General features: G+C 43.7%; 6 protein-coding genes across 12 annotated transcripts in view; 2 read left to right on the top strand and 4 right to left on the bottom strand.

Annotated features, from left to right (window-relative positions):
- COLCA2 (colorectal cancer associated 2) overlaps positions 1-3,889 on the bottom strand; it is a 13,164-nt gene extending 9,275 nt beyond the window's left edge. The window contains exons 1-2 of the mRNA XM_030221705.1: positions 3,841-3,889; positions 3,219-3,313 (exon numbers count right to left, since the gene is read on the bottom strand). Of these exons, the coding sequence (XP_030077565.1) occupies positions 3,219-3,313; positions 3,841-3,889 (144 nt within the window). The remainder of the gene's footprint in view (positions 1-3,218; positions 3,314-3,840) is intronic.
- Positions 3,890-35,735: 31,846 nt separating this feature from the next.
- C12H11orf53 (chromosome 12 C11orf53 homolog) lies at positions 35,736-78,343 on the bottom strand. The gene is made up of 4 exons (XM_030221498.1): positions 78,224-78,343; positions 52,276-52,318; positions 38,714-39,018; positions 35,736-36,581 (listed from the first exon to the last, which is right to left on the bottom strand). The coding sequence occupies exons 1-4, from the start codon at positions 78,341-78,343 to the stop codon at positions 36,177-36,179; spliced, it is 873 nt and encodes a 290-aa protein (XP_030077358.1). The 3' UTR covers positions 35,736-36,176.
- A 32,676-nt stretch (positions 78,344-111,019) lies between these two features.
- On the bottom strand, positions 111,020-203,400 carry LOC115481563. Its single transcript, XM_030220803.1, has 12 exons — positions 203,291-203,400; positions 202,494-202,569; positions 147,699-147,794; positions 142,932-143,069; positions 139,741-139,812; positions 132,479-132,560; positions 130,325-130,386; positions 123,035-123,245; positions 121,651-121,794; positions 116,390-116,501; positions 115,005-115,117; positions 111,020-112,373 (listed from the first exon to the last, which is right to left on the bottom strand). The coding sequence occupies exons 2-12, from the start codon at positions 202,523-202,525 to the stop codon at positions 112,266-112,268; spliced, it is 1,170 nt and encodes a 389-aa protein (XP_030076663.1). The 5' UTR covers positions 202,526-202,569; positions 203,291-203,400; the 3' UTR covers positions 111,020-112,265.
- Positions 157,149-178,461, top strand: SC5D (sterol-C5-desaturase). Of its 2 annotated transcripts, none has more exons than XM_030220804.1 (5): positions 157,149-157,394; positions 165,598-165,815; positions 171,732-171,864; positions 173,499-173,599; positions 177,774-178,461. In XM_030220804.1, the coding sequence occupies exons 2-5, from the start codon at positions 165,606-165,608 to the stop codon at positions 178,215-178,217; spliced, it is 888 nt and encodes a 295-aa protein (XP_030076664.1). In that variant the 5' UTR covers positions 157,149-157,394; positions 165,598-165,605; the 3' UTR covers positions 178,218-178,461. The 2 variants fall into 2 exon arrangements, with proteins under 2 accessions (XP_030076664.1, XP_030076665.1); XM_030220805.1 differs by having other exon boundaries at positions 157,149-157,516.
- A 24,777-nt stretch (positions 203,401-228,177) lies between the features above and the next one.
- Positions 228,178-437,159, top strand: SORL1 (sortilin related receptor 1). Of its 2 annotated transcripts, none has more exons than XM_030220409.1 (48): positions 228,178-228,587; positions 240,396-240,515; positions 252,123-252,248; positions 255,008-255,169; positions 264,121-264,188; positions 267,067-267,247; positions 277,390-277,491; positions 281,540-281,709; positions 286,489-286,684; positions 289,614-289,731; positions 297,148-297,221; positions 304,019-304,107; positions 307,881-308,062; positions 317,538-317,724; positions 319,348-319,476; positions 320,573-320,658; positions 321,530-321,702; positions 323,108-323,239; positions 325,117-325,208; positions 325,855-326,101; positions 327,023-327,161; positions 334,609-334,782; positions 338,793-338,906; positions 345,284-345,406; positions 345,817-345,936; positions 348,745-348,870; positions 353,025-353,132; positions 353,602-353,733; positions 355,391-355,522; positions 356,723-356,857; positions 361,305-361,457; positions 364,453-364,590; positions 365,113-365,241; positions 366,255-366,381; positions 378,744-378,913; positions 380,376-380,488; positions 381,737-381,838; positions 382,494-382,566; positions 388,372-388,451; positions 401,005-401,101; positions 401,777-401,961; positions 410,442-410,561; positions 410,771-410,935; positions 413,007-413,181; positions 415,297-415,403; positions 421,583-421,775; positions 431,379-431,585; positions 435,668-437,159. In XM_030220409.1, the coding sequence occupies exons 1-48, from the start codon at positions 228,321-228,323 to the stop codon at positions 435,730-435,732; spliced, it is 6,603 nt and encodes a 2,200-aa protein (XP_030076269.1). In that variant the 5' UTR covers positions 228,178-228,320; the 3' UTR covers positions 435,733-437,159. The 2 variants fall into 2 exon arrangements, with proteins under 2 accessions (XP_030076269.1, XP_030076268.1); XM_030220408.1 differs by having other exon boundaries at positions 388,369-388,451.
- A 12,712-nt stretch (positions 437,160-449,871) lies between these two features.
- On the bottom strand, positions 449,872-540,907 carry RXYLT1 (ribitol xylosyltransferase 1). 5 transcript variants are annotated; one of them, XM_030221346.1, is made up of 2 exons: positions 540,781-540,907; positions 449,872-451,414 (listed from the first exon to the last, which is right to left on the bottom strand). In XM_030221346.1, the coding sequence occupies exon 2, from the start codon at positions 451,348-451,350 to the stop codon at positions 450,052-450,054; it is 1,299 nt and encodes a 432-aa protein (XP_030077206.1). In that variant the 5' UTR covers positions 451,351-451,414; positions 540,781-540,907; the 3' UTR covers positions 449,872-450,051. The 5 variants fall into 5 exon arrangements, with proteins under 5 accessions (XP_030077206.1, XP_030077205.1, XP_030077202.1 ...); XM_030221345.1 differs by lacking the exon at positions 540,781-540,907 and adding an exon at positions 471,101-471,131; XM_030221342.1 differs by lacking the exon at positions 540,781-540,907 and adding an exon at positions 459,268-459,350.
- Between the last annotated feature and the right edge of the window lie 35,809 nt (positions 540,908-576,716).

Raw genomic sequence — 576,716 nt, 5'->3', positions numbered from 1 at the left:
AACAACCTTTGACTTACCGCAAGTACTTAAACAAAGAACCCTGTTCCTGCCTTTTGTATTCAGCCTGGGGCTCTCTCCACGTGCACTGGGACAGCAAGAACTACAAGGACCAGCCAGCTGTAGGGCTGAGAAGCTTGTGGGTGCAGCACGATCTATCCGATAGGATGACTTACCTTAAATAAAATGCAGGGACAGGCTTATTTCAGGCCCAGCTTTAGGCACAGGCAATCGCCTATGGTGTCAAATACCCAAGCCAAAGAGGAGCCTGCACATGCTTACTTTGGGATTAGATGCTTCTACTGCTTCAAAGCAGGGCTACTGTAGTGCTATGACCTTCCTCTATTTCTCTTTCTTTGTGACCGCTGACATCCTCCTGCTCTTCCCTCCCCCCCCCCCCCCCCCACCCACCTTCCAGAATCCACTGTCTGGTCTTGCCTATTTATTTATTTATTTATTGCATTTGTATCCCATATTTTCCCATCTCTTTGCAGGCTCAATGTGGCCCCAAATCTTAAATCCAGCCTTGTCTTATAGCTCATTCAGAATAGAGCTGAGATTTGGATTAGGCTTCCATACTGTCAGCCCATAAAATATCGTTTTAAACATCCTCTGGGAAACTGTTCACAAAGATAAAATAAGCGTATGAGCAGAAGGCCTGACTTACTTTCTACATTAAGAAAAACTGTAGTGGGGTTTTGTTTTTCCTTGTTTGCTTGTTGGTTTGGGTGGGGGTGGCATGTGAGAGTATCTTCAGTTATATGAAAGAGAAAGGCATGGTAGTCGGCAAAACCTGGAAATGCCAAGGAGTTCTCTTAAGATAACTTATTAACAAGGACCTGCCTTAAATATTTCAAATACTACAGCCCCGATGCTCACAATTCCAACGCTGTTCTGAATAAAGCCATAAAAAACACTGCTGGAAGAATGCAGAAGAACAACTACTACTACTAATTAACATTTCTAAAGCGCTACTAGGGTTACGCAGCGCTGTACAGTTTAACACAGTCCCTGCTCAAAGGAGCTTACAATCTAAAGGACAAAACGTACAGACAATCAAATTGGGGCAGTCTAGATTTCCTGAATAGAGCTATAATGGTTAGGTACCAAAAGCGACATTGAAGAGGTGGGCTTTGAGTAAGGATTTGAAGATGGGCAGGGAGGGGGCTTGACGTATGGGTTCAGGAAGTCTATTCCAAGCATGGGGTGAGGCGAGGCAGAAAGGGCGGAGCCTGGAGTTAGCGGTGGAGGAGAAGGGTACTGAGAGGAGGGATTTGTCCAGTGAACGGAGGTTTCGGGTAGGAGCGTAAGGGGAGTTGAGGGTAGAGAGGTAATGAGGGGCTGCCCTAATGCTTAATGCTAATGAGTTGCAAATATAGGTGCACTTATAGCACTGAGCATTAGGGAGTTCAGCGGGAGGATTGTGCTTGGCGCACACGCAGAAGAGTTCCATGTTACGCTTGGCTCCTGTTCGCACGTGCCTGGTAAAACCCAAATGTGAAGCACACATTGGCATCTGTTCTGCGGCCTAAATATAAGCATTTTTTATGTTTTTTTGCTTGGGCATTTTTAATTCTTTTTAGCATGGATGCTTTAGATGTAGATGCAGGAAACAAACTCCAATGTGTGCTTTCACTTGGGTCTGCTGTTTCTCATGACCAGCACTTAAGGGCTTGCATGGGCTTCCTTCTGCTTCCAAAAGCAATCACAATTGGCAGATTTTGCAGAAAGATTCATATGAGAAGCATGAGAAATCCTCTCTTCCAACACCTGCTCCGACCTTCTTGCAGTGGTAAGACAGCTTTGTTTCAGGCGCTCTTTTCTGAGCATTGGGGAGGAATACAAAATGACCTCATTAACGAGATCGAATGCATTATCATGCTACTTGCGTTGTTCGACTGTGCACTCATTTGTTTCCGTGCTCTGGGTCTCTGAACATTCTGTGGAAATAAATGTCTAGTACAGCACTAGTGTACTCCTTACACTCCTCCCCGGGAACTCCGTTCACTGGGTAAATCTCTCTTATCTGCACCCTTCTCCTCCACCGCTAACTCCAGACTCCGTTCCTTTTATCTTGCTGCACCATATGCCTGGAATAAACTTCCTGAGCCGGTCCGTCAAGCTCCATCTTTGGCCGTCTTCAAATCTAGGCTAAAAGCCCACCTTTTTGATGCTGCTTTTAACTCCTACCCAGTGGCATTCCGAGGGGCGCTGACACCCGGGGCAGATCGCCGATGCGCCCCGCCCCCCGGGTGCAGTGCCCCCCCGTGCAGCGTGACCCCCCCCCCCGGTGAAGAGACACCCCCCACCCCGGCGAAAGAACCCCCCGGGTGCACGCCGCTGGGGGGGGGGGTGCTGGTCAGCGTCGTTGGTTTCCATGCTCCCTCTGCCCCGGAACAGGTTACTTTCCGGGGCAGAGGGAGCATGGAAACAACGATGCTGACCGGCGAGCGGCACCCCCCCAGCGGCGTGCACCCAGGGTGGACCGCCCCCCCCCTTGGTACGCCACTGCTCCTAACCCTTACTCACTTGTTCGGTACCCTTATTTTATCATCCTCGCTTTAATATTCCCTTATCTTTTGTTTGTCCTGTTTGTCTGTCCTAATTAGATTGTAAGCTCTGTCGAGCAGGGACTGTCTCTTCATGTTCAAGTGTACAGCGCCTCGTACATCTAGTAGAAATGATAAGTAGTAGTAGTAGTACTAATGGCTTCTAGCAACCATGTTTACTTTTGAGCATTGGGGCATAAAAGCTTGTGTTTTCAAGTGAGGATACCTTCCTACCTTTGATATGTCCATGCCTCAAAACTGGGACATATTTTTTCTGTTAAACTTTAAATTTAGCAAGTGTGGTTACAGCATAATGTAGCCTTAAAAGAACAGGAAATGTCTTTCTTCTCCCAAAATATAGACATGATTTACACCCTGGCTGGGAGTTTCCCTTTTAAACAACTGTAGCTGCAGTACACAAGAAGGGAATGTTTGAAATCACAAAGAAAAGGAAGGCAAATCTTACTTGGAGATCCTACAGCCCAAAGATGTCCAGAGCTGGGCAGGAAGTCTCAATGTGTTCTATTAACTTTATTATTTTATTCTGAAGTGTCAGACTTTTAGGTATGAATTTAAGATTTCTCCATCTTAAGGAGGTGCTGATCCTCCAAATGAGTACGTCCAGAGAAGATTGTGAAGGGAAAAAAAACCCCATAGAGTTGAAATACTTACTGTTGCTTTGGTTTCTGCTTGCAGTGCCCTCTGCTGCTGCAGCATTTCTTTCACAGTGATTTTAACTCTGACACCTTGATACACCTTGGGTTTTTCTGAAAAGATAAAAAGGAAATATCAAGAGATGGGGATGAGATGACTATCACCAGAATTAAATGTTAAATAAAACCTTTTTTTGCTTTGTGTGAATTTTTTAAAAATTTGCTATGATGTTATTATGTTTAATTGTTCACTCAGGGGGACCCTTTTACTAAGCTGCGCAGGTGGCGGTGGCCGATTTTGCTGCGTGCCAGGGCCCCTTTAAACACAGTGGGTAAAAAGACCAAAAAAAGAACTGGCCGTGTGCTAAGTTTGCACTTGCTGCTCGGGCTTTGCAGGGGTTGCATTACCTGCTCCTGTGCTAACCCGACAGTAGACAGCGCACGATGCTGCCTGATTACTACCAGGTAATTCCCCCCCCCCCCCTGCAGAAATATTTTTAAAATATTTCCGCCAGCACCAGAAATGACGCATGCTGGGGGTGGAAGTACTGCCGGCACCTGGGTTAGGCCAGCGGAGGTTCCGGGTTGCTGCACAGGGAACCTCAGGTAGCTCTGGGTATCTTATTCTTTCCACATTTTACCAATAAGCAACAGGTGAGAAATGGCTAGTGTTATTTCACAAGGCCTCATCTTTTTGTTCACCACCCTTCACCTTCAGTTGATTAAAAGCAGTTCAGTAGAACAGAGGAAACTGTCAGCTATTGTGATCAAATGCAAAGTCTATTTATAATCACATCATAGGAGCCAACTTTTCAAAATGATTGGGGGTGCTGAATTTTTTTTTTTACGGGTGGTGCATTCCCCTCCTCCCTCCTCTCCTCCAAGTTCCAGACCCCTCTCCTCTGAGTTCCACGCCCCCCCTCCTCCGACTGCCAGTCTGACCCCAGCCCGCCCTCTTCTCCCACAACAGTCCTCCGCCAGTCCGCCCTCATCTTCCTGCACGCCGCCCAGAATTTTAAAAGGGAATAGTGGATATATAATAATGTGATTCATAGGTGCCGACTCTGTGGGTGCTGTGGGTGCTCGAGCACCCCCCAATATTTTCACCCACCGGAAGTTGGAAGTTCCCTTCCCAGCCAGCCCGACCTGCCCGGTGCACGCCCTCTTCTCTCTCAACAGTCCTCCGCCGGTCCGCCCTCGCCTTCCTGAATGCCGCCCAGAATTTTAAAAGTCATCTTATCTCGGGGTCCCGGCGGCAACAGTGAAAGGCGACCAGGCTCAGCACTTCAGCCTTCCCTTCTCTCTCAGCTCTGGTCCCGCCCTCATTTCCTGTTTCCACAAGGGCGGGACCAGAGCTGAGAGTGAAGGGAAAGCTAAAGCGCTGAGCCTGCTCGCCTTTCACTGCTGCCGCCGGGACCCCGAGATAAGATGACTCTTAAAATTCTGGGTGGCATGCAGGAAGGCGAGGGCGGACCGACGGAGGACTGTTGAGGGAGAAGAGGGCGGGCACCGGGCAGGTCGGGCTGGCTGGGAAGGGAACTTCCAACTTCTGGTGGGTGAAAATATTGGGGGTGCTCGAGCACCCACGGAGTCGGCGCCTATGAATCACATTATTATATATCCACTATTCCCTACATTTATTACATAAGAGAAGGTTCTGGCCATTTTTTAGCGTGGTCTAATTTTTTTCTACTATTAATGCTCATGCACTAATTTCCAAATTAGTACTCAGCTATTACTGCTTGAGCCCTTGCCACTACCTATTTAGAAGGTGGTAAGGGCTCACATGCTACTCATGTGGTAATCAGGCAGTGTGTGGCAATGTGCCCACACTGCCTGATTGCCACCATAAAACCTACTCCCCACCCCCAACAGTGCTCGGGAAACTCAGAACTACTGCAGGGTGCCTGAATGTGTAGGGGCATAGCTAGGTGGGGTCACGGGGGCATGGGCCCCCACAGATTTAGCCCTCTCTACTTTCAACCCCCCCACACCGCTGACCCTCCCCTGCCACTTTTGATCCCCCTCCCACCGCCGACCCTCCCCGCTGCCGCCAAAGTCTTCTTCAAACTTCAGACTTTGGCCGGTGGGGGTTGGGGACCCCCACCAGCAAAGGTACCAGCAGTGGCGGGGAGGGTCGGTGGTGGCAGGAGGGGGGATCAAAAGTGGCAGGGGAGGGTCAGCGGTGGGAGGGGGTTGAAAGTGGTGGGGGGTCAGTGGCTGGGGGAGGCAGACTAAACTGTGCCCCCCCCCCCCCCACTGAAAACTTTATAGCTATTTTGTTTTGCAATTCTGCTGCTTCCTCTTTTGTGATTTCATAATCATTTCCACAGAAACAGGTTATGTCACAAGGGGAGAATTATGACTTTCCCTAACAGGCAATAGGTAGAAAATCTTCAGAATCCATGTTATTATTTTTATGGAGATGATTTTTGGGCAAACTTTAAACAGTGCAAAAGATTCAGAGCTGGGCAGGAAGTCTCAATGTGTTCTATTAACTTTATTATTTTATTCTGTAAGTGTCAGACTTTTATGAATTTAAGATATTTCTGCTTTAGTTGCATAGGGTGCAGATGGTTACCGTTTCTAGCATTTGTAAAGGGAAGACGTGCATATTGTTAACCCCTTGAAGCTTACGGACCAAATTTGGTGGTTTCATATGGAAGAAATTTCATTCCGGATTCAACATGCGCACCCCCCCCCCCCCCCCAAAAAAAAAAAAATAATATTTTGGAATCGAAAGCGCCCCCTTAAATGACCACTTTGTAAGCAAAAAGTATGTGCAACGGGAGCTTTTGAACTCTAAACCGCGGAGTTGCAGATCTAAAGCGTCCGGATCTCTCTCCCGCAATCCCAATTTAGCTGCAGGCACGCACACCAGCCACAGCGCAAATCTTCCCCATCCTGGATCAGCCGAGCAGAACTTCGATTCTCAATGATCCAACCCTATCTCCATCTTTAAAACACCATCGTTAGCCTTATTCCGTTGTCCAGTCTCGAAAAGCAACAGGAACATTAACCAAGCCTGCCCCGGAGTATCACTAACAAAATGTCACACTGCTCGAGGCAGAGCGCGCTTAGGGAAAGTTACACCTTATTCACCTACACTCCGCCCTCCAGAAAATCTAAAGACAGCCGCAAACGAGTGAAATCGAGATCAGCTCCGATCGGGTTGATTTCTGCTCTGTTACCATGAGCTGCAAAACGACGGCTTCCCTGCTTTTACCCGGTCGGTGTGAGCACCAGGAGGTAGACTCCTTCACAAAGTCCAGGGAAAGGTCATCTGTGCTGAGTTCTGCGCTTATTTTGAAAAATTGGCTACAACGACGCAGGCTCGCTTATAGGGAGGAGTATTCCAATGTTAACTGGCCCTAAAATCGGGTAGAGGGCTACAGGAGTGGTGGACCTTGGTCCTGGGGAACTGAGCTCGAGTCCCACCTCAGGCACAGGCAGCTCCCTGTGACCCTGGGCAAGTCACTTAACCCTCCATTGCCCCAGGTACAAATAAGTACCTGTATACAATATGTAAACCGCATTGAGCCTGCCATGAGTGGGAAAGCGCGGGGTACAAATGTAACAAAAACAAATTTTTCAAAGCTCGGGATCAATTATTTTTAAAGGTCCTTAGCCCCCCATCAATCCACCCCTTCCTCCCTTATTCCGCCCACCAATAAAAAAACTGTCGATCTAGACTATTTATTTATCAAGCTTATATCCCGCACTATTCCACACTAGGTGTAACGTAAGCGGCTTTGCTACACTTAGAAATGCGCCTTGTTCTCGTGAAAGCGAGAGATTTTGTACCAACCGTACTTCCCCCTCACCCCTCCCTTAATAAACTGGAGGAAACTACCTGGAGATATAGTAAAGGTCATCTTAACCCACTGGGTTTTTTCCCCCGCATTAATTTCTAAACAAAACAGTCATAAAAGCAACTCCTTGTGTAAGAAAACACAAGCGGTTGCTTATAAAAAGTAGTGAGACAAAAGTCAACCGCTTTGATTTGTTCTTTCTCCTCCGTAGTATATTAAGTTTAAATAAACTTGAAATAAGACTGCTCCTGCCAACACCTATTTACACACGAAAACTCCCTTAACGAGCCGTAAATAATCCTTGGGGGTTTTTACGACACATTTTCCCCCTTTCTTTTGCACTAGGAAGGAAAGTCTGCTTTTCATTGTGTAAACTCACTGGAATATTGCTTTCTGCAAAACGAACGTTCAGGGGGAAATGAGTAAAATAAAATGCGTGCAATCCTAAAGGATTTTCTATTTGAAATTCACCTGGGTGGAAGAAGCCTACCCTGTAAGTAGACATCTAGATTTATGCTAAAAAGAGAAATGTTTGAGAGCGAAACCAAGAAAAAAAAATGGATACGGGGCTGTCTGCTGGAAGCTCGGCAAATCTGCAGCTCCTGAAGCTTTTACAGTGCAGAATTGCAAAAGGAAAAAAAAAAAGAAAGCTCCCTTTCCGATTTCCCCGCGTAAACCCAGAAATCGCGCTTTAAAAAAAAAAAACAACAACAACTCGGGGGTAGGAAGTTTCCTGAGAAACCTCTGGTTCGTCGGTGGGTGTAAAGATAAGAAGGGACGGGGAGAGCGGAGGACTGCCAAGGTGGAAAAAAAGAAAGAAATGCAATCAGATAGCAAAAATATGCAAAAAGTGTGTGTGTGGGAGGGGGGAGGTAGAACACCCACCTGAAGGTGAAGGGGGTATTTTATAACTTTAAAACACTCCGGGCGAGCATGTAGCAGGCAACTGAACCCGAATTATACTGGTGGGAGAGAATAGATCTGCCCTTTCAGCCTTTTTTCTTTTTTTTTTGCAAGCGTAACTGGACTGCAATCGTGTAGTCCTAAGCCCCCCCTCCTCCCCAACCCAACAGGACCTACAATTAGAATCAACCGGTTCCCATTCCAGGAGGGAGAGTGCGGGCAGCGATCCTCCCCAGCTGCGGCCTGTTCTGTGTAGCAGTAACAGCGCCACCTCTGGCCACGGCTGGAGTGCCGGAGCCCAGAGATCACGGTGAAAACCCCAATCCCCGGCAGAGTTCTCTCCGAAGTCACTCTGTTTAGTGCATCTGTGCGTATTAGAAAAGTTACAAGCTAAACTACTGCGCCTTTGCCGCCCACTCCTCAACTAGCTTCCCAGCCATAGCAGGGGGGGAGGGGAAGCGTCAAATAAAACCAGCCGCCGTCTTAAAATAAGCTCAGCAGCTCGTGATCGCGTAGTGGACGGTGCAGCGAGAAAGAGCCGCGGTGCTGCTAGAAACGCCCATAGTTTAACGGTCAGAGGGAGAGACTCTTTTCTGATCAGCACCGGCTCGTCTCCAGGCTGAACGTGAAAGAAAAATCCATAGTCCAGTCTGTTTTACCAAGTCCCCATCACAAACGTTTCATTGTAACCTTCAAAATCCCCACACCCCTTTTGTTTTTCACCTGCAGTACTATACATGGTTAAAAATCGCACTGTAGTTCACAAGCAGGGAGTTAATCCTCCTGTCCAGAACAAACTTCATAATGCAACTTTTTTCCCCCTAATAAAAACAACTTCTCATAATAAGTGAAAAGGTTTCCAAATGATTTACAAACCGATCTCGGACTTTAAAAAATAATTTCCTGAAGAAATGGGAAATTTCCCAAACTCCTGATAAAAATTTAGCTTTTTTTAAAAACAGTACAATTTGCATTATATAAATAAATACATTTATCACATTTGTGTTTAAAACATAGGGTTTCTTCTTTTTCCAATGCAAAATGTTCTAGATTCCTTTACTTACATAGTGAAATGATTCAGTTTGCTCATTTTTAAAAACTCATCCTAAAATACTCCTATTTCCTTTTTTTCCCCCCTTGTAATTAAAGGCAAAAAGTGATCAAAACTTTCAAGTCAATTTAAGATACATAAGAATTCCAGAAGAAAAGGAAAATATGAACTTACCAGACATTTTTAAAAGAACAAGAAAGAAGAGACAACTGATGCTGCAAAGGAATTCACCAGCAGAGCTCCCTAAATTTGAAAAGAGACAAGTGTAATGTTTTTAAAATTTAGAAGCAAAAATTGCATTGTCCAAATTCAAGCAGCAGGCAAACAATACTTATGTATTATACCTACGGATATAAGTTTGAGGTTCTCTTTCCCCATTGCCAAGTATTTAAAACCTCTAGAATCCAATGATTTGACAATCAATGATTGCGCGATACTTTCAATTTGAATATTCAAAGGCTTAACAAAAAGAGAGATCTTTCTCTGAAACACAGCACATCCACATCTAGAAGAGGGTCTTGGGGAATAGGATTTGATGTCACTGCTTCCCTGGGCCCCTGCTTTTTTGACATTTTTAATATTTTATCCACCTTTCCAGGAACAAGGCAGATGTGCCAAAAGATGCTCAGTATTTTCATTTCAGAGGGAGATGCTTTATCCTTCAGTGCTTTCATTTCACAAGACACTTGTAAAGGAAGTGTTGTTGTGGAACGGGGTAATTTTTAGGCATTTAGGGAGATTTTAATTAGAATTTTGAGGATATTTGGAGCAAAGATGGCACGTGGTGGGCGTGGCATGAAATAGATACATTTCCAGGCATCCCTACAAATTCAGCCGATAACCCAAAACATTATTTTCCCCCATTTTTTAATTTTTGACAAATTACAATGTAACTGGGTAATTTTTTTAATTTATTGCGCGCCTTTTCCAAGAAATTACCGTTTCAGCATTATTGACATCCCCCTTCCTGTTTGACAATTAATCCTATATCAAACATTTAAAAATTACAAAATTGGACAGATTTTTTTTCTGCTACGTTTAAATATATATCTTTGACTAATATTTATTTACTTTTCCCTTTAATTAGATGTTATGTTCCCTGCTCTACAGATACAGTATGGTGCCTTTACCTAGAAACTGCTCTTTGAGAAATGGAATGATTATATATGCACTAAACACAGGGGGGGGGGGGGGGGAGTTGCTATTCCTATCATACATGTGGGTTCCCCCCTCCCCCTTCACGGATTTACCCAGATGTACAACACTGACTTTGATGAGTTAAGGTGATGTAGAGGCCCAGCCACTGAAATGCACCAGCTTCCATCTCTAGGGCCAGCATTTCAACCTTGCGGACTTCAAAACTGTCCTGCCGGATTTCTTCTTTTGTTGTTTAATGAGCGCCAACGTTTACTCTAATCCATGAAATAAAAAATAATATCGATCCTGCTTTTTTAAAGGATTTCATATTTTTTTTTTCTGTCCTAGTTTTCCCTCCTCCACCATCATTTTGGTGTGCACGTGTAAATTGTGTGCTAGTTGGTCTGCATAATAGACAAAGTAAAAAGGTGGGGGGGGGGGGGGGGACACTCAGAATATCATCTAAGGTGCTTTTTTTTTTTTTTTTTTGCAGATGCCAGAGCTCGGTGGTATCAGCTCAGCACGTGCTCCGCTTTCCTTAACCAGGCATATGGACAAATGACTTTTTGGAGGGAACAAAACCAGAGAGTGTAGAAAGAACCTTAGAACGACGTTCTCCGCCCCCCAACCACCCCCCAAAATAAAATAATAAACGTTTACAGGCTGCAGTTTTGTACTCTTGGAAGACAGAGATTGCAATATAAATCGTAAGTTTTGCGGAGAAATTCAGCTATAGGGCCCTAACTATAGGTGAATGATTTAAGGCAAGACAGATAGTACATTTCTTTTGCTCAATCCGAACCTGAACTGCTCAATTTACGGGATATTTCTGTGTGTATTATGTGGCTAGAAGGGGGAAACCAAGGCGTTTACAGTTGTTGCTCAGTGTCTAGGTCTCTTTGCCTCCTGCCTGCCAGGCCTCGTCGTCGGAACTGCCGGCTTCCCAGCAGATTGAAGGTAACAGTTTTCCCTGATCTTTTATAGCAACCCAAAGAGCAGCTGAGAGACTTTTCACATAACTCTCACTGTTTAGCTGCTCGTTTCGGTTGCATCTATTTTGTTTCAGCCTGTAAACACATTAGTATTGAAGGGTTTTCCCCATTTCGCGTCTGCAAGAAAAGAGCTTATGGCCCTCGCTGGGTGTGAGCTGCCTTCTCCCTTGCTTTCTACCTGATTATTTCAACAGGCTGCGGTGGCTGCGAGTACAGCAGGATTTCACCTTGAGCTAATTTGGCAGGATGCAGCTTTCAGCTTATTCTGTAATGATTACAGGTAATTAAGTGGTGGATAGATTTTTGAGTGGATGGATTCCAAGATTAGTGAATTAGTGAGTGATGTTCTGGGTTAACCAAATGTTCCCACTTTTAGCAATGGCATTTGTAAAAACCGTGTGATGGACAAAAATGCACTTTTTCAACGTGTTTAATCAATCACATCACAGAGTCATTATCAAGGTTATCCAGCTCGGTTTCTTATCTTTCCTTTTTTTTTATGGGACGTTTAATAGTCCCAGCTTGGTCACTCTCCGGTTCCTTAACTCCAGTGAAGTCCAGTGCCAGGACTTTGGGGTTTTTTTTGTTACATTTGTACCCCACGCTTTCCCACTCATGGTAGGCTCAATGCGGCTTACATGGGGCAATGGAGGGTTAAGTGACTTGCCCAGAGTCACAAGGAGCTGCCTGTGCCTGAAGTGGGAATTGAACTCAGTTCCTCAGCAACATTCCATGTCGAAGTCGGCCCTTGCAGATCACCAATGTGGCCGCGCAGGCTTCTGCTTCTGTGAGTCTGACGTCCTGCACATACGTGCAGGACGTCAGACTCACAGAAACAGAAGCCTGCGCAGCCTTCTACATGGAATGTTGCTAGTGGAATAGCAACATTCCATGTAGAACCTCCAATAGTAGCAACATTCCATGTAGAATCTCCAATAGTATCTATTTTATTTTTGTTACATTTGTACCCTGCGCTTTCCCACTCATGGCAGGCTCAATGCGGCTTACATGGGGCAATGGAGGGTTAAGTGACTTGCCCAGAGTCACAAGGAGCTGCCTGTGCCTGAAGTGGGAATTGAACTCAGTTCCCCAGGACCAAAGTCCACCACCCTAACCACTAGGCCACTCCTCCACTCCTGTCTCCTCTCTTATTAGACAGGCTCTCAGTCTCAGCTCAAAGGCCAGAAAGGGACCATCCTGGGCTCCTGATTCAGTCTTTATATTTGGTTGTAGACAAAAAGAGGCTGAGAAAGCAAGGGAATGAGCATTTTGTTATAGGTGCAGAATGGGAATTAGAAACATGTTTTATAGACAGCAGCTGGCTTTCTACACAAAGTGAAGGGTGTTTGTGCTCAGCTCTTTGGCAGAGGTGTAGTTAGGTGGGTCCAGGGGAGCAGCTGCTCCCCTAAATGGATGTCCGACAGCGCCGGTGCCTGTTTTTCATGCAATTTATTTATTAGGGTTTATTTACCGCCTTTTTGAAGGAATTCACTCAAGGCAGTGTACAGTAAGAATAAATCAAACATGAGCAATAGACAATTACAGCAGTAAAATATTCAAATAACAGTAGAAAGTATGGCATAGTATACGACTTGCAACGTCAACACAATAAGTAATAGAACATTTTAATTGATAGTGAAGGGTATAAGCAAAGATGGAACGTATAGATAGGTAAGAGAGTAAGAGGAGATAGAAAGTAAGATAACTGATTTAATGAAAGGTGCACTTGAGGTCAGAGAGATGGTTAAATATTGTCTCAGCTAAAGTAGGAGTGGATAAATGCAATCTTTCAAGTTTAAAATACACGCCAGCACCGTCAGCGGTCCAAAGGGGTGCTGCGTGGCAACCTGGAACTACCGCCAGCCTAACACATGTGCTGGCAGTAATTCCACCCCCAGTGCACCCCATTTTCAGTGCTGGCAGTAATTCCACCCCAGTGCACCCCATTTTCAGTGCTAGCAGAAATATTGAAAAAATATTGAAATATTTCCACCAGGGGTTACCCGGCAGTAGTCTAACAGTTTTGCATGCTATCCAGTCATTGCCGGGTTAGCACAGGTGCCCTTACTGCCACCTCAATGGGTGGCAGTAATTGCTCCCCCTTGAAATGGCCATGCGGCAAGTGCGAACATACCACATGGCCATTTCATTTTTGGTTATTTTCACCCGCTACGGTAAAAGGGGCCCTGGCACACAGCGAAAACAGCTGCCACTGTTAATGCAAGGCCTCTTTTACCACAGCTTAGTAAATGGGCCCCTTGGGCTGCAGGGCAGCCAAGTGACCAGGAACTCAGACATCATCTGAGCCTCACTGAACTTCCAGAACTTGTTAATTTGAAATTCCTCTTCACCCCAACCTGCCCATGTTCCCCAACCTGATCAACTGCAAACCAAGCAGCCCTTTTACTAAAGTACAATGAAATCTGGGCTTAGCGCATGGGAACGTCCTATGCTCGAAAATGCCACACCCAGATTTTACCATACAAGTCAAGCATTTTCTCTCTCTTTTTTTTTTTAGTAGGTTATATGTTAATGTTCTCCTTACCACACCGCACCTGCAATAATAATAAGTTTAAGTTTCTCAATTTTTGCTATACTGCCTCTTTTGAAGCACAAATCGAGGCAGTTTACATATGACTATTCAGGTATTCTTGACTACCTAAATGCGGTTGCACTTACCATCTCCTGTTTAGAAGGTGCTAAATGCTCCCACATTAACCTTATGCTAATGCAAACACGCTAGCTGGTGAATGCTTCCATACCCACTCTCTGCCTATGACACACCCTCTCAAAAAAAGATCCTTCAAAAATAGTTAGCATGCACTAAGCACATGCAAACAGGCAAAATAGCACACAATGCTTTAACGTGTTTTTCCCACAATAAGCAGGTGCTAGGGCTCAACAGTCTTTAGTAAAAGGGCCCCTAAGCTTGGTGATTGAATGTCCTTATTATTTATTTATTTATTTATTTATTTGTGGCATTTATATCCCACATTTTCCCATCTGCGGGCAGGCCCAATGTGGCTTCCAACAATAAAGGGCTGAAAAGGCATACATTAATTTGGCATAAACAATCAAGTACATGGAAGTAGGAGTGATCAGTAAGTAATTACAGGGAAGGGGTAAGAAAGTGGAGGATGTCATTAAGATAGGTACAGTACAACAGTTAGGGATGCAACGGTGGGACTGTAGCATAAGACCAAATAAGGTGGTCTTGAGAGCTTTCCTGAAGGTCAGATGATCGGGAGTAGTTTTTACAGATTTAGGTAATCCATTCCAGAAATGAGCACCAACATAGGGGAAGGTAGATGCGTATTTGGCTTTATACTTGAGGCCAGAACATGTAAGGTAATGGAGAGTTAAGTACGAACGAGATGATCTATCAGAGTTCCTAGGTGGTAAGTTGATAAGGTTATCCAATTAAGCTGGAGCTTCTCCATAGAGGATTTTATGCACCAGGGTGCAAACTTTAAAAGTGATCCGGTCTTTAACGGGTAGCCAATGTATTATGATGACTATGAAGATTACAACACTGATTAATGGTGTATCTAGGTTGGCTGTCACCCAGGGCGGGTCGCTGCTATGCCCCCCAGCGCATCACCCCTTCCCTCAGAAGCGCATCATGCACTCCTCCTCTCCCTGAAGCATATCACCTCCTTGATCCTCACCACCTAGGGGTGCATAGAGCAGTCCAATGGCTGTCTGCTCGCCTGGTCCCCTGCCCCGGAACAGGAAGTAATGTCAGAGGGGGCAGGGAACCAGCAGAGCTGCCTGCACCCAGGGTGGATCACCTCCCACCACCCTACCCTTGGTACACTAGAGACACTGATCAGACTGTTCAATAATGAGACTAGAGGAGTCAGCAGTCTCTTGTAAAATTATTCTCTGAAAACAAAAGTGAACTTATAGTAGAGGTTTGTTATAAGCCATAAACAGTGCTGTATATATTTTTTCTTTGGAAACCAGATTTCCATTTATTCTTTTGGAAGGGGGGGCTGGGTGATTTTCTTGTTTATTGTTATTGTTTTCGGGGGGGGGGGGTTGAGGGGTGGGTTTGACCTAGCAGTTTTTTCTTGTTCTATTGGACATCCAGCTCAATGGGATTCAGGTCTGGGATCTGGTATATGAGTCTTCATTCACAGCTGTCCAAAAGTTTCCTCTATATCCTTTCCCAAGTCACCTTAGTCCGGTCATTACAGTGACAGTTCTTAACCAGGAACCTTCCTCACGGCTCCTTCAAGAACTCTACAATTTGCCCATTAGCCTCCTAATTCTATCAACTAGCGCACACAAGTTTACGCTTAGCATGCAAAGTTGCATGCACAGATTATCTAATAGTGTCAGTTACTCATGTAACTTAATCTAATAATTGGCTGCTAATTGACATTAACCAATTATAAGCTATAATTGGTGTTGATTGGTGCTAATTGGTACTTGCAGTGCTGCTGCTCAAGTCCTGAGAGAGCTGACCGGAATTTTCTTTTATGTACCATTAAATTCTTCCGGGGATGGGGGGGACGGGTTAAGTTCTTAAAGGGACAGGTGGGGATGGGTAAGATTTCTGTCCCCATGCAACTCTCTAGTACCAATTTTAAAAAAAAAGCCCTAATGGCTAACACAAGTCTCTTATAGAAAATCATTAGCATCATATCTATGTTAGTTGAATGTTCTAATGCTTATTAGGTGTATCATTAGTATTATGCTAACATTTTATTATATCTCTGGTATTTGAATTTCAGTTCTGTTAATTGTGTATATTTTTCATACTGTTTCACGGTAGTTCTATTATTAGGATTCAATTTACTGTTTTCAAGTTTACCTCATTTTTTGCATTTATGTTTATTCTTGGTTATTTTACTATTGTTATGCTGTTAACAAAATTGTAAATTTTATATTCAACTGTACCTGCTGTACACCACCTTGGGTGAATCTCTTCATAAAGGTGGTTAATAAATCCCAGTAAATAAATAAATAAAATAATGAGCTGTTGGGTGCATAACTGCCTTTAGCTGGGGCAAAATCCATAGTGCACAATTGCAGGGTGGTGTGGACCTGGGAGGAGCATAGGCAGGTCAGGGGTGTGCCTAGCACTTGCATGTGCAGGTTATAGAATGCTCTCAGTTATGCACCCATCTGTCATCAGTTAGACATGAGCATTTACACCAGCCTTTGAGCTTGTATGGCTGCTCATGCCTAAAATTAGGAGCCTAACCGAGGCGCGTTCATAATTACCAATATAGTATTCATTCATAGCTGCATCATTCCAGCATCTGTCGTTAGGCAACCTGTAGAGCAGCCAGTCCTGAGTCGGGACTCATCAAGTCAGTCAGGTTTTCAGGATGCCCACAATGAACATGCATGAGAGATATTTCCTTGCACTGCCTTCATTGTAATGCACATCAATCTCATGCAGATCGTGACTAAATAGGGGTGGGCTGGAGTGTAAAATTTAAGGGGCTTCAACGTTAGCATCTGAACTTCAGTACAAGAACAGTGCTGGGCAAACTTCTACGGTTTGTGCTTTGAGAAAGGCAAGGACAAATCAAACTCGAGTATACATATAAAGTATCTTGTTGGGCAGACTGGATAGACCGTACAGGCCTTTATCTGCCATCATTTACTATGTTACTATATTCATTGTGGATATCCTGGAAACCTGACTGGCTGGGTTTGTCCCGAGGACTGGCTTAAGAACCCTTTACTGTAGAGAATTAGCCTTTAGGTATCGCCATTGTACAAGGGCTATGACTTCACCTGGCTTTCATCAGAGGGAGCTGAAGATCTGGGCTAGAAACTGAGCCCAAGTCCTTCCCAATGAACCACCTGACCATACCTTTCAATCCATTAGAAAATGGATCTCACTGTTCTTTTTGTAGTTATTTTGAGCCCTCTAGGTGTATATTTTTCTCTTAGCTCTAACTGGTGTTTTGTGCTGATGGCCCAGATTTTTTTCCAGCTGATATTATGGAGCAAATGTTTCATAATGCTAAAGTTCTGGGAGGTAGGTAATCAAAGTGGAATGCAGTGGCGTAGCCACAGGTGGGCCTGAGTGGGCCGGAGCCCATCCATTTAGGGCTCAGGCCCACCCAACAGTAGCACACGTTTAGCAGTAGATGGTGGGGATCCCAAGCTTGGCCAGCTGAAGACTTCCCCCTGATGGTAACAAAAGTGCTGCTCTCCACGATACCGGCACCTGAGCATGCTCATTTTTCAGCACATGCCTGCTGCAGCCTGCTAGGGTGGAAAGAAGCATTTTCCCGTCAATTGAGATATTATTTTGGTGGTGGTTGGGGGGGGGGGGAGAACACTTGGTGCCCACCCACTTCTTGCCTAGGCCCACCCAAAATCTGTTGTCTGGCTACGCCCCTGGCATAGATACCATGTTAGCCTGACAAAAATAAATGCAGTTAACCAGAAAACCAACCATAGAGATATTGCTCTTTTTGAGCTAATGTGTATCTCATGCTCCAGGCTTTTTGGACCACTAAAGTCCCTTTGGACCATTTACTATCAAAGGTTCACTTTGGAGTGGAGGAGTGGCCTAGTGGTTAGAATGGTGGACTTTGGTCCTGGGGAACTGGGTTCAATTCCCATTGCAGGCACAGGCAGCTCCCTGTGACTCTGGGCAAGTCACTTAACCCTCCATTGCCCCAGGTACAAATAAGTACCTGTATACAATATGTAAGCCGCATTGAGCCTGCCATGAGTGGGAAAGCGCGGGGTACAAATAAAAAATACTGGCAAACCAAAAGTGTTACTATAAACCAACTAGTCAGAGACACTGAATGAGAAGTGCATGCTTTTATCTATAGTGTCTTAGCCACTGAGATAACTGGACCCCTATAAACAGGTCTTAATGAAACTCCAACGTTATCCTAAGGCAAAAAGGCAACTTTTGCTGTATGATCCAGCTGACTTAAATATTTCCAAAGTCAGGAAACAGTACAACAGGTGGAAAGAACTCGAGGATATTACTGACAGATGCAATTTAATAAAATCTAAAGCTCTTCAAAGTTGCGGTTTCACACAAGTCCAAGCAGGATTTTGGAATCAGTCTTGCTCTGGATACTTAGTAGTGGTGGATTAGAGAAGACCCGAATTTCCTTGAATATACAGTGCCATCTATTGTCCGAAAGTGAGAATGTCTTGCAAAGGCACCAGATGATCAATGGTTGGTCTGGTTCTGTTTCGTCTATGCTGCGGTTTGTAGATGCTTGGTCCAAAGCTACTTATTGGGCGAAGGAAGCCAGGCTTGTATAAAGATACGGCGGCCTGATTGATCAGCAGTCTGATAACAAAACCCTCCATAGAATAAGCCTATGCAGGTGTAAATTCTCTAGGTGTACAGGTGCACTGTTATATTTGCATCCGGCTGCCAACTCTGTCAGCTGTATTTGTGAGGTACAGCGGATGGCTCAAATTTACTACCATATAGCTCATAAATCATTTTTACACGTTAACTTTATGAGCATGGCTTAAGTAAATTTAAAGCAATTATATTAATCTGGCGCTGCATGTGGCTAGCAGTAGGCAGCTTTATTACTCAACAGCTGTCAAATAGAACTGCAGAAAGCATAGGATGTGCACCCTTCCCCATCCCATCCCATCTGCAACAGCATAGCCGTGCATGCAGAGGTTAATGCAAAAGAGAATGTAAGGCAATTTCTCCAAATGGGTTAGTTTTGCACACACCATGACAGGAATGAACCTCGCTCCTAAGCCAGGGCATGTGCAAATGTCTCAAATTTATTGCAAACGCCCACCGTGGTACTTGCATTGTGCCAAAGAGAGCTTCTTTCCGGAGGTCATAAGATGTGACATGCATAGCCGACTTACCCCGGTGCACTTGAAGTTCTTTTTGATCAAGCCTGTGGCACCCAAAACAATGGGAAATATTTCTGTACCTTTCTGCCACATTTTCTTAGTCTCGCGCTGCATTTCTTGGTGCCTGAGGATCTTCCCTCTCTGCACGCAATGGTAAATAGTCTTTTAAGCTGTAAGGAGAAAGACCAGGCCAGTAACAACCCACCAGCAGAAGTGGTAGAGGCCAGTAATGTAAGGGATTTTGGACTCAGTGATAGAGAAAAAAGCTAAAATGACCCAACTTGTAGTAAAAGACCTGACTTAACAGTAGCCCACGTTGGTAATTCCCCCCTCCTTCATTGTGTTAAACTCCAGTTAGAAAACGTATTTGGGTATCATTCAGTAATGGCATAGGGTTGTCTGTCAATCAAGTAGTCTGATCTAGTCCTGCTTTTATTCCCACCGCATGTGTGGATTTGTAGCGCAGATTTTTCTTATTGAGTTCCCTATAACATAGGCAGGCTGCACACACTCATGTTGCTCGACTCCTACACATAGTACTACAAAAGCCAGTCATTACTCAGGACTGAAGAAATCATAGGCCATCTTTATTAAATCAGCAGACAACACAATCTTTGTAGGACCCCCAAGCCATGGACCAAAGCTCCCTCACAACCTCCAAGCCTTGCACTGCCATCTAGGAAGTTACATGATCTGCTATATTGTTCTATCAAGGCAGCAGAAGAGAGGGTTCAAACAGCAAAACAAAGCACAAAAGTGCCTCCAAGATAGGGACAATGGTGCAAATTTTTAATAGAAATGACCCGACATGGGCCGTTTGGGTGCCACAGGCACCTGCCTCAGGGGTCTGACAAAACACACATGAATAAAAATGTAAATAAGAATAAATATTCATGCAACATAAAAATCAAATAAAATCATCTAAAAACAGATTGACGGCAAACATGATTTGGACAGACCCCCCTGTCTTGATGATTTTTTAATTGCATGGATACATTTTGTAGTCTAAAGTTTGTTACATTTATTTATGGACATATATGTTTAAGTTATTTTAATTATATATTATTCATATATGCAAGAAAATGTATATATATGTTTGCTGTCTTAATCTGTTTTTAAATTATTTGGTTTGATTTTTAAGTTGTATGAATATTTATTCTTATTTACATTTTTACTCATTTGTGTTTTGTCAGACCCCTGAGGCAGGTGCTTGTGGTACTGAAACACGGCCCGTGTCTGGTCATTTCTATTAAATTTTGCACCATTGTGCCTATCTTGGAGGCACTTTTGTGCTTTGTTTTGCTGCTATATTGTTCACCAGCCAGGTCCTATAAATGCATCAGGTGTTCCAAGCCTACTATGCCAACCAGATAGGCATAAACACCAAGATTATCCACTCATAATGTTCCAAATTCTTGGTCCCCAGCCAATACACTGCTGTCTTTGCTGCTCTTTGATGCTTAATAGGCTCGTGTATCTCTGCCATGGTCCAGGATAGCAAAGCTTGCCCTGGATCCTGCCAAACTTGTAAAAGAATTGTGCATTCCAAGAAACTGTACAGTCCACAAGGTAGACTAAACAGATGGGTGCCCGTTGACATTATAGCGAGGAGCTTCAAGGAAAGCTCATGCAGAGGCACTTTAGTTAAGTGTCGAGGAGTCGTTTTCTCCCACTCCAATCAGATGTGTTGTAGAAGGCTGCTTGTAAGTGATCAGGAACACCAGCATGGCAACCCATCCAACTACAAGGTCCACAACAGACACTGACAGAAGACAAACAGAGCAGTCTGCATGGGAACAGGCCTCCTATCTGAGGTATGCAGATTGTTTGTTTGGGTTGTGCTATGAACAACGAAGAGTTTGTCATTGCCACTTTAAGACCAAGGAGGGGATGAGCCCACACTCTTGTGTTCAGGAATGGAAACTAACTACACTAAAGGAGCCTGGAGAGATGCCCACTTATGATTACCATGATTCTATGCAAACAGAGGGAAGGAACAAGCTAAGGCACCACATTTGGTTAGCTTGCATGGCAGGGAAAGAGAAAATGGCAGCCAAGTTATTTGGTAGGCCATAGATAATGTCATATAGTAATTGGTGGTGATAAGCCTTATTGTAACCAGCTCCTAATAATGCTAGCAAGTTGTTATTTAAATTTAAACCAATCAAATAGCCTAGTCTAGCCCTGCTTTTGTTCCTATAGCATGTGTTGATTTGTAGGTGTGACTTTTCTTAATGAGTTCCCTTTGAAAATCAGAACAACATAGCCATGTACGCAGGAGGGCAAAACCAGGACTGATTCAACCTGTTTGGATGACCTTGAGTGAAGCGGTAGCCTTAGCATCTTAGTGTGCATGCTGTGCCACAGATGTTTATCATTGAAGGGCCACATCACTGTAGCAGGTGACCGTATAATTTGGGTCTCAGAAGAAGCAGCATTTTGCTGAATAATCCCAAAATGTGTATTTAACATAAAAGTATTTTATCTTGTTTTCACTAGTGTTTGAAAAATGGTTTGTGAAGTGAAACACAAGATTGACAATTTCTGGACCACTTTTCCATTTTAGCTCAAAGCAGTTGAACAATATTTTTTCCAGGTATGGCAAGTCCATTTCCTAAAGAGCTTACGTGCAAAGCAATGGGAGATGAAGTGATTTGCATATGGTTACATGTCATGTCAGTGGGAGAAGTGGGGCTTGAAACCTGTTTGCCCTGGTTCCCAGTTTACTGCTCTCACTGGTTACATAGATATTTCTAAAGGACTCAAAATTTGCTTCTCAGGTAGAGAAGTGAAGGGTCCTAGTACAGAAAGATAATGAGCAGAATCTATCATCATATGACATATGATTATGTAACAGTACAATTATATTTTGTTTCCCCATGGATTCACATTCATCTGCTAAACATAAAAGTAGCAGTTCATACAGTAAAACATTTTGAAGTCCATTAAAAGATGAAAGGAAAAAATGGACCAGCCTGCTGGTTCAGTGGCACCACCAAGTGGAGGGATCTGGATAGTGGCAAATGTGCAAATTAAGGGCCCCCAGAGCAGGAAGGATATACCATGTTTCCCCCAAAATAAGACACTGTCTTATATTAATTTTTGCTCCCAAAAATGCGCTAGGTCTTATTTTCAGGGGCTGTCTTATTTTTCGAGGAAACATCGGGGTTGGATAGGGGTTGGCCCGCCCGCCCTCCGTTGTTCCTGGAACTAACTTTAAATGCCTCCTTTCACCTTCGCAGCAAGCAGCAGCAGGGCAGGCCACTCCTTCATTCCATGCCCCGCCCTCGCCTGATGTAACGTCCGCGAGGGCGGGGCACGGAAGTAAGGAGAGGTCTGTCCTGCTGCTGCTTGCTGCGAAGGTGAAAGGAGGCGTTGAAGGTTAGTTCCGGGAGCAACGGAGGGTGAGTGGAGGGGGGGCCCGGCGACCTCGGGTGGGGGGGGCGGCCTTGTCCGGCTCTCGGCGGCCCTGCTTTCAAACAAAAATTTGCTAGGTCTTACTTTTCCGGGGAGGCCTTATATCTACCAATTCAGGAAAACCTCTACTAGGTCTTACTTTCGGGGAAACAGGGTACCTTAAAGGTATGGGAGTGGCTTTCTGGGCCCTTCCCCTCCTCCCTGCATTGAAGGAGCTGCTTGAATGGAATTTATGCCACTAGATTTATTTATTTATTTATTTGTGACATTTGTGGGTTCAGTTCCCAGCTCAAGTTTTCCACTCTCTGAAATACTGCAGAGGCAGCACTCACAGCTCCTAGAGGCCAGATTTAGGGTTCCTATGATATCAAAGTTCTGGAAGACCCCTGCCATCCTGGGATTGTCACTGCAATGACTAGACTTGGTAAGTAGGGACAAAAGATCCCCAGCTAGCTCCAAACAAATGAATGCTTATGGCACCAGTTGTCAGTCCTGGTTCCAGTTGAGCTAGAAAGTGGGGTCCAGCTCTCCCTTCCTCTGGAGATTATAACATACTCTAGCTTGAAGTGGAGGCATGATGGAGGGTCTGGGGGTGGTTCTTTCTCATAGGTCAGAGTTAGTTCAGTCACATGTCACATCCTGGTGGAAGGAAAGAAGTAGCAGCCTAGCTTGCCCAGGCAAGGTGGACCATTGGCATATCCTCAGGCAGTGCTTTATTTTGTGCAAGTACGCACCTTTTTTTCCTAGGGCCAGCACACCTGCCCGCCCTTAGCTCCCCGACAGCCTTGCTTTCTGTTCCTGTCACCCCGTGACGCGTTTAAATCTTTTTTCTTTTTTACCTGATGTCGCAGCACCAGCATTAGTGAAAGGCCCAGGCTCACTTCCTCCAGCCTTCCCTTCATTCCCTCGCGGAAACAGGAAACTACGTCAGAGGAAGGCGGGACACTGAGAGGGAACAAAGGGAAGGCTGGAGGAGGCGAGCCTGGGCCTTTCACTAACACTGGCACTGTGATGTCAGGTAAAAAAAAAAGATTTAAAAGCATCGCAGGGGTGGCAGGGACAGAAAGCAAGGCTGTCGGAGAGCTAAGGACGGGCAGGTGGGGCTGGGGTACTGGAACTCGATGGGGGCTTAAAAGGGGGGCAGGTGGAGGCTGGGGCGAGTTACTGGACATGGAGAGGAGGATGGGACAAAGGAGAATTGCTGGACATGAAGGGGAGGGCAGGGGAGAGAGGAGAAATCACTGGACATAGATGGGAGGGGAGGGCAGAAGAGAATTGCTGGACATGGAGGGCAGGGGAGAGGAGAATCGCTGGACAAGGTTGGGAGGGGAGGATAGGGGCAAAGGAGAATTGCTAGACAGAGATGGGAGGGGAGGGCAGAGGAGAATCTGGACATGGATGGGAAGGGAAGGCAGGGAGGAGAGCAGAGTTGCCTGACATAGATGGATGGAGGGAATGGCAGGAGAAATGCTAGACATGGATGGAGTAGAGGGAAGACAGGAAGGAGAGATTCACATGGAGGGGAGAGAGGAGAAATGCTGGCCATGGATGGAGTGGAGGGATGACAGGAAGGAAATGCACATGGATGGAGTGGAGGGCAGGGAAGAGAGGAGAAATGTTGGAGGGAAGGAAAGACAGAGGAAGGAGATGCACACGGTTGGAGGGGAAGGGAGAGAGGAAAAATACTGGACATGGATGGAGGGGAGGGAAGACAGAGGAAGTAGATGCACATGGATGGAGTGGAGGGGGAGAGGAGAAATGCTGGACATGGATGGAGGGAAGGGAAGACAGAGGAGGAAATGCACATGGATTTAGGGGAGAGAGGAGAAATTCTGAACATGGATGGAGGGGAGGGGAGAGAGTTGAAATGCTGGACATGGATAGAGGGGTGGGAAGAGAGAGGAAGTGAGATGAACATGGATGGAGGGGAGGAGAGAGGAGAAATGCTGGACATGGATGGAGGGGGAGAGGAAAAATGCTGGACGTGGATGGAAAGAGGAAGAAGATGCATACTGACAAGTTGAGGGAAAGGGAAAAGAGGAGGAAAACTGCACATGGATGAATAAAATAGGCAAAAGCTGGATCCACTTTATACCTCCTGCTTTATGGAGCAGCTGGTACAGGAGCCGACGAGAGAAGGAAAAATTCTAGACCTAGTCCTTAGTGGAGCGCATGATCTGGTGCGGGAGGTAATGGTGCTGGGGCCACTTGATAACAGGGATCATAATATGATCAGATTTGATATTAGCTTTGAAGTAAGTATACATAGGAAATCAAATACGTTAGCGTTTAACTTTAAAAAAGGAGACTATGATAAAATGAGAAGAACGGTGAAAAAAAACTTAGAGGAGTGACTGCGCGGGTCAAAAATTTACATCAGGTGTGGATGCTGTTCAAAAACACCATCCTGGAAGCCCAGGCCAAATATATTCCGCATATTAAGAAAGGAGGACGGAAGACCAAACGACAGCCGGCGTGGTTAAAAAGTGAGGTGAAGGAAGCTATTAGAGCTAAAAGAAAATCCTTCAGAAAATGGAAGAAGGAACCGACTGAAAATAATAAGAAATGGCATAAGGAATATTTAGGTACAGAAGGTATATCTCTGTTTCTAGTGGGCTCACAATTTAAAGGTTAAAAAATATGAGTTGAAGTGGGATTTGAACCTGGGTCCCCTAGTTTATTGACCACTAAGCTACCCTTCAGACCTACTTGCTTCTGTATTCAGAATTCCTGCAATATCTAATGTTGTTAGGGATCCTAGTTTGCCTTTCCAGTGTCACTTTCAGGGGTGATAGAGAAAATGGGAGCCAGCTCTGTAGGTGCTGTGGGAGCTTGAGCACCCCCAACATTTATTTTATTTACTTATTTATTTAGGTTTTGCGCACACCTTTTTCGGTAGTAGCTCAAGGCAGGGGCGTAGCCAGACTTTGGCGGGAGGGGGGTCCAGCCCAAAGTGAGGGGGCACATTTTTGCCCCCCCTGGCACTGCCGATCCCCCCACCACCACCACTTTTGACCCCCCCCCCCAGTACCGCCATCCCTCCCCGCCGCCGGCAACCTTTCCCCGCCACCGCCAGGTACCTTTGCTGGCGGGGGTCCCCAAACCCCGCCAGCAGAAGTCCCCTTCAGTTCCGCCACATTTGACCCCCCCCCCCCCCGCCGCCGCCAACCCTCCCCCACCACCATCAGGTACCTTTGCTGGCAGAGGTCCCCAATCCCCGCCAGCGCCGGTCTCTGGCGTGTTCGCTGATCTGGATTCTGTTTCTGTGAGTCCTGACATCCTGCATGTTCCTACGTGCAGGACATCAGGACTCACAGAAACAGAATGAAGATCAGCAATGCGCCAGAGACCGGCGCTGGCGGGGATTGGGGACCTCTGCCAGCAAAGGTACCTGATGGTGGCGGGGGAGGGTTGGCGGCGACAGGGGGGGTCGAATGTGGCAGGGGGTGAAAGCAGGGGGGGTCAGCTCTAAATCTGTGGGGTCCCATGCCCCCGTGGCCCCACCTAGCTATGACCCTGGCTCAAGGTGAGTTACATTCAGGTACACTGGGTATTTCTGTCCCTGGAGGGCTCACATTCTAAGTTCATACCTGAGGCAATGGATATTGAGCAAAATCCCTTACTGTGTGCAGGGAGGGGTAATTTCTGTTGGGTTTAGCACCCTCAATTGTTTTGAAAAGTTGGCTTCTATGACAGTAACCACTGGGAAATTAAGGAGGGGTCACACCTTAATCCCTCCTGTGGGTAGCTACTCAGTCAGGGCACTTTTTTATACTGTGGCTGTGACTGACACAGGTGTAACTTAGGATGCCTTTCTTTTTTGATTTGCATGTTTCTTCCTGTTCGGTTATTGTTGTTGGATGTCCTAAATTTAGGCCCTCCCTAGTCCCACCCTAAACATGCCCTTGCTATTTGGATGAACTGCAGTGTAGGACTCCAAATTCTGCCTTTCAAAAATCACAATTTAGATATTTGGGGCAGATGGACCCTTTTTGGCCATTTTCAGACGACCATCTGCTTAGAAAATGAGCACCTTAGTAATACCTTCTGAAGAAGGGACCTTTGAGATGTGGAAAGCTCACATAATATTACATCTTTATTGCTGATCCTTTTTATTTTTTATCCCAGCAGTTTCCTTGGCTCCATTGGACCTCTAGCTTAGTTGCAGTCAGTTTCTGGGATCTGCTTCCTTCAGCTTTCATTTGCAACTGTCTGATGATTTTTCCCTGTTTTATATCCATCCCAACTCCCCTCCCCCCCATCCCAATGCATAGCTACTTTGGTCATTGCAGTGATGGTACTGGAACAGGCACCATGTACCAGGGCTATTTCTGAAACCTTGCAGTCATGAGCCCTGATTTTGGCCACTCTGTGCCACCCTTATGCAATGACCATAATTCCCTCTGTGAATGCTGCCTCTACAGCAGCCTCTATTAGGTGAATTAAGCAGTTGCCTAGAGGGCACTGATATTCAAGAGGTGGAGGGGTAAAACGGCAGTGAGAAGACAGGAATCCTGTTCAGAAGGAATGGATCCTAAGGAGCTTAGCCAAGATTGGGTGGCAGAGCCGGTGGCGGGAGGCAGGGATAGTGCTGGGCAGACTTATACGGTCTGTGCTAGGGCCGGTGGTGGGAGGAGGGGCTGGTGGTTGGGAGGCGGGGATAGTGCTGGGCAGACTTATACGGTCTGTGCCAGAGCCGGTGGTGGGAGGAGGGGCTGGTGGTTGGGAGGCGAGGATAGTGTTGAGCAGACTTACACGGTCTGTGCCCTGAAAAGGACAGGTACAAATCAAGGTAAGGTATGTACAAAAAGTAGTTGGGCAGACTGGATGGACCATGCAGGTCTTTTTCTGTCGTCATCTACTATGTTTTTAAATTTACTGGAAATTCAGCTCTTGAAGCAAGAGGAGGAAGGGTGCTTAAGAGACTTACTCCACACCTCGGAGGGAACTGAAACACTCACAACCAACCTTTCTCCTCTAGCCTTGCACCTCAGAATAAGTCAACACATTCTTATACTCACTCCAACTGCAAGAGCTGAGTTGCCAATAAATGTATAAAGTCTGTTCAGGCTCTTAGCAGATGCAAGATCGACGGGAGCCCACAAGATTGACAGTTTGCCTAGAGAACAAGATACCCTTCCAAAAGCCCTCTCCGCAGCATCTCCTGCCCCAGCTAACTTGTGGATTAGGGCACTCAACCCACAAGATGAGATCGTGTGCTAAAATAACCACATTGATAACTTTCCCTCTGAATTTTCCTATATGAGTATAGGTAGTAAGCAGCTGATTTACATAATTGTGCAGTTCATTATTTATTGGCATAGATTTGCATTGCACTGTACTTCACCAAAAAATAAATTGTGTTTGCAATAGAATGGCAAATAGTTTGCACAACAGTTTGCAAATGAAATTGTCCATGATATTTGATGTTTTTTTTCCACACATTAATGCTTTTGCTAGTAGTGTCTGCAGGTATGGTTGGAGAGGGTGTGTATGTGTGGTGTGCTGCTCATGGTTCCCTCTTATGCCCAGGATGACTTTCAAAGTAAAACTTACTTTCTGAGCATACAGCCTTGGTTTTCTCTTATCATGGTTATTGGGGAAATCTGAGGTGTGCCTGCCAATTAGTTCCATTTTTATCCGGCAGGCTCCTTTAGTCCTGCTTTTATCCTAATGCAAGGAAGATGTAGTCCTGCTTGTGTTAGGCTTGTGTTAGGCAGGGTAGGATTAACCCATTGGTGGGCCCTAGGCAAACATTTGAAAACTTTCTCAAATGGAGCTCCACGTGGATCTGACCGCCAAGCACAAGGTAAGTGGAAGAGGAGGAAGCATCATTTAAGAAGCACTGCTCACCAACTCTTCTTGCCCACTAGAAACAGTACACAGGGGATGGAGTTGATAGCCTCTGCCAGCGCATAAATATTGCCATACTGGGACAGACCGAAGGTCTATGAAGCCCAGCATCCTGTTTCCAACAGTGACCAATCCAGGTCAGAAGTACCCGGCAAGATCCCAAAACACCACCACTCGTATTGCCCCACTCCATTACTGAGACAAAGTCTGTCTTGGGAGCGTACCTAAGAGTGTCCCTGCTAAACATTGGGGCCCTAGGGTTGCCTATGGCTATGCCCATCCTCTCCTGGCTGACAAAAATAAGTCACAAAAATTTTGACACTGTGTCACCCCGGTATCAAGTTGAGAAATCAGTACATAGAGCCCCCTTATAGAACTAAGGGGTCCTTTTACTAAAGCACGTTAAGATCAGAGTTTTAACACGGGATGTTCCCATGCATTAAGGCCAGATTTTCTGCAGCAGTATTTAGGGTTTTTTAAATAATTTTTTTTTGCAGGTCCCATGCTAATGTTTCCATTAGCATGCAGGACCAGGGCCGTGCCAACACGGTAAGCGAGGTAAGCATGGCAGGAGGGCGCCATCCTCTGGGGGGGCGCCCCGCTGCACCATGCTTACCTCGCCCTCTTCTCCCCAGATCCTTTTCCTTTTTTTTTTTGTTTAAATTTACCTCTGTCCGGCGGCAGCGTAGCGTTAGTGAGAAGGAGGCGGCGCTCCCCCGCCCTGACGTGTCAGTCTTCCCTTCGCTCAGTTCCACCTTCTTCTGACATCAGAAATGACATCAGAAGAAGGCGGGAACTGAGCGAAGGGAAGACTGACACGTCGGGGCGGGGGAGCGCCGCCTCCTTCTCACTAACGCTAGGCTGCCGCCGGACAGAGGTAAATTTAAACAAAAAGAAAAGGATCTGGGGAGAAGAGGGCGGGTAGTGTAGCAATCGTTTTCAGGGGGGCGGGCGCGGGGCCAAATGCAGGGGGGCGCCGGAGACCCTAGGCACGGCCCTATGCAGGACTTGCAAAAAAAAAAAAAATTTAACATAGGAGACTGAGCTCTTCTCATTTATGAGGCAGTCTGTATTATCTGGTGAGCATGTAAATCAGAACAGGATAGCTGGATAACGCTTCCATGCCCATTCCCCACCCATAGCATGCCCACGTCTGAAAAAATTACAAAAAAATAATCTGTGATTAGTGCACGTAAACAGGCAAAATACCACAAAATAACATATTTTGCAGTAAGCCTTTTTTGGTGCAATACAGGGTCCTTTTACTAAGCCACGCTATAAAATGGCTGGCGCTGCGGCCACTTTTAGCTTGGCAGTAAAATGGCCATATTCAGGGTTTTTTGTAATGGCCACATGCTGGTTTCTTTAGTGCGTGGCCATTACCGCCGGGAACCCTTACCACTACCTATTTAAGAGGCAGTAAGGACTCCCACGCCACTCCTGCGCTAATCAGGTAGTGCACGGTAATATGCCTGCACTACCCAATTAGCGCTAGCATGCCTACTTTATTTTTATTTTATTATTTATTTGTTACATTTGTATCCCACATTTTCCCACCTATTTGCAGGCTGAATGTGGCTTACATAGTACCGTAAGGCGTTCGCCCAGTCCGGTAAAGAACAAATGCAAAGTGGTGTGTGTTAGGATAAGGTTCATGTGTTACAGACACATTTGGGAATCATAGAGAGGAAGATTTATGTTATGTTTATTGCGAGCTTTGGTTTCGTTGTGTAGCAGGATTCAGGCATTTAAGCTGGGTCAGTAGGGTATGCCTTTTTGAACAGGTTGGTTTTTAGTGATTTCCGGATGTTTAGGTGGTCCTATGTTGTTTTCACAGGCTTTTGGTAGTGCGTTCCACAGTTGCGTGCTTATGTAGGAAAAGCTGGTTGCGTAAGTTGATTTGTATTTGAGTCCTTTGCAGCTCGATTAGTGGACATTTAATTATGTTCTTGTTGATCCGATTGTGTTTCTGGTTGGTCTATGAGATCTGTCATATATCCCGGGGCCTTGCCGTAGATAATTTTATGAACCATGGTGCAGATTTTGAAGACTATACGTTCTTTGATTGGGAACCAGTGCAGTTTTTCTCAGAAGGGGGGAGGGTTGGCGCTTTCGAAACGTGTTTTTCCAAATATAAGCCTGGCTGCCTTGTTTTGAGCGGTCTGCAGTTTCTTTATGATTTGTTCTTTGCATCCTGCATAAATTCCATTGCAGTAGTCTACATGGCTTTACACCACCAGATATGCCTCCCACCCTGAAAAAATATATATTTTCCAACGCAGGATTATCGCGTGCTAAGCAGGATGCCTTTCAAATATTTGAACGTTGTATATATGGCAACTAAAATCCAGGCGCATCCGATTCATGTGCCTAGCAGTATTCTGTAAGCTGCGTCTACATTCAGACGCGGTCTACAGAATAGCAAATAGGCTGAGTGGATGCGGCTAGATTTATGCGCAAAGAGAATCCACATAAGTGAGAACTCAAAAAGTCCCATTGAGAAACTTCCCTTACTGCTAGGCACATGAATCGGATGCGCCTGGATTTTAGTTGCCATATATACAACGTTCAAATATTTGAAAGGTATTAATCCGCAAACGAACCTTTTCCGAAGATACGAAGGTGGTAGAACGAGAGGACATGAAATGAGATTGAAGGGGGGCAGACTCAAGAAAAATGTCAGGAAGTATTTCTTCACGGAGAGAGTGGTGGATGCTTGGAATGCCCTCCCACGAGAGGTGGTGGAGATGAAAACAGTAATGGAATTCAAACATGCGTGGGATAAACATAAAGGAATCCTGTTCAGAAGGAATGGATCCTCAGGAGCTTAACCGAGATTGGATAGCAGAGCCGGTAGTGGGAGGCGGGGCTGGAGGTTGGGAGGTGGGGATAGTGTGGGGCAGACTTATACGGTCTGTGCCAGAGCCAGTGGTGGGAGGCGGGACTGGAGGTTGGGAAGCAGGGATAGTGCTGGGCAGACTTATACGGTCTGTGCCAGAGCCGGTGGTTGGGAGGCGGGGATAGTGCTGGGCAGACTTATACGGTCTGTGCCCTGAAGAGCATAGGTACAAATCAAAGTAGGGTATACACAAAAAGTAGCACACATGAGTTGTCTTGTTGGGCAGACTGGATGGACCGTGCAGGTCTTTTTCTGCCGTCATCTACTATGTTACTATGTTACTATGTGTGTCTCATGGTAGTGCTCTTTTACCGCGCACTAGGCCTACTGTGACTTTGTAAAATGGTCCCTAAACACACGTACAGTTTAACACCCTTTAGTAAAAGGGTCCCTAAGAGGCTCTCACATGCCAAGGAGACAGGCCCCTGACTGGCTGCTTCTTCGCACTATACCCTGTTATACGAATCACCAAATGCCGCACAGTGGGTATCTCTGATGGTATGAGAGATGGCATCTTGTGCGCTTTGGGTGAAAAACAGCAAAGCAAAAATTGGTGAGATGGAAAAACAATTTGTATTTCCAAATCACTTTTAGCCTGCGGCTGCAAGCAATCCTCTCCTTTGCTGCTACCGGCAGCAGATTGGTCCAAACTCATTTTGTTTAACCTACAAAATGATGTTATTACCAAAGAAATTAAGTTTAACCATTTGATTGGACCATATGGTAATTCAAAAGTGGTGAGCAGCGGGGGGGGGGGGGACGACACTGTTACTGCAGCTGGTGATCACATGGCATGCTCAAGGCCATTGAGTTGATGGGATTTAAATTCAGATAAAAAATTGTCCTGTTCTCTAAGCACTAAGAGGCAGATGCAGCAACCAAACGTAAAAAAATCTAAATCGTTAAAGTCCCTAACGATTTTAAAATAACGAAAAATGCACCAAAAAAAAAAGTCACACATGCTGAGATCGGTATTGAAACGTACAATGTACCAAAGAATCACAATACACATCGTTAATCGGCCCCCAAATCATGCGCAGAGCAGCCAAGCGTTATGTTAGCTGCTCTGCGCATGCCACAAACAGTCAAAACACAGTCAAATCACAAGCACATGGCTCCCAAATCAAATCAAAATAAAAATAAAAAAAAAGGGTCGGGAGGGGGCAAGGGCGCTCATCAGGAGCGTCCTGTACGGACGGCCTTGCCCCCCCCCCCCGCTGCTCGCCACTTTCCGCCGCTCCCCCCACCCCGAAAAAGCAAAATGCTAGCTGCCCCGGTCCCCCTCCCTTCCTCACTACTCTCTCACCTCAGCTCCGCCTCCCGACATCCTCCGTCCTGTGCCCCGCCCCCTTTTGGGGTCGTCGCCGCCATTCCCCTCTTCCATCGGGCCCCCCTCCCTCTTACCGGGCCCGTGCAGCGCCTCTCTCCTCTGTCCGAAGGCGCTGCACGGGCAAGAAGACAGCTGATGCCTGCCTTCGCCCAGCTTCGATGGCGCGTCTTTCTCCTGCTGGGCCCGCCCCTGTCTGACGTCAGTAACCTACGTAGGTTACTGACGTCAGACAGGGGCGGGCCCACGTAGGTTACTGACGTCAGACAGGGGCGGGCCCACGTAGGTTACTGACGTCAGACAGGGGCGGGCCCAGCAGGAGAAAGACGCGCCATCGAAGCTGGGCGAAGGCAGGCATCAGCTGTCTTCTTGCCCGTGCAGCGCCTTCGGACAGAGGAGAGAGGCGCTGCACGGGCCCGGTAAGAGGGAGGGGGGCCCGATGGAAGAGGGGAATGGCGGCGACGACCCCAAAAGGGGGCGGGGCACAGGACGGAGGATGTCGGGAGGCGGAGCTGAGGTGAGAGAGTAGTGAGGAAGGGAGGGGGACCGGGGCAGCTAGCATTTTGCTTTTTCGGGGTGGGGGGAGCGGCGGAAAGTGGCGAGCAGCGGGGGGGGGGCAAGGCCGTCCGTACAGGACGCTCCTGATGAGCGCCCTTGCCCCCTCCCGATCCTTTTTTTATTTTTATTTATTTTTGTTTTTCTGACGTCCTTTGGACCAATCACAGCGCTTTTAGCTCTGCTAATGCGCTGGGATTGGCTCAAAGTTTGTTTATTTTTTCTCTTAATGATTTTTCCTGGCACAGAGCTGTCCTAACGAGTGGTCCAGACCTCTCGTTAGTTTTCCTGCCTTTTTCCTGCGTAAAGGCAATCGGAAAAGGTTAGTGCATGTCGTTTCAATGGGGTTTTCACACTAATTGCTCATCTCCATTCCGTTTTCGTTAGCTGCTGGCTTCCTCGGTAAAAGCCCTTTGATGCATGCAACGGATCAAATTTTCCTCGTTGGAGAGTCATTAAAGGCTCATTTAGCTTTAGTGCATCTGCCTCTAAAAGACCACATCTCTTAGATAGATACTAATTGCTTATACCTAGAGAAAACAATGATCAGGATGTGCCACTCTCCATAGGGTGTGTAGTTCTGTTTACTTAACTAATCCCACTTTAGGCTTTTCATATGCAGTAGAATTCTCCCTCTTGTTTGTCATTCAAGGCCATTACAAGTGGCTGTGCAAACAGTGCATCTTTCCAAAGCAACATCTTCTGAGGAGTGGCAGAGAGCAGCAGCAGAGAAAGTCAAACACTAGCAGGCCAAGGAACAGATCCTGGCTGGTTAAATAGTTCTTAACCAGCTATCTGTGAACATTCAGCAGGAGATAGATGGTTATCTCCTACTGAATATTCACGATCAGTGCTTAGCAGATAACCAGCTATATTATGCAATATAAATAAAAATGAGGATGTTATAATGCCTTTATATCGCTCCATGGTGCAACCGCACCTTGAATATTGTGTTCAATTCTGGTCATCGCATCTCAAAAAATATATAGTGAAATTAGAAAAGGTACAGAGAAGGGCGACAAAAATGATATGGGGGACGGGATGTCTTCCCTATGAGGAAAGGCTAAAGCAGCTAGGACTCTTCAACTTGGAGAAAAAGCGGCTGAGGGAAGATATGATAGAGGTCTATAAAATAATGAGTGAAGTGGAACAGGTAAGCGCGAATCACTTGTTCACTCTTTTCAAAAATGTTAGGAGTAGGGGGCATGCAATAAAGCTAGAAAGTAGAAAATTTAAAACCAATCGGAGAAAATATTTCTTCACTCAACGTGTAGTTAAACTCTGGAATTCGTTGCCAGAGAATGTAGTAAAAGCAGTTAACTTAGAGGGTTTTAAAAAAGGTTTGGATGGCTTCTTAAAGGAAAAGTCCATAGATCATTATTAAAATGGACTTGGGAAAAATCCACTGCTTATTTCTAGAATAAGCAGCCACTCCATCCCCCCACCCCCCCCACCCCCGCTCGGGCCGCCTATGCCCCCTCACACTTTACCTTCCTGCATCTGCTTCTCCCTCGGTCTGTCACTCTCCTGTTCCGTGGGCCGGGACCCGAGTTATCACGTTAAAGCAATCACCCAGGTCCTGACCCACAGGAGCAAGAGATGGACAGACCAAAGAAGCAGAACCTTCTGGCACCGGGCCTCTGTTGGAGGCCAGGCCCAGGGAATCTTGCCCCCTGTCCCCCCCCCCCCCCCTCTCGGCAACCCTGGCAAAACCTGGAGAAAGGATGGAGGGGAAAAAGAGGGACAGAGGGGAGCCATGGGGGAGGGAATGGAAAGAGGAAGAATGAGGGAGGGACTAAGGGGGTTTAAGGAGGAAAGGGGACAGAGGAGAGACACCGGGAAATGGGGGGAGGGGAATGATAGAGTATGAGGCGGGAAGAAAGGAGGCCGAAAGGAGCCATAGAGGAATACAGGGAGCCATAAGGAAAGAAGAAATGGAAGAGAGGACAGCGAAGTCATGATGGAGGAGGAAGGGAGAAGAAGGCACATAAGGAGGGAAGGAAAAGAGTCAGAGGGGAGCCACAGATGAGAACAGGAAATCAGAGGAGAGGGAGGGAAAGGAGGGGCAGCAGGGAAATATGGGAAAAGGAGGGGATCCATGGGAGGGAGGGAAGAAGGACAGAGAAAGCACAAAGAGAGAATAGCCACACAATGTGATGGAGGCCGAGCTGGAAGGATGGAAAGGGTTAAGGTGGCATAAGAAATTTCTGGTTCCAGAGTCACCCATGAAATCTCTGGATACCAGCCCTCCCATCCTATTCCCTGCCAGATGTCTAGGGAGGGGTGAATTAGGAAGCAGTGTGGCTCTGTTCTGCTCACTCCAACCTCACCCCCTCCCATTCTGTGTCCTGCACTGCATGACAGGAGGGGAGCTGCTGGATTAGGGACCAGGATGGATCTTCTGCTCTCAGTTGAATGCAGTTCCTTTCACCAGCCCAGCATGCCTATGACTAGCAAGGAGGAATTTGTGCTGAGATCATGGCATGGGGAGGGGGAACAGCTTTGGTCAGGGAAGAGGACAGGAGAGAGAGAGAGAGAGAGAGTGTGTGTGCTGGGGGGGGGGGGGGGAAGCAACAGAAGAATATTGAGGCACACCCTCCCCCCCACTAATCCACACTCAATCTCATCATGACTACAACTCAAACATTCCCGGGAGGGACACAGTATCATTACTCTGAATTCATTCCTGTGGCTTTTCAGTTTTATTGAAGTGCTTACATTATGAAATAATCTTAAGTATGTGTAAAATTTATCTAAGATTTAGCCTTATGTTCTAGTGTTATCGAAAATTTGTTGCTTGAAGTTTATGTTTTTATCTTACATTTTAAAAAAATCTACCCGTTTAACTCTACATCACTTGTCAAAAAATTGATCCTGTTCAGTTGAGGTATAGGATTACCAAAGCCCAACTGGTAAGTATATAATTGACCTTAGTAAATTAAGCTCATTAGGAAGTGAAGTTTCTGGGCATAAGAATGTTCCTACACAAAAAAATTAATTTAACTTTTCAAGATGAATAATTGATTTTCCATAACATAAAACTACCATGATAAGCATGTTATAACTTTGCCATGAATATGTTAACAAATATATTTACGAAGGTGTAGTATTTTTCACCAGTACAAGATCCCAAATCTACTTTCCCTAAAAACAAAAATTCCAGCATGAAGCCAGCCAGCCAGAAGAAAAGTGACCAAGTCCCTCTTGTCAGTAGTTTCTCCTGAATTCGTAGGATCCCCAGATCACATTTGCATCTTCCTTTGCCCAAGAAGAGCTGTCCTGCAGGGCACTAGCCTCTGAGGTCTCATCAGAAGGCAGGTGGGCCATCTTGGAAGGTAACTCATTTGCAACAGTCATGAAGGAAGGGAAAGAGTAGGCGGATGTGGTGGGAAAACTGGAGGTGTAATGTGTATCATCAAAGGCATGCAAGGAATAGGACGGGGTGCCCGGAACCACAGAGCACCGAGTTGAACTTCTGTACTGGGGTGTACTGCTTGGTTCGTGGTGCACAAGGCAGTTTGCCATGGATGAAGGAGCTGTTTGCAAGGCATCTGGACATATGGCTTCTGACTGGTTGATTCCATCGGGTCCTGATTGTTCCCATGAGTCTCTCTGTGAACAAAAAGATAAGCAGACAAGATACAGTAACCAAACACTAAGGGGTCCTTTTATAAAGGAACGCTGAAAAATGGCTTGCGGTAGTGTAGGTGCGGGTTTTGGGCGAGCGCCGATCCATTTTTCAATGCGCCTGTAAAAAAAAGGCCTCTTTTTTTTACCAAAAATGGAGGTGCAGCAAAAAGAAAATTGCCGCATGTCCATTTTGGGTCTGAGACCTTACCGCCAGCCATAGGCCTAGCAGTAAAGAATATGGGTGGTAATGACCTACGCGCGTCAAATGCCACTTACACACGCCAGAAAATAAAAATATATTTTTCAGACGTGCTTAGCGGACACGCGCCAAAATTACTGCAAGGGCCACGCAGTAACCGGGCGGTAACTCCAATTTGGCGCACGTTCAGCGCCTGTAGGCATCTATGCGGCTTAGTAAAAGGGCCCTTAATAGGGAACAGCTGCCATTTGCTCTACCATACTCTTCTCTGGAATTCTTTGGTATTCAGCTTTATTTCCTAAGGGGCTCTTTTCCTACAGTGCATTGTAACATGGGTTTCCCATGTAGTAAGCCTAGATTTACCACAACTTTAAATTCAGGCTTTTTTTTTTTTCCGGAGCATATGCTAATGTTCCCATTAATGTGTGCCACTTCACGCAAACCATTTCCAGGCATTTTCTTTTCCCCTGGAAATGGCGCATGCTCGGGTAGGACTACCGCCAGCAGCTGTGTTGGGCTGGTTTGTCTTTTTGAGATGCTTATTGGTTTACTATTCACTGTTTGCTTATTATGCATAAATTATGTTTTATTTGATGACGCCAATTCATTTTGTCTGTTTTCTTGTACAGTATATGTTGTGGGGAACTTTCAGTTGTCGACTGTTTTACTGCAAACTGTTCAGCCTTATAAACAAATAGCAATCAAATGTTATAAATAATTCCAGTACTGTGCATTTTTATTTGAAATTAACTCCTAAATTAATTTTCCTAAGAAGAGGGTCTAAAGATTAAAAAAAAAGAAAGAAGGAATTTTTTTCTAGGTAACTCTCCAGGCAGTTTAGCCTCAATCCAATAAATGGAGCTAAAAGTTAAGCACCAAAAAACGGGTGCTAAGCTAGTATTCTAGAACAGTACATTTGCACACCAAGGACCCTGTTGACTAAGATGCACTAGTGTTTTTAGCATGTGCTAAAAATTAGCACATGCTAACCATGTAGACGCACCTCTAGCACGGCTTAACAGGGCCTCAAATTTGTTATTGAATAGTAGTGTAAGTCAACAGTAACATTCACAAATTTAGGCGTGACTTTCTTATGCCATGTCTTTCAAGTTTTGCACATTAATGGTTATATGGAGGTTTTGTTGACCAATGATTGATTTTAGCTTATTTTGGCAGCAACAAATTAGTCCACATAAGTCAGTAGGACATCAGTGTTGTTTTAGCTGTCGGCAACTGAGCTCTTTTCCTTCACAATTACATTTAAGTTGATAATTAAATTTATGTTGACATTTATTGAGTCAACTTTGTTTCACATTTTTTAAAAATCTATCTCTCTATAAGCACGTACACACACACAGTGAGTAAGATTTCCAAGCCTTTTACACAGGTTAAACCAGCCCCAGCCCTGACATTACGGACATATTTATCTGTGCAAAAATATTTTCTCTAATCTATAACTCAGGAGACAAATTTACTTTCACATTTTTATTGGTTCCGACAATTGCTAGACTTATCTTTTTTTATTATTATTTTTATTGGGTTGACCTGTTTTTTGACTTTTATTTCTACATAACTTAGGTGTCTAACCCAGAAACCATGTGACTTCACTGATTTATCTTGAAACGATTACTTTTTAAATGTTGATATTTCTTTCTTTCTTTCTTTTTTTAAAATCTATACTGTTAATTTTTGGGCAAGCCAAGAGAAAACTTAACAAAGTGCACAAAACTATGTACAGATCTCCATACGGATCTCCAAAAACAGACACAGAAAGGTACCACCAATTCAGTGGCTGACCTGGACTGAAAAATAAGTCCTTTCCCAGCCCAAAAGCCATTGTATAAAATAAGAAGCATCCAGGACTGCATTGCATGGCTTCACCACAAGACGAGTGGAAATAAATGTAAATACCTACTAGTAAGAAATGGGTGGAGTCTCCAGAGAAGTGGGGCAGTAGCGGGGGCAGTGTGGATGCACTGAACAAGGATCCTGAGCTTGGCGTCGCTAAAGGCGTGGCCCGGTAGTCTCCAAAAGGTTCTGTGAAGTACGGGTCCAGCATTGGCGGGTAGCCCTGTGCTGATGAAGTATCACAGCTTAAGGGTTTTGCACTCAGGGCTGAAGCATAGACATCACTGGAGTACTGCTTGGTGTTCTGAAAGTCCGAGTCGGAGAGGAACGATCTTCTCATACCATAGTATCCTGAAAGCATGGGAGGAGAACCTGTGTACGAGAAAGAGATTGGATGTGACTGTACCTCAGAAAGGGAACAGAAGAACAAAACTCCACATTTCACGGCAAAGCACAAGAAACAGGAGAGGTGACGAACAGGGCCACTGAGAGGGGGGGGCAGGTGGACAAAATTCCCTGGGCCCGCACCTCCAAGGGGGGCCCGGCGCCACAGTGCCACCTGCCCTCCGTCGTCAACTATCTGCCACCGGGCCGGGGCCCCTGCATTGAAATCACAGCGCCTCTCACCTCCATTTGAAAGCGCTGCAGGCAGCAGGGCAGCAGATCGCCTCCCTTTGGGCCTCCTTCCCTCCCTGTGTCCCGCCCTCGTCTGACGTAACTTCTGCGAGAGCGGGACACAGGGAGGGAAGGAGGCCCGAAGGGAAGCGATCTGCTGCCAGCAGCACTTTCACACGGAGGTGAAAGGCAGTGTGATTTCAATGCAGGGGGCCTGGCCCGGTGGCAGACAGAGGGGGGCGGGGGAAGGGGGAGCGGCGGGGGCAGGGTCCCAGAGGCAGCCTTGCCCCGGGCCTGGCCCAGTCTCTCGGCGGCCCTGGTAACGAACAACACACAAACCAACGGTGCTCAAAAAGCATTAAGGAGTATGTTCTAATTGACTTGACACAGGCCATGTTTCGACTGAATGGCCTGTATCAGGAGTCTGAAAGTATCCTAATCAACATCTGATGTGGCATAGAGGACTAGACTTTATATATGGTGCCGTAAAAATTGTTGCTGAAAAAAATATGCTAGGCGTATTCTATAAACTGCGCCTGTCTTTAGGCACAGTTTATAGAATATGCCTAGGACCCATTCATGTGACTAAATCTAGTCAGGGGAATTTACGCCAAGTAAAACTTGGGTGTAAATGCCAGTGACTAAGTTAGGCACAGAGTGGGTGTATTCTATAACAGCGTGCATAATTTTTAGTAACTCCCACTATACACCCATTCCACGCCCATGGCCATGCCCCCTTTTTGACAGTATGCATTAGAATTTACGTGAATCAGTTTATAGAATATGCTTAGCTAGCTGTGCACGGAAATTCTAATCAAAGCCAATTAGTGTCAATAATTGCCTGTTAATTGGCAATTATTGATGCCGATTGGCTTGTTAAGATAATTAAGTTGCATACCCAATACAGAATACAACCTGAATTGCACACCAAAGTCGCACTATATAGAATCTGGGGCATAATGTCCTCAATGAACAGATCCAGCAAGGCTCTGCTAAATTTTGAACCATGAATTTTAAATCAAAAGCGTGCAACCTCAAGGAACAGCTTTAGATTTACGTGCCCCTCAGCACATTTAGATCTGTGCCTTTTTTTTTCTGTGTGGCTGTACTGTACCCATGATGTCTAGGTACCAAGAGGTCTGAGTGGCTGACCAACAATCCTCACTATGAAGTTGCAGCATCACACACAGGCAGAGATATGTAGCTCAGGGCTGTGAAACTTTGAGACCCCAGTTCAAAATCTACCTCCATCCTCAGTGGGTAACCTTAGATTGCAACTTCTCTGGGGCAGGGATTATTTAACTAATTGAGTTCTCTTTTATGGCTTGGTGTACCCTATAGCAAGGGCAGAAAAGACTTTGCTGCCTAATGGTGGGTCATTTTATAAGTGACGAGAGCAGGCTGAACAGCATTACACACACTCAGGTAGGTGCATGTAAAATTACCCCCATGTGTACACATATCAAATCATAGCACCAACATTTTATGCCATAGAAGTGTATACATTTTTGGAATTGGGGTGGGATTGGTATTTATGGCCATAATGTATAAAATACACACACACAGATGCTGATTTTTTTACCAGCACATACTTGCACAAAGTGACTTCTGCTGCACCCAGTGGGGTATTTTATAATGAACAAAAAGCGAGTCACCAGGGGTACATAGTCACACAAATCAAGCCAAAGAAGTGAAGAAAGCCAACCAAAATGTTCAGAAGACCAGAGTTTTATTCTTCAAAATAAATGCTGATAGGATAACACTACATCGGCCATGTTTCGACAAACAGTCTTCATCAGGGGTGTCTTTCAAGTCAGCAAGTATTGTGTTGTCATATATAGACTGTCATAACAGCATACTTATTGAAACATGTACTGTGAAGCAGGGTGTAGCTACGTGGGGCCACAGGGGTATGGGCCCCCAAAGATTTGGCCCTGCCCCCCCCCGCCGCCAACCCCTTCAACCCCCTCCCACTGCCAACCCTCCCCCGCTGCCGCCGTGCAGGACGTCAGACTCACAGAAACAGAAGCCTGCCCTTGCAGATCAGCAATGGGGCCGCGCCGGAGAAGAGGACCGGCAGGTGGGGGTTGGGGACGATGGCGGCGGGGGAGGGTTGGCGGCGGGGGGAAGAGGGGGTTGAAAGGGTTGGCGCCGGGGGGGGGGTCAAAGGTGGTGGTGGCAGCGGGGGGGGTCAAAAATGGTGGGGGGGGGGTAAAAATGGCAGGGGGTTGGTGACACCAGGGGGGGCTAAAATGTGCCCCCTCACCTCAGGCTCTGGACCCCCCTCCCGCCGAAGTCTGGCTACGCCCCTGCTGTGAAGTTGCAACTAAACCTTTTGCTACTGATTGTTTTCTTTTAAAAGACATTTTTCTCAGCAAAGACATTCATTTTGAACACCAGTACTGTGTCCAAAGTGTCTCCATGAGCTTTTTAGCAACCCCCTTCATCCTATAACTTGGTGCCTACTGTTAGGCACCAAGAGGGAAATTCTATATATGGCAGTGAAGAGTTAAACGCTACTTCTGTGGTGAATTTTCAGTGTGGAAAAGCATTCTAAACGGGGCAGAAATGGCAGATTCATGTACCCATTTATAGAACAATGTCTTACCCCTCTTTTATAATGCCGCACTAGTGGCTACCGTGCAGTAATTATTATTTATTATTTATTTACGGTTCATTTCTACCCCACATTTTCCCACAAAGGCAGACACAACGTGGCTTCCATGAATTACAAAAATTAAAAGGTACAACACATGAATTTAACAGTAGAATAAGGATAAAACGTTAGCAGCAATTAGGATGGCTAAACAGCAGAATTACTAATGGAATACACTTGTTCAAAAAGGTACGTTTTCAGCAGCTTCTTGAAAAGAAGGTGGTCAGCTTGCGATTTTAGGTACAGGGGAAGAGCGTTCCAAGTCTTTGGGCTGGAGTAGTGGAAAGTAGAGGCAAAAAGAAGCTTGTATTTAACACCCCTGCAAGATGGATAATGTAGTTGTAAAAAGGTGCGTGCTGTTGTGATGGCATTTCTAGGTGGGAGATCTATTAGAGGAATCATATATTCTGGAGCTAAGCCGTAGATTATTTAGCACATATCTGTGAGGCAGGCACACATATAGGCAGAACATGAGTGGTCCATGGGCATGTCACCAAGTGATGTGCACAATCTATAGAGTATTATCAGCTGCAGGCGTTGCGTGGTGCACCTAGGTGGGCCAACTTATACCAGCTGTTGACCTGTCTGTTATGGCCGCTCAACTCACCTTTTCTTCCAGTGGTCAGGCTCCACAGCTTTTCCAGACTGCCCCCCTGGCATTACATTCCTCTTGCACTGATGCTTCTGCTGCCTGTTTTCCTAAGCCTGGAGTGGAGGAGTAGCCAAGTGGTTAGTGCAGTGGACTTTGATCCTGGGGAACTGAGTTCGATTCCCACTGCAGCTCCTTGTGACTCTGGGCAAGTCACTTAACCCTCCATTGCCCCTGGTACAAAATAAGTACCTGAATATATGTAAACCGCTTTGAATGTAGTTGCAAAAACCTCAGAAAGGTGGTATATCAAGTCCAATTTCCCTTTCCCTAATTCCAGAGATTATCCAAGCCTCACTCTGATGTTCCTGCATTCTAGCCTCATTCCAGAGACTACCCAAGCCTCAGTTTGACGTTCCACTATTCTAGTCTCTCTCTGGTACCCTTGCTGTGTTCTTTGGTGCATTTCAAGCATCATTCCAGGGCACCAGAGGTTGTGACATCATTAGTGAGGGCCTTTATAAGGAGCCATGGGACTCTCATATATTGCCTTCACAACCAGGTTTTCTACTTGGTTGTGCATGCTTGGTGTTATGTTATCTTCTGTTTGGATTTGACCTGCTTTTCCTGTTTTTTGCCCCAGTTCCAGCCCTGCTTGTCTTCAGTTCCAGTTCTAGCCTGCTTGTCTCCAGCTCCAGCCCTGTCTTGCCTGGTTTCTACGTTAGTGTTCTGTCCTGCCCGGGTAGTTCGCCTACGCTACCTGGCATTCAGCAGCGGCCCAAGGGCTCAACTTCCCTGAGATTGTGAAACTGTCATAATTGGACACACCTAAGCGCATCCCATTGTGGCACCTAAATCGAGGCACCAAATTATAGAATTGTCCCCAGTATGACTAAGCCCTTGAAATGGAGAATCCCCTTGCTGCCTCCATTGGAGAATCTATACCAGGGCTGCACAGTCCATGGGACTTAACCCTGGAACCAAGCCCCTGATCCAAGAGGAAGATTTCCCAAGTTACCCAGTTCAGGAGGGAGATTTTTTTTGGACAGTTCCCGGTATTGAACTTACATCTCTGGTATTTATAGTATTTGAGTCTACCCAGGGAAATCAATGCTGTGGGTCCCAAAATGCATCAGGATAGGGTTGTCAGAAATCTAGGACCGGCCTATAATCTTTTTGGAACTGGGTAACTTGACAGCTTTGAAGAGGTACACACAAAAGGGGCTACACAGCGTCATCTGTTGCATTCTGGTTACTTGTTTACTCAGTATTGGAGAAAGAAGGGATACAAAAAAGGAAAAAGAGTGAGGAAAGACAGGGGAGAGAGTATGAGGAGGCAGGGAAGAATATTGGAGGGAGATGATGGAAGGGTGTTCAAGACAGGTCAGGAGAGAAGACATGATAGTTCACAATGCAAACATTGTGTAAATCTTTCTTCCTCACATCTTCACTGCCAGTCCTGCTTCCAGAACACACTGTCACTGCTTGCACACCTGGCCTTTGTTGATGGGTCATGCTACACCATAGCTTGTATACAAATCACTGCATGTAGCTCACCATTCAATCCACGGCTCCCTAACCCCCCCCCCCCCCCCCAACCACCCAGAGCAAGAACAGCTGGTGCCTGACAGCATCCTACTTCCAAAAGCACAAAGGAGAACATGAAGAATTGCCAATAAAGCAAACATTTGCATTGTCTCTTGGACTAATTGTCTGGGATAATCCTTGAGCCTGAGGCAGTGCGAGGACTGGGGTGAGCAGGGATGAGGTGAAAAGAGCAGCTGTCACGGGCATCATACTGCAAGGGGAGTTACCAGTCCACACTGCCCCACAACTCTACATAAAAATATAAGAATTACCATATGGAGTCAGACCAATAGTCCTGTTTCCAACAGTGGTCAATACAGGCCACAAGTACCTCGTAGGATCCCAGAAACCAGCATGATTCCATGCTACTTCAAATGGATGGCAAGGTCTGACTTACCTGTGTATACTGATGACATCTGGATTTGAGCTGGAGATACTGAGGAAACAGCATTTACAGGCCTAATAGGGGGAGTGAGGAGGGGAATCCTGGAACTGCACAACTTCTAGATGCTATACTTAGGATCCATCTCCGTGGACCACTTGCAACTCTAATGCCTCCCTACATCCTGCTGAGCTTACGTGGAACCAAAGGAGACCTGCTGCTATCCAATCTCCATTAGCCCTTCATTGTCATCTATGAGAGATGGGGGGGGGGGGGAGAGGATGAGGGAAATGAAAAGTGCCCCTGCTCATCCAGCATGAAAACAAAGAACTCGATCTTAGTACTTTGCAGTTTGCATAGGATTGTAAGAGGCAAGGTGCCAGCAGACTTGTATGTTACCTGCCACTGGAGTTTCAGTGAGCTAACAGTGTTGTGCATCCAGGGTGAGGTGACCAAGGAGGAGGATTCAAGGCTGACACCAGTCTGAAGGTGGAGCTAATGCCTGGTATATACAGACCAGACTCTGGGTTTCTAGAATAACACCCAAGAGCTCCAGGTTCTAAAAAATCAGCTCAGCATCTTGCCTAACCATTTCTTTCTTCCTTATAAGCAGACAAGCAGATGGGCACTAGGACTGAGACCTGATAGAAGCCAGAAGGAAGCTTTATGCTGTGGCCAAGGCAACACTACATTGGGCCCTCGGCAAGCATACATTTATGGGGCCTTACAACAGACCCACCTGAATCACATTCACTCTTTCCCTGCCTCCTCCTCCTCCCCCCTCCCCACCCCCAGATTTGCATTCATTGCCTTCTACCCATATTCACCACTCCAGAAGTAGAAGAGAAATGTAGGTCCTAGTTCTAGGTGTGGTATCAATAGTGGGTTGCATGTGATCATAGTGAGTGTGCAAGGGCATGCTTTGCACGGAGTGGCTAAAGCAGTGAACTCAAAGCAAGTCGGAGGAGAACCGCAACACAAAACCAAAAGTGCAAAAGAGCAGTGAAGAGGCCCGCAGATGGAACAACAACTTGGAACCAATCATAGGAAGAAGCAACGTTTATTAAATGGCCCCGACACGGCCTGTGTATTGGCAAATGCCTGCATCAGGGGTCTGTTGGATATAATCGCAGTACAATGTATCTTCTCATGAAGATCTTCACTCGGTAATAGTAAACCAAGATACAAGAGATTCTCATTCCTGTAACAAAGAAATACTGCTTCCTCACTCTTATTCTTCAAACAGAAGCACGTATGCTCTCATTCTTCAGCCATACGCACAAACACTCTCGCTCCTCGGGCACACAGAAGTACATGTATTCACTCCATCAATTTTAAAACACTCTCTCTCTCTCTCTCTCTCTCTCTCTCTCTCTCTCTCTGCCTTCTGGTGCTGTGCTACTATCTATGATTCATATTCTCATTCAATTGTTGTACGGTTGTATCCTCACCCCCTAACCCAGAGGTTTTCAACCCAGTCCTCAGGGTACATCCAGTCAGTTGGAATTTTCAGGATATCACCATTAAAAGTGCAAAACCCCTAAGAGAAAAGCTACACTGGCTTCCACTTAAAGAACGTATCGCGTTCAAGGTCTGCACTCTAGTTCATAAAATCATTCACGGAGATGCCCCGGCCTACATGATAGACCTTGTGGACCTACCACCCAAAAATGCTAAAAGATCTGCCCGCACATTTCTTAATCTACACTTCCCCAGCTGTAAAGGACTAAAATGTAGACTAACACATGCGACCAGCTTTTCCTACATGAGCACGCAGCTGTGGAATGCACTGCCACTTAACTTAAAAACAATTTACGAACTAACTAACTTTCGTAAATCTCTGAAGACCTATCTCTTCAACAAGGCATACCACAAGGATCAATAGTTTAATTATAACACATCACCACTCCACCGATATTCCGAATGTTTTCTTTCTATATCTGTTTGCTTATTTCCATTTTGTCATCCTTGGTCTCTATGTAACACCAATTATATCTTTCATCCTGGAATGGCGGATGCCATAACGGGACTTTGTAAGCCACATTGAGCCTGCAAAAAGGAGGGAAAATGTGGGATACAAATGCAATAAATAAATATATAAATAAATTTAAAGAGGATACTCTGAAAATCCCAACTGGTTGGGTGTACCCTGAGGACTGGGTTGACAACCCTAACCGGTTCTGCCCACCGTGATGTAAAGTTCTCATTTTGCTGCTGGCTCTTATTCTCAGCCTACAGTAGCAAAACACTCATAAGTTCCCCCATTCCCCTTATATTCTTACTAGGGCTGTATTTAGAGTTAAAATGTTTAATCACGATTAATCACACGATTAAAAAAGATTTATTGTGATTAATCACATAAGTAAATGGTATTTTTAACATTTATTTATTTATTATTTCTTTATTTCCCACTGCAGCTCCTTGTGATGCTGGGCAAGTCACTTAATCCTCCATTGCCTAGGTACAAAATAAGATACCTGTATATAATGTGTAAACCACTTTGATTATAGCCGCAGAAAGGCAGTATATCAAATCCCATCCCTCTTCCCTTAAGGACTAATAATCTCTCCCTTTCATTTTCATTTTCCTTTCCTTGCTCTCCTCTTCCTCCAGGTCCATTATCTCTCTTTCTTTTCTGGGGTCTATTATCTCTCGCACCCTTCCCTCCCCTCCCCTCCCCTCCACCCCCATGAGCAGTGACACAAACTTCTCGTGGCTGCTGGAACTCACCGCCTCAGCCAATAGCTTCCACCAGTTGGCCCTCTAGTTCTGCTTGCTGGTCTGTTGCTCACTCTCCTCCCTACCCGGGGTTTGGCATCTGCACCCTCTCAATCCCCTCCCCTCCCCCAAACAGTCTACCTTAAAGGTGATCTTCTGTTGGTCTATGGCAGTGGCAGCACTGCAAATGCGCTGCCTGTGGCCTGCTGTGAAATCTTCCCTCTGGCCTGTCCTGCCTCCTCTGACATCACTCCCTATTTCAGCATGGGCGGGATGAGTCAGAGGGAAAGTGTAAGTCAAGGCAGCAGGTAATGTATATGCAATGGTGCAGAAGATGGAGACCAACAGAAAACCACCTACTGGCTCTTTCCAAGATCTCTTACAGCACTTGCACTGTAGAAAATTTCCCCCTAGCTCCTTGCTTCCTGTGATTAAGAGTAGCTTTCCCATTGGTTGGAATTTACTACAATCTCTGTATTAGAAGCAGGCTCTCTCACACTGGAGGGAGGTTTGGAGAACTATAGAGAGCTCATCTCTTAACAATATCCAGAACATCCTTCTGGCTTCAAGGCAGTTAATTTACAAAGCTGTAGAACCCTGAAAAATCCAGATAGTTTTCCTGAATCTTGAGTACATCTGACAGGGCTCTCCTAAACTTCTGGGCCCTGGACACATGGCTAGTGTGCCTATGCCTTAATCTCTGATTTGTAGTGTCCACCTAAATGTGCTAGTGGATGGGAGAGGGAAGAAAACAAAGTAGAAGAAAGGGAATGTGAATGTGAGAAAGAGGTGGATACAACAATGAGAAAACAAGAGCATGTGTAAGAAGGGAGATCAAGAGTGAGGGGGAGGGTAAGGATGGGGAGAGAGGGACAAGCAAAAGGAGGAAAAAAGTGGGGACAGTGAGAGAGGAGAGAGTGACAAGGGAGAACAGGAGTCTGTGGGATGAAGGACATTGGGGTGGGTGACCAAGAGTGAGAGGAAATTTAAAGAGTTTGGAGGGAGATTGGGGACAGTAAGAATGGAAAGAGGGAGGGTGGAAAAGGGTAGGAAGAAAGATGGGAGACAGAGAAAAGGCTAAGAAAAGGGGAAAGGATGAATAAGGGGAAGATGAGAGCAAGAAGGAGGGAAACACCCACAGAAGGTGATCACAGGAGAACAAAGACAAGCAAACAAACAGTGGATCCAAAACAAAGTCCTCTCACAATGAATGTCTTCCTGAACAAGGGCTTTATTCAAATCTGCAAAAATGACCCGACACGTGACGTGTTTCGGCCGTAAAGGCCTGCGTCAGGGGTCTATAAAATAAAATACATAAATATGTAATACATCAAAACCATACATAAACATATAATATACGTGAAAAAATTTATACATCAACACTTGAAAGTGTGTACGTATGTATCCTTAAGCAAACTATAAATATACAACAAGTATATATATAAAAAAGTATATATAAAAGAACATTATCTGAAGATAAAATATCTAGAAAGAAGGAGGGGACAGCAAAAGTGTGGTATGGAGAAAAGGGAGAGAAAGAAAGAGGATCATGGATTTGGTGGTTTTGGGAGAACAGAATCAAGGTAGGAGGAAGAGGATGAGCTGTTACAACAGGCTCATGGTAAATCACAGTGCACAAAGTAAGCTCAAATAAAAATGTATGTGGGGTGTGGAGGTGTAAGTCTGAATATCTGTTCCAGGCATAGAATAAGCTTGGCCCAGCTCTGGCCTGAACTGAGATGGAGGTGATTTGAGGGAATGTGCAGAGGTCTTGGGAGCTGCCTCCTACAGAACACTTCATGATATCAATTCATTTCTTTATTTTCCTTCCACAGATGCTTGGGAGGCAGAGTGGTATGAGTGAAAGAATGCAGAATTTGCTTTTGCCAGAATCCCTTGGAAGATGCCATTCTCCACTTTGCCCTGTGTATGTATCCAAAATGAGAGAAAACATTAACAGGAACACTGGCTGCACGGGTTTCCCTAGTCTCTCCCGGCTTTTGCACCTTTTCACAAAAGGTAAACACAAACTTAGGGGTCCTTTCACAAAAGCAGGCTAGGGTTTTTAGTGCACGCTAAAAATAAGCGTACACTAAATGCTGGAGACACCCATATATTCCTGTGGACATCTCTACTATTTAGCATGTGCTAAAAACATTAGTGCACCTTTGTAAAAGACCCCTTAGAGTTTCCAGTTGGATGCTAAATTACTAGTTGGTGAAGTCTAATACCTGCTTCCCTTGCATTTCACCTCCTCTCTCCTCCAACAAACAGTGTCATGAATGACCTCCCATAGAATGGTTCAGGCAGTGAGTGATGTCATTTGATCTGTGACATCAGAGCCAGCGCCATATCCAATCATCATTGAGTTCCAGAATTCTTTTCTCTAGTTGCTTGCAGAATTGAAGAAAATAACAATTTAGCATTTTTAAATATCTGTGTTCCTTTCAAATTTTTAAATCAGGGCTTAATTTGTGTGTGGGGGGGGGGGGGCCTGGAATGCAGTTCCACCACTTCTTAAGCAGGGACATTCTGCTCTATCCCTTCCCTTCCAAGCCAGGGAAAAGGAGGGGATATGATAAGACTGGAGCAGAAAACAGTTCCTACTCCCTATTCCAGCCTCTCTTCTCCTGTTGCCCCTGGTCCACCCAAGCCTCTCCCAGCTCCACAGTTGCACTTCCTTTTTATCTACAAATTAAGCTTTGTTTTTAATGCACGTATTTTCACATTTGTATTGGTTCTAACAATCACTAAGCTTATCTTTTAATTTATTAATCTTTACTTCCACATCTCTAACCAGACTAACAGAGAAACCACATGACGTCATTGACCCATCAAAGCAAGAGTCCTTCATATGGGAAGGTAATATAAGCAGGTGCTATAGCCTACAAAGACATTAACTTTATGTACTGAAAGGCTTACAGTCCCCGGTACAATGCAGTTTTATTCTAAATTATTTAATTTAGATAGATAGATCATGCAAAAATTTAATGGTGATTAAAATTATAATGTCACTAATGCAGTTCTAATTATCTGGGTCCATATGCAGCCCACAGCTGTCAGCATTTTTCTTTTTTGAAAATGACCTTCTCTCTTATTTGGACTTTGGACATTTTGCACAAAACATCCAAAATTGGACTGAGACATCATATCGAAAATGCCCCTCCACGTAACTTTGTAAGTCTAAGAGCTTTGAAAATATGCCTCCACGTCTCGTTGCATAAAATGGCACCTGTGCTAAAATAGAATGAGTTGAGGTAAAATAGCCCATCTTAACATACTATAGCATTGCATTTATTCTTCTATTCTGCATATACCAAAACTGGTTCAATGTGGATCACAGTTCTAAGAGTAAATCAGGCATAACCAGAGAATTACAACAAACACTTACATAGCATAATAACCTTGCTCGATATATCAAGCATAGACATAATCAGCATTTACAAAATATTTGAAAGAAAAACGTCTTTAAAAACTTTCTAAAAATATAGACCATAAATCAACTGGAAGAATTTTCTAAATTTTTATTGGCTGAAATGAAAAGGATGAATCAAATAAATGAGATAATTTCATCCCTCTGGAACTAGGAAATGCAAAAACATAGTAACATAGTAACATAGTAGATGGCGGCAGAAAAAGACCTGCATGGTCCATCCAGTCTGCCCAACAAGATAAACTCATATGTGCTACTTTTTGTGTATACCTTACCTTGATTTGTACCTGTCCTTTTCAGGGCACAGACCGTGTAAGTCTGCCCAGCACTATCCCCGCCTCCCAACCACCAGCCCCGCCTCCCACCACCGGCTCTGGCACAGACCGTATAAGTCTGCCCAGCACTATCCCCGCCTCCCGCCACCGGCTCTGCCACCCAATCTCGGCTAAGCTCTTTAGGATCCATTCCTAAAGGACTGTTTTGTTTCAATGACCAACCCCTTATTGATGTGGGGAAACTCAAGGGAAAGGGACTTGATATACCACCTTTCTGTGGTTTATGTAGTCTGTACATGTACTTATTTGTACTTGGGGTAATAGAGGTTTATGTGACTTAGCCAGAGGCACAAGGAGCTGCACTGGGAATTGAGCCCAGTTTCCCAGGATCAAAGTCTGCTGCACTAACCACTAGGCTACTCTTCTTCTCAAATAGAACTTACATATATAATGGGGCAGTACTTTAAAAGATCTTTAAAAGAGTGCAATAAAACTTCAATGCTACCCTAGCCTCCACCTGAAGCCAATAGAGGCGTAGGAAAAACGGAGCGACATGATCACATGTTTATGAGCAAATCAACTGTACAGCTATGTTCTGAGTTGTCTGGAGCTTTTTAAGAGCATTTTTGAACAGTTTAGATAGATGACATTTCAATAATCAATTTGTGATAGCAAGAGTGACTAAAACCAATATTCTGAAGTGAATAATGTCAAAACACTTTACGTATCCTGTGCAATTTCCTCATTAGGAAAAAAGATTTCGTAAGTATAGAATTAATTTGAACATCTAAAGACATGTTTGATCCACCATTAAGCCCAATATTCTAATTACTGGTGAAAAAACATACTCTAAATTACTGAGTTTAAATGTATTGTCACATTGAGTTTTAGGACATCTACTTACTAACATAAATTTTGTTTTTTCATTGTTCAACTTCAGGTGGTTGTAACATCCAGTCACTTATTAACTGTAGCTCACATTGACAGCTCCCTCAATAACAGTCTCTTTTACTAAAGATTAGCACATGTTATCTTCAGCAAGGCCTATAGAGGTACAATGGGTCCTGAGGCAGATAACATGCATTAATCTTTAGTAAAAGACCCCCTAAATGTGTTATTGTGCTGTCCAGGACTCCAATTAAAAATCTGATCAACTGTATTCAAAATTTGTAATTGTGCAATCACATTTAACATTTTTGATCAAACAATAGCTCTTATATTTTTTCATTTATTTATGAATTTATTTACTTATTTATATATTTTTTGCAAGGCTCCAATATGCCTTCCTATCAAAAACCAGGAAACCAGGAGAGAATAATGCTGCCAAATTCAAAATCTGAAGTTTATAGTATAGTTTAGTGGGAAAATACTTACCTGACATCTGGACAAATGGAGTCTGAACAGGACTGGCGCTGCCCTAAAACAGAAAGACAAGACCTCTGCAATTATTTTCCATGGAACCCAAGCGCACAGTTTAGAAGCTTGTTCAGCAATATACAACTTTAGAATCTGAAGGAAGCAGAAATGTGGAGCGATATGAGGTGGTACCGCATACAGTTCAAGCTTCTCCTTCTAACCTACAAATGCACTCAGTCTACAGCCCCTCCTTACCTCTCTACCCTCATCTCCCCTTATGTTCCTACCCGTAACCTCCGCTCTCAAGACAAATCACTCCTTTCAGTACCCTTCTCCACCACCGCCAACTCCAGGCTCCGCCCTTTCTGCCTCGCCTCACCCTATGCTTGGAATAAACTCCCCAAGTCCATACACCAAGCCCCCTTCCTGCCCATCTTCAAATCCTTGCTCAAAGCTCACCTCTTCAATGTCGCCTTCGGCACCTAACCACTATACCTCTATTCAGGAAATCTAGACTGCCCCAACTTGACATTTCGTCCTTTAGATTGTAAGCTCCTTTGAGCAGGGACTGTCCTTCTTTGTTAAACTGTACAGCGCTGCGTAACCCTAGTAGCGCTCTAGAAATGTTAAGTAGTAGTAGTAGTTGCAAACCAGGCAAAGGTAAGAGGCATTCCCCAAAACAGTGAACGGGTATAATTTTCCCCTTCCTGAAAGCAGGCTGTTCCTTCCCAGCATCATATATGCTTGTATTATGACTAGATGGACAAAAATGCTGACGGGTGAAAGGTACAGAACAAATCAGTCAGCTTTGTGAAGCCATATCAACGTCCCATTGTAAAAAGCATCATCACATTGACACTTCCTGTACCAAAAAACTTCCACATCCACTTGCTCATTTTGCTTAATCTGGGTACAAGCCAGTGAAACTGCTGACTCGGTCTGTCATCACGTGATTTACAGTAAATGGAAACCATGTGATCACACATAAAACTCAATTGGCAGGTAGGCCATATTGGAACATGAAACTACTGCAAAAACACTGGCACCCACAAATCTTTAAAACAAAATTTATACACATTTTTTTTTTTTAAAAAGTGACACCCTATAACTGCAATGGGACAGTCCAGGCTGTGTACATCTGAAAAGACTCAAACAAGTTATCAGATGCTTGAATCACTCAATATTGGACCCTCAGATAGAGACTTATCTGTGTATATTACAGTACAATATATCATGCATTCACTCACACCTCTTCAGAAGTCAAAGCAAACTGAAATTAATTTTAAGAGCGCTGACCATTTTAGACCTTGACATGGTTACCAGTTTGCATAGTGCAAACAACAGGTTCCTGCAGCATAGGGCAACCAAATTCAGAGGTTAACATTTGAATGAAATTTGCCAGCCGTCGACTTCCTTTTTACTAACACTGAAGCTTAGCAGGTGCGCAGAAGCCTCCTCTAGGGAAATCAGCTCATTACCCCTAATGGGTCACCCAGTCTGGAAAACCAGTGCAAACTCATGCCGAAAGCCTCAGCATGGTCATGCACACCCCCACACTGGCAGTTTGTGTAGGGATTGTGATGGCTTTTAGTTCTACAGCTCTATCCCTTCTTTGGAGTCACTGCGGTAAACAACGACAGGAAAAGAGGGCGTGCAAGAAGCAGGCTCCTTGAATAGACATGTTCTTTCAGTGCACCATCTTTCTCTTACAATATCACTACATTGCCAAACAGCTACAGTAAATATACTTATCCTTTTCTTTAACATTGAAGGCAAACCACAGTTAAGTTGTGTGACATCCATAGTTAATCCAATTACAAAACTCCATGGGCCTTTGTTGTATGGTATTAAAATAAAATAGTAAATATAATAATGGATTTGGTTACCTATAAATTAGTAGTATCCTCTATTATCAGATTTAGATTCCAGGCCCTCCTCCCCTCCCCCACCTTTTAGAATAAATACATTTGTGTCATACTTTTTGGTGAAAAGTGTGTAGGCAGTGATTTAGCCAAAGGCACAATAACTTCTTTCAGAATACGCTGATCAAGGTCAAATCTCCAGATAAGCCCAACCAAGGGTCTCAGATCGACACCTTTGAAAATGATTGTTTTGGCTATGTTGAAATATACAGGAAAAGTAAATGCATATGCATAGCTTTCACTTCCTTTCTTTATCATTTAAAATATATGTAACCCAAAATTTCTACCTAAGGCAAGATAAACTCTCTATTATGCTGATAATCTTTAGGGATATAGAGGAAAAGACTTCAGAAACTCGGTAACAGCTGATATTAGTTTAATGAAACAGCTGACCGCTTTGCTCTGCGTGGGCTAAATTTAGAGCTCACGCTGGTGAGAATCATCATTAGTCCAGGGTCAGAGTCAGCACTTGGCTAGTTAAGTGCTGATATTTAGTCCTATATTTGGGATCATTTTACTAAGGCATGCTAACGGATTTAACACGTGCTAAGTGGAGGAGTGGCCTAGTGGTTAGGGTGGTGGACTTTGGTCCTGGGGAACTGAGGAACTGAGTTTGATTCCCACTTCAGGCACAGGCAGCTCCTTGTGACTCTGGGCAAGTCACTTAACCCTCCATTGCCCCAGGTACAAATAAGTACCTGTATATACTATGTATACCCCACAGAAAGGCAGCATATCAAGTCCCAGTTCCCTTTCCCTATTTCAGATTCTACATGGAATGTTGCTACTATTTGAGATTCTACATGGAATGTTAATGTTGCTATTCCACTAGCAACATTCCATCTAGAAGCCTGCCCTTGCAGCCACACAGGCTTCTGTTTCTGTGAGTCTGACTCACAGAAACAGAAGCCTGCGCGGCTGCAAGGGCAGGCTTCTAGATGGAATGTTGCTAGTGGAAGAGTGGCCTAGTGGTTAGTGTGGTGGACTTTGGTCCTGAGGAACTGAGTTCAATTCCCACTTCAGGCACAGGCAGCTCCTTGTGACTCTGGGCAAGTCACTTAACCCTCCATTGCCCCAGGTACAAATAAGTACCTGTATACAATATGTAAGCCGCATTGAGCCTGCCATGAGTGGGAAAGCGCAGGGTACAAATGTAACAAAAATAAAATAAAACTGGCATGCGTTAAGTGCCATGCAGCTCATAGATACAGAATGGAATGCATGGCATTTAGTGCACACTAATCGTCAGCGCATGCAAAATCCATTAGCATGCTTTAGTAAAAGGACCCCTCTATACAGTAACCCATATTAATATCACACTTAACCGGTTATGTGTTAGCTGGCTCCACAAACCCAGAAATTCAATGTGTGCAAATATTGACCCCTTAAATTGTGAACCCTTAAGGTGGGTTACGTGGAGGAGCATAATTGAACGGGGCGCCCAAGTTTTCCTGAGGGTGTCCTCGCAGGACGTCCTCATGAAGGGGCGTCCTCGTGAAGGGGCGTGGAAACCCGTGTTATCGAAACAAGATGGGCATACATCTTTCGTTTTAATAATACGGTCGGGGACGCCCAAATCTCAAAATTTAGGTTGTCCTTAGAGATGGTCGTCCCCGGTTTTCAGCGATAATGGAAACCGAGGACGCCCATCTCAGAAACGACCAAATCCAAGCCATTTGGTCATGGGAGGAGCCAGCATTTGTAGTGCACTGGTCCCCCTCACATGCCAGGTCACCAACCAGGCACCCTAGAGGGCACTGCAGTGGATTTCACAAATTGCTCCCAGGTGCATAGCTCCCTTACCTTGGGTGCTGAGCCCCCCAAAACCCACTCCCCACAACTGTACACCACTACCATAGCCCTAAGGGGTGAAGGGAGGCACCTACATGTGGGTACAGTGGGTTTCTGGTGGGTTTTGAAGAGCTCACATTTACCACCACAAGTGTAGCAGGTAGGGGGGATGGGCCTGGGTCCACCTGCCTGAAGTTTGTTTTTATTTTTTTTGTTACATTTGTACCCCGCGCTTTCCCACTCATGGCAGGCTCAATGCGGCAGGCAATGGAAGGTTAAGTGACTTGCCCAGAGTCACAAGGAGCTGCCTGTGCTGGGAATCGAACTCAGTTCCTCAGTTCCCCAGGACCAAAGTCCACCACCCTAACCACTAAGCCACTCCTCCACTGCACCCACTAAAACTGCTCCAGGGACCTGCATACTGCTCCTGTCATGGAGATGGGTATGACATTTGAGGTTGGCAAAAAATATTTTAAAAGATTTTTTAGGGTGGGAGGAGGTTGGTGACCACTGGGGGAGTAAAGGGAGGTCATTCCCAATTCCCTCTGGTGGTCATCTGGTCAGTTCGAGCACCTTTTTGAGGCTTGGTCGCAAGAAAAAAATGGACCAAGTAAAGTCGGCCAAGTGCTCAACAGGGACGCCCTTCTTTTTCCCATTATCGGCCGAGGATGCCCCTGTGTTAAGCACGCCCCAGTCCCGCCTTCGCTACGCTTCCGACACTTTGGTCATCCCCACGACGGAAAGCAGTTGAGGACACCCAAAATCAGCTTTCGATTAAGCTGATTTGGGCATCCCTGGGAGAAGGACGCCCATCTCCCGATTTGTGTCAAAAGATGGGCGCCCTTCTCTTTCAAAAATAAGCCTGATAGTAACACAAAGCATTCTTCAAAACAAATGTAATATCATTTATATGTTACATGCAAAATAAAAAGCCACACAGGAAACACAATATATAAACCAAAAACATCAGGTCTATTAACAGGTCTTTATGTCATGGGCAAGATGCCAGATCTCAAAGTCCTGAGACACAAATCACAGTGTATTATTTAGCAAAGGTGCAACAGGTATTTTGTTTTTTAAATACATTCTTATGGGATTTTCAAATAATCTGAATGTAGCCTTTCACGATTTGCTGTTCATGCACAAACCGACCTCTTTTAGACCTACACCTGGTAGCAATCATTTGGAATGTGAGAGATAGCTGATATCTCAGTATCTCCCTGGACATGGCTCAAAGTATAAAACCCTAGAGAAATGTTGGAAAATGTTCAAGCAAAGAAAATTCATGTTGACTGACAATGTCAAGGCCTTTTTAAAATAAGGTAAAACAGGAACTGGCGGGACAGAAAAACTGCAGCTGTCCCAAACTCCAGACTCTTGGAGAACAGGAGGCAGGGAAAGAGGTGGGGGGTGGGTTAAGTACGGTGTCCTATTGGATTTGTGGCAAAAGCAGATAGGAAAAACAGCACATCAAGAAAAAATGGCGTCTCAAACTGACCTGATATAACCTACCTAGCAGAACCCGGTCTAACAGTCATCACTTTAGTCTACAGAATAGCAGAGTAAATGATGACAAATAAAGACCTGTATGGTCCATCCAGTCTGCCCAACAAGGTGACCGGAGTGTTCCTGCATCCCTCTATACCCTGATGAAAGTGAAGGTCATTTAAGTTTTGCTTTGATTCCAACCTCTTTCTACATAGGGATCCTCTGTGTTTATCCCGCCCATTTTTTAATTCCATCACTGTTTTTGTCCCTCACCACCTCCACCGGGAGGGCATTCCAGGCATTTAGCACCCTCTCTGATGTTACTCCTTAGTCTTCCAGTCTGCAACCTCAATTCATGTCCTTTGCATGCCGTACAAAATTTTCCGAAGCTGCATATTTAGCTAGAGAGCTCCGAAAATCAACCTTCCTGTTCCTAGGGTCTTTCACTGCCTTTAGTTTTATTTCCTGTGTTTTCTCATGCCTCTTTGGACTTCTCTGTATGCATGCTTTTTTTTAATGTATAGATGGCGTCATTTTAACTTTGATTAATTTGTGTATGGCCCTTATTTTAAAAGCTCTATTCATTTTTGTATGTCTGAAAACTGGCGTTTAGACATTCACATTGCATGGATGTCTAAATCCTGATTTTATAAAGCCAGAACATGGATGTCTTAAACCAGGGCTTTTTTGAGGGGGTACTTGGGGGTCCTGAGTACCAGCACCTTTTCCATTGTCTGCTAAATTTGACCCATTGACCCCAACTTTTAATGAAAGAGCTCAGGCTCTACACACTAATTCTGCCTTGTCATAGATTCTGTGACTGGTTGCAGGGGGCCTGGCTGTTTTGGGATGAGTCCCTCAGTGATCACCCTACCCCTGAAGAGTGGCCTAGCATTTGAGTACCGGGACCTTTTTTGCTAGAAAAAATGCACTGTCTTAAACTGCAGTATGTCCTTGTGGCAAGAGGGCGTGGTCCAAGTGTGTTTTGGGCAGGTCTAAGAAAAGACCAAAATACAGACATCCAACTCCGATTTCAGAAGATGTTTTTGTCCAAAAAAGATGGACATTGCTATTTAGACCTGGTACTTGGTATGTGCAGGTTACAGAATGAGCAGTTCTCCACTAGAGGAATTAAGGCAAGTCACCTCCTTAATCCCCCAGTGATTGCTGTCCCCTTCCTTCCCCCGAATATGAAACTGGCAAGGAATAAGATGCTATATGAGAATTAGTGGCTGAGTAATACCAGAGCAACTGGAAGAGAAATTTCTGTAATCTTACTCTTTCCAATTCATCAAGTTTTGTATACACCAAGGATCTTATCATAGGGCATTTCACTGCTCTGCATTATTGACGAATGAGTACAGCTTAACATAGTTTTGAATTTTTAATAATCTCCCAGGCTGGTACACCATCTTTGCTTTGGCGATTCATCACCAGATGTTTACCTGGGCCTACAACACTGGACTGTTCCTTTCCATTTTTCCATTAAATTTCCTCATATATTCCGATGTTAGGAGGCAGCTCAGCAATGATTGATTTCTCATTACACCATAAATACTGACTTTTCTTTCACTGAAATATGAGCAGCCGTGGAAAAGATTTATTGCTTTACTCTGCTGGAATGATCAAAACTTAGGGAAATCTGCTTTAATGTTCTGTTGAATGATCTCTCCAGCACTGGTCTATGTTTGTTGAAGATCATATGCAATGGTATAACTGCATTGGGATTGCGCTTAAAACACACAAGGGTCAATTCTATAAGTGGGCACCAAAATACAGATGCCCGTTTTCCACAGATAGTACACCTATTTCTATAAGCTCACTTATGCTTGTAATGTGTGTTTATAGAATCCACATGTAAATTGGCAGAAATGCACCTAGAAGTAGGCATGCCCGCTTATGCCAGTTGTATGGCAGGTGTAAATGGGCATGTCTAAGTGCAGCAGTTGTGTGTGTAACTTACAGTATTTTATAAGTTGTGTGTGCAAAAATGTTGGCCCTGCCCGTGCCCCACCCACATATATATACTCTCAGATGTACATTTTTAAGGGGTCCGTTTACAAAGCTGTGGTAGAAAGTGGCCTTAGAGCGTCCTTACACAGGTCTTTAGATTGTAAGCTCCATGAGCAGGGACTGTCCTTCATTGTTAAACTGTACAGCGCTGCGTAACCCTAGTAGTGCTCTAGAAATGTTAAGTAGTGATAGTAGTCTCTCCTACAAGCTAAGGCCATTTCTACTGCAGCCATAAAATGACAGATTTTCCATTTTCCGAATTAATGGTCATGCGCTAATTTTGCCATTAGCACATGGCCATTATTGAAAATTACATTGTAAGCTCTGTGGAGCAGGGACTGTCTCTTCATGTTCAAGTGTACAGCGCTGCATACATCTAGTAGCTCTATAGCAATGATAAGTAGTAGTAGTAGTAGACTGAGCCGGGCCTGGGGCAGGGCCACGGCTGCTGGGCTCCCCCCACCCCCACCCCACCCCAGACCAAGGCAGGCAATGAGGCGGAGAACAGCGCTGTAGGAAGGCTTCTGCTGGTGGGGCTTGGGGACCCCCACCAGCCAAACCAGAGACCCCGAAGCCTTGTGTCTGCTCCTCCCCAGCCTCTAAGGGGGGGCCCAGCGCTGGAGTTTTCTCTCTCCTGCTCCTGTTGGAATGCGATCACCCAGGTTCCATCAGGAGCAGGAGAGAGACAGACCCCGGTGCGGCCCCCCCCCCCTTGGAGGCCGGGCACAGGAGAATCTTCCCCCCCCCCCCCCCTCGGTGGCCCAAAGGTACAGTAGACATGTCTCTGTCCCAAAAAGGCTCACACTCTAAGAGGTATGTTTACCAAAGTGCAGTAAAGGTTTGCACTTAATATGGCCCCGATGCTCAGAAGGAGACGCAGGCGCTAGAGGCCATTAGCGCTAGACTAGCACCCTCATTAGTGAGCGCAGAATGCTCAGAGGCTCTAGCATGGGAAATGTGTGCATCAAAGATTAGCGCAAATAGCATGGAATGTAGTCAAGCAAATGTTAATGAGGTCATTTCCTGTTCCCTCCCAATGCTCAGAGAACAGTGCACAAAACAAAGCCTCCCTTACTACTGAAAATATCGCCAGCTCAGAGCAGGCATTAGGGTGTTCCAAGAGAGGATTCTCATAGTTTTCTCTTTAAAATCTGCTGGTTTTTCTTTAATTTTGAAGCAGAAGGAAGCCTGTGCAAACCCTTAAGCACCAGTAGTGAGAAATAAATGTCCACAAGTCCGAACAAACCCGAAAGTGAAAGGGGCTATGTTAGGGGTTGATTTGTCAAGAGCTATTTGATTACAAGGCTGTTTTGTTGGGGCTTTATTGTCAGGACTATTATGTTGGCGTGCCTGCATGCGCAGAAGAGTTTTGAGGTAAGCACAGCTCCTGTGCGCATTCACCAGGCAAACCCGAAAGTGAAAGCACACATTGGTGCCTGTTTCCTGCATTTAAGTATAAGCCTTTCAAGTAAAACAAAAATGGAAAGCTTATATTTAAAGGTACAGAAAACAGATACCAATGTGTGCTTCACGTTCAGGTTTGCCTGGTGCATGCGCACAGGAGCTGTGCTTACCTCAAAACTCTTCTGCACATGCAAGCACGCCAACATAATAGTCCTGACAAAAAAAGCCCCGACAAAACAGTCTTGTAACAAAATAGCCCTTGACAAATCAGTCCCTAACAAGATAGCCCTTGACAAAATGGCCCCTCCCACAAAATAACCCTTGCCAAAATAGCCTCCTTAACAAAATAGTCCCTAGAAAAAAATAACACATCACAAAAAAAAGATGATAAACTACAAGTGAAATCTTCACTGATAAATAAAGGCTCCTACCAGCATTGCATTATATAAAACAAAATTCTATAGCTACCAACTGGTATTCATGATCTGTTCTGCTGTTTAAGGAAACTATTCTTCCACCAACATGCTAATTAAAAAAAAACTGTATTGTCATCATTTTCATAGTCTTACCAACTTTATCCTGTTTGGCAAGGTAAGATTATTAGGGAAAAAATGCAGTTCCATATTCTGAGCAGTCTGATCGGGCCCTTTTGTCGGTGGGGGGGGGGGGGGGGCTAACTTGCCAAGGGTTATATTGTGGGCAGGCCGTTTTGACAGTGGCTGTTATGTCAGGGGCTATTATGTCGGGAGCTTTTTTGTTTGGAGCTTTTTTTGTCGGGGGGCCATTTTGTCGGGGCTATTTTGACCAGGTATCTTGCAGGCACCAGTCATGTTCCTCCCTCCTTGCTTTCAATTTAACAGCATGCACATAATTTGCATATCATTTTCTTTTCTGCGCTGTTCCAGCGGTATAGTTTCAGCGCTGTTGGCTTACCGTGGGAGTTCTGAGCATTGGGGCCTATGTGTTATCGAATAAGGTCAGTTGCACATGTAACTTCATTTAATAATTGGCTGTTAATTTGAATTAACAGCCAATTATTGGCTATGAGTGGGCTTAATTAGTGCTAATTTGGCATCAGCTAGCAGTTATCCCCCAGATTCTATATAGTGCACTTAGATCGAGGATTCTATAACACCGTGCGTAACTTAATTGGCTTAACAAGCTAATGAGCACCAATAACAGCACTTAACAAGTAATGAGCACTAATTGGCACTGATTTGAATTTAGAAGTACATCTCGCTAAGCATATTGTGTAACAATGTGCGCCAAACTTCTAACGCAGGGAGGCAAAAAGGGGCAGTTATGGGCGGGGAAATGGGTTTTCCAAAATGTAGGCGCCTAGTTATAGAATATGACCCAGTGTGCCTAAATCTACATGCTGAGACTTACACCAGGTTTTCCTTGGCGTAAGTGGATGCACGCAGATATCGGTGCTGAAATATCAACTAAGCATATTCTATATTTGCTGCCTAAATGTAGGTGCTGATTATAGAATACACTTAGTCGGCACTGATTTCAGTGCCAATTTTTTAGGTGCCATATATACAATCTCCTCCTATGTGCCTAACCTACAGTTGTACTCACAACTGCCATTATAGAATACTAGTGTAAGCATAGGCACTGACTCCATGGGTGCTGTGGGTGCTTGAGCACCCCCAATATTTCACCCACCGGAAGTTTCCTTCGCCAGCCCAGAATTTTAAAAGTCCCTCCCTCCCTTCGAGTTCCAGGCCCCCTCCCTCCAAATTTTAAAAGTTATCTTACCTCATCAGGGTTATGGCGGCAGCAGCAGTGAAAAGTGTGCAGACTCAAGCCTGCACGCTTTTCACTGCTGCTGCTGCCGTAACCCCGACGAGGTAAGATGACTTTTAAAACTCGAAGGGAGGGAGGGGGGCCCTGGAACTCAGAGGGATGGGCCTGAAACTTGAAGGGAGGGAGGGGGCCTGGAACTCGAAGGGAGGGGGAGGGAGGCCTAGAACAGGAAGGGAGGGAGGGGAAGCCTGGAACAGGGGGGAAAGGGACTGGAACTCGGATGGAGGGGGCCTGGTACTCGGAGGGAGGAGGAGGGGATGAGGGGAGGGGGATGGGGGAGAGGGAGGGGGATGGGGGAAGGGGAGGAGGAGGATAAGGATGGGGAGGGGGAGGAGAGGGAAGGGGAGGAGAGGGAGGGGAGGGGGGAATGTACCACCTGTAAAAAAAAAAAATTCAGCACCCCCAATCATTTTGAAAAGTTGGCTCCTATGGGTGTAAGTCTGCAGTAATGCCTGAGTTGGGTGGTGATCTTAAGCCAAGGTTTTCTTTCTAGACAACTAATTTGTGTCACAGAAACAGTGCCAGAAAGCTGCTTTGAATGACTTGATTTATAGCTTGCTAATCTTCTCCTCAGTACTCCAAAATGACCACACAGGAGGTAACTGAGACAGCTGAGAGAGCCTTGCCTCACTCTACCACACTGAAAAAAACTCACAGCTAGGTCCAAGCAAGGCTACTATCCTGCCTTCATTGATTTTTGGGCCAGATCAGAGCCTCACTGAAGCGTTTTCTTTCTTTAAGCTTTGCTAAAATGGTAAAGCTCTGTCAATAAGCAACCGTTTGAAGCTAGTTGACTATAGCCTTTGTCGCATGTGCTCAACAAGTAAAGAGGGCAATGTATAAAGATGTTATTTCTCTGTCATTAAGACCTAGCAGCTGTACTATTCAGATACTAACCACAGAGTTTCTCATTTATTCTGGTCAATAAAATAAAATGTAGTTAAAAAAAAAGATAAAGAGAAATAAAACCGTGTCCATGCTAAGCTTGTTCAGTGCATGACCCAAACCACCTTCACGGAAACTTGTCTGCAGCAGATACAGACTCATTCTGGATACCTATTGATGCAGGGAGTAAGTTTATAAAAAAAAGCTATCTTCAGGTAAGCATCAGAGTTAATGGTTACAGCCATGTATTTATAGTCCACTAATAGGATTCAAGTATACAAAAGCTGCTAGGGATGTAAGTTCAGGTTATAAGATATAGACACATCTTACCAAAGATGTAAAATAAACTTGAATTGCATAGTTGCATGGTTTTCAATTCTGCAAAATGTAGAGGTGTGCAGAATTTGGCTCTGAGGAACAGAGCCAAATATTCCACAAGCCAGCCCCAAGGTCTTTTTGTAGTGAGCCAAAAATCTCCAGGTCTCTGAACACTTAGGTAGCTCAGGAATTTAGCAAACTTGAGGCAATCAGTCCTTGAACTTTAACTTCTGGTAATCTCCCATACTGGAAGAATTTTCATGACAATGATTCTGCTAGTGGTAATGTGTATATTTATTGTTATGGGTTAAAGTTATACCATTGGGGTGAATATTTGCATGATTGTTGGTTGAAATGTTAAGTAGTAGTAGTAGTAGTAGATGATAGACTGAAATACCCATACAAGTGATGCCTCTAGAACAAGTTTGAGATCTCTTGTACTTTATCAATCTCTGTCTCCAGTGGTATTGTTCTAGCATTTCTAGTACAAAATTTACTAGACAATTTTCACCTTTAAAGCATGCTGACTCTTGAGGGGAGAGGTGGTAGTTATTAAAGTATAAGTCAGGTTTTTTTCAAACATGCGTGGGATATGCATAAAGGAATCCTGTGCAGTAGGAATGGATCCTCAGAAGCTTAGCCGAAATTGGGTGGCGGAGCAGGTGGGGGAAGAGAGGTTGGTGGTTGGGAGGCGAGGATAGTGGAGGGCAGACTTATACGGTCCGTGCCAGAGCCGGTGATGGGAGGCGGGACTGGTGGTTGGGAGGCAGGAAATACTGCTGGGCAGACTTGTACGGTCTGTGCCCTGAAAAAGGCAGGTACAAATCAAGGTAAGGTATACACATATGAGTTTGTCTTGTTGGGCAGACTGGATGGACCATGCAGGTCTTTTTCTGCCATCATCTACTATGTTACTATGTAATTTACCATGGGAGTGACGAACTTGAGGTTACCCACTCCCATAGTATATGAATAATGTTGCTTGCAATCAGTCTTGCAGCTGTGCTATTCATAGGGCCTGGCAGCATCAGGCCTTAAAACCAAGGCTTAATGCTCCTGGGTTCTTCTTAAAGGGTCCAGCATATGATGTCCTGAACTACCCCAGAGGCCCTTATATGGAAGCTTCCCCTCCTAGTGGTAGTACCACAAGACTACCGCTAGGGGTCACGCACCATTTTGAACACAGTACTGGCAAGGGGCTGGAGTGACTGGGGATCCTGCTTCAACCCCACCAAAAACCAGGGATTATACCAGATAGGCCCAGGCAGGGGGGCTTCAGAATGATGGAGGCGTCTTTTGCTGATTGTAGGGGGCTTCAGGAAGGGGTCTTGATTTAAGGGGGGGCAGCTCAGGTTATTGTACACTGGCCCTTTTAAGAAGCAGCCAGGAACACTGGTCTGTGGCTTTGCAACCCTATGTTCAGGGCCGTGCCGATGCGGTAAGCGAGGTAAGCGCCGCAGGGGGGCACCCGCCTCTGAAGGGCGCCGCCGCGGTGCTTACCCTCGCCCCGCGCCGCAAAGGCCTTTAAATCTTTTACCTGGGTCGCAGCAGCGTCAGTAAAAGCGCTGCCGACCAGCAAGGGCGGGGCGGTCCGCCCCGAGTGTCATCAGAAAGGGGGGTGCCGCCGCTCCCGCTGCTCTTCTTCCTGGCAGCCCCTCCCCCGCACCAGCCCTTTAAAAATAAATTGCCGACGCGAATAGCGAGCGCAGCACCTCGTGTGCAAGTAAAAGAAGTGATTCCGATCATCTCATTGGGCCTTCCCTCACTGTCCCGCCCTCCTCTGACGCAACTTCCTATTTCCTCTAGGGCGGGACAGTGAAGGAAGGCCCAATGAGATGATCGGATTCGCTTCTTTTACTTGCACACGAGGTGCTGCGCTCGCTATCGCGTCGGCATTGGCAATTTATTTTTAAAGACGGGTGGCAGGGAGAAGACGAGGCAGGGTGAGGGTGGGGGACAGATGCGGTGAAGGTGGGGGGGACTCGGATAGCAGAAGGGACTGGGTGGGAGCCAGATGGGGTGAGGGGGACTCGGATGGGCAGAAGGGACTGGGTGGGAGACAGATGGGGTGAGGGTGGGGGGCACATGGATAGCAGAAGGGACTGGGTGGGAGACAAATGGGGTGAGGGTGGGGGCACTTGGATAGCAGAAGGGACTGGGTGGGAGACAGATGGGGTGAGGGGGACTCGGATGGGCAGAAGGGACTGGGTGGGAGACAGATGGGGTGAGGGTGGGGGCACTTGGATAGCAGAAGGGACTGGGTGGGAGACAGATGGGGTGAGGGGGACTTGGATGGGCAGAAGGGACTGGGTGGGAGCCAGATGGGGTGAGGGGGACTCGGATGGGCAGAAGGGACTGGGTGGGAGACAGATGGGGTGAGGGTGGGGGCACTTGGATAGCAGAAGGGACTGGGTGGGAGACAGATGGGGTGAGGGGGACTTGGATGGGCAGAAGGGACTGGGTGGGAGACAGATGGGGTGAGGGGGACTTGGATGGGCAGAAGGGACTGGGTGGGAGACAGATGGGAGAAGGGGCATGGATCTGGAACTGGGGTCTGAAAAGTGAGCAGGAGGGAGAATGGGGTCATGCCTGGGGCAGAGGTGGATGGGAGAATCAATGGATCTGGAACTAGGGGCAGCCGCAGGTGGGAACTGGGAGCCGAAAAGAGGGGGCATTGAGAGAGGGGGGATAGATCCTGGATGGAATGGGGAGTGAGAGGGAGGGCAGACCCTGAATGGATGGGAGGGGGAAAGAGAGAGGGCAAATGGTGAATCGAAGGAGCAGAGAGAAAGAGCAGACAGTGGATGGAAGGGGCAGAGATAGAGGGCAAATGCTGGAGGGAAAGGAGAGAGAGAGGGCAGATGGTGGATGGAAGGGGGAGAGAGAGATGGCAGACTGGGGCAGATGGTGGATGGAAGGGGCAGAAATAGAGGGCAGATGTGGATGGAAGGAACATTAGAGAGGGCAGACACTGGATGGCAGAGAGAGAGCGAAGACAGATGCTGGATGGAAGGAAGACGGTGAAAAGAAGATGAGGAAAGCAGAAACCAAAGACAACAAACTGTAAATATATATTTTTATTATTTTGCTTTAGGATATAGTATTTTAGCTGTGTTAATAAATGTTTATAAATAGAACATGTAAATAAGGTAATCTTTTTATTGGACTAATTTTAATACATTTTGACTTAACTTTCAGAGAACAAAACCCCCTTCCTCAGATCAGGATAGGATACTGTAACAGCACTATACTGTATTGACCTGAGGAAGGAGATTTTGGCCTCTGGAAGTTAAATGTATTAGTCCAATAAAATGGTATTATTTTATTTTCTGTATTTGTTTTATTTCTATTTGTTAATTTGTAAAGTGGTGATTGGTATTTGTTAGTTTTTTCAAATTTACATCTGCTGTCTTTATATTTTGCACAGTACTAGGAGACATTTTCTGTTTCTGTGGCGTTGCATTGTATGCAGAGTCTGGCATCGGGGGTTCAGTTTAATTTTTGTCTAAATAGAAAGTTTATGATTACTTATTCTATAGTGGATTAGGGTGTATCTGTGTTTGTGAAAAAGACATGGCTTTCAGTTGGCATTGACTGTGCAGGATCGACGATCTGTACTATTCTGTCTGGTTTCGTTTTACAATAGGTGAATTGATGTTGTAGTGCTTAAGATGCTTTCCTTTTCCTTGTGTGACTCATAGAAACGACTGCTTATGGTATGGTAAAATTGCTCTATAGGTCGTGTTTTGTATTCTCGGTATGCCTAGTACTGGATTTAGGGGGGGGGGGTGTTAAAAAATGACCGGCCCCAGGTGTCAACTACCCTAGCTACGCCACTGCTGCCGACGTCTCCCTTCCCTTTGCGCCTTTGGTTCCCTCAGTGTCCCGCCTTCTTCTGACGTCAGAAGAAGGCGGACACTGAGGGAACCAAGAGCGCAAAGGGAAGGGAGACGTCGGCAGCGCTCCGCTTTCACTGACGCTGCTGCGACCGGAAGTAAAAGATTTAAAGGCCCCAGGGCGCGGAGGGAAGGGCAGAGAGGCATGGATGGGAGGGCAGAGAGGCATCGATGGGAGGGCAGGGCCCAGGGAGAGGACAAATTGCTGGAAGGGGAGGGGAGAGAGGATTGCTGGCTATGGATGGAGGAGGGAAGGGCAGAGAGGGACAAGGATGGACATGGGGGCCCAGGGAGAGGACAAATTGCTGGAAATGGAGGGGAGGGGAGAGAGGAGGATTGCTGGCTATGGATGGAGGAGGGAAGGGCAGAGAGGGACAAGAATGGACATGGATGGGAGGGCAGGACCCAGGGAGAGAGGAGAGATTGCTGGAAATGGATATAGAGCAAGAAATGAAGAAGAAAGGAGAAAAGTAAAGAAATAAATGGAAAGGAAGCCCTGGAAATGGAGTTAAGAGGACAGATAGCAGCAGAATCAGATACTGGACCAGCATGATTGAAAAAAGAAAGTCACCAGACAACAAAGGTAGAAAAAAAAAATCATTTTATTTTCATTTTAGCATTTGGAATATGTCCACTTTGAGAATTTACAACTGCTATCTTATTTTGCAATGTATACCAATTTGTTTCTAAGAATATTGATGACAATTCCTTTCAGTGTGGCAAGTGGTGAGCGATCATTTTCATGGGGGGGGGGCGTGATCATTTTCACGGGGGGGCGCCAATTGATAGTCTGCAGGGGGGCGCCAGAGACCCTAGGCACGGCCCTGCCTATGTTCCCAGGCTGGAGAAAAATAAATATATTGAGTGACACTTGTGAAGGGTTAGGTAGATCCAGGAGCCGGAACTCCGGACTGGGGCGCTGGAAACGCCGACGTGGGTGGGAACAATGGAGGGACTACCGATCCCAGCATCCTCGGGAAGGATCACCTGAACCCTCTGGAAAGGCTAACCAAAACTGCAATGCCCCTGACTCCCAGAGGAGGCCACTAGACTCCTTTAAAGAAGGTGAACCAGACTACAACTCCCAGGTTCCCAGGGGGAGGAGGAGGAGGCTTTTGAGCAGGCTCATGATAAAGATTGGGAGCAGCTGGGGAGAGGAGATACAGCTTATGGAATGGATGCCTGAGGAGGTGATTACCAAGGTCAAAGAGGTTGGTGAAGGAATGCAGGTAGACCCCATGGATATTTCTGCCTTAGCCCGGGTGGAAAAGGGGCAATCTCAGAGCCTGCTAGCAACCTTGATGAACCGGTTAATTCATTTCGTTGAGAGAAAAGCCCAGAGAAGTATCTAAGTGGGTTCCCTGGTGAAGTAGCTTCCACCTGGCCCTGGGCTCAAGCATGACCCTTGGGGAGGATACCAGGAGTTAGTGGCTGGTATGAATAGGAGGGGGTCCCCTTGCTTCAGGTTGCTATGAGGTGAGGGTTTGCTAGGGTGAGTGTGAAGCGCGTAGCAAAACCTTTTTGGCTGAATGAACTTTGGGGAACTTTTGGGTGAAAGAACTTTGGGGCTTTTTGCCGAATGGACTTTGGGAACCTTTTTGCTGGGGAAAGTGCTGGAACATTTGCCCAAAGATTAGAGGACTTGATGAACTTGGGGAGGGAAGGATTTGGATTGTGGAACTCAGGGCTGGGTCAATACCTGTTGGAAAAGAGCTTGTTTTTTTGTTTTCCTTTTTGTTGCTGAGTTGAAGCTATAAGAGTGCTGGGGCTATGTACTAAGCCCGGGGAGGCATGTAGCCCCAGGGAGGAGACTATTCCTAATTAAATACAGGCAATTTCAGACTGCTTTGATATTGTTTGAACTGCCAAGTATCCAGAGTTACCTAGTAAACCTGGCGTGGAGTTGGGCCCAGGTCTGGGAAAGTCAAAGCACAGCCCAGCGGCGTGGGAAGGGTTTAAAATTGCCAGCTTGGAATTTTTCTAGTAATACAGCTTGCTAGTTCACTGCAAGTCGTATTTTTCATTTGCATAGCAATGAGCTATTTTGCATGCTTTGCATCTCATTAATGTGTAACAAAGTACCTCATACTGATGTGCATTATGATAATATAACATATGTTATTTCCTTTTAACACACATTAAGGGGGGAAATAATGAATGTTAGTACTCTAATGCACCTTAAATAACTGTCCCCTTAATAATTTGTATACTATTTCTCTAATTAACTGACTGAAAAGTCAAACAGAGATTTTATGAGCATTATTCAAAAGATATTTTCACTCTGTGCCTATAGAAAAAATGTTCATCAAATAAAACCCTATTAATCTACATATCTGAGACTATTGCCAATAAATTCTCCTGTCCGATATCAGGTGTTTCATGTTATTACTTTGACACTTTTTACCCATAAATTGGGTGACTGCTTCAGAATGGTATGAGTCTTTGGCACCATTAAAAGCTTTCACTCATCACTGTTTATTCTGCCAGGAAAGGTCAATAAAATATTTTTTAATAAGCCTGCTTGTTTCTAATTTCTAAAAATGGTGTTTTTCTTGGTAACTGGTAATGCAAAAAAATGTATCACTTTTCTAAAATATTGAGATTAGACAGGGGCAGCAGTGTCCAAAGTACTCTGCCATCTCTTTGCATATACAGTGCCTTACAGAGCACTCACTCTCATCAGTTCCCATTGACTGGATGGAACTACATTGTTTGTAGGTTATTGCCATAGTCACAGATAGTAGAGTTGTTGATAATTCCTCTAACCTCCGTACAATTAATGACGTTCTAATTTTTGCACAATTTAATGGGATTTGCGTTACAAGACGTATGAGGAGAGACTTGATGACCTGAACATGTATACTCTGGAAGAAAGGAGAAACAACGGGTGATATGATACAGACGTTCAAATATTTGAAAAGTATTAATCCGCAAACTAACCTTTTCCAGAGATGCGAAGGAGGTAGAACTAGAGGACATGAAATGAGATTGAAGGGGGGCAGACTCAAGAAAAATGTCAGGAAGTATTTTTTCACAGAGAGAGTGGTGGATGCTTGGAATGTCCTCCCACGGGAGGTGGTGGAAATGAAAACGGTAACGGAATTCAAACATGCGTGGGATAAGCATAAAGGAATCCTGTGCAGAAGGAATGGATCCTCAGGAGCTTAGTCGAGATCGGGTGGCAGAGCCGGTGGTGGGAGGCGGGGCTGGTGCTTGGGAGTCGGGGATAGTGCTGAGCAGACTTATACGGTCTGTGCCAGAGCTGGTGGTGGGAGGCGGGACTGGTGATTGGGAGGCGGGGATAGTGCTGGGCAGACTTATACGGTCTGTGCCAGAGCCGGTGGTGGGAGGCGGGGCTGGTGGTTGGGAGGCGGGGATAATGCTGGGCAGACTTATACGGTCTGTGCCCTGAAAAGGACAGGTACAAATCAAGGTAAGGTATACACAAAAAGTAGCACATATGAGTTTATCTTGTTGGGCAGACTAGATGGACCATGAAGGTCTTTTTCTGCCGTCATCTACTATGTTACTATCTAGAATTCTAAGCAGATTTATAGTAGAAAAGATTTTATTCATCTAGGTAGAACTAAACCTTTCTTATCAAAATCAATCAGCCTAATCACCAGCCAACTAAAAATCCAACCAATCTATTGAGCAACCAACCAGTCACTCTACTAACCAATGAAGAAAACAATTCAATACATTTTAATTATTAATTTATAACCCTCCTCCCCAGATTACAATGGACCCACCCAAAACATCCAACCACTGAAGAAAATCAAATCATCTTTTACTTCTGTCCTTTCCAATGATAACCCAAGGCAGGTACCAAAAAATTATACTAGAATAGTAATACAAAAAATAAAAACAATTCCATAAAATACTCACGGACAGAAAAGACTTGGACCAGCAATCAGGAAACCAACAATCAACCAAGAACTCAATCACCCAACCATTTATGGAAGTGGACGAGTAGTTTAGTGGTTAGAGCACTGGGCTGACAACCAGGGAAACCAGTCTCAAATCCCCTTGTGAGCTTGGAGAAATCATTTAATTCTCAATTCCTCAGGTACATACATAGGTTTCAAGCCCTCCAGGACATGGAAACACCTAGTGTACCTGAATGTAACTCACCTTGAGCTACTACTGAAAAAGGTATAAGCTAAAACAAATAAACTAATCATAGCTATCTATTCAGATCAACTAGGCCAGTGTTTTCCAAGTCTGGTCCTGGAGTACTCCTTGCCAGTCAGGTTTTCAGAATATCCAGAATGAATATGCATGAAAGATATTTGTATATAATGCAAATCAAGTTAATGTATATTTATTTATTTATTTGCAACACTTATACCCTGCGCTTTCCCACTTATTAGCAGGTTCAATGAGGCTTACAAGATAAAATAGAATGGATGACAGTTGTAATGTGGAGGGGCATAATCGTATGTCGCCGGCCAAATAGATCGCCGGCGATCTATGTTGGCAGCGGCGCTACAGCTGGCCGGAACCATATTATCGAAAAAGATGGCCGTCCATCTTTTTTTTCGATAATACGGTTTAGCCCGGCCAAATGCCGTGGAGTTCGCCAGGTTTGAGATGGCCGGGTTTGTTTTTCAGCGATAATGGAAAGTTATGTCGGCCATCTCAAACCCCGGCCAAATTCAAGGCATTTGGCCGTGGCAGGAGCCAGCATTTTTAGTGCACTGGCCCCCCTGACATGCCAGGACACCAACCAGCCACCCTAGGGGTCACTGCGGTAGACTTCAGAAAAGCTCCCACCACGTGCATCGCTTCCTTACTTTGGGAGCTGAGCCCCCCAAACCCACTACCCACAAATGTACTGCACCCACTAAAATTGCTCCAGGGACCTGCATACAGCCTCTAGGACATATTGCTGCTGTATAACTTTGGCACACCAGTTCAGACCTGAAGACTAATCTCTCTGAAAAAGTCCTTTCTTGAAATAAGCACGTTTACTCACAGTTAACTGCAGATCAGAGGTTGTGCCCCACTGGCAAAGAGTCCCCTGGTACTAAGATTAGCAGTAGGTCAGAGCTGGCACAATGGTGTACAATGCCCTCTTTCAGCACCATTCAATGTAAGAACTATGTTCTCTAATGTGGGTAACACAGGAAAGGGAACTAAAAATGGCTTACAAAAATGGCCACTATCGCATGGACTACAACAGGAAACAAAACAGGGCACACTCTGAACCAGTTAGCAGGGGGGAAAAGCACCATGGGAGTAGAGCCCAGTACCCTACACCCACCACAATGCATTGCTAATGTGACTCTGCAGGGCACCTAACAGAAAAGGTGTCACACTCACCCGAGAGCCACATCACAACCAGGGAAAGGCTGTCGGAAGATACAACACATTCTGCTGTCATGGAGGTGGGTACGGCATTTGAGGCTGGCATAAAGGCTGGCAAAAAAGGTTTTTAGTTTTATTTTTTTAGTTTGGAAGGGGATTGGTGACCACTGGGGGAGTATGGGGAGGTTATACCCCATTCCCTCCAGTGGTCATGAATGGGGCACCTTTTTGAGGCTTGGTCGTGAAAATAAAAGGACCAAGTAAAGCCGGCGAAATACTGCTTAACGCCGCTTTTTTTTTTCCTTTATCGGCGAAAGCCGGCCATCTGGTAGCCACGCCCATACCCGCCCATGTCCTGCCTTCGCTAATCTACCGACATGCCCCCTTGAACTTTCACCGGCGAAGCAACGGGAAAGCGGCGATGCTGTCAAAAATGCCGCTTTCGATTATACCGATTTCATCGCTTTTAAGAAATCGCCGGCCATCTCCCAATTTGTGTCGGAAGATGGCTGGCGATCACTTTCGATTATAAGCTGGATAGTGTATAAAGAGGTGGACAATTAGATGTGGGTAAGTAAGATGGGTAAGGGAGGAGGGTGGTAGAGGTAGGGAGTGGGAAGAGGGTGTATATTGGGATAGTGTGTTGTTAATTAAGGAAGAATGTATAATGAGGGTTGGAAGAGGGATGAATTCACAAGGATTAAGTAGGGAACCATATTTCAGGTTCTGTCTTAAAGTCTGATCCAGGTAGCGCAGATGGACTCCTAATTTAAGTCAAGTCATTTGTATAGGCTTGCTTGAAGAGGTAAGTTTTTAGCAGAGTTGGCTGCCTATGACGGAGAAGTTGGATGCATAATATGTTTTGTACTTAATTCCTTTACAGTTGGGAAGATGTAAGTTTAGATAAGTTCGAGAAGATCTAGAGCCGTTCCTGGTTGGAAGGTCAATCAGATTATACATGTAGCCTGGGGATTCTCCATAGATAATCTTATGAATCAGCGTATGGATTTTGAAATTTATTCGTTCCGTAATAGGGAGCCAATGAAGCTTTACACAGAGAGGTGTTGCGATCTCAAACCGCAACTTACCAAAAATAAGTCTGGCTGTGTTTTGGGCAGTTTGGAGTTTTTTCAGGATTTGGGCCTTGCATCCAATGAAAATGCTATTGCAGTAGTCAACATGGGTAAGTACAGTGGATTGGACCAAATTGCGTAAGGTTTATAGGGGAAGATAGGATTTCACGTGCTTCATCATCCACATCGTGTTGAACATTTTCTTTGTTGTAGTTTTTGCGTGATTTTCCAGAGTTAGGTGTTTGTCTAATAATACTCCTAAAAGTTTTAGGTTGTCAGGTATGAGGAAGTTGACGTCAGGTGTGTTGAGTGTAGTCAGAGTGAATGTAGAGTACTGGGATGTAAGGATATTCATTGTGGATATCCTGAAAACCTGACTGGCAAGGGGTACTCCAGGACTGGACTTGGGAAACACTGAACTAGGCCACTCAACAATCAACACAACTATGTATCTATTCTATCAAGAAGTCCAACAACAGCAATGGACCACTCAATCACCTAATTATTTCACCAACAGTATACTAAATTTTGTTTCTTATTATGTATTATAACAGATGCCTTATGATTTTTTTTCTTTTGCAAACCATCTTGATAGGAAAAGATAGGCAGTATCAAATGAAATAAAATTAAACTAAACTACCTATTCAACCATCCAAACAATCTTTAATTTAAAAAAGACATCTCAACCAACAGAGGTGGACTGACAGTGGTTGGGGCCCCTGGGAAGTAAAGGTCATTGGGTCCCCTCCACTGGCTACTGCCCACTGCCCCACCTCTACACCGCTGCCCCCTCCCTTATATTACAGCCCCCACCACCACTGCAGTTGCCACCCCCATCCTACACACTACAGACCGCTGCAAGTGGGTCCTACCTTGACAGGCCCAGGTGGTCTAGTGGCTTCTTCAGGTTTAGGAAAGAATCCCACTCTTTCTTGCCCACTGCCTAACTGTGCACGGGGCCTGCACCATCGTGTTGCCAAAATGGCTGCTGAGACTTCCAGCAGTACTACTACTACTACTACTATTTAGCATTTTTATAGTGCTACAAAGCGTACGCAGCGCTGCACAAACATAGAAGACAGACAGTCCCTACTCAAAGAGCTTACAATCTAATAGACAAAAATAAAGCAAGCAAATCAATTAATGTGTAGAGGAAAGAGGAGAGGAGGGTAGGTGGAGGCGAGTGGTTACAAGTCAAAAGCAATGTTAAACAGGTGGGCTTTCAATCTAGATTTAACTAACTACATTTAAATGGCTTTTCTCCTGTGTGGATTTTCTGATGCTTGGTCAGTGTATTCTTCTCAGTAAAGCTTTTACCACACTCACTACATGTAAATGGCTTCTCTCCTGTATGGATTTTCTGGTGTGTGATCAGTGTTGCCTTTACACTAAAGTTTTTACCACACTCAATACATGTAAACGGCTTCTTTCCTGTATGGATTCTCTGGTGTCTGGTCATTTTAAAAACACAGCACAGGCAGAGTAGCGGCAGCAGGCAGGAAAGAGTGGGATTCTTTCCTGCCCCCACAGAGGCCACTAGACCACCAGGGCCTTTCAAGGTAGGACCACCGGGGAAGGCTGTAGTGTGCGGTGGTGGCGGACAACCAAGCAGAGCCTCTAGGCCCCCTAGAGCCCCTGGGCCCTCGGGCACTGCCTGGTTGCCTGAATGATCAGTCTGCCCTTGTCAACCAATCACCCCTTCTTCAAATACAAGTTACTAAAGGAGGGAGTTATCAACATGGATGACCATTATTTTACCACAAGTCATGCTATTTTAGTACAGGGTCTCACTGCATATAAAATGGGGCCCTATACTAAATTAGAATGACTCCTGATAAAATAACCCATCTTGACAGTTGTCGCGTCTCTCGCGCTTGCCGCGCTCTCGAGGACCTTGGCATACCTTCAGGCTTCTTCCCCGGGAGCGCGGGGTTTGTGAGTCCATAGGCCACTACTGTGGAGCGGCAGTGGCAGGCAAAATCACCTTCCAGGTAGAGATGAAACAAGACTGGCCCGGAACCCCGGACTGGAGTTCTACACCGGAACACCCGGAACTGGAACGCACCGGACGGGTGCACACTGGAGTGGGGCCTGCTGGACTGGACACACTGGAGTGGCCCCACTGGACTGGAACATACAGGAGTGAAACCCGCTGGACTGGAACACACTGGAGCGGAACCCGCGGAACTGGAACACCCTGGACCTAGGCTTCACCTACACTTGACTGCCTTTCCCCGAGGGTTGAGCCCTCAGGTTCTGGCAGCCGGTAGGACTTACAGGAACAGCAGGAATGAAGATCCAGGAGTGCCCCCTGGCACCTAGGCGAAGGCAAGGCAGACAAGCAGGGACTGTCCGGGTTCTGGCAGTCGGCAGGATTCAACACAATGACTAGTAAACTGTACCCAAGCTAATAGGAACGCTATACCCAGGCAAACCAGTCATACACAGGAACATACACAGAGCAAACTCAGGAGACTTGGAAGGCTATACACCAGCTAACAACTAAGCTGTGCCCAAGCTAACAAGTCATGCACTGGAAACAAACGCAGAACACTAGCAAAGCTTTACACAGGCTACAAGCCACACGGTGCCTAAGCTGGCTAGTCAAGTAATAGGAACAAACCCAGAGAACTAGCAAAGCTATACACAGGCTACAAGCCAGACGGTGCCTAAGCTGGCTAGTCTATCACTAGGAACCAACACAGAGAACTAGCAGAGCTATGCACAGGCTACAAGCCAGACGGTGCCTAAGCTGGCTAGTCTACACCAGGAACAAACACAGAGAACTAGCAGAGCTATGCACAGGCTACAAGCCAGACGGTGCCTAAGCTGGCTAGTCTACACTAGGAACAATCACAGTCTTGGGATAGTGGCTAGCAAGGGCGGCTAGTCTAACACTAGGAACAAATACAGAGAACTAGCAGAGCTATGCACAGGCTACAAGCCAGACGGTGCCTAAGCTGGCTAGTCTACACTAGGAACAATCACAGTCTTGGGATAGTGGCTAGCAAGGGCGGCTAGTCTAACACTAGGAACAAACACAGTCTTGGGATAGTGGCTAGCAAGGGCGGCTAGTCTAACACTAGGAACAAACACAGTCTTGGGATAGTGGCTAGCAAGGGTGGCTAGTCTAACACTAGGAACAAAAACAGTCTTGGGATAGTGGCTAGCAAGGGCGGCTAGTCTAACACTAGGAACAAACACAGAGAACTAGCAGAGCTATGCACAGGCTACAAGCCAGATGGTGCCTAAGCTGGCTAGTCTACACTGGAAACAAACACAGAGAACTAGCAGAGCTATACACAGGCTACAAGCCAGACGGTGCCTAAGCTAGCTAGTCTACACAAACACAGAGCACTAGCAAAGCTATACACAGGCTACAAGCCAGACGGTGCCTAAGCTAGCTAGTCTACACAAACACAGAGCACTAGCAAAGCTATACACAGGCTACAAGCCAGACGGTGCCTAAGCTAGCTAGTCTACACAAACACAGAGCACTAGCAAAGCTATACACAGGCTACAAGCCACACGGTGCCTAAGCTAGCTAGTCTAAACAAACATAGAAACTCACACAGAGCAAACACTGAAACTGTGTACAGAGCACTCTATACACCAGGACCTTTAGATGAGATGCAAAGGCCAGGACTGTAGTCTCTAAGTGATTAATAAAGCCCTTCAACACCAGAGCCACAGCTGCAGCAATCACCTTGCAACCAAACAGAGGCTTGACACACAGAGCAGTCAGCCCATAGGAAGGAACAGCGGAAGCCATCTTGGATACTGGCAAAGAGGAGGTGGCGGCAGCCATCTTGGAAGAGGCAAAGCCCACACAGGTGAGGTTCAGTAGGGCAATCAGCACACAGAGCCAGAGAGAACCTAAGACAGACACAGACACAGAGACAAGCAGAAGCCAGCACAGACACTGACTCCCAGAAACAGGGTAAGTCTGAGGGTTGTCACGGCCACAGACGGGACAACAGTAGCCCACATTGATAACTTCCCCCCAAATGCAAAAACATTTCTGAAGAATAGCACATTAAAAGTGAAGACTTACATTAAACCGGGAGCCTGTTGTCTGTCGAGATCGTTTTTCTGCAAGAAGATCTTTGACGGTATGCTTTACTCTGACACCTTGATAAATTCGTTTATTGAAGTCTGTGGGGACTAAGCACATGAACTAGAATTACAGTTTGTCTTACTGAAATATATAAAAGGCAATTCTATAAACCTGGGCCTAAATTTAGGAACCAGCAGTGTGTTAATTTATAGAATAGTAGTGCTTACACATATAATTGGCACAATAATTGGCAGATGTGTGCATGCCAGGCGCTACTCTATAAAAAGTGCAACTAAATCATGTACCATGGATTCTGTATATGGCACCCAGATTTGGGCATGCTTCTGAGATGTGTGCCCAATTTAATTGGCTAACGATCTGTTGAGCATCAATGATTGGATGCTAACAACCAATTAGTGATGATAATTAGCACCCATTAGGATTTGCACACGCCTCTGGCTATGCACTATTCTATATCGATGGGCACCTAAATCCCATAGTGAGCATTCCAAAAAGGGGATGTGGCTGTGGGAGGGGCATGGGTGAGTCATGAGCGCTCCAAAAAGTTGCACGCAGTGTTATAGAATACTGGGTATTTATGGAATTTCCACTTAATGCGCAGCTCACAGGGGCTTGTACATGTAAGCAGAGCATGGACATATCATGGGTGTATCACCAAGTGACGTGCATAACTTATAGAATACTATCATCTGGGCACATTGCATGGCACACTTAGGTGCACCTATCTAAGCCAGCCATTGACCTGCCATAACTAGGGACATCTAAGTTTTAGAACACAAGTGCAACTTCGCACTGGTATTCTAGAAAAGCTAAGCACACCCTTAAGCCGTTACAGAATTATTGCATGGCACACTTAGGTGCACCTATCTCAGCCAGCCATTGACCTGCCATAACTAGGGACATCTAAGTTTTAGAACACAAGTGCAACTTCGCACTGGTATTCTAGAAAAGCTAAGCACACCCTTAAGCCGTTACAGAATTATTGCATGGCACACTTAGGTGCACCTATCTCAGCCAGCCATTGACCTGCCATAACTAGGGACATCTAAGTTTTAGAACACAAGTGCAACTTCGCACTGGTATTCTAGAAAAGCTAAGCACACCCTTAAGCCGTTACAGAATTATTGCATGGCACACTTAGGTGCACCTATCTCAGCCAGCCATTGACCTGCCATAACTAGGGACATCTAAGTTTTAGAACACAAGTGCAACTTCGCACTGGTATTCTAGAAAAGCTAAGCACACCCTTAAGCCGTTACAGAATTATTGCATGGCACACTTAGGTGCACCTATCTAAGCCAGCCATTGACCTGCCATAACTAGGGACATCTAAGTTTTAGAACACAAGTGCAACTTCGCACTGGTATTCTAGAAAAGCTAAGCACACCCTTAAGCCGTTACAGAATTATTGCATGGCACACTTAGGTGCACCTATCTAAGCCAGCCATTGACCTGCCATAACTAGGGACATCTAAGTTTTAGAACACAAGTGCAACTTCGCACTGGTATTCTAGAAAAGCTAAGCACACCCTTAAGCCGTTACAGAATTATTGCATGGCACACTTAGGTGCACCTATCTAAGCCAGCCATTGACCTGCCATAACTAGGGACATCTAAGTTTTAGAACACAAGTGCAACTTTGCACTGGTATTCTAGAAAAGCTAAGCACACCCTTAAGCCGTTACAGAATTATTGCATGGCACACTTAGGTGCACCTATCTAAGCCAGCCATTGACCTGCCTAACTAGGGACATCTAAGTTTTAGAACACAAGTGCAACTTCGCACTGGTATTCTAGAAAAGCTAAGCACACCCTTAAGCCGTTACAGAATTATTGCATGGCACACTTAGGTGCACCTATCTAAGCCAGCCATTGACCTGCCATAACTAGGGACATCTAAGTTTTAGAACACAAGTGCAACTTTGCACTGGTATTCTAGAAAAGCTAAGCACACCCTTAAGCCGTTACAGAATTATTGCATGGCACACTTAGGTGCACCTATCTAAGCCAGCCATTGACCTGCCTAACTAGGGACATCTTTAGAACACAAGTGCAACTTCGCACTGGTATTCTAGAAAAGCTAAGCACACCCTTAAGCCGTTATAGAATTGGCACTAAGCCTGAAATGAGGCACCAGTTTATACAATTGCTGCCATTTTGGGCTAGATTCTATATATGGCGCCACAAAAAATCAGTGATGAAAAAGCGCTATTCTATAAACTAAAGTTAGTCACAGTTTATAGAATAACGCTTACACTCGGGAATCATGCCTATCATTAGGCACGGACATTTGTACCAGCTGAAATGTGGTGCAAAGTACACACCTAAATTAGGCGCATATCCCCGTCATTCTATAATGCACATACATTTTAGAAACGCCCCCGTTACACCCATGACCTGCCATTTCCATGCCCCCCTTTTTCAGATTGCAAATACATCCCAATTAAATCTAATTAGTGCCAATAATAAAAAGCCAATTATTAGCACTAATTAGCTCACTATTCAAATAAATTGCGCACACAAATTGGGCATGTGCCCAAATTTATGTGCACAATTTTTGGCAACTTTTATAGAATTAGGAGGATCATGCCTAATTCTCCTAGACACATAAATGTAAATCCAGACAAAAATAGCTTTCTTGATAATCAGGCTGGATTCTATAAAATATTACACAGTCTGTGTTTCCTTTTTTTTTTTTACAACATTAACTCGGTAAAGGAATTAATCTAATCAATGCAAAAATAGAACATAATAAAGAGCTGGTCATAGTCCCAGAAAAGAAGTAGTGACACAAATAGATGTTATGACATCCTGTGCATGAATACGGGGAAGAAAAAAAAGTTTTGCGCAACCAAACAAGGGAAAATGAATGTGTTTTTCTCCAAAAATAGTTTATCATCAGACATGGAAACAGTAATAGTCTATGGCTCCTTATAAGCACTTGAGTAACGTGGTAACATAGTAGATGACGGCAGAAAAAGACCTGCGCGGTCCATCCAGTCTGCCCAACAAGATAAACTCATATGTGCTACTTTTTGTGCATACCTGACCTTGATTTGTATCTGCCATTCTCAGGGCACAGGCAGTAGAAGTCTGCCCAGCACTAGCCCTGCCTCCCAACCACCAGCCCCGCCTCCCACCACCGGCTCTGCCACCCAATCTCGGTGAAGCTTCTGAGGATCCATTCCTTCTCAACAGGATTCCGTTACTGTTTTCATCTCCACCACCTCCCGTGGAAGGGCATTCCAAGTATCCACCACTCTCTCCATGAAAAAAATAAGTGCACTGAAACATGTCATTTACATGTGTAAGAGTGCTACACACTATGCTGTGGTAAAGAATGAATGGTATAAAAAACAAAACTTAAAGGGTTGCATATATGTTTGTATGTCAAGCTTTGCATTGTAAAAGCCATATCCCGGTGCCCTCTTTCTCTGTATATACATTTATTTTTAAACCAAAGTTTCTAGAAGTGGTAGTGCTTCCACCTGTCTGTATTCTAGCAGACTGATAAAAGGGAATGTTTAAAGACATTTACCCAGTTTAATAAGTATTAATGTGAGTAAAATCATCCAAGTGGAAATTGCCCTGTTGTAGCATGCTAAAAGTATGTGTGAGCTTCCACAGCTGCATGAAAAAAGAAGTGATGCTATGGCATATTAAGGCTGGTGGAGAAAAAACAGCTTATGATTTTTTTTGTTGTTCAACATTGCAAGAATGAGAAATCCAGATACAAAATCATTTTAAACAGCAGTACAAATTTATGTATCTTTTTATTGCATAATGCTGTTATCCATACATATGGGGGGTTCATTTTCAAAGCACTTAGACAAAAAAAATAGTAACCTATGGTATTTTGAGGGGCATTTTCGATATGACGTCTAAGTCGGATTTTGGACATCTTGTGCTAAACATCCCAGTTCCGAATAGCAAATGTAACCCTTTTTGAAAAAGCAAAATGTCTGTCTATATTTGTGACAAGGTTTTGTGCTCTGTGCATTTATCTATTCAGACCATTTTTGAAAAAAAAACAACAACAACGTACAAGTGTAAAGTGTAGATAATCAAGCCATTGGGATGTAGAGGGCCAGCATTTTTAGCAGACTGATCCCCCAGACATCCCAGGAGAACAATGGGGCACCCTAGGGGGCATTGCTGTGGACTTCATATAAATGCTCCCAGGTACATATCTCACCCTTGCTCCTTTATCTTGTCTGCTAAGTCCTCCAAAATCTGTTACCTCCAACTGTAAACCACTAGAATAGCCCTTACGGGTGAAGAGGACACCAATATGTGGGTACAGTGGATTTCTGGTGAGTTTTGGAGGGCTCACAATTTCCACCACAAGTCTAACAGGTATGGGGAGGTATGGACCTGGGTCCACCTGTCTACAAAATGTACTGGTGATAACTGAAACACCACCTACCACAAATGAACTTACACAGCACTTCAGAAACAAAATAGCAAACATAAGATCAAACCTTGCGAAACATCAAGCAACCATCACAGACTACCTACAAGACTACAAAACAAATGACAACCACACCATAGCAGACAAAATATGGACCAAATTCACACCACCCCAACTAAACACAGTAAAGTCACTACTAACAAAATATGCACCTGCATATTGCCTCCTAGACAATTGCCCCAACTACATAATGAAAAACCCACTGGACTGGTTCACGAAACGGTTCACCAAACACATCACATACATGTTTGAACTAGGCTAATTCCCCAACAGACAAACGCAACACAGTACTCACAGCTATCCCCAAAAATGCATGTAGCAAGATCAACGATATAACAAACTACAGACCAGTGGCCTCATACCACTACTGACCAAGACAATGGAAGGCCTAGTAATACAACAACTAATGGAATACCTGACAAAATGTGCAATCCTCCATAACTCCCAATAAGGCTTCAGACCACAACACAGCACTGAGATGGTTATAACCACCCTGATAACAAAATTCAGAAGCATAATATGCCAAGGACAAAATATGCTGCTACTACTACAGTTCGATATGTCAAGTGTGTTCGACAGACCACACTACACTAATGACACTGCTTGACAACATGGGGATCAGCAGTGCAGTTGCAACATGGTTCAATGACTTCCTAAGGACCAGATCCTATATTGTAAAGATGTCTAACCAGATAATGGCCCCATGGATCTCGCAATGTGTAGTACCACAGGGATCGCCACTACCACCAATACTGTTCAACATAGTGATGGCGTCACTAGGAAAGAAACTGGAACAAATGGGTTTCAACCCTTTCATATATGCAGATGACATCACCATCTTCATGCCTTTTCACAACAGTATAACAATCATACTAGACAAAATTTAATAAGGTCTGGACCTCATGGAAGAGTGGGCAACAACTTTCAATCTCAAACTGAACAGAGACAAAACCAAATTCCTGGTCCTAACCAGCCCACACAACCTCACATCTTACCAAAACGTCACAATCAACCAACAAACATATTAGATCGAAACACAACTAAAAACACTAGGAATCATCCTCGATAAACACCTAACACTAGACAATCAAGTATCAACAGTTACAACAAAATGCTTCAAAATGCTTTGGAAACTGAATAGAATAAGATACTACTTCCCCAGAAACTCATTCAGGATACTAGTCCAATCAACGATACTTTCGTAACAAGACTACTGCAATGCAGCACATAGGATGCAAGGAAAGCACATTAAAATCCCTACAAACAATTCAAAACACAGCAGCAAGACTGATTTTCAAGAAGGCAAAATACAAGAAAGCAACTCTGCTGCTTGTAAAACTCCATTGGCAAGACTACTTTTCAAAGCGAGCACACTAATCTACAAAATACTATTTGGAATGGCACTCAAATACATGCAGGACATGATTGAGTTATCCCTAAGAAAAGCAAGCCCCGAAACCAGAAGTTACCTACTATTACATCTACCCAACTGCAGAAACATTACCTACAAAACCATCTACACAGCAGGATTTAGCTACCTGGGTTCCAAATGGTGGAACTCTATACCAACAGCCATAAGAAGCATCACAAATATCCAACACTTCAGGAAAGAAATGAAAACCTACCTCTTCAAAATAATTCTATAGCTAACCACAAAAGCACCACCACTTTTCCTCTCAAATCGAACCTTTCAAAATCTAACAAATAAAGAACTTCAAAAATGACAAAAGCTATGGTTGTCTTCCTCACCAAATCTATGTATTCACAAACCCTATGAATAATGAACAGATATACAGATGTACTCTCCATACCACAAAGCATGATTGTTATTCCACCAAAATGTAAATTGTGAGCCACTTTGAACCAAAACTTGTTTTTGGATAATACTGCGATACAAGAATGCATAAATATATAAATACAGTGCACTGCACCCACCAGTTCACTACTCCAGGGACCTGCGTGTTGTTCTAGTGGACCTGGTTATAACATCTGAGGATGTCATTTTTATTTATTTTTTGGGAGGTGGGAGGTGGGACCACTGGGGTAGGAGGGGGTCAGTGACCACTGAGAGAGTAAGGGGGGGTCATCCCTGATTCCCTACAGTGGTCATTTAGGGCACCTTTTTGTGCTTTATTCATTCTGAAAACAGGTCTAGACCAAAACGTTAAGTTTCCACCGTAGACATTTTTGTTTTGTTCCATTATGGCTGTGAAATGTACAAGTGTTAGGCACGCCCTAAGCCCATCCTAATTCCACCTTCAAAACGCCCTAACACGCCCCCCCCCCCCCCTTGTGATTTGGACACAAAATGCATAGATAAAAATCTGCAAAACAGGTTTCGAAAAATACCAAGTTGGATGTTTAGAGAAGAAATCCGACCAAGTGGTGTTTTATGACACTTTTTAGACATTTTTCTCTTTTGAAAATGAGCTCCTTTGTGTGTCTAAGTGATTTGAAAATGAGCCCCATGGTAAGATATGCCTGATCAGAAGTAAAATGTATATTTTTGATTTAATTCTTTATTTCCACTCTCTTGTACAACATATAGCATGCAATACAAAACACAATATATGCTTGGTATTTGCCATCCCCCTTATGAAATACCCCAAGAAATGACCCATAAATGCAGCTATAAGTAGAACATTGTATAGAGGTGATTGGGTATCAGTTTTAACATCCACTTTGGTTGGCTGTTTAATTCAATAACAGATAACGTGGAACAGAATTAGAGAAAAGGCAAAGTCTCCCGGGTAATAGATCGTAAGAGAAACAGATAAAATCAATTGAAAACTGCACATTTATAGGGGATAGTTCCGTGAAGTGGGTGCTACCATTTATGTGCTGATTTTGCCCATAAATTATTAGAAAACTAGCATATATGTGCAAAATGCCAAAAATCCACCCAAGTGCCAGTCTGTAAATATGCACATATCTTACATAACACATATTTCACATGAGCAGGACTCCCATTTACACATGGAACTTATAGAATATTCTATAATTATTACCACCACTTCCCTCCCCCCCCCCCCCCAAGTGTGGCAAAATGTCGCTTTCCCTTTCCTTCATCTGCAAGCATATGCATATCTGTTCAGGCAATGAGTATGAAAAGACATGGTAAGGCGTGTCTCATTAGAGTGATAAGGGTATATGAGGCATGTGTGTCTGTGTTTATATGTGTGTCCTTGCATATGTGTGGGTATGTGTGTTTGTGCCTATGTTAATAGACAAACAGAGAGATGGATGGAGCCTCCCCAATAGATGCTATTGCTTGGGTAAAATACACCTACAATGGGTGTAGGGTACATTGGAGGAGACTGTCAATAACCGGGATGTTTAAACCAATAAATCAAGAGACAGACATCAATGAAGATGAATACCTACAGCTTATGTTGTACATTTCCATGGATTATGAAGCTAAAGATTTTATTGTAACTATACATGTGAGCTCTAGATACTACACAACATTGAGTGCTACAATAGCCTGGATGTCAAGCTGAAAGTGGCTGGTCTTTCTATTGCTGCTTCTCAACACTAGATGCTTCATCCAACTGATGATAGGCAATATATGTTGAAAGGCAGAAAAGGAGCTTTTCTATAGCACAATTCAGACCAGAGAGACTGTTAATATTCGTTACAAAGGGCTGATGCCTTCAGTATGTACAACAATACCTGTGGGTTTCTCAACTTTCTTTTTTTTGAAGATGAAAAACTCGTACCATCTCAAACAAACACACCAGCTTTTATTAAATAATAAGCTTTGTAATTGCCTCCCTGAACAAGTCCCGACAGGGTCTTTTATTGTCTAACTAATTTAAAAGCTGGACTTTCTGTTAATAAGTCTTTGCTTTTAGCTTTACATGCAGTACCAAAGATGCTCATCCTCACAATACACTGGGACCAACGGCAAACTTGCTTAACTGAAGAACATTTATCTCACTCTGCTACTGAATGCAAAAAAACATAAAAAAAATAAAGCAGATGGTGGTGTCTTAACAAAGGCCGTGAGAGATCAGTTAAATAAGCCATTGCTAACCATAAAGGCATTTCTTTGAAAAGGCAATGAATAGCTCTGAAACTACTGGCCTAGTACAAATTTTTCATAACTACAATAACTGTTGTTATTAAGTTCTAGCCCACTGGAGAAGCTGGTGAGATTTCAGAGCACAGTTAGCATGGGATATAGTCAAGTTTGATTCGAGCATTGTGTGCTTCATTTGTCTGTATGATACTTTTACTGGAGGATAAAGATATAATAATACTATATCCTGAGAGTGGAAGGAATAGTCTACAAGGTACAGCAGTGGGCTAAGAACTGTGAAACTTGGGTTTAGATCCTTCTGCCATTCCATGCACTTTTGACAAGTCACTTTGGGACCCTTTTACTAGACTGTGTTAAGCGCTAATGCGTACATAATACAAGAAAAATGGCCTAATACAGGAAGTGCTAAAGCCTTCTGCGGTAGTTTTGTCTAAACACGTGGTATTTTGGGGGGGGAAAGGGTGTGTCGGGGCACAGAATGGCCATGGAAGCACTATCCAGCAAGCACACTGACGTTACCAGTGCACAAACTAGTTAGTGCATCCATAAATAGTGCATAAATCTCACACTAGATAATCATGCGAAAAATGTTACAAAGAAAATGTTCCACACAATGTGGAAACTCAAAAGGATAAAACCTTACTTCCCAAGGGAGGTATTCCGCAGTCAATGGTGTTGAGCCATTTGGATTATTGCAATTCCATCTTTGCCGGATGCAAAGCACAAATTATTAAGAAACTCCAAACAGCCCAAAACACGGCAGCCAGACTTATATTTGGAAAAGCGAAATACGAAAGAGCCAAACCCCTCAGAGAAAAAATTACACTGGCTTCCACTAAAAGATCGAATTACATTCAAAACCTGTACCCTGGTTCATAAAATTGTCCACGGCGAGGCCCCGATTTATATGTCAGACCTCATAGACCTACCAGCAAGGAACACAAAACAAATCATCACGCACATTCTTGAACCTCCATTACCCCAACTGCAAAGGACTTAAATATAAATCAATATATGCATCTAGCTTCTCCTACATCTGCACGCAACTATGGAATGCACTACCAAGTACCATAAAAGCAACGCACGATTTGGCAGCCTTCCGGAAACTATTAAAGACTAACCTGTTCAAAGAGACTTATCATTCGGACCCTTCTTAAATGAATTGTCATCACAACTTTGCCAGAACAAGTCAACATTGTACTTTTTTATTTGTTTACTTTAATCTCACTGGCAATATTGAATGTTATGCATTATCCTTGTTCTCAGTTACCTAAAATGAATTGTATATCTATTCATCTCTAATTTCTACTATATTTTCTGTACTTAAAATGCAATAATATTCTGTATTTCTCATTCTGATAATGGCGATCGCCATTGCGCCATAATGTAAGTCACATTGAGCCTGCAAATAGGTGGGAAAATGTGGGATACAAATGCAGCAAAAATAAATAAATAACGCAGGAGCCTTTAGCGCCTCCCAAGTCGTAAGCCCATTTCCAGCATGGCCGTAAAAGAGGAATTTTTCCATTTGCTAATGGTAGCATTAACGTGTGGGCATTCCAAGAATTTGCGCACACTGTTACAAAATACACCTGATCCACACCTAATTTAGGCACTGGGATTTACACCAGGTTTCAGTTGTTTTTTTTATTTGACCGACGGCGTTTTCACAGGAGCCAAATGAAGTACTTGCTTGTTGAAGCTGAGACAACGCTTTTACTTCTTCTAATTGGGGAATTGAATTCCCAAACTTTACGTATTTTGCAACTTAAAATTGGACCCCTGTTGTCTCAGTCTTGAAGGCCCAGCTGTGCTTTTTTTTCCCCTCTCTGTATACTTTCTGTGTATGCTGTATTACCCTCTCTGTTTGCTTTGTACCTAAAAGTTAGGTGCAGATCCCAGTGCTAGGTGCTAATCTATAAACAGCGCCCAACTCAGAGTGCCATTTAGAGAATAGCACTGAGAACTCATAATTTTGGTGCTGATATTTCAGTGCCATATATAGAATTTAGTCTAGTAAGTGCAAAGAGTGTGCACTGTTTGGAGCATTCCCAATGTGTTCCCTCACAGTTATAGCACAAGAAAATCACAGTAAGTGCAAAGGGTGTGCACTATCAGTGGTGTTCCCAGTGTGTTCTCTCACAGTTACAGCACAAGAAAATCATTACCACACAGTAAGTGCAAAGGGTGTGCACTATCAGTGATGTTCCCAGTGTGTTCTCTCACAGTTACAACACAGGAAAATCTTTACCACACAGTAAGCCCAATGTGGGTTTATCGCTTGCTACACAGGAAGTACCTCCGGGCTACCACAGCAGCCCGGCGGTACTTCCCACCCATAGCGCACCGTCATTTCTGTGCCTGGTGGTAATCGGGCAGTGCCACGCGCTGCCCAGTTTCCGCCAGGTTAATGCAGGAGTCCTTACCGCCACTCCCCCTGAAATGGCCGCCCGGCAAGTGCTTTACTTGCCACACGGCCATTTACTGCAGAAAGTCGAGGCTTCCCTTTCACCAGCTGCAATACAAGGGGGCCTTGGAGTGCATGTAAAACATGCACCAATGTCAAAGCTGGCCCCCTTTTCCAGCAGCTTGGTAAAAGGGGCCCTAAGTGAACAATAACTGACCATGGGCTATCTGCATTCTGCAGTCCACATAACAAATCCTTTCCCATAACAAATCACACACTAGGCATGTGAATTAGCACATGCTGAAATGCCAGCACCAACTATTATCACGTGCTAATTCATCCTTGACATGCAGCTATTATATGTAACCATTTAGCAGGCTGATGGGACATCAGGGTTTGCAGTCCTCATGTAGTGGGATAGTTTTGTGAACAGATGTATGTTTCTTTGAGCATGGCACTAAGTGCTTTTTATTTTTATGTGTATTACTTGCTGGTATTTTATAAATTGGTTGGACACATTGAGGGGGAAATTCAATGAATGGCACCCAAACTTGGGATGATCTGTGTTAAACTAGCGAACATTTTCTGCCAGATTCTATACAGAACGCCAAGAGATCCCTGCCAAAATCCAGGCGTATTCTATAGCAGTGTGAATAATTTAATTGGCTTAACAAGCTAATCAGCATTGATAACAGAGCTTACAAACAATAATGAGAACTAATTGGCAATAATTAGAGATTACACACACAACTCACTGAGCATATTCTGTAATGAACTGCACCTAAATTCTTGTGTGCAGTTCAAAAGGGACGTGGCTATTGGCGGGGAAATGGGCTTTCTGTGGGCGTTCCCAAATTTATGTGCATAGTTATAGAATATGGCCCAGTGTGTATAAATTGTTAGCATAAATGGAGGCGTGTAGTTCTAGGCACTGGGATATCATCTAAGTGCATTCTATATATCACACCTAAATCTCTGCACCGCTTATAGAATACGCGTAGGCAGAAATGTTTACCCCACAGATTTTTTTAGGCGCCTTATATAGAATCTGGCCCTTTATTCCTAACCGGGTATGAGCATTTATGCCTTCCAAACGGCAAATCCAAGTGTAACTCCTAATTACTGCCAATTAATAAGTGCTTGTTAACACCAATAGCATAATCATGGAAAACATCATAAGGGATTGTAATAAAGAGTGAAATATAAATTGCAATAAAGTAAAATAATAATAAACATAGTATAAATGAAAAGAAAATCAGAACATAATCAATGAAAAATCTCACACTAGCCCTCATCTTACTAAAAATACGTTGAGAAAATGTGTAGCTTCCGACAATTTTGTAAAGTGCAAATATCTAGGGTCTTCTCTAAGAGGCCCTTTTACTAAAGCTTAGTACATGTTAATGGATATTAGCATGCGCTAACCCCCAGATTCTGTATAGGTCGCAGATCGCAGATGCGCATGTAAACTATTTAGTCAGGTGCTAATTATTAATTATTGGAGTTCACTGTCACCTAATTAGAACAAATTAGGAGTTACATGCACATCTGCCCTACATCCTATTCAGAGCGCCCTTTACAGAATATTATCTTAGCATGAATCATTATGGCATGTAACTTTGGCCACACAGTCACAAAAAAAGGAATTGGGAAGAAAGGTAATAACCACAATACAAACCAAAAACTTCCCTTACAGAGACACAGGAGATAAATATATTAAATATCCTAAATTGTGAGGAAAAAACATACAATAACCCAGGAATAATCCTTTAGATTGTAAGCTCTTTGAGCAGGGACTGTCCTTCTATGTTAAATTGTACAGCACTGCGTAACCCTAGTAGCGCTTTAGAAATGTCAAGTAGTAGTAGTAGTAATAATGCACAGATACACTGAGAAAAATCACCATGACTAGTCATCAAAAAAACTCCACAAAACGCTCTTCAAAACCCATTCAAATATGCAAAAATGCATAGTAGTCATATAAATACTCCATCATGTCAAATAATAGAGTGAACCAGGTACTGAAGACAGTAAATGCCAAAACTGGCAGTTCCTCCCCACTAGTTTCACGGTTTTGTTCACAATTTCTTCAACAAAGATTCCCAAGCAGAGTCCCTGTTTCACCCATTCAGCTGCTTCAGGGGAATATTCTTTTAATCCATGCAATCCAGCGTCTTCAGAATTGTAAAGGTGTGCTAAGACCACTTTTTAATGCAGCTTAGTAAAAGTGCCCCTTAGTGATTTTTCATGTTTATTTGAGGACTGGATAGATATAATGCTGTTTGAGTTCTGTTATACTTTTCGTGTGTTTCTTTATGTCTTGTCCACACTCTACAAGTGATTGATTTGTAATGTAAAAAAAATCTTTAAATATAAAATCAACCCCAGGTGTTTATAATGACATACAACAATAATAAATACAGGCAACAGTAAACATAAAAGCAATAAAAATACAAACAAATAAAATTTCAAGCATTAACCGTATCTAAAATAATGCACAAAATAGAAAAACATGTTAACAAACCTAACAACCTCTGTGACTGATAAAGCCATTTTCTCAGCTAAGGTGAGCAAAGTGTACAGTAATGAGCAAGGGACACTGGGTGGAATAAGAAGGGAATTCCACTGACACCACATCGAGACAATGAGGGTACCCTGCTTCTGAAAAAAGTATGAGCAAAAGCCAAATAAATAAAACAATAATGAAATATCCTCTCTGCCATGACATAATTGTAACTAGAAACTGCCTTGGGAGGAGAGGGGAAGTTAAGTCCAGAAGTCGATGTAAAATGAAGATTGCTCATCTCTCCAAGCTGGAAGCTCGTCTCGCCACAGGCCACTTTTTACCGTGGCTTTGTAAAAGGATCCCCTATGGTTGCCTCTGCAGTCCCCTTTATCAAGTTAATGATGCCAAAACCCTTCATCTTGTGGCCTGTGCTGTTTTCTCCTTCCAGATGTTTATCATTATTGTTTATCATTTATTAAAATTTGCAGCACAAGTCTAGATAGTTACCAATGTATAGGTAGCATCACTTGAACCTCCTGCTTTTCTGCAGTCAAAGTTATACATCTTGCTCCTTCTGACTGCTCGGTTGATACTGCAGACTCCTGGTTCTCATGATGAATTTTAAGCAGCAAATGCATAGTTTTGCATGGTAGAGAAATTCTGAGCAATTTCAGTGATGAACATAATTCCCCCAGGAGTAATAACTAGACATACATTCAACTTACTACAAAGCGGAAAGTGTGTTACATATTCTGAGGTATTTGGGATGCATGTTGCAATGAGATATTTATAACTAACCCTAAGGCAACTCTGATCATATTGCACAGAAATTATATCATTTATTTAGCTAAAGCAATAATTGTAATGCCCTAGACATCTGGATTAATCTTATTAATGACTGTATCAGACAGTATTCGTTAAGAGGCAGCTAACTGGTTATTTTGCTTCCCTTTCCAAACCATAAACTTTGCAATAACCTACTGAACTTTTATAAACACAGACATGCATTTATGTGTATACATAGGTCACTTTACTATTGTTGTGCTGTTAGCAAAATTGTAATTTTTATGTTAAATTGTACCTGCCGTACACCACCTTGGGGAATCTCTTCATAAAGGTGGTTAATAAACCCCAATAAATAAAATATTTCTAATTTCCCAAGTCCTTCTTTCCTTCCATAATCCCAGCAAACCATGCTGAGGAACAGTACTATGAACAGCAAATGCATATAGAATGCAGACCTCATAAAGATGTGGGATACCAATAAGAGAAAAAGACCAGTCCTACTCACCAGCCTCCATTCTGTGGGATGCTGAAAACTGACCTCTTAAAAAACACTTCACAGTTTCTCTGAGACCTCATAAGTTGTCCAGTTAGTGAGAAGGTGAGCGCATGCTGCTGTCAGATAATGTTTCATCAGAGGTTAGGAAAAAGACATTTCGTCAGCTTGTGATGAGGCTGAAATGACTTTTTCCAAATTTGTTTAAATGCAAATATCCTTCGCTGACTGCTTCTTTCCAATTTGCATTGTTGGAGCAGATTATGATCAAAGGTAATATTTTTTTTTCATTTTAACTAACCCCAAGAGAAAAACTGAGGTGTTTGCCAACCTTCACCTCTACTGTCCTTCAAGAGATTATGGGACAAATTTAAAAACTGAGCTGGAGTAAGGTGGAAAAAACGAGCATTTTTCTATCATTTCATGTTGTAATGTCACCTGCTATTTTAGTGAATACTAAATAGGGCACTCTATTTCTGAACAGCACACACTATTACAAAAAAAAAAGGAAGGATACAAACAAAAATCAAAACAAATGAAAATGAGACAACATCAATCAAAAATGTTTGCCTTCATATACCTGTAAATCAGTATGCTTCCACAGTTTTGAAATGCTATTTATAAATGATTTAAAAATGGGAATAACAAGTAAGGTGATTAATTTTACTGATGACACAAAGTTATTCAAAGTTGTTAAATCACAAGAGGATTGTAAAAATTTGCAAGAGGACTTCATGAAACTGGAAAACTGGAGATCCAAATGGCAGATGACATTTAATGTGAGCAAGTGCCAGTGGCGATCCTAGGTCGGCTGCCACCCGGGGCGGATCGCCACTGCGCACCCCCCCTCCCCCCGGGTGCAGCAGCGTCCGTCCCCCAAAGGTGCAGCACTACACCCCCAGTGCAATGACACCCCCTCCCCGGCGCATCAAGCCCCCCCCCCCTCCAGGTGCATTCTTGGCTGCTGGAGGGTGCAGAAAGCAGCTGTGCGCCTGTCGACTCCACTGGCTCCCTGCTCCCTCTGCCCCGGAACAGGAAGTAACCTGTTCTGGGGCAGAAGGAGCAGGGAACCAGCAGTGCTGAAAGGTGCATGGCTGCTCTCTGCACCCTCCAGCAGCGTGCACCTGGGGCGGACCGCCCCACCGCCCCGCCCTTGCTATGCCACTGTCAAGTGCACAGTGATGCATGTAGGAAAGAGGAACCCAAACTATAGCTACATGATGCAAGGTTCCACATTAGGAGTCACCGCCCAGGAGAAGGATCCGGTGAAGTTAGTGGCATTCCAGGACCACAATGGCCTACTCTTGCTCAACACTGTTTAATTGTTGCCAGTAATGAAATTTAAGGATCCATTGTGGCAGAAAAAAAAAAACCCAACAACAATAAAACAAACAAAAACATAAACAAAACAAATATTATCACAACACTCTGGTGAAGTCAATAGCACCTGTTCCCTGGATGAAGCAAGAATATGGTTGTGGTTGTTCGTGCTGGAAATCAAACATTTAGTATAGTAAAAATGTTTTTAAAGAAAAAAATCTGTGCAAACAAACATTTGTGCTGAACGTAGGGCTTTTGCCCAGTTTTTCAATTTAACCATTTTTGGTTTTCACATCTGCTTTTTTTTTAGTCTCAGTATTTTTATTAAAGTTTCACATAGCCAACAGAACAATTTATAAGAACGACTGCAATAGGTGATGACAAAGATCACTGCCATATACATAGTTGGATATGCTATTATATTCAAAATCAGTGTGATATAGCTATGTTCATATACATGTTTATATCTACAAAAGTTCAATTACTCAGTTAAACCAATATTTGGACATCAAAAAGCACTGGTATTTTAGACAATTAAATCATATATAGATCCAAATTTAGGAAGTTCTTTAATCGTGCCCCGATTTTAACTCTGTTAGTAATTGACTCATTATTTCAAAGATGAGTGCCCATTATAGAACAGCATTGACTACCGATTTCAGCACCCAAATTTGGACACCAGTACTTGCGCATGGTGTAACCGGGTATAATTCCCGGCAGTGGCATAGCTACGTGGGGCCACGGGGGCTTGGGCCCCTGTAGATTTGGCCCTGGACCCCCCTGCCGATGACCCTCTCGACCCCTCCTCCCACTGCCAACCCACCGTCGCTGTCGCCTACCTTTGCTGGCGGGGGACCCCAACCCCCGCCAGCCGAGGTCCTCTTCTTCTGGCGCAAAGCTTCGTTCTGTTTCTGAGTCTGATGTCCTGCACGTACAACACGCAGGACATCAGACTCAGAAACAGAATGAAGCCTTGCGCCGGAAGAAGAGGACCTTGGCTGGTGGGGGTTGGTTCCCCCGCCAGCAAAGGTAGGTGACGGCGGTGGCGGGGGAAGGTTGGCGGCAGGAGGGGGGTCGAGAGGGTCGTTGGCAGGGGGGCTCAAAGATGTTGGTGGTGGTGGTGGCGGTGGTCGGCAATGGTGGGGGGGGGCAGCGGCGCCGGGGTGAGCTAAAATGTGCCCCCTCACCTCAGGCTCTGGACCCCCCTCCCAGCGAAGTATGGCTATGCCCCTGATTCCCGGTGCCCAACTTGGGCACATAACCCCTATATTCTATAACACTGTGCACAAATTTCAGGAACACTCCTGACCTGTCCAGCATGCAGCACCCATGGGTTGTGCACTATGGAATTTGGGTGCACATTGTTATAGTCTAGCGCATAGCACAATGTGCATGCAAATTCAAATTGGTGTCAATTAGCACTCAATTATTGGCAGTAATTGGCTTGTTAGCCAATTTATTTGGGCATACATCTTAGATATAGTAGAATTGGAAAAGGTACAGCGAAGGGCGACGAAAATGATAGTGGGGATGGGACGACTTTCCTATGAAGAGAGGCTGAGAAGGCTAGGGCTTTTTAGCTTGGAGAAGAGACGGCTGAGGGGAGATATGATAGAAGTGTATAAAATAATGAGTGGAATGGATCGGGTGGATGTGAAGCGACTGTTCACGCTATCCAAAAATACTAGGACTAGAGGGCATGAGTTGAAGCTACAGTGTGGTAAATTTAAAACGAATCGGAGAAAATTTTTCTTCACCCAACGTGTAATTAGACTCTGGAATTTGTTGCCGGAGAACGTGGTACGGGCGGTTAGCTTGACGGAGTTTAAAAAGGGGTTAGATAGATTCCTAAAGGACAAGTCCATAGACCGCTATTAAATGGACTTGGAAAAATTCCGCATTTTTAGGTATAACTTGTCTGGAATGTTTTTACGTTTGGGGAGCGTGCCAGGTGCCCTTGACCTGGATTGGCCACTGTCGGTGACAGGATGCTGGGCTAGATGGACCTTTGGTCTTTCCCAGTATGGCACTACTTATGTACTTATGATTGACACCCATATAGTGCCCAAATTTGGGTGCCATATATAGAATCTAGGAGATGATGGGTATTGGAATGGATATATGCTCAAGAAAATGCCTATGGCAGTACTTAGTTGGGTAAGAAAGTAGGAATTGCTGACTTAGCAGTGAGGAAAAGTTAATGGGTACTCTGACTTTCCACGGCTCAGGAGTGAAAAACTATCCAGCAGCAACTTTGGAGTGAGGCAGGCTTTAACGGCCTGACTACCTTTGGGAGTGAAGTCCACATAGGATACCATCTTTGATGACTGATGCCCAGCTATAACATCTTTGGTGACAGAAGAGGCATGAGAAAGCTCTGGGCCAAGAGGTTTCCATCCCAGAGAGAACAGTGTTAAGATTCTTGTATGTTACATGTCAACCTCAATGCTATTGTTTCTTTTACTGTTATTGTAATAAAGGGGTCCTTTAACTAAGACGCGGTAAAAAGTGGCCTGCGGTAGTGTAGGCACGTGTACTGGGCGTGTGCCGGGCCACTTTTTAACTGCAGCTACAAAAACCGGCTTTTAATTAATGGGACAGAAAAAGGGCCTGCGGTAAAAATGAAACCAGCGCATGCCCAAAATCGGCCTGAGCCCTTAACACCACCCATTGATCTAGCGGTAAAGGCTCACGCGCTACACACGTGGTGACCGATCGGCGCATGTCAAGTGCTGATTACCGCCGGAACTGGGGCGCGTAGGAGGAAATAAATAAATAAATTTATCCACGCGTTATGAGCACATGCCAAATCTGAAATTACCGCCAGGAGGGCGCGCTGGCCTGGTGGTAGTCTCATTTGGGCACACGCTGCACGCATATAGAGCCTACACTGGCTTAGTAACATAGAGGGGCACAATCGAACGACGCTGGCCAAATTGATGGCCGGCCATCTTCAGGGCCGGGACCATAAGCGGGCAGAGCCAAGCGTATTTTTGAAATACGCTTGGCGCCCAAATCGCTCGCCAGGTTTACAAGAGGATTGCCGGTGGATCACCGGGTGTATATGAGATGGCTGGCTTCGGTTTTCAGCCATAATGGAAACCGGGCCTGGCCATCTCAAACCCGGCGAAATGCAAGGCATTTGGGCGTGGGAGGAGCCAGCATTTGTAGTGCACTGGCCCCCCTGACATGCCAGGACACCAACCGGGCACCCTAGGGGGCACTTACACAAATTTAAAAAACAAAACAAAAATATCTTCCAGGTGCATAGCACCCTTACCTTGTGTGCTGAGCCCAAATCCCCCCCCCCCCCAAAACCCACTCGCCACAACTCTACACCATTACCATAGCCCTAAGGGGTGAAGGGGGCACCTACATGTGGGTACAGTGGGTTTTGGGGGGTTTTGGAGGGCTCTACATTAACCACCACAAGTGTAACAGGTAGGGGGGATGGGCCTGGGTCCACCTGCCTGAAGTGCACTGCACCCACTAAAAACTGCTCCAGGGACCTGCATACTGCTGTCAAGGATCTGGGTATGACATTTCAGGCTGGCATACAGGCTGGCAAAAAAAGTTTTAGTTTTTTTTTTTGGGTGGGAGGGGGTTGGTGACCACTGGGGGAGTAAGGGGAGGTGATCCCCTCTTCCCTCCGGTGGTCATCTGGTCAGTTGGGGCACTTTTTCCAGACTTGGTCCTAAAAATAAATGGACCAAGTCCGGCCGGCGAAATGCTTGTTCGAGCCGGCCTCTATTTTTCCATTATAAGGCGAAGCCGGCCATCTCGTACCCACGCCCCCGCCCCACTCCTCGTCCCGCCTTCACTACCCTACCAACACGGCCCTTTGAAGGTTGGCCGGCGCCACGACGAAACAGCAGTTGAAGCCAGCCAAAATCGGCTTTCAATAATACCGATTTGGCCGGGATCAGGAGATCGCCGGCGATCTCCCGATTTGTGTCGGAAGATCGCTGACGATCCCTTTCGAAAATAAGCCTGATAGTAACATAGTAGATGACGGTAGAAAAAGACCTGCACGGTCCATCCAGTCTGCCCAACAAGATAAACTCATATGTGCTACTTTTTGTGTATACCTTACCTTGATTTGTATCTGCCATTTTCAGGGCACAGACCGTAGAAGTCTGCCCAGCACTAGCCCCGTTTTCCAACCACCAGCCCCGCCTCCCACCACCGGCTCCATTGTCCCAAAGGGCCCCATTGTTTGCAATATTTGTTGTTATGTTTATTTGACTCGCCAGCAGCTGTAATTAATTACATAAACAAGTTCTCCCTTTCTAATAAAGTCTGGCCAAGGCGTTTGTTTTTGGATGAAGGTGAGTGACACATTGTGTAAAAGTGTGCAAAGCCTGGAGGGATGTATGGTAAAAGGGAAAGGGGGAGATGGAGCAGGGTGGGCGGTTTTGAGCTGTGTCCATGTGTTGAATGCCTGGTTGTGGGAAATATGTCTTTGCTGGCTCTTCTGTGATGATGGCACCCATTTGTTCATTCTAAATCTGGGGCTGTCTACATCAACGGTTCTAAGGCATGCACATGTTGATGCACTGCAACCACTAAACGAGACAGCAAGACAGATCATTTTAAACATATGCCCCCGGATTCTGTAAAGGTTGCCCCAAATAATTTGTTAATGGGCTCCAATGATCTAATTATTGCTGCTAAGAAGAACAGTTGACCCTAACTGTGATTTTCTATTCTGTAACGATGGGTGCCTCAATTGGATCATGCACAAATCAAAAGGGGGCATTGCCATGAGTGGATCATGGGCAGTCACAAAAGATGCACACATTGTTACAGAATAATGGGAATCTGTGCCCAATTTGCGTGCCAAGATTTATTTACCATGTTTTAGCTGGCGTAGGTCCTCGCACCCAAAGCTGGGTGCCAAATTCAGTGCTCAGCACTATTCTATAGAGTGCTCATCCCGAAGTGCCCTTGATAGAATAGTGTTGAGCAGAGAATTTTATCAGCACCAAATTTTCAGTGCCATGTCTAGAATCTGACTCATGAGGGGTAATTTTATGGACATTTTTGCATGTATATGGCAATTTGTGTATGGGAAATGGCTGTTATAATAAACTGATATTCAAGCTGTCATGTTATAATTTCCATAGGCTTAAATAATCACAAATCTTTACAATGAATAAGCCTGTATATATTGTACTTAGAAAGAAAAGGAAAAAAATTTAAGACCTCAACAGGGTTATCGAATGGAACAGTAAATCTTTTTTCCTTGCAGTTAATACTCCCAAATCAGCACTGGTCTTGTTTTTTATAGACTTATTTTTCAGTTACCATTAGATTCTTCAATGTATATAAGCACACTTTTAATCATTATTTCGCTCAGATTTAATAGTGTCGGCTCTGGGGGTTCTCCCAAATCATTCATGCTGACTGGATACTTGTTATCGTCAAGATCAAGTATCCAGTCGGCATGGATGATTTGGGAGAAATTTAGGGGGTGGATCCTTAAAACAACTGGTAGGTGAAACATGATTCATGTCAGACCAGAAGAGCCCTCCCGGAGCTGACACTATTAAGTTAAGTTTCAGGTAAATAATAATTAAAAGTGTGCTTATATACATTGAAGAATCTGATGGTAACTGAAAAATTAATATATAAAAAACAAGACCAGTGACAATTTGGGAGTATTATAATATTTCGCCAAAGTCGTTATGCCCATATCAGCCCTCTCCTGAAGTCACTTTACTGGCTCCCTATCCGTTTCCGTATAAACTTCAAGTTCCTCTTATGGACTTATAAGTGCATTCACTCTGCAGCCCCTCATTACCTCTCCACCCTCATCTCTCCCTACACTCCCTCCCAGGAACTCCATTCACTAGGCAAATCTCTCCTAATTGCACCCTTCTCCTCCATCGCTAACTCCAGACTCCGTTCCTTTTGTCTCGCCGCACCTTATGCCTGGAATGGGCTTCCTAAGCTGTTACAACTAGCTCCATCCCTGGCCGCCGTCAAATCCTGGCTAAAGACCTACCTGTTTGATACTGCTTTTGACTCCTAACTTGTCACTTGCTCGTAACCTTTATCTTGTCTTCCTCTCTTCAATAGTCCCTTTCCCTATGTGTCCTTCTGTCTGTCTTACCCTTATCCTTATTGGTCCTGTCTGTCTGTCCTGATTTAGATTGTATGCTCTTTTGAGCAGGGACTGTCTTTTCTTCATGTTCATTTGTGAAGCGCTGCGTACGACTGGTAGCGCTATAGAAATGATTTATAGTAGTAGTAGTATTATCTGCATGGACAAAAGATATACTGTTCCATTCAATAACCCCACTGAGGTCTTTAAAAAATTTTGTTTTCCTTTTCTTTCTAAGTACAATATATATAGGCTTATTCTTTGTAAATATTTGTTATAATATAATGCCAGGTGTAAAAGTACATGGAGGGGCATAATCGAACGAAAACGTCTATCTCCATGGGCGTTTATCTCCAAGAACGAGTCCGTGAAGGGGCGGACCGAACCGTATTTTGGGAAAAAATAGACGTCCATGTTTTATTCGACAATTTGTGAGCTGGGCGTTTTTGTTTTTCAGCGATAATGGAAAATGAAAGCGCCCAGCTCAAAAACGAATAAATCCAAGGCATTTGTTCATGGGAGGGGCCAGGAGTCGTAGTGCACTGGTCCCCCTCACATGCCAGGACACCAACCGAGCACCCTAGGGGGCACTTTTACAAAAAAAAAAAAGGTAAAAGAGCTCCCAGGTGCATAGCACCCTTCCCTTGTGTGTTGAGCCCCCCAAATCCCCCTCAAAACCCACCACCCACAAGTCTACACCATTACTATAGTCCTAAGGGGTGAAGGGGGGCACCTACATGTGGGTACAGTGGGTTTGGGGGGGCGGTGTGGAGGGCTCCCATTTACCAGCACAAGTGTAACAGGTGGGGGGATGGGCCTGGGTCTACCTGCCTGACGTCCACTGCACCCCCTAATAACTGCTCCAGTGACCTGCATACTGCTGCCAGGGAGGTGGGTATGACATTTGAGGGTGAACATAAAAAGTTGTGAAACGGCATATTTTTGTGGTGGGAGGGGGTTTGTGACCACTGGGGGAGTCAGGGGAGGTCATCCCCGACTCCCTCCAGTGGTCATCTGGTCATTTAGGGCACCTTTTGGGGCCCTATTCGTGGAAAAACAGGGTCCAGGAAAAGTGCCCTAAATTCTCGCTAAAAACACATATTTTTTTTCCATTATCGGCGAAAGGCGCCTATCTCTGATCAGCCGATAACCACGCCCCAGTTCCGCCTTCACCACGCCTTTGACACGCCCCCATCAACTTTGTCCGCATCCGCGACGGAGTGCAGTTGAAAACGTCCAAATTTGGCTTTCGATTATACCGCTTTATTCGTTTTTGTGAGATAAACGTCTATCTCCCAATCTGGGTCGCAATATAGGCGTTTTTCTTTTTCAATTATACGCTGGATGGTCTTTTACTGTAGGCTTTTTCTGGGGGCACAGTCTGGAAGTGCATTTGGAGTGCAGGCGGAGTTCACAATCAAAAGTGTTAAATATAAACTATGCTAATCTCGGGCAGGGGAAAAATTTCAGCAATTGTGGGCACCTTTCTGGAATACATTAACTCCATCAGCACAAAGTTATTTATTGAATGTATGAATAAAGTGATATTAATACAAGGGAGGGGGAAGGGGGGGTGGAGTAGGGGGGGAAGGGGAGAAATGTAAAAACTCCATTTCTGTAACAAAAATAGTTCTGTTACTGTGTATTTGGTTTGAATAAATATGATTTAAACATAAAAAAACTATGCTAATCTACACATGTACTATACTTGTGAATTTTATGCGTGAATCTTTACACCTGCTCTCAAGCAGGTATAAAGGACCAAACCTGCATTTGAGGTGTAGTTTCTGCCTGGGCTGTGGAGTTGGAAGCAATTTTGGATGGAATCGGAGTTGGAGTTGGTAAAAAGGTACCGACTCTGACTCCAGCTTCAAAATAAAAACTTACAACAGTGTATTGCATATTTTCATTTGACAGCATTTTTTTGTTCAGGTTCCTTGTTCAAATTTCAAATAAATATATTTTGTAGTCTCTTAGTCCTACTTTTGTACATACAGAAATAGCCTGTGCTGCCGTAATTCATCAAATTTCTCTTAAAGTAGGAGTTGGAGCCGGGTTGGACGGTAGAAAAATAGAGGAGTCGGAGTTAAAGGTTTTAGTGTACCGATTCCACAGTCCTGGCTTCTGCCATTTGTGTTTCATGAAGTCCTATAGGTGCTTATATGTCGTCATAAAATAATGCTTAAGTAGGTGCCTAATTGCACTCTTAACCTACATGTCCAGCAGCTCCACAGACATATTTGGGTTTTCATGCTCTTCTTCTTTGGTAAAGGCCTGTTGACACTTCCAAGAGGGGGGTCTGAATGGAAAAAAAACGACTACTATTATAGATTGTGCTGAGTACAATTAAAAGTGTAGCAAGAATGAGCATGAAAAGAGATCTTTTTGTCTGTCAGGCAGGGAGAACAGACATCTTTGTTTCGTTCACAGACGATAATGCCATTACAAAGGTTTAAAAGTCATATTAGAGCCTCCTATCAGTTTGGGAGAAGAATGACACTTGTATTCAGTGATGTATAACCACTGCTCTTATTTGCCTATTCTCATTTGCATACCTTGTACCTGAGACACTTGCAATGCCCAGGAATAACAGATGAGCCAAATATGTAACTCAAAGGTAACAAAGTTCTGAGGCAGACAAAAAAAAAATTCAATTATATTGCCACTAGAGCATTGCGGTTGCTGTGTTAGTCCACCTGGAGATGTAGAGTTAAAAATAAACAAATAAGCTGTAGGTCGGACATCTTTATGGACTGACTTAGAAGACTGTTTGAGTGGGCATGGAAAACTTGCAGGCCTGTGGTACTGTGGTACCCATGATGAGATTTAGGGTCATTATTATGCAGTAGTGCACATGTACCACCAACTTGTACCACCATGGAGCCAGAAATGATACATTCTAGGAAGAACCTCAGAGAGGTTCTTGTGGATCTGCATAGGACCTGTTCAGTAGATCTATGGGGGAAAGGGATGGTTCTTCAAGCCTGGAGAAATGGCAGATGGTGTCCCTCTTTACAAAAACAGCAATAGGAAAGTGGCTGAAAATTGAAGACCTAGTCATCAGAATCCAAGTGATGATAAAGGAAGGAAAGGACAGTGAAATATCTTGAATGTAGCAGCTTGCAGGATTCGATGCAATGGAAAATATGCCAGGCAAATCTGAACAGTTTCCTCAGCTGATGCAAGGTGGGTGGTGGATGTAGTGTACTTAGATTTCAGCACAGGTTTTGATACTTTCCATGTAGGAAGTTCAAAAATAAGCTGAAGAGTTGAGTAGTGGGCACTGAAGGTGCTGGACCAGGTTAGAAACTGATTAAGGGTAGGTGATAAATTATAGTGGTAAATGAAGTTCACTTGAAGGAAACAAAAGTGTTGAGTGGAGTGCCTCAGAAGATAGTCCTAAATCTGGATCTGTTCAATCTCTTTGTGAGTGATAATGCAGATATATTTAGAATGAAAGTTTGTGGACATGCTTGATGATATGAGAAGCAATTTCAGGAAACTCTTGGACTGGCCAACTACTTTGTCCAAAAAATTGGAGAGTTAGCATTTGGGCTGCAGATATATGAAGGAGCAGAACATTATCGATGGAACAAGAAACAAATTGTGGGATGATTATTATTATTATTAGCATTTGTATAGCACTACCAGACGCACGCAGCACTGAACACCTGACACAGAGAGACAGTCCCTGCTCAATAGAGCTTACAATCTAAAAATACAGACAGACAAGACAATTAAGGGCGAGGGAAGTATTGGGTGAGAAAGGAACAAGGGAGGGCAATTGAGTAGTGGCTAGGAGTCAAAAGCAGTGGTGAAAAGGTGGGTTTTCAGCATAGATTTGAAAACAGGTAGAGATGGAGGTAGACGTAAAGGCTCAGGAAGTCTATTCCAGGCATAAGGTGCTGCGAGGGAAAAGGAACGAAGTCTGGAGTTAGCAGTGGAGGAGAAGGGGGACGACAAGAGAGATTTGTCCAGTGAGCAGAGTTATATATATCCCATGATTTCAAGGTAACATAGTAACATAGTAGATGACGGCAGAAAAAGACCTGCACGGTCCATTCAGTCTGCCCAACAAGATAACTCATATCTGCTGCTTTTTGTGTATACCCTACTTTGATTTGTACCTGTGCTCTTCAGGGCACAAACCGTATAAGTCTGCCCAGCACATTCAAGGTACTGAAATAATGAGACAAAATGGTCACAGTCTAGTTCATAGAAAGAGGCATAACTACTAGTAAAATGGAAATATTATACCACTATACAGGTTGCTGGTGAGACTTCACCTGGAGAACTCTGGCTAGTTCTGGAAGCTCTGTCTCTGAAAGGATCTAGACAGGCTGCAGGTAGCCAGAAAAGGGCTATCAAAATGGTTCAGGAGTGCCGAAAAAGCTCTATCAGACAAGACTTTGGGATCTAAATATGCACACCCAGAGAGAGAGAGAGAAATGACTATCAAGATATTGTGAAGACATCAAAATATTTGAAGGTTATTAATAATGCACAAATAACACACATTTTTCAATAGAAAAGAAGTTCTAGAATGAGGCTCCAAAGCATTAGACTCAGGAGCAACATCTGGGTGGTGGTGGCTGCATGAAACACCTACCAGGAGTGGATGGGAAAGGCCAAAGCAGTAGCAGACTTCAAGAGGGCATAGCATGAGTCCAGATTATTCTTAGTTACCCAAACCATGAAGAGAGAGAGAAGATGTGTATTTAAAGTGCCTGGTTTGAATAATAGCAGCAACCATAGGTATAGCTTGTCTCCTTTTGGGGGGGGAGGGCAAAGAAAGTCAGAGCTCCTTTTACAAAGCCATGCTACCAGTTAGCTGCGTGCTAAATGCAACGAAGTCCATTCAATTCCTATGGGCTTTGTTGCATTTAGTGTGCAGTAATCACTACCCCAGCTTTATAAAAGGAGCCTTCATATTGGCAGTCAGGAAAGAGGAACCAATTCAGCATTAACACCATCAACATACTGAGGTGGAGGGGGGAGATTGCTGCCCCCCCCCCCAGCCCACCCTAAACTCTACCTATAATAGCTACTAGAGTTGAGATTATAAGAATCATCTCTGTGGATGCCAGTGGGTGTCCAGCAACCCCATTATTATGCAAGTTTCTTCACTGTAGGGAAATACATTCCTAGCTGAAACACAGGCAACCACACAATTAACTGAAAAATTAACTGGGAACTGGGTCTGTTTGGTAGGCTGCAAGTACAGTAGTAACTAGAAGCTTGGCCTATTGAAACCATAGGTGCTCACAGAGCTGAGTCTGTCTGGAAAGTCATACAGAGGACCTAGAAGACCAAATGCTCTGGCAGTTAGCCAAGTTAACACTGGAGGTTATTTCCATTTTTACAAAGCCCTGTGGTCAGATGTGGAAAGGAAGGAATGCTAGGGGGGGGTGCTACGTGGGGGATTTTGTTTGTTGATATGTCCAAGATGGAAGCACACAAAATATGAAGAGTCAGACAACAAAACTGTCCTAGATCAGGAGTGATATCTTATAAACAAACAGCTGATGCCTAAGATGCAGCCTTATCAGTATGGGCAGGAACAGCAGAGTGGACTGGATAAGGTGATGGGTTTCTCTATCATCATCTACTAGATTACAATGCATTAAGGGGCCCTTTTACTAAGGGACACAGGTGCCTTCAGACGTCCAACGTGCATCAAATTGGAACTAAGGCCCGGCTAATGCATGCCCCGGGCGGTAATTCTGTTTTTGACGCGTGTCCAAAATACACAGTAGAAAATATTTTCTACCACGTGAGGCTTGCAATAGGTCCAATTATAAAGGGTACCTTCTTATCGCTGGACTCCCCAATTACACATCAGCACAAAAGTCCCAAATATGTCACTTTAATTTGTAAGCTTATAAATGACATTCATTCATACATCCTTTCTGGGGTTTTTTTAATTATTTCATCAATTGTTTCATAACAGTTCCCTTTCTCAATTCAAAAATTTTTTATGGACCATCAGTGGTAACACTGCTATAATATAATGGACCACTGCCCTGAAGAAGATGGCGAGACACTGGCCAGAGCTATAAGTTAAGTAAATAAATAAATACACATTTCAAGAGATTTAATGATCTATGACTGCAATTTTATAAAAAGGACCAAAGAGGATTGAAAGCAGGAAGAGGCAGAATACTACATAATTGCATTACCACTCTTTGCTATTTCTGATGGAAATATTTTGAATTGAGAAAGGGAAGTCTCATGAAACATTTGATAAAATAATAGAAAAACCAGAAATAATGTATAAATTTATGTCATTTAAGGGCTTACAAATTCAAGTGACATATGCTGACACCTCAAAAGAAAAAAAGCAGATCAAAAAAGACAAAAAGAATAGAACAAGAGGGAAACAGAAGAAGTGGTTTATTACAAGGTTACCCGATGTGGCCATGTTTCACCCTCAGAGTGGAGTGGAGTGGAGTGGAGGAGTAGCCTAGTGGTTTGATATGAAAATGTTAATAAAAACAATTTTAAAAAAAATAAACTTTATTGAACTGGTTGATCTGCTTGGCTGCTCCTTCTGCCTAAAGGTAGGTGCCAATTCTGTACCCACTTTATAAAATAGTAGCACTTCCACGAGTGATTGGCACCAATAACTGGCAGTGATGCAAGTGCTATTCTATGAACTGCGCACCTAAACTACTTAGCATGCAGCTGTTAGGGGGGAAATTCACATGGGCATGTCATGGGCATGTCACCAAATGAAATGTACAACTTATACTGTCAGTTCTGTGCATTGCATTTGGCACACAAATAAATGTCGTAAATGTATTTATTTGTGATTTTACTAATAAATAGTTGTTTGTTCTAAAATGGGATGAAACACGGCCATGTTGGGCACTGGTTTGTAATATTCCTAGTGTTGTTCCCTGTAAGCTGAGTGAGAGTCCTCCACCTACAGTCCTGCCAGTAGGGGGTGCTGTTTCATTATCACATTTTCAATAGTGAGGGACAGGCAAGCTCTGCAGGACTAGTGATTGAAAGCATAATATTGAAGCACCACCCCCCACTGGCTGCAATGCCGTTGGAGGACCCCACTTATCTTAGAGGGAACAGTGGTTGCAGCTATACAATAAAGTGAACTAACAGCAGTGGCGTAGCAAGGGTGAGGTGGTCCGCCCCGGGTGCACGCCGCTGGAGGGGTGCAGAGAGCAGCCGCATGCCTGTTGGCTCTGCTGTTTCCCTGCTCCCTCTGCCCCGGAACAGGTTACTTCCTCTTCCGGGGCAGAGGGAGCAGGGAGCCAGCGGAGCCGAGACCAGCGCGGCTGCTCCCAGCAGCCAAGAATGCACCCGGGAGGGGGGTGTTGATGCGCTGGGAGGTGTCATTGCACCAGGGGGAGGTGTCGTGCTGCACCCGGGGGGGGGGGGTGCATCGGCGATCCGCCCCGGGTGGCAGCTGACCTAGGATCGTCACTGACTAACATATTTCTCATCTGATATGCTACTTCATTTTTGTCAAAGAGCAACCTCTCTTGGGCAGACTGTATGCCAGGTATTCACTTCCTTATGTTCAGAACCTAAGAACATACTGAGTAGGGGTGTGCTGTTGATTGTTAATGTACTTATCCTAGAGAAACTTGTTTAAACCTTTTTGATGCCAAGCTATAATACTAGCCACACTCACATTCTCCTGCAAGAAATTCCACAGTTGGATAGTGCTGCTCTTTCTGATCCAAGAAAGAACATATGAAGTAGGACACAGAATACACTTCCTATTTATTTTTCATTTCAGTAAGGACTTTACAAGGATTGTACTTCATGAAATAAAACTCAAAATGAACTTGCTTCAGGATCCTATCTTCATATATAAAAAGCCCAGTTGCCCTCTTGTGGTGAGACTGTATATTGCAGAACATTTGGGCAGGTGAGCTGAATTAAGGCTTGATAACTAGGGTGACCACACAGATCCATGTCCAAACGGATATGCCAATTTAGTACTATTTTTTTTTCTCTTATTGCATGCAATGAGATGCAATTATGATTTTCCAATTTTGTTCCCTAAGAAAAAAAGGAACTTTATCTCCATGCATGGCTTATCTTCTTCCTGAAAATGGAACTTTACGGTCATCCTTACAAATGTGTGATTTTAAGAAACCTTATTGAGATGATAAAGGGTTTGCAAGCAAGACATATGCACTGAATGGCTCCAGGGAATCCTGCTTCTAGTGACATTTTCAAACCAATGCCGTTTTGCAGTGATCATTAAAATAGCGACATAACCCACGTATTTCTGCCTTCCGGAAATACGCTGCACTGCTCTTCCCAGGTTTACAGATCAACATATGCAAATTTTGCACCTGAAATCTTTTCCACTTGTATTTTGATACATATGGAAATGTGCTATGTGAGAGGAATATTACTGCAGAAACAAACGACAAGGAAAAAAAAGCAAGCCAATAACTTGATAGAGAAATATCTCACAATCATTTAGAGAAGATTTGGTCCACATTTCCTGCTTTTATTTTCTTAACGATGCTTGATGCAAATCTCCTAGAGAAAAAAAGAAGGAGGGGCCTGGCACACAGATAAAATGTATTACCTGGTGCTATTGTAACTCCCAAACGGACTCCAGCCTTACAGGAAGAAAAGACAGAACCCATTAAAAACAATCATGTTCTAGTCTGGATGTGTCTTTTCCCACAGCTGTAAGTCTATTATTACAGCTCTCTAAGGCCATCATTCTTTCATCAACAGTATTTTCCAGGGTCACCATCCCTCAAGGACTTTTGCCATGTGACCTACAAGCAAACTTCAATGACCTACTTGTTAATGAATCCATTTATGATTAATCTTGTTGGGCAGACTGGATGGACCGTACAGGTCTTTTTCTGCCATCACCTACTATGTTATGTTATGTTACCTTCTAAAATAAAGTACAAGAGCTGACAGTACCTACTTTTCAGAATGCAAACGCACTACATAGATTCTGAGAAAAATACCTTTATCTGGCTCCACCCCCTTGAAATCTCTGAAAATCTGGTATGAATCAGATACAAAAGTATGTTTCAACTTTTTTATTATATTATCATAATGGCAAACCGTTGTACATACACCAAAATTAGTACATATACATCTCAGTCAACTAAGTATAACTTCAACAATATTTTGTAATAATTTCCCCCCCCCCTTCCTTTTTCCCCTCCCCCTCCTTCCCCATCCCTCCCCTCCGATAAGCTGACATACTATTGTAAGATTGTTGACAAAAAAAAACAAACAAACATCATTTACTTAATAAAGTAAAATAATATCATCCTCCACTGCCTTATGTTTTTCGTTTGTTACCCTTTGATCTCAGCTGTATGATATAACCAATATTACAACTTGGTCCAAAAAAACCCCTCCCCCCCCCCTAGTAACCTATAGATGAGTCTTCTGTTACCACAATTGATATCCAAAAATATTACAGAGTATTAAGAATTCGACTTCTCCCTCTGTGAGTCATCCCGTCCAAGTAACACCCCGAAATTTTTAGAAAGCGCACTTTTCGCTTGTGTGTTCCTTTTGCCTCTCTCGCTTCCCAAGTAAGCAATTGGTGTGCCTGGTTCCGCCAATGCCAGAAGGTTGGTGGGTGTGCCGAGGTCCAGTGCTGCATTATGCATTTTTTGCCGATGAGATATACTTTGCGACATAGCATTATTTTGTTTTTGTTTAGTCTGGGATATGTGTCATGTTTATCTAATACTAAACATAAGGGATTCAATGCTATATTACAATTCACAATTGTAGACAGAAATACAGCTATTTGTCTCCAGTATCTCAGATACAAAAGTAATTAGACTGCAGGCAAGGATTTGTGGAATATGTCCATTTCCAAAAAATAAACATCCCTCTCATGATCCGCTTAGACCCACTCACACGTTCAGAAAATTTGGTGTAGATTAGATGGATAACCAAAACATTATTAAGTAACGTAACTGTGAATCCATATTCGTGGAACAAGTGGATCTAAAGAGGGATCCTGAAAAAATACAGGTGTCAGAATACTTCATGATCCAGAAAACCTCACTCCAGAGATAATATCTTGACTACAGCCATGGTTTCTGTTTGTGATCATATCTCCCAGTTGTGGAAGAGTAGCCTACTGGTTATAGTGACAGGTTAAGAACCAACAAAGCTTTGGTTCAAGTCCTGCTAATGTACGTTATGTCACCCTTCATTGCCTCAGGTCCAAACTTTAGCTTACAAGCCCTACTGTACCTGGATGCAGGGGTGCTGATGCTTGAGCACCCCCTAATATTCCTTCCCATCCTTCCTTAGACTAGGGTGTGAGAACTCCATGCTGCAGGGCCACAGGGAAAAAGAGGAAGACTTGTGTCTCCTAGGCAGGGCCGCCAAGAGACTAGGCCGGGCCTGGGGCCCTGCCGCCGCCGCTCCCCCCTCCACCCGCCCCCATCCATCTGCCACCGGGCGGGGCCCCCTGCATTGAAACCACAGTGCCTCTCACCTCTGTGTAAAAGCACTGAAGGCAGCAGATTGCTTCCCTTCGGGCCTCCTTCCCTCCCTGTGTCCCGCCCTTGCGGAAGTTACGTCAGATGAGGGCGGGTCACAGGGAGGGAGGGAGACCCAAAGGGAGGCCATCTGCCTGCAGCGCTTTCACACGGAGGTGAGAGGCGCTGTTATTTCAATGCAGGGGGCCCGGTCCGGTGGCAGACGATCGACGACAGAGGGCGAGTGGGACTGTGGCGCCGGGCCCCCCTTGGAGGCCCGGGCCTGGAGAATTTTGTCCCCCCTGCCCCCCCTCTCAGTGGCCCTGCTCCTAGGTTCATGCTCCCACCTCCCTCTGCAGCCTATTGGCTCGCTAAATAAAGCCTGACCAAGGGGTCATCAGGTGTAGCAGAGAGCAGCAGCAGTGTAGGCCAGACATGCTTCCTGCCTTTGGTCTACTATAGAAAGGGAAAGAGGAGCAGAGGTGCATGAGGGGGAGTAAGAGAGCTTCAGATAGGGGAACTGGCTGGAGTTACAGTGATGCCAAGGCTCACTCACTAGCAGTGTGACACACTCATTTAAAGGCTCTATCACTCTCATTCTTTGAGCCCCTTTTCTCATTCACAAGAGCCTTAGAGACAGTACGTAGATCCTGATCACTGCTTTAACAAGAGGCAAGCCTAAGACAAGCCAAGTGGCTCAGCCAGTAGGTAGAAATCTGAGGGCATCTTCTGTGAACTTTGCCTTCCTCTGCCCCATCTCTTATCTCTGTGAATGTATTCTGAAACTTATCCATATACTTTTAGCCTGAGTGGAGGACATCTTTCAGTCTGGAAAATTTACACAAGTAACTGCTTAGTTACCTGAGCAGATTCCTTTGAAAATTGTCCCATATTGCCTCCTCTCTGTCTACATCCTTCCAGAGGCACCAACAAAAAGCAAATATCATTTGATGATATTTTTCATTTGCAAAGCAATGTCACCTACATCGTTCTGGATTTATACCCCAGACACAGTCTGAAAATCTCTCTCTCTCTTTGCTCTCCACCCTTTGGGATGGCCCAGTTTTGGCTGAAATGTGCTTGGCTCTAAGCTGATGTAATACCTGACAGAGATATTTTTCCCCATTGACGTATATTCCTTTTATGAAATGGGAAATACATGTGTAGATGTTTACTCCACCCAAGTCCCGCCCAAACCACAACCCCTTTGAAATCTCTGCCTGGTGTGGATCTCCACATATAAATAGCGGCATTTACATGAGTAGATTGCAAACATGAGTAAACAGTGATTTAGAAAATGGCTACATACATGTGGAGATGCTTCTAAAATAAATTCCAAAATGTATAGGACCAGACATTCTGAACATGCTATTCAGTATATTTAAATATTACGTACAGGTACTTTACATGTATTAGCACTGCTGGAAACGTTAATCTGCAGGAACTTCTCCTATTTCCATTTGAATCTCATTTTCCAGTAGATCTTCCATATCCTCTTCCAGCGACTTGCTCAACTCCGTCAGGATTACATCTAATGCCTGATATAATACAAGAACAACATGAAACCAGAAATCCATGGAAGCCAGATCACAGCAACATTTCCAAGGGGGACAGTGAAAAGTTAGGATGACATTGTTCTATTTCTCAGCCACGGTAAAGAGTACCATGGGAGAGAGAAAGTCACTTGCCCAAAGTCAAACAACATTTAAAAATTGTCTCTATCACCTGCGGCAGCTACAAAATCTATCTTATTGATGAGCCTGACCACAGTGATACATGCCATGCTAACACCACGACTAGACTACTGTAATGCCCATAACACTGGTCAAACTAAAAAGAGTTTGCATCAGTTCCAACTAATTCAGAATGCAGCAGCACGGCTGATAGAAGGCTGTAAGTAGTGACCACATTACTATTTTGGTTTCTGCCAGGTACTTGCGACTTAGATTGGCCACTGTTGAAAACAGGATACTGGGCTAGATGGACCATTGGTCTGACCCAGTATGGCTATTCTTATGTTCCTGAAAAACCTACACTGGCTATCAGTACCCTACAGGGCTAAATTTAAAACTCTATGTTTGATTTTCAAGGTCCTCAGACAAAATGAGCCACAGGAACGCGTTCTCAGCAATCCCGTGGCTGTACAGAAGCTAAGTACTAGTTATTCTACATTATGAACTATATCCTAAAGTGTAAAATTGAGTATTGAGGTTTTTCAGACTTATGATGATACTCGTCAGCAGGTTTACTTAAAGGAATAAAATTATTCCAGAGCAAACGCTGAGCGTCTTGGTTTTCAGGACTGAATAGAGTGGCCTAAACCGGGTATCTGAAGTCTTTTCCTCTATTTACATTAACATAGAACATTATCACTGAGAGATCAACTTGCTAACAGTGGACTTATAAGATGTTGATCTATGCAATTTGCCTGCAGTGCATCCAAATCACGAGGGGGCATATTGGGGACATTTTGAAGGCGGGATTAGGGTGTTACTAACACCTGAATGTTTTACATTCACAATGGAACAAAACGAAAACATCTAAAGTTTTGGTCTAGATCTGTTTTTAGGATGAATAAGGCACAAAAAGGTACCCTAAAAGACCAGATGACCACTGGAGGGAATCAGGGATGACTACTGGGGGAGTAAGGGAGGTTATCCCTTAATCCCTCCAGTGGTAATTTGGTCACTTGGGGCATCTTTTGGTCACGTAGTCATAATTGAAACAGGTCTATCCAAAAAGTCTTAATTTTGTCCCTAGATATTTTCATTTTGTTGCATTATTGCAGAAAAACGTCTATATTTTGGTGCCGCCCATGTCCTGCCTAAAACACGCCCCCAACATGCCCCCCTGAAATTTGGATAAACTATGGAGCAAAAATGTCTAAAATCTGGGTTTCAAAAATCGCAACCTGGACATTTTTGAGAGAAAAACATCCTTCTGCCACCTTATGACATTTTTTGAACTTTTTGTTTTAATGAGCCCCCTAAATTTCCCAAGATTGAAACTGATCTAAAGAGCCTTCCACATTCACAGAGATGAGTAAAATGTAAAATTTTTACAGTGAACCCCTACTTTGAATTTAAAGTATTTCACTATCACCAAGAGAGAGCAATTTCCCCCACCATTTGATGTCAGAAACATAAAGACAAGAGTCACATCTGCCAGGCAATGTGCTTGCAGTTATATCCCTTTTATCTTAACATCGCTGTGTGCTAACTGTGAAATCCATGTTTTGCATATCTAGGTAGACCAGGAAACAGTAAGCAGGCCTTTACAATAACCTGTGTTACGCTATCTATGGATAAAAGCATAGGCATATGTCAACAAGCAGCAATCTCTTAACCGCGGGGGTTTTTGGAGACTTTTCTAAGTGGGTTCAGGTTGGGGGTGGCAATCACATACACAGGTTTGCCTTTAAAAAATACCTGAACAAAATGCAAGCACTTTTGCTCTGGTCTTCCCATGTAATTTGCAGTACTCAGTAGTGTGTGTTCCTCCCGATGCTTCAATCTACCACTTCCCGTCTCATACTTGGAACAGGTTGCGAGAATAGGATGAAGCAATTAGGATTAGCACAACCCTCAGCTTGGGAGGCTCCAGTTGTGTGACTTCCTTCTCACCCAAGGCTAATGCCAGCTGAGTGAGAAGATAGAACACTGCTGGAGCTTGGGAACACTCGCACAGGCTCGCTAAGCTTTTCTAGAGATTTTTTTTTAGCTCTGGGAGATGGTCTCTGACTGAGCTCCACCCCAGAATCCATGGAAAACAAGCATTTTCTGCATGGAAAAAACATGCTTGGCTCATGGGAAACACTTTACATAATTAACCCCAAGCATAAAATTTGCAAATAATGCAGGACAATGTGCGTTAGCACTTTTGAAAATCTAGCCCTAAATCAGACAGTAACATTCCTTTAAATAATATCTAACTTCTCACAAGGCCTCAGTCAAAAGTCTTCATTTGTTTTGTTTTTTAAATATATTACATTGACTCTGCATGACCTGACTAAAGCACAAGTGAATTCTAACTGTCCTCTCTGTGTTGCCGTAATTTCATGGCATATTCCCATCACTTAATAGTTGACTCTTTTTCTGTTTCTTTCTCTTGGTTGGAGGGAAAATTCAAGCTGCCACAAATAATTGATGTTTAAAGCTGGAAGCACTTACCACCTCTCGGAATGCTCTTTGATGAAAGTCTTCAAGGAGAGGGTTTTCCACAGTGGCTCGCTGCTGCTCATGCATGTGGAAGTATTGTCTCAGAAGGATATTCAACATCCAGCCTGGAAGACACAACATCAAGCAACTGCAATTTTATTACAGAGCAAGCATGCTGAAAAGATGTGTTTTGTTTTGGGAGAAAGTCTTTCTGGGGTTTTTTTTTTGGGGGGGGGGGGTCAATTATTTTGTTTCATTTCAGTTTTCTGCTTTCCGTTCTCAGTGTACACTACATGCAAATAGCACAAAATAAATCTAATCTGAAATTTGTAAACTGCACTAGTCCCAGCATGAGGTTCAAGGTGGTGTACAGAAAAGAAAAACTGATAATAACAAAAGAAACTGCATAATCATGAAAATAAAAAACAATTCAAATTTATCAGATAAAAATGTCTTCATTTTTTTACACAATTGAAAATAATTAAAGGGCCTAACATGTTCCTGCACCCAGACAATTAACCCACCCCTCAAATTTTGTTTAACATTTTATTCTGGGGTTGCTCTCCTTCTCCACCCCCCTGAAGTCCTTACTCCAACATACTCAATCCAACCACTCTTGTCCTGCTAGTGCCATACTTAACCCTTTATATTGCCACAGCCCTGGGCCCTTACTTGACATGTTGATCACCACCCACTCCTTGATATTCCATCCTCATTTGGATTTCACGACAGGGTGCCAACTTGGTTCTCTTTATACCTTTGCCATCACACTTTTACTCCAGATTCTATATATGGTGCCCAGATTTGCATGCCCAAGATGCACTCACAAATTAATTGCTTAATGAGTTCAATAACATCAATCACTGAGTACTAACAAACAATTACTGATGTAAATTGGCACTCATTAATACTCGTGCGTGCATCTGGCTGCACGCTATTCTAAAAGGCAGGATGCCTAACTCCCACAGAGCGTATCTTGAAAGGGGGAATGGCCATGGGAGGAGCATTTTGAACATTTGCACGCATAATTATTAAATACTGTATAAGCATGCACAGGCCCTTTACAAAATAGCGCTTAGCACAGATTTTCTTCCAGTGCCTAATGTTGAGCACCATTTATAAAATCTGGCCCTTGTTGTGTTTTCTTGTGAATACTCCTTCACCACGTTTCCCCCTCAATCAGTGTGCCTTGGGGGTACTATCCTGGGCTTTCTTGACTCTCCATATGTGTTCCCTTGGTGCAGGAAGATCTAAGCATGGAACGTGTCCTGTGCAACATGCACCCAAAAGCTACCTCCATGCTACTACCCCACCCACTTTTGACATGATGGACGTCCCATCAGGATTAGATCACTATTTAAGCCCAAGAAAATAATTACTTCCCAGTTAGCACTCACTGTCTAAACATCTGCTTGTTTCATCCTTCCAAGGTAACGCTGGTCCATGCATCTTAATTAAGTGCTCCAGGAGGAACAAGTCAATCAGATATTTCCCAGCACTAGCTGAAACCTAGCAGAGAAAAACAAAATCCAGTCAAATATAACACAAGTAAACAGGCTGCCACAAAACCACAACCAGTCAGACCCCAGCTCTAGAAGAGCATGTCAACCAGATGTTTTCCTGTACTGTCTGGGTCAAGCTCAAAGAGGATTAATACCAAGAAGCCATCTAATCTTTAAAAACAGTCTCCTTCTCCCCTGATATTCAGGCTGGGTGGTCAGTGTTTTTGTAAATGCTGGCCACCACAGGATTTTTATGCTTGGATATTCATCACTGAACTGTACCCTGGATACCAATGCTGACTTTCAGGTAACATCTAATATAATAAAACGCACCGTGAACGTTCTGAAGACAACGTTCTGAAGTCACTCAAACACTCCCTGGCTGTAGGGTTCGTGGATTCATGGTGTGAAGCCAGCCAGCCGTCTCTGCCCCGCCCTCGCATCAAACGTCATGACGTCGAGGGCGGAGAAAAAAACGGATCGCACCCACGCACGGTGCGTTTTATTATATTACATTTACCTCCGTGGTGGCGGTTCCGGCAGCGCAGCGTCAGGGAAGGAGGCAGCGCTCCCGACGTCTCTAGCCTTCCCTTCACTGTGTTCCGCCTTCTTCTGACGTCAAGGATGACGTCAGAAGAAGGCGGAACACAGCGAAGGGAAGGCTAGACGTCAGGAGCGCCGCCTCCTTCCCTGACGCTGCGCTGCCGGAACCGCCACGGAGGTAAATGTAATATAATAAAACGCACCGTGCGTGGGTGCGATCCGTTTTTTTTTTCCCGCCCTCGACGTCATGACGTTTGACGCGAGGGCGGGGCAGAGACGGCATGGATTGGGCATGGATTGGGAGGGCAGGGCTCAGGGAGAGAGGGGAATTGCTGGATAGGGATGAATGGAGGGGACAGATGGGCATGGATGGATATGGATTGCAGGGCAGGGCTCAGGGAGAGAGGGGAATTGCTGGATAGGGATGAATGGAGGGGGCAGGTGACAGAGGAGCATGGATGGGCATGGATTGGGAGGGCAGGGCTCAGGGAGAGAAGGGAATTGCTGGAAAAGGATGAATGGAGGGGGCAGGGGACAGATGGGCATGGATTGGGAGGGCAGGGCTCACACTCTCTCTCTCATATACAATGTCTTTCTGACTCACACTCTCACACACTCTGTCTCACACTGTATCACATTCACTCTCTATGTGCCACACAGTCACTCACACACTCGCTTGGTCTCATACACTCACTCTCACAGAGAATCTGTGTCTCACACACACTCTCTCTCTCGCACACACACACACTCTCTCACACTGTGTCTCACATACACACTTGCACATACACTCATTCTCACACACACACTCTCTCACAAACACACCCACACCCAGACTCACTCTCTCTCTCACACACACACTCACACTTTCACTCTGTCTCTCACACAGTCACTCTCACATACACTCTCCCAAACATACACGCTCCGAGGAAAACCTTGCTAGCGCCCGTTTCATTTGTGTCAGAAACGGGCCTTTTTTACTAGTATGAATATAAGAATAACAATACTGAGTCAGTATCTAGCCCAGTATCCTGCTTCCAACAGTGGCCAATCCAGGTCACAAGTACCTGGCAGAAACCCAAATAGCAGCAATATTCCATGCTACCAGTACCAGGGTAAGCAGTGGCTTCCCCCATGTCTGTCTCAATAGCAGACTATGGACTTTTCCTCCAGGGACTTGTCCAAACCTTTTTAAAACTCAGATATGCTAGCCGCTGTTACCACATCCTCCGGTAATGAGTTCAAGAGCTTAACTACTCTTTGAGTGAAAAAATATTGCTCCCTATTTGTTTTAAAAGTATTTCAATGTAATTTCATAGTGCCCCCTAGTCTTTGTACTTTTTGAAAAAGAGTGAAAAATTGATTCACTTTTACCTGTTCTACAACACTCAGGATTTTGTAGACCACAATTGTGTCTCCCCTCAACCATCTCTTTTCCAAGCTGAAGAGCCCTAACCTCTTTAGCCTTTCTTCATATGAGATGAGTTCCATCCCTTTTACCATTTTGGAAATATCCAGACAAGTACCAGATAACTAACTAGACCGATAAGGTTTAAGATAGCCTTTCTGCAGGATATCACTGCTAACTGGGTAGCTCCTGGCTCTGCCTTAGCTCTGTCCATGGACTGCCCAGGCATCTAGAAAAGCACCAGTTCACTCAGTGGTAATTTTAACAGCATTATTTTGGTAATTTCATCCACATTAAAATCCATGGCTAGCCCTGATGGGTAGCGTTTAACCGGGAAGAAGCTATTTCTGTCTAGAAAAGTGCGCTGAATATTGGCCTCCATATTTCTGGTGTCAAAAACAGATGCAAGGGCATCTTGCAAAAAAAAACCCATACAAACCACAAAGTGTGTACTCAGGGCAAAAATAAAACTAACAGTAAACCAATATCTTATTAAAAATGTAAAAGGGCCTGATATTCAAAGAGAGCAAGAAAGGCTCCCGTCCACTTAAATCGCTCGTGACTGCCCAACCACCGATATTCAGCGGCACTTAATCAAGCAGTACCGCTGAATAATGGCTCTGTCCAGCCCCACTTAGCTATGTGGGTCCTGGCACTGAATATCGGACAGGACCTGCATAACATTTAGAGCCCTTTTTTAAGGCCCTCCGGCTCTGAGCCCCCTCAGCCCCCACAAAATGCACACCTCTTTCCTTCCCCCTCCCTACAACCTGTGACCCTAAGTACCTTCCTCCTACTCACCCCCACTCCCACAATGAATCCCCCCTCCCCAGTCACCATCTCAGTAGGTCTCCTGGGCCTACCTTCAATCCCTGGTGATCTAGAGGGGGCAGTGGGAGCAGGCACCCCCACGACCACCAAGGATTGAAGGTAGGCCCGGGGGGCCTACCAAGACAGTGGGTGGGGGGTTGTTGCAGGAGGATGGGAGGGCTACTTAAGGTCACGGGTCGAGAGGAAGGGGCAGAAAGGAGGAGACTGTTTCAGGCGGCCTGAGGGAACTCAGAAGGCCTTTAAAAAGGTTTTTTAAAGATATGCGAGGTGTGGTAGCCATGTTAGTCCACATCTAAAAGCAGTCAATAGAAATAGAATAAAATAAAACATAGACATCATATGAAAAATGTCAGTGCCAACCAGGATGTTACCTCTGTGGGACAGCACTTTACAAAACCAGAACACTGTACTAATGATTTTATGGTGAGAATACTTAAGGGAAACTTTAAAGCAATACAGGAACACAAGACCTTTGAAGTCAAAATGATTAGATATTTTGACACCCACCAGACAGGACTTAACAAAGATCTGGATTTCTAGCCCATTATAAACCATGGAATTTCACTGCTTTTTCACCCTCTGATCAACATGCATATCTCTCTGTCCCTCATCCTCTCAGCCCTCTCTGTTTCTCACCAGACTATCACTTTGATGTTTCACTTATATATGCGGTTACTTATCAAAATTTGCTTATTTCTGATCTGACGAAGAAGGGCTACCTTCGAAAGCTAATCAAAAAATGTATTAAGTTAGTCCAATAAAAAAGGTATCATCTTATTTTCTTTTCTACCCTGTTTCCCCGAAAGTAAGACATCCCCCGAAAATAAGACCTAGTAGAGGTTTTCCTGAATTGGTAGATATAAGGCCTCCCCCGAAAGTAAGACCTAGCAAATTTTTGTTTGAAAGCAGGGCCGCCGAGAGCAGGACAAGGCCGCCCTCCCCCACCCGAGGTCGCTCCAGGAACTAACCTTAAACTCCTCCTTTCACCTTCGCAGCAAGCAGCAGCAGGGCAGACCTCTCCTTCCTTCCGTGTCCCGCCCTCACGGACATTACGTCAGGCGAGAGCGGGACACGGAAGGAAGGAGTGGCCTGCCCTGCTGCTGCTTGCTGCGAAGGTGAAAGGAGGCGTTTAAGGTTAGTTCCAGGAGTGACAGAGGGCGGGGGGGGGGGGGGGCAGGCCAACCCCGATCCAACCCCGATGTTTCCACGAAAAATAAGACAGCCCCTGAAAATAAGACCCAGCGCATTTTGGGGGGCAAAAATTAATATAAGACAGTGTCTTATTTTCAGGGAAACACGGTAACTGTGTTATTCTATTTCTATTGACTGCTTAAAGATATGCAAATCCTGGCTGATATACAGCCAGGGCCCACATAACTGTCTTAGTGACCAAAAATCCATGGATAGTAGAGTTATACATTCATTGGCCACTAGTTTGAATATAAGGCCCATAGGTTCATATGTTACCTTTATAAAACAGATGCAAAATATGCGCTTATACACCTTTTCTGTGAAGACGCTCTTTCATAAAATTACCTCCTTTCCTACATGTGTCTAAAATTGGGACTTAAGAAGAAGGAGAAAGGATTAGGTAGGCTCCAGATTCACCTGTCAGGGTTGATTCGGTCCTGGGTTTACCCCATTGCATGCAGGGAGTTGTATTTCTGATTCCCAATAGCATTCTCTAAGAAAAGCAAGACTACAAGTTCTTGCATGTACTGGAGTAAGCCCAGAAGTGGATCAATCCTGTCGGGTAAATCTTGAGCCAGCTGGCAACCCTGAGATGCTATTTTATTGACAAAGTTCAGATACTTTCCAAAACAGAGTAGGGGGCATGCGATGAAGCTACAAAGTAGTAAATTTAATACGAATCAGAGAAAATATTTCTTCATTCAACGTGTAATTTAACTCTGGAATTCGTTGCCAGAGAACATGCAATTAGGTAAAGGCAATTAGCTTAGCAGGGTTTAAAAAGGGTCTGGATGGCTTCCTAAAGGAAAAGTCCATAGACCATTATTAAATTGACTTGTGGAAAATCCACTGCTTATTTCTGGGATAAGCAGCATAAAACGTATTGAGCTTTTTTGGGATCTTGCCAGGTATTCCACATGAAACTTATCTTACCACAACATCACTTTGTATTTGTTCACACCGGAGTCTGCGAATGCCTCTCCGGTACTATGTAAGCCACATTGAGCCTGCAAATAGGTGGGAAAATGTGGGATACAAATGTAACAAATAAATCTTACTGCAGCTGTAAAATTCTGCCTCTTCACACAACAACACACAAAAATAGAGTCGTGTGAAGTCACATGCACACATACTGTACTGGATCCTCAAACATGCTACATGTTCCTGTGCTGGAAGGAGATTGTACCTGTTTCTGCCGCAGTTTCAGCAACTCAGCATTATGTTCACTAAGAGCCGAGTCCAGGACAACCATCACTTCTTCCTCGATGACATCAGAAATCACCGCATCAAGGGTTTCCTCCCATTCCAGCTCCCACTGTGTCTCCTGAATCTGTACCAACATACAGGATGTTCCAGTCACCTGATTCTGAGCATATAACTGTATCACGTACTAGTGCAAGGCACAGAGTTCCCCAGAGGTGGTCAAGCATCACTACTACTACTACTACTACTACTACTTAACATTTCTAGAGCGCTACTAGGGTTACGCAGCGCTGTACAATTTAACAAAGAGAGACAGTCCCTGCTCAAAGAGCTTACAATCTAATAGACAAGTGAACGGTCGGTCCGATAGGGGCAGTCAAATTGGGGCAGTCTGGATTCACTGAACGGTAAGGGTTAGGTGCCGAACGCAGCATCAGACAGTGTTATCTCTAAGCTACGCATATGTGTCTGTGCACCCAGCGAATGAACCCTGCGCACACAGCAAAATGTAGTGTGCAGAAGAAAATGTAACACTGAGACATTTCAATTAGTTGTTAGAAAGCAACAGAGAGAAACTGAACTATTCATAGAATTCATGGAATGATTATGTCATAACCAAACTCTGTAATGCACATTGAGCCTGCAAATAGTTGGGAAAATGTGGGATACAAATGCAATAAATAATAATATAGCTGCCTCATTTTTTTGTATACTACCTTTTTGTGGTTACAATCAAAGTGTTTTTGCATATTATATACATGTACTTGGTTTATACCTGGGGCAATGGAGGTTTAGGTCACTTGCCCAGAGTCACAAAGAGCCACTGTGGGAATTGAACCCAGTTCTCCAGGATCAAAGTCCACTGCACTAACCACTAGACTACTCCTCCACTAGGTAGTTTTGAAGTTGGTGCTTGCTGTTTCCCATGGTAGAAAATATTCTTCTATTTTCTACCATGGGGGTGGGGGGGTGGGGAAGTTCCCGGCGGTAATCAGCAGCATGGCCACATTATTGCGCTGCCTGATTACCACATGAGTACTGTTTATTTAGTTCAGGTAGAGTCAGACTGTCTTATGTAGTAATAGTGTTATGGTGGGTAATTGTATGATTATTTTGTTTTTGTGCTATGTTGTTGTTTTCTTTTATTATTTTATTTTATGCATGTACTGTTGTAATCTGCCTAGAATTGGTAGAGAATGCGGAATATAAATTCTGAAATAAATAAATAAATGCCACTTATTCACACACCCTTACAGAATAGCACTTTCAGTGCTCACATTTGTAAGAGCTCATTTTTGTGCAGTTTCACATGCAAAGACATAAGCACCAACCCTATCTTATATTTCTTCTTACAAATATTTACTCACAGCAACAGGCAGGAGAGACTGAACTGCCTCAGACACTATTTCATCCGTAATGTCATACATGGCCGCTCTGGCTAAGTGATCATCCACCAGCTCCTGCATTGCGTTTCGCAGCACATTGACAGAGAGCTGTCTCAGGACTTCATGCAGGAGATCCTCCAGCAGAGACATCGAGAACTGCTCAAGGGAAAGGCTGTATATGGGAGCCTGGAGACTTGCAGATGACAAAAGGCAAATTCAGTGTAAAGAGGGGAGAAAGAAGGAACTTATTTTCTTAAGAATTACTGACATATTTACTTTAAATGAAAGGAAAAGTGCAAAATTTGTTACTTTTTTAATGCCCTTTCCTGTCTGAAATGTGAAAAAGAAAAATGATTTTGTCTGTGTTTTTGTGCTTCTGAAAAATAGGCCCCTACAATGATCCCTACTAGTGCACAAATTCTCTTGCACAAATTGACACCTGTTCCACAGACGTTGTAAATGTGTGCATGTACTCTATGCGTGTATGCACATAATTTAGACAATATATCCATACATTGTAACTATATCTGAGGAGCACTTATGTTGGCACACGTACTCGTAAGAACATAAGCATAGCTATACTGGAGCAGACCGGTGGTCAATCTAGCCTAGTGTCCTGCTTCCAACAATGGCCAATCCAGGTCACAAGTACCTGGCAGAATCCCAAAGAGTGGCAAGATTCCAGAATCCTAAAGACTACTACTACTACTACAAATCATTTCTATAGTACTACCAGTCGTATGCAGCGCTTCACAATTGAACATGAAGAAAAGACAGTCCCTGCTCAAAAGAGCTTACAATCTAAATCAGGACAGACAGGGCAAATAAGGGATAAGGGTAGGACAGACATATAGAACACATAGGGAAAAGGGACTATTGAAGAGAGGAAGACAAGATAAGGTTACGAGCAGCTGACAAGTTAGGAATTAAAAGCAGCATCAAACAGGTAGGCCTTTAGCCCGGATTTGAAGGCGGCCAGGGATGGAGCTTGACATAATGGCTCAGGAAGGTGTGGCGAGATAAAAGGAACGGAGTCGGGAGTTAGCGATGGAGAAGAAGGGTGCAATTAGCAGAGATTTGCCTAGTGAACAGAGTTCCTGGGAAGGAGTGTAGGGAGAGATGAGGGTGGAGAGGTAGTGAGGGGCAGCAGAGTGAATGCACTTATAGGTTAATAAGAGGAGCTTGAACTGTATACGGAAACGGATAGGAAGCCAGTGAAGTGACTTCAGAAGAGGGCTGATATGGGCATAGCGACTTTGGCGAAATAATAATCGTGCAGCAGAATTTTGAACAGATTGAAGAGGAGAGAGATGGCTGAGTGGAAGACCTGTGAGAAGCAAGTTGCAGTAGTCCAAGCGAGAGGTGATGAGAGTGTGGATGAGGGTCCTGGTAGCGTGCTCAGAAAGAAGAGGGCGAATTTTGGCGATAAAGAGTAGCAAGATTCTATGCTACCAATCCCAGGGACAGCAGTGTGTAAAACAGGCTTTACATTTGGAAGATGCTTTATAAAATTATTCTTTAAAAGGGCAGTTCTATAACAGAACGCCTGATAGGAGCTTATTCTATGAAGGACGCCTACTTTCCTTTATAAAACACTAGTGGAACTGGTGAAGTGTGCACCTATAATTTAATTTAATGCCAATTGCCAACCTTTGAGCTAGAGTAATTGCTCATACCTAAATGCCAGTGATACAAACATAAACATATAATATTCTATAAAGGTACATGCATGTAAGCCCCACCCATGCTCTGCCCTGGCTCCACCTCCTGTATACCCACAATATAGATATGCACTTTGCAAGATACATGCGTATTAACAGAATAGTGCTTAAGTGCCTGTTTGGTATATATGCTAGTATTCTGAATATTTATACATATAACATAAAGACTCATTTATGGGCTTTTAAGTGCCAACTTAAAACACACTTGATGTGTTTGGCTTTCTCTGCTGTCTATTTAGATTCTTGATGATTGTTAGAGTTTAATTCTTGTTATGTTTTGTCGTCATGTTTTTTGTATTTTTATGTGTGTATATTGTACCTCGCCCTGGATAAGTGTGGATTATAAATGATAAATCTAATAATAATAATATGTACATAAATCTTAGCACCTTTTTTAAAGAATTGATCTCATAGTGTGCACATGGCACATATTGGAACTTGGGGGAGGGTAGTTTTATAACTATGTATAGGGGTAAAAAGTAGAGACATAATTCCCTCTGTGTGAACTTTGTTGTATTTTCCAAATGAAAGTATGCATGTTATTTCCACTTTGAAAATTACCCCAGGAAAACTACGTGCATACCTGTATACCTGCTATCTGAGGCACACAATTTCTTTTCTTAAATCTGGTTCATACATTCACATTTTCAAAAGTATGGATTAAGTGCCAATTCCTCTCAAACCTTGCCATTGGGAAACATCTTCTCAAACAGCTGTACATGGCCAAATCCAAAGGCTCTTACTCAATTCTCATCCTTCTTGACCTATCTGCTGCTTTTGACACTGTTGATCACTACCCACCAACCATTCCTGAATAAGCTGTCTTCACTTGGATTTTGGGACTCTGTTCTGGCTTGGTTTTCTTATTCTCACTCATTGCACTTTTAGTTTGTGCTCTGGTGAATCCTCCTCTATTTCTATCCCACTGTCAGCCAGTGTACCTCATGGTTCTCTCTTGGGACCCCTTCTATTCTTATTCTATATTTCTTCCTTTGGTGCTTTGATCTCCTTTCATTGATTTCAGTACCACCTTTATAATAATGACTGCCAGATCTACTTCTCTACACCAGAAATCTCACCAGGAATCCAGGCTCAAATCTCAGCCTGCTTGACTGACATTGCTGCCTAGATGTCCCACCACCATCTGAAGCTTAACCAGACGAAGCATATCTTTTTCCCCAAATCTACCTCCCCCCTTCCTCCTTTCTCTATGAATAAAACCAACAGTCACGGCTTGGATCTGCAACCATCCTCGCCCAATTATCTCTCCGACTGGGACCACACTTGCAAAACAGTGCTGAATACAATTGCACCCCTGCGTCTCAAATCCTCGTACAATCATAGACTATCACCCTGGTTCTCACCAGACCTGAGAGCTTTGAAATGTGAGGTACGACGTACGGAAAGAACTTGGCGAAAATACAAAACTGATCTGGCTTGGGAGGCCTGGAAAAGTATTCATCGCAAGTATAAATATGCTATCCGATCTGCAAAGCGCACTTACTTTTCATCTAAGATGCAAGCGGCAGGCCGGGACATCCGACAGATATACCAGCTACTAAACACCTTTCTAGATACTCGCAAGTTAGAACGCTCCAGTGTTAATCCTCCCTCAGCTACACAACTAGGAGCTTACTTCAAGGAGAAAATCCTTACCCTGCGGTCTTCAACCGTCAGCAGCCTCTCTGATGTGGATGACTTCCTGGCATCCCTGGTCGTGCCATTGGGTGCTTGCCCGGCTGACCGCTATTGGATCAAATTCAATCGCCTGTTGCCTGACAAGGTAACTGCGGCTTTACATAAATTCACAAATAAAAGCTGCAGATTAGATGTATGTCCGACCCACCTCCTAAAAGTTGCACCAAAATGTTACATTGAAGATTTGACTTGTTACCTCAATTATATGTTAAGCGCAGGTTTTTTCCCGCCAGGCCATGGAAACATCCTTCTCACCCCAATCCCAAAGAATTTAAAGATCAAGCCAGATGTCATCTCCAACTATCGTCCAGTGGCTTCGATACCTCTAGTTATCAAACTGATGGAGAGTCTGGTCAATGTTCAGCTTAACGAATTTTTGACTAATTTTGATATCCTCCACCATTTGCAATCAGGATTTCGAGTTCATTACAGCACGGAGACAGTCTTGGTCACTCTCTTATCTAACTTTAGACGAGAACTATCGGTTGGATGGAAGATTCTTCTGCTACAATTTGACATGTCTAGTGCTTTTGACATGGTGGATCATGAACTCCTGCTTCATCTACTGGATTCTTTCGGTATAGGAGGGCCAGTTTTGCTTTGGTTCAAGGGTTTCTTGACTTCAAGGTCCTATCAGGTCATGGTGAACTCCCACACTTCAGAACCGTGGAATGCTTCCTGTGGGGTCCCTCAGGGCTCTCCCCTTTCACCTACACTGTTCAATATTATGATGATGCCGTTAGCCACAGCACTTGCAAACCTAAACCTCAACCCTTTCATCTATGCGGATGATATTACAATCTACATCCCTTTTCAATCCTCAATATCAGAAGTTGCCAACCTCATAGATGCATGTTTCACCACTTTAGAACACTGGGCCAAGGTGTTCAGATTCAGGCTCAACAAGGAAAAAACTCATTGTCTCATCCTCTCGTCCACGTACGCTCATGTATCTGACACAATGCTTCCAGTTCTGGGCTCGGCCCTCCCGATTGCCAACAGCCTGAGACTTTTAGGGGTACATCTGGACTCACATCTCCAGCTGGTTGATCATGTACACTTGGTCACCAAAAAAATGTTCCAGGCAATGTGGAGACTTCGGCGCATCAGATACCTCCTTCCCAGAGACTTGTTTCGTACCCTTGTCCACTGGCTTGTCCTATCCCATCTGGATTATTGTAGTGGTATTTACGTGGGTTGTCAGGCCTCCTTATTGAAAACGTTCCAAACGGCTCAGAACACTGCGGCGAGGCTCATCCTTAGAGTAAGGCGTTTCGAACATGCCGAACCCCTGCGCTTTAAACTTCATTGGCTGCCTGTACATGAGCGCATTGCTTTTAAGATCTGCTCTCTAACACATAAAATCATCTATGGGACTGCACCGGAATACATGCTCCCCTTGATCGACCTTCCGCCTAGAAATGCCAACCCTGCCGCTCGGTCATATCTCCACCTCCATTTTCCGAACTGTAAGGGAGTCAAGTACAAGAAAATCTTCGCCTCGTCCTTCCGTTACTGGAGTCCCAAACACTGGAATACGTTACCTCATCACCTTAAAACTCAAGAGGATCATGCCCTTTTTAAGAAGTTGTTAAAGACATTCCTCTTTGCTAAGACTTACCCCTCATCTTACTATGTTGATTAATGTATCCCTTGTCCCCTACCCTACCTAGTTCACTCTGTTAGATGCTTGCCTAATCTTTAAGTTTGTACTCTTATTTAACTTACTGTAAGCCACATTGAGCCTGCACAAGTGGGAAAATGTGGGATATAAGCAACAAATAAATAAATAAATAAATAAATAAACATCCTCCCTGTCTCCTCAGCTAGTAACCTTGGGATTACTTTTGACGCCTCACTCTGTTTCTCTGCACATATCCAAGAGACTTCTGTTGTTTCCCTATAATATCAACAAACTCCATCCCTTGCTTTCTGAACATGCTACCAAATCTCCTATTCACACTCTCATTGCCTCCTTCTTAAACTACTGCAACCTGCTCCTCACAGATCTCCCACTGAATCATCACTCTCCACTTCAATCTATTCAAAATTCTGCTACTGTCATAACCCCTCTCCTCAAGTCACTTCATTAGCTTCTTATCCATTTGTGCACACAGTTCAAACTTCCCTTACTGACCTACACATGCATTCATTCAGCAGCTCCTCATTACCTCTCCTTTCTTATCTTTTCCTACATCCCTTCTTGAGAGCTCCGCTTATTATAAGCCACTCTTATCTGTGCCCTTGACCTCCATTGCCAGCTCAAGACTCTGTTCTTTCCACCATGCTATGATGCACATTTGGAACAGAATTCCTGAGTCTGAAAACAGTTTTTTGCGTTCTGGAAAAATCTGAAGTCCTATATTTTTATGCACGGATGACTGTGTTTCTGTGGTTGATTATATCTTTGTATGTTTAGGTTATGTTGTATGTTGTGGTTTGCTAAGGCTGAGCTCTCTTAATAAGGTTTAATATATTTGTTTTATTTGTAAATCAGATTGAAGGGGTAAGTCATCAATCTGTGTTAAAGCCCCTTAATGTGACTTAAAGAACTCTAATGCAGCTTGTCTTGCCCTAACACCACAATATTTAGGTTGCATAGTAATGAGATGCAAAATATGCAAATGCATGTAAAGCAGCTCATTACTATGTAAACACCATAAGGCAGCTTGCAGTGAACACCAGGTGCATACTGCAAGTCATGTTATGGCCATAAAATCATGGTAAAATAACCCCAGCCAAAAGCTGGGGTTATTTTACTGTGCAAAGAACATTGGGCCTCAAAGCCACAGCCCAGTGCTCCCAGTCCACAGCTTTAAGAAGCCACGGTACTGATCCAGAACCCTTTCCCAATCACACTCCCCCATCACATTTCCAACCCCCCCCCCCCCCCAGATCCAGATCCCCCACCCCAATCACACTTTCATCCCCAATCCAGATCCTCATCCCAGTCCACCAATCCAGACCCCCACCCCCAATCATGCTTCTACCCCGATACAGACTCCCCACCCTTGCTAAGGACCCTCCTCCATCAGTAAGAGCCTAGGAGTCCTGTACCTGGTGGTCCAATGTCCAAGGGCAAGAGCGATCCCCAGTTGCTCCTGCTCTGTAGATGACTTCTCCAAAATGGCACCCTGAGCAGTAGTCTCATGATCCGTACACGAAAACATGACCCCTAGCAATCCTGCCCTAGGGCTACTGGACCACAAGGTACAGGGCCCTTAGGCCATCGCAGATGGAAGGGGCCCTTAGGAGAGGGTGTAAGTCTGGGTTGGGGGATGGGAGCATGACCGGGGGTGGGGGGTCTAGATTGATATTGCAGCTCCGCCCAGGAGCATCAAGCCACAGCTTTGAGACCCAATGCTCCCAGGCCACTGGAATTACACTGCTTGTAAGGTGGCTCACAAGAAGAGTTATTCTTTTACTACAGGAGTCAGCATGCCTTTTACAGCACCATGATAACCACCTGAATGTTTATACAGGGATGTGACATATAAGAATTTAAAAATAAATAAGTGTCACGTTCTCTCTGTGGTCCAAATCCAAGCTAAAATCCCATATTTTTGAGACTCTTTTTAGATCATAGGCTCTTATTGTCCTGTTTAATGCATTGATTTTAATCTTTCCCTTTGCTCTGTATGTTTTGCATAGATTATAAGCTCCATTGAACATGGATTGACTCTTATGTGCATGTGTCCAGCACTGTGTATATCTAGTAATGCTATAGAATGATAAGCAGTAGTAGTTAGTAGCAGCTTTTGATTGAAGCAGGAGCCTGCACTGCACTTTTTCACTGAAACGACAGCAAGTATGTTGTGCCAGATAATCAATTCTATGCTCTTAAAGTACTCACTCCAGTAAGCTGTTCTTCATTTGTCTCTTGTGGTGGAACTTCAGCGGGTAGCTCTTCTGACTCTGTAAAGTGTATTACATACCATTGAGTCCTTTATGTCAACAGAAATAACACAGAAACCTAGCTCTTTGTACTGGGGAATTAACTGGTTAAGTAAGGGATAGTGAACAATTATCCATCACCATTTAAACTTCAGGAAATCACTAAAAACTATCCTCTTCAAAAAGGCTTACCCCACCGATCCACCGTAAATCCCCACACCCAGCAACACAGCACAACCAATGATCTTACCGGACAATATACAATCTACATTCCCTTTGACCCTCATGTTGCCCGACACACACCTACGTCATTAGACCACAATACAACCTGAAATTGTTATCAACCGAATTGGCGAATTGCCATTACAGTACTATGTAAGCCACATTGAGCCTGCAAATAGGTGGGGGAAATGTGGGGTACAAATGCAACAAATAAATAAATAAAATTAAGTGAAGTGAAGGCTAACTGGTTAGAGCAGCAGGATAAGAGCTAGGTTTCAAATCCTGCTTTCTCCCATTAATGCTCTGTGTGACCTTGGGCAAGTCACCGCCCGCCACTGCCTCAGTTGCTACAACTCGGATTATAAGTTCACTTGGAAAGGAAATACTTTGTGCACCTGAACTTGTAACTCACCTTGAGCTTGGCCTTGGAAACAGCAACTAATTAAATCTAAAAATCCAAAGACACAAATGATAGCAGCCTCCTTCCTAGCCTACAAATAGCCTACCTTTTCAGAGGCTGCCCTTTATTACAAAATGAACATCAGACCATCACAGCCTACAGTTTCAACATCGTATCAGCAGCTTTTTTGAGCCCTCCCTGCTTGCTGCCATTACACAAAACCACCAGGGCCACCGAGAGACACAGTGGGACCCGGTGCAGGACCGCCTTCCCACCTGGGCTACTGCACCCCCCCCCCCCCACACACACACACTTGAGCCACCCCTCACATATGGGTCGCCACCTCCACCTGTCCCCTTACCTTCCTGTGTCTGACTGCTCCTCCCTCGGTCTGTTGTCCGCTGCTCCTGGGTTATCGTACTAATGCAATCATCTGGGTCCTGGCAGGAGCAGGAGAGAGACAGACCCGGAAGCAGGCAGGCAGGAACAAACTTGCCGGTACTGGCCTCCCCCCCCCCCCCCCCTTTGGAGGTCAGGCCTGGGGAATTTTGCCCCCTACCCCCTCCATTGCCTCAGGTACAAACTTAGATTGTGAGCCCTCCTGGGACAGAGAAATATCCAGTGTACCTGAATGTAACTCACCTTGAGCTACTACTGAAAAAGGTGTGAGCAAAATCTAAATAAATAAATAAATAATCATTAATTGGTTCCAATTTGGATTTGTGCACAGATTTGGCTTCTCACGATTCTATAAAGATTCACACCCAAATCATCTGACACGCAACCCAAAAGGGGACATGGCTATAGGAGGTGCATAGGCGGGTCAGGGGGCATTTCAAAAAATTACACGCAGTGTTACAGAATTTTGGAGGCTGCATGTCCAGGTTGGACACCAGGATTTTTACCAGGTTTCAGTTGGTTTAAGTTCTCATGCCCAAAGTTGGGCACTGGAATATGCACTAAGTGTTATTCTTTAAAAATTGCTCACATTTATAGAATAGCGCTGAGTGCAAAGTTTTCCCGGCACCTTGTTTTTAGCACCATTTACTGAATCAAGCCCATAAACTTTGGGTCGGATATTTTGAGGGCTAGCCAAAAGGTAAGCAATTATGTAGAGGAGAAACAGGAGGCGTCAGAAGAGCAAAACTTAAAGTTCACATTTGTACTGATATCCAGCATTGTCTGGTTGGATTTATCCACCTGAGAATAGTTGCAAAAGAGCTGTCCTAACTTAGGGACTCTTTTACCAGGGTGCCCAAGGGTGGATTGGGGGGGGTGAACACATTCCTCCCTCCTCCACTTTCCCCCTTCCCACTGTGCACTAAACATTGCTGCTGGGGGGGGGGGGGGGTGCTGAGGTCCTGCTAGCCAGAGAAATGCAGTTCCCCAGCCGCTCCCCTCCCTCCTCCATGCTTCTTTAATCTGAAGTCGGTGGCCCCCAAATCCAGGACTTCCCAAGCATGCTCTGTTCACACTAGAATAATTCCTTACCTTGTGGAGCATTGGTTGGTTTGGGAGTTCTCTGATATTATTTTCATGGCCAACAAAACCACATTTCCTCCAAGTTTCCTTCCTATCAGACATTATAAGGATCTCTCAGAATAGAATATGTATTACACATTATACACTAGGATGAACTACTAGTCTGGACAAGGAGCCACAAAACCTGGACTGGTTTTCAATCCTATTTATGCCCCTTTCATTGTATGATCTACAGCATATTTCCGTGGTTCTTTCCCAGTAGCTTGTATGTTGCTATACACTCACTTTCTTTTGTCACATGGAGGGGCATAATCGGGCGCCCACGTTTTCCTGAGGGCGTCCTCGCAGGACGTCCCCGCGAAGGGATGGGGAAACCCGTATTATCAAAACTCGTTTCGATAATACGGTCGGGGACGCCCAAATCTCAACATTTAGGTTGACCATAGAGAAGGTCGTCCCTAGAGATGGTCGTCCCCGGTTTTCGGCGATAATGGAAACCGAGGACGCCCATCTCAGAAACGACCAAATCCAAGCCCTTTGGTCATGGGAGGAGCCAGCATTCATAGTGCACTGGTCCCCCTGACATGCCAGGACACCAAGCGGGCACCCTAGGGGGCACTGCAGTGGACTTCAGAAATTGCTCCCAGGTGAATAGATCCCTTACCTTGTGTGCTGAGCCCCCCCAAAACCCACTCCCCACAACTGTACACCACTACCATAGCCCTTAGGGATGACGGGGGGGCACCTAGATGTCGGTACAGTGGGTTTGTGGTGGGTTTTGGAGGGCTCACATTTACCACCACAAGTGTAACAGGTAGGGGGGGATGGGCCTGGGTCCACCTGCCTGAAGTGCACTGCAGTACCCACTAAAACTGCTCCAGGGACCTGCATACTGCTGTCAAGGAGCTGGGTATGATATTTGAGGCTGGCATAGAGGCTGGAAAAAATATTTTAAATTTGTTTTTTAGGGTGGGGGGGGTTAGTGACCACTGGGGGAGTAGGGGGAGGTCATCCCCGATTCCCTCCGGTGGTCATCTGGTCATTTAGAGCACATTTTTGTGGCTTGGTCGTAAAAAAAAAAAAGACCAAGTAAAGTCGGCCAAGTGTTCGTCAGGGACGCCCTTCTTTTTTCCATTATCGGCCGAGGACGCCCATGTGTTAAGCACGCCCTAGTCACGCCTTCGCTACGCTTCCGACACACCCCCGGGAACTTTGGTCGTCCCCACGACGGAAAGCAGTTGAGGGCGCCCAAAATCGGCTTTTGATTATGCCGATTTGGGCGACCCTGGGAGAAGGACGCCCATCTCCCGATTTGTGTCGAAAGATGGGCGCCCTTCTCTTTCGAAAATGAGCCCATTAGGGGGTCCTTCTATCAGGCTGCGGTAAGCACTAGCACGTGCTAACCGCAGTTTAAAAGGGCTTACCACAGGGCACGCTCAGGCATCCTGCGGTAAGATCCAGGTTAGCACATGCACACCACATGATTAAAAAATCATTTTTATTTTTACCATGGAGGGGGCATGTCTGGAGGTGGAAACTGGGTGTGTTTGTGACAATCAGCGCAGCTACACTGCTGTGCACTGATTAGCGTGTGATTAGCGCATGAGCCCTTACCGTCTATGAAATAGGTGCCAGTTAAAGCTCACGTGCTAATCTTTTTTTAATGGCCATGCACGAATGGCAACATTAGAATGTGATACCACTTCAACACAGCTACCGCTTTACAGAGATCTCAAGCAAACAGAAGTTCATGAACAATGTTCCACAGCATTAATATACCATAAATACAAAATACAACATAAATTAATATACAAGGAAAACGCAAATGCATTAATGTTGATCTGTTGGTCAGTGACGAGTCGGGTGCTGTAAGTCTTTTCGTATATAATAGAGATTCTGAAAGCGGCACTGCTGAGACCATTAGATTAAACTTAATTTATGCTATGGAACATTGTTTATGAACATTACAATGTGGCCATTAATACAAAAATTGGCAATTTTACTGCTACGCTAAAAATGTCTTTAGCACATGGGAAAGACCTGCATAAGGGCATCCTAAGGCCACTTGTTTTAGCACTGCTTTGTAAAATGGCCCCTTAATATTTTTTCTAATATTTGTGACTCATATGTCATAACATTAACAACATAATTGCATAACAGAGCTTGACCCTGCCCTGCTTTTCTTACTTTCATTCCGGCTTTATTAGCACAATTACTAGCAGGACCATCACAGGTTAAATCACAACCGATGAGTTCAGGAGGGGATGCTCTTCCAAGGATACAACCAGCTGGGGTGGGTCAAGAGAAGTTTCATCCAGTGATGTAGCCAGCTGATTGGTGGCTGGTCCTCCACTACTGATACAGACAGCCAACTAGTGTTGGGTTCCCCTGCAACGATGCTGCTGTGCTTGAGTTCAGACCACTGCCGACTGCAACAGGCTAGTAGCATTACATAATGATTGCCCACACAGCATGGCGCACTGGTACCCTTTACGGAAGGTTTTTGCCAATGACAATTTTGATCGACATAGCTCTATAAGTTGGTCTGACTTGGAGATCGTTGAGGCTTTTCCTTCCAAATTTTTGGGATTGAATGTTAGCTATTTCTTGATTATCTTCTAGATGTAATTTCCTTTGTTAGTGGGACATTTTTTGTAGGTTAATTATTTCAATTCTAGGCCTAGTGGCTCAGCGCTGAGCATTACCATACTGAGGGGCCTGTTTTTGATTTCTTGCTCAAGCCTTTCAATCTTTGCTATCTAGTTTTGGGGGCGCTACAGAGGTACGCACAGTCTCTGAGGGTGAGGGAGTCATTGAACAATGATAACACCTAGTGGATAGACTGGTGTTTTAGAAGCCTGAAAACCTGGGGGCTCTTTTACTAAAGTGCACTAAGCAGTTATCACAGATTTTAGCACAGGGGCGTAGCTATGGGTGGCACCCAGTCTTGGTTCAGGCCCACCCCATTTGCTTGTCCTCCTCCAATCGGTGCACTGTGAGTGCACTGCACAACGTGCTGTGCTTTGCTGCTCTGATCTCCGTTCGTCACGGCGCCTGCGTGCTTTGCCTTGCCTGCCCCCCAGGGCCCCTGCAGGCTGCAGTGCACGGACGCTGGCGCCACACAGAAAAATCTGCCGCCACTGTAAACAGATCCGAAGGGACAGGCAGGATGCGCTCTCATAGCAGCCACCGCCACTCCTGGCTGCCCCCAGCCCCTGATCCGCAAACCTGTGCTGCTGAGCAAAGTGGAGGGTTCACAGGATGTAGTGAACATGGCAGTTATCGTTCCCAAGGAGAATGGAGTGATCAGCATCTCCGAGGACAGGTAGGGGTGGCGAAACATTGGACTCTGCAAGATGAGGGCTGCTAAGGGGTTAAAGGAAGGATCCAAGGATCCGTGAGTGTTCTCCAAAACACAGGAGACAGTACACAGCAGCGGTGTTGCACGATTGCATATTTCTATTTATTATGAATGAAAGAAAGGTGCTCCATGCAGAAATGTTCTGTACCGTCCGTATATAGGTTCATCTGTGATATTCTGAAAACAGTGATGTGAATGAGTTGTGGATTTCTTTTAAACTTTATGCCTTAGAATAAGAGTAGTAACAGGCTGCCAGCAATAGCTGGAGAAGCTATTGGGGCCTTGCTTCATCTTGCCCCTTGCTCAATCTGCGTTTGATTGAGTCCCGCAATCCTCTACAGCAGTGGCGTTCCTAGGGGGGGGGCGGCGCCCCGCCCCCCGGGTGCAGCAACCCCCCCGATGCAGCGTGGACCCCCCCCCGGTTGCAGCACCACCCCCCCTCCCCCGATGCAGCGCAGAACCCCCCCCCCGGGTGCACGCCGCTGGGGGGGGGTGCCGCAGCGCGCGCCTGCTCAGAGTTCCCTGACTTCGCGCGTTCGCTGGAGCTCCCTCTGACCCGGAACAGGAAGTAACCTGTTCCAGGGCAGAGGGAACTGCAGCGAACATGTGAAGTCAGCAAACTCAGAGCAGGCGCGCGCCGCAGCACCCCCCAGCGGCGTGCACCCGGGGCGGACCGCCCCCACCGCCCCTCCCCCCTTGGTATGCCACTGCTCTGCAGGCAGTACACTCCACTGCGGTCCCAGAGGCAGCACAGGGAGCACACGTGCACTGCTCTTTGAATCTGCACCAGCCCAGGTAAAACAACAACAAAAGTTTTATATCTACAGAATAATGCTGGTACTGGGCTTCTATGTGGGGGTGGGTTCTTCACTGCCTAGGGGAAAAAGGTATATTTAATCATTACATATACCTTTTTTTTTTCCTAGGCAGTGAAAAGCCCACCCTCACCCAGAAACCCACTAACAATAAATTTTAATGTTAGGTTTCTGGATGGGGGTGGGCTCAGTCCCCAGTTTAAATTAAAAAAAAAAAGTTGTATATTTGTTCATGTTGTTGGGTTTTCGGTTGGGGATGGTCTCTGCAGTGCTCAGGTTAAAATAATTTTTCAAAAATATTTAATGTAGGTGGGATGTTGATGTGCTTCAGGGTGGGTGGGGAGGAATACTGAGAAGGGCAGAGATGCCAAAACTGGGGGGAGGGGGATGGGGAGGGAGTAGGACAGTGTTGATGCCTAGCTACAGGATGGATGGTGGGGAAGGGAAGGCTACAGGTATGGAAAGTGAGGAAGGGCTGATACTGGGCTATGGAGATGGATGGGGGATGGGGGGTTGGGAAGGGAAGGGCTGATGCTGAGCTATAGGACAATTTCTAAATTTTGGTTTTTTATTCTATAATTGATGACTGTTGATTTTTGTTCTTCATGTGACCGAACAGGTGAGAGATTCTGCTGGCATGTGGTTTGTGTGGGGATCTATGAGTCTGACTTGTTTGGCTTTTCCAATGGGATGTGCATTGCTGTTGTGTATAGTCACTGATGCAGTTTTAAAGGTACTGTTATTGGTATTCATGTTCAGAATTGGTGCTAAGGTTTGCGATACAGGCTCTAAGAAAATTCTTTGCAGGATTTAGTGTTACTTCACAAACTACCTAGCGGTGAAGGGATTTTGTGTTATTGAGGTGCTACCAGAATTTGAATACATTTTTCCTATGAAAAGCCGTAAGAGGAAACATTCTAGCTGCATTCTGTATTCTACAGATTCCACAGTAGGTGGAAAAATATCTTGATGATGACAGTAGGATTTTTCTTATTTAATTAGTGAGAAATCTTATTTCATCAGTGAGAATTCTGCGGCTGTGCTTCATGCAGTTTTTGACATGTTGAAGAACAGACAAAGATTAACAGTTTTGAAAAACGTAGGTATTTTGCTTAATCAGTTTTGTTTTGCTTAATCAGTCATTTACATTTGTTATAAAGCCATTGCTGTAATTATACTGTAAGATCCTGTCACATGTGTCGAGATGTTTGCCATTATAGTAGACTTACATCAGGTCAAGTTTAAGATATGGGACAATGTAACTATATTTATCATTTTTCCCTTTTAAGTATGTATGTATGTGGTTTATGTTAATGCAGAGCAGTTACTGGGCAGAGCAATCCATCATCAAGTGCATTCTAAGGCATTATTTTGTAGTATCCCAAGAAACACTACTCATACCTATATACATAGTGCTAGTGCCCACCCATATTAGCTCTGGGCCCACCCAAAAATTCAGGTCTGGCTATGCCACTGTTTTAGCGTACACTAATCATTAGCGCATAGCTGCACTAGCCACTACCATGTGCTAATAACAGCCAGTGCAGTAAAAACTCTGGGCCCGATATTCAGCCAGCAGCGTTTGTTGTTTGCCGCTGGCATTAAACCCAGATATTCAATGCCGAGCCATATCCAGCAACCGGCATTGAATATCAGGGTTTATTTTGGTCACTATAAAGTTAACCAGCTATGCCAATATTCAGCGCTAACCAGTTAACTTTTAGCGGCCAAAGATAGGCCTGCTATTTAAGCAGCCTATTTTGATCCTTCAACATAGCCGGTTTGGCCCTGAATATCCATGCCTAACTGGTATCTCCTGCTGAATATCTACGGTTAGGTACTTAAACACTATTTAATCGGCCACGAGCCGTTCATGGCCAGTTAAATAGTTTTGAATATCGGGGGAGGAGGGGTCTGTGCTTAGCACATAAAGGGGCAGGGAATGGGTGAATATAGGCAGACAGTGGGCAGGAACTGAACATTCCAGTAAGTATATGGTAATTAGTGTGAGCTGTCAAACGTGCAGCCAGTGAGGGGTGCACTTAACACACCTCAAGAGGTGGCATGAGGTATATCTGTACTAATTGCGCTTGACATTAACGTGCAGCAGAGAACTTGTTAGTGTGGCATAGCCAGACTTTGGCGGGAGGGGGGGTCCAGAGCCCGAGGTGAGGGAGCACATTTTAGCCCCCCCCCCCCCGGCGCTGTCGACCCCCTATGCCATTTTTAACACCCCCCCCCGCCACCATTTTGACCTCCCCGCCGCCACCACCACCTTTGACACCCCCAGCGCCAACCCTTTCGACCCCCTCTTCCCCCCGCTGCCATCGGGTACCTTTGCTGGCGGGGGTCCCCGTGCAGGACATCAGACTCATAGAAACAGAAGCCTGCATCAGCAACGCGGCCACGCCAGAGAAGAGGACTTCGGCTGGCGGGGGTTGGGGACCCCTGCCAGCAAAGGTACCCGACAGCAGCGGCGGCGGGAGGGGGGGTCAAAGAGGTTGTGGTGGGGGGGCCAGGGCCAAATCTATGCCCCTGGTGATAACTGTAGGGGGGAATACTTGACACCCCCTCCCCCCAACAGTTACTGTACAGTCTTTACACTTACCATGCACTAGATTTTTTTACTTAGGGCCCTGTTTACTAAGCTGCGCTGTAGGCGCACTAACTTTTTAGCATGTGCTAAAAATTAGTGCGCGCTAATGCTAGAGACACCCATATATTCCTATGGGTGTCTTTAGAGTTAGCACATGCTAATTTTTAGCAAACATTAAAATGTTAGCGCCTACAGCTCAGCTTAGTAAACAGGGCCCTTAATGTAGAATAAGTGCAAAAATTACCTATTGGATTTTTTGACGTTTTTACTCAGTGTATAATGTTAATTTAAATTTTAGAATTTTTACTTTTTAAATTATTTCTGGGGTGTTGCTTCATTTGTCTTGCGTTGTGTATTGGTTTTTTTGTGATTTTTATGTCAAATGTTTTATTGTATGCTACTTAGACTGGCTAGAGATGGGTGAGATATAAATATTTTTAAATAAATAGTGGAGTTTAAACAGTGATACACCCATCCTTACCTTATTGAACTTATTTACCTGCCATCCTTTCCACAGACCGGGTGAACAACTAATTTCTTTTCTCTTTGGACCTGGGGTGCATCTGCAAGACTACAGAGAGAGAAAAGTATAGTGACAGTCCGAACCACCAGAAATGACAAATGGACCACATTTCCACGACTTGCATTCACTTGAATTGTGCTGCCAGCAGGTTGCCATATATCAATTTTTGTACAGTGGTTTATTTTCCACATTTGCCCACTGTATTGAAATAGTTGCTGAGAATTGCTGAGTGGAAATCCTTTAATTATTGTGGCAGTCCTCCCTCAACTGTTTTGGATTATTGGACATGTTATTCTTTATAAAATAAAAGAGGTGTGAACGAAAATTCTATAAAGTGGTACCTAAATGTAGATGCTAGTTATGTGCATCAAAGGTGGTAGTAATTGGCAATTAGTAATTAGGCACCTATGTGCACTATTACTATTGAGAGGCATTTTCGATGCTGGCCATCTCTAAGGGCGCCCATCTCAGAGGACGGTGCCACGAAGGGGCGGGCCAACCATATTTTCGATTGAGATGGCCGGCCATCTTTAGTTTTGATAATACAGTTGGGGCCGGCCAAATGTCAGAGATGGCCGGGTTTGAGATGGCCGGCCTCGGTTTTTGCCGACAATGGAAACCGAGGCCGGCCATCTTAAACCCCGCCAAATCCAAGGCATTTGGTCATGGAAGGAGCCAGCATTTGTAGTGCACTGGCCCCCTGACATGCCAGGACACCAACCGAGCACCCTAGGGGGCACTTCTAAAAATTAAAAAAAAAACATTAAAATAGCTCCCAGGTGCATAGCTCTCTTACCTTGGGTGCTGAGCCCCCCCCAAATTCCCCCCCCAAAACCCACTCCCCACAACTCTACACCATTACCATAGCCCTTATGGGTGAAGGGGGGCACCTACATGTGGGTACAATGGGTTTTGGGGGGGGGTTGGAGGGCTCCCATTTACCACCACAAGTGTAACAGGTAGGAGGGGGATGGGCCTGGGTCCACCTGCCTGAAGTGCACTGCACCCACTAAAAACTGCTCCAGGGACCTGCATAGTGCTGTCAGGGAGCTAGGTATGACATTTGAGGCTGGCATAGAGGCTGGAAAAAAAAGTTTTTAAAGTTGTTTTTTTGAGGGTGGGAGGAGGTTAGTGACCACTGGGGGAGTCAGGGGAGGTCATCCCTGATTCCCTCCGGTGGTCATCTGGTCAGTTTGGGCACTTTTTTGGGACTTAGACCTGAAAAAAAAGGGAAAAAGTAAAGTCGGCCAAATGCTCATCAGGGCCGGCTTTCTTTTTTCCATTATCGGGCGAAGCCGGCCATCTCGTACCACACCCCGTCCCGCCCCCATCCTGCCTTCTGTACCCTGCAAATACGCCCCCTTGAAGTTTGGCCGGCTCCGCGACGGACTGCAGTTGAGGCCGGCCAAAATCGGCTTTCGATTATGCCGATTTCGCTGGCCTTGAGAGATGGCCGGCCATCTCCCGATTTGTGTTGGAAGATGGCCGGCCTTCTCTTTGGAAAATAAGCTGGATTCTATAAGGTAGCACCTAAGTGCCATAGGGGCCCCTTTACTGAGCAGCAGTAAGCCAACTGTGGGCTTACTGTGCGGCAATCTGGAACTACCACAGCCCAATGCAGGTGCTAAGGTCCAACCCCAGCACATGGCATTTCCGGCAGTAGAGAAAATATGTCCCTATTTTTTACCGCAACAGATACCCGGCAGTAATCAGGCAGCACCTCAATGAGTGGCAGTAAGTGCTCCCCCCCCCCCCACACACACACACACATACACACATGGCCACGTGGTAAGTGCAATTTTACCACATGGCCATTTCTTTTTTCATGGAGACAAACAAAGCAGATCAATCAGTGATATGGTTCAAAACTTTATTTTCAGAGATTCGCCCGACACAGACTGTGTTTCGCCCACAAGGGCTGCGTCAGGGGCTAATAGTCCAAGCAGGACATGAGATTGAAACGTAAAAAACCAGCAGGGTGCTTTCCTCAGTCAAGATGAGGACATCTGCTTGATTGCTCAGCTGTTGTAAACCACAAAGGAAGTGGCGTCTTTTAAAACAGAAGTCTTAAAACACCAATCAAGCAGATGTCCTCATCTTGACTGAGATGTCCTCATCTTGACTGAGGAAAGCACCCTGCTGGTTTTTTACGTTTCAATCTCATGTCCTGCTTGGACTATTAGCCCCTGACGCAGCCCTTGTGGGCGAAACACAGTCTGTGTCGGGCGAATCTCTGAAAATAAAGTTTTGAACCATATCACTGATTGATCTGCTTTGTTTGTCTCCACGTTGGATTTTGCGGATCGCTTGCCATCTTGTTTCTTAGGGCCATTTCTTTTTTCAGTCTTTTTACCCGCTGTGGTATAAAGGGCCTCAGTGAACAGCAAAAATGGCCACCACTGCTAGCGCAGGGTCCCTTTATACTGCAGCTTAGTAAAAGGGCCCTATAGTGCCTAACGGCATAAGGGCAGAGCATGAGTAAGCCATGGGCATGTCTTCCAGTTACACGCAAACCCCCAAATTCTATAAAAATTGCGCAAGAAAATGAATTACATAATGGGCCAATTAATGCCAATAATTGTTTTTTTTAACAAGCAATTATTGGCACTAATTACATTTAATTATGCGTGTAAATTTCAGCATGGGATCTGCATCTAAATTTTACGTACAGCCCAAAAAGGGGGGCATGGAAATGGGAGGGTTATGAGCGTTTCGGGGTGGATCAGGGGCATTGGTTTTGAGTTACACACGTAATTAGAGAATATGGGGGCTCTGCACATAAAATTAGGCATGGGCATTTGAACCATGTTTCTGTTGGTGCAACTGGTGGCACCTAAAATTTACACGCGGCCCCTGGGTGTAAGCGCTATTATATATATGGCACCTAACTTTAAGCGTGCTTTATAGAATAGTACTTTTTCCGTACCGATTTTTTGGGCGCCATGTATAGAATCTAGCCCAAAGTTTATAGAATATTATAATCTACACACATCACTTGGTGCACCTAGCTGTGTCAACTTCTGCCTGCCACTGACATGGCATAAGAGGGCACAGCTAATCATGCAGAATTGGGACGCCTAGATTGAGACACCAATTTATAGACACGCCTCCATTGTGATGCCAGTGACTTAGTTACTCGCTAATTTTATGGCAATAAGTTGTCTTACCTCGGCAGAAAGGGTGAAGAATGTGTTCGCCATCTCATCTCCTCTGCCGAGTGGGTGCTGAGATGGGGATTGTTCATAATCAGGCTGTTCCTCCCTGCCCCGGGGATTAGCCCAAGTTGCTGGTGTACACGATTTAAACTGGACATGAGGAAAAAAAGCAAATTATTTTTTAATGTTGCTACTATTAATATTCCGTGTTAATAGGAAAATTTTGGTCACTTCTTTTGTTCAGAGCAGGAATTAATTCTTTCCTCTTATAGGCTGCAACAGTTCTTTTTTTCCTTTTGTTATATTTGTACCCCATGCTTTCCCACTCATGGCAGGCTCAATGCACCTTACATGGGGCAATGGAGGGTTAAGTGACTTGCCCAGAGTCACAAGGAGCTGCCTGTGCCTGAAGTGGGAATTGAACTCAGTTCCTCAGAACCAAAGTCCACCACCCTAACCACTAGGCCACTCCTCCACCCCATATGAAAATTGAAATCATACTGTCATGCACAATACTAGATATAATAAAAACCCTGGGTTCTCCAAAGTGTGTGTGTTTGGGGCAGTGATGTGCTGGTAACAATAGGTTCTCTCTCTGGGGGTAGCCAGGCCTGCAATTTGGGGGAGAGGGGCCCAGAGGTGGACTGGGATGGCAATGCATTCCTCTCTCTCCTCCCTCCCCCGTGCGGGCCCGCTAGGCATTCCGTTGCTGGCAGGGATCCCCAGTCCCGCTAGCCAAATAAATGGGCTGTTGCCGCTTCCTACAGAAGGACCTTCTTGCGCATGCTCAAGGCTGGCATGAGCAGTGAGTGTGAGTCACTGCTCACTGCTGACGAAGAAGAGAAGGATTTAAAACGTACCGGGGGCTTGGAGGACTACAGTTAAGAGATCCCTGATCGCCGGGGGGGGGGGGGAGGGGAACGAGAGATGCTGGGCAGGGGATGGGGTTTTCTTGCCTACCCACTTTGGGCTCAGCCCTCCTCCTCCTCCCCCCCCCCCCCCCCCCCACCCCCACACACACACACACAGAATTGGGTGTCTGGCTATGCCCTGGTCAAACAGCAAAATACCAAGCTGAAAATCTTATCAGATTAAAGTATTCACCACTGTGAGGTTTATTAAAATTATTCCAAGTAATGGAGGAAAAGACCTCAAATGTCTTGGCTCGGCAGCAGATAAAATTTCTAAGTGCCGGCACTTCATAGACTCCAATACTAACACTGGTCAAAAACCTCCATTTTTTTTTATTCTTGTGACTTCTTTGTGATCCTTGTGATTTTTTTTTATAGTTTCTAATACATATTTCAACTTCAACACATCTTCTTCAATGGTACAGCTTGGAATTGAAGTGAAACGGACAACCCCGTTGGGTAAAAGACTAAGCTAAGTGCCTTTAAATGTCTAAATCAATTCTTTCATTATACGTATAAGTACTGAAGAAGATGTGTTGAAGTTGAAATATATATTAGAAACTATTAAAAAAAATCACAAGGGTCACAAAAGAAATCGCAAGACATTTGAGGTTTTTTTCCTCAATTATTTAGAATAATTTCAGTAAACCTCACAGTGGTGAATACTTTAATCGGGTAAGATTTTCAGCTTGGTATTTTGCTGTTTATAAGAAGGTTCGCTGAATCTAGTGTCTAGTTTATTCGGGTATGTCCTGGTCAAAGCCAAAAAAAGGTTGAAAAGCTCTGCTTTAAATGCCGATGACCAGTGGCGTACCAAGGGGGGGCGGTGGGGGTGGTCCTCTGGTGCACGCCGCTGGGGGGGGGGTGCTGTGGCGCACGCCTGTTGCCCTGTCTCAGTCCGAGTTCGCAATTCGCATGTGTTCACTGCTCCCTCTGAGTCTGCCCCGGAACAGGTTACTTCCTGTTCCAGGGCAGACTCAGAGGGAGCACTGAACACATGTGAATTGCGAACTCGGAGACACGGCAACAGGCGCGCGCCGCAGCACCCCCCCCCCCCCAGAGGCGTGCACCCCGGGGGTGTCATTTCATCGGGGGGGGAAGAGGTGTCATTTCGCCAGGGGGGGGGGGGGTCGCGCTGCACCCGGTGGGGCCTATCGGCGTTCCGCCCCGGGTGTCAGCTAGGGTCGGAATGCCACTGTTGATAACCATTAGTTAATTTAGACCCAGATATTGAGGTACTGGCACTGAATATTTGGGTCTTTGGCAGTGCCCAGAAGTTATGTGATTTGGGCTGATACTGAGTGCCATACCTGCATAGCTAACCAGGCAAAGTTAGGTCTGCACACCTGATTAGCTATATGGGCGCTGGCATTGAATATCACTGGTGCCAGCAGAACTCCGAGCTCCTCACCAACCCTGACCCTAGACCGCCCCGACACTAATCGGTGAGTGCCAAGCAGTTACACTGGATTTTCAGGAGCACTGGGTGGTTAAGTGCCTTCTTAAGGGAGAACGGGATACCACAGGTTTATATCTAATCTATGCCATCCAGAGAGGAATTTCATGTCCACAGAGGGGTCAGGTTAGCTCTTCTAGAAGATTGTTTTATCCCAGTGGTCCATCACTCGACTATTTACATAAGAACACAAGAGTAGCCATACTGGGTCATACCAATGGTCCATCTAGCCAAGTATCCTGTTTGCAAACAGTGGCCAAGCCAGGTCACAAGTTTGACTATGACTATTAAAGAACCATAAACTTTGTGTCAGGATTCATAACCCTTACACAGGGTTAGGTATACTCAGTGCGTTTTTTCTAGCGAAAAAGGTGCCGGTACTGAAATGCCAGGCCACCCTTCGGGAATGGGGCAATCACTGAGGGACCCACCCTACAATAGCCAGGGCCCTTGCAACTAGTCACAGAATCTATGACAAAGCAGAACTGGTGTGTAGAGCCTGAGCTCATTCATTAAAACTTAGGGACCAGGGGTCAATTTTAGCAGTCAATAGAAAAGGTGCCGGTACTCAGTACCCCCAAGTACCCCCTCAAAAAAAGCCCTGGGTATACTTTAAGAACCACAATGCACAAATCAAAAAATTCAATAAACACTGAAATGTCATCCTATTATAAGTGAAATCATTAGTTATAAATGGCACAGTGTAAAACTTATTCTGTATAATATTTGCCGGCTCAATTCAGTTCCACCCAATATGCTGAATGCCACAATTTCGATTTGACTGTGCCAAAATTTGGGGTGAATTATGAAGAGGCGCAAATGCCCTTTTGAACTTATTTGACACACCTAAATCAATTAATTTGGGTTCTAGGTTAAAATTAAATATAGATATATTAAAGTGAAAAAAGTGCATTACGCTATAAGTTTATCTTGTTGGGCTTTATCTGCCTGAAGTGAAGGAGTTGCCTATAGTTTGAGCAAGGGGCTGAAGACCAGGGAAGCAGCTCCTTGTCATCTTGGGAAAGTCACTTCATTCTTTTCATTGCTTAACCTACAAAATTAGATTATGAGCCCTCCAGGGACAGGAAAATAGCTACTGTACCTGAATCTAACTTGCAATGAGGTACTGATGAAAGGCATGAGCTGAATATAAACAATCGTAAATCATCAAGCACTGTCCTGACACTTGAAGAGAGGCCCAGAAAGTAAGTAACAAACTTATCAGTTCAAAGAGAATATTGCACAGGAGACTTTAGTGGAAGAATCAGAGACCACAGATGGAATTTGACCTGAGACAGCACAGCAGATAGGTACAGAAAGCTGGGTCAAGTGACTTATCTGCTAACATCATATTCATTTCTATATATGTCTTACAGTGCAACAGAACTGTCTGATTTTAGTCACATGCCTAGCTTTACTGCAACATGTACTCTTAAGATATACAGAGCAGACCTGTCAAGTCCCTTTTGCGGGTCATCTCCCACACTCCCCGCTAGGCAGCCAGGATCTCCCGCTGAGCAGCTTCCCTTTCCGGCAGCAGTAGGAGGCACCATAATAAAACGGCATCTCCTGCTGCCATGGGTGGGACCAATCTGCCCTTAAGAGTACATCTTGCAGTAAAGGTAAGCATGATGTGACTAAAGGCAGACAGTTCTATTACTCTGTAAGACATTTACAGAAATGGAGACGATAATAGCGGACAAGTCACTTGGTCCAGCTTTTTGTACCTACCAACTGTGCTGTCTCAGGTCACATTCCATCTGTGGTCTTTTTTCTGACTGGTCATGACATCAGACTGTGTCAGGGATGGAGCCGTGAGTGGCACTAGGTGGAGCTGGGGTGGGGCTCGGCATAGAGTGCAGGGCTGAGGGTGTGCCCTAAATAAGTACATAAGTAATGCCACACTGGGAAAAAACCAAGGGTCCATTGAGCCCAGCATCCTGTCCACGACAGCGGCCAATCCAGGCCAAGGGCACCCGGCGAGCCTCCCAAACGTACAAACATTCTATACATGTTATTCCTGGAATTGTGGATTTTTCCCAAGTCCATTTAGTAGTGGTTTATGGACTTGTCCTTTAGGAAACCATCTAACCCCTTTTTAAACTCTGCTAAGCTAACCGCCTTCACCACGTTCTCCAGCAACGAAATCTCCCACAAGGAGCGGAGGAGTAGCCTAGCAGTTAGTGTGGTGGCCTAAGAACCTGGGGAGCTAGGTTCAATTTTCACCGCAGCTCCTTGTAACTCTGGGCAAGTCACTTAACCCTCCATTGCCCCAAATACAAAATAATTACCTGTATATAATATCTAAGACACTTTGATTGTAACCACAGAAAGACAATATATCAAGTCCCATCTCCTTTCCCCTTGAAAAATCTCACCCCTTAGCAGCTCTGCACAGGGTTTCTTCCTTACCTTTCTTGAAGATCTGTCCATGATCTTGCAGTTCTGTGTGATGCCATCAGCAGACAAGAGACACTAATAAATACTGCAAACAGGGATGATAATCCCCTATGAAATAAGAACATAAAGGCAGAGAGCTAAAATGAATCAGAAGTATGCTGACATCATCAGACAGGGTTTTTGGCACCCTTCTGCATAGTAAAAAGGAATGCTCTCCCCAACTCCTCCGAGCTGTCACCGCCAGTGCCACCCTACATGTGCTGCTACAGAGTGCGGGAAGGAAGTCTGCTGCTAATCTTGGCAGTGTCCAGTCTTTTGAAACTTGCACTAGAGTTTTTCGTGCACTGCATGACTTAAAGCCAAAGAAACAAGCTGCAAGTCCAGACGGGGCCAGCAAAACAAAGGTAAAAAAGCAGTGCTTGTGGAAGCTTTTGGCACCCCCCCCCCCCCCCAAAAAAAAAAAAAAAAAATCAACACCCCCTGCCCTCTTACTGTGTTCCACTGGCCCTGGTTATCAATTTACCAAGAAATGTAAATTTAGAATCTGTGGAGGGGAATTTTCGATATGATGTCTAAGTCTGACTTTTGCTCTCAGGTGATAAGCAATACATTTTCTTGTTGAAGTTCTGTTTGGATGGATATTGTGTTGTCTTGTATTGACGTCAATAAAACGAATTAAAAAAAAAAAAGGAGTCTGCCTTCTAGTAGCAAAAGGCTATAAAGGCAATTCTATAAGCAGGCACCTAAAATTAGACACTTAAGGGCCAGATTCTATATATGGCGCCTGAAAAATCCATGCGGTAAACATTTCCAACCAAGCATATTCTATAAGCAGCGCCTAGATTTATGAGCGGTATTTAGAACAAGCCTAGGCAGAAATCATGCACATTCATTTACACCAAGAAAAATCCCAGTGTACTGGGCCATATTGTATAATACAGCACGTAAATTTTGGAATGCCCACGAAACACCCATTTCCCCACCTGTAACCACGTCCCTTTTTGCCTGTGCACATTAAAATTTAGACGCAGTGGATTACAGAATACGCTTAGGGAGTTGTGCACATAAATTCTAATTATTGTCAATTACTGTTCATTATTGTTTGTTAAATGCTGTAAACAACACTGTTTGGCTTATTAAGCCAATTAAGTTATGCTGTTGTTATAGGATCCACTTGTATTTCAGCACAGAACTCTAGGCGTGCTATATAGAATCTGAGGGTAATAATGCACCCAGTTTGGAGAATAGCAGCAATAATTGGTAGTTACGTGTGTAAGGGCTAGGTTCTATTATATGAGCGGAGCATAGGCGTGTCACCAAACGATGCATGTAACTTATAGAACACTATCAGTTGCGCACAATGCATGGTACACTTGGGGGTCTTTTTACTAAGGTAAGCTAACAGATTTAGCATGCACTAATGATTGGTGTGCGCTCAATGATAACATGCCCATAGGAATATAATGGGCATCTTATCATTTAGCATGTAGCAATCATTAGTGTGCGCTAAATCTGTTAGCTCACCTTAGTAAAAGGACCCCTTAGGCACATCCGCTTATGCCAGCCATTGACCAGCCATAAGTAAGTGTATGTAAATTTTGGCGGGTGCCAATGCAGCTTTACACTAGTCCTATATAATAATTCTCACCTCCAACGTTCTGACTTGCCTGGGACCGTGGCTCATTCCGAGTTGGTCTGCTAGGCTCCGTAGATCAGGCTGACATCACCGTAGCCATTTTGATGTCAACTTCAGAACCCGTGGGGAAAAAAAACATGCCTCACAGCTGATCCATGTCCAGAGGAGGGTCGCTGGACATGGGTGGCTGGAGGGGGGACAGGGGAGAGAGGAGGGTCGCTGGACATGGGTGGCTGCAGGGGGGGCAGGGGAGAGAGGAGGGTCACTGAACATGGGTGGCAGGGGGGGCAGGGGAGAGAGGAGGTTCGCTGGACATGGGTGGCTGCAGTGGGCGCAGGGGGAGAGGAGGGTTGCTGGACATGGGTGGCTGCAGGGGAGCCGAGGAAAACCTTGCTAGCGCCCGTTTCATTTGTGTCAGAAACAGGCCTTTTTTACTAGTATTCTATAATGGATTATATGCATCCTTAAACAGTTATAGGATTGGCACTAAATGCACCCCCTTTACGGTAACTAAATGAGGCGTTGATTTATAAATTGCCACCTATGTAATTAGAAATCCAAGAAGACAAAGTCATTTTATTAACTGGAGTGGCCTTCCTCCTCAGATCATGGAGAGAAAAAGCTGTGATGTGCGACTGAAGAGTTGGGCCCTTTGTAAATATATATGAAACACTTTTATGCAGTATAATGTGTGAAGCTTCTCCTCTTGTTCACTGACATGAGGTGGAAGGATAGAACTCTAACAATACTATTGACAGCTTAATGTGAAAATCTGAGATGATCTGAAGAAGGAACTTTGGATAAGTTCTGAGATTTGCTCTATTTTCATAAGGATAATAATGTACCAGTGTATGAAGTTTACAGAGTCTGTGAACGAAAGTTTTAGCCACCAGAAACAATGTCTTCCAAGCCAGAAATATTGGCGGAGCACATAGGCGTAGACTGGGGGGGGGGCGAGGGGGGGCAGTGCCCCCCCAAACGACGCGAGGCGCTGCCGTGCCATTAGTTAAAAAAAAAAAAAAAAGTTAAAAAAAAAAACAAAACACATGCAGGCACGCGCTCCTCTCCGTCCGATTGGCTTCCCTGCCCTCTCTATCTGCGTCCCGCCTTCCTCTGACGTCATTTCCTTTCGGGCGGGACGCAGACAGAGAGGGCAGGGAAGCCAATCGGACGGAGAGGAGCGTCTCCGTCTACTCCTCTCTCTTCCTCCCTCCCTCCGGCGCAGGCAGCAGTCTTTTCCAGCGTTCCTGGCAGCGGTAGCGTTGTACACGCTGCCTTTGGCTCTGCCCCGAAGCCTTCTCTTCAAGTTCCTGTTCCCGCATAGGTGGGAACAGGAACTTGAAGAGAAGGCTTCCGGGGCAGACCGAAGGCAGCGTGTATATCGCTACAGCTGCCAGGAACGCTGGAAAAGACTGCTGCCTGCGCCGGAGGGAGGAAGAGAGGGGGTAAACGGAGTCACCATCTTGGACCTCGCGCGGGGGTGGGGAGATGGATGGGACTGGGAGGGTGGGAAGCAGTGGGAAGGAGCAGGAGATGGATGGGACTGGGAGGGTGGGAAGGAGCAGGAGATGGATGGGACTGGGAGGGTGGGAAGCAGTGGGAAGGAGCAGGAGATGGATGGGACTGGGAGGGGTGGGAAGGAGCAAGAGATGGATGGGACTGGGAGGGGTGGGTGGGGAGCAGAGGGAAGGACCAGGAATTGGATTGGACTGGGAAAGGAGGTGAGCAGAGGGAAGGAGCAGGAGATGGATGGGACTGGGAGGGGTGGGGAGCAGCGGGAAGGAGCAAGAGATGGTTGGGACTGGGAGGGGTGGGGAGCAGAGGGAAGGAGCAAGAGATGGATGGGACTGCGAGGGGTGGGGAGCAGAGGGATGGACCAGGAGATGGATGGGATTTGGAGAGGTCAGGCACAGCAGAGGGAAGGAGCAAGAGATGGATGGGACGGAGGGATGGTGAGCAGAGGGAAGGAACAGAAGATGGATGGGACTGGGAAGGGTGGGGAGCAGAGGGAAGGAGCAAGAGATGGATGGGACTGGGAGGGTGGGGAGCAGAGGGAAGGAGCAAGAGATGGATGGGACTGGGAGGGTGGGGAGCAGAGGGAAGGAGCAGGAGATGGATGGGACTGGGAGGGTGGGAAGCAGTGGGAAGGAGCAGGAGATGGATGGGACTGGGAGGGTGGGGAGCAGAGGGAAGCCTACTGGAAAGAAGACACTGCATAAAACAGAAGACACTGGGATCAAAGCGAATAGAAAAACTACATGATCAGACAACAAAGGTAAATAATAGTTTATTTTATTCATAATTTATTAATTGAAATGTCAGCTTTTTGAAATGTGCATCTGTGATATTTTGCCTGTAAATTTCATTTCCTTCCTCCATATTAGCATATTCATTTGCATATGTATATATGCAAATGATATGCTAATATGCTCCGCCCATTTTTTGCCCCCCCAAATGAAACAGTCAAACTACGCCTATGGCGGAGCAAACGTTAATGGTTCAAAGTCAACTGTTAGTCAACTATTACAGCTTCATCTCATTTTGCAACCTGCTGGCTTGGCCCAGCTCCACCAGAGGTCCTAACTCAGCACTTCACCCAGCTGCTCAGTCCCTCTGGCCGGCAGAAGGAAGGGCACTTAATACCGTACCAGCTTCCTCTGCCATGGGAGGCCAATCTCAAGGTCTAAGCCACAAGGTTGAAAGATCTCATGGATCCTACCATGAGAACAACCCTGCACAGGAGAGGAAACAATGCTATTGAGTATCATCCTTCTTGCCAGTTATGGTGCTGGGCTGCTGGTATAAACTCTGGGATAGGGCCTTCAGGAGGGTGTAGCAGGAGGGAAGGGATTTAAATTTCCTATGTACTGCCTTTTGCCGACCCCCAGAATCTCAGCACTCTAAATGACTGCCTAGTTCACTTAATAGAAGCACCAACCCTGGCAGTTTGTCATGTTAATTTCAATTATTAGGCTGACTAAAGTTAAGCAACCAGGTAGATTGTTAGTGAACCATATAAAGAAAAAAAAGTAGAAACATCAAGTGCCACCATTTACATAACTATTGTAAAAGTGCAATATAGTATTAGTACTCAGAACACCATGCAAGAAACAATGATAGAATACAAGTGTGACAGAGGTGTTCAATCTAATACATACCACTTGTGAAACTGAAATCTTCTTGTGAACCTCACAGTCTAGTCATTCTGCAGTATCCTTACAATAGCCCAGACAAATCTGACCCTTGTTTTATAGTTTTCCCATATCATTTTCATAATGAAACTGCAGCACAGGTAGCCGGGAACTGATTTACTTCAACAGCAGAAGAGTCAGAGCCAGCCCTAGTTACAGCACACATTCAGCCTAGCAACCTACTCTGCAGAGCACACAAAGACCTGGAGGATAAAATCTAGCGCTCTATTATTATAGGAATGCATCTACAACATTTACACAGTAAAACCTCCTCATTCAATGAACCTACTTAATGGACTTAAACATTTTTATGAAAAAGAGTTTTAGCTATTTTGTATATTAAACTTTGCACTCTGCTTTGAGCAGTCCTTTCAGCTTCAGTTTATTACTCAACGTAGAGTCACAATGTCAGAATGTTCAGTTCTGTACAACTTCTGATACTAATCCCGTGGTGTATCATGGGGACGGTCACAGGGCACCGGAAAAGGAAAGCTCTGGGATTACTAGTGGGCAACCTCAGAGTCAGACTGTTTTCCAGTGATTACTCTTGGTTACGTTCTTCAGTGATTTACAGACAGACCGCTGATGTAGGCTCTTTTGCTGAAACACAGTGCTGTGTCAGGTCTTTCAGAGAATAAAAGCTTGTTGTCCTCAATCAATCGTCCTGCTGCCATTCTTACAGAAGAGCCTTGCGTTACACTACTCCTTTCCTTTGCGTGGTCCTCCACTTCAGCTGTGCTTTCCCACTCATCCCGTTGAGCCCATTCTCTGAAGGTGATAGGAGTCCAATCTATATTCAGTTTCTTATTCTATCAATATCTGCATATTAACTGATCCAGATATTTTTAATATCTATCCAGTCTCTCCTCCTTCCCACCCTGCAAATTCTTTGGTTTTATGTGGCGGAATCATCTGCCCCATGTGATAACGTGTTTAACTTCAATGACGCTGGGTCACTCACAAATGGGTTTTCTCAAATAGGAAGATGACACAACACATGTACAAAGATAGGCGCATACAGATGGATGTGACATTATGCGCAGTGAAAGTGGCCCAACACGGGAGCAGGAACTGCCTCTATGTGGCAGCAGCAGTGGGAAGAACTGCTCTGATCCTTGCAATGGCCCTGTGGCAGCAGCACATGATGAGCTCAAGGCAGGGGCGTATCTGCGTGGAGCCACAGGGGCCTGGGCCCCCGCAGATTTCGCCCTGGCACCCCTCCCCGCCGTCAACCCTCCCCCGCTGCTTACTTTTGCTGGCGGGGGGCCCCAACCCCCGCCAGCCGAGGTCCGACCCGCAGTCTTCATATTTCGTCTTCCTCCGTGGCCATGCTACAAGGAAGTAACGCTGCAGTGCTAATTCGCTGAATCCAGTTCGGAGTCTGACGTCGCAGCACGTTGTATGCGCGTACAACGTGCTGCGACGTCAGACTCCGAACTGGATTCAACGAAGCAGCACTGCAGCGTTACTTCCTTGCAGCATGGCCACGGAGGAAGACGGAATATGAAGACTGCAAGTCGGACCTCGGCTGGCGGGGGTTGGGGCCCCCCGCCAGCAAAAGTAAGCAGCGGGGGAGGGTTTACGGCGGGGAGGGGTGGAGAGAGGCGGCAGCAGCGGGGGGGGGGGGGGAGAGGCAAAAATGTTCCCCCCCTCTCTGGCTCTGGCCCCCCCTACCGCCGGATTCCAGATACGCCCCTGGCTCAAGGTGGTCACAGCTGGCTGTGAAATACAGGTTTAGTGCTGCACTGCTGCTTAGACAAGATATACAAGCTAGCAGAATCCAATAGAGCAGTGGCTCCCAAATCTGATCCTGGAGGCACCCCAACCAGTCAGGTTTTCAGGATATCCACAATGAATGTTCATAAGAGAGATCTGAATGCACTGCCTCCACTGCATGCAAATCGATCTCATGAATATTCATTGTGGACATCCTGAAAACCTGACTGGCTGGGGTGCCTCCGGGATCAGATTTGGGAACCACTGCAATAGAGTAAAATCAAAACTCATATTTTCCGCAGTGAAACAGGTGGTGGGGAGGAAGGGAGACCCTTATACTGGTGATGTCACTGGAAAAGTGCAGTATCTTTACCTCCATTTGCTGGTCAGGAAGGGACATAACCCGATGGTCTGGACTGGTCTAGCTATACAGTGAAACTGCAAAGGAGGCCCTCCCAAACTGGATCTGTGCCCCTGGTTTGGCTGGCAGGGGTCCCCAACCCCCACCAGCTGAAGCGTTTTTTCCAGCGCTGGCCTCCTGCGGCACCACATTTCCTGCCCAGCTCTCTCTTCCTCCTCACGTCCTGCACGCTCCTTTAAGTGAAACTGAGCATGCTCAATTTCACTTAAAAGGAGTTTGCAGGACTTGAGGAGAAAGAGAGAGCATGGCAGGGAATGCAGCAGTGCCGGAGACCAGCGTTGGACAAGGCTTCAGCTGGCGGGGTTGGGGACCCCCACCAGTAAAACCAGGGACCCAGATTAAATTTGGGAGGCCCAGGCCCCCATGGCCCCACCTAGCTACGCCACTGGTTAGTCTTCACTGGACCAAACTTGCTTTCATTGTGCCATCACCATCAAGCTCGACAGGCAGTGTCTTAAAAGGTGGAAGATAAAGGATTTTGTTTTTACATTTATATCTCACATTATCCCAAGCAATCTCGGGTTTAATGTGGCTTACATTTGAAAATACAGTGAGACAGAATAATAGAATTCAGTTATATCATGGGAGCAAGTACATATATGGACATATCTGAAACATTTAACAAAGATGAGATTACCATAAATACCCAGCTGGGCATTTAAAAGTATGTCCTTTTACGATGCTGCATGTCCTTCTTCAACTACCCTTAGGAGTCACCTTTGGGTTTATAAAGCAAAACTATGTGCATATAAGGACTGGATGAACAATTAAAATAAAGTTTACAGCAAATGCCCTTAATATGTAATACTTGGTATCAATAATGAAACAGTGATGGAATATTCACATAGCAAGGAGCCTGAGCCAACAGATTTATTTTCCATTGAACATAATTAACTTTGGTCCATTTACTAATCCATGCTGTAGGCATGCAAACTTTTTAGTATGCGCACAAATGATAGAGACACCCATTATATTCCTATGGGTGTCTCTACCATTAGCGTGCACTAATTTTTAGTGTACGCTAAAAAGTGTGTGTGCCTACAGAGCAGCTTAGGAAACAAAACGCTATATTCCTATGGGTGTCTCTAGCATTAGTGTGTGCTAATTTTTAGCATGCGCTAAAAAATTTGCATGCCTACAGCATGGCTTAGTAAACAGTGCCCTTAGTATGAACTTGGTGGCTAATAGTGTGCTGAACTGGATAATGTTCTTCACCAAACAAATAAATGAGCAGTTGTGCTTAGGGTTACCATATGGTTCCAGAAACCCTAGTTGTGCTGAACTGAACAATGTTGGCACCTTTAGACTGCCTCTGGACAGAACTTCTGCATGACGTAAACTCTACCTCATTATTCAATTAATATCTGTGAAATAGTAGTAATAAATTTTAAAAAAAAGCAAGTGCATTTTTATAATATACCACTGCATTTCACAAAACTAAAAGGAACAAGTTCCCAAATGCCATCTTTTTCTTTTGATGTAGGCACAGGAAAAAAAAAATGTTAAGTGCTCCTAGTTTCAGCCTAATTAATGTTTTTTATTTAATTGTACTTATAAATAATAAGTATAATTGTTAAGTACCTGATTCTCATAACATGATGTCTGTTTTTGTGGCCCTTTACTAGGTGAAAACATCTCTGCACCAATACAGGGAATCCCTATAGCCAGCCCTCCAAATGATACAATGATTTAAAATGTAGAACAAATTAATATTCTGCAAATACTTCCTCTGTGTACATCCGTATGCTGCAAAAGCCAACATGTTTGAAAATATAAGTGAGATTAAATGCTACCAACAATTAAAAAAAACCACAACAAGGATGCAGCAGCTCATAGGTTTGCTTTGTTTTGAGTGTACTGGATGAGGGCAACGCGGGAAAGGGGAAACTGAGAGTACACGGATCAGCCTCTCGCCACTTACGTCAGATCAGGCTATTCAGCTCTGCTCCTTCCAGGGCCCTTGACCTTTTTTTTTGCTTCAACTTTTTTGACGTCATCCCGTCTCCTCTTTTCTTCAACCTCCTTAGATGTAAGCAAGGAAACTTAACAGCAGCTTTCGCATGACGTTATAGAGTTGAAGCCTCCCACCCCCGTCGCCACCATATTGGCCAGAACAAAACAAATGCTATACTTCCCTCTCTGTCCCGCCCCCACGTCAATACGTGTGACGAGGGCGGGACAGAGAGGGAAACTGCGCGAAGGGAGGGAGGGAATCCCCGAGGTCGCTACCGCCCCCCCACCCTTCACCCGGCCCGGGCCCTCTCTTCGCTATTGAACTTATAGCGCCGAAAACGCAGCAGGCAGATCAGCTGAGCTCCGGTCGGCCTTCCTTCCTTGCCTGTGTGTCCCGCCCTCGCCGACGTTACGTCACACGAGGGCGGGACACAGGCAGAAAAGGAAGGCCGCCTGCTGCGGTTTCGGGGCTGTAAGTATCAGAAGGAAGGGGGCCTTGGAGCTGGGAGGGAGGGGGAGGGACACAGGGCCCTCGGAGCTGGGAGGGGGAGGGACACAGGGCCTTGCAGCTGGCAGGGGAGGAGGAGCTGGATCAGCATCTCGCCACTGACGTCAGATCAGGCTATTCAGCCCTCCTGCTCTTTCCACGGGCCTTGACCCTTTTATGCTTAAAGCCGTTTGACAAGAAAGCTCGCAAGGAACTTTGGTGGGAGAGGGAGTGTTGAACATTTCAGGAGATCGAACTGTTGTTGCGGAGCTTTACCTTTAATGCGGGCTGATAGCGTTTGGAGGTGCGTGGATAACATTTTGAAGTTTGGCTGTGTGGGTGTGTACTCCTGCAGTGAGGGTTGATAGGAAGCATCGGGTTGGTGCGGGGAGCCCACTCCCGCACCTTTCCCTCTTCTTACCTCAGGTACAGAATCATACCGTTATCATGTCCTGTCTAGATGATGGCTGCATGATTGGCAAGTTTAATTCATAGAGTCCTGCCCCTGCCCAATTTCCTGAAAGGAGTAGGCAAGAGAAGCCACTGAACACCGCGTTGGGGGGGGGGGGGGGGGGAGAAGAGATGGGAAATACCTTCCTGCCCCCCAACCCCCATGAGGTGTTCAACAGTAGAGAATGACAGGGGGATAAAGTTGGTCCCTGGTAACTGTAATCGTGTCATTCTCTACTTAAAAGTACAGGTTTTGAGTTGTTTGTTTTCCAATAAAAATAAATAGTTTAGACAAGCACTTTAATTTTTGCTACAGTAATTTGTATTCATCATCAGTTAGCTGTCATTGTATTTTGAAATGATTTTTGCATTTAGAATTTATTTATCAGAAATCATTGGCTTTTGTTTTAACACATTTCCCTTTCCAGAAAAGCCTGATTTCTTTACCCCCACACAATATAAAATGCTGTCTCCCGGTGTTCCTTGGCCACCTGGGATGGATCGCGACTGCGCATCCCCACCCCGGGTGCAGCGTCATCCCCACACACACAGTGCATCACCTCCAAGCCCCCCCCCCCCCAATGGGTGCATTCTTCTTACCTACTGGGGTGCTGGGAGCAGCCGCATGGCTGTTGTTTTCACTGGTTCTCTGCCCAGAACAGGAAGTAAGAGCAAAGGGAGCAGAGAATCGGCGGACCCGACAGCTGTGCAGCTGCTCCCTGCACCCCTCCTGTAGCGTGCACCCAGGGCAGACTGCCTGCACTGCCCTGCCCTCGGTACACCATTTCCACGGTGAGCTGGTTACCCTCCTTCAGATTTCAGACAGTACCCAAGTAGCCTAATGGTACTTCCACCCTGCCTTCCACAAACATCTTGATCAACAAGATCCAGGATGCCAAAGTTTCCCACCCCTACCACACGCTCCTTCTGGATGCCTTCAGAAAGGAGGATGTGCCTCTCCCTCCAACCTGAAACTTGTCTTTTGAAGAACTCTGAAGGAGTAGGGGACTTGGGGAAGGAGGAGAGCGGTGTGTTGAAGCCCTACCGAGCAGCAGATGAGGAGTGTCCATCCTGAAACTTGTCTTTTGAAGAACTCTGAAGGAGTAGGGGACTTGGGGAAGGAGGAGAGCAGTGTGTTGAAGCCCTACTGAGCAGCAGATGAGGAGTGTCCATCCTGAAACTTGTCTTTTGAAGAACTCTGAAGGAGTAGGGGACTTGGGGAAGGAGGAGAGCGGTGTGTCGAAGTCCTACTGAGCAGCAGATGAGGAGTGTCCATCCTGAAACTTGTCTTTTGAAGGACTCTGAAGGAGTAGGGGACTTGGGGAAGGAGGAGAGCGGTGTGTTGAAGCCCTACCGAGCAGCAGATGAGGAGTGTCCATCCTGAAACTTGTCTTTTGAAGAACTCTGAAGGAGTAGGGGACTTGGGGAAGGAGGAGAGCAGTGTGTCGAAGTCCTACTGAGCAGCAGATGAGGAGTGTCCATCCTGAAACTTGTCTTTTGAAGAACTCTGAAGGAGTAGGGGACTTGGGGAAGGAGGAGAGCAGTGTGTCGAAGTCCTACTGAGCAGCAGATGAGGAGTGTCCATCCTGAAACTTGTCTTTTGAAGAACTCTGAAGGAGTAGGGGACTTGGGGAAGGAGGAGAGCGGTGTGTCGAAGTCCTACTGAGAAGCAGATGAGGAGTGTGTAGCCTGATGTGCAGCTGCTCTCCTTTCATCAAAACCAAGCCTGAAACTTGTCTTTTCAAGATCTACTAAGGTGGAGAGCAATGTCTTAGAACCCTACTGAGCAGCAGATGATGAGTATGTAGCCTGATGTGCAGATGCTCTCATTTCATCCCCTTGTGATCAGCACCGAGCCACGGCTGCAGCTGTGGGGGCAGAGGTACGGAGGATATGCGTGCATTGAGCAGCTAATGCTTTTCTCCCTTCCCTTCCTCCTCGCCATGGGTTTCACTTTTTTCTGCAGCGATTCACAGGCCGACTCCATGGCCTTCCTTGTGCTATATCCTTCTCACTCTACTGGAACTTCCAGTTTTGACACTAAACAGGAAGTTGAAGTAGAGAGGGCGGGATGCAACAGGAGGAAGAACACGGAGCCAGCCTGTGACTAAAATGTGATGCCTGCGGGTAGGAGGACAGGAATGGAGGAAACGATTTCTTACCGCAGGAACAAGGCTTTATACCGTTCCCACGGGTCGGTAAAAAAAATTTTTTCCCCCACAGTGATTCTAGTTAGGACATGGCCCTTACCACAGATTTACCGTGGTATATCTGCAGTAAGAATAACTGTGTCATTCTCTACACAGTAGTTTTTATGTCATTCATTGGGAATTTGTTGGACTAGTGAATGATATACAAATTGGGAAACTCTACAAGCACACAGATTTTCAGTGTCATTGTGAGTATCTGAGATCCTTTTTCTTCCTCTGTGTACATATTTATATGTAAATTGAGGAGTGTAGCCAGAAGTGTGTTTTGGGGAGCCCAGAGGTCCCAAAGGTGGATGAGGTATTCTCTCCCTCCTCCCAACAACTGCAACATTGTGGCATACCTTTGCTGCCAGCAATCCTGCCTGTGCTGCTAGAGCAGCGCTTAAAGTTGGCAGCACACTTCAGCTGCCGATGCAGGAGAGAGGGAGAACCCCAGAAATAAATTAATATTTTGTACATCGCTAGTGAGTAGTTCAAATTGACCCATACAGATTATTTGTCTTGCATATAGAGTGGGGTTCAGTTGTTTCCTACACAATTATTTTGTAATATAAAATAAGCCTACTTGAGCATGGTTTTCTTTGCCGTTTTCAGGATACAGCCTTACTTTTCAACTACTGGAGTTGGACATCAGAGCACCACTAAGTTCTGTTATGATTCCATTCCCTTTCTGGATAGGGATCCTCTGTTTTCTCATGCACGTTTTGAATTCCATCACTGTTATAAATTTTATAGATTTTTGAGAAGTCTGTTTTTGTGGCTCCAGCCCTGCCTCAAACTTGTTCTTTTGTGTATGAGGCTGCTGACCCACCAAAGGAGGTCTTCTAGTATACACTGTACTGCTACACTAAGGTACCCTTTTACTAAGCCACGTAAGCATCGATGCGCACCCAGCGTGCACCAGAATTGAGTTACCGCCCAACTACCATGTGGCTCTTGCAGTAATTTCATTTTTGGCACGCTTACGAAAAATATTTTTTATTTTCGAGCACACGTAATGGATGTGGCACGCGTACGTCATTACCGCTCGGTTACCGTGTGAGTCTTTAGCACTAGGTCAGTGGCTGGCGGTAAGGTCTCAGACCCGAAATGGGCGCGTGGCAATTTTAATTTTGCCACACGTCCATTTTCGGGGGGGGGGGGGGGGGAGGCCTTTTTTTACAGGCACACTAAAAATGGATCGGTGCGCGGCCAAAACCCGCGCCTACACTACCGCAAGCCATTTTTCAGCACGCCTTTGTAAAAGGACCCCAAAATATTTTCCTGCCCCAGCTACTCGCAGAACTTTCTAATAGACCCTTTATAGGGGGTGGTAGGAGTACTGAGGAGATCAGAACACCCTTGAGCATCACCTCCCATTCAGTTTAGTAGGTGATGTGTTGTTTTTTTTTAATTGTCTAAAGGGTGCATATTGTAGACTGTAGGTTTTCACTTGCATAATCTTGGGGCTCATTTTCAAAAGAGAAGCATGTCCAAAAAATGGCATAAATCTGCATTTGGACATCTTTCTCAAAAAAAAAAAGTCCAAATATGTTTAGATGTTTTTCTATGAAGTCAGTCAGAAGTGTGTTCAAATCACAAAGGGGCATGCCAAGGGTGGGATCTGGGTGTTCCTAACACTTGAATGTTTTTCTGCCATAATGGAACAAAACAAAAACATTCAGGGCTATAAGTTGAACGCTTTGGTCTAGTCCTGTTTTATTAAAAAAAAAAAAAGTGCCCTAAATGACCAGATGACCAGTATAGGAATAAAGGAATGACACCCCCTTACTCCTTCTGTGGTCACTGACCCCCATCCCACCCTGCAAAGATGTAAATGAAACAGTGCATACCAGCCTCTAGGACAGCTCCAGATGTAATGTCCAGTCCTATTAGAGCTACAAGCAGGCTCCTGGAATAGCCTAGTGGTCGGTGCAGTTTACTGTAGAGAAGGTGATCCAGGCTCATAATCCACTCTATTACACTTGTGGTGGAAAGTGTCAGCCCCCCCCCCAAAAAAAAAAAAAAACCTACTGTACCCACATATAGGTGACACTTGCAGCCATAAGGGCTATTGTAGTGTATAATTAGGTACAGTAAGTTTTTGGTGGGTTTTGAAGGGCTCACCATACAATATAAAGGGGTAATGGTGAGATGTGTACCTAGATCCTTTTATGTGAAGTCCACTGCCTTGCCCCTAGGGTGCCCCACTACTCTGCTGGGATACCTGTGTGGCCAGTTTACTAGGAAAGCTGGCTCCTCCTATGTCCCAATGGCTTGACTTTGTGCATTTTTCACATGGACTTTTTGTTTTTTGATAATGGTTCAAAAAGATAGACCTATTTTCACTACTTGATTTTTGGACATTTTCAGCAAAATGCCTAAAGTCTGGATTTAGATGTCATATTGAAAATGCCCCTCCTTCCATAGCGTCCCACAGATCAATTCAGAGACTTGTGGGTTGTGTCCATCTACCAGCAGGTGGAGATAGAGAGAACCTTCGAGGTTTGCTATATGTGGACCTGTGCAGCCAAGTAAACCTCACTATTCTCGCTATCTAGCAGGTGGAGGGACATCTCTGTGCAGCTCTGGTTTGATCTGACTGGTGGTGTCCTTTGGGCCTAGTTTAGCACAGTCAGGGGTTGAGTGGCTGGTTGTAGCTTCTGGTGTACACCTGGTGGGGCCAGGTCCCTCCCGGTCTCCCCCTACCTTTCCTCCGTCACCCAGGGCTGTGGGCCTGATCAAGTGTTGCCTTTCTCTCCTGAATAAAAAAAAAAAGTAAGCTTCTCTTTAAGAGACTTTGTTTTTGTTTAAACATACGGAGGAGCTAGACGGGCTGCCAAGTCTGTTTGAGCGCAGGCGTTTGTGGAGCATGTCAGTGCCTTCTGAGGCGGCTAAGCACTGCTCCCGGTGTGGGGGCCGGAGAGCGGCATCGGGGGAGTGTGAGTTGTGCCACCGTCAGCCCACAGTGGGTGTTCAGCGTGACAGAAGTTCCCCTCGGGCGTCCGGTGAGTCGGAAGCGCAGGGGATAGTTTCAGCGGTTTTCTCGGGGCAGTTAGTGCAGCGCACGTCAGTGGGCGCCATTTTTTCCTCTTAGGCGTGACCAGCTCCGCACGTGGTGTTTGACAGGAGGCACAGCGCGCTTCTGTGGCACAGGCTCCGATGGAGGAAAGCAACTTAGAGGGAGCAGGGGAGTCCCTTTCAGTTCCTTTTCCCCCCGGATTTTGTTTTATTAATGCACAATGCTTTTCTTCTGAAGAAGTCAGGAGCTTCTCTTCAGGCAGCCCCGTCTCTTCCTCAGCAAACTTTGGTTATTGCAGCCTCTCAGTCTTTCCTGTCAAAAAATCCCCGGGTGGAGATTTTGGATCCCGAGGAGCTATCTGACACAGATGGCCTGGTTTAGTTTCCGGGCGCTCCCTCAGAATCATTGGATTTAGCAGATGAGGTCACCCTGCCTTCTGAAGAGGGGGATGACCCGACAACTGCCCACCTTTTTCGCAGGGAAGAGCTTCCCTCCCTGATTATTAGGGCTTTTGAGGTTTTGGCCATTTCATCCCCTGAATCGTCAGGGGGAACAGGTCAGGTGCCCTCTATTATGTCTGGCACTAAATGCCCACCTTGTTCCTTTCATGTGCATGAGGCCATGAAAATCCTTATTTCGGCGCAGTGTGATATGCCGGACAGTAGGCTTAAGGTTGCTAGAGCTATGTCACATATTTACGTGCTGCCAGCTGCTGACTTAGACTTGCTGAAGGTTCCTACGGTGGATTCATTAATCACAGTGGTCACACTCTCCCTGTGGAGGGTGGCATGGCGCTCAAGGACCCTCAGGATCGTAAGTTGGAGACTTGCTTGAAGCTGTCCTTTGAAGTAGTGGCCCTTTCCCTGCAAGCTTAAGTTTGTGGCTCCTATGCAGCGCAGGCATGCTTATTGTGGGTTTTGAAAGCCTCCTCTCCGGAGGACCTCATGGCTGTTTTGCCAGCCTTAGAGTCAGGTTTAGCCTCCACCTTGAACGTTGTAAAATGGGCCAGAGCTCACATGTGCCCCCTGCAGTGGCACCTTCTGAACCATTGGTCTCCTCTCTCAGAGGATTACGAGGTTCGGGTGCCATGTTCTACCCGTCTGCACACAATCATGCACTGGTGGTTCATTCAAAAGAATCTGGTGTCGGGCATTCCTCTGCAAACCCCGGAATGGAAGATCGTGACCACGGATGCGTCGCTGTCTGGTTGGAGGGCTCATTGTCTCCAACAGACAGCCCAGGGCATGTGGACCTCGACGGAGGCGTCTTGGTCCATCAACCACTTGGAGTTGCGGGCGATTCGCCTGTCCCTTCGGGAGTTTCTGTCTCTTCCCCATGGTTGCCCAGTTCAAGTTCTCTCGGACAGTGCAACGACGGTTGCCTATGTGAACCGTCAAGGGGGCACCAGGAGTGCACCACTAGCGCGCGAGGTGGCCCTGATCTGCCGTTGGGCAGAGACTTATCTCTCTCTCTTGACGGCTGCTCATATAGCAGGGTCACAGAATGTGCAAGCGGACTTTCTCAGTCGCCACCAGTTGGAGCTGGGGGAGTGGACACACAGGTTCCCTGTTTCTCCACCACCGCCAACTCCAGGCTCCGCTCATTCTGCCTCGCCTCACCCTATGCTTGGAATAAACTTCCTGAGGCCTTACGCCAAGCTCCCTCCCTACCCATCTTCAAATCTTTGCTCAAAGCCCACCTCTTCAATGTTGCTTTTGGCACCTAACCTTTATACCTTTCAGGAAATCTAGACTGCCCCTATTTGACTGACTGTACATTTGTCCTTTAGATTGTAAGCTCCTTGAGCAGGGACTGTCCTCCTATGTTAGATTGTACAGCGCTGCGTAACCCTAGTAGCGCTTTAGAAATGTCAAGTAGTAGTAGTAGCTCGGAAGGCATCGATGCTCTTCTACAACCTTGGCCCAGGGGCCTGCTCTATGCCTTTCCCCCGTGGCCTATGGTGGGCAGATTACTGACTCGCATTGCCAGTCATCCCGGTCGAGTGATCCTGGTGGCCCCGGATTAGCCCAGGCATCCCTGGTAGGTGGATATGGTCAGGCTTCTGTTCGATCGTTCTCTTCAGCTACAGGCGCAGGATGGTCTCTTGCTGCAAGGACCAGTCATGATGGAGGATCCCTCCCCCTTTGATCTTAAGGCCTGGCCCTTGAAAGAGCGAAGTTGAGAAAGAAAGGGTATCCGGATGCGGTTATCGCTACGATGCTTCAGGCTTGGAAAAGATCCACCTCGATAGCTTATGCTAGGGTGTGGCGTACCTTCGATTCATGGTGTGCAAGTTCGGGATTGTCAGCGGCTTCGGTATCCTACTTGAGGACTGCTTGGGTACATCCCACAAGTCTCTGGATTGATCTGTGGGACGCTATGGAAGGAAAAATTAATTCTTACCTGATAATTTTCTTTCCATTAGTCCCAACAGATCAATCCAGAGGTCCCCTCCCCCCTGGATTTACTGTCTGCGGTTTTGTTTCGGTTGGTTAGTTTTTGTGGGTTTCGTTGTTCTGAATGTTCCTTCGTTTGATTAAATAATAAAAACAAACAAATTTGGAAGTGAAGTGGTGGAAGTATGTTGGGCATTTGGTCTGACAATGTCAGGAGAGTTTTCTATTTCCATTCCACTGCTTTGGTATCGTTCATACTGAGGTTTGCTTGGCTGCACAGGTCCACATGTAGCAAATCTCAGAGGTTCTCTCTATCTCCACCTGCTGGTAGAGGGACACAGCCTCTGGATTGATCTGTTGGGACTAATGGAAATAAAATTATCAGGTAAGAATTAATTTTTCTATGTAGAATAGTGTGCTGAAGTAAATTATTTTGTTTTTGTCACTCAGGAATAAAGATGGACTTGGTACTGAGCTATGCAGATTATTACATTTTTACACCATATGTATATCCAGCCACCTGGCCAGAGGATGATGCCTTTCGACAGATTATAAGTCTCCTTATGGTGACAAATACAGGTGCACTTATCATCTACTTGTTGTTTGGAGCTCTCAGCTATTACTTCATTTTTGACCACAATTTGATGAAACATCCACAGTTTTTAGAGGTGAGATTCTGTTAAATCTATTCTTGTTAAATATTTGTGGAACTGAAAATAAAACCATATGACATTAAGAGGCCCATTTTCCTAAAGTATTCGAGGTTTGCATGTACTGCATACTAATTGAAAAGCTTGTGCATTAACTTTTGGGGCTTTGCCCCTACAGTTACTGTGCAGTAAAGTACTGTTTTTGTGCAGTACGTGTATTGACAATTAAAGTAGATGCAGTTATCTTGTTTGCTATCTGTGTAACAGCATGCAGTAAAGTGCCGTGGGCAAACTGCAACATGCAGGCCATGTCCATTTCCTGCCTTCTAACATGGTATGCAATTACCCCCGGATTCAGTAAAAGGCGCCCAAAGATAGGTGTCTAACTTTGTCCACGATCCTGAGTTGCATATGCAACTTAATTAGTCAATGAGCCATTAACACCCAATAATAGGCTATCGACTAGCAATTATTGGTGTTAGTTGGCTTGACATTGATTTGGAGTTAGCGCACACACAAAAGAACAGTACCTAAATGCTATCGCACGCAACCCTAAAGGAGGCATGGCCGTGGAAGAGACATGGACAGGTCAAGGGCGTTCAAAAATATTATGTACAGTGTTACAAAATTTGGGGAAAGCTCACCCCACTTGCGCACCAGTATTTATATTACATTACGTTATAAGAGTACTTATAGACCGCTAGCTCTCCAATAAGGATTCAAAGCGGGATACAAAAAATAAATAAAACAGTAACAGAAAAAATGTGATTAAATAGGTCTTCAAGGCCTTACACCTGGTTTCAGCAGGTATAAGTCCTGGCTTGCACATTTGGGCACGAGAATCGGCGCTACATGCTATTTGATAAAGGGCAGTCAGCCCGGTGCAACTTATATTGAATGGCGCTTTTTGTGGGCACCCAAAATAGGGCACCATTTACTGAATCTAGCCCTTAGTGTGTAAATTAGAATTGGGTTAGATTAATTCATTTTAAATAATGCCTTATACCACAGTGTCAAAAGCAGTTCACAGTTTAAAAATAGCATGCCAGCATGCCATGCCAGCTTGGTAACTGTTACCCCACTCGTATGCTAACTGCCTAGTGCATTTTAGTAAGGGGTCCTTTTAGTAAGCTGTGGTAAAAGAGGGCCTGCATTAGCGTCGGCACATGTTTTTGACACCCGCTGAGGCCTCCTTTTACCGCAGCGGGTAAAAGGCTGGCTCTTTTTTTTTTTTTTTTAAGAAATTTACCACACAGGCATTTCAGGGGAGAGCACTTACCACCACCCATTGAGATTTTGGTAAGGGCTTCTGCACTAACCCAATGGTCACCGGGCAGCATGTGGCACTGCCCGATTATCACTGGGTAAACACTGGCTCTACAAAAATAGAAAATTTCCTCAGCGACCCTCCAGACCGGTCAAGACGCTTGGGTTATGCACTCCTACCAGCAGAGGGAGACTGAGAAACACTGAGCTTTGAACACTGTATATATAACCTGTGCAGAACCCCAGCTAGCCAGTATTTTCTCAGTCTCCAGCAGAGGTAGAAGTACAGCCTGTGCAGTCTTACAAGTCTGGTGAGGTCTTAAAAAAAAAAAAAAAAAAAAAAAAGATTTATAATTTGGGAATTTTTCCTGTTAGTTGGTTCAGAATCCTGTGCATGGTTTAAAAAAAAAAACAAGGAAAAGTGCTTCGGGGGTGTGGGTCCGGTGGGGCCCAGTCTTCCCCCTTGGGGTGTCAAACCTGCTTAGTCGGGTCCCTCCCCCTGTGCTCCGATATTGGCAGCTTTGTGCCTCGGCTCCCGTGTCTGGATGGGAGCCTTGAGTGCCTTTGCAATCAGCAGCTGTCAGGTTTCATTTTAGTTGTTTAAAAATAAATAAATAAATAATTCTCGGAGCGAAAGAGGCAGCTCCGTTTTAGCTGGCTGTCTTTCTTGTGCTGGCCGGAGGAGCAGTGCTGTTATTTTTGGTGGGAGGGAGTTCTGCAATTTAGTGCAAAGTTTTCGTCTTTCCCTCCTGCCGGCAGATGTCCGCAGCCAAGCTTCTCCGTTGCCGCGTCTGCTCGCCAGGGGGGGGGGGGGATAGAAGCGCCGGGAGGTCAGTGTCGGCTCTGCAGGGAGCCGAAGCAGGTGCCCAAGGCTCCCCCGGAGTTGACAGCGGAGGTTCCAGTGGCGTCAGCGGATCCTGTGGCATCGGGCACGCCAGCGGTAGCATCAGCGGCAGGAATGGCCGCCCTTTTGAATTCTTCCCGCCCTGCGGAGCCTGCTGTATTTGGGCTGGTGTCTCCCTTCCTGAGTCAGCCATTGGGAAATGAAGGCGCGGGGGGGTTGGTTTCCCCTGGATTTTGTTTGGACGCTCCATCAGACATGGAAATTGGGCCCCACCCAGTTGGATCCTACAGAGGGAGGGGGCAGTCCCCTTCTACCTAAAAGACCCCGTCTAGAGTGGGCAGATGAGGTAGAGTGTTTTTCCCTTACCGGCTCTGAGGGAGCTATCAGTGAGATTGGGGAGGCCGATATTTTTGAGTGCTCTCAGGAGCAGGATTGGAGGATCCCTCAGTGGTCCGAATATTTCATAGAGATGAGCTTGCGGAGCTTATAGATCAGGTGACCTCTACGCTTAAGTTTGAGCAGGCAGAGATTCCCGTGGGAGAGGTGAAGCAAGTGGACCCTTTGGTCAAGGGTATTCAGCATAAGGCGCAGTGCTTTCCCATGAATAAGGATCTCCGGGAGATGATTTCTCAGAAGTGGGTGTCTCCTGATTCTCCATGTAAGGTGACTCGGGAAATGGTGAGGCTTTATCCTCTTCCTCAGGAGGATAAGGACTCTCTTAAGGCTCCCACAGTGGATGCGGTGGTTACAGCGGTCACTAAGGCTACGGCTATTCCCTTAGACGGTGGTGCCGCTCTCTGTGATCCCCAAGATAGGAAGTTGGAATCTTTTCTGAAGCGTAGTTTTGATTTGTTGGCTCTGGCCCTCCAGGCTTCTGTGTGTGGGGGTTTGGTAGCTTGAGCTTGTTTTCACTGGTCCGAGAAGCTTCTTGATGATGCGGTGGATGTCGGGGCTTCTTGTGTACAGGAATTAGCCAAGTTAGAGATGGGGGCGTCCTTTTTGTCCGATGCGCTTTATGATTTGTTGTGGGCGCCAGCCAAGAATATGGCCCTGGTAGTTGGAGCGCATAGGGCTCTATGGTTGCGAGGTTGGGTCGCAGATGCGGCCTCCAAGTCTAAATTATGTACTCTTCCCTTTAAAGGCGCCATGTTCTTTGGCAAGGATTTGGATAAACTGGTACGTGGTGTTAGTGACGCTAAAGTTCCTCGTCTTCCGGAATTTCGTCCCAAAACAGGTGCCAGAGGGGTGTCGACGCAGGGACGTTTTCGGGAAGCCCGACGGTATAGACCAGGTAGATTTCTTGGAGTCCCTTGGTTGGGTGGTGAATCTGGCCGAGAGTCATCTCAGTCCTTCGCAGTCTCTGGAGTGTCTGGGGGTCCTTTTCGATATGGTAAAGGGCCGGGTGTGTTTACCGCCTCTTTGGATACTCAAGTTGCAGGATCAGATTCGGCGGCTGATGTTGAGTCTGGTACAGGTTTGGTTACTCTTGTGGCCAGCGTGCGAAAGCACAAACATTCTTGGTTTTGAGTTGCCACATACAGGGTTCTGTGAGGTTGTTTGGTTTTATTCTCTGCTTTGTTATTGATATACTGGCTAGTTGGGGTTCTGCACAGGTTAAAGGTCAGTGTTTCTCAATCTCCTTCTGTTCGTAGGAGTGCATAACCCAAGCATCTTGACCGGTCTGGAGGGTCTAGAGGAAAGAAAATTAGCAGGTAAGACCTAATTTCACCATTTTGTAACAAATGCCCCATGTTGTGGGCAGGAACTTCTGCCAGGCTGCTGCGGTACCCTGGCGGTAGTTCCTGTTTGGCACACAGTAAGCCTGCAGTGAGCTTACTGACAGTAAAAGGGCCCCTAAGTGTTGATCTGCTCATTTGCTTACCAATAGACAGGTAAGAAATTGTTAGCAGGTGACTGTCCAGAGAGCAGCAGCCACATTCCCTATGATTCTAAAAAGTTGTGTGCCCAAATTTCTAACTAGTGCACACAATTTGCATGCTCAACTTCTAGAACAAGGTCAGTTGCGCATGTAAAATTAATGATTTAGTTTCTAATTGGCTTTAACAACCAATTATTGGTTTTAATCGGTGTTAATTGGCAGTTACATCCCTAAGTCGGTTCTATAAGGTGCACGCTTGAGGGTGTGAACTTGGGAGGGGCAGGTAGTTAGGCGCACAGGTTATAGAATGCTAGCATTTCCATCAGCCATTTGAGTTGGCATTAAGTGCTAACACCTAAAACTAAGCACATAAATGCAGATGTACTTTAGCATTCAGTAACGACAGCAGTTGTGCGCTAAACATTAATTCTACTAGTAAAAAAGGTACGTTTCTGACACAAATGAAATGGGCGCTAGCAAGGTTTTCCTCGGAGTGTGTATGTTTGAGAGAGTGTATGTGAGAGTGACTGTGTGTGAGAGAGAGAGTGAATGTGTGAGTGTGTGTGTGTGAGAGAGAGAGAGAGTGAGTCTGGGTGTGAGTGTGTCTGTGAGAGAGAGAGTGTGTGTGTGTGAGAATGAGAGTGTGTGCAAGTGCATATGTTAGACACAGTGTGAGAGAGAGAGAGTGTGTGTTTCACACAGATACAGTGTGTGCAAGAGAGAGAGTGTGTGTGAGACACAGACTCTCTGTAAGACTGAGTGTATGTGACCAAGAGAGTGTGTGCGTGACTGTGTGACACATAGAGAGTGAATGTGATACAATGTGAGACATAGATGCATATTTTCAAAGCACTTTGGGAGGCTAAGTTCCATAGGTTTCTATGGAACTTTGGGAGGCTAAGTGCTTTGAAAATGAGCCCCATAGAGTGTGTGAGAGACAGAGTGAGAGAGAGAAAGACATTGACTGTGAGAGAGCGAGTGTGTGTGTGTGACAGAGATACCTCCCCCCTCCTTTCTGGTGTCAGGTCCCCACTCTCTCTCTCTCTGGTGTCTGAGCGTTACTGTGCAGGACGCTGAGCTCTGGCTGTGCTTCAATGAACTGATCAATCCTATTTAATAGAATGCCCCTCCAACATTCTGAAGCCGAGAAACCTCGTGTGGTTGGTCACTTCTGCTTGTGACGAACCCGGAAGTACGTGATGTCAATTCAGGAGATGGATACAGAGAGCAGAAATGCCTCAGCCATGCAATCAGCTTCAGAATGTTGGAGGTGCGTTTTATTATATTGGATAAGAGCAGTTGTGTGTGCGTTATCCCGGCGTCTAACTTTAGACACACTATATAGAATTACCCCCTTTGTGTAAATCTGTCTCTGTAGCATGATGCAGGGTCCCGTCACAACTTTAAAGGAACCCTTCCCCTTCAGACCAGTTGCAGCTTGAAGGGGAAGGAGACGTATTTATTGTACATTTGAAGGAACTGATTGTTTTTTTTTAAAGTTCTTTCATACATACTGTATTATTTAATACAGTTTTGTTTTTGGAGGTTTTGTTTTGTAAATAAGACTGGATGGGAAAAGAAAAACAGTGTTTCAGTGCATAGTCTTCACAAGTTGACTAAAGAAATAATCTTTAACTTTTTTTTTTTCTTTAGTCATATATGTTTATTTGGAAATGGAAAAATTCCAACTGTAGATTAGTGAATACATAAAGAACTGTAATCCAGACATATTTACCTATTTACATGTATGCAGTTACATAATTGTGTAATATTGTCATTTGGGGTTTTCTGATATTTATTGCAAACAAAAAAAAAATAGTGTGTAGTTAGTCTATGGCTTAGAAAATTCTGTGCTTGACTTATGGCATACTTTGAAAGGCTTATCTTTCTCTTCACTATGTTAGTAACTGATGATTCCATTTTAATCTTCACCGCTGATTTTCAGAACCAGGTGCTGCGTGAGATCAAGTTTTCATTGCAGTCCATGCCATGGATGAGTATTCCCACAGTTGCCCTCTTCTTTGCTGAAGTCAGAGGGTACAGCAGACTTTATGACAACATTGAAGACTCACCATATGGTAGAAATCCTATTGCTTTATTGATCCAGTGTTTTGAATTATGGGGTGCCATATAAGAAAAAGAGACATATTTTCCAAGCACTTAGACTTACAAAGTTGGAAATTTGTAAGTGCTTTGAAAATGAGTCCCTTGGGGTAGAATATTTAGCAATGGTACAGCATCATTTGAGTAGCCTAACTGTAAAAATTAAAAATGTGATGGCATTTCAGAAATAGAGGCATGGCATAGTGGGTAGAGCAGCAGTTTAGAAAACTAGGTTTCAAATCCTCCTAACGCTCCTTGTGACCTTGAGCAAGTCGCTTCACTCACTGTTGCCTCATTCACTAACCATTAATGTAGATCGATTTGTGTTGCCTGTGTCAAATCATGCTGGTGTGCATAGGGAGCACTGCGTGGGCCCTTGCATGATTCATGGATGTCCAGAGGTTCCGGTGCATCTCTGTCCAGCAGGAGCGAGATCTCAGCATCTGAGTTCAAGGGTGCGATCTGGTCGGTTATGGATCCCAGGCGAGGGTAATTCCAAGCAACCTCTGGTGTGGGAATCTCATCCTTTTTGTCTGGTATCTGGGCACATTCGACTTGTGTGGGTGACCGTGGCATGGTGCCTCCATCCGTAGACTCTATCATATAACCACTTGCTGTTTGCCCCACCACCTGTACAACCCCCTGCAAATGTTTTTGATGATGTATGAGGAGTAGTTTTTGGTGGATGTCAAACAGGTCGTAGCACTCTGGTCTTGTGAGGGACCTGTTCCTCTGCTCTAATATGAGTTCATGTGCATGCAAGTTAGTCAGTTAGGGCCCCTTTTACCAAGTTGCGGCAAAAGGAAGCATGCCAAGGCACCCTTTTACCGCAGAGGGTAAAAGGTAGGTCTGTCTTCTTTTTATGAAATGGCTGTGTGGCAAGTGAAGCGCTTGCTGGGTTGCCATTTCAGGGGGGAGCCCTTACCACACCACCCATTGAGGTGGTGGTAAGGGCTCTGTTCTAATCCGGTGGTAACCGGGCAGCACCGCCAGGTACACACTGGCACTACAAAAATAAAAACATTTTGTAGCGCCAGATGTGACGGTGCGCTGGGGGGTTGGGAACTACTGCCGGGATGCTGCGGTAGCCTGGCGGTACTTCTTTTTTAGCGAGCTGTAAGCCCGCTTTGTAAAAGGGGCCCTTAGATTTTAAGCCCTCTAGGACAGGGACATATCTAGTGTACTTGAATTCAACTCGCCTAAAGCTTATAAATGAAAAGGCACGAGTCAGATCTACATACAACCTTTACGTTTTCTCCCATAACTGACGGTGGCCTAGGTCATTATGCTGATGCATCTTGTTCAGTAAGAGAACTTCTATTTAAAACTGGATCATTTGGCTTGATTGTACATTAGTTATATAGGGGCCCTTTTACTAAAGGGCCTTTAAGCACTTAGGGGTAGATTCAGTAAATGGTGCTATCACAGGGCCCTTTTTCATTCAGCTTGGTAAAAGGACCCCTGAAAGAGAATTAGTTGATCATTTAAATAACTCAAAAGTAAAATGCCATTGAAGGAATGCAGTGTATTTGCATTGTATAACATCTGCTCAATTTCAGAGGTAGAGAACCGAGGTATCAACAAAAAACTGTACTTTCATCCTTTGTAGGCTGGATTGGAGTAATATTCAGTATTCTTTCATTCCTTTTCTTCACGGACATGTGTATCTATTGGATCCATCGATTTCTCCATCATAAACTCTTATATAAGGTAAAAGCAGTCATCTTCTAGTAAGTGTGTTCTAAATATAGTGGGCCTGGAGTATTTTGATCTTCAATGGGTTGGGTTTTTTTTTTAAGAAATATGGAAGTGTTTTGAAAAGTAGGAAGAATGCAGAGTTAAAATCTGTAGCTGTTGAGAAGCAAGATCCATATCCACAGGACAACCTTTCATGATCTAAAATAAGGTTGGAAAGGAGTACAAGTTCTGAACATAGTCTGTATGAAGACAGTGTGCTTTGCAACTAGGTGAAAACCAGTGTTGGAAGACTTAGGGGCTCATTTTTTTGAAGGAGAAAAATGTTTAAAGTGGCATAAAGCAGTATTTGGACGTTTTGCTCGCCAAAAAGGTCAAATCGATATTTTTGAAACCCATTTTGTAAACATTTTTCTAAGCTGTTCATCCGCAGTGCATTCAAATCACAAGGTCCCATGTTGAGGGTGTGTTAAAGGTGGGATCTGCACATTCCTAACACTTGGCCATTTTTCTGCAATTACTGAACAAAACAAAAACGTCCAGGACTAAAACTAAGATGTTTTTGAGCTAGACCTGTTTTTAATAACGACTAATGATTGAAAACTTTTATTGTAACTGCTATAAACATATGCATTTATAATCCATTATCAAACTTAGGAGATGAAATGAGGGAATCTGATGCACTAAAGATAATCTCAAAAAATCAATCCCTGAGACCTAACCACAGTCTATAACAACAGTATCACAGTCCACAGAAATGTTCCCAAATCAGTGAAGATCAGTGTTTTTTGACCATTAAGATTGATCTCGCTGGGGTCCCTACTTTGTGCCGGGTGAACACTGTTCCTCCTGAGGAAGCCAGTGGCGAAGTGTAGATCTGTATTGAGGATAGACTTTAACCTGAGGATTTTATTGCTGATAATGGAAGATTTGTTGAAACTTTGAGAGAGGGATCTTGGGGTGATAGTATCTGAGGATCTGAAGGCAACGAAACAGTGTGACAAGGCGGTGGCCGTAGTCAGAAGGTTGCTAGACTGTATAGAGAGAGGTGTGACCAACAGAAGAAAGGAGGTATTGATGCCCCTGTACAAGTTGTTGGTGAGGCCCCACCTGGAGTATTGTGTTCAGTTTTGGAGGCCGTATCTTGCTAAGGATGTAAAAAGAATTGATGCGGTGCAAAGAAAAGTTACAAAAATGGTATGGGATTTGTGTTACAAGACGAATGAGGAGAGACTTGCTGACCTGAACATGTATACCTTGGAGGAAAGGAGAAACAGGGGTGATATGATACAGACGTTGAAATATTTGAAAGGTATTAATCCGCAAACAAACCTTTTCCGTAGAATGAGGTTGAAAGGGGGCAGACTCAAGAAAAAGGTCAGGAAGTATTTTTTCATGGAGAGAGTGGTGGATACTTAGAATGCCCTCCCCACGGGAGGTGGTGGAGATGAAAACGGTAACAGAATTCAAAAATATGTGGGATAAACATAAAGGAATCCTGTTCAGAAGGAATGGATCCTCAGAAGCTTAGCGGAGATTGGGTGGCAGCACCGGTGGTTGGGAGGCGGGGCTAGTGCTGGGCCGGATTCTATGGTCTGTGCCCTGAAAATGGCAGATACAAATAAAGGTCAGGTATACATATAATGTAGCACATATATCTTGTTGAGCATACTGGATGGACCATGCAGGTCTTTTTCTGCCGTCATCTACTATTTTACTATGTTTTAATCTTTAGAGTTTGAAAGAGGAGGGGGTGGTATCCCTCATGGGCTTTTCTCATAGCTCTGATCAAGAAAGTTTGCTTTTGGATATCCATAAACATTTTAGCTTGTTTCAAGCTACTTCAAGATACTAACTTTGGAAGTACAAACAGTTTGATCTTCACTGATTTGGGAACATTTCTGTGGCCTGTGATATTGTTACAGACTGTGGTTAGGTCTCGGAGATTGATTTTTTAGGTTATCTTTAGTGCATCAGATTCCCTGATTTCATCTCCTAAGTTTGATAATGGATTTTAAATGCATATATTTATAGCAGTTAGAATAAAAAGTTTTTGTATATTCTATGAATATATTACCAGTAACAAACATTGTTTTGAGTTCTAGTTTATGGTTCTGGTATCTATATTTTGATTTACCCCTATATTTTTAGTTTTAAGAACGACCAAGCCACAAAAAACTGCCCTAAATGACCAGAAGACTACTTCAAGAATAAAGGCATGACCACCCCCCAAAGATATGAAAGAAACAGTACATACCAGCTTCTGACAGCTTCAGATGTTATGGCTAGTCCTATTAGAACAGCAAGCAGGTCCCTTGAGTAGCCAATTGGTCGGTGCAGTGCACTATGGAGAAAGAGACCCAGGCCCATAATCAACTCTGTTACACTTGTAGTGGAAAGTGTCAACCCCTCAAAACCCACCAAAACCGTACTGTACCCTCGTATAGGTGACGGTACAGCCATAAGAGCTATTGTGGTGTATTGAGTACAGTAAGGTTTTTTTTGGTGAGTTTTGGAGGGCTCCTCCTAAAATATAAGGGTGAGATGTATACCTGGGTCCACTGCGGTGCCCTCTAGGGCCCCCACTGCTCTACTGGGATGTCTGTGTGGCCAGTCCACTAAGAATGCTGGCTCCTCCTAATTTATTTATTTATTACTTATGTACCCCGCTCTTTCCCACATACAGCAGGTCCAATGCGGCTTACATAGTAAAAGAAAGCATCTTACATGGTAAAGAATACAGTAAAAACAAGGAAATGTAGGAACAGTATTATAAATTGTGATGATCATAACTGCTTACATTATGAAAGGCATTACAAAGGACGTGAAAAGAATGTAATGAACTAGAATAGGGAAGGTAGACAAGGATATGATAGGTGAAAGGGAAGGAGAATGGGAGGGAAATGGAGGGATGGAGGAAAGAAGATGAGGGATTGAGTATAACATTGGGGTCAGAGTAAGTGTCGACGTCTTAGCAGGAGTATCCTACATCCCAATGGCTTGATTTTGTGCATTTTTCACATGGATGTTTTTTTTTTTAATGTTCCAAAAAGATTGGCCATTTTCAAAACAAAAAGATAAGGCTTTGATGTATGATCTTATACATATCTGAAGTACATAGTCTCGCTTTACTGTATTCTTATACCACACACACATGATGTATGTGAGAAACTAAAAGCACTGAAACACAAAAGCATGTAAAATATGGCCGGTCCAGTCCTGCCTATCCAAACTGTCTTTAGAATTTAGTTTAAAAGCATAGCCTGCTTGCAGGCTTTGACTAGTAGAGTCCCAAAATCAAAAGACTTTTCTTATTTCAGGCTGCCACAGTCCTGCAGTTCTCTTTTGTCATCTGTGTATGCATTGTAGTTTTTTTATTTAGAGAGTTTAATATAAAATTATAAATAATTCAGAATACTTTACTCAACTTGTAGCATGTGTCATCAAATGTTTGAGGCATATTACAGTAAATACAAATATTTATTACATAGCTACTCATTCCCATCTTCCCACTCCCCCCCCCCAAATCACAATTAAACATAACCCTCAACCTATCCTACTCATCCAGTAAAGTTCCTATTTGACAAAAACCTTTGTATACTAAGCCTTTAATTGTTCCTTAAATGTCGCAAACAAAGGCTAACAGTGCAATTGCAGAGCGAGTTCATTCTTCATTATAAGCCCCATTACAATATATTCGCTTGAAAACTATTTGCATCTCAGTTATTTATGATGGAATAGCTAAAAGGGCTTGTGGAGGGGAATGAAGATTTCTACAAGGTTCATACTTAGTCAATACACTTGATAGATACAGTGGGCCAGCCTAATGTAAAGCAAGAAAAAACAAATCTTAAATTGTGTGTGATATTGAACTGGAAATATAGAAGACGTACAAAGAAGAATATGATTTTATGTTGTAGTGAAAGGAACAATATTAATTGTTGTAATTAAAGAATCTGCATTCCGAAATCATTTCTGTACATTTATTTCATAGTTGATCAGAAATACTAAAACTAGTCATAAACCCTTGTTATTTAATGGGCCAAAATAAATTTAGAGAACGGTGATAAAAGCAATTCTAAGTTTTTATTGTAATATGTACTTCAACAAGCAGTGGAATAAAGTAAGACACTAGCTTCTGTTCTGCTTAATAAATACTTGACCCCAATTATCTTCATTTTTTCTACAGACTTTTCACAAGCCCCATCATGTATGGAAGGTTGCTTCTCCATTTGCAAGTCATGCTTTCCACCCAGTGGACGGGTTCGTTCAGAGTCTGCCATATCATATTTATCCTTTTATTTTCCCTTTACACAAGGTGGCTTACTTAGGTCTCTACATCTTTGTTAATATCTGGACTGTATCAATTCATGATGGCGATTATCGTGTCCCACAATTCCTAAGACATGTTATCAATGGCTCTGCCCATCACACTGACCATCATCTGTATTTCGATTACAACTATGGTCAGTATTTCACTCTATGGGATAAAATCGGAGGCTCCTACAAAAACCCCTCTTCCTTTGAAGGAAAGGGACCTCATGATTATTTGAGAAAGTTGAAAGACTGTGCATCAAATAGGACAAGCAATGGTTATGAAAATGGAACACAAGAAAATGGGAAAAATAAATAATTCTTTGATTCCTAAGAGAGAGCCATGGGCATATACAGAAAAAGAAACCGACAGCAACCTGATTTGAGAACATAGTTCTTAGAATCTTGACATTAGAGCTAAAGGTAATACACATGAACCTTTTGCCAATAGTATCCATGACTTTTCATCTCATGATGTTGTCATAGTTTTGCTACTACAAGCTAAAATTGCAGTGCTGCTAAAGATGTGCCTATTTTATTTAAATTAAAATATTTAGAACTTCTCCAGATGGGTTTGGTATTTCCTTGAAGGTCCTTTTACTAAGGTGTGCCAAAAAATGGCCTGCGCTGGCACAGGTCCATTTTTCAGCGCACCTGCAAGAAAGGCCTTTTTTTTTTTAGTCAAAAATGGACGTGTGGCAAAATGAAAATTGGTACGCATCCATTTTGGGCCTGAGACCTTACCACCACCCGTTGACGTAGCGGTAAGGTTAGCTGGGCAGTAATCGTCAGTGCGCGTACAATGCTGATTACTGCCCAGTTAGCGCTGCGTGCCGGAAAAGTTTCCAGTGTACGTAAAAAATGAAATTACTGCCCAGGCCATGCGGCTTAGTAAAAAAGAGCCCCTTAGTCTCTTGGGGCATAAGCTGATTTTCTCCATGACAAGGCCCTAGTCCTGCACAGAGACTGGGATCTGGAATGCTTGTGTCCATAGTATAGTCTAAGGCCATGGGGTTGTTCTTGTACTACTGGCCTTCAATACACCTGCTCGTAGAGTGAGAATTTTGCATGGACATTCATGCTTTAGCCTTACCCAGTTAAGCTTACAGACAGAAGCAACATAGTAAGTTTATTGAAGACTTTTTGTATAGAAATGTGAAGATGAAATACCAGTTGTTGCTAAGATACTGAACACAGCACTTTACACACATTCTACAGCAGCAAAAGCTTTTCAGTGTAGTGCAAGTAATGTATACTGACATCTGTAAAGCTTGTCTTGATAATACTCCTAACCACTGTATAAAGACAAATTATTTTGTGCTGGCTGAGTGGTTCCAAACAATGTTGTTTACCATTCCAGTTTTGCTGCTTAAGACAAAATGTTAGCTAGTGTTTTATAGACATTGTAATGTGTTAATGTATGTTGCACTGCTCAGCTTAGCATCTGTCCCAGTCTGAGTTCCCTTGCAAAAGAGGACCCAATAACTTCCTTTTTTTCTTTTTAAGTTTCTATCAGGGCAAATACTCCTAAGCTGGGGTTAGTTTCCTTGTGCTGCAACTCTTTTCAACAGAATACATATAAATAGAAATTTAAATAGCATTTGGATAGACTAAATTATGCTGTATTCAGTTTTAATTTATATAATTAATACATTTAAGTCAGTAACTTATACAGTGTAGTTTAGGCCTGGTTGGGGTAGGTTCTCCCACCCCCCCCCCCCCCCCCCCAAACACGCTTTTTATAGCCAATGAACAACTGAAAGTGCAGTCAAAAAGTATCAACCGCAATTGATTCCACTTGCCAGTGTGTATAGTACTCCTGTGAGGTGTAAGATCCATACATGTTCGGAACTGCTCTGGGCTTTCTTTATTATTTAAATAATGCAATAGTGAATTTTTAACTCTTATCCTCCTTTGATGTGCTGATGATTCCTATGAGTAATGACTAGACATTTTGGTTGCTTTCATTTGAAAATTTCACATCTAATACTGTGGAGCATGCAGTGAGGTACCTCACAGGAAGCCTGTGCTCATCTAGGGAACGTTTATAAAAACAAATGTTTTATGACATTTAAAAGGTGATCAAGTATTTCGGATGTAGTGCTTGTGTTTTGAAAATGTTTGTGCTAATGTGCAACTGTTACAGCATTATTCACATGCTCATCCCAGGGTATAAAGTATGGAAGAGGTAACATCAAATATTTTAATACTGAGCTTTCCACAGCTGCTAGAATATTTTTTTTTCATACTCGGTGCCCTTTAGAGTTCAGATTCACAGCATTCCAATCATATCAAATTTTAAAGTTCTAGAGAAATATAATTTAAATATTTTCTTAGCATGTATAGAAACCCATATTTAGAGACTATACAGTAAATCAAGCTGTGATCAGTTTTGTAAAATGTGTATATAGTGGATTGTAGAAATGCTTAGAAATCACAAGAAATGTTTGAATAATAAATGCTTAAAAGATTTGATAACATTTTATATTTTTGATATAAGCTAACGTGGCTGATGTCTGCTTGGACTGCATAGAAATTAATGATGACAAACAGGTTATAGGTGACTGAATAATTTGTGACTGATCTTTTCTCCGAGTCCGTGCAGAGTGAACCGTGCATGACATTTCTCTCCCCAGTCTACAGTGCCGTAATGAGTTTGCAGAGGCAGGAACAATGCTTTCCTTAGATATGAGTGGACAGTCCTCGTCTCTTTCAATTCTGCTGTGTATCTGTTTTCTCTCTTCTCTGTGCACACATCACACTCTATCCTTTTACTTTATAACTGTGTTTTTTTGTTTTTTAAACTGCACCACTGCAACATTGCCCATTGCTGCTGCTTCACTGGCCTGATGAAGGAATGAGGTTTTGAAAGTGGCTCACAAAATATTAAATTATAAAAATCAACTATTTGCAGCTTAGTTGTTGGGCTTTAATTCCAATATAATATATCAACATTAGAGGTGCAGTGCAATGGCATAGTTTATCATATAACAATATTAAAACTGCTTTTCCTCAGCTATGGTTTGTTTTAAACTGGCATTTTTCTAATCAGTGAAATAGCCGTGTACAACTTGGCATTGAGATTTTCTTTTATAGCTGTTGAAAGATGTTCCTTGGGTTATAAAGTAATCACTAATGAGACTCCATCATTTTCTTCTTCAGTGTTGGGGGTAGGGTAGAGTGGGGCACATGGTGCAGAATGTCAAGGGTAGTAAACATTAGCGTACTCCATAAATTGAGCTGCTCATTACTGCAAACCAAAGTTGTTGTTGTTGTTTTTTGGGGGGGGATGATTGAGACCAAAAAAAACAAAAAGAAATGTATTAGCAGTGCTATTACATTTGAAAAAGCCAAACTGAACATAAAAGCCAGATTATTAATGTCTCATTTAATGAAGTTCCCACCCCCACTTTTTTTTTGGGGGGGGGGGGGGGGGCTGTGGAAGCCCTAAAATGCTATTGTTTCCTGCTATGTTAGCTGGGATATATTGCTACACAGAAACATAATAGTTAGGGAATTGTTCTTTCAAATGAGTATATACATACACGACATGTGGGAAAGCATTCCATATATCTTGCTCTGCTTGCTTTCCCCACTTCTTTTAGAAGGTATCTATTTATTCTGTAATGATTTTGACTTTTTCAGTTGAATGTGCTACTATCTGATTTCCCTTTTGAAATGAACAGCTGTGCCGATTTGGATTTTACACAAGTTTAAGCAGGGGAGAGAAGGTCACCAAGGCAGATTCATCAGGTGCTGCTGATGGCTTTTGCACCCATGTTATGACACAAGTACCTTGGCTCTGCTTAGTAAGTGGAGTTCATAGTTTAGGTACAAAATAACCAGCAATGAATGTCCTTTGTTGTCCATTGTAAATGTTTGCCAACTTGAAAACAGATCATTCCAGTATTTTCTAGCTTTGTGAGAGTAATTGCTAAATTCAAACTTTTATAAGCTTTTAAATCATTTGAATGGTGAATGGCTTAATGTAACCAGCTTGCATTGTATTGTTTTTTTTTTTGTTTTAATCTTTTTTTCTCCATTTATGTTGGTCTGCATGGGGCCACTATGCATTCGCAAATGTTAGAGAAAAGCAGACTCGTAAGTCTTGTTTTGTCTTAGTGCCCTAGGTTGAAATCCTTTCTACATGAACATAATAGTGGTAAATAGCTTTTATAGTCTTTGAGACCCAAGTATGTTGTAGCCCCAGTGAAAATAAGACAGGTGTTCCTGCAATAAACAAACATGAAATGTACAGGGCAGGGGTAAGTCTGAGGCTTTCTAACAGTGGTAACAGGAAACCTAGCCCCAGTAAAAAGTGGCCAGCAGTAGTGTAGGTACGTGTATTGGGCATATGCCGGGCCAGTTTTTACCGTATCTACAAAAAAATGGTGTTTTTTTAAATGGAACGGGAAAAGGGCTTATGATAAAAATGAAATCAGCGTGCACCCAAAACCAGCCTGAGCCCTTTACGCCACCCATTGATCTAGTAGTAAAGGCTTATGCTCTACATGCGCAGAACCATCACACGTAGGAGAAAATGAATAATTCAGTCGTTATTGGCGCGTGCCAAATATGAAATTACTTCATTTTTATCGAATTAGAGGGATAGTATTTACTTCTGGGGAATTTTGCGCAAAATATTTTTAAATTCTGCATTATTTGTAGTATTTTTACGCCGGGTCCCTTTTACTAACCGTGTAAGCGCCTACGTGTGCCCAACGTGTGTCAATTTTGAGTTACCGCATGGCCCTTGCGATAATTTCATTTTTGACACATGCTGGAAAATAATTTTTATTTTCTGTCGTGAGGCAGAAACCGGGCAGTAATCATCATTCTATGCACATAGACAATTACCACACGGTTACCGCGTGAAACCTTACTGCAAAGTCAATGGCTAGTAGTAAGGTCTCAGACCCAAAATGGATGCACGCCAATTTTTATTTTACTGCACGTCCATTTTCAGCAAAAAATTTTAAAAGGGCCTTTTTTACAGCTGCGCTGAAAAAAGGATTTGCGCTCGCCCAGAACACGCACCTACACTAGCGCAGACCATTTTTCAGCACACCTCAGTAAAAGGGCCCAGAATTTGCTATTCATAAGGCCAGAAATCACTTCCTACGCTCCAGCGTCCCATGTTCTCTTTCTCACTCCAACTGCTCGTGGGGGTAGGGTTTGCTGTTTTGTATTCTTTGGATTTGGTTCATGCCTTTTCAGTAGTAGTTCAAGGTGAGTTCCATTCCCTCCTAATGGCCAGTCTTAAAATTCATGTCAGTACAGAGCTGCAGTTTATAGCTGCTAGCTAAAAACTGTTCTATTATTGCTAGACAAAGTTGGAAGGTAAATTTAAAATAGGGGGAAAAAATTCTAGCTATCAGCATATACTCATAGCACCATCTCTCTATATAAAAGGCAACCCCAACGTTCTGAAGCCTCTACGGAAGTTGAGGCACCCAAGATATCCGGTGTGCACTGGAGTGTCTGCACTGCCCTCGCGTCAAAACGTCATGACGTCGAGGGCGGAGCTATGAAACTCGACGAGGGCCGAAACGGAAACTTCACAGCGAACAAGGCAAGTAGCACGGAGGGAGGGGGCCCCTTGCTAGCGCCCGTTTCATTCCGCTCAGAAACGGGCATTTTTTCCTAGTAACTTAATAAATGCTAGTTCCAACTAAGCAGGAAGCTCAAAAGAGTAGGATGAAATTTGTGGGCTAAAATATCAGGTGTACGTCCTGGTTGCTGAGCATTTTACTTTGGGTTATATTTTACTACCATTGCACCAGCAACATACTGTTTGAAACAAAAAAAGAAAAGAAACATGATTGAAATTGTTCTGGTTTTTATTTGTAAAAATGGCCAGCCCTGGCCACCTCCTTTCCCCACTAAAACATTGCTGTTGCTAAAATTTAAAACATTCTCCATTTGAATTTTACCCAGCTATGAAATCAAGAGGAGGCAGAAATATTCTCTTCGGAATATGGTGCTGGCAGGGCAGGAGCAACTGGCCATCCTTCCGCCACCACCACCAAGGAACCAAAATACAAATATTTTCAAAACCTGTACACTTGTATCTATTGCGTGCTTTCGTTGTCTACCTATTTTCTCCTAACCCTCCTGGGAGTACCTAGTCATCCCAGCCCACTGACCTAGTTGGTTGATGGAGAGTTGTGAGCTGTTAACACCAACCTGGCTACCCCTTGGCCTGCTATTTCAACAAGGTACTTGAATTGTCAACCATATTCCCACTACTATGTTATATCTGACCCATGCGCTTCCAGATTCTATTATAGTTTATTAACATTTACTATACTGCCCAAACTGATGAATCTGTGTAGAACAGTGTACAGGCTAAACATAAACCAGGACAGTTCTGGCATTTACCACCTCCACAATTTTCTAAAGTTCTATGCTTAACATCCAACCCAACTATCATTTGTTACCATCAACCTTGTAACATCCATAGAGCCACCTAAACTGGATTCTATTGCATGAAAATATCCATTCTCCCCTTAGTCTCCATGCAGATTGCCCTAGTCCTCTTGCAAGCTTAGGGCGTCTTTTACTGAGGCGCGCTCACGTTTTTAGTGCGTGCTAAAATTGTGGACGCGCTAAATGTTAAATACGCCAATGCATTCCTATGGGCGTCTCTAACATTTTAGTGTGCCCACAATTTTAGCACATGCAAAAAACATGAGCGCGCCTTAGTAAAAGATGACCTTAATGCAGCTTGTTCCACAGCTGTTAGGGTTGTAAGTGATGCTGTGTAGTAGAGGATGGCAGATAAAGACTGAAATGGCAAATGTAGTCTGCTAGCAAGGTGATTAGGTTTGCAACTGCCATTCTATGAAGGTTACCCCACACACACACATACACACACACATAGAGCGCCAGCCTTCAATTACAATTAAAAATTGACAAACCTAATGCTTTTTACTGAGAATCAATAATAGTTCACATTCACAGTGCAAACTGTTTCAGACTAACACATCAGTGTAACATCTGGGATATCAGAGCTTGTGGGTTTGTACTGGACTCCATGCAAGCTAGCATTGGCCTCCTAGTAAATTCCAGGAATGCCTTTCTGGTGTCCCAACACATCTGCTAGACCACCTAGGCCAATCCAGGACCCCAGTTCAAGGAAAGCTTTCTATTGTAACAGCTGGAAGCAGGGAAGACAATCTCAATTACCTATTTTATGCAAGTTACCATAGGATAGTTAAGATGTATCAACTCTTGTACCCATGGGCTAATTTTCAACAGAAGCAACTTTCAAACTGTCCATCACGGCAGCCTACTGCATAGCCTAGTTAAGATTTAATCATGGCAGCCTAATGCAGCCTTACTGATGTCAGCATGCAACTAAGCCTGATGCCTCTTTCACCTTTCAAATTTCCCATGCCTAACCAAATGAGTTCCTACCTTTCTTTTCTTCCACATATTAGCCCCAACCTGTTCTACTAGGGAGGAAGAGTAACCCAGTGGTTTGAATAGTGGCCTGAGACCCAGACTCAATCCTCTGCTGCTCCTTGTGACCTTGGGCAAGCCATTTAACCAACTCTCCATTGCTTCAGGTACAAAATTAGATTGTAAGCAGGGCAGGGAAATACCAGTTATACCTGAATGTAAACTCTCTTTGAACTATCACTGGTGTAAGCTATAGTTAAAAACAGTTGTTGCCTCTACTGTACATTGTTTGCCCCAAGTGTCACGATTGTGGTCGTGACCCCTCTCAGACTCACCTTATTTCTGGCGGTCAGCTTCTGAGCTGGCTTCTGTCTGTTCTTCCTGAGTTAGCTCTGTCTCTATGTGCTGGCTGCTTCCAGCATGGCTCTAATTACTCCACTATACTGCACCTGTGTGTGTTAAGCCTCTCTGTGCTTCAGTATGCTTTCTGCCTGTGTCCTGGAGTTGTGACATCATCAGTCAGGGCCTTGATAAGGAACTGGTGTTCTTCTGTTCAGTGCCTTTGCATTGTCAAAGGTCTGCAGGTCAGTTTTGTTTGCAGTTTGCATTTCTGCCTATCCTTGCCTTGTTTCTGGTTGGTGTGCCTGGGGCACTTCTGTTTGTTCTTGTCTAAAGTTCTGTTGTGTGTTTTGTGTAACCTTGTGGCTATCTTCTAGCTTTCTGCCTGGTTCTGTTGTTTGTCTTCCTTGAGTTCTGCCTCCATTTTGCCCATTACCTTTTGCTGTGGTTCTTGTCCTGTCAGAGCTTAGTCCTGTGTTCGTTTTCTGCTTTAGTCCTCCTCTGCTCTTGCCCTCTACCTGTAGCTTTAATTCCAGCCCTGCCTGTGTATCTTATATCCTGTTTCTGTCCAGCTTGTCAGTCTATCTTGAGTCTGGCTTCTGCCAAGCTTGTAGGTATTCCTTGGCCCTGTTTCTGTCTGTCTGCGAATCCTTCACCCTGTTTTAGTCAAGCTGGTTTTGAATCCTGTTGTCTCAGTCTGTCTGTAAGCCCAGTCCTGTAAGCCCTGCCGGCTGCCTGCACCCAGGGGCTCAACCCCTGGGGAACTGCAGCCAAGTGCAGGTGAAGCCTAGTTCCAGTCCAGTGTGTTCCAGCCCATTGTGTTCCAGTCCGTGTGTTCCGACTTGCTTGTCTGCGTCTGCAGTCCTTGCCTTGCCGGTGTGCTAGCCCAGTGTTGGTTGTGGAGATTTTGCCTGCCACTGCTGCTCCTCGGCAGAGGTCAAAGGGCTTATGTTATTCCTGAATCCGTGACACCAAGTATATTGTTTCATGGCTTTGACTGTCACTATCTTTCTCTCCAGTAGGCCATTCCACCACTTTGCTGGCAAAGAAGAATTTTCTCATGTTTCCTTTGTACTTTCCTTTCTGCAACTCAATGTACTGCAATGGGGTTTTTTTATTTTCTTTTAAAAGAAATTTTTAGGGTTTTTTTTCTGTTGGGGTGTTGTTTCTAGAATTATTGCAGTAAAGAAAAAATAATGACTTAAAAGTCTGAGAAAAAAAATTCACTAGATGGCAGTGTGGAGCAAAGAGTTTTAATCCAAGGCTAACTTTAAACAGCTTGAAGGCAGCAAAAATGCCAATCTTTGAAAGTCAAAAAATTTTATGTATCCAAGGTTGAAGGTAGTTCTCAACTATTTGTACCCTACTTCAATGACCAGTTCTGACAGCTTTTACTTTGCACTTTTGTAATTAAAATAAAATTAAATTGCAACATTGAACTAATGCAATTGATTAGACTCCCTTGAAGTCTCAGTAATTGAAAAGGACACGGAAAAAAAATATATGCAAGGACAGAGCAGTATTCAGCATACTGGATACTCCAATTAAGAGAATATTATTTATCTTTGCTTTAAAACAAATCTTATTGATGGGGCCTGAAGCAATGAATCCAAATTTGGGTACAGCAGCACATGCTGAGCTTGGGTGCATTGTGCAGGTACTGCACCCAGGCGTTGGAAGGGAGGGAAGACAGTAGCCATTGGGGCACAAAGCGGTGCTAAGGTGCCTTTGCAGCCTATGAGCCAGCAAGGACTCCAGACCTGGGAGCATCAGGCTGCTAAGCAATGGCCTGATGTTTCTAGGCAGCAGCCTTAAAGATGCTTTACAAGACCCATGGTTTCCCCTCTCACCAAAGCTGCTCCTCCATGGCCTCTACAAATAGAGAGCCCCCCCCCCCCCCTCCCTACCTTGACATCCTCAACCTTGATACCCGTCATTGGCACTAAACTTTAACCTATCCAGACCTTGACTCCACCTGAATCTTGATCCCTAACCTTTGGCTCCCCAACCTTTGATCTCTGACATCCCCCATTTTGACACTCTGCATTGATCCCAATGACCTTGACTATGTGTTCCTTGATCCCTGACTTTTAAATTTAGTTCATGAACCATGATCTCTGGCAATTTGACCCATAACCATTGATCATTGCTTCTCAACACCCAACCTTTGCCATATAACCTTCAACTACAACCATTGATCCTTAATCTCTAATCCCTGTTCACATAACCTGAACCTTGAACTTCAATCCCCAAACTTTTTCCCCATCCTATTGCCATTGACCTTTGAACCTTGATCTCTGACCCATAACATTTGACTCCTGGATCACAACCCCCTGTCCATCAACCTGTGATGTATGAACTTTGACCCATGTCCATTGACCTCCCACATATGACCTTAAACATGAATTTTGACCCCCCCCCCCCCCCCACACACACACACACACACACACACATTCAACCTTGCACCTTCAACCTCTGATCTTTGCTTATTACATTTGTTTCTTGATCTTTAACCCAAGACATTTGATTCTTGGCTTTTGATCCCATGAACTCTGTCCTCTAAACTCTGAACCAGCCCCTGACCTTTGATCATTGACCCTTGCCTTTGACCCTGATACAACTCCCATTGACTATCAACTTCTTACCTATGATCTTTAACCCCTAATTTTGACCCCTGACATTGGAACCTTGACCTCTGTCCATAGACCCGCAATCCTTGGCTTTTGACTCAACATTGATCCCCCTGTACAATGACGCCTGACCTCTGGTCCTCAACCTCTGACCCTTGACTCTCAATCTTTGATCATTCACCTTCAGTTCATTGATCCTTGACTCCTGACATTTGATCCCTGCTCCCCCAAGGCCCCTCCAACCTTGACATCCCTGACCTTGTGTTTTGCATGTATTTTTTTTATTACACTTCAATGAACAGCATGTCATAAGATAACATAAACAAGTCTAAGCAAGAATTGATACAATCAATCTAATAAACAAAAACATTTATACATCTGTATGTTAATATTCTAATTAAAAAATAAATGCAAAACACAAGGTCAGAGGTGTCAAGCATGGAGGTAAATCTGAGCCCTCTTTTATAAGAAGTCAATCACAATCCTCTTACACACTTTACTGCTTTATCTCCTAGATATTCCAAGGCCTATGGAAAACTGACATGGAGGCTCATTTTCAAAGCACTTAGCCTCCCAAAGTTCCATAGAAACCTATGGAACTTAGCCTCCCAAAGTGCTTTGAAAATATGCCTAATGATGTCTTCAGATAATTCCGAATATGGCCAACAAACACTCCTTAAGGTTGCAAAGAAATCTGATAATGGCACCCTCTCCTAAAAGGGGATCGTTGGCTGGCTACTCATGTTGGTACATAAAAATATTACTCCGGACTGCCGTTATTCTTGTCCCATTCTTCTATTCAGCCCCTTAGATCGGCTCAACGGAACCATCATTCAGATTCATTCATCTAACTTCTATAGGAAATTCAATTTTTAGTTTAACAGCTCCAGCTTTTTGGAATAATTTTCCTACACACCTACCACTGAAAATATCCCTTCCATAGTTGAAAACTTCTAAAAACGTATATTTTCTAGAGCATATGACTTGTTACCTCATTGTTTGGACCAGTATGGGACAATGGGCTGGATCTGAAGCAGTGGCAGGGTATGCTCTTTTCCATCTTTCCTTTTTATAATTTCAGTACTTTTTATTATTTTAAAATTAACAAATGCAAATTGAAAAAGGCAATGCTAGCAAACAGAATAATGGTAACATCTATGAAAAACAGAATTTTGTTCTTGAATGTGAATACCTTAATAAATCTGTTAGGGCCCTGTTTTCTAAGGTGTGCTAGCGTTGTTAGCACGTGTACAAAATTAATGCGCACTATGTAGGTGCCCATAGGAATATTGTGGACGCTTACACAGCGTGCACTAATGGTTAGCATGTGCTAAAAACGCCAAGACACCTCTAGCTGGCTTAGTAAATAGGGTCCTTAGTTTGGAAATTGCAACTAGCCTCTGTGTTACTTTCACATAATTGTAGCTAGTGTTCTGTCTTCGCAGTAAATTCATGAACTCAGAAGAGTCATGTTCCTGATTCCCGAAAGGTTATCTTGTACAATATTTATATTGCATTCAGTCCAATAAAACTCCAAAACAAACCCTGTACCTGTTCCATATTAGAAATAATAAGGAAGTATCATTTTTTAAAGTATAAACAAAGTGAAAGCCGTGAACTAGGTGAAGTATATCGGAACAAATTATTTTAAGATATGTGAGGTCACAATTAGGCACACTTTTCACTAAAGTAAAGACTTTTATTAGGGTAGCTGTATCTGTCTATCTCTGGCTATGTTTCAGGGAGCAAAAATTTGTTTTGGGAGCTTGTCATAGGAGGCTGAAATTATACTCTGGAGCTATGCCCCTAAGAATTTTGTTGGGTCTAGTTTCTCAACAGGTATATTACAAAAAAAAAAAAAAACAGACCTACTTTGTGTTCTGCTGCCAACATAAATATTACCAACTTTAAACAAAAAACAGATCAGACTGCGATAGTGACCTATGATGGTAAGGGAAAGAATAGTATTTTGGTAGTGCTATAAGCAGTAGTGTAATGAATTCTTTAAGAATCTCCAGTCCATGTACCTTTTTGAATTTTTGTATCTGAGAGGAATGATTCATTCTTTCAGTATGCAAAGCATCTCTAGGCAGGGCACTGTTTATTTTGGAGGAGGTGTGGTCTCAGGAGTTTAAGGGTAGATGACTGGGGGAGGGAATTAGGTGTGCACTGTGGAACATTGTAAGAGTGATTGTGAACAGCCGTATTGATGTAAAATATAACTTTAAAGTTGCCCACTTACAGTAGTGATGTTATCTACCCTGAGAAGAGAAATGCAGGGTTGGGACAAAGGTACTGGGTGCCATAAATGAACCTTGTGCCTCTCTCTAAGCCTCCACCAAAATTTTCATATGATCATCTCAGTACCATTCCTCCCAAAACAGCCCTGTAAAAATTAATAATTGAATATCATACCTTTAAATGCTAGACTGTTTTGTTAATATTTACATAGGTTTTGTTTACCCTTCCCATAGGTAAAGTACACACTGATGACCTGATATAAATTTGTGGCTTGGGGCATTGCAAGATGCCACAAATAATTGGTAGCAAGTAAAAGATTATATTCTAAAGCAAGCCCTAGTTCGTCATTCTAATCTTGACCTCTGGAAATCTGGTAGACATTTTTCACCTTCCTGGCTCACTCACTTATCAATTTGTGATTCTCAGGGATCAGTATTGCAAGAGTCTGCTGACTCCTAGTGAAGGGGCCCTTGTTAGCACCCTGGTTTCTTTAGCATTGAAGGTAATCTTCTCCCATTGGAAGTCTTTACATCAGGCTACCTACCAGGAATGGTGGAACTTAGTGCTCCAAATTTACAAATTCGAATCCCACCTTGCAAAGAAATCTTCTCGTTTTGCTTCATATAGGGAAAAATGGCTACCACTTGTTGCTTATTTTGATACGGTACAAAGATAAGTACTAAATTGTTGTTATGTTGTGAGCTCTTGATGGTATCTGCATCAAAAATCAATAAAAGAAATTAAACTAGAAGGAGTTTTTAATACTCTCAATCCCCATGAAGCTGTCTCTTAACACCTAGAATGAATGATGAATGTTAAAAGAAGGGGGTGAGTTAATTTTGTTTACACAACATTAGAATAATACAAGATATTTTGGAGTTTTATTCACTCAAGGCTGGAAGTGGAAAGGGTGTTTTATTTGAATTGTATTTTAATATGATGCATGTAATTGTACTTTAAATATATTGTCAGCTGCTTTGGTGTTTTGAGCAGTCCTGTGGCACTAAAAAGTGAGTTATAATCATGAGATCAAATTAGATATACAGAAAAAAAAGCAACACTGGGCCTTTAAGACTGGGACAATTGAAATTCTTTATTGGTGACCCGGCACGGGCCATGTTTCGGTGTTAAACAACGCCTGTCTCAGGGGTCAAAGAGAAACTCTGTGAACATATACGTGATATAACTTCAATGCCCCAACGTAAGGTGAAAATGTTCGCTATTCACCTTACGTTGGGGCATTGAAGTTATATCACGTGTCGGGTCACCAATAAAGAATTTCAATTGTCCCAGTCTTAAAGGCCCAGTGTTGCTTTTTTTCTGTATGCTTGTTGTGTATGCTGTTATACCGTCTCTATTCGTGCTGATCAAATTAGATGTACTAAGAGCTGCTGCAAATCCTCTGAAGAGCTGAACAGGGGATGTGATATTCTTACTGCATAGTTTTATGGAGTTCTTACAGGTTGCAGCATATGTTAAGTGCAGTTTGGGGAGCTGAGGGTAAGGTCCCATCACTGATCATATGTGAGACAATGATGCATGATAAGTTAATGTTTTGAGAAATGGTGATCAAAACCAGTTAGGGTCTTTAAGAACTAGGATGGTCATAGATGGTCCTTAAGAACTAGGATGGTCATAGATAATTGTTGGAATGATATAATATTTTCCCACACACAAGTATCTTTTAACACCAACTAAAGGAAAATTAATTTAGGGGCCTTTTACTAAACTGTATTAAGGGGCCCTTTTACTAAAGGGCTTTAGGGCTATTGCATGGGTAGCATGCGCTAAAACAGTACTACTTTGGGGCAGGGCCAGACAACTGCAGTAGTTCTGGCTTCAGCGCATGCCGTTTCCCGCACTATAAAATAGAAATTATTTTCTAGCATGGTGGGCAGGAAGTAGGAATGCCTGGCAGTAATCGGGCAGCACACATCCATTGCCAGGCACTGCCGGATTAGTGCATAAGCCCTTACCGCCTAGTAAATAGGTGGTGGTAAAGTCTCAAGCTGTAATGGCCGCACGCTAATTGCAAAATTGGTGCATTCCCATTAAGGATGCTAATGGACAAAAAAAAGGCTTTTTATTGCTGCAGTAAAAAGTGGCCTCAGCATGTGGCAATCCCACACGCCAACATTACTGCAGGCTGTATTTTACTGCGGCTCTGTAAAAGGACCCCTAAGTGTGCGAGGAAAAAAGGCTTACTGCAAAATGTGTTAAAATGACTTGCTGTAAATTTGCCTTTCGTTGTGTGCTTATAACATGCTTTTTTTTTTTTAGTTATTTTTTTCAGGAGATGGTGTGTTATGGGCTGGGAATGGGCTTGGAAGCATTATCCAGCTAGCACATTCACATTAATGTGCGCTAACTGGGTAATGCAGACTTAATGCGGGAACTTGGCACATCCTAATTGTATAAAAGTCACCAAAAATTGCATGTGCAAATTTGGGTACCTGCTGCACTTGCGCACACAATTTCATTAAATAATGAGCTCATTAGCACCAAGAATTGGCTTTTAAGCAGTTATTGACACTAATTAGATTTAATTTGATCTTATGTGCATAAATTTAGGCACAGGATCTGCACCTACATTTTACAAATGAGTAAAGAAAAAAAGGGAAGCACAGAAATGGGAGGGTCATGGGCGGAATGGGGGCATTCCTAGCATTTACGCATGTTGTTATAGAATACAGGAGATACATGCCCACGTTTCAGTCGGTGCAAATGGCCATGCCTAAAGTTAGGTGCGAGTCCCAGGCATAAGCGCAATTCTAGAAACTGTCCCTAAGTGTAGCTTATAGAATAGCCCTTTTTTTTTTCAGTGCCAATTTTTTTTCGGTGCCATATATAGAATTCACCCCTAAGTGATCCTGTGTTAACATTTTTGCAGGTCTTGTGTGCTAATGGAAAATTTATCATGGGACTTAAAATGAGCTTAGCACATTTCTTAACTTTCATTCATAGGATTTCTTTTACTGTATAGAAGTGGTTTAAAATAGCCTGGAAGTATCCAGATTGTAAGAGTGGGTTCATTTTATTTATATGAGAGTGCATGTTGGTTAGATTTTGGAAACATATTGCATGAATAGTTAACATAACTTCTAGTTTTCAATCCTGTTTGAGCCAGGAATTTAATGGCTAGGTAATGTCTGTGAAGCTTTGGACATGGTTCTCATTTTGGTGTGTAGGAGAATTGCATTGTACTGGAAGGGGAAGAGATGGTCAACCAAGGAAGCATGGCTCCTCAAAAGGGCAGTCTGTCTTCTTATACAAAGGCTGTGTAACACATTTTCAATAAGTTATTGAATTGCTGGGCTGATTGTTTTCAGGTGTGTTCAATGTTCATTGATTTGCCTGACGTGAGCAAATTTGCAGGATATGGTTCTGGAATGTTATTAAGTGGATATTAACTCTGCACTTAAAATATAACCTGACTCTTGTTTTTTCAGTTGTTTTTTTTTTTATTTGTAACTTTCATAAATTTTGACAATTCATAAAAATGTCCATTTAAAGAAAGAGCTATTCCTTAAGTATATGTTAAGGATGAGAGCTACTGGGTAATTCAGCCATTAAGCAACATTTTACCTGTCCACAGTATATACCTTCCTTGAGAACAAGCACTACTGCATGATAACTACTGTATATCACCTGGGACACTTTACCTGAGAACAGTAACTTCTGCATATTAACTGAGCAAAATAGCTACTGAATATTGCCTGGGGTCCTTTACCTGAGAACAGGCACTACTGTATATTACCTAAGCCACAGTAACTACTGTATATCACCTGGGACACGTTACCCGAGAACAGTCAGTACAGTACAGTAGTACCTGAGAACAGGTACTACTGCACATTACCCTGTTACCTAGGCTATCTTTCTTGGGAAAAGGCACTGAAAGCTGTTCTTATTACTGATTCCTGCTAAAAGGGCATCATAATACTGCCAAAGCACTTCAGAGGATGCAAATAACTCTTACACCATCACCCTGAGAGAGTCATGAGACTTAACATTAAACAATAACTACCTCCAAAGTAGCTTAATGCCTTCGAGCAGATATGGATGCAAAGTGTCTCAGAATTCTTTCTAAAATGTCCACCCCACAGGGAGAACCAAATGAGGTGTAAGTAATTACAGGGTAGGTACTGTTTCCAACTTGGCATTAGATTGCAGTAAACAAGGTGCTGTTTCTGGATTGGTATAGTTTTTTACAAGCCACACAGGGAAATTCCAGTTTAGGCAGACAGAGAAAGTTTAGTAGGTGTGGAGGGAAACACAGCCCAAGAGAACGGGGATGCCAGGTCTTAGGGGGACAAAATAAATCTCTTTATGTTTCAACATTTTTTATTGACGACATTTTCACACAATGAACAATTAACCCAATATGTCAATCTTCAATCAGTCCAGCAAGCAAAAAACAGTGAAATTATTATGTTTCTTACAGTCATCAAAATGTTTTATCATTTTCTCCCCCCCCCCCCAGCTAATCTTCAACAATTTTGAACAATACAACATTTTATTTCCACTCTTGCAACCTACTTAGATTATGACAATTAGTGCGATGCTCTCTCCAGCGTTTGCTAGAGTTACAAATAAGTCTTCATCTGTATAACAGCTATCCCTGACATGGAAAAGAGCCTTCGCACACTCAAACTTCCAATAAAATTCCTTATATCCCCTCCCCCACCCCCCAACCTGTTAGCATGCTTTGGACCTTAACTCATCCTATCTCCTTCATTACCCCATGGCAGCCCATTGAGCACTTGACTTCGTGCCCGTGGTGATATCATATTTATGTATTTTCCCCAAACACTCAGAAACCTCCTTTGCCTTTTCGGTGTCATTCTCGCCCCTCTCACTTCCCATAGCATAAGTTGGTGCATCTTATTCCGCCAGTACCAGTAGGAGGGAGGCATGTCCATTACCCAATGGTTCATGATACATTTTTCCCCACTATGCAAGATTTACTCAAAAACAGCTGTTCCCCCTGAGTCCCTACACCCCACTGTCCGGGATTACCCAACAACATTCTATCAAAAGTGATAATTACCGAATACCCAAGTACCTCTCTCATAAATTTGCCTATTCCCCACCAATAAGCCCTGATGGGCCTACACTGCCATATACAATGCGTAAGAGTTGCACCCCCCTGCCTACTTGTGCATGGAATGCCCTTCTGGGAGAGAAGTAAGCCCTGTGTAATATTCTGTATTGACATTCTTGTAATTCTGCACTATGTACCACCCTCGGTATGCCCATCAATGATTGTTGTAGATGTCGCTCAGAAATTGGCCGATGTATTTCGGCACCCCATTTTACCGCTACCTGTAATACCTGCCTTTCCAGTTGCCCTTTCTCTAATTCCCTGAAGAACCAAGATACTGAGACCTGTCCCAACGCATCTCCCTCCAGAAACTCCCGCAGCTTTGTCCCAAAGCTAAGGGTCAGCCCCTCTTTCGGCAGACTGTGCACATAGTGAGAGAAAATAAATCTCTTTAAATGTCAGGACACCTTGATACAAAGCTTTCTCTAGTAGCAATCGTTGCTGAATTAACTCAGTTCTCAATTGTTTTTAGTTAACTTGGATTAGATTCATATTTCACTTGGAGCCAAGACTGCAAGAATTGTTACTACTAACAATGAGAGTTATTGAAGTAATAAGTGAAATAAGCACATTGAGCTTGAAGGAAAATTCTGAAACCAGGAATCTGCTACTCTCAGTGGAGTAAGTGGCTCTAGTGGTTATCCCCCAAGACAGGCTGTATACCAGGTGTGATGACAAGCTGTGGTCCTTCACTGTCAGAAATGAGTCTGGTTTCAAAAAACACAAGCAATGCAAATGAAGTTGGTCCCTGACTTAAATATATAAAAACATATAATGCTGATATTTTATCAATTTATTATAGTTATCTGCTGTACACCACCTTGGCTAAATCTATTTGTAAAGGCAGCTAATAAATATCACATAATTTATAGCCTGCATTTCCAAAGGATGCTCAAGATGTCTTGTATCATTAAAACAAACAGAGACAAAGATCTGCCCTCAGATAATGTAAAAAACAAATAAAGCAGATCAATAGTACTATGGAAATTATGTGTAGTAGTAGTAAAATGAGAAGTGGTTTATTGAACAATTACCCGACTTGGCCACGTTTCGCCTACAGGCAGCCTCAGGGGTAAAACTAAAAGGGGTGTGTTTCAAGCCTCATTCTGATTTTGTCAGCTGCTTCTGTCTACTTGTTTTAGAGGGCTTTGTGGTGATCCCTCTCTCTTTATAAGACAGTGACCACAACCAACTGCGTCAGAAGTGGAGTTCGGAGGTAGTGAATAAAATTAACTTGTTCCCAAGAGTTGCTGGTTTTCGAAGTGTTTGCAATGTATTAACTATTAGGAAAATATTGTGTTATCACCCCTTTTAGTCTTACCCCTGACGCAGCCTGTGAGTGAAATGTGGCCACGTTGGGTAACTGTTCAATAAACCACTTCTCTTTTTAGTACGATTGATCTGCTTTATAGCATTATTAGAAAGCAGGGATACTAAGTCCTTTCCTGTCAGACCTGTGAGTTCTTGTACCAAGTAGAGTGCTGCTGAGCCCAGTACTCGGACCAGGTTCTGTTTGGTGGCCAAACAACCCCGGGTTTCACCTGCACTGACCGCCGTTCCCCAGAGGTTGAGCATCTAGGTGCGGGCGGCCTGCAGGGCTTACGAGATGGAGCAGGAAGCGGGGTGATGAACGTGACAGGCAGCAGGCAAGAGAGTGATCCAGGTACAGGCAGAGTCAGTAGGCAGGCAGCAGGTCAAGAGAGTAATCCAGGTACAGGCAGAGTCAGTAGGCAGGCAGCAGACACGAGAGTAATCCAGGTATAGGCAGAGTCAGTAAAGAAGAACAAAGTAGAGGAGAAGCACACTACTGAGCAAGTAACACCTACCAAAGTAGAAGCTGAAGCAGAGTCTAGGGAGAGCTCAGCTGCCAAAGTGCTGGTGTCTGACATCAGCAGGGAGAAGGGGCACATCCATAGGACAAGAGCAGGGGAAGGAGGAACCGGAAGACCAATAGGAGAGAAGCAAGGGAAGCCAGGCAGAGGAAGAGCAGACCTAAGTGGGTGGAAGCAAAGCAATCAAGGAGCATTGGAAGCCAGGCAGAGAGAGCGAGCAGAGCTAAGTGCATGGAAGCAAAGTAATCAAGGAGCCTGCAGCCAGAGAAGAACTACACACACGTGGCTCAGGTCTGTGCCAGTCAAGTGTGCGTGTCGACGGGACCCTGCGCAGCCTGAGGACGCCGCTTGCATTGAGGTAGGGGACATGACATTTCCTAAAAGAACTTACAATCTGAGTATCTGAGGCAATGGGAGAGAAAGGGGCCCTTTCACTAAAGTGCAGTAAAATTAGCAATTACTGGGGCTTAATGCAGGACTTTACCACACAGTAGCTGCAAATTTTATGCAACAACCAGTTGTGGCGTAATTAGCATTTTCATAAGTAGGTCCTGCATTAAAGTGCCATTTAGCCCATAGTACCTGGTTTCAGTTAACGCAGAAGCACCTAACCTCAGATTCTACATGTGACACCCAGATGTGTGCACACAAATTAAGTAATGAGCCCTTAACTATCACTAATTGGGTGCTAACCAATTATTGAAGTCAATTGACACTCATTAAAATTTGCATGTACATTCAAGATGGCTGCACGTACCTGCGAAGCAGCAGCAATCCTCCTTCTATAATTATGCCAAAACAACGGGGTAGAGTAGCGGTCCGAGCCTCCCCGCTGCCAGTATCCCCAATCATAGGTCCAATGGATTGACATGTGAGGACTTGGGGGTTGAAGGAGAAGTCGAGAGCGGTCCCATAGAAGACGCTGACTTGAGAGAGAAACTTTTGGCGTCCTCTGGGCTTAAGATGATGCTGAGCATAGACTACAGAGATCTTCCCCTGCAACCGCAAGGCTCAAACTCTCCCCTTCTTGAATCAACGGGGCCACTGCTAGAAAGTAGGCAAGGCTCCAGATCGAGTGAGGCTCTATCACAACGGGGTGAGGCAGGAGGAGAAGGACAAGGAGTACCCTCCTGAGAGACCATGCCTGCTGCGTTTGAAGTGGGGGATCAAAGTGCTTTTGAGCATGAGAGGATAGCTGATTCAACATTGGTAACTTTACCCAAATTCCTTAGTAAGAAGCCTGAAGAGGTAACCTTAGATTCTCTATGGGTACTAATTTCTCAATTAGGTAAGACTTTTCTTACACAAGTTACTACTCTTACACAGAAAGTTTCCTATATTGAGCAGAGAGTGGATAAAACTGAGACTGAATTCAAATCTATAACAGAATGAGTGGAACAAGTTTAAAAGAATATCTCAAATATAGAAAATACACAGACTTCAATGATCTTCGATTCATTAACTTTCCAAGGGTCACTTTGGTGAGGCCATTGGAAATGCTGAAATGTTATTTGAAAGAAATATTGGGAATTTCAGAAGATAAATTTCCTCCCTTTACGCAAGCTTATTATTTACCGAAGAAAGTATCAGACCAACAACAGCAAAATTCTTTAGATGTTTCTGCTTTATTAGACACCTTGGACTCAGACTTAGCTGCTGCAGCTACTTTGGTAGTAACAGTGGCATTATCGCCCGATAAACAATGGATATTTCGTATGTTCTTTAAAAACAGAGAGAAGTTCTTTTTAGGCTTCAAAATTCAATTATTTCCTGATGTTTCAAGGGAAACCCAACGAAGGCGTAAACAGTTTTTGATATTAAAGCCTGGAGTCAATACAATTAGAGGGAACTTTCTTCCTAAGATATCCTTGTGAATGTATTATCAGATATAATGCAGTTAAATATGTATTTACGGAGCCCTCTTATTTATCAGCTTTTATAACAACTAAAAGATCACTAGGAGAATAAACATGCTCGTTTAGATAATTGCCAGCCTTAATTCATGGTAACATACATAGTAGATGACGGCAGAAAAAGACCTGCACGGTCCATCCAGTCTGGCCAACAAGATAAACTAATATGTGCTACTTTTTGTGTATACCTTACCTTAATTTGTATCTGTCATTTTCAGGGCACAGACCGTAGAAGTCTGCCCAGCACTAGCCCCGCCTCCCAACCACCAGCCCCGCCTCCCACCACCGGCTCCGCCACCCAATCGTGGCTAAGCTTCTGAGGATCCCTTCCATCCGAACAGGATTCCTTTATGTTTATCCCACGCATGTTTGAATTCCGTTACCGTTTTCATCTCCACCACCTCCCACGGGAGGGCGTTCCAAGCATCCACCACTCTCTCTTATGTATAATATTACCATACAAATATTTCTTTATATCTCCTCATTTTTTTTTTTCATTAATCTTGGATCTCATTAATGTGGACTTGAATGTTTATACTGTTTACAATGTTCTCATTTTGTTTATAATGTTTTGTTTCCTGTATTTTTATGAGAAGTAATAATTCTCTTAAATAACACTTTTCTGTACAAGTGTGAATTCTTGGTTTAAGGAGGTAAAACTTATAAATAAATAAATAACAAATGTATGTATGTGTGTGTGTATATATATATATATATATATATATATATATATATATATATATACTTTCTGACTGTCCTACCCTTATCCCTTATTTGTCCTGTCTGTCTGTCCTGATTTAGATTGTAAGCTCTTTTGGGCACGGACTGTCTTTCTTCATGTTCAATTGTGAAGCGCTGCGTACGACTGATAGCGCTGTATAAATGATTTGTAGTAGTATATATATTTATATTTGCAAGACTGCAGATGGCACTTTGTATCTGATGGGTTATTTTTTTTAAGTTATCAGATAGATCAAGTCAGAAGAGGAAGGTTTCCAGTACTGGATACTTTTTCTCCATAGGTCATAACAATGTTTGCTGTTTCAAGGACTTCCAGTCTTGCTGAATTACAAAGAACCTTTGACTTGCATTCCTGTCTACTCAGTAGCTTAATTTCACATGAAAGCTGGGTTAGCCTTGCTTTAATACTAAGAATCAACATGCACAAAGCTGGACATTTGATAATTTCAGAATCACTGTCTGTGTCACTATTTAAAATAAAGCCCTTCTTTGTTTTCCAGCCATTAAGAAAAGTGGTTAGAATTCTCTCTTAGACGGACAAACCAATTTCAATATTGGATATTCCCTTTCTGCTCTGGGCATGTTATACATGATCAGTATTTGAAGAAGATGAGGAGATCCTCTGCAATAAAGCCAAAAGCCACCAAAGATGTGAAGGAACCAGCTAAAGAACTCTTTCCTCACAAGCTGACTAGATGATATAAAGCCAAAGGGATAGCAAGAGAAATAAAATATAGATATTGATACAGTAGGCTATAGATATGGATACAGTAGATATATCTCTAACTATATATCAGGGGTTCTCAACCCAGTCCTTGGGACACACTTTGCCAGTCGGGTTTTCAGGACATTGTTATATTCCTTAATGATACTTGACTTCATCTCGCATAACTCCTCACAATGTAATCCATAACTGAGTTATAACAAACTGTATTTCCATCTTTCATAACGTATTGTAAGCCACACAACCCGCAAAAAGATGGGAAAATGTGGGATACAAATGCAATAAATAAATCCACAGAGAATATGGATGAGAGAGATTTGCATACATTGCAGGTAGTGCATGCAAATGTATCCTATGCATAATCATTGTGGATATCTTGAAACCCTGACTGGTTATGCATGTCCCAAGGACTGGGTTGAGAAGCCACAAAATATTTAGGTAACCAATATAAAAAAATAAAATAAAACAGAGAAAATAAAATATGATACCATATTTCTCACCTTACCTACCCCACCCTCTTCCTATGAGACTGTCATTGGAATGCTTTGATGTTTCACTTATATATTCTGCTATTTATCAACATTTACTGTTCTCCGATCTGAAGAAGAAGGCTTACCTTTGAAAGCTAATCAAAAAAGTGTATTGTTAGTCCAATTGATTTATTTAGATCATTTATACCCTGCTTTTTACCACATAAAGCAGCCTCTAAGCGTCTTACAATGAACCAAAGAAATTATTACAATGACAGTAGAGAGGGTAGAGGGAACGGAGGAAGAAGGGAAGGGAATGTAAATACAATATTTAAACAAATAAGTAGGCAAGGAAAAGAAAACAGAAAGAGGAGAAAGTAAGGAGGGAGTCCAAAATCAGGTCTTATATAACAAAAAGTATCATCTATTTTCATTTCTATGTTTTTTTTTCTTTTCTTTTCTCTTATTTTGTTTCTGTTGATTACCTTTAAAAGTATACTAACATGGCTACCACATCACTCTACAAAATATATAGGTATAGATGCAGTTATAGATACAGTAGGTAATCCAGTGGCTTATAGAATAGCGTTTTTTTTTCGGTGCCAATCTCATATAGAATCTAGCCCAATATGCATATATAAATATATAGATATTACCACTGGATTACCACCGCACAAGCCATTTCCAGGGGGGTTTCTTTTTTCCCCCAGAAATGGCGCATGCTCGGGGCAGGACTACCGCCAGCGGTCGCGTTGGGCCTGCGGCAGTCCCGAAAGAGCGAGCGTACCACCACTCTGTAAAAGGGCTCCTCAAAGCACAGCAGCGATCTGCAGGCCATTGTAAAATGTCGCCCTTCCCGTCAATGCATGAATGGTGATTAATTCATGCACTGACAGATAGGATGGCACTAAAAAAAAAAAAATAAAAAGCATGCCGTGGGCCTTCTGCCTCCCCCTGCACCCCAAAACTGATGCCTCCAGCAATGGGCACCCACCATGTAACTGACCTGAACCAATCCCCCTTCCCCCAACTTAAAAATAAATATTCCTGGCATCCACCACCACCAAACCCTCCCTTCCCTGACTTAAAAATAAATTTCCCTGGTGTCTAGTGGCCCACTCTTTCCTCTGACTTAAACTTACATTTCCCTGGGGTCTTGAATCCTCCCCCAGGTCCCCCAAATTCCCCAAAACCCCGTACCTCTGAAAGAGGCAGAAGTGAAGTTCCTCCATTGTTTTGAAAATGATGGTGTCTGACCCCTGGGATACACCTTGGTCTGCCAAATAGATGATTTTAGAATTTCAACATAACATTCAAGCATACACTTGAAAAATAAATCAGAAAAAAAAACCAGAGTTACATAAAATCCACTTAATAGAGGAAATAAACATCATCCATTAATCCACAATATTGCTAGAGTCAAGCAGGAACTATAAATATATAAAACTAAATCAAACCCTAACAATAAGGCAGAATAATCCTATACAGTGACAGCCGGATTACGTGCTGACCAAAGGGAACTACCATTGCAGTCAGCCCACCCACCCACCCAAAGCACCAAAAATTCCAACAATTGCTTAGGTTCAAGAAATAAATCACCAAGTAAGATGACCCCATTGTCAAGACCCTTGGGCAAAATCCACAAAACGTCCTTAAGGGCTTGGGATCACCAAAGAAAAATCAGGAAAATAAATGAACATTAGAACCCAGAAATTGTTCATACATATATCTGAGGTAATTTATATAACACCAAATTTCTGTCCAGTTCCAGGGCAAAGTAGACCCCTGTGATATTTTGGACTTTCATGTGGGGTGTATTATATTGGTTTTCTTTTTTGTTTTTTTTTTACCATAGTGACATTTTCCTTTGTTAATTAATCTCAAGTATTCACCTTCTATATTTCAAATCAAGATTTATCTTGTCATTATATTTGAAAATTCATAAATAATAACAATAATAACACTGCCGCCGGCTAATAACAAAAAAAAACACTCACCACCGCCATCTGAATACCAACCCCTATGTGTTCTGCTGGTTTCCCATGTACATGCAATCACAAAGAAACGAGTCAAAGCACTTGACTTCACACCACACCACTTTCTCCTGTGTTCCCTATGCTCAGTGCTTTGGAAAGAAAGTATGGATTTTTTTCATGACAACTAGGAGCTCCAGTTTCTGAGCTGCTAACACATCCGGCTGTGACTCTGATTTCTGTTTGCTGATGTATAACAGAGCAGTTCTCCTGGCACTGTCTGACTGCAGAGTGTAGGAGGGTGTGCAGAACTAAAACTGTGCTTGTTTACCTTGCACTGGTATTGATACAGAAGTACAACATTGACTGGAACTGCCTTCAAATGAAACCATGCCTATTGCTCTCTTTCTCTTTTACATGCCATGTTTTGTTTTATTGGTTTTATGTTTAGCCTAGCAGTTTCCTCAGCAACTCATTGCCAGAGGATGTGGTAGAAACAGTCGGTGTAGTTGGGTTTAAAAAAGGTTTGGACAAATTCCTGGAGGAAATGTTCATAAATTGTTATTTATGTAAACACAGGTAAACTCACTGCTTATTCCTGGGGATAAGTACCATAAAATCTCACTATCATTTTGTATCCTGCCATGTAATTGTGGCCTGGATTAGGCACTATTGGAAACAGAATGCTGAGCTAGATGTTCTGATGTGATATGGCAATAGGAATGGCAATTGTTTACGACAGAAGAAATGTAAACTCGGGATAACTTTGGCCTCTGACGGGGGGGGGGGGAGCAGTCCACCTCCCTGCCTTCCTTCCTGCAGTGAGGCAACAGCACCAGTATCTGGAATGGCCAGTTGGAAAAAGGAGGTGATGATGCCTCTATAAGGCTCTGCTGAGACCTCATTTAGAATGTTGTGCACAATTCTGGAGACCACGCCTTCAGAAAGATATAAACAGGATGGAGCCAGTCCAGAGGGCAGCTACTAAAATGGTCAGTGGTCTTCATCTCAATATGTATACTTTGGAAGGTTATCAATAGAAATCAAACAAAATAAAACATGGAAAAGAACATAAGATGATACCTTTTTTATAACGTAATTCATTTCTTGATTAGCTTTCGAAGGTTGCCCTTCTTCGTCAGATCGGAAATAAGCAAATGTGGTAGCAGATAGTATATATAAGAGAAACATCAAAGTAATGCAGATAGTATATATAAGAGAAACATCAAAGTAATGCTTTGATGTTTCTCTTATATATACTATCTGCTACCACATTTGCTTATTTCCGATCTGACGAAGAAGGGCAACCTTCGAAAGCTAATCAAGAAATGTATTAAGTTATAAAAAAGGTATCATCTTATTTTATTTTCCATGTTTTATTTTGTTTAATTTCTATTGATAACCTTTAAGAGTGGACTAACACGGCTACCACACCTCTATACTTTGGAAGAAAGGCAGGAGAGGGGAGATATGATAGAGGCATTTAAATACCTATGTGGCATAAATGCACAGGAGGTGAGTCAGCTCTGGAACAAAGGGGCATAGCATGAAAGTGAAAGGGGATAGACTCAGAAGTAACCTGAGGAAATACTTCTTCACGGAAAGGATGGTGAATTCCTGGAACGGCCTCCCAGTGGAAGTGGTAGAGACAAAAACAGTATCTGAATTCAAGAGAGCTTGGGACAAGAACATAGGATCTCTAAGGGAGTGATAAGGAGAATAGATAGCATGGATGGGCAGACAGGATAGGCCCTATGGTCATTATCTGCATACATTTTTCTACATTTCTATTTTATTGCCCTTTCTTTTAACAACTGTCTCTGGCTAGGGATTATAGACTCTGGATCCTTCCAGAACCTGGGTTATATGTGCTCTGTGAGCGTGCTCATTAATGGCTGACACTCCTTTCACCAGAGCTTTGGGAGCTACCTCAGCATCCCCAACCCTGGCTGAGAAGGAGCAGAATCTTCTTTCTTACATCAAATACAGTTCTCTCTAAATGCAAATGCACAACACCATGCCTGACTCATTGGGCTTATCTAACCACTCAGTATTTTAAAAGTACTGTAAATACTAACGACCAACATATCAATTGAAACTTTTACTGATAAATTGCTGGGTTTAAATTACTTTACATTTCTGCCCCTATATATCCCCTTAATTCTTGGGATCAGCCATGTTCAGGACAGCCATGAATTACCTCACAGGATATGAAAACTGATTGAACTTGTATAGTTTTTGTGATGTCATTTGTGACATAATATTAAATATGCATCAGTTTGACCTACAGAGTGCAACTTTGTAATGGTTATTAATATGATTCCCCTTAGAGGTTCAGAAGAAGAATTACAGAGAGCAATTTAACACACTCAGGGGTCTGCACTAGTGTAGGTGAGTGTGCACATGCAGATCCATTTTTCAGCGCACCTGTAAAAAAATGCCTTTTTTACGAAAATGGATGGCGGCAAAATAAAACTTGGCGTGTGTACATTCTGGGTCTGAGACCTTACCATCAGCCATTGACTTAGCAGTAAGATCTCACGCATTAATCGTGTGCTAATCGTCTATGCGCATAGAATGGCGATTACCGCCTGGTTTTTGCTGCATTCCAGAAAATTAAAATTATTTTCTGGCGCATGTAGCAGATGTGCATCAAAAATTAAATTACCACAAGGGCCATGTGGTAGCCGGGCAGTAACTCCAAATTGACGCACGTTGGGTGCGCATAGGCGCCTATCCTGCTTATTTTCGAACAAGGCCGGCCATCTTCCGACACAAATCGGGAGATGGCCAGCCTTCTCCTAAAGCCAGCCAAATCGGTATAATCGAAAGACGATTTTGGCCGGCTTCAACTGCTTTCCGTCGCAGGGCCGGCCAAAGTTCAAGGGGGCGTGTCAGCAGGGTAGCGAAGGCGGGACGGGGGAAAAGAAAGCCGGCCATGACGAGCATTTGGCCGACTTTACTTGGTCCCTTTTTGTTCAATTCCCATTTCAGGCACAGGCAGTTCCCTGTGACTCTGGGCAAGTCACTTAACCCTCCATTGCCCCATGTAAGCCACATTGAGCCTGCCATGAGTGGGGAAAGTGCAGGGTACAAATGTAACAAAAATAAAGGTGCCCCAACTGACCAGATGACCACCGGAGGGAATGGGGGATGACCTCCCCTTATTCCCCCAGTGGTCATCAACCCCCTCCCACCCCAAAAAAAAAATATATAAAAAAAAAAACAAACATTTTTTTTGCCAGCCTCTATGCCAGACTCAAATGTCATACCCAGCTCCATGACAGCAGTATGCAGGTCCCTGGAGCAGTTTTAGTGGGTGCAGTGCACTTCAGGCAGGTGGACCCAGGCACATCCCCCCTACCTGTTACACTTGTGGTGGTAAATGGGAGCCCTCCAAATCCCCCTCCCCAAAACCCACTGTACCCACATGTAGGTGCCCCCCCCCTTCATCTCTAAGGGCTAAGATAGTGGTGTACAGTTGTGGGTAGTGGGTTTTGGGGGGTATTTGGGGGGCTCAGCACACAAGGTAAGGGAGCTATGTACCTGGGATCATTTTGTGAAGTCCACTGCAGTGCCCCCTAGGGTGCCCGGTTGGTGTCCTGGCATGTCAGGGGGACCAGTGCACCACAAATGCTGGCCCCTCCCACAATCAAATGCCTTGGATTTGGCCGGGTTTGAGATGGCCATCATTAGTTTCCATTATCAGCGAAAACCAATGGCGGCCATCTTTAACGCCGGCAATCTCTACGAGATTTGGCCGACTCCAACCGTATTATCGAAATGAAAGATGGCCGGCCATCTTGTTTCAATAATACAGTCGGGTATGCCGCTTGACGGAGCCGGCGTTAGAGATGGCCACCCTTATAGATGGCCGGCCCCGTTCGGTTATGGCCCTCCACGCGACTTAGTAAAATGGCCCCCAAAGAAATGATACAGGGTCTAAATGATACAGGGTAGCTCAGTCAAAATAGCACAAATAACTTATAAATATCAAGAATAGTAAAGATAAGCAAATATAACAAACAACTATTCCCATATAATCACAAATTTGAGGCATATTTTCAAAGCACTTTGGGAGGCTAAGTTCCATAGGTTTCTATGGAACTTTGGGAGGCTAAGTGCTTTGAAAATATGCCTCATTGAGTATTTATTAATATCAGATCAATGTATTCTTTTTGTCAGATCTATCAGAAAAGCAGAGCAAGTTAGCCCATATGCTAATTCATAGCTTCAGGGATAGTGAGCTGTTGCAACACCCGCAGTGGCCACATCCTTTCAAAATCAGCATCATGTTTTCATTTTATAGAGAGAGGGAAGGACAAATGAGGCACAGAGAACGAGTGAAATGAGAGAGAAGGTACTACTGAGGGGGTGAAAAAAGATTTAATACTGACAGAGCAAGAAAGGGGAAAAGGGAAGTTACCTCTGATAGGAAACATACCACTGCAGGGGGCAATGGGGAAGTACCACAAACAGGTTAAGCAGGGGGAAGAGGGAAAGGTTCCACAGACAGGGGAACTTAATTCTGCTAGGGACAATGGGGAAGTACCACTGTCAGGCTAAAGAGGGGGGAGAGGGAAAGGTAGCACTGATGGGGACCTGGGGTGAGGAGGAGTAGAGCAGAAGGTATCAATGATGACCTGATATGCTATGACTGTGAAAAAGTTACATGGTCAGATATTTCACAAAAGATGACTCTATGGCAGGGGCGTAGCCAGACACATCATTTTGGGTGGGTCTGGGCCCAAGATGGGTGGGCAGAAGAACCCTGCCCCATCCCACAGGTGATTTTCACCTGCATGCCATATGGTCTCTCAAACATCCCCCCTCTCCTTCATACCTTGTAAATAATATTTTTCCACTGGCAGCGAGCAGCAACTAATACACACTGCTCATGTTGGCCACACAGCCTTCCCACTGATGCAACTTCCTGTTTCCGCATAGGTGGGAACACATCAGAGGGAAGACTGTGGGGTCAGTTTGAGCAGTATGTATCAGCTGCTCCTTGCTGCAGGCAAAGATCTGCTATTTACAAGGTATGCAGCGGGGACAGTTGTTGGGAGTTTTCAGCTGGTGGGGCTTGGGAATCCCTGCCAGCCACAGCATAGGTGTGCTGCTACTGGATGGCCCTGGGCCCACCTGGGCCCACCCTTGGCTACACCACTGCTCTGTGGGCTCCTTTTACTAAGGTGTGCTAACAGACTTAGCACATGCTAAATGCTAAGAAACCCATTTTATTCCTATGTGCTTCTTAGCATATAGCATGTGCTAATGATGAGCGCAGGCTAAATCTGTTAGCACACCTTAGTAAAAGGACTCCTAAGTATTTGGTTTTGCACATGGACAGCTTTATGTAGCATTGTTCAGCTAAATGAGATGCTTTGATTCTATTAAGGTCTTATCTGTTCTAAAAAAACGTTAAAAAAAGATCCCCCATGAAATACCGACACATAAACTTCACCAGATTTTAATGGAACTGTTCAAATCTGTTTATTCTAACTTACACCCTAATTATTGAACATTATATTTTATCCTGTTATCATTATGTTATGTTCTATCTAGTTACCCATTTCTCATTATACACAATTTTCTTATGCACCATAACTGCAACAAGGCTGAAATTATTATTCCGTTAAAATGCAGGGCCGTGCCGACACGGTAAGCGAGGTAAGCATGGCAGGAGGGCGCCATCCTCTGGGGGGCGCCCCACCGCACCATGCTTACCTCACCCTCTTCTCCCCAGATCCTTGTCCTTTTTTTTTTTTTTTTACATTTACCTCTCCGGCGCGTGGCAGCGTAGCATTAGTGAGGAGGCGGCGCTCCCCCGCCCCGACGTGTCAGTCTCTTCCCTTCGCTCGGTTCCGCCTTCTTCTGACGTCAGAAATTATGTCAGAAGAAGGCGGGACACTGAGCGAAAGGAAGAAGACACGTCGGGGCGGGGGAGCGCCGCCTCCTTCTCACTAACGCTACGCTGCCGCGCGCCGGAGAGGTAAATTTAAACAAAAAGGAAAAGGATCTGGGGAGAAGAGGGCGGGTAGTGTAGCGATCGTTTTTGGGGGGGGGGCACGCCGGCGGGGCCAACTGCAGGGGGCGCCGGAGACCCTAGGCACGGCCCTGTTAAAATGGTTGCCATAATATTCTCATGCACCTTATTTGTTATCTATATTCAGATTTCCTTATCCCATTAATGTGATTGTTGTTGTATTATATTGTAATCCACATTGAGCCTGCAAATAGGTGGGAAAATGTGGGATACAAATGCAGCAAATAAATAAGAATTACAAATCCTGTATTTCAAGAAGCAGGGTGCCAATCAAGATACTAATTTTGACTTCAAAATATCGCACAGCAGGTATGACTGTTTCTTAAGTGTCTTTAAAGCTAAGGGATGCAGTCCTTACATTTAAACAAATAAATTAAACTTTTTAAATTATGTATTTTTGTGTGCTCCGATCAGCTTAATTTGCTGCACTTTTGTTTACTAAAGTGCCTGAGGCTGCACAATATATCCAGTCAAATTGCAACTCACTGTTCCCTAACTGCAAGGTTTGATTGGTTCTCTTTCTGTGTTCTTTTGCAGTAACAGCCTGTACCTAGTCATAGCTCTGCACAACTTGAAAGCAAATGGCATAGAGAAGGTCTCAGGGGTCACTAGAAATCGATTAATAAAAGTGCACTGATTACAAAAAAAGGACAACATTTTAATCCATCCTGTTTCTGAAGAGGGAGGGGTTGCAGAGATGGAAAGAGTTGCTTTTCAATCCATTACCTACTGAGCTTTTCAAACTTCTTCCCCATATCAGCAGCATGTCTCCGTGACTGTGAAATTAGAACGTATCCCATTCCTGGCAAATTTCAAATTTTCTGCAGAGACATGAATTTTGAGGTTGCAAGATTGTAGACTTAGGAGTAATAGCGGAAAATATATTTTCACAGAAAGGGTGGTGGATGCCTAGAATACCTTCTGATATAGAGGTGGTGTGAACAAAAATAATAACAGAATTCTAAAACATGTGGGAAAAACACAGAGGATCCGTTCAGAGAACAAGGTTAGAATCAAAGAAAAACTTCAATGATCTACACACACTGTAAACAGGGCACAGAGGGATGGAGGTACAACTCTGGCTTTGGTCTAACACCAAAAATTGCCCCTGAACAGCCTTAATTGAATATGAAAAACAAATCTAAAATGTGTTTCTCACGGGATGAGTAAAGATGACAAATACTGTTCATGGTACAGGAGAAAAGAGACTGCATTAAACAACCAACTTTAATACACGGCTGCAAACCAGTTGTCAGCAAGAAAGCTTTAGATATGTAGGTGGTTGGGGCAATAGATGGAAAACATAAGAGACTATCTTGTAATGATGGTCTACGTCTTTGCGTGGTACAAAGGATCCTATGTGAAAAATTCAAGCGATATATGGATAGGCATTTAAACTATAGGAAGAAGGTGCCAGATGAAAGAAAACTAATTGATGTCACCCCCTAAGAAAAGTATTTCAATTGTAGCATTAATAAAGGAGCTTTTTTACTAAGCTGTGCTAAAAAAAAAATGGCCAGCGCTATCCCCAGCTTCAGTTTTCCTACATGCTGGGGCCACTTGCAGCGCAGCAGGAAAATGGCTGATTTTAATTTATTCCCATTAATGGCCATGCGCTAATTTTCCCATTATTGTGTGCAAACAACAAAAGCAACACTGGGCCTTCAAGACTAGGACAAAGGGAGTATTTATTAGACAAATGACCTGACACGGCCTGTGTTTCGGCGTTAGACAACGCCTGGGTCAGGGTTTAGTCCTTAGAATGTATGAAGTGTATATGTATCCAATGCCTCTGAAATTAAACGGAAAAAAACAAAGCGATCCTGTCGGAGAGGACAGCCGCGATGTAGGAAATAATCTCCTGTATTAGCCTTGTCTAAAAGATTCTGTACCCATTATCATGTGGCCATTACTGTGTGAGTACTTACCGATACCTATTTTCTAGGTGGTAAGGGCTCATGCACTAACCACACACTTGCGCAATGTAGCTGTGCTAACCGATTAGCGCAGTACACGCCTACTCTCCACCCCTCCCCCCCAGACATACCCCTATCGCTAAAAAAAATCTATTTTTTAGCACATGGGAAGTGCGTGCCGATCTGAAAACTACCATGGGATGCCTGAGCACACCTTGCAGTAGTGATTTTTAACGTGCAATAAGCATACATTAGTGTTTATCGCAGCGTAGTGAGACATTTTAACTCATCAACAACAAAAGGGGAAGTGGAAACCAACATAAAAATATACAAAATCCAAGCAAGCTGTCCAAAAAGTGCTGGAAGTGGACAGAGATCTGATCAATTATATCATAAACGTGGGAATGAAGGGATGGGTGATTACTGGGTGACTTGAATCTACCAGATGTAGATTGGAATATCCAGTCTGCAAATCTGGAGAAAAGTTGAAAGATCATGGATGCCTTACAAAAGGCTTTGTTCAGTCAAATGGTGATTATATAACCTCATGCTGGCTATCTGCCGATATTCAGCAGGAGATAACTGGCTATCTCCAACTGAATATCCCAGTCAGTGGCTAGCCCAGTCACCAGCTATGATGTGTGACCTAGTCAGTTACCGTTAACTTTCAGTGGCTGACCAGTTAAGTTCAGTGGCCAGATAGACCTGCATAAATAGTAGACCTATCTTTGGCCACTAGAACCTATCTGGTCAGCCGATGAATATCAGTTTAACCGGCTATGTTTGCGGCGCCCCCAAAACACCCCGTAAATTCAATGCTGGTGGCTGGATACGGCCCTGACATTGAATTTCCAGGTTCGCTGGTGACAGCAGGAGTTAACCGGACTCCCGCTGTCTCAATATCAGGGTCACTGACTTTAGCAAAATGGAGAAGGTACAATTGCTCAGAAGACTAGATGTACCATACTGGTTATTTTGTCATATTTCCAAAGGATGAGCATGTGGAATGGATACATGCAGAAAGACATTTAGGAACACTGTCTGGTCTCTGTGCAAGCAGAAGTACATATGAAATATAAACTTGCATACTTTTGGATTTTCCTTGTCTGCATTAATTTTTCCCCTTGAAAAATATCCATACAGTATTTTTAATATATTGTGAATGTTTATGTTTGTAATGTTTTTATGAGTTGCTATCTTGTGTTTAATTAATATGCATTATATTGCTTTATAACTCATTGCCAGAGGATGTGGTACCAGCGGTTAGTGTATCTGGGTTTCAAAAAGGTTTGGACAAGTTTCTAAAGGAAGAGTACGTGTCTACTATTGAGGTAGAGATGGGAAAGCCGCTGCTTGTCCCTGGGATCAGCAGGATATCTTGCTACTATTTGGGATTCTGTCAGGTACTTGTGACCTGAATTGGGCACTCTTGGAAGCAGGATACTGGGCTAGGTGGACCATTGATCTGACCCAGTATGGCTATTCTTATGTTCTGCACACTGCTCATAGCATCAATACTGGTTAGTGGTAAATAGGTACAAATAAAGAATTAAATAAATACTCAACTATGTGGATACCATTTTGAGTGGAAAACTATGTGCATATAAGGAAAGTATGAAAGAATGCATGTACTGTAACTGTACACCCCTCCTCAACCCAGCCCTGAGGAACGCCTCTTCAAGTGCAAGTAAGGTTACACATTTACAGGTGCTATGCGCATAAGTTTACCTGCCCCTAAGGTGGGCAGTTTTTAGAAGCCAATATCCAGGGCTAACATGCTATTATAGCTGCAGAAAGGGCTATGCATGTTGTCTGCTTCTCTGTAAGCTCATTGTTCAGTTCATCTTCTAAGAGAGGTACTGTGTCTATCACGTGGGTGGAGGAGTAGCCTAGTGGTTAGCGCAGCAGGCTGAGCTTGATCCTTCTTCTCCCACTAAGCTCACTTTGACCTGAGCAAATTACTTCACCCTCCATTGCATATATCTCTTAATTGGATTATGATGTTTCTTTATTAACCCTTTGCTCCTCATTTGGTATGTCAGTTATGCTCTACAAGAAAACAATTGCTTTACCCTCTTTTTGGTTACTGCCCTAATCATTTACAAGGTGATGGCAACTCTGTGAAATCAGGCCCACCCGATGTCTGCTGAGAAAAGAGGGTAACACCAGGGCTGCTACAAGAATTTTAGATGCCCTAAACAAACCTTCAACCTTGAGTCTCCTCTTCGTTAACTTTCACATTCCTAGGGCCCTCCCACATGATATTGTAATAGGTAACTCAAAGGTCATGATCACCCCAAAGCCACTCTATCAGAAAAAAAAAATTTTAATTAGACATTATGCTTTAATTTTAATGTATTAATTTACAGTATATTTCACCCATCTTACAATTCTAGATCACAACAAACATAAGAAATGATATGATAAAACAGTACCAACATTCAAAGCAGAATACATATCTTTATCTGCATATATGTCCTTGTGTGTGTTGAGGCCATCTCCCAGATAAATGGACTATTTGGAGGAGTGGCCTAATAGTTAGAGCAACAGTCTTGACATCCAGAGGTGGCCGGGTCAAATCCTATTCTGCTCCTTGTGATCTTGGGCAAGTCACTTAACCCTCCATTGGACAAAGAAATACCCAGTGTACCTGAATGTAACTCACTTTGAGCTACTACTGAAAAAGGTGTGAGCAAAATCCAAATAAATATTAAATAAATAATTGAAAAACTATCCACACTTCCCTTGGGTAAAAGGATAAAGGGAGAGAAAGCACAAGAAACAAGAGACTAGTGAGTCTCCCTGAATCCTCTGTGGAGAACAATGGGTAGAAATAGACATGGATACCGAGAGGAATCAGCACCAGAACAGGACTGTGCACTGTGACCACTTCTCTATCCCACTCCACCCCTGCACTAATGCCAAAAGTGCAGCTTTAAATAGGCAAAGCCCCAGGTCACTCTGCCCTAGTTCCTGTCCTGAAAGGGGTGCAAGGAAAGAAAAACAGCGGGCATAGAAAAGGCAAACTACACACACTGTGTTGGCGTGTTGCATAAAGGTAGTGGTTGCAGAGCAGGTCTTTATCATAAATACACAGGTAACATAAGGAAGGACGGGACTGAGTAGATCCTATTATTGCTCATCAAGAAAGTGACAAGCAGAGTAAACAAATTTGGGAAAGTAATGATCTGCAGCTGGCATCTGGGAATGACAGGATAACTTTAAAGCTTCATTTGTGCAATACTGGGTGACTTTCATCTACCAGATGTAGATTGGAATACCAGGTCTGAAAATCTGGAGAAAAGATGAAAGATCATGGATGCCTTACAAAGGGCAAATGGTAGTTACGTGTACTGTGCTAATCAGCACAGCTACATCACCACGTGCTAGCTGACTTGCATGTGGTTAGTGCATGAGCCCTTACCACCTAGAAAATAGGGCAAGTCACTTAACCTTCCATAGCCCCAGGTACAAAACAGATTGTGAGCTTACTTGGGACAGAGAAAAAAGTACTTGTGTATAACATGTAAATCGCTTTAGTTATACCACAGAAAGGCAATATATTATATATCCCATTACCCCTTATCCATTTGAGGTTTATATGTGAATTAATTTTAGAATTGAGTACCATGATGACTGTTTTTATGTTTATAATTCATTGTTGTACTTGCTTGAAATTGAAATTTGTTATTTTTAGTCCGCCCTTATCCAGGGCGAAGTATAAAATAAAACATACACAGTCAAAGGTGATTTGTAATCCAAAAGATTGTGATCAGCAGAATAGAAATATGTTAAATAATAAAATAAAATGTACCCTTTTATTATTCATAGGGATAACTGGACAGATGGGATGGGCCGTTCTGCTGTTTTCTGCAATCAATTATGTTCCTGTGTTACCAGGGCCATGCTGGAGCCAGGGTAGAAATTTGACAAGGGCCTCAAAGTCCACTACAATCAGACCCATCGCCTCCTGTAGCAAGAAGCCCAGGGCATCCCCTGATTGCATCCCCCCACCCCCCACCCCCCATCACCACCACTACCATGTTAATAGGAGGAAAAGTCAGAATGCAAAGTATGCATTTTAGCATTAATATCAGTATTTCTTGAGTGTTTATGTACAATATGTACCTTAATGTTTAACTTCTAATAATTGTTTTCAATACTTAAGTTACCACCCTAGAAAAACAATGGAAAGGATACTGAACCAGAGCTTCAAAAGCTGCAGCTGGCTCCTGCAAAACAAGAGTCAGTGTTAATCCTGCAACTGAACAGGAAGTAGGAGAAGCACCTGTGCAAAGGTATTAGACACCCCAAGCAAACCTGTAGCTCTTCCCCACAATTAACTTTCAGATCCCTAGACTTCTCACTGAGATTTTGATAATGAAGATAACAATCGTGATCACTTCCTTTTATAGAACAATCCTGTAATAATACAGCTTCATTTGTTATATAGGTTGAAAACCTATGTTGCCATTGTATGATTTCTGAGGAGTGATTCAAAGCATGATATTTTGTCGTGACTGGACTACAACACCTCGTATCTTGGCATCTCTTAAGGCCAGGATCAAGGTGCTGCAGATGGTACAAAATGCTGCAGCCAGGCTTGTTGCTGGTGTGTCAAGATCTCTGCATATGACACCAATTTGAAGGCAATTGCACTGGACCTGTCCAGTATAGAGTGCAATTTAAGGCTTTATGTTTGTATATTAACCCAAGGCCGGTCTTAGCAATTGTGGGGCCCTGTGCAGACCAGTTCAGTGGGGCCCTGCCTGCTCCGCCACCCATGCCCGCCACCATAATCCATAATTTATAATTTTAAAAGGAGGTTTCGAGCTCTCAGAACTGCACCTCACTCCATACTTTGATATGCATCCACCATGTTTCAGTAGAGAGCGGCAGACAATGGTAGCAATTTTAATATCCCATCAGCTGCCAAGTCCAGAGCCTCCTCGATGCTGCATCCCAAACTTGTGGAAGCAGGAAGTTACATCAAAAGGCGGGATGCAGCAGTAAGGAGGTTCTGGGCTCAGCAGCTGACAGGATAGGAAAATCACTGCCGCTGCCTGATGCTCTCTACTGAAATGTGGATGAACATTAAGGTATGGAGCAGGGAGATGTTCCAAGACAGGATGACAAACGTGCCCTAGGAGCGCAAGGCCCTGTGTGACTGCCCCTGTTGCCCCTGCCTAAGTCCAGCCCTGCATCAAGTCATATACCTGCTTGCACCAAAGTACTTTAAGGACATTCTACCTGTGTACCAGCCAGGAAGGTGACTAAGGTCAGAGACTGCAATGTGGTTGGCCCTAGACTCAGTTGTCAAAACACGTTACTGTGATATGAGAGCTTCGGCATTTTCAGTAGTTGGGACATTGATGTGGAAGGCACTAACAGGACACTTGCATTTATGAGCTGGTGCATCTCAGTTTAAAAGGCTTTTGGAGACTCAACTATTTCTAGAAGCTTTATGTAAGGCTATCTTGCTACCTACCTATAGGTGGTTTGTATTGGGCGGCTGTGTCTCATTTGGGATGGTTGTGTAGCACTGTTTTTCTGTGTTTGTTGATTGGGAACCACTTAGGTGTAGGCGGTATATAGATAAATAAATATATAATTGAATATCATGCTTTTCAATATTAAACTTTGTTTCATAGATGAACACATTTGGAACATTTCCAAAATACATTTGCCGGTACCCTGTGAAAGCTGCCCATCCTCCCTGCAGGTGCATGTGAGCAGTGATGGTCCTTTGAGTGTGTGCGGCTGTCAGGACCTATTTTTCAGCCTTGATGGCTACTGTTCTTTGCTATCCCCCCCCCCCCCCCCCCATAAGCTGTTTGCTACCCCCCAGAAGCTGCTAACCTAGGCACAGAGCTGGGCAGCCAACATATTTCCATGTTGTTGGGTTGGGGGTGGAGTTTGTTTGTTTTTCTTCATTTTGTTCCAGAATGAATGTCATCAAGAGTGTACACCAGTGCTTCCCAAACCTGTCCTGGGGGGAACTCCAACCAATCAAGTTTTCTGGATATCCACACTGAATATGCATGAGAGAAATTTGCATACAATGGAAGCAGTTCATGCAAATCAAGCTCATGAATATTCAGTGTAGATATCCAGAAACCTTGACTGGCTGGGTTTCCCCCAGGACAGGTTTGGGAACCACTGGTGTACACTGTGTGTAAAAATAGTAACCCTTTTTCTTAAAGAACTGCCTCAGATCAAAAGTCTATTAATAAGATGTACTGTGGATCTGGCTGGGATAGACCACGATTAAACATGGGAATGTTCTTTCCTCTCACCCATAGTTTTGGGGTAAGAAAGAGGAATCACAAACAAAAGCTCACCCCTACCTAGGCAAATTCCTAATCTGCCTAGTGGTTAAGCTGGCCCTGAATAGGAGGAGAGAGGTGTAAGACATAAAGCATATGGAGGTTACACATAATTTAGAAAATATATCAAATCAGTTTAAAGCAGAACTCAGGAAGGACAGATTAGGGAATTAGGGATGCATTGGTCTGGCTGGCATTCTGGTTGTGGGTCCCCCTCTACATCATTTACAGATGTACTATTTATCATAGGTAACTGCACCCTAATCCATATCTGTTAGGAGACTTTGGGGCTCATTTTCAAATCACTTATACTTACAAAGTTCAATAGACTGAAGCAGGAGAGCAAAAAAGAACCTCTGCCCCGACGAAGTCGCGAAACCTGGCCAAGTCGGTTGAGGTTCCTGAGGTCTTCACTCTGCTGCCAGTTAAGTGAAGTAGCAATAGAAAGTAATGATAGAATTAAGTAATGAAGCATGAAATTGCTGAGTAAGAGATGTTCACAAAAAAGTACAAAAATAAGAATAATAGTACATACACAAACATACACTAAAGGATCAATGACGATGTGCACCTGACTGCCTAGAAAACTGTGAGTTGAGCAGTCTGGATGCAGGAATTCTGAAGATCCTTCACAATAGGTCAAAACTACACTAAACTTCATTTGTGCCTGGGATGAGTTTTGAAGATATTGACTTATGTTAATCCCCGTACCTTCTTAAGTATTGATGTCTATCTCTATGTAATTTAACAATCAATTATTGGCATTAATTGGCAACAATTTGGATTTGCACATGAATCTTGCTAAGCACTATTCCAGTGGTTCCCCAACCTGGTCCTGGAGGTACCCCAGACAGTCAGGTTTTCAAAATACCCACAATGAATATTAGTGAGAGAGATTTGCATGCACTGCCTCCACTGCATGCAAATCTCTCTCATGAATATTCATTGTGGGTATCCTGAAAACCCAACTGGCTGGGGTACCTCCAGGACCAGGATGGGGAACAACTGCGCTATTCTATAAAGATCTGTGTGCAAATCTTAAAGCGCACAACTCCATGGGAGGGGCATGGGGTGTTCACTAAAGACGTGTGCAGTATTCCTGAATACCAGAGATCTGCTCCTAAATTACACAACAGGATTTAGTTGGTGTAAATCCTCACACACAAAGTTTGGCATTGATATTGGAGCACTGTTTATAGAATAGCATTCCATGCAAATTTTTTTGAGCACCATTTACTGAATCTAGTTTATATTGTATATGTTTTTTTTTATTTGGATTTTGCTCACACCTGTTTCAGTAGTTGCTCAAGGTAAGTTACATTCAGGCAGGGCTTTTTTTTGAGGGGGTACTTGAGGGTACTGAGTACCGGCACCTTTTCCATTGTCTGCTAAAATTGACCCATGGTCCCCAAGTTTTAATGAAAGAGCTCAGGTTGTACATACCAATTCTACCTTGTCATGGATTCTGCGACTGGTTGTAGGGGGCCTGACTGTTGTGGGGTGGGTCTCTCAGTGTTCACCACCCCACCCCCTGAAGGGGGGCTCAAAAGGCCTGGCATTTGAGTACTGGCACCTTTTTTGCTAGAAAAAGTGCACTGCATTCAGGTATACTGGATATTTCTCTGGCCCTGGAGGGCTCATAATCTAAGTTTGTACCTAAGGCAATGGAGGGTTAAGTGACTTGCCCAAGATCACAAGGAGCAGCAGTGGGATTTGAACTGGCCACCTGTGGATTTCCAGACCAGTGATCTAACCACTAGGCCACTCCTCCATGCCATATCAGTTATCCAACATTGCTGTTTTACATGAGCACTCCAGGCCATAGGAGATCTGTGTCCAGTATTTTTTCAGACAAATAGAGTCTTATGACAGGCTAACTTATATCCAATAGACTATGACATCTTTCTTCTTTTCAGGCCCCTCTCCCCCTGATGTAGTTTGGAGGTCCTGTTATGACCCAGTAGTAGTGAGCCCCTGTGCCCCGACTGAGCACGGCTGAGATGGAGTGAAGCCGTACTCGGTCAGGCAGCCAGACAACCCCTAGCTTCACCTGGGAAGCGACCACCGTTCACCGAGAGTTGAGCTCTCAGCTGCAGGTGGCCACCAGGACTTCTGGAACCGGTGGGGTTGCACAGCCGCTGACCAGGATGGCAGGAAACAGACACAGTCCAGCACCAGAACTCCAAATAGGCAAGAATAGTCAAAAATCAGTCCAGGGTCAAGGCAGACAGCAAACAAGCGGAATCCAAGAAACTAGCCAAAAGTCCGGTACACAGGAAATCAGGCACAGACGATAGCTGGCAAACAGCAACTCCTCAGAACAACTGAGGCCGAAGCAAAGAAGGCCTGGAGGCAGTGCTTTAAAAAGTGAAGCAATCAGAGCAAACCAAACTCAGGTGAATCCAACATGGCAGCCCCCATAGGAGATCCTCCCAAGACCAGATATGGAGTTCCTTCCTGTTCTCGTTTAGACAAGATGGCTGCCCCCTCCTGAGCTAGCCAAGATGGTTGCTGCTCTTGCTCCAAGCCGGATGACGGCTGCCAGACTTAGGAAACTGAAACAGACCCTTAAGACTGAACCTTGTCCCTTTTGGATGGAGCTGCAGAAAGGCTTAGCCGGGAGGAGCGTCGAACAGGTGAGGGACATAACAGGTCCTTATGTTCTTATGTACCCTTGGGTAAAGTTCAAACTGGTTTTCCAAGGCGAAATCCCTGCAGTACCCATTTCTGTGGACATTTTATTTTTACTCAACATATTTTGCAGATGCAAAGTACTTGAATAGGTTAGCCCTGGCCCTGCCCCATCCCTGTTACCCCTGGGGGGGAAAGACTGTGTATTGTTGGCAGCACAGGCACTTTCCCACAAAGAGAAAGGAGGACAATTTTCAATGGGTCCTTTTGTGAGTTTTTGCTATATATTGTGACTTCCTTATTAATCCCTGATGAAACTATGCAAAATGTTGGCCATCATCAGATGGGACCCAATTCACACGTTTGAGAAATGTTATATAAGTTCTTAGATATTTTTGTTCAAAGATTTGTGTATATGTAAACCAAAAAGGAGGATTTTAACTGATGATTGAGTGGTTACTATATAGCAATCATTTGTGCTCTAAGGTGAGGAAAGGGATGGGATTTCTGAGGTTACAATCAAAGTGGTTTACATATTATATATAGGCACTTATTTTGTACCTGGGGTAATAGAGTGTTAAGTGACTTGCCTAGAGTTAGAAGAAGCTGCAATGGGAATTGAACCCAGTTCCCCTGTTTCTGAGGCCACTACAATAACTGTTAGGCTACTTCTCCATTCCTTTTTTCCTTCGTTTGACAAATATTTAATAGAGCACTCAGCTATTAAAAACAACAACAACAACAACAACAAAGCAGGATGCCACAAGCATGTGCACATAAATTGCTGGTTCTATGTATGCATAAATGAATGAAGCATCTGTCATGTCCTGTTAAAAAAATGCCTTTTCTGCTTGTCTTAAAAGCTGACTGTAATGTGCTATCTCTGTGTATGCATTATTTAGTGTTACATACTGTCAACACTCATTAAAGCTAGATGTAATTAGATATAATGGGGTATTGCTGCTGCTTCGTAAAAGACCCCCTTAATTGTCAGTTATTAGGAGATACGTATGGATCTGCCTTACACCCTATTCTTTAACATGCACACCCAATTTTCATAGCATGCAACTCCAAAGGGATGTGGCCATGGGAGGGGCATAGGCAGGTTGGGACATTCCTAGAATTTAGTCATGGTGTTATAGAATGCCTACATTTGTGTACCTAACTGCCATTAGTTGGGCATCAGCATTTACATTAGTCTTTAGTAGGCATAAATGCTTGCGTCCAAAGTTAGACTCGAAATGCGGGCTAAGCTAGTATTCCATAAAGGTCGTTCCATGATACTAGCTTAACATGGATCATCTTATCCTCACAATACAATACAATACAAACAAAACAAATACCATAAATACCCCAGACTACAACCTCCCGATCTCAGATGGTTTGAAAATTCAAGAAGGCATACCATAAACAACCATCCTAAATACTAATAATAAGACTATACATGACCCAGACACAACCAAAATCTTCTCACTGTCTGATCAACCTCTTTACTATTAGTGAACAAACAATATCACTTCTATCCTAATGTCGAATATGGTCTCTCCATAGTCGATTACCTAATGTGTGTTATATTTCCAATCATCACTCAAGAACCTCTTCACTATGTATGTATGCACATGGTATATACCATGAACTGTTCCATGCATGATATGTTTCATCGATGTTACCTTATATGTATGCACCTTAACGCAACTCCATTTGTAATTCTGTAACCCGGAAATGGCAACCGCCATGACGGCAAATGTAAGCTACATTGCGCCTGCAAATTGGTGGGAAAATGTGGGATACAAATGCTACAAATAAAATAAATACAAAAATAAATCCCAGTGCCTAACATTTGGGGACCTATACAGAATTCCCCTGCTATATTTCTAGCCATGCAAACTAGAAGGTGGGGGTGTTAAATGGATGCAGGTGAACCAAAAGCAAACGAGTTACAGCAGTGGAGAAAGTATTAAAATAAACCATTTTAGCAACTCGCATGTCAACAGCAAAGTAGATGATGGGGAGACTAGGCAGAAGGATAAACAGAGGATGAGAGAGACAATATATAACTGGAAAGCTAAGAGCACAAATGCTCGCAGTCTATGCGAAAAAAGTTTATGGTCTGCAAGCCCTGATGTTATTGCAAATTTGGATATTGTTTCTATCACAAAGATATAGTTCAATGACTCCCACAAATGGGATGCAAACATACCAGGCTATAATCTATTTAGCAAAGATAGAAATTATTAAAAAAAGGTGGAGGAGTAGCTCTGCATGTGAAAAGCAATATTCAAGTGGCTGAAATGCTGCAGGCCTGGGTAGAGGAAGAAGCAATATGGATCATTTGGAAAAGAGAAGATGGAATCTTCATCCACAGGAGTGTTCTCTACAGACCTTCAACACCAACAGAGAAGCAGGACAAAGGTTTGATCATGGATATCCAAAAGTTGAGAATGAAGGCGGAGGTGCTGATACTGGGAGATTTCAACCTGGGGCTTCCAGAATCTTGAGGGAGCTCTTAAAGATTTGCACTGGAGAAGAGTGGATGTCGTCCTTCTTCACAAGCATGGAGACAAAAGAGATGTGGGGAAACTACAGGCCAATAAGCCACTTTGGTGGTTGTAAAGGTAATGGAGACACTGATCAAGGAAAGGATAGTGAATTTCCTGGAATCCAATGGCTTACAAGATTTGAGGCAACATGGTTTTGCCAAAGGAAAATCATGTCAAATTAATCTGATGATTTATTTGATTGAGTGACCAGAGAATTGGATCGTGGATACATGTTAGATGTGTCTACTTAGATTTTAGCAAGGCCTTTGACACGGTTCCACATAGGAGACTTATGAACAAACTCAGCAGGCTAAAGTTAGGTCATAAAGTGTTGAACTGGATTGGAAACCGGTTGACTGAGAGACAGTAGAAGGTGATGGTAAATAGTTACTCGGAGGATAGAAAGGTAAGTAGTGGAGCATGGGCGTAGCCAGACACCCAATTTTGGGTGGGCCTGGGCTCAAGATGGGTGGGCAGAAGAACTCCGCCCTGTCCCACAAGCGATTTGGTCTCTCCCTCTGTTGCCTTGCCTGCATGCCATATGGTCTCTCAAATATCCCCCCTCTCCCGCATACCTTTTAAGTAGCAGATTTTCATTGCTTATGTTGGCCCCACAGCCTTCCCTCTGATGCAACTTCCTATTTCCGCATAGGCGGGACTACATCAGAGGGAAGGATGTGGGGCTGATGTGAACAGTACGCATCAGTCGCTTTTCGCTGCAGGCGAAGATCTGCTATTTACAAGGTATGCAAGAGGGACAGTTGTTGGGAGTTCTCAGGTGGTGGGGCTTGGGGATCCCTGCCAGCCACATCATGCGTGTGCTGCTACTGGGTGGGCCTGAGCCCAAAGTGGGTGGGTCTGTGCCCACCCAGGCCCACCCTTGGATATACCACTGTAGTGGAGTGCCTCAGGGATGAGTATTAAGGCCACATTTCAGCATATTTGTGAGTGACATTACTGAAGACTTACTTAGGATGCCTCATACCCTTGCACCGGCCTTGCAGCTGGCAGTACTGTTAGCAGTGCTCAGCCCTGCCTTATACCTGGTCAGTTTTAATTCCTTCATGTGGTTTCTAACAACACTTTTGGATTCTTATCTCTAAATAATGGGGGGGGGGGGGGGGGGGGTTCTTATCTGTAGGGCATAGATTGCTGTAAATGATAATTTTTCACTATGTGCTACATCATAATCCCCCAGAGTCTTTTATTACACTATTGTCAAGGCAACTAAAAGCTTTGTTAGTACGGTTTACATTATTTGCTCTATCTATTTAGACTGGATTGCTGAACAAAAAATACACTAGAGAGAGATCAGGTTTATGCTATTATTGGAAAGGGCCGAAGGGACCTATTTATCATTACAATTGCTGAAGTAGTCAGTGCCAGCTATGGAATTTTGCAACTGTTATAAGAACTCTGGGCGCTGTGATGTAATAGTATCCCATTTTCTTAAAAAGAAAAATAAAACCCTGAAAATTTATTCCTGGTTTTATTCTAGAAGCCACAGTGGAGACCACTAATTCTCTCTGCAGTGTTAGTTACTAATACTACTACTTATCTGTTATGCAGAGATGTCAAGTCTACAGCCTGGAACTGGGTAACTTCACACCTCTGGTTATATATGTGTCCTGTCCTCAACACCCTTGAGACTAGGCACTTCACTTAGAGCCCTTCTGAGGAAGCTGTTGATATAATCACTGTGTAACGCCCCTGTACTAGGTGCTCCTGGATTCTGGTTCCAACCCGATTGGAGCCTCCTGAAGGCAGTCTCTGTCAGTCCCTTACTTGCTTGGTGCCTCCATCTGGGGAAAGGAAGCGTTAGTGGGTGGGATTACCCTCTTCTCCCCCCAGGAAACAAAAGAAATACAAATCCAAAGGGAAATTGCTTTGAACAAGGCTGACCATCGAATCCCACTGGTCAGGCTGGGGTGGGTGTCCCAGCTCCAGGATGGTGATCTGCAGGTTCAGGAGGCACTTATACTCTCTCAGGTCCAAAGATCATGCTGGAGTCATCAGTTTATGAAAAAAACAAAATCAAACTGTTTATTCTTTAACTGCACAAACACAGGAACATCAAACCATATCAATTCTCCAACACTGAATGCACGTCTTTTAAAATCACAGTCCTTCTGGTATTCCCTTGGGGAACTCCTGTATTCTCTTCCCTTTAATATATTTACAGAGGTTTTTCAGCAGGATTATGTGCACTTTTGACAGATTCCTGTCCACATCTATCCCAGAGAATAATGTCCCAAAGGCTGTGCTCTCATTTTCACCGGTCCAGACTCCCTGTGGCCTGACCTCCCTTCAGCAGTGATCCCCACTTTGGATCCACCCTGTTCTTGGGATGGGCACTCCCTGGCTCCCAGGCTGGGTCTCTCCTTGGTCCATCAGTAGCTCCACTCCTTTTCAGTTGCAGCTTTGCTGAGTCACAACTCCCTTTACAGCCAATGATAACACTTTTCCCAGTTGGGATTCCCCTTTCTCTCCTCCAGGTCAGTGGCAGGGGACCAGCAGGCAACCAAAGACCCCTCTAAAGGGCAAACACTCCTCCTTATCTCCTTCCAATCTCCTCTCCCCCCCCCCACCCCCCAACTCTTCAGTCCCAGGGCACTATCTCTCTGCATTTTATTTAAAAATTACTCCCTTTGGGCTGAGCTTCCTCCCACCCAGGGACCTCCAAGTCATCCTCCCCCACTCCCCCAGGGACTCTAGGGAACTTACTCTTCTATAGGCAGGTGATCAGAAGCCCCACGGTGTTCAAAACAGCACTCTAAAAATAGCGTCAGAATAGCATGGGGCTGTGCTGCCTCTATCATCAGACCTAATAGCATGCAAATATAGGCATGTTATTAGCTCTGATCATAGGGGAAAAGTGCAGGAGGATTGTACCTAAGCATAGGCTTAGTACAATCCTCCCACATTTGTTTGACAGGTCGGGGCTGTCAAAGCCCAGACCTGTCAAATGAGGAGATGGAGGTCTGTGGGATCCCCAGACCTCCGTCATCCACCACCCCAAGCCCCCCCCCCCAGACAGTGACATGGGGGGCAGGAGGTCTGTCAGACCTCCATCCCCCTGACACCCCTCCCCCAACACGAGCATTGGGGAGGAATAGGTAATGCCCTGTTTAGCATGCATTTGCATGCTTATTGTGTTCACAGCTAGCGAGTTGTTACATGCGCTGTCTGGCTGATCATCGGGCAGAAGCAAACATGGGTGCTAGTACAGTGCTATTGGCCTCTAGCACATGCGTTTGCTTATGATCATCGGAGCACTAGTAATACCCTATCTAACATGGGATTACACCTGGATGGTCAGAGAGGATCTCTTTTCCCTAAGAAATCTTTTAAGACAGAAAGCAGACAGAGCACAGTGGTTGGCAGGAAGAAGGCCCAGGGAAGACAGCACCATAATGAAATCAATCTAAACTGCTCAAAATATCAAGGTGCTTGATTCGTTAGGTCAGTGGTTCCAAAACCTGACCTGGGGGAACCACAGCCAGTCAGGTTTTCAGGATATCTGCAATGAATATTCATGAGATTGATTTGAATGCATTGCTTCCACTGCATGCACATTCCTTTCATGCATATTCAGTAAATAAAAATGGCACAGACAGAAAGTGTGTCCCCATCCATTGCAAATCCATGCTAATGAAAGTGGCAGGGACTGGAGGAGAAAGTTAGTGAAACCTGCCAATTTGGCCTTCCTAACTCTTGTACCCTCCAAATTAAACAAACAATGCCTATGGCTATTGCCAACTGTTCTGTTTTGTCCTAAGATAGACAGTGCATAAGTACATAAGTATTGCCACACTGGGACAGACCAAAGGTCCATCAAGCCCAGAATCCTGTTTCCAACAGTGGCCAATCCAGGTCACAAAAACCTGGCAAGATCTCAAAAAGTTCAATACATTTTATGCTGCTTATCACAGAAATAGCAGTGGATTTTCCCCAAGTCAATTTAATAATGGTCTATGGACTTTTCCTATAGGAAGCTGGCCAGACCTTTTTAAAACCCCGCTAAACTAGCCATCTTTACCACATTCTCTGGCAACGAATTCCAGAGTTTAATTACATGTTGAGTAAAGACAAATTTTCTCTGATTCGTATTAAATTTACTACTTTGTAGCTTCATCACATGCCCCCTAGTCCTAGAATTTTTGGAAAGAGTAACCAAATGATTAACGTCTACCCGTTCCACTCCACTCATTATTTTATAGACCTTTATCATATCTCCTCTAAGCCGTCTTTTCTCCAAGTTGAAGAGCCCTAGCTGCTTTAGCCTTTCCTCATAGGGAAGTTGTCCATCCCCTTTATGATTTTTGTTGCCCTTCTTTGTACCTTTTGTAATTTCACTATATCTTTTTTGAGATGCGGCGACCAGAATTGAACACAATATTCGAGGTGCGGTTGCACCATGGACCGATACAAAGGCATTATAACGTCCTCACTTTTGTTTTCCATTCCTTTCCTAATAATACCTAACATTCTATTTGCTTTCTTGGCTGCCACAGCACACAGAGCAGAGGATATTAACGTATCATGAACAACGACGCCGAGATCCCTTTCTTGGTCGGTGACTCCTAACGTGGAACCTTGCATTACGTAGCTATAGTTCGGGTTCCTCTTTCCCACATGCTTCATTTTGCACTTCTTCACATTAAACGTCATCTGCCATTTAGACGCCCAGTCTCCCAGTCAGGTCCTCTTGTAATTTTTCACAATCTTCTTGCGACCCCCTTTTACCACACTTTAATAAATGGACCCCTTTGCTTTTGAAGCAAGTATTTTCTGATGGGGAATTTTACTGGTATGGTACAATAGGAATTCTGCAAACTGTAAATTGCAATTTTGTTTTCTTGTCTGAATGAGGTAGTGTGTGTGGGTGGGTGTGAGTGTTGTCTTTTTCCTGGTGTAGGCTTTCCTATTGAATTATGACTTTCCAAATATTTTGCTTCAGTTTCTTTTATTAATATTTGTATTTATTATGTAAACCACTTTGTACTACATAAGTTAAGCTGTATATGAACTTTAATAAAAACATAAACATACAAGTGCTTCAGCAAGCAAGTGTTAGCAGGAAATGAGAGATACTCCACCTACTCAGGCTCATGGCCGTCATGGTACATGCAAGACTAACCAACCCATTGGGAGACGTTGCACCTGAGAGAGAAAATTTGTGGAGCATTTCATTTTGCTTGTGAATTTTTACTGAAATGTACTAGTTACTATGCATGTGAAGTTATAACATTCCGTGGTATCGAGTACACAATCTCAGATTCGTGAGACTTTAGCGGCCTGTGTGGAGCGAAAGTGAGCGGCGACGTTAGCCCTCTCGTTCGTCTTTATCATTATTGTGACCAAACAAACGCGTGCCGACTGCCGAGCAATGAGAAAAGTACTGCGCATGCGCCACGTTCCCGCCCCTCCCCCCATCTCTCCGAGACCGTTCAGTCAGTCTGTCTAGTGCCGGGATCGAGCGCTGCTGTGGCGCGCTCGCTGCTCATCAACTGCAGAGAGAGAGGTGACGACAAGCGTCTCCCCGACCATCAGTAGCAGCAGCTCAGACTCGGCTAGAAAACACCGCAGGGAAACATGGCGACGGGTCGTAGAGAGCGGCGGCGGTTGCTACCTCTCGCGCTCCCGGTAGCTCTTCTCTTCCTGCCGCCCGTCTGCCAGGCTGCAGGGACGCTGTGGCTTTGGGGTGGCGAGTCGGCTGGCCGCCCCCAAGACGCCGGTTTGAAGACGTTGAAGGTTCCGGACGTTGGTGGTGTTATTAGGGCGAAGGCTGCTGAGGGTCGGCGGCTGAGGAGCCCGAGGAGCGTCGTCCAGCCCACCGAGGCTATGCAGCTGAGTGGACAGGTGAGATCTTGGCAACGTGCCCTGCCCCCTCCCTCCTGGTTACCATTATTAATGTCATTATTCCCCTTTCCTTTGCCTGCCTACTGGGGGTCAAGTTTCTATCCTCGCACCTGTGCTGACGGCAGGTCCTTCCTGTTTCATGATCTGTTCCCCCAGGGATTCCAGCTGCCCTGTTTCCCATGTGCAAATGTTATTCTCTTGCAGTGGAGGTAAACATATGTTTCTCCCCTGATGCGCAGCCTTATTTGTTTTTTCAAGTGTTGATTTAGGAGAGTCATTTTGTAATTGTTGTTTGAACATTTTGATTAATTGACAGTAAATTTTTTTTAATTCAGAATTCTCTACAAATGTATGTTTTGCCTACATTTTAAAACTGTAAATACGTTTCGGCCACATAATTTCATATTATCCCTGTTCTTATGTAATAAAGATGCAAAAAAAGAATTGTCTTCTCTCCTAACTTTCTAATTTTGCTCCCTTCTGGCTCACTTCACTTCACCTCATCTCAGCTTTTGTTTCTTCTCTATTTCCCTAAGATTCCTAGCTCTTTCTTTCTGCACTGGACCAGGGCCAGCCCAGCACTGAGCAATTGTGTGTGTGTGTTTTTTTTCTTTGCCCATGGAGCCACTTTTCAACCCTTAATGATGTATGCAAATGAGGTGCCACAATGAGTCAGTCCTCAGCACATAGTCCACATTTCTTATCCCCCATAGCCTGCTTGCAGACTGGATTCATTTTCTCTGTACCCACTCCAGGTTTGGGGTCTCTTTAAGGAAGAATCCCAGATTGCATTTTCAGCCTTTATCTGTACACTCTCTCTGCTTTCTCCTTTGATCACTTGGGCTAATGCAGCTACAGCAACCTTGTTTTACTGCCTTTGTGGCTAATACTGCCTCACTCTATTGCTTCTGCCAGGACCTGACATGGGTTCTATTTCTTCTTCATTGGAATGGAGTTGAAATTGTGCCCAACATAGCAGGAAGGAGGAAGCAATGGAATAGAAGAAACACAAACTCCACAAGGACTTTCGAGGGGGGCGGGGGCTGATGCATAAAGTGCACAAGGCTTTCTTTGCACAGGGCTATTGCATTTGAGTGTGGCTGTAGTGCACAGTTCAGAAGGGAGGAAATGGGTTTTGCACAGAAGCTAACCCTGCCTTGTGTTAGATACCAGCAGACAGCATATTAAAATCAGTGGTAGTGAGGATATTAGCTATTCTGCGCTGATGCAGAGAAATGCATAGAAGATTTAGTCTGAGCACAATTCTGGGGTGTTAACACTAAGCAGCTCATTTTTGAAAGAGGAAAACATCCAAAAAGTGTCATAAAGCACCATTTGGATGGATTTCTTCTCAAAATGTCCAAATTAGTATTTTTGAAATGTATTTTGCAGACATTTATCTATGCAATTCGTCTGCAGTGTAGTGAAATCACAAGAGGGCATGTCGGGGGTATTTTGAAGGCAGGATTACAATTTTACTAACTCTTGGATGTTTTATCATCATAACGGAACAAAACAAAAAACGTCTAGGGCTGAAATTTCAATGTTTTGGTCTAGTATAATGAATAAGGTACAAAACGTTGCCCTAAATGGTCAGATGACCACTGGAGGGAATTGGGGATTACCCCCTTACTCCCCTAGTAGTCACTGACCCCCTTCCACCCCCCCCCCCCCAAAATGTGAATAGAAATAGTACTTACCGGCCTTTGACATCCTCAGATGTCATAGCCAGGTCCATTAGAGCAGCACACATGTTCCCGTAGTGTAGTGGTGGGTGCAGTGCACTGTAGACAGGTAGACCGAGGCCCATTCCTCTTACCTGTTACACTTGTGATGGAAACTGTGAGCCCTCCAAAACTCACCAGAAACCCCAATGTACCCACATATAGGTGCCCTCTCCACCCATAAGGACTATTGTAGTGGTGTTCAATTGTGGTTGGTGAGTTTTGGGTGGGTTTTAGAGGGTTCAGCAGACAAGACAAGGGTGCATTGGTGAGATTTATATGAAATCTCACATTGCTCTCCTGGGATGGCTGCTAAAAATGGTGGGCCCTCCTACATCTCAATGGCTTGATTTTCTACATTTTTCACTTGTACGGGTGTTTTTTTTTTTTTTTAAATAGCCTGAAAAAATAAACGACAGAGCACAAAACCTTGTTACAAACAGTATTTTTGGGGGGAAAAAAAGATAGACGTTTTACAGTTTAAAAAATGTTAATGCTTTCTATTTGGATTTGGGACGTTTATCGCAAAATGTCCAAAATCCAACTTAGATGTCATATTGAAAATGTCCCTCCACATCTGAGGAGGCATACAAGGGGTTGGCTCGTACTTCTGCAGTAGTATGTGTGAGGATTCAGTGCTTGAACTTACAACTTTTTTTAGTTGAATTCTGTTTAGACCGCTATAGTAAAACCTGACAGAGGTTTTGGTTATGGAATCATAAAAGGACTACAGCTGTTTCAAAAGGTTGATTATTGTTTGTTCACTTGCTAGGTGAAGTAGATTACTTAAGAGGCATATTTTCAAAGCACTTAGCCTTCCAAAGTTCCATAGAAACCTATGGAACTTTGGAAGGCTAAGTGCTTTGAAAATATGCCTCTTTAGTTGCTAATTGAATGCATGAATTTTTATTTTTAAGTAACTTTTTTGCCCTTGCTGTTTTTAATTTTAACCTGTTTAAGACACAAGAGACTTTTCAGAAGAGGTGTTTTATACATAGAAGCCAAAGATGGCTGGAATTCCCTCACCCCAGTGGCTATGACAGTACCTCTGCACCATTTCCAGCCTCTGCCAGCATGGTATGCAGAAGCTAGATCCAGACAATGAGCCCTATGTTACCAGCGGGTCACTCAACAGCACCATTGTTGATTCTGTAGTTTATTAAAAAAAAAAAAAATCATCCAAATTTAAGAGGCTAGGGGGTTAATTTTCAGAGCACTTAGACTTAAAAAATTCCATTGTTAGATATGGAACTTTGTAAGTGAAATAGCTTTGAAAATGAGCCCTATAGTAACATATGACATTTATAAGTCTAAGGGCATGGTTTACTAAGCTGTGCTGTAGACACGCAAACATTTTAGCTCATGCTAAAAAGTTTGCACACCTACAATGCGGCTAAGTAATCAGGGTGCTTTCAGTATATGCCCCAGAAATAGTCCTATTGCCAAACCATAACGTTTATTATGAGCAGAAAAGTATATATATAAAAATGTAAAAAATGCGCTAAAACCCAACACAACCATGTTTTGGCAAATGCCTCCATCAGGGGAAAATAATGGCACTCTGAAAGCAGAATAGAAAAAAAACATAAAAACAATGAATGAATTGCATCAATTGCACACCATAATATATAAACACATACAAAATAATCCATCCAACTAGAAATAGTCCAAATAAACACATTCTTTGCACTGTTATATATATAGTATTATATATAACCTTGTGCTGTGTGGTCCTTTACACTGTATATATACTATTATATATAACCTTGTGCTGTGTGGTCCTTAATCATAATTAGTCCAGTAATTGCAAATAAATCAATACATTGACTAAACTGTAAAGTATGCAAAACATCATTAATGTAGATACAAAGCAAAGTAGCGTTGTACAGAATATCCTCTAATCTTTTGCTTTCTCCATAAGAGTACTAATCAAGTGGCAAATAGAAAATTAAAAAAAGCAAACAAACTTTAAATATGAATAATAAATCAGAGGGAATGGTTTTATGATTAAGTAACAAGAAAAAGAAAATCTCTTGAAACTTCTTTCAAATATATAAACATAAATATCTAAGACTGAACAAGCTATATGCAATGTGATTGGGATTATGTGGACTGCAGAGTATGAAAACACCGAGCCTCACTAATTCTGCTCTAAAGCGGGACAGTCTAAGGGGCTGATGTAATAAGCGGTGTCCTTAAAGTGTTTTACTTCCAATTTTCCTGTTCTAATTCTACTTTTGATGTAGTACAGATTTTAGTGGTGAAGAATCAGTGAAATTACGATGCTGAAGGGTAGTGCAATGGGCATGTGAAAAGGACAAATCAGAAATGCTCCCGATGTGTATAAAAAAATGCTAAATTTTGCCATTGTTTTTTATTTCACTTGTTGCACTGAATCTTGATTCCAGTTCAGGGCTAGATAAGGATTCTAGCAAGGAAGCAAAGGGTCATCTGAGTAAATTGCAGCACTTCATTACAAATGACTTGTCAGCAAAGATCTCTGGTGGCCCCATTGGACTCTGAATACCCTCCATATTCTGCATTTATTAGACTGCATATTTCATAGAACTTATGTTTATAATTGTTAATAAAAATGGGAGGGGGAGGGAGGAGATGAGACAAAGAGGTTGAACAACTGAAGGGAAAAACAAAGTGAACTTAAGTTGCAATCAATATCTGCTATATGCACGGCATGTCACACATCTCTCCCGGCATAGTTAAACTTACAGACTGGAACACAGCCGCTGGTGACCGGAGAGCACCGGGCAGGGATCGTCCGACAGCGGCCCCGAGGCACAGACCGATAGGTCCGATTATCTGCTGCCGCCGCCGCTTCTGTGACCGCAGACCGGCCTGGGAGCCGGCGCTTCCCTCTGCGGCTTTCCTGGGCAGGGGCTTGGCTGGACCCGGCGGGGCTCAGACTGCTTTCTTGACGGTGCTTCTTTTGCCTGTTTTAATGGGCTCGTGTGATATAAGGAAAGGTACATGAGGGATGAGATATATAGGCCAAGTCAAATCAAAATAAACACTGATGAGCAAAATATCAAACGAGTGTAAATAGTATTTAAAGCAGAGGAAAGTCCTACTCAAGATAGTCAAATAGTATTAAAAATGAAGATTCTAACCTTTATATATAAGGGTAAGCTGTTTCATAGCAAAGGGGCTAGTACACTGAAATGTAGGTTCTAGTTCATTAAAGATGAATTGTATAGTGAGATGAATGGAGAGTCCCCTGAGGTATGTGTGGAAGAAGCAGACCAGATAGGTGGTTAAGCCAGTATAAATTTCCTGATGTGGAATGCTGAGAATCTTAGATGGGACCTTGTAGGCAACTGGGAACCAGTGTTCTCAAAAGAGCGGAGAGATAAGCAACTCTTTGGTGCCAAGAAGTATGATCATAGTGGAAGAATTTTGAATAGTTTGTAGTCTACTTGGTTGAGAAGTTCTCAGGCCTTGGTAAAAAAAGGGATAGGACTTGATATACCGCCTTTCTGTGGCTACAATCAAAGCAATTTACATATTATATACAGTGTCACAAGGAGCTACAGTGGGAATCAAACCCAATTCCTCAGGTTCTCAAGCCACTGCACTAACCTAGGCTACTCCTCCACTACAAGGAATTGTAGTAGTCCAGACAATTGTCTACTAGGGAGAATATGATAATCTGTAGGACCTGTTTATCGAGTAGACTGTAAACTGCACAACTTTGCTTTAGGCAACAGAAGGAGCTCTTTACTTCTGAAGATGTGGTGATCAAGGCAAGTTCATATTCAGGGTGACTCCTAAGATTTTACTTAAATTTTTAATTGGATGGTATGAGTGTTAGGAGGAGGAAAATTTCCAGGAAAAAAGTAACGTTCTTAATCGGATTTAATTTTAACTAATTTCTGACCAGCCACTCAACTATTTTATCAAGTTTAGAGGAGATTTAAGAAATGAATTCTGGAGAGCGTGAGTTTAAAATAGTAACTGAATGTCATCAACATACATAAAGAATGTGAACCCAGTGATTGAATCAGTAGTCAGGTGGCCTAAGAAGACGTTGAATAAAATAAAACCAAGAAAGGAGCCTTGGGACACGTCACAGAACAAACTTTGTGGGGGAGGGGTGGTGGAAGGAGTGTAGAAGTAATGTGGGACCAGCATTCACAGAACGATCTGTTGACAAGGTAGGACTGCAGATCAGAAATCTGTTGCAACAGTATGGAATGGCTTACCAGGTTGAAGGCAGTAGATTAAATCCAATGAAAGGAGGATGATCTCTGTACCTTTTATTAAGATTTTTTTTTTGAAGTCAAGAGGTTGAGTACACTCTATGGAGAGCAAATCAGTAGAAAAAAAGGGGAGATTAGAGATGGGGTGAAAATATAAGGCAATAGAGGGGTCAGCTTTGGGGCTCTTTAGGTGAGAGGTAATGACTTACTTCCAATCATGTAGAACACAGTGTATGAGACCCAAGGTGATCATGCTACGTAAGTAAGGCAGCAGAGGATGTAGAAATTGCTTCAATAAGTAAACAGGAAGAGGATGAAATGAAGGAAGATTGAATTCAGAGAGAGAACTAAAACTAGTGTGTGGAGGAGACTGGGAAGAAGAATGTAAAAATATTAATTCAGAATATACACCATAGAGAAACAGGGAAGATTGATATTATCAGTCTTATAAAAATTGCATGCTGCCAGAAAATTATGCATATCCTCATGATAACATGATTTCACTTTCTGCATAAGGCAAGGTTTTATCAGCATGTACAGAAGAAAACTGAGCGGAAGCTTAGTGCAGTTCTAATGCATGGCTTATTACACTGTCCCGAAGTGAGCAACAGCATGAGCAATAGTCCTATACAGTTTCAGTTTGCAAGATCAATATCTATAGCTGTGCAAAACTTGCATTAGTCTTTTCCGCATAACTTTTGTTTTTTTACAATTATATCTGGTTGTCATAACAGAAACCTCTCAGAATATTTGTACATTTCAACATACAATGTGTGTATTCACATATGTAGAATTTACTCTTGCATATACATACACAGTATAATTACATAATTTTAAGCAGATGTACAAATGGTGACCTCTATAAATTACAGTGTGTGTTTGTAATTGATTGCTGTCTTTATCCATATTAATGACTCATAGCAAGGATTATGAATGTTTTTGTTTATACAAATGTAACTTTGTTTTTAATTTCTCATGGGTAATTCAGATCCTCCTCAGTTATTGACCTGTAAACTAAAACTACACATTTTTCTCTTTTATGTGTTAGGTCAATGGAGGCCTGATTAATAATTTGGTTTACTGTAATTATAAGAGGAACAAAACAGATTGGTCACCCAATGCTGTAAATGTTTGAGAAAACATCTGTGTGGCTTCTAGAATTTTACATTGTCTTCCAGGCTTGGCAGTTACAAATCTAGAGAATATCTTTAAAGTATAGAAACCCTACCTGGAAATTAGGAAGAAAGAAATCCACTTTAAAAAGTATTTGAGGGTCATCCTTTTGGTACTTTTGGTACTTGAGTAACAGTATGGGGTTAAATGGGCAGTATTCACAATGGAGAAGGGTAGTTAGTGGGGTTCCTCAGGGGTCTGTGCTGGGACCGCTGCTTTTTAATATATTTATAAATGATTTAGAGATGGGAGTAACTAGCGAGGTAATTACATTTGCTGATGACCCAAAGTTATTCAAAGTCGTTAACTCGCGACAGGATTGTGAAAAATTACAGAAGGACCTTAAAAAGTTGGGAGACTGGGCGGTTAAATGGCAGATGACGTTTAATGTGAGCAAGTGCAAGGTGATGCATGTGGGAAAAAAAGAACCCGAATTATAGCTACATCATGCAAGGTTCCAGGTTAGGAGCTACGGACCAAGAAAGGGATCTGGGTGTCATCGTCGATAATACACAAACCTTCCGCTCAGTGTGCTGCTGCGGCTAAGGAAGCGAATAGAATGTTGAGTATTATTAGGAAAGGTATGGAAAACAGGTGTGAGGATGTTATAATGCCGTTGTATCGCTCCATGGTGCGACCGCACCTTGAGTATTGTGTTCAATTCTGGTCGCTGCATCTCATGAAAGATATAGTAGAATTGGAAAAGGTGCAGCGAAGTGCGACTAAAATGATAGCGGGGATGGGACGACTTCCCTATGAAGAAAGACTAAGGAGGCTAGGGCTTTTCAGCTTGGAGAAGAGACGGCTGAGGGGAGACATGATAGAGGTATATAAAATGAGTGGAGTGGAACAGGTGGTTGTGAAGTGTCCACGCTTTCCAAAAATACTAGGACTAGGGGGCATGCGATGAAACTACAGTGTAGTAAATTTAAATCAGAGAAAACTTTTCTTCACCCAACGCATAATGAAACTCTGGAATTCGTTGCCAGAGAACGTGGTGAAGGCGGTTAGCTTAGCAGAGTTTAAAAAGGGGTTAGACAGTTTCCTAAAGAACAAGTCCATAAACCACTACTAAATGGACTTGGGAAAAATCCACAATTCCAGGAATAATATGTATAGAATGTTTGTACGTTTGGGAAGCATGCAAGGTACCCTTGGCCTGGATTGGCCGCTGTCGTGGACAGGATGCTGGGCTCGATGGACCCTTGGTCTTTTCCCAGTGTGGCATTACTTATGTACTTATGTACTTGGTGGGTGCTAACACATGTTAACAGACATAAAAATACATGTTAATGTTCATGTTGTCTTTTACAAGCAGTTAATACATGTAAACTGGTTTCTGTTATTTATTTTGTGTTAAGATGCAACATTATGCAAAATAACACACTTGTTAGTGCTGCAAAAAAGTACATATATAAAAACATGCAACATTTAAAAACTTGGGGGCCTTTTTACTAAAGCTTAGCACATGTTAACAAAATTAAAGCACGCTAAATTCTAAAAAGCCTATAGGTAATAATGGGTTTATTGGCATTTAGTGAACGCTAAGCTTTAGTAAAAGGCCCCTTGGAGAGGTATACTTAATTTTACATGACTCGCTGTTGTTTTTAGATCTTTTTATCACCACCCCAAATTATTATGTACCAGCCACCCACAACTTGGAGTGATAAAAGACCAAGGCCATGTATGAGAAAAGCAATTTTTATTACTTACCAAATATAGATACAGTCAATAGTTTCTCATGGGAGAACAGCTCTTGCTATACATAAGTACTGTCTGAAACTGTCTCTCCAAAGGTATGCTGTAGTTCAACTACTTATATACCATTATTTTAAACAATGCTTCACATAGGTTTAGCAAGTTATCTTCCTCGGAGATCATCCTGTTTTCTTTTCTCACCATCTGTTTCCCCTCAGTTGCTAAACCACATTTTTTTGTCTATTCGTAATTGCTCCTTTCTCATGCCTGCTTGCACGCAGGCATGTCTTATCAGATCATGAGTTTCTGGTTCACATGCTAATCAGTTTTTGCCCTTTGGCCCTGTTCCATGGTGCATGACCTGTGCTCATTATTTACACTGTATTAGCAGCCCCTTTACATAGAAAAATAGAAACTGTGAAGCATATCAAATAACTAAACACAATACTTCAAATTAAAAATATAACAAAGGAGGAAAAGCCTCGGAGCGCCAGAAAAAAATCTCTATTCAGTGCACACCAATAATCATCTTAAAAACCTCTACATAATTAGGTTTCAAATTGTGAATATATGAACGATAATTAAAAAAACTAATGAAAAAAAATTATCTCAAAATTTAAGTGGCATCTTTTCAACAATATAAGTTCACTTCTGTTCAGTCCAAGTCTATATCAGCACACATACTTTTGCATGGTCACTTTTACCATTTGTGTTACACATGGTTGGTACCAGATTTGGACAAGAATGATACCTTTTGTAATTCTGTGGATAGTATATAACCGAGGACATACCTGGAAGGCGCTGGAGCTGTTCTACCTGTTTGAATTTCTTGATCATGTAGAGGTAGATTGTGCTGATTCCTAGAAATAAATCCAAACTTCAGATTTTCCCTGCTGTCTATTCTAACGTCCTTATATCCGTTCTTGAGGGAGATAAATTTCAGACATTTAAGTGCATGTAAATGCCTTACTTTAAAACTGCCAAGAGTTTATACAGATAGAAATATGAATGCAATACTATTTAATGCTTTATTTTTGAACTTGGGGCAAGCAGAAGCATTTTGGAGGTGGAGCTTGGATGGGGGTTTTGAATTTTCTATATCTATATACACAACTTGTTTTTCAAGCACATGAGCATACATATTCTCACATTTTGTGCATACTGAATAGGTTTTACATGTGTGCAAGTATTTCTGATGTGATGAAAGGGAAAGTGTGCACATACTTCCCTTGGAAAATTAGTTCAACGTTACTCCCTGGACATCACTACACAGTGACTTTTACCCCTCTCCACCCCCCCCCCCCCCCCCCCAGACTCTAAATATGGTCTTCAAAGCAGGGTCAGTGCTAGGTTGCAGGGGTCTCTCCAAAAACCCTATCACCCTTTTCCCTCATTTTCTTCCCCCCCCCCCCCCCACATAGTTAATGATTTCCTTCATTAGGAGGTGAGTTCTCACTGCTTGGCCATTTTGTTCCACCTGCCTATGGCAGATGCACTGTTAAAGTTTGTTGTCTGAATTTGTCTCTTGCCTGCCAAGCTAGGATTGCCAACTTTTTGAAAGAGAAACTTTTGGTACTTGCTACTGCCAATGCTCCATTCTTGCCTTGCCCCTGAAAATAACTGCATTGACATAGCAGTGCAGGCTTTAGACACGCAGGCCATATTGCTGGTGGTGGTGGTGAGAGATGCTGATACCATCTAAAGCCCAGAGCACAGCAGGCTCGCCTCGATCCTTCCCTTCCCTCTCAGTGTCCCGCCTTCCTCTGATGTAATGTTATGTTTCTGCGAGGGCGGGACACTGAAATGGAAGGGAAGGCCTGAGGTGAGCCTGCTTCTTTCGCTGTTGCTACCGCTGCCGCTTTGACTTTGAGGTAAAATAAAAGGTTTAAACGCAGGGTGGCAGGATCAAAAAGAAGGCTGTTGGGGAGCTGAGGGCTGCAGCTGGGGCTGGAATTGTGAGCCTCCGGTGGCGGTAAGCATGGCTTGTGGCACCCTCCAGAGGTCGGTGCCTCCCTGCCATGCTGACCATGCTTACCGGGTTGCGCCGGCCCTGTTACCTCTAGCATTATTGCATGAATCTTTTCTGGAGGCACTGAAGGCTGCGGTCTCACTGGTAAGACCTGAAAAGCTTACCCTGGATTTGGTCTGGGAAGGACTAACTTCTTTGCATGCAGTAATAGTTCCCTCTTTAACAATGGAATGGTGGCGGTGACTTTTTAGTACTGATCTGACCATAGAAGATGAAGGTACTCTGTCTAGCAAAGGGTGAACGCTGATGTGATTCCCCCCCCCCCCTCCCTGAGTGAACCATTGTGACTATCTTAAAGTATCAGAGCTTCCTACTTACAGAATTGAAATTTACAGTGTGGATTGAAGGACTGTACCTAGAAAAAGTGCTTTGGTATTGTTCTGTTTTATTATGTCTGTTCTAAGTGACATTGCAACATGAATAGTCTGCATTCCAAGAAAATGCTGGACAATGGATCATAGCAGTTGGTCTCTTATACCTTCTCTTTCTATTATCAAAGATTATATAGGAACGTAGTCGATGAGGGCAGAGTCTCAGAAGTGGCCCATCCAGTCTGCCTGGCAAGGCATGAAGGTTGTAACTGCTACCCTTTGCAGGCTATCCCTTATGCTTTCTGTTAAGGGTTGTAAACTATGAAGGAGATATTTTGTTTTTCTCCAGTTGCTTCATTTTATACGTCAGGCTTTCCCCTCTTTCGAATCGGGTCATGTGTCTAAGTGATTCGTTGAAACTCTTTACTGGCCAGTGAGCTGGAGGGACATCTGTAAATTTTGGTGTCACTTCCATGTCTGGCAGCAGTCTCCATAATAGTGACAGCAGTTACTCCTGCTTAGTGATACCTCCCCATCCTGCCAGCTCCAGTGTACAATGAATTAAAACAGGATTTAATTAGTTTATATTTTAACAGTTTTGTAATAGTGCTGCATAGTTTTTTTTTTTTCTTCTAATGTTTTATTTTTATATATTTTAGGTTAACTTGAATGATTCTAATGGACAAATGTCAGTTCACTGGGCAGGAGAAAAGAGTAATGTGATTGTGGCATTAACCAGAGATAGTCTGAGAGCATCAGGAGGACTTAACCACAATAATGTGAGTACCATCCTGTGCAATTATGGCAGATAGTTAAACATCCAACACAATTTGAAATATTTAGTGATTTGCTTCATAACTTTCAAAACAATTCATTTATAAAGTAGTTCAATAAATGAAGTCCTTGGTATAGGATGAAATGGAATTAAGAATAACTGTGCAGAGGCTGGGTCCATGTAGCTCTCATAAATCGTTCTTTTTTTTTATTCAGAGCCATATTTTTTTTTTGTTTTGTTTTGTTACATTTGTACCCCGTGCTTTCCTACTCATGGCAGGCTCAATGCGGCAGGAAATGGAGGGTTAAGTGACTTGCCCAGAGTCACAAGGAGCTGCCTGTGCCGGGAATCGAACTCAGTTCCTCAGTTCCCCAGGACCAAAGTCCACCACCCTAACCACTAGGCCACTCCACAGAAAGAGCCCTTCCCTTAGCAAATTGGTAAAAAAACGGGCATGCATGAAGGAAATCGCATGCAAATAAGCTGCTCTCTGTTAGCTCATTTGCACGTGATTTTCTTCCTAAGGAGGGGAAGCCAGTCGGCCAGCTGAGCATGCACAGAGCAGCCAATCGTTATGCTGGCTGCTCTGCGCATGCCAAAGACGGCTTCATACAATTCACAAAAAAAAAAAAAAAAGGACGTCTCTGATGAGCACTTGGACGTTTTTCCCTTCAGATTTTGTGATGGGCGTTCTTCTCTTGGACGTGTTTTTCTTACGTGTCCAAAGTGACCACACCGGAGAGAATCGGGGATCGGGATGTGCGAGGATGCCCAAATCAAAACTATTTGGACGTCCCTTTCGATTGTGCCCCTCCAGGGTCTCTCTTAGCCAATCACAGTGCGTAGCCAATCACAGTGCGTTTAGCTGTCACTGGTGTCAGCTAAACACGCTGTGATTGAGGGGCACAATCGAAAAGGACGTCCAAATAGTTTTGATTTGGGCGCCCTCGCACGTCCCGATCGCGATTCTCTCTGGCGGTTTTCGGGCACGTAAAAAAAACACGTCCAAGAGAAGGACACTCATCACACAATCTGAAGAAAAAAACGTCCAAGTGTTCGTCGGGGCCGTCCCTTTTTTTTTTTTTTTTGAGTGGACGCCCAAGTGTTAGGCACTTGACAGGACGTCCCTGACAAGCACTTGGATGTCTTTTTTTTTCTTCTGATTTTTGCGATGAGCGTCCTTCTCTGCATTGGTCCCGCTCACAGCAGCCCCAACGAGAGGTGCAGACCTCCCGTTAGTTTCTCCACGGTGCATGGGGTCGGAAACGGTAGTGCATCACATTCACATTATAATAGTAATTAGCTCATTTGCATTCCGTTTTTGTTAGCTGCTACCGTGACAGAAAAATGGCTCGGAGAACCCTTTTGTGCATGTCCCGGCTTACTACTTGTGCGCTGAATTGGCTAGAACCAGTTTAAAAACCACGTGCATCTGACCCTCAGTTCAGTGTAAAAAGATAAATGCATTCTTTGGCTTTCAGTGAAATGATGGCTGCAGGGTAAGCTCCGAGTCTTTTGCAATGAAGACTTATTATATGGCATAAACAACTCCCCTAGTATGTCCTGCTTCTAGAGGTGACCAGCAGGGATTCACATTGTATCCTGTGTCAGGAAATGGATACATTGTACATTCAGTGGGAGAAGGGGGCATGACGTTTAAATACCATTTCTGACCTAATGGATCAGAGAGTACAGCTATCGGGGTTAACTACTGCAATGGGATGCTAGAGGGTGTCAGTATAACTCAAACATACAGAAGATAAGCTGAATGGACAGAATGGTTATCAGTATATACCACTACATGAAACCTTAACACGTCTTCAGGACACACCCAGGCAGTTAGATTTTCAGGATTCCCCCATGAATCTGCATGGAGATAAACTTGCATACAGTGGAAGTAGTGCATGCAGATTTTCTAATCTCCATGCGTATTCATTATGAATATCCTGAAAACCTGACTTGGTGTGTCTTGAGGACTGTGCTGAGAACCCCTGCCTTTTAAACAGCCTGCAGTAGTCCAAAACATTCATGTAGCTTCATGAGACATGATTATCCAACTCTCATACAGCATACTGGAGCACATAAGGAGCACTATCTTACTGATTGGCTTAGTGAAGGTTTTTACCATTCCTTATCTTGATATTTTGATCTGTTTTGTGGGTCTTTACATTGCTGCTGGAAAGAGTTTTCAAATTTATTCTGCTGCGTTTTGCTCGTCTTTTAGCTGGATAAGATCTCTAGATGTCTGATCTCCAAGATTGCTATTTGTAGCAGCTCTGCATGATTGGTTTTGGAAGGTGCTTGTGAGACTTTAGACCTGCTTGAAGGAGGACAACCAACAAGATACAGTGATACCAGGTTACAAATTGTATTGAAATTAAAGGATGGTATAGTCACACAGTATAAAAGTTCTGCAAGAAACAAAATGCCATGGAGAAACTTTATGGATAGAATGCAGAGAAGCATACTGGTGGTGTTATACTATCGTTCAACAAAGTGCTTGATTTAATTCCATCATCAGCTGAAAAGCCTTCCTTAAAACATCATAAATCAAAGCCTATGTGAGCCCACAAAAACAATATTAATAAAAAGAAACATCAAAAAGAGTCTATCAAAAATAATCAGTTCAAAGGCTTTTATCTCTTACCTCTTGGCAAATGAAGCAGAGTCCGTATCAAATCCAAAATTCTAACTGTTACTGTCCAATTCCGATAATGACCAAGGATTTGCCAGTCTGCTTCAGGGAACATTGGACAAACTGAAGATCTAGAAGAAAATATATAATATCCACTCAAGGTCTACAAAGACTAGACTTTTCAACATAAAAGATCCTGTGATCCGTGTTTTATTCCTGTTATCCAGAAAGCAAAACAAACATGGTGGTGCTAAATATAGTGAATGCCATCATTTGTATCAGGCAGCAATAGGCCAGCAATGTAATCATCTAGACAGATCTCCCTTAAAAACTAGATTTTCCTTGTCACTTGCAGCAGATGAATCCAGGAACTAGTGGGTTAAGTCTGCCTACCAGCAGATGGAGATAGAGATAAACAAACTAAAGGCAGTGATGCCAGACGGCCAGCTCCTTCCTCAGTTAGTATGTCTCTATCTCAGCAGGTGGTGGACGGCTTTTTCTCCAGCTCCTGGGCCCAAGGCCTCTGAGGGTGCTCCTGGGCCGGTGGCCAGTTTGAGCCGGGGGTGGTGGACTGGTGGTATCCCCTTTAGCAGCATACGCAGTTGCTGGGTCCCTGCTGCACCTCAAATTCCCTTTGAACAGGCTTTTGCTGTTTCTTTCCTTCCCTGTTTGTTTCTGCCTCCTCAATAAAAAAAAAAAAAAAAAAAAAAAAGAGAACCATAGAATTTGTTTAAAACAGAAACAGAGAAGCACAGGGAAGTGTGTTTTTGCTGAGAGCAGGTTGGTGTTACTGCTGTCTAGTCCTGTTTTCTGTTGCCTGCTTGTCTGAGCCTGCCTTGAAGTGGAGTCGGAGAGTTTTTTTTTCTTCGGCTCATCTGTCAGTCCCCGCGCTTTCCTGGTCCAGGGTAAGTCCTGCTGGGTTCCTGTTCGGGGGCGGGTGATGGCAGCGGAGGCGGTAAAACGCTGTTCCTGATGAGGGAAACTGCGTTCGGCGGCAGGCCTTTGCAGCGCGGGGTGCGCTGATTTTGCGGGACTTGACGGAGCGTGCCCCCCCCCCCCTAGAGCGTGCTTTCCCGGCCGGAGCCTGGCGATTCTCGCGCCATTTTGTGATTGGTCGCGGAGCTGGCTCCAGTAGAGGTTTTGGGCAAAGTTTCTTCTACTACTACTACTTAACATTTCTAGAGCGCTACTAGGGTTACGCAGCGCTGTACAATTTAACAGAGAGACAGTCCCTGCTCAAAGAGCTTACAATCTAATAGACAAGTGAACGGTCGGTCCGATAGGGGCAGTCAAATTGGGGCAGTCTGGATTCACTGAACGGTAAGGGTTAGGTGCCGAATGCAGCATTGAAGAGGTGGGCTTTAAGCAAAGACTTGAAGACGGGCAGGGAGGGGGCTTGGCGTAAGGGTTCAGGAAGGTTGTTCCAAGCATAGGGTGAGGCGAGGCAGAATGAGCGGAGCCTGGAGTTGGCGGTGGTGGAGAAGGGTACTGAGAGGAGGGATTTATCCTGTGAACGGAGGTTACGGGCGGGAACGTAAGGGGAGATGAGGGTAGTAGGGGAGCTGGGGGGGCGGGGGCATGAGGCACTGTGGGCGGTGGTGCAGGTGACATGGCTGCGACCTCCTCCATTGTGGAGGAGGGATTTTCGCCAGAGTTTATTTTGCTACTCCATTAGGCGTTTTTGTTGAAAAGGGCCTTCCCCCCCCCTCACGCGGCTGTGACAGCTTCGGCCTTTGATCCTCTCAGGGTCTAGGGGTAACCAAGAGATTTGGGGGTTTTCCCCAGAGGATTTCTCCTCTCTTAAAAAGCCTAGGCTTTGCGTGGCGCCAGGGCCCAGCGTAGCTTTTATCTCGTTTGGGAAGGATACATTAATTCATTGGCACCTAAAATCCGGAGCCATATTCTAAATAAGCTTGGAGGTTTGACAGAGTCTCCTGATGCAGGCAGTGGTAGATAGATGGGCATATCAGATCTCCCATTAGAGGATTGGTGAAATTAGTGAGGAGGCGGGAGGGGGTGGGGGGATGGGAGGGGAATTAGTTAGGGCTGGGGTGTCTTGGGAGGGTCATCAATGTTCAGGCCCTCCTTGCCCTTTTTTTGTGGGGAGCTTGGCTATTCTCTGGGTGGAAGAGTCACTTTAGCCGAGGAAGCTTGGTGGTTGGTTATATAACTAGAGTTGGGGGGGGGGGGGGGGTTAAAAAAGGGGGGAGGTTTGAATGTAGGAGACTTTGGGGATGGAACGACAAGCTGATTATGGAGTCAGTGGTCGGGGAGTTATATCCATGTGCAGAGACTGCAAGGATGGTCGCTTTGTCGAAGTCCCCCACACTATTGATTGTTGGAGCTGTATATAAACATGAGGGAAGGGAGATACATGTTTAAGCTTAGATGGGGATAGCGGAATTTGAATGTTTTAGAAGGCCTCTGCATGTTGGAGTCTTGACCCAGTTAGAAGGGGAAAGGAGTTTTTGTCAAATTGTTATTAATAAATCTTGTTGAATAGAATGTTAAGTATCAGGAAAAGGGTGTGGGGGGGGGGGGGGGGGGGAATTAAAGTTAAAAGATTAATGAAGGTGTGTAATATTCAACATTTATTGAAGCTAATGTTCATTGGTTGATTGTAATGGTACTTATAACATGCAAATATAATTTTTGTGCTTCATTAATAAAAACTGTTGAAACATAAAAAGCTTAGGCTTTCTTTGGGGTCTGAGAAGGGGTCCTGCATACATTCACCTGCAGCTTCCTCCGTGGAGGCTCTCTCGGAGCAGATGGGGGTGGAGGACTGTGTCCTCACTGACCAACCGGAGGACTCTTCTGCCGTGAGGATTTTCCATAAGGAGGCGTTGTCCTCCTTTATCTCTCAGGCGCTGGAAGCCCTGAATATAGAGGACCCTGAGCTTGCAGCTTCTCAGGCGGTCAACCCCAAGATGGCTAGTACCAGACGACCTTCTAAGGCCTTCCGGTACATGAAACTGTTGAAGAGTTGATTTTGGCCCAGTGGGCGGATCCGGATGGGGGGCTGAAAGTGGCCAGGGCTGTGGCCCGGCTGTCAGCGGACCGTTTAGAGCAGTTTGCTCTGCCTAGGGTGGATGCCCTGGTGACGACGGTCACTAAGACGACTACTCTTCTAGTGGAAGGTGGTGTGGCACTTAAGGATATGCAAGACAGACGGCTAGAGGCCTCTTTAAAATGCGCCTTTGAGGTGGCCGCTTTGACACTTCAAGTTTCTGTTTGTAGTTCTAATGCGGCTAGTGCTTGTCTCAGTTGGCTACATTCTGTCATGGATTCGATTTCGGAGTCTGATATACCGGGAACTCCTCAGATGTCGCTGATGGATATTGGGCTGGCATACTTGGCGGATGCCTTGTATGATTTGGTCCGTGCTTCGGCCAAACTCATGGCCTTGACAGTTTCCTCTTGGCGTCTTCTGTGGCTCCGTCATTGGGCCGCAGATATGGCCTCTAAGAAACTGCTCATGAAATTGCCTTTCTGAGGGAAATTGCTTTTTGGGGAAGACCTAGAAAAGATTGTTAAAGATTTGGAGGATTCCAAATCTCAGTGTCTTCCAGAGGATAGACCCAAGTCTACTTCCAGGCAGGGAACCTCGAGGTCACGTTTCAGAGAGATGCGACGATATCGCCCAGGGCGGTCCAACGCAGCCTTTCAGCATCCTCGTTTTGGGCAGCATTCTTCCTTTTGCAATGAGAAGCGTCCAGCTGGACCCCCTTCTCGTCAGGGGGCTCCTTCTCGGGCTTCCCAATGATGGGGCACAGGTTCACTCGGGCAGAGAGCAGATTGGTGGTCGGCTTTCTCTGTTTCTTCCAGAGTGGGCCAGAATTACTTCGGACCAGTGGGTCCTCTGTGGTGCGAGAAGGTTACAAGCTAGAATTCTTTCCCGTCACAGACTTTTTTCTGGAGTCCCGCTGTGTATCGTGGGCCAAGAGGACAGCGGTTCTGCAGTGTTTGCGAGACCTGCTAAGGATAGGGGCTGTCGTGCCTGTTCCTCCTCTCAAAAGGTGCACAGGTCGGTACTCCATCTTCTTTGTGGTTCCAAAGAAGGGAGGGGCTTTTCGGCCTATTCTCAATCTCAGAAAAGTAAGCCAGTTTTTGCGGGTTCGTCACTTCCACATGGAGACATTAAGGGCAGTTATTGCTGCTGTTCAACCAGGCGAGTTTTTGACGGCTCTCGATTTGAGGGAAGCTTACCTGCAGATTCCCATTTGGCAGCCCCATCAGAGATTTCTCAGATTTGCGGTGCTGGGTCAGCACTTCCAGTTTTGGGCCCTTCCTTTCGCAATGGCCACTTCCCCACGCACTTTTTCCAAGGTCGTGGTGGTGGTGGTGGTGGCGGCGTTCCTGCGGAAGGAGGGGATTTGAGTGCATCCATATCTCGATGACTAGCTGATTCGGTCGACGACAGCAGAGGAGAGTTGAGTGGTCAACGACCAAGTGATTGCTGTGTTGCAATCCTTAGGTTGGGTGGTCAATATGGACAAGAGTCATCTGGTTCCTACTCAGAGTCTGGAGTATCTTGGAGTGCAATTTGATACGAAGCAGGGGAAGGTGTTTCTTCCCGAGGGGCGAAGGATCAAATTGCTTTCTCAGGTACAGACCTTGAGTCATCGCGCTCCCCGAGTATGGGACTATGTTCAACTCCTCGGTTCCATGACAGCGACCTTGGAAGTCATTCCATGGGCAAGGGCTCACATGCGGCCTCTTCAGAATTTCCTTTTGAGCAGATGGTCGCCGACGTCGCTGGATTATCAACGACGCCTTCCTTGGTCGAGCTGGGCCAGGGACAGTGTCGCGTGGTGGCTCTGGTCAGCCAGTTTGCAGATGGGTGTTTCTCTGGCCTCTCCCAATTGGGTGGTAGTCGTGACGGATGCCAGCCTTGCGGGCTGGGGAGCCCATTGTCTTCATCGAGTAGCCCAGGGATCGTGGACCCCTCTCGAAGCGACTTGACTGATAAATCATCTGGAGTTGCGAGCAGTTGTGAATGCGCTGCAGAGTTTTCAGGACCTTCTGCAGGGGCAGGCGGTTCATGTATTCTCGGACAACACCATGACGGTAGCCTACGTCAATCGGCAGGGGGGCACTCGCAGTCTTCCCTTGGCAGTGGAAGCATCTCGTCTTCTAGTATGGGCAGAAGCACATGTTCAGAGTCTGTCGGCAGCGCACATTGTGGGTCAAGACAATGTTCAAGCGGATTTTCACAGCCGGAATGTTTTGGATGCAGCGGAATGGACGCTGTCGGACTCTGCTTTTTGGCTGATCTGTCAACGTTGGGGAAGACCAGTAATGGATCTCATGACCATGGCTTGCAATGCCAAAGTTCCCCAGTTCTTCTGCCGCAAACAGCAGCCAGGATCCGCAGGATTGGACGCTCTTCTCCAGCCATGGCTGGAACAACAGCTGCTGTATGTTTTTCCTCCGTGGCTTCTGATAGGGAGAGTTCTTTGCCGCATAGGGCGGCATCATGGGCCGGTCGTTCTAGTGACCCCAGACTGGCCCCGACAGCCGTGGTATGCGGATCTCGTTCGAGCACTCTGAGCCACCATTGCGACTTCCGGTGACTCCCGATCTGCTGCATCAAGGGCCAGTTCAGATGGAAAATTCTTCCCGTTTTGGTCTTATGGCCTGGCTATTGAGAGGCGGCAGCTGAGGAAGAAGGGATTTTCAGGACCGGTCATTGCCACTCTTTTGGGGGCACGGAAGCAGTCTACTTCAGCAGCATTCACGCGAGTGTGGAAAGCTTTCTCGGCGTGGTGTGCTTTGCGTGCTGAATCGCCTTTCGGGCGGACATTCCGGTTATTCTGGAGTTCCTTCAGGATGGTCTTCAAAAGGGATTGGCATATAATTCCCTTTGAGTGCAGGTGGCCATGCTAGCTTGTTTTAGGGGCAAAATGGACGGTTCCTCTTTAGCAGCTCACTCTGATGTGGTCAGTTTCTTACGCGGGGCTCTTCGGCCTCCTCTGCGGCAGCCATGCCTGGCGTGGCATTTGAATGTGGTACTGCGAGCCCTCCAGGCCCCACCGTTTGAGCTGTTGAATAAGGTTTATGAGAAGGATCTAACACCTAAGACAGTGTTTTTGGTGGCCATTGCTTCGGCTAGGAGGATTTCTGAAATTCAGGCTTTGTCTTCCAGAGATCCTTTTTTGCAGTTTTCTGAAGCAGGGGTGTCTATCCGGACGGTGCTGTGGTTTTGGCTTTCTATGTCAGTCAGGCGGTTTATCTTCTGTCTTTTCGAAGAGAGGATTATCTGGGGGAGTTTGCCTCGCTACGTTTCTTGGACTTTCGGAGAGCCTTGTTTTGGTACTTGCAGATCTCTAACGAGTTTCGATGCTTGGATCATCTCTTTGTGCTCTTCTTGGAATCGAAAAGAGGTGAGGCAGCTTCTAAGGCTTCCATTGCTCGCTGGATTAGGGAAGCCATTGGAGCGGCGTATCTGCTTCAAGGGCGGGCGTCTCCAGTGGCCCTGAAGGCGCATTCTACTCAGGCACAGGCGGCTTCTTGGGCGGAGATGTCGGCCTTATCTCTGGAAGATTTGTCAGGCGGCTACTTGGGCATCCCGTCATACTTTTGCGAAGCATTACAGGCTAGATGTGTCTGCTCGGGAGGATGCGAGTTTTGTGGCGGGAGTGTTGGCGCGGGGAGCGTAGTCTTCCCACCCTACTTAAAGAATGCTTTGGTACATCCCACTAGTTCCTGGATTCATCTGCTGCAAGTGACAAGGAAGGTAAAATTATGTCTTACCTGATAATTTATTTCCTTTAACGCAGCAGATGAATCCAGGATCCCTCCCTAGTTCATCCAACGGTTTTTTCATTTTCCGCACAGTGTGGCTTTTTTTTCCTTCCGGGTTCTCTTTTGCAGAGTTCAGACAGATATGGGAACACGGAAAGGATTCCGATTTCTGGATCAAGTTGCAGTTATTTCAAAGTTCTTATTTGGTTCTCTGTTTTTTATAGTGAGGATGGTTTCTGGTTGTTATTGGTTTCATATTTTTGGCCTTGGCAGATGCTTGCGAATGACATACTAACTGAGGAATGAGCTGGCTGTCTGGCATCAATGCCTTTAGTTTGTTTATCTCTATCTCCACCTGCTGGTAGGCGGACTTAACCCACTAGTTCCTGGATTCATCTGCGTTAAAGGAAAGAAAATTATCAGGTAAGACATAATTTTATCATACATTCAAAGATTAGAAAAAATGTTGCTATTCATTTTTCCCCAATACTGAAGCTCTTATCTTGTAATGCCTGAGTGCTACCTCTAGTACCCACCTGTGGTTAATCTAGTGGCCATCTGGAGGGTCCTACTCAGGGGTGAAATGCAGGACGTAGCATTGTCATTTTTACCTGCATGCTGAGTGGTTTCTTAAAGGAGTGAAGCCCTTCAGCCTCCTTGGTACTCATTGGTGCCTGTGTGGGGTTTACTCCTTGCCCTGGTGGTGCTTATGGGGTTTCCTTTTGAGTCCTTGGCATTGTGCTCCCTTAAGGACCTTGCTGGTGGCTGTTTCATCCACTCGGAGGATGATTGAGCTTCAGGCCTTGTCTGGTAGAGGGCCGTTGCGGGTGTTTTCCTGGGAGAAGGTGGCTCTCCATCCGATCCCCTCCTTTCTGTCTCACAGTGGTGTCCATTCATTTTTGGTTGTTTGCTTTGCCAGTGTTGGGTGGCATCACCCAACAGTATCAGCTTCCTGTGTGCTAGTGTCAGTTCGGTGGACGGAGGAGTTCAGGCCAGTGGTCAGTCTCTTTGTGCTCGTTAGAGGCCCATGAGGTGGGGCACCAACTTCTATGGATAAAAGGAGCTATGGAGTCAGCGTATATTTTGACATGCCAGTGCCCTTGGCTTTCCAGATACAGTCCACTAGAAGGTGGTCAGTCTTGGGGGGGGTGGGGGGTGAAGTGGTTCTACAGTTGGAGATTTGTACAGTGGCTGTATGGCTGCCTTTCCATTCCTTGTATGTCTTTATCAGGTGGACGTCTGGACTTTGGGGTGTGAGTTTGGTTTAGGGGGCTTTCCAGGGCCCACCTGTGATTCTCACTGCTTTGGTACTTCCCATCAGTCTAGACTAGTACAGAGGGAGCACCAAGGAAGGAGAAATTTAGGCCTTATCTGCTAATTTGCTTTGCGTTAGTTCCTCCAGACTTGTCCAGGACCCTCCCAGTTTCAGTTGTGTATATATAAGAAAAGCTTGTTGGCCGTGTTTGCCAGTTGACACTGCAGGCTTTTAGTATGGTGTCTTGTGTTTTTGATTTCTTTACCAAAATAAATATTTCTATAAGTAAATAAAAGGAGATTATTTATGTATTATATATTGGAGAAGTGGACCAAGTTTTAGAGACCATTAGTTTTATGGTGAGGGTACTTAAGAGGAACAGAGCACCAAGGGGGACTTTGTGGCATACCTATGTCTGCTTTGTTATGGAAATACTGGCTTCTTAGGATCGGCACAGGTGTAGTTATAGGCTCTCTGAAGTCGGAAGTTTCTGTGTCTCTACCTGCTGGCTGGTGTGCATAACCCATCAGTCTGGACCGGTAAGTCCTAATTTCTCCATAAAATGTATATTTATCGTATATTATTATGTTTAAAGTTTTTATTTTGAAACTGAAGTCTGTACATTTTTTACTGACTCCAGCTTCACCTCAAATTGCTTCCGACTCCACAACCCTGCTTTCTCTGAGGCTTTGCAAGCTATTGTAGATTGGTCCACCAATACCCTTTTTCAGTCCAGTGTAAATGTCGCTCATGTCTTCAGTTCTTTCGGAGTCATGTGGATGAAGCAGCACAATTGCCCACTGACCCAGGTAATGCGCACACTTTTCAGATCTTGCACAGGAGGGGAATTCTGTGATGTGCAGTTGCTGTTGCATAATTTTGCTAGACTGTTTCCACTAAAGATAATTTAAGCAAAGTCAAATGATGAGCTGTAAATGGAAGTACAGTGTGGTAATATGTGTTCTTTTTGGCAGGTTTATTTATCCACTGATTATGGAAAATCATTTGAACGAATATCAGAGAAATTTACCTTTGGCTTTGGAAACACAAGTGGTGTGGCAGTTAATCAATTCTTTCATAGCCCTGCTGACAACAAAAGGGTAAAGAATAAAATTAGTGTATTATACTCTATTCTTTTGTCCTACGTTACAATCATGTATGTTTTAATCGGGTATGGTGATAATTTGCTTGAGGAAATCAATAAACATACATATTTTTTTAAGGATTACATACCTGTTTCATGTCAAGTTTGAAGAAATCGCCCCCTCCCAACTAGAACTTTCAATTTTATGCACTGTAAGCTAATTCTCACTCATGTTGGGACTAACCGGTCTGTATAGACAAGCAGGCTAAGATAGTCCTATCTATGGGTGATGTCACCAGCATTGCCCTGGACACAGGAAAACCCTGGAAAGCATTTGTGCCCATGCATGGCAGGGCCTGTATAGGCTTGTGAACTGGGAGGCCTCCTAAGTCTTCCCTCATGCGTGTAATGAATTGGATGTCTCATGGTGCTGTTGCCTTGTTCCACTTTAGGTGCAGGGCTCCCTCAGCAGCCAGGATTTTCTAATTAAAATGTGACCATCTCTGGGAAAAGGTGACTATGGGCCCCTTTTACAAACTGGCGGTAAGCTCAATGTGGGCTTATAGCTTGCTAAAAAGGAAATACTGCCTGGCTACAACAGCAGCCCCGGTGTGCTGTCATATTCATGCCCCCCCCCCCCCGCCCAAAAAGATGGCTGTGCAGCAAGTGCTTTACTTGTCTTACGGCCATGTCCTGCAGAAAAACAAGACATACCTTTTACTCGCTGAGGTAAAAGGGGGCCTCGGCGGTCATCTAAAACATGCACTGATGCCAGCGCAGGCACCCTTTTATCGCAGCTTGGTAAAAGGGGTCCTAAAATAACATCCAAATGTTGAAAGTGGCTGATTTGTTTCCTTCCATGGGTCCATAAGCAGTCTGAAAAAGTTACATGTTTGATCTTATATAACTTTTTTATTTTTTCACATAAAAGGATAGGGGTTTGAACTGTTGTATTACAAAGTGTTTGCGCTAACATAATTAATTAAAACCTCATATTTTATTTCTGGAGACTTCAGCCCCTTTTCCTAGAGATGGTCACAAATTGTTCCTATAGCTTCCCTTCTTAAATTCCAGAGGTGAGGTGTTTTTTTTTTTCTTCAAAACAGAAAAAAAATGTTTGATTTATTGGGTAGGGACCAATTTTCAGACAATGATCAACAAAAATAAAAAAATTAAGTAACTGGGTTCAAATGATGGCCTGTCTGTAATAGGGTCTATGACTGATCACAACAAGGAGTGTATTTAGTGTTTAGGAATTTTTAAAAATTGTGTAATATATTTGCGTGTGTCCTAGAGTTATAAAATCATGACAGCTTTGACAAATCACTTGGCATAGAAGCATTCGGTATCAAAATCATTGACTTCAAAGACGCTATCCTTAAACATATGACATCAAAGATTGCCTCCCTCTTTTTTGGAGTTGAGTTTGAGACACAATAAGCCTGCACTCAAGGACAAGCACACTCAATGTACTGTCTTGTAGAATACGCCATAAAGCTGATAATACCAGACCAATGCCAGCTTATTCAGCTGACATTGGCCCTGCCTCTATTGGGAAAAAAATTTGTAAAGATACTTTGTGGAGTTGTTGCATATGTTTACGTCCCGCTTTTTTTGAGACATTATTATAAGGGTAGTAAATCTGAACAGTAAGTACCAAAGAACCTATTTAAGAATTAACTTAAGAATTTTTCTGAGATTCTTCTTGTCATACAATCATTTTTTATGGGTTATTTTAAGAAACGAGTGAGGAAACGTCAAGAAAATCCTTGGCTTGTGTGAATCCCTACATGTGGGACTGGCTTGACCTAGTTCTCCAGGAAGAAAGCAAAATTGTTTACCTGCAATTGGTGTTCTCCATGGACAGCATAAGTCGGTCACATATATCCTCCAACCTCCCCTTGGATTTCAAAATTTTCTTTTCATATATCATATGACAAAAGGGCTTTGTGGTACAGATGTCTATATTGTGCCTGCCTCACATGAACACAAACACCTTTTAGGCTTTTCTTGTAAAAGCTGAATGTGTTCATATCTAGGGAATGCTGATGACATAGCCCAAATGAGTGACTTATTCTGCTTTCCACAGAGAACATCAATTAAGGTAAGAAGTTTTGCATTGTTAGGTTTTTTAAATACTTGACTAAGAATGAATATTTCTGACTACTGTGCTTTTTGCCTTCCTTTTTAATACTGTGTAGTAATTTTTTTTTGTAGTTAGGATATTTTGTAATGAAAATTGTTTTCTTTATAAGCATAGATTGCAAAGCTTTGTAGGTGTTCATTCAGCACAGTTGCATCAAAGTGAATGGACACTGTAGATCAGTCTTGGTTTTGTGTTTCTCCACACTTTTTTTCTTTTTTTATGGATGAGTTGGCATCAAAATTGTTGTTTCCTCAGATACCTCTAGACAGTGTCCTTGTTCCTGTTGTCCAGGAGCAGGTTATATATCTAGCTAAAAGATCTCCTCAAGGATGCAATTTGGCATAAATAGCTCAGTGCCAACTGAGCAGGAAGATTGTCTAGCTATAATATCTAAGAAACATGGAGATGAGTGTGGAGTCTGTGAAGCAGTTGGACTCAGCTGTTATATGAGAAGTTAGGAACAAAGTATTATCAAATTTCAAAGGAGTTAAAACATTGGAAATCAATTAACCAACCTAACACGAAAATAAACATGGTCCCATAGTAGTACAAATACATGTTTCAAATGTTGACTTTGTGCAACTAATATCCCTTTTTTTCTCTTGTTTTTTTTATATTTTACCTGTTAGTACATTTTTGTTGATGCTAATTCTCCTTACTTGTGGATCTCCTTTGACTTTTGCTTGAGCATCAGTGGCTTCTCTATCCCATTTCGACCAACAGATCTTCTGTTGCACAGCACGAACCCCAACCTTGTCCTCGGTATTGACAAGTCCCATCCTAACAAACAGGTAAGAAGAACCTTTTTCCTGACAGAATAACTTATGAAATTTTAGTGCCAAAATAAATTTTGTAACTTAAGAGTGCAGAGTTTAGAAATAGAAATCACTGTACCTTATCATTGTGAAATTGAGTTTGCATGCTGTTATAAGACATGTTCAGAAAGTGGGTTTTTATCCATGAGGCTGCATGAAAGGCTGCAATATCTGATCAGTCATGTAGACTTCCCTACTTCATGTGGAATCTCCATGGGAGTCTGTGGGCCAGAGGCTTGACATTGGAGATCGTCCCGTTCTCTCTTCTTCATTCACTGATTGTCTTGTAAGAAGGCAGAGGACAGCAGCAGCACGGCGCTTCAGGCTGTGCTCTTTACTTCTACAGCCTGTGGCTTGTGTCTGTCTTAGAATTGTGTTGCACTGTAGTGTCTGAGGTGCTGTACTGCCTCTGTTATCCTACATCTAAGCTAGGATGGGAGCATGAGTGAGTGAGGGAGGGAATTAGAGGACAATAATGGGTGTGAGGGATTTGGAGGGGCTGTGGATTGCTTGTGTGTATGTTGGGAGAGACGAGAGAGTGAGTGAGGGAATCCAAGGTGCTGCAGGTATATGAGTGAGGGGATTTTATGGGGAGGAAATGGATAGAGAGGGAATTGGAACTTCAGAAGGTGGAAGGAAAATGAGGGGAATTGGGGTGTGTGCAAGTGGGTTGGGATTATGAGTGAGGGGATCAGAGATTCTAGATAGGTGTAAACGAAACAGAAAATAACTGCAGATAAATTCCATGTAACCTATCTCCAGTCTGTTCATCTACACAAATGCTCAACTGTACAACCTTTTCCTCCCTCTGAGATCTTCTGTGCTTGTCTCATTCTTTCTACAATTCAAATACTGTCATTACCACTTCTGGTGGGAGGCTGTTCACAGATCCACCACCCTTTCTGTGAAGAAGAAAAACATTTTTAGATGACGAATGTCAAAAGACGAAAAGGAGAAATCTAGCTGTTGGAGAGCACCAGGCTGATGAGGGAAGCCTGGTTCGAATCCCACTGCCGCTTCTTGTGATCTTGGGCAAGTCACTTAACTGTTGCTTCAGGTACAAAATTAGGTGATCTAAATCCAAATCTAAGGTATTCATACTCTCTAGCAGATGCGCCCTTCCACATTAATTAGATGATTTCTTTTTATCGTAAGCCTTGTGGTCACCAGTGTGAGAAATCTCTCCGGGCTCTGGATTGTAAGAGAGTTGTTATACTACCTGAAAAAGACAAGTTTATCAGGAAGTCTATTCAGTCTCTCATGATTTCAGCTGACTTGATACACCTGTGACAAAGTATATGCTAGCAAATTGGCTACCCTAATTTTTTTTTGTTACATTTGTACCCCGCGCTTTCCCACTCATGGCAGGCTCAATGCGGCTTACATGGGGCAATGGAGGGTTAAGTGACTTGCCCAGAGTCACAAGGAGCTGCCTGTGCCTGAAGTGGGAATCGAGCTCAGTTCCTCAGTTCCCCAGGACCAAAGTCCACCACCCTAACCACTAGGCCACTCCTCCACTCCTAACCTAATGCACTGAATTCTGTTATCAAACTAGTGTTCTGAAACTCGGTTAAACCTTATCAATGATAACTGTCTTGAAATTTGCATCACAGGAGCTTTCTGGTTCTCCCTCCACAAATTAATCCACAGCAGAAAATAATGCAGTGGGATTTAGCAAGGATTTTGTTTAATACTGCTCAATCTGTTTTTTTTTTCCAGTCTGTCCATATGATCTGTTCACCTCTTAATAAGTATGTGAGCAGTATGCTTCTCAATAGTGGGAGATTTCTTTCCTCTGCTAGACAAACCCTGAGCTTGGGAATCATCTCCTTGTATGCCTGATTTAGTCTTTGGAGAAAGCATAGTAGCTTAGCTGTACCAGGTGTACTCCGTAGACAACAGTGCACAATCCCACCCACCTCCGGAATAGATGATTGTGAACTTTATACTAACGGAGGAGACTTGGGGCACTACTGTACAGGGAGGGACCATTCAAGCGCAAAACTTTATACTAGCACCAAAGTCTGGGAGAGCTGTTCTGTCTCATTGCCACTAGATGATATCACAAAATGATGTTCTTGATTTCATTTTGCTGTCTGTGGAGAACAGCTATTACAGGTAAGCAACTTTGCCTTTTTCTTTAACCTCTACTGTTTTTCCCCATCACTGTTGAGTCCCATAATGCCAGTTGTGTACTATCTCCTCTTGCCAACTTATCCGAAAAAAATACATAAGAACATAAGAATTGCTATACTGGATACCATCGAAGGTCCACCTAGCTCAGTATCCTGCTTATAGCAGTGGCCAATCCAGGCTTCAAGTACATGAGAGAATCCCAAAGAGTAGCAAAATTCTATGCTACTGACACCAGGGAAAGTAGTAGTTTCCCCTGTCTACCATAATAGCAGTTTAATGGACTTTTCCTCCAGAAACTTGTCCAAACCTTTTTTTAAACCCAGATACACTAACTAATTGAACCACATCCTCTGGCAGTGAGTTCCAGAACTTAACTATTTGTTGAAAATATCTTCTATTTGTTATAAACATGTTAAGGTCATGGCGTTTTCCCAAAGTCTTTGTACTTTTTGTAGAAATAAACAATTGATTCATCTGTATCTGTTCTGCTCCATTCAGGATTTTGTAAACCTCTGTAATATTCCTCCTTAGCTGTCAGTTCTTCAAGCTGAGGAGTCCTAACCTTGTAAGCTGTTCCTCATATGAGAGGAGTTCACCCCCTTAATCGTTTTGGTTGCCCATCTTTGTATCTTTTCTAATTCTGTAAGTCATAATCCCTCCAGTTTTGCTGTACTTTTTCTTCCGTTTGTCCCTTTGCTTTTACTTTCCCAGCTTCTTTTAGCTTTTTAAAGATATTATTATCCATCTTCTTCGTTCTGTGATTTCTTGTAGGTTATGAACAGTAATCCTTTTTCCTTACTTTTTTCATCTACTTTAGAAATCTGTAGCAGACATTTTCCTCTTACTTTTTTGATTTATTTTCTAGCACAGAGTTTACTTGCACTTAAAATGTTTCCTTTCCGTTTGCCCACTGCTCTTCTAGTTCCCTTAGATTTTTTTTATTTGAAAGAAGTCTTTATTGTTCAATGAAACATAACATAACATACATTGCACAAACATCAAATAAGTACTTCTCTATTGTAAGTACAAAGAATCTAGTAATAGTTTCTTCACTGTGGTGAGTAACAGTTTCATCATTCAGATATTAACATCACGTAACTTCAAATTTTGTCGTTTATTCCATTTTTTCCCCTACCCACCCTCCCTCCAAAAGGACACAGCTGACCATTAACAATCATATTACACTCGGATAATCAACATGCTAGACTGATAGGTCTTCAGAGGGGACATTGTTCCAAACCAATTTCCATTTTCGCATCTGATTTTTGCGCTCAGCCATCAATCTCTCCATTTCACTTACATACCTCAGTTTGCGAAGCCATTTTGTTATTGGGGGAACCCCCTCCCTTCGCCAGTGTGAGGCTACGACCACCCTTGCCGTTCCCACTACATGTTTCGCCAGGATCTGTTTACATGCTGTTAAGCCTGCAATCCGAGCAGAGAACAGAAACACCTCAGGAGCCCATGGGATTGTACCTCCCAACCATTTCTGCATCCTAAAGTGGACCGCTCTCCAAAATGCACGGATTTTGATACAACCCCACCATATATGCCCCATTGTGCCCCCGTGGCCACACCTCCGCCAGCACATACCCGAGGAAGACGGAAATATCCTCTGTAAACGAGCAGGTGTAAGGTACCACCTATATAATACTTTCACTGCGTTCTCCTGCAGGGGTACATGTGTCGACACTCTCACCACGCTTCTTTCTATTCTCTCCCATTCAGGCTCTTCCAGGCACTTACCCAGTTCCTTTTCCCATCTATTCCTATGCTCCTCACTACAAATTGTTTGCTTACTTATGATGAGGTATAGGTGACTGATCAGGCCTCGAGAGGTAGCAAACTTCTCGCACACCTCCTCCAGCTCTAGCGTTTGACGCTTCATCACTTCTCGTACCGCTTTAGTCTGGAGAAAATGCGCTAATTGACGATATGCAAATTCACCTCCCTCTACCCCTGGATATCTATCCTTCAAGGCCTGAAAAGACAGCAATGAGTCCCCGTCAAACATTTGACCCCAATTTCTCACCCCTGTCTCATACCATTTAGTAAATATCCCCTTAGTGGTACCTGGTAGGAATAGAGGATTAAAGGCTATAGGAGTGTCTCGGGTCAATATGCACTGTCTCTTAGGGAATAAGCTGTCCCAGTAATAAAGTGTTGTAGTTATAGAGGGGCAGGCTCGCTCCTCCAGAATTCTGAAAGACTTTGGTAACCACATAATTGCACTCAGCGGCTTCTCGCCCAAGGAATGTTGTTCTATATGCACCCACTGACGGTCAGGATAATCCTGATGCCATTCGAGTGCCGCTTTCCCTTGTGCTGCTCTATAGTACCAAGCAAGATTGGGCACCCCTAGCCCCCCCCTCTTCCGCTCCTTGTATAACAGAGACCTCGCCAACCTAGGGTGCTTTCCGGCCCAGACGAACCGCACCAATTTATCTTGTAAGGACGCTATAAATCGCCTGGGCATCATCACAGACAGCACCTGGAAAAGATAGAGTAAGCGGGGTAGTATGTTCTAGTTCCCTTAGATTTTAAACATCCAGCTGACTTCTTCCCAGTGCACTCACCCATCTTGACCAAGTTAGTTTTCCTGAAGTCTAGAACCCTTGCTTATGAATGAACCATCACCCTTGTGCCCTAATTCTGAACCACACTGTTTGTTGATCACTAGAACCCAGGTAAGCACCTACTACTACATCAGAAACACACTGTCTTCATTCATAAGCTCCAAGTCCAGTATCATCCTGTGTGGGTTCCGTTACCTGCTGCCAGAACAGTTTTCCTGTAGAGTCTCCAGAAAATCCTGACATCTTGATGACATAACAGCTGGCATGCCAGTTAGCATTTCTCTTGCATAGCAATTTTGTGAATGTCTTCAATTAAATCATCTGCCTGGAAAGGTCTGTATATTAACACTGACAACAAATATTTAGTACCTTCCAGATGAATCTACAGTTCTGTTGCTTAATATTTTTTTTGTTAAATATGCTGCTATTCCTCCTTTATTTCCTACCTTGCCTAGCCTGAGTAGATTATAGCCCAGTACAACGCATGGTTCTTTGTGTACTGTGTGGGAGGGAGGTAGAGTGAGGGAATTGAGGGTGCAGGAGGGTAGGGAGAGTGAGTTAGGGGTTGAGAGGTATTCCTGGGGTATGAGTGAAAAGGGGATGTTGAGGGTAGAGAAAGTAACGATACTAGATGGGAGTAGGAGGTTGAGCAGTCTAAACCACTTGTAAGTAAGGAAAAAAGCCCTACAAAGCTAGCACTTCCCTCACACCATATAGCCCTTCTTGATTCCACATTCTCCTCTCTTCTCTGCTCTGATTTTTCCACTCCTCCCTTTTCCACTTCTCACCCATACTTGAGGGTTGTGTCCATCTACTAGCAGGTGGAGATAGAGGCCAAATCAGAACTGTGTCACATAGTGCTGCTGTGCACTAGGTTTGTTTCAGTATCTCTGTATCTCCAGCAGGCGGTAGAACCTTGCTGTGCAGCTCTCTCTCTCTCTCTGGTTCCTGTAGATGACAGCAGAAAAAGACCTGCACGGTCCATTCTAAACATGATGGAGCGAGGTCCCTTCCCCCTTCTTCCTCTCCACCTTTCCCCTTTCTTGTGGTGGGCTACTGGCATTTTTTTGGGACTTCAGTTGAGCTTCTGGGGCATAGGCTTTCTCTGTTAGCCTTTTGGGTGTAAGCCTGGTGGATGCTCTTCTATATCAGTAGCAAACAGACCACCTACATGTTTTTTTTTCCTCTGTGGCCAGTGTTAAGCAGAAAAGTTCTTTGCTTGCTCGTCATCCAGGAAAAATGATCCTTCTAGTTCTGGATTGGCCAAGATGTCTTTGGTACGCAGATCTGATGTGATTGAAGATTGATACTCTATTGTCTGTACCCAGTTATAGAGGCCTTCTGATTCAGGGTCCAATTCCAATTGATGATCCCTCTCCGTTTGGTCTTATGGCTTGGCTTTTGAAAGGTCACACCTACGGATAAAAGGTTAATTGGAAGAAGTCATTGCTAATCTTCTGCAAGCCCTAAAAAAAAAAAATCTACTTCTACTACATATGCTCGGGTATGGAGAACCTTTTAATCTTGGTGTTCAGAAAGAAACTTTATCTCATCTAAAGTGTCACTACCACAAATTCTAGCCATTCTTCAAGAAGGGATTAAGAAGGATCTTTCTGTCAAAGTTCAGGTAGCGGCTCTGGCTGCCCGCAACCTCGGAGTCATCTTCAACTCCTCCCTCTCCTTCTCTGCGCCTATCCAGCAGATAGCAAAGACCTGTCGCTTCTTTCTCTTTAACATCAGCAAAATTCGCCTTTTCCTCTCTGAGCACACCACCCGAACTCTCGTCCATTCTCTCATTACCTCTCGCCTTGACTACTGCAACCTACTCCTCACTGGCCTCCCACTTAACCATCTATCCCCCCTTCAATCCGTTCAGAACTCTGCGGCATGTCTTATATTCCGCCTGGACCGATATGCTCATATCACCCCTCTCCTCAAGACACTTCACTGGCTTCCAATCAGGTACCGCATACAGTTCAAGCTTCTCCTTCTAACCTACAAAAGCACTCAGTCTGCAGCCCCTCATCTCCCCTTACATTCCCACCCGTAACCTCCGCTCACAGGACAAATCCCTCCTCTCAGTACCCTTCTCCACCACCTCCAACTCCAGGCTCCGCCCTTTCTGCCTCGCCTCACCCTATGCTTGGAATAAACTTCCTGAGCCCTTACGCTAAGCCCCCTCCCTGCCCATCTTCAAATCCTTGCTCAAAGCCCACCTCTTCAATGTCGCCTTCGGCACCTAACCTATTCAGGAAATCTAGACTGCCCCAATTTGATTGCCCCTATTTGACTGACTGTACATTTGTCCTTTAGATTGTAAGCTCCTTGAGCAGGGACTGTCCTTCTATGTTAAACTGTACAGCGCTGCGTAACCCTAGTAGCGCTTCAGAAAGGTTAAGTAGTAGTAGTAGTTTTTGTGGTTCTATCCAACAGTCTTCTTTGGCAGTACATTCAGATGTTGTGCATTGTTTGAGAGGTGTCAGTCACCTTAGACTTCCATCTAGACAAGTCTGTTCTGAATGTAACCTTAATCTCATTCTTAAGGCCCTTCCAAAAAAAACCCCAAAACCCCTCTTTGAACCCCCTGCGCAAAGCTACTCTTAAGGATCTTTGAAAATGATTTTCTTAGTAGCTGTGTCTTCGGCCAGAAGGATTTCATAGCTTCAAGCCTTCTTTTGTAGAGACCCTTCTCTGTTTTACTAAAGCTGGGGTGTCTCTCCATACAGTCCCTTCCTTTTTAGCTAAGGTGGTTTCTGCTGTTCATGCTAATCAAACTCTGTATTTACCCTCCTTTTCTGAAGAAGATTGTAGATAAGAATTTTCCTCCTTGCGTCTCCTTAAGAATTCTTGATTTTTGGTGCTCAGTTCATCTTTTTATTCTTCTCTTGGGATCCAGAAAGGGTTTGTTCGCATCTAAAGCAACTATAGATCATTGGTTATCATATACTATCTATTCAATATATTTGTTAGTGGGGAAAATAACTCTCTTCCATCTTAAAGCTCATTCTACAGGGGAACTATCTGCTTCCTTTTCAGAAGCCCATACTGTCTCTATAGATGAAATTTGTAGGGCCGTCACATAGTCCACATTTCATACGTTTTCTAAGCATTATCTTCTAGATTTGGCAGCTAGGGCAGAAACTTTCTCTGGGGCTTCTGTTCGTCTAGAAGGGTTATTGCATTCCCTCTTGATGACTACTTTTATACATCCCAAAAGTGTAGGCTGATTGTTTGGAGATGCTAAGAAAGGAAAACTTAGCTCTTATCTGATAATTTTTTTTTTTGCTTTAGTCCTAAAGGATTAGTGCAGAGCTTGGCTATCCAAATACTGAATAAAACTTAGGGCTTTGTTTACTAAGCCATGCTAGAGGCACGTTAGCATTTTTAGTGCGTGCTAAGCATTGGTGCATACTAACTGTGTAGACAACCATAATATTCCTATGGGCGTCTTTAGTGCAAGCTAATTTTTAGCATGCACTAAAAACACTGGTGCACCTTAGTAAATAGGGCCCTTAGTGCACAGCAGCATTATGTGGCAAAGTTCTAATTTGCTCTGTCTCTCCACCTGCTGGTAGATGGGCACAAGTGTAGACTAATCTTTTGGGTCTAAAGGTATGAAAATTATCAGGTAAGAACCAATTTTTCTGTCTCGTTCTAAGCATAATGTGAGAACATTACAAATGTACGGTCACTGGAAGAAAGGAATTCTGAGCTACTGTGCAGTATCAGCAGTTACTGCTCAGGCTTGGGTGTATGCGTGGTAAGTTCCAGAAAGAGCTACAGTTTCATGGCTGGGCTAGACTGGGGAGAACACACTCCTTGTGTCTATTAATTAGGGATGTGCACCGAGAGCACTCATTCAGTTTAGTGTGTGCAAAATAGATTTAATGTGTATCAACTTAAAAACTAATGCATGAACTCTAGATTTGTATACATTTAAAAAGTTCTAATACTTGTTAAAACGTTTTGTTTATTAAACCAAATGTATGAAAGGAACCAAAAAGCCACCTATATCTTGACAATGAGTTAAAAAAGTTTTGTTAACTGTGCACATCCTTGCTATTGATGAAAAAAAAAAAAAACCTCATGGTGCTGTTAAGGGCATGTTGTGAATGTACTGGAAACATAAAACAGTAAGAAGCTGTCTAGTAATAAGTAATATACATATATGTTGAAGATCAGTGTAGCACTAATCTGCATTTTCTTGTACCTCAGCTTTGGAAATCGGAAGATTTTGGTCAGACTTGGATAATGATCCAAGAGCATGTACAATCCTTTTATTGGTAAGTATTGCATTTTTTTTTTTTACATTCTGTTCCCCCCTGTTCCTTTTCCATAGTAAGTGTTGCACAAATTTATTTATTATATTTGTATCCCGCACTTTCCCACTAAAAGCAGGCTCAGTGCGGCTTACATAATAATAGGTAACACAGAATTTTGTTATGTAAAGTAGGAAATTTAAGTATAACATAATAGAAGGATGGATGGGTAGTAATAGGATGGGTAGGTAGGTAGAGACAGGTGATAGAGAGAGGAGGGTAAGGTGGGAGATAGAGTCTGGGTCAGTGTCGTTTTCTCTTCAGTATATGTAAGGTAGATGGGTTAATGAGATTAATCTGGGTAGGCTTGTTTGAATAGATGGGTTTTTAGTGCTTTTCTGAATGGTAGGTGTTCATGGATTACTCAGATAGGTCTAGGGAGATCGTTCCATAGACGGCTGCCCAGGAAGGAGAAATTGGATCCATAATAAGTTTTGTACTTGAGAACTTTACAGCTGGGGTAGTGCAGGTTGAGGTACTTTCGTGAGGATACAGACATGTTTCTTGCTGGAAGGTCGACCAGATTTATCATATAGTTCGGAGATTCTCCGTGTATTACCTTGTGGATTAAAGTCTGGGCTTTGAAATTGATACGTTCTTTGATTGGGAGCCAGTGCAGTCTTGCATGGAGAGGAGTTGCAATGTATCTACATTTTGGTAAGGGTAGAAACTTTATAAGGCTTTTGTTAATATTGGTCATGCAATAATTTTTTTCCCTGCCTACACAAGGTTAGACAGTTGCTTAGTAGAAGACGACAGTAGTCTATTATATTTACTCTCCTTCACGATACCCATGAATGGTTTATTAGGTAAGGCTGTTTTTTCACCAAAACCTTATGGGATCCCACTTCATTATTTTCTGCTGTGTATGAATTGAATGTTTGAAAAATAAAACTTAGAAAATAATTTTTTCTTATCAAAATCGTTTTCTGGACATCCATGGATCAAGCTTAAAATGTTGGAGCTATATGCTCGCCCAAGATCCTTCTGATCTGTCCACACTTAAAAATTTCCACCTAAAGGGAATGTTTGATAAACATTTTAAGACGCAGAGCCTCTTGTGACTGGAATGATTTACCACAGAATATCAGAAATAATAAAGATGTGACTTTTAGAAGATATGCACTCATACTTGACTGTTAATGATATTTTAATTAATTTATTTTGAATTGTAGAATATAAGTTGTTTTAAACCAATTATGTAAATTTGCTATTGTAACTTGTATCTTTATTGTACTTGGTTATATATCTAATAATATACTTATTTAGTTTTGTATCTTTATTGTAATTTTCTTTGAACTTGCGTGGCTAGCAGACTTATTTTCGAAAGAGATGGACATCCATCTTCTCACATAAATCAGTACTTGGACGTCCATCTCTCAGAGACGACCAAATCGATATAATTGAAACCCGATTTTGGATGTCTCTAACTGAAGTCCGTCGAAAGGACGTCCAAATTTCAAGGGGGCGTATCAGAGGCGTAGTGAAGGCGGGACTTGGGCGTTCCTAAGGCTTGGATGTCTTTGACCCATAATCGAAAAAAGCAGAGACGTCCATGACTACAACTTGGACGTTTTCACCTGGATGTGTTTTTATTACATGGGTGTAGGGTGAGGAGCCTTCATAAAAACAGACAGACTATATGGTTTAAAAGTAACAAAACTCTTCAATTGTGTGGTTCAAAAGGAAAAATGTAAAGAAACCTAAGGAGCTCTGATCCCACATCTTCCTTCAGGACACCAGCTTGGATTCTATGGCAGTCTCAGTTCCACCAGCTGCAGCATAAAACTTATTTACTATAACATAGCAGGGAATTGCACATATCAAACTTAGATTGTGAGCCCTCCTGGGACAGACAGAGAAATATCCAGTGTACCTGAATGTAACTCACCTTGAGCTACTGCTGAAAAAGGTGTGAGCAAATCTAAGTAAAATAAATAAATTATGGCTGAAAAACATCTAAGTCTGAGGAACGCCCAAGTCCTGCCCTGAACACACCCCTGATACTTGCCCTTGAGATTTGGACGCACTTCTGGTGGACCTCAAAGAAAAACGTCTAAAAATAAGATTTGAAAATACTGATTTGGACGTTTTTCTGAGAAAAGCCAAATTTCCACTTTTGCCATACTTAGATCCTAGGATGTATGCCCATGAAGTTCCCTACTAATGACCAGAGTCCCTTTCTCTGCTTTCCAATCCAATAAATATTGGAAAGAAATTATTTATGGGTCCAATTATATCAGATGTGTAGTTCATTTTATTCCTTGTAAATTTTATCTTATAGCTTTCTTAAAGATTGCTTTGTCCTGCCAACTAATACCTGCTGCCATAGGACAGTGGCGCCCTGTGGTTAAACTGTAAAAGTCATCCTTTGAAATCTGTTGACAGTGACGTCTAATGGTTTGATGTATTAACATGTGTAGTTTCAGTTCATTATTTTCAAACCAACAAAATACTTTGGTATATTGTTCCACTCAAAGTGCCCTCTCCCTTCTTTATCCAGGTCAAAGTCATGTGCGCACACATACCCACATGTACACATTGAGAGGCTGGAAAAAATTCCATGAGCCATGCTCTGCATACTTTCCTCATTTGTTAGCTAAGCATCTAATACCTCCTCCTAGGCTATATTTTAGGATGAAGTGTTGTTATTTTACCTTTATAAAGGTAGCAATAAAAAGGGTAAAACAAATTATCCTACGCTTAGTGTGTTCTATATACTTAATATAATTCCCCTAAATACTCAGTTTTAATTTGTACGGTAGGCTGAAATTTCAGTCAGATGGTATACCTACAGACCATGGGGTAACAAGAATAATATATGTGTATTTTTAATTTGCAGGGGTGTTGATCCATATGATAAACTGAATACAATATATGTAGAACGACATGAACCAATGGGCTTTTCAACTATACTACGCAGCACAGATTTTTTTCAAACAAGGGAAAGCCAAGAAATTATTCTGGAAGAAGTTGATGACTTTCAGCTCAGGGAAAAGTATATGTTTGCCACTAAAACTGTGGTAAGTGATGATTGCAAGACATTACTGTACATACGAGCTTGGGATTTTGTTTTAAAGGTATTAAAGTTTTTGTTTTTTAGTGGTGGAACTGAAAAGGATAATAAGGTATGCAAACATAGTTGGTAATGCTTTTACTTTGAAATATGAAAAGTTAATATCTTGCACTCCAGGGTCTGTAAGAATTTACGTGTGTGAAGCTCTTAATTTGTAACCATTTCAATTCTCATGTTAAAAAAAAAAAAAAGTAATGGGATAGGAGGCAATGACCTTCTGTGGATTAGGAATTGGTTATTGAACAGAAAACAGAAGATATGGCCATTTTTCTCCATGGAGGAGGGTGAATAGTGGAGTTCCGCAGGGATCTGGCCAAAAAAAGCAAACATGATGCCAGGAATTATTAGGAAAGAGATGCAAAATAAGACCAAGAATTTATAATGTGTCTGTATTGTTCCATGGTGCAACTTCACCTTGAGAATTGTATTCAATTCTGGTCGCCATATTTCAAAAAAGATATAGCAGAATTAGAAAAGGTTCAAAGAAGAGCAACCAAAATTATAAAGGGGATGGAACTCTTTCCTTATGAAGAGGTTAAGGCTCTTCAGCATGGAAAAGAGAAGGCTGAGGGGGGGATACGATTGAGGTCTGTAAAATCCTGAGTGGTGTAGAACGGGTAGAAATGAATCGATTTTTAACTCTTCAAAAAACTACAAGGACTGGGGGACCCTCAATGAAATTAAATAGGAGGAAATATTTTTTCAGTCAAAGAATAGTTAAGCTCTGGATCTTGCTGCCAGAGGATGTGGTAACAATGGTTAGCGTATCTGGGTTTAAAAAAGGTTTGGACAAGTTCCCGGAGGAAAGTTCATAGTCTTACTAAGATGGATATAGGGGAAGCCACTGCTAGTCCCAGGATTGGTAGCATGGAATGTTGCTACTAATTGGGTTTCTGGCAGGTAATTTTGACCTGGATTGGCCACTGCTGGAAGCTGGATACTGGGTTAGATGGATCATTGGTCTGACTCAATATGGCTATTCTTATTTTCCTGGTACTAGCTGTGAAAGCTGCAGATCTAATGTTCATAGTACGTTTAAGGAGTTGTTTATTCAAAGCTTTTTAACCAGGCAGGAGAGGCTTCTGCCTGGTTTAAATTCTACTGACTGGATCAAACCTGGATATTCAGTGGCAAATACTCGAATACTACGAGGATGGTCTGAAGCAGTGGTGTAGCGAGACCCAGTATTTTGGATGGGGGCCAGAATTAACTTGGATGGGCTGTTCCATGCCCTCTCTCCCCCGGATTCCCAGAGGTGCTTTTCGTCCAACATCTCTCCCTTCTCCGACGTCCTGGCATCTACCTTCCTGTCTCTGATACCTGTCCTTTTGCAGTGTACCTTACAGGCGCCCTTTTGCCTGCAGCGATTCATTTTTGCTGTCTCGCTGGCCCCACAGGCTTCCATCTGCTACATCCCACTCTCGCCAATGTCATTGACTGTTTTTTGTCTGGCGGGATGCAGCAGATGGAAGGCTTTGGGGCTACTGCAGTAGGCCGGCGGTACTTCCCATCCCCAGCGCACCGGGGTGTTCCCAGTGGTAATCGGGCAGTGCTGCTCGCTGCATGGTTACCGCTGGGTTAGTGCGGGAGCCCCTACCGTCACCTCAGTGGTGCTTTGCTTGCCGCACAGCCATTTCCTGCAGAAAAGAAAGGCTATCTTTTTATCAGCTGCAGTAAAAGGGGGCCTTGGCGTGTGTGAAAAACATGCGCCAATGCCAGCACAGACCCCCTTTTTGCCGTAGCTTGGTAAAAGGGGCCCTAAGGCAGGAAAATATCCAATAAATTTTACAAGCTTAAAACACACAATTTCTTCACAGGGACCCTGCTACGTCTGCTTTAATTTCTTATGCCTGGGAAGATGCAAACTTGTTCCCAATTTTTGTTTGTTTGAGTTTGTTCCTCTTGACAGCACATTCATATGCTTCTAGTGAACTAAATGTAGGTTTACTTTTTAGAAAAAAATTGGGTTATGCATCATATGTAGAGCAGGTCCTCAAAATATTTCCTAACCCTAACTTGTCCCATTGTTGATTTTGTTGTGTAATTTAAGGCCAGATATACTAATGGTTTTCCCTATACATGAAATGGGGAAAACCAATACTAAAATAAAAACAAAATGCTATACAAATTATATTCATCTTATTATATTTTTGTTAGCATGGTATTTGCATAACATTTATGTCAGTGTTATCATAGTATTTGCAATTATTTCAGTAGAACACTTTAAAATAATTAATCTGGCTCATGATATCTGGAAAATAGTGGTCTCCATATTGTAATCCATTATCTGGGAAAGCTTTGTATCAGTAATGAGAATGACCCGAGACCTTTCTAAACTCCAGATAGGGCAGGCGGGTCCAGTAATCCCTGCCACTTCTCTCTCCTTCAGTGTTCATAACCTTAGCTTAATTGTTTAGATGGTGTGGTGCTCTGTAGATTAATTATGTATCAAAGCATGAGAACACTGTGCTGTTCACAGTTGAACTGAGGTGTCCAGAAACAAGTGATGGCAGAAACAGCAGGTTAACGGAATCCTAGGCCAATGATCTCAGGAAGGGAGAGCTCCCTTTAGCTGTAAAAGCACATCCAAATGGCCTTGTTCCTGACTGTTCTGGATAAAAAATGCTTTACTGCAATTTCTGGCCTAATGTAACATAACATGCCTAAATGTTTCCATTATTAAAAAACAACTTGTTTCATAAAATGAACCTCATCTTCATTGTATTTATTCTTTAACTCCAAATCCAAAACAAAACAAGGAAAACTTTCTAGCTCTCTTGATTTCCCCTCAGCGTTACTTTTTCACACAGGAAATCTTTCTTTGTTCTTATTTACCAGCAATGTACCTGTGCCACATAAGCTCCTGTTGCTACTACTTCTGCTTATTTCTATAGTGCTACTAGATGTATGCAACGTTGTACAAAAAACACATAAGAGACAGTCCCTGCTGAACAGAGCTTACAATTTATTCAAGACATACAAACAACAAATAAGAGATTAGGGAGTTTTGTTTTATTGTCAGAATGATTAAAACAGACATGAGTATTGAACAGGTTGAGAGTTAAAAGCATCCTTAAAAGGATGGACTTTCAGCCTAGTTGTGAATAGGGTCAGAGATTGAGTGTGATGCACCATCTCAGGAAGTCTATTCCAGGCATAGGATGCAACAAGATAAAAGGAATAGAGTCTGGAGTTGGTGGTGGAGAAGAAGGGTACAGATAGTAGTGACTTTATTTATTTATTTATTATGATTTATTTACCACCTTTTTGAAGGAATTCAGTCAAGGCGATGTACAGTAAGAATACATCAGACATGAGCAATAGACAATTACAGCAGTAAAAATCTTCAAAAACAATACAAAGTATGGCATGGTATACTATTTACAATGTCAACACAATACGTAATAGAACATTATAATTGATAGCGAAGGGTAAAGCAAAAATGTAACATATAGAAGGGTAAGAAAGTAGGAAGAGTTAGAAAGTAAGGTGATTGATTTAAAGAATGTTGCACATGAGGTCAGAGAAATAGTTAAATATTATCTCAGCTAGGGTAGGAGTGAATAAACATGTCCTGCTGTAGTATATGCAGCTTGAGTCAGTCCTCGTGTTAGTGAGACATAATGAGTTAGTGAGAGACCTGGATGAGTAATCTTAAGCGTGAGATGAGTGTGGATAAGGGTTTTGGTAGTGTGCTCAGAAAAGAAGGGATGAATTTTGGTGACCTGAGAACAAAAGGAAAAGCTTCCGAGTCAAAATTAGAGAGTCGCACGGGGACAGAAATCGAACCTGGCCCTGCCGCATAGTCACCTTGACTCTGCCCCCTCCCAAGAATGCCAGATTCTGTAAGCAGTGAAAATATTGGTGAAAGTAACATTAAATGTACTTTATTCCATATTCTAAATACAAAATTAAAAAAGATATACATTTTCAAAAAAAGCAAACATCCGTGAGCAGCAGGTCTCCCTTTCCTTTCCTCTCTATCCCCTTCTATTCCATATGCTCCATTTCCTTCTTTTTCCTTCCCCCCTTCATGTATGTCCCCCTTACCATTCTTTTTTCCAGTCCTGTCCCTCCCCCCACACTCCCCCCACCCTTTTTACAGCCCCCTTCCATCCATCCATTTCCCCTTTAGCACCAAGTCAGGGTGCCCTCCCTTAGTGCACCCTGGCTCTTTAGGGCAGGAAATATCCTCACTCTTTCCTGCCCGCTGTCGCTGATCTGTTCGCTAGGCACTGGGTCCATCCCTGGTTCCATCAGTTGCACACATTAGACAACTAACAAATTCTGCCTTGACAAATGCAATGAATTACATGACATTCAAGGTGGTCATGTAATTCATTGCATGATTTTATGTCAGCTTGTTTATTAAAGATTTTTTAAGAAACAACTTTGGCTTCACCCTGGTCCTTGGTTATCTCCACTGTCTGGTTGCTGTGCAGCTTTCTAGTTCAAATCACACAACATTGATCTTTCTCTAGCTGTCTGCTTTCCCTTTCACGTGTTTGAGCACATCACCACCATAGCATGCTGAATCTATCTTGGATAAAAGATGGAAATCCAAGTCACCTGTGTCATAGTACTATGACAAAATCACTAAGCATCAAACATGTTCTGATACTGGAATAGATTTCATGAGGTCTTCAACAAATTACTGGTTGAGTTAATGAAAAACTCAACTTCATCCAAAAGTTTTTGGCAGAATCTAAAAAGCACATGTTGCTGCTTTTGAACAGAAGGGAAGAACAAATTGTTTCCACGGTTTGAAAACCATTATTGCACCAAATAATTGATTCATGGAAAGGAACATGGTAAACTTTTCAAACACATAGTGGTTGAGCCTTCTGTTTCCTCATGACTGGCTGGAGGCCACCTACTGTGGGTCAATATTTCTGTTGGGTCTTCCAATATGGAATATTAAAGCAGATTTTACCAGTGCAGTGTTTACATAAAATCATGTTGTGAAATAAAAACAGAATATGGTATGCTTCAGATATTGATAGTGATAACTACATTATTACGGCTGGCATTCAGAGTTAGTTTTCACTATTACCCATGTCAATTTAATATAAGAGAAATTGCAAATATAATTTTAACACACAAAATTTGGGACCACTTGGTCAGCCTGAGACATTTAGGGGGCTTATTTACTAAGCTATATTAGATGTTAATGTGGCAATTAATGTATACTAACAATTAATGGTGGGGTAATTTCCATATTAACAGCTAATGTGGAATGAGGCACAGAATGGAAGGGGATAATACCTTACAGTTAATGTAGAGGTGACTGTATGCCATCTTAATACAGCACGACAGTTAACGAAGCTGCGTGCTTGGGAAGCTGCATGCTCGTGGCAGTCTGCTGCTACAGGCTGCACCTAATGTCAGTGAAGGAGAACGAGATTGGCATTTTGTGATGCTTGCTGACCTGGCATTGCCACAGGCAGCTGATGGTATGCAAGGATGGCCCCACCATGCAGTTTCAATGGTCTTTTAGGCAGTGACATCAGGGGAACATGGAGAGCAATAGGGATCATAGCTCTGAAGAAGCAGATAGGGCCAGAACCTCCACTATTTTGTCCTTTGTTTCAGTCACTGCGACTTCCATTCAGTACTGTCCCCTCAAAGCTTTCCCCGCTGACTGTAGGAGTTTGGGACACAGGTGCTCTAGAGGCAGTTGGCTCAGAAGGATTTTTTCCAATGTTTGTACTCCTGATGTACCTCGCCTTTTGTATAAAACAGGGCAAAAAGTCTTTGGGCCACAGTAGACACTGAATTGGAAGATAAGGTCCCTAGATCTGATAAAGCGAAAAAGAGGGACAAATCGTCACTAGTAGAAAAACAGCAACCAGACAGTGGAGATGACCAAGGACCAGGGTGTAGCCAAAGTTGTGTTTTACTTAAAACAAAGGCTACTACATTATCGTTTTTCTCTCTTCAAAACACATTCTTCATCCTACGTTGTTTCGTTCCCACATATTGTGGTGGCCTTGACTAAAGCAATTTTCCCTATAAGACTAGAGGTTAATTTTCTCTCTTTTTCTAATAATTCTGGATCACAAATTATCTTGCTTCATTTGTGGACCTAAATCACATTTACCCCTAATTTCTCCTTTTCACACAAGCTTGGGAGTTGGGAATGGGTGGTGAAGGGAGGGCAATATTACAGTTGTCCTTGAACTGCTCCTTTTCTTTTTTTTCTCTTGCTCCTTCAATATTTGTGTTATATATAATATGCACTTTTATGTTTTGAATATTTAATATGAATAAACTAGTGTGATGATCATAACACTCTGTTGTGGTATTCAAATTCAAGTATGATTTATTTGATATACCGAAAATATAATTAAAATCTAAGTGGGTTGCATAGTTAAAAGTATACGGGAGTAGGGGTGGTACAACTAAAACACTTCTCTAAACATAGCAAATACACATAAAGCACACCCATAAGGAATGTAGGGAAAGGAAAGGTTACACAGTTAATTGAGGGAGAGCATAAGGGAAAGAGAAGGAGAGACACTATTCATCCTCGGGATCCTCCAGCTGATAAAGCCATGGGTCAAGCACACAGACACAAGGAGTCCAAAACCTAAGATGGAGAGACAAGTAAGAAATAGTATGTTTTTAATTGAGATTTGAGTGTATCAAAGGATGCTTCAAGATGGAGGTAACGAGAGAGGGCCTGTTCTAAAGTGTAGGAGCTACTACACTGAAGCATGATATTCTTGTGGAATCAGGAAACAACTTACAGAAGGAGAGAATTACCAGGAGACATTGTTGCCTGATATTCAAAATGATTTAAGTGGGGCAGGAGAAGCACATGTCCATTTAATTGTACTCTGGCAGTGCCGCTGGGACACTCTGAGAGACCATTGATGTCAAGTCTGAGCATTGCCTAGGCAGTCTGGGACGAAGTTGGGGAAGAGCTGGCAGTTATGTGGGCATGGGCCATATTCCATGCCGGTGCCTGCATAGCTAAGTGGCAAGAAAAGATCGCCTAAAAAGCAGTCCTTTCACTGCTTGGCTCTGTGAGTACCTGCACTGAATATCAGCTGGCACCTGCATAACAGTTGGTGTATTGCATAATATGCCTGTGTCAGCTGTACTGTATAGGGCACACGGGCGGAAAGCTAAAACAGCGTATTGCTGAACATTTAAGTTGTATAAGAAATGGCCGCCTCAAAGCCCCATTAGTGACCCACTGGAGAGAAGCAAATCATGCAATAGAGGAATTGCAATTTACAGCATTAATTCAAGTGTCTTTGAAGTGTGGTGGAGATGTCAGAGAGGTGCTAAGAGTGCAAGAACAAAGGCTGATTTTTTTTATAACGCACAGTGGTCCCCAATGGTCTAAATTTAGAAGTGGAGTGGTAGTTACAATGAGCAGGAACGTAATGAATTTCAATTAAGGGAGAGTGTCTAGACTATAAAATCCAGTAAGCATTAATGTCGGTACTCCGGGTATGATACCGGAAGTGGAAAGGGGGCAGGACTTGGACGTGGTTTCCCCCAGTAAGCAGCTTATGGTTTGATTGTTTTGTATGAATGTATTAAGATATGTAAAAGGTTTTTGAATACTGATCGATACTTGCCTTTGGTATTAAAGGATATTTTGTTCCTCCTGAAGAAGAGAATGAAATACAGGTCCGTATTGGGGAGCAAGCTGATCTGTTAAAGCTTATTCAGAAAATGATGTGGAAGCTTTAGTCAGGAAGATACAAGTGTGATACCTGTGTGGGGAAGCTGATTCCTTTGTTTTGGAGTGCCTAGTATGGACATTAATTGAGGTGACATTGGATGGCAAATGGAATATGCTTAACTTTGGATTTATAAAGATCAGACGAGGATTGGATGAAATAAATATTTAACAACAAGCAGCGGCGAGTTAGTATCGTAGCCGGAAAGTTTATATACATTGTAAAGGAAGAAATTATGCAGTAATAAAGACTATTGTGCCTGGAAAGACTGCATATCATTCAAGGAAAGGTTTGAATAGATGAACTCTTGAGAAAGTTAAACGTTAAGGAGAAAATGTAAAATGATTTTATAATTGGCACTTGAAAGGTATTAATCCGCAAACAAATCTTTTCCGGAGATGGGAAGGCGGTAGAGCGAGAGGACATGAAATGAGATTGAAGGGGGGCAGACTCAGGAAAGATATCAGGAAGTATTTTTTCACAGAGAGGGTGGTGGATGCTTGGAATGCCCTCCCGCGGGAGGTGGTGGAGATGAAAATGGTAACGGAATTCAAACATGCGTGGGATATGCATAAAGGAATCCTGTGCAGAAGGAATGGATCCTCAGAAGCTTAGCCGAAATTGGGTGGCGGAGCAGGTGGGGGGAAGAGGGGTTGGTGGTTAGGAGGCGAGGATAGTGGAGGGCAGACTTATACGGTCTGTGCCAGAGCCGGTGATGGGAGGCGGGAAATACTGCTGGGCAGACTTGTACGTTTTGTGCCCTGAATAAGGCAGGTACAAATCAAGGTAAGGTATACACATATGAGTTTGTCTTGTTGGGCAGACTGGATGGACCGTGCAGGTCTTTTTCTGCCGTCATCTACTATGTATTGTGTTATACGTAACCCCATGAAAAGAAAATTATGTGGTGAATGAGGTAGTGAATGTTGAGAGTGTGTGAAGTGATTTAGGTTTTGATGAATGTGAATTTATAAGGCTTGTATTGTATTTAAATAGGAATTAAAGTTGAAAACGTCATTGATAAATTTAAAACCTCTGGAGTATAGTGGATGTGGCCCGCGTAACTTGTCGCCAGTTGCATGTCCACCACCTTTCTGCCTTCCCTCCCCCTCTTTCTGATCCCCTCTATCCTCCCCATCCCCTGTAGGACCTCTCTTCCCCTCCCCTGACCTAATAATACCTGGTGATCTGTGGTCCTAAGGGCAGCTGCGATGCCCGCTCACATTGTGTCTTCAGCTCCAAAATGGCACCCATGGCCTTTAGGGGCAGCCTCACAGTACTAATGAATGGGAAGACTTTCACTGCTCTTCAGGAGGAAGGGGAATTGGAACGAAGGGGAGGGGACACCTGACCAGTACTCTTATGCGGGTGCCGACTAAATATCAGCTAGGACCCGCATAAATCCCAGTGACAAGCTCTTGGTCTACCAGATCACCACGTTCAATGCCAGTACCTGGATATGGCCCAGTATTAAATATTGGGGCCCAATTCTGCCGATGGTGATCAGCGTTTAAAAAACACTATCCTCTGCCAGCTGAATATTGACTAGATAGATTCTAGAATCCATGTTAAATGAAAACAAGCTGAATTAGACAGCTGCTAGAAACTGGTGATGAGTTCTGCCTGTTCCTGTTCAGCTGAATGATTACTTTTGATCCAGCAGCACTATCTTCTGGACAAAGAACATGGGGGTTGTCTCCAAAGATGAAAAGTTTTCTAAAAACGTACTGTACCAAATTTTATGCAAAATGTGAACCTTTGTACTGGATTGATGAGTCATTTAAGAGGAGTTGATATCATGGATCACAGCTTTGAAATTGGAAATGATGGTTTTCAGCTAAGTTACTTCTACTTAGTAATCTGGTCTGAAAGTGCTAGTAAGTGGGAGAGTCTGGTGAAAATAGGAATGCCTTTTGAAGAAAAGTGCTTCAAGAATGTAGAGGAGATGTCTTAGATTTTTTTTCCACATATTTCCAAAATTTACGTTTTTGTTCGCAGCTACACTATGTCAAAAATAGTATTCTGTTTCCAACCCAAATATATATAATAGCTTATTTTTAAAACATACCAATAAAACTAAATGAACAGTTAAAACAAAACTGTAAAAAGTACCAAACAAAGTTTTTTAAAAATTGGGTCCAGTGGTTTGGTTGGACCTTTTCAGGCATGACCAGTTGATCTGCTTCTGCCAGGGAAACTCAAGGCATACCAGAATCAGTGGCAGGAAGTTCTTTATTTCATAATCTGTTGCAGCTGTGCCAGCTGAAGTGCCTGTATGTATCGCTCCTGAAGCATTTTTATTGTAAATTTTCCATTGCCTTTCTGGTTAGATGATGTATAACTTAAATATGCTAAATTTAGATTGATTTAATTTTTTTCTTTCTCCCATTAGCATCTGTTGGGTAGGCAGGAGAAATCTTCAGTTCAGCTCTGGGTTTCCTTTAATCGCAGGCCAATGAGAGCTGCACAGTTTATGACGAAACACCCTATCACTGTAAGTGATGTTTTCAAATTGCGCTGACTTTTCCATACCTTCATGTGTGTGTCTGTGTGTACCAACCTTAGACCACCAGGGCATCATTAAGGTGGGCCTAGGGGGTCTGAAGGAGGGGGGGGGCTTCTTCAGGAGGGGGGGATGCTATTAGTGGGTAGAGGGCTTTAGGAAAGCATAAATGGCAAAATAGATTTTTGCATATCTTCAGGGAAAGGAAAGGTTATGATATAAAGGTGATAGAATGCTTACCAGGGATGGATGGTAGAATTTATTTTACCATTGAGCTAGTCATAACTTTTGGTGTTTATAAAATAGCCAAGTTTCTTTTCTTTTTTTTTTTTAAATTGTACTGGTAAGAGAAATTGATTTCCAAGTATTGTTCTGTGTACATAAGGAACTCAGGGTCTCTTTTTTACTAAACAGCACTAGCGATTCCCAGTGCGGCTAATGCTCTGTTACCCATTTGTTTTGAATGGTTATGTTGCATTTGTCATGTGGTTTAGCAAAAGAGAACCTCAATTCTGTAAATGGCACCCAAATTTGGATGCCCAAAAAGGCATGCTAAGGGCTATTCTATAAACAAAATTCCAAGTTGGGCACCGTTTATAGAATGGCGCTTAGAACTGGGATCCGCACCTAGTTTTGGACACAAGGATTTACACCAACTGGTGTAAATCCCTGCACCTAAATTAGGTGTGGATCCCTTGAATTCTATAGCACTGTGTGCAAATCCTAGAAACGCCCTTTATCCACCCATGCCTCTCCTATGGCTACACCTCATTTTCAGATCTGCAAGGAAAAATTTACATGCACAACTTCATAGAATAGCAACTATAAAGATGCGCACGCAAATTGCAATTATTGCCAGTTAGTGCCAATAATCGATAGCGCCCAATTATTACTTCTGATTGGTTCATTAAGCAATTGAATTGTGCTTGCAATTTTGAGAGTTGTATATAGAATTAGGGGACTAATCATAAGTACTCCAAAATTACCATTTGGCTAAATTAAAACAGAAAAAGATAAAATTGTTTTCCTTTTGGCCACAAAAACAGACTTGGGTACTTCCTTGGCAGATCTTGGCTTACTCTTTCCTTTCTTGCAGTTTATAACTGCTGTACTTTGGGGCCCTTTTACTAAGTTGCGGGAGGGCTAATGTGCGGGTAGCACGTGCCAAATTGGTACTACCACCAGGCTAGCACATGTGCCCATCAGTAATTCAGAGTTTGGCGCGTGCTGAATTCTGCAATAGAAAATAATCAACAGTTGATGCACGCTGCATGATTACCACGCAGATAGCATGTGAGCCCTTACCGCTAGGTCAGTGGGTGGCGAAAAGGGCTCAGGCCGTAAATAGGCACGCGCTATTTTTAATTTCACTGCACGTCCATTTCCTGGTCCAACAAAAAAAAGGGGAAACAAAAATCTTCCGCAAGAAATCAACAAAACAAAAAGTGTAAGTCACCAAACACACAAATGTTCAAGATCTCAAACTAAATAAAAGCCAGTAGGCGAAAAAATGAAGTCCCCATCAAATTTATTTGTTCATAATTGGTAGAACCTAACACCATTGGAAGAAAAAAAAAAACTCAACACGGACCATGTTTTGGTGCGCAGGCCTTCAGGGGTCCTATGGACGTAGCTTATGTAAATAAAAGGAGGTACCTTCCTAAACGTAGGCAAACAATGACGTTCTCATATAGCTCTGCCTAATGTAAACAAAAACTGGAGGAACACAAGACAGAGAACAAACAGATATAAAAGAGAGAACAAGTAAAACGCAAGGAAGGGAAAGGAGTTAGAACATGATCAAATTCCATAGACAAATGAGCAGAATATCATCAAATTCTATAGACAGATGAATGATATTAAGTACTGGAGAACAAGGAGAGGGGAAGAAAATCAGTTACAGATTATTAAAAAAAAGATAAACTTATTAAAATAATCAAAAGGCTTTTGGGAAAAGCCAGGTCTTTAAAAGTGCTTTAAACTTTTTCACGGAGGTCTCTAAATGAATTTCCAAGGGCAGTTGGTTCCAGAGAACTGGTAGAAGGTAATGAAAAGCAGACGCACTAGGTGGGTAATAGATGACGAGAGGACTACTAGAAGGTTAGCTGTGGAAGTGAGCATTGGGAGGGGGGTAGTGGTATAGGGGAAAACCAGTAAAATAAGCCTTGTGGGTAAGAAGCAAAATGTTAGTTAGATCCTAGCAGGTATTGGGAGCCAGTGCTGCAAAGTAGAGAGTCGTATAATCGTATTTCTGGGCTCCATATATGAATTTAACAGCAATATTGTGTACTAATTGTAGTCTGCAGGTAGAGTAAGAAGGACATCCTGCTAGTAGTGAATTATGGTAATCCAATTGATTGAGGATAAAAGAAGAGAGAAGGCTTTTACAGCGTTAATGTCAATGTATGGTTTAAGAAATCATATTCTTAGTAAATTGTAGAACATTTTTTGTACCACTTAGGAAATATGAGTGGAAAAGAAAAGTGAAGAATCGAAAAGAACTCCAAGTGAGCAAACTGTGTCCTTGAAGGGTAGAGGAGTAGAATTGATAGATATATCTGGGATGGAGGTAAAGAATTGAAACCAAGCAAACAATTTGTTTGGTTTTTGAAACATTGAGAGTCAGCTGAGCTGCCCTTTGATACTGCTATTTGAAGAAGCAGCATAAGCAAGCAACATGTGGGTGATGTCCTCAAATAGAGCCAACATGGGGAAGTTTCTGTAAAGTTGAGTAAAACATACAAAAGCTCTACTAGGCATGCACAGAAATTCCTGCTCAGTATCCATAGTGTGGCGATCTTTTCAGTCTTATTGCTTTGTCTATGTTTTGGTGTTCTTGGTAAATCTTTTGCAATCTCTTTATTTTCTTAAGCAGATTCATGTTGTTTGTTAGGTTTTTATTCTCTGTGGTCCAAATTCTAACATTTAACTCTTGATCTTTGCAGTTAGTGTTTCCATTTCTCTGTAGGTGATGTGATTTTTTTTCTTCAAACAATGATTACTGTATTAGAGTGTGATAGGGTAAATACAACTGCTGAACAAAGTACCACAAAAATATGGAGAAACCTTTGAAGCCACTGAACAGGTGGAAAAAAGACACCTGTGAAAACACAAATATCCCACTGAACTGCAGGGAAAAATCCCCGTCATAGCTCTAAAAAAAAACATCCCTCCAACTTTGAAAAAATAAACCTCTTTAAATCAGAATTAGTATGTTCAATGCAGAGCAATAAACATAGTATTTGTATTCATATATCCTTCAAAAAAAAGTTGTTTTTTTTGTTTTAATACTGATCTGCATTTGTTGGCAATACTCCAGTTGAATGTTGGAACAGTTTCTGCATCTAGTAACAGTGCTCCAGTTTAAGGTACTAGGTACTCCCCTTCAGTGCCTCCTTGTTTCTTTTTTAATTTTTTTTTTTCATTTTGAAATGGACTACCTTTAAATTGGAGTACTCTTATTGGATGCAGGTAACTGTTCAAAATTTTCAAACATTTTGTGCAGAATCCCCCCAAGTGTAAAAGGACCATCAGGTGACAGGCAAAATGGTAAATTACCCACACAGACCTAGTGTCCCCTCCCCTCATGTCTAGGAACATCTTTTTCAATGCCATGGCTCTTATGGCAATGTTGATTGTTTATTCATGGGGCTGTCCACTAGAAATGCATGAAAGGTGAAATGTACTTCAATTGTATTTCTTTAACTATGACTCTTTAGAGAGAGCTTTAGGTGGGATAACAAAAGTACCATCTGGAAAAACAGATCAATTGTGATAAACATACAGACTTTTAGTAAATTATATATAGAGAGATTCCTTATGCTAATTTTTTTGCTTGCCATTCAAGTTTGCAAGAGGTAAAAAATTACGTTAAATCACATATCTTTTTTAATGTGGGAGATTTGTGTAATAATGTTCTACTTTACCATAGTATTGTATATATTACTTTTTTTTGAGGAGCTGTTTTATATTTGAAATGTACAGTAGGAAGAGGTTGATGTTTTTTCTTTCCTGAATGATTTTCACTTATCTATAACAGGAATATTATATTGCTGATGCTTCAGAGGATCAGGTGTTTGTGTGCGTCAGTCACAGTGACAACCAGACACACCTCTATATCTCAGAAGCAGAGGGTCTGAAATTTTCTCTCTCTTTGGAGAATATCTTGTATTTTAGTCCTGGAGGAGTAGGCAGTGACACCTATGTCAGGTAAGAACATGCAGAGGTTGCACAGTATTGGAAAGTACAGTGGAACTATGATATCTTTTTATGCATGTATTTTAATGGAACTTACAGAATATCTGTTTTCCATGGAACCACACAGCTTCTGAATTGCCTTTACAGTCAGACACCCTATAGTGATTTTTAACTTGATTGTGTGTGAAAGTACATTGTCGGTTATACTTACGTGAATAGTTGAGGATACCCAAGATGGTTGTCTTCTGAGACATACAGATGAATCTCATACATAATCATGGTGGAAATCTTGAAAACCCGACTGGTTGTAGCCCTCTGGAAAGTCATTTAAAATTAATTTTTAAAGTTAAGATGTAGGTATTCTTCAACCAGAGGGAAAGATAACAGATCTTACATGTTTTTCTATTTTTCTTGTATTGTTACCTGTGAAATTTTAATGACATGGATCTTATGAGGCCTCTAGTATTTTTCTTGTTTTCTGTTATTTATTTATTGGAATTTATTGACCACCTTTATGAAGAGATTCACCCAAGTCGGTGTACAACAGGTACAGGTTTTGTTACATCTTTTACTTGGATTTAGCACTTGACTGATGTCTTGGGGTCAAAGGAGTATAATGCAATTATACCCTTGGACTTATCAGATGCCCCCAAGGTGAAAGCTTGGCTCTTCTAAGCTTTTTTTTTTTTTTTTTTAATTTATCCAGTTTTCTTAAAGATTCTCCCAAGTTTTAAAACATGTGGCGACTGACTATCCACTTGATCAGTATCTGGACTAACTTGCCACCTACTTTGCAACTAAGACCAGTTCCTCATACCTTATTCAACCGTACAAATAATTAGCCTTTGATTTAGCCACCCATCTTATTTTTTAAAATCATTTATTACATACATATTTCAGTGTAGCAATACAAGAAAATATATTAAAGTTCACATCAATGGGAAGAGGAGAAGCGAACAAAAAAATAACTAATTCAGGAACATTTCCTACAACAAAAAGTACCCAGCAGTCTTGAACTTTAACCTCCCTTGATGACAACAAATCTTTACTTAGATTCTTTTTTCAATAGCAATTGTTCTAACTGAGGTGGATCAGTAAATATGTAATTTGTATCAGGAAATTTCATCAAACATTTATAAGGGAATTTAAAAAAGAATTGGCTACCCATCTATTTATCCCAACGACTTTGTCCTACCCATCTTGTATATGTGTCTGTAGGGCTTAGTTTGTAGACAAAAAGGAAGTGGAACTGTGGAGGTGGGGGAGGGGACAGGCAGGACAGCCAGGCCAGGAGCAACAGGACAAGAGGGGCTGGAATAGGGAGTAGAGTGACTGTTCTTAGCTTTGCTCTAGGCTCATACCCCTCCACCTCCCCTCTTCCTGCCAGTTGCTTGGAAGGAAGGGGCTGGAGTAAAAGAACCCTATGATTCTGGAGTCTGGAAAGAAGTGGTGGAACTGAGGCCATGGTGACCTTGTGGATAGCAGTACTCAAAGGAGAAAGGTCTTCAGCAGCTCAATATGAGTTTTACCAACTCCTGAATGAGTTGGCTGGTGAGTTGTGCATGATGGGCATAAGTGCTGCTTGGAACCTCTTTGGCTGGTATCTTGGTTTGACGCTCTAAGGGCCTGGCTAGGCTTCTCAGAAGTTTCCCCCAATATTGATCCAGAACTGGAGAAGTAAGGTTGTTAATTAACTGTTAATGTAAAGTTACTGTTCTGGGCGGAGGGATGGCTGGAACTTTCCTCCTTGTAGAAAGCTATGTTGGTTTGGTGTTAGCTCCTTGTGGAAGTGTTGGGAGGCTTCTCACTGGTTGCCGAGACACTACTCGGAAAACCTTTTGATGCTTTCTCTTTAGACTTTGTAGTTGATGTTGTTGTGCCAATGGTTTCCACTAGATCTTCCTAGTTGTGATGATACAGATCTCTTGCTGCTAGCTTACTTTTCTCTCCTTGGGATTTGGTCAAAAAGGAGAAGATTTCACTGTCTTTTTAGTAGCTCTGTACAAGAGTGTACAATTGGTCAGGGTTCTGAGGGACTAGAGCCCATTCACTTTTGTTTTCTTGGAAGGCAATTCATCTTTTCTAGTTTCTGCAGCATAATTCTCTAGTCTCCTGGAGTGGTTGTAGTTGGTGGCTCTGGGCAGCTAGGGATATGAATTTTCACCCAGTACCCAGTTCTTGCATTGCTACATGCTCTGTCAGGGTCAGAGGGACTTGTATCTTGTCAGTTGGGTTCTGACCCTTTTATGTCTTCTTCGGTTCTGTTTCCTTTGGAGGCTTGAGAGTTCTTTATTGCTTGATATACTGCTTATCAAAAAGTAACATCTATTAGTTTACAAATCCATGTTGTATCTTGTCCCTGGGGTAACATCTAAGTGGTTTACAAATCATCAGTCATTACATCAGTATGGATGGCTGGCAGCTGCATTCCTAGTTGAAGGTGATTGAGGGATTCCAGTAGCACAGCATGATAAGTCTTGTGAGGTCTGTTGCTCATGGAAGATGGTCCCTGTCTGGCCTGAGAGTTGAATGCTTTGTGTGCTTGATACCTTTATGTGGCTTATGGCTTTGAGTTTATGGCCTGGACCAGGGGTGGTTTGGTCAAGGTTTCTATATCTCTGGCCAATTGTTAAGTTAGTGCTATACATGTTCTCAGGTTCAGGGTTAATGCTTGGTCAGTTCTTATGATTCTGGAGGCTTTTGCTCCTACAAGCAGTTGTCTGTCTTCAGAGTGGAGTGGCTTGAGTGTTTTGCCTTTGGGTTCCTCCTAAGGGGTATGCTGGTGGCATGCTAGCTGGGTATAGTTGGAGCTCATGCGGCTCTTCTAGGACTTGCTTGGTTCATTGGTATGGTCTGACACCTGACTCCTTTTCCTCCAGCAGGCACATGGCTGGAGATGTGTTGCCATATGAACTCTTGATGGGTGTGGATATGGCCTATAGATCCCTATCAAGGTAGTCTTCTGTATGTCTTGGCTCAGCCCAAACCTTTTAGTCCATGTTGTGGTATGAGTCCTTGTTGATGGTTTTTCTTGTGGCTCCTCATACTTGTTTATGTGTTCAGGGGTTGTCTCTAGTTCCCTTCTTGTCTAAGTCAGTTAAAGGTTGCTCTGGTTGATGGTCAGGAGTTTTACAGACCAGAGCCTTTTTTTTTCATTTTCTCAGGGGGCTGTTGATCTCCTAGGTCTCATGGGTTAGTGGTGCTAGGCCTTCCTTTGTAATGTCAAGCTTTCCATTCATCAGTACGCACAACTGGAATGCACTTCCCAGAGCCATAACCAGTCTGAGTGACTACCTTCTCTTCTGCAGGGCTTTAAAAACGCATTTGTTTACAAAGAGGCATATTTTCAAAGCACTTAGCCTTCCAAAGTTCCGTAGAAACCTATGGAACTTTGGAAGGCTAGGTGCTTTGAAAATGTGCCTCATTGTCATTTTCTACAAGAACTATGTAGGACTATAACCCCTGCAACTATGCAACCGTGGAATCTGGTTGGACTCATTCTTTTGTATGTTCTGTGTAAAGTGTCTTTTCTGTCTTCCGCTCATGCTCTTATTTCTACTTTGTCTATGATATCACCCAGAGATCTCTCTCTGGTTTTGTAAGCCACATTGAGCCTGCATGTTTGTGGGGGTAATGTGGGGTATAAATACTTTGATAAATAAATGTATGAATCATGGGTCACTGGGTACTATCTTTTATTGTGTGTCTGTTTCTTCCTTGATTGATTATTGCAGTAGGATTGTGCAAGGTGAAAAGATGTTGCCTTAATCAAGTGGTGCATTAGGGTCTAGTCTTCCTCCCACTCAGGTTTTGTATAGTTTTTATACATCCCATTCTTCTGGACTGGTCTAGCTCGATAAGGAAGATTAAATTTGTTCTTACCTACTAATTTCCTCTCCTTGTGTCCTGCTTTCCCAATCCAGGACCCATCTAGGAAGGCTTTGGTTGTATCTTTGAAGCTGTGCTTGGTGGCAGTCCAAGAAGAGAGTTTGCTAGGAGCTCTATAAGTCTTTTATGTAATGCTGCTCTGTCGGGCTACTCTCTTGCTGTTCTATGATGCTCCTCTATGGCAATAAGCTGTGTGGATCTGTGGCAGTGCTCTCTGTGAGGCTTCAGTGTTGTCCTTTAATGTATTACATTGCAGCGCTATAAGCTTGGTCTGTGTGTTCTATAATGTTTCAAAAAGTTGACTTATAATTCTGTTCAGATGTTTCAGATCTGCTTTGTCAACCAGTATAAGGAGTGGCACAGCTCTGGAGCTTGCCAGTATAATGTTATTTAGTACATTTCTATCCCACAGTATCTATAAACTCTAAGTGGGTCTCAACTAATACTCCTAAATTTCAGGATGTACAACCAACATATGACGTTGAATTGTCAGTGTTCTCTGCCTCTATCTGCTGGTTGCAGGGCAAACCCATTTGTCTGGACTAGTCTAGCAGGACTCGGGAAAGGACATTAGCATGTAAGAGCAAATGTATCCATGTTCCTGTTAGTATTCAGTTTGCCTATCTCCAATTTTACGTCATTGATTGCATTTATATTAGGCCATTTTACTGTTATGCTCTTAATAAAATTGTAACTTATGTCAAGTTGTACCTGCTGTACACTGCCTTGGGTAAATCTCTTCATAAACGCAGTAAATAAATGCACATAGATAATATCTCTGTTTTTGACTTTTTGAACTCTGATGTAGCAGTTAAGTAGTGTTGTTTGCACAGGCAAGAGGAACGTGAAACAGAAATGAATCCTCAATAAAGAACCAAATAATGCACAGACTTATTCTTACAGAATTTTTGCCAGAGAAGCTACTGCTGACTTCCACAGAGTAGAAGGTGTGAGAGGTGTATATATTGCCACTCTGATAAATGGAACCTTTGGCCATGGAAGAAACATGAGATCTGTCATTACTTTTGACAAAGGAGGAACTTGGGAATTTCTTCAGGCTCCTGCCACCAGTAGATATGGAGAAAAAATAAATTGTGAGGTGAGATAGATAACATTCTAATTTTTTGTCTACTAGGATTTAAAAAAAAATGGAGGGGGGGGGGGAAGAAAAAGTATTTTCCTAGTAAGTACTTTACAAAATTCGAGTACCGTATGTGTTGTGTTAGATGTAATCTTCTAGGACACTTTTAAGTGTTTCTTCAAGCATCTGAATGAATTGAAGCAAGTGGGCCAAATCCCAAGTGCATAGTCTTTGGTATGAAGTCTTCTTTTTTTTTTTTTTTTTAGGTTGAGATTATAACTATCTCAATATTTTATGAAACTACCCAACTGGAGACCTGTGTAGAAGAGACCACCACAATAAGGGCTATTCTTGTGGCCACCTTTTGATTTTGCTTCTGATCGTGATAGGGCACTATCAGGACTTTCAGTGTTCTTAAAAAACAAAACAAAACACACACGCACACCTACACCTACCTACACTACACCTCTGACAATTTCATGGACACAAGATTTCAGTTTTTCCAGATAACATGCAGTTTCTATAGAGGAGGAGGGTCAGAGAACACACTGCATCAGCCCCCTTCTCCTTTCCTTGAGGGAAGGCCTGTTTGCATGTATCATCTGTTAACTGTGGTTTTGAAAACCTTAGTAAAACTAAAGAAATCAAGGAGCGATGGTCTCGTAGCTCCTTTTGACCAAAGCATATCTTTGTCTATCAGTTGTCAAAATCAGTTGGATAATGTTCCAACTCTGGTCAGAGTATCACACAAAACTGCTTAACCCCAAAATCCAGTTCTCATGGCTTAGATGTTGAGTGTAAGGTACTACGTTTCCAGGACTGGCCAAAGGTGTTTGACTCCTAGGCAAATTTTCAGCTGTATGTCTCCAGCTTAGTGTGTCTCAAAGTTCTCCCCAATACCATGCATATCCAGGATGTTTCCTACTCTCCCTTCCTCAGACCAGCATCTCCTTATCTCTTCTCCCTCCACCCCACCAACCATGGTGTCCATTATCTCTCTACTTCTCTACTCTACCCCCTCCCTTCTCTGTGGTGTTGAGCATCTCTGTCCTTCCCTCTTTTTCTATTACACTCCACAAGTGTCCAGCAGGTTGGCTTCCCTTTCCTTTCTTACCCCTTCCAGGTGGCACAGATTCAGCAGTGGAAGACATTGCAGCCAGCTGTGATGTTTTTCATAGGCACAGTGAGTGCTGTGTAAGTCCTCCCCCACTAAATTATGTAGGCCTAGGCAAATTCCTGGTCTGCCTAGTGGTTGGAGTGGGCCTATACGTTTCATTGGTTTCTCCAGTAGAGTTTCTCAGGCCTGTTTTATGGGTCAGCTTAAAGGAAGTTTATCCTCTGGTATCTTCTGTCTCTCAGAAAAACTGATTGAATTCCTGCTACATTTCTCAGACTATGGAGTAGACTGTGTCAGGGTTCACCTTCATGCAATTGGTGCTTATCGTTGTATAGTAAGTAATTCCATCACTGGTTCAACCCCTAGTTTTTGATTTATGTGAACTTGCTTTGTCTGAAGACTTCATCAAGGCACTTATAATATTTTTGGAACTTTAATATTGTATTTACCCAAAAGAGGAAAGCCCTTTAAGGAGCTGTTGAAGTCTTGCAGGCTCTCAGGCTCTAGTACTTGATCTGGAAGATTATATTTTTGATGGTTATCACTTTAACACACAAAGTTGATGAGCTTTTCAAGCCCTAATGACATAAGCATTGGAGTGGTGTGGTGATATTGGATTTCCTTGTTCATGAGCCAGTCATCTGCTAATATGTGTCTTCTGGCTCTATGTTCACAAAAGTGAACAACCAAAACAGAAGAAAACAACTCCATATTACTCAGTACATCATGGAAAACAGTGGAGATGACCAACAAAACACCAGTGGTGCACTAATAACTTTAATGATTGTCTTCTATTGGACTCAACATGGGCCATGTTTTGGCTGAATGGCCTACATCAAAAACGACATGGGCTGTGTTTTGGCTGAATGGCCTGCATCAGGAGCCCTGATCCTTGCAGATCATTGAAATTAATGAACGTCTTCTATTGAACTTAACACCAACAAAGTTATTATTGCTCCATTGGTGTTTCGTTGGTCATCTCCACTGTTTTCCATGGTGCACAAAAGTGAACAAGCCATGTATAATTTGGATTACAAGATAGCATTTGTTTCCCCTAAGTGCTTTAGTATGTTCCAAATAAAAGACAATCTACCCAGCTTTCCATTTCTGTTGAACCAAATGGACTTGGCATTGCTTTAGTTAAATGAACCCTTTCTAAATGAATAACAGATTGCATCTCCTTTTGTTATGTACAGGCTAGTGTAATGCTAGATGGGCTGTGTCAAATCTCCTGGTTTGGTGATCTGGTTATACTTCTCTTTTTGGAAGCCAACATTTTATAATGCCCACTTGAATGACTGATAGTTTTCTCCATTCATAAGGAGGATAAATTGCATGTTTCTGTTGTAATTATCCACACATTTCTTCTCTCCTCCATTTTGGAACTGGTTTGAGTTGATATATTGGGAGGTCAATGTGGCAGGTGTACGATAACATTTACACATATTTGGACAAGCTCTCTATGCTTTTCTGATTGAGCTTAGAGAGAGGTGTTCCATATTGGTGCCATTGGATAACATTACCTAGATGTCTGGCTGATTTTAGTGTTTACAGAGATCACTCATTAGAGGTAAACAACTTGATCGTTTGTGTATCATATAAAAGCATGCCCTAACAATTAGCATGATACTTGGAGAAGGCTATTATAAGCTAAAAATGTTAATGGTTTTGATGCTTTTTCTTTTGCATAACTTTTTAAAAATAAAACAAGTGACTGTTTTGATTTGAATACGTCCGGAATCAGGTGACTTCTGGGATATCTATGCTTTTAAATTACAAGGAAACTGAATATTCAGTTCATCTTGTAAAGCATGTATTTGTCCATTGCAGGCTTCCAAAGGCTGCGCTCTTCATCTTTCTCAAAGGCTGAGCCAGTTGCTGAGCTATCAGTACCTTGGGAGGTCCATTCTCTCCAAAGAATCTGCCCCTGGGCTTATCATTGCCACTGGTATGTCCTTTCTAGAATCTTAATTGGAAAACTATTTCTTCTCATGATAGTATGAATATTGCAGTACAAAGGTAGTAGTTCCAATGATGTAAACAAATGTATATATAAAGATGAAGAAAACAATAAGATCCACGTAAAAGGATCTATCAGGTAATAATGTGCTACTAGCAAAAAGTTGCAGTTATCACTGGTCCTCTTGGTCTTTCAGTGTTATTACTTTTCAAATGCATATAAAAACAAAGCATTTGTCATACATAATGTCACAGCAGTTCCAAATGCAGATAGACTTATGCACAAATGTTACTTATCAGAAGGAGTTGCATCACTGCCAGGATCCTAACATTGGTGTGTTTCATCATCTGTTTGGAAAAGCCTACCCCAAGGACTCAGCCTGCGTCTCCACTGCTTGATACACATCAATTTAATGACAATTTTGGACACATCCACCCTTCCCTCCTCTCCCCTGGTTTCCCTGTTCCTTCCCTATCCTCTCCATTATTTCTTATGTAGGCTTTATGTTGTATTAGCTTAATTTACTGCATTGGCATCTGCCTTTGTGGTGCGATGTAAGCCACATTGAGCCTGACACAGTTGGGAAAATGTGGGGTATAAATGTGATAATAAATAACTCTACACAATGACTTTTGTTGAAGGAAACAGCATCTTGTTCCATCTTGATAATTTTAGCCATGGAGCAGACATGGTTATAATTAAAATGGACATGCTTTGTGTTTATCCCCTTTTGTTATTTTATTCAATCAGAATAAATGGTATGCACACGTGATATAACAATCCTGCCAAACCACTAAAGAAAAACTCAAAATGTTTGCGTGTTAATACAAATCTGCGCAACCCCATTTCCCCTGAATTTCTTTGGGAAATCGTATGCACCTAAAGACACTATGCGCAGACTTCTACCTAGACATCAACAGGCAGTTTTGTAAAAACCCATGTGAAATAGCTCTCCTTATTGTTTTTCTTTGTTTTTTGTGTTTTCAGTATCGTGCACAAAACTTGTGAAAAAAACAGTAAAATGATTTTTTTCATGGGCCACAAAGACAGCAATTTTCTGCATGCTTCTTATGAATAAAAATGTGTGTACACACACAGCAGCTTCTGAACATTGCCTGATCTGTGTGTGTCGCTGCGTACGACTGGTAGCGGTATAGAAGTGATTTATAGTAGTATAGTGATGTAACATTTCTCATACATCTACCAAATGAATGAAATGCACCTGTGCCCCAATGCTCAGAAGCAAATGTGGTCACTAGAGGCCATTAGCGACAAACTAGCTCCTGCATTACTGGACACAGAATGCTCTGATGCTCTAATGTAGGAAACAACATGCACACCAAAGATTAGCGCAAATAGCATGCTAATGTAGTTATGCATGTTAATGAGTTCATTTCCTATTCCCTCCCAATATTCAGAGAACAGCACAGGGGAAAGGGAAATGGGACTTGACTTGATATACCACCTTTCTGAGGTTTTTTGCAACTACATTCAAAGCAGTTTACATGTGGTCAAGTACTTATTTTGTACCAGGGGCAATGGAGGGTTAAGTGACTTGCCCAGAGTCACAAGGAGCTGTTATGGAAATCGAACTCAGTTCCCCAGGATCAGAGTCCACTGCACTAACCACTAGGCTACTCCTCCACTCCACACAACACAAAGCCTCCATACTACTGTAAAAAATTAACGCCAGCTTGGAGCAGGCGTTGGGGGGTTTGAAGACAGGATTTCTCATGATTCTTTCTCTAAAATCTGCTGTTCTTTTATACACTTCAGATGCAGAAGGAAGCCTGTGCAAGCCCCTAAGTGCCAGTAGGGAAAAACAAATGTGCACGAGTCTGAGCAAACCTGAAAGTGAAAGCATACATTGGCACCTGTTTCCTGAGTTTAAATTTAAGCCTTCCAAGTAAAAAAAAAATATAAATAAAATTGAAAAGCTTATATTTAAAGGCACAGAAAACCGACACCAATCTGTGCTTCACTGTTGGGTTTGCCTGGTGCATGTGAACAGGAGCTACACTTACCATACTAACTCTTCTGTGCATGTGCCAAGCATGTCTCCCCCTCCCCCCCCCCCACACTTTTGTTTTAACAGCATGCATATAATTTGCATACCATTCCTTTGTGCATTGGCGAACTGATTTTCTATGCTGTTCTGGCAGTACTTTTTCAGCACTATTGGCTTACTGTTGGAGTTCTGATCATCAGGTTCCTGCTGACTCGGCATACAGTATTCATGCTGTAGCAGGATGTGTCTGTGTTCAACCACAGAAGGAAAGGAATGTTCCCCGAGTAGAAGGAGCTCGGGAGAATGAATGAATGTTCTTACACTAGTATTACATTATGATAGAAATATGAAATTGTATTTTTCTTCCAGAAAGCCACATCTGTCTTTTTGTAGCACACATATCTAGTAGCTGTATTGGTCCTAGATACACTGGTTCCTGCAGGTTGTGTGATTCCCTTTTTTTGAACCCAATCCTACTACATAACCACGCATGTGCAGAACAGCGCAGCTGTTCTGCGCATGCGCCTCGTCACAGGTCTCTCGCGCATTGCCGCCATAGCTGTCCTGAGCCGGCCATTTGGCTGATGGATGATCTTCGCTCGCTCTGAGAGCAGGCTTCTATTGGTAGAGAACACCCCCCCAGGAAACATCCTCCGAGGCAAAGAGCTGCGTCCTGTAACCTATAACTCGATCTCACGGGGACAGGAATTGTACACAATTGGGCCAATACTTAAAAACATGAATGGAGTAGCCCTAGCCAACGCCACAAGGTGGCCGCCGCACCTGGCATCGCAGGATTCCTGCGAGAGGGGACTGCGGCATCTCCCCTCTCAGTCCATGGGAAATCATGGGGTCCCAAGCCGCTTCTCTTAAGCGCCCCGATCAAGAGGGCTCCTGATCCCCCTGCCCCGCTTACCTCCGGCTACCAGTCCTTAGCCAGCACCTGTAACATGGCCGTTTTGCCGCAGTGCACGTCCCCAACCAGCTTACAGCGGCACACAGCTGGCTGTGGAGGCTTTCGTTCCTTCATGCCATAAAACTACGATCGCGCGTGACACTACTCAAAAATAAAACTTAAAAAAAAAAAAGATCTATCCTTACTCCCAGCACCCTGTTGCGACTTCAGGTAAACTGAACTAAGCCCTCTACTTCCCACTACAGGAGCAGCGCTTATCAGGAGTATGGGAGGCATAATATCTACAAACAAACAAAAAGAAAGACACTGAATTCACTGTCACACACTGTCTCTCGCACACAAACTCTCTGTCTCTCTCCAGCACACCAATTGCTTTCGGTTACACAACATGAGAGCTGGAGTCTGGGAAGCATAATATGTAAAAAAAACAACAATGAAAAAGCACACACACACATTATGATTTTATAATTGTATTATATTTTATTGTAAGCTGTTCTGAGACATTTCTGTGTAAAGCACTGCAGAAATAAAGCCTAGGGAGTATGCTATTCAATCTCCCAGTTCATGTCTTTGTGCTTCATTGTATCTAGATTGAAAATCCAAAGTTGTTGCCTCTAGTTAAGTAGCACTTCTGTCTCCTCCTTGCCATGATGGCATATAGTCCTCTGATGTAAAGAATCTTACAATGTTGCTGCTCCTTCTGATAGGTAACATTTGTGCAAATATTTGCATTTCAATATAGATTTAAGGCTTTACCTTTTCATATATTTTTAAAAATTTCAAAAATAATGATGGGCTCTAACACAGGTTGTCTTGCACTAATGCAGTAATATTCAAGTCACTGCAGGTTACAGAGGAGTGAGATGCAAATGCATGTAAAGCATCTCATTATTATGCAAAAACTAACGTGACTTTTAGGAACACTGGGTGCACACTTCAAGTCATATAATAGCCATAAAATTACCAGGAGAATTGGGCTTAAAACCTGAGCTCGATGCTCCCGTACTGCAGTGATGCCCACTCCCTTGCTCACACTCCTCACCTGTGATCACAACCCCCCACCCCCTGCTCACTCTCTTCATCCCTATCACATCCTCCACTCCCTCCAGCATTGGGAGCCTACCGGCCCTGCATCTGATGGTCCAGTGGGTCCTAGGGCAGATGCTATCCCCAGTCACTCCTTCCCTTCTGGTGCCTCTAGAAGTAGTCTCACATTACTATCATTAGGATTGGGTGATTGTAGGCAGAGTTATTCATTGACTATGGGAGTCAGCAACCTACAGTACTGAGACACCAGAGGTTGGTGACTCCTGTGCTAAATCAAGGTGCGGTAAAAACTAATCCTTTACCGCACCTTGATAACCTCCCTCTAAATTGGGTAATCTGTTGATGATGGAGTGGAGGAGTGGCCTAGTGGTTAGGGTGGTGGACTTTGGTCCTGAGGAACTGAGTTCGATTCCCACTTCAGGCACAGGCAGCTCCTTGTGACTCTGGGCAAGTCACTTAACCCTCCATTGCCCCATGTAAGCCGCATTGAGCCTGCCATGAGTGGGAAAGCGCGGGGTACAAATGTAACAAAAAAAAAAGAATCAGAGTATATTTGCTTTCTGATCAAAGCTGCAGCTAATACCATATCAAATAGTTCACAGCAGGTTACAGCAAGACAATTATTTGTTGAACAAGCATTGTCACCAAAAATAAGGTTTTTTTGTTTTTTTTTGGGGGGGGGGGGGGGGGTGGAGAAGTTTGAGAGAGCACCAACAAGCAGATGTATTAAATTTTTAACAAGCAATAGGTTTTTGTGAACAAAAAAAACCCCAACTTTTGAAAATTTGAAAATAGTCCAAGTGAATTGCAAGCTGGCAAGAGTTTTCTGAAACAGTATTAAAAGTATTTTCCATTAATTGTTTAATAAGACCAAACATGCTTTTGTGATTGAGTTTTCTCCTCTGTGAAGTGAATGAGGTATCATGTTGCAGGCTGTTTATCTGATGGAATGGTCAGAAGCAGTGTCAGGATTTAGTGTGTCCAAAGAGAATGGGAACAGTCAGTGTGTACTACAGATGTTTTCAAGTAGTCATCCCTAGATGTAAGGTTCCGTGATTCTTGAACCTTTAAATACAAAAGTACTAAATTATTTAAAATGAAATCTAAAACACACAAAACTCTGTGCTGTTCTTAGCCTGTTGGTGATCTGATTTGGCAAAAGTGCAGTGCTTCGTGCTTTCTGTAAATGCTTTCTGAAAAGTTATTTACAACTTAGATAATGTTATCTTTCTTTGACTTCAGAAGAACTACTAGTTTGCTGTACTGACTCAGCAGAGGAATTGTTTTTTTTTACACTAGGGCCTATGCACTAAACTTGAGCAAACACAGGAAAAGCCCTCGTGTATGCTAAAATAAGGCCTTAATGTGCATGTTAAATTGGTGTAGAAAGGAATTAGTATGAGTGTACTGAAATATCTACACACAAAAATATTTGGTGTGAATGAGGTTTAGCACGAGCAAGATAACGACACAGTACGTTCAACTTCTATATTTAAAAAGGCTTACTAATGGCATATGGGGGACTTGAAAAATGAAGGCCACAGATAGGAGATAACATGATGAAACTGTTTTGTAGGTCCTTGGGGATAGGAGGCAATGTTCTGTTGTGGAGTAGGAATTGGTTGATGGATAGAAAACAAAAGGGTAGGATTAAATGGCCAATTCTCTCAGTGGAGGAGGGTGAATAGTGGAGTGCCCAAGGGATCTGAACTGAGATGGGTGCTATTTAACATATTTATTAATGATCTGGAAATGAGAACAATGAGTGAGTGATTTAAATTTGCAGATGAGATTAGGAAAGAGAGAGAACATAAGACAAAGAATATTATAATGCCTCTGTATTTCTCCTTGGTGTGACCACACCTTGAGTATTGTGTGCAATTCTGGTCACCGTATCTTAAAAAAGAATTAGAAAAGGATCAAAGAAGAGTGACAAAATTGATACATGGGATGGAATTCCTCCCATATGACCAAAGGCTTAAGAGGTTAGTACTCTTCAGCGTGGAAGAGACTGCTGAGGGGGGATTTGATAGATGTCTACAAAATACTGAGTGGTGTAGAACAGGTAAATGTAAATCAATATTGTATTCTTTCAAAAAGTACAAAGACTAAGGGACACTCAAGGAAGTTACATGGTACTACTTTTAAAATGAACAGGAGGAAATATTTTTTAACTCAACAAATAGTTAAGCTCTGGAACTTATTGTCAGAGGGTGTAGTATTAGTGGTTAGTGTTTCTGGGTTTAAAAAAGTTTTGGACAAGTTCCTGGAGAAAAAGTCCATAATCTGCTATTGAGATAGACATGGGGAGACCCGATGCTTGTCCCTGGGACCAATAGCATAAATCTTGCTGCTATTTCGGATTCTGTTAGGTACTTCAATTGGCCACTGTTGGAAGCAGGATACTGGGCTAGATGGACCATTGGTCTGACCCAGTATGGCTATTCTTATGTTCTTAACACATTTGACCACATTATTTTGCTAGAACAAAATACAACCAGCACACACAAATCTTTCCTAGAAATTGTTGTGTGCATATGCATATTTGCACCATTAATATGTGTCTCCAACACTGTGGCGCATCAAAGTGACTCTTCAAGCATTGCTTCACATCTCTCAAGGTTCAAGGCACACGGGTTTCATAGCATTGTGGAAAAGGACAGGCTGAGGTTGGGCCAACTGGGTCTTCTCCATGTCTGTGTGCTTGCTCCTTGAAGTGTGGTGTGCCACAAGTTTTTATGAATGTAGATGTGATTTGGGCTTGAAAAACTTGGCAAACATTGCACTAGTACACTGTGCCTACACTAAAAGGTGATCATGGAGGTAGAAGTTGTCAGCTGCCAGAGCCCTTATGAGTATGGTCAACCAGACTTCTCCTTCGGCTATCATCTTGCATGCTGTTCTGTTCCCATTTACAGCTTCTATTCCTACTCTTTGAAAACCTTTACTGACACGAGACTGATGGTTCTAAAAATGCACTCATGTCTGTTTTGTGCTTTCCTTTTTGCCTGTTCTCTTGGAGACTAGAACTCTCTCATTTCTCCCTCTGCATTGACAACCCCTTTGTCATGCTGATTTGTACTCTTTGGAGGCAAACAGGAGCCAAGAAGAAAAGAGAACTGAGCTTGTGTAGGTTAGCGTAATTTTTCTATTTAGTTTTCCCGCAGTAAGTAACATGCTCGAGGTATGTAGCCAATGCATTTTTGAGTTTCCATGCACGATAATAATATGACTATATTATTGGGGGTATTTCTTGCCAAGGCCGCGATCTTACTGCTTCACTCTGAGTGACACTTTTAACATGTACGTTCAATTTTTTTGCAAGGCTCTACAAGACACTCCTGCTTAGTACAAATTTTATTGCATAGGTCCTACATTCTCTGTGCTTGCATTTTCTTCTTTTAAATAATACCAAATATTTTCTGCCCTCTAGGTTCAGTTGGAAAGAATATAACCAATAAAACGAGTGTATATGTTTCCAGTAGTGCAGGAGCCAGATGGCGAGAAGTAAGAATGTACTTTTTTTTTTTTTTTTTTTGCTGTGGTAACAATTGTATACTTTGCAGATCATCATTCAAATTGAAAGGAACTTAATGCTGTAGTTCTGAAAAGAGCTTTAAAATTTTCTTATTGAGTTAACTTGTCTGAGCTGTGGCACTATGTTGTGGGTTCAGAACAGTAAAGAAGAGAGGACATGTGATTTTGTATAGAAGAATAAGATGAATCAGCCACATGAGGGGCTGATATTATTTGACAGCACTGATAGAACATTTTCTCAGAGGCTCTTTAAAGTCTTAGAAATTTTTTCTGGTCATATGCAAAGCTCCCTTGTTCTATTTTCTATCCAGTGCCACCGAACAGTTTTCTCCTGCTGTTTTCAGGCCTCCTCAGCCACTTTATTCTTCTTTAGCTGTCCTAGGGCCCTGTTTACTAAGCCGTGCTAACTTTTTAGCGTGCGCTAATGCTAGAGACACCCATAGGAATATATGGGTGTGTAGCATTAGCACGCCTACAGCGCAGCTTAGTAAACAGGGTCCCTAGTTAGGTTTAGTGGCACTTTGTAGATTTTTGATTTTTTGACATTAGCACTTGGCTGTAGTGGTGGTTTTTTTTAAATTTTTTATTTTAGCTGAGCGCTCTATGTGGCTTCTTTCAGTGACGTTAGCAGTCTTTCTCTTTCACAAATGTTTCTGTTTTTAATTTTGCTTGAGTGGAGGAGTAGCCTAGTAATTAGTGCAGTGGACTAAGAACCTGGGGAACTGGGTTCGATTCCCACTGCAGCTCCTTGTGACTCTGGGCAAGTCACTTAACCCTCCATTGCCCCAGGTACAAAATAAATATCTGTATATAACATGTAGACTGCTTTGATTGTAACCACAGAAGAGCGGTATCCCCTTTCTGAGTAATATTTTTCAGAGTGTTACACACTTTGTAAATTTATGTCCTTAACAGATCATAGTGAATTATGCATACATTGTTTGTGGCTAGAACATGACGTCCTTGGATATAGTACTTGCTCAAAAATGTAATCTAGGGCCATCAAGGTCTTGCACTTGAGACCCCAGGAGATCAATGCCACTAAAGGAATATTTGGTGCATTGACTTTTGCATTGAAGGCTTTGACACTGAAGTATCAAATAGCTGCAACATTCATTGGTGATACATCAAGCACTAAGGGAATCTTTGCCTGCCTCAGAACCAGACTAGAAAACTGGCTTCCTTGGATTCAAGCTTATATCAAAGGAACCACAGCATTGAGCACTGAGGTAAAACTTTGAAGCACTGATGTCAATCTTCTTCAGTGTGTGGATCTAAGATAAGAGAGGGTGAGCTACCATCAAATCTTCCTCCAAAGCAGGCTGTGTCAGAAGGAGAGTTCGTCTTCCCATCGTGTCACCACTGAAATAGCCTCCAAGGTTCCAGTCAGCCATCAGTATTACTCCTTTGGCTATCTAGGAGGGCTTTTCCTAGCTTTCTGATACAGTTTGAGTGCAGGCCTCAGCAGCCTTTTTGAGAGAACTGGATAAGAGGATACTTCAGGGCCCTCCCATTGACACCTGGAACAGGTGTCAGCACTGCATATCTCAACACAGATGTGGCCCTGATTGAACTGGTCCTTGAGACCTTTGTCTTAGCATTGAGTGTATTGGCATCAACATTGGTGTCTTGATGTCAAGACACTGTTGGCACCTTCTGTTCCAAGATACTTCCAGAGAGGAAAATCTCCCTGATTGGTGCCAGTTGATCCCAATGGCCAAAATGTCATTTGGGATGCTCTTATGGCCATTATTCTAGAGTCAATGCCCTCTCAAAGTTTAGTGTTTTTGTTAGTATCAGATTGATTCTGAGCAGTCGTAGGAGTCCACTTACAGATTTAGAAAATCTGGATCTAAAGATTTATTCTTCTCATCTCCCACTGGATCACTTTCTTCTCTGGCAAGCAGTGCATCCTTGAGAAGAACCTCTTCAGCTGTTGTACAAAGAGAGGTTCATACTATTTCCCTTAATCTGGAGGTAGAGAATGAACGCAGAGCACCTTTACTCGGTCTCTTCAAAATTCCTAGATGTCCCTAAAGAATCTGGCAGCGTTACTGAATAATTCCTGCAGGATTTTCAGAAGAGAATGTTGGAGATATCACTCTTGAGTACCACTATAGGTGAGAAGGCAGTTTCAAAATACCATGTCCAAGGTTCTCCATAATCCAACTAGGTCCAGCTGCCCCACTAGTGTAGCAGTTCAATCCACTCTGGAAAAAAGCCAGGAAGTTTAAAGCCCAGGACTTGGTGCCCTGAGTAATGAATATCAGATGTTGGAAATTTATGAGAGGAAGTTCTTTCAGGATGGAGTGCTTAGCTCATGCATAGCAGCCTACCACGTCTTCGTGGTTGAAAATGTGAACTTTGCATGGGAAAAGATGAGAAAAGTCTGTCTTCCTTTCAGAAGAAACAGGTGCTTTGTTTCTCAGTTGAACAAGGGAGAGAATGGTATTCCATTCGACCTACAATGTTTACAGAATTGACAACAAGAACCTCCAACATGCCAGCTGGTACACACTCCCTGGATGAGGACCTTGAGGCCCTAGAGCTTCAGGGAATGTATAGAAAAGGCTTGTGGATATGCCCTGTAGTGAAGGAAATATCTTTCTAGATAAGATTAAAGAAGTGGTGGATGTGAACAAAGATTTTTTTTGAATGCTTAACAGGATCTCTGAAACAATTGTGATTTATCTTGCACCTTAAGGAAGTTTGAGTGAATCTGGATGTAGTTATCAACATGGGCCAAGACATGTTATTTTACCAATAACTAGTGCTATTTTAGCACAGGTCCTATTTTATGCAAAGATGACCTAGTTACTAATAACTGGTGTTAACAGTAAAATAACAGGTCTTAATGATAGTCCATGCTGATAACTATATTTTTCTTTAAACAAAAAACCCTAGCTCCCTTGCATCATTCCTAGGTAGTAAGTGAGCTTGTGCTATGATCACAGAAACTCTAGACATCACATATCAGAAGGCTGTTGCAATCCCTTCCCACACCAAAACTTGCTGGACCTATCTTCCCTTTTGCAGACAGGTAGAAAAGAACTTGTCTCATTTGGGGGGAAAATCTGTCCCCAGAAAATTTGGAGAAGTCTGTTTCAACCTAGACTTATGGCTTGAACAATTCCAAGCATCCAAGTCACCTGGGCGTGCCCAGCGGTAGCTGTGTTTTGCCGCGCGATACCTACGTGGTAGTCCTACCATCCTTTCTCCGAGGACAAGCAGGCTGCTTGTTCTTACATGTGGGTCAACGTCCGCGTCGGTCCAGGAATTGGCATTTTGCCAGCAAAATAAAACAAAGTTTTGCTACAGTCTTCTAGCGCGTGAATCGCACGCACTGCGCATGTGCGGACGACTTCCCGCCGGTCGCATGAGCGTGCTTCCTCAGTTTTTTCTTGTCCGTGGCGGAGAGACAGCGTTTCTACACTTCTCTTCGCTTTTGGCCCAGGAGAAAAAGTCTTGATGACGAGTTTGTTTACTTTTCTTTTTCTTTTTCACCTCATTCTTACAAGAAGTTTTTTTTTTTTTTTTTCTAGTTTTTAGCACCTTTTTTATAAGTTTTCTTTCTTTTTCAACCATTAAAGTATCATGTTTTAAATGACAACTTGTTTCTGCATTCTCCTTCAGGACATATGGAATGAGCTGCCTCTGTGTGTTAGAGCGAACCAAATTATGTATGATTTTGAAGGAAACTGAAAACTTTTATTTGATAAGTTTTTAGAGTTTTTTTATTCTTGTTGATTTACTGTGTTTATTTTGATGTATTTTCATAATATACTAATGGGTCTGAGGTTTTCTAATTTTTAAAATTTCATTGTTGTGTATTTCTAGTTATTTTTTAGATGTCATTCCCCATATTTAACTTAATGGGCTTTTTATGATGTAAGCTTCCTAGAACCTCCTGCTGGGATTTGTGCAGTGAATAAGTCTTGCATTAGATTAGATTAAAAAGAAAATACTGAAAACTAAGAGCAGCTGCAAAAGTGTTAAAAAAAATAACAGGAAACTACTTTGGCACTGGAGCTGGCTCTTCAGCTTTCTAATGTGGCACCATCTTGACTCCACTCCCCTTCTGGTCTTCCCGTCTTTTATTATTCCAGGTTGCTTTCTGTTTAAACATTGTGTGTGTGTGGTTGATCATCTTGCTGTTCATAGAGAGCAGCCATTACAGATAAGCAACTTAGCTTTATGGGGTTGCAGGGTTCAGCTGCTGAGTAATATTGCTTTTCCAGATGGTAAGCAGTGTTCTCTTTGTTTCTCCTATCTGATTGTTAAACAGGTAGTTGTTTCCTTCTCTTATAGTTGTTGGTGGCAGGCTTTTGATTGAAATGCTAACATAAACACCTGAGCAGAACCTCTTTAGATATAGCAGATTGCGCTGAGCTGGGAATGGAGTGTGAGGGGACCTGTTAGTTTTGTGTATGTCAGAAACAGGGGTGCAGCATTTGTAAAAGAAGACAAGTAAGATAACCTGGGATGGGAGAAGAGGGAATTGGGAGGGGTGCAAGGCCAGAGGCACCTCCTTCTCTCTGACCCAGGTTTCAGAATCTTCCTTTTCTCTCATTCCTTCCAGTTCTGAGGTTCTCCCCCTTCCTCCTTTCTCCTCCATCTACTGCTTCTCTCTCCCTGTACCCCAGTCCCAGAACTTGCCTTTTTTGCCTTTCCCTTGATCTCAGAACACCCTTTCTATTCCCCAAATCTCCTCCTGTTCCTTTTTCCCGATGCCTATGATCTCTTCACCCTCCCGATGCCTATGATCTCTTCACCCTCCTCTACTAAAAAAAAAAAAAAACCTCCCAAAAGAGCAAAATTATATAGATACAAGCAATGTTGGAACACTATTCTTATTTGTATTACATAAAATTACATAAAATTATTATTTATTGCAGAATTGTCTAACTCATGCCATAGATTCAACCTAGGGCATTGTCTCCATGTGGGTTAGTTTTGCACATACCATGACAGTAATGAGCCTCATTCCTTAGTCTTGGTATGTAGAGTATGATCTCAATCTCTCAAATGTACCGCTGGTGCTCACTGTAGTACTTGCATCCTGCCAAGGAGAACCTCCCTTTGGAGTTCATAAGATGTAATGTATATAGGTAACTTATCTAGGTGCTTGAGAATCTTCTCTGTCTCTACATGATTCAGAGTAACGCTTCTCTGATCAACACTGTTCTGGTCTTTCTCTTTTGTGTCTGAATTTTACCATTGAGCTGTTGTAGGAAATTCTGTCTACTACAAGGTTCTGAACACTATCTTCATTTTATAGAATTACTCGCAGCTTAGAATGAGTTTTTATTTCTTTTGAATTCACACCAGTTATAAGCAGTGTTTTTGATTATATAGTATGTACACCTCAACAGCTGCTATTCTTTCAGCTCATCTAGAATCTTTTTAACAGACCACAGAAGTGTCTGTGTTCTAGTAATGTTTAGTAAGGCTTGTTTTATCTTTAAAGGTTTATGGCCAATGATGGGTAGTGGCATAAAAAGTGTTAAGGATGCAGTAGAGTGGACATTATGCCGTGGATTTTATATAGGGTGCCCAAATGTGGGCATGCTCCCGAGGTGCCCATTGAACTTAATCGGCTAACGAGCTGTTAACAGCCAATAATAATAATTTGTTACATTTGTATCCCACATTTTCCCACCTTTTTGCAGGCTCAATGTGGCTTACATATAACCGTTAGCTGATTCCGGTCTGAACTAATACATAGTATGAATGAATACAAAGTGATATTGTGGTAGAATGAGGTACATGTATGGTAGGTACAATTGAGGGGAACTTAGGGAGGGAAAGGAGGAAGAAGAGTAAGGTAATGTCCATTATGGTCTTTGGTTATATTGTGTCGCAAGTGTCCAGGTATTTTTATGTTGGGTTGGTGGGGTATGCTCTTCTAAACAGGTCTGTCTTTAGTGCTTTCCAGAAATTTAGGTGGTTGAGCGTGGTTTTTACTGCTTTTGGTAATGCGTTCCATAGTTGTGCGCTTAGGTAGGAAAAGCTGGATGCATAGGTGGATTTGTATTTGAGTCTTTTGCTGCTCGGGTAGTGGAGGTTTAGTTATGATCGTGCAAATTTTGTGGTGTTTCTGGATGGCAGGTCGATAAGGTCTGTCATGTATCCCGGTGCCTCGCCATAGATAATTTTTGGATGCTAACAACCAATTATTGACATTAATTGGCACAAATTAGGATTTGTGCGCTCATCTGTCTGTGCCCTATTCTATAATGCTGGGCATCTAAATCCCATAGTATGCAACCCAAAAAGTTCTGTTAAGTGTTAAAGTATAATGGGTCAGCATGCCCAACTTGGGCGCCAGGATTTACACCAGATTTCAGCAGGTGTAAGTCTGGCACCCAGGGAATTGGTGCTAAGCTTTTATTCTATAAAGGGCATGTTCCCTTTATAGATTAGCGCTCCGTGCTGATCTTTCTGGCAGCAGCTTTTGTACACCATTTATAGAATTCCCCCTCCCCCCAATGTCTATTTTCAGACAGTGTTTCTTGATTGCAGCTGTTATACCTTAATTTCAGCTGGAATTGCTGCTAGTTTTCTTTTTAATATCATATAAGACTGAAATTACCATAATCCAGCATAAAAAGTCCATTCTATAGCAAAGCTGTCACCCTCATTTAACAGTCTTGCTTGTTCAGAAAGTGTGATGGAGAATGGTTAGTTTTGTTTTGTGTTATTACCACAGCATATTAGGCATTTTGTAAAGTTTCTGTATCTAATGCAGTTAATTATTCTTTTCCTAGGCTCTTATTGGATCCCATTATTATAGCTGGGGTGACCATGGAGGCATCTTGGTAGCTGTTCCACAAAATATTGAAACAAACCAATTAAAGTAAGTAATTTCATGCTATTGTAATAACTTATTGTGAAGAAACAGTATTTTGGGTCTGTAAAATGTATTGGATATTTTCCTGCCTTGATTATGTCCTGAAGTGTATTTCTCCTATTTGGCCAGTAGGTGGTGTTTCTTTGCTGTAAAGCTGTTATAGGGAACTGAGGGCCCTTTTACTAAGCTGTGTAAGCACCTGCGCGTGCACCCAAAGCGTGTCAGTGCTGAGTTACTGCCTGGCTACTGTGTGGCCCGGAAGGTAATTTCATTTTTTACACGTGTCCACTGTGCACGACGGAAAATATTTTTATTTTCTGACACACAGGCGGTAATTGGCATTTGAGCATGTGTTGACCATTACCGCCCGGTTAGCGCGCAAGACCTTACCGCTAAGTCAGTGGCTGGCAGTAAGATTTCGGACCCAAAATGGACACGTGCCAATTTTCATTTTGCTGCACATCCATTTTCGGCCCCCCCCCCCCCCAAAAAAGGGCATTTTTTATAGGTGCCAAAACATGTGCCTACACTAATGCAGGCTATTTTTCAGCGCACCTTAGTAAAAGGGCCCTGACTGTTTTGTTTCTTTAACACAAGCAGGAAGCAAGCAGCAGTATACTTTTAAATCTTTTTAACTGGGCTCTGATTGGCCCAGGATCTCATTTCCTTTAGAGTGTACTGATTTTGCCTCCAGTCTTAGCCCGGGAGAAAAGAGAGATGGTTCTCTTTGCATAAGCTCGGTGATTTATATGCACTGATCTCCCCAGGTATTTTCTAAGAAGTATGCAAATGTTTAGTTATAATTGATCCATAATTCAGTTACCTGTTATTGTTTGCTGATTGCACATTTTTTTTGGTTCATTGTTCCAGTGTGACAATAAACCTGTTTAGTTTGTTGACTCTGCCTGTCTAGACTGATAAATTCTGGTGGTTTGTGTGTTGGGTCTGTGAGTTCTTTCTGGGAACTGTGGGACTACTGGGAATGTGGCTCCAGTAACCTAGAAATCACTGGGAATAATTGGAGAGCTTGAGGGTCGCCCAGAGGCGGTTCTGACCCAGTCGGTGGGAGGAGGGTTCTAGTGTAGAGCACAAGTGGCAGGTGCAGGCGGACCTGAGCTGTGCTTGGGGGTACACCCTTTAAGTGGCCGCGGTGTAACCACAGGCAAGTACCTCTCTCCATCCTTCTATCTCCCTGTTGTATTAAGTTTTACTGTTTATATATGTGTATTTGTAAATCACTTCAGTCATTCTTCTAAGACGGGGGGGGCGGGAAGTGGTGTATGAATTTTCAAGAAATAACCTAAATGGTCTGTATCATTAACTACACACCATTCTGGAAAGGGAGCATGAAGATCACTCCTCAGTGTAGCGGGGAGAAGTGAGAAACCTAGGGGCCCTTTTACTAAGCGGCGGTTAGTGCTTTCTGCATGCTAAAAAGCACTTCCGTGGGACATCCTCAGGCATTCCACAGTAGTTCTGGGATCAGCGTGTGCCAATCTTGTGCAAAAAAATATACAATATTTTTAGTTCAGGGGGTGTGTTTGGGGGTGGAAACTAGGCATGCCCTGTGCTAATTGGTTAGTGCAGGCAAATTGCCATGTGCTGCTGATTAGCATGGGGTTAGCATGTGAGCCCTTACTGCCTACAAAATTGGTGGTGGTAAGGGCTCACATTTTAATGGCCATGTGCTAATTGGAAAATTAGTGCATGGCCATTAATGGGGAAAAAAAGAAATTGCAGCCATTTTACAGCTACGCTAAAAGTGGCCTCAGCGCAGTCCACTTTTTAGTGCAGCTTTATAAAAAGGCTCCTATTACACTCTAGACAGATGTCAAAGAAAGAGTTCTGAAGAGGAGAAAGAAGACCAAAAAATGTGCACACCTCTGAATAGAGGACAAATAAAGAGAAGTACAGTGCATCCTGTCAGACATCAAATATCTCATCATCTTTTTTGTCACTGAAGATTCTATGTGCTTATCCTGTGCTGCCTTTTACATTACGGTTAGAAATCTTAGTGGTAAAAAAACTGAAGAGAGCAGAAAAAAATAATAGTTGGTTCTTTTGGGCAAGTTGTACTCCCTCACCCCCTTTTTCTGCTGTCATTTGATTTCTATTTGACTCATTTTATTGTGCAGGTCTGGGCTCCACTTCCTGGCTAATCAAAAACAAATAAAGTCAGAGGCCTCTTATATAGGGAAATTCCACACACTACTCCCTCCCCCTGGGATAAATGACTAGACAATGCCCCTCCCTCAGGCTTTTGCCATTCCTTATCTAATAGGAAAATTTAGGCTGAAGGCATGGAGAATAAGAGCACGGCAGAGATATGACAAAAGAGATACACTTGAGCACTCTAAAAATACACCTTTTTTTTTTTTACACAGGGTAAATAGGTTACCATAAAATATATTTTTTGCTGTGATTGACATTGTTTGTGTGACCAAAGATCATTGTAGGTGTTTAGGGGCTTGAAACAGAGTCTCCAAAAGCTGTTTTCACCTGACAGTTGTTTTGGCTTGGGTGTAAGTGCTATGTATTGCCATGTGGAAAGTTTCCAGTGAATCCAGAAGTCAGATATTTGGCTTCCTGGCTTAGCCTGGGGCTGAGGATTCTTCAGATGCAGTATCCACATCTTCTGGGAAGGAAGGATGGCATCAACCATTGCTTAAGGTGACACTTAGGCACTGGATTCAGGGTTAAATATTTCAGGATTCTGGAAATTGCCAGAACTGTCTTTATGCAGGTGATTCCCAAATCTGTTCCTCTATAAAATACTGAGTGGAGTGGAACAGGTAGAGGAGGACGGAGAGCAGCGCGCTGGGCAGGAAAGGGGGGGCTCTTTCCTGCCCCGACGTCACTAGACCACCGGGGAAGATCGCGTGACGTGAGTAGGGAGAAGTGGTGACAGGGCGGGCGGGCGATCCCGAACTCGGAGGGAGGGAGGGAGGGAAATCTCTACCTTCGGACTATAAGACGCACCCCCCATTTTCCTCCCAAATTTTGGGGGGAAAAAGTGCGTCTTATAGTCCGAAAAATACGGTAATAGATTTATTATCAGAAAAGGTAGAACAGTGAACAGTAAAATGTGTAAACAGCAAACAGTAACAAGTAAAAATAACAGGAATCAACATTAAAACTATCTTACTACCTAAATAGTACCTGGGCACTTCAGGAAAAATAACTGCTTATAGGTTTGAACAGTGCAGAGGTCTTCACTCTTCACACTCCCATTCAGAGACTGGGGAATTCCAGCATATTCTGGCTGGATCTTGCACTTCAGGGCAAATCAAGGCCCAGAGCATTAGCACTGAGGGTTTCTGGCCAATGGCACTGCAGTTTACTCTTCCCCAGGGGGTTTCCTCTTTCCTTCAGGGAAGAAAAGCTAAGAAGGAAATGGATTTCTGCTAGTACTGTAATGCAGGGGTCAGACACCACCTGCTGGCCAAACAAGGGGAAATGCACTGAAAGAGAAAATGTATAAAAATAGTAATTCAAATCACAAGCATGAAAATCCCCTGTTCCGCCACACTATAACCTTACAATTTATTATGTATCTGTAGCATGTCAAATATGCTCGGTAGCGCTAGTCAAATAATTTGTGTTTTCTGTATTTGGTAACTGCATGAGGCTAATGCAATTGCAGTGTAAACTTAGTTTTAATTCTTTTTGAATATGCTAGGATGAAATTATTATAAAGCATGACCCATACATGAATAGGTTACAAGAAAACTATTTGTGACTGTCTTTAGTTTGTGACTGTTTTTCTTGCCCTTCCTCAGGTATAGTACCAATGAAGGAGAAACATGGAAAACATTTAACTTCTCTGATAAGGAGATCTATGTTTATGAACTACTTACAGAACCTGGGGAGAAGAGCACTGTATTTACCATCTTCGGAGGATACATACATAAACAGTCACACAGTTGGCTGATACTGCAGATCAATTCATCAGCTGTGCTTGGTATGATACTTTTGCATTCGATTATAGAAAGAGAGGCAACCTCCTCACAGAAAGCTAAAGGAGTAGAAAAAGTGAGAGGATGAGAGGACAATAATTAATAACCAACCACCCTAAGCTAATAAATACCAAAAAAAGACAATTAAAAATATCAGCTATAATAACAAGGATTAAAACCACCAAACTAAAATAGTATATAAAATCCAACATGGCTGTAATTCAGCCAACACCTGCCTCAGGGTTAAAAACCATTGAGTTCTATAAAACACTAGAATGATATATGCAGAGTTTGTATCATTGATAAATCACATAGTACAAAGTGATACCTTGCACGCCGCAAGTACTCTGTGTGTGTAAGTCTCATTGAAACTAAGCAGCATGTTACATTGACCTTAGAAACAACACAAAATGAACAATACCTCTCTCCAACAGGTCCAGTATCATACTAATTTACTACGATAACCTTGAGAAAATACTAATAAAGGATTTCTAATGCCTATCTTCCCATAAGGCATATTTTCAAAGCACTTAGCCTTCCAAAGTTCTATAGGTTTCTATGGAACTTTGGAAGGGTAAGTGCTTTGAAAATATGCCTCCATGTGTACTCATGGTTCTCCGAGGACAAGCAGGCTGCTTGTTCTCACGACTGGGTGACGTCCGCGGCAGCCCCCACCAACCGGAAATAAGCTTCGCGGGACGGTCGACACGCAGGGCACGCCCACCGCGCATGCGCGGCCGTCTTCCCGCCCGTGCGCGACCGCTCCCGCCAGTTACTTTTTTTCCGCGACTGAGAGAGTTGTGTTTTCCCCTCTCTCTCGTTTTCAGCCGCCGGATTTTTTCGACCGCGTTTACGCGGATCGTCGCTTTTGGCCTGTTCGGCCTCTTCTTCTTCTTCTTTCTCTTTTATTAAAAAAAAAAAAAAAAAAAAAAAAAGAATTTTGCGCGTGTGGAGCACGCGCTCCTTCTTTTCCCTCGCTTTCTAGCGGGGACGCCTCGTTGCGGCCTAGTGGCCGCTCGGTCGGTTTCAGTTTTCGTGGTGTGATTTTAGCCACCATTGCCGACTTTGACTTCGCCGACGCGATTTTTCCGTCGATGTCCTCGAAGGTCCCGAGTGGATTTAAAAAGTGTGGTCGCTGCGGCCGGCCGATCTCGCAGACCGACACCCACGCTTGGTGCCTCCAGTGCCTCGGGCCGGAGCACAATCTCAAGTCGTGCGTTTTGTGTCTCGGTCTCCGGAAACGGACTCAGGTTGCGAGGCAAGTTCTGCGGGACCGTCTTTTTGGAACTTGCGCCGGCCCCTCGACGTCGACCTCGATGGCATCGGTATCGAAGACCGGTTCTTCGGTACCGGTATCGATGCCCGAGACATCGGCACCGATGGCAGCGACCCCAGGAGAACAGGTCCCGTCGGCCCACCGGTCCGCCGGCGAGAGTGGGGTAGAGAGACCGCGTGGGCAGTCGGCCCCGGTCACTCCCTCAACTCGTGAGCCACGGGACCGAACCCTGTCGGACCCGGTACCCCGAGACCGAGGGGGATCGACCTCCTCCTCCTCCATGCCCTCCGGCACCGGTGACGTGCACCGGAAAAAAGACAAGAAGCGCCGTCACCGGGAGCCCTCGGTGCACCCTGAAGAGGAGTCGACGCCGAAGCGTCATCGCAGAGAGGAGAGATCTCCGTCGGTGGTGGAGGTACCGACGCGTCGGGGTTCCGGCACCTCGGTGCCGTCTCCTGGCCCCCAGCAGCTTCCGGCACCGACACCCTTACCGGCCCCACCGCCTTTCCCGGCAGCGGGCCTGGACGAGTGCCTCAGAGCCATCCTTCCGGGGATCCTGGAAGGGCTGATGCGCCAGGCTGTGCCGGCGCCGGGGGTGCTTGCGCCCTCGGCGCCGATGACTGTGGCGCCGGCGAGCTCTAGCCCGGCGCCGGGGCAGTCGACACCGCCGCCGCTTGCGGTGCCGGTCTCGACAGCCACGCAGGTGGAGTCCCCGTCGACGTCGATGGAGGGAGCTCCGTCCCCGCCGGCGCGGGAGTCCACCGCTCGACGACACCGAGACCTCGGTGCCTCGACGTCGAGCCGGGCCCGGTACCGGACGCAGCTACATGAGCTAATGTCCGATACCGAGGATGAGGACTCGTGGGGGGAAGAGGAGGACCCGAGATATTTCTCCTCAGAGGAGTCTACGGGCCTTCCCTCGGACCCCACGCCGTCACCGGAGAGGAAGCTCTCACCTCCTGAGAGTCTCTCCTTTGCCTCCTTTGTGCGGGATATGTCTATAAGCATTCCCTTTCCCGTGGTCTCTGTGGAAGAGCCGAGGGCCGAGATGCTCGAGGTCCTCGACTATCCATCACCACCTAGAGAGTCCTCCACGGTACCGCTGCACAATGTCCTGAAGGAGACGCTGCTCCGGAACTGGGTGCGACCACTAACTAATCCCACCATTCCCAAGAAAGCAGAGTCCCAGTACAGGATCCACTCTGACCCAGAGCTCATGCGGCCCCAGTTGCCCCATGACTCAGCGGTCGTGGATTCTGCTCTCAAGAGGGCACGGAGTTCGAGGGATACCGCCTCGGCGCCCCCGGGGCGGGAGTCTCGCACTCTGGACTCATTTGGGAGGAAGGCCTACCAATCCTCCATGCTCGTGACCCGCATCCAATCTTACCTGCTCTATATGAGCATCCACATGCGGACCAATGTGCAACAGCTGGCGGACCTGGTCGATAAGCTCCCGCCGGAGCAGTCCAGGCCTTATCAGGAGGTGGTCAGGCAGCTGAAGGCGTGCAGAAAGTTCCTGTCCAGGGGGATTTTTGACACCTGTGACGTGGCATCTCGTGCTGCGGCCCAAGGTATAGTGATGCGCAGGCTCTCATGGCTGCGTGCCTCTGACCTGGACAACCGCACCCAGCAGAGACTGGCTGACGTCCCTTGCCGGGGGGATAACATTTTCGGTGAGAAGGTCGAGCAGATGGTGGACCAACTGCATCAGCGGGAAACCGCTCTTGACAAGCTCTCCCACCGGGCGCCTTCAGCACCCGCCCCCACGGGTGGGCGTTTTTCCCGGGCACGGCAGGCTGCACCCTATTCTTTTGCAAAGCGTAGGTACAACCAGCCGGCCCGAAGGCCTCGCCAGGCACAGGGACAGCCCCAGCGCGCTCGTTCTCGTCAACAGCGTGCGCCTAAGCAGCCCCCTGCGCCTCCACAGCAAAAGCCGGGGACGGGCTTTTGACTGGATCCACGGGAACATAGCCGCCCTACAAGTGTCCGTACCGGACGATCTGCCGGTCGGAGGGAGGTTAAAATTTTTTCACCAAAGGTGGCCTCTCATAACCTCCGACCAGTGGGTTCTCCAAATAGTGCGGTGCGGATACGCCCTGAATTTGGCCTCCCTGCCTCCAAATTGTCCTTCGGGAGCTCAGTCTTTCAGCTCCCTTCACAAGCAGGTACTTGCAGAGGAACTCTCCGCCCTTCTCAGCGCCAATGCGGTCGAGCCCGTACCACCCGGGCAGGAAGGGCAGGGATTCTATTCCAGGTACTTCCTTGTGGAAAAGAAAACAGGGGGGATGCGTCCCATCCTAGACCTGAGAGACCTGAACAAATTCCTGGTCAAAGAAAAGTTCAGGATGCTTTCCTTGGGCACCCTTCTGCCAATGATTCAGAAAAACGATTGGCTATGTTCCCTGGATTTAAAGGACGCATACACTCACATCCCGATACTGCCAGCTCACAGACAGTATCTCAGATTCCGCCTGGGCGCACGGCACTTTCAGTATTGTGTGCTGCCCTTTGGGCTCGCCTCTGCCCCACGAGTGTTTACAAAGTGCCTCGTGGTGGTGGCGGCGTATCTACGCAAGCTGGGAGTGCACGTGTTCCCATATCTCGACGATTGGCTGGTCAAGAGCACCTCGGAGGCAGGAGCCCTCCGGTCCATGCAGTGCACTATTCAACTTCTGGAGCTGCTGGGGTTTGTGATAAATTACCCAAAGTCCCATCTCCAGCCTACTCAGTCTCTGGAATTCATAGGAGCGCTGCTGAATACCCAGACGGCTCAGGCCTACCTTCCCGAAGCGAGGGCTACCAATCTCTTGGCCCTGGCTTCGCAGACCAGAGCGTCTCAGCAGGTCACAGCTCGGCAGATGTTGAGACTTCTGGGTCATATGGCCTCCACAGTTCATGTGACTCCCATGGCTCGTCTTCACATGAGATCTGCTCAATGGACCCTAGCTTCCCAGTGGTTTCAAGCCACCGGGAATCTAGAAGATGTCATCCGCCTCTCCACCAGTTGCCGCACTTCACTGCTCTGGTGGACCATCCGGACCAATTTGACCCTGGGACGTCCATTCCAAATTCCGCAGCCCACGAAAGTGCTGACGACGGATGCATCTCGCCTGGGGTGGGGAGCCCATGTCGATGGGCTCCACACTCAGGGTCTGTGGTCCCTCCAGGAAAAGGATCTGCAGATCAACCTCCTGGAGCTCCGAGCGATCTGGAACGCACTGAAGGCTTTCAGAGATCGGCTGTCCTGTCAAATTATCCAAATTCGGACAGACAATCAGGTTGCAATGTATTACGTCAACAAGCAGGGGGGCACCGGATCTCGCCCCCTGTGCCAGGAGGCCGTCGGGATGTGGCGTTGGGCGTGTCGGTTCGGCATGCTCCTCCAAGCCACGTACCTGGCAGGCGTAAACAACAGTCTGGCCGACAGACTGAGCAGAGTCATGCAACCGCACGAGTGGTCGCTCCATGCCAGAGTGGTACGCAAGATCTTCCGAGCGTGGGGCACCCCCTCGGTGGACCTTTTCGCCTCTCAGACCAACCACAAGCTGCCTCTGTTCTGTTCCAGACTTCAGGCACACGGCAGGCTAGCGTCGGATGCCTTTCTCCTCCATTGGGGGACCGGCCTCCTGTATGCTTATCCTCCCATACCTTTGGTGGGGAAGACCTTACTGAAGCTCAAGCAAGACCGCGGCACCATGATTCTGATCGCGCCCTTTTGGCCCCGCCAGATCTGGTTCCCTCTTCTTCTGGAGTTGTCCTCCGAAGAACCGTGGAGATTGGAGTGTTTTCCGACTCTCATTTCGCAGAACGACGGAGCGTTGCTGCACCCCAACCTCCAGTCTCTGGCTCTCACGGCCTGGATGTTGAGGGCGTAGACTTCACTGCGTTGGGTCTGTCTGAGGGTGTCTCCCGGGTCTTGCTTGCCTCTAGGAAGGATTCCACTAAAAAGAGTTACTTTTTCAAGTGGAGGAGGTTTGTCGTGTGGTGTGAGAGCATGGCCCTAGAACCTCGTTCTTGCCCTGCACAGAACCTGCTTGAATACCTTCTGCACTTATCAGAGTCTGGCCTCAAGACCAACTCAGTAAGGAATCACCTTAGTGCGATTAGTGCTTACCATTATCGTGTGGAAGGAAAAGCCATCTCTGGAGAGCCTTTAGTCGTTCGATTCATGAGAGGCTTGCTTTTGTCAAAGCCCCCTATCAAGCCTCCTGTTGTGTCATGGGATCTCAACGTCGTCCTCACCCAGCTGATGAAACCTCCTTTTGAGCCACTGAATACCTGCCATCTGAAGTACTTGACCTGGAAGGTCATTTTCTTGGTGGCAGTTACTTCAGCTCGTAGGGTCAGTGAGCTTCAAGCCCTAGTAGCTCATGCTCCATATACCAAATTTCATCACAACAGAGTAGTGCTCCGCACCCACCCAAAGTTCCTGCCGAAGGTGGTGTCGGAGTTCCATCTTAACCAGTCAATTGTCTTGCCAACATTCTTCCCCAGGCCGCATACCCGCCCTGCTGAACGTCAGTTGCACACATTGGACTGCAAGAGAGCATTGGCCTTCTACTTGGAGCGGACACAGCCCCACAGACAGTCCGCCCAATTGTTTGTTTCTTTCGACCCTAACAGGCTAGGGGTCGCTGTCGGGAAACGCACCATCTCCAATTGGCTAGCAGATTGCATTTCCTTCACTTACGCCCAGGCTGGGCTGACTCTTGAGGGTCATGTCACGGCTCATAGTGTTAGAGCCATGGCAGCGTCAGTGGCCCACTTGAAGTCAGCCACTATTGAAGAGATTTGCAAGGCTGCGACGTGGTCATCTGTCCACACATTCACATCACATTACTGCCTCCAGCAGGATACCCGACGCGACAGTCGGTTCGGGCAGTCGGTGCTGCAGAATCTGTTTGGGGTGTAAATCCAACTCCACCCTCCAGGACCCGAATTTATTCTGGTCAGGCTGCACTCTCAGTTAGTTGTTCTTCGTAGGTCAATTTCTGTTGTTTCCTCGCCGTTGCGAGGTTCAATTGACCTGGGTTCTTGTTTTGAGTGAGCCTGAGAGCTAGGGATACCCCAGTCGTGAGAACAAGCAGCCTGCTTGTCCTCGGAGAAAGGGTATGATACATACCTGTAGCAGTTGTTCTCCGAGGACAGCAGGCTGATTGTTCTCACCTTCCCTCCCTCCTCCCCTTTGGAGTTGTGTATTTCATATTTTTTGCTAGTCATTCAACTGGCGGGAGCGGTCGCGCACGGGCGGGAAGACGGCCGCGCATGCGCGGTGGGCGTGCCCTGCGTGTCGACCGTCCCGCGAAGCTTATTTCCGGTTGGTGGGGGCTGCCGCGGACGTCACCCAGTCGTGAGAACAATCAGCCTGCTGTCCTCGGAGAACAACTGCTACAGGTATGTATCATACCCTTTCCTTCCATGTCCTTCCATCCTCATTTCCAGCCATATACCTGTCCCCTAATTAATCTTTATAGAGGTCATAGAGGTTCCAAAAGCGATTTTATTACCTCCATTCCTGCCCCATTCTCCCTCCCTCTCCCCCCAATCCCCTCCACAGATTTTCACCCTCTAGTGAAATTACTATACTATACATTGTTTTACATTCCGCTAACTTTCCAAAAAGATTCTAAGTGGATAACAATATTAATTCCTCCAATCAGGGAAATTAATATTGTTATCTGCTTAGAATGCTCTTAAGTAATTCTAAAAGATTCTAAGTGGATACCAAGATTAATTTCCTTGATTGGAGGAATTTATATTATCTGCTTAGAATCTTTCCCCCCAAGTTTCCTATTTTCTTAGCCCAGTTCACATAAGGCTCCTGCACCATTCCATGTGCCTTCACATTTATTAATTGTTAACTTACTCATTATGAAGTGTTCTCCGATTTTCTCCAGTAGAACCATCCATACTGGTAGCTCATCTTGTCTCTATTTTACAGCCACTAACTGCTGTACAGCTGCTACACAATATGCCATAAACCTTCCCAGACTGGGGTCAGTGTCCCTGAGCTCTAGTTTTTGTCAAAAGATATAACATGGGGCATGGTGCCATTATTATTCCACCATCTCCCCTATCGTCCCTAGTACCTATTTTCCGGTATTTTTTTTTTATTTTTTACTAAGACACACATCCACTACATATGCCAGAAGCACCCTTCCTGCCCACAACTTCTCCAGACCATCACTGCTGTTATACCACTTCCTTATCGCTGATGCTGGATACATCCTATAAAGGGGAAAGGGACTTATATACCGCCTTTCTCTGGTTTTTCCAACTACAAAGCGGTTTACATATTATGTACAGGTACTTATTTGTACCTGGGACAATGGAGGGTTAAGTGACTTGCCCAGAGTCACAAGGAGCTGCAGTGGGAATCAAACCCGGTTCCCCAGGATCAGAGTCCGCTGCACTAACCACTAGGCTACTCCTAAAGCATGTTATATTAATTCTCTTGGATGTTGGCTGACACACCCCATTTGGGCTGTGTGTCATATTGTAATATATCCTGCCATTCCTCCTCACCAATTTTCTTAGCGCAGTCCTTTTTCCCTTTGCCTTTTGTGTACCCCTTTCATGCCCCTTGAGCAATTCTTTGAGCCATCTTTGCTCCTTTGCACTCCTCACCCCTACTTCCAGTATAGGCATACTTACTTAAATTGATTACTTTTTTCAGTGAAGACTTACTGCTGTACACTCCACGACTTCTCCGTTCTTATCACACCAGGGGTGTGCAATAAGGAGGGGAGGGGGCGATTAACTTTTTCCTTCTCTTCAGGCCAGAACTGTCTTTTTTTTTTTTTTTGTTACATTTGTACCCCGCGCTTTCCCACTCATGGCAGGCTCAATGCGGCTTACATGGGGCAATGGAGGGTTAAGTGACTTGCCCAGAGTCACAAGGAGCTGCCTGTGCCTGGCCCTTGCAGATCACCAATGTGGCCGCGCAGGCTTTTACATGGAATGTTGCTAGTGGAATAGCAACATTCCATGTAGAATCTCCAATAGTAGCAACATTCCATGTAGAACCTCCAATAGTATCTATTTTATTTTTGTTACATTTGTACCCTGCGCTTTCCCACTCATGGCAGGCTCAATGCGGCTTACATGGGGCAATGGAGGGTTAAGTGACTTGCCCAGAGTCACAAGGAGCTGCCTGTGCCTGAAGTGGGAATCGAACTCAGTTCCTCAGTTCCCCAGGACCAAAGTCCACCACCCTAACCACTAGGCCACTCCTCCACGGTGAGCAATGTCATTGCCTTTGTGTGTGTATGTTTTAAACATGTCTTTTTTTTTCTGTTGTCAGTGTCCTGTAGAAGCATAGTATATAGCATGTTGTTATCCTGAAATTTTTCCCTTTGTAAGGAATAAGACCCAACCCATTTTCTAATGATGCACTGTAACAGGCCTCTTCAAGGCATCCACATCTTGCCATTCAATTCTTTAAAGTCATTATTGTATAATCGGATATCCTATAACGTTGATATTGATCTCTCTCTCTTGTGTTGGTGGCCAGGCGTAATGCTGCTTTTATCAGATTATTGGTCATAATTCAGTTTCAGTTTTCAATTTGTTTCACTCTTTCGTTTTAACCAATATTTGCAATGTGGTACAACAATGCAGAAATAAGCAATATATTCAACATATATGGCCTAATAGGTAGCTAGAATTGCAGAGTTATCTAAAACCGCATTTATATAAAACCTACTATAGTGATAGCATATCAGTATACTAATATACCCAGTTCCAGTGAGGTTACCTTGGTTATACAAAGATTGAGAGAAGTTTTATAACAACAATGTAAATTAACATACATCATGTTCAATACAAAAGAATCAAACTTTAAAATCAAAGTAAAATAAGATGTACTATGACATTTTAATTTGCAGAATTGTATTTTTCTCACTTTTATCTGGACTGTGAATGAATGTGAGCTGCTAACGGCAATTAAAATAGAGCAATTTTGTGGTTCTGCTTTAAGAAGATTATAGTCTGGGACACCAGATGCCCCTTGTCAAGAACAATTCACCACCTACTTTTCCCCATCTTTTTTATTTTCATTTTGTCGTAACCTGTGTTACTCTCAGAACATCGCCCAGGCTCATCTCTGCCCTGAATTAGGCGAGGAGAGCTATATTTTTAAATTAGTAAATATTTACTAAAATGTTATAACCTGTTTAACATGTCTTACTCTTTTGTCTGTTTAGGAGTTGCGTGCACAGAAAGTGATTATAAGCTGTGGTCACCCTCTGATGAACGAGGGAATGAATGTTTATTGGGGCGTAAAACGATTTTTAAAAGGAGGATTTCTCATGCCACATGTTTCAATGGTGAAGATTTTGATAGACCAATTATAGTCTCCAACTGTTCTTGCAGAAGAGAAGACTTTGAATGGTATTTACTAGTTGAATGTCTTTAGATTAAAACTTTTGTCTGCTCTTGCTTGTTTATTGGTTAGGCACTGTTCTTTTCCATAGAGCACCATTATTTAATATAATCTCATCAGATATTTATACGTGCTGTAGGTCTTTGCACCCTAAGCATAAATGTGAGATATATATATATGTAGATCTGTGTTTATGATCATTTTAGTACATCCATAGTTATATCAATTACTGTAAAAACATTTTGCTTATAGATGTTATCACTATGAATATCCATAGCAAGTTTTTTTTTTTTTTTTTTTTTTTTAGCAAAAAAAGTAAATGTATGAATCTCTCATGCTGTTGAACCATTGTATGTAGAGATCATGCTATTTTCAAGGGCCGTATTCATTGGGTTATTCCACTATTTGTGCCTTACTTTCTTGTGTGTATTGTAATCCAGAATTTCATATGCAAAGGGAATATATAGCATTGGAGCTTAATTTATGGTATAAGAACTGTCATACCAGGTCAGACCAAAGATCCATCAAGGCCAGTACCCTGTTAATAACAGGGTATTATTATTAACATTTGTATAGCGCTACCAGATGCATGCAGCGCTGAGCACCTGACACAGAGAGACAGTCCCTGCTTGTTAGAGCTTACAATCTAAAAATACAGACAGACAAGACAATTAAGGGCGGGGAAAGTACTGGGTGAGAAGGAACAAGGATAGGGGAATTGAGTAGTGGTTAGGAGCCAAAAGCAGTGGTGAAAAGGTGGGTTTTCAGCATAGATTTGAAAACAGGTAGAGATGGAGCTAGGCGTACAGGCTCAGGAAGTCCATTCCAGGAATAAGGTGCCGCGAGGGAAAAGGAACAAAGCCTGGAATTAGCAGTGGAGGAGAAGGGGGACGACGAGATATTTGTCCAGCGAGCGGAGTTTACGGGGAGGAATGTAGGGAGAGAGCAGAGGTAATGGGGGGGGGGGGGGGGGGGGGCTGCAGAATGGATGCATTTAAAGGTCAGTACTTTACAGGATCCCAAAAAGGTCTATTCCATGCTACTTGTACCCAAGCATGAGCAGCGATTTTTACCTAGTCTTCCAGGTTAATAACTGTTTATGGACTTTTCCTCCAAGAACTTTCTCAAAACTTAAATTCAACCAAACTATGCTAACTACTTTTCCCTTATTCTCCAGCAATGAATTCCAGAGCTTAATTGTACTTTAAGTGATAGACTAGAATATACTCCACAAAGTTACTTAGTTCTTTTGAAAGGTTAAAGAACTGTTTATTTGTTTCCCTGTATAATCGTTAACAAGCAAGAATTCTATCAGTTGAGCAGCAGTAGACTTGGAAGCATTTCAGCTCAGAATATATGGCATGGTCCTTAATGACTAAGCTTTCAAGTAATGGCATTTCTTTCCATTCTGGTAGTAAATGAGGATTTCACCTGTGTAATGCCATATGATCCATTCATAAGATTGAATTGTGGCAGTCAGTAAAACGCCTGCTTCCATTAGTGCAAGAGCAATAACTGAAACCATTGTTAATTACAGTTCATAAAATTAGTTGAATGCACGTTTTAGCAAATTAAGCTTCACCAATATCTTCATTAAATATAATCGGTTACCACCTTTTCTTTATTTCTAGTGACTTTGGCTTTAGGCTTAGTGACGACTTATCCTCTGAGGTTTGTGTGCCTGATCCTGAGTTTGCTGGGAAACGATATGAACTTCCTGTGCCCTGTCCTGTGGGCACTAATTACAAAAGAACTAGAGGGTATGTTATGTATATGTGTGGGTATTTGACCCTTTAACTACAATTCAATAAGGCTGACTTGGTGGTTAAGGGACAGTATTGAGCACTGCTATAGAGAAGATCCCTGGGTCAAATTCCCAGATCTGGCCTTCTGCTACCAGGATGGCTAGGGATGCTGTAGTGGTAGTGCTCTTACAGCCCCAGGTGTGTGGGGGAGGAATTCATAGTGATCACTTAGTGGTCAGATGTAGGGGTTCATGATTGCAGAGTTCTAGATGGAGGCCTGGTGCATGACTCTTGAGAGGAAGACTGTTACTGCAGTTGTCACACTGTTTAATAGGATTTTGTGGGGGAAGGGGGGTTATAAAATAGAATATTAATAGGGGGGAGAAGATTATGAAAGAGGGAAAAAAGGTCCCATGGTAGTTGTGAATAAAGGGTCATGCTGCCTAGATTCCAGCCCTTGATTTTGATTAAATTGGATGCCAAGAGGAATAAGAGGAAACTGCTGGGCCAAAAAAGCAAACTGTGGTTTACTATGACACTGGGTTGTAGAAAGAATTCACTAGCAAAATGTTTATGTAGTTTATCACCAAGTCATGGGATACCATTTGATAGTCTCTGTAGAGATGGCACGTTTCATTTTTGAAATACAGTAGAGTCTTGGTTTATCTGACGTAAATAGGATCGACAGGTTATTGGATAATCAGTCGGATAATACAGAGAAAGTGGATGAGGGATAAAATAGAAGTAAATTGAATGCATGTTTTAAAAGAGGAAGCAGTAAAAAAAAAAAAAAAAAGAGTTTAAAACTTAATGTGCCCAAAAAACTTACCTAACATTGCTGCCATTTGACTAAAAGCGATGGTGAGAAAGAGAAATCTGTGCACATCACAGTTACCAGGATTTGTTGGATAATCGAGACTCTACTGTAGTTTTCTTATCCTGTATCTAAAGCCAAATTTTGAATAGATAACTTCTAAAAGCTCTGATATAGGGTCCTTTTTTTTGTTTTAATGCGCTTTTTTTATGTGTACTGTTTTCAGTGGGAGAAAATAGTTTGCATGTCAAATTTCCTTCAGACAAATGGCAATCATTTTTTAAAATTAAAATTTAGATACCGGAAGATCTCTGGAGACACTTGTAGTGGTGGTGATGTTGAAACACGATTAATGGGTGAAATGGTACCTTGTCCTGTAAGAGGTAAGGGAAACAAATTTGTCATAGTTGAGCACAAATTTACTGGTTAATTGCTTGGCTGTAGTGTAGACTACAAAGTAAATATCTCTGCCAGAGAGAATTGCTGATCTGTCTAATGCAAACTGTACAAAATGGTAGAGGTTAACAGTTGGTGTGTTACAAAAACAGCATTCAGCGCTTGCTAGAAATACACTAGTACCCATAAAAAGATAGCAGGATACCTCAGAGGTTTTGACATAAGGGCAACTTTTCAAAATTATTGCAGGTGCTAAATCCAACACAAATTACTCCTCCGTAGACACAATTTGTTCAGTATTGTGGATGCTCAGGCGCTCATTGCACCCAAAGTATTGGCACCTGTGGTTGAGCACATAGCTGATTGGTCTAATTCTATGCATATCCAATAAGCAATCTTGAATTGCTGTAAACCAGATTTTTTTTTTTAGTCCTGTTCAAAAATAAAAAAATTTTAAGAGAAAAATTACCATTTTTATAATCTGATTTCCGTCTATAGCAGAAAATGTTTTGCTTCTGTTCCTTTGTGAGTTAGGTATCCTTTAAGTAGTCTGTTGCTGGCCATATTGTAGGTAGTTTAACCTGTTAGGGTTCAACTAATCTGGCTGTTTACAGAAGAACACTACCAAATTGTTTTAAAGTTGGAGTTCCTATTTCTTTTAAATACTGTTATTGTTTTTGTTAGATTTGTAAACCACTCTGATTGTATGAAGGGCGGTATATCAAAGATCAATAAACTAAAGTAAAACACATACACATAGAAAGAGTAATAGTATCTTGGACTGCACTTGATCTCTGACTTAGAACTTATTTTTTCACCTGCAAAACACCTCTTCTGTATTTTTATTTGCATACACAGAGGAGAATGAGTTTATGCTGTATGCCATGAGGAATGCCATCTACCGCTATGACTTATCTTCTGGACTCAATGAAGAATTGCCCCTAACAGGGCTACGAGGTGCAGTAGCACTTGACTTTGACTATCAGCGCAACTGTCTGTACTGGGCAGATGTTACCCTTGATATGATTCAGGTAATAATGTTACCTATTAGCTCTTGTAACACACAAAAATGTAGAGGGGGAGAGAATTTAAAGGTCACTGTGAAGCTATCAAGGGCTTTTTTGTTTTTTTTTAGACAGAATATAACAAAAAGATTATGTAAAATATAAAATGGGGGAGGGGCAATAATTGAAAATAAGTACTTGTTCTTTGTAGTCCTTTCATATTCTTCTGAGAGAATCTTCCAAACACTGCCAGATTTTCAGTTCTAATATGACTCTGTTGATTTTTCAGATGCTGATTTTCCAAACTCCAAACCAGGGGTTCTCAACCCAGTCCTCAGGACACACCCTGCTATCTAGGTTTTCAGGATAAACACAATGAATATCCTTGAGATAGATTTGCATATAATGGATATAGTGCAAGCAGATTTGACTCATGGATATTCATTATGGATATCCTGAAAACCTGATTGCTTAGGTACGTTCTGAGGATTGGGTTGAGAACCATTTCTCTTAGGGTTGTTATCTATAGAAGCATTGCTATGCTGCATACTGTCATGTTGGTCCTGGAGAAAACTGAGCCTCTGACAGTTAAGCACCAGAGTCAACGCTGGCTTCAAACGCTGACTGTGGTATTTAAATTTGTACATGGTTGCTGGTACTAAATATCTGGATATAAGGTAGTTGCCAGAAGTTATCAGAGTGCCAACAATATGAAACAGGGGTACCGGCTAAGTAGGGACAGCAAAATAGGTGTCCTAACTTATCCAGATAGTTATGTGGACATCAGAGCTGAATATCGACTGGACCTACACAACTTCAGCTCTGCCCTTGTACTACCCCAACGCTATCTGAGTAGTGCTGGGGCAGTCAGTAAAAAATGTTCTGTTGAGTTATCTGGGATAATGTGTAACATACTGTACCATGGAGGGCCAATTGAAAATGACATGTAGTAGGAGTCCATTGTAGTCTGCAAAAAATTCAGGGATCAGTTTTCTGTGGCAGTTATCCAGATAGGAGAGGCTCCTACCAGGATAAGTGTTGCTTACAGCCAGCCCCCCTTTTTTTGTAATTTTCAGCGAGCCTTCCATGGTAGAGTATCCTAGACATTTTCAGAGATAAAAAGATCTTGTTAAATGGTAATGCAAGAGTACAATTAATTTAAATTACAACCCAGCAATTCCATTCTTTCTATTACAAGCTACTGGTTTCTGGTTAATTAAGGGGGTCTTTTACTAAGCTGATTTTTAGTACCTTAATAAAAAAAAAAAACAACCGTAAATATCAAGGTGTTTTTTTTTTTTTACAATCTCCTTTTTTTCTTTTGCATGCACTTAAATGGTCCTGTTAGTTATCTTGTGCTCTTTAGATTTTGGATTATTTTTTTCTGCAAACTGACAGTTAACTAAACTTGAAGCTCTGAAAATTTTTGCAGCGTCTCTGTCTAAATGGCAGCTCTGGTCAGGAGGTGATCATCAGAACAGGTCTGCAAACTGTGGAAGCTTTGGCCTTTGATCCTAACAGTCAGTTGCTCTATTGGGTAGATGCTGGAAGTAAGAAGATTGAGGTATGTGTGAAATTAAACTCTGGAGTCAGGCACAATAATTCCATCAGTATATCCAGTTGATATGTTACAATACAGCAAAATGTCATGCAGTACATGGGGGAATTATGATTTTCAACTTAAGATTATAATTGTAGGTTGAATATGAGATACATGTTCCCAGCTCAGTGCCCCCATTCCCAAACCAAAATAGAAATACCTGAACTGGAATGGATCCCCAAGCCCTGTCACCCGAAGATTTCCTCCCGGCCAGATCTCTTCCAACTTGAGTTGCTGATGCCCTTGGCCCATGTATGCTCAATTTTTGTTTGTGCATGCACAAGGGGAGAGCCAGGGGTGCTGGTGGCAGCTTAGGGCCACTGTGCCAGCTGCCCAAGTTGGTGGAGTGCAGTGAGCTGAGAACCAAGGAGCTAGGTTCAATTCCTACTGTGGCTCCTTGAGATCTTGGGCAGGTCACTTGACCCTCCATTGCCTTTAGGGATACTTTTACAAAGGCACGCTAGCATTTTTAGCATGCAGTAAAAATAGACGTGCTAAACACTAGAGACACGCATAGGAATATATGGGTATCTCTAGCATTTAGCGCGCACTAAAAACTCAAGCACGCCTTTGTAAAAGACTCCCTTAGATTGTGAACCTACTAGGGACAGAGAGTACCTGTGTATACTATGTAAATTGCTTTGGTTGTACTACAGAAAAGTAGTATATCAAAACCATGACCTATGGTGGGGCTTGGAGATCTTCACCAACCACACCAAGGGAGCACAGATTTTGGATAGGCCCGAGGCCAAAGTGGATGGGCTATGCCACTGCCACACACTCACTGTTAAACATCACAAAGTTGGGTCGGCCCTGTCCATCAGTGCTGTTCTAGCCATGTGGGTGGTAACCTCGGGCAGGAGAGGAGATGGCAGACGTTGCTGGCCAAAGAACAGTGCTACAGGTTTTCTCAGAAGAGATGTCCCTACAGAGACTTCAAGCTACAAAGGTCTTGGTTGTATAGTCATGCCATCTGGGGACTGGTGAGCAGCAGTGGCTGTTGAGGGACAATTAAGAGAAAAGACCAAAATATGTACATCTTTATGGTTTGTCTACTGCATTATTCAAAAAAAAAGAAAAGATGGCAATCAATTTAAAACGTCGCCTGATGTAATTGTGAAACACCTTACTTGTTAATCTTTGAAAAGAAGGTGAACATAGATACCATTTTTCCTGCTTGATAAGTCAGTAATGGAGCCATAGTGGTAAAGCAACTTATACTAGATGTGTTCAGGAGAAGGAATGAGATCAAGAATTATTTGTTTTGGTTTTATGTATGAATTCAAACTTTAGAGTGTTTGGTATGTTAATTTTTATTTGACTTGTATTTGCTAAAATGTAATTATAGTTGTGCCGTGTGTCATGCTTGTTACATCAGGCTGCAGAGGGCAAATGTGTGACCAGATGTGCTGGTTGCACTAAAACAGTTTAAAGAGTTGCTGCTTCCAGAATAAATTTGTCTTGTACAAATCAGAGCTAATAACTTTTATAAGAAACAGTAAGCCTACATTAAATTGAGTAGAGAGTTCAAAACCCAAATAATTGCTTTAAAAGAAAGAAATCAAATGTTGAAAATGAGATCATAAAGCATAATTTGCAGGGATGGAAATGGCTTCTGTTGCAAGTAGCTGATATAGTAGTAAAGTAAATTGCTTCCATATATTTAATGTAAATATAGGATGAATCTAACTGCATATCTAGCCCTAATCTAATTACAAGCTTGTGCTTTTAACTTCCATATGCTATGTCGATTAACCCTAGAATTCATTTCATTTGACACAATACAGTTGCTATTGCATTAAAGAAAAATTCCATCCCTGCATTTTGTGTTATCACATTAGGTTGCCAACCCTGATGGAGACTTCCGACTCAGTATTCTAAATTCTACTGTACTTGAACGGCCACGAGCTTTGGCATTAGTTCCTAATGAAGGGTGAGTAAAAGAATATAGTAAGCACCTTTTTATTAAATTATAGTTCATATCCAATTTTTCTGTTTTTCTTGTGATGTGACGATTGTTGACCACCAGACAAGGCAGATTCCGCAGCTATGAATGGTGACTAACCCAAATTCATAAAACAAATCCTAGCTTTTATATCTTTTTTTTAAAGCACCATGGGTGATTAATATTTCCACCTTGGTCAAGAAATTGGTCAAGTAATTGAAGTCTGGCACATTGCATTTTTCTGGCACTTATTATGGAAAACTACTAATTAAATTAAACAGAAATCAACAGGGGAGAAAACGTGACAAAATCAAAAAATTTGATGATAGCAGATTTGAACTGTTGTATATAAGTTTGGCAAATGTAATACCAGTCATGTACTTATTCAAACAGATGTATTACCATGTGGAATCATCAATAAAAAATGTTGAAACTTAAACCGAAATCAAGACCAAGGTGACACTTCAAAATTTCTGTTATTAAATAGTAATATGTGAATTGAAATGCTGATGTTAATTTATGTAGTAGTCTGCTTTAGGCCAGGATGTTTGTTTCACTGAGTGGTGTGCTTTGTGATTATGTATTTGAATTAAATTATATTATTTTGATTCCCCTATTTTGTACACATTGTCAGCTTGATGTTTTGGACTGACTGGGGAGATGATAACCACGGTATCTACAGAAGTGACATGGATGGTTCTTCAGTGATTCACTTAGTCTCAGTTGGAGTCAGATGGCCAAATGGCATCTCTGTGGATGATCAGTGGGTATACTGGACAGAGGCTTACATGGATAGAATCGAACGAATTGATTTCAGTGGTCAGCAAAGATCAGTTATACTTGACAATCTGCCTCACCCTTTTGCTATAGCTATCTTTAAGGTAATTGTATTTTTATTTTTTAAATCATTCATTGTATTTGGTTTCATAATGTGCTTGGTCATAAAATATTATAATGTTTTGCACGGAGTGATTTTTGAAAAAAGTATTGCAGCGGACAAGAACTTTGCAGGAAGAAGATCTTTAGTTCTGCACAATCTCTACCTAAGCTAAGTAGCTGTTATACAATATTCCTTTTTTTGAACATCAGTTTTTGGATATTCTTTATTAATTAAATATTGTGATCAGGATGGAGGTAGGATGTGCTATGATGTAAATGCGGTGTCCCTGCAAAGTTTGGACTTTTAGTCCACAGCAATACACCAAAAAACCCTGAGCACAACAAATAAATATTTATATAAATTTATTGAGCTTTTTACAAAAAGCAATTATTTACACAACATGAGTAAATGAGAATATTTTTAATATTTTAAAGCTTTGATAAGGGTTTCTGTTATAGTTCAATAATTGTATTGATGTCAGGAAGTAATCATCACGGTAGGAATGGGAGCTAGTTGTAGCTATACTTTCCATAGACCCCTGGAGTTGTAGTATAGAAAAATCAGTATTTAAGAGTGATCATGAACTGATTGCATTGTAATTTTTGAAGGGGCAGACAGATGCTGTTTTTAAATGAGATGCTTCAACACAATGTTCCTGCTTTTTCTTCTTTGAAATATATGAGAAAAGCTGTATTATTAGAATAACCCCAAGATCTTTGACATTTTTTCTGTTCTGCTGAGTTTAGTTCTTTTCTTGTTGCTTGGCCATAGCCCCTGCTGGACTGTAGTCTGTCTTTGTTTCTTACATTTCTGAAGGTCTTCCTTCACTGAAGATTCATAAGCTTAATTGGTTACTCAACAGAACATTTTTTTCAAATACAAATAAAGGATACAATTGAGTGTTGATTTTTTTTTATTTCAGAATGAAATTTACTGGGATGACTGGTCAAACTTAAGCATTTTTAGAGCATCAAAGTACAGTGGTGCAAAGATGGAAGTTTTAATTGGCCGTTTGACAGGTGTAATGGATCTAAAGATCTTCTACAGAGGAAAGACGACAGGTAATGTAACTTTTGCTATTGTGAGAGCTGGTCTTATTGGCAAAAATAGGAAATAGTATAAGCACTGGTCAAGTAGGTGTATGGTACTAATAAGAAAAGCCAAGAGAGAATTTTAGGAGAAACTTTCTAATTAAGCAAAAACTAATTGCAGCTTTTAAAATATATCTAAAACAAGAGGTCTGCAAGGGATTTAGTTACTTCATTAGATATCAGTGGTAAAAAGGATCCTTAGAGAAAAGAAGGCCATAGCTGAACTACTAAATTCTTTGTTTTAGCCTTCACTATATAAAGGATGCTAGAGAGATGCCCACAGATGAACTTCTTTATAGATGATGATTCTGAAGAACTGAAATCAGCAAATCATTGTGAATGAAGAAGAGGTATTAGAGAAAGTTGATAAACTAGGTAGTAATACCCTTCCGAAAGCTGCTGAAGACTTACCTATTCAAACAAGCCTACCCAAACGACCCTACAAAGTCTCGGACCTAACCCACACCACAAACAATACCCACACTCCAATCCTTTCCCCACATCCCATACTATTGTCCCACTCTTTATAAATGTGTTATCTCCATGATACTTTGTACCATACTTTGTATTATCTCCTTGATACTTTGTAAGCCGCACTGAACCTGCTATTGAGCGGGAAAGAGCGGGGTATAAATGCCACAAATAAATAAATAAATAGTAATAAGTCACCAGGACCTGATGGTGTTCATTCCAGACGGCTAAAGGAACTGAAACTGCAGTCCTGATAATGCATGACTTTACTATTACTTTTGAGGATTGAAGGGTAGCCAATATAGTACAAGGGTGGATACAAGGAATTACAGGTGAGTGAGTCTAATGTTAGTGCCAGTTAAAATGGTTGAAGCTTTTGTTAAGAACAGAATTGCTGGGCATAGGGATAAACACAATAAAACCATGCCGTTTCCCTCCCTCCCCCCCCCCCCCCCCCCAATATTAATTTAAAGGGAAGTGATCACTGATTTTATGAGAATTCTCTGAACATATAAATAAGCAGGTGGGTAAAACTGAGCCATTATAATACACAGTGTCTTACTAAAGTCTTCACACCTTTTGTACAATTTTTATATTCCACTGCCTAAAATACACAATCCAAAATGCAATAAAGTAGCATTCATTTCACTGATCTACACACATATCTACAATTTCAACAATTATGGGGACATATCCAAAAGTATTGATTGCACAAGTGTTCATACTGTTTGTTTTATCAAACCTATTCTCCTGTTTACTAAGCCACACTAGTGGCTGCTATGCTCTAATGCCGACACAGCCCATTCACTTTGAATGGGCTGTGTTGGCAGCTGCTAGCGCGGCTTAGTAAACAGGGGGATCAGAATTGGCTTCGGTTACAAAAACTGCCTTTCTTTTAATGGTTCTTTGAGTTTTACAAAAGGTAATGCATTAAGTAAAACATTCAGGCATATGCCATAACAAGGTCCATAAAGAATTAAATAGAGCCATCCTCTGTCTATTCACAGTAGTTGAGCTGGTTTTGAATACTCCTGGATGAAGGCTCAAGCTGTTTCTGTATTTGAAACAGAGGCCTAAACATGCTGAGCTCAGAGCTGCCAAAAGAACCCTGGGATAATAGATATATGATTGCAATTCTGCTCCTGGTTTCATTTAATTTTCTAAGAGCCTATTTTCCAAAATATAAAATACTAGTAAGAAAAGCCCGTTTGTGTTTGAAATGAAACAGGTGCTAGCAAGATAATCACCGTCTCCCATTAATGTTTGTAAGGGAAGTGTTAGGAGGAGTGTGCTCTGATGTTAATCAGTAATTTCCTGTGGTGTATTATAAGTACTACCATGCTGCTGAATAGATCTATATTTGTTTTTGTACTTGTATTCTTTTGTTTTTGTCTGTTTGTTTTTGAATGTTATGTATAGGTTTTTGTCAAAGTTATACATGATACACATTTTCAAAATGTTTTATTCCTAATATAATTTTTTTCTTACATTTGTAAGATTTCTTTATAAACAATATTTTTTGTGTAAAGTGTGTGTCAGAGAGTAGAAGACAGAGATACACATTGTGTGCGTGTGTATGAGTGAGAGTCTGCTGGAATTTGGGGGGGGGGGGGGGGGGTGTAGTATGTGTGACACAGAGAGAGAGCAAATCAGTACGTTTGACAGATTGAGTGTGTGTCAGAGAGTGGAAGACAGAGATACACATTGTGTGTGTATGTATGATTGTCAGACAGATCCAATTGGGGGGGGCGGGGGTGTAGTTTGAGTGAGAGTCAGCTCCAGTGGGGGATGGGGGGGTGTAGTATGTGTGTCAGAGAGAAAGAATAAGACTTTCACAGACTGAGTGTGTGTCAGAGAGTTGAATACTGAGATACACAGTGTATGTGTGTGTATGAGTGAGAGACAGGTGAAATGGGTGTGGGGGGGATTGTCGCAGCCCAGCCCAGCAGCTTATCACCTCCTGATCCCAAAGTTGTTTTTGTAGTTTCGTTTTTTTTTTACCTCGACAGCAGGTAGGCACAGTGATGGAGCCTGCAGTAGTGTAGGAGGTCCAAGATGACTACAGGCGAGGCAGAGCAGGCAGTATCAATGCCTGCAGCACACGGGACAGGTTTTCTTCAGTCAGGAGGTGTGCTGCTGTAGCGACGGCCAGTATCTTTTCAGCTGGAGTCCTGTCAGAGCAGTTGGTCCAGTTATCGTTTGTGCGCGAGGAAGTGAATGAGGCATCTGTTCAGATCAGCAGGGATCCGAGGGCGGGTAGGTGGGACACGGCGCGAGGTACTGAGCCAGGTTGCTGTTTGTTCATATCAGCAGGGCTCCGAGGGTGGAAGGTGGAGCGAAGGTGCAGGAGGGCGGAGCGAGAGGGGCGGGAGGGCGGGTCAGTGCGCAAGTTACTGAGCCAGGTGTCTGTGTCTTCAGATCAGCAGGGCTCCGAGGGCGGGAAGAAGGGGCGGGAGGGCGGAATACGGCGTGAGGAACTTAACCAGGTGTCTGTTTCTTTCAGAGGGGTGGGAGGGTGGGACACGGCGTGAGGAACTGAGCCAGGTGGCTGTTTCTTTATATCAGCAGGGCTCTAAGGCGGAGCGAGAGGCGCGGTAGGGCGGAGCGAGAGGGGCGGGAGGGTGGGACATGGCAAGAGGAACTGATCCAGGTGGCTGTTTCGTCATATCAGCAGGACTCCGAGGGTGGATCTATTATGAAGCCTACGAACACTTCACGGCTTCACTTCCAAGCTGCCACGGAGTCAGCTTCAGAACGTTGGAGGTGTGAATTATTATATTAGATGCTTTATACATAGAAAAAGCTTTATGAAATTCACTCCAAATGCTGTTGGTTTAAATCTTTAAACAGAAGATAATGCTTTTTGGATCCTTTCTTGGAGATTCAGAGAGAATGGATCATATATTTGCTGATGTGTGAGAAATTATCAGAAAAGTATGATCTTATCCATATAATCAATTCACCGCTTAAAGCTAATTCTAAAACTAATTAGACATCAAAAAGATAAAACTGAAATATTTTAAAATCCTTCAGTAGTAAGCCTAGCTACTTCTACCCTATACAGATGTACTTGCCCCTCTGTTGAAGGATTATTAGCTTTAAAACTTTCTGTTGAACACAAAATGAGGTACAAACTGAAATCATTATTCAAAAAGTTATATTGTTTGCATATACATCTAGAGCAATGTTACATTTGATTCAAAAGCTTGATCATTTTTCTTGTTCTTGATGTATTTCTAATATTACATGCTTCAGTCTTAAGTCTTCTAAATATTTTTGCCTAATGTGTCACTATTGTTAGCTAAAGCTATGGCATATGTGATTATGGCAATAAGTTATCAAGTGAAAAATTGGTCAGTAAATCTATTAGCTCTGTTCACAACAGGAGTGGTAACTGATCACCCTAGTATATTGTGCAGGAGCAAAAATGGAAATAGGAAAGTAGAGTGCAGGGAGAAGTCCCCCCCCCCCCCCCTTTCAACTTATCAATCAGGGAGAAGTCCCTCCCCCTTCAACTTATCATGCAGTGTTAAAGTACAAGTTACACAGAATTGAGGGATGGCTAATAGGGAGAAGGGAAATTTAAGATTGGGCTCAGGCTACCCCCTCCACACTTCCAATGCATGGCAGTTTCTTCCCACTTTGCCCTTCATGAGGAAGTGGAAGTTGTGTAGGCCCTTCTGGGTTTGGAAGGATCTGGTTGGACTCTTCATTGTACCATATGGTGGGAGTGGTCTCCTTCAAATGACACACAGTATGGAACATACAATGCATGAAAAGAGGTAAGGACATAAGTAATTTTCGTAACTCATTGTATGTTGAAAGCAAAAAACCATGAGATGCTAACATATGGATCAATGTCTTCTGTGATGGCTGGGATCACAGTGATAGGCACCCAAGTCTGTTAGCAAGATGTGTGATTCCAGAGTTTGATGGCATGGGGTAGTACGTTGTGGATAAGCTTTGCAGAGTGTGGTATTGATAGAGTGGCATAGTTTTAACAATGGTGCCAACAACACATGAAGTCAAGCAATGGGTAAAGATGTCAACAGCTGATACCCAGATAAGTTAGGACAGCTTTGTTTGTTTTTTTTTTTCATTCCAGCTTTATCTGGATAGTCACCTGACTAGTGGACTAAATATTGTCGCTAACTGGGTAACTCCTGGCTCTACCCAAACCTCTTCTCCTGGACCACCCCGGCCTTAACTGGATATTGCTGTAGTGGTCAGATACAATATTCAGTGGCACTATCTAGTTAAGTGCCACTGAATGTTAGGTTCCGACCCAGTCAGCACTCTTGCCTAGTTAAATAGCGCTGACTGGGTTGGGACACTATATTCAGCGGCATTTAACCAGATAGTGCTGCTGAATATTATGTAACCCTGCAGATTTGGAAAAAAGTATTTTAAGCTGCAATTATTACCCATTGTGTGGTAGAAGAAAAACATTTTATTGTCTTTTTACTAATATGCACCAATCTGGACCACCCTTCCCAAACTGCAAATTTAATTTTGAATTTTAAAAACTTTTCTTCATCCTGCTAGCTAGAGCAGTCTGGATTCAAGGGGTTTATGTGACCTTGCCAGCAGATGCAGGCAGAGAATACATCTTTGTAGTAATGATATCACTGCCTGTAAGGAGCTGTGCCTATGGGATATTATTCTGCCGAATATCCTCTCTGGTTATGTGCCTTTCATGCCTGTTGCAGGGAAATTGGGGGTTATGGTCCATAATATGGGGTGATACTTTTTAAAATTGGATATTCTTTTTGTTGCTCCATTGAGCTTTGATATAATCCTGTCAGTACTGCCCCTATAGGCAGTGTTGTCAATACAAAGCTGTTATCTGGCTCCATCTATTAGTAAGCTGATAAATCCATCCAGGGGTTCTCAAGCCATTCCTCAGGACACAGCCAGCCAGTTAGGTTTTCAGGATGCCCACAATGAATGTGCATAAAATAAATTTGCATATGGTGGAAGCAATGCATGCAAATTTATCATGCATATTCATTGTGAGTATCATGAAAACCTAACTGGCTGGGTGTGTCCCAAGGATTGGGCTGAGAACCACTGATCTAGTAGGATTCAAGGAAAGGAAATTAACAGGTAAGAGTAAAATGTTGTAATCTGTCTAGAATCACAAAGAGAGTGTGGAATATAAATTTTGAAAATAAATGAATAAACCATATTCCGTTTTTTCCATCAATTGTGAATACAAAGCAGATTACAATAAATAAAATAACAAATGAAAAATGTTTTAAATACAAAGAGAAAAAAATAGTGCCTACACAGTGATGAGCATGTTGCCTTTAAGTTTATTCTTAGACTCGTTACTATGCAAGTATTCAGAGCTTTGTGACATATGAAGTTGCTGCAGGTGTTAAGAAATTTTTATAGTGTCTGACAGTGCAGAAGAGAAATTTGTGGTCTGTATTGTAAGGAACTACCCATAATCCAGATTAATAAGAAAGTTAATAGAGAGTTGATGGTATAGCAAAATTATTCTTCCTTTCTTACTCTGGGATTTAATGGACTGAGCTAACCTGTACCTCCAAATTGTCTAAATTTGCAGATGGTCTTTGAAAGGCAAAATGGTGATCGATGTTTTGCTGACCACCGCCGGTGTTAAATGCAGAAATTCAGTGCCAGGCCATGGCTGGGTAATGGCATTGAATTTCTGGGGTTCCAGAGCTGGCTGACTCATAGCCGGTTAAGAGTGATATTCAGCACTTAACCAGCCGTGGGTTACCGCATAAAGATAGGACTGACTTTTATGCGGTTCTATTTATGCAGTCAATCTGGCCAGTAAGGTGCTGAATACCATCACTTAAGTGGCCAAGTGTCAACTTTGTTCCTGGAATGCCCCCCAAATAGCTGGTTTTTCAGTTATGCACTAACTGGTTAAGTGCTGCTGAAAATTACCAGTTAGCCCAAACAGACTATTTAACTGGCCAGGAGACATTTCTGTCTAGTTAAATTGCTTTGAATATCAACGTCTCCTGACCGATTAAATTGCCTGTTTAGTCTAACCGCTAATTTTCAGCAGCATTTAACTGGTTAGTGCTGGACCGAAAAAAATGGCGATTTTGAGGGTGTTCCGGGAACGGAGTTGACACTTGGCCAGTTAAGTGCTGGTATTCAGCACCTTACTGGCCAGATTGCATAAATAAGACCGCATAAAAGTCAGTCCTATCTTGTTGTATCAGCTCCATGACCCAGAGAAACTAGTTGCTTGTGGACTCTCCTTGACTTATTGGTTTTATACACATCTTTAGGTTTCATTATTTAGCATGCATTTTGTTTACTGATCAGATACACACTGCTGTGAGGGCAGATGCAAATTTCTGTGGGTGCTTTTTTTGCCTAGGCAATTTTGCAAAGGGATAAAGTTTTCCTTTGAGAGCTGATGCAGAACTTGAAGGCAAAATTAACCACAGACTTTTGCAACTGCTGGCATAGTTATGAAGTTTGCCCCCATTATAAACATTTGGGGCAGGATTGTATTTTGATTTGTTTAAATAGAATGGTATTAGTAATAATAAAAAAAATTGTCGTTGAGAAAAAAAATTATCATTGTAAGTGTTAATCATGAAATCAAAATTGCATTATGTCTTTAAAGCCAGCCCATTTAGTCAGCTGAGAGCATTTTGTTTGTTAATTTTATCATAACTGAAAAGTTATGGCTGGTTGCTGGAGGATTTGGTATAAGCAGTTAGCATGACTGGGTTTAAAAAAAGGTGTGAATAAATTCCTGGCAGAAACATTCATAAACCATTAAAGTAGATCCGGGAAAGCCACAGCTTATCTTTGAGGGCAAATAGCATGGGATCCTGCCAAGGTACTTGCAACCTGTATTGCCACGATTGGAAGCAGGATTATGGGCTAGATGGATCCTTGATCAGATCCATATTACAGTTCTTAATTTATTTGTTTTTCTTCAAAACAGGACAGAATGCATGTGTTTTTAAGCCTTGCAACTTGCTGTGCTTACCTAAAGCCAACATGAGTAGAACATGCAGGTGTCCTGATGGAGTAAAGAGCACTGTGCTGCCATCCGGAGAACTGAAATGTGATTGTCCACGTGGTTATATAATGAAGAAGAATAATTGTGTAAAAGAAGGTTAGTTAGTTAGTTTTCCCTCCTGGGTTGAGTGCATGCAATGTGAAACTATCCTTTTCCTGTATGTTTTGCTATAAGCCAGTGGTTTTCACTAATTTTTAAATTGGGGTTATTTTGGGTCCAAAAGAGCAGAAGGAGAGCAAATAAATATCTTCCTGCTTGGGGCCAAGACACCAGCCAATGCTTCTTGACTTCCATACCTAACAAAACAACTGGCCTCAGTCACACATGCAAAACACAGATAAACCCTCTTCAAATACAGGATCACAAATTAAAAGTACTAATGTAGACAGTCAAAACCCTAAGATGCTACACTCTTCATTCAGTGTAACACTTGAGAAATAGAAATAAATGCATTTTGTCCTGAATAATGGAAAATACAAAGACAACAGATGTAAATTCTCAAAGCTGTCATATTTCAGTCGTTAAACTGAAATTTAATTTTCCTACCTTTGTTATCAGGAGGTTTTATTTTTCAGATCATCTTATTTCTGGTCTCTGATTGTACTTCCCTTCTTTGCTCTTAACTTTGTTTCCCGGACCTCCTTATTCATTTGCTGTTTCTTTTCTCTCCTCCTCCTTCACCTTTTGCCTGACATCCATCTTTGGCACTGATTTTTTATATTCAGTTTTCTTCTATTTTTCTGCCTCCATCTCAGATCTACCTACCTTTCCATCCCTTCCCATATATCCATGAACAGCATCTCCTTCCTTTCTCTTCTCCATCCATGTGCACCATCTCTTCCCCCTTTCTTCCCTTCCCTTCCATTCATGTACATCATCTCCTCCTTTCTCCTCCCTGAACCTTGCAACCAGCATCATTCCTCTGTATCTTTATTGTCCCCCACATCCAGCAATACCCCTCTGTGACCCTGGCCCTATGCCCTCTCCCCATCTATCTCTGTGCTGTGTGTTTCATTTTCTCACCTCTTTTCTTCTTTTCTCACGCATCTCACACCAAGCACCTCCCCACCCCCATGTGCAGATTCTCTTCCCTCTGTTTCCTTCTTTTCATTTGCATCCCGCAGCTATCATCCTCCCCACCATGTCCAGGTTCTCTTCCCTCTTTCTTTCTTTTTTTCTCTGCATCTTGCTGTGAGCAGTTCCTCTCCCACCTTTGTCCAGCATCACTCATTCTGTCCCCCTCCCCCCACATCTGCTCAGTCCAGTTTGATTTTTCTCTTGCTTTCCCCACTTTGTGGGTCCAGCATTCCTCTCTGCTTTTCTACTTCCCTCCCATCCACCTGATGATCTTACAGACTTGATTATCTTCCCAGCAGCGATTCAGCCAGGCTCTCTTGCCAACCCAGGGACTCTGTGTCCTTCCCACACGGCAGCAGGAAGTTGCTGCCGAGGAAGGGCTCCTGGAGTTGACCAAGAGAGCCTGGCTGAATTGCTGCTGGGAAGATCTAAGTTTGTAAGACCATCAGGTGGGCGGGAAACTAGGCAGGCAAGGAATGAAGTGGGAGGGAATGGAGGGCAGGGAAAGAGAAACATGAGACTGGGCCGAGCAGAAGCAGAGGGGGGAAGAGCAAGATGCCCAGCATTAGGAGCATGGTAGTATTCTTCAATGCAAAGCCCACAGCCTGTATCTAGCAGCAAAAAGAAATTTACAAGGACTGTGCAGGCCACCCAAGAGATCCCCAGAGGCTACCATTGGCTCTCAGGCCTTGCATTGAAGAACACTGTTATATACTTTTTTGAAAAGTTTAGAGCCCATCCATCATTACCAATGAAATACATGGATATAAAATAACAGGAACGAGGTCACACAATTTACCCATTACGGTTGGATGGTAGTAAGTTTTCTCCATCTCACCTTTCCACTTTTTAAGTCTTAATTAAAGCCGTATTCAAGTAATGTGCTTCACAGAGGGTGCTACATTTGTTTCTGAAATTAAAATGCACTTGAGAACCTGTTTGAATGAAAAAACCTGGAAAAATCTAAATTGAGGGATGCTTAAATACGTATTAAATCTTATCAGTAACAAAAGCTGCTTAAGAATTTCCTTAAGCCTTTTAAACATTGAAACAGTGTGGGTAGTTTGCCTGTATCATATTGAGGGCAAGGGTGGCGAGGAATGCATGAAGGATTACATTTTTAAATCCTCTGCGCCTGCAGTAGAGTAAATTCACTGTTTGCTGGAGCTGGCCCCCAAATTTTCAAGATGTTTCCTTTTGAAAATTTACTACTACTACTATTTAGCATTTCTATAGCACTACAAGGCGTACGCAGCGCTGCACAAACATAGACTTGTAAGCTTGTGGGTACAAAGTACTCATGAATCTGGAAGCCCCCATATAATTTCTAAAAATGTCCCCAAAAGTAATTGAATATCCTGTTAACTTGCAGAACATTTATTTTGAATAGAATGAATAAACATAGAAGTAGACACTTAACCTCTATTTCTATAAATTGTATGCACATTTATAGAATAGCACCACTTACGCACATAACGTAATTGCTTAATTGGCTGTTGATTTGTGCTTAATTGGTGATAACTATCAATAATTGGCCTTAACTAGCACTCATTGGCACTAATTTGCAGTTAAGCGTGGCAGTTATGATCCTATTCTACAAAAGGCGCTCATAAAGTGTCTAGTGCATAACTGTTCATGTTGGAGGGGTGTGGGCATTCTGACTATTCTAGTGTGCACTCCTGTTGGCATGTAAATGCTGACTTAGGCTAGTATTTGACAACAGCAATTATGCACTTAATTGCTGTTAAAGAATTTGTGCTCAGCTCGTTAAATTTAGGTGCTTAATTTTAGTTGACCTTTCTTAAATTGACCCATAGTAATTTTATAACAGGGTGCCAAGGGGAAACGTCCACAGAGGTGCCTTCCTAGTTGCTGTTTACTAAAGACAAGTAGGTGCTTACTTGTCTTACAAAGTACTAATGTATTTGGCAGAGAATATGCTATGAGGGTAGGCATGATCACTTACACGTTCACAAGAACTGGTGCAAACAAAGAGGCATCATTGATTCTCGTTCATGCGTAGCTTAAGGCATTTCTTAATCTATATGCGTACGTGTGAACTCTGCCTGCACTCTATTTAAATTCTTCCTCATGCATGTCCATTGACAAAGTACGCGCCATCATATTTTATGCTTGTTGGCACTTTATAAGAGATAATTTATGCTATATTTTATGTGCAGAGAAGGGCTCCTTATAAAACTGGTGGCTGAATACGTCCATAGGTATTCTCAAGGGTATAGTTTATGGAGCAGGGGCAAAGTTCTAATGTTTTCATATAGGGCTAGATTCTATATATAATGCCTAAAAAATCAGCGCTGAAAAAAATACGCCTAGGCATATTCTATAAACCACGCCTAATTTAGGCGCGGTTTATGGAATATGCCTAAATCTAGGTATAGTTTATAGAATATGCCCATCACCTGTTTTCTGCGTCTTCATTTAGTTGCGGCCATTTACGCCAATAAAAAACCTGGTGTACATGCCGACGCCTAAATTACACACAGAACAGGCATATTCTATAACAGTGTGTGTAAATTCTAGGAATGCCCACAACCACACCCTTTTTTCAGATCTGCGTCTTATAATTTCCTTGCATCACTTTATAGAATACGCTTAGATATTTGTGCACGTAAATTCTAATTAATGCCAGTTAAGTTCAATTATCAGCGCTGATTGGCTTGTTATGCTAATTAAGTTGCACTCGCAAATCCAGAATACAACCAGATTTGTGTAAGCAACAAGTCGCACTATATAGAATCTGGGGGATGTTGTGCAAAATGCAAGTGTATGTGTGTAGAGTACACACCCACATTTACAACTTCCTCACAGTAGGTGTACATTTTTACAATAGCCTTTATGCACTATTGGAGATAGTTCTGGGAGCTTATTTATAAAAAGACACATAAGGGCTTATGTTCCCTCATGAAATAGGTGCTTTTGTGAGAATATTTTGGCACATTGTTATGAAATTACCCCCATAATATTTACAGTGCTGGTCAACGTGTTTCTTTTTAAAATGTTTCCACCAGAAAACACTTGTTTGCCCAACCAATATCGATGTTCCAATGGGAACTGTATCAACAACATTTGGCAGTGTGACAATGACAATGATTGTGGAGACATGAGTGATGAAAAAAATTGTCGTAAGTTGAAGTTTTTATTTTGGGGATAATTGTAAAGGCATTTTTGCGAGGTTTATATGTAGAAATAGGCTTTTATAAAATTTTCCATACTGTATGCCCAGAAACGTTATGTTCATATAATATGTAAGGAATTCCTGGGGTTGGGCCTGGGTTTGCGGAGGCATTAGCATTATGCACATATTTTATAAAATATGTGCTTATAATCCAGGAAAGGTGTATACAAAATGGCAAATGTATGTGAGTACTGAGTAATTTTCAAAGGAAATGATGCATGTACTTTTTCTTAGAAACTTTTATGACTTGTTTGCATACCTGCCACACAGTTTAGGTGGCCTGTAATAAAATTACTTCTATGAGTGGGTAGTGTGGTAAGTGCTGGGAGCAATGCATATTGGAGGGGAATTCTATATATGGGACTAGATTCTATATATGGCGCCTGAAAATCTGCGCCAAAAGTAATTTCGTGTAGGTGTATTCTGTAAAGTACACCTGAATTTAGGCCTACTTTGTAGAATAAGTCTAAATTTCCACGTGGATTCTAGAATATGTTCAGCGTAGATTTTAGAAACGCCCAAGACCCGCCCATTCCATTTCTATGACCATGCACCTTTTCAACTATATGACTTAGAATTTATGTTCATCACATTGTAGAATTCACTTAGATGGTTATGTGCATAAATTCTAATTAATGCCAATTAGTGTCAGTAATTGCTTAAGTGAAAATTATCAGCATTGATTGGCTTGTTAACTGTGTTATGCGTGCAAGTTCGGAATATGACCGGATTTGCATGCGCAACTTAAGTCACACTACATAGAATCCGGGGGAATGCGACTAAAGTCATGTGCGTAATTTTGGCCACATTGCCAAATTGCATACACAACTTAATTGTCTAACAAGCCAATTAGCATTGATAATTGGCCACTAATTAGAATTTACGTGCACAACTTGCTGAGCATATTCTATAAAGTGGTGCATGTAAATTCTACTGCGTGGATCTCGAAGGGGGGACGTGGCCATGGTGGGTCATGGGCATTCCTAAAAGTTATGCATACTGTGTGTGCCTAAGTTAGGCACAGGCATTTACACCAGATTTTAGGTGAGGTTTATAGAATAGCGCTAAGCGACTCAAAAGGATCTTTCATCAGCTGGGTGAGAACAATGTTGAGATTCCATGACACAGATGGAGGTTTGACTGGGGGCTTAGACTAAAGCAAAGTTCTCATAAAGCGAACAACTAGAGGCTGTCCAGAGATGGGTTTACCCTCTACATGGTGCTGATAAGCATTAATTCCACTGAGTTGAACCCTTGCAGAGTTGGTCTTAAGGCCAGACTCGGAAAGGTATAGAAGTTATTCAGGTAGGGTCTGTGAAGGGCAGAAAATAGGATCTAGGGCCCTGCCCTCACACCAGACAGCAAACCTCCTCCATTTAAAAGAGTAACACTTCTTAATGGAATCTTTCCTAGAAGCCAGCAAGACCTGGGAGACACCCTCTGGAAGACACAAGGAAGCAAATTCTAGGCTCTCAACATCCAGGCTGTGAAGGCCAGAGATTGGAGGTTGGGATGCAGAAGAGAGCCCTCATGCTGTATGATGAGGGTCAGAAAACACTTAATCTCCACAGCTTCGGAGGATAACTCCAGAAGAAGAGGGAACAAGATTTGTTAGGGCCAGTAAGGAGCAATCAGAATCATGGTCTCATGGTCTTACTTGAGTTTCAGCAAAGTCTTCCCCACAAGAGGTATGGGAGGATACTCATAGACAAGACCAGTCCACCAATGAAGAAGGAAGGCATCTGATGCTAGTCTGTCGTAGGCCTGGAGCCTGGAACAGAACTGAGGGACTTAGATCTGAGTGTTTAAGAGATCCACCAAGGGGGTGCCTCCGCTCGAAGATCTCCTGGGTGATGTCCATGTTGAGAGACCACGTGTGCGGTTGCATGACCCTGCTCAATCTGTTGGACAGGCTGTTTTTGCCCGCTAGAAAAGTGGCGCGAAGGAGCAAACCATGTTTGTGTGCCGAAAGCCATTTCCATGTGGCCTCCTGACATAGAGGGAATGATCCAGTGCCCCCCCTGCATGTTGGTGTAATACATCGCAACCTGATAGTCCGTTTGAATGTGTACAATTTGGTAAGACAGCCGATCTTTGAAATCCTGTAGAGCGTTCCAAATAGCCCGAAGCTCCAGGAGATTGATCTGGATGACATCATCCAGATTCCCTTTGGCTTGGTACCACTGAGAAGCTAGGGTCCATTGGGCAGTTCTCATGTAAAGATGTGTCATGCGCATCACTTAAACTGTGGACTCCATGTGCCCCAACAACCTCAACATCTGCCAAGCTGTGACCTGCTGATAGGATCGAACCCGAGAAGCCAGTGCGACGAGAATCTGCTCTCGGCCCGGGAGGAAGGCTTTGAACCTTCTACGTATTGAACAGGGCTCCAATGAACTCCAATTGCTGGACAGGGTGGAGATAGGATTTGGGATAGTTTATAATGCATCCTAGTAGCTCGAGCATCCAACTTAGTCCTCCGCATGGACTCCCAAGCACCGTCCTTTGATGTGCTCTTTACCCAGTTTGTGTAGCGATGCTGCAATTACTGCTAGACATTTGGTAAATACCCTGGGAGTTGATGTAAGGCCAAAGGCAACACACGGTTCTGGAAGTTCTGTGTTCCCAGTCGAAATCATAGATACTTCCTGTGAGCTGGAAGTATTGGGTTATGAGTGAAAACATCCTTCAAGTCCAGAGAGCATACATAAGTACGTAAGTATTGCCATACTGGGAAAGACCAAAGGTCCATCAAGCCCAGCATCCTGTTTCCAACAGTGGCCAATCCAGGTCACAAATACCAGGCAAGATCCCAATAGCCAATCATTTTCCTGAATCATGGGGAGAAGGGTACCCAGGGAAACCATCCTGAACTTCTCTTTGGCCAGGAATTTGTTCTGGGTCCTTAGGGCTAGGATGGGATGCATCCCCCCTCCCTTCATCTTTTGCACAAGGAAGTACCTGCAATAGAATCCATGCCCTTCTTCCCCAGTTTGAATGGGCTTGACCACATGGGCCTTCAGAAGGGCTGAGAGTTCCTCTTCAAGTACTTGCTTGTGCTGAGAACTGAAGTAATGATCTCTTGGTGGTCTTTGTCGCCAATACAGGGCGTAGTTGAGGTGGACTATTTTAAAAGCCCACCGATCAGAGGTTACAAGGGGCCACGTTTTGTGGAAAAACGTCAGCCTCCCCCTGACTGGCAAGTCATCCGGCACAGTCACTGGTACTGGAGGTATGCTGTGCTGGAACCAGTCAAAAACTCGCCCCCCTACTTTGACTGGGGAGCTACTGGGGCCTTAGGCGCACACTGTTGACGGGAATGTGCACGCTGGGATTGAGCCTGCTGAGGTTGGGCGAGAGGACGCAGCATACCTATGCCTCTGTGAGTACTAGGCATCCTTGCTTGACTTGCCAAAATAACTCTGAGAAGAGGCAGCAGATGCAGAAGGCGCTCGGTGGGAGAGAATGGATGGTATCTGTGTGTTTCTTGATTGACCACTGACTTCTTCAACCATCTTGCCAAAAAGATTATCCACCCGGCGTGGAGCATCTGCCAACCTCTGCTGAACCGTCAGTTCCAAGTAAGACACACACAGCCATGAGAGTCTGCGCATTGCTGTACTTTAGGCAGAGATCCTGGAAGCCACATCAAAAGTGCCATAGGTACCCCTGGCCATGAACTTATGATCTTATGATATGCCTTCCTCTGCTTGGCCAGCTGGCCTGCTCCAGAGAGAGTGTCTGCCAAATCTAGCAGCTTATGCACATAGTCCCACAAGTACACGCCCATGAAGAGCTGGTAAGCTAGAATACAGGTCACGTGCATAGATGCCTAAAACATCTTGCGCCCAAAAGAGTGAAGGGTCTAGCTTCCTTGCCCCGGGGGGGGGGGGGGGCAGGGGGTTACCAAAGCACAGTCTCTATAACTCTTGGCCCTTTTGGGGGTGGATTCAGCCACTAGGGAATGATGAGGCATTTGAGGCTTACCAAACCCTGTGGTACTCAGAATCAGGTACAACATGGTGTCAGTCTTTTTGGGAAGTACTGGGAAGAGGGGACTCCCAATTCCGCAAGAGAAAAGCCTGCAAGATCTCGTGAAGCGGGACCATCACAGCCTCTCTAGGATGAGACTCGTAGTCCACAACCTCGAGCACCTTAGCCCTAGGCTTGTCCTTCACTTCCAGAGGAAATGGAATGGCAGCCGCCATTTCCTTGAATAAAGAGGGGAAGGGAAGGCTCTGTGGAAGAGACTGTGGAGGGGAGGGATCAGATGGTATGCCATAGGACTCATCCTCTGATTGGTACCATGGATCCTCATCTGACTCCATGAGCACTCATCATCGGTGTCAGCCAGAAACTCATGGGAGGGCTGAGACAGAGCCTACCTTGACTTAGAGGAGCCATGTCCCCGAGAGGGGCATTTAGGAGTAAGCTCCCACATTGACTCCGGTGAAGCTTTCTCCACTGAAGTTGATGGGGTATTGGCTTGGGGTGGCAATTGATTCCGGGCCTGCACGAGACACCAGGGAGGCCGCACTGCAGGCTGAGTACCAACCGGAGCTGCAACAAGAGGAGACATAGTAGGCACAAGCACCATCGATGCCGATGCACTCTGTTGAATAAAGCCAGCCAGCAGCTCGGGGAGCAAGGCCCATATGTGTTCATTGAGAACTGACACCGGGACAGGCTGGTGTTGGCTCAGAGACAGTCTGCAGAACTGCTGGGGTCAAGACGGGAGGCTGGTCTTGGCTGCAGGGAAACCGACACACTGGCACATCTTGTATGGAGGGAGAGTGGTCCTCCCAGCAAAGATGCTTCTCGGGGCTCAACTCCATCAGCACCCTGGAGCGTCTGGCACTGTGCATTGAGGGGGATTGATGCCGATGCTTCTTTGGCTTTGCCCAAAGTTGGTTTTCGAGGCTCCTTTGTGCCATGGATGACCTCGAATCCTCCAGTCGCCTCGGGTTCAGGTCCAACAGAGGTCTGTTCCGAGGGCTATGCAGAGGCTACACCAAGGCAGGTGTAGACCCGGTCGATGCACAACTACTCCCAGTGTCAACAGGTCTAGCAGCCATATGTACTGATACCCCTAATGCCAATGCGCTACTCACCGTCAATGCCAACACAGATGTCGAGGATTCGGACCGGACTGTAAATATCTTCTCACGCTGAGCCTGTCTGGCCAGTTGGGTCTTCTTCTTGATATGAACACAGGACACAATTGGAAGGGCTACGGTTGGGCCTCAGACACTGAAGACACCAAGAATGGGTGTCTGTACCAGAGATGGTCCGATTGCACCGGGTACAGCATATAAATCCACTGGGAACTTTTGTGGACATGGAAGGAAAAACTTCCGTGGCCAAATCAAAAGACTCAATGGTGCCAAAAAGGGGGCCAAGCACCAGAGAAAAACGAAGGGAGAACCTGACCGGAGTCGAGGCCTAAAAGCAGCCCGATGACACGGAAAAATAAAGAAAACTTAAAAGCTCCAAATTCACTAAACACACTAAAGGACATGGAAGAAGAGACCTAAAACATGGGAAAACACAATTAGCAAAAAAAAACTAATTGGAAGGCACTCAAAAAGCTCTACGAAACCGAGCTGTGAGGAACAAGAAGAAATTACATCCTGTCCTCACCGTGGTAAAAGAAGAACTGCATAAACTGTGCTCTCACAGTGGGCGGGAAGGCACTTGCGCATGCACAGTGGAGTGTGGCTTATGCTCTACAAAGCTCTTCTAAGCTTGTTATAAGCTCTGGACTGGGCAGCAGGGGTGGCATTACCCACTTGTGAGAATCATTGCCTGCTTGTCCTCTGAGAAAAAGCAGTACCGGTACATGACTGTAGCTTGTAAATGAATATCTGAGTCTAATTTTGCCTGAAGCAGTCAGCATTTATTAATACTGTGCCCACCAGGGGCTGAATATCAACTGACATTTTCTAATCTTCTTTTGTCCTTTTTATGACATGCCACTTCTTAAGCAAAAATGAAATTGAGTTTGAAACGTCATGCTAGTGTTGTTTCCCAACATTCTCATGGTTCCTTGTCACTAGAGCTACAGGTGTTTGGATTATAGGGGACGATTTTTAAAAAATCCAAGTTAGATAAAATTTTGATTCTGAAATTTAAAAAAAAAGTGTGATTTTCTGAAGTCCCTTAGATGCTTAACATGCTGTGCAACTTTTAAGGACACCTCACTTTTTGTATGTATTGTATATTTCATTTTCATATTGATTTTGGTATATTCTTTTTTTTATTTTTATTTGTACTTTACCCTTTGTATAAATCTTGGCACCCTAAATATTTTTCCCTCCCTATCAGCAACTACAGTGTGTGATCCGGATATCCTGTTCAGATGTCAGGGATCTGGTACCTGCATTCCATTGGCTTACAAATGTGATCATGAAGATGATTGTGGTGACAACAGTGATGAAAGCCATTGTGGTGAGCCTCTTTACTATGTGACGCTGTGATTGACAGGTGTAATTCATAGAGGAGAGAGAACGGCAGGTGCATGACAGGGTTGTAAGTAGTTGTTAAATCAACATGATTAGATCATGGGATAAAAGCTTGAACAGACAATAATGCTAGCAGCACCATAACAGACAACTTGGCAGCAATTAAGTCCTGTGTTTTATAACCTGAAACTTGATGTCTCTTGCATCTTAACACATTAGAAAAATATTGTAGGCCTCTGAAATTCTCTGTTAGGAGAAATGTTTCTGAGAAATGTTCTGTTCAATATTTATTGATTTGTTTTTGTAAATTGTTAGCTCGTTCTTTCAGATTGCTTTTTATTTATATTCAGTATGCATATAATTCTTTGTTCATTAGTGTTTGCATTTTCACTTTAGAAACTCATCAGTGTAGAATGGATGAATTTAATTGCAACTCAGGGATGTGCATTCGTTCCTCCTGGGCCTGTGATGGAGATAATGACTGCAGAGACTGGTCAGATGAAGCTAACTGTACAAGTAAGCCCTCTTTCAAATCTGTATCGGTGCTTGCCATAAAAACTTGGAAAGAAAAACTCCTAAATGCGAGAAGCATAATTTTCTTTGTGTAATGTTTTATATATGTATATAGATTTCTGCTTTTTAGATGTACATGAAGATATTTTAGTATTGATGCAAAATGATGTCATCGTATCAACAGCCTTCAACAAGGAGCATGCTTGTTGCTTCCATGTTATCTGTGCTGGATGTTGCTTCCATGTTATCTGTGCTGGATCAGTTCAAGTCAAGTGGGCTATGTTCCTCTGCCAGTAGATGGAGGCAGGAAAAAAAGCTCAGAGCTGACTTCATTCCCCTTACAGGGGGCTAGTGCTGCCTTCTGCTCTTCAGTATTTTTCTCCAGCAGATGGTGCACGTATGGACTGTTGTAGCAGAATTGCTTGGCCCCCAGAACAATGGTCTTTGGTGTAACCTCCTTTTGTGCAGCAGCATTCCAGAACGCTCCCAGATCAACAGTCTTAAAAGCCATTTCTTCCTGATAGAGCAGTCCTTGAGCTGTTTGCCCAGTTGAGCAGGCTCCCAGGGTTCAGCCGTCAGTTGTCCAAGATAGAGCAGATATTTGTGTGTGTGCTTCCATTGCTTTTGCCTGTTGTGTACCTCTGGTTAGCAGGAATGGAAATGAGAGCTTGATCAGGAAGGTCAGATCCTACTTCCACTATTTCCCTTCCCCCCCCCCCCCCCCCCCCCAAGCTTCTCCCTAGCTTTTTTACCTCTCTGGGAAGCCGTTCTTGTTTATTAGAGGGGAACGGGACATGAAAGATATAGCCTAGAGGAGTGAGCTGCCTGCAGTAACAGCCTTGGCTCAGGCTTTCAGGTGCTGGGAGGGGTGCACTGTCGTCATAATGGTAAAGTTCAGGAAGAGATGCAAAGGATGTTTGGGGCCAAGGTTCATACTCATGGCTGATCTCTTATATCCCACTTGCATGGACTGCCAAATACAGAGTCAGGGGAAATTTTTCAAAGTACAGGCAGCTTTGCTGTGTGTGGCAAGACCACAGAGCAGGGATGAGGGGAAGCAGCCAACTGGTAGTGTCAGAGTGCAGCAGAATTTTGTTGTTCCTGAAGTTCTTGACACTCCATAATATGGGAAGTGGCAGAAGTGTCCTTTTGAAGTGGAAGGGCCACTTCAGGTCAACCTGGTGAAACACCAAGGTCCCCTTTTACCAAGATGCTGCAAAAGGGGGCCTGTGCTGACATTGGTCTGTGTTTTTGATGCACGCCGAGGCCCCCTTTTACTGCAGCTGGTAAAGTAAAGCACTTGTGGTGTGGCCATTTCGGGTGGGGGAGGGAGCCCTTACCGCCACCCATTGAGGTGGCGGTAAGGGCTCCCGCCGGTGCTAGAAAAATTAATATTTTTGTAGCGCCAAATATGATGGTGCACTGGGGATGGGAACTACCACCAGGCTGCTGTGGTAACCCGACGGTATTTCCTGTTTAGTAAGGGTAAGGCTGCATTGGACTTAACACCACTTCTGTGAAAAGGGCCTCGAGAGCAAGTTTTTTGGCTAGAGAAGGAGGATGTAAGTAGGGGATCTCCTTCACTTTTACCTCAGTCAAAGACCTCTTTCTTGGAGGAACTCACTCTTTTCTGTCTTATGACCTTAATTTTGAGAGGGTCCGCCTTCATAGGGTGGCTTCTTAGCATTGATGTTTGCAACCTTCAGCTAATATAAAGGAGGTTTATTCAGTGAACCTAGGTTTGGAGCCTCTGAGGGTTCAGCATTACAGAGGATGCAGTATTTCGCCTTTGAGTTGCAAGTCGGGTTCTTCCTCGAGAGGAGACTGAAGACAAAACAAAACACTTCTGATAGAGAATGGAGTCTGGTTCTGATGTGTTTCAAGGAACACAGTCCAAGGGGCTTCGGAGATGGGTCTCTTGTTTTTGGAACCTGAGCTTATCTCCTTAAAGGTTCTTACTTCCCTTCCTTTTAGGCCTTTGTAAATTTACTTTCAGAGGATGATATCCCTCTTCTTGAATTCAGACTACTTATTTCAAGAAGTTCAAGCAAGGTAGAGTAAGGCAGGGGTCACTACTCTCAAGTCAGGCATAGTCATCCCTTATAGCTCCCCAGTTCATTTCAAATTTGGATAGACTAATTTAGTTATGATGCAGCGTTGTCTAAGATGTCAATTTTCAGGGGATTCAAGGAGGAGATTACTTTGGGCCGCACTAATGAGCTCACAGGTACCAGAGGGCTGACTTGTCTGGTGGGTTTTTAGCTTTTACATAGGTGTACTGAAGAGTGGAAGGTAGCATAAGCCCCCTTGTAACAGGAGTGAGCATTTTATCTCTTGTTTCCATCTGAAGGCAGGGGGACATAGCCGACTTTTCTGCACTGGTCTGGCAGGACTAAAGGACAGGAAATTAACAAGTAGGTTTAAATTTCACCATTGTTATGTAAGCCATTCATTCTTTGAATTTATTATTTACACTATTTGCATATATAGCATTTTAAAAGATCAATCAGCATGGTGAATGCAAAGAACATAAGTCAAACTAGTATCATAGCTACTGTATGAGGGTAATTCATAAAAATTTCAGTACCAGCTGTTGAATCATGCAGCTTTCTGTGGCATCCATTGCAGTTCATGATCAAGGTCATCCATGGAAATGCCATGGGATACCTGCTAATGTCATTAGTTTTATAATAGGTTTATTAAGCAGTTTAATGTCATTCAAATTCTTTATGTAACAGTTTGGAAAATATCTTGCTTGAAAATAAAATTTGTTTTGAGTATTACAGGAAGTTATTTATTTTTTAATTCTAGCTATCAGCCATACCTGTGATGCATCGAGTTTCCAGTGTCTTGATGGTCATTGTATTCCACAGCGATGGGTGTGTGATGGTGATACAGACTGTCAGGATAACTCTGATGAGGATGCCACTCGCTGTAGTAAGTAGTGCTTCATCCTCCCTTGTTTGTGACTTTTGCATGCTGACATCCTTATCAGTCCAGAATAACTGTCAGTGAGCTGAATGTTATTGGTCAGCTTTTTTCCTGGGAGTATAATTTTGAAACTGGAAAAAAATGATCTTGAGATTTTTAGAATTGTCATGTGCAAACAGGAAAGTAGCATGATCAACACAACTCTTCCAAGAACACCAGGGAGACAAAGACTGTCTTACACACTTTGTTCCGTAAAATAAGTTGTTGTTAAAAATATTGACTCGACATGGCACCGTGTTTCGACTCTTAAGTGCCTGCCTAAGAAGTCTACAAGGTACAAATAATCAAATATCAACGTATATACATAAAACATAGACATTGATAACTTTAAAAAGGTACAAGAATTATGCCGATAAATTATATTAGATATCAATAAATTTTTACCAATAAAATAGAACAAAACATAACCTTTAGAACCAATACATCATATGTTAAAAAGAATGTGTACTTTAAAAGACTATATAAATAAACAAATGTATAAAAGATCAATATAATATGTTAAAAAAGTACATGTAAATGAGAAATATATAATATTAATAAAAAAAAGGCCCGTTTCTGACACAAATGAAATGGGTGTTAGCAAGGTTTTCCTCGGAGTGTGTATGTTTGAGAGAGAGTGTGTGTGAGAGTGACTCTGAGAGAGAGAGAGTGAATGTGCAAGTGTGTGTGTGTGACAGAGAGAGAGTGAGACTGGGTGCGAGTGTGTCTGTGAGAGAGAGAGTGTGTGTGTGAGAATGAGAGTGTGTGCCAGGGGCCCCTCCCTCCGAGTTTCAGGGTTCCCCCCTCCTTCCTTCCCTCCCTCCGAGTTTCAGGGTCGTCCCCTCCCTCCCTCCTTCTGAGTTTCAGGGTCGTCCCCTCCCTCCCTCCTTCTGAGTTTCAGGGTCATCCCCTCCCTCCCTCCCCTCTGAGTTTCAGGGTCCCTCCCTCCGAGTGTTCTTCCCGCTGCGCTACGGGTGCCTGATGAGCCGGCGGTGGGTGTGGCTCCTGATCACCACGGCATGGCTGCTGCCGCCCGCCCTGCTCTTTCCCATCGCCATCCCCGGCGGCGCCATGATCTGCATCTACTTCTCCCTACTCGCTGCTGCTGACAGCGCTCATCTTATTCCCTTGCTCGTCCGTCACCGTGACCAATGGGCGCCTTTTTACACGGTGATGTCAGCCTGTGTTACGGAACCTAGCAGACCAACTCCGAAGAAGTCACGAACACAGGCAGCAAGACCAATAGAATGTTGGAGGTGAGAATTATTATATAGGATAATGTACAGGATGACCAAGATAAAAATTAATGAATGCCTACAAAAACAAACTGACCTGTATATGTGATAAGATCCAAAAGTAGCAGAGATTGCTCCAAAAAAGATTGCAGATAAATATAGTGTATAAACAGAGAGAAATTTATATGTTTCAAAATAACATATATATAGGAAGAAGAAATGCTTAAGCTGAGAATCTTACTTATAATTAAAAAGTATGGGATCCTTTTACAGAGCGGTGGTAAGCCCAACGCAGGCTTACCACTCGCTCCTCTGGGACCACCGCGGCCACCGGCAGTAGTCCTGCTCCGAGTGTGCGCCATTTCCAGGGGAAAAAGAAAACCCTCAGAAATGGCTTGTGCGGTGGTAACCCCACCACTAATGCAGGGTACTTTTTCTTGCAGCTTGGTAAAAGGCTCCCTATATGCCTGGGAAAGGGTCTTAAAATGAGAAATGTGTAATAGGCACCTTATGCCTGGAATAGACTTCCTGGACCTATACGTCTAGCTCCATCTCTACCTGTTTTCAAATCTATGCTAAAAACCCACCTTTTCACTGCTGCGCTCCTAGCCACTACTCAGTTGCCCTCCCCTTGTCCCTTCCTTCCTTCTCACCATGTACTTCCCTCACCCGTAACTGTCTTGTCTGTCTGTATTATTTAGACTGTAAGCTCTTTTGAGCAGGGACTGTCTCTTTGTGTCAGGTGTTCAGCGCTGCATGCGTCTGGCAGCGCTATACAAATGCTAATAATAATAAAATTACTTTAACTTAAAATTCTAAATAAAGAGACGAAGCCACTAAAGCTATAAAGCCAACATACTGTAACTGTGAAAGAATAAGGCTAGATTTGAGATCGGAAAGGTAATGAAATAAGAAGACAAACCACCCAAAAATATAGGAGTGGCATACTAGCCAGAAAGGAGGACACAGATAAACAAAACAATAATATATGTCACTATAGTTACATTCAAAAGACTAAAGGAACAAACCGTGTTTCTTGTGTTGTTTTGTTTGAGTGTTTGTTCTTCTGTGTGTTCATCCAGTTTTATATGTAACATAAATTGAGCCAGATTAAAACGAGTATTTGGTGTCCATGCAGGTTAAATAGTGTGGTCAGTCAGATAACACTGTCTTAGTCTGACCCTGATTAGCTGTGAGCTAAGCAGGCTCAGACTGAGGCAGTGCTGTGATGTGCCTGAATGAGCAAATTTAATATCAAGGGAAGAGTAGAAAAATTAAATGCCAGAAGGCTAATAGATATATTATATCTCATCCAAAACAGACTCAGCAAAGCTTTTGCAGTCTCATAGTGGGACAAATTAAAAATTTGGAGGGAGGAGGGGGACTGAATTGAAGCGGTGCAAAGAAAAGCTACGAGGATGGTATGGGATTTGCGTTACAAGACATATGAGGAGAGACTTGCTGACCTGAACACGTATACCCTGGAGGAAAGGAGAAACGGGTGATATGATACAGACATTCAAATATTTGAAAGGTATTCATCCGCAAACAAACCTTTTCCGGAGATGGGAAGGCGGTAGAACGAGAGGGCATGAAATGAGATTGAAGGGGGGCAGACTCAAGAAGAATGTCAGGAAGTATTTTTTCACTGAGAGGGTGGTGGATGCTTGGAATGCCCTCCCGCAGGAGGTGGTGGAGATGAAAACGGTAACGGAATTCAAACATGCGTGGGATAAACATAAAGGAAACCTGTGCAGAAGGAAGGGATCCTCAGGAGCTTAGCCTAGAATGGGTGGCAGAGCTGGTGGTTGGGAGGCGGGGCTAGTGCTGGGCAGACTTATATGGTCTGTGCCGGGGCTGGTGGTTGGGAGGCGGCACTAGTGCTGGGCAGACTTATACGGTCTGTGCTGGGGCTGGTGGTGGGAGGCAGGGTTCGTCGTTGGGAGGCGGGGATAGGGCTGGCCAGACTTATACGGTCTGTGCCCTGAAGAGGACAGTACAAATAAAAAAGTAGCACATGAATTTATCTTCTTGGGCAGACTGGATGGACCGTCCAGGTCTTTTTCTGCCGTCATCTACTATGTTACTATGACTGGAAAAGAGACCAAGGCCAAGTCAGCGGTGCCCTTAAACCCTGCATTTCCCTTCTCCCACCCCCCTGTTCTCCCTCCATGTCTGCAAATCCCCAGCCAGTCTGGTTTACTGCATGCAACATTGATACATACTGAATTTTGTTGGACTAGCATGCTCCCTAATGCTCCTCTCCCCCGGGCTTGGTATGCACCTTAACGCAACACCATTTGTAATTCTGTTACCCGGAAATGGCAACCACCATTATGGCAAATGTAAGCCACATTGAGCCTGCAAATTGGTGGGAAAATGTGGGATACAAATGCTACAAATAAAATAAATAAAATCATGATGTTATCCATCATAATATCCAGCTATAATATAACACCTTTACAACTTTACTCAGAATATACTTTCCTACTAATGCTTGAACAAATCCTTTTGCCTTCTTTAACTTCTTGCAGCACCAATTGTAGGATGTAACCTGACATGGCTATGCCATGACAGTGCTCTGTAAGCCACATTGAGCCTGCAAATAGGTGGGAAAATGTGGGATACAAGTGCAATAAATAAATAATAGGAAGAGAGGGAGGCCTAGTGCAGTGGAGGGGTGATATACTTGTTTCATGTTCACCAGTGGATTATGGATTACTAGTCTGTTTTTGTGTCCTGATGTTTTAAACTCGGAAGTAAATTATTAGTCTCCTTAAAGTAAACTGTTACAGCACAGTATATTACATGAAGTCTCTTCTTTCAATCACAAAATTCATGTGTATTGAAGTCAGTCATTTTTACGTTTTTGTTAATGGATTGCAGATGAAAAATGCAATGGATTTTTGTGTCCAAATGGAACTTGCATCCCATCTGTCAAGCACTGCGATGGAATAAGAGATTGCCCTGATGGTAGAGATGAGCTACAGTGTGGTAAGCATGGTGGCTAGTTGTTTTCTCAAACGATATGAACTTTTTTTCATATGCCATACTCCATCAGTGTGGCATATTACAAGTTGCAGTCTTCATTAAAAAAAAAAATTGTCCCATAACAGACTGGGGGCTGATTGATTGTCACCCTTTTACTACAGTGGAATATTAAATAACAGAGAAATGAGGCAAAAAGCTGTGGGAAAGATATTGAACTGATGAAGTAAGTTGGCTGTTAGTGCAGTTCCTAAACCCTTCTTAACAGTGATTAAAAGGCTTATAAAGGAAGAAGTGGTTTTGTATAATTTTTTAAAAATTTGTAGCCTATTTCCAAAGTTCAAAGTAGATGACAAAATAATATACATAATAAAAACTTAAATCATAGAAAAAGTGAACATAGCAAAATATTTAAATGTAATGATACCTTATCTTCTTACCCCGTTACTGAATATTTTTTTAATAAATATTTAAGAACCTTTATGCACACGTTACATGGATTTTGTGTGTAAGAATCGTCAGCAGTGTTTGTTCCAGTCTATGGTGTGTGATGGTGTCGTGCAGTGTCGGGATGGATCTGATGAAGATTCCAGCTATGCTAGTTGCTGTAAGTTTTTGTTTGCTTTTTAAATTTGCTTTATGTATTTTTTTCTGAATTGATATAGAATGGATCCGTACTAAACACAAGAAAGAGAAAATTAAGAAATAAACACGTTTTCCATTTATTTAGTTTCAATAATAAAGACAGTTTACCACTCTATTTGGTGACATAACTGGTGTTAGAGTGTTTATTTTCCAGAACTTTATTTTTAAAGCTACAAGTACCCCCTGAGCATGTACAGAATTTCCAGTGTTCTGGTGGCCACACCATGCACCTCATTTATTCCCTCTGTGGGCTGAAATGTGCGTTTAGAATCTCATCATCAGACTTTTATTTTTTGGATTCAGTTTTGCATATGGTCTGGTTTTTGTCCCTGTAAGTTCTTAGTCAGGATTTTCAGATGTTTTGGTAAGTTATTTTCTTTTGTTGACTGTAAGTATGTTTGTAAATATTTTGTACTATATCAAATATGCATATTAGTGTGGTTCACAATTGTAATATGCTTTGTTTTTATTAAGTCAGTATAGCTTAAGTCAGCAGGGGGCAGAGAAGCGACTCATTGTTCAAGTCTTTGAAATCTTCAGTGTGGTCGGTTCTCTTGGGAGATCACTGGGGCAGTCAATCACTGAGAGTAAGAGCCAATAGTATAGAGGGAATGTAGTTTCATAGCAAGTATGAACAGCCATTTTTCATCAAACTTTCTTGTTTTTCTCTGGTAAAGCTTCTGACAGCATTTCTTCGTTTGACTTTTTTTTGTTTGTTTTTTTTGCAGTCATCGGGCCTTTGCCATTGCTGCTTGGCTTGATTATGCTGGGTTTTTTTTTCTGGTTTTGTTTTCTCTTTTTAGTTTTAGCAATGTTGGAAAAGACAACTGATTTAAGGAGTGGCAGCACTGCAAATGAAAGATGTCCAGGGCTGACTATCATAGGCTTACTTTAAAGCAGTAATTTTTCAACTTTTTTCGTCTTGTGGCACACTTACAAGGTGCAAAAATTGCCAAGGCACACCATCAGTTTTTTAAGAATGTATATATATTTTATTATTTAACAAACAAGTATTAAGATTGGGTTTAAAGTTCAATATTTAAAATTTTAAACATTGTGTTATCTCTATAGCTACAAATAACATGCATTCAAAAATAACAATTTTAAAGTGAATCCCCCCAGGCTCTTATCTTTAAAAAAAAAACCCAAAAACCCTTAATCAGTGGGAAATCTGTGCTTGGTAATATTTCATGATCTTGTCCAAGGGTGGATGGTTGGCAATATATACCTCGATATACATCCAAGGGTACTTGCATGAGCACAGGTAGCAGAAGATCAAGGGAGGGGAGAGAGGACAGAGCACATGGTACATGAAAAAAAAAAGATAATTAAACTTCCCAAGCATTCAAAACCATGAAATTTGATCTCATTCTAGAGTGGCTGTTTGGTCAGGCCTTTCCAGTGGGTTAAAGGTTTCAGTAGATGATGGTATAATTTCTGATCTGGGGATTGGGTGAGCTGTCGTATTTTTATTTATGTTTGGTTATACGCTTGGTCGTTTATTATAAGCTGCCTGGGGCAGTTTGTGGAGGGGCAGGATATCAGGTAAAATAAAATAGAAAACCTCATTTCTGTAAGGATGCAAATATAATTGCCATGCTTGTCTTTGTTTTTTATAGCCAATGTCCCTGAATTCCATAGGTCTTGTGATTCCTTCAGCTTTCAGTGTCAGAATGGACTGTGTGTCAGTCTGGTTTGGAAGTGTGATGGAACGGATGATTGTGGAGATTATTCTGATGAAGCAAATTGTGGTAAGTAATTTAATTTCCTTCGTGTCCATACCAGACCAGTCCAGACGAATGGATTGTGTCTGTATACCAGTGGATGAAGACAAAGAAAAAATTAGTCCCTAGTAAATCATCCCTTAAGGGTATCTTGCAGCCATGGAATGTTCAGTGTTTTTGTCTGTCTCCCAAGCAGATAATAGCTGATCGTGCAGCTCCTCTGTGGTGCTTCTATGTCAACTCCTGACTCAGTTTGTCCAGGTGTCAGTTGAGCAGGAGGTTGTGTGGCCAAATTAACTACAGTTTCTGAATCAGAATGATACTCCGTGAACCTGGGTCCCTTGTTTCCCAGCCTGGGTCAAATCTGGTGGTGCCAGTCCCCACCTCCAAGCCTCACTCCCAATGTTTCTATAACCAAAGTATCCTGTCTCCTCATTGAGTTATAGTGGAAATGAGATGTTCCATTGGAGAGGAGAGGAAGGTATGAGATGCTGCTTATAGAAGGAAAGAGAAGAGAGTTGGTGTCCATAGAGAGGAAGAGAAGAGAGATGGAGGAGGTGATGCACATAGAGAGGAGATGGTGCCCACAAAGGGGAGGAGAGACTGGAGGAGGTAGTGCCCTCGGAGGGGAGAGGAGTCTGGAGATGGTGCTCTTGGATGAAGGGAAAGGGATAGAAACAAGACAGATATAAGGAAGAAGAAAAATAGCCGAAAGTTTGAATGTGAAAAAGAGAGGAGGAGAGAAAAGAAATAGGAGAGAGGAGGCCCTGAAAATAGAGTTCAGATCACAGACAGAGGAACAGAACTAGAGACGGGGAATAAGATGATTAGAAAAATAAAATCACCAGACAACAAAGGTAAAAGAAATGATTTTATTTTCAGTTTAGTAACTGAAGTACAGTATGAACGTTTTGAGAATTTACATTTGCAATCTATATTTTGTATTATACGTGAAGGTCACAGTACGCAATTAAAATTTTTAATCTCGTCTAGTCGTGCTTATCTATGTACATCCTTAAAAAATATGTTTGCTTATCAAATATAAGGAAATACATGCTAAGAAGACAATATTTTTCTGACAATGATAGGATTTTAAGCTCTGTTTTTTGTTATAAAAGGAGGTGTAAAAGTACCAGTTTTTGTATATCTTTGTACATATTTGTATGCTTTATGACTGTCAGTTCCCTGAAGAAGTTTGATTTAACTGTGGACTATATTTGTCATTAGAAAATCCAACTGATGTCCCCAACTGCTCCCATGTTTACCAGTTCCAGTGCCAGAATGGACATTGCATTCCCAACAGATGGAAATGTGATGAGGAAAATGATTGCGGAGACTGGTCTGATGAAAATAATTGTGGCGGTAAGAGCATTTTATATAGCTTTCTTTTCTTTCAGTCACATACAAAATTTAAGAAATATGAGGCCATTTTAAGCCAAGGCAAGGTGTGTCATCAAATGAAAATCCTAGACACCTAGGTTCAGCAGAAAAGTTCCATAATCTAGGTGTGTTTTGCAACCCAAAATTAGGATACCCATCTTTGAATGAAAATTGGGCACGTAAGCCTTCTGTTCAGTCACACCATTCTCCCCTTCAATCTGAAACATGATACTGTCCTGTCTGACCCATAATAACTTAAATCCACTTTCTTCCCTGAGTTAGTCAATTTATTTTAGGTGGTTGGGTGATGTTTTAGTGTCTTCCCTCACCTCACACCATTTAAAAAAATTAGAGTACATATTTCAGTAGTAGTTCAGGGTGAGTTAGATTCAGGTACAGTAGGCAATTTCCTTTCCCTGGAGGGCTTTACAATCTAAATTTTGTACTGAGGTAATACAAAGGTTTCAGTGCCTTGGCTAAGGTCATAACAGCAGTGAGATTTGAACCCTGGTTACCCTAGTTCCCACTAGAGGCTGACCAGTTTTGGTTTTCGCCTCGTCTCCAAAACCGGCCCAAAATGTGGGTTTGGTCATGCTTTGGTTCTGGTAAAAAATGCCAGTGCTGAAATGGACCCCCCCCCCCCCCCTCCACGACCACTCTCTGCCCGCCCCCAACCTCACCACTGCTAGAGTGGGTCCCACTGGACTGGTGGTGTTGGGGCCAATCTTTTAAATGCCCAAGTGATCTAGTGGCCTCTTCTAGACATGAGCATCCCCAGTCACTCCTGTCCCCACTGGATGCATTAAAAGAGAATCTTATTGACTATAGTATATTATCCAGCAACTTGTCTTTGTAGTCTTGTATTTTTCACATTCCAATATAATAATTCGCACCTCCAACGTTCTGAAGCTGACTCCGTGGCCGTGAAGCCCTGAAGCTGTGAAGCCCTGTAGTGTTCGTAGGCTTCATAATCGCTCCGCCCATGGTAACGCGACGTCAGAAGAATCCCCCCTCCCTCCGATTTCCACCCCCCCTCTGAGTTCCTGACCCCTGGACCCCCCTGCCACAACCCTCCCCCGCCACCGTCACGTAATTGTGCTGGCGAGGGACCCCAACCCCTGCCAGCCAAGTCCTCTTCTCGGCCACGCGGTGTGGATGAATGATCTGATCAAGTTTGTGTGCCAGATTCAAACTTGAACAGATCATTCGTCCACGCTGCGTGGCCGAGAAGAGGACTTCGGCTGGCGGGGGTTGGGGTCTCCCGCCAGCACAGGTACACAGCGGGGGGAGGGTTGGTGGCAGAAAGGGGGTCTCGAGAGGGTCGCGGCAAGGGGGTTCAGGGGTCAGGAACTAGGAGGGGGTCTGGAGCTCGGGGGGGGGGAGGGGGCCTGGAAGGAAGGAGGGAGGGGGTGTCTGGAACTCGGTGGAGGAGAGTGGTTTGGAACTCGGGGGAGGGGACAAGGAGGGAGGGAATGCACCACCTGTACAAAAACTAGGGAAAAAAAAGCGGGGGGACGACCCTGGAACTCGGAGGGAAGAGGTGGGGGTGACGACGACCCTGGAACACGGAGGAAGGGGTGACATTGGGAGGGAGGGGCGGGGGCCCCTGGCACTCTCTCTCACACACACACACACACACACACACACACACACACACACACACACACACTTTCTCTCACAGACACACTCGCACCCAGTCTCAATCTCTCTCTGTCACACACACACACTCGCACAGTCACTCTCACACATACTCTCTCAAACATACTCTGAGGAAAACCTTGCTAGTGCCCGTTTCATTTGTGTCAGAAACGGGCCTGTTTTACTAGTGTAAAATATAATTCAAAATACTTAAAAGCAGAAGTTTTTTTCACAGATATGCACAACATACTCTGTTTTCAAAGTGGAAAAAAAAACAATTATAGAAATTTTCAAAAAGTAAAGAAATCAAAAAGTTCTGGCTGTGGAGTAATCTTGAAATTGTTATAGTGAATATTTTCCAGAAAGACGAGGTGAAATCCCTATGAAACAATCCAAAAGCTGAAGAAAGGAGTAGGGATGGATTAGTGGGCTCCAACCAAGGATCAAATGTAGCCTGGAGTCAAGTATAGACTAGAAATTTATTAATATATCTAGAAGTCCAATACAGTAAAATAGACTCGACACAGAGTCGTGTTTCAGCAATTGAATGCCTGCTTCAGGAGTCGTCATTTCAGGTTGTTGCTTAAATTGAACTTTAGCTGTCCTCTGGATTGTAACTGTACCACCAAAAACATCAGTCAAAGGGCTTAGCTTACCACACAGAGCCTGCAATATCTCGAACACCACTGAAAATGCAACCTGAAATAACGACTCCTGAAGCAAGCATTCAATTGTCGAAATATGGCTCTGTGTCGAATCTGTTTTACTGAATTAGTTCTCTGGATATATTTAATACATTTCTAGTCCACACTATAGCTCCTGGCTATATTTGATCCTTGGTTGGAGCCCGCTAGTCCATCTCTACTCCTTTCTCTGGCGTCGTGAATATTTTCCCCATTCTCAGTCAGAGACCTCTGTGTTCTTTTAAAGTAATCTTAGTCTTCAGACAGAGCTTTCTCAGAAGTTTCATTAACTGACAGCTGTAGACTATGATGGGGGCAACCTGACTGAAGCAATGTCTTGGTGCTGCCAAACTGTTTCTGCTTTACAGTGATGGACTTTAGTGCCAAAAGGGTCCCCTAATCTGTACCTTTGAATGATTTTAACCCAGAGTCTCTTCAGCAGCTTTGTCAAGCAGGTTTAGACCTTTGCATTAAATTCACTTCATAAGTGAACCCTTTATTATTCATCCAGAAGTATTCAGATCAGTTACTATAATTAGACATAGGAAGATTCTATTTAACTACTTATGCGCCTTGTTGAGGTGTGAAGAAGTTGCCTAACGGTTAAAGCAGTGGGCTGAGAATTAAGGAAGCCCTGTTCAAATCTCACTGCAGCTCCTTGTGATAATGGGCAAGTCACTTAGGGCTAGATTTTATATATGGCACCCAAAAAATCCACATAGAAGAAAATTATGCCTAAGCGTATCCTCTAAAGTACGCCTACATTTTTATAGAATAGACAAATTTCCGCTCTGTATATAGAATACACCGAGTGGCTCACCATGTGACCAAAATTTGGGCGCATCCATTTAGGCTACATTTTACTTGGTGTAAATCCTAACACCTAAATTAGGCGCAGATTGGGTGTATTCTATAATTGCATAGATTTTAGAAACACCCACACCCTGCCCATGACCACGTCCCCTTTTCAACTATTCGTCTTAGAATTTAGGTGCACCACATTATAGAATACACTTAGCGTGTTGTGCACATAAATCTCAATGCCAATTAGTGCTAATTGCTTGTTAACATCCAATTAACAGCGTTGATTAGCTAGTTAACCAATTAAGTTATGCACATTGCTATAGAATACGCTTCGGTTTCCGTGTGGATTTTCAGGCGCCATATATAGAATCCAGGGATTAACCCTTGATTGCCTCAGGTACAAATTCAGATTGTGAGCCCTTCAGGGACAGAAATGGACAGGAGCAGTGAGTACTGACATTATTTATGCGCATAGTATATTTACTCTCTTTCATGCAGTTTACTTGACTGCAATTTTGTTGTTCGAAAAAAGTAGCAAAAAGGGTCTGTAGTTCTGGTGCATGTGCTGACTTCTGCTGAACCAGTTGTGTGTCAGCTATGTGAGTACTTGAGCATCCCAGTACTGAGCAAACTCCTGCACATTCTACAGGAAGGGGTAATTTGTGCTGAATACCGAACCTCGGTTGCTTTGAAATCGTAGTGTTAATGTCAGAAACAGTTAATTATCAGTACACCATATAAGGAATGAACCCATCACTTACTTTTTGTTTAGGTTTGTTATTTTTAAATAAATTCAATAGAATACTTTTGTGCTCATGATTCTGAGTTGTTGATTATTTGAAATTAATTCCCTAAAAATGGTCTGCTTTTGAATTTTGAAATGAGTGTTTGTAGGGATCATGTCTCTTAATGCTACTTCGTTATTAATGCTGTCCAGCTAGAATTGTTGCTTCCAACAAATGTTTTGGCCGTCAAAGATTACTACTACTACTTAACATTTCTAAAGCGCTACTAGGGTTACGCAGTGCTGTACAATTTGACATAGAGGGACAGTCCCTGCTCAAGGAGCTTACAATCTAAGAGACAAGTGAATAGTCAGTCAGAAAGGGGCAGTCAAATTGGTGCAGTCTAGATTTACTGAACGGTAAGAGTTAGGTGCCGAACGCAGCATTGAAGAGGTGGGCTTTAAACAAAGACAATAAAAAAAAAGAAAATACATTTTTACATCTTTTTCAAATGGGTTGCTTTTTTTCTAGCATATATTGGAGTCATCAAAATTAATTTTATTTCTGGTTTTGATTCAGAATCACTTCCCTCTACCACTAAAGCACCACCTACCTGTGGGCCCAATTATTTCCGATGTACCAATGGAGCATGCATCAGTAACAGCTGGGTTTGTGATGGCTACAAGGACTGTATAAACGGGTCTGATGAGGAAGGCTGTCCTGTTTACACAAGTGAGATTTGTTTCCCTTTTTAAATCAACAAAATTGCAAAGAATAAATCAGATTTTACTGGTATTTGCTTCAAAGAAATTGGAATTTTCAGGGTTTTGGCTTTTGCTCTCAGAAGAGGTGCTTTTTCACCACTGGAAATCATGTATCAGCAGCACTTGGTTGCTGAGCAGCAGTTATAACTAGAAACTGTAGTGCCAGCTTTGAAAATGTATTTATTTATGCATTCTTGTATCCCACTTTTATCCAAAACAAGTTTCGGTTCAAAGTGGCTTACAATTTACATTCTGATGAAATTACTATGATTGTTTATAGTTTGCCTTCTGGTGGTAATTGCAGTAATGATTTACATTCTGGAAGCGACTAGTGATTAGGAAGCGATTAACAGTGATGGTTTACAATTTGGAAATAGAAAGATCTTCGTTGGCTTAGTTAATTAGTTATAGAATTTTTTAGAGGTAGATTTTCAGTTCTTTTCTAATAGTTGGTGATTTGTGATCTTTGGTATTGAGTTCCACCATTTGGAACCCAAGTAGCTAAATCCCGCCATGTAGATAGTTTTGTAGGTTATGTTTCTTCAGTTGGATAGGTGAAGAAGAGGGTAGCCTCTGGTTTCTGGGCTTGTGTTTCTTGAAGATAGCTCGATTATATCTAGCATATATTCAGGCGACATACCGAACAATATTTTGTAAATGATGGTGCTAGCTTTGAAGATTAGTCTTGCTTTGATTGGTATCCAGTGTAGTTTTTCAAGCAGCGGAGTGGCTCTTTCGAATTTCGACTTCTTTAATATTAGTCGTGCTGCTGTGCTTTGGACGGTTTGTAGCAATTTTAGTGCGTTTTCCTTACACCCTACGTATACTGCATTACAATAGTCTAATTGTGATAGTATCAGCAGTTGTACTGTTATCTGGAATGATTGACTTGGAAAATAATCTCTGATCCTTCTCAGTTTTCATAGTGTTCTGAAGCATTTTGTTGTTACTGCTGATATTTGACTGACAAGTGATAAGATGTTTGTCAAGGATGATTCCAGTATTTTTAGCTGTGTTTCAGATTTGTATGTTTGGTTATTGATTGTGTTGTTTTGGTGCAATGTGGGGTTGTATGGACTTGATAGAACCTGGAATTTAGTTTTGCCCCTATTTAGTTTGAGTTTGAATGTTGAGGTTCAGACCTGTTTTGGCTTTGTCTAGTATTTCTGTGACACTGCTTTTGAATGGTATGTAAATAGTGACATCATCAGCGTATATGAATGGGTTGGAACCCATTAGTTCCAGTTTTCTTCCAAGTGGAACCATCAGTACATTGAACAGTATGAGAGATATTGCGGAGCTCTATGGTACCCCATACTTGGAGATCCAGGGGGCTGACAACTGGTTGGACATCTTCACTATGTAGGATCTGGTCTTTAGGAAGCCATCGAACCACGTGGCCATTGTCCCACCGATTCCCATGTAATCAAGCAGGGTCGTTAGTGTTGCGTGATGTACTTAGGTTGAATGCACTTGACATGTTGAATTGTAGTAATAGTATACTCTGACCTTGACTTATTATGCTCCTGAACTTTATCAGGTTTGTTATGACCATTTCGGTACTGTGTTGTGGTCTGAATCCTGATTGGGATTTGTGGAGGATTGAGAGTTTTGCCATGCATTCCATTAGTTGTTGTGTTACCAGGCCCTCCATTGTTTTAGTCAGTAGTGGTATTGAAGCCACTGGTCTGTAGTTTGTGAGATTGCTGATCTTGTTAGTTGCATTCTTGGGGATTGGGGTGAGCACGATTTCACGTTTATCTTTTGGGAATTGGCCTTTTGAAAATAAGTGTGTGAGGTGTTTGGTGATGCATTCAATGAACCATTTTGCTGGGTTTTCCTTCATATAGTTGGGGCATTTGTCTAGCAGGCATTTCGCAAGTTTGTATTTTGTCAGTGCTGCCTTCATTGTGCTTGTTTTCAGTGGTTTGAAAGTGAACCAGATTCTGACTGCCATGGTATGGATGTTGTTGGTTTCACATTCTTGTAAGAAATCTGATATGAATGCCTGAGGTATCGCGAGGTTGGATCTTGCTTTAGTTATATTTTTGTTCGAAATACTGTGCAAGCTCATTGGTATTAGGTGGTTTTTTTTGTTTGATGCCAATACATCGTGGGTTTTCAGTAGGTTATGATTTTGAATATTTTTTCATATTCTGGGTTTGCATATGTGTTGTATACTTCTTTTCCTTTCTGTATATTGTGCTTGTAAGTTCTTATGGCTTTCTTCCATATTTCTTTGCTTAGTTCTGTTTTATTTTTAGCCCATGTTCTTTCTAGTTTCCTGCATAGTTTTTTTTTTTTTTTTTTTTAATAGTTAGTAGTTCATCGTTGAACCAGGATCTTCGCTGTTTTTTGTTTGTTTTTGCTTAGATTGGTGCTATTTTGTTCAGGATATTTTCGCTTGTTTCATACCAGTTTCTCATGAAGTGAAAGTTATTTGGCTTCTAATAGTGTGGGGGCTTTACAGATCTCTTTATTACATAAAATGGCCTGACACATGACTCATCTGCTTCCCTTTGGTGCAGCTGTCCACAATCTTTAGCATCAACAAAAGAGAGCACAAATGATAAACTATTCTTGGTTTTGACCATTTGATAGTGACCTGAAATTGTGGAAAATATTCTTTATAAGGTTAGTCTATAGCAAAGATTGAATTTGTCAGAGAGCAATAGTTTGTTTAGTTTTAAAACATTTTCTAGTCTGCTAAACCTAAGACCTTATTTCTAGAGGATAATGATCTTAAAACTTAAAATAGAATCAAATAAACACTTTGTTCAGCTCTTAGCATGAGCAGCTGCTGCCATCTAGTGGGACACAAGGGTTTTTAACATTCAACATTTGTGTTTGGCCTGTGTAGAAAACTACAGCCATTCATTGATAGTACCCAAGAAAGAAAATCTGTTCTTGCTGTTGTCTTTTTATGATTTCCAATTGCATCTTTTTTGTGGCTTTTTTTAAAGTATTCAATACAACTGTTATCCATGGACGATGCAGCAGATCTGAATTTGAGTGCCAACAGTTGCAGAACTGCATACCCAACTGGAAGCGTTGTGATGGCCACAGGGATTGCCATGATGGTACTGATGAAATGAATTGCCGTAAGTTTTCCTATAATTTATGGAGATTACAGGACAGACTGTACTTTCCTACGTAGTCTTCCAGTTAGCTTATTTATTCCAGGTGTATGTAGTTGATTTTGTACTGTAGACAATTGTTTATGAAAGTATTAGGTTTTGGTAGATTACTGGTTGATATGTTTTGCACATGCTATTACTGTACACCTCCTTAACAGGATACCCTTAAGTTGAATACAAAATATGGCTCTGTTTCAGGTCTAATGGCTGTTTCCTTAAAAAAAAAAAAAAAAAAGCCGTAAATCTAGTTTGCTAGTGTTTCAAGTATTTCCTTAATTGTTAAAAAGAAAAAAAAAAGCCCATGCAGTGTTCAGCTGTACTAAAGGGAGCCGAACTCAGAGTCATACATCTGCTTATTCATTTCTTTGCCATTTCATCAGCATGTGAAATGCACAGAGCAAGACAGTGCTCCAGAATAAATTGCTGGACAACTGAAAAAAATGGAGAATTGTTGTTTAGAGCATAAGAGGTTTGTGCTTCTTACAGCTACCCACATGTCATTATCCTGCATCAATGGTTCACTCTGCCAGGATGGAGAGACCTGTATTGCTACATCAGAGCGCTGTGATGGATTTCTGGACTGTTCAGATGGCAGCGATGAGAACAATTGCACAGGTACAACAAAGGCCTGCTGACTGCAGTTTTGTGATGGCAGATATTACTGTCTGAAAGCATCGTTTAGTATTCTTGTGCTTGGAAGTGGAAGGAGGCAGTTTATTGTAGGTCACCAGTGTTAATATAGGAATAACTCTATAAGCAAAGAGCAGGAAGAGGATCTCAATGTTGTACTAACTAATCAGCTTAATCTGATCCCTTCTACTATTTCTCAATGTGGTGATGTTTATAAAAATGGATGAAAAGCCTCAATAGGTATTGGGGTCATTCCGTTGTTAATCACTTAGTCAACCTTAAGGAAAATCTCCAACTGTTCTTTAACATTAGTTTTACTTTATTCAACTTAACCAGACTTATAATGTTAAAACTGAACTTATCTCTGCAGCTGCTCAGTCTCATATAACTGCCCACGGCCAACTTTGGCCAAGGTTTCGATTCCTGCTTCAGGGTCCGTGGCGTACTCGACTGTATTCAGCAAAACAACACACTTGTTTCAGCAATCATTTCTTTACTGTACCTCACTCTCACCACAAACTTTATCATAATGCCTCACTTTGCTGCTCAGTCCTGTTCCCATGTTTGTGCAGTGCTGCGTATGGCTTGTAGTGCTATAGAAATGCTAAATAGTAGTAATAGTAGTAGTAGTAGTAGTCCGGTCAAAACTCTATATAGCATGTGGTTTTTATAATACTGACGTCACACGCCTTCAACACAGCTTCTATAGCCTGCCATCAGGAATGTAGAGGGTGATACATTGCTCCACCTCTTAAAGATATAGCCTGTATATCTATAGGAGGATCAGATTGAGCTGATTAATATAGGAATAACCATTTTATAAGGATATGAAATTTGAAACTGTCACTGGTTAAATGTTGCCAAATATTTCTGCCATTCCCTGAAAAGCCAGTTCATGTTTTAATTTTTTTACATGGCATACACTGCATATTTAAGGTTTCTGACAATTGCTATTCAATGTTGTCACTAAAATAATCCTTTGATTTTTATCTGTTTAGATGACACCGCTGTATATAAAATTCAGAATCTCCAGTGGACTGCTGATTTTTCAGGCAACATAACTCTCACGTGGTCACGTCCCAAAAAATTGCCCATAGCATCCTGCGTTTATTCTGTATATTACAGGTAAATTATACCATTATCTGTGGAGGTCTTCATAGCTGACTGTTAGATTAACCTTTATTTTTTCAGTGGTGCTAATATAAATTACTGCTTCTCATGCGTCACCATAATATTTAGTAGGCAGTACTTTTCATTATTCAGTAATTGAGCTTGAAGCAAAGTTATAAAATATGCTCTGTCTCCTTTCAGATAAATTTATTCTTTTAAACGATAAGAGGGGCTCAAGAGAATTCAACGTTCTTGAGGTGGGAGAGGGTTGGAATCACGAGGGTAGAACACCTCCTAGGAAGGGGCGGAGACCTTATAAGTTATGAGGAGTTGCAAAACAGGATTGGGGCAGCCTGGGGGGACCGCTTTGCATATGCCCAAATTAAATATTATATATTACATTTGAAACAACCTGCATTGAAGGTGAAATTGGGACATAAAATACGTATGTTTTTTCAGGAATTAGAGGCAACTGGAATATCAGTGTCATCTCTTCATAAAGCATTAGTGAAGAGGTCCACCCCCAAAAACTTCCTAATTATCAAACAGAAATGGGAAAAGGAATCGGAGGGGGGGGGGGGGGGGTCATTAATGGGTTGGGATGATGGGGCTATATTGAGGGGAATCCCAACTCTTACTATTGATGAGAGATTGCGAGAATGCGGCTATAGGGTGGTCACGTGGGCATATATGTCTAGGCAGCAGCTGGCCCATGTAGGTCACATGCAAGAGGCTAGCAGGCTTATTTTTGAAAGTGATCGCTGGGCATCTTCCGACATAAATCGGGAGATGGCCGGTGATCTCTCAAAAGCGGCGAAATCCGTATAATCAAAAGCTGCTTTTTTGACAGCATCGCCGCTTTCTCGTTGCTGAGCTGGAGAAAGTTCAAGGGGTGTGGTCTGCGGCGTAGCGAAGGTGGGACATGGGTGGACATGGGCGTGGCTACCAGATGGCAGGCTTTCGCAGATAATGGGGAAAAAAAGCTGCGTTAATCAGTATTTCGCCAAGTTTACTTGGTCCTTTTATTTTCATGACCAAGTCTCAAAAAGGTGCCCCAACTCACCACCGGAGGAAATGGGGAATGACCTCCCCCATACTCCACCAGTGGTCACCAACCTCCTCCCACACTAAAAAAATAAAAACCTTTTTTGCCAGCCTGTATGCCAGCCTCAAATGTCATACCCAGCTCCCTGACAGCAGTATGCAAGTCCCTGGAGCAGTTTTTAATGGGTGCAGTGCACTTCAGGCAGGTGGACCCAGGCCCATCCCCCCCTACCTGTTACACTTGTGATGGTAAGTGTTGAGCCCCCCTTCACCCAGAAGGACTATGGTAGTGGTGTAGAGTTGTGGGGAGTGGGTTTTGGGGAGATTTGGGGGGCTCAGCACCCAAGGTAAGGGAGCGATGCACCTGGGAGGTATTTGTATATTTTTAAAAAATTTTTAGAAGTGCCCCCTAGGGTGCCCGGTTGATGTCCTGGCTTGTCAGGGGGACCAGTGCACTACAAATGCTGGCTCCTCCCACGACAAAATTTCTTGGATTTCGCCGGGTTTGAGATCGCCGGCATTTTTTTCCATTATCGCTGAAAAACAAAACCGGCCATCTCAAACCCGGTGAATTTTGGCATTTGGCCGGCCATCTTTTTCGATAATACGGTTCCGGCCAGCTGTTGCGCCACCGCCAAAATAGATCGCCGGCGACATTGGATTATGCCCCTCTAGGTGTGTCAAATGTGATTACTTACCTCATACTCTTTATCATGCTTTCTGGGGGCGGATACGGATTTATATAACTAAAATATTAGGGACACCGGTGGGTGAGACCTGGGACCACTTTATATTAGATACTCCATTAGCATTTCATATACAGACCAGGGGAGCATGGCTTTGGTGCCAAAAGCTGTGCCTGGTGGCTCGAAAAGCATCTTACAGAGCTGGACAGTTCCAGAGCCACCAGCCTATTGGCAATGGAGAAATCAGGTACATGTGCTGACAATGTGGGAAGCTAGGGAGGCGAGGGGATCCCCGAAAAGGAAGCAACAGTTTTTGCAAATTTGGAACCCATACATACTTGGATTGAGCCCTCATGGACACGGCACACTCCTTAACTTGTTATAAACCCCAGGAGATCATAAGGGTCTTCCTGTGTGTTTTCTGTATAGTGGTTGGCTCCATGGATGTGGGGGGGGGGGGGGGGGGGGTACCACCTGGACTATGAGTTGAGGTCCAGGGGGGAAGGGGGGGGTTGGAGATTTGGGGGGGATGAGGGAGGGGGGGAGGCCTTGCAAGATGGGGGGGTTTCAGTGTTAAAAACTGGTTGCTGTACGATACTGTATATTCTTTTAGTGTAATATTTTTCCCTTTTTCTTTTTGGGGAAAGTATTGTTTGTTAAGCTTTGCCATCAATAAAAAAGTTGAAATCTAAACGATAAGAGGGAAGTGGACTTAGAAAGGAGATAAAAAAATTTTCCACCCGATATTTAAATAGTTAGTTGGAAGGTTAGTGGGAAAAATCGGCACATAAGTGGTTATATATGACAAAGCTGGGCAAAACAAGGAAATAGTCAGACCTGACATGAGGGGGCCAGAGTTGACAAGGGGGGGAGGCACTAGGTATATAGGTGTGAATAGTGCTTGGTATACTCCTAAATAATGCCTTAAAGTGCACTTGATAATGGATTTCTAAGTAAAACAGTCTGTTCTGCATCAACATAAATTACATACACACTTATAGAAACCTTGGAAACACTTAACATTTTAAAATGAAGTTGCCTTACCCCATAACTTAAACTTTGCCATTATAGTAGACTTGAGTCTGGTCAACCTGTCAACATACATCACAGTATCCTGGAAAATAATTACTGTAGTGGTACATATCCCTCAACTTTGCTTTATAACAAATATAAAATACCTTATTAAGCTGTATTAAATAAAATAAGTCGTCTTGTCCCTTCCTCTGGTTCTACTGCTTTTACTCTCCTTGGAGTTACTGACAGTGTTCCTTCCACCCCCTTCTCCCTTACATGAGGAATTGTGATATTGAATAAATAAATATATGTTTGTGTTCCTAGTCATGCACCAAAAAAGGTTATATAATCCTTTTCAGAAAGCCAGTTAATTGTTTAACTTATTAGTGAAACATAACCACAGAGGCATGGTAATGGTCGTTTCTCCGAGGACAAGCAGGCTGCTTGTTCTTACAAGTGGGTCGACTTCTGCGTCGGCCTAGGAAGCGGCAAATTTTTTCCAGCAAAAATATAAAACTTTGCCAGAATCTTCTGGCGCATGAGCGGACGACTTCCCACCCATCGCGAGTGTGCCTCAGTTCTTTTTTGTCCGGACGAGGTGACAGTGTTTTTTTCTGCTCTCCTCGGTTTTTTGGCCCAAGAACAAGAGTCTGACGACTTTTTCCTTTATTTTTTCTATTTCTTAAAAACTTTTTTAACCCCGTAGTTTCCTTTAGTGTTTTTTGGCCTATTATTAAGTTTACTTTCTTTTTGACGTGGCCAGCCTTTCCCCTTTTTGTGTCCTTCACTTTTTTGGCACAATCGCGTTGTGTGATTTCGCCGAAACCGTTTTTCCTTCCATGTCATCGAGGACACCCAGCGGCTTCAAACGTTGTACTCGGTGCAACCGGACCATCTCAAGTACCGATACACACGCCTGGTGTATCCAGTGCCTTGAGCCCGATCATACCCCAACCGCTTGTAGTCTGTGTCTTCGTATGAAGAAACGGACTCAAGCTTCTCGAGAAGCCCAGCGAGAAAAGCTTTTTGGGGCGCAGTCCGGTCCTTCGAAGTCAACAACGACATCGGTACTGAGATTGTCGGAGTCGACATCGAGAGGAGCATCGACATCGGAAGGGAGAGGTAATGGCTGCCCCGAGACCACCACATGCTGGGAGCAGTGGGGCGTCGAGTGGGTCTCCACCTGCCTCAAGGCCTCCTGTTATGCAGGCCCCCCAGGATCGACCTGTTTATCATTTAACTGAAGACAAAGCTATTTACAAAGAAATGTTGCTAAGTAAACATGACAAACAGAGACACCTATAATAAAATTTAGACCGAGCCATTCAGTCCCTAACAAAGGAAACAATTCATCTATGCTCTCAGTAATATTCTCTCCAGGAAGAAAAAGAAAAATGTGCTTAAAAGAAAGACGCGGCCTACAACTAAAATTAAATATATCCCTAGTTACAGTGCTTTAGAGCCATGAAATCAAACATTTAAAAAACAAGGATGTAGAGAAGCCTCTTGTGGCCACCAAGAATCCTCTCTAGCAATCCTGTGCCTTTTTTTTTTCTTTTTTATAAAGCACTGTAGCTTTAGCAGTCCGAGTCAGAACACAAAAAGGAAGCATGGTTAGGAACAAAGAAAATTCAAAGAATGAGATTTGAACAGAATTCAAGTTACATAAAAATATGTTCCCTAAATAGCAATTATTTAAGGTAAAATTATGTATAATCATACCTGATAATTTTCTTTCCATTAATCATAGCTGATCAATCCATAGACTGGTGGGTTGTGTCCATCTACCAGCAGGTGGAGATAGAGAGCAAACTTTTGCCTCCCTATATGTGGTCATGTGCTGCCGGAAACTCCTCAGTATGTCGATATCAAAGCTCCATCCGCAGGACTCAGCACTTAGAGAATTACACCCACGAAGGGACACTCTGCCCAGCTCACCACCGCCGAAACGGGGGAGGGGAATTAACCCAGCTCATCCCCACACAAGTGGGGGAGGGGAATCCGTCCAGCTCATCCCCGCGGAGCGGGGGAGGGACACCACACCCGCCGATGCGGGGGGATCTGGCTTATCCTGCAACCGCAACCGCGGGAGGAACTGACTGACCCTAACACCGCCGAAGCGGGAGGGGTACAAAGCTGCCCTACAGCCGCACGAAGCGGGAGGGAGTGCCGGCAGAATTTATGTCTCAATCCAGCCCCGTAAAACGGAGGGGAGAGGAATGCAGCAGCTCACTGTAACACAAACTCGTCTCAACTCTTGAAGAATCCAAGTGAAAGAAGAACTTGAACACGAAGTCCTCCTGAAGTAACTGAAGGCTAAACTTGAACCTAAAATTCAACCAGAATATAAACAGTACAGATAACTGGGAGGGGCTATGGATTGATCAGCTATGATTAATGGAAAGAAAATTATCAGGTATGATTATACATAATTTTACCTTCCATATCATCAAGCTGATCAATCCATAGACTGGTGGGATGTACCGAAGCAGTACTCACCCAGGGCGGGACATAGAAATCCCTGACCTCAACACTGAAGCTCCAAACCGGGCCTCCGCCCGTGCAGCCACAGTCAAACGGTAATGCTTGGAGAATGTATGAGCCGAAGCCCACGTTGCCGCCTTGCATATCTCTTCCAAGGAGACGGATCCGGCCTCTGCCATCGAGGCCGCCTGAGCTCTCGTGGAGTGAGCCTTCAGCTGGATAGGCGGCACCTTCCCCGCGGCCACATAAGCCGCTGCAATGGCTTCCTTGACCCATCTTGCCACTGTAGGCTTAGCAGCCTGCAGACCCTTACGAGGACCTGCAAACAGGACAAACAGATGATCCGATTTCCGGAAATCATTGGTCACTTCCAAGTATCTGATGATGACTCGTCTCACATCCAGATATTCAAGAGCGGAGTACTCCTCTGGGTAGTCCTCCCTACGAAAGGAAGGGAGACAGAGCTGCTGATTCACATGGAAGCGAGAACCAATCTTGGGCAGGAAGGAAGGCACTGTGCGAATAGTCACTCCTGCCTCAGTGAACTGCAGAAAAGGCTCTCGACATGAGAGCGCCTGGAGCTCGGAAACTCTTCTGGCTGAAGTGCTAGCCACCAAAAAGACTGCTTTCAACATCAGGTCTTTCAGAGATGCCCTCGACAAGGGTTCCAAAGGCGGCTTCTGCAATGCTCTTAGCACCAGGTTGAGATTCCACGCAGGCACCACTGAGTGCAGAGGAGGGCGCAGGTGATTAACTCCCTTGAGAAAGCGCACCACATCTGGCTGCGAAGCCAGGGAAGCACCCTTCAGGCGGCCCCTGAAGCAAGCCAGAGCCGCTACCTGGACTTTAAGGGAACTGAGCGACAGGCCTTTCTCCAGACCTTCTTGCAGGAACGCCAACACTGAAGAAATTGGAGCAGTGAAGGGAGAAAGTGAGCCTGCTTCACACCATGCTGCAAAGATACGCCAAACCCTGGCGTAAGCAGTAGAAGTAGAGCGCTTCCTCGCTCTCAGCATAGTGGCGATGACCTTGTCTGAGAAGCCCTTCTTCCTCAGACGCTGCCGCTCAATAGCCAGGCCGTAAGACCAAAGGGAGAGGGATCCTCCATCACCACGGGATCCTGATGTAACAGGCCCTGCTCCACTGACAGCTGCAGAGGATCGTCGACTGAGAGCCTGAACAAGTCCGCATACCAGGGACGTCTGGGCCAATCCGGACCCACCAGGATTACCCTGCCGGGATGCTTTACCACCCGGTCTAGCACCCTGCCCAAAATGGGCCAGGGCGGGAACACATAGAGGAGCTCTTGTGTCGGCCACTGTTGGAGAAGAGCATCTACTCCCAGGGATCGAGGGTCCCGTCCTCTGCTGAAAAAGCGCGGCACTTGGCCATTGGCCGATGACGCCATCAGATCTAGGCTCGGCTGGCCCCAGCGCTTCGTGATGTCCAAGAACGCCTGAGCAGATAGTTGCCACTCTCCGGGCTCCAAGGTATGGCGACTGAGAAAGTCCGCCTTGACATTCATGACTCCGGCAATGTGGGCCGCTGAAAGCTGCTCCAGGTTCGCTTCCGCCCACTGGCAAAGACTCATAGCCTCCTTGGCTAGAGGGGCGCTCTTGGTACCTCCCTGGCGGTTGATATAGGCCACAGCCGTAGCATTGTCCGACAGGACCCGTACAGGCTTCAACACCAGTACCGGGATGAACTCCAATAACACCAACCGAATGGCTCTGAGTTCCAGGAGGTTGATAGACCACTTGCCTCTGCAGGAGACTAGAGCCCCTGCGCTGTCCTTCCCAAGCAGTGGGCTCCCCAGCCCATCAAAGAGGCGTCTGTCGTGACGACAATCCACTCCGGGGTCACCAGAGGCAATCCTGCAGACAACTTGTCTGTCTGCGTCCACCAGCTCAGCGCCTTGCGCACTGCCGGGTCCACGGGAAGGCGCACAGCATAATCCTCCGACATCGGAGTCCAGCGCAGCAGCAGAGATAGCTGTAGTGGTCTCATATGAGCCCTGGCCCAGGGCACTACTTCCATCGTGGCCGTCATAGAGCCCAACAGCTGCACGTAGTCCCAAGCCCGAATAGGAGAGGCTACTAGGAACTAGTCCACCTGAGCCTGAAGCTTGACAATCCGATTGTCTGGCAGGAACACTCTGCCCACTTGGGTGTCGAATCGAACTCCCAGATACACCAGGGACTGAGTCGGGCGCAGCTGGCTCTTCTTCCAGTTGATGATCCATCCCAGGGAGCTCAAAAGAGCAACTACCCGGTCCATAGCTTTGCCGCACTCTGCATAAGAGGGGGCTCGGATCAACCAGTCGTCCAGATAAGGATGGACTTGTACTCCTTCCTTTAGCAGGAAGGCCGCTATGACCCCCATTACTTTGGAAAAGGTCCGCGGAGCAGTAGCCAACCCGAAAGGGAGGGCTCTGAACTGGAAGTGTCGTCTCAGGACTGTAAAACGCAGAAAGCGTTGGAGAGGAGGCCAGATGGGAATATGCAGGTACGCTTCCTTGATGTTCAAGGAAGCCAAGAACTCTCCTGCCTTCACTGCCGCTATAACAGAGCGGAGAGTCTCCATGCGAAAGTGCCTCACTTTCCAGGCCCGATTGACCCCTTGAGGTCGAGGATAGGCCGGACAGAACCTCCTTTCTTTGGAACCACAAAGTAAATGGAGTAACGTCCCTTGCCAATCTGATTTTTTGGCACCGGAACGACCGCACCCAGGCGGATCAGGTTGTCCAAGGTCTGCTGCACTACCACAGCTTGACCGGAGACTTGCAGGGAGAGAGTACAAACCCGTCTCTTAAGGGTTGGCAGAACTCTAGCTTGTAGCCGTCTCTGATGACTTCCAGCACCCACGCGTCTGAAGTTATAGTGGTCCACTCGCCCAGAAACGAGGACAGCCGTCCTCCAATCTGCACTGGGGCGTGGACCAAGGCCCCATCATTGGGTACGAGACCCTGGGGGAGGACCGGAGGGAGCACCTCCGGGACGGCGGTCTCTGCGAAAGGAATGCTGCTTGGGGGAGAAATTCCTCTTGAAGGAAGAGGGGGCAGAGGAACCCGACTTGCCCGGGCGGTACCGATGGGCTTCCTGCAACCGTCCTCTGGAGGTATTGGGACGAGTACTAACCCGAGCCCTGACCTCTGGTAATTTCTTGCCCTTAGACGTGCCGAGATCGGTCACGATTTTGTCCAGCTCGACCCCAAAGAGCAGCTTGCCTTTAAAAGGCAATCTAGCCAGGCGGGATTTAGAGGCGTGGTCAACAGACCAATGTTTCAGCCAAAGCCACCGCCGCGCAGAGACTGTCTGAGCCATGCCTTTAGCTGAGGCTCTCCAGACATCATACATCAAGTCTGCCAAATAGGCTAAGCCCGATTCCAGGGCCGGCCAATCAGCCCTCAAGGAATGATCCGAGGGGGAAGCCCGCTGCACCATAGTCCGGCACGCCCTGGCCACATAGGAGCCGCAAACTGAGGCCTGCAAACTTAAAGCAGCTGCCTCAAAGGACGACCTTAAGGCCGCCTCCAATCTTCTGTCTTGGGCGTCCTTTAGGGCCGTGCCACCTTCCACCGGCAACGCCGTTTTCTTAGTCACCGCAGTGATTAAAGAATCCACGGTAGGCCACAGATAGGCCTCACGTTCACTCACAGCCAAAGGATAGAGGCGGGACATAGCCCTAGCCACTTTAAGGCTCGTTTCCGGGACATCCCATTGAGCCGCAATTAAGATGTGCATGGCATCATGCACGTGGAAGGTTCTAGGCGGGCGCTTCGTCCCCAGCATAATGGCAGAGCCAACAGGGGCTGAGGGAGAGACGTCCTCCGGAGAGGAAATCTTCAAAGTGTCCATGGCCTGTAACAACTGGTTGGGCAAATCCTCTGGGCTAAAAAGCCGCGCTGCAGAGGGGTCATCCGCTCCATCCGAGCGGGGATCTATCTCCTCCAAGGAATCCGCAAAGGATCGTTGGGAGACCTCAGACACGCTGCCCTCATCTACATCGGAGGAGACAAAAGTCCTCCAAGGCCTGGAAATCAACCCGAGGGCGTTTACCTCTGGGAACCTCAACCTCTTTATCAGAAGAGGGAGCAGGGGCAGCGTTTTGCATGAGGAAAGCCTGATGCAGCAGCAAAACAAACTCAGGGGAGAAACCCCCCAGACTGTGCACTTCCGCAGCCTGGGCAACAGCCCTAGATGCACTCTCAACCGGCGCTCGCAATAGCGGGGGAGAGACATGCTGCGCATCCAAAATGGCGTCCGGCGCGAAACTCCGTGAAGGAGCCGCGCGGGAAGAACGGCGCTTAACTTTAGCCGCTTTTGTGCCGTCGCCCAAATTAAGGGCGTTCATGGCATTAATGTCTCCAACCTCAAGGGCGGCCCCGAAGAAGCCGTCCGAGCCGCGTGGCCGGCCAAGATGGCGGAGGCGAGGAGCGGGGGATGGGCGTTTATGGCGGGAAAAAACCGCCACGCCGGAGGAACGACCGCGACAGTCATCGGTCACTAAACTATCACCCATCAAGGGCGAATCAGGTTGTAAAACCCCCGCATCCCCTCTAGAAGCGCTCCAGCGATCCGGGGAGCGACCCTTTGCGCCCTCGCCCTCCGACGCCATTGCCACGAGGAGAAGAATCGGGGAACCCCCTGCCCGCTATAAAAAGGTAAAATTACCTGCTTGCCGCTCCGAGCTGTAACGAACTGGTGTCCCAGTGAGTAGCTGCAATGAACGTTTAAAGAAACGTCGAATTAAACGCCTTTAAAGACGTTTAAAAATATTTTTTTTTTTTTTTTTTTTAAACGGAGCCAGCGGGAGGGGGGAGAAAAGGAGGGACCTGGCACCACCAGGTTTGCACTTGCTCAAAAGAGCCCTCAACCCCAGGCCTCAACAAAACCTAAGGATTAGGCTTGGAGGCCTAGCCAGAGCTGCTGCTGTGTGTGACCACCACCTGCTGAGATAGAGAACATACAGAGGAGTTTCCGGCAGCACATGACCACATATAGGGAGGCAAAAGTTTGCTCTCTATCTCCACCTGCTGGTAGATGGACACAACCCACCAGTCTATGGATTGATCAGCTTGATGATATGGAATTACGAATTTTTGTGAAATATGAGTGCTCTTTATCTCTGATCAGAATCCATTTATTAATTGCTTATAAATGTTTAATGCGGGATTTACCATTTTTATGTATCTCATTGTATTTAATCAATTTGCATAATAATTTTAGATCAAAGGATCCATTTAGGGGCCAACAAAAATCAGTCTGTTTTTTTATTCCATTTATACCATTTATTACAAGTTTTAGCAAGATCCTTTTTTTCTAATGGAAAGTACTTAATTACTATCTCAAGAGGTGTAGCCATTATTTTTCAAAGATTAAACAAAAATTTGTGACTTACCCAATCTTCGTCCTTACCAGGACTGTCTGTTGTGTCAGGAATTCTGCAGCCGAACCACGACACCGTTTCTTTTCACGAATGTACCTGGAATCTCCGGACTGAACCAGGATACTATTTCTTCTCCTTAATGTGCCTGGAATCTCGCGACTGAACCAGGACACGCCTTATTTGGGCCTGGAATATCACGACTCAACCAGGACCCTTCTTAATGGGAACCCGAAAACAGGGTCAACCAGAGGGTTGTTCGTCAGCGATCCCCTCTATCGATGTCAGGTGTCACCAGTGTTATATTCTAGTCTTTTTACCATCACCCCAAATTATTATGTACCAGCCACCCACAATTTGGAGTTATAAAAGACCAAGGCCACATATGAGAAAAGCAAATTTTTGTTACTTACCAAAGTACAGATACAATCAATAGTTTCTCATGGGAGGACACCACTGCTACACATAGATGTTATCTGTAACCGTCTCTCCAAAGTATTGTTCTGATTCAACTGCTTATATACCTTTATTTTAAACAACGCTTCACATAGGTTTAACAAGTTACCTTCCTCAGAGATCATCCTGTTTTCTTTCAACACCATCTGTTTCCCCTCTAATGCTAAACCACATTTTCTTGTTTATTCATAATTGCTCCTTTCCCATGCCCGCTTGCACACAGGAATGTCTTATAAGATCATGAGTTTCTGGTTCACATGCTTATTTACAGTAAACAATGTAGCTCATATAAAAGAGGAGCGGCTTTGGCGAAGTAAGGAGATCTACATATACTACTACTTATCATTTCTAAAACGCTACATATAAGGCGAGCATTAGCATTTGAGCTGTTTGTAATTTTTTCAGAAGACCACCAAATGCTAATGCTCGTCTTATATGTAGATCTCCTTACTTCGCCAAAGCCACTCCTCTTTTATATGAGCTACATTGGTTACTGTAAATAATGAGCACAGGTCATGCGCCATGGAACAGGGCCAAAGGGCAAAAACTGATAAGCATGTGAACCAGAAACTCATGATCTGATAAGACATTCCTGCGTACAAGCTAGTGGAATGAATTACCATTCACACTTGATTTGCTGCAGAAGTTTGACGTTTTAAAGAAACCATTTAAGGCATTTTTGTTTGCACAGGCATGCTTACCACCCTGTTTACTAAGCCATGCGGCAATGCTGACACAGCCATTTTTCTTTATGTTTGTATATTTATCTTTAAAAAGTCTAAGAAATAAAATATAAGTTAATAACTCAAGAGTCTTAATAAACTGATGGTAGTGAAATAAATGTGATTGGGGGGCGGGGGACTTCAAGACAGTTTTTGGTTTGGGCATCCCCACATTTGGACTTGACTGCATTGCATCTTGACTGACTTATCTGGCTTAGAAAAAATATATAATGGTACAGTGTTCATATAATACAAAATAATCATTCAAAAACTGAATAAATAATCACATAAAACAGTGACTGTAAAGTGAGAAGTGCTCAGTTTAAAGTGTATCCAGTGAAAGCTGTTGTAGCCAAAGATAGAAACGAGTTAGTCTGTTGGCAGTGTGTTCTATACTTGTATACTGATGCGGAAATAAACATGATAATATTAATAATAAAAAAAAACAAAGATAGCTTTAGTCTGACTTGGCAGCTTCTGTCTGGTGCCCATTTGTGTGCATTGAGGACTTTAGTCAAATGTGTAAAAGCCTGTGGTCTGCTTTTATTTTTTTTGTGGCCCTAAGTGATTTTACCTTCCTTCGCAGGATGGTTGGGGATACCAATTGGAAAATCTTGGAAACGCACAGCAACAAAACTACTACTGTTATAAAACTCCTTAAACCAGATACAACATACCAGGTCAAAGTGCAAGTCCATTGTCTGAGGAAAATCTACAACACCAATGACATAATAACTTTGAGAACACCAGAAGGATGTAAGTGATCATGCACTTATAGGCGGGCGTTATTCTTTTCTCATTAACAAAAATTATCCTAACACTTAAAATGCACGTGAAGAATGAATGTCTATCTCTCTGGCATTTGTTATTTTATGGAATTGATCCCTAGACGTATGCACTGCTTAATGAGAATAAACATGAAAGTTAAACGCCAACAACCTTAGTCAATTTATCTTAAAGAAACACTACCAAGTTTTTATGGTTGTAGGATGGAAGATAGAGCGTAGATGCATTTATTTCTTTCTATGACTTGTATACAGTGCTTTACAAAAATCTCTACACTACCGAGCATTTTTCACACTTTGAACACTGTTGAGACAGCAAAGTGCATTAAAGTAGGAGTTTGATTAATCAGTCTACACAGTTTTAATTGGTTTTTCACATTGAAAGTGTAGAGTTGTGTAGATCAGTGAAACAAACTCTTGTTTTAATATATTTTGAATTATATTGTTTGGACAGCAGAACGAGCAAATGTGCACGGATGTTTAAAACTTTTATAAGACGTAGTTACATTTAAATTGGTTAGAATTAGTACAGTACAGTCTCGATTATCCGACTTTCGGTAATCTGACCATCCGTTATATCCAACAGACCCCCACCGGTGATGTCGCTGCTCTGTATTTGTGCTCAAATTGCCTGCTCTACCATTTTTTTTTTTTAATTTTCATTGCCGATTAGTGTTAGTGTAATCCTGTAGGTTAGAATATGTTTTTAAAAAAAATACTTGATCAACAGGATTGGGTCCAGGTGGTCTGGGTCAGGCCGGGTGCTGGAGTACTGCAGTGAATGGGCAGTGTTGGGCCAAGTTGACACTGTGGCTGAGGAGTTCAGGCTGACTGAGCGCATGCTTTGGGAGTGTGTCGGGCAGGCTGTGTTTGGCTTGGTCAGGCTTTCTGTTGTGCATGTGCGATTTTCCTGTGTTTGAGCTGAGGAGGTCAGGAATCGGGCCTGATCGGAGATGTGCCAATTTACTGCAGTATTTCAGCACCCAGAACAACCTTCAACCGCAAGCCTCTTCAGCCTCGATCCTGTCCAGGCTCAGACCAACGCATCTTCCTGCTACTTTCAGTCATGGCAATGTCACTATTGGTCCTGCCTCCTGACCCAAACCACCCTGACCCGATTCTGTTGACCAGGTGTTTTTGTGTAAAAACATATTCTAACCTACAGGGTTACATTAGTAAACATTTTTAAAATAAACATTGTTTTCCGTATTATCTGACTGTTCAGTTATCTGACAATGGGCCGGTCCCATTTATAGTTGAGACTCTACTGTTGAGACTTGAGGCCTAACAACCTTTGAAGATAACTGCAATCTTTGGTATTTGCTGCTAGTCAGATTTGAATTTTGCTTGCCCATTTGTCAATTTATTGCTTGCTTTTTCTCTCTTTCTCTTACATATGTATATTTTTTATTCTCTTTATTTGTATTTGATAGTGCCTGATGCTCCACAGAATCTTCTGTTGTCTCTGAATAAGGAAGCTGATGATGCAGTTGCTGTTTGCTGGGCATCTCCTGCAAATGTTCATGGTTTAATCAGAGAGTACATTGTAGGTATTACTATATAGCAGCAGCACCTCTTATTAGCCAAAACAAGTGCAGATTATTCCTTGCACCTCAGAAAAGAATAATCTGTTCAACCTCCAAAGTTCATTAGTTACTTCAAGATAATTGAGGAAAGTACACGTTGCACAAGATCCCACCACCTTACCAGAAGGCAAGGGAGAGCCTCTGTTCAGTGATCCCTCTGTGAACCCTTAAAAAGAATGACCTCATGGAGTAACAAGATAATCTCTCTGGAGAGTCCCAAATTATTTGCACAGAGCTCCATAGCCTGTAGAGACCTATCTCGTTGTTCCAACTCCACATTCTGAGGGCCAGCTCCCTTACTGAGAGCTGTGAGGTAACATGGCTGATTCTCCCATAGCTTCTGCCAGGAACCGCATGGCTGAACAATACTTGATAACAGCATTTCTGTTCTGGATTGACAAGAAGTGCATTCACCTACAGCAGTGTGCTGGTCACCACAGTGGCACATGTGAAGCGCTGGTCTTGCTAGTGCTTCCATGACTGAGAGAATCCACACATCTCAGGCACGCCGGCTGCAACTAAAATGTAGCCCAGTGCTGCAGCCACCGCAGATTTTTCAAAGCAGTTCTTGCTCTGAATTAGAAGCATAGCTCTGTGCTCAAGCTTCCTTGGGATTGACTGACAGAGGGAATTCCCCCCCACCAAGCTCACTGATGGATAGTTTCTTATTTCAAATTCTCTCTCTTTTTTTTTAAATAGAGAAAGGAACCCTGTAGCTCAGAAAAGGATTTTAAAAAAGTGTGTGTGGGGGGGGGGGGGGGGGGGGGGGGGAGGAATTATCAGACTTCTGAGATGTTCCCTTAGCTCCAGCCAAAGAAAACTGGCTTTTTTCCCACACCTTTAACCATTAGTCTGCTAGTGGTGCACCCTTTGCTCAGTTCTCCAACTGGCCCAGGAGCTTCCCTCTGCCTGTCACCATCTGCTAGAAGACTATGGAATACTGAAGACCTAAGGCTGCAGAGTGCCTTTAGAGGACAGAGCTCACTAGTCTTTAGTCTGTCTTTATCTGCTATTTGACAGGCATAACTCACAGGTTTTAGACTAGTCTGATATGGACTTTAAGGAATGCTTGTTAATGATGTTAGTAATGCTAGCAGTAAGTTTGCAACTGAGGCAGTAGATCTCGCACAAATGACTTCTCATGCAAGGAGAAAACACACTCCCAATCCGTAGTATTTACCTAAAGCTATCCCCTTTCCTTTCACTAGGTGGAGTATAGTACAGATGATAATGAATGGTTATCACAGAGGACAAGTGTGAACTGCACTGAGATTCGGAACTTGCAAGTCAACACAAAGTATAGAGTCCGAGTGAGTGATAAATATTTTCTTGATTCATAATGTACTTAGGAAGATGTGCAGTACAACAAGATCTGTGGTACAACAGCTATCTAGGTTCTTTACACTTCGCTGGTGTGTTTCTAGAGCAGAGTAATATTAGTAGATGGATCTCCGAATATTTCTGATTTTATCTGTTAGTCTGCTATAGAGCTGGTGAAAGTAGCACATTGGGAATTACACTATTCGCTCAGTAAGGGGTGGAATAGAATTAAAACAGTATCTGAGACAGAAGAATCAGTAATTATATGATGTAATGCAACCCTTGAGAGTGTGGCAGAAGTTCTTTTTGAAAGAAGAGGAAATGTGCTAGCTATTTCCAACTCTTAAATTAGTACTGTAGTTGACAAAAGGGAGGTGTTAACTAGTGTACAAAAAAGTTGATTATTTTGCATGGAAACAAGTCATTTTCCACACATGATGAATGCAATGAATCTTCAACTATTGAAGTCAGCAAACTAAAGAATCAGATTTTTTTTCCATCCTTTTGTTCTCCCTAACTACACATTCAATCTTATCTTTATGCTTTTTAGAGCATCGTTTTAGCTCTTTGCTTGTGATTCTGCTGTTGTCAATAATTATATGCAGTTATAGTATATGCCTGTTTCATATTGATTAATTTTAAAAGGTTGCTGCTGTTACAAGCCGGGGTGTAGGAAGTTGGAGTGATACAAAATTCATAACTACCACCAAAGGAAAAGGTAAATCTTTTCAAAAAGAGTTTGTATAATGTTGGCATACTTAGGAAACCAGAATGAGGATAAAGTTGTTTACAGACTTAAACTTTAGTAAAATTGTTAACAGACAACAGTAGAGAGAATCTGCCACATTTACAAGATTTGAAGACAGCTGCTGTTACTGTGTACGCCTATTACCAGTACACTTACATTTCACCAATAGGGCAACCTATTGCGTACTTTCATACACTAACCAGATAAATGGGGAGGACATTTTTCAAAACCATTTACCTTTATAAACTTGCCCAGCTGAAAATGACCATTACCTGGCTGGCTAAAAGTATTCACAAGCTTCTGTAGCAAATGTACTTTTAGTAAGGTTAAAAAGAGGCATTTCCAGGGGTATGTTTGTGTCAGGGGAGTAAAGTGACATGTGTAAGTTGGATTTTATAATTTATGTGCACTGTTACTGTTGTGCAAAAGTATGTACTCCCTTTGTACATGTGTACTTTAATTTCAAAGTGAAACTACTTTGGTAGTTTCTCTTTGACAGCTTCAAAGATGTCATTATACAAACTATTGAAATTACTAGTAAAAAAGGCCCGTTTCTGACACAAATGAAACGGGCGCTAGCAAGGTTTTCCTTGGAGTGTGTATGTTTGGGAGAGTATGTGAGAGTGACTGTTTGAGAGTCAGAGTGAAAGTGTGAGTGTGTGAGAGAGAGAGTGAGTCTGGGTGTGAGTGTGTTTGTGAGAGAGTGTGTGTGAGAATGAGAGTGTGTGTATGTGAGACACAGTGTGAGAGAGAGTGTGTGTGTCTGGGCAACAGAGAGAGTGTGTGTGTGAGACACAGATTCTCTGTGAGAGTGAGTGTATGACACCAAGCGAGTGTGTGAGTGACTGTGTGGCACATAGAGAGTGAATGTGATACTGTGTGAGACAGTGTGTGAGAGTGAGAGTCAGAAAGACATTGTATATGAGAGAGTGTGAGCCGTGCCCTCCCAATCCATGGCCATCTGTCCCCTGCCCCCTCCATTCATCCTTTTCCAGCAATTCCCCTCTGTCCCTGAGCCCTGCCCTCCCAATCCATGGCCATCCATGTTTGTCTGTCACCTGCCCCCTCCATTCATCCCTATCCAGCATTTCCCCTCTCTGCCTGAGGCCTGCCCTGCAATCCATATCCATCCATGGCCATCTGTCCCCTCCATTCATCCCTATGCAGCAATTCCCCTCTCCCTGAGTCCTGCCCTTCCAATCCATGCCCATCCATGCTCCTCTGTCACCTGGCCCCTCCATTTTTCCCTATCCAGCATTTCCCCTCTCTGCCTGAGGCCTGCTCTGCAATCCATATCCATCCATGCCCATCTGTCCCCTCCATTCATCCCTATCCAGCAATTCCCCTCTCCCTGAGTCCTGCCCTTCCAATCCATGCCCATCCATGCTCCTCTGTCACCTGGCCCCTCCATTTTTCCCTATCCAGCATTTGCCCTCTCTGCCTGAGGCCTGCTCTGCAATCCATATCCATCCATGCCCATCTGTCCCCTCCATTCATCCCTATCCAGCAATTCCCCTCTCCCTGAGTCCTGCCCTTCCAATCCATGCCCATCCATGCTCATCTGTCACCTGGCCCCTCCATTTTTCCCTATCCAGCAATTTCCCTCTCTCCCTGAGTCCTGCCCTCCCAATCCATGCCCATCCATACTCCTCTGTCCCCTGCCCCCTCCATTCATCCATTTCCAGTAATTCCCCTCTCTCCCTGTGCCCTGCCCTCCTAATCCATACCCATCCATACTCCTCTGTCCCCTGCCGCCTCCATTCATCCTTTTCCAGCAAGTCCCCTCTCGCCCTTCCATGACCCCCCCCCCCTCGCATCCATGCTACTCTCTCTGCCATGTCCCAGCCTGGGCCGCCCTCTTCTCCCCCCCCCCCCCCCCCCTTCGCATCCATGCATCCCTTTTTTTTATTCTTTTTAACTTTACCTCCGTGGCGGTTCGTGCAGCGAAGCGTCAGGGAAGGAGGCGGCGCTCCCGACGTCTAGCTTTCCCTTCGCTGTGACAGCGAAGGGAAGGGTAGACGTCGGGAGCGCCGCCTCCTTCCCTGACGCTTCGCTTCCGGATTTGTTTGTTTAGACGCGAGGGCGGGGCAGAGACGGCTTGCTGGCTTCACAACACGAACGCCACGAACCCCACGAACCCTTTCAGAACGTTGTCCTCATTAGAACGTTCACGGTGCGTTTTATTATATTAGATTCCCTTACTGCTTGACAACAGTTTTGGGTTGGGTGTTAAGGGAATATTTTTTTTTTACTCCCAAAAGTTTTCTTGACATTTTAATTTAAACACAAGAACCAAAAACAGATTAGCCAAGAATAAAAAACATACCATATGAGTATATGCATTGTACAGTATTAGAAAAGATTAAATCATTCTGGTACATACGGGTTCATATACTGCCAGGTATCCCTAAATTTTTTTTAAACTACTTCTCTAGTAAGCTAAGTACTTTTCATATCAATAAACAAAACAAACTGAATTCCACCAAAAATGAAAATTAACCAACCTGGACCTGTTACTTTAAAAATTATTTATGGTATTGAGATGTATCATCTTTAAGGCAAAATATACAATTCTGGGTTCGGCATGGTATCGGCAGGATGATAGTTAATTTATAGGGGATTTCCTTGGTAAAGTGTCTAGCGAAACACGTGCCATGTCGGAGAAGATTGCGCCTATAGCCGACCATACTGAGAGTTTCCATCTTTAAGATGAGTATTAAATAAACGTTAAATATGATCAGATAAAAGATTTAAAAGTAAAAAAACTTATTTATTTATTACATTTGTATCCCACATTTTCCCGCATAGCAGTAGACTCAATGTGGCTTATAGGTTCCGGAGAGGAGAGTACCAACTCCGGGAATATATACAGAGTGGAAAATAGAGTAACAGTATGTTCAAGGAAGCTGATAAGATTCCGGAAAAAAGAATACAACTCTGGGACGAATATATAGTTAACATATAGAGAGAAGTAATCCCAATAAGGCTGATAAGTCTCTGGGGATGGGACTACAGCTTCTAGTGAGCAATACAGAGTAGGATAAGGGTAGAAGTACATCAAACATATAAACGGCAAGTGACCGACTCACCTGCAAATGCGCAGTAGAGTCTGAACGCTGAGAGTGTAAAAGTCCAAGCCCCGCCTCCACCAGCAGTACAGCCCAATAGGGAGGAGGGCTTGGACATGGGCGTGGAAATCGGAGGAAGAGGGAGCAGGGAGGGAAGGAGGGGGCGGAACTGAGGGAAACAGACGCTGGGAGGAGGGCAGGGGAGAGAGCAGGGTTGGTGGACGGGAAGGCCATAGGAAAACATAAAACTAGCCCGTTGTTACGGGCTTAACAGCTAGTATAATTATAACTGGAGTGGTAAAATTCGTACAGTTTGAAGTAATAGGATTATGTGGAAGGGGTACTGTTCATTTCTTAGATCGAAAGATGTGATGCATTGTTCATGAATTAGTTCGGGTCTGCTGGGTAGGCTTTCTGGAAGAGGTGAGTCTTGATGTCTTTTCCAAATTTTAGATGGGTGTTCACAGTTCTAATGTTTCTAGGTAAAGCGTTCCAGAGCTGGGTGCAAATGTAGGAAAAGCTGGATGCATATGTTGATTTGTATTTTAGTCCTTTACAGTTTGGGTAATGCAGGTTTAGAAATTGGTCCGCTTTATTTGGACCCTTTTTTTCAGGTCCAAGTCCCAAAAAAGTCCCCCAACTGGCCAGATGACCACCGGAGGGAATCGGGGATGACCTCCCCTGACTCCCCCAGTGGTCACTAACCCCCTCCCACCAAAAAAAACCCACTTTACAAACTTTTTTTGCCAGTCTGTATGCCAGCCTCAAATGCCGTACCCACCGCCATGACAGCAGAATGTGTTCTATCCTCTGACAGCCTTTCCCTGGTTCTGATGTGGGTCTCGGACGAGTGTGACACCTTTTCTGTTAAGGGCACTGCAGAGTCACATCAGCAATGCATTGTTGTGGGTGTAGGGTACTGGGCTCCGTGATTTTATTTTATTTTTATTTTTGTTACATTTGTACCCCGCGCTTTCCCACTCATGGCAGGCTCAATGCGGCAGGCAATGGAGGGTTAGGTGACTTGCCCAGAGTCACAAGGAGCTGCCTGTGCCAGGAATCGAACTCAGTTCCTCAGTTCCCCATGACCAAAGTCCACCACCCTAACCACTAGGCTACTCCTCCACTCCACTCCACTAGCTTGTGTTAAATGCTCACGATGTTGGTAGTTGGTAGGCTCTACTCCCAAGGTGCTTTTCCCTCTGCTTACTGGGTCAGAGTGTGCCCTGTTTTGTTTCCGGTAGTCCATGAGGTAGTGGCCATTTGTGTAAGACACTTTTAGATCCCTTTCATGTGTTAGCCACGTTACAGCACTTAGTTCTTACCTTGAGTGTTGCTGAAAGAGAGGGCATTGTACACCATTCTGCCAGCTCGGACCTACTGCTAATCTCAGTACCAGGGAGACTCGTTGCCAGTGGGGCACAACCTCTGATCTGCAGTGAACTGTGAGTAAACGTGCTTATTCAAATAAAGGACGTTTTCAGCGAGATTAGTCTTCAGGTGTGAACTGCTGTGCCAAGGTTATACACCAGCAACAAGTCCTGTCCATGGAGCACTTTTAGTGGGTACTGCAGTGCACTTCAGGCAGGCAGACCCAGGCCCACCCCCACCCCCCCCCACCCCACCCGTAACACTTGTGGTGGTAAATGGGAGGCCTCTAAAACCCACTGTACCCACATGTAGTTGCCCCCTTCACCCCTAAGAGCTATGGTAGTGTTGTACATTTGTCCCTCCCACGACCAAATGGCTTGGATTGGGACGTTTCTGAGCTGGGTGTTTTTAGTTTCCATTATCGCTAAAAAAAAAAGAACGCTCATCTCGGAAGGGACCAAATCCATGACATTTAGTCCGTCCAAACCGTATTTTCGAAACGAAAGATGGACGCCCATCTTTTTCGAAAATAAGGTCTGTCCCGCCTCTTCACATACCCGTTTTCGGACATAGACGCCCATGGAGATGGGCGTTCGCGTTCGATTATGCCACTCCACGTATTTCCCTGTTTCTGGAGGACTTATAATATAAGCTGACACCTGAAGCAATAATGCTTAGATTTCTACAGAAATGTTTTCTGCATCAAAATAAACCAACTGGAGAGCAGTACAATACAATAAGATCATTGTAAATTGTAACTATTTGTGAACTTTATTTTATTTTTTTGTAGAAATTGGGCAATTGGGAGTGAAAGAGTACCCTAGGACCCTTTTTACCAAGCTGCGGCAAAATGGGGACTGCACTGGCGCTTGTTTTTGATGTGCTCCTAGGCCCCGTTTTACTGCAACGGGTAAAAGGTAGGTCTTTCTTTTTTTGAGGAAATGGCCGCACAACCATTTTGGGGGGCAAGTCCTTACCGTCACCCATTGAGGTTGCGGTAAGGGTTCCCACACTAACCCGGCAATTATCGCTGGGTACACACTGGTGCTACAAAAATAAATATATTTTTGTAGCGCCAGATATGATGACGCGCTGGAGGTGGGAACTACTGCAGGGCTGCTGCGGTAGCCCGGTGGTACTTCCTTTTTAGTGAGCGATAAGCCTGCATTGAGCTTATTGCAGCTTTGTAAAAGAGGCCCCAAATGTAGCAGGCTAAGAACCAGAGAAGCCAGGGCTGAAATCCCCCAGTCACTCTTTGTAATCTTGGACATCACTTAAGCCTCCATTTTGAATACTGCAAAGAGATTTGCATTTTATTTCTTTTTATTATCAGCAGTTCCACCCCCTTCCATCCACATCGAGAGTTGCACTGAAGACTCTGTAACTTTGACCTTGAAGTTGGATTCTACTGTAAAGGTGCGTTTTAAGCTTTTGTATTTTATTTCTTAGAATCATTTTTTTTTTGTATTCAGCATTTCACGTCAACATTTTGAGCTTCAATATTTGGCAACGTGTAGAAGGGTTTCTTTTTTCCTTTGATGGATCTTAGCATCTCATTATCTTTCACTGTATTTGGACTAATGTTGTCAATGTCTAAAGGCAGTTTCAAGTATTCCTTGTTTTGAATTAGATCATGAGGGTAAACTGACATTCACCTGGGAACATGGTTTCAGGCTGATTATCTACAAAGTATATCATCTAAAAAGGAAAAACTGATTCCAAAGTATCTGCATCAACTGCTAGTAAGCAGGTTGGGAAAATAATTTTAAAAATATGCAAAATTATTTATACCAAGAATCTAGGGAAAAAAGTTTAGAGAGTTAAGAGTGTATGGAATTAAATGAAAATATTAATATAATCCTGGTGGATCTGAAATATATGCATCAAGGAACATAGTCTTATCATGGCCTGCACCTTAATGTGAAGAAGACAAAGATCCTGATTACTGGTAAAATCGATAACTTCATCGTTGATAGAGAGGACGTGTAGTTGGTTACAAGTAGATACGGAGACAATATTTATTCAGAACTAGAACCAACATGGCCCATGTTTTGGCAAAATACCTGCCTCAGGGGTCATCTGAACATGTCGTTGACAGTGTGTCTTAGTTCACTAATAAAAATATGAATGCAGCTTCACTGATCAAAAACCAGGACAGACATTTCCCTCTGAATTCAGGGATGCTAGGTTTCTAGATGCCATAAATGACTGACTGAAAAACGAAATAGTAGTAAATCATAGAGACCAGGTGTTATTCACTCTAGAGCTCAAAAGATAATTATGAAATTGTGTACCTCCTACATTTACAGTACTCTGTAACTTATCATTTGAATCTGCCTGTGTATCTGAGGACTGCTGATCAAAAAGGTTTTCAGGGGTGACCAAGTGACTGTAGACCTGTAAACCTGATGTTAGTTCTGGGTAAAATGATGGAAGCTATTTTTAAGGGAAAAGCTTATATGGATAAACTTGGGAAAGAGCCAGCATGAATTTAGAGAAAGGAGGTCATTGCTATAATTTTGTGTAAGGAAAAGAGAAGTAAAAGGGAGGTTGTGCCTAACTAATCTGTTTGAAAATGAGCTTCATAGTCTCTCAACTTTGGTAGAATACAGGATTCAAAGTCCTTGGAGCTGAAGTACTCCTTGGCACTTTTAATTTCTCCTTTCTGATGGTCCTTAGGTGGGTACCTTCTTTTTTATTATCACCAAGTTGATGCTCTTCCAGTAAGAGATTATACCTTTAGAACACTGGCTACAGTGACAAGAAAAAAGAAAAAAAATCCCCCCCCCCCCCCCGGTCCCCTTCTTATTGTATATGCATTACACTGAATGGTTTCTGATCTTTAAACAAAATGTAATATTAGACAAAGAGAACCTGAGTAAACAGAGAACACAGAGATAAAATCTGAGTATAGAAGCAGAGAGGATAAAAATAGAGATAAGATGGCAGGGAAGATCAATGAATGAGTTTATATTGTTTTGGGCCATCATCTGCCGTCATTTACTATGTTACTATATAGAGAGAAGAAAAGAAAGCAGACTGGAGGTGAGAGAAGAAATGGAAAGGAAAGTTAAGAAAAGAACTTAGAAGAAGGTTGACACAAGGAGAGTACAAAAGAGAGACCAGAACCAACCTGGTTAGCAAAATAGTAGAATATCCAGAGAACAAAGACAGAAAAGAAGAAAGTTAGAATTTGGGGGGATTGGAATGTATCATGGGGGAAAATATGCATAGTAACATAGTATATGATGATAGATAAAGAGACATGTATGGTCCATCTAGGCTGCCCAATAATGTGACCAGAGCAGCAACTGTTGTTCTGTGCAGGTTACACTCTGTCATGATCAAATACTGCCATCACAAATAGGGTAGTCACATTATCATGGAAGAGTGATTTTTATAATTTTAGATAATCACATTCGTTGTCAACAGTTGAATAAACCAGCAATCCAATAATGTTGCAAACTGACATTTATTTGTTATCAACCTTATAGTGTCCCCCCTCCCCCGAGATACACTCAGCATATGCTATGAATGTGACACAAAAATGTACACTTGTTCATGATTTGTCCTTGCTATTCTTATGTCACAGACTATAAACGTTTGCCCATCGCTGGTCCTCCTTCCCAATCACTGGAGTTGCAGTCAAAGCCCAATCTAGCCCATCCAAATCTGTCTTTCCATAATTTTGTATTTTGCATGATACAGGAGGAAATGCGCCGTAATTCTTTTTCCAGTATTGTGTTGCTGATAAAGTCTAGCTGTCTTTATGAACTGAAGGCCCACTTTGTTCTATATGTGTGTTTGTGGCGAAACAGGGGACTTGAGTTTGTTACTTATTATGTTGCTGTATTGCATTGTTTTTTCACATTAGTGCATTTTCCTTATTTGCCAGCAGGTGGTGCCTGTTCTGTGCTTTAAAGCTGCAGCTGTTTTCCTTTCAGCTTATCTTCCACAGGAAGAGAGGAAAGCCTCTGAGGGAAAGTAATCTGCACTGCCATTGGCCAGATACCCTCAATGTTAATACTCTGGGCCCTGAAGTGCAAGATCCAGTCAGAATGAGCTGGAATCCTCCAGTCTCAGAGTGGAGATCTCTGCATTGAGACCCTGTTCAAATCCTATGAGCAGTTAGTTTTCCTGCTCCCCAGGTACTACTGGGTAGTAAGAAAGTGTTTAGTTAGTTTTAATGTTGATTCTTATTTTTACCTGTTATTGTTTGCTGTTTACACTTTTTCACCGTTTACTGTTCCCTTTTTTTATGATAATAAACCTATTAGTTTATTAGCTCTGTTGACCTGGATTGACTCAGAATCCTGGTAGTTTGTGTTCTTGTTCTGTGAGTGTTTTCTAGGAACTGTGGGACCCTTGGGATTGTGACCCCAGTGTCCTTAGAAACCACAGGGGAATTAACTTGCAGGTGGGAGACTCGCCCACAGGCAAGCGGAACCCAGTGCAGTGAGTGGAGGATGCCAGTGTAGGAGTGTGTGCACAGGTGCAGGTAGGCCTGAGTAGTGCTGGGTTGGACCCTTTAGGTGGCTGCAGGGTTTGCCCCTGGTGGATGCTAGGCGTTTCTTGACAATGTGATAAAGGTGATGGATTCTACTAGCACATGTAGTTTCTGTGTAGGAATCTGTAGCTCTGAGTTTCTACAGCCGTAGATATATTGATACTCTAAAAACTGATGTAATATTTACAGTGCTGTCTTTTCATTAGTTAAAGTGCTGCAGTTTGAGTACTGGGACCAGGGCTGTATTGGGAATTTTGCTATGTAATTTTTGAATGTCATTTCCAGGGCTTTCTGTTATTGTACAAAGTATCTTGTAATGGCAAAAGAGTGTGTTACTGTTTGAGGTGACCCTGTAGTTCGGGGAGGGGAATTTGGAAGGAAAGATTTGCCTTTTTGCAGATGACACGAAGATAGCCAATAGAGTGGATACCCTGGAGGGAGTAGAAACAATGAGAAGAGATCTCCAAACTTTAGAAGAATGTTAGAGGGTCTGGCAGTTAAAATTTAATGCCACAAAGCGCAGAGTGATGCAGCTGGGTGCAGAAACCAAAAAGATAGATACCAGATAGGAGGGGAGAGATCAGTAAGCTCAACTTGGGAGAGAGACCTTGGAGTAATGGTGTCAGAGGATCTTAAGGTGAAGAAATAATGCGCCAAGGTGGCGGCCATGGCCAGAAGGATGCTAGGCTGCATAGAGAGGGGTATAACCAGCCGAAGAAAGAAGGTGTTGATGTCCCTCTAAAGGTCATTGGTGAGGCTCCATTTGGAGTATTGTGTTCAGTTTTGGAGGCTGTATCTTGCTAAATATGTAAAAAGACTGGAAGTGGTGCAAAGAAAAGCTACAAAAATGGTATGGGATTTCCATTGCAAACCATACGAGGAAAGACTTGCCGACCTGAACATGTATACCTTGGAGGAAAAGAGAACAAGGGGTGATGTGATACAAACGTTCAAATATTTGAAAGGTATTAATCCGCAAACAAAACTTTTCCGGAGACGGGAAGGCGGTAGAATTAGAGGACATGAATTGAGGTTGAAGGGTGGCAGACTCAGGACTAGTGTCAGGAAGTATTTTTTCACGGAGAGGGTGGTGGATACATGGAATGCCCTCCCGCGGGAGGTGGTGGAGATGAAAATGGTAATGGAATTCAAACATGCGTGAGATAAACACAAAGGAATCCTGTTTAGAAGGAATGGATCCATGGAATCTTAGCGGAGATTGGGTGGCAACACCAGTAATTAATAAGCAAAACCAGTGCTGGGCAGACTTCTACAGTCTGTGCCCTGATCATGACTGAATAGATATGGATGGGCTGGAGTGTAAATTTTAAGGGGCTTTGATGTTAACTTCAGAAATTTTAGTACAAGAACAGTGCTGGGCAGGATTCTATGGTCTGTGCCCTGAAAATGGCAAGGACAAATCAAACTTGGGTATACATATAAAGTATCGCATACCATGTATAATGAGTTTATATTGTTGGGAGACTGGATGGACTGTACAGGTCTTTATCTGCTGTGTTGCTATGTTATGTTACTATTAGATTGTCCAATCCTGTATAGAATTCAGACTTCAGTCCCACATAGAACATGTTGACTAATTTCATTTTGTTTGTGTCATTTACTGTATATCCTGCCTATCATTACACTCCTAAGTGGGTAACAATAAACAGTAACAAAATATGACATTACAGGTCACATATGCGTATAAATATACTTCTCCGAGGACAAGCAGGCTGCTTGTTCTCACTGATGGGGTGACGTCCACGGCAGCCCCTCCAATCGGAAACTTCACTAGCAAAGTCCTTTGCTAGCCCTCGCGCGCCCGCGCGCACCGCGCATGCGCGGCCGTCTTCCCGCCCGAAACCGGCTCGAGCCGGCCAGTCTTCTTTTGTCCGCACTCGGTACGGTCGTGTTTTCGCCGTGTCGAGCCCCGGAAAGTCGACCTCGCGCGTCCAATTTATTTTGAGCGTGTTTTTTTCCTTCGGGAAAGTTTTCTCTTTGTCGGGAAGTGCTCCGGAAACCCCCCGCCGGGTTTCGTGTAAATCCTCCCCGTATTTCCAGCTTTTTGCCCCGGTAAGTTTTCTTTCGTCGTCGGGGTAGGCCTCTTTTTGGCCTCGGTCGAGATTTTTCTCCCTCTAAATTTTGGTGCTTCAAATTTCGCCATTTCGGCTTTTGATTTCGCCGGCGTGATTTTTCCGCCCATGACATCGAAGCCTTCCAGCGGCTTCAAGAAGTGCACCCAGTGCGCCCGGGTTATCTCGCTCACTGATCGACACTCGTCGTGTCTTCAGTGTCTGGGGGCCGAGCACCGCCCTCAGAACTGCAGTCTGTGTTCCCTGCTTCAAAGGCGGACTCAGGTAGCGAGACTAGCCCAGTGGAACGTGTTGTTCTCGGGCTCTTCGTCGGCATCGGCACCGGGATCTTCGAGTGCATCGACGTCGTCAGCGTCCAGACCATCTTCCTCGGCCGCCCCTGCATCGAGTGTATCGAGGCATCGGGCCTCTGCATCGGCGCCGAGACATCGGATAGCTGCATCGACGTCGGTGGTACCAGGACCTCGTCTGCTGATGTCGTCGGACGGTGGTGCATCGGGTGGAGTGCAGGTGAGGGCTGTCCATTCCCCTGCTGGTGGCGGTGAGCCCTCGGGTGGGTCTCCGCCTACCCTGAGGGCTCCTGCGGTACAGCCCCCCCGAGATCGACCTTCTTCAGTCTCGGCCCCGAGGAAGCGACGGATGGATTCGACGTCCTCCTCGTCGGTGCCGGGGAGCTCCGGTGACATGCTTCGGAAGAAATCGAAGAAGCATCGACACCGGTCTCCTCCCCGTGTCGGCACCGAGAGCTCTGGGTCGCCGAGGGATTCGGCACCCAGCAGGCATCGGCACCGAGAGGACCGCTCACCCTCTGTTCAAGAGGTGTCGATGCGCTCCGCTCTGGACAGCCCGGAACAGCCTCCACGCCCGGAACAGGTACTGACGTCGACGCCTGCATCGACCTCTCAGCCTTTCTCTGCAGCCACTCTAAACGAGAGCCTCCGGGCCGTTCTCCCAGAGATTCTGGGAGAGCTGTTGCGCCCTACCCCTCCGGTACCGGCGGTGCTTGCGCCTCCGGTACCGTCGAGCGTGGCGCCGGCTGGCCCATCGCCCAGGTTGAGGTCCCCGACGTCGGTACCGCGTGCGGTGCCGTCCGCGGCCACCTCCCAGGAAGGCTCCCCGACCACGTCGGCGGAGGGAGCTTCGCCGATGCGGGCAAGGGAGTCTACCTCTCGACGCCCCCATCATGGACGGGGTTCCACGGAGTCGAGCAGGGCGAGGTTGCAGACACAGGTCCGGGAACTCGTGTCTGACACCGAGGGTGAGGCCTCGTGGGAGGAAGAGGAAGATCCCAGATATTTCTCTGACGAGGAGTCTGAGGGTCTTCCGTCTGATCCCACTTCCTCTCCTGAGAGACAGCTTTCTCCTCCCGAGAGTCTGTCTTTCGCTTCCTTTGTCCGGGAGATGTCTACGGCCATCCCCTTCCCGGTGGTTGTGGAGGACGAGCCCAGGGCTGAAATGTTTGAGCTCCTGGACTATCCTTCTCCACCTAAGGAAGCGTCCACTGTTCCCTTGCACCATGTCCTGAAGAAGACATTGCTTGCGAACTGGACCAAGCCATTAACTAATCCCCACATTCCCAAGAAGATCGAGTCCCAGTACCGGATCCATGGGGACCCAGAGCTGATGCGCACTCAGTTGCCTCATGACTCTGGAGTTGTGGATTTGGCCCTAAAGAAGGCTAAGAGTTCTAGGGAACATGCTTCGGCGCCCCCGGGCAAGGACGCTAGAACCTTAGACTCCTTTGGGAGGAAGGCCTACCATTCCTCTATGCTCGTGTCCAAGATCCAATCCTACCAGCTCTACACGAGCATACACATGCGGAACAATGTGCGGCAGTTGGCGGGCTTGGTTGATGCTCTTCCCCCTGAGCAAGCCAAGCCTTTTCAGGAGGTGGTCAGGCAGCTGAAGGCGTGCAGAAAATTCCTGGCCAGAGGAGTTTATGACACTTTTGATGTTGCGTCCAGGGCCGCTGCTCAAGGTGTGGTGATGCGCAGGCTCTCATGGCTGCGTGCCGCCGACCTGGAGAATAGAATCCAGCAGCGGATTGCGGACTCGCCTTGCCGTGCGGATAACATTTTTGGCGAAAAAGTCGAACAGGTGGTAGAGTCTCTCCACCAGCGGGACACCGCATTCGACAAGTTCTCCTGCCGGCAGCCTTCAGCTTCTACCTCTACAGGTAGACGATTTTTCGGGGGAAGGAAGACTGTTCCCTATACTTCTGGCAAGCGTAGGTACAATCCTCCTTCCCGACAGCCTGCGGCCCAGGCTAAGCCCCAGCGCGCTCGCTCTCGTCAGCAGCGTGCGACTCAGCAAGGCCCCGCGGCTCCCCAGCAAAAGCAAGGGGCGAGCTTTTGACTGGCTCCAGCAGAGCATAGCCGACATCCAAGTGTCAGTGCCGGGCGACCTGCCTGTCGGAGGGAGGTTGAAAGCTTTTCACCAAAGGTGGCCTCTCATAACCTCCGATCAGTGGGTTCTCCAAATAGTCCGGCAAGGATACACCCTCAATTTGGCCTCAAAACCTCCAAATTGTCCTCCGGGAGCTCAGTCCTACAGCTTCCAGCACAAGCAGGTACTTGCAGAGGAACTCTCCGCCCTTCTCAGCGCCAATGCGGTCGAGCCCGTGCCATCCGGGCAAGAAGGGCTGGGATTCTATTCCAGGTACTTCCTTGTGGAGAAGAAAACAGGGGGGATGCGTCCCATCCTAGACCTAAGGGACCTGAACAAATATCTCGTAAAAGAAAAGTTCAGGATGCTTTCCCTGGGCACCCTTCTCCCCATGATTCAGCAAAACGATTGGCTATGCTCTCTGGACTTGAAGGATGCCTACACACACATCCCGATACTGCCAGCTCACAGACAGTATCTGCGATTTCAGCTGGGCACACGCCACTTCCAGTACTGTGTGCTACCCTTTGGGCTCGCCTCCGCGCCCAGGGTGTTCACAAAGTGCCTAGCTGTGGTAGCAGCGGCGCTTCGCAGGCTGGGGGTGCACGTGTTCCCATATCTCGACGATTGGCTGGTGAAGAACACATCCGAGGCAGGAGCCCTGCAGTCCATGCAGATGACTATTCGCCTCCTGGAGCTACTGGGGTTTGTGATAAATTACCCAAAGTCCCATCTTCTCCCAGTGCAGAAACTCGAATTCATCGGAGCCCTGCTGGATTCTCGGACGGCTCGCGCCTATCTCCCAGAGACGAGGGCCAACAACTTGTTGTCCCTCGTCTCGCGGGTGCGAGCGTCCCAGCAGATCACAGCTCGGCAGATGTTGAGATTGCTGGGCCACATGGCCTCCACAGTTCATGTGACTCCCATGGCCCGCCTTCACATGAGATCTGCTCAATGGACCCTAGCCTCCCAGTGGTATCAGGCCGCTGGGGGTCTAGAGGACGTGATCCACCTGTCCACGAGTTTTCTCGAATCCCTGTTTTGGTGGACGATTTGCTCCAATTTGACTCTGGGACGTCCCTTCCAAATTCCTCAGCCACAAAAAGTGCTGACCACGGATGCGTCTCTCCTGGGATGGGGAGCTCATGTCGATGGGCTTCACACCCAAGGAAGTTGGTCCCTCCAAGAACGCGATCTACAGATCAATCTTCTGGAGTTGCGAGCGATCTGGAACGCTCTGAAGGCTTTCAGAGATCGGCTGTCCCACCAAATTATCCAAATTCAGACAGACAATCAGGTTGCCATGTACTATGTCAACAAGCAGGGGGGCACCGGATCTCGCCCCCTGTGTCAGGAAGCCGTCAGCATGTGGCTCTGGGCTCGCCGTCAGGGCATGGTGCTCCAAGCCACATATCTGGCAGGCGTAAACAACAGTCTGGCCGACAGGTTGAGCAGGATTATGCAACCTCACGAGTGGTCGCTCAATTCCCGTGTGGTGCGACAGATCTTCCAGGCGTGGGGCACCCCCCTGGTGGATCTCTTCGCATCTCAAGTGAACCACAAGGTCCCTCAGTTCTGTTCCAGGCTTCAGGCCCACGGCAGACTGGCGTCGGATGCCTTCCTCCTGGATTGGGGGGAAGGTCTGCTGTATGCTTATCCTCCCATACCTCTGGTGGGGAAGACTTTGTTGAAACTCAAGCAAGACCGAGGCACCATGATTCTGATTGCTCCCTTTTGGCCGCGTCAGATCTGGTTCCCTCTTCTTCTGGAGTTATCCTCCGAAGAACCGTGGAGATTGGAGTGTTTTCCGACCCTCATCACGCAGGACGACGGGGCTCTTCTGCATCCCAACCTCCAGTCCCTGGCTCTCACGGCCTGGATGTTGAGGGCGTAGACTTTGCCTCTTTGGGTCTGCCAGAGGGTGTCTCCCGCATCTTGCTTGCTTCCAGGAAAGACTCCACTAAGAGAAGTTACTTCTTTCATTGGAGGAGGTTTGCCGTCTGGTGTGACAGCAAGGCCCTAGATCCTCGCTCTTGTCCTACACAGACCCTGCTTGAATACCTTCTGCACTTGTCTGAGTCTGGTCTCAAGACCAACTCCGTAAGGGTTCACCTTAGTGCAATCAGTGCATACCATTACCAAGTGGAAGGTAAGCCGATCTCAGGACAGCCTTTAGTTGTTCGCTTCATGAGAGGTTTGCTTTTGTCAAAGCCCCCTGTCAAGCCTCCTACAGTGTCATGGGATCTCAATGTCGTTCTCACCCAGCTGATGAAACCTCCTTTTGAGCCACTGAATTCCTGCCATCCGAAGTACTTGACCTGGAAGGTCATTTTCTTGGTGGCAGTTACTTCGGCTCGTAGAGTCAGCGAGCTTCAGGCCCTGGTAGCCCAGGCCCCTTACACCAAATTTCATCACAACAGAGTAGTCCTCCGCACTCACCCTAAGTTTCTGCCAAAGGTCGTGTCGGAGTTCCATCTGAACCAGTCAATTGTCTTGCCAACATTCTTTCCCCGTCCTCATTCCTGCCCTGCTGAACGTCAGCTGCACACATTGGACTGCAAGAGAGCATTGGCCTTCTACCTGGAGCGGACACAGCCCCACAGACAGTCCGCCCAATTGTTTGTTTCTTTTGATCCCAATAGGAGGGGAGTGGCTGTAGGGAAACGCACCATATCCAATTGGCTAGCAGATTGCATTTCCTTCACTTACGCCCAGGCGGGGCTGGCTCTTGAGGGTCATGTCACGGCTCATAATGTTAGAGCCATGGCTGCGTCGGTAGCCCACTTGAAGTCAGCCTCCATTGAAGAAATTTGCAAAGCTGCGACGTGGGCTTCTGTCGACACATTCACATCCCATTACTGCCTGCAGCAGGATACCCGACGCGACAGTCGGTTCGGGCAGTCAGTTCTTCAGAACCTGTTTGGGCTTTAGGATCCAACTCCACCCCCCGAGGGCCCTGTTTGTTCTGTTCCAGGCTGCACTCTCAGTTAGTTGGTAAATTTTTTAGGTCAATCTCAGTTATGTCCTCGCCGTTGCGAGGTCCAATTGACCATGGTTGTTGTTTTGAGTGAGCCTGGGGGCTAGGGATACCCCATCAGTGAGAACAAGCAGCCTGCTTGTCCTCGGAGAAAGCGAATGCTACATACCTGTAGAAGGTATTCTCCGAGGACAGCAGGCTGATTGTTCTCACAAACCCGCCCGCCTCCCCTTTGGAGTTGTGTCTTCCCTTGAAGTGTATTGTCTTGCTACATACTGGACTGGCCGGCTCGAGCCGGTTTCGGGCGGGAAGACGGCCGCGCATGCGCGGTGCGCGCGGGCGCGCGAGGGCTAGCAAAGGACTTTGCTAGTGAAGTTTCCGATTGGAGGGGCTGCCGTGGACGTCACCCCATCAGTGAGAACAATCAGCCTGCTGTCCTCGGAGAATACCTTCTACAGGTATGTAGCATTCGCTTTGTCTATTGGACAAATATGACCTAGGATTCTAAGTGTTGCTTTCAGTTATAATGGAAATTTTAATAGGCAGATCAAGCTAACTGGGGGGAAGGGGGTTCTTTATGCATAGAGGTTCTGGGGGGATTGCATGAAGAAGTGTCACTTTATCTTGTTCCTCTGTTGCCAATCCAAATATTTCTGTTCAGAAACTGCCACTGATAGACCTTTGGCAATTGAGTCCTGTTTAGCCTATATTTGTCCCCGCTTTGTCTTACTCCTCCTGTCCTATTAATGTAATGGTAGTCCTTTTTTACATTTGAACATTTGTAAACTGCTTTGATGTGTATTGCACAAAATGTGGTATATTAAATTGCTATAAACCATAGAGGGCAAGGGTGCTGCTGGATTTTGGAGGGGGGAATGAAGAGCATGCCTAGATTAGGGGAGGGGGGCTTCCACAAAAGTTTGCCCAGGGCTCTTATAGATGGTTAAAGTGGCCCTCATTTTCATGTATGTAAACACAATGGTGTCCTGCTTTAATTAGTAGATTCTAACTGGGCTGCACAACCCTCTTATATTCATTCCTAAACAAACATAGCACATAGTAAGTACAGAGCATTATTTTTAATGCTGATATATATTATATCAGGTTTGTCAAATTTTTTTGGTTCTAGGGACATCTAAAATACTCAGAAAACAGCAGTTTTCTAGTTTATCTCCACCAAAGCTGAAGAGCCAGGAAGAGTGGAAAGAAAGCGAGAGAGGGGAAAGGGAAATGGGACTTGATATACCGCCTTTCTGTGGTTTTTGCAACTGCATTCAAAGTTTCCCATTCTGTGTTTATGGGGGAAAAGCTTACTAAATCAGGTCCCTACCCGCCCACCACAAGTATGTTGTCTCCCCCCCCCCCACACCATATGCATCCTGTTCTCTTCTCTGAACTCAACCTTCCACAACAAATCTCTTTCATATCCTCTCATTCTTCCACCTGAGTCTCTCACCCCTAACACTGTTTGCCAACAGAGTCTTTCCTTCTCATCCTCCCACTCTCCTCCCCAGCAATCTCAACTTCTTAGCTTCTCTGCAAGACACTTTTACTCCACAGCCAGCTCTCTTTGCTGCCCCTCAAGTCACCAACCCTCTGCGCTCCTAGAATCCTGCCATCCACCTATTATCGGAACCAGTGCGCCAATCAGCACTACATAGGTCTCAGCGAGTTTTAGCCATTATAGTGCTCAAGCTCTGCCACTGATTTCTCAATCTTGCAAGACTTAAGACCATAAGACCAACATGGGAGTCCTGGTACCACATGCTCCAACTTAGTGAGAGCCACACAGTGCTTCCACCAGTTGTGGCTTTAGTGGTACCTGGAGCAGAACACAAAATTCTTGCACACCATGGCGAAATTTCTTTTCACCATGGTGACTTGGTGTCCAAGATTGTTTAGCCCGTTGCTATATAAATGTGTTCAAAGCATTCATTCATTAAACTGTCCATTTGATGATAGAAAATACCAAATACTTCTGTTTGGGTTTTTTTTTTTTGGTGTTAGGTGAATAACTACGTGTTGAATATTGTCTGGGAATTTGACACACACATTCAAGAAAACAGAACTTTGTTACTCTATGGAGGAACATCTCTAGTAAAAGGTAAAATCAGTCTTTCTGTGAAATTCATTTTTCAAAGCTGTAGTAACCATATTAGTCAACTTTAGAAACACTCATCAGCAAGTTAAGTGGAGCTGGACAGATACAACATTTTAGTTATTTGATCAACAAAGCACTACCTAATTTGCATAGTTAGCATCCACTAATTATGACTAAATAGACAAGGCAGGCCGTACTTCAGTTGTAATTTGCAGAAATTGTAGATCCCATTGAGACCAAAAGGGCACAGATACAGTCAACAACTGCTTCAAAGATAGTTTGGTAGATGTGCAATAATGAAAGGATCTCAAAAGATGACTGAGAGCCACGTGAATGCCCAGTATTTCTGATTATGACAGAGCTGTATTCTTTTTGCTGTGTTTGAAAGTTGAACCAAAAGTTAGGACCTATTAACTTGTTGTTTTGAAACTGCTTTGTACTATTTCCCTGAAGGTCATAAGGTCTAAGAAATGATGTTGTAACAAACTATGGAATATCCTTTCTGAAACACAGAGAAATTTGATATTGACATTGTCTTCTGCATCATTTATTTATAAAATATCAAAACTGCATTGCAAATAGTGCTAATCATAAAATCAGTGATGTATGCTTGATGTGTTGGTTTACCTCATAGTAATTAGCCTTAAAAGTCATGTCTCATTTCTGTTCTCTCCTTAGTGGGTAATTTGACAGCTCAGACAGCATATGAGATCTCTGTGTGGGCAAAAACTGATTTGGGGGATAGTGCTCTATCCTTTGAGCATGTTACAACCAAGGGTGAAAAACCTATTGTCCCAAGTTTCAAAGCCAAAGCCATCAGTCAAACTGCAGTGGAGTGTAGCTGGACAGGCCCAAAAAATGTGGTAAGGCTTGATTTAACGATAACCCATTTCTCATTTGTTTTGTGTATATATAATTTTGCTTGCTTATTTTCCAGAAGGCCATTCGTGGGAAGACCCAGATTCTCAGTGGAGCATAGGTCCTTTGGGCTTGATTTCCTTTTCCACTTGTTTGAACAGACTAAAAGACTGGGGTAGCCTGAGGCTGGTCAACAGAGCCTAGGTGTGCTAAACCTGGTGGTGGTCCCTCTTCTTCCTCCCCCTGCCATCCTTCTCCCCTACTCTTGGGAGGGGGATAGAGGTGCTGGGTAATTAAAAGATTTTGGAAGCGGATGGGTGGAAGGAGGAGGCCTTCAGTGCAGTCTTTCCCCATATTGCCTCCTGGTCTCCTATGGTGCTGTGTCAGATTGGGATTTAGTGAGGGAGTCTGAAATAATCACACTCCCTTTTCCCCCTCCACTTGTTTCCACTGTGTCAGGGAAATAAACGGAGGTGACATAGATAAGTCATGACAGTTTAGTGTGTTAACCAATGCATTTATGAGCAGGCAGGTGAGCAAGCATGAATCTGATGGATGTGATCTGTGGAGCTGGAGAGGTTCTCCAGAATGAGTTGTGGCCCATGTAGTGTGCATTGAATAAGTCCTGGTCAGTGTCCCTGTATTGGGGGGATCAGCAGCCTTTTTATTGTCTGGCCAAAAGTACATAAGCAAAGCTTGAGGACCCTTTATTTCCCTCTTCCCTTCTGATAGGGAAAAGGAGAATTTTAAGAAGGTTGCATATCTCTATTTGTTCTCATACCTCACACTAACTGTATCGGCTTTGCCTTGCCTAGAATGTAAACCGCACTGAACCCTGGAAAGGGGATATTAGCGGTATACAACAATTGATTTGATGTCTACCCTCAGGCATGGCAGAGTTTGTGCAGCTCCAGTTCTCTACTGAGTTAATATTACAGCAGGTAACCTCACGTGCTTTGTTCGAGCTCCTATCTCTTTCCAGCTAAGGGAGCAATGGTGAGGAACAGCCTGCAGAGCCCGCTTTCTCCCCTCTATACAAGTGAAGTTTAAGGTTTGTTTTAGGCTTATGATAAATGAAAAATTGGTGCAGCCTGGATGGCTCCACTTTGGCAGCACCTTCAGGATCCACTTTGAGTTCTTCTAGCCCTAATCTTCTGCTCTGCATGGAAGGAACCATGGGTTGATCTTGGCAGTGTTTCAGGTGCTAGAGCATTCCATTGACTGGAAGAGAAGATATCTGGTTCAGCAGACAGCGAGAGATTGCCTCCTCAGAAGAAGATAATACCTTGGTGTAGAGTTAGTTTGAGAGAGAAGCTGGTGACCCTTATTTTCTAAGGTTTCAATTTTGGACAGATCTCGGAGGGGCCATGAGAGAGACTGATCTATATTCCTGGATAGTAATAGTACCCTCCCTACCCCAGTGCTTCCTGATAAATCTGACAGCTGAAGATGGGATCTCTGCAGCCTGAGACAACTGATTCTAGCCTTAAGGTACCCAAGACTGAGGGTTTTGTATACTCTTCCTGTTGAAGAAAAGGATAAGGGTGAATTTGGGGGGGGGGGGATCCTTATTCTTATCCTTAACTTGTTAAACCACAGTTAGAAAGAAACACATCATTCAAGAATCTCCATGGTAGAAGGGTTTCATTCTCAGTTTAAAGTCCTTCTTTTTTTTCTATATCAGCACCCACCAATCTTCTAGGGGCCATGACCCCAGCGATGAAGGACAATGACGTCCCATAGAGTGCCCACCCAGGTCAAGACAGCAGACTGTTTTGTGATCCATTTGGGGTGTGACCCCTCCCTCCCCCAATTTGGAAAGCTCTGTTCTATAGCTTCTTGTCAGACAACTATATGCAGTAGCTTTTTTTTATCAAGCTTTCCAGTGTTGGGTCCATTGTCCTCTGGGTAGGGCTATGGTGACCTTCCTGCAGGTAACTGTATACAGAGGAGTGAGATTTTTGAGCATTCCTAAGCGTGACCTAATGGCTTCTAGACAGTTAATGATTGGTGAGTCTTGCATGATGGAGGTAAGTGATGCTAGGTGCTCCTTTAGAGCTTCCATATTGCCTGGTTGGGGCTAGTTGAAGATAGGGCCCACAGTGTTTCAGCCATGTTTCTTGGGTGTCCTGCACAGAGTGGCAGACAGAGTCAGGGCCGTGCCTAGGGTCTCTGGGGCCCCCCTGCAGACTATCAGTTGGTGCCCCCCCCCCCCCCCCCCATTATTCAGCACTCAAGAAAAAGATCTAGTTTCATTGTAGACAACAAGTGGTAACTGGTTCCCAACCAGCTGGTTTTTGGCCAGCCTGGCTGGTTTTTCCAAAAGGAGGCTGGTGGCCTGCAGGACAGAAAACTGGCCAATGTAAGTGCCAGTTTTCTGCCAGCTGATGATCAGTCTCAAGTTTCTCCAAGCGAGAGGAAAAGTGAGAGGCTCTGACCCAGCCGTCCTCCCGGACTGACCAGATGGGCCCCAAACTAAGCGATCTCAGGGAGAGTGCAGGGTCAGTCGCTCCTTATAGGCAGTTGTTAAGAGAGGGATAGACAGTGAGAGTGTGTATATGTGTGTGTGTGTGTGAGAGAGAGAGCTGCTAGGAGTCCCTCGCTCCTTGTAGCCAGTTTTTTGAGGCAGCAAAGCAGGGTTTTTGTGTGTGTGTGTGGGGGGGGGGGGAGGCAGCAAAGCAGGGTTTTTGTGTGTGTGTGGAGGGGGAGGCAGCAAAGCAGGGTTTTTGTGTGAGGAGAGGGGGGTGGAAAGAGAGAGGGAATGGGGGGGAGGCAGCAAAGCAGGATATTTGTGTGTGTGTGTTGTGTGAGGAGAGGGGGTGGGGGAAAGAGGCAGGGAATTAAAAACAGGCAAAAACTTCAGCTCTGGTGGGAAGGGAGAGGTGTTAGGCTATAAGCACCAGGGGAAAAAATAGCTAGTGCCAGCCCCGTACAGCGGTGACAGGAAAGCAGCAGGCTGCACACATCAGGGGGACCTGGGGGAGGAGAGCTGTGCTTGATAGTGTAACCTTTAGCAGCAGATCCGAAGTTAGAGTGAGGCTTGCAAAGCTTCCTCTTGCAAAGCTTCCTCTTTCATCTGTGAACGATGTCGTTACTCGGAAAGACCCCCCCTCCCCCTCCTTTCTCTGGAAATGCAGGCAGCTGAGCTGAAGGAGAGCCGCAGGGCTGAAGAAAGCCAGAGCTGTGGCAGGGAAGTGAGTGTGCGGCGCCCTTGAAGGCAGGTGCCCTCCTCCATTGCTTACCTAGCTTACCGTACTGGCACGGCCCTTGACAGAGTAATCTCAAACTTGTGCAGTTTCATCCTCTTCAAGTGGTAACAGTCTCTTATAGAAGCCCTGGAACTTTAGGGACCAAAATTCAGAGACTGGCTGAAAGTATTTATGGGAGATACCTCTTCACCTTGGGCCTTTCCCCCAATAGTGGTCTTGGTTGGTCCAAATTTGAAGGCCATGAGCAATACTATTTAGGCACCTACCTCCCTTCCTCAGGAAGGTAACCCTGGACAGAGGGGTTGACAGGGGGGGGGGGGTGGACCCTCTTCTCTCTTGCAAACTACTGTGATCTGACTGTCTACTGTGATCTGACTGTGCTCCTTTACAGAAACATTTGGAGTCTACTCATTGGGTGGGTGGATACTACTCAGGAGCATAGGAGCCAAATTCCTTGACTGTTCAAGAAGGGGTCATTTACTTTGGATTTAGCACCCTTCTTTTGTTTTGAAAAGTTGGCTTCCATACTGAGGGTGACTTACCTTTTCCCTCATTGTAGCCTTTGGGGGCATTGCCAGGCTAGTGATCAGTTACAGGGCTTTGGGCTCAAAGGAGGACTTCTGAGCCAACCTGTTCTTTGGGGAGGATGGGGGGCATGCAGAGTGGCATACCTCTTTTCAGTAATTTAACCACATGGATACAAAAGGACATTCCCTCCAAGGGCTAGAAAGATAGAGAGATGATGGACCTGGGAAGAGGAGAGGTAGAGAATGGGAGAGATGTTGGATCGGAAGTGGGAGGGAGATTCAGTCCTTTAGGGAAGGGAATGGGAATGAGATTTGATATACTGCCTTTCTGTGTTACAAGCAAAACGATTTGCATCCTATATAATAAGTCTCACCTCCAACAGGATGTGCCTGGGACCATGCCTGCCGGAAGTGGTCTGCTAGGCAGGCACGCACTGACCTCAGTGACATCAGTGACAGACAGTTTGGCAAAGCAAAACAATCTGAGTGCTGGCCATTAGGACACAGGGTTGATAGGAGAGTTTTAAAAGACTGAAGGAACCGAAAGTGTTCAATGGGGGGAGGGGGGAGTTCTGAAGCACTGAAAGACATGAACATTTGGGAAAGGAAAACAATCTGAATGCTGGCCATTTGGACACAGGGTTGATAGGAGAGTTTTAAAAGACTGAAGGAACCGAAAGTGTTCAGGGGGGGGGGGGGGGGGGGGGGGGCAAGTTCTGAATGAATGAAAGAAATGAAAATTTATGAGAGGAACACAATCTGAATGCTGGGCATTTGTACACAGGGTAGATAGGACACTTTTTTTAAAAAAATGAAGGACATGAAATTATTACATCTTGGGGGAGGGGTGAGGAGGAAAGCGGTGGGGTATCCGGATACTGGGCGTTAGGGCCACGGGGGTACATAGACTTTTGAAAGCCTTAAGGAACCCAAAGTGTGGGAAGGAGGAGGAAAAGGAGGGGAGGGAATGGGGTGAGGGGCATTAGGAACAGGGGAGGGGGCCCTGTCATACACTCTCATTCTCACACACACACTGTCACACAGACAGTCTCACTCTGTCACACACCCGCACATTCACTCTGGCTCTCTCTCTCAAACATACACACTCCCAGGAAAAACCTTGCTAGCGCTCGTTTCATTTGTTCCAGAAACGGGCGTTTTTTACTAGTATTATATATAGGTACTTATTTTGTACCTGGGGCAATGGAGGGTAAAGTGACATGCCCAGGGTCACGAGGAGCTGCAAAGGGAAGTAAATAAAATACCTTTTTTTCTTTATTCAATTTTATATTATACATCTCTTTGAGTGATAATAGAAGACATTTGGAAAATAACACAGAAGAAATAACCAAAACATATTAACTAAAATTAGTAAAAAATTATCGTACATTATACTTTTAGGTAATTGGATCCAAGAAAGGAAAAATACATATACATACATATTGTATCTAGTAAATTAACTAATATTAACTAAATTAATGCTTCCCAGGTTGCCTACTCCATGCTAACATTACAGTGTACCATCTAGGACTAGACGGTTACATTTACCTCTTCTTTGGACAACAAGAGTTCTTCTAATTGTTTGTGATCAAAAAATTGAAATTGTTTAGATTGAAATAATACTCGACATATACAAGGAAATTTAAATACAAAATTTGCACCTAATGCCAAAGTCCGTGGGCGTAAAGCCAAAAAGGCTTTTTGCCTTTTCTGTGTTTCTCTAGACAAGTCCGGATATATTCTAATTTTAGATCCCAAAATTAGAGTCCAAATGACAAAAGGAAAGTTTTATTACTGCATCTCGATCCATCTCCAGGGCAAATGAAACCACCAAAGTTGTTCTCTGGGTAATTACCTCAAACGAGGATTCAAAAAAAAGATGTGAGGTATATAACTTCTCCTCCTTGGGGTTGTAAACTTCCAGATAACTTCTTAACATTACTTTGTAAGTACTGCGCCTGAATTATAGGAGGTAGTGAATCCTCTGACATTCCCAATATTTCCACCAAATCCTTTTTAACCATTTGTATTGGTGTAATGGTGATCTAGGAAAATTAGTCAACTTCAAATTAAGCCTTCTAGATTGATTTTCTAAATATTCTAAACGTCTGAAGGTAAAATTTTTCTCCTTAATTGAGGTTTGCCCTAAAAGTTCCAACTTTTGAATTCTATCATCTAATTGTTTCACTTCAGAGACTTGTTGGGCAGTAACCTGTGCCTGGGTAAGAGCAGCTTCAGATTATGCCTTGATTTTACTTGAATTCTTTACTATCAAAGCTTGCAAAGAAGACTACATATTAAATGTCAAGTCCTAGAGTGACTCAGTTGTCACTACGGCTGGTTTTACCATTGTCCCCAAAGAAAAAACAGGTAGAGAAGCATTAGCAGACTGTTCCAATGTACTCACTATCTGTGAGGGCAGTACTTTCGCTGCAGATCGTTCCTCCAGCTTGTTAATGCTCAGTGTCTCCCCCAGCGTGGGCAGGTTCCCTCCCTGCTCATTCAGGTCTCGACTCAGAGCCTGGGCTGCAGGACTCAATTCCCCGCTGTCTCTTCCTGGTTGGGGATTAGCCGCACGTTGGACGGGGCTCAAAGAAACCTCGTCTATACTGTTGGTCGGGGCTCAAAGAAACCCCGTCTACACTGTTGGTCAGAGTCGACGCACCTTCACCGGTAGCGAAGTCAAAGCTTGCCTGTGACCAGGCGTCACCTGGAATTGGTCCAAAGTCATCTGCTGGAGAAGGTGAGTCCCGATGGGGGTAGAGGGATTCTCCCGAACCTTGCCTCTTCTTTTCCCCATTCTCACGGCGAAAAAAGAGCCTTCCTCAGCAGTGTTTGGATCCAAAAATCTGAGCACGTCTGGTGCAATTAATCACAACACTGCCATCTTGGATCCTTTCACACAAAATACCTTTTATTGTACAATTAATCATAAATAAAAATTTTAATTGAAATGCAGCCTCAAATTAAAACTGTATCTATTGCCAAATAGGGTGGGTTATCCATGTCTTGGACTAACTAATTTTTTCTTCACATAACGTCAGCAACTAGACGGTTGGGAAGAGGGAGACTAGAGGTAGAAATTTGTTCTACTGTCCCTGTTAGCAGCTGGCTGGAGTTCCTTCTCTTGCCCCATTTTATACCCCTTACCCACAACTTGGCCCAACCATCATAGCAACAGTCCTTGGCTAAGTGCTACATCCAAGTCTATGTGATTTACAAACATAAGCTAATCTCAAAAGATAAATCAATAGCAGAAAAGGAACTCTAATAATCTTGATAGGAAAAAAAAACACAATCATGCAAGAAACTAAACTAATGCTTAAAAAGAAAACCAGAAAAAAAAGGGAAATGGGACTTGATATACTGCATTTCTGAGGTTTTTGCAACTACATTCAAAGCAGTTTACATATATTCAGGTACTTACTTTGTACCAGGGGCAATGGAGGGTTAAGTGACTTGCCCAGAGTCACAAGGAGCTGCAGTGGGATTCGAGCTCAGTTCCCCAGGATCAAAGTCCACTGCACTAACCACTAGGCTGCTACTCCACTCCTAAGCCATAGCCCTTTGCTTAATATAATATATTATTGTCTGCCGCTGTGACCAAGCTGATCAGCATTGCAGAGTGCCAAATTTGCTTAAGCCAGCACTGCATAATGACTTGGATGCCATCTCCCGTTCTGTTCTTTGCAGCAGCCCCAGCCCCATCCAATCAAGGAAGCATGAGATTTGATCTTGTAATGAAACCCAGGTTAGCACTTGTCACGGAGCCATTGTTCTGGCCCTAGGAGCAGACTGACCATTTGGGCAACCGGGCAGTGCCCAAGGGCCCAGAGGCTGTGCTCGAATGCCTGGTGCGCACCGCTGGTGATCTAGTGGCCTCAGCCGGGGGGGGGGGGGGGGGGGGGGAACATGTTCTTTCCTGCCCAGTCCACTGAGCTGTCGCTATTTCTCCCCACCTAGCACCACCGTATTTTAAAAATGGTGGCCGAACCAGCCTATTACATTGGCAGGAGTCTTCTCCTACGATGATGTCTGGCTGGAGATCTCAGATGATTATGCTCTTGGCAATGGAGTTCAAAGACATTACAGACATTTCTTCTGCTCAGAGACAGAGTTTCTAAAGACTTTGGGAAAGGTTCTGGACCACTTTACAACCAACAACACGTAATAGAATACTAAATTGATGCTCTAATGCTTTCTGCTATTTATTGTAAGAGGGGGAGTGGGGTGGGCAGGGTGGGTTGGGGTGCTTGGTGAAAGTTTGCAGAGGTTCTGATTTTGTGGGTTTTGTTCTTACAATGTGACATTTTGATTCCTCCGAATTTTGTAATGCACTTTTACTGACATAACCCAATAAAGATTTTTTTTTAAATGGCGGCTGAGACTCTTGAGACCCGCAAGACTACCACAGGAAGTCTCGGCCACCATTTTGAAAACATGGCGGTGCCGGCAGGTGGGAGAATAGTGGCAGCACAGTAGGCAGAAAAGAACATGCTCCTCTGCAGAGGCCACCAGACTGCCAGGACCCGTCAGGTAAAACCGGGGCAGTGGAGGCATTGGCTGCAGGGGGCAGGTGTCAGGTAGCAGCCGGGCAGGGGGCCCAGACCACCTTCAGTTTGCCCCTGTCTGACCCTAAGAGGGTCATTTCTAATGTTGGCAAAGATCATCACCCAATTAATAAATGCATTGAGCAAAAATGTTTATCACGCTCTGAGTGCCTTCTGTTTTGTTTTGTTTTTTAAACAGGTTTATGGACTGTTCTATTCTACATCTTTTCTGGACCTGCATAGAAACCCAAGCAGTGTAACTACAGCCTTCCACAATATTACCGTATTTGTTAACAGGGATGAACAGTACTTATTTTTGGTATGGCTATTTCTTTGTCATGTTTATGGTGTTACATGTAAACTGTAGAAAGATGAAATAATTACAGCAATGCCCTGATCTCCTCTCCCTTCTTTTGTCAGAGTGACTAGCATGAATTTTGAGGTTAACAAAATGCTGAAATTCTTACAAAAAAAAAAAAGCTTATAATTCATGCAGTTTTCCATTGTATAACTGTTTTATTCTTTTAGGTTCGTGTGATAATACCTTACCAAGGCCCACCTTCTGAATATGTTGTGGTTAGGATGATTCCAGATAACAGGTTACCACCACGCCATCTCCATTTTGTATGGGTTGATAAAACATCTGCTGTCTTGAAGTGGGAGTCTCCCTATGATTCTCCAGATCATGAACTGGTAAGCAGTTTGTGAATGCAATAGTCTTTCTTATTTTGCTCAATCAAGAATGTTCAAAATTCTAAGTTACTGAGAATAGCTAATATTTACAGTTCAATATGTGCACTAGTTCAAAAGCTTTTAATGCCTTTGTAAAAGCTTTGTTGGTGCAGTTTCAAGTAGTTGCAGTAGTAAACTGGATACTTTGCCTTCCAGGTTTCAAGAGATTACAGGGTTGACTGGTTTACTTTGATATCTGTTTCTTCTCATCTATTCAGACTGGTCCAGATGCATGAGTTTTCGCTCTTTTGCCAGCAGATGGAGACTGAGAACTACTGGCTTGATGACATCACCCTATATAGGGGCGGATGCAGAAAGCTGCATGGTAGAGCTGTCTCAGCACTCAGCTCTATCACAAAACTGTCATTCCAAAAATGCCAAATAATGCTATAAGCAATAATCATGGAAATTACTGTTGCATTAAAATTTCAGCAATAATCTGCAACTGATTGTGAAATATCACCCTTCTTGTCAGCTTCAGCAGCCGTTCGTGTGAGGGGCTTCATTCCAACTTCCCTCTCTTCACCCTCAACAGCTCTATGTTCCTCAGGTCATTTTCCCACCAGTTTCCTATCAAAATATTTTTAAGCTTTATTGGGCAGTGTTGCTTATGAATGTAGAGTGCTGAGAAATGGCTTTGGCCTGTTTCAGGGGCCGACTAAAGAAGACATCTCTTGTGACTTACCTGGATATCGATTGATTTTTGCGTGGAGTGGGCTGCTTCCCTTTCGTATGCCCTGTTGAGAGTGGAAACTTAATTTAGTCCTTTGGGCTCTTCAGAAGTCTCCTTTTGAGCCACTCTGGAAGGCCGCTTTGAAAGATTTTATGCTAAAGACAACAGTGTTGGTGACTGTTGCGTCGGCACGTAGGGTTTCGGAGCTTCAGGCTGTCATCGAGTTCACTTTCTTTGCTTTTCAAAAGCAGTGGTCTCCTTTCATACAGCTCCTTCCTTTCTTCTGAAATTGGTATCAGCATTTCATCTCAACCAATCTGTGTGAGCTTCCATCCTTTCGCAGAGATGACAGAGAGGCTCAGTATTTTTCCTTGAAGCTTCTCAATGTGTGTTGAGTCCTCATATATCTGGAAAGCATGAATGAGTTTTGTAAACTGGACAGACTGGGCTTTTTGGTAAGCAGAGGCTTGGCCTCATGGCTTCCAAGCCCACAATTCCTAGATAGCTAAGGAGAATATTGTGTTGGCTTATTTTCTTGCTGGGAAGCAGGCTCCTCAGGCCTTGTGGGCTCATTCTACGAGGCATACAGTAACATACTGGGTGAAGACTACCGTACTGTGTCAAGCGGATATTTGCAAGGCAGTGATATGGTAGACTCTGCATACCTTTGCCGGCAGGGTGGATGTTGCAGCATGCTCTGAAGCTAGTCTCCTCAGAGTGGTGGTGCCAGGAACCCACCTACTCTAGGGATAGCTTTTGAACATCCCACAGGTTCTGGAATAGTGGGAAGCTTCCTAATGAAAGAAGAAACTAGTTCTTGCCTGATGATTTTCATTCCATTGGTCCCTTCCATTATTCGAGAGCCCACCCAAGGTTTCCACGGTATTTCGTTGATATGAAGCAATGGGTCAAATAACGACTGCAACTTTGAATGATGCTTCCTGCACATCTCTTGTTCTCTACAGGTTTTCCAGAGATGAGAGAGATCCACATGTTTGCTTGTCTGGTTAGTGTTAGGTTAGCAAGTTGTGGTTGTTGTGTTTATTCTGAGTTTCTCCTTACTGCTTGTCTATATAAATATTGAAGACTGGGCTGGATACCAAGAGAGAGATGTCTCAGCTCAGTTTTCAGTTCTCTATCTCCACCTGCTAGTTGATGGACACAACTATCCTACAGGTTCTGGAATAGTGGGAAGGAGTAATGGAAAGAAAACGATCAGGAAAGATCTCATTTATCCTTGGCTTTTACTTAATCATATGTGTTGCTCACATTTTATGTGGATCAGAGTAAGCACTACACTGATGTACTTTTTGGCAAGTAGCTGATAAGATTCTGAAAAGCTAATGTCCTTTTTTTCAGATGTACTTTGTCACAGTTAAGGATCTGATCAGAAAGAGTGACAAGCGTTACAAAACATCAAGCACTAACAGCACAATAGAATACACTATAGGAAAGCTGGAACCTGGTGGAAAATACAATGTGATTGTCCAGTTGTGGAACATGAGCAAAGAATCTAGTGTAAAAGTTAACACAGGTAAGCAAAATAGAAAAGAGCTAGAGGGCTTCTTTTGTCTGGAACACTTTTATTTTATTTTTTACTTAAAATTGTATTGAATTGTGAGAGTTACAACAGACTGTATAGTCAAATATTATAAAGATAACCAAATCTGAATGACAGTTTATATGTGATGTATCTGTTTTGCATTTAACACGAGAAAAATGTTGGGCATATAAGAGAACAGCTGTATTCTCACACACAATCACAAATTTATACTCACACTCTGTAACTAATGTATGGGGCATTAGTTCTACAGAAGCTGCCTGTTCAGAATGAGAACTGGAGAAAAGAGACAGTTAAAAAATGTACCTTATTGAATTGGGGGTTGTGGAAAGTTCCGAAAATAAGGCCCAATGCCAGAACAGAGATTTGGGAACTGCTACATTCAAAGCACACTCCTCCCTCTTCCAGACAAAGTTAAGCTTTATACTTGTTACATCTACACAAATAGCTATGTCACTGAAACAATGGCAAATTGGGCTTATTTTCTCAGAGTTCAGAAACCTCTAAGTAGTTTTCTGGGCACCTTGGCCTTTTATTTTTTTCTGCATTCTCCTTTTTTTTTTTTCCCATTTAAATTTGTATTCTTTTAGTTGATGTATTCTGTGGCAGATATCTTGCTGTATAAACTATGTTAGATACGTAAGTACAAAATAGCAAGTAAATCTAGTATACATTTTTATACTTATTTTAACATCTAACAAATATTTGAAAATCCACTTGTTCACAAATGACTCTATTTTAAAGGGAAAAAAGGCCTCAAAGAGCTCCAAGACCAAATACGATCTCCCGGAGCTTAAACAGACCCATAAGGTCTTCTCTTCATCATAGGCCCAAAAAAACCCCTTTATTGTCACAGATACAATCTTCCTACAGTATCGGTGATCAAAATAATGAAGTAACTTGCATATTACTATAAATAGTGCAAATATGAATTACTTCACATAGACACAAAGTGAGATCCAATATAAACTATTGCACTTATCTTTTTACAAGTGGTGCATAATGGAAGTTGCTCATTCTGGTGTTCCGCTGTGTGGTCCTTTGGCTTCCCGCTCCGAGCCCTCGATGGCCAGCGTTTCGCTGCTTCTTCAGGGTCTCGGGCCGAAAAAGGGACACATGCTCAGCTCTCCAGGGCAACTCTTAACATTGAGCTCTTTGAGGCCTTTTTTTCCCTTTAAAATCGAGTCATTTGTGAACAAGTGGATTTTCGAATATTTGTTAGATGTTTATGTAACTCCACTCCATGAGTTCGGCTCTTTATTGTGAATTTTTCTACACAGAACTGCTGATGGAACTTCTTCACCGGTCTTAAAAATCTCAGTCTATTCATTTATTATTATTTTTTTCTTTTTTTCCTTGGCTTGGGAGAGATATTTCTTTATATAGTTTTTATAAATTTCAGCGAGTCGGTAAACAGGATATGCGAACTGGAGAAGACTGCACTGCAATGACCTACAAATAGCCGGTTGTCTCCCAAAGAAGCTGTTTGTGAAACGGAGATGCTTTGTTGAGATAACCGCTGAGAAAATCTTTCCACTAAGATGAGTGTCCATACGTTCTCTCCTGTATATCACGAAATGTCCTTTCAGTGGAAAGCTTCATATAATAAGCAAAAGTTAATATAAAAACTATATAAAGAAAAATCTCTCCTAAGCCAAAAAAAAAAAAAATTAATTAATAGAGGAGTGGAGGAGTAGCCTAGTGGTTAGTGCAGTGATCTTCAATCCTGGGAAACTGAGTGACTCTGGGCAAGTCACTTAACCCTCCATTGCCCCTGGTACAAAATAAGTACCTGAATATGTGTAAACCGCTTTGAATGTAGTTGCAAAAAACCTCAGAAAGGCGGTACATCAAGTCCCGTTTCCCTTTCCCTTAAGACCGGTGAAGAAGTTCAATCAGCAGTTCTGTGTATAAAAGTTTACAGGAAAGAACCGAACGCCTGAGGTCTTTGCCTCTTTAGAAAATGGCTTAAAATAAGTATAAAAATTTATACTAGATTTACTTGCTGTTTTGTACTTATTTATTCTTTTAGTTGAAAAGAATAACAAGTGCATTTTCCTAATCATTTATCTTGCATTTTTCTTTCAGTTCCATTATCAGCACCAAGTGCCTTAAAAATTATAAATGAACGTGACCACATTTTGCTGTTTTGGAAAAGCCTAGCTTTGAAGGAAAAGTATTTCAATGAAAGTCGGGTATGTACATAATTCCATTAAAGATGCATTGTTTTGTTTACAGTGTTTGCTGCTGATCCTCAGTCAGCAGCTATATGCAACATATTAGTGAAGCAGCAGGTAAAATAAGGTCACCAACTTTTTTGTTTTTTTTGTTTTGTTTTGTTTTGACTTACCTATGAAAGTAACTTCCTTAGCATCAGATGAAAACAGAGACTTGTGGGGTCTTACCATCTACCAGCAAGTGGAGATAGAGAACATAACTGAATTGTCTTATAAGATGGAATGCTCCTTGGTTAGTCAGTGTTCTCTATCTCTAGCAGGCAGATGGACAGTCTCTCACAAGCTCCTGGTTTCATCTGAGGCTGGCTTCTGTTCTGACTTTTCAGTTCAGTGTAGCTTGGGGTAAGTGGCTGAGGGAGTACACCTGGTGATACCAGGTCCCTCCCCCACTCTTCTACCCTCTCCTGCCTGTTCTCCATTCTCCTCTGTCACTGAAGGGACCAGTGTCTTAAAAAAAAAAAAAAAGTATGTGAAAACAATCCAGATTCTGACAGGCAGTCCTGTGATCATGTGTCACTTTTCCTCCGTACTGTTGGGCTGTGAGAGTGCTCCTGATGTGGCACCAATCAAGGAGAGGGTGTTTGGGCGTCCCTGGCAGTGATGAGGTTTGACAGAGGGGACCCCTGACACTTCTCAGGATGAGTGCACTTTAATTTTCTTTGAAGTGGAGGAGTAGCCTAGTGGTTAGTGCAGTGGACTTTGATCCTGGGGAACTGAGTTTGATTCCCACTACAGCTCCTTGTGACTCTGGGCAAGTCACTTAACCTGAATATATGTAAACCGCTTTGAATGTAGTTGCAAAAACCTCAGAAAGGCAGTATATCAAGTCCCAGTTCCCTTTCCATTTCCCTTTCACTTTTGTTTTGGAATGCATGGCCGTGGAGGTGGTTAAATGCTGCTCCTGCTGTGGGAAGTGATGAGCAGCATCGGGTATTTGTACAGGCGGTTTTGCTGGATCCAACCTGCAGGAGGAGGCTGCGGTTGAGAAGGCCGTGCTTGTTACCCATGCGAGTGAAGTGCAGGCTCCTTCCCCTCATGATCCCGACATGGGAGCAGCCACCATTTTACCACCACATGGTGCGAGGGACAGTACTACTAGCGGGTTCTTTGCTAGGCAGTGGTGGTTCTGCTGCAATACCGGCCTCTGTGCCTTCTGCTTCAGGAGTTTCTCCAGAGGGTGGGGGGGGGGGGGGGTGTATTTGTCTGTCCCCTTTTCCCCTGAGTTTATTCTTTTGCTGCATAATGACTACTTGTTGAAGCAGTCAGGTCGGCGTCCTGATAACGCTTTGGTCTCTCAGGATGGGGGATCAAATGCTTTGCTCCCTAACTTCCAGTCATCTCTTTGGACCCTGCGTCTAAGTGAAGATGGGCCCTTTTAGGCTCGGAGTGCGGTTCTTTGGCTCCCCTATATCCATCTCCTTTTGGGTATTTTTTCTGAGCTGCCTGTGGCTGGATAGTTGCAGGAGGATTGGGAGGAGGAAGAAATTTTCCTGAGGAACCTGATGATCCCACCACGGTTTGCATATTTCATAAGAAAGAGTTAGTCTAACACCAAGGCTCTTTGGGTGCTGATTATCTCATCCACTGAACCGGAGACACCTGCCTCGTCTAATCTGAAAATGGCAAGTACTAGGTAGCTGGCTAAGTCCTTCGCTGTGCATGAGGCAATGCGGGAACTCATACCTTCTCAGTTGGTCACCCTGGATGCTTCCCTTCAGGTGTCAAAGGCGATGTTGTGTTTGTATCCTGTTTCCGCAACGGAGCTGGATAAGCTGCGCTTACCTAAAGTGGATTCGTTGGTGGTGGCAGTCACTAAAAAGACCACGCTGTCGGTGGAAGGTGGTGTGGTACTTAAGGATGTCCAAGACAGAAAGCTGGAAGCTGCTTTGAAGCTTTCCTTTGAGGTATCAGCTCTCTCTCTGCAGTGGCTGTCTGGAGTTCATACACACTGCTCAAATGTGACTTAGCTGGGTTCAGCAGTTTGCGGATTCCTTTCAGGATTCCAGTGCTTCGCCTAACCCAGGATGGGGAGATGGGTCTGACCTATTTGGCGGACTCCTTGTACGATTTGGTTCAAACTTCAGCCAAACAGATGCCTTTGGCAGTCATGGGCTGTTGATTGCACTAGTTGTGTCATTGGGCAGCTGACGCTGCCTCTAAGCAGCAGCTAGTTCGGCTCCCCTTTAAGGGTAAACTCTTATTTGGGGAAGATTTGGAGAAGTTGGTGAAGTTTCTCAGGAATTCAAAGACTCGGTGTCTACCGGAGGATAAGAATAAGGCCATCAGACTCACCCTCGTTTTAAAAACACCAGACGCTATTGGCCGGGGCGACCTGTTTTTTCTCGGAGATCTAGATACCCAGCTAAACAGTCCTTTCATGCAGACAAATGGATGCCAAGTCAGCAGATCAGAGCTGTTCTCCTGCTGTTGCCCTTCCCAATGATGTGGCACTGGGTCACTCCTTGCCTCAGATCGGGGGACGGCTGTCTTTGTTCTATGAGAAGTGGGCCCTCTACATTATTCAAGAAGGCTACAAACTACAATTTGTCTATCCAATTGCAGATTTTTTTCTTGGTATCCCTGTGTGGCAACTCGTCCAAGCTGGTGGCAGTGCAGTCTGCACTACAATCGTTGCTGGACCTCAGGGCTGTGGTGCCGGAGAATGGCAACATTGCCGTTACTCCATTTATTTTGTGATTTCCAAGAAAGAGGGCTCCCATTGTCCTGTTCTCAACCTTAAGGGGGTCAAGAAATATCTAATGGTCTGGCATTTCCTCATAGAGACCTTGTGATGGTTTTCACTGTAGTCTAGGCGGGAGAGTTTATCACAGTTTTGGATCTCAAGGAGGCCTACTTGCATATCCCAATTTGACCGCCACATTAGAAATGCCTGAGTTTTGTGGATTTGGGGCAGCATTATCAGTTTCAAGCCATGCCTTTCGGACTCACCAGGAGACCTCGAACATTCTTGAAGGTCATGATGGTGGTGACCGTGTTTTTGCGATAGGTATGGGAGTCCACTCCTATCTGGATGATTGCCTAATCCGGGCTTCATCACTGCAGGAGAGTGGTCAGGTTACAAATTGAGTATTTTTCCTCCTGCAATCATTGGGGTGGGTGATAAATCTCTCCAAGAGTCAGTTGCTGCCCACCCAGGTGTTCGACAACCTAGGGGTCCAGTTCGACACAGCTCAGGGCCAGGCGTTGTTGCCGGATCAGAGGTATTTCAAACTGCAGACACAGATCCAGATGCTGATGTAGTCGCCTTGTCCTCAGGTATGGGACTATGTTCAGGTGCTGGGGTCGATGGCTTTGACTTTGGACGTGGTACCCTGGGCCCAGGCTCACATACATCCCCTTCAGCAATCTCTGCTGAGTCATTGGTTTCCAGTTTCTCCGGGACTACGAGATCTGTCTCTGTTGGTTGGAGACTGTGTGCCACATTATGAATTGGTGACTCCAGAATGACAACTTGTTTTGCGGTGTGTCTCTGGCTGCACCGATGTGGATGGTAGTGATCATGGATGCGAGCCTCAGGGAGTGGGGTGTGCATTGTCTTCACCGCATGGCTAAGGGTCTCTGGACCGCAGAGAAGTCAAAATGGCCAATCAGCATCTTGCAGTTAACAAAGCCCTGTGGGCATTTCAGCCCCTGGTAGAGGGCCATCCAGTCTACATTCTGTCCGACAACATGACAGCAGTGGCTTATATCAATCATCATGGGGGTACACGCAGTGCTTCCCTTGCAGTCGACTCTCAGCCCAGCATAGGAGAAGCTGGGCTTCATCTGTTGCAGCTGCCAGCGGCGTACATAGCAGGAGTGGAGAACATCCAGGCGGACATCTTGAACAGGGGAGTAGATTCGGGGGCGTGGGAATGTTTGGCGGTAACCTTTCACCTGATCACCCAGAGGTGGGGGATGCCAGTTATAGATATTATGGCGTCCCATTGCAATGCCAAAGTTCCCAGATTTTTCAGCAGAAAAGGGAGTACGGTTCAGAGTGTCTGGGCACACTTCTTCAGCAGTGGCTGGCATCCGCACTCCTCTGTATTTCCCCCTTTGCCCATGGTTGGCTGGAATCTCAGCCGGATTTGGGAACATCTGGGTCTAGTTATCATAGTGGCTCCAGATTGACCGCGAAGCCAGTGGTATGCAGATCGTATTCAATTGCAAGTGGACAAGCCCCTTCGGCTACCCCTCAGCCCCAATCTGCTAGCACAGGATCCAGTCCCGATAGAAAATCCCTTCTGCTGTGGTCTTACGGCCTGGCTATTGAGAGGGCGAAACTGAAGAAGAAAGGTTAGTCTCCTGATGTGATAGCCACTCTTCTGCAGGTCAAGTATTGGTTCACTTCAGCAACTTATGCAAGAGTCTGGCGTGTTTTTCAGTCCTGGTGTTTGGACAGGGCTATCTCACCCTTTCAAACTTCTTTGCCACACATCTTAGCGTTCTTGCAGGATGGCCTGACGAAAGGCCTGGCTGATAATTTTCTGAGGCTCCAGGTGGCTGCTCTCTCCCACTATAGAGGTCGACTGTTACATTTATTTTTGGCCTCTCATCCTGATGTCATCCATTTTTTGAAAGTGGTCAATTGTCTAAAACCTCCAACTTGTCCTTCCTGTCTGGAGTGGGAACTTGAACCTAGACCTGCGGGGACTGCAGAAGGGTTTGTTTGAACCTTTGCGTGTCACTTCTTTGAAGGATTTCACTCTGAAGTTGGTGTTTCTTGTCACGATATCAACTGCCTGCCAGAGTTTGGAGCTCCAGGTCTTATCTTGTCAGGACACTTTTTTCCGTATTTCTCCTGAAAATGTGACAGTGCGCATGGTTCCATCCTTTCTTCCGAAGGCAGTTCCTGCCTTTCACCTCAGCCAACCATTGTTCCTTCCCTTTTTTAAGGAAGAGGATTATCTGAGGGATTTTTGTTCTCTCTGCCTACTTCACGTTCAGCGTGTGCTGCTGCACTATCTGGAGGCAGTGGTGTTCCTTGCCTGGATGGCACCCAGGGGCGGAGCGCCGATGCGCGCCCCCCCCCCCCCGGGGTGCAGCACCCCCCCCCCCCCACTAAATTACACCTTCCCCCCCCCCTCCGGCAAAATGACACCCCCCCCAGGTGCACGCCGCTGGGGGGGGGGGTGCAGCGGCGCGCGCCTGCTCCGAGTTCGCTAAACTTCTTTGCTCGTTCGCTGCAGCTCCCTCTACCCCTCTATCCCTTCTCCACTACTGCCAACTCCAGACTTCGCGCCTTCTCTCTCGCTGCACCCTACGCCTGGAATAAACTTCCTGAACCCCTACGTCTTGCCCCATCCTTGGCCACCTTTAAATCTAGACTGAAAGCCCACCGCTTTAACATTGCTTTTGACTCATAACCACTTGTAACCACTCGCCTCCACCTACCCTCCTCTCCTCCTTCCTGTACACATTAATTGATTTGATTTGCTTACTTTATTTTTTGTCTATTAGATTGTAAGCTCTTTGAGCAGGGACTGTCTTTCTTCTATGTTTGTGCAGCGCTGCGTACACCTTGTAGTGCTATAGAAATGCTAAATAGTAGTAGTAGTAGTAGTAGTACTCTGTAAGACTTCAACATATGCTATATTTTATTTTATTTTTTATTTTTGTTACATTTGTACCCCACGCTTTCCCACTCATGGCAGGCTCAATGCCGCAGGCAATGGAGGGTTAAGTCACTTGCCCAGAGTCACAAGGAGCTGCCTGTGCCGGGAATCGAACTCAGTTCCTCAGTTCCCTAGGACCAAAGTCCACCACCCTAACCACTAGGCCACTCCTCCACTCCACATTTGACCAATATGTGGTCAAATATATTAATTTCTATTCACTTTTATAGAGCAAAATGTTTTCTGGAAGCATTTAAAAAATTTTTTGTGTTCCAGTAAGCTTAGTTTGTTTACATTTATTTATAGAATATATAGACTGACACTCGGTGGTGCAGTGATTATCTCCAAACAAAATTACAGAGAGATGACCAGTATTATTTAAAACCGTGTTCAATCCAGTGTTTTATGTTGAATTTAAAATGAGTATAAAGACTACCACCTACATTCAAAATGTTTGAGCCAGGTCTGCAGAGAATCTGTTTGTTGGACCTGCTGATTTCTTAAATCTTATTATGGCAGGGTTATGAGGTGCACATGTATGATAGTGTAACAAATGTCACCACATGTTTGGGAAACACCACCGACAACTTCTTCAAAATCTCGAACCTGAAGATGGGCCACAACTTAACATTCACTGTCCAAGCCAGATGTCTACATGATGGGCAGATCTGTGGTGATCCTGCATGGCTGCTCTTTGATGAACCAGGCACTGGTAAGGAGACTAACTCTGAAAAAGAAAACCATATTTCTTTTTTAACATTATTCCCAGCCTTTTTAAGTTTAACATTATTAAGTTTGGTCTTTATTCTTGCAGTTTTTCCATCCCTAGACAGTATGTCTAAGTGGCACTAACAACCCTGGCTGACCCAGAGGCTGGAGGAACAGCTTTTTCAAGGGATACCCGCAGCATCCTTAATTGCCTGATAACAAACAGTCACAGTAGAAGGGGAAGATTTGGATTAGACTCTCGCCTTTTTAGTAGCAGCTCACTTCTAGAGAGCTTACAATTTTACGCCTGGAGGGGTTGCAATTTAAGTGTGTACCTGAGGCAATAGAGGGTTAAGTGTTTTGCCCAAGATCATAGGGAGTGTCAGTGGGGTTTGAAACCTGCCTTCCTGCTTCTTAGGCCATATGATCATAAAACAACAAAAACAAAGCCAACTCTTCACTCTTCTCAGAAACCGTTGCCAGTGTTACAGTCTTATAGTAGAAACAAATCTCTACTAAAGTAAGACTAACGCTCTTTATTCTAGTGGCCCCAGATAATTTTAGGTTTGTGAGTCCTTCACATTTTCGTGGAGGACTCCTCAATCAGAATTTATTGAGAAAAAAAAAAAATCTGTGCTGTACGTGAAGCAAGAGCTATCAAGCATGTTCCAGAACAGGAAAGGAGAAGCAGATTTCTGATCCCTAAACAAAGTTCTCACAAAAATAAATAAAGATTGCTTATTATCCTTGATCTGGCTCTGCTCTATTGATCTTAAATATGAGTGTATCCACATAGCCAGGGCCTCCTATATGCATGCCCACCAATTCCACTACTTTCCAGAATTATCCAGACCAAACCCAGCTCATTTTAGTGGTACCTTTCTATTATCAACTTTGGTTTGCATAACCCTTGGCAAAAAAATTTAAGATGTGCAGTATAAAAGTGTTTTAAACATTAAACAGAAATCAATCTCTCCACTTGGGATCCCAAGCTTCACTACTGGTACAGCAGGGCAGCTGCCCGTTACACCCCAACCTCAAATCGCTGACAAAATGGATAGTGGGAGGCAGATTTCCTCTCTGTCTGTGTCCCAGGACATCTTATAATTCTCCTGGCATCCAAAAGGCCCACAACTACTAGTGTGTGAAAATTTAAATGAATATACTAATATAATGGGAAAAAAAAAAATACTACTGTAAATTGGTGCACTTATGTGCCCAAAACTCTTCCAGCTGCCCAGTTCCATAGCTTCTGGTCTATCTTGCACCTTTTTAACTTCAACACAGACTATCCACTGTCACAGCTTACCATATGCACATTAATGGCAGGATGATTCTATCCCCTGTTCTCCCAATTTATGTGAGAACTCATCTACACTAATTTAACTGTCTGCAACCCCCCTCCTCCAGGAGACCTCAAAAATATCCTTACCCAACTGAACTCATCAAGGTCCCCTTCAAACCTTTGGGCAAAGCAATACTCAAACACCTTGACTGGAAGATGCTTTTCTTGGTATGCTTTGGCCAGATAAGTGGACTATAAACCCTTGTCCCTTACACCTAGTGGTGTTATGTTCTCACCCCAAATTCTTGCCTATGGCTCTTCAGAGTTCCACCTCAACCAAACCGTATTGTTCTTTGAGGGGTCCTTTTACTAAGGTGTGCTGAAAAATGGCCTGCAGTAGTGTAGGTGCGGGTTTTAGGAGCACGCAGAATCATTTTCAGCGCACCTGTAAAAAAAGGACTTTTTCAAAATATTTTGCCAAAAATGGATGTGCGGCAAAATGAAAATTACCATGTGTCCATTTTGGGTCTGAGACTTTACAGCCAGCCATTGACCTAGCAGTAAAAACTCACGCGGTAACCAGGCGCTAATGACCTACACGCGTCAAATGCCACTTGGTGCGCATAGCTGACATGCGCCAGAAAATAAGAAATATTCTTGGACGCACATAGAGGATGCGCACCAAAAATCAAAGTACTGCAAGGGTCACGCGGTAGCCAGGTGGTAACACGGAATTGGTGCGCGCATAGGCACTTATGCCTCTTAGTAAAAGGGCCTCTCAGTTTTATTCTCAAGTTTCATTCCCATCCAGCAGAAATGACTTTACATAAGTATTACCATACAGGGACAGACCGAAGGTCCATTAAGCCCAGCATCCAGTTTCCAACAGCGACCAATCCAGGTTATCCCAAAGCAGTACAATATAGCAGTGGATTTTCCCCAAGTCCATTTTAAATAATGGCTTATGGACTTTTCTTTCAGGAAGCTATCCAAACCTTTTTAAAATCCTGCTAAGCTAACTGCTTTTACTACATTATCTAGCAATGAATTCCAGAGTTTAATTACACGTTGAGTGAAGAAATATTTTCTCTGATTCATTTTAAATGCACTACTTTGTAGCTTCATTGCTTGCTTCCTAGTCCTAGTATTTTTTGAAAGAGTAAACAAGTGATTCATGTCTACCCATTCCAGTCCACTTATTATTTTATAGACCTCTATCATATCTCCCCTCAGACGTCTTTTCTCCAATTTGAAGAGCCCTAGCTGCTTTAGCCTTTCCTCATATGGAAGTAATTCCATCCCCTTTATCATTTTTGTTGTTCTTCTCTGTACCTTTTCTATCACATGCTGGACTGAAAACAAACCTTACTTAATTACTTGAAGAGTACTCAGAGCATAAGGAAGACTCAACTGTTCATCTCCTTTACACTAAACTATCTGGGCCTTTGCATGACCAAGCAGACACTTTCACTGGGTTGTTTACTGATCTTGGCTCCACCAAAAGAGGCATGCCATTTCTAGGTCATATCAGTATTCACCAGCTCCACCCCAAATTTGCTACAATTTTCAACCTCAGATCATCCTCTGTTAATGGACATTTGTAAGGTGGTGACACGGTACTCGTCCATACCTTTATTAAACACTACCTTTTCGATTCCTCCTGTCACCTAAAACAGTATTTTTGGCCAGTCCATACAGCTGAAGCTTTTTGCTTATTATCCTCCACTTAAATTTGCTTCTCAGATGACCTAAACAGTCACGTTCTTGGCAACTTTCAAGTCTCTAGACATCCAGTCATATAGGGCCTTATTCTATAACGTTTATGCTCCTAAATTTGAGCACAATTTATGCTCAATCTATATTCATAAATTTAGGGGCATAAATTATGCTCCTAAATGTATACTAAATCTATGGGTGTTAATAGACCCTAAATTAGGAGTAGGAATTTAGGAGCACAGGTTACGCTCGTAATTTAAGGTGTAAATTTTAAGAGTATAATTTTTTAGAGCGTAGATTTAGGAGCATAATCTTTATAAAATAAGGTCTACATACAACACAGAGTTCTTTACATGTAATGGAGTTTTTCTGTGGATAGCAGGGGAATAGAGCCACTCTATACTGCCCTGGTTCCCCTTTGGATTGAGAGTTTAGCTGTCTTGACTGAGGATATGAGATTCCTGCACTAGCGACAGTTTCTGCAACTCTTCGATCAAACAGTGCAACTGATTTTAGAGGGGGAAGGTGGGCAGTATATAGTCTGGCTCCATTTTCCTGCTATCCACAGATAATCCCCATTACAAGTAAGCAGTTCTGCCATGTGGATACACTCATATTTAAGATCAATAGAGCAGAGCCAGATCAAGGATAATATGCAATCTTTATTTTTAGGGATCAGAAATCTGCTTCTCCTTTCCTGTTCTGGAACATGCTTGATAGCTCTTGCTTCAAGTAGAGCACAGCTTTATGGGTAAGTATAAAGTCATTGGGATAAATAGATGGGAGGCTAAACTGAAGGCAAATAAGATATGAAGGGCGTTAGTGTGAACTTAGCTAGTCAACGTATGGAGTGAGAGGATAGTCAGTCGCCATATGTATTAAGGGCTTGGGAGAAGAGCCAATGTAAGTCACTTGAAGTCCAGATTCCCAGAGCCATGCAGCTCTGGGAATGGCTCTGGGAATGCACCCCTATAGCCACCACTCAGGATGATGTGTCGTTTGTACCATAAGTATATTATATGAGATAATACTTGAATTCTTCAAGCTTGTGTAGTAAAGGCAGAAGGGTTACAGAAAATGTATTAAACGCTCTCTCATAAAGTTGAGACAATTGCAGTAAGGCTTAAAGAAGAGCGACCAAAACGATAAAAGGCAAGTAACTCTTATATGAGGAAAGGCTAAAGAGGTTAGGGCTCTTCAGCTTAGAAAAGAGACGGGCAAGGGGAGATATGATTGAGGTCTATAAAATCCTGAGTGGTGTAGAACAAGTAGAAATGAATAGATTTTTTTACTCTTTCAAAAAAGTACAAAGACTAGGGGACACTCGAAGTTGCATGGAAATACAGTGCACTCCATTTAAGTGCACGGTGGATAAGCACATGCTCTGTTTAACTGCATGCTGTACTTCGGTCCCGTTTTTGGCACCATCAATTTCTGTGGGGACAAAGTTCGGTTTAGCGCACCACTGATAAGTGCAAGATTCGCTTATATGCATGGTTCAAGACCGCTCCTCTGCAGGAAAGACTCCGCATAAGCGCGCGCATTGAATATGGAAGCTGATTGGCACGTGACAACCAACGAGATTTCAAATTTACCGCCTCTTTAACTGCCACAGGCAGAATAAGCGAAAGAATGTTGTTAGGGCGTACACTGGAGTCGTCGTCGCGGCGGAACTGTAGGACTTTAACACTGGCTGAACGAATAGAAGTTCTTAAAAAAATTAGAAAACAAACAAAGTCAAGCATCTGTTGCTAAAGAATAATGGTGTCAATCCCAGTCAAATTTCATGTGTCTTGAAGCAGAAAGACCAGCTTCTGGAAAACTGGCAAAACAACACAAATCCACAACAGAAAAGAAAACGGGCGGGAAAAGCTGAGGAGGTAGAAGATGCTCTTCTTCATTGGTTTTCTCGAGTCAGGAGCAGACGGTTTCCTGTCAGTGGTCCACTGCTTATGGAGAAAGCTAACCAGGTAGCAGAAAGTCTTGGACTGACTGAATTCAAAGCCACTGTGGGATGGTTGGAAAGATGGAAGGAGAGGAACAGCATAAAATTCAAGAAGCAGCATGGTGAGAAACAAGACGCTGATGACTTTGGTGCTGAAAATTGGGTTGTTTTAGTTCTTCCTACCATCTTGAACGAGTTTGCACCTCTTGACATTTTCAATGCTGACGAAAATGGTCTCTACTGGCAAGCGATTCCTGATGGACCACTTGCATTCAAACATGCCGAAACTACTGGAGGTAAAACATCGAAGGACTGACTGACAATCCTCCTTTGCTTGCAATATGGATGGGAGTGAGAAGTTGAAACCCCGCGTCATTGGAAAGAGCAAACAGCCCCGTTGCTTTAAGAAAGTTAGGTGACTTCCTGTGTCATACGAGGCTAACGCAAATTCATGGATGATTGGGGAAATTTGGAAGCAGTGGCTAAAGAAGTTAGACACTAGAATGCGGGCACAAAAGTATTAGATTTTGCTGCTTTGTGATAATTGTGCTGCACACAGGGACGATGTCAGGCTAACATCAAGGTGGTCTTCCTGCCACCAAACACTACCTCTCTGAAACAACCTATGGGCATAATAGCCAATTTCAAACAACATTATCGGGCTCTTGTGCTACATTGTCTGATAAGCGTTATGGAAGACCAGACTGCCAAGGATAAACGTGCTGTTGAACTGGCTTGTAATCTATCACTGTTGGATTCCCTACATATGCATAAAGAAGCCTGGAATCATGTTACACAGGCAACCATTGTGAACCGCTACAAGCGGGCAAGCTTTGTTAAGGATGTGAAGAGGGATGAAACAGATGCAGCTGTTGCAAACGTGTCAGATGAAGAGGTTATTGACATCCAAGCCGGTGTTACTGAAGAGGAGTTCCATCGCTACGTAGCTATTGATTACAATCTACAAACAGCTGAAGACAGCACTGATGTCGAGATATGTGCCTACACGCAGGCAGCAACGACTGATGATGGAACAGATGAAGAAATGAGCAGCGAGGCACATGCTGATGAAATTCAACAACCTCCTCCTGTCACTTTTGCAAGAGCGCTGGAGAGTCTCAACACCCACCGTGCCGGCCTATCTGGAGGCCACTGGATGTCAGTGCTATGACAGTTTTTACCATCTGGCAGACATAGTCTATGGAACTCACAGACCCAAGAGTGTACACAGGACTATAGCTGAGTACTTCAAGCCAGCCTAATGTCAGTTAACTGAAACTGTATACTGTATGTATAATAACAAACAGTACTGTACGTATGTTTATCAGATGTGAAGCTTTTTTTTTGGTCACAACGGTTAAGTGCAATCTCTGGTTAACTGCATGCATTTCTTTGGTCCCAGACCCTTGCACTTAAGCGGATTGCACTGTACTTGTAAAACAAATAGGAGGAAATATTTTTTTCACTCAGTGAATAGTTAAGCTATGGAACTCATTGCTGGAGGACATGGTAACAGCCTGGGTTTAAAAAAAGTTTGGGCAAGTTCCTGGGGGGAAAGTCCATAGTCTACTACTGAGATAGACATGGGGAGGCCACTGCTTACCCTGGGATTGGTAGCAGGGATGTACTATTTAGGTTTCTGCCAGATATTTGTGACATGGATTGGACACTGTTGGAAACAGGATACTGTGCTAGATGGACAATTGGTCTGACCCAGTATGGCTATTTTTTTGTTCTTATGTGTACTGGTATTGCAACATTTGTATTCATTTAAAATATTTATAGCCTGCTCTATCGTGTGATTCTAGGCAGTTTACAGAAATGGACATATGTTAAAAATATATAACAAAACATAAAAGCAATACATAGAACATTCCATAACAAGGAGTTCAGTAGGTTAAAAAAAATCATAAACCTAAGGCCTAGTCAAAGGCATCATTGAACAGCTTTCAAATATATTCTAAATTGTAGGATTGAGATCATCCAATGCAAGTACAAAGGTAACATATTCCAAAAACATGCACCTTCCACTTGAAACATAGAAGCATAAGTGTCCAATCTCTGTTGAAAGGATGGCACATCCAAAATCATCTTTTCAGCAGAATGCAAATTATGTGAAAGTCGATAAATTCTTGTGAAGTTGCAAATGGAAGAGGTGTCTCATTATTCAGTGCTTTAAAAATCCAAGTCAAAATCTTGCAACTGACTCTCCAGTACACAGGCAACCAATGAAGTTCTTTTAAAACTGGAGTTACATGATCATATCTTGAGAGATGTTTCAAACGTTTTGCAGCAGCATTTTGAATCAGCTACAAGGAGTGAATTACAGATAATTCTTTACAGAATAAATCAAATGACAATAATCTATAATTGACAAGACTACCACCTGCAGTACTGTGTGAAAATTATTCTTAGATAACAAATTCTTAATCGTAAATTGTTCAATCCATGATTGGAAGGAACAGGAAAGTCTTAGAGGTGGTAGCTGCCTAGGAGAGGGTCGCTGTTGCCCTGGTTGGTGGAGCATTGCCAGTAGCTCCCTTGTATGGGCACCTTTGGAACAGTGTAGAAGCCCCTGCCTCTTTAAGGCGCCCATGTTTAAACTTTTAAATACAACTTTTTTCAGCACTCAGGTACTGATTTGGATTTGCAATCCTAGAATAGCAGAGGAGGCTCTTGTTTGGTGGCTGTGGAGCTGTTCAGGCATTTGGTGGGGCTTTGTTTGCTGCTGTTGACCGTTTTTATTTCTTTGTGAACTCTTCACTTATATGAACCCTGGTGATGGAGGAGGAGATGGACCGCAGTATTCACAATGGAGAATGGTAGTTGGGGATCCTCAGGGGTCTGTGCTAGGACCGCTGCTTTTTAATATATTTATAAATGATTTAGAGATGGGAGTAACTAGCGAGGTAATTAAATTTGCTGATGACACAAAGTTATTCAAAGTCGTTAACTCGTGACAGCATTGTGAAAAATTACAGAAGGACCTTACAAGACTGGGAGACTGGGCGGCTAAATGGCAGATGACGTTTAATGTGAGCAAGTGCAAGGTGATGCACGTGGGAAATAAGAACCCGAATTATAGCTACGTCATGCAAGGTTCCATGTTAGGAGTTATGGACCAAGAAAGGGATCTGGGTGTCATTGTCGATAATACACTGAAGCCTTCTGCTCAGTGTGCTGCTGCAGCTAGGAAACCGAATAGAATGTTGGGTATTATTAGGAAAGGTATGGAAAACAGGTGTGAGGATGTTATAATGCTGTTGTATCGCTCCATGGTGTGACCGCAACTTGAGTATTGTGTTCAATTCTGGTCGCCGCATCTCAAGAAAGGTATAGTAGAATTGGAAAAGATGCAGTGAAGGGCGACTAAAATGATAGCAGGGATGGGACGACTTCCCTATGAAGAAAGACTAAGGAGGCTAGGGCTTTTCAGCATGGAGAAGAGACGGCTGAGAGGAGACATGATAGAGGTATATAAAATAATGAGTGGAGTGGAACAGGTGGATGTGAAGCGTCTGTTCACGCTTTCCAAAAATACTAGGACTAGGGGGCATGCGATAAAACTACAGTGTAGTAAATTTAAAACAAATCGGAGAAATTTTTCTTCACCCAACGCATAATTAAACTCTGGAATTCGTTGCTGGAGAACGTGGTGAAGGCGGTTAGCTTGGCAGAGTTTAAAAAGGGGTTAGACGGTTTCCTAAAGGACAAGTCCATAAACCACTACTAAATGGACTTGGGAAAAATCCACAATTCCAGGAATAACATGTATAGAATGTTTGTATGTTTGGCAAGCTTGCCAGGTGCCCTTGGCCTGGATTGGCCGCTGTCATGGACAGGATGCAGGGCTTGATGGACCCTTGATCTTTCCCAGTGTGGCATTACTTATGTACTTAAGGAGCTTGGAGGGTCTGTAGCCTTTCCTACACTATTGCTAACTCTTATGGTCTGGTCCCAGAGGAGAAGGGCTACCATTTTTTGCCCTCTGGCCATGTAGTACTGTAAAAATATTAGATGGCAATCCATGCTTCATGGAGCTTACTGTCTAGTCAGCTTAAATAATAATCTACTGGAAATTTTATTATAGTACATATTTCATATTCAGTTTTGTTGGATCATTTCTTCCACATCTGTGACCGATTTATCCTGCTGTCCATGGAGAATAACCAGTTAACAGGTAAGGAGCTTTACTTTTTGGTTGTTCTAACCTTGAATTTGACTTACTTTCAATTAAGATTCCAGTTAACCCATGCAGAGGTCTGAGATGGTTACAGCAGAGATTGTGTTCAGAGCCCTACATGGAGGGTAATGCCTAGTAGCCAAATTCAGGTTGTGATTGCAGCATTTCTGAATGAGTCCTGCAGGATGGTCCCCAGCCCAAGCTATGTTAGAGGGAAGGAGGGAGAAGATAACATAGGGGGAAATTTTTTCTGATAGTTACCAATGAAGTTTCTGGTGCCAGGATTCTGGATCTGATTCACTTGAGCTGAAGGCCTGGAGGAGAAGGAAGAAACCGTTGGGCTGAAAATAAAATTGATTGACAGATCCAAACTTTCATTGTTTGAAATACACAAGTATGTTGTATGCTTTTAAAAAAGTTTTTTTTTCCAGAGAATAGGTTGCAAATTAAGTATTTTTTTTTCTGTATATTTGTACAGACTACTCTCCAGTTAAGACAGAAAAGTCCTCTGATGTTGCTGCCATAGTAGTACCAGTTTTATTTCTGTTACTTGTGGCAACGGGTTGTGGTTTTGTTCTACTCTATGTGCGGCACAGGCGACTTCAAAATAGTTTTACCGCTTTTGCAAACAGCCACTACAGCTCGCGCCTGGAATCAGCCATCTTTTCATCTGTTGATGATTTGGGTAAGTAATGTGCATGATCATTGTTTTCAGACGTTGCAGTGAAGCACTATATATATTCTACATGTTGCTATTAGGAAGCTAGAAGTTCAATAATTAGTGTCTAACCAAAAAAACAAACAAGCCAAACTACCTCCTTTGCAAAAAAAAAAAACAACAACCAAGGAGAAACAGAACAAAAAGGGGAATGGCCAGAGAAGTACCAATCAAGGGCTATTTATTAAAAATCACATTAAAAAATATATAGTCCACGGGGATCTATGAAATCCATAAAAAGTGTAATATCAAGGTTCGATGCAGTCCTGTGTTTCGGCACGCAGTGCACCTGCCTCAGGAGTCTCAACTTCGGTTGGACTTCTAAATCCCTTGTACTGTTTAGAAACAGATACAAACACAGTATTGATTTAAACCACAGTTCTGTGGTTTTTGTTTTTTGCTGCTAAAACGAAGTGCTCAGTTTGCACATCAGCTGTGTTACCTTCAGCAGCTGGTGTCATTTGCTGCCGCAGCACATATTGTGGTTGATTGTTTGATGGTGGCCTGTTTAATATATAGTTTCCAAATAGTACGATTTACAGGTCCAGTTGAAGTTGAGACTCCTGAGGCAGGTGCACTGCATATCAGGACTGTGTCGAGTCTTGAAATTACATGTTTTATGGATTTTATAGATCTGTATGGACTGAGTGCTTTTTTTATATGATTTTTCATATTTTTAATAAATATCTCTTGGTTGGTACTTCTCTGATCATTCCCCTTTTTGTGCTGTTTTTCTAATAATTAGTGTCTGAAAGTTTGGCTTTATAATAAGCCAGAAAATTGATCTATTTAAATGAGAGGTCAGCATTATTGGCCCCCATATGTTGCATGGGCTCAGCAAACAAGAATGTGTTTTCAGTAACTAAGTCCTAAGAGCTTCTTTTACTAAGGTGTGCTAATGGATTTAGCACGTTGTGCTAATGGATTTAGCACGTGCTAAATGCTGAGAATATAATTGGCTGTGTGGCATTTAACACACACTAATTGTTAGCATGTCTTAGTAAAAAGACCCCTAAAGTGTTCATTCTGATTTTGCTTTTATCCTTGTTTGATTAGATAGCAGCCTCAGTAAATGTAGGTCAGTGTTTCCCAAGTCGGTCTTGGAGTACCCCCTTGCCAGTTAAGGGGTTCTTTTACTAAGGTGCACCAAAAAATGGCCTGCGCTGTTGTAGATGTGTATATTGGATATGCGCAGGTCCATTTTTCAGTTCACCTGGCAAAACAAAAGCCCCCCCCCCCCCCCCCCCCGTTTTTTTTTTTTTTTGGGGGGGGGGCAAAAATGGACATGTGGCAAAATGAAAATTGGTGCCCGTCCATTTTGGACCTGAGACCTTACTGCCACCCATTCACACGTTAACTGGCCGGTAATCGTCAGTGCGTGTACAGTGCCGATTCCATAGCATCCCCAGATCAATCCAGAGACTTGTGGGTTATGTCCCTCCTCTAGCAGGTTAGATAGAGAGAATACTGAAGTGAGGCTGGCTGCACATATGCTGTATTGTAGCCAACTTCTGAGTTCTCTCTATCTCTAGATTGATCTGAGGGACTAATGGAAAGAAAATTATCAGGTAAGACATAATTTTACCTTACCGCCCGGTTAGCGCTGCACACCAGAAAATAAAATATATTTTCCAGCGCGCTTAGAGGAAGCGCATACAAAGTGAAATTACCGCCTGGACCAAGCGGTAGCTGGGCGGTAGTTCTGAATTGGTGCTCACATAGGCGCCTAAGCGGCTTAGTAAAAGGGGCCCTAAGTTTTCAGGATATCCACAATGAATATGCATGACATTGATTTGCATACACTGCCTCCATTATATGCAAATGTCTTTCATGCATATTCATTGTGGATATCCTGAAAACTTGACTAGCAAAGGGGTACGTCAGGATGGACTTGGGAAACACTGATCTAGGTGTTGCAGTGGTACGACTCATCAGAATGTCATAAAGTGGCATACTAAACCCCTTTTTCCATAAACACAAAATGGAAGGAAAACCATTAATAAGTAGGCTCCTTAAAATTTGACTCCCACACAGTTCAAAGCTGCTTAGTAGGAAACACTTCTTACTTTGGCTGCTACTCTCATTTTTTTAAGAAGGAAGTGCTTTTTTGAATAACAAGGTGTACAAGTATATTAAGACAAAAGAAAGGAGACATAAGAAGAAGACCCAAAGAGGAGACATCAACAACCAGGTAACTTGCCTATTTTAGGGGTAACTAAGCAGCTTTGAGCTGTGTGGAAGTCCTCCGCCAGGGTTCCTGCCAGTGGGGGGAAGGTACAATGATATCTTGCTTTTTATTGCAAAGAATAGACAGATCACAAGCACAATATCATTGCACCTTCCCCCACTGTTAGAAATGCTGGCAGAGGACGCCTACACAGCTCAAAACTGTTTAGCATGCACCCTGATAAGTAATACTCTATTTGTTTCTCCTACTCATTTCAGAGGCAGAAATTCAGTAAGTCTACCTGCAATGTTTTGATCTGTTAGCAGAATTTCTCCATCAATTTTGTAGAAGATTTTCTTTTCCTTTGTGATTCTCCAGTTATTGATTCAATGTCCATGTACACTCTTGTTTTGAGGGTAGAATAAAGCTCTTCAAATCAAAAAAGTAAATATAGTTATACTGCCTCCCATCTGGTTGCAGCTTATGCTTGTTGCAGTTAACCCCCAGATTCTGTATAGGTCACCCAAAGCTGGTCCATCCACAAACTAATTAGCTTCTTTTATAAAGCAGTGCTACCGATTCCCGGTGTGGCAAAGGAGAGGAAGCCCATTCAATTCCTATGGGCTTCCTCTCATTTGCTGTGTGGGAATAGCTAGCACGGCTTTGTAAAGGAAACCCTAGGTGATAATTATTTGGTGTTAACAAGCACTTACTTGGCAGTAATTAGGAGTTACACACAGATCTGCCCTACACCCTATTCCAGTGATGGCGAACCTTTCAGAGACCGAGTGCCCAAACAGCAACCCAAAATCGAGTTATTTGTCGCAAAGTGCCAACAGGGCAGTTTAACCTGAATAACAGCAACGTGGGTTTTAAACTGGTTCTAGCCAGTTTAGACCGCAAGTAGTAAACCGGGGACATGCACAAAAGGGCATTTTCCTGTCACAGTAGCAGCCAACGAAAATTGTATGCAAATGAGCAAATTAGTATTAAAATACTAATCCGATGCGATGCACTACTATTTTCCGAGGAAGTCACCATGGAAAACGTAACGGAAGGTCTACACCTCCCGTTAGGTTTTTCTCATTGGGGCTGCTGCCCTCCCGCTCACCCTCCCTCCCTCCCAGCACCAGGCATGCATCCCTCCCTCCCAGCACCAGGCTGTCCGCAGGCCCTCCCTCCCAGCACAAGGCCGCCTGCCCGCCCTCTGAGCACCACGGCCCCCCTCCAAAATGTAAAAGTTGTACCTGCTCGGGGTTAAGGCGGTGTCGACAGCACCAGTGAAAAGTGCTGGCTCGGCGAGCTTTCAGCCTTCCCTTCTGTCTCTCAAGCTCTGGTCCCGCCCTTGCGGAAACAGGAAATGAGGGCGGGACCAGAGCTTGAGAGACAGAAGGGAAGGCTGAAGGCGTGCCGAGCCAGCGCTTTTCACTGGCGCTGCCGACGCCGCCTTAACCCCGAGCAGGTAAGACTTCTATTCGGAGGGGGGCTGGAACTGGCTGAGGTGACGGCTCTGCATGCCCTCTCTGGCACACGTGCCATAGGTTCGCCATCACTGCCCTATTCTGTGTGCTTAAACTTTATATTATGCAACTCCAAAGGGGTGAGTCAGGGGAGTTCCCAGAACTTGGGAACGGTGTTATAGAATACCTGCATTTTCATACCTAACAGACATTAATTGGGCACCAGGTTTACACCGGCTTTTAGCAGGCAGAAATGCGCATGATGAAATGCACACTAAGCTAGTATCCTTTAAAGGACGCTCTGTGCAGATCACACTTTACAGAATACTAGCCTAACTCCGGGTGGCATTATTGAATTTTCCCCCTTATGATCTGGATCATTATTGTGGTTGATTAAGGAGTTGTTCTTTTTCCAATTTCAGGAGATGATGAAGATGCTCCTATGATAACTGGATTTTCAGATGATGTTCCCATGGTCATCGCATGAAGAATATTTTTTTTCTCTTTCTCTGTGAACCAAATAGTGTAAATAATTTATTTGATAAGAATAGTGGATTGTTTTTATTTTTTAAAATGCACTTTCAGTTGCAATATGTTATTTTTATATGGGCCAAAAAATACACTTTGTAGTACACAACTGTGAAATGCAAACCAGATTTGGTAAATAGCTGTGGTACTTTGATTTAACTTCAAATCTGGTCTTACAAGGCTATGCTTGCTGGGCATGCTTTTAAGCTTGTGAGATGTTACTGTTAAACAAATGGACTTATGTTTTATTTTTCTAAGATGAGACATTTAAAATCAAAGAAATATTGTATTGTAGTTCCCAAAGCTAATTTAAAAAATTTGGGAGTGGACATTTTTTTATATAAAAGTGCTTTTGTTTAATTTATTGGGAAAAAAAGTTTTTAGACTGTTATGGTCATCAGCCAATTATGTGCTGGCTTCCGAAGAGGGGTTTCGTTTTTTTTAGAACATTAATGTAGAGTGGGAGCTGTGGGAGGGATGAAACTCTAGGTGTGCAAGAGAGAGCAGCATCCAGAAATGGCTTCTCTTTAGGTAGCAGTGTAGGTATTGGCACACGTTTCTTACTTTGTATGTGCCCTGTCCTTATTCAGTGCTACAAATAACAATATTATCTGGCTATCTTAGTTCTAACTGCACATTTTTTACTATTAGTTTCAACAAACCAGCCTTTCTATATTTACATAAGGGAAAAGTAGATACAAGCAGAAGCCTTGTATGATGCCAAGTTTCCTCTAGATAAATGATATGTCTCCTGAATAATTATTTTGATACAACCTCAGCTTGTAACTCTGCTCATCACCAGCATCTCTTAACCCGGAATTACATATTCGAATAGCTCCCTTATTGCTCAATTTGTTCTTCCAAATACTACTGTCACAGTTTCATAAGTTCTGTCTATTGGAAGAGCCACCAAATTAATTCAGAATATCAGTATAACTATAAAATCACCTTGAATGAACAGAGTTGCCATGGAGTTTGGTAGTATATGAAGATGGTAATCATAGGTTTAAAAAACAAAAAAAAGGTTTGAGGAAAACCTTCAATTATGTTTCCTGCAAATCAAAAATTGGTTTTGCAGTATGTTAAAACTGAATTCTGTATTTATTTGAAAAAGTCACTCTCTTTTGGGGCCATAGTGTTGGGGACCATAGTGTTGATTTTACCTGTAGTTTTAATCAATAAATGGACTGTGTAGCAGCATTCTCCCAAGGGCACTTGCAAACAAAGTTTACTCTGAGACTGACAACCTTTTGCTAAGAGTAAAAACATCTTTGTGTGGATCTAAAGAAAAAATAAACAATTTTTTTCACAATGCACTTTTATACCTGTTAACAACATATGCAATGGAATTTACATTTTCAATAAATGTAGTTATGGTGAGCTAGATTTGCAGTTTTTATTTTCATTTCATGCATTAATTCCCCTTTTTCTGACCCCTATTTATTTAGTATAGTTAAAGTGCTGGCATTATACAAAATTAAAAAGGGGAGCCAGTCAAATTATTACTACTAGTCATTTCTATAGCGCTACTGGACGTATCAAACATAAACAATCAGGTTATCATCTGCTATCTGTGTACATTTATAATATAGAAGGAACATAAAAACCACAACCAGCCAGTGTTTGGCTGAGTAAGCCACAGAGACCTGGGCCTAAGGTCTCAATCAGGCTTTTTTCCAAATTAGTTTATATACAACAAACACACAAATTCAATACTTCAAGCATTACATATTGGTAATCTTCTATATATATAAAACTCACCCTCAACGTTCTATTTGCACTGATGTCACTGAAGCCAGGTTCATAAGTTCAAAGCTCTGAAGCCACACAAAATCACAGTCTGTGGGCCCCGCCCTCGCATCAAACGTTATGACGTTGAGGGCGGAGCACATTCTCAGCTCCAACGTTGTACTGCACTGTAGCTGTGCTCCGCCCTCGCCTCAAAACGCGATGACGTCGAGGGCGGGGCACACGTTACTCTATCGGTTCCTACTGCAGGGGCATTCACATGACGCTAAAATCTTCTGTTTTGCCAGGTCAGTGGGGTGGGGGGGCCTTCGGAGAGGGGGGAGTGCCGGCAGCGATGACATAGGTGGGGGTGGAAGGGGGTGCACTGGCAACACACACATCGGGGGGAAGGGAACGGTCACGGACGCTGGGGGGCGTGCCAAAAGGGCTAGGGTGACAGCACATTCGCACGGAGGCTGCAGGGGGGCCGGCGACACACGGAGACACAAAGGGACGGAGGGGAGCCTTGCTAGCGCCCGTTTCATTGCAATTTGAAACGGGCCTTTGTTACTAGTATATATATAAAAAAAGAAAGCATGAGAGAAAATACAGAAACATTGCCACAGACAACTCAGGGATTGGGAGTTGATAGGTTTTAATAATTCATTTGCACCTGTATTGTTAGATTCAAGAAGAAAGGAAAGAGAAAATAACAAATCGCAAGTTCTACTGGTAATCAACACTACTGGATACATTTAAAATAGCTATTTTCTTTCATATCCTTCTAGGTCAGTTTCTCAACACCTATTAAGTTCTCTAACCGTTGCAGAATATATATATTTATTTATTTGTCAGTGCACAGTGAGGCTAGAGCTGTCTGTATGGAGCTGCCCTTTGTAGCTTGCTAACAAAAAACTAATCAGTGACTGCTGTGCATCTCTTCCACCATAGCAGTGTCATCCTGCCAGTTTATCAGTCTTTTTTCTTCCATGCTGAATAGGAAGCAGCAGCCCTCTCTCCACGTGTTGAGGGAAGGATTTTCCACATTAAAAAATTTTTTTTAAGAGCTATGGCTCTAACTACAGCAAGTGCCAATCCGAATTGCCTCCTACAGGTACCAGAGGGAACTTTGATACTGCTTACTAATGTGCTCCTAGCGGGCTCAGTCCAAGTACCAAGGAGAGTCTGTACTGCAGTTCCTGCCAATAATGGTTCTTGTGGTGAAACCCCACAAGGAAACCCGGTTCCTCAGAGAAAAACAGTTGCAAACTTCAGCATCCAAGAGAGTGGCAGAAAGTACCTTGGCAGCATGTCTTTCTAAGTCTGCTTCCCCTGTCGGCTCTCTCTCTCTCTGACTGCACAGAACATACTCATAAATTTTATTTAAGTGAGAGGCATAGGATATGTGTTTTCTCTGTGTATTTCAAAAAGAGAAAGATTCCCCTCAATGATCTATCTCATTGATCCTTTACAATCTTAAAATAGTCTGTTCCAAATTCTCTGGACCTGGAGCACTGATCTTATAATATTCAGAACTTCTTGAATTGAGGTAAATTGTGCATTGTTGCTTTTTCATATGATGGTGTGCTCAAACCACTTTCAACTAATTGACAACTAAAAATGAACTAGTGGCTTGCATCACCTGAGCCCTGGTCACAGTGAGCGGTCTGAACCATTTGTAAGCTGAGTGCATTGAGTGGTGGGCTTAACAATGTAATGTTGCATGGCAGGAACACCTTACAAAGATCTTGTGTTATATTTTAGCATTTGTTGCTTTGTGTTATACCACAACAAATCTGATGATACGCACCTGTTTGGACTTTCTTATTTCCCAATACATTTGCACTAGCTCCTTTTAACTCTGGTCTAATATGTTTGATTAGACTTCCTCTATCTATTTCTTGTTGGCTCAAACATTCCTAGTACACACAGGGGCTCATTTTCAAAACAGAAAAATGTCCACAAGTGGCTTAAATTCATTTAGACTTTTTTCTCACAAAAACGTCCAAATTGGTATTTTCAAAACCAATTTTTAGATGTTTCTCAAATCATCAGGGGTGTGTTAAGGGCAGGATCTGGGCATCCTACATAATGGAACAAAACAAAAATACCCAGGGCTATAAGTTGGATGTTTTGGACTAGACCTGTTTTATTATCGAATAAGCCACAAAAAAGTGCCCTAAATGATTAGATGACCACTGGAGGGAATCTAAGATGAGCTCCCCTTACTCTCCCAGTGGTCACTGACTGCTTCCCACCCCCCAGCAATGTGATTTAGAACATTACTTACCAGCCTCAGATGTTATACTCAGGTTCATTAGAGCAGCATGCAGGTCCCTGGAGAGCAGTGGTGGGTGCAGTGCACTGCAGACAGTTGGACCCAGACCCATACCTCCCACACTTGTGTAAACTGTGAGCCCTCCAAAACTCACAGAAACCCACTGTACCCACATATAGGTGCCCCCTTCACGCACAAGGTCTACTGTAGTGGTGTACAGTTGGGTGTAGTGGGTTTGGGGGGGGCTCAGCAGACAAGATAATGGAGCAATGGTGAGATGTGTACCTGAGAGCATTTATTTGAAGTCCACTGCAGTGCCCCCCTAGAGTGTCCCACTGCTCTCCTGGGATGTCTGTGTGGCCAGTCTACTAAGAATGCTGGCTCTTCCTACATCCCCATGGCTTGATTTTGTGCATTTTTCACTTAGATTGTTTTTTGTTTTTTTTTTTAATGGACCAAAAAGATAAACACACAGTGCACACAAACATCTAGCAAATAGTCATTAAAAAAAAAAAAGGATGACTGTATTCCCAACTTGAATTTTGGATATTTTTAGCAAAATGTCCGAAGTTGGATTTAGACATCATATCAAAAATGCCCCTCACAGCCAGTGGGTTTACCTACCCACTTTCACTTTGGGTTAACACATTTTAATAATACAACAGTTAACACTCCTTTCCCACTGTTACCTTCTACCTTCTTTTATTTATTTATTTATTGAAAATTTTCATAACTTTACAAGCATTATACTTGCTACAAGAAATACAGATACAAGTGATACATACCATTCAAGTGGAAACATAACTAAAGAAAAGCATTATTATTTCACCATATCTTCCTTTGACCACAAATAAAGGAGGAAGGAGTCCAAATAGTTCAGGGGAACATAAAAAAAAAAGAAAAGCATAAGGAAAGGCCTAGCCCTAAATACCACCATTCACAATACTTTATGCTGGTTTTATCATTTGACAAGCTTTTTCATATTTATGAATTCTCTCAATTGTGTTGGTACAAAAAACATACTTTATATTTAGATATTTTATAACGCACTTGCAAGGATAAGCAAGTAAGAAAGTTGCCCCTAAAGACCTGGTTTCCTCTCTCATTTCCAGAAACTGTTTTCTTCTTTCTTGAGTGATTTTAGTCATGTCAGGAAATATCCACAATTTCTGTCCACAAAATTGTTGCTGTGTCTTTTTAAAATAAAGTTTTAATATAGCGTCAAAGTCTTGCTCAAATACGAAGGATACAAGGAGGGTAGCTCTAGTTGTCACCTCGGACAAAGAGTCCTCCAATATCTGTGAAATATTCAATTCCTCAGCTTCCTCCAAAACACCTTCTCGATCTTTCTTTGTAGGTAAAAAATAAATCTTATTTATCGGTGGAATATTTTGAGCTGAAAATTTTAAAATTCTCCACAAGAAACTTTTTGAACAAATCATATGGTAACATTCCTATTGGTTTAGGGAAATTAAGAATTCGCATGTTCAATCGCCTATTATAGTTTTCTATTTGTTCAATCCTTTGACGCATAGACATATTATCTTTCATTACTGCAGTGAATTTTTCATTAATTTTCACAGCTTCTTCCTGAGAGCGTTTTTCCTGATCTTTTAAGTCTTGCTTCAGCTTATCCATAGATTGAGATAGCTGGCCTACAGTATTTGCGAGTTTTTTTTTGTCTCTTGAGTAGAATTTATTATTAAGTCTTGCATTTTTTGCATTGACTGCCAAAGCATGTCAAGCGTTACCACTCTTGGCGGGGTCTCCCGCGTCGGTTTACCTTCAACAGCCGACTCCAACTCCAGGAGGGGGCCCTCTCCGCTGGCCACACTGCCTCCGACTTCCGGAGCTTGTAGTTCAGCAACCCCTTCCCGAATCGCAGCTGGGCAGAGTGGAGTACCAACAGTCGGGGGAGGCAAAGAGATCTCAACTTCCAGCAACGTCTGAGCCCCTGCACTGGCGTCAAGCGGGTTTCCTCCTCCCGAATCGCCTGGTGGACGCCGAATTGCAAATCCGTCCAGAGTTCGTTGCATTGGAGAGGACGTAAGAGTCTGAGAAGGTAAGGCTCTCACCGTTCCTTTTCGCTTATGGGGCATTTTTTTTTTTGAGGAAAATCAAATTTAGCCGCGAATTTACTCTGAGCAAGTTTGCAGCGTTCAGCGTGTCGGCGCCATCTTGACTTCTCTACCTTCTACCTTCTTTACACCCACTTGTCTTTCTGAGAGCAACTACAACACACATACACACAAACTGTAACAAGCAGATCACAGAATTACAACGCACATGCTTTTAAGTTGCTGTATTCTAGATTTGTTTTATTATAGTTTTGTGTGATTTTTTTTTTTTTTTTTTTGCCACCTTCCACGTACTATCTTTCCCTTCTGCTTATAATCTAAGATAAAAACTTTAGAATAGGTAGCTGTGTTATTCTGGTGTAACAAAACTGACGAGACAGGTGCCACCTAAACTAACAACTTTGAGACACGAGCTTGTGGGAATGAGTCCACTTTGCCAGATGCATGAAGTGAAGTTCAGGGTCTACTCAAAATAACAAGGACAAAAAACAAATCTAGAATATGGCAACTTAAAAAGCATGTGCTTTATAATTCTGTGATCTGCTTACAGGATCAGCACCCATGTTCTGTACTTCATATTGTACATCTGCTGAAGTAGACTCTGGTCCTCCAAAGCTTATGCCTCAACAGTTTAGTTTAGAAAGTGGTTCCTGCCTCTTAATTTTATATTCTCTAGCCACACGTTGCCCTTTTCTTATCCCTGGGAATTATGCTTTTCTTCCAGCACTCTCAGCACGGGGGGACCCTGCCACTGTGGATGTGGTTTCAGTGGTTAGCATTTCTGGGTTTTAAAAAGGTTTGAACAGGATCCTGAAGGAAAGGTCTATAGTCTGCCATTGAGATAGACATGGGAGAAGCCACTGGAGGCCTTGGGATCAGTACCATGGAATGTTGCTACTACTGGGGATTCTGCCAGCTACTTGTAACCTGGATTGGCCACAGTTGGAAGCAGGATTCTTGGCTAGATGGACCATCGGTCTGACCCAGTGTGGCAATTCTTATGTTGCACCAGCCTAGGCTTGCAGCACTCTTTCCCTGCTTCCCCAGCACTAGCACTATCTCCTGTGCCAAAATCATCTTGCTTTCTGCCTGGCAGGAATTAGCAAAGTGCATTTCTTTCTGGGTTCTGCTGTTGCTATCTTCCCTCTGAAGTTTGATTTTTGTGGGAGACACAGTAGAGAAGGGGCAGTAACAATTAAGTGTTCCTTCTGGCCAGAGAAGATTGCAGGAGCTAGTGAAAGATGTAAACAGACTTCTCTGCTGCTGTCAACTCTGGATGACACCCCCTCTGTGGCAGTGGCTCTACATGCTGTACTCTTTCTGCTTGTTAAAAATTTGGCAGCACACAAGGTGGGACCCACTACAAAAAAAAAATAAAATATATATATATATATATTTTTGTAGGATGAATGAACAACCCTTGAAGACGCCATAGCTGGCGAAACACAATTGTGTCGGGTTCTATGTTTCATTCTACAGTCTGGAAAAGTTTCAGGCTAAAGAAAACTTAATGGACATTTCTACTGGGCCTATAACAAGTTTTGACGAAGTGAGAAGTGCCCTGGTGTCCCAGTATAGAGAAAGATAATCCTTATGACAACTGGTGGAAAATCAGCAATGATGGACAATATCTATACTATTCAAGACTAATATGGGACAATAGATAAGATATGAGATAGGGCATGTCAAGATAATGATAAAAGAAGGTCCAGTTTATGTGCGATGATCCAATATTTGTAATAATATAAGATGTTTTAAAGATTTATTGTATTAAATTGACGTGAATGAATGAAAGATTGAGTGTGCATGTGATCCGTTTTATTGGACTTGTTATAAAAAAGTTTTTTGAGATAAAGTTTGTATTAGATTTGATAAAAAAAAACGTTTGTCGTGAATATTAAAAAAAAAAAAAAAATATATATATATATATATATATAAATGTCTACTTAAATTCCATTAGGCGATGCTCTGGAAATCCAGACAGAGTAAGCCCACCGGAAATTAGATTCATAGATATCTAGAGATGTTCACCCTTCTCTCTCAAGGCTTGTCTCTGGCGCAGGGATCTTGGGTCTTAAAATAATGAAAGGCAAGTTAAGTATTTATACAGTGATTTTATTTTTTATCTGATAGAGCTAGCAGTAATATTAGTGTTTTTGGCAGAGGAAAAAGATATTGCACTCTGAAATGTTACCAATTATGTAACTTATCTCAGTAAGGAAAATAATGTTCCATATCATCAAGCTGATCAATCCATAGACTGGTGGGTTGTGTCCATCTACCAGCAGGTGGAGATAGAGAGCAAACTTTTGCCTCCCTATATGTGGTCATATGCTGCCGGAAACTCCCCAGTATGTTCTCTATCTCAGCAGGTGGTGGTCACACACAGTAGCAGCTCTGGCTAGGCCTCCAAGCCTAATTTTTAGGTTTTGTTGAGTGCCTGGGGTTGAGGGCTCTTCTTGAGCAAGTGCAAACCTGGTGGTGCCAGGTCCCTCCTTTTCTCCCCCCTCCCGCTGGCTCCGTTTAAAAAAAAAAAAAAAAAAAATTTTAAACGTCCTTAAAGGCGTTTATTTCGACGTTTATTTAAACGTTCATTGCAGCTACTCACTGGGACACCAGTTCGTTACAGCTCGGAGCGGATAGCAGGTAATTTTTACCTTTTTATAGCGGGCATGGGGTTCCCCGATTCTTCTCCTCGTGGCATATGGCGTCGGAGGGCGAGGGCGCAAAGGGTCGCTCCCCGGATCGCTTGAGCGCTTCTAGAGGGGATGCGGGGGTCTTACAGCCTGATTCGCCCTTGTTGGGTGACAGTTTCGTGACCGATGAATGTCCCGGTCCTTCCTCCGGCGTGGCGGTTTTTCCCGCCATAAACGCCCATCCCCCGCTCCTCGCCTCCGCCATCTTGGCCGGCCACGCGGCTCGGACGGCTTCTTTGGGGGCCGCCCTTGAGGTTGGAGACATTAATGCCATGAACGCCCTTAATTTGGGCGACGGCACAAAAGCGGCTAAAGTTAAGCGCCGTTCTTCCCGCGCGGCTCCTTCGCGGAGTGTCGCACCGGACGCCATTTTGGATGCGCAGCATGTCTCTCCCCCGCTCTTGCGAGCGCCGGTTGAGGGTGCGTCTAGGGCTGTTGCCCAGGCTGCGGAAGTGCACAGTCTGGGGGGTTTCTCCCCCGTGTTTGTTTTGCTGCTGCATCAGGCTTTCCTCATGCAAAACGCTGCCCCTGCTCCCTCGTCTGGTAAAGAGGTTGAGGTTCCCAGAGGTAAACGCCCTCGGGTTGATTCCCAGGCCTTGGAGGACTTTGTCTCCTCCGATGTAGATGAGGGCAGCGTGTCTGAGGTCTCCCAACGGTCCTTTGCGGATTCCTTGGAGGAGACGGATCCCCGCTCGGATGGAGCGGATGACCCCTCTGCAGCGGCTCTTTAGCTCAGAGGATTTGCCCAACCTGTTAGTGCAGGCCATGGGCATTTTGAAGATTTCCTCTCCGGAGGACGTCTCTCCCTCAGCCCGTTGGCTCTGCCATTATGCTGGGGACGAAGCGCCCGCCTAGAACCTTCCACATGCATGATGCCATGCACTCCTTAATTTCGGCTCAATGGGATGTCCCGGAAGCGAGCCTTAAAGTGGCTAGGGCTATGTCCCGCCGCTATCCTTTGCCTGAAGGTGAACGTGAGGCCTTTCTGTGGCCTACCGTGGATTCTTTAATCACTGCGGTGACTAAGAAAACGGCGTTACCAGTGGAAGGTGGCACGGCCCTAAAGGACGCCCAAGACAGAGGATTGGAGGCGGCCTTAAGGTCGTCCTTTGAGGCGGCTGCTTTAAGTTTGCAGGCCTCAGTTTGCGGCTCCTATGTGGCCAGGGCGTGCCTGACTATGGTGCAGCGGGCTTCCCCCTCGGATCATTCCTTGAGGGCTGTTTGGCCGGCCCTGGAATCGGGCTTAGCCTATTTGGCAGACTTGCTGTATGATGTCTTGAGAGCCTCAGCTAAAGGCATGGCTCAGACAATCTCTGCGCGGCGGTGGCTTTGGCTGAAACATTGGTCTGCTGACCATGCCTCTAAATCCCGCCTGGCTAGATTGCCTTTTAAAGGCAAGCTGCTCTTTGGGGTCGAGCTGGACAAAATCGTGACCGATCTCGGCACGTCTAAGGGCAAGAAGTTACCAGAGGTCAGGGCTCGGGCTAGTACTCGCCCTGGTACCTCCAGAGGACGGGCTCAGGAAGCCCGTCGGTACCGCCCGGGCAGGTCGGGCTCCTCTGCCCTCTCTTCCTTCAAGAGGAACTTCTCCCCCAAGCAGCATTCCTTTCGCAGAGACCGCCGTCCCGGAGGTGCTCCCTCCGGTCCTCCCCCAGGGTCTCGTACCCAATGACGGGGCCTTGGTCCACGCCTCAGTGCAGATTGGTATGGGCGAGTGGACCACAATAACTTCAGACGCTTGAGTGCTGGAAGTCATCAGAGACGGCTACAAGCTAGAGTTCTGCCGACCCTTAAAAGACGGGTTTGTACTCTCTCCCTGCAAGTCTCCGGTCAAAGCTGTGGCAGTGCAGCAGACCTTGGACAATCTGTTCCGCCTGGGGGCGGTCGTTCCGGTGCCAGAGAATCAGCCTGGCAAGGGACGTTACTCCTTTTTCTTTGTGATTCCAAAGAAAGGAGGTTCTGTACGGCCTATCCTCGACCTCAAGGGGTCCATTGGGCCTTGAAAGTTCGGCACTTTCGCATGGAGACCCTCCGCTCTGTTATAGCGGCAGTGAAGGCAGGAGAGTTCCTGGCATCCTTGGACTTCAAGGACGCGTACTTGCATATTCCCATCTGGCCTCCTCATCAACGCTTTTTGCGTTTTGCAGTACTGGTCGACACTTCCAGTTCAGAGCCCTCCCGTTCGGGTTGACTACTGCTCCGCGGACCTTATCCAAAGTAATGGTGGTCATCGCGGCCTTCCTGTGGAAGGAAGGAGTTCAAGTCCATTCTTATCTGGACGACTGGTTGATCCAAGCCCCTCTTATGCAGAGTGCGGCAAAGCTGTGAACCGGGTGGTTGCTCTTTCGAGCTCCCTGAGGTGGATCATCAACTGGGAGAAAAGCCAGCTGCGCCCGACTCAGTCCCTGGAGCATCTGGGAGTTCGATTCGACACCCAAGTGGGCAGTGTTCCTGCCAGACAATTGGATTGTCAAGCTTCAGGCTCAGGTGGACTAGTTCCTAGTAGCCTCTCCTATTCGGACTTGGGACTATGTGCAGCTGTTGGGCTCTATGTCGGCCACGATGGATGTAGTGCCCTGGGCCAGGGCTCATATGAGACCACTTCGACAATCTCTGCTGCTGCGCTGGACTCCGATGTCGGAGGATTATGCTGTGCGCCTTCCCTTGGACCCAGCAGTGCGCAAGGCGCTGAGCTGGTGGACGCAGACAGACAAGTTGTCTGCAGGAATGCCTCTGGTGACCCCGGAGTGGATTGTCGTCACGACGGACACCTCTTTGTCGGGCTGGGGAGCCCTCTTCTTGGGAAGGACAGCGCAGGGGCTCTGGTCTCCTGCAGAGGCAAGTGGTCTATCAACCTCCTGGAACTCAGAGCCATTCGGTTGGCATTTTTGGAGTTCATCCCGGTACTGGCGTTGAAGCCAGTACGGGTCCTGTTGGACAATGCCACGGCTGTGGTCTATGTCAACCGCCAGGGAGGTACCAAGAGCACCCCTCTAGCCAAGGCAGCCATGAATCTATGCCAGTGGGCGGTAGCGAGCCTGGAGCAGCTGTCAGCAGCCCACATTGCCGGAGTCATGAATGTCAAGGCGGACTTTCTCAGTCGCCATACCTTGGATCCCGGAGAGTGGCAGTTATCGGCTCAGGCGTTCTTGGATATCACGAAGCGCTGGGGCCAGCCGAGCCTAGATCTATTGGCGTCATCGGCCAGTTGCCAAGTGCCGCGCTTTTTCAGCAGAGGACGGGACCCTCGATCTCTGGGAGTCGATGCTCTCCTCTAACAGTGGCCAACACAAGAGCTTCTCTATGTGTTCCCGCCCTGGCCCATGTTGGGCAGGGTGCTAGACCGATTGGCAAAGCATCCGGGCTGGATAATCCTGGTGGGGCTGCCAGTGGAGCAGGGTCTGTTACATCAGGGTCCCGTGGTGATGGAGGATCCCTCCCCCTTTGGGCTTACGGCCTGGCTATTGAGCGGCAGCGTCTGAGGAAGAAGGACTTCTCAGACAAGGTCATCGCCACTATGCTGAGAGCGAGGAAGCGCTCTACTTTTACTGCTTATGCCAGGGTTTGGCATACCTTTGCAGCGTGGCGAAGCAGGCTCATTTTCTTCATTCACTGCTCCAATTTCTTCAGTGTTGGCATTCCTGCAAGAAGGTCTGGAGAAAGGCCTGTCGCTCAGTTCCCTTTAAGTCCAGGTAGCGGCCCTGGCTTGCTTCAGGGACCGCCTGAAGGGTGCTTCCCTGGCTTCGTAGCCAGATGTGGTGCGTTTTCTCAAGGGAGTTAAGCACCTGCGCCCTCCTCTGCACTCAATGGTGCCTGCGTGGAATTTTAACCTGGTGCTCAGAGCATTACAGAAGCCGCCTTTTGAACCCTTGTTGAGGGCATCTCTGAAAGACCTGACATTGAAAGCAGTCTTTTTGGTGGCTATCCTTCAGCCAGAAGAGTTTCCGAGCTCCAGGCACTCTCATGTCGAGAGTCTTTTCTGCAGTTCACTGAGGCAGGAGTGACTATTCGCACAGTGCCTTCCTTCCTGCCCAAGATTGTTTCTCGCTTCCATGTGAATCAGCAGCTCTGTCTCCCTTCCTTTCGTAGGGAGGACTACCCAGAGGAGTACTCTGCTCTTAAATATCTGGATGTGAGACGAGTCATCATCAGATACTTGGAAGTGACCAATGATTTCCGGAAATCGGATCATCTGTTTGTCCTGTTGGCAGGTCCTCGTAAGGGTCTGCAGGCTGCTAAGCCTCCAGTGGCAAGATGGGTCAAGGAAGTCATTGCCGCGGCTTATGTGGCCGCGGGGAAGGTGCCGCCTATCCAGCTGAAGGCTCACTCCTCTAGAGCTCAGGCGGCCTCGATGGCAGAGGCCTGGTCCGTCTCCTTGGAAGAGATATGCAAGGCGGCAACTTGGGCATCGGCCCATACATTCTCCAAGCATTACCGCTTGACTGTGGCGGCACGGGCGGAGGCCCGGTGTGGAGCTTCAGTGTTGAGTTCAGGGATTTCTATGTCCCGCCCTGGGTGAGTACTGCTTCGGTACATCCCACCAGTCTATGGATTGATCAGCTTGATGATATGGAAGGTAAAATTATGTATAATCATACCTGATAATTTTCTTTCCATTAATCATAGCTGATCAATCCATAGCCCCGCCCAGATATCTGTATGGTTTCTATTCTGGTTGCATTTCAGGTTCAAGTTTAGTCTTCAGTTACTTCAGGAAGACTTCGGGTTCAAGTTTTTTCACTTGGATTCTTCAAGAGTTGAGACGAGTTTGTGTTACAGTGAGCTGCTGCATTCCTCTCCCCTCCGTTTTACGGGGCTGGATTGAGACATAAATTCTGCCGGCACTCCCTCCCGCTTCGTGCGGTTGTAGGGCAGTTTTGTACCCCTCCCGCTTCGGCGGTGCTAGGGTCAGTCAGCTCCTCCCGCGGTTGCGGTTGCAGGATAAGCCAGATCCCCCCGCATCGGCGGGTGTGGTGTCCCTCCCCCGCTCCACGGGGATGAGCTGGACGGATTCCCCTCCCCCACTTGTGTGGGGATGAGCTGGGTTAATTCCCCTCCCCCGTTTCGGCGGTGGTGAGCTGGGCAGAGTGTCCCTTTGTGGGTGTAATTCTCTAAGTGCTGAGTCCTGCAGATGGAGCTTTGATATCGACATACTGAGGAGTTTCCGGCAGCACATGACCACATATAGGGAGGCAAAAGTTTGCTCTCTATCTCCACCTGCTGGTAGATGGACACAACCCACCAGTCTATGGATTGATCAGCTATGATTAATGGAAAGAAAATTATCAGGTATGATTATACATAATTTTACCTTCTTGCTGCTTGTATCCCAGCATCACCGCTTGATTTTTTTTTCAGCACCTCCCAGAAAGCCAAGGTTTAGGTTTGGGCCTATTTCTGCCATCATCACTCTACTATGGGATATTGACATTCCCAGTGCAAGAAATAGAAATGATTAAAAATGCCAGCTTTAGTCTGCTTAATTCCCAAACTTCATACTAACCCTTTTTATTTTGCATAAATGAATTTTCCAAAACTTTAACAAATTTTTGTTTCATCTGCCCTTTGAAATGTTGGTACCATTCTATAAGTTTCTTTCGTCTTTGAATCTTTTCCTGTAAGCTCAAGTTCTTCTCCTTTTCTAATAGGGTAGGGAGCTCTTTCCAGTTTTTAATAAAAATGAAGGGAGCACCCATGGACTTAAGTAATCGCAGTGGAGTCTTGTGGTGCAGAGATGAGTTGCCACAGTTTCCCGGGGTCATTATGTCTTCCACAACAGGAACTGAACCATACGAGCAAGCTTCATAAATTCTGTAACACTCCACATTAACACCTACTGGACTCAAGGTCAGATCACTCTGCAACAGTGCATCCTGATAGTTTTTCAAGCTTTCGTTTGTTTCTTGAGGCTGCCACTGCGCTCTGGCTCTAATCCAACAATGATGGTCAAGCCCATTTTGCTTAAGAACTGCCAAAAGTGTGTCTCTGGATGAATTTGTATAAATAGTTCCCATAAAATTACAGAGGTAGGGTCTAGAAGCATGGACCATGGACCAATCAGGATTCACCACAGGAAAATTCCTGTATGTAGCAACTCCTAGAGGCCACTGAAAAATGTCGTCTTCATTAATCCATGGACTATCATAGACCAAGAAAAGCAACTTCACAAATCCTCCATATTTTTGAAGATAGGGTTGAATCCATTCGTTATTGCACTGTTCACTTCCAAGGAGCACTACAGCTACATCCTGCAGCTTGTGAGTTTCTACTAAAGTCTGCACGTAATGCAGCCACTGTGTAGCATAAGCAATTTTTGCTGCTTCTCTACCATTCAATACTAAAACCACACCATCTGTCTCAACTGAAAAATAACCTGGGACTACAGCAGGACCTGTGATAAAATTAAAATGTGTTTTCCCTGCCCGTAGATTTCCTTCCCGCCACTGTGCTGCTGCAGACGTTGGTTTCAGCCAACCTTCAAATATATGTTGCCAGAGATAAAGTCCAATAGCAGCTTTGCCCCAGATTTGTACTCTAAATTTGACAGGTGAACTAGGAGAAAAAGCATGCTTCTGCTCTGAAGTGCCTTGCATACCTCTTTCATCATCTTCCCAAGGGTTCCAGTCTTCGTTTCCCAGAGAAGAGGGCTCTTGAGGATGAGTCTCTTTTTTATGTGTCACCCTGTGAGTACGAGAATGGACGTGGCTCTTAAAAAAGACAGTGTACGCAGCGTAGAGGGAGAACAAGGAGTACACACAGAAGAGGAGGGAGCAGAGACGCTTGCGTGTAACTCTCATCTTTCAGCTGTGCAGGCTGATGCCCTCTTGTTACGTCATGGCTAGCTGGCAAAGCCTCTGGTATCTGCATCAGATAAGAAAAATTTTATTAAACTAATTATAATGGCATACTGAATTTATAGGGGGTTATACTTTTATTGGAATAATATGAAAATTATTCTAATATGGGCGTATTTGAAGAAAGGGTCTTAAAGGCTCATGAAACACTACAATCTGATCAACAGAATCTGTATTTGATCCAATAAAATGTTTTACAAACAACAGAAAATTAAAAATTATGTTTTCACTAAAATGCTATTTTCTGTAAAATGGAAACGTGTCACCAATATATTTTCTATGAATTTACAGATGCTAATCAATAGAAGTGCAAACTACTCTTCCTAGAAATTGTACAAAGACACAATGGGGCTCATTTTCAAAGCACTTATTTATTTGTTACATTTGTATCCCACACCTATTTGCAGGCTCAATGTGGCTTACATAGTACTGTAAAGGCGTTCGTCCAGTCTGGTAGAGAAACAAATACAATATATAAAAACAAATACTTAGACTTACAAAGTGCTCAGTTCACATAAGAATTGCTTTTTGATGTACAATGAATTTTGAATTGGGCACTTTGGTGGTGGGGGTAACCAATGATGACTTTTTAACTGTGCACCCCTGATCTGCTTAGTTGGCAGTTTGGTTCGATGGACTATGTTGGGCCACAGTAGTATGAGGTTTTTCCTCCCATTTTCAATTTACACCAGTGTGTCAGTTTTTTGATTCACTTGAAGTGGTGTTGGTATGTAACACAGGAATATAGTGAATCTGATCTGTTACTATTTCACTTGGTAATATCCCAAAACAGTACAATACATTTTATGCTGCTTATCCTAGAAATACTTTCAATAATCTCGGGCCAAACTCTACTGCATCGTCTACAATACCAATGCCAAAAAATAGTAGAGATGAACTGGAGAGTTGGTCAAGACAAGCGTGATCAGGGAAAGTCTCATACTGTCACTAGAGTGATTTTTGACACCAATATAGGTGAACCCTAATTGCGTGACACTTATAATCATAGACTAACCCCCTCCTTCCAGAATTTGTTACAAAATTTCTTAATTAATTTGGTTGTTTACTGGAGGAGTGATCTTCAGCACGTTTGTCTGTACTCTCTTTTGAGTCATAAATTTAAGGTGATGCGGCAATACAATCTTAGATTCTAAAGTCACGTTTATCTGTGCTGACGCTGGTCTCCCATTCGCTAGTCTGCCGATATAGCCTGTAGTCCTGCATGGGTATTCCCAACAGGTGCCCGTTTCGCTACACACCGCTTTATCAAGGGATACTGATGCCCAGGATCATGTGTTGGCTTTATTTCGGACGGTCTATCAGCTTCGGCTTTATTTCAGCGTCTTTGCCGAAGCTGATAGACCGAAGTAAAGTCGACACATGATCCTGGGCACCAGTATCCCTTGATAAAGCGGTGTGTAGCGAAACAGGCACCTGTTGGGAATACCCGTGCAGGACTACAGGCTATATCGGCAGACTAGCGAATCGGAGACCAGCGTCATCACAGTGACTGTATGAGACTTTCCCTGATCACGCTTGTCTTGACCAACTCTCCAGTTCATCTCTACTATTTTTTGGTATTGTATCCTAGAAATAAGCAGTGAATTTTTTCAAGTCCATCTTAATAATGGCTTATGGACTTTTCTTTTAGGAAGCTATCTAAACCCTGCTAACTGCTTTTACCACATTCTCTGGCAATCAATTCCAGTGTTTAATTACATGTTGAGTGAAGAAATATTTTTTCCAATTTGTTTTAAATTTACGACTTTGTATCTTCATTGTGTGCCCCCTAGTCCTAGTATTTTTGGAAAGAGTAAACAAGCGACTCACATCTACCCATTCCACTCATTATTTTGTATAACTCTATCATATCTCTCCTCAGCCGTCTTTTCTACAAGCTGAAGAGCACTAGCCGCTTCAGCCTTTCCTTATGGGGAAGTCGTCCCATCCATCCCCATTATTATTTTCGTCACCCTTCTCTGTACCTTTTTCCAATTCCACTATATCTTTTTTGAGATGTGGTGACCAGAACTGCACACAGTATTCAAGGTGCGGTTGCACCATGGAGCGATAAAGATATATCATCCTCGTTTTTGTTTTATATTCCTTTCCTTAATAATACCTAACATTCTACTTGCTTTCTTCGCTGCCACTGCACACCGAGCAGAAGGTTTCAACGTATCATCAACAATGACACCTAGATCTTTTTCCTGGTGCGTGGCTCCTAATGTGGAACCTTGCATTAGGTAGCTATAGTTTGGGTTTCTCTTTCCCACTATCTACCTTTCTCCATTGAGGATACTGACCATTTAACCCTACTCTCTGTTTGCCATCCTTTAACCAGCTTTTAATCCACAACAGAACACTACCTCCTATCTCATGACTTTCCAGATTCCTCTGGAAGTCTTTCATGAGGTACTCTGTCAAATGCCTTTTGAAAATACATATACTCAATATCGACCAGCTCACCTTTATCCACATGTTGGTTCACCCCTTCAAAGAAATGTAATAGATTGGTGAGGCAAGATTTCCCTTTACCAAATCCATGTTGAATTTGTCTCATTAATCCATGCTTATGTATATGTTCTGTAATTTTGTTCTTTATAATAGTTTCTACCGTTTTGCCCAACATCGATGTCAGGCTCACGGGTCTGTAATTTCCCGGATCACCTCTGGAACCCTTTTTAAAAATCGGCATTACATTGGCCACTACCATGTTTGATTTCATACCAATACCAATTTCATACCATACCAATCTTCCATTACCATGCTTGATTTCACAAATATATGACATTACTAACAATAGTTCTGCAAGTTCACTTTTCAGTTCTGTTGGTCTTTGGCTCCAATGTCCGCTTTCCTTTGTCTTCTCTTTACTCTTTCTAGGGTCTTATAGCCATTTACCTTTTGTCTCTCCTCCTCCTTCCCTTCCTCCCCACATCCAACTCTTAACACTGCTCTCGTCCTTCCACTTATCTGCTTCTCTATCCAGATTTCACTCCTTATCAACCAGTCTAATCTCTCTCTCTTTTTACCTACAGCTTTCCATTTCATTCCACCCCTTTCCCACATTTGTTCATCAATTTTACCTTCTGCAATCACTTGCTGGGCATTGTGAGGAGGGAGGAGGTAAGAGAGAAAAGGGGAAGCATCTCCTCTCTTCCTTCCCCATCTATCGCCTTATATCCAGCATCCCCTTCGATCTCCCTGGACACTGCCATTTCCAGCATCCCCTTTTCTGTCTCCCTTGTAGTCTACCCAGCATTCTCTTTCTATTTCTCTAAGCCCCTCACCCTATGCCCAACATCCTCAGCTCATGGATTTAGCTCCTATGTTGCCAAGGCGGTTGGATAAAACCGGAGATGAAGTGAGCCTATCCAGTGAAGCCAGTAGGTGGAGCTTGCCGTAGTTTCAGTACACCCAAAACAATTGCAAACTCGAAAACAATAGCAAAAGATTATTAGAAATAAGGGACTGCCTATGAGTGGTCCACCTGTAAAAAGTCAAAAGCTTTGTTTAAACATAACTAAATGGGCTATAAGCCCCTAAAGCAGTCCATTGGTTTTCTTATATTTTGTTCTTGTGATGGTTTATACTGTGCCAAAACTGAAAACTCTTATCTCTTCTATTTGGTTTCTAATAAAAGGAGCTCATTGTGAACACTATCCACCCTAAAAGCTTGTTTTATGACTGTACATATTGACTAAATAAGTGTGCGTTTGTACCCCTAGTCATGCATCCAAAGTTTATATAATCCTTTCAAGAAAGCCAGTTAGTCATTTAACTTATTAGTGGAACATAACCACAGAGGACTGGTACAGTTGCATTTACAATATGGTAATACTAAGGCCCAGCTAAGGAACAGGTTATTTTGAGTTAGTCTTTACTGGACCAAACTTGCTTTTCTTGTGCCATAACTATCCAGCAGGTAGGCAGTATCTTAAAAGGTGGAGAATAAAAGATTGTTCTTCTTTAACATTTATGTCACACATTATCTCAAGCAAAGATAGGTTCAATGTAGCTTACATTTCAAAATACAGTGAGACATATCATGGGAGCAAATAGATGGGTACAGCTGAAACATTTAGCAAAGTTGACAATAGCATATATACCCAACTGGGAATTAAAAGTTTGTCCTTTAATGATGCTGATCATAGCTGTAACTATAGACAGTTAAGCCAGAATAGGCATCCATACACACATCACAAAAGTAAACAACTTCTACAGAGTGCATTCAAAACTTAATTTTTATTTTCTCATTTCCATCTTCCAAAATTCCAGACAGCAGATGTACAGATCAGCAGGACCCAAAGCACTCCAAAACAAGTAAAGTCAGAAACAACACGGTTTATACCTAATTGTTTAACCACCCTTAGGATTCTCCTTTGGCTTTAAAATGCAAAAACATATGCATGTAAGGTCTGGATAAACAAAACAAATGTTTAAAGCAAATGCCTATAATATGTAATAGCAGTAATGAAACGATGGAATATTCACATAGCAGGCAGCCTGAGCCAACAGATTTATTTTCCACTAAAGATAATTAACTTTGTATGAACTTGGCAGCTACTAGTGTGCTCAACTGGACTATGTTGGCATATTTAGACTGACTCTGGACTTCTGCATGAAGGCAGCTCTGCCCTCATTATTCAATATCAAATGCATCTTTATAATATACCATGGCAATCCACAAAAGAAAAGGAGCAAGTTCCCATATGCCATCTTTTTCTTTTGATCTAGGCACAGGGGAAAAAAAAACCCCTAAATGTTCCAGGTTTCACCCTAATTCACTTTAACATGTGATATAAATGTCATAAATAAATAGAAATTATAATGTTGAGCAACTGATTCTCATAACATGATGTCTATTTTAGTGTCCCCTTACCAGGAGAAAAAAAAATTTTGAAACCTAATACAATCAATGGTTCTAAGCCATGCGGAGTACTGCAATGCAATCTATGTGGGATGTAAAGAACAACTCGCAAAAAAAACTCCAGACCGCCCAAAACACAGCTGCCAGGCTGATACTTGGTAAATCACGCTTCGATAGTGCTAAACCCCTCTGAGAAAAGTTGCACTGGCTCCCAATCAAAAAACGGATCATCTTCAAAATCATCTACGGCGTAGTCCCAGGATACATGACAGACCTCATAGACCTACCAAACGGAAACAGAATCGGATCTTCACGATCATACCTAAATTTACAGTACCCAAATTGCAAAGGCCAAATACAAAACAACTTACGCATCTAGCTTCTACGTAAGTGCACAACTATGGAATGGACTCCCAAAAGCTGTAAGAGCAATCTAAACTTCAGAAAATCAGTAAAAACCAACCTCTTAAAAAATGCATACCCCACTGATCCAACGTAAATCCCTACATCCAGCAACACAGCACAACCACTGATGGTACGGACTAATATACAATCCTCATTCCCTTCTACCTTCACGGTGCCTGACACACACCTACCTCATATGACCACAATACAACCTTGTATTTGTTATCAGCCTTTACAGTATTATGTAAGCCACACTGAGCTTGCAGATGGGTGGGAAAATGTAGGGTACCAATGTAACAAACAAATAAATAAAATATAACAGAGCTAGAGTGTCCCTATCACCAGCCCCTCCAAATGACACAGAGTACAATTTAAATCACTACTCTACCTATGAAAAGTTATTCCGTTATTATACTTCCTCTGTTTATAGCCAGCATGTTTGAAAACATAAGTGAGAAATGCTACCAACAACAAAGAACGACAACATGGATGCAGCAGCTCATAGGATTGCTTGCTTTATGAGTGTACGTCGATGACGACTGCGCCGGGAAGGGGAAACAGAGGCGATCCTATTTGGTTTCAACGTTTTGACGTCACTTCATGCCAGACATTTTCTCGTACCATCATAGAGCGACTGACAGCTGGCGCCACCCTGACTAATCTTTAAGATTTTTGTTTGTTTTGCATTCCAGTTTCTGGGCAGTGAACGAGGACGTAAAACACTGATTTTTTTTTCTCCCACACTTAAAGTGACATATCAATGTCTACACCTCTCTGATTTTCCCCCGAGTTGCAAGCACTCTTTAAAACTGCAGTAAATCGGGAATAGCGTCGATACGGTGCATTTCATAAAGCACAAATAACATGAAATCTTAACGCATACCGTCTACAAGGGGGTTACCATATTTTGTCCTCTGAAAAAGAGGACACATGCCCCGCCCCTGCCCTGCCCCTGCCCCGCCTACACCACGCCCCCTGCCCCGCCCACATATATCCTTTTCGGATCCTCTCCCCACCCTTTCTCGCTCTCACCCTGCCCCCTGTCACATATTCCCCTCCCCTCCCCCTTACTACTACCCCTTGTCACATATTCCCCTACATTCAACCAGTGGGCCATACATTGACCACCAGAAATGTATCACTCAGCCCCCTTGTGCACTTCACCTCAGATCATCAAAGCCAAGTTGTGGGTCCTCTATGCCTGCTATCACTTCACTCTTCAGCACACTTTTCTGTATCTGTGCTGAATAGTAAATTAGCTGTGTTACCAAGGCTTTCTGCAGGGTTAGTTTGTGCGTGAAACCCCTTTCCGCATTATGTACCCAAGTTGTGCTAACCCTGTGTAAAGCCTGAGCACACCTTATTGATTTGGTCCCTTAAATTGTAAGCCCTGGAAGGACAGGAAAATACCTCCCTGTGTCTGATTGTAAGTCACTCACAAGTTCCAAAGGAGTGAACTAAATTTAAAACCTCGTCCTTTCCACAAAGCTGAATGACACACCTGCTACTTAACTGAAAACACTGACTACAGGGAATTATTATTGCTGGAAGTGTGTTAGGCAGCCTTATAGAGCTCAAGCTTTAAAAAAAATGTAATGGCTGATTCAGAAATCTCAGAAGACATTTTTTCCTGTTTCAACTTCTCTGCTAGAGTTTTTTAAAATAAATAATTGGCTCCCATTTCGTTTCTATTTGCTATATGGTTATTAAACTTCAAGCAAGTAGTTTTAGTTTTGTTCCCGTGGAACATGGTGTTGGGAATGTTATCAGAGCAAACAGTAAGCTTACTTAATTTTCTCATGAAATTAGTTCTATTTCACAGTATAGAAGTGCTGTAGGCTCTGTATGCTGCTTTTCTTCATCAGAGCTCTACAGCCCAGACGATGTAGTCCTCTTTCTCTGTGAAAATAAATTTCATGAGCCTTAGGTTTTTTTTTTTGTCTGCACACACGCAGCCTGTCTGCTGCAAGTTTGTCATGTACTGCTTGTGAGTTTCTGATTCAGAAACAATAGGACCTGAAACAAACTCAGAAACTGGAAAGTCAATCCCAAAGTTTCCCTGCACAGTGTTTTTCACTTTATCTCCACTTAGAATGAAAAATAACTCATCTCTTTAATCATTGATGAATCACAGGAATCCAGATTACAAAAAGATTTAGCAGTTTACTTAGAGTTTGTGAATTTAGGAGTCATATATGATTCTTCTTAACTCATCTGCTGATCAGCAGCAGGCTGCACTGAGCAGGCAGGCTAATGACAAACGCTGCCTCCCCCCAGTCCCAGGAGGAGTTAAACAGCTGAGCTGGCTGCAGCTGGTCTTCAGTTCAGTACTTCGGGCTTCTAATCTGCTATTTATTTGGCAGCCAACGTCCAACAACAGCCGGCTTCGGGCTTCACTTTGACTTTCTTTGCAGCCACAAACACAGGCTTAGGAGTGTCTCGAGGCATGTCAGAAATACAAATACCGTCCCCTCACCTCCCCACTGAACTGTCATCTCTGTCTCTCTCTCTCCCCGGAATTCCCCAGTGCAGCATGTCTCCTCCATCATTCCCAGAACTGCCCTGCTACCACCCAATCCTACCTTTAAGCAAGCAAGCTCATGTCTGAGATCGCCAGCCAGCAGCAGCCCTACTAATTTCCTACTCCAGCACCGTCCGATCGTCCCCCCCAGCTAGAAACAGGAAGTTAAAAGTTAGAGGAACGTGAACGAACGTCAGAGCAGGGGGGGAGTGGAGGAGGTTGGAGAAGCAAAGCTGTGTTGGTGACTCAGAGTCGCTAGCAACCTGAAAAGCAAGTTGGGAAGTGTTTGCTGTCTGCTTCTTCCGGTTTGTATTCTCACACAGTGATAGAGGGAAGGGGAGGGGAGACGCACAGCGCTGCTCGCCTGCACATTTGTCCATAAATCCGGACAAACGTGCGTGCAGGCAAAACCCGCCGGACGCCCCGGACATGCCCTCAAAAAGAGGACATGTCCGGGGAAATCCGGACGAATGGTAACCCGTGCATTTCTCATTTCTCATCCGAGTCCTCAAGCGTCCCAGGCGGAGAGCGTGGTCTTCACGATTGGCTCAGCCCATAATCTCTATCAGCCAATCGGAAACAGTTTTTCCCATTCCTGTCCTAGCAACAAGGTCTGATCCGGGCTTTCTCCAGCAAACATGACACGGGGGGGGGGGAAAAAAATCACCTCATGAATATTAACGAGGCAGCCAGGGCCCAGCGAGGGACTTTTTTTTTTTCATCTGTCTGCGGCAGAGTTCATGTAAGGTGTTTGTCTAGATTCTTAAAGCCACAGTGCTCCATCTACCATGCTGTATGCCATGCTGTATTTTCTAAGATAGGGTTTTCTGTGGGGGTGGTCGACATAAGTATTGGAAGGGCTACCTATAGTAAATATTTGCTTTTTAAAAGCTTTCATGCACATTTTGTTTTCGTGTCTAAAGAAGGAGAGATTTTTTAAAAAGAAGTTTTGTCCGTACAATTTTATATGCATAGCATGCATTACTTATACAGCAAAATGCACCATGCTGTGCAAGAGAGAACAAGGTCTACTGTATAATGATTACCCGTAAAACCTGTCTGGTTTGATCAAACTCGATAAAATATGTATGCATAGGAAAGGTTTGGTCTGTGCTGGCAATTCCATACCAATGCATGTCTTCTGTAAATGGCGAGGGACAGATGGGCAGGTGAGAGAGTTCATAGAACCTTCATTGAGAGATATGTTCTCTTGGTTTGTTTTTTATTGGTATTAGGCACTATGAAATGAAATTTTAGCAAACATCCACCTTAATATAAATCCATAAAAGAAACAATATAACCAGGATAAAAATGAAAACTCAAATCCACAACAACAGGGATGGGGTGGGAGGGCGGGGCGAGGACACCGGACGCAAACCTAAACAATTAAAAGGAAACAATCTATTTACACAACAAGCAAAGGATGCAAGGGTAGCACAATCACCTTAGCTATGATATAGGATTTTGAAAGATAGAACACCACACACCAAGAAGCAAGATTTTAAAAAACGACAGTGAAAATGGTCATATCGATCTGTCTCATTTTCTGACAGCTGGAAAATTATGGGGCGCATGTTTAAAAATCAAATATGTTTTGCTTTAGAAACTGGTAAAATACCGAGTAACAGTTTGCTGTCATTTGAATGAATTATATTTTCTTTTTAAAATGTGTGATCGTGGCTATTCTTTACTTTCAAAAGCTACATCATGATAAGAAATGCCATGCTGGTTTAGGTCAAAGTTGACAGTAGCTAATTTGGGTTACAAGAAGTAATAATAAATTAAGAGACACATTTTTGTTTTGTATTATGCACCTACCTGCTGTACACTTGTGTGGGGTGAATCTTTTCATAACGATGGTTAAAAGAAAGAAAGATTGCAGGGGAAAGAGGACGAGGAAAGCATTTTAATAGCCTTCACATTGGCCCACTAGAGGGCTCTAATACTGCAGATAAACACAGGATGGAGAGGGGAAGGAGAAAACATGTCTGTTTTTCTGTCATGAGACTGATGTAGGGTAAAGAGGTTGAGGTTGCACATTTCTGCAACCAGTGCCTGCTTAACTATTAATAGTCTAGGCAGTTGCCTAGGGCAGCATCTTCTGGGAGGCAGAGCAGCTGCAGTCAGTACAAAACAATGGATCTTTTACTTTGTGTGGCTGTCAGAATCTATCAGCATTTATACCCACAGGGAGGGTGGACAGTTTTTCAGACTGTCCATGTATCTTCATAAATGGATTTTGGGAATTGCCCTCATCTATCTCAATCATACACATCACCCCTTTCAGAGCAATCCTATACAAATGTTTAATCGGCTATGCTTACTTTGGAATATTAAAGTTTAATATTCCAAAGTATAGTGTCCAATTAAGCATTTTTCACAGGAATGTTCTAAAAGGGGTGATGTTGGGGTACTAAAGAGCTGAAAGTTAATTCAGGGAGGGGGAGGTGCAAGGCTGGAAGTTCACCTAGAGCACCTCATACAGTTGCACCAGTCCTTTCTGCAATGGCACAAATATTTGATGCCTTCTTATTTGGGAAAGTGACATGCACATCAAGATTCAGTAGCTAGAAGGTTTTAATGTATTTTCTATAGTTACAGTGGTGGAAATAAGTATTTGATCCCTTGCTGATTTTGTAAGTTTGCCCACTGACAAAGACATGAGCAGCCCATAATTGAAGGGTAGGTTATTGGTAACAGTGAGAGATAGCACATCACAAATTAAATCCGGAAAATCACATTGTGGAAAGTATATGAATTTATTTGCATTCTGCAGAGGGAAATAAGTATTTAATCCCTCTGGCAAACAAGACCTAATACTTGGTGGCAAAACCCTTGTTGGCAAGCACAGCGGTCAGACGTCTTCTGTAGTTGATGATGAGGTTTGCACACATGTCAGGAGGAATTTTGGTCCACTCCTCTTTGCAGATCATCTCTAAATCATTAAGAGTTCTGGGCTGTCGCTTGGCAACTCGCAGCTTCAGCTCCCTCCATAAGTTTTCAATGGGATTAAGGTCTGGTGACTGGCTAGGCCACTCCATGACCCTAATGTGCTTCTTCCTGAGCCACTCCTTTGTTGCCTTGGCTGTATGTTTTGGGTCATTGTCGTGCTGGAAGACCCAGCCACGACCCATTTTTAAGGCCCTGGCGGAGGGAAGGAGGTTGTCACTCAGAATTGTACGGTACATGGCCCCATCCATTCTCCCATTGATGCGGTGAAGTAGTCCTGTGCCCTTAGCAGAGAAACACCCCCAAAACATAACATTTCCACCTCCATGCTTGACAGTGGGGACGGTGTTCTTTGGGTCATAGGCAGCATTTCTCTTCCTCCAAACACGGCGAGTTGAGTTCATGCCAAAGAGCTCAATTTTTGTCTCATCTGACCACAGCACCTTCTCCCAATCACTCTCGGCATCATCCAGGTGTTCACTGGCAAACTTCAGACGGGCCGTCACATGTGCCTTCCGGAGCAGGGGGACCTTGCGGGCACTGCAGGATTGCAATCCGTTATGTCGTAATGTGTTACCAATGGTTTTCGTGGTGACAGTGGTCCCAGCTGCCTTGAGATCATTGACAAGTTCCCCCCTTGTAGTTGTAGGCTGATTTCTAACCTTCCTCATGATCAAGGATACCCCACAAGGTGAGATTTTGCATGGAGCCCCAGATCTTTGTCGATTGACAGTCATTTTGTACTTCTTCCATTTTCTTACTATGGCACCAACAGTTGTCTCCTTCTCGCCCAGCGTCTTACTGATGGTTTTGTAGCCCATTCCAGCCTTGTGCAGGTGTATGATCTTGTCCCTGACATCCTTAGACAGCTCCTTGCTCTTGGCCATTTTGTAGAGGTTAGAGTCTGACTGATTCACTGAGTCTGTGGACAGGTGTCTTTCATACAGGTGACCATTGCCGACAGCTGTCTGTCATGCAGGTAACGAGTTGATTTGGAGCATCTACCTGGTCTGTAGGGGCCAGATCTCTTACTGGTTGGTGGGGGATCAAATACTTATTTCCCTCTGCAGAATGCAAATAAATTCATATACTTTCCACAATGTGATTTTCCGGATTTAATTTGTGATGTGCTATCTCTCACTGTTACCAATAACCTACCCTTCAATTATGGGCTGCTCATGTCTTTGTCAGTGGGCAAACTTACAAAATCAGCAAGGGATCAAATACTTATTTCCACCACTGTATGACTCTTTGGATTCTTATTGTTATCCGCAATGAACTAAAAGCTTTGTGGACAAGAAGCCCCGTATAATGTAATGACTGCATCAGGAAAGCATGTGTTGTCTTAGGCCATGCTTCCCAAATGTGAATAAATCGAAAACAGCTTTTCAGGATATGAATAATGAATATTCATGAAGTACATTTACATATATTGGTTCTTCAGCATTTTCAAATGTATTTCATCCATGTTCATTGTGGAAACCCTAACCCCCCCCCCCCCCACCTTATTTTTGGTTCATAAGGACCAGTATTGGCTACTTCTGTGATAGACCTCTGGAGAAGTGAAGAGTTGGAACCATAATATGTGACAATGGCTGAAATGTGATTACTTATATAGAATGTGGGCATATACACCTTCCAGTAAAAAAACAAAAAAAAAAACCTCAAAGATTCAGCACCTGCAGAGGGAAGGAGTGTATGTTTTTTTAGTCTCTGCAATGTTCTGTATAGTTAAGCATGGTTTTTATATTATTTTTATTATCATTTTTATTTATGCATTTATGTTTTTACTGATTTGTAATATGATTTAAATGTTACTGTTTTGCCCTACAGTTTTGCCTCTGATGCAGCCTTCTGGTGAAACATGGTCATGTCAGGCACATATGATTGAAATAAATCCTTGTTTTTCGATCCTCTGTATTTGTGGTCTGCTGTTTGTTCTGCTCTGTATGCATAAAGCTTTCATGAGACACACCTAACACGGGGTGCATAGAACGTTAAGAAAAGATTGAACTGGGGAAATGGGGTCCTCATATTTTAAACATAGGCAGAGGAGGTAGCAATTTTGATTCACAAAAGTGCCACATTTCAAACGTATAAACCAATACAGGATCCAGAAGGTTGATTTCTAATAATGATGGAGAACTACAGGGACAGAAGATTGCTGTGCAATATTTATTCTCCAAATGTGTACCAACATAAATTTTTCTCCACACTGGTAGCAAGGATTGCCAAGCATAACAAATATTAGCCAACAGGGGCAGAGGACTTTAATATTATAAGCAGACCTGTGTGGAGAGCCAACCACCCAGAGGGCCACACAGGGACACCAAGAGCTAGGGAGTCCATTTTGTAAGGTCTAAAATGGGGCTTATAGATACCTGGAGAATACTTAAGCCTTCAGGGATGAAATTAACACATTAATCTGAAAAACATAAGCTGTACGTGTGCTTAGACTATATCTTAATTACAGTAGGGTTATTCTCAAAGCTAACCCATGCTTCTATGAGTTGAACAGTGGAGTTAGATTGCTTGATTGTGGAGGTTAAGATTAAGTGGGCAGAAGTGGAAGGCAATAGATGGTGGTGAATAAATCCTACCCTATATCAAGATGGTGGTGAATAAATCCTACCCTATATCAAGATAAAAACTTCAGGGCATTTCTCAGGCAGGTGTGGCCGAAATTTGATGCACATCATAAGGAGGCAGTAAGCGCTATAATGAATTGTGAGGCAGGAAAAGTGGTTTAAACGAGGAAATAATGCCTTGCACACTAAGTAGTAGAAAATGAAGGGATGGAGAATTAATAAGACTAAAACAGGGTTGCAAAAACAACAAAAGGTGCGTATAGCAAGAATGATGGAAAATGAACCAAAACAAAAATACCCTGTTGATTTACGGAAAAGAGTAAATGAACCTAGTAACACAAAGGGCAAAGACTTGGATCCAATTTTACAAATATCAGTTATACAAATTACTGAGAAATTTATTAAAGCCCCGCAAATCAAAATTGTTATCATTCAAATAAAAGATAAAGAAGGGAAAGTGCAGGAAATAATGAAGGACTTCCAGAAGTACTATGAGGAGCTCTATATGCCATGCCCAAATCATTTCTTTGCCAGTGACTTCTTTGTTACATACTGCACTATAGAACCCTTAAGCTGTTTGGCTACATTTCACGCCATTTTCCATTTGTTTGACTACACTGAATATATTTCACTAACTTTATTGGCTACATTTGGAAGGCAGAAGTTTTGAAACATCCTATAGCAGACTCCTGATGCAGGTCACATTGGCCGAAACATAACTCGTGCTGAGTCTTGGATGTGTTTAAATAAAGTTTTTACTCCACTGCTTATTGTCTAGTTTCCATTTTTGTGTCACCTTCGCTGTGTGGTGTTTGTCATTGTACTTTAAGACAGTTCCCTCCTGTAGGAGCTTTCCCATTTTGATCAATGTAGTCCTAGAAATCACTGCCTAGTTCTCCATGCCAGAGTTAGCCTGGCGTTTTTCTCCCTTTCCCCACCTCCTTCTTTCTGTTCATTAATGAGTACATACATGCCTGTCCTTTTGATCCCAAGCCTTCCCTGCTAAACAACTGCAAAATAGCTCATAAAGTTGGCTTTGGTGGGCCCTGGCTGCACCAGTTTGAGAATGGCAGAGTTCAGAGCGAGAGCTATTCTGTCTTCAATTACAAAAACATTCTCTTGCCCGAGTCTTGGAATTTCAGCTCTGCATCGCAAGCCAGAGGGCAGCAGGAAGGAGAATTATATTTTACTTGGCCGTATTCCCGAGTAGAGTTGGCCCTGTTCTGGGTTCCATATCACCTGCTCACTAACATCAGCAGGCAGTGTAAAAATTGCTGTGGTCTTCTAATGAGCTTCCCACGAATGTCCTCATACCCCAAAGGATGCAAAACTTCAGGCACAGCTCTGCCCAATTTATTAGTGAGGCCAGGATTAAACATTTTTCTAATGATTTACTTTGTCTTTCTCTGAGATTTTGCAAAAGGTGATGCTTTCAGCACTTGCCAGAAATTGTTCGACACCCTTCTGCCCAGTCCTATGGTCTCTGCACACATTACAGGCTAGATTCTATATATGACACTAAAAAAATCAGCGCTGAAAAAAAGCACTATTCTAGGCGCAGTATATAGATTAACGCTTTTGCTCAGAAATCGTGTCTAACTTTATGCATGGTCATTTGCACCAACTGAAATGTGGTTCAAATGTATGTGCCTACATTAGGCATATATCTCCGTTATTCTATAACAATGTACGTTAATTTTAGGAATGCCCTAGTTCCATCCCCATTTTTCAAATTGCATGTAAAAGTTCAATAAAATTTAATTACTTCCAATAATTGCTTGTTAAAAAGTCAATTATTGGCGATAATTAACTTATTTAATTTTTTTTGTTTGTTTCATTTGTACCCCGCACTTTCCCACTCATGGCAGGCTTACATATTGTATACAGGTACTTATTTGTACCTGGGGCAATGGAGGGTTAAGTGACTTCCCAGAGTCACAAGGAGCTGCCTGTGCCTGAAGTGGGAATCGAACTACTACTACTTAACATTTCTAGAGCGCTACTAGGGTTACACAGCGCTGTACAAATTAACAAAGAAGGACGGTCCCTGCTCAAAAGAGCTTACGATCTAAAGGACGAAATGTCAAGTTGGGGTAGTCTAGATTTCCTGAGTAGAGGTGTAGTGGTTAGGTGCCAAAGGCGACATTGAAGAGGTGGGCTTTGAGCAATGATTTGAAGATGGGTAGGGAGGGGGCCTGGCGTATGAGCTCAGGGAGTTTGTTGCAAGCATGGGGTGAGGCGAGGCAGAAAGGGCGGAGCCTGGAGTTGGCGATGGTGGAGAAGGGTACAGAAAGGAGGGATTCCTCAGTTCCCCAGGACCAAAGTCCACCACCCTAACCACTAGGCCAGTCCTCCAAATTTGTACATGCAATTTTTGGCAAATTTTACAGAATTGGGGGGGGGGGGGGGGGGTACATATCTTCCCCATTTTAGGAGGCGATGCAGAATGTGTCTAAAATGTCCCCTCCCCCTTCCTACATCCTTGCATGACTAAACTTCACCAGTAGCACTGGTATCATGGGCTTCAGATGAATTTCAGTGCTGTTAAATGTGTATATTTTTGATACTGTTTCATGGTAGTCCTATTATTAGGTTTCAGTTTGCTGTTTCCAAGTTTACCTCATTTATTGTATTCATGTTTATATTTGGCCACTGTAATCTTTATGTTAAACTGTACCTGCTGTACACTGCCTTGAGTGAATCTTTTCATAAAGGTGGTTAAGAAATCCCAATAAATAAATAAATAAATAATAGTTTGATCTGGAAAGACTCATTAAGATGCAAACATGGTTTTCAATGAGATCCCAGGGCACAGGGAGATAACATGACTCATCCAAGCTCACAAAGGCAGCAAGCAGCTGTGTCAAGTCATTAAATTCATGTACCAGGACATCTCCTGAACCACAGGCCAATGTCTGGATCACAGTGTATGAGCCCTGCAGCCACAGAATGAACTCATTTAAAGAGCAGAGGTGTAGTTATCTTTCGTAGAACTATACAGCAAGCCTGTGCTCAGGTACACATTGATCTGCTTTCAAAAACAGATTGATTGAAAGCATGAAAACCTCAGCGTCTGTGAGAGTATAGCAGTGAGCTCAAGGGATTCTCTTTCTCCCCCCCCCGCCAAACATTTGAGCCTTCAAGTAATCTAAACACATCTGAAAATACTGCAGCCAACTTTATAATAGGCCTAAATAACTGAGATCTGGGCCTGCCCTTCTTTGTTTTTCTCCTTTCTTTTCTTCCTCATCTCCCCCCTCCCCCCCACCCCATCCATCCATTCCCTACATCTGAAAACAGTTTAACCTGCTTTGTACATCTGAAACAATTCCCCTGCAGAGAAATTCAAGGGGCAAATACCTTAAAGAGCTTTCCTGCTCTGCTCTCTGCCTGTTTTTAAATTAACAAGCATATCTAGCAAAGATTAAACCTAAGATAGTTCACCACTAATGCAGACAGGGGCATAGCTAGGTGGGGCCACGGGGGCATGGGCCCCCACAGGTTTAGCCCTGGCCCCCTCTACTTTCGACCCCCCCGCCGCCGACCCTCCCTCGTTGGCGCCGCCACCAGGTACCTTTGCTGGCGGGGGTTGGAGACCCCCACCAGCAAAGGTACCTGGCGGCGGCGCCAACGGGGGAGGGTCGGTGGCGGGAGGGGGTCAAAAGTGGCGGGGAGGGTCGGCAGTGGCGGGGGGGTCGAAAGTAGAGGGGGGGGGGGTCGGTGGTGGGCTAAACTGTGCCCCCCACCTCAGGCTCTGGACCCCCTTCCTGCCAAGGTCTGGCTACTCCCCTGAATGCAGAGCTTGCTGTGATGCTTGCTCAGTTTTATTTAACAAGCAATAATGAGAATTTACGCACACAACTCCCTAAGCGTATTCTGAAATACACTGCGCCTAAATTTTAATGTGCACAGGCAAAAAGGAGCGTGATTATGGGCAGGGAAATGGGTGTTTCATGGGCATTACAAAATTTACGCACATTGTTACAGAATATGGCCTCTGCGCCTAAATCTACGCACTGGTATTTATGCCACATTTTCCTTGGTGTAAATGGATGCACGTAGCTTTAGGCGCTAGCATATCAACTAAGCGTATTCTAATTATGCATGTAAATTCTAATTATCACCAATTAGTGGTCATTATTGCTTGTTAAGTGCTGTTAACAATGCTGATTGGCTTGTTAAGCCAATTAAGTTACATGCGTTGTTACAGAATACGCTGGGATTTTGGTGTGGAACGTTAGGTGCGATACATAGAATCCAGGGGTTGCTGCTTAACTGTTGCATTTAGACGTGCTCATGTACACCAGAGCAAGCATAAGTGGTGGTGAAATTTAGGTGCTTAATTGCTGACTTAGGCTAGCGTTCTAACACAGATTCCCTGGATTCTATAAACCGCGACTAAAGTTGTGTGAACAAGTCAGCATGCGTAGTTTAACAAGCTAATCAGTGCCAATAATTGGCATTAATTAGAATTTATACACAACTTTCTAGGCATGTTCTGTAAAGTGGTACACGTAAATTCTACTGTGGGGATCATAAAAGTGGGTGTAGCAATGGGGGGGGGGGGGGGGGGCCATGGAAAGGTCGTGGGCATTCCTAAAAATGACGCGCACTGTTATAGAATATGCCACCTGTTTTAGGTGTCAGGGGAAGGCCCCACTAGACAACCAGGGATAATTTGGGATGTTGGATAGAGGGGATGCAGAGATCCGCAGGCTGTTTTTTTTTTTTTCTAATGTCTCCCTTCCAGTCAGCATGTAAGTGAGGAGTCTGGGAGATATTTTACTCTTTGATGTAACACATGGCTGCATATTACCATGTTAGTAAGCACAGGGTTATTTTTTTTGACAGTGCACATTTTTTAACACAGCATTAATTTGCATATAGCATTTGAGAGCTAAAATTTTGCATTAGACTTGTGTCAGGAACAGGAGCATACTAAGTTGCGAAAATGTCCTGACTGACTTGCCCCCAAATGCTTCCAATCCGCCCATTAGCGAAGCGCCAGCAAGGGAAGCCAAAGGACAGGGCGCAAGGAGGTTGGATCAAGAACATCCTTGACAGAGCATAAGTTCAAGGTGAAGGAAGCTATTAGAGCTAAAAGAAAATCCTTCAGAAAATAGAAGAAGGATCCAACTGAAAATAATAAGAAACAGTATAAGGAATGGCAAGTCAAATGCAAAGCAGTGATAAGGAAGGCAAAGAGAGACTGAAAAATAGATTGTTGGAGGCAAAAACACATAGTAAAAACTTTTTTTAGGTATATTAGAAGCAAGAAGCTGGCAAAAGTTGGACAGTTATATGACCAAGGCGTAAAAAGAGCACTCAGGGAAGGTAAAGCCATAGAAGAGAGTTAAATGAATTTTTTGCTTCGGTCTTCACCGAGACATATTTGGAAGAGATACAGGTGCCAGAAATGGTATTCAAAGCTGACGAGTCAGAGAAACTGAATGAAATCTCTGTAAATCTGGAAGATGTAATGGCGCAATTTGACAAATTGAAAAGTAGCAAATCTCCTGGGCTGGATGGTATTCATCCCAGAGTACTGATAGAATTGAAAAATGAACTTGCAGAACTATTGTTGATAGTATGTAATTTATCTTTAAAGTCAAGCATGGTACCGAAGATTGGAGGGTGGCCAATGTAATGCCTTTTTTTTTTTAAAAAAAGGTTCAAGAGATGATCCGGGAAATTATAGACCAGTGAGCTTGACATTGGTGCTGGGCAAAGTGGTAGAGACTATTATAAAGAACAAAATTACAGAGCATATTCAAAAGCATGGATTAATGAGGCAAAGCCAACATGGATTTAGTAAAGGTAAATATGGTCTCACCAATCTACCACATTTGTTTGAAGGAGTGAACAAACTTATGGATAAAGGTCAGCCAGTTGATATTGTGTATCTAGATTTTCAAAAGGCATTTGACAAAGTACTTCATGAAAGACTCCAGAGGAAATTGGAGAGTCATGGGATAGGAGGCAGTGTTCTATTGTGGATTAAAAGCTGGTTAAAAGATAGAAAACAGAGCAGGGTTAAATGGTCAGTATTCTCAACGGAGAAGTGTAGAAAGTGGGGTTCCACAGGGGTCTGTGCTGGGACTGCTGCTTTTTAACATATTTATAAATGATCTAGAGATGGGAGTAACTAGTAAATTTGCTGACAACATAAAGATATTCAAAGTTGTTAAATCACAAGAGGATTGTGAAAAATCACAAGAGGACCTTACAAGACTGGGAGACTGGGCATCCAAATGGCAGATGACATTTAATGTGAGCAAGTGCAAAGTGATGCATGTGGGAAAGAGGAACCCGAATTATAGCTATGTCATGCAAGGTTCCACATTAAGAGTCACTGACCTGGAAAGAGATCTAGATGTCATCGTTGATGATACGTTGAAACCCTCTTCTCAGTGTGCGGTGGCGTCTAAGAAAGCAAATAGAATGTTAGGTATTATTAGGAAAGGAATGGACAACAAAAATGAGAATGTTATAATTCCTTTGTTTCGCTCCATGGTGTGAACGCATCTCGAATACTGTGTGGAATTCTAGTTACCGCATCTCAAAAAAGATATAGTGGAATTAGAAAAGGTACAGAGAAGGTATATGAAATAATGAGTGGAGTGGAACAGGTAGACATAAATTGCTTATTTACTCTTTCCAAAAATACTAGGATTAGGTGGCATGCAATGAAGCTACAAAGTAGTAAATGTAAAACAAATCAGAGAAAGTATTTCTTCTCTCAACGTGTAATTTAACTCTGGAATTCATTGCCAGAGAATGTGGTAAAAGCAGTTAGCTAAGCGGGGTTTAAAAAGGTTTGGATAACTTCCTAAAAGAAAAGTTCATAAGCTATTATTAAGATGGACTTGGGGGAAATCCACTGCTTATTTCTAGGATAAGCAGCATAAAATATATTGTACTGTTTTGGGATCTTGCCAGGTACTTGTAACCTGGATTGGCTACTGTTGGAAACAGAATGCTGGGCTTGATGGACCTTCGGTCTGTCCCAGTATGGCAACACTTATGTTCTTATCCCTTGCGCCCTGTGTGACCGCACTAGCCACACATAGCTAGTTAAAGCCCTGGTTAGGAAGCCATGCACTATCAGCATACTCAAGCTTCCTGCTCCGACCCCATAGTCATATATTTTCCTCTGTATATGTGTAACTAACTTTAATGACAAAACCCACAAGAGAAGTAACAAAAATGATTTTGCTTGCCATCATTTTAATGCTGTATTTCTCTCTCTCTTTTCCTTCTGTTCCAAGCTAGGCAGACACTGAATTCTCCAGGGTCTGGCAAGTCTGACACCTCCATGTGTCTGTCAAGCTGCAAAATCATGTGGGAAGCGGAAAGGAGGAAATGAATGGCACTTCCCTTTCCCCATCTGTAACAGGAGCAGGCAATTCTACTAATTACTTCAACATAGGCTCTGGCATCCAGAAGGAGAGGAAGAGTCCCAGGTGACTGCCATGTTATCCATTAAAATCTAGGCAACTTGTAGCTGGGGAGGAGCAGGGCCGCCGAGAGGGGGGGACAGGGGGGCCTCCAGGGGGGCCCGGCGCCGAGTCCGTGGGTGCTCGCCCCTCCGTGCGACTCCTAGGTCCCTCCCTCCCTCCCTCCGAATTGCAAAAGCGATCTTCTTCTTACTTCTTCGGCGGGGGTTACGGCGAGAGCAGCACGCAGACGCAGTGAAAAGCGTGCAGGCTCCCGCTTCAGCCTTCCCTCGTTGTCTGTCTCTCAGCTCTGGTCCCGCCTTTGAGGGCGGGACCACAGACAACGAGGGAAGGCTGAAGCGGGAGCCTGCACGCTTTTCCCTGCGTTCTCTTCTGCATGCTGCTCTCGCCAACCCCCAACGAAGTAAGAACAAGATCGCTTTTGCAATTCGGAGGGAGGGACGGAGGGGGACCTTGGAATTCAGTCGGATGGACGAAGAAGAGGGGGGCCTTGGATCTGGGAGGGAGGGAGTTTAGTAGCGCTATAGAAATGATAAGCAGTAGTAGAAGGGCCTTGGATCTTGGAGGGAGGGGGTAGGCCTTGGATCTCGGAGGGGGGCAGGCCTTGGATCTCAGAGAGGGGGGGGGAGAAAGAAGAGATTGCTGGACAAGAGGGCAGGGCAGGGGGGAGAGAGAAGAGATTGCTGGGCAGGGGGGAGAGAGAGAAGAGATTGCTGGACAAGAGGGCAGGGGGAGAGAGAAGAGATCGCTGGACAAGAGGGCAGGGGGAGAGAGAAGAGATCGCTGGACAAGAGGGCAGGGGGGAGAGAGAAGAGATTGCTGGACAAGAGAGCATTGGGGAGAGAGAAGAGATCGCTGGACAAGAGGGCAGGGGGAGAGAGAAGAGATCTGGACAAGAGGGCAGGGGGGAGAGAGAAGAGATTGCTGGGCAGGGCAGAGGGGAGAGGAGAACTGCTGAACATGGATGGATGATTGGAGGGGGCAGGGGAGAGAGGAAATTTACTGGATATGGTTGGATGGAGGAGAGGACAGGGAAGAGAAGAAATTATGGACAAGGATGAAGGGAAGGAAAGACAAAGGAAGGAGATGCACACAGATGGAGGGAAAAGGAAGAGAAGAGAAATGCTGGATATGGATGGAGGGGAGGGAAGACAGGAAATACATGTACATGGATGGAGGGGAGGAGAGTGAGGAGAAATGCTCAATTTAAGGGCTGGATCGGAACACTTTCAGGACAGATGCCGAAACTTGAGGAAGGATAGGGACAGGGTTACAGATGGTAGACAGGACGCATAAGGACACAGGAGGATGGTGAGAGAAAAAATATCAAATGGAAAGAAGACACTGCATAAAACAGAAGATGGGACCAAAGCAAATAGAAAAACTATGATCAGACATCAAAGGTAGAAAAAAGTATTTTATTCAGAATTTATTAATTGGAATATGTCAGCTTTTGGAAATGTGTATCTGTGATATTTTTCATGCAAGTTTCAATTTTTCTAGTATTGCTGCATGCTGAGTCTGACTTCTTGAGGTAACTTTCTAGTTCAGTATTTTGCCTTCATATTTTTTTATTTCTAGTTCCTTGTGTCATATCTGTTGCCATGTGTTTTTCATGTGTGATCAAGGTACAGTATTCTGCTAGTGTGTAGTATTTGCAGCCCTTTTTGTTTTGTTTTTCATTAGGTTGTGTACTGGTGTTTTAGAGCCCGGTGTAATTATAGTGCTGCCTTTCTACGCATAAGGTTGTAGTTCGTCCTGTCCTTGGAATTAGTGCTGTTGTGCAAAAACCCACTCATAACCCTACCAAACCATAACAGCATAAGTTTGTGTATAGTGTTTTGCAGTGGAGAGATTGTGTTTTGGCTTTACTGAGGTGGCACCAAAACATCAGAAAAGGTGTAGAGCCTAAATCATGACACACTACCTCTTGAAGGATCTACATATAGTGCAAGGGCCCGGCCCAGTCTCTCGGCGGCCCTGGGGAGGAGGAGCAGAGGGGATGGAGTTAGTGAAGGGTGCGTTACAAATATCAAAGTCAACTCCAATTTGCTTGGTGAGTCCTGGACCACCTGTTAGCTGCTGTTTCATAGACAGAGAGAGGGAGAAGTACTGGAGTCTCCCTGTCCAACACGTGTTTTAGAGCTCAGTTAATACACTCATTGAATTGAGTTTATAATTTTACAAAACATACCAGAGACTGAGAAATAGCATGTCTTCCTGTCTTTTTCTTTCCTGCTCTCTTACTCACCACTAAAGTCATTTTTTGCAATTTGGCAGGCCGGGGGGGGGGGGGGGGGGGGAGGGGTAAACAGAGTTTATCTGCAGACTGAAAAGTTTGTATTATTTCAAGAGACACAGCTGACAAAAATTTTTTTATTGTTTCAGAAGATGGAAAGTCACTTCAGTCTCTTCTCCTAAAGAGGTGTTGAGCTTTAGAGAATGACACAGGGACAAGGACAGAACTCATGTGGATGGGGCAGGGACAGAGCCCATGGGATAGGGACAAACTTTGACCCTATCCTCGTATCATTCTCTAATGCAGATGACGATATTTTGATTTTTTGGAGAAACAAGCAAAAGTGCTGGCCAAAACTGGCAAAACCTGCACAGGGGATCCTGTGCATTCCTGCTACCAGCACATCTTCTAAGAAGACATCTTCTATTGCGGGAAGGACTGTGGAAGACAGGAGAGCTAGACTGAATCCTGAGATTGTAGATGACTTATTATTCATCCACTGATTAAAAAATCATAACAGTGCTTCTTCCCCTCTAGGGCATACAGAGTGGGATGTATTTTGTACCCCTGGATTAGGATTCCTTGGGGTAGTAGAATTCAGCTATTATTTGGATTGGAAGGGTAGAGGGTGGCGGGGGGGGGGGGGGGTTGTTATTCTTATTTTTTGTGATTTATAAACAACAGTTTTCCAGAATATTGTTCCTTTTAATTCTTTTAATAAAAAGATTTACATATAAAATCATAAGTGTTCGAGGCTTGTGCAGATGAGGACGGAGCCCATGGGGATGGGACGAGAATTGGGACAGGGCAAACGGGGATGAGGCAGGGATGGGGACAAACTTTGTCCCCGAGTCATTTTCTATTGAGTTTCTATGCACTGTGTCAATAGTGCTAAATGATTTAAAAAAAATTTTTTTACATATGGATGATACTGTTCAGGGGATGCTGTACTCATTGGATCTACTTGATGGGATCTGCTGGGTAGTTGTTATGTTACCCAGACTGCCCACTGTCATAAAGTACATAAGTATTGCCACACTGGGACAGACCAAAGGTCCATCAAGCCCAGCATCCTGTTTCCAACAGTGGCCAATCCAGGTCAGAAGTAGCTGGCAGAAAAACAAAGAATAGCAACATTCCATGTAGAACCCCAAAGAGTAGCAAGATTCCATTCAGAATCCCAAGTACATAAGTATTGCCATACTGGGACAGACCAAAGGTCCATCAAGCCCAGCATCCTGTTTCCAACAGTGGCCAATCCAGGTCACAAGTACCTGGCAAGATCCCGAAAAAGTTCAAAACATTTTATGCTGCTTATCCTAGAAATACTGGCAACAGTAGCACCTGAACGCACAGATAAGTGTTTATTACGATTGTTTGGTTACAATGAGTACAGCAGAGATGGGTTTCCAGTACCGTCAGATATATGATTCTGCAAGGAAGTAGACAGAGATCTCGAATTGCACAAAATTGATAATAGCACAAAGAGACAATTAAAGACAAGAAAAAGTTAACAAAAAATAAATAAAAACTGAACACAGAGGTAGGAGGGGATCAGTCGATGATTACAACAGTCACAAATTAGGGGCTCACCAGTACTGGTGTTAAATATCACCCTGGTGACCATATGAGACTTTCCCTTTACATCATAGTCAGGCTTATTTTCGAAAGGGATCGCCGGCGATCTTCCGACACAAATCGGGAGATTGCCGGCGATCTCCTGATCCCGGCCAAATCGGTATTATCGAAAGCCGATTTTGGCCGGCTTCTACTGCTGTTTCGTTGCGGCGCCGGCCAACCTTCAAGGGGCCATGTTGGTAGGGTAGCGAAGGTGGGACAAGGGGCGGGGTGGGGGCGTGGGTACGAGATGGTCGGCTTCGGCTAATAATGGAAAAAAAGAGGCCGGCTTGAACGAGCATTTCACCGGCCGGACTTGGTCCATTTATTTTTAGGACCAAGTCTGGAAAAAGTGCCCCAACTGACCAGATGACCACCGGAGGGAAGAGGGGATCACCGATCACCTCCCCTTACTCCCCCAGTGGTCACCAACCCCCTCCCACCCAAAAAAAAAAAAAACTAAAACTTTTTTTGCCAGCCTGTATGCCAGCCTGAAATGTCATACCCAGCTCCTTGACAACAGTATGCAGGTCCCTGGAGCAGTTTTTAGTGGGTGCAGTGCACTTCAGGCAGGTGGACCCAGGCCCATCCTCCCTACCTGTTACACTTGTGGTGGTTAATGTAGAGCCCTCCAAACCCCCCAAAACCCACTGTACCCACATGTAGGTGCCCCCCTTCACCCCTTAGGGCTAGGTTAATGGTGTAAAGTTGTAGCGAGTGGGTTTGGGGGGGAATTGGGGGGCTAAGCACACAAGGTAAGGGTGCTATGCACCTGGAAGCTATTTTTGTTTTGTTTTTTTAATTTGTGTAAGTGCCCCCTAGGGTGCTCGGTTGGTGTCCTGGCATGTCAGGGAGGCCAGTGCACTACAAATGCTGGCTTCTCCCACGCCCAAATGCCTTGCATTTCACCAGATTTGAGACGGTCGGGCCCGGTTTCCATTATGGCTGAAAACCGAAGCTGGCCATCTCATATGAACCCGGCGATCCTGTTGTAAACCCGGCGAGCGATTTGGTTGGTGCCAAGCGTATTTCGAAAATACGCTTGGCACCACCCGCTTATGGCGCCGGCCCCGAAGATGGCCGGCCATCGATTTGGCCTGCGCCATTCGATTATGCCCCTCAGTGTCACACACATACAATTCGATGTGCACGCTATTGCAGGATCCTATCATAAATTCTACTAGTTGTGTATTGTATCCTAGAAATAAGAAGTGGATTTTCCCCAAGTCAATATAATAAGGAGGTGGGGGGGGGGGGGATGCTGTACTGGACCTTGGTCTGTCTCGGTATGGCTTATCTTATGATGTAAGCTCTTTGAGCAGGGACTGTCCTTCTATGTTAAATTGTACAGCGCTGCGTAACCCTAGTAGCGCTTTAGAAATGTTAAGTAGTAGTAGTATCTTAGCTGTTCCCAGAGGAGTCTGTCTTCATTGGGAGAAGAAAGTAACACACGTGGATTGGATACTCATGTGCACACATATTATTTTCTGTTCAAAGAGCAGCTGCAGAAAAAGCAGTTTCAAATAAGTGCCTATGGCAAATTTCAAAGCAAACAAATAAAGAAAATGCTCATGAGCTTTGTCCCAAAACAGATAGGGGTCTTTTTACTGGAACATACTTGCCACAGTTGAAATTGGCTTACTGTGAGGCGCACTCAGGTGTCCTGTGGTAAGTTCTGGGTTAGCACGCGCATAAAGGGACCATTTTATAAAGGCGTGCTAGGCTCTATGCGCACGCAGTATGCGCCAAAATGAGACTACCGCCAGGCCAGTGCAACCTCTTGGTGGTAATTTCAGATCTGGCATGTGCCCTACAGCCAGGACAAATAATTTTTTTAATTTCCTACCGCAAACGGCGTTTCCAGCGTTAATCGGCACTTGGCGCACACTGACCGGTCACTGCATGTGTAGCGCATGAGCCCTTACCAATAGATCAGTGGGTGATGTTAAGGGCTCAGGTGGTAAATAGGTACGCACTGGTTTCAATTTTACTGCAAGCCCTTTTCCTGGCCTATTGTAAAAAAGCCCTTTTCCCCAGACACTGTAAAAACTGGCCCGGTGCGTGCCCAAACACCCACCCACATTTCTGCAGGCCACTTTTTGCCATGGCTTAGTAAAAGGACCCCGCTATGCGCTATAAAATTATTTTTATTTTTACAATGGAGGGGACTTGTCTGGGGAGCAGAAAGTGCTAATCAGTTAGCACATCTAAATTACAGTACACTAACCAGCTTATTTTTGAAAGAGAAAGACGCCCATATTTCAACTCAAATCGGGAGATGGGCGCCTTTCTCTCATGGGCGCCCAAATCAGTATAATTGAAAGCTGATTTTGGGCGCCTCCAACTGCAGTCTGTCGCGGGAATGAACAAAGTTGACGGGGGGTGTTGGAGGCGTGGTGAAGGCGGGACTGGGGCGTGTTTATCGGCCGAGGAGAGATGGGCACGCTCGGCTGATAATGGAAAAAAGAAGGGCGGCGGAAGCGAGAATTTGGGCAGCTTTTTTGGGACCCTTTTTTTTCATGAGCAAGTCCCCCAAAAGTGCCCCAACTGCCCAGATGACCACCGGAGGGAAGAGGGGATCACCGATCACCTCCCCTTACTCCCCCAGTGGTCACCAACCCCCTCCCACCCAAAAAAAAAAAAACTAAAACTTTTTTTGCCAGCCTGTATGCCAGCCTGAAATGTCATACCCAGCTCCTTGACAACAGTATGCAGGTCCCTGGAGCAGTTTTTAGTGGGTGCAGTGCACTTCAGGCAGGTGGACCCAGGCCCATCCTCCCTACCTGTTACACTTGTGGTGGTTAATGTAGAGCCCTCCAAACCCCCCAAAACCCACTGTACCCACATGTAGGTGCCCCCCTTCACCCCTTAGGGCTAGGTTAATGGTGTAGAGTTGTAGCGAGTGGGTTTGGGGGGGAATTGGGGGGCTAAGCACACAAGGTAAGGGTGCTATGCACCTGGAAGCTATTTTTGTTTTGTTTTTTTAATTTGTGTAAGTGCCCCCTAGGGTGCTCGGTTGGTGTCCTGGCATGTCAGGGAGGCCAGTGCACTACAAATGCTGGCTTCTCCCACGCCCAAATGCCTTGCATTTCACCAGATTTGAGACGGTCGGGCCCGGTTTCCATTATGGCTGAAAACCGAAGCTGGCCATCTCATATGAACCCGGCGATCCTGTTGTAAACCCGGCGAGCGATTTGGTTGGTGCCAAGCGTATTTCGAAAATACGCTTGGCACCACCCGCTTACGGCGCCGGCCCCGAAGATGGCCGGCCATCGATTTGGCCTGCGCCATTCGATTATGCCCCTCAGTGTCACACACATACAATTCGATGTGCACGCTATTGCAGGATCCTATCATAAATTCTACTAGTTGTGTATTGTATCCTAGAAATAAGAAGTGGATTTTCCCCAAGTCAATATAATAAGGAGGTGGGGGGGGGGGGGGATGCTGTACTGGACCTTGGTCTGTCTCGGTATGGCTTATCTTATGATGTAAGCTCTTTGAGCAGGGACTGTCCTTCTATGTTAAATTGTACAGCGCTGCGTAACCCTAGTAGCGCTTTAGAAATGTTAAGTAGTAGTAGTATCTTAGCTGTTCCCAGAGGAGTCTGTCTTCATTGGGAGAAGAAAGTAACACACGTGGATTGGATACTCATGTGCACACATATTATTTTCTGTTCAAAGAGCAGCTGCAGAAAAAGCAGTTTCAAATAAGTGCCTATGGCAAATTTCAAAGCAAACAAATAAAGAAAATGCTCATGAGCTTTGTCCCAAAACAGATAGGGGTCTTTTTACTGGAACATACTTGCCACAGTTGAAATTGGCTTACTGTGAGGCGCACTCAGGTGTCCTGTGGTAAGTTCTGGGTTAGCACGCGCATAAAGGGGCCATTTTATAAAGGCGTGCTAGGCTCTATGCGCACGCAGTATGCGCCAAAATGAGACTACCGCCAGGCCAGTGCAACCTCTTGGTGGTAATTTCAGATCTGGCATGTGCCCTACAGCCAGGACAAATAATTTTTTTAATTTCCTACCGCAAACGGCGTTTCCAGCGTTAATCGGCACTTGGCGCACACTGACCGGTCACTGCATGTGTAGCGCATGAGCCCTTACCAATAGATCAGTGGGTGATGTTAAGGGCTCAGGTGGTAAATAGGTACGCACTGGTTTCAATTTTACTGCAAGCCCTTTTCCTGGCCTATTGTAAAAAAGCCCTTTTCCCCAGACACTGTAAAAACTGGCCCGGTGCGTGCCCAAAACACCCACCCACATTTCTGCAGGCCACTTTTTGCCATGGCTTAGTAAAAGGACCCCGCTATGCGCTATAAAATTATTTTTATTTTTACAATGGAGGGGACTTGTCTGGGGAGCAGAAAGTGCTAATCAGTTAGCACATCTAAATTACAGTACACTAACCAGCTTATTTTTGAAAGAGAAAGACGCCCATATTTCAACTCAAATCGGGAGATGGGCGCCTTTCTCTCATGGGCGCCCAAATCAGTATAATTGAAAGCTGATTTTGGGCGCCTCCAACTGCAGTCTGTCGCGGGAATGAACAAAGTTGACGGGGGGTGTTGGAGGCGTGGTGAAGGCGGGACTGGGGCGTGTTTATCGGCCGAGGAGAGATGGGCACGCTCGGCTGATAATGGAAAAAAGAAGGGCGGCGGAAGCGAGAATTTGGGCAGCTTTTTTGGGACCCTTTTTTTTCATGAGCAAGTCCCCCAAAAGTGCCCCAACTGCCCAGATGACCACCGGAGGGAATCGGGGATGACCTCCCCTGACTCCCCCAGTGGTCACTAACCCCCTCTCACCAAAAAAAAAAAAAAGAACTTTAAAAACTTTTTTTTCCAGCCTGTATGCCAACCTCAAATGTCATACCCAGCTCCATCACAGCAGTATGCAGGTCCCTGGAGCAGTTGTTAGTGGGTACAGTTGACTTCAGGCAGGCGGACCCAGGCCCATCCCCCCCTAACTGTTACACTTGTGCTGGTAAATGGGAGCCCTCCAAACCGCCCCCAAAACCCACTGTACCCACTTCTAGGTGCCCCCTTCATCCATAAGTGCTATGGTAATGGTGTAGAGTTGTGGGGAGTGGGTTTTGGGGGGGGGGGATTTGGGGGGCTCAGCACCCAAGGTAAGGGAGCTATGGACTTGGGAGGTATTTTAATTTTTTTTTTTTTTTTACTTTTTACAAGTGCCCCCTAGGGTGCCCGGTTGGTGTCCTGGCATCTGAGGGGGACCAGTGCACTATGAATTCTGGCCCCTCCCATGACCAAATGCCTTGGAGTTGTTCATTTTTGAGCTGGGCGGCTTCAGTTTCCATTATCGCTGAAAACCGATACCGCCCAGCTCAAATCCGCACAAATCCGATGCATTTGCCCGGCACCAACCATATTATCGAAACAAAAGATGGACGCCCATCTTTTTTGAAAATACGGTCTGTTCCGCCCCTTCGCTGACCCGTCCTCGGAGATAGTCGCCTATGGAGATGGGCGTTCGCGTTCGATTATGCCCCTCTAAGGGATCCTTTCCGAGGTTTTTGCAAGTATATTCAAAGCAGTTTACATATATTCAGGTACTTATTTTGTACCAGGGGCAATGTGGGTTAAGTGACTTGCCCAGAGTCACAAGGAGCTGCAGTGGGAATTGAACTCAGTTCCCCAGGATCAAAGTTCACTGCACTAACCACTAGGCTAGCGACAGTAAACCCAATGCAGGCTTACCGCTCTCTAAAAAGGAAGCACCACCAGGCTACAGCAGCATCTCGGCGGTAGTTCCCACCCCCATTGAGTGTCATATCTGGCACTACAAAAATATTTTTATTTTTGTAGCGCCAGTGTGTAGTTAGCGGTAATCGGGCAGTGCTGCGTGTTGCCCGGTTACTGCAAAGTTAGCACAGGAGCCACACGGGCCATTTCCTGAGAAAAACAAAGACCTGCCTTATATCCACTGTGAGAAAAGGGGGCCTCGGCACGCGTCAAAAACACGTACCAACGCCGGCGCAGGCCCCCTTTTGCCACAGCTTCATAAAAGGAGCCCTAACTGATTAGCGCTTGAGCCTTGACTTCCTATGAAATCGGTGGTAGTCGGTGATCATGTGTTAATCTTTAATGGCCATGGGCTAATGGCAACATAAACACGTAGGAGAGATCAGCCACAGGACGTGGAGGAACACTCTACCCTATGACTGTAGTATATACGAATCAAAAAGTAGGGTGGGTGGGTTCTTCCAAAGAAAGACTTTTCGTGTAATTTCAATAAATCCTTAGATACAAGTACTTTCTTTGGAAGAGCCCACCCACCCTACTCTTTCATTCGTGTAACATAAGCACATGGCTGTTAATACAATTATTTAAAAAAACCTGCCATTTTACTGCTGTGAAAACTGGCCTTCACACATAGGAAAGACCCACGTAAGGGTGCACTAAGGCCACTTTTTAGCACTGCTTTGTAAAAGGGCCCCATGGTTTGAAATCGGCCCCTTTTATTGTTTATAGAAACATATAATTTGGAAGCTATAATTGTATCAGTTCCTTCATTCTTTGGGGAGCCATTACCATTGTAGCTTACTTGCAGCGTGAAATTGGGAGGCTTTGGGATGATAATGTGCTTCTGCTGCTGTTGCAAGGACTGTTCCCATGTTCTTATTTATGCATTTTTGGAGTTAGTGTACACCTTTTTCAGAAGTAGCTCAAGGTGAGTTTCAGGCTCATTTTCGAAAGAGAAGGACGTCCATCTTTCGACATAAATCAGAAGATGGACATCCTTCTCCCAGAGACATCCAAATTGGTATAATCGAAACCTGATTTTGGACGTCTCCAACTGCAGTCCGTCACTACGATGTCCAAATTTCAAGGGGGCTTGTCGGAGGCATAGCAAAGGCGGGACTTGGGCGTGCCTAACACTTGGACATCTTTGACCCATAATCGAAAAAAACAAGGACATCCCTGACGAACACTTGGATGTTTTCACCCGGACGTGTTTTTATTATGAGTAAGGCACAAAAAGGTGCCCGAAATGACCAGATGACCACCCGTTACTCCCCCAGTGGTCACTAACCCCCTCCCACCCTCAAAACACATCTTTAAAAATATGTTGTGCCAGCTTCTATGCCAGCCTCAGATGTCATACTCAGCTCCATGACAGCACAAGCAGGTCCCAGGAGCAGTTTTAGTGGGTACTGCAGTGCACTTCAGACAGGCGGACCCAGGGCCATACCCATACCCCCCTACCTGTTACATTTGTGGAGGAACCAGCGAGCTCTCCAAAACCCACCACAAACCCACTGTACCTATATATAGGTGCCCCCCTTCACCCGTAAGGGCTATGGTAGTGGTGTACAGTTGTGGGTAGTGGGTTTTGGGGGGCTCAGCACACAAGCTAAGGGAGCTATGTTCCTGGGAGCATTTTATGAAGTCCACTGCAGTGCCCCCTAGGGTGCCCGGTTGGTGTCCTGGCATGTCAGGGGGACCAGTGCACTACAAATGCTGGCTCCTCCCATGCCCAAATGGCTTGCATTTGGACATTTTTGACATGGACGTCTTTGGTTTCGAAAATCGCAGAAAGTCAGAAACGTCCACGTCTAGGGATGTCCAAATCTAGGGACATCCAAATTTAAGGATTTGGACGTCTCTGATGGTATTTTTGAAACGAAAGATGGACATCCATCTTGTTTCAAAAATACGGGTTTCCCCGCCCCTGGATTTCACTGTTTTGCAAGGATGTCCAAATCGCAACTTGGACGTTTCTTTTGAAAATGCCCCTCTTTGTACCTGGGGCAATGGACGGTTACATGATTTGCCCAGGATCACCTTTAATTTAAACAAGCATTAACATTCCACCTAAACCAAAAGCTCAAGGAAGATTACAATAACACAATTAAAACTATACAAAATACAATAAAAAGGTTAATATTCTTTGCAGTTAACGACTGAAATTAGATGTTTCTATGCCACCTTTTCCTAAACATCATTTACGTCATTTTTTAGGAAATTAGGAAAGGCCTTTTGATTTTAAGAGGCCTTTGATTAGTTTTGGTCAGTGAGGTTCTTAGTTTATAAAAGATGGCAGATTTGTTGGCGGTGGTTTGGCCTTTATTATAATGGAAGATTTTATTGAGTTGTGTTATGTCTATTATATTATATGTTTGGTTGGGTATGGTTATGCATTGCATTTTGTTTGTGTTTGTTTTGTGTGATTTATGTTATCTTTGATTCATTGTATTTTATTTTTTTGTGCTCTTTCTGAGCACTTGTTTCTAAATTTGAGAAAAATAGAAATAGATGAATTCCCACAGGGGTCGCCTTCTCATAACAGGCCAACTGAAAGGCAAGTGAAGACTGTGAAGTTTAGATGACAAGGAGCATTAGGAGCTGAGGCTACATAGGTTTCAAAACTATATTTACAATACTTGAAGCAAGTTGCATACAGGATCATTCTGTCCACTAGACAGACTTGGTATCTGCCTAGGGCAGTACAATTTAAGGGGCAGCACCAGCACTGATGCAGCACTCATCATCTATAGAAGATCATCATGACTGGCAGAGGGCCTTAAACATCCACACATGCTCAAGGCCTATTGGGTTCCATCCTCTCTGAAACAGAAGTTTGGAGGGGGCAGTTGCTGACAGGCCTTGAGCATGCATGGATTCTCGAGGCCCCGCACTGGCTGCAGTGAATATCTTGTATAGTTGCTGACTGTTATGTTGTCACCACAGAGGAAAGGAGGTAAGCCATTGAACACCTCATAGGGGAGAGGAAAGGTAGAGGAAGGCTCACGATGGTGTGGATGGGGGTGGGAAAGAGAGAAATACTGGTGACCAAGTGGGAGGAGGGAAGTAGGGAGAGATGCTGGAGACCAAGTTAGAGGGAGGAGGAAGGATGTAGGGAAAGAGAGATGCTGGACACCGAGGTGCTGGGTGGGTGGGGGGGGGGGGAAGAGAACTACTGGACACTTGTGGGGCTGTGGAAAGAAAGAGAGAGATGCTGGACACCATAGGATGGGGGTGGAGATGGGTAGTTATGTTACACTATGGAATCTTAGGGAAGGGAAGAGGAGATGCCGGAAAAGGAGAAGAGGGTCTTGAGCCTTCGCTTGATTGGGGGAGGGGGGGGAATGCACATCTGAAGGTTTGCCTAGGGCTGGCCCTGGCTGCATAAAATGGAGATGTAATTTTTAACATCAAAGGCAGTCAATCCTGCTTAAGACAACAGAGAATCTTTCAGCCAAGAGGCAACAAGTCCTTCTAATAAAGAAACAAATAGAAGAGAGATGGAAACCTGGGAAAGTGATTTCTCCCTTAAAGCATGTCCTGCAGCTTTAAAGAACTGACAGGTAATGGCCACTTGAGGGCGCTATGACCAAATGAATGAAACTAGGTAGCTGGCTTAGGTAGATTACTACTGAAAGATTCTCAAGGGATGCTGTATAATTGTGTATACCAACAAGACCAGAAGACCTGTGACTCAGAAGCAAAATTATCTTCCTTACCTCAGGACTTCAGATTATGTTTTGTTGCTCAAGGCAATAAAAACAGAAAGAAACATTTTATTACTTAGTGAAGTCATCGATGTCAGATCATGGACAGAACCAGCCTTATGACACATGGTGGAGGAGCGAGAGGAGACCCAGGTAGAAACTAAGGAGTGGGTATAGCTGAGCCAGGTGATCTGAAGATCTGCCTCAGTGACATAACTCTGCTTCAAGGGGCCCCTTTTGGAGCTGGAGCACTGGCTAATTGCCTTGTTTGTCCCTCCCCAAACTTAACCATGATTAGGGGCAGCCATGGCTTTTGGGAATGGCCAACTGGAGGACCATCTGGGGCCACATGATTTAGTAAGCCCTAACATGTTTAACCAAATTTTTTTTATGAATGGTGTTTATGCAAGAAAGTGGCTTTATTTGCATCTTAACATGCAACTTGTTATCTAATTACTCCAAAGAATATTTAAAGATCATCACAGGTCCAGAGAGATGGCAAAATGAGACTGAGAATGCCTGACTTGCTTGTAGGTCATCAAATTTAAGCCTGTAAGAAAACCCACATTGCTCTGTTTCTCAGAGCCCTTAAGGCCACCAATATCACGGGTCTGAGTTTAACAAGTATTATTCTATTTTGTGCTGAAGGAAAAAGTCATTTTCTTTAAAATAGATTTATGATCCATGTTTCATTTTTTTTTTTTTTTTTTAATCAATTTTCAAAAATTTACAAGCAATTACTACTTGAATAAGAAAAAAACAGTCAGAAATTCTTAAAGTAACATAGTTTAAAAGTAAAATAAATGACTTAAATTAGACCACCAAATTAGGGGGACATAAGCCGTTATTAACTTGGAAGATAAGATTCTTAAATATTATTTAAAGAAAGACTTAGCTAATTATACTCCATACTTGCCTATTCTATAAATTACCCATTCAGAAGTGCTCAGTCTGTATGACATAAACCGGCATTACAATATCTTTTTTTGATCTATAAATTGTTTTAGATGCTCAGGAAAAAAGAAAACATATTTTACACCCAAATATTTTATATTACATTTGCATGGGTAATTTAAATTAAAGACAGTGCCTAATGCCAAAACATCAGTTCTCATTGCAAGAAAGTCCTTTCTTCTGGCCTGTGTTTGTTTTGTTACGTCTGGGAATACCCAGATTTTCCCTCCATAAAAGGGAGTCTGTAAGTTTCTTAAGGCCATCTTTCTCACCAAGTCCAAATCTTGTTGGAATATAAAAGATACCAATAATGTTTTTCTCTCCGTTGTCGATGTAATAGAAGAGTCTAGTAAGTCTGTAACATTCAGATCTCCTTGTGATTGAATATCAGTATTCTTTTTTGTAGGTAGGTAATAAATTTTGTTCACAGGAGGTATATTATCAGAAGAAAATTTCAAATTTTCCACCAAGTATTTCTTAAATATCTCCAATGGAGAGTACACTGGTGTACAGGGAAAATTCAATAAACGAAGGTTTAACCTCCTATTATAATTCTCAAAGTACTCCAATTTATTATTTATAGCATTTGTATCTTTTATCAGCTTAGTAGAAATTTCTTTCAATTTTGCATTTTCTGCTGTTAGATGGTTGATCTTATCAGTTAATTCGCCTTTCATCAATGCAAATGAAACAGTTAAATCCTGAACATTGCTCACCAAACCTTCAAACTTGCCCGTCGATGCCTGGACAGTCTGTAGCGTCTCCCAAATTGCCTCAAGGGTAACCGACGCAGTGGAACCCTTACATGGGTTCTGCATTGTTGAATGAAAAGTCCCAGATGAAAAAGGGACCTCAGCAGAAGTCCCGACTGCAGGCCCCACACGTGTGTTTCTTCCTTCGTTCTCGCGAGGATTAGAAGCACCCCCGCTGTCTGGTTCTGCTGGCTGCGGCGGAGGGTAATGCGGTGGAGGGGACAATGAAACATCCTGTCCCAAGAGTTCGGATTCTTCCTGGTCCGGAAACTCAGCGGGACCTCCTACCGCTGTAGGTGAGGAGCGCACGAGGTAGGTCTCCAGAGTGGGCTGGTTCGGTGTCGAAGTTAGTGCCGGTTGGGTCTTGGCTCTAATCAAACCCTTCCTCTTCGTGTGCGGCATATTAATTTTAGAGAAGAAATGTTTGCTGAAGGAAAAAAACCCTCGAAGAGAAGGGTTGAACCGCTCAGTTCTCCGGAGTTACTCGTGGAGCATTGTCGAAGCCGCCATCTTGCTCCGCCCCGATCCATGTTTCATTTTAAGAACAAACCTTCTCAGCAAACATGAAATAAATCTCCAGGATATATTATACCGATTTCTTTACTTTCAGATGTGAACGTACACATAGAACATACAGATAAATTTGGGGAGGGGCTCCTGCCTGGCTAGACCTGCTGAACTGGCCATGCCCTGATATTCAGCAGCATTTAACTGGATAGTGCCTTCTGACCTCCAAAACGCTAACTGGCTAGGTTAGGGGTGGTCTGGGGAAACAGCATGGGTGGCGCCAACACTTAACTGGTTAGTGGTGGTATTCAGTCTGCTAACTGGTTAAGTGAGCAGGTAAAGTTAGGACAGTTGAAAAACTGTCCTGACTTTACCTGGAACCGAAAGGTAATTGAACACAAAAAAATCCCACAAAGTAATAGCAAAACACCGAGAAGTGGGAAAAGGAAGGAGGCTGGATAGGCAATGTGATGAACAAACGAAATTTATTGCTGCAGTATACAAGACTCAACATGGCACTGCGTTTCAGCACAGATGTGCCTGCCTCAGGAGTCTGGCAATGGAACCTTATATAAAAAAAAAAAGGAATACGCTGTGTAGCTGAGTTGAATAGTGTTTGAAGGTCTTTAAAAAGACCGTGCATGAATGAATAATGCACTTTTCAAAGCGCTATTACAGTGCAGCGCTTAGTGGTCCCTGCAATAAGGAGAATATGTTTTGTGAGCGTACTGTGTGGTATGTGTGGATCTCCAAAAAAGAAGAAAAAAGTGGAAAAACACAACTTCAAGAGATCAATCCGAGACAGGAGCTCATAAAATCTTGTCTCCATTAATGCTGAAGTCACTCAGGTCTTCAGGATACTGACAGAGATAAATTTTCATACACCGAGTGTCCAGTGTAACTAGTTCACTCCTGTGCAGAAGCCCTTGAACATATTCACTGTAGATTCCTAGGCCAAATTTGAGAAGAGCTTGGATACACAATCTTCATTTTAAAACAAACCAGAACCTTGCAGACACCCCCACAAAAGCAGCTATGGAGACAAGATTTTATGAGCTCCATTGTCTGTCAGTATATTTTGTGCAACTACTGATCGACCCCTGATGAAGGCTTTTTTAAAAGCCGAAACACGGACCGTGTAGGGTCCTTAATAAAGTTTTCTTGGAGCATCTCACCCCCTGTCTCGGATTGATCTCTTGAAGTTGTGTTTTTCCACTTTTTTCTTCTTTTTTGTTGTACTTTTTGTGGAAACTTCGAACCCCTTTTGTGCCTGCATGTGTGGATCTCCTCCACATAGGGAAAAAACTTTACCTGCCCAGTTAACCGGGCACCAATCTCAATACTGGCCCTGCTGAATTAACTTCTGGGTTGCCGTCAGTGGCATAGCTACAGGGGGCCACGGGGGCCTGGGCCCCTCAAATTGGCTCTGGGGCCCCAAATTGGCTGGCGGTGGTCCCCAACCCCCACCAGCTGAAGTGTTTGTCCTGCACTGGTCTTGCTGTATTGCCTACCCTGCTGTTCTTAGTCACGCTGTGCACACTGGTTTTACTGAAACTGAGCATTCGTTACACTTTGCGCATGCTCAGTTTCACTAAAACGAGCGTCCATTGCGCAACTGAAAACAGGACAGGCAATGCAAGACCAGCGCAGGAGAAAGCCAAGGTACCTTCGCAGTGGTGGTGGGGGGGGTGGGGGGCAGTGGCAGCAGGGGGGGCGAAAGCAGCGGTGGGAAGGCGGGTCAAAATATGCCCCCCCCCACCACCACTTTGGGCTGTGGACCCCCTCCTATCGAGGTCTGGCTACGCCCCTGGTTGCCGCACTAACCCAGATATTCAGTGCTGGAGGCTGGAAATGCCCTGGCATTGAATATATGGGGTTAATTCAGCCTGAAACTGTGAGCAGCTTACAAGACACATGCTGCCATGGGGTAAAAATTGGACTCATAATTTATTTTTTTATTCCTTTTAAGCATGGCTCAACCAGATGTAACCAATTTGTCAGATAAAGCTGCTTCTATAGTGATCTATGGTACTGATTTTATTTATTTGGGATTTAGCTCACAGCCTTTTCAGTAGTAGCTCAAGGTGAGTTAAATAGATTGAAAATTCTGCAGGAAACAAAACACTTCTTGGAATCACTATGGATTGAAATTCCATGTGTAAAGGGGAAAAGGATAGTGATAGGAGTGTACTACCGTCCGCCTGGCCAAGATGAAAAGATGGATGGAGAAATGTTAAAAGAAATTAGGGACACAAACAAACTGGGCAACACAATAATAATGGGTGATTTCAATTACCCCACTATTGACTAGGTAAATGTAACATCAGGGCACGCTTGGGAGGTAGAATTCCTTGATGAAATCAAGGACTGCTTTATGGAGCAGCTGGTACAGGAGCAGATGAGAGAAGGAAAAATTCTAGACCTAGTCCTTAGTGGAGCGCATGATCTGGTGCAGGAGGTAATGGTGCTGGGGCCGCTTGATAACAGTGATCATAATATGATCAGATTTCATATTAGCCTTGAAGTAAGTATACATAGGAAATCAAATACATTAGCTTTTAACTTTAAAAAAGGAGACTATGATAAAATGAGAAGAACGGTGAAAAAAAAACTTAGAGGAGTGGCTGCGAGGGTCAAAACTTTACATCAGGCGTGGATGCTGTTCAAAAACACCATCCAGGAAGCCCAGGCCAAATATACTCCATGTATTAAAAAAGGAGGATGGAAGACCAAACGACAGCCGGAATGGTTAAAAAGTGAGGTGAAGGAAGCTATTAGAGCTAAAAGAAAATCCTTGAGAAAATGGAAGAAGGAACCGACTGAAAATAATAAAAATCAGCATAAGGAATGTCAAGTCAAATGCAAAGCACTGATAAGGAAGGCTAAAAGGGACTTCGAAAAAAAAAGATTGCGTTGGAGGCCAAAACACATAGCAAAAATTTTTTTTAGGTATATTAGAAGCAGGAAGCTGGCAAAAGAATCGGTTGGCCCGCTAGATGATCGTGGAGTAAAAGGGGCGATCAGGGAAGACAAAGCTGTAGCGGAGAGATTAAATGAATTCTTTGCTTCGGTCTTCACCGAGGAAGATATGGGTGGGATACCAGTGCCAGAAATGGTATTTGAAGCTGACGAGTCGGAGAAACTTAATGAATTCTCTGTAAACCTGGAGGATGAAATGGGGCAGTTCTACAAACTGAAGAGTAGCAAATCTCCTGGACCAGATGGTATTCATCCCAGAGTACTGATAGAACTGAAAAATGAACTTGCGGAGCTATTGTTAGTAATTTATCCTTAAAATCGAGCATGGTACTGGAAGATTGGAGGGTGGTCAATGTAACACCAATTTTTAAAAAAGGTTCCAGAGGAGATCCGGGAAATTATAGACCAGTGAGTCTGAAGTTGGTGCCTGGCAAAATGATAGAGACAATTATGAAGAACAAAATTACAGAGCATATTCAAAAGCATGGATTAATGAGACAAAGTCAACATGGATTTAGTGAAGGGAAATCTTGTCTCACCAATCTACTATATTTCTTTGAAGGGGTGAACAAACATATGGATAAAGGTGAGCCGGTTGATATTGTGTATCTGGATTTTCAAAAGGCGTTTGCCAAAGTACTTCATGAAAGACTCCAGAGGAAATTTGAGAGTCATGGGATAGGAGGTAGTGTTCTACTGTGGATTAAAAACTGGTTAAAAGATAGAAAACAGAGAGTAGGGTTAAATGGTCAGTATTCTTAATGGAGAAGGGTAGTTAGTGGGGTTCCCCAGGGGTCTGTGCTGGGACCGCTGCTCTTTAACATATTTATAAATGACCTAGAGATGGGAGTAACTAGTGTGGTAATTAAATTTGCTGATGACACATAGAGGGGCATAATCGAACATCGCCGGCCAAATAGATCGCCGGCGATCTATGTTGGCGGCGGCGCTACAGCTGGCCGGAACCGTATTATCAAAAAAGATGGCCAGCCATCTTTTTTTTCGATAATACGGTTTAGCCCGGCCAAATGCCGTGGAGTTCGCCGGGTTTGAGATGGCCGGGTTTGTTTTTCAGCGATAATGGAAAGTTATGTCGGCCATCTCAAACCCCAGCCAAATTCAAGGCATTTGGCCGTGGGAGGAGCCAGCATTTTTAGTGCACTGGCCCCCCTGATATGCCAGGACACCAACCAGCCACCCTAGGGGTCACTGCGGTGGACTTCAGAAAAGCTCCCACGTGCATAGCTCCCTTACTTTGGGAGCTGAGCCCCCCAACCCCCCCAAACCCACTACCCACAAATGTACTGCACCCACTAAAATTGCTCCAGGGACCTGCATACAGCCTCTAGGACTTATTGCTGCTGTATAACTTTGGCACACCAGTTCACACCTGAAGACTAATCTCTCTGAAAAAGTCCTTTCTTGAAATAACAACGTTTACTCACAGTTAACTGCAGATCAGAGTCCCCTGGTACTAAGATTAGCAGTAGGTCAGAGCTGGCACAATGGTGTACAATGCCCTCTTTCAGCACCATTCAAGGTAAGAACTACGTTCTCTAACTTGGGTAACACAGGAAAGGGAACTAAAACTGGCTTACAAAAATGGCCACCACCGCATGGACTACAACAGGAAACAAAACAGGGCACACTCTGACCCAGTTAGCAGGGGGGAAAAGCACCATGGGAGTAGAGCCCAGTACCCTACACCCACCACAATGCATTGCTAATGTGACTCTGCAGGGCACCTAACAGAAAAGGTGTCACACTCACCCAAGAGCCACATCACAACCAGGGAAAGGCTGTCGGAGGATACAACACATTCTGCTGTCATGGAGGTGGGTACGGCATTTGAGGCTGGCATACAGGCTGGCAAAAAAGGTTTTTAGTTTTATTTTTTTAGTTTGGAAGGGGATTGGTGACCACTGGGGGAGTATGGGGAGGTCAAACCCCATTCCCTCCAGTGGTCATCTGGTCAGTTGGGGCACCTTTTTGAGGCTAGGTTGTGAAAATAAAAGGACCAAGTAAAGCCGGCGAAATACTGCTTAACACCATTTTTTTTCCATTATCAGCGAAAGCCGGGCATCTAGTAGCCACGCCCATGCCTGCCCATGTCCCACCTTCGCTAATCTACTGACACGCCCCCTTGAACTTTTGCCAGCGAAGCGACGGGAAAGCGGCGATGCTGTAAAAGAATGCTGCTTTTGATTATACCGATTTCGCCGCTTTTAAGAAATCGCCAGCCATCTCCCGATTTGTGTCGGAAGATGGCCGGTGATCACTTTCGATTATAAGCTGGATAGTTATTCAAAGTTGTTAAATTGCGGGAGGATTGTGAAAAATCACTAGAGGACCTTACGAGACTGGGAGACTGGGCGTCTAAATGGCAGATGACGTTTAACGTGAGCAAGTGCAAAGTGATGCATGTGGGAAAGAGGAACCCGAATTATAGCTACGTCATGCAAGGTTCCATGTTAGGAGTCACAGACCAAGAAAGGGATCTAGGTGTCTTCATTGATGATAAGTTGAAACCTTCTGCTCAGTGTGCTGCTACGGCTAAGAAAGCAAATAGAATGTTAGGTATTTTTAGGAAAGGATTGGTAAACAAAAATGAGGATGTTATAATGCCTTTGCATCACACCATGGTGCGACCGCACCTCGAATATTGTGTTCAATTCTGGTTGCCGTATCTCAAAAAAGATATAGTGGAATTAGAAAAGGTGCAGAGAAGGGCGACGAAGATGATAAAGGGGATGGGACGACTTCCCTATGAGGAAAGCCTAAAGCGGCTAGGGCTCTTCAGCTTGGAGAAAAGGTGGCTGAGGGGAGATATGATAGAGGTCTATAAAATAATGAGTGGAGTGGAATGGGTAGATGTGAAGCATCTGTTTACGCTTTCCAAAAATACTGGACAAGGGGGCATGCGATGACGCTACAATGTAGTAAATTTAAAACGAATCGGAGAAACTTTTTCTTCACTTAACGTTTAATTAAACTCTGGAATTTGTTGCCAGAGAATGTGGTAAAGGTGGTTAGCTTAGCGGAGTTTAAAAAAGGTCTGGATGGCTTCCTAAAGAAAAAGTCCATAGACCATTATTAAAGCCATTATTTCTGGGATAAGCAGTATAGAATGTATTGTACTGTTTTAGGATCTTGCCAGGTACTTGTGACCTGGATTGGCCACTATTGGAAACAGGATGTGGGCTTGATGGACCTTTGGTCTTTCCCAGTATGGCAATACTATGTACTTATGTACTTAAATTCAGGTACACTAAGGGGTCCTTTTACAAAGGTGTGCTGAAAATAGCCTACGGTAGTGTAGGCGCGGGTTTTGGGCCTGCGCAGAATCATTTTTCAGTGCACCTGTAAAAAAGGCCTTTTTGCCGAAAATGGGCGTGTGGTAAAATGAAAATGGCCATGTGTCCATTTTGGATCTGAGACCTTACCGCCAGTCATTGACCTAGTGGTAAAGTCTCATGCAGTAACCGGGCAGTACTGACCTATGTGCGCCAAATTCCACTTGACGTGAGTCCGATATGCACGGCTGAAAATATATCGGCCGTGCAACAAAAATGAAATTGCCGCAAGAGCCACGTGGTAGCCATGAGGGTACCTCCAGTTTGGCATGCATTGGGCACGCATAGACGCTTACGTGGCCTAGTAAAAGGGCCCCTAAATCTTCCCCTACCCAGGAAGGCTTATAAATACAGTGGAGAATGTTCTATTAGAAGTGACAAGATAAAGTTGTTCGTCTGCTGGCATTTTCTTGTTATGAATCACTAGTCCCTTTTTATTGAGTATTTGTCCTATTTATTTGATTCACGCCTTAATGTAGGCACTTAGGTGCGTAACTGCTAGTATTCTATAAGATATGTGCATAACTGCTAGGCATGCCCCTGACCTGCCCATGCCTCTCCCAGGTCCACGCCTTGCAGTTGTGCACAATGGAATCTGCATGTGCAATTTACAGAAACCTAAGGGCAGTTACGCATGAAACTGCTAATTAGTGCCAATTATAGCCAATAATTGGTTAATGCCAATTAGCAGCTATTTATTAAATGAAGTTACGTGCACAACTGATACTACTGATACTAGTCTATAACTTACGTGTGCAATTTTGCAAGCTAAGCCTGAAATTATGCATACAGGTTTGGAGAATTAGGTCGTTATCATGGGGTTAATGTGTGGAAACAGGCTACCAGGGGACGGCATTAAGGGGTTTTGCAGACAGTAGTTTGCTTGGGTGATGTGGGTAGAAAGTGGGCGTGGAAGTATTAGTCAGCTAGCATGTTACACCTAGGGGTGACTTCTATACATCGCGTCGAAAAAAAAATCACAGCCGAAAAAACCGCTTAAGCACTATTCTATATCCTGTTCCAATCGCGCTTAAGTTCAGGGGTTGCGTGTAAATTTAGGTGTGCCCATTTGCACTAATGAAAATGTGGTGCAAATGCCCGTGCCTAAAATTACATGCAGAACCCCGTTATTCTACACCCACACTCCACATGACCATCCCATTTCGGCACCCCCTTTTCCGGGGTATGCATAAAATTTATGCACAGATCACATATCTAAATTTACATCATGTTAATTGATTTCAATTAGTGCCAATAATTGCTTGTTAAAAAAGCCAATTATTGGCACTAATTGCCTCGTTATTCAATTAGATTGTACATACAAATTGGGCACGCACCCAAATTTGGATGCACAATTCTTGGTGACTTTTGTAGAATTAGGGGGTTACCGTGCTCTAACTGGCTAACACAGAGTTAATGCAAGACCACTTACCACCTACTAAATAGGAGGTGTTAAAGAGCAGGTCCCAAGCTGTTTTGTGTTATCCCAAGCAAAAAGGAGGAGTGGCCTAGTGGTTAGGGTGGTGGACTTTGGTCCTGGGGAACTGAGGAACTGAGTTCGATTCCCACTTCAGGCACAGGCAGCTCCTTGTGACTCTGGGCAAGTCACTTAACCCTCCATTGCCCCATGTAAGCCGCATTGAGCCTGCCATGAGTGGGAAAGTGCAGGGTACAAATGTACTACTACTACTACTACTTAACATTTCTAGAGCGCTACTAGGGTTGCGCAGCGCTCTACAAATTAACAAATAAGGACAGTCCCTGCTCAGAAGAGCTTACAATCTAAAGGACAAAATGTCAAGTTGGGGTAGTTTAGATTTCCTGAGAAGAGGTGTAGTGATTAGGTGCCGAAGGCGACATTGAAGAGGTGGGCTTTGAGCAATGATTTGAAGATGGGTAGGGAGGGGGCCCGGCGTATGGGCTCAGGGAGTTTGTTCCAAGCATGGGGTGAAGCGAGGCAGAAAGGGCGAAGCCTAGAGTTGGCGGTGGTGGAGAAGGGTACTGAAAGGAGGGATTTGTCAAGAGAGCGGAGGTTACGGGTGGTGACATAAGGGGAGATGAGAGTAGAGAGATAAGGAGGGGCTGCAGATCGAGCGCATTTGTAGGTGAGTAGGAGAAGCTTGAACTGTATGCGGTATCTGATCGGAAGCCAGTGAAGTGACTTGAGGAGAGGGGTGATATGAGTATATCGGTTGAGGCGGAAGATAAGACGTGCGGCCTAGTTCTGGATGGACTGAAGGGGGGATAGATGGCTAATTGGGAGGCCGGTGAGGAGTAGGTTGCAGTAGTCAAGGTGAGAGGTAATGAGAGAGTGGATGAGAGTTCGAGTGGTGTGCTCGGAGAGGAGGGGGCAAATTTTGCTAATGTTATAGAGGAAGAAGCGACAGGTCTTGGCTATCTGCTGGATATGCGCAGAGAAGGAGAGGGAGGAGTCGAAGATGACACCAAGGTTGCGGGCAGATGAGACAGGGACGATGAGGGTGTTATCAATTGAGATAGAGAGTGAAGGGAGAGGAGAAGTGGGTTTGGGTGGGAACACAATAAGTTCTGTCTTGGCCATGTTTAGTTTCAGGTGACGGTTGGACATCCAGGCAGCAATGTCGGATAAGCAGGTCAGTACTTTGGCCTGGGTTTCCGCAGTGATTTCTGGTGTGGAGAGATAAAGCTGGGTGTCGTCAGCATAAAGATGATAGTGGAAACCATGAGAAGAGATTAGGGAGCCTAAGGAAGAGGTGTAGATTGAAAAAAGAAGGGGCCCAAGGACAGAACCCTGGGGAACTCCAACAGAGAGCGGGATAGGGGAGGAGGATGAGCCATGAGAGTGTACTCTGAAGGCACGATGGGAGAGATAAGAGGAGAACCAGGAGAGGACAGAGCCCTGGAACCCAAAGGAGGACAGTGTGTCAAGAAGTAGGTTGTGATTGACAGTGTCAAAAGCGGTGGATAGGTACAAATGTAACAAAAATAAAATAGATACTATTGGAGATTCTACATGGAATGTTGCTATTCCACTAGCAACATTCCATGTAGAAGGCTGCACAGGCTTCTGTTTCTGTGAGTCTGACGTCCTGCACGTATGTGCAGGACGTCAGACTCACAGAAGCAGAATCCTGCGCGGCCACACTGGTGATCTGCAAGGGCCGACTTCTACATTGAATGTTGCTAGTGGAATAGCAACATTCCATGTAGAATCTCAAATAGCACCAACAGTGGAGGAGTGGCCTAGTGGTTAGGGTGGTGGACTTTGGTCCTGGGGAACTGAGAAACTGAGTTCCATTCCCACTTCAGGCACAGGCAGCTCCTTGTGACTCTGGGCAAGTCACTTAACCCTCCATTGCCCCATGTAAGCCACATTGAGCCAGGAGTCAAATACACTAAGTGTGTCACTGCCTGTGTATATATATTTGAAGCTATACATCCATGTGCACAAATTAGCTCTGAACCTTTGTGCAGTAACTATATGCACCTAAATGGGCCAGAGTACTTAAAGAATAAGTTAGCCCTTTACACACCTTTAAGACCTCTAATGTCCTCTCAAGGATCATCGCTATCTGTAACTTTGACAAAAGAAATTGTACGATGTGATACCCGCCAGCAAGCATTCTCAGAAATAGCCCCCATGTTCTGGAATTTACTCCCACAAGGGCTACGTCTAACTCGAGACTACCTCTACTTCAGGAAGCAGGTGAAAGCCTGGCTCTTCTTCCAAGCCTTTAATACATAGGGGGACTGACAATACACCCATTCTGCACCTGGACTAGCTTGCTACACACACTGTAACTTATATCTTGATTAACTGTACAAAGAACTTGCCTTTAGTTTAACTAGCCATCAAATTGCCCCAGCTGACTCAGTACCACGGATCTTGTTATCTGCTCTTGGTCCCTCAGCTATATGGTAAGCTGTATTGTAGAAAATCTTTAGCATCATATCTAAGTTAACTGAATGTTCTAATGCATGCTTAGTAGGTGTATCATTAGTATTATGCTAATGATCTAAAAACATGCAGTAAGTAGTATCATGAGTTTCTTTTATTGTTCTCATTAGCACATGGTACCTGCTGAGAGTTAATGCTGGATCACTTATTGCCTCCTATTTAAGAGGCACTAACCCCCGGATTCTATATATGGCACCTAGAATTAGCTGCCCAAGATGTGTGCCCAAATCAATTGAGTAATGAGCCCCTATCAATAATTGGGTGCTAACAACCAATTATTGAAGTTAATTGGCACTCATTGAAGCGTGCATCTGGCTGCACACTATTCTATAAGGCATGGCGCCTAACTCAACTAGTGTGTAAGTCAAAAGGGGACGAGGGCATGGACGTGTCGGGGGCATTCCGAAAAGTTGTGTGCGGAATTATAGAATATGGCCTCAGTGCACCTAACTTGTGTGGCACCTAAAGTTAGGCCATTGGAGACGTAAGTTCAAACGGCGATCTTTATTGGAACAATCACAACAGACTTGACACAGCTGCTGTGTTTCGGTGTAAAACACGCCTGCCTTTGTGTAATCTACATCATGAGACTCCCGAGGCAGGCATGTTTTACGCTGAAACACAGCAGCTGTGTCGAGTCTATTGTGATTGTTCCAACAAAGATCACCGTTTGAACTTACGTCTCCCTTGGTTTTTTTGGAAGAGCTTATCTACCTTACTCCCTGGACCCTCTCTTGCTGATGCACATAGGGAAAATGTGTTCTTCCAGCTTGTGTGGTTACCTAAAGGGTGCACATCATTTATAGAATTGCGTGTAGTGTCAATAATTTACAGTACTGAATTTTGAGCATTATTTATACTTTTCTCTCCTAAGTGCTCCTGAATTAACTCTGCATTAGCCAGTTAGAGCTAGATTCTATACATGGTGTCTAAAAAATCCACACGGAATACATTTCTGCCTATGCGTATTCTATAAGCAGTGCCTAGATGTAGGCGTGGTATATAGAATATGCTTAGTTGATATCCCAGCAGCTAGAACTACACTTATCCATTTACACCAAAGGAAATTTGGCATAATTAACAACATGTAGACTGAGGCAGAGGGCCATATTCTATAACAGTGCGCATAAATTTTGGAATGCCCATTTCCCCGCCCATAACCATGCCCCCTTTTGGCTCCGCATATTAGAATTTAGGCGCAGTTCATTACAGAATATGCTTAGCAAGTTATGCGCATAAATTCTAATTATTGCCAATTAGTGCTCATTATTGCTTGTTAAGTGCTATTAAAAATGATGATTGGCTTCTTAAGCCAATAAAGTTACGTATTTTGTTTTAGAATACACTTGGATTTTGGCACGGAACACTAGGCCTGATATATAGAGTCCTGGGGTTAGTGCGCAGTAATGCTCCCACATTAACTCTGCATTTAGTCAGTCACCCCTGGATTCTATGTAAGGCACAGTGAGTTGCACGCATTAAATTGGGCGTGTGCCCAATTTACACATGCATCTTAATTGAGTAATGAGCCAATCAGTGATGATAACTGGCCAATAACAACCAATTATCAGCACTAATTGGCAATAATTGGAATTTGTGTGTGCTTCTTTTTAGGCGTATTCTAAAAAAAGGCATCCGTAAATTCTAATGCGCGTAGCTGAAAAGGGGGCACAGCCATGGGAGGAGTGTGTGCATGTCAGGAGCCTTCCTCAAATTTACATGTATGGTTATAGAATTTGGGGGAACGCGCCTACTTTTAGGCGTGGGTATTTACACCAGGTTTTCAGTGGCGTAAATGGCTTCACATAAATGTAACAAAAGCAAGAGTGGGAAGTAGACCAATAACTCCAGAGACTGGGACAACTGAGTCGAACAAGAAGTATTTTATTAAGGACACAGATCTGTGTTTCGGCCACAGGCCTTCCTCAGGAGTCTCAAATTGTTCAGAAAGAACTATCTGATGGAGGTTAGAAACAAACCTACGTAGTAAGGTACGGGTATGGAGGCACCGTATAAAAGTAATCTTGAGAAAGATCTTTGTACTTTTGAAGGGAAACAGCGCATCGTCTTGCCAAAGTCCAAAATATAGAAAGGTCTTTCTCAAGACTACTTTTATACGGTGCCTCCATACCCACAACTCAGTTGTCCCAGTCTCTGGAGTTATTGGTCCACTTCCCACTCTTGCTTTTGTTTCTTGTACTTCCATGGGATTTTGCCGTTCATCCACCTAGTGGATTACCCTTCCCTAGTTTTGCACATAAATGTAGGCATGTTCCCAGGCCCTATCACTATTCTATAAACCGCACCTAACTTTAGGTACGGTTTATAGAACAGTGCTACGTGCTATTTTTTTTTTTTTTTTTGATGAGTCTATTTTTTAGACACCATTTACAGAATCTGGCCCTTAGTGAGCAGTAAGTGTAATGTGCTAGCTGGCTAATGCTTCCATGTCCACTCTCTGCCCATGCCACGCTCCCAAGAGAGAAAAATCTCTCAAAAATGCAGTAACACAATTTAATATGCAGAAAACAAGCAAACTACCCTAAAACCCCTTAGTGGGGTCACATGGTAGCCTGTTTCTGTGTGTTATGGGCTTAACGCTCTCTAGTAAAAAGGCCGTTCAGTTATAAAATTACTCCAAAGTTATCAGCTTGCAAAATTAAATTATTAATAATTGAAAATCTTTAATTAAATTAATTATATTTTGTTAATATTTGCTGCTTGTTTAGATATATCTTTTATTATATTTTACATTGTGGCTTGAACTCCTATGAGTGGATGGTCTATACATGGTTTAATTAAACACATAAATATTTAGTTCTTTTAATGAAAATCTTAAAGGTTCATGAGTCATATTCAATGGTTGGCTAATGTTTGGAGTTGGTCATACAAGCACGGATGTTTAAAATCCCCCTTTTTACTTAGCTGCTAAATTCTATCCGGGCAAATTACCTGGATAAAATTTATCTGCACAAAAAAAAGTGGACAGTGCAGATAGTCAGCAGCAATTGTACAGACAAAGTTACCCTGATAACTCGCTACCTAGCTGTCCTAAAGTTTTCTGGACATTATTGTTTGGCAAATTTTGAATCAGATATTCAGGTGGTGTGGATTGTGACTGAATAACAGGGTAGAGTTAGCCAAAGTTGCTTGGTTAACCTTATCTGACAAGTGCTTGGAAGGGTATGGACCATTTAGTTTCCTGAAGTGTCACATAGCAATGACTGGCATTTGGTTTACAACTGTGAGGCAGCAGCAAAGATGTGCAGGTTAAAAGAATAGGAGCTAACAGCAAGTCACCAAGAAGTGGTTCAGCAGGATAGGCCAATCTTGTCATGTAGCAACAGGGTTCTAAAAAAAAAAAAAAAAAAGGCGGCCATTTTGCTATTTTCCCAACTATGACAGCATCCCTTTAAGACTCCCCCACACAGGCGATATTACACTGTCTTGCTGCCACAGCAGCTGATATGATTATCTACATAAGCATACTGTACAGGATTTTGTTTCACCATTATTTCCGACAGGAGCAGGTGGCTTTAGCCAATCACAGAAAAACAGAGAGCAGTCAAGGTTTTGCAACATTATTTAGACAAAAGCCCTGGGATGTGACTCCCTAGGTTCGATTATGGTCACCTCCAATTGCAATTTTCAATTCGTAATCCTTTCTAGTCTTTTCTTATTAACGAGGCAATGGGGAATGTATGAGTATTTGAGATCAAAGAGAGCTCTTAATGTAACCAGCTTTTAACAAGGGTTAAATCTGCAGGCTGTGGTGGACCTTACTTGTTATGTGCAAAGAAAAAAAAAAAGAAATCAATGAATCAGGAAGCCTGAGGGGGCGTCCATTTACAAAAGCTATAATGAATCTTTTTTTCTCCCACCACTGGTAAACTTGGCAGCCGCCAGGTCCTGTTCTCCCCTTAGCCTCCTTTCACATGTCCAAGCCCTCTGTGACACATCAGATTTAATTAGACTCTGCAGACCTCATGGAAGGAACAATAGCACCACTGGAAGACTTTGCTAAGGGGGAGCAGGGCAGGATGCATCTCTTGAAGGCCCCGGAAAGGCAGTGTGGAAAACAGGGAAGCTCTACTCTTCCTATGGCAGCAGGTGGGGTGGGGGAGGGTAGGACAGAGCAGAGGTCTCATGGGAAGGTTCATGTCTGGGATAAAATAGGCACTGCAGTTCTTGCCAGGCAAGCAGTCAGGGGTTCTGTTTTGTTGAGGTTCTTCTAAACACGATCCATGTCAGGTTAACGACAGCAAATATTTATAATCTATAACTGTGCCAACATTCAAATGTTGGAACCAGTTTCTTTGTATACTCCAAAATGAAAAGGACATATACTTTTTCACTTAGCTGTAATCCTATACATGTTGTATATACAAACATTAGCCTGATTTATATAGAACATATCAAATGTCCAGAGTGTTGTACAGAGACATGCAGGGGGGTAATTAGGGTCTTTTATTCTGTCGTGGAATTCTGACAGGTGCTGTTGCTTATGAAATGAGCAATCCTTTCTGATGTGTAATGGTATGTTCACAGAAAGGATTGCCGGGGCACTTGCACTCTACCCCACATCAGAATGGACTTTGGAACATCTGCAGTCTCTATGCAGTGAAAGCAGTCTCTCACACACAGGACAGTCCTGTCTGAAAAGCCAGCTGTGAGGAGCTGGAAGGCATACAGCTGTGGACAGCTGGAGGGCTGGTACTCTAACAGAAACACTCAAAAATCTGAGCTCTGGCATGCAATGATGAGGCCCAGTCAGGGTCCTTCTGTCAGACAGTACAGAGTTGCTTCTGTGTTCACTCGCCTAAGTGAAGCTTCCTTCCTAAGAGCCCAACGTTTTGTATTACAGTTTAAGTGCAATGCAGTAAGATTTACGTATGATAACATTATCCTGAAATCTTAAGAGATATTCTTTTTTGTGCGTGGTATAACCTAATTTTCTCTTTTTATTCATTTTAAGAATAATCCTCATCTGGAAAGCCAACGATGTGCTGAAAAGGATTCAAGCTAAGCCTTGGATCACCCCATGCATGGCACGAATACTTCCCTGCCTTTCAAGTCTGAAAGAGAATTCTCCCATTCACCAGAGATGTCTAAACTGTTCCATGCCTTCCAAAGAAGGAAGAATAAATATGGATGAAATGGGAGGAGTTAAAGCAAGAATACAATGCTTTGAATACATTATATACAGTGGAACAGGCCTTTAGGAAATGTATTATTCTTTTCAGATAACGAATTGACACCTTCCAACTGAAATCTTCTGTGCACAGAACAGATAGAACAAGGACCTTGGCAGGGCAAATCTCCACAGACCGTCGTCACCAGTTAGCACGCCTTAACCTCTTTTTTTTTTTAACTACTTCTAATTGAGACAGGGGAAGTCTCTGGGGCTCATTTTTGAAAGAGAAAAACGTCTAAAAAGTGGTATAAACCAGCATTTGGACATTTTTCTCACAAAAACGTCCAAATCAGTATTTTTGAAACCTATTTTTCAGACGTTTTTCTATGCTGTTCTTCTGCAGTACATCCAAATCTCAAGGGGGCGTGTCGGGTGTATTAAGGGCAGGATGTGGGTGTTCCTAAGATTTAGATGTTTTTCAGCCATAATGGAACAAAACAAAACCGTCCAGGACTAAAGCTAAGACGTTTTGAGTTAGGCCTGTTTTTTTTAGAACAAATAAGGCTTAAAATGGTGCCCTGAATGACTACTGGAGGGAATCAGGGGTGACCCCCTCCAATACTCCCTCCCACTGCCCAAAGGTATGACTAAAAATATGACTTACCAGCCTGTATGACAACCTCAGATGTTAAAGTAAGGTCTATTATAGCAGCTTGCAGGTCCCTGAAGAAGTGTAGTGGTCAGCACAGTGCACCATGGCTTGGGGGACTCAGGTCCCTATCTCCCTCTACCTATCACACTTGTGGTGGAAACTGTGACCCCTCCCAAAGTCACCAAAACCCTACTGTACCCACATATAGGTGCCCCCTTCATCCATAAGGACTATTGTAGTGGTGTACAGAGGGGGACAGTGTGTTTTGGAGGGCTCAGGGGACACGATAAGGGAGCAAAGGTGAGATGTGTACCTGGGAGCATTTTTATGAAGTGGTGCCCCATTGCTCTCCTGGGATATGTGGGGGACCAGTCTACTAAAAATGCTGGCTCCTCCTACATCCCAATGGCATGAATCTCTGTTTTGCACTTCTTTTTTTTTTTTTTTTTGAAAATGGACCAAAAACCAAAACGTCCAAAGCACAAAACCTTCTTCGAAACAGTATAAAAAAAAAAAAAAAGATACATGTTTTTCTTTTTCGAAAATGACCTTTCCCATTCGGATTTTGGACGTTCTGTGCAAAACAACCAAAGTCGGACATACACGTCATAGCGAAAATACCCCATTCTACCTCCTTGACTTCTCTCTAAAGATATCAATTTGTTAATTAATCCGGAGTTACCAGAAGACTCCATAATCATTTAGGACAAGCCAGCCAGCCCTGGTTTTATAATTCCATCTCAAGGGGACAATTTCTCCAAATGCGTTAGTTTTGTACATCAGGAAAAAATACAGAAAGGGTAGCAAACTTTCAAAATATCCTCAAAAAGCATGAAACATGCAGTTTGGTAACAAAATGACTAACACAGACTATGGTGGTGGTGGGGGGGGGGGCTACAAACATCTAAACATTTAAATAAACAAGGCTTCAAAGCTCAAAGAGCTTTGGTTTGACCAAATGTGTCAGTTTTCCCAAAAGGAATTCCAGAGCTCTCTTATGCACCGGAGTAGAAGTATATGGGGACAGGATGCCTCTTCAGTCAAGCTAAGTATCTGTGGATTTGTATTTTGATATAATTCGTGAATTACCAGCGGTATTTATTAAGATTAATAGGGATGTAATGTGGACATTTATGGTTTTTTGATAACTAAAACAGACTGTGTAGATTTTGGCTATTTTTCTCTGTTGGTTTTTTTTTTTTAGTAAGCAACTTTTTTTTCTCAGGTTTTGGGAGTTTTTTGATTGGTCTCTTTTTTCTGGAGTTTGATGATTTATTGAGGCCACTGATAATATCTGGGAATTTCTTTTGGGAAAACTGACACATTTATTCTGAGCATTGCTCATTGAGCTTTGAGGCCTTGTTTAAATTTTGAGATGTCTACAGCCCCCTCCCCAGTAGTCTTTGTTAGCCATTTTGTTAGCAAACTGCATCTTTCATGCTTTTTGAAGTTAGTTTTGTACACACCATGACAGTAATGAGTCTCACTCCTAAACCAGAGTATGAGGAGTATGATCTCAATCTCTGCTAACCAGGGCCATGGGGAAGGGGGGGAGGGCAGGAGGGACAAAATTCCCTAGGCCTGGCCTCCAAGGGGGAGGAACCCGGCACCAGGTCCACTGAGAAGGGGGGCAGGGGGGACAAAATTCCCCTGGCCTGGGCCTCCAATAGGGGCCCGGCGCCGGTGTCAGGCCATCGGCGCTGCAGTCCCCGGTCTCACCTGCCTGCCCTTGGCTCTGTCGACAGCCCCGCTCCGTCTGCCAATGGGCCCCCTGCATTCAAATCGGCAGTGCCTCACCTCCGTATGAAAGTGGCAGATCGCCTCCCTTTGGGCCCTCCTTGTGTCCCACCCTTGCGAAAACCGGAAGTTACATCAGACAAGGGTGGGACACAGTGAGGGAAGGCCTGAAGGGAGGCAATCTGCCACTTTCATACGGAGGTGAGGCGCTGCCAATTTGAATGCAGGGGGCCCGGTGGCGGACAGAGGGGGGCTGTCGATGGGGCTGGGGGTGGGTGAGTAGAAACTTGGGACTGCGGCGGCAGGGAGCAGCCTTGTCCCTGGCCCGGCTTAGTCTCTCGGCGGCCCTGCCCGACACCAGCAAGCTTCTTCCTGCTTCCGGGTCTGTCTCTCTCCTGCTACTCCTGTGGGCTGGGACCCGGGTTATCGTGTTAATACAATCATCTGGGTTCCGGCACACAGAAGAAGGAGACAACAGACCAAGGAAGTTAAGGGGGTGGGGGTGGCAGCCCGGATGTGGGGGGTAGCGGCGGTGGTCCAGGTGGGGGTGGGCGGTCTTGCCCCGGGTCCAACTGTGTCTCTCAGCGGCCCTGCTGCTAACACCTGCCAAAGAGAGCTTCCATCTGGAGTTCATAAAATGTAACATATATAGGCAAGGTGTGTTTGGAAGTTACTTTTAATCAGGGTTGCAGCATCCAGTATGACGGGACATATTTCTGTATCTTTCCGTTACATATTCATGGTCTCTGATTGCATTTCTTGGTATTTGAGGATATTCTCCCTCTCCACAGAAATCATAAAATAATCATTTGACACTTCACCATTATGCAATGAAAGACGTTATATTAAAAATAATAAGCCATAAACTACTGACACTTCTGTTACCAATGCCATTTTCATGTTTTTCCTCCATTACCATTATGTCTGTTTTGAGCTTTTTCTCGGTTGGAATAGGAACGTTCCCGGTGTCTTACTCTATATAAGGCCTTATGGTCATGCTTTCCTTAGAGAAATGGGATCGATCAACACTTGACATGCAAATGAGCAAACCCAAACCCGGTTCAGCCTTTCCCTGATGATCTGATTTTATCCAGGGCTGGATTTCCTGATAAGCAGAATAGGCACCTGCCCAGGAGCACTTGTGTTCTGTTGAGGCCACTGTACATCTTTAAGAGGTTGGCTCTCTATCATTTTCAAATTGAAATGAAATAGGAAATTTTGTCAAAAATGGCCTATTTTCATTTCAAGCAAAATGCATCCCCTTTGAAAATGGCAAGCATGCAGTTTCCTTATCTAGAAATCCAAGCTGATTTGTCTGTTAGCAGAAAGGCTTCTGCAGATATCCCAGATATCTCACAGTCTCAAGGAAGGTGATTAAGTGGGATTTATTTAATGACAGGAATCATTTTATCTAATTGGGTAAAGCCATCAGGACTGCCTCACAAGCAATCTATTCAAAGAAAAGCTGGAAAGGGGATGGATGAGTGAGGGATGGAGAGTTACGTAAGATCAATCAGTCCTTTAAAGGGACCTTATATTACAATGCAAATGCAATGAATAATCTTCCATTAATCCAAAAGTCAGAGAAAATATTTTAAAAAGCAAAATCAAATGCTGAGAAAACAATCCATGCACCCAAATAACTCATAGAAGCTAAAGCCAGCATTTATAACAACATAACATAACAGGATTTGAATGTATTAATTTTAACTGATTATACGTTTCTTTGTCATTAAATTATGTGTTCCTGGCTTGTCCAGCTTCTTGTTTTGTAATCTGCATTGAACTGTGGTATTGCGGACTATAAAATAAATTGTGTTATAACAATAATACTTATTTAATGCTACAACCACAAAATTCTAAGCAGTTCACAAAATCAAAGAGACCAGGACAACTCCCAGGAATAACAATAAAATAACAGTGAAGAAATATACAAAAGTAATTGATCTACAACATAATCTTAAATAACCAGTTCTTAATGTTTCTTCGAAAAACCTGATAAGAATAGGCGACGCTAAAAGATACAGAAAACTCCTGCCAAACTTTGGGAGGTTGATAAGCTATTAGCATTTCATTTAACTTAAATCTTTTACAGCCTTTAACAGAAACTTCTGCATTAACAGCTAGGTTCAGTAAATGGCACCCCAAATTAGGCGTTGTTAAGATACACGCCAAGCACAATTCTATAAAGATCACGTAGGGTTAAGCAACTTTTGTAGAATAGCGATCATTGCGGATTTCTGCACCCAACTTTGGATGCAAGGACTTACGCCCGATGAAACCTGGGATAAATCCTCATGCCCAGCTGATGGCAGTTGGGTACGTAAATCCAAATATTCTATAACATCATGCCTAATTTCTGGGAATGGCCCTGACCTGCCCATGACTCTTCCATGGCTACACCCACTTTTGAGTTGTGCGTTATTAAAAAATATGTGTCCATGTTATAGTCTAGGACATAGGGCTATAACCAAGAAAATGTTCAACTCAATGTGGAAACTCAAACGCGTGAAACCATACTTCCCGAGGAAAATATTTCGCAGCTTGATACAATCGATGATACTAAGCCATGCAGACTACTGCAATGGACTCTATGCGGGATGCAAAGAACAACTCATTAAGAAACTACAAACTGCCCAAAACACAGCAGCCAGGCTTATATTTGTAAAACACGATTCGAAAGCGCCAAACCCCTATGAGAAAAACTACATTGTCTACCAATCAAAGAATGTATTGCTTTCAAAATCTGCACCCTGGTCCATAAAATTATCTATGGTGAAGCCCCGGGATATATGAAAGACCTCATAGACCTACCAACAAGAAACGCAACCAGATCAACACGAACTTACCTAAATCTCCACTATCCAATCTGCAAAGGTCTCAAATACAAATCTATTTATGGATCCAATTTCTCCTACATAAGCACACAACTGTGGAACGCACTACCAAAAGCCGTGAAAACAACGTACGACCACCTAAACTTCCGGAGGAGTGGCCTAGTGGTTAGGGTGGTGGACTTTGGTCCTGGGGAACTGAGGAACTGAGTTCGATTCCCACTTCAGGCACAGGCAGCTCCTTGTGACTCTGGAACAATTGCTGTTATATAATTTGTGCTTAGCAGGCATCACCCCAGCACCTAACTTACGGCAGCCTATATAAAGTTAGCCCCATGATACAAACAATAAAAATGGTAAAAAGCAAAGCAAAACCGCATCTGAAAAGTTGGAGAACATTTGGACTATTTGAACAGAAGCTGATTTTTAGTTTTGTTTTGTTGTCTGTGTAAATACCTATCAGTGCAGGGGTAAGGAAACAAGAAGCAGTCGATCTACGATATCCACAGTGGAACAAAAGAAAAGAAGCAGACCTTGTTGAAGAAAACACAGTTTTTAATAAGTTGTATTGATGCTCCCAGGGTTCACAATCAAATACCCGACATGCCCATGTTTCGCCAAGAATTCAAGCTGCATCAGGGGCATTAAGAACCAGTCGGTACAAACCTAGAAACGCCACCAACACAGGTCAATGTGTGTCTTCCTGGGTCCGTTTGAAACAAGGTCTGCTTCTTTTCTTTCGTTCCACTGTGTACATACCTACTACAGGCCCTGCAATGCAAAACCTACACAGAAAAGTTTGGGATACTCAACACTTATTCTCAGGAAGAAAGAGGGGAAAGAGGAATATGGTCAAATACTCAAATATCTAGCAAGCTTCACTAATGTACAAGATGGAAAAAGCTCAAGGATTAGGAATTATTTATTTATGGCATTTATATCCCACATTATCCCGAAAACAAGCTCGAGTTCAATGTGGCTGACAGTTATACAGAGTTTGAATTTAATAGTGAAATAGTAAAGTAGTATGATGAATTATGATATGAGGGTGGTGGATGTCTGGAACAGCCAAGCAAAACCATGACCAAATCTAAGCATGCTTTGGACAGATACAAAGACACTGGTAAGAGCAAAGGGAGAAAGATGACGAGATCAAATAGCATGTAACAGTGGTACAGTAGATGGGAATTACTGAGCAGACCAATCGATCTCTGTCTCCGGTAACTTCCATGTTAGATGTTTAGCTACATTTGCAGTACAATACCAAAATATGTGACCCACTGAGCAAAAAGGTACCAAATGTGGAGTTACCAATAACAGAGATAAGGGCTAGAAAGGTTTGGAGGGGTAAATTTGGGCAGCTTTCATTTCTGAAAGCTTTGTGTACTATAAGGTTTATGCAATTTAAAAAAAAAAACGTTGATGCTTTTTCATGTTCTACAGCCCAAAAATGGCAGGTACCTAAGGTGAGATATATGATTTCTACGGTTAATTACTTTTTTTTATTGATAAACAGTTATCATTTTTTAAAAATCATAATTAGTCCATACCTGAGGCTGAAATTTGGCAGGATTATGCAGTTGGTATCCCTCTATCTTGTGGTATAAGTAAGCCACATACCCCACTTTTGGTATCTTTTCGCTCAACGGGTCACATATGAATGAACAATTGGTCATGCTTCTCCAGCTGCAGCCGTCAGCAATCTGAACAATTTCTTTGTGGAATTAACCATAGCATGGCAGAACAAAAACACATAGCATAAAACAAGGAATCTTGCACATTCGAGAGACAGATTTGCATGCAGTGGAGGTACTATATGCAAATATCTCATGAATATTCATTGTGGATATCCTGAAAACTTGACTGGCTGGAGTGCCTCCAGGACCAGGTTTGGGAAGCACTGAGGTATGGAATGCAGAGCCTTTTGCAACATACATATAAGGATGAAGGGAGATACATGTGTAGCTTGCAGCATGTACAATGGGGACAGTCATTTTAGAAAGGCCAATGGTCAAAACCTGAGTGGCATCATTTGAGTTTTTGTATGTGTAGGTACTGATTTCACAACCTCCACATGCCAGTGCCAACCCTTCTACACATAAATGCCAGATTTTTACAAAACTGGCTTACCAGGAAGAGCCAATTAATGAATCAAGTCAAAAAAATTATTTTTAAATGATATGATTTAAACACCAGAGAGATAGGTTCAATTGCCCCCTCAAGCACTCATACGAACCACAAGTCCAAACATGTAGTTAGATGACACTTCGATTTTGAATAAATTGGGGCTCTCAGTCTTCTGTAGATTCATAGGAAGGAATAGCCCCAGTGCAAGCTGAAGTTTCAGTGGTGGCAGAGGCAGTGATAGTGAGGCAGCACATTGATTCTGTTCCCCCCCCCCCCCCTCCCAATTTTCCCTTCATTCATCCTACCCATGTTGGCTTGGGACTTGTAGGAGGAGAAACCAAAAAGGTAGTGATGTATAATGCTTCACCTCAGCCCTATCCTCCTCTGTTCTCAGGCCCAGCTTAACCATTAAGAAAACTAGGTAGTTGCCTAGGGGAGAAGTAGATGCAGTAAAGGCAAAACAAAGGTCCTGACAGCCACATGAACTAAAAAAAACCATCAACATTTACTTGCAGGGTGGTAGAGTAATTTTCAAATAGCTCATTCACCTGGATTAGAAGTTGACCTCATTATGAAAACATATAAAAAAATAACGTCTTCTGTTTTGCACATAATTATTCTGAGAGGGGTGATGTCTGTTTAATCATGATTGTTGAGTTTAATGATCAAAATCTCATGGTGGTGGGGGGGGGGACAAGGACTAGGGACTTGATAGTTAATTGTGGTGGGGTCAAAGCTGAAGGTTTGCTTAAAGCGCCTAGTACCCTTGCACTAGCCATGTCTGCTGCCTTAAACCTAAGCGTCATGTTTTGAACCACATGGGAAAAAGGCGATACTCAAGTCCCATCCAGCAAAGGAGGAGGGCACAGCCCAAGGCATGGCACTGCCACTGTTTTCCTTTAAGCCCCAAGCTAAATGGGGAAGGGTGAGTGAGAGGGAAGGAACAAGAACAATGAGTTATTGAGAATCACAGGGGGGAGTTGAAAAGGAAGAGAGTGAGAGAAGGAATTGCAGGAATGGGATAGATGGGAAGTGAGTGAGGCAAACACAGTGACCGAGGAGTAGTAAGGAGACTGGAGGTGGTACAAGATGTGAGTGATGGGTCTGAAGGATCACCAGGTTTGGGAAGGGGCTGGGGTTTGGGAGTGAGTGAGTGAGAGATGGGATTGGTGTTAGGGAGAGATGTGTAACAGTGGACTCCCCACACACACATACACACCTTCTCCTGATTGATTGACTGACTGATTGATTTTGTAGAATTTGTTATACTGCTTTTCATTTAACCGTATCAGGGCAGTTTACATCAGAGACAAATAACATTAAGCATAACACATATATAAACTTCCATAACATATACTGCAAAACCAAAATGACACAAAAGAAAAGAACTATGAATAGCACAACAATAATTCTAGTAAAAGACTATAACCAAAATTCAACCAGAGACACGTGAGGTGAGGCCCAAGTAACTGTTCCCAACTTAAATGTGGCCAATCCAAAGGAAAAGAATGACTAAATCCCTAATCTATAATATTAAATGAATGCCCAAATAATCAAATAACCTGGATTATCCCCTTCCTGTTCCATGATACCCCCTCTATTTGTTCCCCTCATTTCTCCTTCTCTCATATTTGTCCCTCAATTACTTATCTTTCTTTCTCTTCTCTCTGAGATCCATCTCCCTCCAGTGTCCTTTCCTTCCCCTCTTTCTCCCTTCTCTCTTCCTCACAATGATCACTAAAATCCCTTGTCTCTAACCCACCACCAGGCAAAAAGAACTAAATAAATTTAACAGAAGAAATGGCAGAAAAAAAAATAAATTTAGAAAGTAAAATACAAATTAGCATTGTTTAATATGGAGATCAATTCAAGTTTATGTAAATATACCATATATTTGTTGCAGAATCTTGAAAAATTGGTCTCAGGAATTACGAACTATATCATATAGATGTATACATACATACATTAACACACTCATACACATAGGACTGGATTCAGTAAATGGTGCCCAAATTTGGGTACTGGAAAAGATTGGCATGGAATGCTGTTCCAATCAGGGAGCTCTGAGTTGAGCACTCTTTATAGAATAGCACTTAGAGCCCATTCCTGTGCCCAGATTTGACATTTGGGCATGGGAATGCTTGTATTTTATAATGCCATGTGCAAATTTTTAGAATGCCCTTGGTTATGCCTCTTTTGAGTTGCGCACCAGGGGATTTAGGCATGCGGGATTATAGAATAGTGTGCAGGAAGATGTGAGCGCAAAATCTAATTAATGCCAATTAACTGCAGTAATTGTTTGTTGACATCAATTTATTGCTAGTTAATGGTTTGTTAGCTAATTAATTTGCATATGCATCTTCAATCCGCATGCAAATTTCAGTGCCAAAATTTCTCTCTCTTTCTTTACATATCAAACTCCCCCATTGCCCATCCTTTCTGCACACATACGCGCGTACACACACACACACACACACACACTTATAGAGCTGGAGCACAGGAACAGAAAATATTTAGAAAAATCACCCTTAGTGCAAGCCATATATAAACCTTTTCCCCAATAACATACAGTTCTTAAATATACATTAATAATAACTATTTTGATTTATATAGCACATTTCCACTGAACATGGCCCCAGGACATTTAAACATGGCAGTATGTCAGAAATGTATGCATACAATTGGGACTGAAAATCTGCTATTTGTACAGAATGACATATCCCAGTGCACACGAAAAACATTACCAGTATCATCTTAATTATGTTTGGTCAAATAGGGAAAAAGAGAAACTTCCCCAAAGCTATACAGAATGACACAACTGGGATTAGAACTCACATTGCAAAAGTTCTTTTGAATAATATAATAGTTCTGTGACCAGACCTCATTGCTTCCCTAACTGCTGACAAAAGGACAATATATAGAGGCTGATTTTGAAATCACATAGACTTACAAAGTTATATAGGTTACCGTAACTTTGTAAGTCTATGTGCTTTGGAAATAAGCACCATAAATATATATATAAGTGGTAGGACAGATTGATTTTGTCTGTTGCCGGACTGCAGGGTTCATTGAGTGTGTCAGGGGACAGACAGACACAAGGGGTATGGAATGCTTCTATAGGAGATGTGTGATTGGAGAGGAAGGGAAAAAAAGATAGAGCCAGAGAGGTGGGTGAGAAGAGAAGGGAGAATGAGCACCTTGTGGGGAACAAGAGAAGTATAGGAGAGAGAGAGAGAGTGTGTGTGTGTGTGTGTTGTGGTTGGGGGTAGGGATGAAGAAGTATCTGGAGGGGACAAGAGACAGAGAAAGCAAAGGATGGGGAAGGGAGAAAGAGAGTGTATTGGGGTCAGGGAGATGCAGTGTACATGGATCAGGATGGGGTAGGTAGGAATGGGTAATGCTGGGGCCTCTATAAATGTTTTGTGGGTATTTGCTAGTTCATATTTATGCTGCGGCTAGGAAAGCGAATAGAATGTTGGGTGTTATTAGGAAGGGTATGGAGTCCAGGTGTGCGGATGTTATAATGCCATTGTATCGCTCCATGGTGCGACCGCACCTGGAGTATTGTGTTCAGTACTGGTCTCCGTATCTCAAAAAAGATATAGTAGAATTGGAAAGGTACAGCGAAGGGCGACGAAAATGATAGTGGGGATGGGACGACTTTCCTATGAAGAGAGGCTGAGAAGGCTAGGGCTTTTCAGCTTGGAGAAGAGACGGCTGAGGGGAGATATGATAGAAGTGTATAAAATAATGAGTGGAATGGATCGGGTGGATGTGAAGCGACTGTTCACGCTATCCAAAAATACTAGGACTAGAGGGCATGAGTTGAAGCTACAGTGTGGTAAATTTAAAACGAATCGGAGAAAATTTTTCTTCACTCAACGTGTAATTAGACTCTGGAATTCGTTGCCGGAGAACGTGGTACGGGCGGTTAGCTTGACGGAGTTTAAAAAGGGGTTAGATAGATTCCTAAAGGACAAGTCCATAGACCGCTATTAAATGGACTTGGAAAAATTCCGCATTTTTAGGTATAACTTGTCTGGAATGTTTTTACGTTTGGGGAGCGTGCCAGGTGCCCTTGACCTGGATTGGCCACTGTCGGTGACAGGATGCTGGGCTAGATGGACCTTTGGTCTTTCCCAGTATGGCACTACTTATGTACTTATGTACTTGGCTATCCAGCAGCATGTACAGTATACTAAAACATCCTGTTACATTCATGAAGTACAAATAAATGCTCAGAAGAGTCTGGCAACCTCTTTCCTAGGGTTTTAAACCTTCAGACATCCACAGTGATGGTATTTACAAATATTCTGAAGAAGCAGATTCTTTTATGGTAATCTCTTCCTATCACACTATATATGGTGACCAAAATCTAGGTGCGTCACCAGATGACCACCGGAGGGAATCGAGGATGACCTCCCCTGACTTCCCCAGTGGTCACTAACCACCTCCCACCCCGAAAAAAACAACTTCAAAAACTTTTGTCCTTTTTTTTTTTTAAGAGTATGTCCTTTGCTATACCTCCGTCCCTGCGACGGCAGTTGAGGATGTCCAAAATGTGGATGTTTCTGTGAGAAGGATATGCTTTTGCTATGCCTCTGATACCCTCTTTATTTATTTATTTGGATTTTGGATCACAAGTAGCAGCAGTGGGATTTGAACCAGCCACCGCTGGATTGCAAGACCAGTACTTTAACTACTAGGCCACTCCACGCCCTTGAAATTTGACCATCCCTGTTGGGGTGGGGGGGGGGGGGGGAGGTATGTGTGTGTCAGTGGAGGCATAACAAAGGCATGGACATCCCTCTTTCAAACATTTTGGATGTCCTCAACTGCTCCCCACAGGGATGACCAAATTTCAAGGGAGTGGAGTAGAGTGGCAGAGTGGCCTAGTGGTTAGCGCACTGGTCTTGTAATCGAGAGGTGGCTGGTTCAAATCCCACTGCTGCTACTGGTGAACCAAAATCCAAATAAATAAAGAGGGTGTCAGAGGCATAGTAAAGGCATGGATGTCCTTCTCACAGAAACATCCACATTTTGGACATCCTCAACTGCCGTTGCTTCCCCTCCTTAAGAAGGAAATCGTGTGCAAATGAGCGAGCAGCTCATTCGCATGCAATTTCCTTCATGCATGCCTGTTCCCTTCCGGATCTGTAAGGGAAGGGCTTTTTCCATTCAGTTAGTGGGACCAGTGCACTATGAATACTGGCTCCTCCCACAATCAAATGGCTTGGATTTGGGTGTCCCCGACCGTATTATTGAAACGAAAGATGGATGTCCATCTTGTTTCGATAATATGGGTTGCCCCGCCCCTTTATGTGTGGGGGGGGGGGGCGTCCTTAGAGATACAGTGGGGGAAATAAGTATTTGATCCCTTGCTGATTTTGTAAGTTTGCCCACTGACAAAGACATGAGCAGCCCATAATTGAAGGGTAGGTTATTGGTAACAGTGAGAGATAGCACATCACAAATTAAATCCGGAAAATCACATTGTGGAAAGTATATGAATTTATTTGCATTCTGCAGAGGGAAATAAGTATTTAATCCCTCTGGCAAACAAGACCTAATACTTGGTGGCAAAACCCTTGTTGGCAAGCACAGCGGTCAGACGTCTTCTGTAGTTGATGATGAGGTTTGCACACATGTCAGGAGGAATTTTGGTCCACTCCTCTTTGCAGATCATCTCTAAATCATTAAGAGTTCTGGGCTGTCGCTTGGCAACTCGCAGCTTCAGCTCCCTCCATAAGTTTTCAATGGGATTAAGGTCTGGTGACTGGCTAGGCCACTCCATGACCCTAATGTGCTTCTTCCTGAGCCACTCCTTTGTTGCCTTGGCTGTATGTTTTGGGTCATTGTCGTGCTGGAAGACCCAGCCACGACCCATTTTTAAGGCCCTGGCGGAGGGAAGGAGGTTGTCACTCAGAATTGTACGGTACATGGCCCCATCCATTCTCCCATTGATGCGGTGAAGTAGTCCTGTGCCCTTAGCAGAGAAACACCCCCAAAACATAACATTTCCACCTCCATGCTTGACAGTGGGGACGGTGTTCTTTGGGTCATAGGCAGCATTTCTCTTCCTCCAAACACGGCGAGTTGAGTTCATGCCAAAGAGCTCAATTTTTGTCTCATCTGACCACAGCACCTTCTCCCAATCACTCTCGGCATCATCCAGGTGTTCACTGGCAAACTTCAGACGGGCCGTCACATGTGCCTTCCGGAGCAGGGGGACCTTGCGGGCACTGCAGGATTGCAATCCGTTATGTCGTAATGTGTTACCAATGGTTTTCGTGGTGACAGTGGTCCCAGCTGCCTTGAGATCATTGACAAGTTCCCCCCTTGTAGTTGTAGGCTGATTTCTAACCTTCCTCATGATCAAGGATACCCCATGAGGTGAGATTTTGCGTGGAGCCCCAGATCTTTGTCGATTGACAGTCATTTTGTACTTCTTCCATTTTCTTACTATGGCACCAACAGTTGTCTCCTTCTCGCCCAGCGTCTTACTGATGGTTTTGTAGCCCATTCCAGCCTTGTGCAGGTGTATGATCTTGTCCCTGACATCCTTAGACAGCTCCTTGCTCTTGGCCATTTTGTAGAGGTTAGAGTCTGACTGATTCACTGAGTCTGTGGACAGGTGTCTTTCATACAGGTGACCATTGCCGACAGCTGTCTGTCATGCAGGTAACAAGTTGATTTGGAGCATCTACCTGGTCTGTAGGGGCCAGATCTCTTACTGGTTGGTGGGGGATCAAATACTTATTTCCCTCTGCAGAATGCAAATAAATTCATATACTTTCCACAATGTGATTTTCCGGATTTAATTTGTGATGTGCTATCTCTCACTGTTACCAATAACCTACCCTTCAATTATGGGCTGCTCATGTCTTTGTCAGTGGGCAAACTTACAAAATCAGCAAGGGATCAAATACTTATTTCCCCCACTGTAAGTGCCCTTAGAGATGGGCGCCCCCGTTCGATTATCCCCCTCCACGTAATATATGTGCATAATGGAGGTAATTATATAAGTGGGAACCTCTCTGTAAACAGCCAGATGCTGTGGAGTGACGGCTGATTCTATAACAGCATCTGGGGTATCAGCATGTCTTACAATTAGATGCCTGCAGTTACATCAACCAAAGACCTGTTGCCCAGATGAGGCAAGGGTGCGCATCATTTCCTGTATATTGTAAGTGGCAGGCTCCATCCAAGCCCTCCCAATGCTCCACCCATGAGAACACACCCTTTGCATTACCTGGTATAGACCAGATTCAGTAAATGGTGCCCAAATTTGGGCGCTGGAAAACAAATTGGCATCCAACTCTATTCTATAAAGGGTGCTCCGGGCCGAGTGCCCCTGCTTAGAATAGTACATAGTGCCAACTCTCAGACTTAGGTGTAAATCCTGGTGCACATCTGTGGTATTCTATAATACTGCGCAGAAATTTCCAGAATGCCCCAACCCATTCATACCCCTCTCATGGCCACACCCCTTTTGGACTGCATGCCATGGGATTCAGGTGTTCAGTTTTATAGAATAGCGTGTAGGAAGATGCGCACAGAAATCCAAATTGGTGCCAATTAACAGCAACAATTAGCACCCAGTTATTGATGTTAATTGGCTCATTACCCAGTTTAGCTGTGCATGCATCTCAGGATCACACCCATATTTGAGTACCCTTTGTAGAATCACCTCCTATGGCACTTATGCACACCCTTCACCCTTACAGAACAGCATGTAGGGATTTTGCTGCCTTTTACATGCATAAGTGTAAACTTACAAGAATGACAGTACCCTAGAAATGCCCCGGCCATGCACTTATAAAATTACTGCATACATACTGTACTCATCTCTGGTGTAAGCGAGCTAAGGGCACAGTCTGGGTGCAGCACGGCTGCAGTTGTGCACATTGTACGAGTGTACATTTACACCAGCTCCCGAAATGTACATGGCTGCATTAGAGCCATGATTTCTGTGGTTTTTGTGAGGCAGTTTTATAAAGACACATAGGTACCTATCATTGTTCCTTCTAAGCTGAGCAGGAGTCCTCCTCCTACATTCTTGTCAGTGGATGGTGCTGTTTCACTGTCACATTTCCAATACTGAGGGCTAGAGAAGCTCTGTAGGACTCCAGGGAACTTGCCTGTCCCCAGTGATTGAAAACACAATATTGAAGCACCACCCCTTACTGGTAGCAATGCAGTTGAAACACTTAGCTTATAGGGAACGGTGGTACCTATATCTTTATAAAATAGGCCCAAAATAGGTGCCCTCTTGGCCTCCTCACCTGGGTGACCTGTTATAAAATTTCCCTCCACAGCTCTGTTACAAAGTGGAGCTTCAGATGACTGTTGTTGGGACCTCGATAGTGCTGGCAGGCTCCTCTGCATTAGCTCTCATGTATTGCCTGCGGGCTCTAGTTAATGAAAGATGAGGAATTGTCAATGAGATCTGTGATAAACTATGAGTTAGAAAAAAGGCCTTGTGACAGGAAATATGAAGCTGTTCAAGAACAACAGAGGATGGTAGACCCAAAGGTGTCAGACTCTTTGGGGGGGGGGGGGGGAGTGTCAGACTGCTGGGGGTGGGTGGGGGAGGGGGAGAGAGAGGAGAGAGAGTAGTATGAGGTGCAAGGATGAAACTATAATTATTAATCACAGAAATACCAAGTTATTTTCTTCTTTAAAGACACAGGGCTGGTGCAAGTTTTCTGGCTGCCCTGTTTATCTTTAAAATTTGGTGCTCCTTTTCCCCACTCCTGGCTATCACAAGTGCTGATGCTGCCTCCCTCAACTCCCATGGATAGTGTCCAATACATTTCCTTCTTTGCCCAGTTATTGATGCCTCCTGGAGGCCTACATCACTGTTAATATTTCTGCTCAGATCCTCAAATGTACACTGGACAAGCGTACATGTATGTCTGACTATGGGGACTGTGAACTGCTCTGTGACCTTGCAGCAATGAGATCTTGAGGCATTACAGAGGCTGGGACATGCCAGATCCATGTCTGCCAGGGATGGCAGTGAGCAAATAGAGATGGACATCAATGAGGAGATGCCACAATAAAGGGTAAAAAAAAAGGGGGGGAGGAGAAACATAAGGCAATTTTATGACCCTTGGTCACATTCAGACAGCCCAGATTTGGATAATGGATTTCAGTGAGACAGGGCATAGAAAGAAGTTATGGTGTTCTCAACACCCCACAGTACATCCAAAATGGCAAGACATAGAGATAAGCAGAGGGGAGGTATTACAGTTGAAATTTAGAAAACATACATATGGCAATTAAAAATTTCCAGTGCCAGATATTTAAATTGAAGACAAAACAAGTTTGACTTTTCCCCCACATAGTTTTATTCTCTCTCCTCTGCTTTCAACTTCTGGCTTCTCTTGACTACTTTCACCATTTTCCTGTCCATGTCTCTTCTCCTTTCTCCAGTTTTCCTTTTCCCCTTTTCTGTCACGCCTCCCATCTTTGCTTCTTCCATCTTTCTCCCTCAGCATTTCACACCTCTCTCTTTTTTGCATACCATTTAAAAAAAAATTTTCACTCCTTTCTCCCATCTTATTCCTCCATCATGCTATACCAGCTTTCCATTTGAAGTATCTCACCCTTACCCAGCCATTTTTTTCTTAAACTTCCCTCCCCAATCAGTTGTTTCCTCCCTATCATTTACCTCTTCTACAATCCCATCTCTTTTTCTTCCCATGTCTCCTCTGGCTGCCCTGCCCCCTTATCCTATCCATTTGTCATTCCCACTTCCCGCCTTCCCAGTAGCATGCTTCTTAAATCATTCTCTTCCTCTATGCCTCTCCTCCCCCCCCCCCCCCCCATCTTCCTCTTTTCTCCTCTTTCCCCCATGGTCCCCTTCTCCATCCTCTCACCCTTCCTTCCTCCCCAGTACTTCCATTCCTCTGCTGCTGCCCTCTCCTATGGATCCCCACTGCCCCTCTCTTCCTTCTCCATTGTAGCTCCATGTTCCCTCCCTATTGCTCAAATAGTGTGCCCTACAGCTCAGTAGTGTGCACTGTTCTTCAACAGCGATAGCGTCACTATCAACAACACAGGGAAAAAAAATGAAATTTCAGAGTTTTGTTTCTTGTTGTTTCATGTTAAAAACAACATGGCAAATGTCATTGACATTTCCAATATCATTTCAAATGTACATCCCAAATGATTATGGAAGAGCTCCAGTCCCTGATGGTACTAAATGACAGAGAATTCATAGGCACTTAAAGAAATGTAAAATGCAGGTGGTGTCATGTACAGCACAAGTTCTTTTTCAAAAGAGTGAATGAATTGGGTCTTCCTTTATGGAAGATACCATGACGCTGTACCAGAAACAAAATCAAATTCATTGCTGAAATGAAAAAGAACTTCTAAGATGGAAATAATAGGAATAGGAGAAACTATCCATGAATTATGGAAATTCCAGAGAAAATGGAAGCTGATTCAGTGAAATTTATGGAGGAATTTATTTATTCATTTATTTAAAATTTCTTCTGTTTCGTCAATGACTATCAGTTTTAGGCAGATCCAAAACACACATAAAATAATAGTATCAAGATGCAACCACATGTTACTTATAAATAAATAACAACCCAAAAGGCCTGATATTGATTTAACAGGTGCTATTAACAATATTTACCAATTGTTAATCTTAAAACTATATCCCACTCCCCCTAAAGATCCTCTTGAGTAAAATATGTCTGTCTCCTGTCTGCTGACAGTATTGGAAATTCAGTTTGTGAAGGACTTCAAGACTGGAAGCAGACATAATTTTATTTATTTTTAATTTGATATTTATATTCTACACCTTACCTAGTATTAGAGATTTAGGTGGCATTTACTAAACCTAAAGAAAAAGAATGTAACAAGTAGACACATTTAAAACTATATCAAGTTAAACAATTTAATAAAGAGCTAAAATAAATCAATTCAATTATTGCAACAATTAAACAATGCACCCAGCTGGGCACACAGGGACAAATTCTCAAATGGTCACTGGGATGAAGCACGCTAATCCCTGGATTCTATATAGTGCACCTAGAGATCCATGCCGAAATCCAAGAGTATTGCATAACATTGCATGTACCTTAATTGGCTTAACAAGCTAAATTAACGTTGATAACACCACTTAACAAGCAATAATGAGCACTAATTTGCAATAATTAGAATTTACATGCACAACTCGCTAAACAAATTCTGTAATGGACTTTGCCTAATTTCTAACATGCACAGACAAAAAGGGGCATGGTTATGGACATTTCATGGATGTTCTAAAATTTACACATGTAATTATAGAATATGGCCCTCTGCGCCAAAATCTAGGTGCCAGGATTTATGCCATGTTTCGTTGATGTAAATGGACATGCGTAGTTTTAGGCGCTTGCACATCAACTAAGCATATTCTATATACCATGCCTAAATCCAGGGACTACTTAAAGAATATGCTTAGGCAAAAATGCTTTCCATAAGTATATTTTAGGCGCCATATATATAGAATCCCCCTAAGCGCAACTGCCATTATAGAATACCAGCATAAGTCCGCTTCTCCACCACCGCCAACTCCAGGCTCCGCCCTTTCTGCCTCGCCTCACCCCATGCCTGGAATAAACTCCCTGAGCCCATACGCCAGGCCCCCTCCCTTCCCATCTTCAAAGCCTTGCTCAAAGCCCACCTCTTCAATGTCGCCTTCGGCACCTAACCACCATACCTCTATTCAGGAAATCTAGACTGCCCCCACTTGACATTTTGCCCATTAGATTGTAAGCTCTTTTGAGCAGGGACTGTCCTTTTTGTTAAACTGTACAGCGCTGCGTAACTCTAGTAGCGCTGTAGAAATGTTAAGAAGTAGTACTAGTAGTAGTAGTAAGTCTGCTTTTATGCACCTATCTTTAGGTGTGAGCATTTATGCTGATGCCTAACTTAGTTAGTTATACTGTCAAAATGCCAGTGGCGGTACTCTACCACAAATGTATACATATGCAACCAAAAAAATGGTAGAAATAAAGTCAACTGGTCACCAAATTAATATGATATGGGGGAGTCTCATACAGTCACCAAGGCAAGTAGGTTATCACCAATCTGGTGTGCCTGATCAACGTGACAATTATAATCATAGACGACCCCCTGCCATCCGTAACAATTTTTATATATTTTTTAATTGCTTATCGTGTCCTTTTGACTTCTTTTATGTCATTATTCACATTTCACCTTATTCAACTGTGTGGCCAATGTACTCTCTGTAAGAGTTTTCTCATTTATTGTAGTGGAGATGAAATATCAAACACTTATCTGTGTGCATGTCCTCAAACAATTCCAGGAATCCTTACTATCCTGACAGGTGCCTGTTTCGTTCTTATGCTTTGTCAAGGGGCAGTCGGACTCTTCTCCTACTACTGCTGATTGCTCACTGGAAACTTAGTTAGTTAGGCATGCAAAGGATAGTATTTTGTAACCCACAGATGTAACTGCCTGAAATGCCTTTGACCCATCCAAGCCCCTCCCAGGTCCACACCCCTTTAAAGTTGCATGCTCTGGAATTTGAGCGTGCAATGTTGTTTGTTTCTTTTGCTTTGCTTTGCTTTTCTTTTGTTGGTTGGAGTTCCTTTCAGATAATTGCTTTGCTTTTATGTTTTGGTTCTACTCTGCTTTGATGATTTTCCTTAAGCAATTTATTAACCTGAACCAGAACTTGAATAACGACTAAAGACAGTTATGTATGTAACTGCTAATTGGTTCCAATTAAGGCCAATTATAGATAATAATTGGCTGTTAATGCCAATTTACAGCTATTACTGAACTGTTCTGTGTGCAACTGATCTTATTCTGTAACATGTGTATGCAAATTTGCATGCTAGGCAGAAATTTGAGCACACAAGTTTATAGAGTTAGAGGGACAATGTATTAGTTAATTAGATTCACAGAGTTCTAAAGGTCTTCTAGATATAACTTCTAATAATTCCTTGTATTATATTGTTCAAATAACCATGCTTTAGGTTTATGGTTTATTTAAACTTTCTACACTGCCCAAACTGACTAGTAGACTTGAGCGGTGTGCAATCAAAATTCAAAAGGTAGGAAAAGAACTACAATATGTGATAGTACAGAAAACACACACACAAATAAATGGAACACATACAGACCATATTATAGAAAAAAGAAAGAAAACAGAAATTACATCAATAAATAACTGCTGTACCTCTAAAAATGTCTGTGGTTTTGATTGGAATATCTTAGGATCGGTGTCATTTTTTTTTTATTTTTATGCATATACAATTATTTCAAGGAGTTTACACTTGAATAGAAAGTGTTGCTTAAAGTAAACAATATAAAATGAATAGATAAAAAAGTACTAAGTACATTAACAATCTTCAGCACTCAAGTCCACATTATAATGGGAGAGAATTTCAATAAACAAGAGGATTTCAAAGTAAAAATTAAAGGAAATAATAGTATCTAGGAGAGAATTAAGCAAGGTTTTCTTTAAATTACACTCCTTCAGATCTCTTAGAGGACACAAATGTAGTTAATTGAGATGGTTCCATGAAAACATATTTTTGCGCTTTATAGGAAATTATGCATTTACAAGGAAACCTAAGGTAAAAAGTAGCGCCTAGCCGCTTCAGTATCAAAAATTGTAGGATCGGTGTCTTTTTTAATCCACAGCCATCTTGGCGATCAAGACAACACTTTGAAGTATTTTCTTCCTGAAGCAGCAAGCTCCAGCGAAACAAGGTGCTCTTGTTGAAGATTTCTTAGTTTAAAGTTTGAGCCGCCACTGTATTGAAGATGGGACAGGATTGCACGGAGTTGAGAGATTCCACACGACATTTAAAAGTCGGATAAGTACTAATTGGTGCCCTTTATTAATGTGCTTTTCATGCAGGCCTGCTACTGTGTTTTTTTTGTAAGGATTTTCTAAGTTTAGATTGAGAAACGCCATTGTTTAAAATCATAGCATTTTCTTGCACAGTTACAGTATCTCAAGAATTTTCAATAAGGTTTTTTTTTTTAGGAACCAAAGCTTTTTCTCCTTTGAAAAAGTTTTTTTGCATTGGTTCTTCATAAGTACATAAGTAATGCCATACTGGGAAAAGACCAAGGGTCCATCGAGCCCAGCATCCTGTCCACGACAGCGGCCAATCCAGGCCAAGGGCACCTGGCGAGCTTCCCAAACGTACAAACATTCTATACATGTTATTCCTGGAATTGTGAATTTCGTTCCCCCTCCCCCCTTTTTTTTTATATATATAAGCCAATGATATGATCTTGCTCCATAGGCGGCTGAGGTGTACCCAGTAGTGGTACTGTTATTCAACATTGAATTTCCTCACTGGGAAGATTTGAGGCTTTTTTTTGTTTAATAATTGTATTCTTGATGTAACTGTGGGGGAAATGTAGGTTTTATATACAAACTGACTGTAGTTATTAGAACTGACGATATATCAGTTTGTTTTCCCAATAGGTATATTTTGGAGGTATCAATAAATAACTAAAATCACAGGAAAGCTGTTACCCAAGGGGAAGGCCTTCACCTGTCTCACTGGTCAGTGCCAAATACCTGCCACAAAAGACATATCTTTAGTGCATTTTTAAATTCTTTCAATGAGGGGATCCTAGGAAGAGAGTCAGTGGCAAATTATTCCAGGTGGCAGGGCCAAGAAATAGAAAGCAGAGTGCCTTGTACAAGTTTCTTTCTACACAGCTCTTTTTTCAAATTTAAGATCCATAGAGCACCAGCAATAAAAATGATCTCATGTGATTCATAATTTGAAATAACTTCAATAGCTAGAAATCTTTAAAAAGCCAAGATACAGGCATCGGTACTGTGGGAAGGAAATTTTTGATTTCTATTCATCCAAGTTCACAGCAGAGAAAACGACGATGATTCAGGCAATGTGGAAGCAACTAAGAAATGCGAAAACAATGCTCAGATTGTTCCATCTAGTGAAAACCACTGTGAATAATTAAACCAAAACATTTGAAAATCCTGAAGAACTACAAGGTTCTATTGATTTTTTTTTCAGAAGATAAAATGAAGTTTAGTTATTCATATTTGCAGAAGGAGGAGACAAACAGAATACTAGAGGGAGGCACTGATTTTTATATTCTGTACTCCTGGCTAGGAGACTCTGGAAGAGTCTACAAAGGAAAACAAAATTCTTCCACAGAAAGTCAGTAGACAAACAAAACAGGAGTGGAAGCCACCAAAGTGCAAACGTTCAAGACTGTCAATGAAGGTCAGTAGATAGAAAATGATATCCAAAAGATTTATTTATCCTCAGTTGATAAGACTACAATGAAACTAGGAATATGACCCAACACGTGTTTTGGCATTCAAGCCTTCCACAGGGGTCCTATAGCACAAATGAACAAAGGAGGTATCAATTAAAAATCAATCTGAGAGGCCCTTTTACTAAGCTGCATAGGTGTGTACTTGCATCCTACACATGTCAATTTTGAACTACTGCCTGGCTACCGCGTGGCCCAGCGCTAATTTTATTTTTTATGCATGTCCGCTAAACGCGCCGGAAACTGGGCAGTAATCGGCATTGTATGTGTGTGCGCCATTACCACCTGGTTAATACATGAGACTTTACTGCTAGGTCAATGGGTAGTGGTAAGGTCTCAGGCCCAAAATGGACACGTGCCAATTGTTATTTTGCCGCACGCCCATTTTCGGCCCAAAAAAGGCCTTTTTTGTAGATGCTCTGAAAAATGGACCTTTGCGTGTCCAATACACGCATCTACACCAGCGCAGGACATTTTTTGGCGCACCTTAGTACAAGGACCCCTTAAATATCAGCTGAGCCGTAGAGAAGCAGCACCATGCTCGTCCAGCATAACTGGATGAATAAATCCTTTGGACATCATTTTCTATCTACTGACTTTTATTGACAGTCTTGAACATTTGCACTTTGGTGACTTCCACTCCTGTTTTGTTTGTCTAAGAGACTCTGGAGCAATTCTGTAACAGATGCCTCCATTTATGTGCTCCAAGGGCACGTGGTAAGAGCCTATGGAACCTAGATGTCTAGGTTTCCATTATAGAATATTAGCATAACTCAGTATCGATACACCTAATATGTTGGCACCCACACTTATGCCAGTCATAGAGCTGGTGTAGGTGCAAGTGTTGAAATGTGGCAGGTACCTATGCAACTTACAGTGCTCTATAATGGATGTGAATGGATGTAAGACAAGAATGCATAACTATGAGGTTATGATGAATGGTGTATGGCTGGCTCTATTTTACTTGCATGTTTTTTGGTTTGATTGCTCTTTTCTATCAATTTATGGAGTTCCTTTCTTTTGATAAGTTATGTGCATAAGTGGGACCCTCACTCATGTCTTGCTCATTCTCCGACTCCACCCATGTGTATGCTCCCTTGTAAGTATGGGGCTCTTTTACTAAAGTGTAGTACAATCTGGGCTTAATGCATTTAATGTGGGACTTTCCTGCATGCTAAGCCCAGATTTAATGCAACACTTATGGTTATATCACACCATATAAAAGGTTAGCCACTAGCTGCTAACCAGTGATATTCAGTGGGCTACCTCCCATTGAACATCGCTGGAAAGCTGGCTACGTACCATTAACTGGCCAGGTGCCATTACTAGCTGGTTAAATGGCTTTGAATATTGGGGGGGTATGTGTGTAACATACAGAATACTGCGATGAAGCTACAATGTAGTAAATTTAAAATGAATTGGAGAAAATTTATCTTCACTCAACGTGTAATTAAACTCTGGAATTCGTTGCAAGACAATGTGGTAAAGGCAGTTAGCTTAGCGGGGTTTAAAAAAAAGGTTTGGACAGCATCCTAAAGGAAAAGTCCATAGACCATTATTAAATGGACTTGGGGAAAATCCACTATTTCTGGGATACGCAGTATAAAATGTTTTCTACTTTTTTGGGATCTTGCTAGGTATTTGTGACCTGGATTGGCCACTGTTGGAAACAGGATGCTGGACTTGATGGACCTTTGGTCTTTCCCAGTATGGCAATACTTATGTACTTAAGTTACATACTGAACTGCTGTATTTAGGTGTGTGTATATATGCCTGCTTTGACATGGCATAGGTGGCGCACCTTAATGTAGGCATGTGGATGCCGACTCGCGCTAATATCCTGTAACGGAACCTGGGCATCCAGATATCATTATAGAATTAGTGTTCAGTGCACTACATCAAAGCACCAAATTTGTGGAGCCCCATTACAGAACTGCCCTCCATATGACCCATCATTCTGCCCAGCCACACCTCCAGCTCAAGTGGTGGTGCTTCAATATTATGTTTTCAATTGCTAGGGACAGACAGGTTCCCTTGGGTCCTGCAGAGCTTGCTTATCCCTCACTATTGATAATAGGATAGTGAAACAGCGCCACCCACTGGCAGGACCGTAGGAGGAGAACTCCAGCTTAGCATAGAGGGAACACTGTGTATGCAACCTGCAACTCATGTTATCGAATAAATGAATGCAATTATTAAAACTCTTTTCTGCATGGAAAACAGGGTGTATATGTGCCAAAAGCTTTATAAAATCTCTTCCTGTATGCACAGTTCTGCACTTATTTTGCGTGTCTTATGCCCTTTGGACTCATGTCCAATCAACACTGTTAAAGTGAAGAGAGTTGAACCCCAGGCGCCTGCTGTGTATGTAAAATGGTAGGCAGGTTTCCTGTTCATGGCGTATTGGAATAGCAAGCTTTGTACTTCGTAGCCAGAATATTTCTCTGGCATGTTGGTTCAGAAGAACAGTAGCCAGGATGGAGAGTTTGAACTGAATCTGAAAACTCATGCAAATAAAAAAGAAAAGTAGAGTGATCTAGGTACCAGAATCTTTAAAGTCCAGAGTGCAAAATAAAACATCTTGCCATAATTTGTAAGTAGACAGTTTGCTAATCATGTAATTACAGCCTGATACCATTTAAAAATATCATAATTGCAGTTCAGTGACTCTTTCTTTCCTCTCCATTTCCTAAAATCTAAATATATTTGCTGCAAAGTGATATGGACTATTAAACGTTGTTGTATCCAAACCAGATGGATGTGACTGGACAGAGGGAATCCGAAGCGAGATTTTTTTTTTTTTTTCAAAAGGGAAATGTATTGATTCTTTTAGGGGTCCTTTTACTAAAATGTGCTGATGGATTTAGCACACGGTAATTGTTATCATACCTTAGTAAAGAGGACCCTCAAAAACGTTAGGCATGGGTTATAGAATAGCGCTTAAGTGCAAGGGTCGTGGGTAAATTTAGGCGCATCCATTTGCATCAATGAAAACACAGTGCAAATGCCCCGCCCAAATTTTACATCCGGAACCCCCTTATTCTATAATTGAATGTGTAACTGGACCACACCTATGCTCTACCCCGAAATGCCCATGACCCTAACATTTCCGTACCCCCTCTTCCAGGAAGTGCATAACATTTAGGCGTGGAGCACGCATCTACATTTACACACATATATGCTAATTGATTTCAATTAGCGACAATAATTACTTGTTCAAAAGCAAATTACTTCTACTACTACTACTACTACTTATCATTTCTATAGCGCCACCAGACGTACGCAGTGCCTCACAATTGAACATGAAGACACAGTCCCTGCTCAAGAGAGCTTACAATCTAATTTGGACAGACAGACAGGACAAATAAGGGATAAGGGTCAGGGCAGACAGACAGGACACATAGGGATAAGGGACTATTGAAGTGAGGAAGATAAGGGTTACGGACAAGTGAAAAAGTTAGGAGTTAAAAGCAGCATTAAACATATGGGCTTTTAGCCCGGATTTGAAGGCGGCCAGAGATGGAGCTTGACGTAGCGGCTCAGGAAGTCTATTCCAGGCATATGGTGCGGCAAGATAAAAGGAACGGAGTTTGGAGTTAGCGGTGGAGGAGAAGGGTGCAGTTAGGAGTGATTTACCTAGCGAACGAAGTTCCCGGGGAGGAATGTAGGGAGAGATGAGGGTGGAGAGGTACTGAGGGGCTGCAGAGTGAATGCAATTATAGGTCAATAAGAGGAATTTGAACTGTATTCGGAAACGGATAGGAAGCCAGTGAAGTGACTTGAGGAGAGGGCTAATATGAGCATAGTGACTTACTGGCACTAATTATCTCACTGTTCAATTAAATTGCACATGCAAGTTGAGTGTGTGCCCATGTGCATGCACAATTTTTGCATGCAAAATTCCTTTCAATTTTTCCTTCCTTTCAAGTTTTATTACAGAATTAGGGGGTTAGTAGACATACCCCTACGTATAGGATGATGGTCTGTATACAGTGTTAGCCCTAAGGTTCTCTGTTTGGTATGGCTGCATATGTGATGTACAGGAATGAATTAAGGATGTTTTAGGTACCAGGTAGCATCCCAACCAGGGTTCGGCATTACTACCATGACTCCTCCCACATGCTTTTTTCTTGCTCTGCCACTTATCTAAATAATCTTTTATCTTAATTTAATCCAGTCCTGTATGGCCTTCTTCTAGCCCTGGTCTCCAGGCACCTGCCTTATCATCCCCCCTTCCTCACAACACATCTCTGATAACATACTGTACATATATCTGATTATAAACACCCTATCGGGCACTTCCAACTCAGTGCCTGAAGGGCACGTGGTAGGATCCTATTCTATGAATAACAGAACCAAAGTGCCTACAGAATATTAGTGTAATTGGATATCAACGCACCTAAAATATAGGTACTCACACTTATGCCAGCCATAGAGCGTAAGTGAATGCTATGTAAGTTATGCAGGTATTAGCAGAATAGCGCTTAGGTGCTATATTAACACTTATGTGTACATGTGTGCACAGATAGGATGACTTCCCTATAAGGAAGAGATGGCTGATGGGAGGTCTATAAAATACTGAGTGGAACGGAATGGGTAAAAGTGAATTATTTACTCTTTCCAAAAATACTAGGACTAGGGGGCAGGCAATGGAGCAACTAAGTAGTAAATTTAAAACAAATCGGAGAAAATATTTCTTCACTCAATTTGTAATTAAACTCTGGCATTCATTGCCAGAGAATGTGGTAAAAAAGCAGTTAGCTTAGCAGGGTTTAGGATAATTTCCTAAAAGAAAAGTCCATAAGCCATTATTAAGATGGACTTGGGGAACCCACTGCTTATTTCTAGGATAAGCAGCATAAAATACGTTTATAGAAGTGTTCTGTGCCAATTATTTCCAGTGCCAAAATCTCAGCACCATTTATAGAATACCCTCCATAGCAGGGGCGTAGCCAGACAACAGATTTTGGGTGGGCCTAGGCAAGAAGTGGGTGGGCACCAAGTGTTCCCCCCCCCCCCAACCACCACCCAAAAAATATCTCAGCTGGCGGGAAGATGCTTCTTTCCACCTTGGCAGTCTGCAGCGGGTATGCGCTGAAAACTGAGCATGCGCAGGTGCTGGTATCGTGGAGAGTAGCGTTTTTGTTACCGTCAAGGGAGAAGTCTTCAGCTAACATAGTAACATAGTAGATGATGGCAGAAAAAGACCTGCATAGTCCATCCAGTCTGCCCAACAAGATAAACATATGTGTATCCTTACCTTGATTTGTACCTGCCTTTTTCAGGGCATAGACCGTACAAGTCTGCCCAGCAGTATTTCCCGCCTCCCAACCACCAGTCCCGCCTCCCATCATCGGCTCTGGCACAGACCGTATATGTCTGCCCTCCACTATCCTCACCTCCCAACCACCAACCCCTCTTCCCCCACCTGCTCCACTACCCAATTTCGGCTAAGCTGCTGAGGATCCAATCCTACTGCACAGGATTCCTTTATGCATATCCCATGCATGTTTGAATTCCGTTACCGTTTTCATCTCCACCACCTCCCGCGGGAAGGCATTCCAAGCGTCCACCACCCTCTCTGTGAAAAAAGGCACAATTTGTAGGGATCCCAAGCTGATCGAGCTTGGGATCCCCACCAGCTACTGCTAAACGGGTGGGCCTGAGCCCTAAGTAGGTGGGCCCTGGCCCTCCCAGGCCTACGCCACTGCTCCATAGCATGTAGGCTCATGGTCGAAGACAGCATGCAATAACATTTTCATTATTGTTACTTTAGTTTGAAACTATTTTGGAAAATATTTCATTATAGGAAAATACCGTAGTGGTATTTATCTATATAGAAAAAATATGGAAATAGATATTTTCAAACTATGAATATATGCATTCTTCTATTATTTTGGAGGTGCAAAACATTTCTTTATGAAGTAGACATCTACAAATTATTTTTTACGTTATATTCAGCAATGTTCATAAAAATGTGTGACCTTGCGGGCAAGGGGTAAGTTAACTTTCAGGAGAGAGAATTTCTGCTGATGCATTTAAGTCTGTCAGAAAATCCTGATCAAGGGTTACAATGTCTATATCTTCCTATCAGCATTAGGATTGCTATAAAACATTTATTTACTAGCTATAAAAATGTTTTTATTGTCTTTCAGTGTAGAGATGATTTCTGATGCCTTTGTCATCACATAAACCAAATCTGAAGAAAACAAATGAACCTACAAATTGTGCCTTGAATCGCTTTGCCTTTAAATCCCAGAGATCAGGCATCTGGAATTCTTCGGCCCTTTTGTGGTGTCATATTAGGTTCATGAAAAGAATGCCTTGATGAGGAGAGGGCCGAATCCGGAATCTCTGCTCCACTGGACTGATAAAACGGCAGTTGATTTTTAAATAACCCATTTGTCTGGAGAAAGGATTAGCCGGATTAAGAGATTTCACGTAATTTAAAAGAAAAAAAAAAGCATAATGTTGCATTTCATAACTGAAAAGGATCGTTCAAACAATATTAGGAGAGAAGCTTTATCCAGAGTGAATTATTTGACAGAGAAACAAGCACGCTTGCACACGCACACGCACACGCACACACACACACACACACACCTTTTAGCTATACAACTGACAACATACTACTACTACTACTACTACTATTTAACATTTCTAGAGCGCTACAAAGTGTACGCAGCGCTGTACAAACACAGAAGAAAGACAGTCCCTGCTCAAAGAGCTTACAATCTAATAGACAAAAAGTAAAGCATTTAAATTTAAAATATTTAAGCAGTCAAGCACAAGAGAACAGTCACAGAAGGACAGAAGATGTTGAAGGGTGGTCAGTGTGATTAGGTGTAACTCTGGTTGGAGTAGTGGGAGAAGGTGATAGAAGAATAGAAATGGGTGAGGTAAAGTAATGAGTGGGTTGATAGGGAGGTTATATAAGACATTTCACTCTAGGGGTGGGTGGGTAGAGGGGTAGGGTGGGTAGGATTAAGTATAAAGCAGGAGAAGGTATTCTCTGCAGCCTATCTGTGAGATGGAAAATGCTCTCTGAAGCTGCTGCTATAAGTTGTTAGTTGTACTTCTCCCAAGGCTAAGTGACACGGGGATGAGGGAAGGGTTTCCAGTGGTTCTTATAATTGTTGATGGATGGGACACAGCTGGTGGTGGTTAATGGTGAGGTTTCCAGGGAAGTTCCTGTACACTGGGGTTCTACATGTCCTCCTTCATTTTAAACTTGTGGTTGAGACCTTTAGCTAAGATTACTAGGAAATTCTAGATTGATTTTTTCAACTTTGTAGGTGATAATAGAGAGGAGGAGAAGTTGCAGATGATGAATGAGTATCTTGGTGCAATTCAAGGGTAGATCTTTGAGATTCAACAAAAATTGAATTTAGCAAAAACAGAGGTGTTATGAGTGAGAAGAGATGGTATTCAGCATGATTAGGGCTTCTGAATGTAGGTTTCAACTGCTAAAACACCTATAAAACACCCCCAATGCAAAAAGAAAAACATTGAAGTAATGTAGGTGTTTAATGGTTGAACACTGGAAAAGGTCCACTTCCCCTAGTTCTCTCTTAGCCCCTCCCTGTCTTGTCTTTCATCCTTCACTATGGGGTCCTTTTACTAAGGCGCACTAACGGATTTAGTGCACAGTAATGATTAATACAAACTAACCCACACATTCCATATAGTGTGACCTAAGTTGCACATGCAAATCCAGTCATATTCTGGATTTGTGCACACAATTTAATTACTGAAGCCAACCAGTGCTGAAAATTGCCACTTAACAAGCAATTACTGACATTAATTAGAATTTACGCTCAGAACAGTCTAAGCATATTCTATAACTAGTAAAACAGGCCCGTTTCTGACACAAATGAAACGAGTGCTAGCAAGGTTTTCCTCGGAGTGTGTATGTTTGAGAGAGTATGTGTGAGATTGACTGTGTGTGACAGAGAGAGAGAGAGAGTGAATGTGTGTGACAGAGAGAGAGAGTGAGACAGCTGGGTGTGAGTGTGTCTCCTCTGTCCCCCCCTCCAGCCACCCAGCGATTCTCCTCTCTCCCCTGCTCCCCCTCCAGCCACCCAGCGATTCTACTTTTTCCCTTGCCCCCCTCCAGCCACCCCCCGATGCTCTTCTTTCCCCTGCCCCCCCTCCAGCCACCCAGCGAGTCTCCTCTGTCCCCTGCCCCCCTCCAGCCACCCCGCGAGTCTCCTGTCCCCTGCTCCTCCTCCAGCCACCCAGCGAGTCTCCTCTCTCCCCTGCCCCCCCTCCAGCCACTCAGCGATTGTCCTATCTCCCCTGCCCCCCCCTCCAGCCACCCAGCGATTCTCCTTTTTCCCTTGCCCCCCCTCCAGCCAGTCCTACACTTTAATCAGCATATATTAAATTCCCCCCATGTGCTACATAAAAGCACCGAGCACATCCTATATAATAAAATGCAATCCAACGTTCTGAAACCGAGAAAGTGAAGCCTTCTAAAAGTTCCGGAACGTTGCAGGAATGCTTCAAGGCTTGAAGGCTTCACTTTCTCAGCTTTAGAACTTTGGAGGTGCGTTTTATTACATAGGATATGATGTGTGAAAATTCTAAGTTGCATAGTTGAAACGGGGGCATGGTCATGGGCATGGAATGGCTGGGTCATGGGCATTGCTATAATCTACACCTGGTCTGTGCAGCCTGTGGATGGGCGCTCGGCGTATTCTATAAACCACTTGGAAATTTAGGTGTATAGATTATACCTAGGCATATTTCATTTCAGCGCTGATATTTTAGGCATGATATATATACAATCTAGTCCTAAATGACTCCACGTCACTGCCCCTGGAGTAAGACCCCGGAGGAGCACAGTGACACGACAGGCGAGAGGAGGAGCGGCTGCAGAGACTGCGTTGTAAGACTCGGGCATTTGTGAATGATTTGGGCTGGGTTTAAAAACATTTATCGCTTCTTTTCTTTTTGTAGCGGCCGCTGCTGCTCAACAGGGGAAGCAGCAGCGGCCAGACAGCGTTACCACTGGCAGCTGCGGGTGGCGAAGGGGTTTGATGCACCGGGGGGGGGGGGGGGAAGGGAGGGTTACTGGACATGGGTAGCTGCAGGGGGGCAGAGGGATAGGAGGGTCACTGGACATGGATGGCTGGAGGCGGGGCAGGGGAGAGGAAAGTGGGCAGGGGGTCCTGAGACCAGAGAGGTGGGGGTGGGGAGGGGGCCCTGCAAGAGAGGGGGTGGGGGCTCACACACTCACTCACTCACTCACTCACTGTCTCTCACATACACTCTCTCTGACACAATCCCTGTCTATCACACTCTATCTCTCTGTCACACACACACGGTCTCACACACACAGACACTCTGTCTCTCACACACTCTCTCTCTCACACAAACACACACACACACACGCTGTCACTGTCTCTCTCTCTCATTCTCTCTATGACACACACACTCCATCTCTCACACACACTGTCTCTCAAACATACACACTCCGAGGAAATCCTTGCTAGCGCCCGTTTCATTTGTGTCAGAAACGGGCCTTTTTTTTACTAGTGTATATATAATATAATTATTATAATAATTATAAAAATTATTTTTTGGATGCGTGTATCAGACGTGCGCCAAAAATGAAATTACTGCATGAGCCATGCGGTAGCCGGGTGGTAACTCCATTTTGGTACGGGTTGGGTGCGTAATTAGCTGGAAAATAAACACCTACTTTTACAATTCATCTAAGCATAGGAGCTCTAAGAATGGCACTCCAAGGCTGTTTATTGGGGATTAGTTGTTGGAAGTGAAAGATCAGGTAATTAGTTTGGCAGTAAAGACTTGTGCTGGGTCGACCGTAGCCCATCAGATGGCGAATGTAATGCAGAGTTATAGCTGAAGATGTTGCATCAACTATAGATTAAAGAAGGAGAGTTTTGTATCTATTGCACACAGTAGCATTGCTTTGTGCTTGGATTCTTGTCATATCTTGTATCTGGGTTTTCCAAAGAATATGGTACGGAAGTTACAAAAAGTGCCGAATGCTGCAGCCATGTTGTTGCTCAGTCTTGACTAAACCAATCATATTTGTCCAGCCCTAGACAATATTCACTGGCTTCAAATTGAATTCATTGTGGTTTAAGGCATTGACATTAACATTTCAGATCCAAGAGGGGATGGATCTGCCTTATTCAGCCTCTGCATTATATTCAGTTCAAGCCTTGCACTTCCTAAAGAAGGAGTGTTTAGATTTGTCATTGGTGGTGAAATACTGAGATTTTAGTTTTTGGAGGGCAGGCGCTTAAGGGGTACGGGGAATGGTCTTTGATCCATGAGTTCTAAAGGTTTCAAATCAATCAATGGTTTCCTGAGGAAGGAAGAGAACTTCCCTGACAAGCCTTCTCCCTCTCCTTATTGATGAATCAAAAGCTCGAGACGGTGCATGAACCTGGCACTTTTAGCCCTAGTTCCATTCAATGATGTAAAAGCCTTATCAAGTCTGCACACTGGGGTCAGTAGATCACACCAGTAGGATCTGGGGAGATAATATTTAACAACTTGAATGGCACTGGCCTTGCTTTCCACTGAGTTGTACAACTGAAGATGTGTTTACACTATAGTGAAGGGTTAGACATATGAATTTCCCATGATTTATTATCATATAGGCATTTATATCCCACATTTTCCCATTTGCATTGTTTCAATGTGGCTTACAGAGTAAAACGTTGTTACATTTGATGAAGTTGTCTGTTGATGAGGTGAGGTAGGGATGCAAATTGATTATTTGCGAGATCGATAGTTGGAGGGGAAGATGATTAGTAGGGATGATAAAGGGGGGGGAAAATAATTAGAGGAGAAGATAGAGTTCTAATTAGTGGCGAGAAACCAAGTTAACGGGGTACATTCAGGTTGCTATATACTTTGCTTCATTTTTTGTTATCGCTACTGTTAAGTTGCACACAGGTGTGTCATATACATATATAGCTGGGATGGGGGGGGGGGAGGGGGAGGGGGATATAGCTGAATGCAATAGGTTATGACCAGAGCAGGAGTGAGGCAGTACTATGTTATTGTTTTTTTGGAGGGGGGGGGGGGGGGGGGGGGGGGGGGGGGGGGGGGAGAACAGGGAAGAGAAGGACGGGGCACAGAAGGGGGTAATGTTATTCATATTGTTGGGGGCGGACAACAGTCTTAAGTTTATTTTTAATTATGAATATGAGAATTACTGTTTTTATTAAGAAGTTGGGTTACTGGAGTGGGGGCTGAGCACCCTGGTGCCTAAAATGCATGATCTAATTGTTTCTTTTCTCTTAATATTAATGGCTCTGTGATGAATCAACCTGTGCACATTTTATCTTGGAATGTAGCAAGCATAAAGTTACAGAAACAGAGAAAACTGTAGGCAGATAAAGACCATGTGCCCTATCCAGTCTGCCCATCCATGCCATCTACTCTTCCTATCACTCCCTCAGAGATCCTATGTACTTGTACCAAGCTCTCTTTTGACTTCACCACTTCCACCAGGAGGCCGTTCCACAAATTCACCACCCTTTCCATGAAGAAGTATTTCTTCAGATTACTTCTGAGTCTATCCCCTTTCACCTTCATCCTATGCCACCTCATTCCAGAGCTTCCTTTCAATTGAAAGAGACCTTTACTATTCTCTGTTTTAGAACTGTTTCCATTAATTTACTTACCACAGAAGTCAGACTTACTGGCTTCTAGTTCCCAACCTCTTCTTCCACTTTTGTGGAGAGGGACCACATCTGCTCTTGTCCAGTCCTCCGGGACCACTCCCGCCTCTAGAGAAGCATTGAAAAGGTCATCCAGCAGAGCCGCTAGAACCTCCCTAAGTTCTTTCAGTTTCCTCAGATGTAAGCCATCTGGCCCCATCCCTTTGTCCAAATTTAGTTTAGTCAGCTCTTCGTGAACAAAGTCCTCTGAAAATAGTTCAGAGACTACTACCCCTCTGTGTTTGTCTTCTGTGGTTCTGCTCCTGGGTCTTCAGTTGTGAACACAGGGAAGAAATATTTGTTAAGCAATTTCACTTTATCTTTATCAGCTTCAACAAATTCCTCCCCTTCACCATTGAGTCTCACAATGCCACTTTTGCACTTCCTCCTATCACTAACATATCTAAAAAATGTCTTGTTCCCCCTCCTCCATTTTACCATATTGTCGATTTTTTCATCCATTTGCATCTGTGTTTTCCTGACTACCCTATCAGCTTCTCTTCGCTTTTCCAAATATTGTCACCTGTCTTCCTCTCTCTGTGCTCTTGTAGTTTATAAAGGCTAACCTCTTTTTCCTTACCTTTTCAGCTGCTACGTTTGAGAGCCAAAGCAGCCTCCTTTTCCTCTTACTTTTATTTATTTGCCTTACAAAAATGTTTGCTGCCCTTACAATAGTTCCTTTCAGTTCTGCCCACTGCTGTGCAACTTCTTCCAGATGTTCCCATCCAGACAGCAATTCCTTGAGGTAATCCCCCATCTGAATGAAGTTAGTTTTTTGAAGTCTAGAACCTTCACTTTTGAATGAACCCTCTCAACACCTATCTTAATATTAAACCATACCATCTGGTGATCAATGGATGTCAGATGATCACCTTCTATAACATCAGAAACACTCTCCCCATTAGTAAGCACTCATTGAGTCCAGTATAGCCCCATCCCACGTGGTTTCCATTATCAAATGCTGGAATAGTTCCCCCTTTAGGGAATCCAGCATCTCTCTGCTTCTAAAAGACTCTGCAGTAGGAATCCCCCAATCAACATCTGATCATATTAAAATCACCTATTAAAATTCCCCTTTCATAGCCATATTTGAATATCTTTAATTAAATCTCTGTCCATTTCTTCTGTCTGTAAAGGAGGCCTGTATATCACACCAATGTAAATGCATTGCCATTCCCTCTTTCCAGACTGACCCACAGTCCCTCTTCCTTACCCTATAGGTCCTGCAATTCTATAGCTTTAATATCGTCTTTAACATATAATGCCACACCCCCTCCCTTTCTTCCTATTCTGTCTTTTCTGAACAGATTATAACTAGGGTTACCATATTTGGCCCCCCAAAAAAGAGGACATGTCCCACCCCCTTTTACACCCAACCCACCCCCTTTCACACCCGCCCCCTTTTACACCCTCGCTCCGTCCCCTTTCACACCCTCGCACCGCCCCCTGTCATATATTCCCCTCCCCCCTGTCACACACCCTGTCACCCCCCCCCTCCACTCCCCTCCCCATCACCCCCCCTTCCCTTCCCTTACTCTACTGCCCTGGTGGTCTAGTGACCTCTTCGGGGCAGGAAAGAGCCCCCTCTTTGCTGCCCTGTATCCTGTTGCTGATCTCGGCGCCAATTCAAAATGGCCGCCGAGAGTTGAAGTCTCGCGAGGTCGCTTCAACTCTGGGCGGCCATTTTGAATCAGCGCCGAGATCATCAACAGGATGCAGGGCAGCGGTCCGGGCAGGAAAGAGGGGGCTCTTTCCTGCCCCGAAGGTGGAAGAGGTCACTAGACCACCAGGGCAGAAATCTGGACAAACGGGCAGATTGGCAAAACCTGCCCGGTTGCCCGGACATGTCCTCAAAAAGAGGACATGTCCGGGTAAATCCGGACGTATGGTAACCCTAATTATAGCCCGCTATAACTATATCCCAGTCATAGTTCTCTGTGAACCATGTCTCTGTGATGAGCACTAAATTCAAATCAGCCTCTTCCATCACAGCCTCAAGATCTAAGGCCTCGATGCTCAGAAGCAAACATGAGTGCTAGAGACCATTAGCACCTGACTGGTGTCCACATTTTCTGGCGCAGATTGCACAGATGCCCCTACCACCGGAAATATCAAGCTCATCCCAGACTAGCACAAATAGCATGCTAATGTAATTTAAATTAGGTATTTTTCTATTCCCTGCAATGTTCAGAGAGCAGCACCCTGATGAAGGGTTTCCATACCGCAGAAAACCTAATGCCAGCTCGGAGCTGGCGTTAGGGTTTCTGATGAGAGGATTCAAGCTCCGATTGGACAAATGTACTGCTCCAGGGGTCAGAAAAAGGCTCTGGGGCTTGGGATGGAGGAGTGGTGGCGGCAGCTATGGTGGTGGCAGCAGGGAGGTGGTTTTCTCGGGGCTGGCTCCAGAAGTCTTCCACGGAAGAAAAGTTACCTCCTGCCCGTGTGGCACCAGAAATGGATCCGTTGTCTGTGGAAGCAGGAAAACATGTGTGCTTCTCCACTGGGCTACCGTCATTGCTGAAAGGATTCTGGCAAGGGCGGAGAAACGCCTGCGCAAGGCATCATCCTCCCCCCCTTTACTTCCTAATGCTCGATGCTAATAGTGTACATATCATTTGCATACTATTAGCGTCAGGGGCGTAGCCAGGCACCCAAATTTGGGTGGGCCTGAGCCCAAGATGGGTGGGCAAAACTCCGCCTTGTCCCACAAGTGATTTCTCTCCCTCTCTTGCCTACATCCATATGGTCTCTCAAACATCCACCCTTCTCTGAATACTAATACACACTGCTCATGCTTGCCCCACAGCCTTTCCTCTGATGTAACTTCCTGTTTCCACATAGGCGGGAATACATCAGAGGGAAGGCTGCAGGGCCAGTGCGAACAGTATGTATCAGTCGCTGCTTGCTGCAGGCAAAGATCTGCTAATTAAAAGGTATGCAGGAGGGACAGTTGGGAGTTTTTGGCTGGTGGGGCTTGGGAATCCCTGCCAGCCACATTATAGATGTGTTGCTACTGGGTGGGCCTGAACGCAGAGTGGATGGGCCTGGGCCCACCCAAGCCCACCCTTGGCTACGCCACTGATTAGCGTTGAGCATTAGGAAGTAATTCCTCGGTGCTGTTGTGGCAGTATTTTCCAGCGCTGTTTCATACAGTGCCAGAGTTTTGAGCTTCTGCCTGTAAAACTTTATGTCCCATACTTCAGATATTAGTATATACTGCTTTCCAGACATTGTCCGTTTGTCCCATTTGTGTAGAGGTATTTAATGCTTCACTTACCTGAGGGCTTTGATCACCCTTTCCCAACAAGTCTAGTTTAAAGCCCTCCAGTAGGTTAGCCAGTCTGCTGCTGAAAACATTTCTTCCCTTCTTTGATAGATGGGCACCATTTCTGCTCAGTAGCCCTCGGAAAAGCATCCCATGGTCCAGTAAGCCAAAATGCTCCATCTGCGCAGCCACATATTCATCTCCATTATTAAAGGTCAATTCTATAACCGGCACCTAAAGATAGACACCAATTGTACGCATAAGTTATAGAATAATATCACTTGCACATGTGATTGGAGCCACTAATTGGCCAATATCCCCTGAACTCTATAAAAAGCACTTAAAGCTGCCTGCCCAAATTTTGGCGTTTGCCCAATTTGCACATCCAATTTAATTGAATAACGAGCCAATTAGTGCCAATAACTCAAATCTTAACATGCTAATTGGAATTAATTAAACTTTTTGGTGTTAAAAGGGTTCCAGGGGTGATCTGGGAAATTACAGACTGGTAAGCCTGACGTCAGTGCCGGGCAAAATAGTGGAAACTATTACAAAAAATTAAAATTACAGAACACATAGACAAACATGGTTTAATGGGGCAGAGTCAGCATGGGTTCAGCAAAAGGAAGTCTTGCCTCGCCAATTTTCTTCATTTCTTTGAAGGCATAAATAAACATGTGGATAAAGGTGAGCTGGTTGATGTAGTGTTCTGGGGCAGACTCAGAGGGAGCAGTGAACACATGCGAATTGCGAACTTTCTCGGACTGAGACAGGGCAACAGGCGCGCGCAGCGGCACCCCCCCAGCGGCGTGCACCCGGGGCGGACCGCCCCCACCGCCCCCCCCCCCTTGGTGCGCCACCGATAAGTACTATTCTAACATACACACCACAATTGCTTAGAGCGAAACTACAAAAGATGCACACATGGACAAAATATGGGCAGGTCAAGGGCATGTCTCACTGCCATTGGCCAAAGTATTTGTGCTTAACTTTAGGCACATCAATGCCCATTTATGCAAGTATTCTATCATGGAATCTTGGTGCCAAAATTCCATTATAGAACTAGCACCTAAATCTTGGCACCAATTATAGAATTGACACCTTAAGTTGTAAGTCTTCCAGGGACCATGGAATACCTAGTGTACCTGAAAACAGAGCCGCCGAGAGGAGGAGCAGGGGAGGCCTCCAAACAGGACTTGGCACCGGCGATCGAGACTGCTCTGCTGGCCTCGGATCCTTCTTCCTGGCATGTCCTGCCTATGTGGAAACAGGAAGTTACTTCACAGGAGGCAGGACCCATGGCCAGCAGAGCAGTTTCTCTCAATCACTGTTGGGGGGGGAGGGGGCTGTGGCACTGGTGGGGCCCTGAAGTTTGTTTGCCCTGCTTGAATATAATTCACCTTGAGCTACAAATAAAAATGTGTGTCAAATTCAATGAATATCACGCAGATGTAGGTGCCATATTTTTCTAGTGTCTACTGTTATGCATGTATAAGTCAGGGCAATTCTACAGGCACCTACTGAGCATGTAAAATGCTGTTTTACCTGCTCAAGTTGGGCTTACATAAATACCTTCATGGGTCTCTTTAACCTGCTGTATGTGCTATACAAACCATGCTAATAATCATAACTGTCTGTTATGCACGCTAAAGCGGGGGGAGGGGGGGAGGAATCTGAATGAAATAACAGAAGGGGCACAAATAATTCAATTTTGGTGTTGCCCTGCAAAAATTACAATGTATGTATGCCTAAAATTGCCCCTCACCCCAGGCAAACTCTTCTTGCGTCATTCCATCACTTCTCCCATCACTGCCTTTTTAACATATAAGACAGAAACCTTTCATTTCCAAAGCAAGAAGCAGTCCCTGTGAGCACCGCAATGATATTTTGCAGGATAATGTGTTGGGCAGCTCAGATTCCAAAATACTTATTTGGCTTCAGCAATTCGCTTCATTCCACAGTGTGTGTGTGTGGGGTCTTTGTCTTTATATATATATATATATATATTAGTCTCCCTCTACTTTAAAAAGATCCCTACCTCCCTCAAAATCCAGTTTCTCTTTATTTAACATAAGGAAGTGAGTGGAACCCCCCCCCCCCCTCCCTCATGGCTCTTTGCAGACCATCAGAGTTCTGCTCCTGGTTTTAATATTCTGTGCAGCTCTGCCCTTTCGGATTTCACGCTGAAACATTAACAAGGGCTGACACTGGAGATTAGAAGCAGACAGCTGGAATGCCGAGTCTTTGTTGCAAGATGGATCCTGGCCAACTGCATTCACGCCGAGCCAAGAGGGACCTAGGAAAGTCTTAAGAAGCAGGAGAGGAGGCATGGGGGGGGGGGGGGGGGGGGGGAGAGACAGAGCAAGGTAGATTATATTAAAGATGATATATTCTGAATGCCTCTCTTGCTTCAGATTCAAAATTCTGATTAGTCTTGGCCTCAATTAAATACAGAAGGTGAAATAGCAGTCTGACCTGACCTATCTTTGTTTCAAATATATAAATGGCCATGTTAGTTGGAAAAGAGTGACTTCTCAATCTGTAACCGCAGGATTGCATTTGCAACCACTTCCTTTTAGACCCCCCCTGAAAAAGGGAGGGGGAAGGTCTCTGCCCTAAAGCAGATTTAATCTTCTTAGTTCCAGGTGAATAAAACTGAGGAACAAGACCCAGCTGCATTTGCTGGAGCTGTAAGTTTTGAAGAAAGAGAGAAACCGCAGTCAACGCACATAAGATCCTTTAACTTAATCAATTGCTACCTGAAGACAAGGCCTGGGGTGGGGATGTATATAAGATTCCCTTATTAAAGAGTTTGCAGCATTACCACAGTAACGTAATGTACCTTCTATTCTTCTGGACTGAATGTTGCACAGACTTTTACATTAAAAAACAAACAAACAAAATAACCCCCCCCCCCCCCATGCTGGTATGTTAAAGCCTAATGGTTAGTGCAGTGAGCTGAGAACTGGGGGAACTGGGTCTGAAACCCCCTGCAGTTCCTTGTGACTCTGGGCAAGTCACTTAACCCTCCACTGACACAGGTACAAAATATGTATCTGTTCAAACTGCTTTGATAGAAACCACAGAAAGGTGATATATTTAATCCCATCCCCTTTCCCTTAAAGAATCAACCTCATGAAACAGCAGTTTTAAGTTGGGTGGCTAATTCTTTTATTCGTGCGCATCATGGTTTCTGAGGCTGGTGGTTGGCATAGGATCCAGCTTTGTGGGCGTAGTCGGTGCTAAGCAGCGCCAATATTGCATCCAGAGAGGAACCCCCAATCATTTTGAAATGTTGGCACCTATGGTGGTGGGGATGCAGGATACCATCAATTACTCCAGAGAGGGTTAAACTAAGGACATGAATTGTAAAAAGAAATCCTTGCGCTTTGTTTACAGGTGTTCAATAATGGCAGCACCCAACTGAAAGGTAGCCATTTTACAGACTGTAGCCTCCCTGGGGAAATTGTATACAGAAATAACTTTCTCTATAGTTGCTTTGTAGTTTCAGCTGCAGCTGGGAACAAGAAAAGCTCTTAGCCCTTTAGTAAGCTAGATTTAGCAGATACATAAAGGCCCATTGAGTGTAATGCCTGTGCAGTACCTGTAGGGGGTAGTCCCTTTAACATGTGAGGAACTTTTTCTAAAGGACCCCATGGTAACATAAAATTATCACATAGCAAATAAGGGCAGATAAAGATGAAATAGCTCATCCGGTCTGGCCAGTTGTTTCCCTCTCTGTTTCTCTACCACTTTGGATTGATGAGAATATACATTTGCAATATTTAAGACCGGTTCCCTGCCCCGCTGTATGTCTATTACCCAGCTTCTCAGTCCTGATCCTAACAGCAATTTATATCTGTCCCAAGCACCTTTAGATTGAGTTACAATGTTGGACTCCATCGCTTTGTCTGGTAGAGGCTATTCCAGGCCTCGCTGTTTTTCTTTATGGTTCTTCCAAGTCTCGCATGTAATCCAACACCCAGACCCCCTCCCGTGTCCTACTACCTAATTTTGTAATAATCCAAACAGCCATCTGAACTGGTGAGGTTGTTGTCTGAAACATCTGGGCACCCTGGAAACTTATTTTGATCCCAAAATAAAACACACAGTACTGCTTTGGTAACTCTAAGCACATCTGTTGGCAGACGTTGGGTTGACTGAACTCCTTTCCTGCATATCGTTTTCCATTGCTGTTAATTGTTCTGTGGATCTTTGTACACAAACTTAACTTTGCTACAATTGGTCTTGTCTATTCTATGATTCTTTCAGTGCTATTAAAATCTTTGAGTGTCTTCGTGTCTGGAGAACTAGCCTACATGATCCTGAAAAGACATTTGTATCGTCTTTGGATACTACTTGAGGTCTAAAATAAAGTATTACAATATACAAGGAAATCACTATCCTCCAGAGTCATGAAGGCTACTACTGAACTCTGTGACTGCTGTAGAAGTAGAAATTTCAGGGTGAATAATGCTTACCATCTGCTCTTTCCAAGCATCACACAGCTCACAGAGTTTCCTTTTAAGAGGTGAACGTCAATGCCAAGCCTTCTGCATTGCATTTCCTGACCTGTGCTCAGGCTTCACAGGTGCCTGGCTCAGATGGAAGGGTTACACAAAAGCCGCTTCTCAGAGAAGAAAGGCTTTAGTTTCCACGGTGAATAGGTTTGTTCTGGGGAAAGGTAATCCCAAGAAAATGCTGCAACTCAAGAAGAATTCTTTCATTGGTGCACCTGGTTGATCTAAACCTAAGTGGAAGCTCCATTTCCATGGTTTCTACTAGCATCCAGGCTGAGAAAAGAGCTCTGACAAAAATACACTGCACCAAGGGCCAAGAGCCAAGCCAAGCCCTACACCAGGGCAGATCCACTGAAAGGAATGGAGCTGCTTGGGGTTAGAAACTAACCCAGGTCTTTTAATAAAGATTGCTTTTTATACCCATTCCTGAGGCCCACATGCTTTCTTCTTCTTCTACTTGGAGTTACTCACTGCCAATTGTGCATGACCAACAGGAATCCATCATCATTTAGCTTTCTGTGTTCATGCTGCCGTGACCACATTAAGGGGCCCTTTTATGAAGTGGCAGTAGCCATACTGTTACTCCGCCGTGTGCCAAATTTATAGTAGTAGTAGTGAGGAAACAGTGTGCTTTAAGCCTGTAAAATGTGTTAGATATTTTCCTGTTTCAATTATATCCTGAAGTGTATTTTTCCTATTTGGCCACCAGGTGTTTTTCTTTGCTGTAAAAAGAGCATTCAGTTCCCAGTAACAGCTTTACAGTGTAAAACTGTTACAGGGAACTGAATGTTCTTTTTCTTTAACAGAAGCAGGAAGCTAGCAGCAGTATAATCTTGTTGACTGGGCTCTGATTAGCCCAGGAGCTCATTTCCTTTAGAGTGTGCTGGTTTTGCTTTCAGTCTTATCTGGGAAGAAGAGAGAGACAGTAAGCAGTTATATATCATGATCTCCCCAGATACTTTCTAGGAAGTAAGCAAATGTTTAGTTAGTGTTATAATTAATCCATATTTCAGTTAGATGTTATTGTTTGCTATTTGCACTATTTTGTTCCATTGTTAAATAAACATAATTGTCTGTTCGCACTGCTTGTCTGGAACGATAAAGAATTCTGGTGATTTGTGTGTTGTGTCTGTGGATGCTTTCTTGGAACTGTGGGATGACTGGGAGTATGGCCCCAGTAAGCTAGAAATCACTGGGGATAATTTGAGAGCAGGAGACTCACACAGAGGCAGTTGTGACCCGGTCAGTAGGAGGAGGGTGCTAGTCTAGAGCACAAGCGGCAGGTGCAGGCAGACCTGAGCTGTGCTGGGGATAGACCCTCTAAGTGGCCGCGGGTTAACCCCAGGTGGGTGGTTAGGTGTTTTGTGACAGGTCCTACCACCGGTAGTTCCGGTTTCAGGCGCATGGCAATTACGGTGCTAGAAAATACTTTTGCATTTTCTAGCACAGGGGGCATTCCCAGTGGTAATCGGGCAGCACTGCGAGAAGTTGAGGCAGCCATTTGGATAGCTGCCACAAGGGAGTTGTGCTCTTGCCCCTGATGACCACCACTGGACCACAAGGCCTGGGGGGTGTTCGGGGGGGGGGCTTCTTATTGCCGAGGTCTAGGGGGAAGGGGAGGGAAGGAGGGAGCATTGTTGGGGGTGGGAAGGAGCGCTGTTTTTTTTTGTTTGTTTTTTAGTTATGTGGTTACTAGCACCCACATAGCTAAGCAGCCTTATTTAGGACAGCTCTTGACCTGTTCTAAATTAAGCCATTTAGCTATGTAGATGCCGGCACCCACATAATCTCGGGCTCCTCCCCAATGCCCAGTTTGGGTGGTCTATGGGGATATTCAGCAGCACTCTCCAGTTAGGTGCCACTGAATATCTCCACTTAGGCGTCGGGAAGCGATTTAAGTGGGCAGGAGAGATTCCTGGCCACTTAAATCACTCTGAATATTGGCCCCTTACACCTGCTGTCAAGCAGGCGTAACTGTCTGTGCCTGAAATGTAGGTAAAATTCCTGCTGCTTACATTGCTATTTTAGAAGGGCACATAAGTGCCTGTGCATCTTTTAAAAATGCCATCTAATGAGGCACTTATTTGGCCTCTTAAATTAAGCACATATTTATAAAATCACCATGAAAGACAATTCTCTAACATAGGTGCTAACATGCACGCATCCGTTATGCATGTAAATATTTAGAATAATGCCATTTATTTATTTATTTACTCATTTTTTAGGCCATTCTCCTAACCACACCCAGAGTGAGTTACAAAATTATATTCATAATAATAAAACATAATACAATACTTGACATAATAAAAACATTCAAACATTACTTTCAGCTAACAGAGCAATTCAATACAGTAATTCCTCGACATAAGTTCTAACAATCTTCCAAAACAAGCTCAGTTTTTACAGCCTTCTGAAAACCCAATAGCTCATCAATGGATCTAATAGCAGGAGGCGACTTATTCCACCGCCAAATCAAGAAATAAGAATAAGCTCATGAATGAGCACACTCTAATAAAAAAGATCTGGCAGAGGGCAAAAAAAAATGCCTCTCGCTCTGAGAGCGTAACAATCTTCTAGAAGTGTAACTTGGCTGGCAACTTATCACAGACCTTCCCTCACTGTGTTCCGCCCTCGTCTGATGTAACTTCCGGCTTCCTCGAGGGCGGAACACAGGGAGGGCCCAAAGGGAGGTGATCTGCCTTTCCACACGGAGCTGTGGCGCTGCCGATTTTAATGCAGGGGGCCCGGTGGCGGATGGAGAGGGGCTGTTGACGGAGCCGAGGGCAGGCAGGTGAGACCGGGGACTGCAGCACTGGTGGCCTGACCCTGGCGCTGGGCCCCCATTGGAGGCCCGGGAAAATTTGTCCCCCCTGCCCCCCTCTCGGCGGCCCTGACTGGAACCTACTAATTAAACCACCTTCCTGTTCTGACACAGTGAAAGCAGAGATGGACACCTGCACTCACTGAGAGGAACAACCCAAAAGAATGCATTATGGCTCTGCTGCTTTTGGTATTTTCATTTCTAGAGATTGTACCACAGCTGCAAAAAAACCAGACTTGTGCTGTCTGGTCACTCCTGGAAATAATGAAGGTTTCAAAACCCCTGTCCTCACCTGAGGAGGTGGGTTTTTGCTCTCAGCATCTAGTCCATGAAAAGGTACCATCTTATATTTTTGTTTGCATTAATTAGCCTTTATTTCTGTGCCTTCAAGTGGACGAACATGGCAACCATACTATCCATAACCTCTGCTGAAATAGAAATCTGCAAGAAACCAAGTGAAAGAATGGCAAAAGAAAACTGGCCAAGGATGAGATGAATCAGGATGACTGGTGTAAATCATATTGGATGGTTTGTGAAGAGCTGAAGCATTTAATGATGTAATGATAGGTGTGGGATGCAGACCAGAGGTCCTTGAAGCCTGGCACCAACTGTAGTCATTCCCACTTGAATTTTGTGTGAAACCCACCAATACATCAGAGCCTCACAGGTTACATGCATATCTAGAGTTTTTAAACTGATAGCCCAAACCTATGAAATGCTATCTCTCCACTTGGCACAGCAGTAAGCTCTCATTAACATGGGAGAAAGTGTCTCTATTGGAGGCAGGAACAACGTTCGTGAACAGCTGGGTCTCTGAATATTTTAGGATGCTATTCTGGTTTATTTTTTTGGCACTTCACAGGTTTAATTGCAAAATCAGTTTGTCATTACATGTCAGATTTAAGGCTCGGATGCTACGAAACTGAGAACCTTTCCTCCTTCCCTCCCTTTCTTTCCTCCAGCACTGCAAATTTTTTGCATGTACAGTAACATTTGTGCTATAATTAAGGTTTCCATATCTCACCCCATCTTTGTTCCCACCCCCTCAAAGACAAATCATGCAATTTCCACTAAAAGCAGTGTGTATGTGGTAGCCGTGTTAGTCCACTTTTAAAGGTAATAAATAGAAATAAAACAGAGAAAAGAAAATAAGATGATACCTTTTTTTATTGGACTAACATTTTTTATAAGCTTTTGAAGGTAGCCTTTCTTCTTTTTCTGAATTTCTGATCTGAAGACAAAGTGTTACCTTTGAAAGCTCATAAAAAAAAATGTATAAAAAAGGTGTCATCTTCTTTTCTTTTCTTTATTTTGTTTTATTTCAATTTAAAAGCAGCAAATCAAGATTGTTTCTGAAATAGAGCATATTTTGCCAAGGGTATATTTATGACATGCTGAGCAAAAAGGTATCGAAAATGGGGTATGTGACTTATCTACTCTATACGACAGAGGGGTAATCAACTGCATAATCCTACAAAACTTCAGCCTCAGGTATGGAGAAACATTTATTTTTAAAACGTATGTTTTTGGTAAAAAAACATTTGAAAAATAGCAAACTTAAAACATTTAGGAGGCCTTTTACAATGCGGCGTTAAGCCCAATGTGGGCTTACTGCTCGCTAAAACGGAAGTTCCGCCAGGCTACCACAGTAGCCTGGCAGTAGTTGCCACCCCCAGCGTGCGCCATTTCTGGTGCTACAAAAATGTTTTTATTTTTGTAGCGCTGGTACGTACCCGGCGGAAATAGGGCAGTGCCACATGCTGACCGGTTACTGCCAGGTTGGCGTGGGAGTTCCTTACCGCCACCTCAATGGGTGGCGGTAAGTGCTCCCCCCAAAATGGGCGCAAGGCAAGTGCCTCACTTGCCACATGGCCATTTCTTTAAAAAAAAGAAAGACCTGCCTTTTACCCACTGTGGTACAAGCGGGCCTCAGTGTATGTCAAAAACACACACTGATGCCAGTGCAGGCCCCCCTTTGCCACAGCTTTGTAAAAGGAGCCCTAATATCTCTAATCCATAAGGAAAAAAATTGCATAATCCCTTTCTACTGCTCCCACAGTACATAAAACTCATAGACCTGCCAACCAGAAACACAACAAGATCAGCACGAACTTACCTAAATCTCCACTACCCAAGCAGCAAAGGACTCAAATACAAATCAACTTATGCAACCAGCTTTTCCTATTTAAGCACACAACTATGGAACGCACTGCCAAAACCAGTAAAAACAACGTACGGCCACCTAAGTTTCCGGAACGAACTAAAAACAAACCTGTTCAGAAAGGCATATCCCACCGACCCAACATAAAAACCTAAGTTCCTGCAACACAGCAAAACCAAAGACTGTAATGGACATACCCTAACTCTCCTTCTTCCTCTCTAAATTCCCCCAATTATCTACCACACATGAACCTTCTTCTACCACAATAACACCTTGTATTTGTTCGTACTGGAGCTGGCGAACGCTGTTACGGTACTATGTAAGCCACATTGAGCCTGCAAATAGGTGGGAAAATGTGGGATACAAATGTGCAGCAGCCCCATTTTGAGCCATGAGTCAGGCCGGTTGTGTGACTTTATTATTGACCACTTAAGCAGCGGGTTTTTTTGGCATCCTGTTTTCCCCTGAAGAAGCCCCACCGGCAAAACAGATCCATTGGGCAGGGAGGCCCATTCACGATGCTGCTTTGAGCTAAGTGTTTTTTTTTTTTGTCCTTTATGTTCTTAAAGTATTGCGGCACACAGTGGATTTAGCATATCTTTTTAAAAAATCTCTACAGAAAATATTTTTCCACACTAAGGGAGGAGGCGGGTTAACGATCGATGATTAGACTGCGGTGACCCTCTATGAGTAATTCCAGCAATCTTGCTGTTTGTCACCTGTCTGAGGTCTCTTCCCCCCCTTCCATTCATTTTTTGATACCCTACACTCTGCAAGAGCGGACTCGCTCTTATATGACTGTTGTATTTCACAAATTGTAGCGGAGTTTTCCCCTTGTTTGTGTTGAATACAAATGTGACAAATAAATAAAATAAATAAATAAATAAAAATGAGAGTTGTCCAAATGTACCCTTCCAGCCTTTTATAGACTTTATCGCCGTTATTTGTAAACCGACATTTGATATCTTTTCGCTCAGTGGTTCATATATTAGGGCCCCTTATACTAAGCTGCGGTAAAAGGGTTCCTGTGCTAGCAGCAGCATGAGTTTTTGCCGCAGCAGGTAAGAAGGTGGAAAAAAGAAATGGCCATGCAGTACGTTTGCACTTGATGCACAGCCATTTTAGGGGGAGCCCTTATTGCCACCCATTGAGGTGGCGGTAAGGGCCCCAAAACTATCCTGGTGGTAACAAGGCAGCGCATGGCACTGCCCGATTACTCTTGCATTATTAATTTTTCCAAAATTCTGGCAGTGCCAGAAATGCCGTGCACTGGGGGCGGAACTACCCCCCGGCGGCCAGGTTGGGCTGGTAGTAGTTCTGGGTTGCCGTGCGGTAAGCCCATTGCTGTGCAGCAACCCTTTAGTAAAAGGGCCCCTTAATGAAAAGAAAAGGGGTTAAGTAAACATTGTACACAGTGGAGGGAATTCAGTGTTCAAAATTCCACACCTAAAAAAAATTGGAGCTACTCACGATTCTATAAAGGATGCAATGATGCTTAGGTGTGGATCCATATAAGTTGGGTGCAGGACTTGCGCTTGCTATAAGCAGGTGTAATTGCCAGCATCTAACTTAGCCACGGATCAACCTAATTCTATAATTCTGTGCACAACTTTTGGGAATGCCTCTGCCATGCCCCTAGCCATGCCCCCTTTTCAGATATGCGCTTTAAATGTTGTGCACTGATCTTTATCAACTAGCAAGATGCATGTACAACTACCAGTCGAAGACAATTAACTGCAGCAATTGGTTGTTAGCGCTCAATTATTTTATTTTTGTTACATTTGTACCCCGCACTTTCCCACTCATGGCAGGCTCAATGTGGCAGGCAATGGAGGGTTAAGTGACTTGCCCAGAATCACAAGGAGCTGCCTGTGCCGGGAATTGAACTCAGTTCCTCAGTTCCCCAGGACCACCACCCTAACCACTAGGCCACTCCTCCACTGTTGCTACTGTTTGAGATTCTACATGGAATGTTGCTATTCCACTAGCAACATTCCATGTAGAAGTCGGCCCTTGCAGATCACCAATGTGGCCGCGCAGGCTTCTGCTTCTGTGAGTCTGACGTCCTGCACGTACGTGCAGGACATCAGACTCACAGAAACAGAAGCCTGCGCAGCCTTCTACATGGAATGAGCTAGTGGAATAGCAACATTAACATTCCATGTAGAATCTCCAATAGTAGCAACATTCCGTGTAGAATCTCCAATAGTATCTATTTTATTTTTGTTACATTTGTACCCTGCGCTTTCCCACTCATGGCAGGCTCAATGCGGCTTACATGGGGCAATGGAGGGTTAAGTGACTTGCCCAGAGTCACAAGGAGCTGCCTGTGCCGGGAATCAAACTCAGTTCCTCAGGACCAAAGTCCACCACCCTAACCACTAGGCCACTCTTCCACTCCACTCAACATTATTAGTTGAGGGCTCATTAATCAATTTAGATGTGCATGCCCAAAATTCAACACGCAACATTTGGCGAGATATATAGAATCCGGAGGCAAGTAAAGAATCTGTTGCTGGGATGTTGACCCAACCTAAAGGGCCTGTTTACTAAAGGTTTTCTCCCATTCTGTGTTTATGGGGAAAACACTTAGGACTGGATATTCATTAGAACATACTAAAGCATAGACAAATTGGGTGTAGAATCACTGGGTGTTGGGAGAAAGATTGAAGAAGTTGGTTCTGCATGTGCATTCTAGAGATAAATGCATTTGATATCTGAATCGGTAAAGCAGAAGTTTTGCTCACTCATTCTAGTAGAGCTATGGATTGCCTTTTTAAGAATATTTAAAGAAGTGACTTCTAAATTGCTGTATACCTTGATGTTTTATAATAACATGGGTATTCATAAGAACATAACATAAGACAGACCAATGGTCCATCCAGCCCAGCATCCTGCTTCCAAAAGTGGCCAATCCAGGTCACAAGTACCTGGCAGAAACCCAAATAGTGGCAACATTCCATATCACCAATCTCAGGGCAAAGCAATGGCTTCCCCATGTCCGTCTGAATAGCAGACCATGGACTCCTCCTCCAGGAACCTGTCCAAACCCCCTTTTAAACATCCTCTGGCAAAGAATTCCAGATCATTTTCAGCAGCATTATAGGATAGGGCTGCTGAAAATTCCTACAGGCTCCAAATAGTTGCTGGGGCAGAGCGTGGGCATTCCACCAAACTCTACAGATAGTCGATGGTATTCAGCCACTATCCAGATAGCTAGGCGGATAAAATGATGACCAGTCCATAGTAAGTGCTCTGTCTCCTTCCACTTACTGGTTGCAGTTTCAGGATTCCCCTTCCCTCCAGGCTGCCTGTCATGCTGCCTCCCTTCACCTGGCAGCCATAATTTCTAGTGCTATACAGCTTTGCAAAGAACATGTGTTGTATATTACACAGCCCCCCTCTGCCCCCTTCACAGCCATAGCCACAACGGCACACTTACAGCTAGAACTAATACTGTGTGCTGCCACATTAACATACACTAAGAATGGGGCCTAGTTACAAATAACGTTACCATGCACCAGGGGCGTAGCCAGACTTCGGCGGGTGGGGGGTCCAGAGCCCGAGGTGAAGGGGCACATTTTAGCCCCCCCCCCCCAGTGCCGCCGCCCCTCCCCTGTCCCTTTCAACCCCCTCCCACCGCTACCAACCTTCCCCCGCCACCGCCAGGTACCTTTGCTGGCAGGGGTCCTCAACCCCTGCCAGCCGAAGTCCCCTTCAGTGCCAGATTCTGAGTCCGGCGCGTTCGCTGATATGGATTCTGTTTCTGTGAGTCCTGAACGTGCAGGACGTCAAGACTCACAGAAACAGAATCCAGATCAGCAACATGCCGGAGACCAGCGCTGAAGAGGACTTCGGCTGGCAGAGGTTGGGGACCCCCGTCAGCAAAGGTACCTGACGGCGGCGGGAGGGGGGGGGTCGAAGTTGACGGGGGAAGGTCAGCTAGGCCCCTGCCATGCACCACTCTAGCAGCGAAGGGCGACTAAAATGATAGCGGGGATGGGACGACTTCCCTATGAAGAAAGACTAAGGAAGCTAGGGCTTTTCAGCTTGGAGAAGAGACGGCTGAGGGGAGACATGATAGAGGTAGGTAAAATAATGAGTGGAATGGAACAGGTGGATGTGAAGCGTCTGTTCACGCTTTCCAAAAATACTAGGACTAGGGGGCATGCGATGAAACTACAGTGCAGTAAATTTAAAACAAATCGGAGAAAATTTTTCTTCACCCAACACGTAATTAAACTCTGGAATTCGTTGCCGGAGAATGTGGTGAAGGCGGTTAGCTTGGTAGAGTTTTAAAAGGGGTTAGACAGTTTCCTAAATGACAAGTCCATAAACCGCTACTAAAAGAACTTGGGAAAATCCACAATTGGATTGGCCGCTGTCGTGTACAGGATGCTGGGCTCGATGGACCCTTGGTCTTTTCCCAGTGTGGCATTACTTATGTACTTATGTAACTATCAACACAGCCGCTTTGAAGCAATGCTGAAATTCACCTTATTCTTTGACTTCCCATATTATCTTTCATTTATTATATATAATTTAGCAGTGCCTCTAAATGAAACACAACAAGATTGTGTCCAGATTGCAAAGTTGGGTTTAGCAACAAGGGACATTTCTTATTTCCCTTACTATAGGCATTAAGGCCATTATTTTACAAACATATCCACTTGTAAATAGTGATTTCAAAAAGTTGCTACATGGGGAGATCAACACCACACAGAGGTTTCAAGGGGGCGTGGTTTGGACGGGGCTAAAATCTACATGTGTATTTCCCATTTTACAAAAAAAAAAAAATGCACATTTATGGGGAAACATATCCATGTTGGGTCCTATACCAGCTCAAAGGCATGCATAGGTTTTATTAATGTGCTCGTCTGAACCAGAGCTTTACATGAGGGATTTAGGATATGATTCTGCTTAATCCCATGTAGCTTATTTCCACTTTCAAAATAATACCAAGTTAAAATTATAGCCTTGTTACTTAATTGGCAGCACTTACACATGTAGGTTTGTAAAATGAAGCAGCTACATGTGGAAATGGCATCACACGTGAAAGTTGCAGAATCACTACTTTCACGTGTAAATGGCTACACTTTCGCATGGAAGCGGCCAGGTTCATACTGTACATTTTACCAACATGTATTTTTGTAACATGGCTGCGCCCACTGCACTTGCTGGCAAATACATGGACTTTCCTGTAGGTACTTTAGAAAAGGCTATGCATCGGTACTGGAATTGAGCCCATCCCAACCTGGACATCTGAATTCCTATTTATTTATTTTTAAACTATTTATAAAACACACAAATCTAAAAAAAAATCTATGTGGTTTAAATTAAAAACATAATAAAAAAGTAAAACAAAACAAAACAAAACAACAACAAACACATGATTCCTAACCCACCTATGTCATAACTGCTTTTTAGACAAAGGCCACATTAGAACACATCTAGATGACACCATATGCCTGGAACCGTCTTCCCGAACCCATACGTCTAGCTCCATCTCTACCTGTTTTTAAATCTATGCTGAAAGCTCACCTTTTCACTACTGCCTTTGGCTCCTAACCGCTACTCATTTGCCCTCCTCCTCCCCCTGTTCTTCTTTACCCTGTAATTCCCTTGCCCGTAATGTCTTGTCTGTCTGTTTTACCTAGATTGTAAGCTCTTTGAGCAGGAACTGTCTCTCTATGTCAAATGTACAGCGCTGCGTGCATCTGGTGGCGCTATATAAATGCTATTAGTAGTAGTAGTAGTAAAATGGGGCTCTAAATCTGATTTATACTGTATGTTGTAAGACTGGTGTTTATGTGTGTTTTCAGTGTCTTGGATGTAAGTTATGCTAGTCTTTACTGTATGTGTATTATTTATTGTAAACCACCCCGATGTAACCCATCTAAAGGTGGTATATCAGATTTTAAATAAACTAAGCGAACAGCATACAGCAAACTTTAATATGCTTTTGTGCTCAGCAAATGCTGACTAATCTCATTCTGCCTTTGATTTCCACTGAAAACAAATTCTTTATCCCTCCTAGTTCTGACATTTCCCTCATTACAAACTCGAACTTGGATCTCAAAACAACTGCCCGACTTTCTTCCTTTTTCTTTAAACAATCCGTTCTCAAATGCATTCTCTATCATAGCAGCTAACATTTATGTGTTCATTCCGCATGTAGATGTTGAGGTCCCTGACTATTAGGTCAAATGTCCTTGGTCTCTGTGTCCTTATTCTTGCTGTCAGGCACAGTCATGATGGAGGCTGCAGGCGAGCCCTCCTTCTCTGTAATTGCTCTCTTGGTTACAGCATCAGCATTGTACATTACCATAACTGTCTATGATGTAAATGATTATGGATTATTCCACTTACTAGCTGCAGGGGAAACTGATCCCAGTGATGCAATGTTACAGTGAGTCTCCCTGGGGGGATTTTCTCCATGATGCAGTCTTACAGTAATTTGGTGAAAATGGCCCCCTGGACTGATACAATATGGAATAATAATTATTTCCATTGTTAATATAATTACAGAGAATTACTGTAACATCTGTTACATAAATAGCATCCCAGATGGTGGCATGTGAATCCTCGCACTCTACTGGTCCTTGCTTCACCCACCTGTCTGATTAACCACAGCCTTCCTCTGCCTCGTCCCTCATACTCCCTCTTACCATATAGAAAGCCCCATTTTTTTTCACTAGGTTGGAAATGAGACATTCAGGTCAGGATAGTCACATTTCCCAGGTATTTTGCAAAAGGCTCTGCCAAATGCAGAGCCTTTTGTACACTATATATAAGGATGCTAGAACATACAGTGGGAACAGAGGTGTCATAAAATACATGTAGAAAAAAAGAGTACCGTCACTCTGCAGCTCCTATGTATGAGTGCCAATGATTATATGTGGAAGTGGTGATTGCTGGTATGCACAGACATGAGGCTTGTTGATTCAGTAAATGGCACTCAAAAATTGACACTGAAAAAAATCGGCGTCAACCTTTTCTTATATGAGCACACAGCTTTGGAATACACTGCCGCGCAACCTAAGAACGATTCACGAACAAGCTTCCTTCCGCAAATCATTGAAGACCCACCTGTTTGAAACAATCTACGGAAAGAGCCAAAACACATAGAGTCCACACTCACTATTCATCAATGTATCACCCCCCCTTAATTCCACATCACCCATACATATAACTCACAGAAATATGTACATCCAACATATGTCTTTGTGCTTTACTACTGCCCTTAAGCTTCCCATTGTCTCCTTCCAATGTTTCAATGTTGATGTCCCATTGTAATATTCCTAAGGATACTTCGATTCGTGCATAACCTGTACAATGTAACCCATAACCAAGCTGTACAACTGTATTTCCACTATTCATATCTTATTGTAAGCCACACTGAACCCGCAAAGAGGTGGGAAAATGTGGGATACAAATGCAATAAATAAATAAATAAATAAATATTCTATATTAAAATGTCACATTTAGGTGAAAACATCTATGCAAGCCATTCATGCCTGCATTTAGGTGTGCTGGTGTGGGTTTACACTAATATTCAAAAAGCGCACTTGCAATATTGTTGAGAGAGAGCATTTTAGAGCTCGTCTCCAAGATGGAGACCATTGCTGCAGGTATTGGCATCTAGCCCTGAATCATGGGGTCTCTCTTTGGTTTAATCCTCACTGGGAAGTAGAGGGCTGAGGTTCTCTCACCTGTTTCACTCTGGGCGGTTATTACCTTTGTATTTGGGTTGATGTGGAGGGGCATAATTGAACGAAAATGTCTATCTCCATGGGCGTTTATCTCCGAGAACGGGTCCGTGAAGGGGCGGACCGAACCGTATTTTCGAAAAAAATAGACGTCCATGTTTTATTCGACAATTTGTGAGTTGGGCGTTTTTGTTTTTCAGTGATAATGGAAAATGAAAGCGCCCAGCTCAAAAACCAATAAATGCAAGGCATTTGTTCGTGGGAGGGGCCAGGAGTCGTAGTGCACTGGTCCCCCTCACATGCCAGGACACCAACCGGGCACCCTAGGGGGCACTTTTACAAAAACAAAAAAAAAAGGTAAAAGAGCTCCCAGGCGCATAGCACCCTTCCCTTGTGTGTTGAGCCCTCCAAATCCCCCTCAAAACCCACTGCCCACTAGTCTACACCATTACTATAGCCCTAAGGGGTGAAGGGGGGCACCTATATGTGGGTACAGTGGGTTTGGGGGGGTTGGGCGACTAAGCATTAAGCAGCACAATTGTAACAGGTAGGGGGGGATGGGCCTGGGTCCACCTGCCTGAAGTCCACTGCACCTCCTAACAACTGCTCCAGGGACCTGCATACTGCTGCCAGGGAGGTGGGTATGACATTTGAGGGTGAAAATAAAAAGTTGTGAAACATCATTTTTTGTGGTGGGAGGGGGTTAGTGACCACTGCGGGAGTCAGGGGAGGTCATCCCCGATTCCCTCTGGTGGTAATCTGGTCATTTAGGGCACTTTTTGGGGCCTTATTCGTGAAAAAACAGGGTCCAGGAAAAGTGCCTTAAATTCTAGCTACAAACGCATACTTTTTTTCCATTATCGGCGAAAGGCGCTCATCTCTGTTAGGGTGATAACCATGCCCCAGTCCCGCCTTCACCACGCCTCCGACACGCCCCTGTCAACTTTGTACGCTTCCGCGATGGAGTGCAGTTGAAAACGTCCAAGTTCGGCTTTCGATTATACCGCGTTATTTGTTTTTGGGAGATAAACGCCTATCTCCCGATTTAGGTCGCAATATAGGCGTTTCTGTCTTTCGATTATAAGCTGGAAAGTGATGTACCAGGGAATTTTTCCTCTTATTGTTACTTCAGGATATTTTCTGTTCTTCTATATGTGGTTGAGAGGCATAGGAGCCAACTTTTCAAAATTATTGGGGGTGCTAAGCCCAATGGAAATAACACCTCCCTGGACACATACAAGGAATTTTCTCAATATTGGAGGTGCTCAAGCACCCACAGCACCCCTAGAGTCGGCTCCAATATTGAGAGGTAAAACGAAACAAACGAAAAGGAGACGCGGACCTCACATGACCATGAGAGGTAAACAAAGTAGTGAGGTGGATCCAAGGAGGATATCATACATAGTAACATACATAGTAAATGACGGCAGAAAAAGACCTGCATGGTCCATCCAGTTCGCCCTACAAGATAAACTCATATGTGCTATTTTTTGTGTATACCTTACCTTGATTTGTACCTGTCCTTTTCAGGGCACAGACCGTGTAAGTCTGCCCAGCACTATCCCCGCCTCCCAACCACCAGCCCCGCCTCCCACCACCGGCTCTGGCACAGACCGTATAAGTCTGCCCAGCACTATCCCCGCCTCCCGCCACCAGCTCTGCCACCCAATCTCAGCTAAGCTCCTTAGGATCCATTCCTTCTGAACAGGATACCTTTATGTTTATCCCACGCGTGTTTGAATTCTGTTACCGTTTTCATTTCCACCACCTCCCGCGGGAGGGCATTCCAAGCATCCACTACTCTCTCCGTGAAAAAATACTTCCTGACATTTTTCTTGAGTCTGCCCCCCTTCAATTTCATTTCATGTCCTCTCGTTCTACCGCCTTCGCACCTCCGGAAAAGGTTCGTTTGCGGATTAATACTTTTCAAATATTTGAACGTCTCTATCATATCATCCCTGTTTCTCCTTTCTTCCAGAGTATACATGTTCAGGTCATCAAGTCTCTGCTCATACGTCTTGTAACGCAAATCCCTTACCATTCTCGTAGCTTTTCTTTGCTCCGCTTCAATTCTTTTTACATCCTTCGCAAGGTACGGCCTCCAAAACTGAACACAATACTCTAGGTGGGGCCTCACCAACGACTTATACAGGGGCATCAACACCTCCTTTCTTCTGCTTGTCACACCTCTCTCTATACAGCCTAACAACCTTCTAGCTACGGCCACCGCCTTGTCACACTGTTTCGTCGCCTTCAGATCTTCAGATACTATCGCCCCAAGATCCCTCTCCCCGTCTGTACCTATCAGATTCTCCCCGCCTAACACATACGTCTCCCGAGGATTTCTATTCCCTAAGTGCATCACTTTGCATTTCTTCGCATTGAATTTTAATTGCCAAACCTTAGACCATTCTTCTAGCTTCCTCAGATCCTTTTTCATGTTTTCCACTCCCTCCCGGGTGTCCACTCTGTTACAGATCTTAGTATCATCCACAAATAGGCAAACTTTACCTTCTAACCCTTCGGCAATGTCACAAATATATTGAACAGAATCGGTCCCAGCACCGATCCTTGAGGCACACCACTACTCACCTTTCCCTCCTCCGAGCGAATTCCATTCACCACCACCCTCTGGCTTCTGTCCGTCAACCAGTTCCTAATCCAGTTCACCACTTCGAGTCCTATCTTCAGCCCATCCAGTTTATTTAAGATCCTCCTGTGGGGAACTGTGTCAAAAGCTTTGCTGAAATCTAAGTAGATTACATCCATAGCTCGTTCCTGATTCAATTCTCCTGTCACCCAATCAAAGAACTCAATGAGATTCATTTGGCATGATTTCCCTTTGGTAAAACCATGTTGTCTCGGATCTTGCAACTTATTGGCTTCCAGTAAATTCACTATCCTTTCCTTCAGCATCACTTCCATTACTTTTCCAATAATCGAAGTGAGGCTTACCGGCCTGTAGTTTCCAGCTTCTTCCCTATCACCACTCTTGTGAAGAGGGACCACCTCCGCCGTTCTCCAATCCCTCGGAACCTCTCCTGTCTGCAAGGATATATTAAACAAATCTTTAAGAGGACCCGCCAGAACCTCTCTGAGCTCCCTCAATATCCTGGGGTGGATCTCATCCGGTCCCATGGCTTTGTCCACCTTTAGCTTTTCAAGCTGTTCATACACACTCTCTTCCGTGAACAGTGCTCTATCCACTTCAATCTCATTTGTACTTTTTGCAGTCCATCACGGTCCTTCTCCAGGATTTTCTTCTGTGAAAACAGAACAAAAGTATCTATTTAGCAAATTTGCTTTTTCTTCATCATTATCCACATAGCGGTTCGCAGTATCTTTTAGTCATTCTCCTTTCACTTATATACCTGAAGAAATTTTTGTCACCCCTCCTTACATTTCTAGCCATTTGTTCTTCCGCTTGCGCTTTCGCCAGACGTATCTCTCTCTTGGCTTCTTTCAGTTTCATCCTGTATTCCTCCTCGTGTTCCTTTTCTTGAGTTTTTGTGTATTTCTGGAACGCCAACTCTTTAGCCTTTATTTTCTCAGCCACTTGCTTGGAGAACCATATCGGTTTCCTTTTTCTCTTGCTTTTATTTACTTTCCTTACATAAAGGTTCGTGGCCTTATTTATAGCTTCTTTCAGCCTGGACCACTGTCCTTCCACTTCTCGTATTTCCTCCCAGCCCATCATCTCCTTCCTCAGGTATTCCCCCATTTTACTAAAGTCAGCACGCTTGAAATCCAGAACTTTGAGTTTTGAGTGACCGTTCTCCATTTTAGCTGTAATATCAAACCAAACCGTTTGATGGTCACTGCTGCCCAGGTGGGCACCCACTCGGATATTTGACATGCTATCCCCATTTGTGAGCACCAGATCCAGTGTCGCTCCCTCCCTCGTGGGTTCTGTCACCATTTGTCTGAGCAAACCGCTTTGTAAAGCATCCACGATCTCTCTACTTCTTTCCGATTCCGCAGACGGAACCTTCCAATCTACATCCGGCAGATTGAAATCTCCCAGCAACAGCACCTCTCTCTTGTTTCCCAACTTTTGAATATCTGCGATCAGGTCTTTATCTAATTCCTCCAATTGTTTCGGAGGTCTGTAGACAACACCCACGTGTATAGAGGTTCTATCCTCTCTTTTTAAGGTGATCCATATTGCTTCTTCCTTTCCCCAGGTCCCTGTCATTTCGGTTGCTGTGATATCATTTCTCACATATAGAGCTACTCCTCCACCCTTACGACCCTCTCTATCCTTCCTAAATAGATTATAGCCTTTATAGTAGTCTTTATTGTATACAGCTGAAAAAATGACCCGGCACAACCGTGTTTCAGCACAATGGCCTGCCTCAGGGGTCAGGTAGATCTACTTCAAAACAAACATGAACATATAACAACCATCAATAAATAAGTGAAAGCATACAGTGAATAAATAAATAAATAATCAACTAGCATACTACTACTACTACTACTTAGCATTTCTATAGCGCTGCCAGGGTTACACAGCGCTGTACAAGTTTAACATGGGGAAGTACCGTCCCTGCTCAAAAGAGCTTACAATCTATACAATGAAATTGAGTGACACGTAGATAAAGTTGGGGGACTTGACACGCACCATTTAGAATATGTTGTTATAGTTATGTGATTGAGTTGTACTTATCAAAATTTGTACCTTATATCTGATGTAAGATTTACTGAAAATGTTTAAAAAAAATGTAAACATTAAAAAAAAGGAAACTTGCACACGCAAGTGTCCTTTCATAAGAGGCTCATTACCTGTGATATTTATTCACTTAACTGGAGACACCCTGTTACAGAACTGCCCCCTTTGGGTGCTGAACAAAACCCATGCTCAGTGCCATTCTATAAATGGTGCTCCGAGTTAGGCGCCGTTTATAGAATAGCGTGTACCTCCGGGATCCGCACCCAACTTTTAGGTGCGAGTATTTACACCCACTAAAAGCTGGTGTAAATCCTGGCACGTAAGTTAGGCACAAATCCCCCAAATACTGCACACATCTCTAGTGAACACCCCTAACCCACCCACGCCCCTTCCATAGCTACGCTCCCTTTCCAGTTTCACGCTATAGGGTTTACACGTGCATCTTTATAGAACATCACTTTGCGAGATGCGCATGTAAATTCAAATTTTTGTCAATTCATACCAATAATTGGTTGTTAGTACACAATTATTGCTAATTGGATCATTGACCAATTAAATTGCACATGCAAATTGGGCATGCATTCAAATTTGCGCACGCAATTTTGAACATCACTTATAGAATTCCCCTTTTTCCCTCAAATTCTGTATATGGTGCCTTAAGTTGTGTATGCTAACTCGGCCACATGGTCTGTGCCAGAGCCGGTGGTGGGAGGCGGGGCTGGTGGTTGGGGGGCGGGGATAGTGCTGGGCAGACTTATACGGTCTGTGCCCTGAAAAAGACAGGTACAAATCAAGGTAAGGTATACACAAAAAATGGCACATGTGAGTTTATCTTGTTGGGCAGACTGGATGGACCGTGCAGGTCTTTTTCTGCCATCATCTACTATGTTACTAAATTGCACGCACAAGCCAATCAGCACCAATAACTGGTACTTAGCAACCAATTAGTGGCACTTTTTGGTTTTAATTAGAATTTACGTACACAACTTTTGAGGTGTATTCTATAACGTGGTGCATGCAAATGTGTGTAGCTGAAAAGGGGGTGTGACCATGGGTGTGGAATGGGCAGGTCACGGGCATTTCAAAAAACTATGCGCACTACTATAGAATACACCTGATCTGTGCCTAAGTTAGGCCCAGGTATTTAGGACTGGTTTTAGGTAGCCTTAAATGGGTACGCCTAAATTTTAGTCTCATGAACAGTGCATGAGCATATTCTATAAACTATGCCTAACTTTAGGCGTAGTTTATAGTATCACATTAAGCACATGGCTTTTCGGCACCAATTTTTAAAGTGCCATTTATAGAATTTGGCTCTTTGTGTCCAGTGCAGATTGCTTAACTGAAGGCGCTTAACCCGGTTGTCTAAAGTGAAGAGGGAGGTACCCACCCAGGCATAAGCAGTGGAACAGAGGGGAACCAACTGGGCCATGGTCCAAGTAACTAGGTAACCTGGGGGGGGGAAGGGGCAGAGGCTGATTTCTTTGCCCCCCCCCCCCCCCAGCCAAAAAGCTGGCTTTGCTGCCCTGCAACAGGATCCATCCAGGGGAGGAGAATAAGGAAGAGGAATATAAGGATTTTGCACAATCACTTGTGTTTTATTTTTTATATTGTTTTTTTTCCTGAAGAAAGAACTGTAGATATTTTTATTTTGGGGTAGATCAGCCAATAAAGGTGCTTTATTAAAAAACTAGTAAAAAAGGCCCGTTTCTGACACAAATGAAACGGGCGCTAGCAAGGTTTTCCTCGGAGTGTGTATGTTTGGGAGAGTGTATGTGAGAGTGACTGTTTGAGAGTCAGAGTGAAAGTGTGAGTGTGTGAGAGAGAGAGTGAGTCTCTCCCTGAGCCCTGCCCTCCCAATCCATGGCCATCCATGTTTCTCTGTCACCTGCCCCCTCCATTCATCCCTATCCTGCATTTCCCCTCTCTGCCTGAGGCCTGACCTGCAATCCATATCCATCCATGCCCATCTGTCCCCTCCATTCATCCCTATCCAGCAATTCCCCTCTCCCTGAGTCCTGCCTTTCCAATCCATGCCCATCCATGCTCCTCTGTCACCTGGCCCCTCCATTCATCACTATCCAGCAATTGCCCTCTCTCCCTTAGGCCTGCCCTGCAATCCATATCCATCCATGCCCATCTGTCCCCTCTATTCATCCCTATCCAGCAATTTCCCTCTCTCCCTGAGTCCTGCCCTCCCAATCCATGCCCATCCATGCTCCTCTGTCCCCTGCCCCCTCCATTCATCCATTTCCAGCAATTCCCCTCTCTCCATGGGCACTGCCCCCTCCATTCATCTCTATCCAGCATTTCCCCTCTCTGCCTGAGGCCTGTCCTGCAATCCATATCCATCCATGCCCATCTGTCCCCTCCATTCATCCCTATCCAGCAAGTCCCCTCTCCCTGAGTCCTGCCCTTCCAATCCATGCTCCTCTGTCCCCTCCATTCATCCCTTTCCAGCAATTCCCCTCTCTCCCTGAGCCCTGCCCTCCCAATCCATGGTCATCCATGTTTCTCTGTTACCTGCCCCCTCCATTCATCCCTATCCAGCATTTCCCCTCTCTGCCTGAGGCCTGCCCTACAATCCATATCCATCCATGCCCATCTGTCCCCTCCATTCATCCCTATCCAGCAATTCCCCTCTCCCTGAGTCCTGCCCTTCCAATCCATGCCCATCCATGCTCCTCTGTCACCTGGCCCCTCCATTTTTCCCTATCCAGCATTTCCCCTCTCTGCCTGAGGCCTGCCCTGCAATCCATATCCATCCATGCCCATCTGTCCCCTCCATTCATCCCTATCCAGCAATTCCCCTCTCCCTGAGTCCTGCCCTTCCAATCCATGCTCTTCTGTCACCTGGCCCCTCCATTTTTCCCTATCCAGCATTTCCCCTCTCTGCCTGAGGCCTGCCCTGCAATCCATATCCATCCATGCCCATCTGTCCCCTCCATTCATCCCTATCCAGCAATTCCCCTCTCCCTGAGTCCTGCCCTTCCAATCCATGCCCATCCATGCTCCTCTGTCACCTGGCCCCTCCATTTTTTCCCTATCCAGCAATTGCCCTCTCTCCCTGAGGCCTGCCCTGCAATCCATATCCATCCATGCCCATCTGTCCCCTCTATTCATCCCTATCCAGCAATTTCCCTCTCTCCCTGAGTCCTGCCCTCCCAATCCATGCTCCTCTGTCCCCTGCTGCCTCCATTCATCCTTTTCCAGCAAGTCCCCTCTCTCCCTTCCATGGCCCCTCCTCGATGCTCCTCTCTCTCCCATGTCCCAGCCTGGCCCGCCCTCTTCTCTCCCCCCCCCCCCCCTTCGCATCCATGCATCCCTTTTTTGTTTTTTTTATTCTTTTAACTTTACCTCCGTGGCGTTTCCGGCAGCGAAGCGTCAGGGAAGGAGGCGGCGCTCCCGACGTCTAGCTTTCCCTTCGCAGTGTTCTGCGAAGGGAAGGCTAGACGTCGGGAGCGCCGCCTCCTTCCCTGACGCTTCGCTGCCGGATTTGTTTGTTTAGACGCGAGGGCGGGGCAGAGACGGCTGGGTGGCTTCACACCACGAACGCCACGAACCCTACAGCCAGGGACTCAGGGAGTGACGTCAGATGGCTTCAGAACGTTGTCCTCATTAGAACGTTCACGGTGCGTTTTATTATATTAGAATATCCTTTTGTGCTTATTTTTGCCGTTTTATCTTTTGCTTCTTAATTTACTGCATTTTAGGCCTTGAGCTCTGTCTCTCCTTTTCCATCAGGACCCTTTATTCTTTCCTTTAGGTGCTCTGTTTGCAGAGGCACCCATATGGGGTTTTTTTTTTAATACCTCCTCCATGACACTCTCAAACAAATCTAGCTTTTGGGATACCCAGATCTTTTCATTTCTGTGGAGCAGCAGTTTTCAGCTCTAGCCTGGAGATACGTCTAACCATTGGAGACCTGTATATTCAAATCTTATTTCATGCATATTTATTAAGGGTATGCTAAAAGACGAACAAAACAAAGAAGAAACCTCAACAGATGAAGGTAGACAATACACAAAAGTGGAAGATGTCAGTCACAATCTCAAAGATGATCAATAAAAAGCATTTATTTTCCAAATTTGCTATACAAAGGTGCTGACAGCATGACCTGAATGGGATTTTATTGATCATCTTGGAGATTGTGATTGGCATCTTCCACTTTCGTGCATTGCCTATGCTAAAAGACAGAGAGGTTAGGTGTTACCTTCAGGAGAGGGTTAGGAATCACTACTGTCGAGGACTTCTCTTTGGTAAAATCTCCATAGAATTTTTTATGATTTTGAGCAGGGATACAATGGAGACAACAGGGAGCATATTGGACACACAACGTCATACAGGACTACTGGTTGTTGACACTTTTAAGTATATAACACAAGAATATCATGGCTGGCCAACAAGCCACAAAATAAACCCCATCTATAAAGCAGGATTATGCAGGCCCAAAAAATGTGTCGTGTCTTTTGTATTTTTTATCATGCTATCAATTTTTTTTTTTGTTTAATGAGCAGTGTGTGTCAATAGGGTGCAATAAATTGTTTTAGTGATACCTATTTACTTGCATGCAGAAAGACGACGGCTAGCTCCACCCCTTTATACCCACCCCTCCAAGCTTTTTTCTAAAAAGCAGCCTCCCTGGCCTACTTTCCATCCCCCACTCCGTTGCCCGCTCAAACCACTTCAGCGTACGAAAGCCCTGGGGTCTAAAGGGGGCAGGAAAGATCTTCAGGGGTTCCTTAAGGGGCCCTTTTACTAAAGGGTTGGTTCGTGGAACAGTCTTGCTGCATAACATCCAGAACTACCGCCAGGCTACTGCAGGAGCCCAGCAGTATTTCCCACCCCCAGCGCATGCCATTTCTGGTGCTACAGGAATTGTTTTTAGATTTTTGTAGGGCTGGAACTTAACTGGCGGTAATCTGTGCTGCCCGGTTACTACCGGGTTAGTGTGGGAGCCCCTACCGCCATCTCAATGGGTGGTGGTAAGGGTTCCCCACCAAAATAGCCATGCGGTAAGTGGTTCACTTACCTCATGGCCATTTCTTTTCATCAAAAATGATGCGCACTGCAGTAAAAGGGGGCCTCAGCGCAGGCCCCCTTTTACCACAGCTTAGTAAAATGGCCTCTTAATAAGTTTGGGAAGCACTAGTGCGCATATATCACAGCTTAAAATGGCTTACTGTAGGATGTGCTCAGGTGTCCTGTGGTAAGTTCCAAATCTGCGCGTACTACCCGCACATTAAAAATATTTTGCTCTTTTTTGTTGGAGGGACATGTCTTGGAATAGAGAGTAAGCACGCCTGTTCTAATCAGCGCATCCGCAATACTGCATGCTAAATGGTTAGCGCAGGATTACAGCGTTAGCCCTTACCACTTACAAAATAGGTGCTGGTAAATGCTTATGCGGCAAATCTTTTTAATGGCCGCGAGCTAATGGTAACATTAGAGCACAACCGTTGATTGAAAAAAAAACAAGAAATCAGCCATTTTCCAGCGGCAATAAAAATCACTTTAGTGCGCAGGAAAAACCTGCATAAGGACACACTAAAGCCAGTTTTTACCGCAGCTTAGTAAAAGGACACCTCAGTGACTTCTGCCTTGCTAGTGCTCCAAAATAAAAGCACATCCCTACTGTAACCTACCTGGCTAACTGTTCCCCCCCCCCCCCCCCCCCCCCCCCATGGCCTCACTGTTCTAACTCAAGGCTTCTTGTCTGGTTTTTATCTGTCTTGACTAGATTGTAAGGTCCAAAGATCAGCCCTGCCTCTTAGTGGTGTGAATGCCTGGTAGTGCCATAGAAAAATGTCTAAACAAGAAAAATGTCTCATTGCAGGGCTGGTACGATAAGCTGAAATTTATGATGGTTATGGTTATGACGCTGGTTATGGAGATATCACAAAATCTTGCATTAAAAATGTTGTACCTATGAAAGACGGACAATTCTTTTGGTGCCTGGAGAATGTTCTGTTTGTTTCTTTGACACTTTGGTGGGTGAGAGGTCTTGCAGCTCTGTCAGTTCTGGATGCTTTGTGGGCCTGAAACATTTAAAACTATTTTCGTTTTCAGATGAACCTAGAGAAAAGATTTTCTGGCTTGCAAAATGCACAAAATCTGAGCTAGCCACTCGGCCTGCAAAGGGTTAATTCTGGGAAGTTCTCTTGGTGCTGGCTTGTAAGAGGCTCAAGTTCAAGGACTCCCAGGGGGATGCAGGTGGATAATTAGGATGCTGGAATGCAGAAAAAGGAAGGAAGGGCTTTGGGGTAGAATTCAAGCATGCAAAGCTGGGGGAGGGGGTGGAACCAGAGCCGGGATGGCAGGGCAAAGAGAAGGTTTAGTCTCTATTCACTCTGTGCAGAGCCTTGTGCCTCTTCCTTTATGTTAAAGTATTGAACTAGAAATTGGAAGGAAGGCTGCTTGGCAAGACCTGACAGGTTTAACCCTTCACTTCCTCTCAGTGACCTTCCACTTTCTTTTGGCTCTTCTCAGGGCTGGAGATGTTTTGTTATCTCTTTCATTTTGATCAAGTTTCCTCCGCCTCAGATTGTAAACTCCACAGTTTGCAACTCACAAGCATCAAAAACAACCATTGAGTTAAATCGAAGATGTTATTCCTTTTTTGCCTCTTGTGTAATATATTTTCTGATCAACGAAAAAGGTGCCACTTTTGTTCAGCAGCGATGTCACCAGTTGCACTGAATGTCACTTTGATATCACAGGACTGAAAAAAGCATCCTTTGTGCTAGGGTTTCTCCCATCTCTGGCTCCTTTTGAGTTGTAAATGTGTAATGCACTTTCACCATGCTAAAACTGATGGAAAGGCTGTATTTTCAATCATTGTCTTTTATGCTCAACTCTGATATTAGGTTCTTGCCATGTTAGATAAATTACTTTTTAAACCACCCTCCTATTAAAAAATAAAGAATTTAATAATTGGATTGTGTGGATAAAGTATTAGAGGGTAAATTGGGATAGGTTGTCTAGGTCTGAAAATGGACAGTAGTACAATAGATACAATAAAAAAATGTAGTTTTCCACTGGCATCGTTTGCACATGCAAGTGGCAGATGTCGTAAATCGGCATCTTTGCAAGGAGCTGATTAAGGAACAGAGATCCATAACTGAAACTTTTGGCAAAAGAAAGAGTTGTTTTCAGTACCTGAGAGGTGAGCACAATCCTCCACTCAAGCATTCCTCATATACCAGCTCAAAGGAGCAAGCTAGCTGGAACTTGGAACTTGGGATAATGTTGATGCAGAAGTCTTCTAAGGGATGAATGCAATGTTATTCTAAAATATAGAACACACATATATTATTTCAGTGGTGTAGTCACAGGCATGCTCAGGTGTGCCTGGGTCCACCCACTTTGGGCTCAGGCCCACACAAAATTCTGGTACCCTTGTTATGGCTGGTGGGAATCCCCAATCCCCACCATCTGAAGAGGTCCTCCCGTGGCCAGAACAGAGCTGGCGGCACTAGCCACATGCTACTGTTGCACTATATCCCCCTCTACCGTGGTTAGTGCCGATATTCAGTGGCATTAACAAGCGACTTAATCAGCCAAGTCGCTTTGAATATCGACCCCACTGCTCTTTGGCGTAATTCTTTAAGGAGATGTCTAGTTTTAGGTGGCAAGGCTGGCAGTTGCTCAAAAGCGCGTGGTTCGGACCAAGGTATCTTTAAAAGATATCACCAAAACAGGGAAGCTAGGCCATTCCGATAGCAAGGTTGCAATACAGACCATAGTAGACCAGGTGTCTTTAAATAAAGATCAGACAGCTTTTAAAGATTGTAAACTATCACTGTCAACTGCTGAGCAACTTCTAAATAGGAACATCAAACATTGTTTGAAATGTCTGTATGCAAATGCCAGAAGCCTACAAAATGAGATGGGAGAGTTAGAATATACTGCACTGAATGAAAAGATAGATATAATAAGCATCTCTGAGACCTGATAGAAGGAAGATAACCAATGGAACACTGTGATCAAATTGGTGGAGGTGTAACATTATATGTTAAGGAGAGCCTTGAATCGATAAACTAAAAATTCTGCAGGACACAAAACACATTTTGAAAACCCTATGGATAGAAATTCCATGTGTAAAGGAGAAAAGAATAGTGATAGGAGTGTACTACCTGGCCAGTATGAACAGACAGATGCAGAAATGTCAGAAATTAGGGAGGCTAACAAACTGGGGAGCACAATTATTCCAATATTGACTGGGTAAATGTGACATCAGGGCATGCAAGGGAGGTAAAATTCCATAATGAAATCAAGAACTGCTTTATGGAGCAGCTGGGTCAGTGACCAACAAGAGGGGGAACAATTCTAGACCTAGACCTTATTGAAGCACATGATCTGGCGCAGGAGGCATTGGTGTTGGGGCCACTTGATAACAGTGATCATAACATGATCAGATTTGATATAATCTCTGAAGTAATTACATATAGGAAATCCAATACGTTAGCATTTAACTTTCAAAAAGGAGCCTATGATACAATGAGGAGAATGGTTAAAAAAAAAACAACAGAGAAGAAGCTGCAAAGGTCAAAAATTTACATCAGGTGTGGATGCTAATCAAAAATACCATCCTGGAAGCCCAGACCAGATATATTCCATGTATTAAAAGACTACAGCTAGCATGGTTAAAAAGTGAGGTAAAGGAAGCTATTACAGCTAAAAGATAATCCTTCAGAAAATGGAAGAAGGATCCGACTGAAAATAATAGGAAGCAGCTTAAGGAATGGCAAACCAAATGCAAACCGCTGTTAAGGAAGCCAAAGAGAGACTTTGAAAAGAAGATTGTATTGGAGACAAAACACATAGTAAAAACTTTTTAAAGTATATCAGGAGCAAGAAACTGCTATATGACCAAGGGACAAAAAGGGCACTCAGGGAAGACAAGGTCATAGTGGAGAGATCAAATGAATTCTTTGCTTCGGTCTTCACCAAGGAAGATGTGGGAGAGAGACCAGTATCAGAAATGGTATTCAGTGCTGATGAGTCAGAAAAACTGAAACAAACCTTTCTAAACCTGGAAGATTTAATAGGGCAATTTGACAAATTGAAGAGTAACAAATTGCCTGGACTGGATGGTATACATCCCAGAGTGCAGATAGAATTGAAAAATGAACTTGCAGAACTATTGTTAGTAATATGTAATTTATCTTTAAAATCAAGCATGGTACTGGAAGATTGGAGGGTGGCCAAAGTAACGCCGATTTTTAAAAGAGTTGCAGAGGGGATCTGGGAAATTATAAACTGGTGAGCCTGATGTCAGTGCTGGGCAAAATGGTAGACAACATTATAAAGAGCAAAATTACAGAGCATATATATAAGCATGGATTAATGAGACAAAACCAACATGGATTTAGTCAAGGGACATCTTGCCTCACCTTTGAAGGGGTGAATAAATATGTGGAAAAAGGTGAACCAGTTGATGTTTTCTATCTGGATTTTCAAAAGGCACTTGACAAAGTACCTCATGAAAGACTCCTGAGGAAATTAGAAAGTGATGGGATAGGAGGTAATGTCCTACTGTAGATTAAAAACTGGTTAAAAGAGAGAAAACAGAAAGTAGGGTTAAATGGTCAGTAATCTCAATGGAGAAGAGTAGATAGTGAGGTTCTGCAGGGATCTGTGCTGGGACTGCTGCTTTTTAACATTTTTAACATATTTATAAATGATCTAGAAATGAGAATAACTAGTGAGGAAATTAAATTTGCTGATGACACCTAGTTATTCAAAATTGTTAAATCATTGAAAATATTGATAGTCTCAAAATACTAGGTGTCATTATTGATAGAAATCTTACACTTGAGTCCTAAGTCAACTCCACCGTAAAGAAAATGTTTCATTCAATGTGGAAACTCAAGCGTTTAAAACCTTTCTTCTCAAGAGATGTTTTCCGCAATCTAATTCAATCAATGGTATTAAGCAACGTTGATTACTGCAATGGAATCTATGCAGGATGTAAGGAACAACTCACAAGGAAACTCCAAACGGCACAAAACACAGCAGCCAGATTGATATTTGGTAAGTCACGATTCCAAAGTGCCACACCACTCCGTGAACAATTGCACTGGCTTCCTATCAAAGAACGCATCTCTTTCAAAATCTGCACCTTGGTCCATAATATTATCTATGGAGTAGTCCCAGAATACATGATTGACCTAATCAATCTCCCAATTAGAAATAGTACCAGTTCATCACGGTCTTACCTGAATCTCCATTACCCAAATTGCAAAGGACTAAAATACAAGACAACCCATGCGTCCAACTTCTCTTACATAGGCACGCGCCTGTGGAACGCATTGCCACAAGTGGTGAAAACAACTAATGATTACCTAAAATTCAGAAAGTCATTAAAGACTCACCTATTCGGAAGGGCATATCCGAATGACCCAACTTAAATGACTCAACCCTGCAACACTTCACTATTAAAGATCGTATTGGACATTAATGAACTCTTTTACCTCAACCCAACTTGATTGAATCTTATCTTCCCTATCCCAATACAACATTTTGTACCTATCCTGTACTGGATTTGGCGAATGCCTTCATGGTATTATGTAAGCCACATTGAGCCTGCAAATATGTGGGAAAATGTGGGATACAAATGTAACAAATAATAAAAAATAATAATAATAATTGGAGGATTGTGAAAAATTGCAAGAGGACCTTACGAGGCTGGGAGACTGGGCATCCAAATGGCAGATGATGTTTAAATGTAAGCAAGTGCAAAGTGATGCATGTAGGAAAGAGGAACCTAAACTGTAGCTACGTGATGCAAAGTTCCACATTAGGTTCACCACTCAGGAAAAAGATCTAGGTGTCGTCATTGATGATACATTGAAACCTTCTGCTCAGTGTGCGGTGGTGGCTAAGAAAGCAAATAGAATGTTAGGAATTATTAGGAAAGGAATGGAAAACCAAATTGAGACTGTTATAATGCCTTCATGGTGTGACCATACCTCAAATACTGTGTACAGTTCTGGCCACAGCATCTTAAAAAAGATATAGCAGGATTAGAAAAGGTACAGAGAAGGATGATGAAAATATTAAAGGGGATGGGTTAACTTCTCTATGAGGAAAAGCTAAAGTAGCTAGGGCTCTTCATCTTGGATTAGAGATGGCTGAGGGGAAATATAGTTTATAGTTTATTAAGTTTTACTGTGCCGCTAAAGTGAACTCAGAACAAAGAGGTTTACAAATCTAAAATATAGTAAGAAAGGAACTCCATAAATCAAAGGAACGACGATACATATACATCATAGATTAAACAAAATATAACACTATTTTTAAAAAAGGGATAATGTAAAACCAATGGGTCAGTGTCATGGGCGTAGTTTGTGGGGGGGGGGGGCCAGGGGGTCATTGCCCCCCCAAACGCAGTGACCTGGATTGGCCACTGTTGGAAACAGGATACTGGGCTTTATGGATCTTCAGTCTGTCCCAGTATGGCAAAACTTACGTTCATATGTGCGTACATGGTGGTAGTCTAGTCATTTACACACGTAAGTGGATGCTCATGCACCTAAATGACGACATATAATACTGACTGGTGGAAAGGTACAGGCCATGTTTTGATGACATATACTTTTCCACTGAACAAAAAGAGAGGCAAAAAATACCAGAGCAGTTGAGAAGCAGAAGCACACTGAAAAAAGTGAAGAACCTGTATGGCAAAATAGCATATATTGGTCAACAATAGACCCGTAGCCGGTGCCAGTGGTTGTGCACATGGGCAGAGTATGAGAAGCATGTGATCATGTGTGTGTAAATTGCACTGGCTCCCAATCAAAGAACGTATTGCTTTCAAAATCTGCACCCTGGTCCATAAAATTATCTATGGTGAAGCACTGGGATACATGACCGACCTCATAGGCCTACCAACCAGAAACATAGTCGGATCAACACGAACATACTTAAATCTCCACTACCCAAGCTGTAAAGGATTCAAAAACAAGTCAACTTATGCATCCAGCTTCTCCTACATAAGCACACAATTATGGAACGCATTACCAAAAGCTGTGAAAACAACGTACGACCACCTTAACTTCTGGAAATTACTAAAGACCTATCTGTTCGGAAAGGCATACCCTTCCGACCCAACTTAAGTGCCTGAGCCCTGCAACACAACGTAACCAAAGCTCGTAATGAACACTAAATAACTCTTCTCTGCGATTCCCAATGCGATTGTAACATATGAACCTTATCTGATTATAACATCACTTTGTATTTGTTCTCTACTGGAGTTGGCGATCTCCTTCACGATACCATGTAAACTACATTGAGCCTGCAAATAGGTGGGAAAATGTGGGGTACAAATGTAACAAATAAATAAATTATCAAATACCTGGTTCTGTAATTTATGGGTGCTCAAGCTATAGCGTAGATATAACTGTTTGCACTGTTTGTGTGCATTCTCTGCCACTTGCTCTAGTAGTTCATAAAAAAATGTAGGTGCTTATATTTCTTTATAGAATAGGCTTAAAACATCCGCCATAACAGTGCCTACAATGGATGTCCTGTTATAGAATTACCCACGTGTATAAATCTGCCATTGACAAGTGTAAACAGTGCCTAAGCCTTATAAAATCATCTCAAGCTCCAAACTGGGCAATCAGCAACTGAGGAGAGGACAGTGTTCGCCTGCACAGTGGAGGAGTGGCCTAGTGGTTAGAATGGTGGACTTTGGTCCTGGGGAACTGGGTTTGATTCCCACTGCAGGCCCAGGCAGCTCCTTGTGACTCTGGGCAAGTTACTTAACTCTCCACTGCCCCAGGTACAAATAAGTACCTAAGCTGCATGGAGCCTGCCATGAGTGGGAAAGCGCAGGGTACAAAATATATATATACTAGTAAAAAAGGCCTGTTTCTGACACAAATGAAACGGGCGCTAGCAAGGTTTTCCTCGGAGTGTGTATGTTTGGGAGAGTGTATGTGAGAGTGACTGTTTGAGAGTCAGAGTGAAAGTGTGAGTGTGTGTGAGAGAGAGTGAGTCTCTCCCTGAGCCCTGCCCTCCCAATCCATGGCCATCCATGTTTCTCTGTCACCTGCCCCCTCCATTCATCCCTATCCTGCATTTCCCCTCTCTGCCTGAGGCCTGCCCTGCAGTCCATATCCATCCATGCCCATCTGTCCCCTCCATTCATCCCTATCCAGCAATTCCCCTCTCCCTGAGTCCTGCCTTTCCAATCCATGCCCATCCATGCTCCTCTGTCACCTGGCCCCTCCATTCATCACTATCCAGCAATTGCCCTCTCTCCCTTAGGCCTGCCCTGCAATCCATATCCATCCATGCCCATCTGTCCCCTCTATTCATCCCTATCCAGCAATTTCCCTCTCTCCCTGAGTCCTGCCCTCCCAATCCATGCCCATCCATGCTCCTCTGTCCCCTGCCCCCTCCATTCATCCATTTCCAGCAATTCCCCTCTCTCCATGGGCACTGCCCCCTCCATTCATCCCTATCCAGCATTTCCCCTCTCTGCCTGAGGCCTGACCTGCAATCCATATCCATCCATGCCCATCTGTCCCCTCCATTCATCCCTATCCAGCAAGTCCCCTCTCCCTGAGTCCTGCCCTTCCAATCCATGCCCATCCATGCTCCTCTGTCACCTGGCCCCTCCATTCATCCCTATCCAGCAATTGCCCTCTCTGCCTGAGGCCTGCCCTGCAATCCATATGCATCCATGCCCATCTGTCCCCTCCATTCATCCCTATCCAGCAATTCCCCTCTCTCCCTGAGCCCTGCCCTCCCAATCCATGCCCATCCATGCTCCTCTGTCCCTTGCCCCCTCCATTCATCCCTTTTCAGCAATTTCCCTCTTTCCCTGAGCCCTGCCCTCCCAATCCATGCTCCTCTGTCCCCTGCTGCCTCCATTCATCCTTTCCAGCAAGTCCCCTCTCTCCCTTCCATGGCCCCTCCTCGATGCTCCTCTCTCTCCCATGTCCCAGCCTGGCCCGCCCTCTTCTCCCCCCCCCTTCGCATCCATGCCCCCCCCCCCTTCGCATCCATGCATCCCTTTTTGTTTTTTTTATTCTTTTTAACTTTACCTCCGTGGCGT

Source organism: Microcaecilia unicolor, chromosome 12, assembly GCF_901765095.1.
Source record: "Microcaecilia unicolor chromosome 12, aMicUni1.1, whole genome shotgun sequence".
Taxonomy (NCBI): domain Eukaryota; kingdom Metazoa; phylum Chordata; class Amphibia; order Gymnophiona; family Siphonopidae; genus Microcaecilia; species Microcaecilia unicolor.
This window is presented reverse-complemented; position numbering and strand designations above follow the sequence as displayed.

Excerpts from the sequence above, each read along its gene's own strand:
- SORL1 (XM_030220408.1), top strand. The coding sequence starts at position 228,321 with ATGGCGACGGGTCGTAGAGAGCGGCGGCGGTTGCTACCTCTCGCGCTC. Across the intron at positions 281,710-286,488 it reads GGCAGTGACACCTATGTCAG|AATTTTTGCCAGAGAAGCTA; the intron begins GTAAGAACATGC and ends TTATTCTTACAG. Across the intron at positions 378,914-380,375 it reads TTTGAGAACACCAGAAGGAT|TGCCTGATGCTCCACAGAAT; the intron begins GTAAGTGATCAT and ends TGTATTTGATAG.
- RXYLT1 (XM_030221346.1), bottom strand. The coding sequence starts at position 451,350 with ATGAGAGTTACACGCAAGCGTCTCTGCTCCCTCCTCTTCTGTGTGTAC.
- SC5D (XM_030220804.1), top strand. The coding sequence starts at position 165,606 with ATGGACTTGGTACTGAGCTATGCAGATTATTACATTTTTACACCATAT. Across the intron at positions 165,816-171,731 it reads AACATCCACAGTTTTTAGAG|AACCAGGTGCTGCGTGAGAT; the intron begins GTGAGATTCTGT and ends GCTGATTTTCAG. Across the intron at positions 173,600-177,773 it reads ATCATAAACTCTTATATAAG|ACTTTTCACAAGCCCCATCA; the intron begins GTAAAAGCAGTC and ends TTTTTTCTACAG.
- C12H11orf53 (XM_030221498.1), bottom strand. The coding sequence starts at position 78,343 with ATGTGCTTAGTCCCCACAGACTTCAATAAACGAATTTATCAAGGTGTC. Across the intron at positions 52,319-78,223 it reads CAACAGGCTCCCGGTTTAAT|GGCAGCGCCAGTCCTGTTCA; the intron begins GTAAGTCTTCAC and ends TTTCTGTTTTAG. Across the intron at positions 39,019-52,275 it reads TCCATTTGTCCAGATGTCAG|GTTCTCCTCCCATGCTTTCA; the intron begins GTAAGTATTTTC and ends TCTCGTACACAG.
- LOC115481563 (XM_030220803.1), bottom strand. The coding sequence starts at position 202,525 with ATGGAGGAACTTCACTTCTGCCTCTTTCAGAG. Across the intron at positions 123,246-130,324 it reads ATGAAGAACAGCTTACTGGA|TCTCCAGGCTCCCATATACA; the intron begins GTGAGTACTTTA and ends GTCATCTGCAAG. Across the intron at positions 112,374-115,004 it reads AAAGAGCATTCCGAGAGGTG|GCATTAGATGTAATCCTGAC; the intron begins GTAAGTGCTTCC and ends GTATTATATCAG.